Below are 426,570 nucleotides of genomic sequence, written 5' to 3'. Positions count from 1 at the left end.
TGTCTAATTCATATCCAGTCAGCAAACGGGATATTACCAGCCCAAATTTAAACCACAGCTGGATGCAGAAGGCTATAGTTTACATACATGGGTGCTTGTTTAATCTTGGTTTGACTAATGGACTGTTGACTCTTTAGTTTCACCTGGTGAATGAATTAAGTTCCTGTGTTAAAACATACACTGTGATGGTCCAAGGAAATATCATAGTTTACACAAAATAGTTTGTTGATTATTTTTCAGGTTTTTTTTTTTAATTTCACATTTTTTGACCAAGACAATAATAGCACATGATTTGCAACTAGTCAGGAAGGCAAGTGGTCCCAAGAGAGGATAAGAAAATGATGACGGAGTGCTCTCTCTCTCTCTTAGAGAGCAGCGTTGATTCAATGACACAAAGAAAAGAGTTGAAAACATAACAAACACCTTACAGGTTAGGGTAACTGTCATTCATGTTGGAACTATTTGAAAGGCAGAATGTAGCATAGGCAATAAAGCTAGCTGATTCACTCTATGACATTGCCAGGTCAGAGTCCATTGTGGTCTTCTACTGAGGAGTGGGCCTGAAGGCATCACAGTAGAATTCCAGCATTTTAGAACCTTACCTCCAAACTCAACTTTTAATTTTACAAGTGAGGAAACTGAGGTCTAGTGAGGTTAAATGATTTTCCCAAGTTACCACAGCTAGACCCAAATGATGAACCAGAATGAGCTGGTATGCTGATTTCCAGTAGAGATTGTTCCTCTAGTCCCATAGTCTCTAAAATAGAGAGAGGCCCGTGGGGAGTCCATGTGGGGCCACATGACAACTCCACTAAATGACCTTTAGTAGATAGCACTTCCTGTGACAAGACTCAGAAGAGAAAGACCTTGCCTGAGCAAGGTCAAAGAGCACTACAAAGCCTGGAAGCATTTACTACATTCCGGGGGCAGAAGATGGGAGAAAGATATAAGATCAAGGAAGCAATGCCTGTTGAATTAAATTGGTGACCACACCTACCTTGTTATGTGAGAAGATGAGGCAGGACTAGTCAATACCTAAATACCCACAGCACTGCTAACAAAGTCAGAGGTTAAAAAAAAAAAAAAATCCTTTTACTAGATACTCGTAAATATTCAGTAATAATATTAATGATAATAATATACCATTAAAAAAAAAACACTTCAAACTGCATATTACAAACGCAAATGTCGTGAAGGAATGCTTGCTTGTCTGGTCGAACATGAATCTGTTTTCCCTGCAATACTATATAGCTTTATTCCCAGAGGGCTCCACTTGGCACGCTCAAGGGATACGTGTAGTCTTATCACTTCCTTTACACTTAGATTCTCCACTTCCCTGATACAAACAGTAACACTGATTCTACAAGTTCTAGAAACAGAACACCAATGGGAGGGGTATCTGAGACATTTGATGCACACAATTTGTAGCAAAAGTCTGTGATTTCTCTGTAAATTACTAATGAGAAATAGACACAACGAACCGTCCACAGCTTCAACTTCAAATGATTTAAACAAAAATAGAACGAGCCATGGACAGTGTCTGCATCCCTGTCCAATTTGATGTAAACAATGTTTGTAGAAATTGGGTTTGTTAAGAAAGTTTATCCATATATCTGGATAATGATAAAAGCGTTTCCTAGGAAACTGTAAGATCCTGTACCACACAGCATACAGCCCAACTAAGAGGAAAATTAGATTGATTTCTAAATTCAAGACACAAATTTACACAATTGTTCCTAAATCCTGTGGTGATGTCCAGTGAAGTGGCTTTGCATTTTGGTAGATGTTTTGTTTTCTTTCTCTCTCCCACTGCAGTCTCGCTTGTGAACTCATTGGTCTAGTCTGGATTCCTCCTCAGCTTGATCCCCAGGATGCCGCAGGCTCTGTGCATCCTTGTCCTTCATTTTCGATCCCAGCTCGGGTCAATACTGTCCGTCTGCTGCTAAAGACACTACTGTTTCATGTCTTCCCATTTCTTCCAAGACAGCTGCCAGCACGCTCAGGTTTCCATCTGGGAAGTTCTGTGCTTCCCAAAGATCCAGGATCACGCCAGTGGGGCTCGATTTGGTAGCAAAATAATTCAAGTACCTATAATTGGGATTGGGAAAATGTGCTGAAAGGCATGCTTTTTGGATTATTTTTTTTCTTTTCAGTTTTTACCGAACCTTTATCTTTCCAACTATTTTTTTAAAGATTTATTTATTTATGTTTGCATAGAAAAATTGAGGTGTGGGCCAGAGGTGCAGGGGAGCAAAAGGATTCACCAGAGACAGAGTGGGAAGCAGAACAGGCAGATTTACTGAAATACACTGCTGAGGGGAGCAGTGGGCGAGACAGGAGAGGTTTGCTGCACCATGCGGGTTAACTTCCCGGGTAGGGATCGAATCCAAGCAGTCAAAGTGATAGCACTGAGACTTAACCCCTAGGTCACCAGAGAGGCCCTCTCCAAACATCTTTTCAAGTATCCTGGCTCCATTTGAGAAATGGTGGCTTACCGGGAGCTGCCCTAAATATCTAGCCCATGCTTAATTAGATCAGTTCCAGACAGAAGATGTGATGTTAACTTTGTTATCCTCAACTCTGAGTAAGATAATTTAAGAGACAAGACATCCGTAGGTCATAGTCTAAGTTGGAAATTTAGAGACTTATGTTTTCTCTCCAGGCCAGGCTCTGATCATTTTTGACAGGGCAAGAACTATGCTTTGCTGGGTAGCAACAGCAACATTCTAAAAGGAAGAGGCTGTCAAGGTCTCTTTATAACTTAGTATCAATCTTGTTTAGCATATTAATCATCCAGGGACCATAAGGCTTTATACTATAGGAGATGAGGAATAATAAGGAATAATAACTTGAAGGAATGGATGTGCTATTTGTGGGGAGTTAGCCCATCAGCTTTACACAGTGAATCAGAAAACTTGATACTTAGAAATATCGGCTAAGAACAGGATATCTATAAACACTGTGTTTACAAGCCCCGGTGCAAGACACAAACAAGAAGCTTAATATAGTTTTGTAGATGAAGGGTAAATAGAGGGCCTCCCTGGTGGCACAAGGGGTTAAGCATCAGCACTATAAAACAATCTGCAGCTACAGCAGCACCAGTTCAATCCCAGGCCAAGAAGGTGACCTGCATGGCACAGCAGACCTCTCTTGTCTCACCCACTGCTCCCCTCAGCAGTGTATTTCAGTCAATCTGCCTGTTCTGCTCCCCACTCTGTCCTCTGGTGAATCCTCTCACACTGTCACCTCTGGCCAGCACCACAGCTCTTATATGCATAAATAAACGAATCTTAAAAAAGAAAAGTAAATAAAAGTGTGAATGCAAAAATTAAAAGACTGCTGCTTGAAACAGTTATCAGGGGGCCTCCCTGGTGGGGCAGGCGGGTTAGTGCAGCACTGTAAAGCTGTCCACAGCCTCTGAGTGCCAGTTCGATCCCCACTGGCCTGGCCGCAGAGCAACCCACATGGCGCAGCAGACCTCTCCTGTCTTGCCTGCTGCTCCCCTCAGCAGTGTATTTTGGTCATTACACCTGTTCTATTCTCTTCTCTGTCTCTGGTGAATTTTCTTACCCTCCCCCACATTTGGACTGTACCCGGGTTCCTGTATAAATAAAATAAATCTTAAAAAAAAAAAAAACACAAACAGGGCCTCCCCTGGCAGCACAGCAGTTGAGTGCTGGGTTGTGAAGCTGCCCACAGCCTCTGCAGCGCTAGTTCAATCCCCGGCTGGCTGGCGTGGGTCCTACATGGCTCGACAGACTTCTTCTGCCGCGCCCGCTGCTCCCCTCAGCAGGGTGTTTTGTCAGTCTGCCTGTTCTGTTTCCCGCTCTGGTGAATTCTCTCACCCTCCCCTGCTTCTGACTGTACCCAGTGCTTGTATAAATAAATAAATAAATCTTTAAAAAAACCAAAACACAGTTATCATGCCTGCAGCCAGGGCATACCCAGGGCATACCCACCTGTCCAGGTTCAGCTTATGAGCCAACATCCTCCAGTCATGACCTCTAGTCTGTGGGGCATCCAGGCTGCTACAGAGCTTCTGCCGGATGGGGGGAGGGATGCTGAAAGCACTGGGTCCTGTCATGGTGGTGATGGTGCTTGCTGGGTCCAGCAGAGGCAAATCAATGCCAGTAGGTTCCTGTAGTTGGGGCACAAGAACAGCAAAGCATTAGTTCTACAGACAGAAGCAATTCCTACTGAACCAACTTACATAATGCCTTCCCTGAACATCAGGGTAGAAGAAATGCTATTAAAACTCCTCAGTAATAGTGGCTTCTTCCTAGCTAAAGGCTGTGATTTGTTCTGTGTAATCTGGCTGAGAGGAAGAGGTACATTCCGAGCTGACTTTGCATGGCCTTGGATACTTGGGCCTTTGGATAAGACTAGGCCAGGTGGAAAGCTCTGCTGTGATACAATGGTCATTATCTAATGGGATCTCCGGGATGATGAGAGAAAGAGGGAATGTCACTACTCCTAAACACTGAGAATGAATAGGCTGAAATTAAAAGGTTGAAGCGTCAAAGCTTCTAGAAGCCATCAGACTCTGGAGGGTCTATGTTGAGCAAAGGCCTGAGTAAATGCTCCCTTCAACCTCTGATGATGATGGCTGGGTTCTACTTTTGTTGAAATGAAAGATAGCTCTCCTCTAAATGATATCAAATTAAGACTAATTTTTTAAAAAGAAAATGGTGAACACAGTATTTTGCCTCAGGGCAAGCTGCTAACATCATCTTTCAATTGCTGTTCACCCGTTTTTTTTTTTTTTTTTTTTTTTTGTTGTTAAATCTAATTTTAGTAGAGAAAACCATAAATTGGCTCTTAAAATAGTTTCAGCTCATAAAACAGCACAAATGCAAAATCTGAATTTCATCTGCAGGAGAAATTCTAATCATTTTCTGATCACTTCTGTTGGCTGGAAAAGCAAAAGCAAATGTTGCCTGGGAACTATTAAAGTAATAAAAGAATATCTAGTTAATCTACTTTAAATGTCATCTCTCTCTCTTTCTCTTTAAAGCAGGTAATTCCTTGGTGTACATAATTAGTTGCTGGAGGATAAACTAGCCACACACATAGTCTCGTCCATCGTGAAATCTCCAGTGTCTTGCAGAGTGCTCAGCTCTTTTTAGCTGCACTGTTGTAGCCCAGAGCCCCCAAAGCCTTGAGGCTCCTGCACACTGTGAGGGTGAGGGTCTCTGCCTCAGGCTGACAGTGCTTTCCATATTTGGAGATCAGCAGCCAACCCTCACTGCTAGGCTTGCATGTGATCCTCACTGCACAGGGTCCATAGGGGGCTTAGAGCAGAGTATTTTGCCATGATACACACTGTGGTGTTGCCTGTGATCATTGTGTTTGGCCCAAAGCTTGGCAAACTGAGACGCCAAAGATTTTCTGGGTGGGCTCCTTTGTATTGGTTCCAGCACATATCAGGATTAAAAAGGGGGTGGCAGGAAACACAGACATGACAAATGGAAGCTGGAATCTCTGAATGAGGACACCACCCACAGATATTTTCCCCCATCAGGCACAGCTCTTTTTCCAAGGGACCATGAGGAGAGAGGGTCTGACCCAAACATGGGACATAGACAAAGGAAGAGAGAAGGGCGATAGCAGGACTGTGTGTCAGTGTTTATTAACGGATCTCTGTTGGGCTCTATCTGAACCCACGTGCCCAACACTTCTATTATTCAAGAAACATGCAGGCATGGGGTGCAGGGGTGGGGCAAGGGGTTGGAACTGAAGAGAAATCAGTTGGTATTTCCACAATTTAGAGCCATCACCCATTTTGCAACTCTGCTTGCTTCTTGTGTGAACAATAACTATAGGACCAAGAAGGAAACACACAGCATCTCCAAATACAAGCCCACCCTGACTCTCCTTGGCCCACAATGGAGGTAAAGTCCACAGAGAGCATTTGCTTTATGTAGCAATAACTCCTGTTCCGGTACCATGACCATCAGCAAGGGAATGTCATTACTCCTAAACACTGAGAATGAATAGGCTGAAATTAAAAGGTTGAAGCGTCAAAGCTTCTAGAAGCCATCAGACTCTGGAGGGTCTATGTTGGGCAAAGGCCTGAGTAAATGCTCCCTTCAACCTCTGATGATGATGGCTGGGTTCTACTTTTGTTGCTGATGGTCACGGTAGCTCGCTACTGCTTCCTGTGCTGTGTCTCTGGTGGCCAGACCAATCTTCTTAAAGGGCTGCGCTGATGTTTCTCCTTTTCTCTCTCTTACCAAAAAGCCTTAAATACTAGTTTCACCACAGGGAGTCCAAACTCCCATTGTGGTGATGAGAGGTATTTGCACGCTCACTCGCCTGGTAGGCTGGTGTGAGGTTGCAGAGGTGAGACTGTCTAACAGGAAGAGGGGCCCTGACCCCTGTTCTCCCACCACCAGACAATTCTCACCACTCAAACTCTCCTAGCACTGGAGCACCCCTCTTCCTAACAAAGGATGTGTCTCCAGTAGTTCTGCCCTTCCCCCATCAACTCTGTAGGGCAAAACCCTCAAGGTCAGGACAAAAGGCATGTCCCATAGCACTTTTCACAATTCCTCCGCAGTCCTGGCACTCTGCTTTCTGCATGGAGGGTGTCATTGTGCATTACTTCCCTTGGAGTCCCTGGAGGTGAGAATATTTTTGTCACCCTCAGACTCCAGTGATACACGGCACAGTGCCCTGTGCCCAGGAGCTGTTCAGCTCATACTTGTTGAGATGAAAGAACATATTATTTCTAGTACAAAAAGTGGATGGATTAGTTCCAGAGAGGGGCCCACCCCAACTAAATGTGTCTGAAGCCATGATGGCTCTTCTCCCTGTTACATTTGGGAAAAAAAAAGCTCAGGAAAAGGCAGGTGAGGCTCTCAGGAAGCTCTGCTCACATATCCATGTCACCCCCTTTTCCTCTTGAAAAAAAACATCCACGTGGGACCTTAAAGTCCTGGCTTTCCAGCCTGGGTTCCCATGCTCATTTATTTCTGTGGATGACACAAAAGCAATAGAGAATAATTTCTTCTCTTTTATCAGATGGCTGACAAGGGCCTTGGGGGTTAAAGAAAAATACATACATACATTTACATTTAAGTGTCATCCACTAATTTCAGTGGCTATTAGCTCTTACTTTACTTCCAGGTAAAAGTAGAGAATGCTTATTATGATAATTGTTTATGATATTGGCACCATCTGTCTTTGATGTTGATTCCCTTAGTTAAACATATGATTTTTCAACATTTACTGAACAGCTGCTGTGGAAGATGGCACATATTTTTAGAACTCATAGTAGAAGCAACTTTCCACTCCCACATCCTGACTCTTCCTGAAGTTACTTAGAAAAATCTAGATTTTTCCTGATAGTCATTAGGTTTTAAAAAACAGAAGAGGTAAATAGGTGGGACAGCTGTAACATAGAGAAGGACCTTGTACATTCTTAATATTATTCAACATGTATATGCAAAAGTGCTGTGTATTACTATTTAAGAGCTTTCTAGTAAATATAAGAAATTTATAATAACTGTTATTACCTGGAAATCTATTATTAAAAGAAACAACTTGGGTCTCCCATGTGGCACAAGGGGTTAAGTCTCAGCACTTATGAAGCTATTGGCAGAAGCTGTAACACCAGCTTGATACCCAGCCAAGGAGCTAACGCACATGGCACAGCAGACCTCTCCTGTTCCCCTCAGCAGTGTATTTCAGTAGATCCACCTGTTCTATTCCCTACTCTGTCTCTGGTGAATCCTCTCACTGCCCCCCCCAACTTCTGGCCTACACCCCAGTTCTTGTATGCATAAAAAGTTGATGATGGATGCTACAGATTGTAGTGGCAGGTTTTACTCAGGCACCCCACCATCCTAGCCATGAAGACAGGCCTGATAACAGCACACATCCATGGAACACGTACTAGGTAGGGGTCAAGCTCTGAGCACTTGCTGATATTCACTCATTTAATGCTCACTACAGACCAGGAAGTGGAGACTGTTGTCATATCAACTTACACATGTAGAAGCTAAGTCATTGCCCAGATTCCCATGGAACTATTTGGGAATTTCCTATAAGAGTTTTTTTGTTTTTGTTTATGTTTTTTTTTTGTGTGTGATTTTTTTTTTTTAATAGCTCAAACCAAATAGAAGTTCTGGAGGGGCTTTAAACTCCTTTTTCTTCTCTCTATATTTATTTCTCCTGGTGGTGCTGGGTAGTTTCCCCATTATAGTGTCCCCAAGACCCCCCTTTAAAAACAGACGAGAAAGAAAAAACTTTATCATCATTTATATCTGACTTTTCATTCATGTCCATACTTCTAATCGCCTAGACATTTTCATCCTTTTTCTTTAAGATTTATTTATTTATTTATGCAAGTACCGGGGTACAGGCCACATTTGCGGGAGGGTGAGAGGATTCACCAGAGACAGAGCAGGGAACAGAACAGGCAGACTGACGAAACACACTGCTGAGGGGAGCAGCAGGTGCGACAGGAGAGGTCTGCTGCGCCATGTGGGACCCTCGCCTGCCAGCTGGGATGGAACCAGCGCTGCAGAGGCTGCTGACAGCCTCACAGTGCTGCGCTCAACCCTCTGTGCCACCAGAGGAGGCCCAACATTTTCATTCTTAAACTGCATCTCTGTGATGCTAAACTTTGTCTCTAGTAAAAGAATCTCTGGCCAAAGAACTCAGGAAAAATTGGCCCACACTTGACAAAGCAGGTTTATGTCAAGCACAGCTTGTCTCCCAGGGGGCAACAGGTCTTGAGCCAGGGTAGAGGGCCAGCAGCTATGCTGCTGGGAGCAGCTAAGTGGGTGGTGGTGGGTGAAGACATGACACACGGGAGCAGCACATTCCCAGGAAGTCAGCTCATTCTTGGGTGACAAGATGTTTGAATTGACTCCCTATCTCAACCCTCCAGCTTGCCATGTGGCACTAGGAAGGAGGCCTGTTCTGAAATAGACACCAGGAAAGGAAAATTTAATTGCTCTAATTGCTTATGTTTTTTTTTATTCGTGGAACTTTGTGAGGATCTGGGTCTCCCGGCACTCCAGAGCCTACTGGGGTTTTCAATCAGAGCCTGGCTCCTCAACATCAGTAGCCTGGCCACACCCAGCTCTGTGGGCCACAGGCACCAGCATTCAAATGCTAACAACTGTGGGAGTCAGTGACCCAGAAGTAACAGCAGCAAAGTGTCCCTTAATCCCTAAAGTCATCTGACTCTGGTCACTTCTACCCCTTACCCGGTTAAATGTGCTTGTCTGTCACATATGTGCAAAGGCCCAACAGAAATGAAGACTTGGCCACTCTGAGCTAGATGCACCAAGTTGCAAAAGAAATCATCTTTCCTCGATGTTGGCACAAGAAAGCAAGTCCTTAAATCGTGCTCAGCTATGCATAACTGTCTTTTTTTGGTGCAGGGGTGGCAGGGCTAGCAGGGGGGAATGCTGAACAGCTCTTTCATTTGCGGCTGCATCTGATCCACCTTTTCATCACACAGCGAACGTTCATGGTGCACAGAAAGCAAGCATCAAAGGCACAGACCTCCTCACCCCCCTCCAAAATTCTGCAGCCTTTGTTGTTACTGGAGCTGGGTGGTTATTGAACTTTGCAGACCTGCTGGGCCTGGAAAGTGAAAACACCCTCCAGAGCCAGCAGGGGTGGTACTGTGTGCCTGGGAGATAGGGCCTGCGTATCACAGGGCCAGGCGGTTGCCATGGCACCCTGACACCGAGATCATTCCTTATGAATGTCACCGGGGTCTGTGACTAAAGTTGTTTATGAGTCAAAAGTCTCATGAAACTACAGGAGGAAATGATGACCGCACTTTGGCGGCCTGTGGGAAAGAAGGATGGAGTGTGGTGGACGCTGACACGCTTGCCCCCTCAGTTTGCTAAGGAAGACAGTCTTTAAATACAACATGTGGAGTGAGATGAGCAGAACACACTGACATTGCATTCGTCACTGTGCAGGAGACAGCAAGGGGGAAGTCATCTTCTAAATCACAGCCCGGCCTGCTGCTGTAGCTTTAAAATACGACTATCCTGTGCATTGTGGCCCAGCAAGCAGCATAAAGCTGAGTTGCAGGAGGCCCTGGAAGATGCTGCCTTCTGACCATAACGTCATTCTTTTTCCTTTGTTCCTCCAGTGTGAGGGTTTCCACTGTTCAAACTCCAGCACTGCCCCACCCCCTTCCCGTTCAGAGAAGTTTTAAATAGCAGTGATCACGGTGGTGTCTCTGGTGTGGCCAAATAAAAATGCCTCACTGGAGTGAATGAAGTGCACAGCAAAGAAAGGCAAAGCGATGGCCACTCGGGGTGGGGGGGTGGCAGGGGAAATACATAGATTTTACTTCTATTTCTGGAACATTTTATGTTCCTTGGAAAAGGGTTTCTCTATATTTGGAGAAGAATGTATCAGAGAAAAGAAACCAAAATAGTCCTCCTTTCAACATGCAGAAAAAAGGGGAGAAGTATAGAGGAGTGGAGGGGAAAGGCCCGCCTCATCTTTCTTCTTCACCTGCTTCAGTGACACGGGGCCAGGGACCAAAGGTGGGTGTGCTCTCTGGGGAAGGCCGCGGGGAAGGAGATGAGGCTAAGGGAGGGCACAGGGAATGTGGCTCCGCAAGAAACGCTTTGGGAAAGGTTACTCACATGCACACTACTGAAGTCACACTTCTTGAAATTCAGATCTTTTGTAAAAAGTTACAACGTGATCCTTAAGTCCATGTCATAAAAAAATAAGACTTGTTTTTCAAAAAAGATTTCCTATTATATTCTTTTATGGATCTGGCTCCCTCTGTGTTCATTAAAAACATTTTTCTATTAACAAATTGGCCCTGGGAAAACTTTTCAGGATTTTCCATATGGCCTATATTGCTGGACCCCACTTTTTATCTCCTCCCCAAGGTCACGCTCTTCTGTTTTCTGAGACAGACAAGAGCTTCTTACCTCAGACACAGTGCAGTTTAGCTGAAAGATCTGTCCCTCGCCTTCCACCTGTCGTACACACAATTTGCAAATCAGCTCCACTGTGTTCAGGCTAAATCTTTCCAGAGTGAATGTGCAGTGGAGGTTTCGTTGAGATCCACTCCAGATATGATAGAAAGGAATTTCCTGCAAGAAATCAAACTGTTAGCCACAAATAAGGGACCAATGATAAAAGTAACTCTCAGACACTGTACTGCTGAAGACGCTTCTCAGCACTACGTACATTACCTCATTTCGTCTTTACCACAAGCCTATGCACAGTACAACCCAACCTCCTTTTCAGATAAAAAAAAACACTGAGGCCCAGAGAGTTTAAATAAGTCACCAAAAGTCCGACAGAGTTGGGATTTAAACCAAATAGTCAGCTACCACATCTGCCTCAATAATCTGCCATTTATCTCTCATTTATAAAAAATAAAGCCATTGTAAAGGATTTTTTTTTATCTAGAAAATCCCCCCAAAATAAAACTTATACACTCCAGTCATTGCTCATTAAAAGGATTCCCTCTTCTGATATTCTGGAAGAAAATCAAAGAAAATCTAAAGGATAATATACTACTCGGTTTCCTTTCATGCACAGAATGGGAAAGCCAGAACTCACTGCAGCTTGAAAGCGTACACTGGATAAAGAGCCACAGAAAAGTCTTTGTCCTAAAAAGCGCTAATCTTCTATGAGATAAATTTTCTAAAAGTCTGGAAACTTACAGAGTGCCCATCCTGGAACCTTTTTTCAATCAAAGAAATAAATCATTAATATATTTTAAAAGGTAGAATGTGGCACTTGGGAACAGAGAATTCAGTACAAATTAGAATCCACTCCCATGGTTTACGTGGTGATTTTGGACAAGTTACTTAATCTTCCCAAGTTTCAAATCTCTTCTCTGTGAAACACTGAGCAAGAGGACCAAAGTCCTAAACCTACTGAAGTTGGAAGAGATAAACCACAGTGCACGTGTGTCGTGTCTGGAGGATGGAAGGAATTCCGCCAGGGTTGGCTTGAACTAATGTCAGATTGTCATTATTATAAAATAATATATTCCATTATGATGATATAAAGGAAATTACTCATTAAATGAAGATTTGTGGACTTTCATGGCAGTTGCAAAACAGGAGGAGGAAGAAAGCAAAAGAAGAAATTTAATAAGAAAATCTAAAGTCTGATTTTCAAACAAGTGCTGAATGACCTAGGGGAGCCCTGGCACGCAACTCCTATCAGAACTCAAAACTGATTTATGTGTAAGTGCTACATACATGCGAATAGGGCTGGAGCTGGAAACTCTTCCTGTTATAGCTTCTAGTGTATTCACTGACATGCCAGGAAATCACTGCCAGTTCAGCTGCAGCACTGGTGTGAGGCTAGAGAGCCCATCACACAGTGTCCTGTGAGCTCAGGCTGATCCGGAGGGAGGAAGGGAACCCCTTTGCTTTTCCCACAGATACATACAATGATACTGGGGACCTCTACTTTCATGCTCGCATTTAATAAAGTTCTCACCAGATTTTATGTTTATGTTTACATACCATTTCCATATCCAAAATGGGGAGTTTTCTAAGTTTTCAAAGTAAAAGTACTTTTCCTACCTAGCATGCCAAAAGCCTGATTTGTATCACATGGGGTACCAGTGTTCTTCTGTTTTTCCTATGATTTCAGGCAAGGCTGTTTTTTTTTTTTTTAATCAATTTAATATTAACATTTATTCTGAGAATTAATTAAAAGGATGTACTTTGAGGTCTTATGTATTAAAAACACAACAATAATAGCATAGTTACTTGAAGGAGTACTAAGAAACTCCTTCAATAGGTCTAGAATATTTTTTAAAACTTCTAACGACCTAATTTTGGAGAAACAAGTTCTGATGTAGGATTCACTTCAAGGAAGGGAATATCTTATGTCTAAATAATTGCAGTCCTCTTTCTTGGTACTGTCTTCAAGTCTTCAGCTCAGCTTGGGAATCTTACCTGATACTTGGCCAGCAATTTACTCTTCCAGTGGGAATGGGCGATATCATGAATTGACAGGCGCAGGTTGTGAGTGCTGCCTTTGAAATGAAGAGCCTTTGGTTCTTCTAGGAGCTGCCCTCCCATCTGTCTCTCAAGCTGCAAGACTTCCTGCAATAACATACCAACACCCAAAAGCAAATTACTGAACTGCATCCTTTCCACTGGCTCATCAAAAAGTATTTTTTTTTTTTTACTGTGCTTCCCACATCACACCTAACTTGTACAACACTGACCTTACAACTTTTGAAAAGCAGAGAATGACTGAATCCCTACCAGGTTGCATGTGACTGGAACCTACTGACCATCTGTAGTATTAATGGAAGTTATCAGATTTTTTCTACCCTCCCACCATTAGCATCTTAGCATCAGTAATTGACACCTGTGTTCTTACACGCATGCCTGTTGGAGGCACCTGGAATATGGTGTGGGCGTGGGTAAGTGGGCACAGCTGAGCCAAGAGACGGAGCATATAAGGGGGTGTCAGAGGCACGAGAGGCAGAGGTCCAGGCTGCAGAGTGCAGTAGAGGCCAGCAGAGAGACTATGAGAGAGTCCAGAGAGTCCGGAGAGAGAGAAGATTCACCTGGAGCTAGCAGGCCTCCCAGCCTCCTGGCCCCTGGCCTCCCTGCCTGCCCTGCACCGGGTTGACTCACTACAAATGGTGTAGAAAGATCATTAAAAGCCTGAAAAAGACTCCAAGACTCTCCTTTACCCATCTCCCCGGATCATAGGAAACTTGCCCTGTGCCTTGCTGGCACTGTACCATCAAAGATGTCTCAGCAATAAATGACTCAACTCTCAATGTTCCCAACTGACAAACAGCAGACTATTTAATCAAAGTATAGGAAAATAAAAATAAGAATGAAAAATGGGAAGAATCCCATGGTCAATCCCAGTTGACCAGCATGTATGAATCCATACATGTATACAGAAGTCAACAGATTTTCCAATTAAATTTTAGGGGGCAGGGACAAATAAATATAGAATTAACCTGTGGCTTGGTTTTGGTAAACCAGTCAACAAACAGAAATGTGAATGTGTTTTGGACAATTTTTTCAATCCCTAGTATATTCTTTACCTACAGAAATGAGAATTTTACTTAAAATTATCCCTTTCACAACTTCCAATTATCAAAAAATAAATTATGTTCATTACATGTATGTCCTACTAGAGAAAAAGGTACTGATAGGTACTGATACAGATTAGCAGGGTTTCTCAGCAACAGATATTGGACAAAATTCAAATTAAGTTTGAAAAAGAGTACCTCATTCTCAAGTACTTAGGCTGATTAAAAAAATTGCCATGTAACTTTATATTATAAAGATGTAACATGAAGACGAAGTCTATATATTCATTCCACAAGCTGGTTAATGAATGTTAATGAAGCATTTCCAACTACAGCTGCCATTATCCAAATAGCAGAAAAACAATTGTCAGTGAACAAAATACCCTGGGTCTCCTTTATTGTGTCATTTCCTTCTTTGGTGAGATGTCAACTGAAACACGAAGTTCAGTGGGCATCTACCCGGTGCCCAACAAGGGTGTCACAAGGGAAAACTGTGTACAGAACTCAGACTCACTTGTACCTAAAAATACACCTAATTTGCATTTTTGAATTAATTCCCACACATATACAGTCCAGTAAGTGCAGAATTTACCAACACCTTTGATTAGATGGAAACAGCTCATTTTAAATTGTTTCTTTGCTGGTTCTTAGTATTTATCCCTGAATCAGGCTGCTATTTTCAATGACAGTGGCAAGAGCCCAACAGGTGCAATAAATAATAGGATAATGTGGAATGTGGTCTCAGAAAGGGTCTCCTCTAATTGGCATCTAATGGAAGAAATGAGGCAATCGTGCACTGGTAGAGAGATGGCATAGTCTGACTTCTTGCAAGTGTGGATTTGAGAGTATTGAGCCTTGCTGGCTCAGTAACTATTATCTGACAGGAGCCTGAGCACAACCAGTCAGTTGACCATCTGGACACATATGCCAGGCCCTGAGGTGCCTGCCTCTCGGCTGCTTGGAGGGTCCCCAGTCAGCTGTGCAGATCTCCCTGTTCCCAATTCGCACATGGTCCTCACAGAATGTCCTTCCATAGCACTTCACACTCCATTCCTAGACAAGAGTCTGGTCATGTGGAAATGAAGGCGAATAAGAAAAGTGAGGGTTAATTGCAGTTTGTTCTCCTTCAGCAGGAAGGCGTAATGAGCTTATGTTGATCATGTTAGGTATCTAGTTAGCATAATCGAGAGAGCTGATGTTCCCAGTGAACCTGGCACCTGACAAATTCTAAAGCTAAAATGATGTTTGTTTATAAGCCATTAGAAGAAAAGAAACATAATTAGAAATCTTAGAGATTACAGTCATGCCAATCAATCAGTACCAGCGTCTTTCTAGTATACCCTAATTACCTCATCAAGACATCTAAAGAGCAATCGATAGTAATTATCTGATTACTATAGATCTTCATTATGTCCAAATTATCTCCCTGGGATGTCTAAAAGAAGATGCATTGTATTCTGGGAGGTAATTGTACCCAACAATGTATAATCCACACTCTATGCCTACAATCAACATAGATTACCAGAAGACATGGAGAGCATTATCTGTTTTCTTGGCAGGGAGGAACTTTGAAAAAAACCTGACCTGCCTACTGGCCATCGCCTTGAAGTGAAGAAATTTAGTAACACCATGTTTTGCGTGCAGAGTCTAGATTGGAGTTAGCCTAAGAATAAGTCTCAGTCCTTCATTTCTTCAGCAATGACCTCAAAAGGCATGGTTGAGAGTCCTCCCTAGCGGGGAGAGGGACCTGGATGGCTTGAACCCTTTGACAGAAAGCACAAAGCACCCTGTTAAAGTCAAGTGATCCAGAGAACACCCTCTTTCCATATTCTTTTTATTTTTAAAGATTTATTTATTTATGCAAGAACTGGGGTACAGGCCAGAGGCACGGGAGGGTGAGAGGATTCACTGGAGACAGAGTGGGGAGCAGAACAGGCAGACGACTGAAAACTCAGCTAAGGGGAGCAGCAGGCGAGGCAGGAGAGGTCTGCCGCGCCATTTGAGTATCACCCTGGCTGGCCGGGAATCGAACCTGAGCTACAGAGGCTGCGGACAGCTCCACAGCACTGTGCTCAACCCGTTGCACCACCTCTTTCCATATTCTTAAATTTTCTTTCCTTCCACTAATGGCAGTGACACAAAACTGCTGCAGGACTGCGAGGAACCTGACATTTTTCTGCCCTTCAATTGGACACGAACCTTTGAGAAAGATAAATTACCCTTCAGGATGCATCCATGCTTAGAGCAGAGGTCTCTAAACATATTTGCATGTGCCCATCAGTCAAAAAATGGAGCATATACTTCAGATATGTTTATTTGTAAAATATATAGCTAAATGAATATATCAGTATTTAAATATGAGACCATACACATACAATCAAAATTATGTTCTGGGATAAACATAGAAGAATTAATTTCTTTTTTGCCTCAAAGTTTCCCTGTGCCTGGGGTAATGTGACTTGACTTAAGGACTGCTGGCCCTGACAGCTGTCCTTTTACTATAGCCTGGGGAGAAATCAGCCCAGAGGTATATGATTCAGTAGGAAGAGTCCTCACCAGTCTTAAAATTGACATTTTCCTGAGAAGTAGTAAAAACTATCATCACAGTCAGGGTCCTCAACTTCAAGGAAACAAAACAAAAGTAAGGAGAAGAAAACAAAGCACAAATTAAAGATTTTATGTCAATTCATAGAACAACTCCCTGGATAAAGAAACAAAACTAATGAATAGACAAAACAAGTAAAAAAGAACTTTTAGATTACAAGAACAAAATTGGGGTTAACAGAGAGGAAGCAGTGAGGGGGTGGGTAAGTGGGTAAAAAGGATCAAATTTATAGAGAAGGATGGAATTGGACTTTGAGAGTGAACTTAATTAGTGTACAAACATGTTGATTTACAACCCTGTGCACTTGAAAACTATGCAATGTTATGGACTATTGTTACTTTTATTTAAAAAATATCCTTGAAAACTAAAATCATCCAAAATTACACATGAGAAGATGATGACTTACCATGTATATCAAAACCGTGTTTATAAACTTTGTGTCAGAGTGAAAAGAAGCAGCCACCTTTATAGTCTAATCAGACTTTGATCCATATTGTTATGGTTTAAGTTTTATAATTTCAGATATGTTATAGCAGATCCCACTTAAAAATATGTTGTACCTTGTATTTCAAAAACTTGATATTCTGAATTCCTTCTGCATGAAGGAATTTTGGTTATCATACATAGGATGCAGGTAAAAGAACAAAAACAGGGCCTCCCTGGCAGTACAGGTGTTAAAGTTTCAGTGCTATTAAGCTATCCCCAGTCACTGAGGCATGGGTTCGATCCCCAGCTAGGGAGCTACCCACATGGCACAGCAGACCTCTCCTGTATCATCCATTGCTCTGCTCAGCAGTGTAGTTCAGTAGATCTGCCTGTTCTGCTCCCTAATCTGTGTCTGGTGGATCCTCTCACCCCTGCCCCCTGCACCTCTGGCCTATGCCCTGTTTCTTGTATACATAAATAAATAAAACAAATAAATCTTTAAGAGAACAAAAACATACTAGGTGTATGAAACAATAAAAGTGCTTTACAGCTCAGTGTCTGCCTCCTCATCTTTTGTGTGAGTTTGTTCAAATCCACAAGCCACATCAGAGCCTCAGATACACAGTCTGAGCCTCAAAGCCTCAGTCTCCATTCCTGCCTCAAACTGCTTGCAGTCCAGTGGGGGGCACTGGTATATAAACACAAAACCCCCCAATATCCTGTGCTCAGCTGTATGTAAGCTTCCAGAATGGCTTCTTTTGGATCCCAACACTAATGTCACTTCACACATTTAAGAATAAGAACAAAATATATTTAAGGTCAACAGATGTAGGAAGACTTAAGGAAAATATTAGAACCTTGGAAATAAACGCCATAAGAATTAGGATCGCCTAGGCTCTTTGTTCTCAGAAATATAAATGTCACCTTCCTTTGCAAAGCTTGTCCTTCCCCTGGCAGCGTCCCACCTCGGCGCCTGGTCTTGACTCTGGGTGAATCTACCTGTTGTTTTGATGAGTTTCTATGAGTTTCTGCTTCTATGAGAAGAATCTCCTTCTGACTTCCGTAGTCAGTTCTATCTTCACTCCTTAACTTAGTCTTGAGAAGACTCCTAGAGGCCTGGCTTATTGGACAGCAGAGTCTCTCTCCTTACAGGGGAAGATGCAGTCACACACACAGCAAGCCACTCCTGATGTCACCGGGAGCAGACCCAGGCGGGAGCCTGCTGCCAAAGGGGTGATGCGAGCCTGTGGGACAGCACTTCCCCAGGTGGTGGCTGCTCCAACGCAGGCTCCTCGAGCACAGAGTGTGGGCTGTATTGATTCAGGGGGCCTGTGAGGGATTGCTGGGAAGACAGGGACAAGCGATTTCACAGTAGAAACAAGCAGCTTTCACAATAACCAATTAAACCAAGACATTATCCACGCCAAGCCATTAGCCTGGGCCACTTAAGAGCCACAATAAATCCAAGCTGTTTTAAAGGGCTGTGCGCACAAAGGGAGCTCCTCTGGCTTGTACCCAAAAGTCTCCCAGCCCCCATGGAGGACAGGATCTGCCCTCATTAGGTCTGCTGGAGAAAGACAGTGGGAGGCGTCTAGGCCTCCTACACTGGGGATTTTTTTCTGACCCGAGTTTCACTGCATTTCTGCCAGGGTTAGCTCACCCTGCCTCAACTGCCACCCCTGGTTCCTCCTCTGTGCTCTTTTCCATCTGAGCAACTTTACCTTAAGTATCAGAACACAACCTGCGCTCATAAGAGTCCCAGGCGGCAGTTGGGTATACACCAACATGCTTGATGAACACGCTTGAGAATATGACAAGCCTCTGACCAAGTGTGAAGGGGTGACTTTTTTTTTCAAATATTTCTTTATTTATACAAGCACTGGCTACAGTCAGAAGCGCGGGAGGGTGAGAGAATTCACCAGAGACAGGGCGGGGAACAGAACAGGCAGACTGATGAAATACACTGCTGAGGGGGGCAGCGGGTGTGGCAGGAGAGGTCTATCGCGCCATGTGGGAACCTCTCCGGGGGCCGGGGAGCAAACCGGGCGCTGCAGAGGCTGCGGGCAGCTTCGCAGCCCAGCACTCAACCGCTGCACCACCAGGGAAGGCCCTTAAGAGGTGACTTTGTGCCAACCACCATGTGAGGTGTTGGGGCCTGGCTTTGTTCTCCACACTCTGTGTTCACCCCAGTTTTCACCCACCCTGTCCAAGGCTCACCCAACCAGAATCACCCCTGTCCCAGGCAAAACCCCCATCCCAGGCTCATCCCTATCCTCCATACAACTTGCCCCCTCTCCCCCCCCGCCACAGGATCTGATCACTTACTCTTTAAGAGGTGCTTATTTTAGTTTCCAGTGGCTCAAGAGTAGCTCACCCTGTGTGTATATTATCCAGCCTTTAGTTTTACTCTCCATCACCCCCTAGTTCCCCCCCCCCACCGACTCCTCAATATCTCTTTTCCTTCCTTCATTAGAAATCCTATGCGCTAGAGAAAGGAAGAAACAAATGGCTCACTTAAATCTCGTATGTTATATTAAAATCTCTTCTGGAAGAGAAGGCTGGAAGGAGGTTAAATCAGCTTTGTTTTATTTTGCCTGGTGTCATTCTTGGTATTTTCTGGATGTGACTTGTCTATGTACCTTTATTTTTTTTTTTTTGAAAGTTTTTTTTTTTTTTAATAGAGGCATGTTTTTATTTATTTATTTGTTTGTTTGTTTTGTTTATACATGCACTGGGTACAGTCAGAAGCGCGGGAGGGTGAGAGAACTCACCAGAGCCAGAGCGGGGAGCAGAGCAGGCAGAAGGACCGAAGTACACTGCTGAGGGGAGCAGCGGGCGGCAGGAGAGGTCTGCGCACCATGTGGGACCCTCCTCTGGTGGCCGGGAGCAGCCGGGGATCGAACCGGCGCCGCAGAGGCCGCGGGCAGCCTCGCAACCCAGCGCTCAACCGCTGCGCCACCGGGGAGGCCCTATGTACCTTTATTCTTGATGGAAACAGAGTCCTGAATCAATTGCACTTAGTGCTGCTGAAGAGTCCGAGATAGCACCTGGAAGCTGAGCAGGTGGAGGCAGCTATTGTGGGGAAACCATTGAAATGCGCACAGAGGTGGGAGCACAAAGGGTAGTAAGTGAAGCAGCAGGCAGCAGTGCACTGCAGAGGGTTTCAGTTGACTTGGTTGTGCTGCTCTGGGGAGGTAAACCTCACTCTGTGCCCCGTCCACACACTGGGCCAAGGACTGAAAGTCAATTTGTGTAGTTCTGACCCTGCCCACCTTCATTGTGCTTCTGTTACATGGATCCAGGGCTGCAGAAACACCAAGGACAAACCAGCAAAAGTTAAATGTCCAAAAACCAAACCTCAAGGATTAAGGCTGGTGTTTAAAGGAAAATCACATCTTATCACATCTTCCATGAGATTTTAAAGAACCTGTCCTCCTACTATTAATTCTTTGATCTCGTGTTGCAATCTTCCCTTGTCATTAGGGATGAGGAATTCCTCGCCTTGCTCCCGAGGCCGTCTCCACTGTCGCTATCACAGCTGTGGGCCTGTACTTCCACATAGCAGAGGCCAAAGAGCAGGGCCATTCCTCTGTCCTGTTCCCTGCCAGATTTTTGGTGATGTTGCACTCTGCACTCCAGGTATTGGCTTATGTTGTCTCTCCCTCTGGCCTCCGGGCCTCACGCTGCAGGGCTGGCTGTGGGGCACATCTGACTGGTGCCAGCCTTTCCCTTCTGCTTGGGTCACTCCTGCTGGCACAAGCCTCACTTTCCTTCTTTCTCTTCCTGTGCTCATGCTGGGGTGCCCTGCTCTCCCCCTGAGTTTGTCTGCCATACTTCATCCCTAATAACAAGGCTGGACTCCAGTGACCATATGCAAACATTTCCCGTCAAGTCATTTGGTTTCCAGGGCTCTGCCTGCTGCTCCTGCAGCTGCTGCTGCCATGGTGGCTAAGTCTGAGCTGCCACCTCCAGGTCACCCAGCCAGAGCAGTATGTGACGCTTTTAAAAGAAAATGCCAAAGGGAAGCACCCAGGGAAAGGGTCACGTAACTTCTCCTCCTATGGGCATTCTTTGAAGAAAAGGATGATCTCTTATATTTATGAAATAGAAATAGAACTCTTCAAATTGTTCTAGAACTTCTAATGATATCTTCTATTTCTTTTCAGGCTTGAGCATGCTCTTTTTAAATTGTGTATTATTTTCTCAATTTCTTAAGCAAGGAATTATGATAAACTGAAGGACTTTGAATTATACAATGTATTATTTTACAGTTCTGTGGGTCAGAAGTTTGATGTTGTTCTCATTGGGTTAAAATCAAAATGTTGGTAAGGTGCCTTATTTTCTGAAGGTTTTAGGGAAAAAAATTGCTTTTTATCTTTCCAGCTTCCAGGGGTTGCCCATATTCTTTGGTTCATGGTTTCCTTTCTTCATCTTCAAAGTCAGAAGTGGCCCATTTTCTGATCCTTCTTCCACGGCCCTCTCTCCCTTTGACCAGAGGGATGGAAAGTACTCCAAATATAAGTGTACCTTGATTTGCACAGAGAATCCAGAATAATCGCTCCACCTTAAGATCTGCCCACAGTCATATCTTCAAAGTTGCTTTTGTCAGGTGAGGCACCATATATTTAAAGGTTCTGTATATTGTGTCACATATCATTGGGGTGCCATTATTTTGCCTAACAGAACTCTTATTTTCTCTTCTCTCCTTTCTTTCTCTCAAAAATTAAATTCAACATCAAAGTTAATTTTCAAAATACATGACAGAGCCAAAGACATGTCTCAAAATAATATGATAAAGATGGGTTTACACTTAGAGGCATTAGAAAGATCCTTGTACCTAAATTATTGACCAGTTGGCCTGCCACCAAACCCGGAACTCACCCCATAATTAGATTACAATTAGAGTTCATGTCTTCACTGAACCATTATCTTCCAAGTGTTCATCTAAGGGTAATTAAAATTATCTAATGTCTATTTTGTGCCAGGAAATTTAATAATTTTAATCTCCTTCAGTCTTCTAAGGGTCCCTCATGCAAATTTGGATGAAATGACTGTCCAAAGAGCTCAAGTTCAGAGGCAGTACTCATTAAGTCAAGTAGACCTACTCAAGCCTTCCCATCATATCATGCCACCTTTCCTTCCATTCCCTTAGCAAGGAAAACATGTCTGTAATCTTTAATACAATTTTTGGACTTGTTATCTAATACAGGGGCTACATGTATGAATATAATAATTTCATGCAAAAGACCAGGATCTTGAAAGTATAAAACCCAAGCAGTCTAGTTTTGAGATTATTTGAGGAAACTGAAAGAAAATATATGGTTAATGGGGCTAAGTCAGCGGAGGGTCAACCCGAGAGGCCCAATAGAGGCAGGTGGTCTGGGTTTGGGAGGGTTGCCATTTGTCCTGGAGAGGCATCAGAAGGACACTGGTGGGGAAAGCAAAAGGAGTAAGGATGAGAGCAAAATCTTTTACAGGCAACCTATGACTACTTGTGACAAGATAACACCTTATTCTCAACTAGAATTTCTACTCTCCTTTAGTTTCACTGTTTCTTTCATTTTCTCTTAATTTTTCACATAATATGGTACTTCACAAAGTTATTCTACTACAATCTTAATTAAGATATATTGAGGGCCTCCCCTGGTGGCGCAGTGGTTGAGCCCTGGGCTGCGAAGCTGCCCGCAGCCTCTGCAGCGCTGGTTCGATTCCCGGCTGCCGGGCAAGGGTCCCACATAGTGCGCAGACCTCTCCTGCCGCCTGCTGGTCCCCTCAGCAGTGTATTTTGTCACTCTGCCTCTTCTGCTTCCTGCTCTGGCTCTGGTGAATTCGCTCACCCTCCTGCACTTCTGACTGTGCCCAGTGCTTGTACAAATAAATAAATAAATCTTAAAAAAAAAAAAAAAAAACTGGCTCTTAAAAAAAAAAGAAAAGATATATTGAAATTGAAGAAATTCAAAGCAGGCTCTTTTCCATGCTGAGGACCTATAGAAAGATAGTTTATGTTAATTCAAATCATTTGGTTTATATTACATATATCTTTGTCAGACGCTCAAAAAAATCACATGCTACTACCTATGTCATATGAAAATAACTTCTCTTTTAGGTCCTGAATATCAGACATAATATCAGCCCCTCATTACAAAAATTTCAGAATTTGTGCTGTTAGGACAGTTGGGCAGAAATTACTTATTTGCACATAGATGTCTATGTGTACTGACTCCAAATATAACCTAATTCTTTATTAATTTCTAGGATAAATATAGTAGAATTTAAGTCTGCAAATAATGAAAGACAAATATCAACATTATTACTTGAATCACACCAAGAGTCAACCAACCCTCAACTTGCAAATTGCTGCCTTTGCTCCTTCCACATATATGCAGAGGGGGGAAAAAAAACTAACAACACAAAGTATACAAAAGAATCCCACTGTCTTCCAGACGTTTTAACTTCTACTCCCAACAGTCACTGCTGGCATTCTAATTATACCTCAAAGCTTCCAAATTGCTAAATATAGCTTTAAAGTTTCCAATGATAATCTTTGCTCCCAGATTTAAAGAAATTAGGGCAATTGTTACAAAAGCTGCCAATCTTAAAAGAAGTGGGTGGGGTGATTAAAGATTGAGATTGACTGATGTCGTAGTTTCCCCCAATTCATATAGGCAACAAAAACACATATGATAAAGAGTGTAACTTTTGATGTGTTTAGCCACAGAAAATGGCCCACAGTCATTTTCCAGATAATGTAGTTCTCACCTCTGAGTACAAGTGAGCCACTGGGTTTCCATCTTTGCCTTGGTCTAACATCCCTGTGAGGATTGTTTCTGCAATTCAGAAAGAATCCCGAGTACACAACCAGAATCACAAAAATATATCAAGTCTGGGAGATCCATTTTTAGCCATTATTTGCTGTGATGGGCATGGAGAGGGTTGAGGAGTTGGATTAAAATACAAACAAGGAAGAAGAGGCCTCTTTCATCAGAGTCCAGCATAGGTGAGAAGAAGCTGGAAAAAACGGTTTCAAGGGTTTAGAGCATCTACTGAGGGAGTATCCCTTCAGAGGTATGACAGGGTTAGGTCATTGCAAAGCATAAAGAGGATGTGGGACAGTGAGGGGCCTTGGGAGAGCTGAGACACGTGGAAGAACTGCTGTGTGAAATCACACAAGTCAAGAAAAGATAAGTTAAAGGACTCTGCAGAAGCAGGAGTGGGTAAATTGGGGCATACATCTTGAGAATATAATAAACTCAATCAGAAATTCATGATTTTTAGGGCAACTCAAGAGTCTGGAATTAAATATCCAGGGTTTGTTTAGTGAAAGTCATCTTTAGCTAAGGATATTATTAAAAAAACAAAAAGAAATGAAACGAAAAAATGTCTTTGCAGAAGATAGCAAGATATTCTAGAGTGGAAGGCAATTTCTTGTAGATATGGGTAAGAGAAGATGAGCTATCTGTGACCCTAGACACTAGGGAAGGTTGAGGGAGGTTTTCTTAAGAACAAAGGGCAGAGGGAAATGCCACAGCTATGGAGGGGCGGAGCAACATGGCGGGGAGGAGACGCTGCGAGTAAGATCTCCCATTAAAAAAAGTTAATAGGGAGGAAAAGCGGCAGGTCCCAGTGAGAACTGGGACATGGAAGATAAACGGACGACTCCAGCAAACTACCCGAAGAAGAAAGTCGCCATAAAAGGGGACTAGAAGGGAGGAAAGCGCAGAACCCTGCTCCCCTCCCCCACCCACAAAGTCGGCACTCTCCGACCGGCAGAGAGGAGGGAAACAACAAACCAAAACGGCCAACAAGAACAACGGACGCAGGAAGTGGGAATGTGAGTGGAAAGGAACTATTTCAGCCACCACACCCCGTGAACGGGAGCTGTGGAGAACCCTGCAGGATCCGCCACAGAGGTGAGCTCCAGGCGCCATTAAAGAGAGACCACGCCCCCAGGAGGAGACCAGCACCAGCACACAGCCCCGGGGCCCCCGGTAAGCTTGCGCGGAAAGCGGCGCGCTGGAAAAGCAGACGTGGATAGGGATCGCGCTGAAAAGCAGTGCAGTTGAAAAGCAAACGCGGATCCAGATCGGATCGCAGCTGCCCAGGTCCCCACGCCTGCGACCTAGGCTTGCGGGGAGACGCGCGGAGGCCCTCCCTGAGTGAGCAGGAACCAGGCGCCCAGGCAGGGGAGCAGGATTCAAAAGGCACCATTCCCGCGCCACTGATCTGGGCTACAGCCTGCGTCCTGGAACTGAGGGCTTTGGAACTGAGACCCGGGGCACGAAATTAGGGGCGTGGGTTCCCCACGACGGTGGGGCACAAGGCAGACACAGCACCCCAAAGCCGTTGAGGTGTACCCTACCATCCCCGCTCTGCTCCCTGTCCCACGGGGTGGAAAATCAGCTCCCCAGGGGCTCTAGGAGAGATCTCTAGCGCCACCTAGCGACTTGAAGCCAGCACAGGCTCCTGAAGGAGCTAGTGGCCAGCTGGGGAGTTAGCCCACACCGGGCCCCTTCCGAACAAGTAGTCTGAGCCCACAGGGAGAGCGAGCACCCACAGCCGGGGCAGACCAGGCACGCAGAAGAGTGTGCCTGAGACCGGACGCGCAGGAAGTGTGTCCCACATCACCATTTTAGAACAGGGACATTTCTTCAGTAAAGACTACCTGCAGAAGGCTTCCTCAGGAGCCAGAGGTGAGCGGGGGAAGTTCGCCCACGCCAGACCCCCACTGGCCTGCAGTCCAAGCCCAGAGGGGGAGCAGGAACCCACCGCTGGGGCAGACCAGGTGCACATGGGAGTGTGTCCCCACATCGGCATTTTAGAACAGGGACCTTTCTCCAGTAAAGACTGCTTGAAACTGACAGATGACTCCTGGAGGAACCAGAGGGGAGCAGAGAAGCTCACCCAAGATGCCGGCCAGTCCCAACAACACAGTGTCCCAACGCATACGGCAAATTAGAAAACAGACAGTAGGGAGGAGAAGAACCACACGCAACCTAGCAACTCTCCAGAGAAAAAGCATACCACAAAAAGAAAACCAGCCCCCAGATTGCAACGACAGTAACTTGGAAGAACTTCTGAGCCTTCCAGAAAGAGAATTTAAAATTGCCGTGATTAAAAAACTGACAGAAGTCATAAAGGAAAACAATGATAAGGGAAAAATAATCAACGATCAGAAGAATGAAATTGAGTCCCTAAAGAGGGAAGTAAAAGAAATGCAGGAGATCAAAGAATTAATGGAAGAACTAAAGAATTCTGGGAAAAGCAATGAAAGCAGAATTGATGAAATGGAAGAACGAATAAGTACTCTTGAAGACACAGAAATAAAAAGAACCAAAACAGAAAAGGAAAGAGAAGTACGAAGGAAAAAGAATGAAGAAAGACTTCGGGAACTATCTGACTCCATGAGGAAAGGAAATATAAGAGTTATAGGAATACCAGTAGGAGAGGAGAGAGATGTAGGAACAGAGAAAATATTCAAAGAGATAATTGAAGAGAACTTCCCAAATGTGAAGAAGGAGCTGAAAATTGATATACAAGAAGCAAGAAGAACACCAAACTTCCACGACGAAAGGAAAAATACAGCAAGACACATAACAGTAAAGCTCCCAAGAATCTAGGACAAGGAAAAAATAATGAAGCTGGCAAGAGGGAAGAAACAGATAACATTCAAAGGAAAGCCAATCAGGCTGACATCAGACTTCTCCGAAGAAACACTACAGGCAAGGAGAGAGTGGAGGGACATAGTCAACAGACTCCAAGAAAACAGATGCCAACCAAGAATACTCTATCCCGCAAAGCTCTCCTTCCTCTTTGAAGAAAGAATATGGACCTTCCCAGACAAACAGAAACTCCGGAATTTCATTGCAACTAAACCCCCACTCCAAAAAATACTACAAGGAGTCCTAAAGCCAGAACCTCAGAGGGACGAATAACAATGAAAGAAGGCCAAAAAAAAAAGTCATTAAAAGAATAAATAAATAAAATCAAAGGAAAGACAAACACAATGGCAAATACAGATGTTAACATATCAATATTAACTCTAAATGTAAATGGACTAAACTCTTCAATAAAAAGACACAGAGTTGCAGCCTGGATTAAGAAACAAAACCCAACCTTTTGCTGCCTCCAGGAAACACATTTAGCTACAAAAGATAAAAATAGGCTCAAAGTTAAAGGATGGAAAACAATCCTACAAGCAAATGGACCAAAAAAGAAAGCAGGAACAGCTATACTTATATCAGATAAAACAGATTTCAAACTCAAAAAGATAAAAAGAGACCCCAATGGTCACTACATTATGATCAAGGGGACAATACCTCAAGAAGAAATAACACTCATTAACATATACTCACCAAACGAAGGAGCACCAAAATATATCAGACAACTGTTGTCCTCTCTGAAAACAGACATCAGAGAAAACACATATGTAGTGGGAGACTTCAACACACCACTATCAACAATGGATAGATCAACAAGACAAAAAATAAGTAAAGAAACCAAAGCTCTTAATAAGGACCTAGAGCAATTGGGCTTAACAGACATCTATAGAACACTAAACCCCAAAAAAACGGAGTACACATTTTTCTCAAGCGCACATGGATCATTCTCCAGGATCGATCACATACTGGGGCACAAGACAAACATCAACAGATACACCAAGATTGAAATCATATCAACCATCTTTTCTGACCATGAAGGCATCAAACTAGAAATAAACCATAAAAAGAAGGCAAGGAACTTTCCTACCTCATGGAGATTAAAAACCACACTACTGGAAGACCACTGGACTAATGAGGAGATCAAAGAAGAAATTAAAAAATTTTTTGAATTGAACGACAAGGAGGACACCAATATCCTAAATGTATGGGATGCAGCAAAAGCAGTAATAAGAGGAAAATATATAGCAATAGAAGCTCACATCAAGAAACAAGAAAGAACGCAAAGAAACAACCTAATCTCGAAGCTCAAAGATCTAGAAAAAGAACAACAAAAAAAACCCCAAAACCAGTAGAGAAAAGAAATAATAAAAACCAAAGCAGAAATAAATGAAATTGAAACTAAAAAAACAATCCAAAAGATCAATGAAACCAAGAGCTGGTTCTTTGAAAAAATCAATAAAATAGACAAACCCCTAGCCAGGCTCACAAAGGAAAAAAGGGAGAAAGCACAAATAAACAGGATCATCAATGAAAGAGGAGAAATCACAACGGACACAGCAGAAATCAAAAGAATAATCAGTAACTACTATGAACAGTTATATGGAAACAAGTTTAACAATCTAGAGGAGATGGACAAATTCCTACAACTCTACAATCACCCAAAGCTAGATAAAGAAGAAATAGAACACCTAAACAGACCAATTACAATCAGCGAAATTGAAATGGTAATCAAAAACCTCCCCAAAAACAAAAGCCCAGGACCTGATGGATTTACAAATGAATTCTACCAAACATTCAGAGATGAATTAGTGCCTATCCTTCACAAACTCTTCCAAAAAATTGAGAAGGAAGGGACAATACCAAAACGTTCTATGAAGCCAACATTACACTAATACCAAAACCGAACAAGGACAACACAAAAAAGGAAAACTACAGGCCAATCTCCCTAATGAACACTGATGCAAAAATCCTCAATAAAATTTTAGCCATCAGAATCCAACAATGTATCCATAAGATAATTCACCACGACCAAGTAGGATTCATTCCAGGGACACAAGGATGGTTTAACATCCGAAAATCAATCAACCTTATCCAACACATCAACAAAAAGAAATATAAAAACCATATGATAATATCAATAGATGCTGAGAAAGCTTTCGACAAAGTGCAACACCCATTCATGATAAAAGCCCTTGAAATTCTTGGGATACAAGGAACATACCTCAACATCATAAAGGCCATCTATGACAAGCCAACAGCCAGTATCATTCTCAATGGTGAGAAGCTGAAAGCAATTCCATTAAGATCTGGAACAAGACAAGGATGTCCACTCTCACCACTGCTTTTCAATATAATACTGCAAGTCCTAGCCAGGGCAATAAGACAAGAGAAAAACATCCAAGGAATCCAAATAGGAAAAGAAGAAGTCAAACTATCACTATTTGCAGACGATATGATATTATATATAGAGAACCCCAAAAACTCCACAGAAAAGCTAATTCAACTCATCAATCAGTTCAGTAAAGTGGCAGGATACAAAATCAACACGCAAAAGTCAGTAGCCTTCCTATACACAAACAATAAATCTGAAGAAGAAGAAATCAAAAAAAACATCCCTTTTGTTATTGAAACAAAAAAAATCAAATATTTGGGAATAAATCTAACAAAAGAGGTAAAGGACCTATACAAAGAAAACTATAAAACACTGTTAAAAGAAATAGAAGAAGACACAAAGAAATGGAGAGACATCCCCTGCTCATGGATTGGAAGAATAAACATTATTAAAATGGCCATCCTTCCAAAAGCAATATACAGATTCAATGCTATTCCAATCAAAATTTCAATGTCATTCTTCAAAGAAATAGAACAATTATTGATGAAATTCATATGGAATCACAAAAAACCCCGAATAGCCAAAGCTCTCCTGAAAAAAAAAGAAGGGAATGGAGGCATCACACTCCCAGACTTCAAACTATACTACAAAGCCATAATCATCAAAACTGCATGGTATTGGAACAAGAACAGACATACAGACCAATGGAATCGAATAGAAAATCCAGAAATAAACCCACAGATTTATGGTCAACTAATCTTTGACAAAGGAGCAAAGACTATGCATTGGAGCAAAGAAAGTTTGTTCAATAAATGGTGCTGGGAAAACTGGGTCGCTACATGCAAAAGAATGAAGCTTGACCACTACCTCACACCATACACAAAAATCAACTCAAAATGGATTAAAGAACTAGACATAAGACCTGAAACCATAAAATATATAGAAGGAAATATAGGCGAACCACTACGTGATTTGCACATCAAAGACATCTTTACAGACACATCACCCAAAGCAGTGATAGTGAAGGCAAAGATTAACAGCTGGGACTACATCAAATTAAAGAGCTTCTGCACAGCAAAAGAGACAATAACAAAAACAAAGAGAAACCCCACCAACTGGGAGAACATTTTTGCACCCAACACTAATGATAAAGGACTGATCACAAAAATCTGCAAAGAGCTGATGAGACTCAGCAACAGCAAAGAAAATAATCCAGTCAAAAAATGGGCAGAAGAGCTAAAAAGAAACTTCTCTGAAGAGGAAATGCAAATGGCCAACAGGCATATGAAAAAATGTTCAACATCACTTGTCATCAGGGAAATGCAAATCAAAACTACCATGAGATACCATCTTACACCAGTGAGAATGGCACATATTAAAAAAAACTAGCAACAACAAATGTTGGCGAGGGTGTGGAGAAAAAGGAACTCTTCTGCACTGTTGGTGGGAGTGCAAACTGGTCCAACCACTGTGGAAAGCTGTGTGGAGATTTCTGGACCTACTAAACATAGAGCTTCCATATGATCCAGCAATTCCACTCCTAGGTATTTACCCAAAGGTCACAGAAACATCAATTCCAAAGAACACCTGCACCCCTATGTTTATAGCAGCACTGTTTACAATAGCTAAGCTTTGGAAACAACCCAAATGCCCAAAAATAGATGACTGGATCAAGAAGATGTGGTACATATATACCATGGAATATTACTCAGCATTCAAAAAAGATAAACACATGCAATTTGCAGCAACATGGATGGCGCTGGAAGGGATCATGCTCAGTGAAATAAGCCAAAAAGAAAAAGAAAAATACCGGATGGTCTCACTCATAGCAGGAATCTAGAAAACTTAAATAAGGGACCAGGAAAATGAATAACTATAAGAAAGTGAAAATCAAAATCAACAAAAAACTATGAACCAGAGACACTTTTAGGGGGGCTGGGGCGGGAGGGGAGGGATTGGGGTCAGAATGGGGGGGCTGCAATTGTATGGGGAATATAACAATAAAATTTATTTTTTTTAAAAAATTAAATAAATAAATAAAAAGAACAAAGGGCAGTTTGCATGCAACTTTTCTGAGAGATGGAAGTCCAGATGGTTGGGTCAGAAAGGAGGAGTTTCCCCATTGCCATGGTGTAGATCTTGGCAATCCTGCAGATGTTAGTGAGAATGAAATCTATAATGCATTTACATAGTTGACTAGATAATATGGCATGATATGAAGGCTACTAGAAGGAAGTTGGGCTAAGGAACTGTAATTGAAGTGGTGACTTTGAATTTGAGGGGATGGTAAAATGAACAGTAAGACCAGGAAGTAGTTACTGCTAGTGTTAGGAGAACAGAAAAAGAGTCACCCAAGAAGTGTGAAGGATATCTTAGAATGGGTGAGAATTATCAAATTATTCCATGATAAAAAGAATGAGATTTATTGAAACTTTCTTCTTGGCTTGGTGTTAGTGCGAAGGCATGGTTTTCACTGCATAGATGGGGAGCCTTGCATTCTGTCTGCAAGATTCAATGCCAATGAATGTAAGAAGATGAAGGAATGGGTGAGTATAATTTTGAGAATGTAGAAATATCTGTTCTTACTAAGATTAATGTTCCAAAAACATTTGTACAAGCATTCAGGGTAATAGTTCTTACCTTGGCTGCACAATTATGTAACCCAGGATGTGTTAAAAACAAAAGCACATCTACACACACATGCAAAACTCAAAACTTAGGCCAATTAGATCAGAACCTTTGGGCTAAAACTCTGGAGCAAGTCTGCTTTAAAACTTCCCAAATGGGGCCTCCCCAGTGGCGCAGCGGTTGAGCACTGGGTTGCGAAGCTGCCCACAGCCTCTGCAACACCTGCCCACAGCCTCTGCAGCACCGGTTCAATCCCCAGCCGCTGGGCGAGGGTCCCACATGGCACGGAGACCTCTCCTGGCACCTGCTGATCAACTCAGCAGTGTACTTCATCAGTTTGTCTGCTCTGCTCCCCGCTCTGGCTCTGGTGAATTCTCTCACCCTCTCATGCTTCTGACTGTACCCAGTGCTTGTATAAATACATAAATAAATTAAAAAAAAAAAGTCTGTTAGCCTTAAAAAAAAAAAAAAAAACAACAAAAAACTTCCCAAGTGATTCCGATATGCTGGTGACTGAGAACCTTTAGGAAGAACACTAGTGAAGAAGGAGACATTTGGACAGGGGGATACAAAAGCTAGTATTTATTTTCAGATGACATGAGAATATACTTGGAAAACCCTAAAGACCCACTAAAAAATCTATTGGAAACAATAAATCAGTACAGTAAAGTGGCTTGCCATAAACTGATACCAAAACAAATCATTTGTATTACTACATGCAATCGATATACTATAAGAGAAAGAAATCGAGGAAATAATCTCATTTTGTATACATCAGACAAGAATTAACTACCTAGTAATAAAAGAAGGTATAACACTTGTATATGAAAACCGTAAGACTTGTTGAAAGAAATAGAAGAAGACAGAGATGGGAAAATAGTTCCTACTTATGGGTTGGAATAATGAACATTGTTAAAATGGCTATCTTACCCAAAGCAATATACAGATTCAAGGCAATCCCTATCAAAATTTCAACTGAATGCTTCAAAAAAATAAAACAAATTATACTGAAATTTATATAAAACCAAAAAAGGCCTGGGATAGCCAAAATAATCCTGACCAAAAAAAAAAAAAAAAAACAACAACAAAAAACAGGAATATCACACTCCCAGACTTCAAACAACACTACCAAGCAACCGTAATCAAAACAGAGTAGCAATTGGAACAAAAACAGACACACAAGCCAATACAACAGAAAATGAAAAGATAACTATGGGCACTCTGGTGGTGGGGAAACTATGGTGACCACACTAAGGGGAGAAATCTTATAATTTGAAAAAACAAGCAAGGATGTACAATAATGATATTCCATTAATAAAAAAAAAAGCAAAAAGATACCCAGGCAATGGGAGAAAAATTTTGCACATCTTATATTTTAAAAAGGGGTTAATATCTTAAATCTACAAAGTACTCATATAACGCAGGAAAACAACCCAATCAAAATATGGATAGAGAAGTTAAATGGATACTTCTCCAAAGAGACATACAAATGGCCAAAAGGCATAAATACTTATCACTTATCATGAGGGAAATGAAAATCAAAACCTCAGTTAAATACCACCTCACACCTGTGAGAATGGTCCATAAGAAAAAGACCAGAAACAGCAACTGTTGGTGAAGATGAGGAGAATGGGGCCTCATCCACTCTTGGTGGGAATGTAGACTGGTTCAGCTCCTATGAAAAACCATGTGGATGTATTTCAAAATATTAAAAAATAGATCTATCACAGGATTCTGCAATCCCACTTCTAAGTACCTACCCAATGAATATAAAACTACACATTCAAAGTGATATATGTACTTTTCTGTTAACTGTAGCACTATTTACAATAACCAAGTTATGGAAACAAACTAAATACCTGGTGACAATGAGTGGATTAAGAAAAGGAAACATATATTGAGTGGAATATTATTCAGCTATAAAAAAGAAGAAAACCTGTCCCTGAAAAACAGAGTGGATCGAAATGGGTCAGGAAGGATTATGTTAAGTGAAATACGTCAGAAGAAGAATGACAAATGCTAAACAATTTCACTTCTATGTAGAATATAGAAAAACAAAACAAATGACAGTCAGAACTAAACCAAGCCAAACCCTAGAAATCTGACTGTAGAATTGAGGCCACTAGAGGGGAGAGAGTGTAGGGGAGAAAGCAAAGGGGAGAAAGGCCCCAGTGGTTTATGTTGGAGGATTAAGGGTACTTGGGTGGTGGGTTTGGTATGGTAACATACATTTGAAGAGCTGTGAACCTACAGCTGTAAGCCATATACACTGTAGGAAACCAACATTATCTCAATAAAATATAATATAATATTTCATGAATAGATAAGTATGTATAGGTGACAGCTATTCAAGAAGCAAGGAGATGGGAGGAGAGTGACAGAGACAATTAGCATGCAGGATTCCATGAAGACAGAATTTGGTAATAAAGAGCCTTTTTGATAGAATCAGCCCCAGGGTTTCAATTCAAACTTGTGTGTGAGAGTATTGGTGGGACTGAACTGTCTTTCTGGCATATTGGATAGACTATTTACCTATAACTAGAATTTTGGTGTTTCTGCATTATTTAAAGGTGACAAGGTGCAAGAATGCCATATCCATTATTCATGTTTGTTTTAGGCTAATATGCTGGATCCCCAGATGCTAGGAATTTATAAATATCTATTTGGAAAGCAATGGGCTTGCATTGCTCTTGGGTTGTTTTTATTGCTTAAGCCTATTTGTTATTCTTTCTCAGTATTGACTATAGTCAAATTATCTTATGAAGTACTACATTTTTGCATAGATTTGTGTATATATATGTGGATGAAAGGTCAAGCTCATCTGAGTATAAGAGCTAAGTGATTAATAAAATATATGCATAATAAAATATATGTATACTAAGTATTTACAATGTGACATAGGTCTTCCAGAGGATGCTGTTTGCAATAAGTTTTCTTGGAAATGTTACAAAGATTTGTCTTAATCAGATCTCATATAAACCAGAGACACACCATGGGGGGGCGGGGCAAAAGGGAAGGGTGGAGAAGGGAAGGACTAGTGTCAAAATAAGGGGGGGTGCAATTGTATAGGGCATATAACCAAAATGAAAATGCATACATTGTGCAAAAATGAAAAATGATGTAAGAATTATATAAAATAAAATATTAAAAATAAAATATATGTGTATTAAGTATTTCAAATGTGACATAGATCTTCTAGAGGATGCTGTTTGAAATAAGTTTTCTTGGAAATGTTAAAAAGATTTGTCTTAATCAGACCCCAAGGCTCCCTGATATATACAGTTTTCCCTAAGAAGATTTTAAGCCTAGGATGATTTCTAAAGCATTATGCTGACAGTGCCTTAGAAGTATTACATGTGCAAGGAATATAAAAGAAATAACCTTAAGGTTTTCACAAGTTCTGAGGGTTCATACCATTTACTCAACATCAGAAACCCCTACACTCTTGACCATCCAAAAATAGATCCAGTGACCTACTATGTCTCACCTCTCCATGGACCTGACCTGCAACATTTAATTTTCACAACCCATGACTATTCTCTGAATAGAAACTCTAGAAAGAAATACCCTGATTTGTTAAAAAAAAAAAAATCTTCCCTTGATTGCTTTGAGACATTTTTCTCCAACTTTTCCTTTTCCTCCTCTAGGTGCTCATCCTTCTGTAGCTCCTTTGCTGGCTGCCCTTTGCTGGTTGTCCTTTCTCTACCCTTGCAACGGAAGGGCTCCCCTTGGTGCCCATGTTCTAGCATGTGACTCTTCAAGCAGTCCACTTTAACAGTACAATCTGCAGCCAGCTGCCTGGGCAAGAAGCCTGTGTTGGCCATTTCAGATCTATGTGATCAAGAATGACATTTAATTTTTCTGTGCCTTAGATTGCATGTAAAATGGAGGTGATGGAATCTTATAGGATTTTTGTAAGGATTAAATGATTGGATATATTTAGAATCTTGCCCAGAACATATGAAGCTCTCAGAAAGGTTTATTACTCTTACTACTTTATCCCTCTACTCTCCCCGTAGATGATAAATATCAACATTATATACTTGGTTCCTAAGTCTCTATTGAAGGACCTGTTCTCTGATCAGTGAGCCACATCCATATTTATAACTCTCTCTTGGGCACAGTTGTCCTGATGTCTAATTCATTTTCCACGTCAATAGTCCAAAAGCAAATGCACCATCGCCGTTCCCCAAAGCTGCCTTCTGCTGTTTGCTACTCATATTTAGAGGCCGACCTGATATTCTGCTCCTCCCACTCAGGGTTAGTCATCAGACCCTGGGAGAGCTACTGGGATAGGTTCTTTCACAGGGATTCACACTGATCTCCCTCTGCTCCTTTTTTTTGTTATTAGCCTGGTTCTCCCAGGCTTTTTGTCTTCACTAGACACTATCTTTCCACTGAAGTGAGACTAATATTTCTAACATATTTCTAATCATGTCTTTCTTCCTTTTAAATCTCTGTAATGGTTCTCCATTAACTCAAGAAACCTCAGCTCTCTTCTCCGGCAGCCAAGGTCCTATCTATCACTCTAGGCTTATTGGAAAGAATATGCCTGCATAAAGTCTTTATTTATTGTTCCTTCTGTGCTTCTCCACATTGTTCCCTCCACCTACAAATCTTGTATTTTCTTTCCCATTATTGCTGGTCAAATCCTACTTTCCATTAGGGTCAATCTTGAATGTTAATTCCTTTTTAGATTTCCTACAAATAACAGGATGCTTCCCTCTCCGGAACTCCAACAGAACATTACCTCTTATCTATGGCATTTATCACAGTCTGACTTTGCTCCCCGTCCTTGGCATACTTCTTTTATTCCTCCTTCTAGATCATAAGTTCTTCAAAGACACTTACTATATCCTCTAAAGCTTCAAATGGGATAAAATGAAGGCAATAATAGCACCAGGAATTAAGCCCATTTATTTTGCAAAGCAGCAGCCTGTTGTCAAATGCTAACCCTCTTCCTCACAGTCCTCATAAAAAGAATGGGAAAGCATATAAATGAAGTAGGACACAAGAGGAACATACAGTGAGAGCAATTATGCCAATTCCTTTTATAGGAAGAACACAGCTGAGATAAACACAGAAGCAGATTATTTACCATCCATGGATCTCTGTGCCAGATTCTTCCACTTCTAAATTTTTCATTAAAAGAAATCAAGGAAGGTAAACAAAAGTAGCCCTTGGGAGAAATCAGCATAAAGGAAACAGCTCATTTATTAGCATGGCCTTGGAGAAATGTCTTATTTTCTTTACTGCATCTTTCGTAGCCAAACACAGAGTTCCCACAGTCGGGTGGGTGCATACACGTCTACCTTCTCCGGGTGCTGTGGGCATGCCAGACCTGGGCTTCCTGTGAGAGTGAGCGAGGAGGGGAACGCGGAGCCACTTACCTTGAGGGCATCTCGGGTGTCATCCAGACAGTAGACGCGGACGCTGTATTCCAGAGAGGAGCAGCAAAGGGGCCCGAAGATGGCCAGCTTCAGGCGCTTGGCAGCCGCTTTGGTGGTGGACTGACCGACCAAAGCATAGGTGCTGAGGCTCTCTGTGAGAAGGTGGCAGGCCTCGGTGTCCAGCTGAATGTAGCAGGGCGTGGTGAAGTTTTCCTCTCCCACCACCACCACATCCTGAGGGACAAGGGGAAGAAGAGGCTGAGGTAGAGGCCAAGGCCGAGGCTGAGCCTCCCAGGAGGCCGTCAGCAGTGGGGAGGAGGCGGGACCTCTTCTCCTGAGTTCTGCTGCTGCTGCTTCTCTCTTTCCTTCCTCAGGTTTTATTATACCTCTATTTCCATTCTTCATCATTATCTCCTTTATTTCCCTTGTCTTTATCCCGATACTATGGTTATTTTTCAGTCGCATTTATTTAGTATTTCTTACCTCCTAAGAGTCTACATTACTGGAATATACATAAAATTCCCAAGGAAATACATAAAGTATCCTTTTAACTTCAATTTGCTGAGTTTATCATCTGTTTGGGAGAATTTAATGTTTTAATCTTTTTAAATAATTTCTTCTTTAACCCAAAGACACTATTTCATTTCAATGTATTATAGCATGGTAGTTTTTTTTTTTTCCTTAAAAATCTAGAGGCTTGAAAAGAATTAGTAAAAAGAAGGTATTAAACTATACCATTCCACGATGTTCTTCCAAACTCACCTACCAATTATTTTCCAAACACACTGCTTTTCCTCAATGATCTGAGCTCTCAGACATTATGGAAAGAGTGACATGGCAGACCTCACACCTTTACGATACTTTTCTCTGTCATTTTTATGTAAGCTTTTAGATAATCTATGCTTTTAGACTTTTTAAAAATTACATACATACACAAACATATATGTAACTCCCCATTCCAATATATAGCAATATATTCTAACAGGGACTTTTGTAGAACTTTCTCTGTGAGTTAGCTAATGTTTGACCTTCATTTCTTTGTGCCAATAAACCTGTAGATAAAGCATTTTAGGAATCGGTATCTCTCTCCCCACCCTGGCTCCCTCCTTTCTGCCCCATCTCTGTCCCTCTCTCTTTCCTTTTCTTTCACTTTGAATGCAAACTAAAATTCCACAGATTTTGATAAAAACTTTCCAATAGTTGTTCCTGTTTATATGCCTAGCATGCTCCTGCCTTCCATCTTCATCTCAACAGAAGCTCACCTCCCACTGTCCCTGAGGGGCCTGGTTCTTGAGCTGTATCTTCCAGTCCTCAGTATTGGGGTCTGCACAGTGATGCATGGTGAGGATGATGGGTCGGGTCAGAAGAGCCCCCGGAGGTCCACAGCTCACCACAGGGCTCAGAAGTGTCTGAGTATCCTCCATGGGTGGCCTAGGAGGAGAGCACAGAATGTTGTCTGCGATATTCCATAGTATTCATGTGCTGCATACTTAGGGATTGTAGATCAAACGTTGTATAGATAGTTTCTTCTTGGAGTTTTTCTTTTTTGGGGGGGTAGGGTAGGGAGTTAAAATTAAAAGGGAAGTTTCTCTTTATACAAGATTTTGATCTTGCAAGACCGGAGGGCTTTATTATAACAGGATTATAACAGGCAACTGACCACATCTCTTTGATTCCTTTGCCTCAGACATAAGGTCTGTCTTTGCTAACTTCCTCTGAACTTGCGTTTAGAGACTTTGGGATGGAATGAGATGGAACAGAGTCCTTAAGAGGTTATATAACTGCCTTTTCTGAAAACACTTGTCATTGGTATCACAGGCTTTAAATACTTTTGTGTTTTTTAAGACCTATTATATTTTTTTTAAAATCACTTCAGAATAAGGACACCCTAAAGGTAAACTTCTTCCAAATGATTTTTTAGGAATAATTCAGGCTAGTAAAGCAGAATATTTCTTTCAAATATGTCCAGGAAAAAACCACAGATTTATTTCTATAATGTTTAAAAAAATAAATCTCTACTTGTATTCTTCATATGCAGAATCTGAACCTTCAAAGTCCAAATTTTTTATTTCACATTTTTAAAAATATTGTCTTAAATCTTTTACTAACAAGATGGAAATCATTAAGCAAATGTGTAACTTAACCCAACTTCTCAGTTTATATGTGAGGAAGTAGTTGCAATGTGTTAAGTGAATTACCCAAAGTCTCACAACTAGCAAGTGCTGTGGTACTAATTATAACCATGTATTCTCAGCACCAGCACTTAAACTACCCTGTCAGAAAAGCATGGTGTAAGAGATCACGGACTCGCAGAAGTTTAGATGAGGGAAATCCCTCAGGGTCTGTAAGTACCACCTTCCATTCAAAGCAGGTGCCTTTCTACAATATGCTGACCTGTGGTTAGGGGGTGTTTTAGACACATCCAGACCTATATTCTGCTACCTCATTATTATCAACTCAAAGCCACAAAACAGTCTTACTTAGAGTGAACACATTCTAACATTTCTCTCCATATATCCTTGACCTACTTCCTCTCCATTTTGGCATGAAATCCTTTTAAATATTTAGAGATTGTTATGACGTTGTAAAACGTCTTCTTTATTCCAGACCAAACAGCCACATTTTTTTAACTTCAAATCATGGGTTTAAGATATTTCCCTCTATTTCTATCTTCATTTTCATATAGATGTCTGCTAGTGTTTCAATGCCTTTACTAAAGTGGGACATCCTGAAATGAATGTGGAACTTAAGTAGAAAATATAGAGGGACTACTATTTTCTTTGATTTGGATTATGCATTTATATAAATGTCTCATAAAGTTACTATGTTGGTGTATTCTCAATCAAGTAATTATAAATATTATTTATCAGACTTGATTTAGATGGGAAGATAGAGATACTATGGTTAATCACTTCTTTAAAAATGAGGCAATGAAGCCCCAAGAAGGTTAAGTAATTTGTTAAAGCTAACCACTCTTGTATTCTTAATATGAAAGGCTCTTATGTCTCTATAATCCTGTGGTTTGTAATGATGGCTTTTGAACTTAAGTACAGAAATTCATATTTAGCTATTTAATTTCATTGTAATAGCTTCAGGGAAATTTTCAGGCCATCTATTTTTTAATGCAATGTCTTTCCTCCAAATATTGGCCATTTCTTCCAATCTTTTATCCTCCATCAATTTATGTTCTCATTCCAATCACTGATAACACTATAATGCAAGAATAGGGCAAATACAGAAACCTTCTCAAGGGCACAACTTGAAGCTTCTCTCCAATCTGACATCAATACAGTGATTTATTTAGTTCAGCCAAATATAAGTACATTAAAATGTATATTGCCCAGTTCATATCTTTCCACTTCACTCACATGGATACTACAAAGGGCATATCAAATTCTTTATAAATATGATGACTACTTGAAATGAATTTTTTTGGTCTTTGCTTATGGTTTATATATTACATAGTTGAAAATTTCATTCATATCTATGGCTTACTCTCATTTAATACTCAATAGCCGCTATTATATTTTTCATGTTGTGGGCTGACAATTCTCCATGGATCTCTCCATGTCTCTGCACATTTCTGATGTTTTTTTTTTTTTTCAGGGGTATTTGCACAGTATTTGCCTCTAGAAGTTAAAAAAAAAAAAGAGTCTATTTCTGGATGACACAGTGCAGCCATACTCAACTCGTATACTTTTCATTATAAAAGACACAAGACCCCTAAACTCAGGGGTCCTTTCCTGGAATGCAACCACCAAGTATAGATGCCATCTGGCTCTCTTTCCATCACTTTTTCAGAATGGGGGTTTAGGAGATTGTACAAAAATGATGATTGCGTGGACAGTGCAATAGCCGTGACTAATGGCTCTGACACAGGCGTTTTGTGCCATCTATCAACATCACAAAACACTGGCAGGCAACTTGGTAGCTCTCAAGTAAATTCAAATTTTAGAGATTTCTCAATTCTTGACAATTATGATCAGTGGTAAGAATGAATGAAATCTGTCAACTTTTTTCCCCTTAACAAAACTCAACTATCACTGACCTCTCTACTCCAAAATCTCACCAGGCCCTCACCAACCTATTTTTTTACCCTTCCTATTTAGAAGATTAATATATATATATATATATATATTGTCTTAGTTAATAATGTCTTCATTCTCAACGCAAAACAATTGTTTTATTTAATCTAAACTTATCAAAATACTTGGAGATGTAAAGAGTTAGTAGATTATCAGTACCTTGAAAACTCATGACCAGCCCCTCTAACACTTGGTTTTCATTTCCTCTAAATCCAGCTTGCCCTCCTTCCTTCCACTGTGAAATTCATTCTCTTAGAACATGAGTGAAGATTTTTTTTCATTGTGTCTTAGTTGATAATCACATTATCCTCCCTAAGCAGTAACCTTATACTTATTTAATTTTACTTTTCCTACTGGGGGAAAAAGCAATGACTATACTTTCCTGAGAACTGCTCTTACCTTTTAGTTACAATTGTACCTTAAGAAGAGAGCATTAAACTTTTAAGGAAGGAGGCTAAAATGAAATCCATTTCAAGTGGTCCTTAAAATATAGCGGGATTGGAAACATCTGTCTCTCAGTCTGCTGTCAGCAGCCGGTGCTCGAGGCAGAAGGAGGAGGGTCTCTTCTCATCACTGAGTAGAACAGAAGGGAGAAGACTCCCTGCTGGGTCGGGGCACTGTCAGACCTGTGCTCTCCAAGCACACCCCTAGCATGCAATATTGATGGGCACCATTCTTGGAGGAGGGAGAGCCAGGGAGAGAAGGGGCAGTAGGTGTCAAAAGAATTTATTAACCCAGTGAGGTGCAAGAATGTTATGAATAGGAAAGTGGTGAAGTGGAATTCATAACGGGAACGGAAAAACAAAGAAGAAACAATGATGAGAATCTTTTTTGTATTTTCAAGATAAAAGAAGTGGAGTTGAAATTGGAAACATTTCCAAACATATATAGAAGCTAAGTTAGGGAAGGTTAAGATTTAACCATGTGAAACTGAAGGTCAGAGTATTGAAATCCACATTTCTTTATTTATATAAAGGAAGGATATTACATACATCAAACAAAATATTAAAAATTAAATATTCTAATTTATGATTCTGTGGAGGGAGACTTACTCCTTTATGTCTCATGTTACCTAAACCATTTTAATAAACTTTCTGTGATTATTAAATGCAGATGATATGGAAGGGAACACAAAGCAAAAGTTAGCTGCACAAGCAGCAATTAAGCAGAAATGCAGCAGTGATGAATGATTAACATTTTGAAGACTTTTCAAAGTCTGACAAGGATAATATCAAGTTGCTTGCTAGATGGGGTGTCAGGCTGCTAGGACAAAGCCCTCAGAGAAAAATTTTAGTTTCCTGTCAGAGTGTCTCCTCCTTTGCTTGCTGTTATCAGAGAGGAGAACTTTGCTTTATCATAGGTGATTTATAAAACATTCATAAAAGCAGTTGCATTTGTCTTTCATGGCATACCTGTAAAGGAGTTAGGAGAAGTACCTATATTACCTCTCTGCCCAAAAGAGGAAACTAAAAGCTAGATATATTAACACACTTTCCTAAAATCTGGTCACAGACAAAGCTAGATTTCTATCACCAGTCATTTGGTTTCTTTCACAGTTGGTATATTTTGGGGCTTCCTTAAGCTTTCAGGCCTTGAGGGTTTTATTTTATTTTATTTTATTTTGCTCTGTTTGTTAGAACAAGTTCAAAACTGCTTTACTGAAAGGCTCTCCATCTTCCTCTGTGTGGAGATGGGAGAGGCCTTCAATCCACACACGTGTCTCCTGCAGGTCCCTCAGGATGGCAATCCTACCTCAGGCTCAGCTGCCTTTTAAAGCATATGGTTTCACATAACTGGCAACTTGAAATATCTGCACTCTTGGTATCTGACAGGAAGTATCTAACTCACTGGCTATCAAAAGCTCAACTGAGCAAAGAAAAAATTATTTATGGAAGCCACTCTGAAGGGTGTGCCCAACATTTCCCTCAAAGGCCAAAATCTATCGCTGGATTAAACCAGAACAGCTAACTGTTATGTCCTTGCCTGAATTGCTGGATCCTGGTGGAATTATTTCACTGAATTTATACTTGGCCTTCTGCTATCTAATTACATCAAGGGACACTAACAGAAGCAGCCCTATGAAACTCATTGCTATTTTTATTTTAAGGATGTTGCTCATCAATATTAACAAAATGTCTTCTTTATGAGGAGCCAAAGAAGAAATAATTACACTTCTTCAGGGAAGATTTCTTCCTCATGGACACATGGACCTTGTAATTTGCCATGATCCCCTCTTTATAAACAGGTTTTCAATGAATGAGCATTTTATAGTACAGTAAAAGAATAGGATTTAAATATACCTAGACTCCACACACACCCCGCCTCAGTCTTTTACAGCTTTTGCTTAAAATTGAACATCAATGAAGTGCACTAAGAAATGATAATGTCAACCACCGTGTCACAAAGTTCCAAACACCACATTAAAATAAATGAGAACTTTATCCTGTATGATTACCTACATGAGAGAATTGCTGTCCTTCATCCTCACATTGTTTTAAATTTTAATAGTCAAAAAAAAATGATAGTTTTAATTGCCTTACCACTAACTCACACCTTAAACCCTTTCACCTTTTTAAAAAATACCCAAAAGGCAATCAAAGTCTTACAGTTGATACACCAAATAATTTTTTTTGTTGTTTCTCTTTTTCTACCTTTTGATTTTAACAACTCTGTCAAACCACTTCCATCTTGAAATTCTCATTTCCTTTGATGGTTTCATATTATACTTATAGTCATTCATCCTTAGAACTGGGTTTTAGTGATGAACTTAATTGAATCTGCTAACTTGTAATGCTACACACCTTAAACTTATACAGTGTTATAAATGTTAATGAAAATTAAAAAAAAAAAAACAACTCATTGAAGGTCCACTCCATGTTAAGCACCATGATAGATGCAAACTCTCTATTTATCTGCTTTATGCTCATGTGTTCTATTAAATTTCATCTATCACAGTTAAACCTTAAATAAAAATATTTCCCAACATTCTTTCCTCAGTTGTCTTCTTTCTGTCTCTGAACCTTCGTCCTGAAAGAAGGTCCTCACTGATGACGCCCCAGCTGTAACTCAGGCACAAATCCCTACCTGTGCACTCCGAGGGAGTCCAAACCAGAGCTCATCCTCTCCGGCTATCTCCCAGCGGCTCTGCCTGGCCTCTTCCACAGCTCTCACAATTCTCACAGTGCTCAAGCTTGATCTGAAATATGCTTTGTGTTTTGTCCTTCTAGTCAGTGGAGAAATAAATTTTCCTTCTAAAACATATTTCACTTTCCATTCTCCCACATCCTGGCTTGGTTTCTTCCCCTTCTCCTTGTGCCCAGATTATTGTCACAGCCCAACAGGTCCCCAGCTTTCAGGGGAGTCTTTCTATTCCCTGTTCCAATTCATCCACCAACATCACCAGATTAGTCTTCCCAAGGCACTGCCATTCCTGAATCACCTGGATGCTCAGAAACCTCCCATGGTTCCCTAGCGTTCACACACACACACACACACACACACACACACACACAATTCTATTCAACTTTATATTTGAAATGTCCACATTGATTTTTTGGCCTTTTGAGAAAACTACTAAGCATGTACAGAATGCAGAGAAAGGGAAGATGAACTCTTGTATCTTCAATTCAATTTGTTTTTCAGTAAGAACTGACAAAGAACATGATTTCAGTCTGAGTCACTGCTTTTTAAACTGGTACGAAAAACAAGGCAAAAAGTCTCTGCTGCACAAATTGGATCCACAAGGATCCACAGAGAGCTCTGGCAGCCAGGGGGAGAGAAACTGCAAGCAGAGCCTGGCAGCTTGGCTTTCTTTTTTGTCAGAGACAGCTTGTCCCATTTCGGCTGCTCATCTGCCCTTCAGCTTCCTTTTAGCATGTATGCAGTAAAGATAAGGGCACGCTTGTCACATTCACTGTGTCGCATGTAATTAGGTTCACATGTCCCTTTAGGTGGTTCACATCAACAGATGACCAGCTGGATGCCGTCCAGCTGGAAAAACACGCAGTTTTGGATGCAATGAAGGGAATCAGACAGCAGGAAATTGGATAAAAGTGATCAGACTTTTCCTATAAATGCCTGCAAGTAACATCCTTATTTCCTGACATCTTCACGGAGTCTTCTCTGAAAGAAGTTCCATCTCGGATCATGTGAGGGAGGAAAGGGGATTAGTGAGCTCTAGAAAGCCACCGTCAAGAAGGCGCCATGGTAAGATGGCAGAGGTCTGGGGGCGCTGCAGCTGCAAAAATGACAGGTCGGAAGCCAAAGAGTGGCGGGTAAGACCAAGTGGGTGTAAACACGGTTGTTTGTAGGAAGCCTTGGCTGTGTGGCTTGATTTCTCTAAACCCTAGTTTCTTCATCTTGAAGTAAAATTCATCAAAACTGGCAGAGTGGTGATGAGGAATAAATGGAATTACAAGTATACTCAACAAAGGGGGACTATGCTTTTTATCATTTTATTCTAAAGCACAGTATTATCATTGTGTTTACAACATAAATGCATTTAATTCAGAGCAGAAATTTAGTAGAGAGAGGACATTCTCATATTTAACACAGTTGTTTTCTTTTGTATGTTCCTTATTTCATGGTCTTTTGTGCATATTTGCTTATGAAATCTTGTTGTTACTTTAACTTCATCTTGCTAAGCAGAACTTCTTTGATTCATTCCCAGTTCAGTAAATTAATTCCCTCTGCACCTGACTTTAGCTGGTTGGCACAGCAGACTGATTTAGAGTTTTCTTTCCTTTAGAATCAAAGGCAGAGGAATCTAAAAGCAGAAGTGTCTAGTTTTATCAATTTTCTGTTTTCTCTTTCCTTCATCTAAAATGTACCATTATCTTGGTCGGGATGCTGACTACACTACCAGAAGGAAAATCCCCAGAAGAGCTGAGTGCAGGAATCTTTGAGATTCAGCATGCCCACAGCCCCTAAAGACAAGGCTTATCAGAGGGGAAATAAGAGACCATGAACACCTCACTGCTTTGCAGCACAAAGCACCAGTTAATATTTATTTCTGTTTAAACAAAATGTCCATGTTGGTGAAGGCCTGAAGGGAGGGAAGCATTTAGGGCTAACCTGGACCTGGACAAGAAAAAGAAGAAAAAGGTGGCACCCTGGAGTTTGCTAATCTTCATTTTACCTGCTGTGAAAGAAGAGCATGGTCAGGCCCTGTGAATGTTACTCTGCATTGAGAGTGAAAAAATGAATAATTTGATGTGAGAAAATAAAAGAATTTTAGTGATTTTCTGTTGTTCAAATTCAAGGAATTCTATCATTTTCTTAGAGTAGTGTTTGTGTAGGTAAGGTAAACCACAGAGGAAAAATGTTCTCTGGGTCATACTAATTATAAATACCAATATCTCCACCTGAAAGCATAATAAAAGAGCTTTTGACTACCAAAGAAAGAGCTAAAAATGGACATTTTTCTGAGGATAGAGAGGGGAAGAGAAACAGTATAAAGTTTTATAATGATAACCTAGTTCTACATTTGCCAGTCAGACTTTGTAGTCAGATAACAGAGCTGAGGGGCTCGTGCCTTCCTTTACTTTTAGGAAAGACAAAGATAATTACATTTGAGGCTCTCAGGGAACATCAGGTCTTTAAAACACTAATGTAACACGTGTTCTTTATATGGGAACTAATCAAAAAAGACCACGTATGACTGATTAGTAGCCAAACTGAAGATTGAATTTAGGATTTCTAAACTCCTCTTATTTTTACTTAAAATATTTTCATCTTTACAAATTTAACACATTCAAACAGGAGAGGGAATATGGGTGGTGCAGGGGTGAATTGGTTGTGGGAATTTTACGGGGAGTACACCTGAGGGAGAGGAGAAAGCATATGTTGTACAAAAATGAAGAATGATGTAAAATAGATACAAATAAAATTAAAAAAAAATTTTAACACTTTCAAAACAGGGTCTTTTGATTTAATCTAGTTTAATCAACCCTAGATCCATTTAGAAAGGCCCAGTTATGAAATCCATTCATGCTGCATTTAAGGAGACTGGTGATACTTAAGCTAGAAGCAAGTAACAGAAAGAAGAACCTGGAGATGAAATAAAGTACTAGGCTGAGGTGGAGAGAGCAGGTAAGGGGCTAAGAGGTTGTCTATCTTTTTGTGACAATTAACCATGGCAATAGTTTGGATTCCTGAAAATGTCTATCTACCCTCAGATCTCTGGAAAAATCTGTGGATCACATTTCTGACCCCCCCTTTTTTTTTTGGCCACTATAGTTACATATCCACTTACGAAAAGAACACTGGACTTCCCCCTATATTCAAGATCTACAAGAGACTGAAGCTTGAAAGATAAACAGAGTAAAAGTTGACATTTTATACATGTAGAGGGGACAAACTAGGCTGGGAGCAGAGCACTCAAGACAAAAAGACAAAAATATATTGAGTTTATTCTTTCTATTGTACAGTTCTCCTCCAAGTCAGATATTGATAAAGTCAAGTGCACCAGAAAAAGCATATTTACCTCATATTTTCTTTCCTGTGTACAGTCACATACATTTCGTAGACTCTCCCTTGGGGAATGGCCCCAGCGGGAATCAGCAAGCTTACTCCTGAATAGCAAAAGAGAAAAGCAATGTCATAAGACCTATGAATCAAAAGAAAATTCACAGAGTGCTTTTGAAGCCAGGAAAAGGGAATGAGGGGATTTTGTGGTCCTGTATCCATAAGCCTGCTTCTTTTTCCCTAAAGACATGTAAATATTCACAGCTGCCTTACTTTCCTTCCTTACTGGCCTTATTTGTTACCACAGCTCCCTCTGAACTGTTAATGGATTTAGTTAAAGGAATGATGTAATTTTTTAAATTCTTGTTTTATTTAAAGAATAGACAGATGGTCCTGCTGTTGTTTTCCTTGCAAAATGAGAGGGAAATCAACAACTGCCCTTAAAATTTCAAACAGCTGTAATGATACATGGTTTCTAATTAAAAAAAAAAAATTCCCACAAGATTCAAAGTCAGGGGGCAATGCTAACTTCAATAATGGTAGACAACATTTATTCTGAAATATTTGATTAGCATTACATTTTCCATAACAAAATAATTATTGAAGAACTTATTTTATCAGATACAATTTGAAAAAGTGAATAACAACTACTAGTTTAGTCACAGGAGGTCAAGCAGGTTTAACTCATTTTTTTTTTAAAAGATTTATTTGTTTATTTATTTTTGTGTAGAAGAAGTGGGGTGAGAGGTTTCACCAGAGACAGAGTGGGAAGCAGAACAGGCAGATTTACTGAAATACACTGCTGAGGGGAGGAACAGGTGAGACAGGAGAGGTCTGCTGCACCCTGTGGGCTAGCTCCCTGGCTGGGGATTGAACTCAGGCTGTAGCAGCGATAGCACTGAGACTTAACCCTGAGGCCACCAGGCAGGCCCCAGGTTTAATTCATTTAAATGGTGCAGTTTTGTAGCATATTGGACTGAACTCTGTTCTATGTTAATTGTCTACAGCAGGGATTGAACTTGAATTTATATCAGAATAACCTGGAGGACTTGTTAAAGTAATGATTTTGGATCTTACCCCCAGAGATTCTGATTTAGAAGATTTAGGAAACGGGTAGTTCTAATAAGTTGCAGGATGATACCAACTATGATGGTCTGTGCCCACTGTCCCAGGCCACTGCAGCAATACCATGAAGAGTGAGATTCAGGTGGGTAGCACCTGAAGATATTTGGTGTCATGATTTTAATACCAATAAATGCAGTTTAATCCAACTAAATACAAATTTATGGAACATCATTGTGAATACACTATTTGGCACTTTGTGAAGAGCAAGATGCACAAGTCAGTGTTACAGTCTTTGAGTGGCTTTGATTTAGTAAGCAAGGAAATTGAATATGCCACCTGAGCATATGTCAACAAGGAAATTGGCCCAACCAAGTTGGAAAGTCTCAAGAATGTAGAATACAGAGTCATGTAGGGATAGTCATTTGTAAACTTGGGTATGACTGGTTGACAGTGTTGAGTTATAATCTTCTTGAGAAGGAAAATATTGAGAGCTGTGGTGTTGGGGGAATTAGAACGTCACATCCGTGCACAGAATGGCATGGTGAGCACAGAGTAGAGTACAATGCCCACAGGTTAAGCCTCAGTGTTTTACTTTTTACAATGGGGATAATAAAATGTACCTTTGTGTTCATTATGGGGATGGAATGGAATTATGGATATAACATGAGTAAGTCATGACACATACTAGGTAGCTATTGTTACTCTACTTTATAAAATAATGTATGCAAATTACCATTGCTGACTGTATGCAAAGTAGATAATACAGGGTAGCTCCCTCCCCATTTAAGAAGCTTTTATAATAATTTAATATATGAAAAAGTAAGAGGTATAGAAATGTGAAAGAAAGGCAGAATCCAGTGAATATCATGGGGAAAAAAAACTATCTTGGGAATAATATCATGTTTAAACAATGGAAAAAAAACGGAATATATTTTGATTTATTCACTTGCTAAACTACAAAACTATATACTTAAAATCATGGTTTTTAAAGAACATACAATAGCATGTATGAAAACTCAATGAGAAAAAGTTTAAAAAGTAATATATATGTGATTTCAACATGAAATGCATTAAAACGGAAAACGATATTCCATTACATATTTAAAGACCTTAAAATATGCTATTAAAAGTGTGGGGTGAAAAATTGTCAAGCCATTGAAATGGAGGGCAAAGTTTGAGGAAAATCAAACACAAAGTTCATATTCAGACCTGAGACAAACAATTTCTGTATAACAAAGTGATTTGACTGTTTACACATTATATGTTTATGCTTCATGAATACTGTAGGTTAATCAAAGTATTTCTTAGTGCTGTGTTCATGAAATACTCAGTCTTGCCTAAAGGAGCTAAGGCGGATTCACAGAGCTAAGGCAGAGTCACAGCTAAGACAGATTCCATTAATCTGCTTATGACCAAGATTCTAAACCCAAACTATCATTGATTAGTGAATACAGAACTTTAATCAAACATTATCAATCATTAACTTACCAGTTAAGACCTTCATGTGGCTTGTGCTTTAGAAGCAGATAATTAAATAATAAATTAAAACTAAGTAATATTACAAAAGGACGCATGATGAAATTATGTCTCTAGATATTAGAGATGGGGTGAGTACCTTCTATAAACTTTGTGCAATATAGAGCAAAGTTAGTAAATGAAGATTTGATGTTTATTGTAATGTTCTCTGATGCTCTAAGTATCAGTATTCCAAAGTATCGCTTCCTGTAGTGAATTGGGACTGAACCAACTGATATGTTTTCTAATTAATTTGTCCTTTAAAAGTGTGATGACAGCAGGGAAGGCTTCCAGCTTGATGTTGCCTTGTGAAGCTCTATAAAAAAGAAGGTCAATACAGTTCTAAATTATAGCTTAGCAAAAAGTTGCGCATAATATTTCAAGAAGAGGTGTTCTCAGAATTACTGGAAGAAGATAAATGCTTGGCTGATTTTGTCTGAAATAACGTTTGGTTTATGTTGAGAGTTAGATTTGGGTTAGATAGGTTACATTTAACATTTCAGGCCTAATGAAAACAAATAAAAATATATTTTTCAAGCTCTATCATTACAGTTTCAATCTTTAGGAATTACCTGAATTGGGAACAATAAGGTGACCCCCAAGGGAGTTGAAGGTGCCAAATGCAGTGCAGGATGGGTCAGTCTGTCTTGCTAGACTTTGATTCTTCAGATTGAGAGCCTCATTTTCCAACAACGATTGGGTCATCTGAGGGGACAGCTTTGATGCAAACTCAGAGAGGTCATCTTGGGGGGTGATAGCACCTGAGGTGTTGTATACTTTGATTTTCAGATTAGGCAGTGGATCCAGAATTGGAGAATTGGTCATTGGGATCTTGTCTGAGACATCATGCAAAGCATAAACAGGTCCTCTGTACATGGCTGCAGCTGAAGTGAGGTCTGGGGGTACAGCCAGGATGTCTGAAAGAGAAAGGAAGTTCATTTGCATACTCATTCAGGCAACTCACATTTGTTAGACAACCCCTAGCACTTTCTGAGCCAACAGCAAAGCTACACTGTAAACATTATTTATACACACACACACACACACACACACACACAGGTTGTACTGAAAATTGGACCATTACATAACTAGGATCCATTATTTTTTGGCTCCAAATAAGTAGACAAGCCCATTGAATATTTTGCCTTTTAGTCTACTCATTACTCCTAAGGTATTTAACAATCTCAAAAAATTGGATTCCAAGACAATGATTCACACTAGGTGATCATTAGGTCATAATTTCCCTCATCTATCTAAATTTGAGTTCATTTGTAGAACACTATATTCACAGCAATATGTCTTGTCAAAAGGAAGACAAAGGAAACTCAAAAAATCAGTCAACCAATCCATGTACTCTTTTCAATTAAAAGTTAATAAGTATGACAGAAAAATCTGCTAAAGAAGAGAAAATTTATTTGAGTGCCTTTCAGCTCTAATTTGTTCATGTGAATGAAGTTAATACAATAATGAACAAAGCAGATCAAAATACCTGTCTTCCTCGAGTGTCCTTTCTAACTGAATTGAATTACTTGATTTTCACCAAGTTTTGAAATCATACAGGGAGACTGATTAGATGCATACGTTGTAAGTGAAGGGCAATGTTAACTGACCTTGTCTCGCTGCCTTGATGTTCACAGGCTGAAAGCCTCCATTGAGTGCTGAGGAGTCAATTATATCAGACTCAAAGTCACGATGATTTTTCCGATACACAAATAGGGCCACGACTACAGAAATGGCCAGACAAACTATCACGGCTATCACGATGCCAACATACAGAGCAACATCATCAGAATCAGGAGCAGCTAGAAGGGAAAAGGTTACATTGGACCAAATGGTTAGAGAAATTTCCCGCAGTACTATGTATTGCTATAATTTTTTTCAGACATTTATTGCCTTTTGATAGGTTAATTTTAAATCTGTTTCAAAAATGATATGAAGCAGGGGTGGGGAGGGATGATGTGAAGCACTGTGGCATTTCAGCAGAAAATGCTCCGTGACTTCTTTTTTCTCCTCATTATTCATCTATCCACCCACTAATCTATCTTAAATTGGGCAGCATAACAGACCATTTATTAGGAGGCATAAAAACAAGCTAGATCTAAAACCACCCCAACCCACAGGGGGGAAACATATTACTGATTCAAGGTGAAAATGTTTGGAGGGAATTCACAGATAGTTCTTTAAAAACATAAACACAAACACTCTGTTAGAAATAGCTGGCATGTTTGGAATCTGTATATTTATCGAACCAGAAGTCATAAAGTTACTTTCCACAGCACTCTTCTCACTTTCCCCCTAAATCAATGAAGGACAGGTGGAAATGGTATACCTAAGCAAAGCAAACATTAGAAGCAAACATGTTGGATTTGAAAGGTGTGCTTTCAGAAAACCAGATCTCGGAACAGAGGTCAATGTCAATAACTCTGGGGACTTTGATACAGAGTTAGAAATACCTCTGAGAGCCCTAAGCGTCTATAGATTCTTGTTGGACATTTACATTTGAGCTAGTCATTGCTGGAATATATATATATATATATATATATATATATATATATATATATATATATATATATATATATAGTGCACTGAGTAAGATAAAGGCTGGTTCAGTCTTCAGAAAGGTCACACTACCCCAGAAGGCAATTAAGCATTTGACCAACACAGTGTTCAGTCCGTTGGGGGTCTGCTTCTGGGTAAACCAAGAAGAAAATCCCTGTAAATGCTGCATGTTGCCTTGCTGGTATAGAACATGTTTTACGGCCAACTGCAAAAGGTGACGGACATTGCAAGTTGCCTTGGTGGTACAGAACATGTTTTACGGCCAACTGCAAAAGGTGACGGACACTGATAATTACAACAAAACAAACAAAATTAAACCTTCTCAAACCCCCACTGACATCTTTAAGACTCTGTTTTTAGTTTTCCATAACCCATAAAAATTTTCAACGAAGTTAACACTGCTCACTACAAAAAAGGTGATTCAATTGGGTTTGCAGGCCGTCAAAAGCAAACTTTTTAGGTTCAACTTCCTATGCATGTACATTTCCTGGGGAGATGGTATTCAGATGTGTAAGTCTCATGAAGTAAACACTGAGGAATCACTATTCTCTCTATGGTTCACAGTCACAGGATTTATACGGTGAAATGACTGGTTACTTAGATTACCAGTGGCTTGTGGGGCCTCCGACACACTCACCTCATGTTATTTCTGATACGACTGTAAAGGGGTTCCTGCTTAGCAATCACCACATGGCTCTTACCATTTTGTGTTAAAATTTACTATATGTGAAACAATTTATTTTCCTTTATAAACCATCATCTTATCCAATATTTCCAGAAAACTCACCTTCTTGTCAGTAAAGTCACAACTGGCAGATATTTTCAGACCACTAGTGGTATCTACACACTACTGGTTGTGTAAGCACTGCTTCCAAAGTGCTGACTTCACTTTACTGCTGGGTTTTACTGGAGGCCCTGTGGCGGCATTCTGAACTCTGGTCAGACTATTCTATCTATATCCCTAATGTTTTACTTTTCTAGGCCATGATTACTTATTCAACATTCATGATTTCTAACTCAAAAGATCTGCATTTTCTCAGCTTTTTATTTTTAGCATTTGAACCCTGCCCTTTATTTATATCAGTGTATCTCATGACATGTTTTGTCATTCACTGGGACTCAACCTTTGAATGGTAGACTGATAGATTTTAAAGCTGGCAGGGACTTGAAATGACCCTTTCTTCTCTTCAGCAGTGAAAATCTAATTTGTTTTTCATGTTAGAATATATTAGGCGCCTATTTCCTGTGTGCACATCTGTGATGGAAAGAAAGGTAAACTTGAACTGGGGGCAATAACATTAAATGATTATACAGCAACATAAAAACCAAACATCCAACTTACAAGAAAATCCATATTCATTCTGGGTTCTGTGTTCAGTTGAAATAGGATAAATGAAACCTTGAAAAGAAACAAAAAATGAAACGAAAATGGGAACAAAATCAAATTAATGAGGGAAACAAAATGAGAGGCATGAAAAATGGTTTAATTAAAAGAATAGAAAAAGAAACCTGTGGTCTTTTAAACTTCTGGTTCAGCACAGAATTATGATTCTGCATCTCCTGTCTGCTCGGGAGTCTTACTAAGAATTAATAAGTAGGCAGATTGAATTTCAGAGTAAAAACTGGTCTCGAGTCACTAACTTTGGAGTGCTTAAAGTCTTTCTTTTATTGAGCATAAACTCTAATGGATCTAATTTATTTCAGACATCAAGGGTCATTAGCATAAGGAAAATCTTTTTTCCTTATCCCTGCCATATGCTTTAATTCCCAGGACATATTCAGTATGGCTCTAAACTGTTTTTTTTTTTTTTATTTAATCATAACAGCTTGCTCTTGGTCTAATAGAACTAAAGGAGACCTGTCATCATTGGTCAAAGGTTAAATACCCATTTACTGAACTGAGCAGAGACTACCTCTCCCTCTACCTCAAAGCCGCTTTTTGGATTTTCTCTTGTATTTTGCCCCTCCATTTAATAGGAATCCAATAAGCTTTGCCCAGTGACTAGACAGTTTGTCAATACAAAGGAAACTGAATGCTTTTTATTTGAAATCACTAAAAAAAGTCAATAGAACCTAAAGGTTATAAGGTTATTTAAAGGATTCAGAAGAATGGTGTAAATAGGGCAAAATATGAATCTCATCTCAATAGTGAATGCAAAATATCACTAGCAATTTCAGTTTTCTTTCTTTCAGTGTATTCCAAGATAGGAATATGATGACAACAACAATAACAACAATAATAATATAGTAATGAGGAGGAGGAAGAGAAAAAGATGATGAAGAAGACTGGGAGAAAAAGTTTCAAAAAATGTGAAACATGCATTTTTGAAACGAAAATTTTAAGAGAAAACCTATAGTTACCTAGCATTTAATATTCTACAACATATGAATTCATAAAATGATATAGTACCACTTGATTAATCAAATGAAGATGAATAAGCATCATGTGAATTAAACTTTCCTGGTAATACTCAAGGACAAAAAATGTAGACAAACAGCAAGAATCATAATAGTTGAAATTTAAAGGCCATTAATTTTTTTGTACTTTGTATATTTTATTTTTTTATTTTATATATTTTTACATCATTTTTCATTTTTGCACAATGTATGCATTTTCATCTTGGATACTAAAGGTAACTGTAAACCAAGCCTTACTTAGATCTTTTGTAGTTTGCAGAATACATAGTTGTTACAAGCTACTTACCTATTTGAGAAACTAATTCTGGAGAAACATGCCGTGGTCCCTTAATGAAAGAGATGTTTGCTGCAGCACAGACAGGCTTGGTTTGAATTAATTTTTAATGTTTTATTTTAGAGCATTGATTGCAACTTCCTACTCAGTTTTATAAATATTATATTCCTTTCTCCAGTTGTCTGGATCCATGATTTGGTTTGATTTTCATTTTTAAACATTTCCGTCTTATAATAACCTTTCCCTATTTGTATTCTGTGAACTCAATAAAGGGACATCTAGGACATACACAGGCATTAGAGAAAAGGTTATTTATTTTTGAAACCCAAAGACTTAAAGCAAAATAGGTTCGTTCACTGCTGGTAGAGGAGGCCAGATGTGTAATGCTGTTAGACTGGTAGGGATGATGATAAGTAGGAAGATGTCAAAGGATTTATCTTTTTCAGGTAAGAGAGCACAGAAAAAAGCATAAAATAGAGTGTTTGGGGATGGTCTCCTGTTCAACTGAAATTTTTGATACGCTTCAGCATGAGGCTGCTGAAGAAAGCAGAACTGTGCCTAGTAAAAGAAGCCTATTTCTAGAGAGATGAAACATGGTCTGGAATTTATCCCTGTGAAACAGTTCTGGATTTTTCTGGGTTTATCCCCCTACTCCCAACACAATTCCTACACCTAACAAATAGATCAAGGAATAATAAAAGGGAACTTTATATTTTGATAAAATCTCAATTTCTCCACATTCATGTAGCTCTGATCCAGTTAACAAATATTTTTGTACCTTATTTATCTAACATTTCTATTTAATTCTAAGCATAAAACCATTCATTTGTTCATTCACTGATTCATTCACCTAATAAATACTCTTGAACCATATTATATTCTGGGTCTATTCTAGGCAGAGGGTTACAATGGGAAAAGTTTCTGCTTTCATTATAGTTTAACAGAAAAGAAGCAAATAAAGGAAATAATAAATAACATCATTCAAAGGCGGAAAAAAAGTGCTTCAAAACAAAACAAAAGACTATAATGTGAGTGGAGATACAGGATGACCAACTTAGGGAATCAAGCATGAATAACATTCTGTTGAAAGGCAACTTGAAACGTAAGGTGGTATCAGCCAACTAAAGATCAGGAGAGAACAATGTTTCATGCAGAGGCACAGTAGATGCAAAATTTCTGACACAAAAATAGAGAAGTTGAGGTAGTGAGTGGGAGGTGAAAAGAAAAGGGAAGGCCAGGAGAGGGAGAAGTGGAAAAAATCACATGGGCCTGGTGGTCCATGATGAAGCATTTTGACTTTATTGTAAATGAAATACAAAGACCATGGTTAAATGTATTTTGAAATGATCATTTTGGCTTCTCTATAGATAATAAATTTAAAGGGAGCAAAATAAGAGGATTTTATGGATTGTTTCTATCACCTATGATGGGGAAAAAAGCTATCGATCAATATCAATATATTTGATGTATCAAGACATTAGATGAAGTACTTGTAATTGAGGTTGTTCTAGATTAAAATCAAAATGAAAAGTCTCACTTTTACTCATTCCTCATAGCCAAATAGAACCATCTAGCTGAACTGTTATTTTACAACATGCAAACATTTAAACAGACAAGTACTAAGAATTTATCTTTTTCAGGCAAGAGGGCACAGGAGAGGGGCCTCCCTGGTGGCGCAAGGGGTTAAGCACAGCACTGTGAAGCTGTCCGCAGCCACTGCAGCAAAAGTTTGATCCCCGGCTGGTCAGGGAGTACCCACATGACACAGCAGACCTCTCCTGACACGCCCGCTGCTCCCCTCAGCAGTGTATTTCAGTCAGTCTGCTGTTCTGCTCGCCACTCTGTCTCTGGTGAATCCTCTCACCCCCCACACCTCTTGTACCACACTCCTTGTATTCATAAATAAATAAATCTTTCAAAAAAGAGAAAGAAAGCACAGAAGAAAGCATAAAATGGAATATTTGGGATGGTCTGATGTTCACCCTGAATTTTTTTTTTTTTAAAGACCTGTTTATTTATACAAGCACTGGGTAGAGTCAGAAGCGCGGGAGGGTGAGAGAATTCACCAGAGCCAGAGCAGGGAGCAGAGCAGGCAGACTGACGAAATGCACTGCTGAGGGGAGCAGCAGATGCGGCAGGAGAGGTCTGCGTGCCATGTGGGATCCTCGCTGGCGGCTGGGGATCAAACCGGCACTACAGAGGCTGGGGCAGCCTCACAGCCCAGTGCCCAACCGCTGCGCCACCAGGGGAGGCCCCGACCCTGAAATTTTTGATAAGCTTCAGCATGAGGCTACTGAAGCAAGCAGAACTGTGCCTTGTTCTGCTTAGACAAGGGCATTCACCAATTGCTCAACACTCCAATTTACTCGGCTATGGAAACACTGATAAAAGAATTCTGGATAGCAACTCTGTAAAACTTTTTTATCTTTCAAAACACTTCTGCTACTACACACCTAAAACATCACTTAGGAGGCCAAGGATCAGAAAAGAAGGGGATTACTGTTCCATCCCCTAAATGAAGGGACGCAGAATCACTTTCTGGAGTTTGTTTTTAAGCTTCTCTATCTGATCCGTCCCACACAGAACAACAGGGGACATTTTCTTCAGCTAATGAGGTGACCTGCTGAGAGCAGTGCTTGCAATAATGAGAAATAACATTTCTGGAAGAACACAGTGCAGAATAATTGTTTTCAGTGTCACTATCAACAGCCTGGTTCATAAGTTGGGGATTTCAGTTAACTCTAGTATTAGAAAGTAAGGCTGACTGACTAAGCACCACAACTGCTGGTCATGTGGGTAAAATTGAGATTTTTGGTCGCACAGAATTCAGCTTGAACCCTGCTTCTGTCCCTTCCTCAGTCAGGAGGTCTTGGTCAAACTCCGTCCCAACTCGGCATCAGAACTCTCATCTGTGTGAGGGGATACAAGTACTCCACATTTGCAGAAAAGACAATGAGAGTTGGAAAAGTGCTGATACATTGCAAACAATCAAAAAATATCAACTGTATCGATGTCATGTTGATGCATATTATACATTCACTGAGAATCTGGGTTCTTCTGGGATTTTATTTGTAGTGTCAACACAGCTTATTATTTATATGCTACCATTGGAAATTTGTTTCAATTTCTGATTCCTTAGTTAGTATACACAAGGAGTCCAGTTTTTCTGAGAAACCATAAACAATTCACTCTTTTAAGTGTTGTATACTTTCACCCTCTCCTTGTAAAGAGATGTATTCTTGGGCTTTGTGGCTTCTGGCAAAGATATAGTGGCCTGTTTCAGAAGAGTATTTCCAGGGCCAGAGGACAAATTGATGTTAAAATGATTTCTTTGTCAGAGGTGGTGCCTCGCTAAAGGGAGTATTTGGAAACAGGGCAAAAAGGGGGTGTTTGGTTGTCATAATATTTAGGGGGTTGTTTGTTACATTTAGTGAGTGAGGACCAAGAATGCAGAATGCCTGCAATTGAAGGAACAGTCTTGTCCTGAAAGAACTGTCTGGAACAAAACATTCCTTCATTCATGACAAATTTCGAAATGACCTCTCTTGCTGTGTAGATGTGCACAGGCCTGGGCTCCGAGAATGCCCCACTGGCCACTCTCATCTCAGCACAGGCGCTGGGGAACCAATGGGGAGTAGTGCTCCTGCTGCAGGAAATGCTCCAGCCCTGTAGCCTCTTTACTGTGGTTAGTTTTAATTTTTTAAGATTTAATTTTTATTTATTTATGCATACAAGAACTAGGGTGTAGGCCAGAGATGAGCAGGGCCATCGAGGTGGGGTGAGAGGATTCACCAGAGACAGAGTGGGGAGCAGTGGGTGAGACAGGAGAGGTCTGCTGCACCATGCGTGTCAGCTCCTAGGCAGGGGATCAAACTCGTGCCCGAGTGGCTGGGAATAGCTTGACAGTGCTGACAATTTAAGCCCTGCACTACCAGGGAGGCCTCCTGTGCTTAGATTTAAAGGCCATGTTTCTTCAAAGGAGAGGTTTTCCTGACCTCAGAGTATATGGGCTGGAAGAAGACAGTGCCTTAGGTAGAAAGTGAATAAAGTTAAAATAGAACCAGAAATTCCCTTAAACCTAAATATTTATGATACAGTAATTTCAATGCCCTCCAAAATTTGAGACCCAGTGACTCAGATTTAAGGAATACTTACAAAGAAAATTTGTAAGTAGATATTTGCAACTTAAAACTCTGTCTTTGGGGACTAGCTTCAAATTCCTACTCAAAAGGCAGATGGTGGAATTTTATAAAGTGTACCTGCTTGCTTGCATGGTTTATGCAATATATTTCAATATGGAGAGGCCACCATGACTTTCCTTAATAGATTTTATGGTGATGTGAGGACTAAACTCAAAGGATTGATTCAGTCTTATATGGGGCTAATTTATAAGCTATAAATATGACATCACTTAATTATAAACCTATAAAAGTATTAAGTGTGTTTTTATAGAAGTACATGTTGTTAAGTAATCACATTTTTGAAAGTTTTAGCGTATTTGTCTCTCTGAAGTACAGCACACCACTTTATAAGATGTGTCCTTTTTTTCATGATTCTGGTATTAGAAGAATATTTTCTCATGGATTTTCATTTATCCTTGACCTGGCTGCTTGGTGGTTCAGTTTGACAGTGACTTGATACTAAGCCAAAATATGAGTTTTTTTCCTTGCTCCAAGTACATTTTTTCTAATGCAAATGTTTTTCTTTAAAACCTTATTGTCATTCAAAATAAGCATACTCAGATTTTTTTTTTTTAGGTTGTTTCTCATCTAGCCTGCCCATGAGGACTGGACTAATGATGTCAAAGGTCATTACTGTCAAAGCTACTCATGGCCATTTATTATAATTTACCACTCTTCTGAGGGTTTACTTATTGACAGAGGCTTAAGGAACTCCAAACAAATGAATACATTAATTGTAGGACATGACAACAAAAATAGAACAGGTCATTTGCTTATCACTTATGTCATTTATCTAAATTGCCCTGGTAATTTCTGCTCCAGCCTGCCTGAGCAGTAGGTCATGCCTCTCTAAACTGATCCACAACCCTGAACTGAACAGCAAAGCACACCCCTCTGACAATGAATGCAGAGAATTAACATTTCAGGATAACAAAATCTTGCTTGGTGACCTACAGTAGGCTAAGAATAAGTTTCTGAAATTTAACTCAATAGTTGAGTGAAATCAAACTTAAAGATCAGCTACACAAGTTTAACCAAAAAAAAAAAAATAATAAAATATATAAAGTGGTAAATATTGAAAACAGATGCATCCTGGTGATTCTGTTTGACAGTGACTTGATGAGTTTTTTCCTCACCCCAAATACATGTTTTCTGATGCAAATGTTTTTCTTTAAAACCTATTGCCATTCAAAATAAATATGTTCAGGGCCTCCCCTGGTGGGGAGCGGTTGAGGGCTGGGTTGCAAGGCTGCCCACAGCCTCTGCAGCACAGGTTTGATCCCTGGCTGCTGGCAAGGGTCCCACATGGTCCGGCAGACCTCTCCTGCCGTGCCCGCTGCTCCCCTCAGCAGTGTATTTCGTCAGTCTGCCTGTTCTGGCTCTGGTGAATTCTCTTCTGACTGTACCCAGTGCTTGCATAAATAAATAAATAAATCTTAAAAAAAAATATGTTCAGATTTATAGGAAAAGAATAGATATTTAAGGATATTCTACTAGAAGATGTAACTAGGGTTATCAGAACAAAAGTTAAATAGAGGAGAGAAGCTTGTGCAGGGTTGAAGAATATCAACATAAAAGGTTTAGCAGTAGAATGTTTTAAGTCCAGAGATAAAGTTATGGGGAAAGGGTGATTATGACAAAATATCTTTTTGTTTAACTTGTTTTAATCAGAGAGTTAAAATATAGTAAAAATGTAAGCAGTTAGGGCCTCCCTGGTCGCACAGGGGTTAAGTCTCAGCGCTATGAAGCTATCACCAGCCACTGAGGCAACATTTTGATCCCCAGCCAGGCAGCTGACCCACATGGCTCAGCAGACCTCTCCTGTCTCGCCCACTGCTCCCCTTAGCAGTGTATTTCAGTAGATCCGCCTGTTCTGCTCCCCAATCTGTGACTGATAATTCTTCTTACCCCAGACACCAGCTCTTATATGTGTAAATAAAAATAAATCTTTTAAAAAAAGATTTATTTAAAAAATATTTTTATATATGCATATAAGAGCTGGGTCTGTAAAGGCCAGAGGTGTGAGGGGTGAGAGTGTTCACCAGAGACAGAGTGGGTAACAGAACAGGCAGACTGACCGAAGTACACTGCTGAGGGGAACAGCAGGCGAGTCAGGAGAGGTCTGCTGCGCCATGTGGGTTGCTCCCTGGACAGCCTGGGGATCGAACTTGTGCTGCAGAGGCTTCAGACAGCTTCATAGTTTGCATCTTAACACCTTGCACCACCAGAGAGGCTCCAATAGAAATAAATCTTTTAAAAAAGAAATAAATATAAGAAGTTAGAAGGTAAATAATAATTAGAAGTTATACAAGTGTTTTTAGTATAGATACATTATCATCATCAATGTTTCTTATGAAAAATAATAAGCAATTAAATCCAAAAGGATTTAATTACAATTGTTATCCTTGCAATCCTTCTACGGTACCAAAAACATTGACAGAAAAGTATAGTGATGAAAAGTCTTGACAAAGAGGTGGTCTAACATTTATCTTCTGATCTTGGGCAAAAAGAAAGCTGAAATGAACAACTCTGATCCTGCACCTATATGATGTTGAAGAGGGTCATGCTTTGCTGTGATTGTAAAGGGAGGGACCTTTCTCCACCCATCTCCTTGGAGTCTGGAAATCCTATAAGCCAGAGACCTTGAGTATGTCCTCTCACACGATCTGTCTGGGGGCTCCATAGATGTTCACCAGGCTTCTGTGGGCTTTAGAGTCTCTAACCACATCCCTGCTTTCAAAAGCAGGAAAATGTTTTGCCAGAAAGGGGAAAAAGCAAAAGTAAATTCGCTTATGATTCCGGAAACGCACAACATTGTGTTGGGTCTCCTGTCCACACTCAGAATATTTATTCGCCAGCTGGGACACTACATATCAAGGATTATACAAACACAGCTATGACATTGACTCTTTCAAACTATAGATAAAAGCACTCACTGTCTGACACTCACAATTATGTTTTCCTATCAAACTGCTGGGTTGACAAGAATTTCACTGCAAACTGACTAGCGCCTTCTTAGATGCTTACCAGGGCAGTTATAAACACATCATTCTGAAGTCAAGAAACAACTCTTTGTAAAGGAGTTAAATGCACATTAAATGCACCTGGCATTCTGGGGGCCCTGGTATGCAGTGTGTCCACACCACAATTTACACACATAGTTCTGCCACTTCCGCTGGATGTGAAAATTAATGGATGAGCTGTGTGGCATGTAAATTTTTTAATGAGTAGAAAGTGCTAAATTTGCAGATGGCATAACATTTTAATTTCCTAAAGTCAGGAAGTTCACTGATGCAGACACAATTCTAGACAGTTCTTATTTGTAAATTGCAAATTTAAATTTGTCTACTGTGGCGTAAACCCACTTCAGCAAGGAGTAATTCTAAATTCAGGTTTCAACTGTTACATATACCTACATAGGACCTCCATCTGCAGAAGGAGTTAGAAACAAAAGTCTGTAGGATATCTGCAATAATGAATGATCTAATCTTGTATATTGTTTCTGGACCAAGCCACATAGTCCTGGGATTGTTATTTTCAAAAGGAAGAGGTAAGCATGGATTAAACCATTATATGCCCGCTGTGACAAAGTAAATCTTACTACGAACTCATTATGAAGATTATAAAAGTTAAATTCTTCAGTGCTTTCATGGTGTACATGTGGGTACATACACATGAAAGGTGTGATCCTGTACCTCTAAACCCTACACAATATGAATGAATGCAACCTCAAAAAAAAAAAATGTTACCAGGTTGTGATAATACAACTGTGTCAAGATAAAAGATAAATATGCTTATTTCTTTAGCATTTTCAGAGATTGTCTTTAATGCTTTCCCCCATGGATTTCTTTCTCTGTGTCTAGTGTTCCTTCTTCCCTTTTTATTCCCCCTCCCACTCAAAACTATTTTATATAAATCCTACTTAAAAGTTACATTGCAAAAGCAGGTGCTATTTCACACAATTTCAGGGATGGTATAAATAAACCTAAACCGGTAGACAGCACAAAAGATCTTTCATTACTACCTTCTGAACAAGATATAATACTCTGTAGTATTAACAGTGAGAAAAACACGCAAGTCATCTACCTTTTCTTCTTCACCGCATGCCATATAATTTAGCATATTTAAGGACTTCATTATTTATTTTTTTAATTAACAATATGTTAATAAGCCAAAATGTCCAGCTTCTTTATGCAACATTATGAGACTCTGATGGCTTCTACGTACTCCTTAATGCATTCCCGTGAAATGAGAACAATTTCTGTATTTTTTTTTAATCTGGAACAGTGTCCCCAGTATAGGACTTACAGGAACTGCTTTTTCAGGTCAGTAAGGATATGTATTCAATGTAATATATTCATGATATATACTATACTTTAGTATCAACTAATGCATACGGTTGGCCTAAAAAATTTAATGGAACTTCTGAAATTACTTAAGACCATGACCTTGTTTCAAAAATAAAATTACACAGTGTCACATAATGAGTCCCATTTATCAAACAGCTTAAGAATAAGCATGCTTTCAAAGGACAGAGTAATACGTATATGATAGGCAACTAGGAAAGAATGCATAACTATAACTCAGTTCCAAATCCCATGTCCTCAAAATCCTTTTACATATATATATATGTGTGTGTGTGTGTATACACACACACAAATATGCTTGATTTACATATTGTTAGTAACTCCTGCCGCCTAGAGTTTTATTTATATACATTTGGTAATCTAATTTAAATACTGTCTCATTGGAACAATGTGACCAAGTTCCCAGGGCAAGTCAATGATATTGTGACATGTCAAATCCAGGGATGCCTGTTGCCAAGACCATGCAGCTGTTCCAGCCAGTCAACATCTCCCTTTTAAAAAGTCATTTAAAATTAGAAACATAACAAAATAGTAAGCATGAAGAATGTAAGGGATGGAAGGCATATTTAAAAAGAAAAAAAATTACTTTATTTCACTTGCCAAGAAAATGCATAAATTTCATTAATCTTTTTTCCTAAACATGCTTTTATATAACTAGGACTAAATGTATAGGGCCTCCCTGGTGGCACAAGGGGTTAAGACACAACTTATGAAGCTATCCGCAGCCACTGCAGCACAAGTTCAATCCCCAGGCTGACCAGGGAGCAACCCACATGGGGCAGCAGACCTCTCCTGACTTGTCTGCTGCTCTCCTCAGCAGTGTATTTCAGTCAGTCGGCCTGTTCTGATCCCCCCTCTGTCTCTGGTGATTCTCTCACTCCCACAACTCTGGCTTATACCTCAGTTCTTGTATGTATAAATAAATCTTAAAAAAATTAGTAAATGTATATATTAAGCATATTCTCCTTTTCCATGGTAAATCATCATAAATAATTTAGTGGCGAAATGCCATTTAATGGTGGTACTTAACAATTGGAATTTGCATTTTTATAATAAAATGAAAGATTATGAACATATTTGGCATATCACATATCTTTTGAGGTATTCATGTTAATTACTTAAAATGTATTCACTGAAGTAGGACTGTTGGGCCACATGATGTGAGCAACTTTAAAGCTTTGTACTCACATTGTCAAATAGCTTCCCCAAACAATTGCAAAAATTTATATCCCCATTAACGAAGCATAAGAGATGTCACTTTACTGCACGTTTACCATCTATATTATTATACTTTTGAAATATTTAATTATTTTGCAAATAATCTTCTAGACTTTTGATTCAAAATGTCAATGGCCATTTAAAATATCTGGTCTTCCAACATGTATCACACAAACTAATACTCTGGTAAATAATTTAGAAAACTTCTGATTGCTCAATAGAAATTACATATTCTATAATATATTGAATATAAAGTCTCTGGAAAACAAAAGTGTAATTTTGAACTCTGAAAAACAATAATCTCCAATGTGTGCTCTTAAGCAAAATGACAGTTAAATTAACAATGTCCCAATTAGATCCTCAAAAATCATTAAATGGACATTTGAAAGTAAAGATTGAATAATATTGTAAGTTCTACTTACTTTTTAGTCATTCTCCATAATTATATCTAAGGATGTCTCCATAGTTCATGCTTTGAGAATGCCAACTTACCTGATATTATGTCTTCCACTCTCCCTTACAACAGACTGTTTTGTTGGGTAATATTAAAGTGTTGTAAGTTCATTTTGGGAACTAGAAATTTTAGCAAAGACCAATGCACTTAAGTTGTGGAATGAACTTTAAAGAGAGGCTTGCTAAATGGGTGAATTGGTGGTGGGAACTTCATGGGGACTAAAACCGAGATGAGAAAGCATACATTGTACAAAAATGAAGAATGATGTAAAAATATATATAAAATAAAAAAGAAATAGTACCAAAGTATATATAGAAATAAAAGTAAAAGAAAAAAAAAAACAAAACAAAATGAGGAGCTTGCTGTTGCTGGCACCCTAGAAGTTATACCAATATGTAAATTATTTTTTTTGCTGCTTCTACTATTATAGTCCCCACACCAGAGTTGGGTGTAGAATTCTGGTTTTATTAGAGATGTTACTTAAGTGAAGACTTTATTTTGCATTTATTTACATGAATTAAATCCTGTGCCTTGCCTGGGATAGTGGGTAAGTTTTCTAGTTGTTTTTCACCATGAGGCAGCTGTTTATGAGACCCAGTGTTTTCAGGGATCTTGCTGTCAACTCTTGGCCTCAGGTGTTTTGCTTTTGTGACAAAATGGAAATCTTAACTCTCAGTCTCTAGCATCTGCATCTACATCCAATGCACCTCTTGGTTCTTCTGCTGTTCGCTCATAATTAACTCTCCAGATTTGACTTTCTAGTTCATATCTGACACTTGAGGATTGCTATGTCTTTTGAACTTGACTCCCAATATACACACACACACACACACCACGTGTATGTGCATGTCTTTTATATTTTAATATTTTATTCAATATTTCTACATAATTTGAGTCAATAGTGCTTGTATTGAGGGAGGAGATTAAGGAAGAAATGTATCTTAATATGATCTTTTAGAATAAATTAATAAACATGACAGTAATATTTGCTATATATTTCACATTGTATTGTTCTTCAGTAACAGTTTGGTTTTTAAAATATACTTTGTTTTCTTGGGTACTCTATAGTCTAGTGACATTGTGAATGGATCTCTTTTCTCTAGCAGTTTTTCTATATTTATATTTGAATCATTTATTTACAAATTGTGGGCAAATTCAAAGGTTGTATTGAATACTGATTTAATGGTAAGGAGGCTAGTTGTATTTTGGGATAATATTGTGATGTTGAACAAGGATTATTTATAAATACATTAAAGGCACTAATTCTCCTACAGAAAATAAATATCAAGTGATAGTCATTGTCAATTGTAATTTTCTGACTGTCTTCTACTCCCATTTTTTTTTTCCTTAATGAAGACCTTGCCTCTCTTGCAAGCTTTGTGGTTACACCACTAGAAAGACTTGTTTTATAAATAAGATCTAGGAGTAATATTTCTTTCCAAGACTTTTGGAGCAATGCTATGGCAGATACACCAGCTTACCGGTAAACAGAAAATATAACTTTCACTATAAAAAGGTATGATTACACAGAGTAGCAATATCTCTGGTTTTCATCATTGAGGAAATCAATAGCAGTGCAGACTATAATTATCTGTTGGACTAGAGTGGATAAAGGAGAGCAGATGAAAGAGTTTATTGACTTAGTAGGAACTATTAAATAGCAAATCAGAATTGTAGAAATAAATAGCTTTTGAACTGGCTGAATTTAATCCAAATGCCCAAATGCTTTAAGAATTAACAAGAGACTGGGATAAAAAAATAAATAAAACAAACATGAAAACACCCCTCTTGCAGCCTCGCCCTCTCCCACACAATAATTTACTATTAATATTGGTAAACTAAAAAATAAGCAAAATTTTTATTACTGGTATAGGAAGTAAGAGATCCTCTGTCCTCTCAGTCTCAATTTGAATATTTCATGTTTGTATTTGAAAAACGTCATAGTTCAGGTATCACTTTGTGTAAGTAATAAAAGGCCAGTGTTCCATCTCACAGCACTATGTTCTTTATTAAATAGCTTACCTTTGGAATTTTTAAATATTCACAACAGAAGCAGTAGATATAAGTCACCCAAAGGAGAAATATAATACTGAGAGAGGGAAGAAAGGAAAGAATAAGCCTTTGTATATATTGTTATTTTCAACCATACATTCAAGTATTCAATGTCAAAAAGAATTATTCATGTATGGAAGATTTTAATTTTAATCTTTGACTCAAACTTACACCTATAGGAACAAATGCTGTTTCTTGTATCTTTGGACACATAGTTAGTAAACAGGTGTATTGTCATTCTTGCATTTTTGGTATAACCTTAATGAAATGCACAGTAGCTGTTCCTAAATCATTTTGTAAATAGAAGCTATGCTTTATCCACAGAAACAGTCAGTTCTCAAAGAATGGCATTGCCTAAAGATCAACTGGGTTTTTATTTGCCAGTAACATAACTATTTATATGTATTTAAGTAAGGTTTCTTTTTTTTTAAGATTTATTTATTTATGTACACAAGAGGTGGGGTACAGGCCAGAGATGTAGGGGGTGAAAGAATTCACCAGAGACAGAGTGGGGAGCAGAACAGGCAGAGTGACTGAAATACACTGCTAAGGGGAGCAGTGGGAGAGCCAGGAGAGGTCTACTGTGCCATGTGGGTTGCCCACTGGTGGGCCAGGGGTCGAAGTTGTACTGCAGAGGCTGCAGATTGCTTCATAGTGTGGTGCTTAACTCCTTGCATCACCAGGGAGGCCCCAAGAAATCTGTAACTGACTGTGATCAATTAATTGAAAACACCGCTGCATTCAGACCAGCCTATGTGTATACAAGGTTTCTTTTTTTTTTTTTTAAGATTTATTTATTTATTTATTATACAAGTACTGGGATATAGGCCAGATGTGTGGGAGGGTGAGAGGATTCACCAGAGACAGAGCAGGAAACAGAACAGGCAGACTGACTGAAATACACTGCTGAGGGTAGCAGCGGGCAAGACAGGAGAGGTCTGCCGCGCCATGTGGGATTCTCACAGCTGGCTGGGATTGAACCCACGCTGCAGAGGCTGTGGACAGCTTCACAGTGCCATGCTCAACCCGCTGCGCCACCATGGAGGCCCCTAAGTAAGGTTTCTTTTTAAAGCTCCCTGTGTATCTAGATTCTGGAAGGTAAAGCAGAATTTCATAAATGTGGTGAAAATAAAATTTTAAAAATTTAAATAGCAAATATAAACACTTGTACACAAGAATATTTGCTTGTTTCTATTCCACAAACAATTTGCAATGTATTATAAACAATGTCAACATGTAGTCCCGTTAGTTCAGACTCAAAGACAGTATGTTATTTGATCCATTTATCCATATAGATGTGATTTCATAATAATTTATAGTGCCTTAATTCATGGTCATTAAAGAGATGCTAAATATTGTACATCTTAAGTGTTTATCAAAAAAGAGGTTAAAGTTCACAAGTATGGAAACCAAACTACCATGTCATAAAGAAAATCTAAAGTGCAAACTTATGAAAAATGGGGAACATTTAGCTTCTAGCACTTATTCTATTACTTGGCCAATCTACACCTATTTAAAAAATTTATGTTTTATAATATTATTTATACTAAATAAATACTATAATTTCTAACGCAAAGCCAGTATTTTCAAAGGGTGGTGAAGATGTCCCTAATAAACGCTTATTGTAAATGATAAATCAATCTGTAGAAACATTTCCTGTTCTGATAATGTTTAACTTTACATAAACATTGGCTCAGTAATGACCATGAATTAGGAATAACAGCTTTCTTTTTGAAAGTCATGTTGACTGTATGAGTTTAGAATGCCCTACTGTGCACTCCATTAGAACTATTCTGTGGTTCCCATTCTGGAAAGAAAAACGGTCCCTCCCTGTAAACATCTAAATCCCTCTCTGCTCATGGGACACCAATACTGTGTGTGTCATTTGTTAGCTGGACATGGTTATTATTATTCTCTTCCTAAGAGGTTAACTTTTTTCAATTTTGAGAGACACCTTGTATACTGTTATATCATTGCAATTTTTATTGCTCAAAGAATTCTTAATTTCTAGTAGTTCCTTCAAAGAAACCCAAATGGTTAGATTTTAGGTCTCCCCACTGCCTGTTGTTTTCTCAAAATGGACTTACTCTGCATGCAGAGGCCATCTGTGCAGTTCTTGGACTGCAGGACGAGGCCATCACAGTCTTTGCCTCCATTCTTAGGAGCTGGGGCAGTGCACTCCCTCCTGCGCCAGTGTGTGCACTCAGTCCCACAGGTAGACCACTTGCTCCATGAGGTCCATCTGCCATCCACTGTCATGGGAAAACAAACAAACAAACAAACAGAAAAACAGCATCAGGTCAGAGAGAGTAGCAGCTGCCTGAGGACAGACAGGAATGGGGTTTGAAAATAAATAAAGCACAACAAAAAACTTCAGAAAAGACCTCCCTGAGGAGTTCTGCAGTCATTTCACATGGCCGGGAAGCATATTCTCTATGCATCATCAGATTCTGTGAATTTCCCTACTAGATATGTGCCTGCTTCCTGGCTGACCAAGATGAAGGATAACCAGCAAGTATATTAAAGTATAGAGAGGGAAGGAAGCATAATAAACTAGGGTGGTGGGCTATGGGTGACTGGGTAGTGGGTGCATTATGGTGGCATTGTCTGATTAGGATATCCTAATATTACATAATTAAAATACATTTAAAAGATAAGTGAAGCAAATCCTAAACAAACAAACCATAAAGAAAACAAACAATACATACTTAAATAGTATGAATCTAATTTTAACAAAGTGAAATACGAATGGTGTTTGCCTTTTTTCTATTATGGCTTTCATACTGAAAATTAGGGGACCTCTTTTTGTATCCAAGATGCTTCATGCACAAGATATTATGAGCAGTGCAAGAAAATCTCTGTGCAGGTTGAGAACAAAGTTGTCATAGTGGGGAGAAGTAAATCTGTCTGTCCACTTACCCATCTACCGATCACCTCTCTCTCTCTCTCTCTCTCTCTCTCTCTCTCTCTCTCTCTCTCTCATAGTATCTTATAGATCTTCCAGATCTCATAATAACTTACAGATGCATAGTGATAGAAACTATATTAATTTAAAGGATTTTAAATCTATATGGTTTCATATTAAAATTATTGTGCAAGTAAATATGCCCACATGAAAATATGATGAGAACATTAATATTTCAACCATACAAAGTTGGTAATATAAGCAACTTCCAGCACTTTGGAAAAGAGACATTTTCTTTGACCTAACCTATTCCAAATCATGTGTGCATATGCACACATACATTTCAATTTCAAGTCAAAATGCTCAATGCATTTATAATTGTGGCCATCAATACCTAGATAAAATAAAGGAGAGTGTAAGACAAAATACTAAAATGTTAAGTCTAGCTAAGTGTTAAAATGTGTTCCAAAAATAAATAGTTGTCAACAGATTCTGTGTCGACATTGTTTTGGTATTTATAAATCAACACTTGGGTATATAAAACCATGGGTTATATATTTCTCTCCAGTTCATTTTATCAACCCAGCACAGATTTTACCTGTGCAAAATTTGTGCAAAATAAAGGGAAGTGCAGAGACTGTATTTCTAAATAATGAAATTCATAATATAATGGCTAACCCAATTGAGTACACTAAATTTTTGGATTTCAAAATAATTTTAGCTTAACTTTTCAATAGCCATTTTGGTCTTGGAAAATACTGACATCAATTTACCAAAGGGCAATAGTTGGTAAAAATATGAAATAAACACAGAAAGCTGCTCAGAGGCAGAGAGGCTATAATGCCATAGTCACCACAGAAAATAATTCACAGAATAGGTGACCAACAAGTTCAGATAATAAAGAGCTGAATACACAGTATTTTCAAAATCTTAGCCAATGTGTCACAAAGCTTTGCCTCCTGTTTAATTCATCTCAAATATTTATTTGCCCTCGCTCAGAAACTGACATGAAATATAAAATATCTCAGTCTAAAATATAATTTTAATTTCATTTCCAATTAAAATTTCCACAGCTTTCTGAAGGGCCGTATTCTTAAAATGTGTGGTTTTCAATACACCTCAAATCCCTTGAATTATAGAACCTATCAGCAGTTCTGTTGAGTAATGGAGAGGGATTATATTCATAAGTGTCTAATCTCCTGTTTAATACTATTTTGCATGTTCAGTAACAAAATCAAGTAACTCTTTTGAGGGAAAATACTTGATTTTGGAGGAATGAAAACATTAAATTGTATGATAGATTTAAATGTTTAGCACACATTCAGGTCAAGAATAAGGCTTTGTACATAGCCCCTAAAACATATTTCTAGGATGGGAAGGAGCATTGGGGATTAGAACCGTGGTTTATTTACCAGGGCACAGCGTGGTACAGCCTATTTTCTGCACACTCTGCCCTTCACAGAAGGCCCCTCCATTGAGTGGTGCTGGGTTGGTGCAGGTCCTTGTGCGTTTCTGATACCCTCGTCCACAGCGGCTATTGCACACAGACCACTCTGTCCAGGTGGACCAGCCTCCGTTTACTGGAAGAAGATAAGTAATGAAATGTGGGTTAAACGCGTGCATGCACACACTGGCACACAAACAAAATCTAGCACTTAACAAAATCTACTCTCCCAAATGACCATTAAAATATATATATAAAATTTCAAAACTAGGAGAGATCATGGACATAATCTCATTCAATGTTTTATTGCAGAGCTGTAGAATCGCAGTTCAAAGATAAATAAACAATTTACCAAAATTTACTCACCTACTCAGAAAAGTAAATATGATTGTGTTTTCCCATTGGTTAGTACTCTTAAAAAAACACATCCTCTTACCTAGTAAACCTCCAAAAATTACTTTTGACAGCTTGTCCAAAGTAATAAATGTTTACATCCATCCTTATGCCAAGAATGCAAATGGGTCTCAAGTGTGGAACTAAATAAAATCTTTTTGTCTTTTCTTGATAACAAGTGATGATTTTTCTTTAGCATATATAAACTTTACAACTTTTTAAATAATTTTCAGTTGTTTTCATTAACTAACCAGTGAATTTGGTTATCAAAGTCTTATCTTTCTAGGTTTTAAGCTAATTGAGTAGTTATTTGGATTGCTAATTAGTGGATGTAATTGAAATGGGCACCCATCTTGTGTATAAAGCTAATTATGTATGGTGTTTGATGGAGCTGTCAGTAGAGATGTGATTATAAATTCTACTCCCAAAAACTATTTCCTCTTTTCACTGCTGAAGATATCGCTCTAGAAAATACTCTGATATTTCATACTTTAATAAAGACTGTGAAATTATTAATTAGTTTCTAATAAAATTATTTGACAGTTAAATGTTAGTTTAAATATAGCACAACCAGTTTATGTGTCACTCATTCAGACACACAAGCCTTATACATGCACATCATTTGTGCAAATTTCCTCTTCTAGGAAAACTATGTAACAAATGTTTTATACATACAGACACAGGAAAGAATTTTTCACCAGCAGACTTTTTTATGTAAACATTTGAAAAAACTGTAATTTTGACATAGGAATAGGGTAAGCCTTATGTGTTTGTGTGATTGACTTTTAGTCAGTCATTAAAAGTGATATCATAGACATCTATTTAATAATACATGAGTATGTCAACATTATGTTTTAAGTAAAAAAAAATGTATAGCCTTTATTTTAAAATCTTAGGTATGCATAGAAAGTACCAGCAGTATACACAAAAATCTTTTTAAAAGCTATCTCTGGATGACAGTATGACAGAATTATAGGTATTTTCTTCTTTGTCCTTTTCTGCATTTCCTAAATTTCCTATGATGCATACATACTTGCAATATAAAAGTGATATTAACAAAAATAAATGTATACAACATACTCAAACAAAAAACTGGTTAGATGTATATGTTTTCCTGTGGACTTCTGATGAGCCCACCTTATGAGCTGGGTGAACTTATTTTATGAGACCATTGAAAGGACAAGCAAATGGCGTATGGGTAGAATTGCATGTAGAACTCTGTAAACAGCAAAAAAAAAAAAAAAAAGCACTTAACCTACTCAATTTTACAAAACTCCAAAAGTCATGGACGTGTCAGCCTAAATTGCTTATTAGCACACTGGCAAGTTGATACTAGGTTTATAGTATACATGTACTACTCTGTTGGGATTTGAATGAGAAATGAATAATTATAAACTTTCCAAGACAGAAAAGCCTTTGAAGATCCTCAGCTTATTTCCTCATTTCATGAAGAATATAAGGATTCCTCCTATTATGGCTAAGTAACCAAGTTCATTTAGCAGTAGACCCAATCTTAGAACACAGAACCGCTAAGCTATTCCTGTTTTTTGAACTCCAAATGCTTAAATTACTCATTTTGATCCTTTCTACAGTGTTCCACAAGTATTTATGGATGTTGAAAGAATAGTATACATAGGAAAAGAGATTTGCATGTATATTGAATGTCTATACAATGCATCTATATAGAGTGTGCCTTCACTAGTTATTTATGGTAGTACATGCTATGATTATGCCCCATTTCTCCTTTGAATTGCCAAAGCTGTTAATCAAGTCATTCAGACAGTTTATAAAATATAAGTAAGAAACATTTTATTGTGACCTAAAGGCAGTGCTTACAATTCAACATAGCCATTATCTTGACTAGGAAATTAAACCTCAGTGTATTCAGACAATTTTAAAAAAAGTAGCATGCATCTGTCCTATCAAGAAAATGACAGTTTTAATGCATCAATATATTAAGCCTTTGTAACATCACAGTGGTTTCTGTTCTCATAACTCCCTGCAATGTGAGGATACAACTGTCCAAATGGTAGATAGTACTATGCACTGGACATCTGTCCATGGCTGTCCCTCCTTCACAGTCACCCTAACACTCAGGGCTCTGGAGTGTCATTAACACTGAAGCAGCCGTGGGAAACTTCTTTAAACTCTGAATGGTGGTCTTATCATTCAGGAGGTAGTATTACCTCAAAATACTTTCCAGGGTTGTTCAGTTTCCTTTGAGACAATAAATCAAAAATAAATTAAGAATATCTGGTGTACCCAGCAGAATACTGTTGAACACTTTGAGAATTATATATATCCAGTCAGTCCATCTACAATAGAGCTGAAATCTTAGCTGTGGAGATGAACTATTAGTGAAATGACTAGAAAACTAGTCATTTTGCAGGAAGGGAAAGTCACCATGTGCTAGAGCAAAATAGGGTGGAAAATTGTTGAGTAGTTTTAGAGAAATAATAGCTGAGAGAGGAGATGGGTTAGAAAGAGCCAGAGGTGGGAGGAAATGTTTTGTAGACGTCACAATGCTGAGCCTTGGCACAAGGTTAGGATTAGAGCCACTTGGGATGAGAAGGTGCTTTCACTTTGAGTGCCCCTGATGGAGTATGTAAAGCAAGTCCAGGCATTAAAGTTTCCTGATGTGTTTGAGTAACAGGGCAGTTCCAGTTTTCTTAAGTCTCTGTAGTCATTGAACTGAGTCAAAACCCAAAGAAATAGCAACAGGCTGATTTAAATACCTTCATTTACCAATGATCTCTTGGCTTTAGGTCTAGATGCTGAGGGGTGATGCGAGGGGAGGACTTGGAAAGCAGGGATACGATGTGCATAGCAGTAGATTTCCTTCACTTTCATATAAGCTCACTGATAAAAGTCTAGGAACTGCCAAAGCTAGTCTTTTTTGTATCAGGAAAACAGCTAAATCTCACTAGACACATGAGAAGCTGGAGGAGAACAAACAGGGGTTTTGAAAAGACTTTTTAAAATGAAAGTGAGAAACTACAGTTGACATGAACTAACTTCAGATGCCAAAGCTCACTCACCATAGACTATAACAGTTGCAGTTGTGCTTTTCCTCTTGGCAACAATGTTTTTGGCCACACAAGTGTAGTTTGCTGTGTCAGAGAGGCGGGCCTGTTTTATGATGAGGTTGTGATCAATGGTAATATAGAAATTCCGATCTTCAACAGGATCAATTATGTCTTCATTTTTCAACCATTCCACCTAAGATGCACAAGAGAAATAGATAAATCCCCAGTATGGCTCCCTTGCTAGCCAGTTGTTCTAACTTGTGTTTTGTAACAGGGATAACATTTTCCTATGAACTTCTGTAAACAGGGAGGAAAGAACTTTCTGAGGTCAGGTTAAGTATCACTCACTTGCCAAACATACGGATTCTGTCTGTACTATATTATTCTCAAATGTCAATGAAGCAATTGGGAAATACAGTGTTCAAATTGTTTTTACTTTGCCCTGCAGGCAGGAGCAGGGAATGTGCACTGCCAAGTTCAGAACCCAATCAAAAATAATAGGTTAAGCATTTCAAACTGAATTCAAACCTTTTGCTATTTGATTTGTTTACTCTTGGCAACTTACCTGATGCTTTACAATAAAGAATACAGGACTATTTAAAAAGCTCAAATGGCATCTTAGCGATCATATAGCTTTAATAAAACATTTGGATGACTGATGTAGCCTTGCTTAAACATATGGATTAAATTTCCCTGAAATGTGCTTACTTTAAAATGCAGCAAACACATATTGGCGATATAGCTAAACTAAAATACATGGAAAAATGAGAGGTTTTCTAACAACTCTCAATATGATAGAAATAATATATAAATCATGCTCAAATCACTCCTTTTGTATATCACTAGCATCAAATTTTTGGTTCTTGATTTGCTTCTAGGAAATTTAACCTAAGAAATAGCCATTCAAATTTATTCAACTGTTTTTTTCCAATGCAAATAATATCAATTTAGCAGTGGTGATTTTTTTGGTACAGATCAAAAGGAGGGAAATATATCAGTCCTTACAAAGAAATAGCTACTTCTTGTTCTGAAAATTGTTCTTTCTTTTCTCGCAAAACAGTTTTGTTTCCATAAAGCAAAAACAATTTTGATATTCATTACCCTTTAATTTTCCCTCTGCATTATTGTGGATATGCATGCAAGTAACCAAGTAACCTTTAGTGATGGGAAGCCAATAGTTTCCTTAATTTCAAAATCGTAAGAGTTTCTCCAGCACAAGAGGCCTGGAAATTAATCTCTAAATCTGCCAGCAGCCTTGATGTTGTATAGCACTAAATTATATCTAACACAAGGACTCTAAAATAATGTTTTTCTAATCCTTAGAGGAAACTACACAATTTAAAGGGAAAAGCAACACCTACCAACAGTCCTAAAATAAAGGTGTGAGGATGTAGAAAAGAGCAACTATTTAGTAGGAGGTAAAATTTTGAAATAGTCAAATGCTTTTGGTATTTACACTAAAGGTAGTGAGGAAGAGAACAGAATCCATTTCAAACTGTGGAGTTTTAAAATATCTATTTTGTTTTCAAATATAGACTACATATTTAGTCAGGGCTAGCTTGGATATATTTGATCAGATACTAGTACTCAGTTGATCTAAATTTTCTCAAAATTTGCTCCTATGAGTGTGGTAAATATGATCTTGTTCAAAGTACATGGGGGGAGGTAGAAAAATTTATATTATTAGAAATCTACTCCATGAAAATTGAAAGCTGACATTAATAACTTCTGAATCTAATATTGGCCTATACTATCTATACCCTTCTAAAGAAAGCTGTCCTTTTAAGAAGGCAGTCCTGGGTTCCATTAAAGTGATCTTGAAGTCCTCCTACTTTTTTTCTTGAGCTCATTATGTTTTTTTTTTTCCCCAAGGACCCACAAATTCTACTCCTTTGAAAGAGTAGTATTTTCATTTTTCCAAAAATAATTTACATAAATTTTAATATAAATATTATTAACATATATTTATATATAGTGTCTCTCATTAGTGTGGGCCAGTGAGTATGACCTGAGCATCCAGGATCCCAAAGAACTGGGTGGACTCTGGGCCTATGAGGGGCACTATACTCCTCCCCTATCTCCAGTTTTAACCACAGAAGCTTGGTTTTAATCTGATTCCCACACTGGGTTCATCTGTACACCTTTGAAGAACCAAATGGTGCTGAGGCTAGGAAATCACTATAGGATCCTTATGCTCTTAACTTCTGGCAAGATACCCCATACCCAGTTTCTTGTGCTCCAGTACTCCCAGTACAACAGCATCCTGTCTGAGACCTTTATCTTCCCAGAAGCTCAGGTCCAACTGAAAGTCACAGCTTAGCTCTTGCAGTAGAACCCTCATTATGGCCCGTGCATTCCCTTTTCCTCCAAAGTCTGTAAACCCCTCTACGCTGCCTTAGAATACATCTTCTAAATCTTCCAAAATTTTGACCTGTTTTTATATTGTTTACTTAACTTTTCTCTACTAAATCATGGCTTTAAAAACTATTTTCACTATTCTAGATCATCTTCTCCAAACATCTTTCTTATGAATATAAAGTCATCAAGTTATACCATTTTCTGTAGTTATCTCAGAGCTCTAAGACTCACAGTTACTCTATCCAACACGATTTCTGATGATTTTAATAAGTGCAAAGATGACACTTTCAACATTTCAGCTCCTCAGTTCCATGACCATACTTCCTGCCATGATCTGGGTATATAACTCACTCACACTTATCTTTGATATTCTAGGCCAGAGGTGTTTAATATTGTTTTCACTGTAGAATAATGTGAGAACATCTATAATATATATATATATATATATTCTAAACTCAACTCAAATAAACTAAATACAACACAGAGACACTGATTCACTGAGCAAGACTGGTTTTAGATCAGCAAATCTTAAACTTCCCAAGGGGCTGTGATTCCACTTTTAACAATTGTCTATAAATGAGATTTCTGGAACAATAGTATCTATGTCACCTTGATAGAAATACATATGCTCAGGTTTTGTTCACCTAGACTTACCAAATGAAAATATATTTCATAACATGTAGTTCAAGGGACTTATAGGATGATTTGTTTAGGATTCCTGGACCCAATTCCAAAGTGAGTATGTAGGGCTTCTTCACACCAATATGCAATTCTCAAATACCAGCAGGGTATCCAAATATTCAATTCTGACACTATCTACTCAGAGATAGCATCAAATTCCACAATTTAAAAACTCACACTGACCTTCACTTTTGAAGCCATTTGCAAGTCCAACCTGTTTCCTGTGTTTCTGACTAATTATCTATATATCAATGGTTCTTATAATGCCCCTTTTCAGGTTTGATTTATTTGAGCGGCTCACAGAACTTGGGAAGTCTGTTTACTCAGCAGTACATTGGTTTTTTACTAAGGTTATATTTAGGAAGTGCCACATAGAAGAGATATATAGAGAAATGTATGGTGTAAAGGTTCAGAGTTGGGAGAGGGGAAGATGACATCAGAGGAAGTTCCCTGTTTCATTTCTGGGGAAAAAAAAAAGTAATCCAGATGGACACTGAACTGCTGGCATTTGTGAAATAAGGTGACAATACCTCCTGGACATTGGAGATCAATTCTGACCATGCATGACATAAGAGACACTTAGGAAATTCAACTCTAAAATACAAAATGTGAGTGGTGTGGCAGAGGAGCTTGGAGAAAACATCCAGAGCAGAAACTATGTTTCAAAACCACACTCCCATGATAAGGTGTGGAGGGTAGAGCTGCTTAATGTGAACCAAACTGTGGGGTGATACATCAAAAGTGTTAGGGTGAGGTAGGTGGACAGGACTCCCAGTGAAGAATATGAAGTTCAGAATGCTATGACTCTCTCACCACCCCCACCTCCCTGCCCTGCTCAGGACAAGAACTAATAGAGCAAAGCTGCACTTGCAAACATCAAAGTGAAATGAAAACTCCGCCTATAGACTGCAGACATGCAGGTTTCAGATCCAGAGAGGAGAGCTATCATTGGTACCACAAGCATGAGCTGCCTCCCCATGCACTAGTGATGGATCCCTCCCCAACCCGTTCCCACCTTCAGAAAAAGAAGCTATAGATTAGTTCTCCCTGACATATCATATAATGGCAAAGTGGAAGCTCTCTGCCCATAAGACAGCCTAATATATAATGACATAAAAAGTCATAATGGGGAGATGGAGCTATATAACAAATGGCACCCTGAGTCCTTAAGAAATACTTTATCACATAGAGAGAACAAATATCTAGAAGTCCACCACAAAGACATGGAAGATTTTTTTGTTCTTACTAGATAGAGTTCAAAATTGGCATCATAAAGAAATTTAAAGAAATGGAATAAAACACAGAAAAGTTGATTAAGAAATGTAAGAAGGGCCTCCCCAGTGGCGCAGCGGTTGAGCGCTGGGTTGTGAAGCTGCCCGCAGCGTCTGCGGCGCCGGTTCTATCCCCCCGGCTGCTCCCCGGCCACCGGAGGAGGGTCCCACATGGCGCGCAGACCTCTCCTGCCGCCCGCTGCTCCCCTCAGCAGTGTGCTTCGGTCCTTCTGCCTGCTCTGCTCCCCGCTCTGGCTCTGGTGAATTCTCTCGCCCTCCCGTGCTTCTGGCTGTACCCAGTGCATGTATAAACAAAACAAACAAACAAATAAATAAATAAATAAGCATGCCTCTATTAAAAAAAAAAAGAAATGTAAGAAACTCATAAAGAAAATTAAGAAAGGAGATAGAAACTGAGGCTCTAAATAAGAAAATAATGGAGATACAAGATGTAAAAAAAGATCAACAGAAGAACTAAAAAACTCTGGAGAAAGCTGTGGAACCATAATAGTTAAAATGGAGGACAATTAGTGACTCCAAAGATGGCAATGTGCAAGGAATTGGAGTGGAAGGAAAAAAAAAAAAAGATATGTGAAGGGGAAAAAAAAAATGATGAGACACTAAGAATTACCCAACTCCATGATAAAAGGCAATGTTATAATACTAATGGTTATCCAAGAATGGGAAAGAAAAGAGAAGGGAATGGAGAACTTATGTAAAGAAATAATAGCAAAAACTCCCCAAACTTATACAAGAAAATAAATATACAAGTACACAAAGCTAAAAGAGCATCTGGATACCTAAATATAATGAGACTACACCAAGACACATAGTAGTGAAACTTCCAAGAGGTCAACACAAATTAAAATTATTGAGAGAGCTAGGAAAGAAAAGCAGTTAACCTATCTAACTTCTCTGAGAAAACACTAGGGCAAGGAGAGAATAAAATGATGTGATCAAAATATTAAAATATTAAAAAATTGAATTAAAATTCCCATTCAAGAATACCTTATCCTGCAAGGGTCTCCTCTGATATGATGGAGAAATGAATGCTAATATCTAAGACAACAAAAACTAAAGGAGTTTGCAAACACTAGACCTCCAAGAAATATTGAAAGGAATCATCATATCTAAATAACAGAGAAGAACATGCACAGAAAAAAAATGAGCATGGGACTAACATAGATTCAGAAACCTAATGGCAAAATGGAAGTATATCAGTAATATATATATCAATATATATCATATATCGATATATATCAATAATAACCTCATATATCAATAATAACCCTAAATGGAAACAGGTTGAACTCACCAATCAAAAGACACAGAGTGGCTGTTTGAACCAAAAACGGGATACAACTTTTTTCTATCTCCTGGAAACAGCTCAGCTCCAAAAATAAACAGAGACTTAGAGTAATGAGCTGGAAAACATCCCTACAAGAAAATGGAACTCAAAGGAAGGCAGAAACAGGTATGCTCATATCATATTAAATATATTTCCAGCTAAAAAAATGTAACAAGAGACAGGGATGTATACTATCTGATGATTAAGGGAAGAATACATCAGGAAGACAAAATACTCATCAACATATACTCATTGACTGAAGGAGCATCAAAATACATAAGGCAATTGCTACCAAATCTGACAAAAGACATTGGGATCAACAAATTAGTGGCTAGAGACTTCAATGCTTCACTTTCACCATAGACCTATCAGTCAGGTAGAAAACAAACAAAAATACAATAGTCTTAAAAAATAATTAGATCACATGGACTTAACAGATATTTGTAGATCACTACACCCCAAATAAGCTGAATAAATAAGCTGAATACACATTCTTCTCAAGTGCACATGGAACATACTCCAGAATTGACCACATATTGAATCACAAAACAAGGAACAATAATTTAATGGAGATAGAAATTATGCCAAGCATCTTTTTAGAACATAACAGTATCAAACTAGAAATAAACCACAAAAAGAAAACAGAAAAAAAAAAAAAACACTAAGTTGAGACTGAACAACATACTACTAATGACTTTTTTTTTTAAAGATTTATTTTATTTATATAAGCACTGGGTACAGTCAGAAGCACAGGAGGGTGAGAGAATTCACCAGAGCCAGAGTGGAGAGCAGAACAGGCAGACTGACGAAGTACACTGCCGAGGGGAGCAGCAGGCAGCAGGAGAGGTCTGCGTGCCATGTGGGACCCTCGCTAGTGGCCGGGGATAGAACCAGTGCTCCAGAGGCTGCGGGCAGCTTTGCAACCCAGTGCTCAACTGCTGCACCACTGGGGAGGCCCTACTAATGAATTTGAGGGTTAATGAGGAAATCAAAGAAGAAATTAAAAAATGCCTTGAGACAAATGAAAATAAAAATATAACCTACTAAGGGCCTCCCCTGATGGTGCAGCAGTTGAGCGTTGGACTGTGAAGTTGTCTGCAGACTCTGCAGCGCCAGTTTGATCCCCAGCTGCCAGCGAGGGCCCCACATGGCGCACAGACCTCTCCTGCTGTGCCCGCTGCTCTCCTCAGCAGTGCTTTCGGTCCTTCTGCCTGTTCTGCTCCCCACTCTGGCTCTGGTGAATTCTCTCACCCTCCCACACTTCAGACTGTACCCAGTGCTTGTATAAATAAATAAATTAATTAAAAAATACATAACCTACTAAATACATGGGCCACAGCAAAAGCAGTGCTAACAGGGAAGTATACAGGCCACATCAATGAAAAAGAAAGAGCTCAAATAATTTCACCTCTCATCCTAAGCAACAGGAAACAGATAAACAAACCCAAACTCTAGTAAAAGGAAGGAAATAGTAAAAATTAGAGCAGAAATAAATGAAACACAACTCGAAAGGACTGTCCAAAAAAACAAGAGAAACAAAGTTGTTTCTTTGAAAAAATAACCAAAATAGACAAACCTCTAGCTAGACTCACAAAGAAAAACTGGGAGAAAACTCAAATAAATAGAATCAGAAATGAAAATAAAGTTACAAGTCATCTCAGAAATCCATAGGATCATAAGAGATTAATGTAAACATTAGAATAATAGTAAGTTGAATAACTTACAACCATTCAAAATTGATTCAGGAAGAAATAGAAAATCTAACAGAAAAATTACAAGCAAGGAAATTGAAACAGTAAGAGTCTCCTGAAAAATAAAAGTCCAGGACTAGACAGTTTCACTACTGAGTTTCATCAAACCTTCAAAGTGAACTAATATCTATTCTTCTAAAACTCTTTCAAAAAACTGAGAAAGTGGGAATATTTCCAATCATATTTTGTAAGACTAAAATCACCCAAATAATAAAACCACACAAAGATGCCAGAGACTGAGACAGAGTGAGAGAGCAAGAAAGGAGAAAGAAAACTACAGTCCAACTTTTCTGATGAACATAGATGGAAAAATACTAAATAAAATGTTAGCAAACCAAATCTAACAACACACGATAAGGATCACACACCATGATTAAGTGGGATTTATTCCAAATCACAAACATTTGATAAAATTCAACATCCATTTATGGAAAACCCTTTAAAAACTAGGGATAATAAAGGTCATATACAATAAACTCATAACTCATATCATTCTCAATGGTGAATGACAAAAAGCCTTTTCACTAGACAAGACATGGCTATCCACTTGAATTAGTAATTAAAATAATATTGGAAGTCCTAGCTAGATCAATTTGTCAAGAGAAGGATATAAAAGAAATCTAAATTGTGAAAGGAGAAAAGCTATCATTATTTGCAGATGGTATGATAACATACATATAAAAACCTAAAGATTCCACTAAAATCTAACTGAAACAATAAATCAGTTCACAAAATCAGCAGGTTACAAAATCAATACACAAAAATCAGTCACCTTCTTATGTGAAAACTATGAGTTAAAAGAAGGAAGAAATCAAGACAACAACCCAATCTCCAATTGCAGCAAAAAATTTAAACACCTAGGAATAAACTTACTAAAGGTAGCAAAGCTTCTATTCAATGAAAACTAAAATATTGTTAAAAGAAATAAAAAAAAAAGACAAAGAAAAGGAAAGATATTCCCTGCACATTGATTGGAAAAGTTAACAATCTCAAAATGGCCATCCCACCCAAAGCAATATACAGATTCAATGCAATCCCTATCAAAGTTTTAATGGCACTCTTCATAGACATCAAACAAAGATATGAAACAAACATTAAAAAAAATTTATATGGAACCACAGAAGAACTAAATAGCCAAAGCAATCCTGACAAAAAAAGAGGAAGAATTGTAGTATTACACTCTCAGACTTCAAACTATACAAAAAAAATATAATAATCAAAATGGTATGGTATTGGGACAAAAACAAAACACAAACCAGTGGACTAGAATTAAGAACCCAGAAGTAAATCAACACTTACATGGGCAGTCATTCTATGAGAAAGGACTCAACAATAAAATACAGAAAGGAAAACCTTTTCAATAAATAATTGGACAGCCACATGCAAAGGAATGAAACTAGACCACTATCTGATACTGTATACACATTTTATCTTAAAATGGATAAAATACTTGAATACCTAAAACCATAAAGTACATAAAATGGTCAAAGCAATCCAAGATGAAGATTGAGGAGATTTCCTTGTAGATTTGTCTCCAACAGCAAGGAAAACAAAAGAGAGCAGAATATAAACTGCTTGTTGGGCCTCCCCTGGTGGCACAGTGGCTGAGCACTGGGCTGCGAAGCTGCTCGCAGCCTCTGCAGCACTGGTTCAATCCCCAGCCACCAGCAAGGATCCTACATGGCACACAGACCTCTCCTGCTGTGCCTGCTGTTCCCCTCAGCAGTGTATTTTGTCTGTCTGCCTGTCCTGTTCCCCGCTCTGGCTCTGGTGAATCCTCTTACCCTCCCACACTTCTGACTGTACCCAGTGCTTGTATAAATAAATAAATAAATAAAATATTTTAAAAAAAGAATATAAACTACTTGAAATACAACAGACTAAAAAGCCTTCTGCCCAGTAAAGAAATAATCATTAACATAACAAGACTCCTTACTGAATGGGAGAAAGTATTTGAACATTACACATCTGACAAGGGGTTGATATCCAAGATCTACAGAGAACTGATACAACTCAACTAAAAGAACACAAATAACCCAATTAAGAACAGGGCAGATGATCTAAACATGCAATCCCCAAATGAGATACATAGATGGCCAACTAGCACTAGAAAAATTGCTCACTATCATTTTTCATCAGGGAAAGGTAAGATACCACCTCACATATGTCAGAATGGCCCACTTCTAAATGGTAAGAAACAATGTGTTGGGGAAGATGTGGAGAAAAAGGAACCTTTGTATACTGTTGGTGGGAATGTAGACTGGCCCATCTTCTATAGAAAACAGTATGGTGGTTTCTCAAACTATTTAAAATGGATATACCAAATGACCCAACAATTCACTCCTATATTTCTGAAGAACTCCTGAAGAACACAAAAAACATTAATTTGAAGGTAAATATTTACTCCTATGTTCATTGTAGCACTATTTACAGTAGCAAAGTTGTGGTAACAATCTAAGTGTCTCCAAACCGATGAGTGGATCAAGAATATAGAATATAAATATACAATGGAATACTACTCAGTTATAAAAAAAAAAAAAAAACAACTTGCTATTTGTGTTAACATAGAAGGAACTGGAGGGTACTATGCTAAATGAAAAGTGAAATAATCCAGAATAAGAAAGACAATTAGTGGAAGGTGTCAATTATTGATATTTGTGAAATATAGAGAAACAATACAAGGGATCAGATAAAGCCCAATTGATAACAAACCCTAGAAATCTACCTGCACAGCTTCCAGTGGGGGAGGGGGAGAGAAGAGAACAAAGTAGAGAGGAGCTCAGTGGACAATGGTGGAGGACTAAGGGTTTTATCTGGTGGGTGTGGTATGGTAACAACATCTGCCTCTAACTCAAAAATAAACTAATTTTGTAAACTACTTTGTAAACTACTTTTATCTCAAAAACAAACAAACAAAACAGGTGCAGAGCTTCCATGCTCTCTTTAGGAATGCCATTCTCCCTAACTCTCACTATCTGAGAACCTCATATTTCTTAATGGAGGCTTCATTACATAGGTAGGAGATTGATTTACTCATTGGTGATTGGCAATTGAACTCAACCTAGAGCTCCTCCTGCCTTTCCAGAGGTCTGGGGTACTGACAGATTATTCATTTTGGGGTCAAATTGGTTTCTTTGGTAACTGGTTTCCATATAATCCCCAAACTTCCAAAGTTACCTTCATTATCATAACAAAAGACAATTTTACTATTCTCAACATTTAGGAAATACTAAGGCTTTTGTAAACTGTCAGCCAGGAACTTTGAATGTAGTCCAAGTATGGCTATATATGAGAAATATAAATTTCTTATAAATCACAATGTCACAACATTAAAGTTTGAAATAATACTGGTCTTATTCTTACCTTTACCTTTAATTGCATCCTCACTATAAACTCATCTTCATTTATTTATTTATTATTTGAAGATTTAATTTTTATTTATCTTTGCATATAAGAACTAGGGCGTAGGCCAGAAGTGAGGGTGAGAGGACTCACCAGACATTGGGGAGCAGAAGAGGTGGATCTACTGAAATACACTGCTGAGGGGTGCAGTGTGCGAAATAGGAGAGGGTCATTGGGCCATGTGCGTTACCTCCCTGGCTGGGGATCAGAACTCGCAGCAGTGATGGGTGATAGTGTGATAGCACTGAGATTTAACACTTGTGCCAACAGGGAGGCCCATAACTCAGTTTTAATGTTCCTCTCTTTCATCATTTTCTACCTTTCTTGCTTCTTAGATTCCCTGTTTCAACATACTTTAACCAGGACCTACAGCTTCCTCTCTCATCTCCCTGATGTCCCTTCTTACCTATTTATCTAGTGTAAACTTCAGAGTCTGACTCTATCAATAATCTCTTGCATTACAACTTTAAGTTTCAAACCCCTTTCACATCTCAAGGCACTAAGGCGACCAATAATCCTCTGCGCCTTGTGCCAACTTCTTACTCTTGCAGGAGAACACAACCATGTTGAGTTGGCTTATCTGAAATTCATAATGACAGAACTCAAGTGGACCCTTAATTCTGCTCAGAATCATATTATGTTTAAATCTCTATTCACAGTTCCACTCTCCTAGATGGTGTTTTCACACTTTTTCCTTAAATACTATGTTGCCCCCATTAACACTTTCAATGGAAGACCAAAATTTCTATGTCACTGAATAAAATGACAAAAATGAGACACCTTCTAAACCTCCGACCCTGTGCAGTACACCCTCTGTGGAGCCAGTTCTCTGTGTCACTAGGGTGACCTCTCATTTTCTTCTACATCCCACCCCTTCTCTCCTCTACAAGTGCAAGCTTCAGTGACTCTCTTCTCTTATTCTTTCGCTTTTTAAACTTTATTTATTTATTTTAGCATAGAATTGGGGCGCAGGCCAGAATTTCAGGGTATGAGATTCACCAGAGACAGAGTGGGGAGCAGAACAGGCAGACCTACTGAAATGCACTGCTGATGGCAGCAGCGGGCATACTGGAGAGGTCTCCTGTGCCATCTGTGGGTTAGCTCCCTGGGTGGGAGTACTAAGACTTAACCCCTAGGTCACCAGGGAGGCCCAACTCTCTTCTCTCACTTCAATAACAAATTTCCCTCCACAATGAATCATTTTCATCTCTATACAGACATGCAGTTATTTTTCACAACTAAAACCAAAACCCTACCATTTATTTCTGCCTCTAATCACTTCCACATATTTCTGTTTACCTTGCAGAACACGTTGGGATGGTTGTTTATGTTCACTCTCTCTAATTCCTGTATCTCCATCTCAGTTGAATTGATTCTAGAAGGAGTTCACCACCATGCCACCACAAGTGCTCTTTGCAAAATCTCCAATCACTTTCACTTTTCACCCCTACCCTGATTCAGTAGTGCATTCATTGTACAGGTGGGTTCTTCCTCGTCCTCTGGACATGGCACTTTTCCTACCTCACCCATCCCACATAGTATCCTTGGGCTAAGTTCTGCTCTTGGTTGCTCTATTCTCAGAGTCCCTTTTTGTTTTGTTTTGTTTTGTGTTTTCTCTTCACATTCGAATAGTTGGTGAAAGCAGTCCCATGAAGACGATTTCTAAATTATTTCCAGTCTGACCCTACCCTCAATTCCAGAATCATATATGTGACTGCCTTCTTACAACACTGTTAGGTTGTCTAGTAATGTCTCCTGACTCCTTCCAGACCTGCTTCTCCCACAGTCTTCCCTATTTCAGTCACTCCAACTCCATCCTTCAGCTGCTTAAGACTAAAACCTCAGACTTGGTTTTGACTCACATTTCCTTCTCCTCTGCCCATTTGGTGTTAGAGCAGCATGCCCTGAATCTGACTCTGACCTATTTCATTCCCTCACTATTACTCCCTTGCCAGTTCTAGTCACCATCATTTTTCTTCTGAATTATTGCAACAAATTCCTGTTTTTCTTCTGCTTTTCTCTTTGGCCCTCAACAATCTATTCTCAATACATAATACTTAGACTGATTCTTAAGCCAGAGTCAGAACATGCTGTACTTTTCTCACACCTTCCATTGGCTCCTATCTCACTTGGTGTAAAAGTTCTTACAAGGACCTTCATTGTCTTACAAGGACCACCATGCCCCCTGGCATCTCTGATATCACCCCTTCCCTTCCTGCCCTTTCTCTCTTGACTTCTACATCTTGGCTCCTTTGTAGTCCTTATACTTCATGGTGCTGCTGCCTTGGAGACTTAGCCACTGCCTGGAATAATTTTTCCTCACCACACTTAGAATTTGCTCCCTTTCCTCCTTCAAGCCTGTACTCAGATCTTATCTACTCAATGAGTCACTTCTGATCAGCCTTTGAAATTGTAAATCTCCCACTATCTACACCCCTAATCTCCCTTCTTCCATTTTTCTTCTCACTGTCTCATATAATGTAGAATTTACTTATAATGTTTTCAGTTCTTAGTTGTCATCACCACAAGATGAAAGTGACCAGATTTTGACCTTTTGATCATTGATATATCCCTATGGCCTAGACTGGCAAAGTAGGTGCTTATTTGTGTTACTGAATGTCTGACCAAAACCAGACATGCAATAGAATTAAACCTATTAAACAGATTTTTAGTCTTCTATAATATTGCTGCTTTAACTGTCAAAACTAGTAACAAATATATTTAGTAAGTATTTTATTAAAAACTGTTTATTTAACTGTGGCTTTTGTTTTGTTGGCGGTGAAGAACACAAATCTCCAGTGTTAACATCTAAGTTGCTCAAGATTTCCATATGCCAATAAACAGAGTGATTTCTCTCTCTCTCCTTCTCTCTCTCTCTCTCTTTAAAAGATTTATTTTTTATGCATATAAGAACTGGGGTACAGGCCAGAGGTGGGGTGTTGAGAGGATTCACCAAAGACAGCGTGGGGAGCAGAACAGGGAGGGGACTGACTGAAAAGCACTGCTAAGGGTGCAAGGAGTGGGAGAGACAGGAGAGGTCTGCCGTGCCATGTGGGTCACCTCCCTGCCCGAGAATTGAACTCTTTCTGTAGTAGCTGTGGATTGCTTCATAATGCTGATGCTTAACCCCTTGAGCCACCAGGGAGAGCCTGATTTTATTTTTTCTCTTAAAAGTCTTGAATACTTTTAAGAGAGGCTTCTGCTTCTCTTCAGTTATCTCTATTTTTTAGCATTAAGAACTGATCATGAATACTGATAAAAAGGGTAAAACTTTCATTTCCATTTTGGCTTAGAGAAAAATGATATAGCGTTAACCAAAAATTTAGGAAAAGAGCCTTCCTGGTGGTGCAGGGGTTAAAGTCTCAGCACTATAAAGCTATCGCCAGCCACTGTGGCATAAGTTCCATTGACTGGCCAGGGAGCTAACCTACATGGTGCAGCAGACATCTCCTGTCTTCCCACTGCTCCCCTCAGCAGCGTATTTCAGTAGATCTGCCTGTTCTGTTCCCCACTTTGTCTCTGGTGAATCATCTCATTTCCTCCCCCACATCTCTGGCTTACACCCCAGCTCCTATATGCATAATTGAATAAAATAAATCTTTAAAAAAATTAGGAAATGGTGTATGAGAGGGATACTAATGTGTAAGAAAATTGTTTTTCATGTAAAGGGTAGTCTGAATCTATAAGCTAAACTGATGTATGAGCCTAATAAATAAATCCTTTTATGAAAAAAAAGACATCCTCTCAGTGCCTTCAAACACCTTCAGCGTCTCCAATGCCACCCGATAAAGTGAGACATTTTCATTTGAAATAACTTAAGAGTCTTCTTATATAAACTATATGTTTAACTATAAGCGTAAACTATATATTTATATTGTCCTAAAAAATAAGTTAGTGTCTTTTTCTTAAAAAAAGATTTATTTCTTTATGCATACAAGAGCTGGGGTACAGGCCAAAGATGCTTCCCGTTTTTGCCTGTAGACTGGCTTTCTTCCCTTCCTATTAAACAAACTATTTGATTTACTCGTGGAAGAAGTTATTCTAGGTTAAAGCTATTTTTATCTATGCATAAAACATTCAAGAAGAAAGAAAAATAGGTTGAAGTTCAGAAGCATAGACAATTTTGCCCATCAACAATAACTTATTGTTAGAGTTGCAGTGAGGCAAATGATTTTTCTATCTTTGTGGATCCATAACTGCAGCTTTTATAATAATTTGGGGGCATCTCTGAAGTAATTTATTCAAGTGTTTGAAGGTGAGATATTATAATATCAGGTAAGAGGGTTGTTTGTGGATCAGACTCCCTGGGCCAAAACCAAACTCCCTTTCTGTGCCTCTCTTGGGGATGTTTCTTGTCTTCTGCATGCTTCAGTGATTTCATTCATAATTGATAATATTTTAACCCATTCCATAAGGTTTTCAGGGATCAAGAGAGTTAACACACATCTTACTTAGTGCCTGGCATACAGTAAATATTCTTGAATCATTATTAATATTAGATTAAGGATATACTAAAGAAGATGGGACAAAACCCAAACAACGATAAAAATAACAGAGAATAGTGTCAGTCTGAAAACAAAAGGGAAATATCTTGACAAGTTCTTAAGCCTTCAGTAACATTTCTACTGAGATAAAGTCAATTTGCCCTTAGATTACTAACTCTTTAAGTTTTACTAGTAATATACAAGTAATTAATTAATATACAAGTAATTAATATACAGCCTAGTTTGTATGCTAACTATTTCTATTTAAATTCTATGAATCCATAATTCTAGATATAACACTGGCATTCATTTGCTTCAGAGATGATATAACATGACATTTTGATCAGTATGTAAACATTGTTTTCTATTCCTTTAGGTTATAAGTAAATCATCACATTACATTCATTTTAAAGGTACAAGTAAGATAGAATTTAAAAAAAAATATCAAGATTAAGAAATATCCATTATTGTACTTAGTAATAAGGCATAATTGATAGGCAATTTATATATTGCTGTTGCTTTTACCCAGAACTAGACCACATTTTTATACTTTTTATTTGACCTTTGTGGATCTTCCTGTTTTTCTCTCCCTGCTACTTCAAGTTAGCATCATTACTTGCTCTTTTACTCACCCCCTATCTCTTATGATGGCACACACATGATTAGTTTTTATGTTTTATCCAAGCCCCCAAGAGTCAGAGTTTATTTCTAGCCACCTTCATCCTCCCCATATCCTCAAGTTCATGAGTAGGTGTCCTTGGCTTCTTCTTTTCTTCTTTCTCCCCACACGTAGGTGATTCTGGGGCAGAAAGACTGACAGGTTTAATGAGAAAGAAGAGGTGGAAATTAAGGGACACACCCTATGATTATGGAATAATTGCCATCTTCTGGGGTAAAAGAAGAGCTCTTGGGTTGGGGGTAGAAGACATTGTGACATTCTTAATGAGAACCTTGACCTGGTTCAAGAGTTCAAACAGAACAATATCCCTGCACTGAAACTTGGAAGGAAGAGAAGCAGGTGAGAGGGATGGAAAAAAAGGAGGAAAACAGTGAGCTTATACTGACCATTGCATGTACCGACGATGCCTAGGTATTACAGTTACACGTAACTGAGAGATAGATATGCTAATAGAATGTTTACACCAAGTTTTGCTATTTTTTATGGGAATGTGAAATAAAAGAGCAGAGGCCACAGAACTGGATCTAACAGGTTGTTTCCCAAAAGGTGACAGAGTGCCAAGGAAGGGGAAGGAAGGATGTGTACAGAGTGTTGGGTGCAAAAGGAGAACTTCTGGTCATGATTTTCCAGACTCCACCCTAATTTGTGATGTATCCATCTCCAGAATAAAAGTAAACCCTTCCCTGAACCACCAGGAGAAAAGTGCTTTGGAACATGAGTTCCACCTTTCTCCATTGTCAGGCCTGACAATAAAATCTTGCTTTGCTTAATCTGATCTGGTTGTTGTTTCATTGACTTTTCAACAGGTGAACATATTATTTTGTTTAGAAGGTCAGCAACAAATAGTTTATAGAGAGACTGTTTAAAATCTCTGTTCCTTACAATAGCTTTGTGAGTAAGGTATTCATATACCCCCCCCCCTTTTCTTTTACTATTTTATTTTTTTTTTCATTTTTTATTTTATTTATTTTTTACATAATTTTACATTTTTGCACAATGTACGCATTTTCATCTTGGTTATAGTCCCCATACAATTCCCACCCCCCGCCCCGTTCTGATCCTACCCCATCCCAACCCTCTTGTAATGTGTCTCACTCATAGCAGGTATTTAGAAAACCTAAATAAGGGACCAGGAAAAAGACTAATTATACTAAAGTAAAAATCAAAATCAACAAGCAACTATAAACCATATATCCCCTTTTTAGATGAGAAGCATGATGCTGATAGAGATTAACTAGCACAAGCCTACAAAGCTTGAAAGGAACAAGTAACACAGATCTGAATTCAGGACTGTTTGAATGCTGGGCCCCTGTCTACTAAACAAAGAACTGTGTGGAGGCAGTGAAAGAGCTCCAGTCTTGAGTTCTGACAGAGTGTGCTCCAGACTACCTGATGGTGCCTGGAAGAAGCTGCACACCTAGACACACTGTAGCTGCTCCAGCCATTTGTTTTTAAAACTAGGGCCTCCCCAGTGGCACAGCAGTTGAGCGCTGGGTTGCGAAGCTGCCCGCAGCCTCTGCAGCGCCGGTTAAATCCCCGGCTGCTCCCTGACCACCCGAGGAAGGTACCACATGGTGCGCAGACCTCTCCCGCTGCCCACTGCTCCCCTCAGCAGTGTACTTCGGTCCTTCTGCCTGCTCTGCTCCCTGCACTGGCTCTGGCTCATTCTCTCACCCTCTCACGCTTCTGACTGTACCCAGTGCTTGTATAAATAAATAAAAATAAATCTTTAAAAAAATAAATAAAACTAATGGCCCTGATATAATATTGTTTAGGAAGTCAGTAACTAATAGAATATATACAGAGAGATTATAAATACATGGAAGTTTTTATATATGTTTACAATCTCTGTTCCTTAGAATAGGTCCTTGAGTGAGGAATTCATATACCCCTTTTTCAGTTGAGAATGATGGTGCTGGTAGAGATTAATTAGTACAAGCTTACAAAGCTTGAGACTGAACAAGCTACGCAGATCCGATTCAGGACTGTCTGAATGCTGGACCCCTTATTTAGTGATAGGAAGTCACTGTCCCCAATCTTACCGCGTTATACTGCATGATAATGAAAAAACCTCAAGGGTGCCAAGCCCACCAATGATTAGGAATATGAATGTGGTACTTAAAACAGTAAGGGCCGGTAATGCCAGGGTAACAAAATCTCTTGCACATCAGATAGTTCATAAGTCTTTGCTTTTTCTAGAATTGAAGGAAGACTTAATATGCCAGCTGATGTGTCATTGAACATACATTCTGATGCTAGAAACCATGTGATTTTTGGCATATAATTCAGCAGATGTATTAAGAGTTGAGGGGCATTGTTACAATATAATTCAATATTTCCTAATTAGTTATTTATGGATGAGAATAACCTCAGTATTTGAATTTCTTGTAAGTGACAGAAATGAAACTGGTTTTATCTTACCTCATTTCAGCAATAACATTCAAATATGACGAAATGAGTTAATTGGGGGAGGGGGATGACAACTGTATTTATCCTATTAAAAGATATATTTTAATATATCTCTAATAACTATTGAATTTCTATGTAAAGTAATTTTTTATGAAGATTTGTAACATATTTAGGCTCTTTAGAGAAATCAAAATGACTGTACTGACAACATAACTAAAAGATATTTGACACATAGCTCTCCATGGTCATAAGAAATAAAATTTATATGCATATTTTATTAAAGAGTGGTAAAACTGTTGATCGATAAAACATTTATGCATACAGCATTGTATTAACATAACATCTCTGAGGAAAATGATGTAGAAATGAAAGTTAAAAAAAGAACACTAAATATCATATTTTGTCAATAAGTGATGTTGGGTAAGAAATCATGGTGTTTTTTTAATTCCATTGCCTCATATTAAGTCATCTATACCTTTTGTTTAAAGATGCCACTAACTTATACATAGATATATAATATGTACCACATATAGTATAAGACATAAGATAATATATTAAGGCTTTTACATATATGTATACAGATATACATACACATTTGTAAATATGAATACTAATATATATATATATACATATAAAAATCTTTTAGAAGTAGCAAAATTCTAACGATCACTGCACTAAAGTATGGCAGGCTGATAGTCTTGTTGTCAAAAGGCAATGCTACAATGGGAGAATTAGGAAGGCTGAGAATTAGAAGACTAAAGAATGGAGTAATAGGAGTAGAAATACAAAACCAGTAAGTGGAACACTCCACAAGTTATCATGGTTACTTCTGCAGTGTTGTATGTTGCTTTACCTTTCTAATTTTTTAAAAAAATTTTAAAAGATTTATTTATTTATTCAAGCACTGGATACAGTCAGAAGTGCAGGAGGGTAAGAGAATTCATCAGAGTCAGAGCGGGGAACAGAACAGGCAGACCAACGAAGTACACTGCTGAGGGGAGCAGCGGGCGCAGCAGAAGAGGTCTGCGCAAGATGTGGGACCCTCGCCGGTGGCCGGGGATCAAACTGGCGCTGCAGAGGCAGCGGGCAGCTTCACAGCCCAGCGCTCAACTGCTGCGCCAACAGGGAGGCCCTGCTTTACCTTTCTATAATGTCATTGAGATCACATGAGTTCAAGTATAAAAGTCTAACACTAAGACCCAACATTCCCCATTCACTGATTCTATAATTTAGGCAAGTTACATTAAGTTTTATTTTTCTATTTCTAGAATATGAATAATCAGCTCTTTCCTATCTCATATCTGTCATCTCTTATTATATCCCTGTGATATATGTAAAACAATATATATGAAAAACATTTCTGATCACTACAGTATAAATTTAAGCTGGTGTTGCAATATGATTATTCTTCCATGCAGTAAATAATTTATATCAGGATTTTGTCAGTATCTTTAATATAAATTTTATAAATTAATATTTATATTTAATAAATAAGAGGGAAAACATCTAATGCAAAATAAAAGATGTTGGGCAACATTGGTTTATAACCCTATATATGATTCTGAGTTATAGGATCACACCTCTTTGATGTATATCACCACACCACACCTATCACCAAGGCACAGATATTTCTAATGGGTAAATGTTTATCCAACACCATTCCATAAGATTTTGTCCTACAGCTACTCTCTGCTTGCACTTATAAAAATGCTGTGATTCACCCGTATTAAATCTAACTGAACACTCTGGTTTGTTATTTTCCTCTGTATCATGCTCTGAGACAAGGATGCTGAGCAATGTGATATGATCCTGTAACAACAATTTCACATTATTCAACAACCAAGAAAGGGGGTGGGGGAGTATCACCCTACTCTAGCAACAAAGTGTTAACAAATAGGAAAAAGAGAGAATTTATCTAAAGACACAAGTTCTAAAGAGTATGTGTCAATCCCAACACCAACCCTGGTTCCACCTTGCTGAATCTTGCACTCAGGAAGTGACCCACAGGTCACTTATTCAATCCCTTGGCTTCATGGCACCCTGGGTCATCAAATATCAATGTTTTGGTGAACTTCCTTAATCTTAGCAAATGGTATATGCTTTGTTCTCCATTAACAGAGAATGTAGACCAAAATATATAAACTCAACTCAAAGCTGATCCTTTTATTTTGGTGTCTTAAGTCACCCACAAATATGTAGGTCTCCTCCATCCTAAATACAAACCAACAACAAAATTATCCCTTAACACTCCTGTCCTTCTCAACTATGCTTTCCCTTTGCTATTAAACTGCTTGAAAGAGCAGAATATTCACAATCTCCACATATAAATTAGTCCATTCACTTTTTACTTTACTGTTTCTATATTCTCACTCACTTCTCTTCTCACACTTTTCAGAGGTGACCAGCTGTCTCTAACTCCCCAAGCCAATGAATGGCATTGGGTTATTTTCTTTCTCTGCTGTTTTTATGCCACCTGACGATTTGTTCTTTCTCAAACCTCTGTTACTGGTCCCTTTATTTCACTCAATATTTTCATGTAGTCCTCCTCAGAATAACTCCTTGGGGTTATCCTCTTAATTGTTTTGGCATTGGTCTGCAATTTTGTGCATCATATCCACCTGGAGGGCTTTAAAGTCCTCCCCAGGCCTAGGTATGACATGCAGAGTCTGATTGATCTGGCTGACAAAGGGTCCAGGCATATGTGTTTTTAAATTTCTTCTGTTGCTGTTAATGTGTAGATAGGTTTGCTAACAAAAGACTGCTATCTCATTCACTGCCATGGGAGTTAACTCAAAAATCACTAGTGTCAGTTTCAATTGTTATTAGTTTCTGTTCAAATTCCTAGTCAATGTCTAGATAATTCCATCAGAAATTCAACAATGTGGAAAGCATAATAGGTGCTGCATTGATACTAGTAATTCCTCACATCAGTCCTTTCTCTGTAAATTTGGTCCTCTTGATCTTCTTCAAACTAATGGCATCATTATCACTGCATCCCTAAACTCAAAGCTTACTGAAATGCTCACATCTCTTTCCAAAACAATTCTATTACAGATTTTTTTCTAAATATTTCTCAGACTTGGGCCCTATTCTCTTGCCCCAGTTTTCTTTAAATATCATGATACTATTTTATTATCTTTTAAGAACTCTGCTTTTTTTTAAAAAAAGAAAATATTTATTTTTATTTAGATATGCTTACAAGAACTGGGGTGTAGGTCAGCAGTGCAGGGAGTAAGTGGATTCACCAGAGTCAGAGTGGGGAGCAGAACAAGCAGGTCTACTGAAATACACTGTTGAGAGGAGCAGTGGGCATGGCAGGAGAGGTCTGCTGCCCCATGTGGGTTAGCTCCCTGGCTGGGTATCCAACTCATGCAGCAGTGGCTGGCAATAGCTTGATAGTGCTGGCAGGCACCGAGGAGGCTCAGGACTCTGTTTTTATTTTTTGATGGTTTTGCTATTCAGAATATTAACAATTGAGGTAACATCAGTTTACACCAATGGATATGATTTAGAGTTATAAGTTCATGCCTCTTTTTTTTTAAAGATTTATTTATTTATACAAGAACCGGGGTACAGGCCAGATTCGCGGGAGCATGAGAGGATTCACCAGAGACAGAGCGGGGAATAGAACAGGCAGACTGACAAAATATACTGCTGAGGGGAGCAGCGGGCGAGACAGGAGAGGTCTGCTGCACCATGTGGGCCCCTTGACTGCAGGCTGGGATCAAACTGGTGCTGCAGAGGTTGCAGACAGCCTCACAGCATGGCACTCAACTGCCTGCATCACCAGGGGAGGCCCGAGTTCACACCTCTTTTAATGTGTTACCAGACCATATCCACCACCAAAGCACCTGTAATTCCAACAATTCTCATTCAAAAGTAAATCTTAAAAAACAACAACTTTAACAAGAAAATTCTCCATTAAGTTACTATTTGTAGGATATAACAAAAATTCAAAATGTGCCATTAGAAACCTAAAATTTTCATTATTTCATGAAACTTCTAACAATAACACAACAAAATCATGAACGTATATACTTTTAGAAAATTGATGAGATGACATAACAGTTCCTAAATAAAATACGTTTTCTCAAAAGACGTATTTGTCTAGATATTACCTCACTAGTTCATGAAAATCAACAAAACAAGATTCCACAGATGTTGGACAGTGGTGGAACTAGACTTTTAGAGGTGAATCTAAGAGTACATATAGATGCTGATTTACTATGATGTACAATGAAATCTATATAATATTATAATATAATGTTCAATAAAACATTAAAATAAAAGAGAACCACCTAAACAGAGTGAAATTCCAACAATGTGCAGTGAATAAAACTTTTCTTCTTATTGGAAAACTATAGGCTTTGGAGTAAGCCAGATTTGGCTTTGTGTCCCAGCCTACCTTTTTGCTAAGTTTGCAACCTTGTGTAGGATGGAGAGTTCCAGCATCACAGTCCTCATGTGCACAAAGAGAAGCCCCTCCCTCCTGGCTTGTAGGAAGATTTAATGATATGTGGAAGGGAAAACACCTAGAATTAGGGGGCAGTCATTAAATTTTGTCACCTCCTTTCTATGGCAAAGTTCACCTCAAGCACAACTACATCTATATCAATATGCTTTAAACACTGATAATACATTGTTTTTTACTATCACTATCAATAGTATACATTTCTATAACTTTGTAATTCCAACCAGGTAAAAAAAAATATTGGGAGAATTTTGACTTTCAATTTACCAGTACATAGGACAATAGGTCTTGGTTTATGACTCTTCATTCAGAAAACTTTCCCCGTGAGGAAAGTCTACTTTTACTTGCAGACATTAACATCTCAGGGCATGTGTTAGAAAAGAGGTCACAGTTCTAGCATTCCTGCATGTGGAATGGGTCCCAGCTCTTATAGTAGGAGGATACAATGTTGAGAAATCCCTCTAACAATCACGTTCTTCAGATCTACGGATGCCTTCAGTCTGGCATTCAAACACCGGAACTCACAGAATTAACCTGAGCTTATTAATAAAAATGAATAATTCCCAGTTTGATTATAATTTCTTGGACAAGAACATGTTGATCCCATATTGTGTGTTCCAAAACAAGGTATATAAATCTGTCCTTTCTTCTTGTGCATGGTGTGATTTTACAATCACATTTTTTAAGGCTCCTAATACATGCATGGTTTTAGTTTTGTTGTTACTGATATTTCACACAATTCAGAACCATTGGTTATATAAGCACTACCTGGGGAAAAAAAGTTGTTTTTTTTAATATTTTTTTAAAGATTTATTTATTTATTTATACAAGCACTGGTTACAGTCAGAAGCGCGGGGGGTGAGAGAATTCACCAGAGCCAGAGCAGGGAGCAGAGCAGGCAGAAGGACCGAGGTACACTGCTGAGGGGAGCAGCGGGCGGCAGGAGAGGTCTGCGTGCCATTTGGGACCCTCCTCCAGTGGCCGGGGAGCAGCCGGGGATCGAACCAGCACTACAGAAGCTGCTGGCAGCTTTGCAACCCAGCGCTCAACCACTGTGCCACCGGGGAGGCCCGGAAAAAAAAAGTTTTGCAGGAAAATATAGAGGTCAATATTCCCTGGCTTCCATAACCTCTTATGAGGAGCTACTCCAACCATCCTATGGTTCAAAAAATTCAGTTATCTCTTCCCTAAATACTTTATTCTTCAGTTTAAATTTATGTTTTATTTATATAATCAGCAAAGGTAGAAAAATGTGGATTAACATTCCCAGTGGTTTATCCTTTTATAGCTCATAATTAAATATGAGTAAATTACAATCCATAGTTTAATACTGACTTCCCAAATTTATATTCATACCTTTACTCAATTTCATATTCCCCTCTAGTTAAGCTGCATAAAAGCTAGGCTATATATGCTCATATATATATATATATATATATATATATATAATGGTAGTACATATATGCTTATATATGTACACATGTATATGTGCACACATATACATACACACATAAATGTATATACATATATCTATATACATGCATACACACACATATACACACACACATACACACACACACACACACACATACACATATTTGGGGATCCATTTCCACAAGACAATTATTTTCCAAACAGTTTTCAAAGCTTACTACTAAAATTGTTTATAGCTTATCTATGTTTAATCATTTTGCTATTTTAAAAATAAAAGACAAATATTTTGAGCAGAAAGATGTGTAAAGATAAATCAATAGCATGCCCTCCTTTTTTTCCCATTATTCCTCAAAATCCCAAGGAAAAAAAGGACATATTTGAGGATGAACCATATATTAGGACCTTTTAGGATTGCCTCATACAAGTATTAACAATCATAACTACTTTTATTTTTTTAAAAAAATATTTACATCTTACTTCAAAAAATATTTATTTATTTATTTATTCATTCATTCATTCATTTATTTATATAAGAACCAGGGTACAGGCCAGATGCACGGGAGGGTGAGAGGATTCACCAGAGACAGAGCAGGGAACAGGACAGGCAGACTGATGAAATACACTGCTGAGGGGAGCAGCGAGGCGTGACAGGAGAGGTCTACCTCGCCATGTGGGACCTTTGCTGGCTGGCTGGGATCCAACCAGCGCTGCAGAGGCTGCAGACAGCTTAACAGTGCGGCACTCAACCACCTGCACCACAAGGGGAGGCCCCATAACTACTTTTAAATATATTAATGTTTGTTCTGAGTTGTCCTTTATTTTGTTTAAGTGACTCAGTGTTAGAGTAAGAAAAAAGTATTTACAATCCAAAATTCCAGTTGTAATTTCTGATCAATTGCATGCAAAATAAGAATAGTGACAATATATTTGATACCACGATAACATAACAATGATGACATTTTTTCACATTTACATGCAAAAATACATAGTCAAATATTACTAAAAACTAAAAATGTGACCCATATTTGTATATACACTAAATTTTAAGCTATTAAAATGCTTTGTCTTAGATTAGGGTATGCTTTGGCTACTTTTAAGAAGACTAATGTGTTGATTTCACAAATCTCTTCTCCATACTGACAGAATTAACACAAGGGTAATTAGTTGTATTATGAAATAATTTGACTACAACTTCATCTCTTTAAATCCTGCCACGTATAGGTGGCAAATGCCAATAAAACAACAATAAAATCAAAATTAATTTATCCATTAATCAGAGAAAGTGTCAATGTTAAGTTACATGTACACATATAAGCAAAAATAATAGCAAATTCAAGATCTGATGTAGATTTGCGTATTTACAACACCTTCAACATAATTTCATAGGTTGAATATTGTGAGTTTTTTCAATGTGATCTTTTATATCAATAAAGTTGAATTCTCATTGAGAGTTTTAATACTTATGTTTAAGGACTTGTGTCTTTCTGTAATTCAGAGTAAATAACATGCCTGCATTTTAAGGCAAAGTGATTTTCTTTACAGGAAGGACAGTCCCTTTAAGTTCTTAGGAGATAGTTGAACTTTGGTCAGGAAGTTAGTAACAATGAGAGATTCTCAGCTCTGAGTAACTACTGGCACTCCCTGGTCTTTTGATACATGAACTTGTTAGCTTTGTGATTGGTTAAGGAAGTGTCTCATCATATATGTCAATAAAAAAGAGCAAAGCACCTTGCATTTCCCCTATTCTATTCTATTCTATTCTATTCTATTCTATTCTATTCTATTCTATTCTATTCTATTCCCTTATGAAAGACAGATGTGTTGTGTCTAATTATTCACTGATTGGTATCAGGAGAAACATTAACATAATTGGCACATTTGTTCTAATTAACTCAGGGAAACTGCCACATGCCACCCAACATGAAAAGTGAGTCCAGTACCATTAACTGGAAAAATTTGCATCTATTAGAAAGGTTAGTTTGTTAAACTCAAACTGGGGCCCATCAAATCAGAACACTGAGATTGAAAATGACACAATATTGTTGAGAAGAGTGTGAGCACCTAAGAGAATGGGGATTCAGCCTAGATTTGTTATGTGCAGATACATTAATCAAACAAATGGGAAAAGCAATTATGGAACAATTATCAAATGCACACTCAGCCTAGCCAAGATTCTAGAAGGAGCATTGGCTAGAAGTTGGGAGTCATCCAAATTTTACTGACTGGTTTACAAATGACAAGTTTGAAGTTTTTCAGTATTTCTTTGTTTAATCTAACCCTTTAGATGAGTGGTTCTAAAACTTTGCTGCATTTTAGAATCAAAACTGTCAACTTAGTATGTTCAGGCTGGGATCTATGTATTAGCGGGGGGGGGGGGGTCTTTAACAACGCCCAGGTGTTCCTAATGCATCCATACTGAGGAACCAGAACTGCAGACTCTTCAGATGACCTTGCCTAAAATGTAGATTCAGATTAAGTGACTTTGATGGGTCCTGAGATTCCACATCTCTCTAAGAAGGCAGAGGTCATGTCAACTCAGAGAAACAATGCATCATGCTCTGAATACTAAGGCCTTGACAATTCTAAATACAGCTATAGCTAACAAGCCTTCTGCAGACTTTCACTAGGTAGATTTAGCTCTAGGACTTGATTTCTCAGAATTATGTTATTTTGGTTTCTCATACTGGCAACAGTAGTCTCACCATACCTGCAGGTGCCTCATATGACTAAGAATGGTTCCTCATGATAGAATGCAAATAAAAGTTTTTTACTCTTAAATATTGTCCATAAAACAGTGTCTTATAACACAAGAAGTAAAGGTTCATAAAAATGGAAAAATAAAAAAGCCCCCTTGATCCATCCATCCCTTGATCCAAAAAAAAAACACCCATTTTTTGCAGTGACATTGTTCCAGATGCTCTCTCTATTCAAGAAGGGAAAGCTACTTTGGCTTTTCTAACCATTTGCTTCTCAGGTTCACAATAAAATAAGACCCTCATTCTCTTTTGTACCAATCACTGTCCAATATACTTTGCAACTTACACTCAGTTTGTGAAAGTATATGTGTTTTAATGCTTTAAAAATATTGAGTCTTTAAGCAAGATGAAATTATATTTTTAGACAATTGTAAATAATAACCAAAGGATTAAAAAAAAAGCCAGTGGAAAGTGTAGTGACATTTACTCAGTTGTTTGTAACTTTTGCAAAAGGAAGGAATTTGCTAAGAAAGAGAATTTGTTTTCCTGCTGGGGAAACACTGCCTTAATTGCACATATGTCTGGCTCATTGCTTTTGAGAGTTGAACGTACACAGAACATATTGCCGATGTGAACTTGTCTTGAAATCTGAAAAATTTCATTTCTAAAGCCTAAGTTCAACTATGAGGAGATAAAAAGCCTGTTGACAAATATAGACAACCCCAAAAATGCCGAAAGTAGAGTGGTTATATCCAATATTATCTTCCAGGGGAGCAGAATGGCACTGAAATGTTATGCTAAATATCCCAAGCCCAAAAGACTACAAATTGACTTGTCCATGGATAGCTCTTAAACAGTCTTTAAAATAACCTTGTCTTTCAGCACATGCAACTCTCAGCATTTCTTCTTATTTATCAGTTAGGAGTGTTTTGGACTCTTGCTAAGTCTGTTCAACTTTTAAAAATTCAGGTTTTTTGCTCTCAAGGACTGTCAGTTTTCATCCACAGTGATTTTATAAGAACTAGAGCTTATACAGCATAGAAAATTATTAAATTCCAAAGCAAGAGAACATATCCAAAAAACAAACACATGGGCCTCCCTAGTGGCACAAGGAGTTAAGACATAGCACTGTGAACCTACCCACAGAAACTGCAGCATGAGTTCAGTCCCCAGCCAGGGAGGTGACTCACATGGTGCAACAAACCTCTCCTGAATCTCCTGCTGCTCTCCTCAGCAGTTTGTTTCAGCCAATCTGCCATTCTGTTTTGCACCCTGTCTCTGGTGACTCCTCTCACCCCAACCCCTCTGGACTATACCCCAGTTCTTGTATGCATAAATAAATAAATCTTTAAAAAAAAGAAAGGACACACTTTTCTTTAGGAAACAAGGACTCTGCATTGAAAGGTCTTCTTGCCCTGTAATTAGGGACACAGGCTTTGTCATAGCCTGTTGTTGAAGTGCCACTGAGAGATTGTATTTGAGACTACTGAGATCTACTGACCACTAATTTTAGATCAAAGAAAAGCCTACTTTTGTAGGCCTAATGAATGTTATCATGGGAGATATCATTTTCTTCTGAAATCCAATTATTTTATAGATTTTATTCACTTAATAAAATCAACTTTAAATTTTTTTTTTATTCCCAAAGGAATTAAAATTTCTCTCCATCTTTCTCCATTTCTTCTAGTTCCACCCTAAGACAAGCAACCATCTTCTTTTGCTTGGGTTAAGGGAATATCCCCTCAATGGTGACCCTGCTTCCATTGTTACAATTCTGTTTTCTATGCAGCAGCAAGAATAATATGTCGGGGCCTCCATGGTGGCACAAGGGGTTTTGATGAACCCTATGAAGCTGCCCGCAGCCTCTGCAGCACAAGATCAATCCCCTGGCCGGGAGGTACCACATGGTGAAGCAGACCTCTCCTGGCTCGCCTGCTGCTCCCCTCAGCAGTGTATTTCAGTCAACTGCCTGTTCTGTTCCCCACTCTGTCTCTGGTGAATCCTCTCACACCCACACCCTGGCCTGGACCCCAGCTCCTGTACACATAAATAAATAAATCTTTTTAAAAAAGAAAGAATAATATGTAAAAGATATATACCCTTGACCCTTGAACAAAACAGATTTGAACTAGACTGCTCATATGCAGATTTTTTTTCTATCTTTGGGTTCCACATTTGGTTAGTTGAATCCTTAGATGTGGAAATCACAGATAAGGAAGACTGACTAAAAAGGGTTTGAATATCCAGGGATTTGGGCATCTGCAGGACGGGTGATAGTGTCTAATCCCTCATGAATACCAAAAGATGACTGAAGTTAAGTTTTGGAGGATCAAAAGTTATACACAGATTTTTCAGTATTCTGTGGCCATCACTCCTAACCCCTACGTTGTTCAAGCATCCTCTGTATATCAATTCCTTATTTAAAATCCCAGTGATTTTTCATACATTCAAAGATTCAAAGAAAACTTATATCCTCTCTCTCTGTCTCTCTCTCTTTTTCCATTCCTCACCCCCCCCCCCCATCAAATCCATGACCTTATCCCCCCCGGGCTGACTGAAGGTCTACTTTCCTCTTCAAGACTAACTATGTCTCTCAAAGACACTAGTTTCCTTTTTTTAATCTATAACCACATGAACTCCTTCTGAGATGATTCTACTCCCCTGCCTAGGGATTCCTAACCCAGATCTTTTCAAGACTGACTCATTTCTGTCTTTCAGATGTCAGCTCAAGTTGTCCCTAGATAGAGTCTCTTTGGACTATAAAGTAACATCACACCCTGAAAACCACCAACCAAATAAGGCAAGAATTGACCTTGTATTTCTTTTAATTGTAAGTATCTGACATCTATGCCTACTTATTTTTAGTCATTTGTTTGTTTCAATCTCTAGGAACTTTGACTTGTATTTCTGTGAGCAGAAGCATATCTGGTACATAGTGAATGGACAACAAATATTTCTGGAATAAATGAATTAACGATTAAAAAGATAAAAACTGCAATAGGCTCAGCGGAAAGACTAAGTATCTGCATCATTCAAGCTCTAAATCTAAGTCAGAGAAGGCTGATTATTTCTTGTTCTCCAAAAACTAATGCTGATACTTATTTAATTTAATTACTACTTTTAAATTTGGTTTAAATAATCTCTGCATATAATTATTAGATTCAGATGTTTGGGAGAAACACATATGGGATGGCATAGTAAAGAGGAAAATATTGGTAAATGTTGATTGTGCTCATGTAAATCTTGCAAACTGACTACTAGTCAGGGAGCCTAAAACTTTCACAAACCTGTTTGCAAGGTTGACATTCATAATCAAAACCCCCTCTTGTCACTAAACACATGCGAGGAGAAAATACCAATAGATATTCTGGGCACTGAAAGCAGTGTCTCTCTCAAAATTAGTATTCAAACTCTTTTCTCTGTAAACCTCTTTTGCCTGTAAAGAACGTAAAGCACAGCTTGAGAGAAGACAATGCACCTGCATAGAAATGCATTGATACTAAGTTCCAATTATGAGGGAATGGCAGGGAAACATGCCGTCCTCTTGTGAAACATTGTTCTGCAGCAGCATTAATAATCAATTAGATGGAGAGCCACCTGATACTGCACATTTGGCAGAAACCCGCAGCAGCCAGCAGCTTTTTGCCCTGGCAGCATCAGCTTAAAAATATCTGTTCCCTGTTATCAAGACTAAACTCAGAATAATCTCTTCTTTTGCACTTCACCCCATATTTTCCCACTTGCTAATTAGAGATGCAAATGTTGATAAATAAGATGTTTTTTAAGCACAACTGGGTCAATAAGTTGAACATTGTGCCCTATTCCTCCAATTAAACTCCTATGAGAAATAGCTCAATTACAATTGGAGAAACAATTATCCCCTTGTTAAAGGTGAAACAAATCACAGGTTTTAGTGAAAAATTCAGTTTTGCTTTTTCTGCCATGCTGACAAATGCTGTATCCATTGATGTTTGATCCTAGTACTCCCCCAAACAGATAATCTGATGAAATAAAGCATCTCTGAGTATATTTCTGGCTCATGATGTGACAGCCACATTTTCTAGGCATAAACTAAAATGAGCAAAGAGGGATTCATTACATAGAGTGCTGCTATTTTGCCTCTGGAGCAACCCTGCACCCCACTCACGGGCATATTAATTTTCTGGCTTCTTTAGGGAGATGAGAGAGGTTTGTCTGTTGAAAGGGAGAAAAATGTCTCCATAGAAATGGAAGAAAACATTCTATTTTTGGCTTGATCTTAACAAAAGCGATATTAAAAATACTGAGCAATAGCATTTTAGAGTTCTTTGGGGATTTATTTTTCTTTCTTTTGCCTAGTCTACTTTTAATATGATTATTATTAGCCTGCCTTATAGTCCTTGAACTAAAGTAATTCCCAATGGCCTCCTTTTGTCCCAGACTTGCCTGTTCCCTTTTACCCCTTTCTAGAAATGGCCTTGTAGTTATGGCAAGTTTTCAGGCCTCAGCGGCACCACTTTGGAGAGGTCTGCTGAGCCATGTGGGTTAGCTCCCTGCAGGCTGCAGTGGCTGGCAATAGCTTGATAGTGCTGTTTTTAACCCCTGCACCACCAGGGAGGAGTCCCACTTGGTCCAACCATGTTTGACTGGGCATTTACAAGGGGATGAGTAACTGAGTAACTTTAGATATTTCTTTTTTTTTTCCCTATTATAGTTTTTAGCTCTTTTTTTTAAAGATTTATTTATTTACTTATACAAGCTCTGGGTACAGTCAGAAGTGCAGGAGGGTGAGAGAATTCACCAGAGCCAGAGCGGGGAACAGAACAGACAGACTGACGAAATATACTGCTGAGGGGAGCAGCGGGCAGTAGGAGAGGTCTGCCCGACATGTGGGACCCTCGCTGGTTGCCAGGGATCGAACCGGTGCTGCGGAGGCTACGGACAGCTTTGCAGCCCAGCACTCAACTGCTGTGCCACCAAGGGAGGCCCAACTTTGAATATTTCTTTGGTAAACTGTTACATTTTGTTCTCTTCTTTCTCTAAGTGCACTAATCCTATTAAAGTTCTTTCACACAAAGAGTAAGCTTTGTCTTTATGTAGTGGATGGCAGAAGCTCTTTAGAGCATGCAAGTTTGGAGGTCCCAGGGTACCCCTCCATCTGTACACTAACAGTTCTAATAAACTCTGTTGCTTGCTTTATTCTGGCGCTTCATGAAATTCTTCTCAAAAGACACCAAGGATGTTCAATTCTTATTTTCCCCCAACATATCCAATGGGATCTCTTTCCTTCATCTTATTAAATAATAAACTTATCAAATATATGAAGTGACCTACATTTTGCTAGTATTAAAGATAAACCATGAACAAAACCTATTTTTGTTCCTTGTTTCATCACAATCTAGTCAGGCAGGCAGAGGAGTGCACAGATATATTTCAACAAGCAGTAGTCAGAGCTATATAAAATCATGGTACATAAGGACTGGCTTGTGGCCAATCACACAGGTTGGTCCATGCCAGGTGTTAAATACTGAAATAGTTCTCTATCTGCTGCTAAATGACTGAGTGTCCCTCACTCCCATGCCCTGGCTGGCTCCCAGGGATCCCTGGACCACCCTAAGTTTTAGCAGCTAAGATCCAAGGCCCTCAGACTCTGATCCTGTTCTTAGGGAGCACTGCCATTGTTAAAAACCATTTTAAATAATTTCCTTAGATAAAAAGAAAAGACCAGAAGAGATAACAGCCAAGCCTAAAGCTCTGATACCCTTATGCTTCCTCCTGAGGGTTCTCACAACATAGCTTTTAAAATCTATTACTATTGAGAAAAATTCTTGGTCAAAACTGCCACCACCTGAAGAGGTATAACATATGGAGTTCTGGGTTAGCCTCTCCCTTTTTGGAGGGAGATTTCCTTTGTTGCTCACTCTTGTAAATTGGTTAGCCTCAAGCCAAATTTCATTTTATTTTTATATTCCCCATACAATTGCGACCCCCTTATTTTGACCCCAATCCCTCCCCTCCCTGCCCACCACCCCCCATAGAGTGTCTCTGGTTCATAGTTGTTTGTTGATTTTGATATTTACTTTCTTATATTCTTATATTCTTTTTTCTGGTCCCTTATTTAAGTTTTTTAGATTCCTGCTATGAGTGAGACCATCCAGTATTTTTCTTTTTCTTTCTGGCTTATTTCGCTGAGCATGATCCCTTCCAGCACCATCCATGTTGCTGCAAATTGCATGTGTTTATCTTTTTTGAATGCTGATTAATATTCCATGGTGTAGATGAAGACTGGTCGAGTGTCTGGGAACCATGAGGACTATTTGGGCAAAAGTAACTTTAAAAATCACAGTTGGAGGGAATAATAGCAAGTGAAATAAATCAGTGACTAGATAGTGTCACTTATATGGAGAAAATAGAGAAGCCAAGCTATGGATCGGGTAATGATAAGCTTAAAAACTAACCTTTGAAAACTGACCATTGAACTGAGGCCTTCAGAGGTGTATAGGGAGGAGGAGGGGTTGGGACAAACAGGGGAGGGATCACAATGGGCTATGGTGGTGGGATATGGGTGATTTGGTGGCAGATGTATTTAATATGGTTATAGCTAAGGGGGCGGATCCTGCACTTCCAAAATCCAACAATAATGTGAGCCAACATTATCTCAATAATAAAAAATGTTAAATTCACCATGACTTAAGCTTCAGCTCACCCAAGTCATGATTCAATTCCTTTCTACTTACTTGTAACTGTTAATATGAAACAGGTGACATTTGGAGTATTCATACTTAATATATGTCTTTGTAAAATTTTTGAAATAAAGGATTTAATAAAATAATTGAAAAGATTAGAGTGATAGCTTGCTATAAATATTTACATTATCAAGACATTTGTAAAATAAATATTTACATGAACTGGGGGACTTGCATTGTTTTAAAATGTGCAATGTTAACTTGACTTGTAGATTTTATGGACCATACACAAACAGTTGGCTAGAGGATACAAAAGACCATCTTGGGGCCTCCCCGGTGGCGCAGCGGTTGAGCGCTGGGTTGCGAAGCTGCCCGCAGCCTCTGCAGTGCCAGTTTGATCCCCGGCTGCTCCCCGGTCACCGGAGGAGGGTCCCACATGGAGCGCAGGCCTCTCCTGCTGCCCGCTGCTTCCCTCAGCAGTGTACTTCAGTCCTTTTGCCTGCTCTGCTCCTGGCTCTGGCTCTGGTGAATTCTCTCACCCTCCCGCGCTTCTGACTGTACCCAGTGCTTGTATAAATAAATAAATAAATAAATCTTTTAAAAAAACCCCAAAAAAACATCTTGGTCATGTTTCCAAAACACAAACCTCATGGCCCTATACCATACCTCACACCTACCAGCAGAAGTACAATGTGCTCAGTAACTATTTGGAATTCAAGACACTGAATAAAGTCTTCCGTGAATCAACAGGTGATGATACAATAATAGTATTATTAATGACTGATGTTCAGTGATTTTGATATATTCTAAGTGATTTGCATGTATCATTTCTTTTAAACACAACTACACTCTGTAGAGGTAGTATTATCTCCCTCTTAAAATTGAGTTGACTTAAGTACAGATTTGAAATACCATGTCCAAAGTCAAAGAGTTAAAAATAGTGAAACTTAGATGTTAAACTAGAATTCTGTAAGAAAATGAATTTAATATTCCACAGTGGATAATAAAGTCAAGTTAGTGAAGACAATTAGATGCTTTTTTTTTTAAATTTCTCAGAAAAGCTTATGCCATTATTTGTACCAAAGTAGTTGCCATTGTAACTTAAGATTTGAAGAGTTCTTTTAAAATCTATTGGTTCACAGACTCTGCAGTGCAGGTTCGATTCTCAGCCAGCCAGGGAGATACCCATATGGCACAGCAGACCTCTCCTGTCTCACCTGCTGCTCCCCTCGGCAGTGCTTTTGGTCTGTCTGCCTGTTCTGCTCCCCATTCTGTCTCTGGTGAATCTTCTCACCCTCCCCATCTCTGGCCTATATCACAGTTCCTGTACAAATAAAATAAATCTTTAAAACAATTATTGATTTGGATGGAAACAAAGACAGTTACTTCCTGGTGCTATTCTGCAAAGAATATACCTGATCTGATTACTTCCTCAATGGAGCTAGACACATCATTATAAAACAAAGACCAATTAAATTGATTGGTCATGAGTTCATTGAACATTTACTATTTGACTTTTTCAGAATCATTTGTGTTGGAAACAGAAAAAGCACAATTCCTTGCCCTGTCACTGATATCTAAATGACTTACTTTATTTATAATAAAACATTAGAGTTTTAACTGCTGGTTTCCCTTTAAGGTCATTATTTCATTCTATGCTATATTTGTATTCTTTATGATTTATAAAACAAATGAAATTTCATTTAAAAAGAATGTATTATCATTAAAATAAAATAACCTTATAATTCTTTAAAACACCAAATTACCTTTCATCTCTAATTTATCCACCCCTCTTGAGCAAGTGATAGTTCTAAGGTGTCATGTTAGCTTTTTGATCTTAGTGATTCTAAGGGTGTTTAGAAGAATCTACATAGGAGTTTATTAGCCTGTTCCTTTTTTTTTTTTTCTTAAAGATTTATTTATTTATTTACACAAGCACTGGGTACAGTCAGAAGCGTGGGTGGGTGAAAGAATTCACCAGAGTCAGAGCAGGGAACAGAACAGACAGACCTACGAAGTACACTGCTGAGGGGAGCAGCGGGCACAGCAGGAGAGGTCTGCGCACCATGTGGGACCCTTGCTGGCGGCCGGGGATCGAGCTGGCACTGCAGAGGCTGCAGGCAGCTTCGCAGCCCAGCGCTCAAACGCTGTGCCACTGGGGAGACCCATATTAGCCTGTTCTTGAGCATGCATGTTTGATACCTCTTCTAACTTCAAAAAAAAAAAAGAAAAGAAAAGGAAAACAAAAAACACATTAAATATAGTTCCTTGGATGTCAAATAGTATATGATTTTTGAGCTTGCCAAGTGTTAATTGGTCTCTTCCCCAGTGATGATACAAATAAAATTCACAGCCAATTAGTTTGCAGTCAGGAATCTTTACTCCCTGACAAAGTGGTTCACTTTGTAAAGAAGAAGAATTACAAAAAATGTAGAAGTTACTGAGATCTCTTCACTGAAAGATTTTCTGTAAAGCAACTATCTTTCAGAAACATCAAGTACCCATGTAACACATGATACATTTTGATCTTTAAGGTTGCTTAATGGAAGATATTTAGTAATATAATGAGACAGATGCACTAACATAACAAGTGAAATAAAATATTTAGTAAAGAAGAGTTCCCTCTTTTCTAATCACCTAAAATCATGTCTAGGTGTGGTTTGGATGTGGTTCAACTAAACAGAAACAATCATGCAAAGTCTTGACAGAATGCTAAAAAGGGCCATGGGCTGGAAGTTACAAGGTAAAAAATTACTGTCTTCTTTCAGTGTAAAGAAAGGACATTTAATTATGAGTGCAAGATTCTTTGCATTGACTGAGTCTTTAATTGAATCACAGATATATGGATGACTGTGATGAAAAAATGGAGTTATTTTCTATGTACCCTGCCTAAATTTCTAATTAATTAATTGTTGTTGTTAAAGAGCAATTAGATGTTTAATTTTGTTGTTATGGGGGCTTCTAACAGAGATGACTCCACCTTTGCCTGAAACTTCAATCAGAAATAAGAACTTCAATAACTTCAGTAAGAAATCTAGTAGTAAGCACATTTTCAATTATTAAACATTTTTTTTGAAAAATTCCATAAGTCTCAGTAATAGAAAATTCATAAATAGGGGAAATTCAAAGCACATTTTTACAAAAATTCAACAGACCCAAATATACGCCCTAAATTGTAACAATGAAAAAATGTAAAATTGCAACACAATAAAAAATGCAATTTAATATATGCAATAAAGAGCAATAATTCCAAAGGACTCAATGAAGTCTGGAGACTAACAAGTCATAAATGACGGCTATGTTACTTATCAAAGTGTTTCTGGGTTCATAGAACACTGGCTACGCTAAGGAATTAATGTTTAACACATTTTAGGATGTGTACTAATAGTCATGAAAACTATAACATTTTTCAGAAATTTGAATTACTTGTTAACAAATGGAAGACTCAATATTACATGATTTTTCTCAATGGCTAGAAGGTGATGGTGAGTTTCTCAAGGAGAATCTGGGCTCTCTTCCGGTCCTATAGACCCTTTTTCCACAGTCCCACATTTTCAAAGGGCATTGTATTGTTGATGCTGATGAAAAGTCACAGTATGAATCTGACTCATAATAGCTCCTTGGCAATCAAAAGCTTTGTTTCAACAAAAGCAAAAAATGAAGATGAAGAGGATGATGTGTAACTTACAGGATGAAACTAAATTGGCAGATTATTCATCTAACATGTTTTTATTCATGGGGTGTGGATATTTCTTTTAGATATCTCTACAGTAATATAAAGAGCACACATACACATGCATCCTTCATACATTTTTTGTATATTATCAGGAACAATAATGAAATTGAGTGTACATTATTAAGTTATATAATCTTTCTCATAAGTGTGAGATAAAATAGTGCCTCCATTCCTGTTTTTTTGAAGCCAAGCTGCCTGTGACTTAGTCCAGTGGAGCATCCTAATTGACTCCCTAGTCATTAATCAGTTCCCAATCAATATATTTTGCCAGCAGCAGACAGTTAGGACTCCATTACCAACCATTCATCATGCCATACCCTAATTCACTGCACCATTAACCATGGGTTAGGCCACTCGAAGAACAGCTAAGTGCCCATAGCTGAATGCAAAAAACTTTTGTTACTCACTTCAGCTACAGGAATCCCTTCAGGAGGTCGACACTGGAGCAAGACTTCCTGTTCCAAAGACACTTCTTTTCCCAGTGGTTCCTGCTCAAATGTCTTTCGTAGATCTGAATGGGTACAAGTAATAAAAAACATGAATGACAAACTAACATTTACTCACTTACAGAAAGCACAATAACAATTATTTGTTCAGTATTTTATGTACTTTTATATATTTTAAACATATGTTTTTAGTACTTTGCCATAATCTGGGTGACTATATTCTGTGTGGTGGAAATTATAAAATTCAGAAGCTATAAGCTGTGCATACTTTAACCTTCAATGAATGTTTTAGAAAGCCTCATTCTAATAAGTAGTGAAGATCATTCAATGACCATCCCTGGTGTTTCTTGATAATAAACTATGATGATTACATTCTTTAATTAAAAAAAAAATCATGATTCTTATATATATAGAATCCCTTACAGGCATAAACGTTTTCCCTTTCTTCACAATAGATAGTCCTCATGCTATAATAACTCTGATATCTATTTTTTAATTTTTATTTATTTATTTATTATCTAAAAAATTTTTTTAATAGAGGCATGTTTTATTTATTTATTTGTTTGTTTGTTTGTTTGTTTTGTTTATACATGCACTGGGTACAGTCAGAAGCGCGGGAGGGTGAGAGAATTCACCAGAGCCAGAGCGGAGAGCAGAGCAGGCAGAAGAACCAAAGTACACTGCTGAGGGGAGCAGCGGGCAGCAGGAGTGGTCTGCACGCCATGTGGGACCCTCCTCTGGTGGCCGGTGGCCGGGGAGCAGCCGGGGATCGAACCGGCGCTGCAGAGGCCAAGGGCAGCTTCGCAACCCAGCTCTCAACTGCTGCACCACCGGGGAGGCCCTCTGATATCTTTTTGACCAGCAATTCAAAAGCAAGTTTCCTTTCCTGAGTATACAATAGAATGCTGGAGTCCTGGAAGAATGAATGTAAATTCCTGAAATATCTCAAAGCACAAGGCCAGAAAAAGTGTAACTACTGGGATTAATCATCAAATACCTCCATAAGTAATTATGTGAGCTTTCTTTAATAAAATTTATAAAGTCATTTCTGGTCATATGCAGCAAGTTCTTAATTTATACTTATGTAGTAATAATTGCTAGGGCATATGCAGTAAGCAGACTTTTAAAAACTGGTATAGACAGACATAAAAATGTTAGAAACCAGCTTCTTATTTGAACCAGCAAAGTTTTGAAAAATGAATAATTCAGCATCCAGTGTTGAAGCAGCATTTTAAAAATAATACTCCAAAATTCATTTCATACATGCACTATCCAGCTCCTCCTAATAATTTTACCCAGTTGATTTAGAAAAAAAAAAAAAAAAACTTCCTCTAGACTTTTATCCCATGTCCTTGATAAAGACTTAAGAATCTAAAAGCAGTCATTAGCCTAATGTGCAAATGGGTGGAAATCTCAAGATTTTGGAGGCACATCCTTAATATCTTTCAAGCAGTTATAAGAAAGGACGACTCAGAGAGATCCATGAAGAAAAAAAATTCCATTGCTCATATTTGCTATTTGTTAAAACTCATGATAAAGTAATGGAGGTGTTAGAACTTGTGGATCCTTAACTTGACACATAGCCTGCCATCTATGCATCTCCCCCACATCTCTTTTGGTCAATCTGTGACCTGCCAACAGAAACATTCAAACTTTCTCCTCTCTCTCTTCTGGTATGGTAGTTTTTACTTGTTTTTGATCTACATTAAGGTACACATTTGGCAAAATACTAAATGCTAACAGAAACAAGAGCAGTAATAAATTTAGGGGATAAAATATTCCTGACAGGGTTTATTTGTTTGTGAGAAATGATTCTGAAAGAACTCCCATCTGAGGGGGCTGGGGTAAAGGCATAATGATTAGAATAAATTCTCAAATCAAATGACATATTGTTCACTCTCTTCTGTTAAATTAATCAGCATATCAAAAACTGAAGGCTGGGAATAAAAGTGAGTAATCTATGTATACAAATAGTCAAAACAAGTTTCTTTGATATTTATTATCTCCTTATGGCAGATACTTTATTAGGTACTTTGGATGAGGATGTGTAAGACACAGAATAAAGAATAGGACAGTAAACTGAAGTTTAGGAAAAGTCTTTCTGTCAAGCGATGGGATTTCAAGCCCTCAAAAACTACAAAGGAAAGAAGGGAGATTAGTGTCATGTTCTCTGAAAGCAACAAATGGACTATTTGTGATAAAAAGACAAAAAGTAGTTAGGGAGCCATTTGAATAAACCAGAGAGATAATGGAGTCCTGAGCTCAACTAGTGATAAAAGACTATAAGGACAGAAAGTAGATTCCAGAAATAAATAAATCTTATATCTGGGAATCCCTATATACCTGGAAAGTCCCAGGAGGTATGGGTATTGCTATACTTTTAGCTACTGTAATTTTTAAGTTAGTATCATCTTTAAATTAAATAGTTCAAAATTGGGAAGGAAAATGGAGAGAAAGACAGTATACTGATTTTAGTAGATGTTCAGTTTGGGGTGTCTAAGGATTTTCAAATGGAAACATTCAGTTGGACCAAATTATGGTTTTTCAAACTAAACACTATTGTGTTTCATTGTCTAGGAGACAGATGAAGCACTGGAAATACGTAATTAGAAGTGGAGAGACTACAACATAAAAAAGAGGAAATCAACATTCAAGAGGAAAATCTTTCAGAAAAAATGTTAGAGTAGGGAGCGAACAAAGAGTAGAGAAACCGAAGAGATACATTTCAGAGGAGCCAGGAGCAAAATAGTTTTAAGAAGCAGGGAGGCCAAAAGAACGGATGCATGAAGGACTTAAAGGAGAGAAAAAGTAATTGGCTTGGGAAATTTAGGACTAACATGCAGAGTAGAAGCCAAGCTGTGATGAAGGGAGTACTATTTTGCATAATGTTATGGTGACATTAGTCAGCAGCACTATTCCAGGTTGGTAGGTTTTGAATGCAGCATGCCATAATTCTTGCTTGGATATGGTATAGTTTTGGGGACAGTTTTCCATTTCTTGCCCTATGAAGACAAATCTCATGAGGATCCTTGTTTCTTGATTGAAAATGGTGACAGTACATAAGAGGCATGAACTTCAAGAAACAGGCTTAAGTGAGCCATAATTGAATACCATACAATTATTTTTAAGTGGTTTGGCTTTCAACTCTATATAAATTTTATCTAATTTAAAAAATGATGTCACATTTAAGCCTCACAAGGTAATGTCTCTTCCTGAAAAATCCATTTTAATTCCTGGCATAAAACCTCTTTTCTGGCTTTCTGGCTGTGTAATGAGCACAGAAAAGATGTGGCTGTACAGCACATCTTTGCAGCCACTCATTTCCAAGTTACTCTGGAAGTAAAAGGTGGGTAACATTTTAAGCAGATCCTTTATCATTTGGAGAGATGTGAAAGAAGGCAGACCTGATGCCGTGCAGGCCGAGGGAACACAGGAATAACAAGTGAATAAGTATGAAAAACGGACACTTGTCAGCTAGGAATTACATGTAAAGCAGAATGGTTCAGAATAATGTGTGTGCATACCTGTCAGGACAAAAGAAAAAAAAAAGATGAATTTCTGCCCTTGGAAGACCTTTAGGATTCTACTTTTCTGTTTTCTCTCCATTAATCATAATGCTGTTACTGAAATAAGTATCAAGTACTTTCATTATAATCTAGATTACTTTTGCAAAGTCAACTTGGTCTACCTCTAATTTAGTCACTGATTCCACCAAGTGAAAGAAAAACCAGCTTTGTCATATGTATGAATTCCAAAGGATGTTTACTTAAGAACCACAATAATTGGCTTACTAAATCCATACGGTGAAATCCAATTAGCAGGTGTAGAATCAGAACTGAAACTATAAGGGTTTCTATTTACCATTTACCCAGTAATTAAATAAGGCCTTGTAGAATATACACATGTGGGTACACATGCCATCTCATTTTTTATCTTAGAATTCTGATGCTTTCAATGATTTTTTTGCATAATAAATGGAAGACCAGAAATTATTTATGACATGGAATACACTAATTCATGACATTCTACAAACCTGCACTCTGCCTTTTGACAATGTGGTAAACAGAAAACAAGACTAACTGAGAGTTAGATGACTTTGTGGCCTTCATCTTTTTCATTTGTAAAATGAAGGTAAATGGGTGGTCTTTTTTTGGACCTATAGCTGAATAGACTAACATTTTAATATACATTTTTGGAGATAAACTTATTTTTTGTTGAATAAGCTACTTTGTGTTTGTGGCTCCTTAAGGAGATATGTCAATTGTAACTGTGCAAGAGACATAATAGAAGAAATATTTTTTCAATGATCTAAGTACTGACATATCTTTGAAGAGAACAGCTCATAATTTCCCCCTCAGGACAATTTTTATGGAACTTCTGGACACATGTTTCTGTGTGTATGGATTGGTAAGATTTAGAAAACAGGGAGAAGGGAGGGTTACAAATTATTCAGTAGAGAAAATATCAGAAAATTCTTCATACAAATCCAAGAGAGCAATATAAAATACATTACAAAAACAGATGAGAATTAAATCTCAGATGATTGTAAATGCATTGAGAATTACTTTGACAAAACTAATTTTCTCTCTCCAAGGAGAGATAGGGAGGGGAACATTACCCAAAACAGTGTGCAAGAAAGTTCATCATGTGATTGTACATATTAATGAAAATTATGCCTCCTCTCCATTCCTTGAAAAACTCTTCCTGAAAAGGGGGCAAGTCCTAAAACAGGAAAATACTTCTTTCCTGCAGCAAGAAAACTGGAGTTGTACAGGTCAGAGATTTGAGTTTAACGTATCATACTACTATACAAGCACCTGTGAGTCCTGCTGATTTGGGGAAAAATACTAGGAAAAAATATCAGCAAAAGATATCCCTATGGTGTCTGAGCAGGCAGGTTGTCTTTGAAAAATATAATAAACATGTTGTTACTCCAAGTTTAAGAACAAATTATTTCTATTAACTAAAAATGCTTATTCCCTCAGCAATGCTACCTCATTATGCAGAAAGATTAATATAAAATATTTTTGAAGAGACAAAATCCTGACAATGAGATAGTCTGATACCATAAAATAAAGAATTTTCTAGTGGGTATACTTTAATAGACTATTCTAATGGAAATTAAAATCCTTAGATTTCATTATTAGTGTTGTTTGTTTCTCAGTTTTGTACCCAATAAAAGCTTTGTGCAGTTGTAAAAGGTATTGAATCTGAAAAGGTTTTGTAGATCATAAAACATAAAATACATAATAAATCATTACACTATTTCTACTATTATTATTCAGTGAGTATGAGTACTATAGTGAATGATGATTATTTATATGTTAAATTTTCAAGATTTCATACCCATATTCTTAAGAAATACAATAAACTATAGTAATTCTATACTATAAGGAACATACTATACTTATAACAATAAGGAATCTAATATCCCTTATTGTTCTCATGAATTTAAGGCCCATTGCTGTGTTTTTCAAACTGTGTGAATGACCCCTTAGAACAACACCCATTCATGATAAAAGCCCTTGAAATTCTTGGGATACAAGGAACATACCTCAACATCATAAAGGCCACATATGATAAGCCAACAGCCAGTATCATTCTTAATGGGGAAAAGCAGAAAGCATTTCCATTAAGATCTGGATCAAGACAAGGATGTCCACTCTCACCACTGCTTTTCAATATAATACTGGAAGTCCTAGCCAGAGCAATAAGACAAGAGCAAGACATACAAGGAATCCAAATAAGAAATGAAGAAGTTAAACTATCACTATTTGCAGATGATATGATAATATACAAAAAGAACCCCAAAAACTCCACAGAAAAACTAATTCAACTAATCAATCAGTTTAGTAAAGTGGCAGGATACAAAATCACCACGCAAAAATCAGAAGCCTTCCTATACACAAACGATAAATCTGAAGAAGAAATTAAAAAAAAAATCCCTTTTATTATCAAAACAAAAAAAAATCAAATACTTGGGAATAAATCTAATAAAAAAGGTAAAGGACCTATACAAAGAAAACTATAAAACACTGTTAAAAGAAATAGAAGACACAAAGAAATGGAAAGAGGGGCCTCCCCGGTGGCGCAGCGGTTGAGCGCTGGGTTGCGAAGCTGCCCGCGGCCTCTGCGGCGCCGGTTCGATCCCCGGCTGCTCCCCGGCCACCGGAGGAGGGTCCCACATGGCGCGCAGACCTCTCCTGCCGCCCGCTGCTCCCCTCAGCAGTGTACTTCGGTCCTTCTGCCTGCTCTGCTCCCTGCTCTGGCTCTGGTGAATTCTCTCACCCTCCCGCGCTTCTGACTGTACCCAATGCATGTATAAACAAAACAAACAAACAAACAAATAAATAAAGCATGCCTCTATAAAAAAAAAAGAAAGAAAGAAATGGAAAGACATCCCCTGCTCATGGATTAGAAGAATTAGCATCATCAAAATAGCCATCCTACCAAAAGCAATATACAGATTCAATGCTATTCCAATAAAAATTTCAATGTCATTCTTCAAAGAAATAGAAGAATTATTGATGAAATTCATATGGAATCACCAAAAACCCCAAATAGCCAAAGCTCTTATGAAAAAAAAAAAAAAAAGAAGGGAATGGCGGCATCACACTCCTAGATTTCAAACTATACTACAAAGCCATAATCATCAAAACTGCATGGTATTGGAACAAGAACAGACACACAGACCAATGGAATCAAATAGAAAATCCAGAAATAAACCCACAGATTTATGGTCAACTAATATTTGACAAAGGAGCAAAGAATATGCACTGGAGCAAAGAAAGTTTGTTCAATAAATGGTGCTGGGAAAACTGGGTTGCTACATGCAAAAGAATGAAGCTTGACTACTACCTCACACCATGCACAAAACCAACTCAAAATGGATTAAAGAACTAGACATAAGACCTGAAACCATAAAATACATAGAATAAAATATAGGCAAAACACTACATGACATGCACCTCAAAGACATCTTTACAGACACATCACCCAAAGCAGTGATAGTGAAGGCAATGATAAACAGCTGAGACTACATCAAATTAAAGAGCTTCCGCACAGCAAAAGAGACAGTAACAAAAACAAAGAGAAACCCCACCGACTGGGAGAACATTTTTGCACACCACACTAATGATAAAGGACTGATCACAAAAATCTACAAAGAGCTGATGAAAGTCAACAAAAACAAAGAAAATAATCCAGTCAAAAAATGGGCAGAAGAGCTATAAAGAAAGTTCTCTGAAGAGGAAATGCAAATGGCCAAGAGGCATATGAAAATATGTTCAACATCACTTGTCATCAGGGAAATGCAAATCAAAACTACAATGAGATACCATCTCACACCAGTGAGAATGGCACATATAGAAAAAAAAAAAAAAAACTAGCAACAACAAATGTTGGTGAGGTTGTGGAGAAAAAGGAACTCTCCTGCACTGCTGGTGGGAGTGCAAACTGGTCCAACCACTATAGAGAACTGTGTGGAGATTTCTTGAACTACTAAGCATAGAGCTTCCATATGATCCAGCAATTCCACTCCTAGGTATTTATCCAAATGACACAGAAACAGTAACTCCAAAGGGTACCTGCACTCCTATGTTTATAGCAGCACTATTTACAATAGCTAAGCTATGGAAGCAACCCAAATGCCCAAAAATAGATGACTGGATCAAGAAGATGTGGTACATATACAGCATGAAAGATTACTCAGCAATGAAAAAAAAGATAAATACATGTAGTTTGCAGCAACATGGTTGGAGCTAGAAGGGATCATGCTCAGCGTAATAAGTCAGAAAGAAAAAGAAAAATACCGGATGGTCTCACTCATAGCAGGAATTTAGAAAACCTAAATAAGAGACCAGGAAAAAGACTAATCAATACAAAGTAAAAATCAAAATCAACAAGCAACTATAAACCAGAGATACACTATGGGGGGGGTGCGGGGAAAGGAAGGACTAGAGTCAAAATAAGGGGGAGGCGCAATTGTATGGGGAATATAAACAAAATGAAAATGCATGCTTTGTACAAAGATGAAAAAAGATGTAAGAATTATATAAAATAAAATATTTAAATAAAAAAAAGAAATGTTAGGTAAAATATGAATATATGCATATATATTAAATAACTGTTTAGTTTATACAAATTGTTATTATAATGTGCAAAGCAGTATGGCTGTGCTTTAATATAACAATAGGTACAAATAAGCTGGGAAAATAATTACATTATAATAAAAGAAAAAAATAAAAAAGAAGAAGTATATGAGATTTATTTAGGTGATTAAAAGCAAGCATTAAAGATACAAAATTGGAGGGCCTCCCTGGTGGCACAGAGGGTTAAGACACAACGTATGAAACTATCCACAGCCTCTGCAGCACGAGTTCAATTCCCGGCCAGGGAGCAACCCACATGGCACAGCAGATCTCTCCTGACTCACCCACTGCTCCCCTCAGTAGTGTATTTTGCTCAGTCTGCCTGTTCGTTCCCCACTCTGTCTATGGTGAATCCTCTCACCTCCCACATCTCTGGCCTGCACCCCAGTCCTTGTATGCATAAATAAATATATCTTAAAAAATAAAGATATAAAATTGAATAAATAGCAAATGTCAAAATGCATCATACATAGTATTATGTATGTATATATAGACACACATCTGTACTTTCTAGTATATGTGATAAATCGGTATGTGTTTAGTGAATCATGATATTAACATGTTTTTTCGAGGTTTCTGTGAAGGAGATCTGAAAGCAAGTGGAAGAAAGATAACACTGTGGTCAAGGATAGAACCTTCAATGTCAAACTTGATTGCAAGGCTTTACTTTATCAATTGACCAGTTGTGAGACCTTGAGCACAATGTTTAACTTTTTGCTTAATTTCTTCTGCGAAAATTGGCATGATCAAAGTAACTATTTCATACAGTTATGTAAGAAGAAGCATCTATAATGTCTATTATCATGCCTAAGATATATTTGTGTTCCCAAAAGATTGTAATCCACACTCCATCTTTTTCCCTAACAGTATTAATTGAATTGTATTATATTATACATACAAACATTAGGTAATATCATTATCATTCAAAATAAACAGCCAATGAAACAATACAGTTATGAGTATGGGAAGAAATTTATTGAAGGTAATGTCTAACAATAGAAATCCATGGTTTCCATGGGTTTCAATGTTTTGCTTGATAAAAATGAAGACTTCCTACCTAGGTAAGGTACTAGGAATCTACGATTTGACCACAACCACAGTTCTGCTTATATATAGCATGTATATCTGAGAACCACTGATTGACTGATTATGGAGCACTCAAGATAATGCATGGTAATATGCTAGACAATGTAGGCAGTGGGGGGGGATGGGGCTTTGAAGCTGTGTGACCAAATACATCTGCTTCTCAGACTGAGCTTCTTACCACCTGGTTTATAATGAATCCCTACTGGTATTTCCACAGCATCAAGAGAGTTCACTTTTGTACAAGCTGAGGACTGACATTTTTAGCACAGGAATTGAAAGTCCACTTGTCTAAAAGCCACACAGATAACAGAAATGGGAAAAAGTTAGGCACATGAATTTTTGCTTGTGTAAAATGTGGCACCCACTTGGCTTGTCTTTTGCCTTCCAAATCTTAATAGAGATGTGGGTACAAAACCAATCCAGCCATTTTTGTTTTCTTTAGGTGCCTACTAGTCCAGCTGCAGTGCATGTCCAGCCCAACCGACCCAGCCCTTAGAGCCAATCCTTGTCCCGAATTTACTGATCCTGCTTGCCGACTTCCCTTACCTACATTGTTCCAACAAGCCAGAGGCTGTTCACCTTGGAGACCTGCTGTGGATGTGGGTACCACCGGCGAGAGATTTACACCCTTTCCCCTGGATTTTCAAGGGCCAGTGACAGCTCACTGGACACTGCTGGAACCGTGACATATTTTAATATCCACTACTGATTTCTAGCTGTATGTTGCCATGTTAGAAATGTAGGGTCAGTGGGCTGCAGACCCAATGTTTGTTAACAGAAGCTTATTATATGAAATTTTCTCTCTAACCATATATGCTGTAAAACTTTATTAAATATCTGTGGATCCAATATTTTGAGGACTAAACCAAAAGTTTGTGGGTTACATCATCATATCAGGCTTGTAGACTACCACTTTGAGACATTGATCTAGCAAATTCAAAGCTAAGAATGCCAAAGTTATCTTTATATTTCTTGTCTCTCTCCTACATCAGAGACAATCCCATCAGTTTTTGCCCACTCTCTGATTTTGAGACAATAAATGAAGCAAGCTGGCTAAGAGATATTAAGCATAGCTGTTTCTGTTAGTAGGGCTGAAGATCTATTTTCTGAATTAGTGTTTTATAATATTAATTTACTTTTCATTACCTATTTTCAGAAAGAATATTAGGCAATATTAGGAACTGTAAAAGACTGGGCCTTCCCTAGTGGCGCAGGCGGTTGAGCGCAGGGCTGTGAAGTTGTCCACAGCCTCTGCAGCGCAGGTTCGATCCTGGCCCACAGGCGAGGGTCCCACATGGTGTGGCAGACCTCTCCTGTCTCACCTGCTGTTTCCCTCAGCAGTGTATTTCGTCAGTCAGCCTGTTCTGTTCCCCACTCTATCTCTGGTGAATCCTCCCCCACCCACTGCGGATCTGGCCTGTATCCCTGTTCTTGTATAAATAAATCTTTAAAAAAAAAAAAGGAACTGTAAAAGATTAACAGCTATTTTAAGTAAATGAAAATGATTATTAGCACCTGAGCCCAAAGAACTAAAAGTTTCTTTTTTTTAAAAAAATATCGAATATTTATTTTCATTTATTTATGCATACGAGAACTAGGGTACAGGTCAGAGGTGCCGTGGAGGTGGTGGTGAAAGGATTCACCAGAGACAGAGTGGGGAGAAGAACAGGCAGATCTACTGAAATACACTGCTGAGGGGAGCAGCAGGAGAGACAGGAGAGGTCCCTGGCCAGGGATGGAATTCATGACACAGTGGCTGGTGATAGCTTGATAGTGCTGAGACTTTAACTCCTGTGCCACCAGGGGGGGCTGAGAAGAACCAAAAGTTTCTTTTTTTTTTTTTTTTTTTACAGATTTGTTTATTGATTGATTGATTGATTTATACATACAAAAACTGGGTACAGTCAGAAGCACGGGAAGGCGAGAGAATTCACCAGAGCCAGAGCGGGGAGCAGAGCAGGCAGAAGGACCGAAGTACACTGCTGAGGGGAGCAGCGGGCGGCAGGAGAGGTCTGCGCGCCATGTGGGACCCTCCTCCGGTGGCCGGGGAGCAGCCGGGGATCGAACCAGAGCTGCAGAGGCTGCGGGCAGCTTCGCAACCCAGCGCTCAACCGCTGCGCCACCGGGGAGGCCCAAGAACCAAAAGTTTCTTGATGGCTGAAATTACAATTTCTCCTCATCTCTGTAATTCCTGAATGACTGACTACATTGAATAAAATTGTTCCACATCTTTTTCTAAATCAATCACTTCACTGAAATGGTTGCTATGTATAAAAACCTAAATCTATTTCAGACACAAAAGGAAATTATCATGAGTAGGTATATCTGTGCTCAACTTTTGTTCTTTAGAACAAACATAGCAAATATTTAGCACCCCACCCACCTTCCCATCTAATACATATGTCCTTAAATAATCAATTATAATATTGCTTTCTGTGCAGGCTGGATTTAGACTTATGATTCTCCCCAACACAGGACCTTGGGAGTCCCAACCAAGCAGTTAGCATTGATATATATGCATGTACATCATCAACCTAGAGTTCAACATGTAAATCTGTCAGATACAGGTTATGTCTGCACAGTTATCGCCAGCGTTTTATCAAACAATATTTCACTGCTTAATTTTACATCAAAAAGTAACTAATTTTAGTCAATGGAATGATAAATTTATAAATTTTAAAAAACTCTTTGAGGTCAAATACATCTTGGTATTTGGTATTTTGTACACAGCAGACACCTAAAAACTGTTGAATTAAGTTTCCAAAATAATCTGGTAATCCTATTTACTGAAGTTCTGGGAATAATTGATTTTATGGTGTATAGTTATAAAAGCCCTTAAATATATCACATAGTTCCATCCATATTTTATAGATAATGCCATCGGGACCTGAGGGGATAACTCAGTTGTTCAATCTTACCAGCTATTTGGAAGCATGGGTCTGTTGCATTGTGATTGTATTTGTCTCCTATAGAAATTACCACAAAAAAACAGAGTATTTTCTCATAGTCTAGAAGCCAGTGGTCTGAAATCATTATCATTGGGACATACTCAAATGGGCAGAAAAGCTGCACTCATTTGCTGAGGTACTCAGACAGAATCTGCAGTTTGTCTCTTTCAGATTCTGGTGACTGCTAGCATTCCATGGCTTGTGGCTACATACTTCCAATCTCTGCCTCATTGGTCACGTTGTCTCCTCCCCTTTACCTGTCATATCTTCCTCATATAAGGACACTAGTGATAGCATTTAGACCCCATTAAGATAATCCAGGAAAATCTCCCATCTCAAAATACTAATTTTAGCACATCTGCAAATATCCTTCTTCCATGTAAAGTAAGATTTACAGGTTCTGGGGGATAGGAACTGATATTATCAGGCTATTATCAAGCCTCCCATAGTGGTTACATCAGGAACTCTGTGTCCAAATGCCTGCGTTTAACCCTGATTATATACTTAATGTGATTTATATGCTTTATTTTCTTCCTCCTAAAATAAGGATAATAACAGTATTGTTACGGTACTTGTGAAGATAAAATAAAGTAATGCACATGAAAACACTTAGGACAATCCTGTTACATAAACTTTCTCTATAAAAATTCTCATTAGATAGCATCTTTCTAGCTACCCATCAGCATAGCTGCCAAATTTTCACAGAATCCACAGTTGTCCTTATATTTAATAAAATAAATTAATTTATTTTTAACCAACAGGCCAAACTCTAAGTATCAAAATTAGGCTCCTTGCTTCCCAAATTGAGCTGGTCTTGACAATATGGCTCAAGATCTAGGTACATTCTGTACTTAGAAGAGAGTCATGTTATATTTTCTGCTGTTGGGTATCTTTTGTACCTCCTGAAATCATTCTGACCTTGCATTAAGCAAAAACAGCTGCTTTACTATGCCTCACAGTTTCATACTTCTAAATTATTTTAATTGATTTTTATATGCTTAATGAATAGCCTTTTAATTTTTTAGAATTAATTTTAATGTGTTTTCGATGTGCTTCTCTAGAGAATAAAATAATCCCATTGTCACATATAGTAATTATACTTGTATTCTTACAGACATAAAAAAAAAAAATGGGCCTTCCTCCAGTAATGGCAAAAGGAGCTAATTATGTCATCATGGAGTACAGCTATGCTTAAATCTCAAAATCTGGCTGTTATGGTAAAATAACTTCTATGGGCATGTTTAGGAGAACTAGATTAGTCTTCTGAGCTTTGGACATTTTATTCAAAGTGAAAAATTCCTGACTTAATGCCAGAGAACCCTAAAATGACTGCAATGGTTTTCCTTTCCAGGAATAGAGTATTTTATCTTTGCTGGAATTTTTTAAAAAGTCATGAAAAATTATATTCACCAGCTCTTGCTGTGGTTTTAAATATAAGGAGCACAGTATATCAAAAATGTTGAATGTTTTCATTTATTGCTTTTCCTTCTCAAATGCTGTAAAAGATTTAACAAATACAAACCAAAGAAACAACCAACAAAAATAAACTACATAAAGTTTCTTGTAAGGTGGGATTGAAAAGTTAATAAGTGTCATGGGGCTTGCCTGGTGGCATAAGGGGTTATGATGCATCCTGTGAGTTTGATCCCCAGCCAGGGAGCTACCCACATGGCGCAGCAGACCTCTCCTGTCTTGCCCATTGCTCCCCTAGAAGTGTATTTCATTCAAATCCACCTGTTTTGTTCCCAACTCTGTCTCTGGTGAATCCTCTCACCCCCTCACACCTCTGGCCTGTACCTCAGTTCTTGTATGCATAGGTAAATAAATCTTTTTAAAAAAAAAGAAGTGTCACATTTTTGCATATTAATACAATCACTGAACTACAAGGAGAATTTTCCTAAACAGTTGACTTGGGCAAGTTACCTGAGGTTTCTATACTTCCATTATCTTTATTTCTGAAATAAAGATAATAACAGAACTAACTTCACAGGTTATTGGGGGCATAAATAGCGCACATGTACAAGGGGTTCACGAAAGAGCTAAGCACACAATAAGTATGCCATATATTTTGGCTATTAGAACATGAAGTACTTTCAATGACAAAAGATTTTGATTTTATTCCTGTTATTATTTTGTAACTTCATTTGCATTTTAAAAGCTAATGTTTTAGACTATTCTTAGGAATTTACAGTACTTTTTTAATTGCATAGTTCTTATCCAGGGAGAGAGGTTAGAATGATCTGTAAGCAGGCCAGCAGAATGATTACCTTGGGAAAGTCTTCAGTTATGTGGAGGCTATCTCTTTCTGCACTGAGGTCATTTAAACAGAAAAATCCCAAGTGAACAAAGTCCCTGCAGAAATCAGGCATAATTTCAGCCATTCTTTATTTCTTGACTTTGGGGCATTTATAGGACAATATATTTGTATTCAGATATGTTGCTGAAGGTTTTTTTTTTTTTTTTAATATATATGTTAGAGCTGGAATTCCAAGTGACATCCATTACAGATGAAGGGAAGAAAGAAAATCCCACACAAGACAATCTTTTATATTCACACTGCATCTTTAGTTTCAGGATAAAAATGATTATATGTCATCACATATTCTTTAAGGTATGTCTTAGGGATAAAAAATAAGAAACATGTCAACCTTATGGATGAGGAACCTCACATACCAAAAAGTTAAGGCTCCTTCCTCAGAGTACAGGAAAGGAATGCAGTGATTGCAAACAAACGCTTTTGCAAACAGCCATTTTAAACATAGCTTCTTTTTTTTTCATACAGCATAAAACATGAATTTAATGACATATTTCAGTCAAGTGGATTACCAACGCTGCATGTTACCCATATATAAATGATTTCCCCCAAAACATAACTTATATTTTATTCTAGCAATTGCATGTCTACTGAAGGAGCTAGTGGCCAGCTGGGGAGTTAGCCCACACCGGGCCCCTTCTGAACAAGTAGTCTGAGCCCACAGGGAGAGCGAGCACCCACAGCCGGGGCAGACCAGGCGCGCAGAAGAGTGTGCCTGAGACCAGAAGCGCAGGGAGTGTGTCCCACATCACCATTTTAGAACAGGAACATTTCTTCAGTAAAGACTACCTGCAGAAGGCTTCCTCAGGAGCCAGAGGTGAGCGGGGGAAGTTCGCCCACGCCAGACCCCCTCTGGCCTGCAGTCCAAGCCCAGAGGGAAGCAGGAACCCACCGCCGGGGCAGACCAGGCGCACAGGGGAGTGTGTCCCCACATCGGCATTTTAGAACAGGGACCTTTCTCCAGTAAAGGCTGCTTGAAACTGACAGATGACTCCTGGAAGAACCAGAGGGGAACAGAGAAGCCCACCCAAGATGCCGGCAAGTCCCAACAACACAGTGTCCCAACGCATACGGCAAATTAGAAAACAGACAGTAGGGAGGAGAAGAACCACACGCAACCTAGCAACTCTCCAGAGAAAAAGCACACCACAAAAAGAAAGCCAGCCCCCAGATTGCAACGACAATAACTTGGAAGAATTTCTGAGCCTTCCAGAAAGAGAATTTAAAATTGCCGTGATTAAAAAACTGACAGAAGTCATTAAGGAAAACAATGATAAGGGAAAAATAATCAACGATCAGAAGAATGCAATTGAGTCCCTAGAGAGGGAAAACAATGGTCAGAAGAAAGAAATTGAGTCCCTAAAGAGGGAAGTAAAAGAAATGCAGGAGATCAAAGAATTAATGGAAGAACTAAAGAATTCTGGGAAAAGCAATGAAAGCAGAATAGATGAAATGGAAGAACGAATAAGTAATCTTGAAGACACAGAAATAAAAAGAACCAAAACAGAAAAGGAAAGAGAAGTACGAAGGAAAAAGAACGAAGAAAGACTTCGGGAACTACCTGACTCCATGAGGAAAGGAAATATAAGAGTTATAGGAATACCAGAAGGAGAGGAGAGAGATGTAGGAACAGAGAAAATATTCAAAGAGATAATTGAAGAGAACTTCCCAAATGTGAAGAAGGAGCTGAAAATTGATATACAAGAAGCAAGAAGAACACCAAACTTCCACGACGAAAGGAAAAATACAGCAAGACACATAATAGTAAAGCTCCCAAGAATCCAGGACAAGGAAAAAATAATGAAGCTGGCAAGAGGGAAGAAACAGATAACATTCAAAGGAAAACCAATCAGGCTGACATCAGACTTCTCCGAAGAAACACTACGGGCAAGGAGAGAGTGGAGGGACATAGTCAACAGACTCCAAGAAAACAGATGCCAACCAAGAATACTCTATCCCGCAAAGCTCTCCTTCCTCTTTGAAGAAAGAATATGGACCTTCCCAGACAAACAGAAACTCCGGAATTTCATTGCAACTAAACCCCCACTCCAAAAAATACTACAAGGAGTCCTAAAGCCAGAACCTCAGAGCGACGAATAACAATGAAAGAAGGCCAAAAAAAAAAAAAAAAGTTATTAAAAGAATAAATAAATAAAATCAAAGGAAAGACAAACACAATGGCAAATACAGATGTTAACATATCAATATTAACTCTAAATGTAAATGGACTAAACTCTTCAATAAAAAGACACAGAGTTGCAGCCTGGATTAAGAAACAAAACCCAACCTTTTGCTGTCTCCAGGAAACACATTTAGCTACAAAAGATAAAAATAGGCTCAAAGTTAAAGGATGGAAAACAATCCTACAAGCAAATGGACCAAAAAAGAAAGCAGGAACAGCTATACTTATATCAGATAAAACAGATTTCAAACTCAAAAAGATAAAAAGAGACCCCAATGGTCACTACATTATGATCAAGGGGACAATACTTCAAGAAGAAATAACACTCATTAACATATACTCACCAAACGAAGGAGCACCAAAATATATCAGACAACTGTTGTCCTCTCTGAAAACAGACATCAGAGAAAACACATACGTAGTGGGAGACTTCAACACACCACTATCAACAATGGATAGATCAACAAGACAAAAAATAAGTAAAGAAACCAAAGCTCTAAATAAAGACCTAGAGCAATTGGGCTTAACAGACATCTATAGAACACTAAACCCCAAAAAAATGGAGTACACATTTTTCTCAAGCGCACACGGATCATTCTCCAGGATCGATCACATACTGGGGCACAAGACAAACATCAACAGATACACCAAGATTGAAATCATATCAACCATCTTTTCTGACCATGAAGGCATCAAACTAGAAATAAACCATAAAAAGAAGGCAAGGAACTTTCCTACCTCATGGAGATTAAAAACCACACTACTGGAAGACCATTGGACTAATGAGGAGATCAAAGAAGAAATTAAAAAATTTTTTGAATTGAACGACAAGGAGGACACCAATATCCTAAATGTATGGGATGCAGCAAAAGCAGTAATAAGAGGAAAATATATAGCAATAGAAGCTCACATCAAGAAACAAGAAAGAACGCAAAGAAACAACCTAATCTCGAAGCTCAAAGATCTAGAAAAAGAACAACAAAAAAACCCCAAAACCAGTAGAAGAAAAGAAATAATAAAAACCAAAGCAGAAATAAATGAAATTGAAACTAAAAAAACAATCCAAAAGATCAATGAAACCAAGAGCTGGTTCTTTGAAAAAATCAATAAAATAGACAAACCCCTAGCCAGGCTCACAAAGGAAAAAAGGGAGAAAGCACAAATAAACAGGATCATCAATGAAAGAGGAGAAATCACAACGGACACAGCAGAAATCAAAAGAATAATCAGTAACTACTATGAACAGTTATATGGAAACAAGTTTAACAATCTAGAGGAGATGGACAAATTCCTACAACTCTACCATCACCCAAAGCTAGATAAAGAAGAAATAGAACACCTAAACAGACCAATTACAATTAGCGAAATTGAAATGGTAATCAAAAACCTCCCCAAAAACAAAAGCCCAGGACCTGATGGATTTACAAATGAATTCTACCAAACATTCAGAGACGAATTAGTGCCTATCCTTCACAAACTCTTCCAAAAAATTGAGAAGGAAGGGACAATACCAAACACGTTCTATGAAGCCAACATTACACTAATACCAAAACCGAACAAGGACAACACAAAAAAGGAAAACTACAGGCCAATCTCCCTAATGAACACTGATGCAAAAATCCTCAATAAAATTTTAGCTATCAGAATCCAACAATGTATCCATAAGATAATTCACCACGACCAAGTTGGATTCATTCCAGGGGCACAAGGATGGTTTAACATCCGAAAATCAATCAACGTTATCCAACACATCAACAAAAAGAAATATAAAAACCATATGATAATATCAATAGATGCTGAGAAAGCTTTCGACAAAGTGCAACACCCATTCATGATAAAAGCCCTTGAAATTCTTGGGATACAAGGAACATACCTCAACATCATAAAGGCCATCTATGACAAGCCAACAGCCAGTATCATTCTCAATGGTGAAAAGCTGAAAGCAATTCCATTAAGATCTGGAACAAGACAAGGATGTCCACTCTCACCATTGCTTTTCAATATAATACTGGAAGTCCTAGCCAGGGCAATAAGACAAGAGAAAGACATCCAAGGAATCCAAATAGGAAAAGAAGAAGTCAAACTATCACTATTTGCAGACGATATGATATTATACATAGAGAACCCCAAAAACTCCACAGAAAAGCTAATTCAACTCATCAATCAGTTCAGTAAAGTGGCAGGATACAAAATCAACACGCAAAAGTCAGTAGCCTTCCTATACACAAACAATAAATCTGAAGAAGAAGAAATCAAAAAGACCATCCCTTTTGTTATTGAAACAAAAAAAATCAAATATTTGGGAATAAATCTAACAAAAGAGGTAAAGGACCTATACAAAGAAAACTATAAAACACTGTTAAAAGAAATAGAAGAAGACACAAAGAAATGGAGAGACATCCCCTGCTCATGGATTGGAAGAATAAACATTATTAAAATGGCCATCCTTCCAAAAGCAATATACAGATTCAATGCTATTCCAATCAAAATTTCAATGTCATTCTTCAAAGAAATAGAACAATTATTGATGAAATTCATATGGAATCACAAAAAACCCCGAATAGCCAAAGCTCTCCTGAAAAAAAAAGAAGGGAATGGAGGCATCAGACTCCCAGACTTCAAACTATACTACAAAGCCATAATCATCAAAACTGCATGGTATTGGAACAAGAACAGACATACAGACCAATGGAATCGAATAGAAAATCCAGAAATAAACCCACAGGTTTATGGTCAACTAATCTTTGACAAAGGAGCAAAGACTATGCATTGGAGCAAAGAAAGTTTGTTCAATAAATGGTGCTGGGAAAACTGGGTCGCTACATGCAAAAGAATGAAGCTTGACCACCACCTCACACCATACACAAAAATCAACTCAAAATGGATTAAAGAACTAGACATAAGACCTGAAACCATAAAATATATAGAAGGAAATATAGGCGAAACACTACGTGATTTGCACATCAAAGACATCTTTACAGACACATCACCCAAAGCTGTGATAGTGAAGGCAAAGATAAACAGCTGGGACTATATCAAATTAAAGAGCTTTTGCACAGCAAAAGAGACAATAACAAAAACAAAGAGAAACCCCACCAACTGGGAGAACATTTTTGCACCCAACACTAATGATAAAGGACTGATCACAAAAATCTGCAAAGAGCTGATGAGTCTCAACAACAACAAAGAAAATAATCCAGTCAAAAAATGGGCAGAAGAGCTTAAAAGAAACTTCTCTGAAGAGGAAATGCAAATGGCCAACAGGCATATGAAAAAATGTTCAACATCACTTGTCATCAGGGAAATGCAAATCAAAACTACCATGCGATACCATCTTACACCAGTGAGAATGGCACATATTAAAAAAACTAGCAATAACAAATGTTGGCGAGGGTGTGGAGAAAAAGGAACTCTTCTGCACTGTTGGTGGGAGTGCAAACTGGTCCAACCACTGTGGAAAGCTGTGTGGAGATTTCTGGACCTACTAAACATAGAGCTTCCATATGACCCAGCAATTCCACTCCTAGGTATTTACCCAAAGGACACAGAAACATCAATTCCAAAGAGCACCTGCACCCCTATGTTTATAGCAGCACTGTTTACAATAGCTAAGCTTTGGAAACAACCCAAATGCCCAAAAATAGATGACTGGATCAAGAAGATGTGGTCCATATATACCATGGAATATTACTCAGCATTCAAAAAAGATAAACACATGCAATTTGCTGCAACATGGATGGCGCTGGAAGGGATCATGCTCAGCGAAATAAGCCAAAAAGAAAAAGAAAAATACCGGATGGTCTCACTCATAGCAGGAATCTAGAAAACTTAAATAAGAGACCAGGAAAATGAATAACTATAAGAAAGTGAAAATCAAAATCAACAAAAAACTATGAACCAGAGACACTTTTAGGGGGGCGGGGGCGGGAGGGGAGGGATTGGGGTCAGAATGGGGGGCTGCAATTGTATGGGGAATATAACAATAAAATTTATATGAGTTATTTTTTTATTATTATTTTTTTTTAATTTTTTTTTTAATAGAGGCATGTTTTTATTTATTTATTTATATACATGCACTTGGCACAGTCAGAAGCGTGGGAGGGTGAGAGAATTCACCAGAGCCAGAGCGGGGAGCAGAGCAGGCAGAAGGACCGAAGTACACTGCTGAGGGGAGCAGCGGGCGGCAGGAGAGGTCTGCGCGCCATGTGGGATTCTCCTCCGGTGGCCGGGAAGCAGCCGGGGATCGAACCGGTGCCGCAGAGGCCATGGGCAGCCTCGCAACCCAGCGCTCAACCGCTGCGCCACCGGGGAGGCCTAAGTTATGAGTTATTAAAGTTGATGCATTTGTGAGGCCTCCACAAATCTTGGGAAGTTCTGTATATATACAAAAGCAAATATTTTTGGAAAAAGATAGACTAATTCAACTAGATATGTATTGTAGGTCTTACTCTTGAAGTAGAAATGACATTATGGAGGGCCTCCCCGGTGGCACAGTGGTTGAGCGCTGGGTTGCGAAGCTGTCCGCAGCTTCTGTAGGGCCGGTTCAATCCCCAGCCACCAAGTGAGGGTCCCATATGGTGCGCACACCTCTCCTGCAGCCCACTGCTCCCCTCAGCAGTGTACTTCGGTCCTTCTGCCTGCTCTGCTCTTCGCTCTGACTCTGGTGAATTCTCTCACCCCCTGCACTTCTGACTGTACCCAGTGCTCATATAAATAAATAAATAAATCTTAAAAAATTAAAAAAGAAATGACATTTTGAGTTGATTTTTGTGTATGGTGTGAGGGAGTGGTCAAGCTTCATTCTTTTGCATGTAGCGACCCAGTTTTCCCAGCACCATTTATTGAACAAACTTTCTTTGCTCCAATGCATAGTCTTTGCTCCTTTGTCAAAGATTAGTTGACCATAAATCTGTGGGTTTATTTCTGGATTTTCTATTCGATTCCATTGGTCTGTATGTCTGTTCTTGTTCCAATACCATGCAGTTTTGATGATTATGGCTTTGTAGTATAGTTTGAAGTCTGGGAGTGTGATGCCTCCATTTCCTTCTTTTTTTTTTCAGTAGAGCTTTGGCTATTCGGGGTTTTTGGTGATTCCATATGAATTTCATCAATAATTGTTCTATTTCTTTGAAGAATGCCATTGAGATTTTGATTGGAATAGCAGACATAAGACCTGAAACCATAAAATACATAGAAGGAAATATAGGCAAAACACTACGGGATTTGCACATCAAAGACATCTTTACAGACACATCACCCAAAGCAGTGATAGTGAAGACAAAGATAAACAGCTGGGACTACATCAAATTAAAGAGCTTCTGCACAGCAAAAGAGACAATAACAAAAACAAAGAGAAACCCCACCGACTGGGAGAACATTTTTGCACACCACACTAATGATAAAGGACTGATCACAAAAATCTGCAAAGAGCTGATGAGACTCAGCAACAACAAAGAAAATAATCCAGTCAAAAAATGGGCAGAAGAGCTAAAAAGAAACTTCTCTGAAGAGGAAATGCAAATGGCCAACAGACATATGAAAAAATGTTCAACATCACTTGTAATGAGGGAAATGCAAATCAAAACTACCATGAGATACCATCTCACACCAGTGAGAATGGCACATATTAAAAAAACTAGCAACAACAAATGTTGGCAAGGGTGTGGAGAAAAAGGAACTCTTCTGCACTGTTGGTGGGAGTGCAAACTGGTCCAACCACTATGGAGAGCTGTGTGGAGATTTCTGGACCTACTAAACATAGAGCTTCCATATGATCCAGCAATTCCACTCCTAGGTATTTACCCAAAGGACACAGAAACATCAATTCCAAAGAGCACCTGCACCCCTATGTTTATAGCAGCACTGTTTACAATAGCTAAGCTTTGGAAACAACCCAAATGCCCAAATATAGATGACTGGATCAAGAAGATGTGGTACATATATACCATGGAATATTACTCAGCATTCAAAAAAGATAAACACATGCAATTTGCAGCAACATGGATGGCGCTGGAAGGGATCATGCTCAGCGAAATAAGCCAAAAAGAAAAAGAAAAATACCGGATGGTCTCACTCATAGCAGGAATCTAGAAAACTTAAATAAGGGACCAGGAAAATGAATATAAGAAAGTGAAAATCAAAATCAACAAAAAACTATGAACCAGAGACACTTTTTGGGGGGTGGGGGGCGGGAGGTGAAGGATTGGGGTCAGAATGGGGCATTTGCAATTGTATGGGGGAATATAAAAATAAAATTTATTATTTAAAAAAAAAAGAAATGACATTATGTACTAATTGATACAATGGTTGAGTATTTATTTGAAGCAAGAGAAATGTGTTGTTGAAGATTTCTCTTATCTGAAAATGTCTAAATTGAGCAAATAATTTAATCTAATTCAAAATCTGGTTTCTATAACTTATAATGGGCTCACTAATGGCTTAAATGGTTGTGCATGGGATCAAATCTCAGCTTAGTAATGGAACTTAGCACTAGGTCTTTTACTTGGTGTTCTGGTAAGACTGCTGAGCTATATTAAGACATTTGGCATTTGATCTACCAGCTACTGTCATGGTATAAACTAAATCTTCCAGAACACCTAGTAAAAGAAATGTATTATTTTGTTATGTTATATAATTGATTTCAAATATGCCAGATAGACTGGTGGGAAACCACAGATAAGTAATGACTTCCTTAATTATGAACCAACACATTAACTCACAATTTTACATGTGTAGTTAATTGGAAATATTATTACCCTAATATAGGAAAGTTAATTTATTTACTTCTTTAAGATATATATTGAGTTCCTACACTGTGGCAAGCATCATTGTTAGCAATATGAATTCATCAATGAACAAACTGTACGATGTTTGTTCATGTGATCTTAACTTCTGAGAAGTTGGGGAGGAACAGACCACAAATCATGAACATAATAAATAAGTAAATATATAATGGGTTAGAAGTTGATAAATGTTATGGAGAAAATGATTATGTAAAAAAGTATAATAGTGATTTGACTGTGTAGACCACAGAGGCAATCACGTGATATCCTTGAATTCCTTGGGTGATGAAATATTTTTACTAAATGAACAAATGATTTGTTTGGAATAACATCATCACCTTGCCCCCTCATATGCTTTCAATTTAATTCCATCTATTTATGGCTATAGTTACTTAGCCCTGCTCAACTGTAAGGAGCTACTATTTTTAGGCATTGTTAGATAAGAAAGAAGAAAATAAATTGCCTGCATTTGGGAATTTATATTCCAATTGGAATTTATATTCCAATTTATATTCCACAGGCAACTTAAAAGGAAACATAAATGATGAAGAGAAATGCCCTCAAGAAAAATAAAACAAGCTTGGGGTTAGGAGAGTGACAGGGTTGAATGGGATCAGTGAGTCTGAGGTAAGTTAGTCAGACTGACCTCACTGATAAGGTGACATCTCAGTGGAAATCTGAAATGAAAGAGTCTAGGAGTCACATATGGAGTTGGAGAAGAATGTTCTAGGTGGAAAGGAACAGTTATTGCAAATGGCCTGTGTCCGGAATAAGTGTATTGCATTCTGGAAACAAGGAAACTGTGGTTGCACCTGACCAAGCAATAGGAAACCAACACATCTTTATTATAAGTAATAGTGAGCCTAGGGCCTCCCCTGGTAGCACAGCGGTTGAGCACTGGGCTGTGAAGCTGTCCACAGCCTCTGCAGCGCAGGTTCAATCCCCGGCCACCAGCGAGGGTCCTCTCCTGCAGTGCTCGCTGCTCCCCCCGGCTCTGGCTCTGGTGAATTCTCCCACCCTCTTGATCTTCTGACTGTACCCGGTGCTTGTATAAATAAATAAATAAATAAATAAATAAATAAATAAATAAACAAGCAAATAAATAAATAAATCTTTAAAAAAATAGTGAGCCTATAACATGCATATAGAAAACAAGATATTTCTGTGAACTGCCACCTTACATAAGAATCACTGTCACCTCCTCACACTTGTATCCAGAGTGTTGGCTAGCATGGACTCGATTGCTGGATTGACCTGCTTCTACATTTACCAACCATGTGTACTCAGGCAGAACTTTTTATTTCCCTTTCCATATTCATCTGCAAAATGAGGTTGATAATACCCACATAAAGATTTGTTGCAAGAATTGAGGTTTTCCTTGTAAGTAATTTGTTGATCAATGGGTACAAACTTCAAGTTATAAGACGAGTAAGTATTGGTACAGCATGATTACTCTAGTTAACAACACTGTTATATACTGAAATTTGCTAAAAGAGTAGATACTAAGTGTTCTCACAACACAAAAAATTGAAGAGGTAACTATATAAGGTGAAAAAAATAAATGATATGATTGGAATAGTTACCTCTGTTGCTATCATTATTCTAGAGCCCATGTGTCCAAAACTGACCACATGTGGCTATGAAATAAGCAGATCATACGTTTAGTCTGAATTGAGAAGCACAGTGATCATAACACAAGATCTCCAAGATAAGTATGAAGAAAAGTATGAAAGCATTTGATTAATATTTGTTTATATTGGCTCTTTTGTAGAAATGTCAATTTAGATATACTGGACTACACACAAGATACACTACTAATATTGATGTTTTCTATTTCTTTTTGTTATTTTAAGGCTGGGTACAAGAAAAGTTTAAATGACAGATGTGACAGGAATGCTATTTCTTTGGCCACTGCTGTTGTGGAAAGCATGTTAGACATAAGAGACTAATATATATTAACTAGACTTGGTCCAAACTCACATAAGGAAGTTCTGATCCTGGGGTAAAGGATAGGAGACCAGTGGCAGGAAGGGTCACTTGATCTTTCTTAATTCTTTCCAGGAATTATCTTATCCCACTCTGTTGCCACTTGCTTTTGTGGTGGTGTTCGTTATGATTGCACACATGATAAAGAGTGGGAACTATCTTGGGAACTATCTTGCCATTCCCAGGAAGATGAATTCTCTGTGCAATCATATATGTTATAACTCATGAAGTGCAAGAGAAGGCTGATCATATCGAATACTCCTCCACCCTCAATCATAAGGAAAAAAAAATCACAGCATAAATTATGTGAACTGGCAGATCATTTCAACTTTTAGGATTGACAATCCATATCTGGGACATGAATTGGAGAGAGATTATTTAATTTATAAAATTGACATAGTACAGGTAGAAGTCAAAGTGTACAAATAACGCTGTTTATATAGTTATATTTGTGTTATGAACATCTATTATGATTCATTGATCATTTGCTTTGTGTTTGGCACTCTGTTGGATGGTCTACAAGATTTTCTAGTTTAAGCTTAACTGAACCCTTTCATTTTTATTTCATGGCTGATAAAACTAAGGCTCAGGTTAAGTGATGCTAGTCAGTCATGGCGCTAGAAATTGAACAAAAGCCAACCTGGCCCCAAAGTCTGTGCTTTAACCACTGCACTATGTACTATTTCACAGTAGATGGCCGAGTACCCCAACAGCAACAACCACAGCATCATCAATAATCACAACACAACAGTAGCCCTGAGGAATTCAAGATGACTCCTGAAGGGAGACAGTGCTTGATAACATTTTGCCTGAGTTTCATTTTCCTACCTTAAAATGAAATTTTCTGTTGACTTATGAAAAGGAACAAAGGAGGAAACAATTCCTCTCCCAAAACTATAATAGCTGCAGTACCATAAGGCTCTACTTGAGACAGTTACTGTATCCACCTGATTTCCCTCAAAGAAATTTCTCTCTGCAAGGGAAGCAACAAAAACCTTCAAGGACATCTGGATAGCCCTCCAGAAATAAGTGCAGTATTTTAGAGCACACATATTACATTCTCAGCTCATGCCTGGCTCAGTCCAAATTTTCATTTTTCCTTTCTCCCTTTGCCCTGATTGCCTCACAAACTTCTATTTCATATAATTTCAATTTATAAAATAGTATAAGTAAATAAAGTCAATATTCATTTCTGCTTTGCAATCTAAAAATAAAGCTTTTTCATGAAAGAGCTAAGGGACATTCCCTAGTGCAGTTAATGAATATAAATCTAATTAGGTGAGAGGTGATTGCACATTTTAACCTTAGCATCATGATTATCTTCACCTGAGACAGATTTAAAACTGAATTGCAGCTTATGTGCTGACCACCTGTCAAATATTACTGGGCATGTGGCAACATACACTTGGAGGGTGTGACCCTAGAGTTCTAAATAAATCATATACAATGTTGTAAACCAATGTTACTTCTTTAAATAATATTACTGGGCAAAGCATCACAAACTAGGGCAAACTAGAAAATTTACAAGCATCCTGGAACACTATGAAGGACTAGATTATAATGGAATGGCCCTGACAAAGAGAATTTTTACCTTCTTCATCATGATGTGAATCTATATGAGTAAATCTTTACACATTGAATGGCTTCCTTGGTTGCACATGTCTGAGTTCAGTTAATTATGGAAATGCAAGCAAACTGCTCCTCAGTCTTATTACACAAAGATAAAAAGGTCTATAGGCAACTTAATCCTACCAGAAGATGAGCTTGTTTTCTCATTCTTTGCAAATGTCAAACTACATTTAAAAACTGTGAAGAATAGATAACAAAGAAAAATGGGGTGCTTACATGTATTTAATTTTTATGTAAAGAATAAGGATGTAAGGAGAGAATATTATACACACACGGAACTCACACAATAATCCCCTCTAAAAATCAATAAAAATTAAAAGCTTATTAACGAGAGTCATTATATGGAGCTATACGACTTCAAATTTAGCTTTTAGGCAAGCCGATTTAGCATGGCATGTAGACTAGAAATTGAAATTTTTATTATAATTCATAATAATAAAAACAGCACAATGAAAAATAGTTATAGTTTTCTATCATTATATCTTTTTTGATTATAATTTGACACTAATTTTGAATTCATTTAAATATATGACCAAAACAACTGCTGTTTTGTTTTAAATTGATGGGAAGAATTTGTTGTCCGTGATAAATAATCAAACAAATTCTTCAAGATTTGTGGTAGAATATCATGGTGGATACTGAGGTATGTACGAGATCCCCTTTGTGGACTGATCCCATCTGTTGGGAGTGGTGGTGGGGAAGACTCAGTTTCAATCTCCTGAAATTGCCCTATTAAAGGAGAACTGACTTGACCCAGGTCACCATGTCACCAACCCAGGTCACCCAGGTCACCAGCATAAAGGAGCAGTCCACATCCACCAGATCAGAATGCTCTGAAAGGCAGTATGGGTCTTTGGCTCCCTATTGAATCACCCTTTGTCATATCTGTACTGTGACTCAGTTTCTGCCTTTGCCCAATGCTACCACCTTTATACTTCTGTAGACACTGCTCTTAAATTACTCTTTTAGTGCAGGTCTATATATGTCAGTGTTGATTTCATGGAGTATTCACTTAGGAAAAGAAAATCTCTATTTTTTTAATAACTTTTTTTGTAAAAAGAAAAATCTCTTCAGACATGCTTGGAAAGAAAAGATTAATGTAGAACACTATAATAAACGTCCCCAGGAATTCTTTATAATGACTTTAATTTGACATAAATTAATTAAACATCTATGATATTCTAGGCATTGTACTAAGCACTAAAGATTCAAAGTTAAGTAAAACAGAAGGTTTTTAACTGTTTAGTGCAAGATTTTGGTTTTTAAAAAATTACGTTTATTGAGCTAACATTGGCTTATAGCACTGTGTTTAAAAGTACAGTTTCACACCTCTACAATTCTTGATCTCAAGTGCTCGCTGGTGTGAAACACAGATACTACAATAGGTGAATATTATTTAAACCATTACTACAATAGGTGAATATAATTAAAATATAATTTAAATTCTTAACAGCCTATTAAGAATATGGACAGACTGCTCTGAAAAGAATGAGGATCCCTCAACTCATGATGCAGAACAATTTCATAAGGGATTTTGAACACAGTCTTCCAAAGGGTTCAGGCCTTTTGAATCTATTCTCTCCTCTATCACATCCCACATCCATTCTCTCAACAATAGCAATTCATCTGCCTTTAAATGTATCTGGAATCCAGTTCTCTCCACTTCCACTGCTTTCAGTCTATGCTAACCTAAATGGTTGTTACAGCAGCAGACTCCAAACTAGTCCTCCTGTCCCTTCCCTTCCCCCTGACCTTCTATTATCAACACAGCATCTAGGTGATTCTGCTAAAAAGGAAGTCAGATAATGAATTCCACTGTTGAAAACATTCCAAAGTCCCCACCTATCACACATGGAGCAATTGAAATAGAGCAATTATTTATCAATTCAAAAGCAAGCATTTATTTATGAAGATGCTGATAAGACAGACATGCAAAGGCAAAGACAGATTAAAAACTAGCTGGATAGAGAGGCTTTATTTAAATTAAGATTTAATAAGTATTTCTGATAATCTGCCTCTGAAAAGTGGTATAAATACAGGCACCAAAGTTGAGGCAATATGTGATGCTTAAGGAGCCCATGCCCATAATCCTGAAGGCTTCTCCAAGGTATTAGAGTGCTCTCGGGGACTCTCACGCTGAGAAGCGGCGAGTCTCCTGTCTGCAGATGGATGGATTCCAGGAAATCTCCAGACTGGTGCAGCCCACTCTGCATGCCAGTGTGCTGAACATTGCCAAGAGGTTTGTTACCTTCTCCCTTTTGCTGCCAAATAAATTATATGCTTATGTTGTTAGGATGTGGATTCTGCCACCCTCAATATATTTATATTGTGATTATATGCATTTGACTAGAGTTGTAAGTAGAAGTGAACTGGGGTAATCTATTAATTTTAGGAAGACTGCATTTGTGGTAACAAAGAGGAAGGGTTAGAATAAGGACAAGACTTGAGCCATAGACATAAACTAAAAAGTACTTGCTATGAGTGGGATCTATTCTAGGAGAAGGGAAGAAAGAGGTAAGTATAGAATTATAATAGGCATCAGAGTCAGGGCTTTTGGGACTTAGTGATATATTGAAGGCAAGTGGTATTGACATTTGCCACAAAATGTGAATTAGTGAAATGTGGATATGCAAAGGATTCAGATAAGAAATGGATTACATGGATTTCAGTGGTCTCACATCTGAGAAAAATTCTCAGAATGGAGACTTAAGATAGATTATAACAGCAGTCAACTCTCCAAGATGCAAGTAGTGTGAAAAGGGGTATACAGGAACAGCTTCAGGCTGCATCTTACTGCCTGTGGGTTAACTGGCATATGCATCAATATATTAATGAATCGAAGAAGTTTTGTAATGAAGAATTCTCGTTAGCTTTATCCAGAAAAGTATTTACCATATTGATTATGGCAACTTTTTTTTTTTTTTGTGAGTCACCATTCAGCTTCTCTCTGAATATGAACACTCTAGAAATTAACACAACTTAGAAAATGTTGGTGCATTTTTGATGCACTACAGTGGTTCCAATTTTGATTTCTAGTAGCAAAATTAGTCACCATTGTCTTAACAAATTGGTAGAATAAACTCATTAAAGGAATATAGCTGGTTTTCCTATAGCCTAGTTACTACCATTTTTTTTTCCAATTCAGAAACTTTTGAAAATAGCACTAAATCTTTCACACCTTAAAGGAAAACTGCACAGTCCCTTAAAATAAATACATTGATGTTCTGGTGAGTGACTTAAGGGCAAAGGGTATCTCCAACGGAGAAATCCTGAAGCAGGTATGACTAGTTTCTTTGAACTGTAACACTAGCAGTTCAGAAATCCCTATATCGCTTTAACTTCCCACATCCAGATGTACTGTGGTGACTCACATGCGATGCGCACGTAGGCCTTCCGACTCTTTGTGGTGCCTGCGGAGCTCCAGGCCACACACTGGCACCAATAATCTTCAGGTCCAAAAAGTTCTTCCACTTGCTGGCGTGAAATCTCAATGCTTACTTCCCGGACAATGAGACCTACCAAGAGAAGGGAGGGTGTAGGTTAGAAGACATAGAAATGACACATAAAGTGCCATGCCATGCTTCCCACACAGTCACTATTCTTTCTGCTTGCTTGTTTGTTTTTAAGATTTTATTTATTTTTGCATAGAAGAACTGAGGTGTAGGCCAGAGGTGTGGGGAGTGAGAGGACTTACCAGAGACAGAGCGGGGAGCAGAACAAGTGGATTCACTGAAATACAATGCTGAAGGGAACAGCAGGTGAGAGAGGAGAGGTCTGCTGTGCCATGTGGGTTGCTCCCTGGTTGGGGATCGAACTCAGGCCATCACAGTGGGCCGACACAGTGACAATTCTTAATGCTATTGTTCAGCATCAGCATAACAAATATCTTTCATGTTTCTGATTTACCTTTGGCTTGATTCACACCTTTTACATTCACTTATTTGCTATTTCAAATCTGTTGAAGCATGTGAGGGCCATTTGGCTGTGACATCTGTCACCCCATTGGTCGCTAGGGTTGACTCAGCTCACCTGGCTGGGTAGGCTGGTGTCCCCCTCCTCCCTCACCACACCATGTGCGTCCCTCCTGAAGTTGAATGCTGGATCTAAGAGGATGGCGTTCCCCGAATATGGACTGGACAGTTCTTCTATCAAGGGTATAAGCTGGACTCCCAGCTAGAACCTCAGAACAAGCTCTCAAATATCCTGGATTTATCAGAAGATTAAAATGGATAATATTTATCACTTCACAATAAAGCCTTTCCCCATAAAGTCTGACTAGTATTCACCCTTCACCAAATTATCTCCTACTGCATACTCAAGTGTGAACTTTATTTTCACATCTTCTAAGAATTCCACCTCAATTATACAAGTTTGTGATTATACAATTATACAGCTGTGTGCTGTACATAGCTTTATAATGACTAAATTTTCCTAATTCTTCACATGAAATGAGGCAGACGTAAAGCAACAATCATACATATATATCTGTTATAAATATATATTAATAATAGATGTTTTATTATATCAGTCAGTGCTGTTCACACCTATACAGAGTTCACAATATGCTGTACATAGATTTATAATAACGGAATCTTCTTAACTCTTAACCTAAAATAAGAGATAATGACCTAAGACAGTAATCATAAGCATATTATGCACATGTATACTATACACACAGTATATATAAACTATATATACATATGTATACATATATGTAAATTATATAATGCACATAGTTTATATATAAGGCTATAATCTGAAAAGCCCAAAACTATTTTATTTTTGGTTATTTGAACTTAGGTTACAATGAATAAATCAATGTACAATTCTGATACTTTAACTTAGCTATGTTTCAGTTATAATAATTTTTTTTTCAAGGAATTATTGGCCTTAGTTAAGAAACATGTTAATCATCCCAAAGAATATGTGACTTTGGTTTCATGCATAATAACGTGAAAACAAAATGTTTCCTCTACAATTCAATGTAACCAGAATTCTATTAAAGATAAAATGAACTCCAGCTTAAAAATATCAATCCAATAATTGGAATTTTTAAGTTACCTTAAATAAAAAAAATATTGAACTAAGATTTTGGGGTTATTATTTTAGATGTATTTATCTTGAAGTATGAAAGCTTATTTCAAGATCTAGTCTGCATTGCGCCTTTTTGTTCAGAGGAAGAAGATCATCCGAATAAGATAGTAAACCAACTATGTACTACACTGAAGATTGAATGTATACACTTACAGAAAGGAATTTACATTGAAAAAACTAACTAGACACCCTTAGAACTAGAAAAATTTGTTCTGGATCTGGTGTTCTGGGTCATGTGTGAATAGAGTAAGGAAGATTAAATATTTTCTTTGTACTGGGCAAATATTTATTTTATATCAATTATGTAAAAGATATTACACTAGATACTTCTGAAACTCTAGTAAGTCAGTCATTGCCCACTATAAACTTATATTAATGTGAGGAGAGCATATATGAACTACACACTATACAATGCATTATTTAATTACAACTGTGCTCAGTGCTGCAAAGGGGATGTATAGGGGCAATGAGACTCAATAACAAGGTAACCCAATTAGCATGAATAATCCAATATGAGTTAGCTTGAATAAATATAGGTAGAGGGTCAGGACATATGGGAAGAAGCTGAAAAGAAAATGAAGGCATTGAGAACCCAAAAAAGCACTGAACCCAGGACACGGTGAAGAACAGCATGAGCTGAAGCTAGAAACAAGAAAGTGAGCAGTTTACAGGGTCTTGTAGAGCAGTGGTTCTCAAAGTGTGGTCTCTAGCACACCTCCATGATCATGACCTTGGTGGAAATTGGAATGATTGGGCCCTACTCCATACTTCTTGAATAAGAAATTTTAGTACAGTTAAGAAAACATTCTCGACAGCAAACATCCTAACTTATAAACACACAGTGTTACTTTCCTTCTTTACTGATTCCTACTTAGAGTTATCATTTTCCTATCTGATTTTAACTATTTTCATTTTTCTAATGTCTAAAATCCATACAAAGATAGAGTACTGTCCCTCCCCTCATCCACTTTTCTTTTTATTCACTTTCTGCTATTTAATGCTTTTGACTGTTTTACTTGATTATACCTCTCTTTTCATGCAGAAATTCAGATACTGGAAACAAAATTCTTCCTTTAAAAGTAGTTGCAATAAATTTACAGTCACCAAAGTGTTGACAAACTTGTAATGTGTATTCCCTTATAATTATAATAGCAATTTTTAAAGTGCAGAGTAGCCACAAATGGGCTCAGGATATTAAAACTATATACGAATACATATTTTGTGTCCCAAGATGATAATTTCAAGTTTCACTCCCCCTTTTACTTGAAGCAATTATTGGCAAGCTAATTTAACACTAGGAGATCTTCACTAAGGATACTGCATCTTTTAGTCAAACTAGGCTCATGCATATTTCTACTCCCACAACTCTGAAGTCTTTTAAGACACCACAGACCCATCCTGCTTTTGTAGGAATTATACATAATGTCAAGGTCATGAACCCCTGTGGGCACTTGAGTCTTGCACATACTCATTTTGTCTTCAGTTTCACAGACACTCCCCTTTAGAAGAAGGAAGACAGAGACTTGAGATATCCAGACATTTATCACTTAGAATTCTCAGGAATAAACTACATTATTCATACTGAACTAATCTGTTACATACTATCTCTTCATTACCATAGGAAAGTTCATTACCTATGACATTTTATTCATTAAAATGTTGACTAGTTGTTAGGGTAAAAGTAGGTAATATCTTTTCACTTTGAAAGTAAAATTTCAAATTGGTTTGAAGCCTGGAGATGGGAAAAGCAAGCTGCTTTGAAATTGGAAATGCCATTAGCATAACATCCAAGGTGGGCCTGCTTTGAAGAGCACTTGGGAACTTGAAATTGTTGCCAGGTTATTTAAGGATGAGGGAAAAGCTATGGTCTATAAGATTTACTCAAATATGATTGAATGTGCATTTTCCATAATTTCTGATAACATCAAAGATTTCCCATCACTATTAGAGGCATCTCTAATAGAGGCATCTCAAAGATAGATGCTGTTTGATGTTTGCAATGCTTTGCTTTTATAATAGTATGATTCATTGTGTCTTGGGAGCCAAAGTGCAGCAAGGTAATTAACATGTTATACCAAGAAGTCTTATAATAAGTATGAATATGCACCTATTAACAGGGAGTTTCAAATAATTTTAGAAATTCAGATAAAACTACAGCCCTCTAATTGGATCTTTGTGAGTTTACCCATAAATACGGCAATAAAATCTGGCAAATGACATTTATTAGCTAGCCATAATTTTAATTTTATAATAATGGCCAGGCACACAAATGTTGTTTTATTAAAAAATTGATTTATTATGGAATTAAAATGATCATAAATGCAAAATGCTATTGTATAATTACCTAAAACTCTATCCATATTCTAAAAGAAATGTATTCTGTACTTCTGACAACAGATATTACTCATGTCAAAAATTAAGTTCTAAAAATATAAAGGTCAATCTAACATCACATCCAGGATTAAGTTATTCATTTGTCATATAAAAGGTATCTTATTTATTGGGTGGTAATCAAAAGCCAAACCTTATCTTGGAAGGTTGTTTTTTAGTGTGCTCCTCAAATCTGTACCTCCTTGTAACCATGTATGTTTCACTAATGTTAGACATAGCTATTATGTATGTTTGATCTATAGTTCTCATTCCTCTGAATTACTCTATCTTTCATATGGCAAAGGGAATCTTTGAGACCTCATGTTGCGCAGACCTGGAAAATCTATTTGCTTCAGCTCTCTCCTTTTTGGGAAGAGAGTTGCAGAGACCGTGATCCCAAATCTCATTATAGTACATTTATGGTTAGGGCTTGGGTTAGTGGGAAACATACAAAACTGCAGGTAGGAATTTTCTGGAATATATTACAATGTTTTATTGAATTAATGTAGTCTCCTTTTCATGTTTTCTCCCAGAGCTTAACCCTATTAGTTTTCACTAATATGATCTGAAATATGAAACATATCAGCTCTAGATATCTTACTATAAATTAAATCACTCAAATTACCAATATCTAAAAATATGTCATACCAAAGAAACTGATAATTACTTTGGAAAATTATTAACTCTCACTGAAATAAAACATAAAACAAATTGAAAGGCAGAACAATCAGGATATTTTGTTACTTTACATGAAATCATTTGACAGTCTTTAAACTTTAATAGGAAAAGAAGACACCATATACACAGTTTACTGGCTTCGAGAATTTTTTTTTTTCAAGGTGTTTCCTCCAGACATACACCACAAAACTGATGCAAAATAAGACCAAAAACCCATGAGAGACCGTTGATCATCAGTGTACACTATAGGTGCATCAGTCCCCCTGAAAGGGTTAAGAAAAATCTCTATGTGAACTTTGTTTGAAGGAATAATGGGGCAGTGCCCCTAAAAAATGACACTGCACTAAATAAGGGGGTACAAGAGCAGGCACCTACTACAAAGGGTATAATGCAGAAGAGTTACAGAGGCGAGGGAACAGATATGATAGCACAGGACAAGAGTTACTAGCTTGAGCCTGAGGCTCACCACACAGAACAGCTGTGGTCTGAATAAGGACACAATACCTGGACTTCCTTATAGAAGAGAGTACTAGTGAAGTTCAGACTCAGATATCTAAAACACTTGCCACTGCCCACAAAGATGCTTTAAAATAATAATTTTCAAATTTCGGAACCTACTGGGTGTGATCTTTTGATGCCTACTTCCCCAGTCTTCTTTTATACCTATTAACTCTCCCCAGTACTTAGTGCCCTGACTATTCCAAAGAGTATAAAAACAACAGTTGAAACTTATTCTCATTAAAACCAACATAAAATCAAAAAGGAGGAAAAAACACAGTGCAAATGCCAGAACAAAAGTATCCTGAAAGGACCTCCATCTCAGTGGAGTTGGGGAGCATGATTATGATAGAAAGGGAATTCAGAGCAAAAATCTGGCAATATTGATCGAACTTTATAAAAAAACACAATGGAGAATTAAAAAAAGAATAAAGACAATGAAAATATGAGATGGCTACATTCAGAAATAATGGAGTTAAGAAATACTACAGCTGATTTTAGAAATACAATTAATGTCTTTAAAAGGAGACAAAATAAAACATGGAGAGAAATCATGAAATTGAAAACAATACTGACGAACATAAGAAAAGAATACAGTTGGAAAAAAGAAGGACTGAAAACAGTGTAAGAGGTCTCTGGGATAATTTAAAGAGAAATAATTGTATTATGGGGATTTCAGAGGGAGAAGAAAAAGAGAAAACAGAAAATCCATGTAAATAAATAATCACTGAAAATCATCTTACTCTGGGAAATGGACAAGAAGTTGGATCCTAGAGGCTCAAAAAGTCCCAAAACAAAGTAATACCTGATAGATATGCAGCAAAATACATATAAGAAAGCTGTTCAAAACCAATGATAAGGCGAGAACACCAATAAATACCAAAAAAAAAAAAAAAAAGTAACCTGTAAGGGAACACTTAAAAACCATCAGCAGATTTTCAACAGAAACGTTACAAGCATGAAGGGGTGGGAGATACTCAAATTACTTAAAGGAAACAGCTATTATCCCAGAATACTCTATCCAGTAAGATTAACAATCAAGATAGAAGGAAGAGTAAGGAGCTTCGCTGAAAATCGAAAGCTGTAAGTTTATCAACACCAAGCTGCCTATAAAACAAATACTAAAGGGATTATTATAAAACAACAGAACAATGAATATTGAGGCAATAGACACCTAAATTATTTAATGTGGAGGGGGATGAGGATGGTGAGGAGAAAGGTAATATTGTAGCCTGTAAGATCCAGGCAAGGACCAGACCTACCAGTCACACAAGTAGTCTATCAAATACTAATTGCAATAGAACCCTCAAACAAAAAATAATTGAAGTAACACAGAAAATGGAAGCTAAACAAAACATAATAAGAAGCCATGAAAAAAAAAAAAAAGACATGGGAAAAAAAAAAAAGCAAAGACATAATAAAATGGCAATGATGATATCTCAACAATCACCAAATGTAAATAACATAAACTCAGTCAAAGAATGCAGAGTGGCTGAATGGAGTCCATCCTTTTGCTGCTTACAAGAAACTTATCTTACAACAGAGCAAGCACAGATTTGGAATTAAAGGTTGTAAGACAGCTATCCAAGCAAATAGCAACCATCCCCCAAAAAATCAGATACATCAGATAAAATTGACTTTCAGTTAAGAAAGATAAAAAGATAAAGGAGGACACATATTATGACTAAGGATCTACTACAGCAAGGCAAAATGAAATTTATTAAAATGTACTAAATGATGGTGCGGCAAGACACATAAGATAATCAATAACACAATTTAAGATATTGATAATACAATAATACTAAAGAGTCTTAATATCCCATTTACAACAACCGATTAATGAGGCTAAGTATAAATGGAGAAACACCGGCTCTAAATAAAGAGCTATACCAAATAAGTATAGAACACTTCACCCCAAAACTATTGCATTCACATTTTTTCACATGCTTATGGAACACCTTTAAGAACATGGTCAGTTGTCAATAAAACCAGAAAGATTGAAATAACACATAGTATTTTCTCTGACTATAATGCTACAAAATTAGAAATCAAATATAATAAACAGAAAAAAATATGATTACATAGAGATGAAACATGGTGGACAGCAACTGGATATATGAGATAATTGAAACAATAATTAAAAAAATATACTGAGCAGACCAAAAATGATGACACCGATTACTATAATTTATGGGTATAGCAAGTGTTTTTAAGGGGACAATATTTGCAAATACAAGATGACAGTAAAAAGAAGAAAAAAATATCAAAAACAAGTATCACACCAAACACAACCTGAAAAAGAAGAAAAAATAAAACCCAAAGTTAGTAGGATGGAATAGTAAAAAATGTGAAAATATAGATCAAAAAGACTGCAAAAAAAATCATTGAAACCAAGAGGTGGTTCTTTGAGAAGCTATACAAAATAGACAAGACCCTAACTATGGTAACTAAAAAGAGTTGACCCAATACTATTTGTTCAAGAGACATTCCTTTCTCTAATGTGTGTTTTTGGCTCCTTTGTCTTAAATTAACTGTTCATACTAATGTGGTTTTAATTTTGGACTCTCAGTGCTATCTGATGAATTATGTACTTCTGTTCCAATACCACAGTGTTTTGATACTATTGCTCTGTCATATTTGAAGTCTGGGAATGTGATACCTTTGTTCCTTTTTGTCAGAATTTCTTTGGCTAAATGAAAGAAAATACACATCCATTTACAGAGTAGTAGATTAAGAAGAGGTGGTATGCATACACAATGGAATATTACTCAGCTATAAAAATGATGAGCTTTTGTCATTTGCAACAACATGGGTGTAACTGGAAGTAATTATGCTGAACAAAATATCAGAAATAGAAATACAAATACTGGATGATTTCACTCTTATGTGGATTTTTTTTAAGATGTATTTATTTATACAAGAACTGGGGTACAGGTCAGAAGCATGGGAGGGAGAGAGAATTAACTGGCAGACAGACTGAAGACACTGATGAGGAGAGCAGCAGGTGAGACAGGAGAGGTCTGCCACGACATGTGTGTTTCTACCTGGCCGGCTGGGAATCGAACCTGCGCTGCAGAGGTTGCGGACAGCTTCACAGTGCAGAGCTCAACCGCTTGTGCCACCAGGGAGGCCCGCTTATGTGGATTATATACTTATAAGAAAAAATGATAGGGAGGGAGTGAGTGTTCAGTAGGAACAAAGGGGTAGAGAGGATCTTTGGTTAATGTAAAATAATATGAATGAGTGTGGTGGCAGCGCAACTTACATCTGAGGATTTATGAACCTAGTCTCCTAAATCAGATGCAATGTTTTATATAAACCAAGTCCCCTAAATAAAGAAAAAAATGATTTTATTGATCTATTTCCAATGAAAATATTTTATTTTTTCTAGCTGGGAAAATTACCAAAGCTCTATAACATTTCTAGAGTTGTTCTGAAACTAAAAATAAGATATTTTTAAATGTATTATGTATATTATTTCTAGATACTGAAAAATTAACATTTTATTTTCCTGTGTTAAGTTCATTAGAATAAAGCAATGATAAAAGTCAGTTGTAGTTTAAACAAAAAGTATAGTCTTTGGATTGGGATCTCATTCTAATTCTACTTCTTCCAGTGACTTTCTTTCTATTGTAATTTTGGGGAAATCCCTTTACCTCAATAAAAATATCATTTTCTTCAACAGGAAAATGGAGTTAAAATTCACAACTCAATGAGTTGTTTTAAGAAGTAAATGAGGTGGAACATGTAAAACACTTAGCTGAGCAAACCCTTAATATGAGCTAACTAATATGATTTCGTTAACTACAATCATTCATGCTATACTGGGCACTAAATAATGCCCCAAATTTCAGAGGCTTTACCACATGTCTATTTTCCTTTATAAAATTCTCTAGGAAATTGTCCTACAGGAGCTTTCTTAGAGATCCAGGATGCATCAACCCTGAATCTACCTCCTTTCAAACATGGCTACCAGGGTCTCCAGTCAAAGAAAGGGTGCACAGTGACCAGTCATTTGCTCTTAAATACCCTGACTTGGTGTAGTGGCAGGATAGGCACAAAGCAGGTTATCTATGATCCCTCAGATGGGGTAAAGGAGGAGTCCTGGAGCTATGAATGGCTTTCTCAGGCTTTTATTGAGCTGTACATGTAGTGTGGCAAACAGGTACACAACAGGCAGGGGTCGGGGGTGGGCAGGAGGCCAGCAGGCCTCCAAGGCCCCAGAAAGTCTTCACTCTGGGCTTCTCTGGCTTCTTTCGCCCCTTCTCTCTCCTGCTTCTGCTTCTCTTGGTGACTGTCTCTCAATATTCCTCCCATGACCCACAGAAGTAAATAAGATAGTTTGTAACAGCTACAGGTGCCCCATCAGGCAGGGCAATCCTAATAGTGGGAGGGCAGAAAAGCCTGAAAAACCATTCACCCTACACTTGGCCATGGTAAATAAGTTTTATATAGCCTGTGGACTAGAATTTATCACTTGATGGCTCTGAACAACAAGAAAGCCAGGTCTTATGGTATGTATTCCCCTGTGCTCAGGAAGGAGAAAATAATTGGATATGAGAATTAGTCATCCTTCTATAGTATAATTTTATAATAGGAAGCTACTTTAAAAACTAAGGAGTTGATTTTTTAGACATCACAATGGCATTGACATACTTAATAGTTATGACATTTGAGGGTTTTCTGTGTGTGTGTATGATATGAAAGCCCTTACTGACTAGGGAAAGCTAACTGTAGAAAAAGTAAAACATTTATCAGAAAAGGAAGAACACCAGATTTATGGTCTTTTATTTTGGCTCCTATCATGAGTAACTTTTGATGGAACTTTAAATTTCTCATTTTCTTGAACTTTCAATTAACGAAATAGTCTGTTACAGGAAGGAAAGACGTATTTAAGAAAAAGTATTTTAACAGACAGTTTGGTAAGGACTGCTAGTGCTTTACATATTAAAAAGAACCCAACTTGGCTACTTTTTCTAGCTTCCTTTGTTTCAGGTGTAGCCATAAAATCAATTCTAGTTACTAGAATGTGAGCACAAGAGACATATACCTTTTTTTTTTTGGGGGGGGGTCAAACTGTTAAAGGAACTGGCAGTTTCCTCTTTGCTGTTCTTCCCTTTCTGGTGGCTGGGCACAGAAGAATTTGAGATCTGAGAGTATGGTAGAGCCACAAAATTGAAGGAGTCTGGGTCCAAAGTGAACAGAGCTGCTTCACAACCAATGGCCCCTAGTGGGACTTATGTGTAAATAGCTGTATTATTCTATCATGTTAGAATCATTCTATCTTGAGCTGGTGAGTCTAATTTTTCACAAATGATCCAAGGATATATAAAATACTTATAAATTCTAAATATTTTGGCTTCCTCTTTTTTTTTTTAAGATTTATTTATTTATACAAGCACTGGGTACAGTCAGAAGTGCCGGAGGGTGAGAGAATTCACCAGAGTCAGAGCAGGGAGAAGAACAGGCAGACTGTCGAAGTACACTGCTGAGGGTAGCAGCAGGCATGGCAAGAGAGGTCTGCATGCCATGTGGGACCCTCACCAGAGGCCAGGGATCGAACTGGCGCTGCAGAGGCTGCGGGCAGCTTTGCAGCCCAGCGCTCAACCACTGCGCCACCAGGGAGGCCCTTTTTTTTTTTTTTTTAACCGTGATTCAGTGCTTAGATCCAAATTATTAGAAAAAAAGTTAATTTGGTGACATCTCATTAGATGCCCAGAGAAAAACTTAATTTAATTCAGATTTTTCAAATGTTAGACTATGATCATAACATTATGGTCAAAATGTTATAAAATAGAGGAATTTGCTTATTACACAATGGAATATTATTTTCAAAACACTACACTTGTTATATTTTTTAAAATATAATTTCCAAAGTAAATGTTGAAAAATTCATGTGAAATATTAATAATGATTAATAAAAACTGATAAAACTACCATTGTCTCTTTCCTTACTATCTTATTTTGATTTTTCCACTGAGAAAGAAAAACAAACTTTAAACAATAGAGGAATGATACTTTATTCTGAATATTTTGTGTAACTTATAATGTCTTCATGCCCTTTCTACACCTACCATCACAGAAGAAGGAAGGGAAATTATTGTTTCTGACCACAATCTCCAATTCCCTGAGATATTTATGTAACTGTATAACGCTGCCAACTGAACAAACAGCTTCAATCATTTGTCTGTTCATATCTCCAGGCAAAGTTTTGTTTTCCTTCTTTTGTTTTACAAATGAATCCCCTTCAAAAGATATATACCCTAGTGGATAAACAATCTCCATGGGAAAACAGGAATGCAAGCCTTTTAATATGTGCAATGCAGTGTGGTGAGGTGTGGAATTACAGTAAATAATATCTTGTCATGATACCAACACTAATAAAGATGATGACATTTTCATGATTAGCCATAATTTTAGTAAAGGGAAATTAATGGACAGCACTATGCAATCTGAAGGATACATACAATATTCTGACAAACAAAACTAGGCTTCAGCATAAAATGCACATGTTATTCAGGAAGTGTACATATGTACCTAACATCATTATATATATTGATATGTATACCATTCATCTAGTATCTTCTTTTTAACCTATAAGTTGGACTGCATTGACTTCATATCCTATTATAAGCTTATTTAGTTACATTTCTGTCAGATCTCAATTGTATATGCAGTATTGAATGAATCAGTGGTTAATAAAAGTCCTTGGAAATGTTTCTTTCTTAATAAAGAGCTGCTACATCTAATCATTTTTGTTACCAGAATCCTAAAGAAAGGTAGCCTGACCTATTATACATAGCATTGAAAAAGAGAAATAATTATTCAGCAATTATGTAAAATGAACCTGCTTTATTATTCTTAGATGAATAGACTATAGAGAAAAAATGTTATTAAAATCATTCAAAAATTCTATATCAAAAGAAATACCAAATGAGGATGTGGACTAGTCAACCTTTTTGTCAGAAATCCTTTTTTTTTTTTTGTCATAATTACACTCTTTTGCAGTGCAGGCCAAAGCACCAGGTAAGCAGGATTCAAGTCCTCAGTATTCCCATTCTCCTGGACTTGCCCTCTCAGGTGGAACCACTCCAACTAATGCTTTTGCTTTAAATTTGGGGCAAAAATGGCCTGTTTAGGGGATAAAAGAGGTGGAAATACAGATCAGGTACAGATCAAAATATGTTTACCTTGGAAAATACAAGCAAGGGTTTTAGGTAATAAATCACAGAGATTTATCCATTGAAAAAAGAATACAATTGCTTTTTTCTCAGTAATTTTCATTGTCTACTTTAGAGTCTACCCAACCTCTCTCCATAATCCAGTGTGTATTTGTTTCCTATACCTGCACTTAAATAATACAGAATTATGTCCCTTGCACATATTTACTATCAACCCATCTCTTCTCAAAGCTTTTTGTTACTTATCATTTTGCAGGTTTGTTGTAAAGAATCTTATCATGTGGGTGTATCCCTGAGCAATACTTTGAAGTTCCATCTCTATTAACAGTGAAGAGGGATCTGAGGTTCTAAGAAGAGAAACAATGACATTGCATATCTACACTCTCCTATGTTTCTGACTGCGAAATAAATCTGACTGTTTAAAAAAACAAAAACAAATACAAAAACAAAAAAACAACACCAGGACACATATGCTAAAGTTAAAGAAAAGAGGCAAAAATAAAACTCAGAAGGTAAAATAAACCACATAAAATCTTGCGAAAGTTTCATGTTTTACATAAAGCTGCAGTTGGGACTTCACAAAAGAAATCTCTGCACTTTTTATTTCTGGTTCAGAGGATTTACATGCTCTTTCTAATGATCTGGGCCTTCAGCACTGGGTAATGTCTCCCAGTCCCCAGCTTAGCACTCATGCAAAATTGAAGCACTTTTGAGGCAGTTTAATAGCTGCAGATGAATCTCAATGTGCAGGAAAAGGCATAATGGCTGTTTAGCACTTGCTAGGAGAAGCTAAGGAAATCAGGGGGAAAATATCTATTGAATGTTAGCCATCTGGGAAGCCAACTGAGAGCAACTGCATTAACAACATGTTTACATTTCCATTGTGTTGCTAGGTCAAGCAAAAGTGTGTGTGTGTGTGTGTGTGTGTGTGTGTGTGTGTGTGAGAGAGAGAGAGAGAGAGAGAGAGAGAGAGAGCGCGAGAGGAGAGAGAGAGAGAGAGAGAGAGAGAGAGAGAGAAAAGAGAGAGAGTTATAGTGTAAAGTACTTTATTGCCATTGTATTGGGTATTTTTATTTGGTTCTGTCAACTATGTGAAGAAAGAATTTTCATGAGAAACATAGCTTTGAGATTTTTTTTTTCAGTTTTCCATGAGACAGGAATGACTGTCTGAAAGCAGAGGTTGGCAAGGATGTCATGGGCATGAGGAAAATGAGCACTATGCAGGAGCCTGACTGCACACTTCTTTTCCTGTATCTGGCCCAAAGTACAAAACAACAGATTGGGGGAGGCCTCAGAAAACTGGTTAAAAACACAAGGGAATTTTTCATTGTGTAATCAATCTATAGTTAGCTTAGAAATATTGACCAAATGAAGCAAAAGATTTCGGCCCCCACCACCATCGCTCAATGCCTCCACCATCATGGCCCTTTTGTTTTTCATTGTGTTTGACTATTTTTAGAGAAGTTTTAGGTCTCCAGCAAAGTTGAGAGGATGGTACTGGGATTTCCTGTATGTCTTTTGCCCCTGTGCATATATATCCTTCCCTATTATCAATATACTTCACCAGAGTGGTACATTTATTTTTATGATTAATGAGTCTACATTTACACATCATTATTGCCCATAGTCCATAATTTACATTCATGTTCACTTTTGGTGTAGTACATTCTATGGATTTGAACAAATGTAATGACACATATCAACCATAGCAGTATCATATGGAGTAGTTTCACTGCCATATAAATTCTCTGTGGTCCATCTACTCATTTATCACTCCCCCTAGCTCTGACAATTATTGTTCTTTTTCTTATAGCCTCTATGATTTTTGCCTTTTCCAGAATGTTCTACATTTGGAATCAGATCGGATGTAAGCTTTTCAGTTTGGCTTTCCTCACTTATTTACATGCCTTTAAATTTCCTCCATGGCTTTTCATTACTTGAAAGATCATTTCTTTTCATTGCTGTGTAATATTCCATTGTCTGGATGTACTACAGCTTAATTTTCTACTCACCTACTAAGGGATATCTTTCTTATTCCTATGTTTTAACAATCATGAACAAAGCTACTATAAATATTCATGGTATTATACAGACATAAATTTTCAGTTCCTTTGGGTAAATATCAAGGAGCACAATGGCTGAATCATATGTCAAAAATATGTTTGATTTTGTAAAAATCCAGCAAACCATATTCTAAGCGGCATTCATGCCGAAAAAGGTTGAGAACTTCTGATGTTCTACATCCTTGCCAGTATATACTGTGGTCAGTGGTGGTATCTTGTTGTTGTTTTAATTTGCAACCCCCTGATAACCTATATTCTAGAAAATCTTTTCATATACATTTTTGCTGGCTGTACATCTTTCTGGTGAATTGTCTGTTAAAGTTCACTACTCTTTGAAATGTCATATTAAGTGATTTTTTCTTGACAGATGTTTGGTGACTGTAGTAGGCTGAATGGTGGCCCCCATAAATATATGGACAAAACTGAATTTCCTTAACAGGTGTATGCTACTTTATTTGGCAAAAAGGTCTTTGTAGATGCATGTAAATGAAGGTCTTGAGATCCTGAATTACCCAGGCAAACCTTAACCCAGTGTCAAGTATCCTTATTAAAGACACACAGAGAAGACTGACACAAAAATGGTGATATGAAAACAAAGGAAAAGGTAGGAGCAAATGTGACCAGAAGTTCAAGAATTTAGGGGCAGCCACCACAAGCTAGAAGACACAAGGAATAGATAAATCTTCCTCTAGTGCCCCAGAGGGAATGAAAACTATGTTAGAATTTAGTCTTCTGTCTCCAAAACTGTCAGAGAATAAACTTCTTATGGTTTTTTAAAAGATTTATTTATTTATTTATGCATACAAGAACTGGGGTACAGGCCAGAAGTGTGGGGGGTGAGAGGATTCACCAGAAATAGAGTGGGGAACAGAACAGGCAGATCGATGGAAATACACTGCTGAGGGGAGCAGCAGGCAAGTCAGGAGACATCTGCTGCGTCATTTGGGTTGCTCCCGGGGCCGAGATCGAACTTGTGCTGCAGTGGCTGCGGACAGCCTCATAGGCTACGTCTTAACCCCTTGTGCCACCAGGGAGGCCCTAAATTTCTTATGTTTTAAGCCAAGAAGTTCATGATGAATTATTTCACCATTCCCTAGGAAACTAATACAGTAACTAAAGTTACTGTTGATTCCTTAGTTCCACATTTAAAGACTCAAGAATCTGACAGAGTAAAAAAGGTAAGGAAAAGCTGTCTTCCATGTGGTGCTTTTCTGGCTTCACAAATGGGTGTGGGGAGGCAATCTTTCAGTCATTGACATCATTTCATAAAGAGGATATCACTGTCAGGATCATTAAGACTGCAGCTTGAAAAAGTGGCTGTCATTCATTCCCTGCCAGTCCTGGAATTGCCTCCTACCAAACATTTTCTGGGTATTTCCAGCTAAATTTTAATTTACTCAAGCCCTGATCCCACTGCCCCCCTGCTTTCTCTCAGGAGGTTGCTGTCCCTTAGTCTTCTAAGAAGTTTAATAGGCAGAGACAAGTGAAAGAGTATGGCAGAAGGCAAGTTCTCTCTACCATGCAAATCTATACCAAGGAACTCTCAAGGGACTCATGGATTTATCCTCATAATGAAAGGAGGACTGAATAAAGTTAAATTTTTTTCCCTCTCTTTTTTCTCCTTTCTTTGGCCTCCTTTAGTTGTGAGCTCTTTAAGCACTTAGGTCTTATTTGTGTCTACTCAGAGCACCAAGTAAAACACATGGGTAGCTTCAAACAAAGCAAAGAAAGATACAAAGACAATGGTATGCCCTGTTCCCAATGAAATTATTTTCTTTCTTTTTTTATTTTTGCATAGAAGAACTGGGGTGGAGGCCAGTGGTACAGGGAGGGTGTCAGAGAACCCCCTAGATACGGAATAGGGAGCAGAATAGGCAAACTGACTGAAATATACTGCTGAGGGGAGTAACGGGTGAGACAGGAGAGATCTGCAGCACCATATGTGCATAAGTTCCCTGGCTGGGATAGAACTCATGCATTAGGGGTGATAGCTCTGAGACTTAACCCCTATGCCACCAAGGAGGCCCAGAAATCATTTTCTCTTAAGGTGGAGCCAGGGCATCGGTGTTTTCAAAAATGCCCCCCACTTGATTGCAGTCAGGTTTGACAGCCAATGTCTCAATAGTTCATTATTGGTTTAGCCTTCATATTCTTAGAGATTTTATCTATAAAAGATTTTTAGAATCAGGACAGACCTTTCATGAAATTAAGAAGAAGTCTAAAACTTCCTTAATCTGAATTGTTTTCATTGTTAGATTTTATAATTTCTACATGTTGTGCTTTTGTGTCAGACCCTGATATTTTGCTAACTAGAGCATGTATGTTATGTACAATGGTTTTGTATCTTCAAATAATGCTATACAGAGGAACCTACATATATCCCTTCAAAGATCTGTGAGATCTCAAGCTGAAGGGTGACCTTGGATTGATCACATGTAGAGGAAACCAAAGGATTAAGAGCAAGGAAAGCCCTCTTGCATTGTATTATTTTAGCATTTTATTATTCATAGATTGTGGAATTTTTAAAGTAAAAAGTGCCTTTCAAAATCTCAAAAAAGGAGAGCGAAAATAGCAGCAGAATTTTGAATAAACTATTGAAAGAATATAGTATATTAAGATTTTAATGCTACAAAGCCTCAAACAGAACTGATTACATTTAGTGATGACACACCATAAAAATACAACCTGGACTACTGTCTCATAATTAATAACTGGGATTATTTGTATTTAACACAATAGGTACACACACACACACACACACACACAGACATTTAAATTTTGAAAGCAAACCCTTTCTTTTAAGAAACTAACCCTCTCTTTTAAACTGAAGTTGTTTCTTAGATTTCCTCAAATAAGATGTTAATCCATTTCATATTATAATTTAAAACTCTGTTAAATGTGTTCCTGCCTATGAAAGTAAAGAATAAGTGGCTCTCCTTACATATTTCAGCCAAAGGTTAGATTAAAAATACACTGTGGCTCTTAACACTTGTGCTATTCTCACTTTGAAGTGGGCATAATAAATCTCTAAGCTACAGCATATGCATGGTTGTTGGCTACATGGTAAAATTGCTATGGCAACGCAATCACTGATTTTGCTCATGAAATGCCCTCTTTGGGCAGCAGGTAATATAAAGGAAGAACGGGTCTTGAACTCTTGCTTCTTAATGTTGGCTCTCAGTGGGTCTGGTGGTGGGTAGCATTTGATTTTCTATTCTAAATTTGGGAAAACATACCCAGGAAAACACACACACATATGTATGAACTTACATATTTATATGCATATTCTCGATTATGTGGGAAGAAAAAGGAATAATGCACTACAAGTAACCTTGTCCTAAGTGTTAATTGGCAGAGGAGAACTGCTTTGTCTTCATTACATTAAAAATTCTGTCTTTATATAATTTTTTGTAAAAATCTGTTTACTTCTAATGAAATATAGTTAGCTGAGATTTCATTAGAAGGCATAATATTTCCTTGGCTCTGCTAGGTTGTATCTGTTCAGCAAGTGCATGCATTAGATCAGCACCTCAGAAGCAGACACAGGCTCCTGTCTGGAGTGCAGCAGATCAAGGATAGGGAGCTGCCACTTGCTGGTGGCCCCCAGCCACCCTCAGGAAGTTTCCTCAATTCCTGGTTCAGCCACCAGCACCAAAGCAGCAGACACAAGCCACAATTCAGGCCTTGTATGGAGTCATAATTTATAGGCAGACTCCACTCTCTCTCCAACAAGAACCCCCAACCTGGGGTAGCCACCAGCATTTCAGGAGCAGATGCGGGCCACAGCTGAGACTGTGCAGGTACCCACCATTTGTTAGCAGCCCCAGGCACCTTCAGGAAGTTCTCTTGAACCGTGGCTCAGCCACCAGCATCTCAGGAGTGGATGCAGGCCCCAGTCTGGGCCTCCAGTACAACATCTCTTCATAGGTAGACCCTGGCCACTCTTCTCTAAGAACCCAACCCTGGACTAAGCCTAGACTAAGTGAATGAGGAGAGGACTGAAGACCCAATCCAGGAAATATAGGCATCCAATCTTTGCCAGTGGCCCACAGTCATGCTTAAAAACAGCCATTAGCACCTTAAAAAACAGACACAGTCTCCATTGTGGGCAATGCAGAGACCTACCTTTCACCAGCAGCCATTAGTAAGCAGGAAACCACACCAACGTCCAGACCACACAGTACCTGAACCAATATTAATGATCCTCAGAAGCCTTAGGGAAGCAATCCCAACCTTGGGATGAAACACTTGGACATTGGGAACAAGTGCAATCTCTAGTCTAGGCAACATAGGGGCCTGCCAACAGCAGCAACCCCCACCTTCTATCCCAAGTGCTCTGGCCCAGTGTGAGAGGCCTGGAAATATAACTAGCTGAGGGGAAACACACAGCAGTGAGGTCCTGAAAAACAAATGGGTAGATGGAATAATGCAATGACTAGAAGCAGAAATCCAAAGGGGAATGTAGCATCACATATGGAGAACATATCTCCAGAACCCAGCCACTAATACACAGAAGACATATAAGATACAAAATTCAAAACAAACCATCATAAAAAAAGTGTGCTTTTTTTTTTTTTTTGGAGGAAATCAAAGTAGACACAGAAAAGCAGATCAAGGATAGGCAAGGAAATTCAGAAAAACAATTGAATGTCATCAGAAAAAAAATTAATGAACAGAAGATTGTAAATAATACTATAATATAAAGAAGGAAATAAAGGAATTGCAAAACGAAAATGATTGAAAGAGGAGATAAAAGTCCTATAGTAAGCATTGGAAGTAGAATTAATCAAATGGAAGAGCAAATCAGTGACTCTGAAGATACACATTTAAATAGAAACATTATGGAAGAAGAAAAAGAAAAACAGTTAAAAAATAAAGTAACTTCATGAACTATTTAACACCATGCTATGATTAAAGGTAATATAGGAATAATGTTTTTCTAGAAGGAGAAAAGAGAAAAAAAGGGACACAGAACATATTTAAAGGAATAATAGAAGAAAACTTCCCAAAACTGGAAAAGGAAATTAAGATATAAATCCATTTATTTGATGACAATCTTTGAAAAATTTGTCATAAATGGAACATTTATTATTAACATAATAAAAGTCTTATATGACAAGCCCACAGCTAGTATCATTCTCAATGGTGGAAAAACTCAGACTTTCCACTAAGGTCTGTTATAAGACTAGGATGCCCACCTTCACTACTACTATTCAACATTGTATTAGAAGTCCTAGATAGAGCAATCAGGCAGGAGGAAGCAATAAAAGTAATACAAATTGGGAAAGAAGAATTAAAGATATCACTATTAGCTGATTATATGATAATATACATGGAGTACCCAAAAGACTCTGCAGAGAGCACAGTGGAAAAAGAACTATGAGTACTTTGGTTGGTGGGAGTACTAGGATGACCACACCAAAGGAGTGAAATCCTATATTGTTAAAGTGTTTACAAAGATGTAAAACAATTATACTTCATAAATAAGTAAATATACATGTAAAATTTTTCATATTGCATGGAATTCAAACATTAAAAATTTCCCATGGGATATGACTAAATTAAAATCACATAGTTCTGTAAATATGGTATAGTCAGGTGTTTGGGAGTATGTGTGGAGTTTATGATATTGGCATTTGCAAGCAATGGAATTTCTTAAAAATAAACAAGAATTTCATGACATTAGGAACAAAAGGATTACAAATGTATAGCCTAGTACTTTTTTTCAAGTACTCATTTCTGTTTGTAAGTCAGTAAAGGAATGGAAACAATAACCATTTTTATATACAATGAGAGAGCTCAAATCACCAAGCCAGTCAAAACTCATCTTCATGCTAGAACAGAAACAAGAAATAAAATCTAAGTTCTGAACTCTGATCTCACCATATTTTTGTCGTTAAACTGAGATTATATTGAAAATGTTAATCCAGATGATTAAAAAGTTAAAGTTGATGTTAAATAAGAATGAACCAATTGTGAACACTAATGAATGAAAAATAGGAAAAAGTATACATTTCAGAATAATTGATGCTCAGTTTCACTAACTGGTAATATCTCTTTTGCCTAGTTATCAGACTCAGTGGAAAAACCTACATGCACTACATGAATTCTTGTCAATTTTTATTCTTATTTTGGGGTCAACTCTAAACTAAAAATTTTCTGTTATTGAAATAAGTACTACTGAGAAATAAATAAATAAATAATTTGTTGATATTCCAGAATCATTTATCTTTCTTAATATACAAATATATTGCAGCTGCAAGCTCTATTCTTTCAAAGGCAATACTATACTGATTTAAAAACATAGAATAAAATTTACAGAGTCTAAACGTTTTGCATCATTTACTAAAATAAAAATTCCCATGAAACGTCCTTTTGAAAATGTTTACTCTGTTAATGACAATTAAGTTTAATTAGTTTACATAGAAAACAATGATAGATGTGGTGTGTAAAATAACTTTTAGAATATTTTTATTTTTTGTATCCCTCACATTATTTATTCATGGAATAGTGCCAACAGAAACATCCTCAATGTGTCTCACTAAATTTTAGTAACTGAAATTTAGTAAGATAAGTGGCTATAATCCCACAAAACAAGCATTTATTGATCATCTTCTATAATTAAGAGTCTTGTGTTATAAACTTCAGAAAAGGCAGATCTTTACAAAACATAAGTCATATGATAGTTCTACAATATAATTGAAGAGTGAAGACACAGGTTTTATATCTATCTATATATCTATAAATATTTATCGATATATATTTATAAATATATATAGTTACAAATGAGTTACATAATCCCTTGAATCTGTGCTTTAGATCTATATACACATCTATTTATACATATCAATATAACTCTTTCATAGATAACATATGACATTGAATTATAAGACTTTGCCATATATGCACTTAAAAATACTTGAATATTGGACCTCCCCTGTGGCATAGCAGGTTGAGTGCAGCGCTGTGAGGCTGTCTGCAGCCTCTGCGGCATGGGTTCATCTGCCTTACCAGCCACTCCCCTCAGCAGTGTTTTTGGCTGTCTGTCTGTTCTGCTCCCAATTCTGTCTCTGATGAATCCTCTCACCCTCCCCCACATCTGGCCTGCACCCCATTTCTTGTATGCATGAATAAATAAATCTTTAAAATAATAAATCTCTAAAAAAACTTGAATATTGATAATTTTTATATGGTTCAATTTAATACCCATATATAATTCACACCTAGCAATACAATGAAAGCAGAAGTTCAAATAAGAAAAATGTGGACATGTTTATGTATGATTTGGGAGTTTATGGAGAGACTCACTGTAGCGGCAGACTGGGCACAGAGCGGGATATCTATGATTGGAGCAAATGGGTAAAAGGGTCCTGGAGCCCTTGGTTGCTTTCTCAGGCTTTTACTGGGCTTTAACATGTAGTGCAGCAACCATGTACACAGCAGACAGGGGTGCTGAGGGCCCAGGAGGCTGTCATGCCTCCAAGCCCCAGCAAGTCTTCACTCTGGGCTTCTCTAGCATTCTTTTTCCCCTTCTCTCTCCTACCTCTGTCCTGCTTCTGCTTCTCTTGGTGAATATCTCAATACTGAGCCATGGCCCACAGAAGTAAACAGGATAGCTTACTCAATGTAACAACTGCAGGTGCCCACCATCAGGCACAAATCCTAATGGTGGGAAGGCATAAAAGTCTGAAAATCATTTACCCTACACACACTGATCCAAACAACACATTTATTGAGTACCTACTAGAAACCGACAAACCAAATTAAATTTGAGAATAGAATATTAAAGGGAAAAAAGACAGGTATAACCCCTGTAGATGTGGAGCTTACTTAACTTCAACTCATAATGTTTAGACTGAAGAAATTGGGAAAGAAGGTAAGTTAGTGGCTTCTTTCAACTTTCTCAGAATTGTGAGGAAAATGTGAGCAGGCTTATTTTCTGAAGTTCTGTATGCCATATGTAGGGCAACTAAGTGTAGATAGTGGAAAATAGATTCACACTCAACTTAATGAAGAACTTGTCAATATTTCATTGAACTTCTCTACACAATATTTTAAGTAGTTTGGTAGGATTTTATTTTTATTTACTTTTTTATTGAGGTGATATTGGTTTATAATACTGTATGTAATTCAAAGAGAAATTAAAGTTTTTAAAATTTTATAACTTTAAAAGATATTAAGAGTGCTTGCACTTATTTAATAAATTAAAAAAGAAACTCACCTATTTTCCTTTGAGATAGAGAAGCAGCATTTCCAAACATGTATTGGTATGACAGTAGATTTTATAATATTTTAATAATGGGCCTGTAAAAATGAGTTCAGTTGCAGAGTAATACGAAGTAAAAAAATTGTCTACTATAGAGTTTTCCTAGGACTTTTACATGTGAATATTTTATACTTTTCTCCAAATGAGGAATATAATCATCACAATTTTCTCTAAATTATCTGACCTAAGTTGTACTTCTAGGACACTGGTGTTTTATCGAACACAGTATAAGAAGAAAAATCAAATTGGCTTATACAGAGAGTGTGTTGGGTGGGGGTAGAACTTTTAGAGTAAGGCTAGAACATTTGATTGGCAACTGTTTATACTGAGTCTTTTGAGTATATAACCAAGGACAGTATACTTTATTCTATGGAAGAAGAAAAGTCATCATATATTTTAAGAAATTGAATGATATAAACACTTGAATTTGTGCTTTAAACAAATAACTATCAAAGAATGGATTGTTGAGAAGGATGGTCCTCAAGAGGATATCAGAGACAACTTACATTTTTGAGCATATGTAATAAAGGCTTATTTCATAGGGAATAGAGGCAAGAATTACATACAGTAGGATATTTTGCAGGATAATTCTGAGAAGGTATTGTTAGTGTTTGATGATTACTTTTGCTATTGAGGTAAAGGTGACATTCCTATTTTTAGTGACAGAATGAAGAAAAAAGGTATCTGAAATAGGAATACAAGAGGAGAAAGAATTTCAACTGCCCCACTTTTGCAACAAATGGAGACCTGGGAGAGCACAGGATATTTGGGAAAGCCCCATTTTGCATGAATGTGATCATTTAAATTTGTGCCGAATATTGCTTCTCTCACTAATTTCTCCTTTTCTGTTAAAACTCTGTTTTCTAAATACTGTTAACCAAATCCTGGAGACATTAAAGAAAGAAAAGAATCATCTCCTAAGCCCTAGTTTAAGCTACTACATATAAAGGAAATTTGACACAAGGAAAGGGATTCAGATGAAAACATGAAAGATAAATGTATACATGACATCCTGAAACAAATATTCTGTTTTCTGAGAAAAGGGAAAATTGCATTACATAGTAATTTTTTAAGAATAACTATTTTGTGTTCAATACTTATGGCAGAATTTAGGAAGTCACCAGGTAAAGCGCTAAGAGCAGAAGCTTTGGAATCAGAGAGCTGTGGGTTTATATTCTGCCTCTGTCACCTACTAGCTATGTAGCTATGTGATTTAGGGCAAATTAGTTTCCTTATCCTCCTGAGTCTCAGCTTTTCACATTTACAAAAGCAGAGTTCTAAAATTATCTCATAAGATTGTCATGATGACTACATGATATAATATATATCAGGCATACATTATAAAGCTTGGAATTTTTAGTACTGTTTGTTGTTTTGATAATATGCTACTGATGTGAGAATTGAACACAAAAAGGGAAAATCTTAGTGATTATTAAAATTTCAAACCTACCTAGGTTTTCTAAATTCCCTTGATTCTTCATAGAGGAAAATATTTGCTTTTTGACAGTGAATCTTAGGTACCATGGAAACAGGGGTTGAAAAGACCTCAAGTAAATAAAAAGCAAGCAGCCAAGCCTGAGCTTTTCCTTAAAATGTAGGCAAAACATTCTGTGCACAGCAAGATTTCTATGGCATTCTGAAGGGACATAAGTATTAATTATTATATTAGAAAGTTAAGAGCTTCTAAATATAGGAAATTTCCAAGCCATCAAATATATATAATTTTCTAATTTTCTGTTTCTTACATTATATAGATGCAAGAAATGCAAATGCAGTTTAAATACTGGACAGTCAAACAGTAACAAGTGTTTCGGTAATGAATGATATTTAATCAGTTCTTCCCATGATCAGTGATGTGGCTTTACTCACTGAGGACAGATAATCATTCACTTCATACTTGAGGCTAAGAGAGTCTATTTAATGCCTTTATAATTTAAAAGGAAGGGTTTTGCAAGTTGAAGACTTACTTTTTTAAGTTTTATTGTTTTTTTTTTAGTTTTTCACTGTTATTTCAATGTTTTACAATGCAGTTTTTTTAAAGGTACATTTAATGGAGAGTCTCTTGAATATAGTTAATTTTTCAGTTTTATAAGTTCCTTTCTTTAGATTCTCTGTATTCCACAATGAGTGAAAACATCTGATATTTGTCTTTAGCCTTCTAACTTTCTTTCATTTAGCATTATCTCCCCCAATTTCATCCATGTTATCATGAATGGCAAGATTTCATCTTTTTCTTAAAGCCGTGTTGTATTCTATCATGAATACACATCTTCTCAATCCATTGGGCACTTACACTTATTCCATAGCTTGACTATTGCAAATGGTGCTGCAATGTACATAGGAGTATATGTACCCCTTCAAATTAGATTTTTTGCATTCTTTGGGTAGATATCTAGGGGTGGAATTGCTGAATCTTAAGGCAGATCTGTTTTTATGACAGTGGGCAAAGAGATGGAATAAAGTGGTTAGGGCTTTTAATTTTAGGTTTCATTATTTATTATAAAATAATAAATTTACAGGATTGAAAAAGAAATCAAATCAAAAGTCTCCTTTCATCTCAAATTATGAGCTGTAAACTACTTGTATATATCTCCAGAAAACCCCAATGTATAGATAAGTATACATACATTCTCTTTATTTACATAGTGGGGGCATATTACATGCAGTGTTCCATGCTTTGGTCTCCAATTCAATTTTTTTTGAAGAATTATTTATTTATGCATACAAGAACTGGGGTGTAAGCCAGAGGTTCAGGGGAGGTGAGAGGATTCACCTGAGACAAAGTGGGGAGCAGAACAGGCATATCTACTGAAATACATTGCTGATGTTAGTAGTGGGTGAGACAGGAGAGGTCCGCTGGGTCAAGTGGGCTAATTCCCTGGCCGGAGATCAAATTCATATGGCAATGCCTGTGGACAGCTTGGTAGCACTGCCTGTAACCCCTGAACCACCAGGGAGCCCCCACTTCAAATTTTATCTGGAAGACTCTTCTATAGCTTCCCAAGCACAGAAACCACTTTATATTAACAAGCTTTACAGTATTGCATTTAGGGATGAAGCTTCATATGCTTCTGCAACAAAGGTGCAATGGGCTACTTTGCATAAAAGCCTTTGGGCTCATTTGAAATCTTATTTTTTTAGATAATTTCTAAAATTCTCACTACTGAGTGAATGTGCACATACATTTAAATAATGATAGCATTTTCAAGCTGGAATTCGTTAAGGTTGTATCAAGGTGCAACCTCATCAACAAAATAAGGAATATTCCCAATCTCACTCCAGTGTCTTAAAAATATTTGCATACTAACAAATATTTTGTTCTTGACAACATTTCCATACATGCTTATTACCATTTGCATTTCTTTTCCTATATCTACATGTTCAAACACTGTTCAGTTTTGTATTGTGTTGCTGACCTTTTCTTGAATTTTTTAAGTGCTATTTAAATATTAAATATTAATTTAGTTATTTGATTAATCATATCCCCTCCCCCCAGAAACAAAGTTCTTTTTTTGGCTTTCCCTTAGCTTTGTGGTTTTCTTGTTTTGTATAGTCAAATATTGTGTTTGGTCTTATTTAAAAGGCTTTCCTCATCACTGAAACTAACCAACTAGCTGAAAAATTGCCAGAGTTTTCTCCTAGTGGAGATGGTAATGATGACCGTAAGCTTTAATCCCCAGAATTTATTTTATTCTAACAAATGAGATAGAATCCCATCTTTTCCTTTCTTTCTACCCTTCTTCACTTACTCTTTCTTATTTGTTTTTCAACTGTATACTTAACAAACTATTTTTTTTTTCTTCACTGCTTGGAAAACCATCCTTATCCCATTTTGAAAAATGTTTGTGTATATCCTTGTTTCTCTTTTAGTCCATTAATCACTGCTTCTTATCATTGGCTAAGGTCAAACTCTTACATTTTTTAGCTATAGATCCATTTCTAAATAATACACATTTAAAATATTTAGTCTAAAATATTTAAAAATATTTAGTCTATTCAATTACAAAATATATCTTTGAACTTATTCAAGTTATTGAATTTTTGTCTGAGTAGTTTACAATTTTTCTAATTTTCCACAAAATACTTATTAAATTTATACCTCATATTTTCATTTATATTGTTGTTATAATATGGACAAATTATTAATATATTATCTTTTAGTAGTGTTCAGTAGCTCCTGCTGCTTTATATTTTCCTTTGAAACTGCATGTTTTCCAAACATATGGAATCATACTTTTTGTCAATAGTGAAAATAATTTTCCACTTTCTTTACAATTTTAATCATTTAATCTCATCTAATTGTACTCACTGGTATGTTAAGAACAATACCACCCAAAGGCAGCTTTGTCTTCTCTTCGCTGTAAAGTATCAATAATACACGTTCTATCATGCCAGTATACTGACGTTGTTATAACATTTTGAATAAAAATGCATGACAACAAAAAGCTATATTATATTCCAGTCCTTCCATGAATCTTCTGAATATTATGTGAGTACTGAATCTGCCAATTCTCATAGCGTTCAGATATCTTGCCCCAAGTCTGAATGAAAACATGACAAGTATTCTATTTTATTTCATAGTTTCTTTGAAAGGTATTTAAAAACTTTTTTTAAATTAAAGTTACACTGGGTGGTAACACTATGATTTATAAATATAGGACCCCACCTCTTCAGGTGTATGCCCCCACGCCACACCCACTGAGGCACCTGTAGTCCTCCACTGAGGTATTTTTAATCATTGGTGTATTCAATGTTTATTTGATGTGGAAATAACAAAACATATAATGGTTTACAGAAAAGATATATGTTTTTTTAAAAACATAACAACAGCATGAAGCTGGCAGAAGTGTTCAATATCACAACAGTTCTGTTTTTATTTCTGTAAAAAAAATCTTTCTGTATAGGTATTTCACTAATTTAGTAAATACGTGCCCAAATATTTCTGTGCTCTCATTTTGTGATTTCCTTCTTTTCCTCTTACATTTAAAACTTACGTGTTTAAAACTTTACAAATAGGGCCTCCCCGGTGGCGCAGCGGTTGAGCGCTGGGTTGCGAAGCTGCCCGCGGCCTCTGAGCACCGGTTCGATCCCCAGCTGCTCCCCGGCCACCGGAGGAGGGTCCCACATGGCGCGCAGACCTCTCCTGCAGCCCGCTGCTCCCCTCAGCAGTGTATTTCATCCGTCTGTCTGTTCTGCTTCCCGCTCTGGCTCTGGTGAATTCTCTCACCCTCCCGCGCTTCTGACTGTACCCAGTGCATGTATAAACAAACAGACAAATAATAAATAAATAAATAAATAATGCGTGCCTCTTTAAAAAAAAAAAAAAACTTTACAAATAAATGAGCTGAAACAAATAAAATTCAATTCACTTGAGATTTTGAAGACATATGGTAGAGTTCTTTTCTGAGTAATTAGACCAAGAGGTGGGACAATTCCCTGAAGTAAGTTGTAGGATGCCCAGTTATTTCTATAGTCATCAGTTCGTGTACATATTCATTCACAATTTGACAAAAACAATTATGTAGAGCTAACACCTGATATTCTAAGACTATTTGTGTTGTGTAAGTATATGGTGTCACATGCTTTTTAAAAGGATGCCTCTTTTCAGTACTCTCATAGCTCATTCTATTTCTTTAAAAAAAAAAAAAAAGATTTATTGGGCCTCCCCTGGTGGCACAGGTGGTTGATCGCCGCGCTATGAAGCTGTCCGCAGCCTCTGCAGCGCCGGTTCTATCCCGGCAGCCGGCGACGGTCCCACATGGCGCGGCAGACCTCTCCTATCATGCCCGCTGCTCCCCTCAGCAGTGTATTTCGTCAGTCTGCCTGTTCTGTTCCCCACTGTCTCTGGTGACTCCTGTCACCCTCCCACACATCTGGTCTGTACCCCAGTTCTTGTGCAAATAAATAAAATAAATCTTTAAAATAAAAGATTTATTTATCTATGCATACAAGAACTGGGGTACAGGCCGGAGGTTTTGGGAGTAAGAGAATTCACCAGAGACAGAATGGGGAACAGAACAGGCAGACTGACTGAAATACATTGCTGAGGGGAGCAGCAGGCAACACAGGAGAGGTCTGCTGTGCCATGTGTGTAGATCCCTGGCCAGCCGGGGATCAAACTTGTGCTGCAGTGGCTGCAGATAGCTTCATTGGCTGAGTCTTAACCCCTTGCACCACCAGGAGGCCTGCTCGTTCTATTTCTTTATGCTCCATAACCTCAATATACCTGATGATGTTACAGCCATTGAGCTTAGATCTCCCTCAAGTACTGGTTAATCGTCTACACACCCCTGGTTGATACAACATTTGTATACCAATATCAACAAAGTATAATTTGGATTTTGAAAACATTATTCTTCTGGTATGTAGAGATATTTGTGAAGAAATAGGGAGATATTTAAATGCTTCTACTTTTATCATATGTAGCCTGGAAATCTTGGTCAGTGGGTTTCATAATATTTAAAATATATGTCTATAATATAGATCTGGAATTTTAAATATTCTTCTTGCTGTAGAGGAAAAAAAACATTTAAAACATAGTAAAATGTATATATATACATATATGTGTTTTATATATATACACGCATACACACACACACACACACACACCTTTTCAATTTAAAATAATTTTAGATTTCTCACCTATCTTAACTAACCCACCATGTAGTAAAATATTGCTCCGTGATTAGAAAGAAAGCTCCTTTATAGTCCATCTAAATCCTGCAGGTTATTAAAATCTATTTCATCCTCTCTATGTCTTTAATATTTTACTATTAAGGATGATATTTACAGAGCAATGAAGCTAGAGTGTTCTAACCATGCCAGGAGCAAAATCATGATGATCGAGATCCATTCAGATTGTGGCTAAATTTGTCACCTCTCTTCATGAATCCCACACTGTAACTATTCTCAATTGCTCTCAATTTAACCTTAGTTCAGAGTTAAGCAATTAAGATTAATCTTGGAGTATAAGTTAAGGATACAGGATAATTTAAATCCATAACATTTACAAAGTGTTAAAAAATTAGGCAACTGAGAATCATGCATTAACATTTGACACTTCCATAAACAAGTACAGTTTAAGTGAGCTTGCTCCTCAACTCAGAATATCTAGACCTGATTAAACAGTGCCAAAGCTATGGCTGTAGAATCAAAAGGACAGCACCCAGGTAGAGGATGGGTCATTGGCTGTGGGTTCTCACCAATGCACACAGTTGTAAGATCATTCCGGTTTGGGAAACAGCAATGGGGTTTATCTAATAAACAGGGGAAGCAAAGAGTTTCTAGGGCCACAAGTGACCAGCTATCTCACCCCAGATAGTGACCACAGTGTCCAGAAGTCCCAAATAAAGGACACTCATTCAAAATAGTGATGTCTCATCAATGAAGCCCTGGAGCTTGTGTTACACCGACAATCAGTGGACCAGGACCCAGCTGTAGATGGAGGTGCTCAGCTGGGGTCACAGAGATGACTTTTTTAGCATCCCACAGCAATAGTCTGAAGGCCAGGCTGGACAGCACTGTCCACTGGACTGGACAACAATGGAGGCAACAGCATTGGAAGTTGGTGATATACAATTAGAAATAGTGTCTAGCTCTCAGATGTGACCTGGGCACAGAGTACCTGTCATCTGACAACAGTGCCGGGCAGCACTTGCCAGTAATGCCAGCCACCAGTAGTCCCCAGGAGGTGGTGTCAGACACCCCAGCATGAACTTGTCTTTGTGAGTTGTTGCCTGGCACCAACAACAAACAGGCCAGGGCCAATAGTTCTGAGACACCAGGCCAGGGCCAATAGTACTCCTTAATTCTAGAGGCAGTTGCAGTGGCTAGCTCTCTGTGATGTTCTTAAGCTTTTTTCTTTGAGGTTGGCTGCTGGATGCTTCTTTCTTCAGAGATCAATTGCTAAACCTTCTTGTTTCTTCTTTTCCTGATGGTCAGGAACAGGATTCCTGGCTGGTTCCTGACCTGCCTTATATCCTCTTTCAGAGTCTCCCACCCTACAAGCCTAATTAGACCATTTTCAATCCTTAGTGACAGACTGGACCATTTATTACCAATTAGCTCATTCTTGATTTTTGATTCAAATAATTAAATAATAAGCTGACTGAACTGGATTGGTCCATTTAGCTCATTCCAAACACCAAATATAAAAGGAAAAATGGTGCCTGCACAGACCCAGGGCAGGCTCATGGGCTAGTGGGTTCCAAGGACACACAACCAGAGAGGCCTTCAGCAGGGATGGAAGTGTTGTGCACCTAGTGCCCTTTCAGTGGAGCTGAATATAACAATTTAAAAGTGGGGGTGGCTGTGGCAGCACTGGGGGTGCAGGGTGGGCTCTGCTGGGAGTCCACCATGTAGGCTGGGACTGCCCAGGCCTTTCTACTGTTTGTTGCTCCAGGGAGCCACAGCCTCTCTGGGGCCCTATGCTCTTCCCAGCAGCCTTGAACCTTGCCTCTGCAGCCACAGTGGGGCTTCATGCCCCAGATAGCAAGGCAGGGGAACTGCTGCTGCCTGCTGTCCCTGCTGGCCTCTGTTGGCAGCCAGAATGTCAAGGGGGCCAGTGGTGGCAGGTGGTAAAATGCTTACCACCTTATAGCCACCTGCACTGCCCACAAGTAGCTTCTGGGTCCTGGTACCTAAGCGCACGGGTTGAGGGTGCTGGCACTCAGATTCAGCCAGTGCTGGAGGAAGCCATCCAGTCTGGCCCGCTGAGTTTGCCCTCTGTGTAACCATTCTGCAGGGCAGCCTGGGTGCTGCCTAGAGGCAGCACTCTGGGTAGCCTGAGGAAACTCCCACTCTGCCACAGGAGCCTTAGGGGCTCTATATTCAAACCCACCTAGTGTCAGGGGAGGAGGGGCTGCCACCGGTGGAAATTCCTGCAGTCAAGCTTTAGAGTGGCAGGCCTGCCACTGCTGCTGCCAGTGGCTCTAGCCACTTTGGCCGTGGCTGCAGCAAAGCCAGTCATGTCCTGTGGCTTGTGCTCTGGGACTCAGGTTTCACTGACACCAGATTTGTCAACCATATGAAATTCAAGGCATCTTGTACTAGTTTCTTGAATATTAATTCAGTCTATTCACTCTCACAATTTATCATATTTATCTTTGTAAGCATGAACCATGTTTTAATTCTAAGTCATTAAATATAAATCAAGCTTATTCATCATATTTTACTTTGAAATACATGGAATACATAGAAGATCACCAAGTCAAAACCACAGTGATTCAAAGGTTTTTTCCAAGGGATGGTAACTTCATTTTTAATTTTACTAATCAGAAGAACAGTATGACAACATGCCAAAGTATTGAGCAACTGAATCCTAAACTGCAATCCAAATACAGTGGAAAACTCACCAGAGGTTTCGTCTACTCTCTCATCTACTATGTGGTCCTTCTGATGAACCCACTCACTATTGCACTTGAAGTAGATCTGGGTGGCAGGGCTGGCTTTACAATACAGGTTCACAGGTTTATTTTTCACAATATAAGCTTCTTCGGGTTCAATAAGGAAATGTGGCAGAGGCTCAGGTGGATCCGATGGAAAGGTTTCTGGCAGTTCATGAAAAAAGTCGTCATCTATTAAAACAAGAGGAAAGTAGAAAATGTTCAAAATGTATTAGTCACTTGTTTACTGCTACTCTTTTTTTAATATAATGACTCATAAGTGATCAAATTAAGTATTTTGAGTGCCTGTTACGTACTATGCAGTATGTTATGTACTTTGCAGGTCTAATGACTGATCACTCAATTAAGGACATAGATTATCATTCTCATTTTATGCATGACACAGCTTAGGTCAGAGAGGACAGAGAGCAACCCCTGAGGACACAGGTAGTAAAGTAATGGAACTGGGATCAGGACACAGGTTTGCCTCACTCAAAAAATGTGGTCTTCCTAATATATTACTGCATCAATTATAGCACACATTTACTCTCTAGAGTTGACAAAAATCAACTTCATAAATGAGTTGAAAAGTATTAGGCTTCATATGTAAAACTGAAATTCTTTGCAAGGAGCTGACTGAGTAGGAGTGCCAGAAAGAAAAATCAAGGACCTTTAAGTTCAAATTCAAGTCTATCATTATTTTCAAAAGTTGTCACTGTGTTATATAATCATTCATTCATCCAAACTATTTATTGAGCTAAGTAATATGCTAAGTACTGGAAATATGGATGATGATAGCAAGGTAGCCAACAATAGCATCTAAAAATATTCTTTGGGCACTGGAAAACTACCTCAAATGTCACCTGTGTCTTCTGGCTCATCAATCTTACTCTCATTACTGAGTTTTACGAAAAACAATAATCTCACTTTTCACAGAACTGAAAATTATCAAAGATATTGCTCCCACCTTACTGTTCCAAAAGTACCGAATATACAAAACTTAAAAATCATCCAAGATCCTTGTATACTTTGAGGTATGTTTAACTTGGGTTTTGCATGATTCCAAATTAAAAGTAGAAAACAATAAAAGTGACTTGTAAAAACCCTATAATTATATTTCACCATACTCAAGATAAAGAGTCTTACCAATATGGTTTAAGTAAGTTAAGTCTGGTAATTCTCTTCCTCTGAGAAACAGAGTACAAAATTATTGTTAATTCCGTAAGTTGACTAAGCACCCTGGATTAATACTTTGAAATAAATATTAAAAGTTTCTACAAGTTCTTTATTTTTATTTTTATTTTTTTTACAATTTTTTTTTAATAGAGGCATGTTTTTATTTATTTGTTTGTTTGTTTGTTTTTGTTTATACATGCACTGGGTACAGTCAGAAGCGCGGGAGGGCGAGAGAATTCACCAGAGCCAGAGCGGGGTGCAGAGCAGGCAGAAGGACCGAAGTACACTGCTGAGGGGAGCAGCGGGCGGCAGGAGAGGTCTGCGCGCCATATGGGACCCTCCTCCGGTGGCCGGGGAGCAGCCGGGGATCGAACCGGCGCCGCAGAGGCCGCAGGCAGCTTCGCAACCCAGCGCTCAACCGCTGCGCCACCGGGGAGGCCCCAAGTTCTTTAAATGTACATATATTCAGGAAAAATATGGGATATAGTATTGGTAGTTAAAGACTGGTTGCTCAGATGTTACCTTGAAACTCATTTTACCACTTATTCAGCTGTCGCCCGGTTTTGGGAGATAGCCATTGGTAAATTGAACATTTGTCCACTGAGAAATCTGGTCTGGGACTTTTTTCATCCAGGTCATGGGACAGCTGTCAAATAGCATTGATGTTCAGTCTCTGCCAATCTGTTTGGCAGTGAAAACTGGCTTCCCTTGCATCTGACACAAAACTAGCTTCCAAAGCTGCTCCACAATTATAAATCTGACACTGTATTGTAAATGATACTTCTTGTAACTAGCTTTCTTTTTCACTTAACTTTCTTAATTTGCCTTTTTTCCTGGCAATTCATCATTTCTAGTTTTCTATTGTTGAACATCAAGAATGCAAACTGTCAGCTTACTAAAGAATAAACTTCTTTCCTTCAATTTCAGCTTCTTTAGTCAGTATGAAAGAACACTCAAGAGTGCTTAAATAAACATTGCTCAGAAAGGCAAAGGGGTGGGGAACTGAGGTACTGACAGATCCATCAGCGTGAAGCTGATGTCTTAAATAAGCTTTTTTTCTTCTGAAGCACTTACTGTCATGTAATAATCAATAAAGTTCCACAAAATATCAGATTTGAATTCTGTAAAATATTAGGTATTGGTTTTACCTGTTAGTCATCATAAAGGCAGAGAATGAATTTGATTTTTTTTGCCATTGATGTATAGCCACAAATACACAAACGTGTATTTATTTCTTAGTAATATATTAATTTAGGTATGCAAAATATATCTTTCTTGTATTCATTGTCTTTGAGGGTGATACCTGTTCCTTTAAAAGAAATAATGGCAAGATATCAGAATACTGTATCTACCTTACATTATTCAGTAATATAGCAAAGGTACTTAAGCATCCGCATGCTATAGAAATATAAATTGATTACTCTGCCTTGCCAAAGCCTGTGTTTTTTCCTTCTGGTTATTTTATTGTAAACGATTGGGTAGATTGATGGAAGCTGAGAAAGTCACACATATTTACAACAAAATGAGTTCTGTTAAGATGTCAATGATTTAGCAGTGTAGTTTGAAAATGCATGGACAAGCTAACTTTGCATTTCCTTAATTTTTAAGGAGTTTTAAGACAAGAAGATCCCTGTAAGAGAAATAATTACATATCTTGCATTTAAGGCTTCATGCAGTATTATTTTTCAAAATGTTTGTTAATTTTCACTTAATATGCTATTTATTAAGGAATGTTTTTATCATTAGAAATGTTTTCTTCACTTGGTAAATCCAGTGTCTCTATTGTATATCATTCTATTTTCAGTATGAATGTCATCTATTAAATTTGATTGGAATATGTCTTAACCAACTATGGCAAATTAGTTTAGCAATATCTCTTACAATATACAGACTATTTTTAAGTCTACGCCTTAGATGAATCACCATCAGGAACTATGGCACATTATTTCTAGTACTCAAATTACAAAGATAATTTTCAAGATCCTGAATCAGTAAGAGATGTGTGTTTGGATAGATATGACAAAATGCAAATGGGCTGCTTATCAGTAGGCTCAAGGACTGGTACAAAATTCTTCCCTTCTCTATTTGCAACAGATGGCCTGGGTACCATGCCCAATCATGCAAATTGGCCCAGATAGCAACTCCTCCATCATCAAGTTAAGCATATTAAGAGAACACTTTCCTAGCATACACAAAAATGACAAATATTGGCATTACTTTCCAGATAGAGTGCTATTTTAGAAATTGTCTTTTCATGAAAATTTGTTAAATATTTTTTCTAAAGTAAGTTTCGAAAATCAAACAAGCCAGCCAATTCCCTTAGCCAAAACAATAAAGGAAAACTTTTGAGTAATTAAATATCCAACACGGCTATATGTGCATGTATTTAACAAGGGAAAAATGAACATCTGTAAATCAAGTGATCATCTACAAACACCTCTTCGTGAGCACGTAGCTCCTCTGCCCTTTGCATTTACCTCACACATATATGGAATCCATTTTTCAACTTTGGCAAACAGGTTCATGTAACTATTCCAATTTTCAAAGTAGGAATATATATATAACAAATGCTAAACACTTGGATGAAAACTCTCTGAAGTCAGTGACTATATTGTTTTCATTTTTATGTATAATGCACCTGGACTAGAGTCAGACACATTATATGAAGTCAATAAAAATCTTATAAGATTAGCAATATTGGGCCTCCCTCGTGGCACAAGGGGTTAAGCACAGCACTTTGAAGCAATCTGCAGCTCCCTGGCCTGCTGTTTTCCTCAGCAGTGTGTTTTGGTCAGTCTGCCTGTTCTGTTCCCCACTCTGTCTCTGGTGAATCCTCTCACCCACCCCCAAACCTCTGGCCTGTACCCCAGTTCTTGTATGCATAAATAAATAAATCTTTAAAAAAGCAGCAATATCATATAAATGACAACTCTGATCATTCCTGAAAAACTCACTAGGTATTTTAGAGTTTATAGTGCTTCAAATACATTTATAAATATAAGGTGTTGGAACAACAGTAAGATCTCTACAATGGCTGAAAAATTTGGTATGGCCCACTGCAAAATGAGATTTTTGGGATTATTTGTTAAAAATGTGTTAAGAACTCTGGCTGAGGTGATAGGAAAATGTCAAAGCAATCACAGATTCTTTGTGACAGTGCAGGTCACATGCCCATGAAGCTGGCCCTATCTACAGATGTCAATTACCATGGTATTAGTCTCAATGGAAGGCAAGGGGAATGAAATGAAATTTTCATTAGTGGGTTTTCATTTTAGCACTGATTTGGTTTTTTACAGCTTCCATTAGTGATCAGATATTTTCTAGAGGATGTGGCTTTTCGATAGAAAAATTCAGGGTCCTATCAATTATGTAACAAGTGTTTTTGCAATGGTGTACAAGTGAGGCAGCGTGGTTTGTACCTGTCCACGGCTTTCCCTTTGGATGTACTCCTGTGCCCATGCATTATCCTATCTAGAACTAAAATCCTTGCCACACTGAGGATAATTCTTTCTGGGCATTGTAGGACTGCTTAATACCTGGGGATAACAAGATTTGAGATTCTACCATGAGCTAGGAGACTATAAACTAGGATCAGTTCCCAGCAAGTAATTCATTTCACTACACAAATAAACCAACTTTCTAATACTATTATGGTCGTGCTGCAAAACTTGAAGTTGTAAAAGAACAATTTTATTTTTTAGCCAGATCAGTGAGTGCATCTTCTTACCACTGTTTTAAATATAAGTATCCAGTCTCCTGAAGTCTTGGGTGATGATAGGAACTATATTTATCAGCCTTGAACCAATTTGTCAATCTTCCTACTGTGAAATTATTTCTGGCAACATGTCACAGTATCTTAAATTGTTATATGTTTTATAAAGGCAAACTTCAGATGCATGTCAGCTGCATTTATACAATTTGAGCTAAATGACTTGATTCATTAAATTGCTAAACAGGTTTTCTACATGTAATTCATTCAAATTAACAGAGTGAAATTTCCAAAGCTGGTTTTGTTCTGTATATTGAATTCAGTATTAACTGAAAACTATAATTATCTCTGATTTAGATGTAATATTATCATTCATTTTACCATACTCTAATACTTGACTTAATTTTCCTCATTCTACCATTACTCAATAATGATATTGTCCTTTTATCTTGACAACAGGTAAGTCTTAGTATTTCTTTTTCTGTTATCGCATATAGTCTTTGTTCTTTCATTTACATACAAGAAAAGAATCTTTGCACTATGTATTATATTTATAGACTTTCATTCCACCTAATTCTTGGCAGGAAAATATTATGCTGCGAACATCAATCTAAGAAGCTTTAGGTTGCTGGTTTTATTACTATACATCAAGCACTAATTTTCATCAACTTAATACATAACTTTCTACATTTCTGAATCATAAGACTTAAACTATTATTGCTTATATCATAAAATATAGGACCATTATCTTTTTGTCGGAGACCTGAAGCGTATTCTTCTGAAATGGAATTTACTTCCAAATGATTCAAGAGCAATTTAAAATGAATGATTGCAAAGCTAATTTTATCTGCCTTTGGCTGCCCATCCATCAGAGAGATAATTCATGATATATTACAACAAAAGGCAGCTGGAATTAACTATTTGAATGAGACTCCAGCTTATTTTTAATATTTTGATTAAAATATCCTATGGAAGACAAAGGCTATGGTCTATATTTCAAGCAACGTATTAATGGATTCATCATTTAAATTTAAGTAGCTGACTATATAATACCTTAAATGTATTTCACAATTTGTACATACTGAATGAATTCTAACTCCTATAGAAAAAACTTTTTTTTTTCTGCTTTTAAGGAAATACTTGTCAAATCTGCCTGTATGTTATTAATAGTGACATAAAGTCTTTGGCATACGCCTGTGAAACAGAGGCACTACTTCTAGCTTAAGCCTTGATGATGTCTGTTTTTCCAATGTAAAATCCTCCTAAGTGTATTCTAACCTATAATTTCTGCCTATATTGTACACCTAGAAGAATTTTTCAAAAATTTTTCAAAAATTCACTTAAATTATTTATGTAATAATTAAATAATGCAAAGTGTACGGAAATTTTTTTTCTTATCAAATTAGCTTTAAAAAGACTGAATGGTGAAGGTTGAAGAGACTTGTATTTGCACATACTAGTATGAGTGTAATTAGTAACATAGTGGGAAATTCTGCATGGCTCCAAATAGGTTATCCCACTTCCTGGAATCCACATTGCAGACTTAGAAGCATCAAATATATAAATATATGTATACATACACACAAAAAGATCTTCATTGCAGCATTGTTTATTAAAAATAAATTGCACATTATGCAAAAGCAGTTGGAATAACTATTTGAATGAGACTGAGAACAACGAATCATCAGTAAAGGTAGAGTGATATAATTATCTGTGCTATGCCCTGCCATCAGAACACTGTTTAACCAAAAACAGTAAGGAGGCAAATATGTATTTCCTAAACAAATAAACCAAATTTCTGAGCAATATGTATAAGACTATGTCATTATTTTATAAGAAAGAAGAGAGAAAGGCATGCAGGAGGAAGGAAGGATGTAAGCATGTGTGTGTGTATAGATGGATGCATCAATAGTTCACAAGAAGTAAAGGTAAAACCTGGAAGATGATGTAAAAAAATTAATAATGATTAATAGGTAGAATTGGAGGACTTCAGGGCAATTTCTACCATTTTCTTGAAACAAGTTTCTCAAAAGTCAGATTATGGATGTTTTCTATTTTTAAATTAATTCAAAGTAAGAAACAGATAAATAATGTCACGTGCAACCTACTACTTTAGTCTGAAGTAATCACCACAGGATTTCACCAAATTAAACCTTCCCAAATCAAGGATACTGACTCCATACAGTCTCACTTGATGTCTCTATCAAACATTGTGTTTATAGACCATGTATCTTGCAGCTCTACATCATTTATTTCTTTCTGCCTGGCTTCATCAAATTTTCTATTATTACTTGTTGCCCTAATTTCCTCAACTCTTTGACCTCTGACTTTGAACTAAAAGTTTACTCTCTTTTCATGTTTGTTCAAAAACAAATATCTACTGATCCCCTTCTATATGCTAGCTGTCCACAACCTCTGCAGCACTAGTTCGATCCCCGGCCAGCCAGGGAGCAACCCACGTGGCAGACCTCTCCTGACTCACCCACCGCTCTCCTCAGCAGTGTACTTTGGTCAATCTGCCTGTTCTGTTCCCCACTCTGTCTCTGGTGAATCCCCTCACTCCGCCCTCCCCACATCTCAGGCCTGTACCCCAGCTCTTGTATGCATAAATAAATACATCTTTTTAAAAAATAAAATGTTCAATTTTCGGATGTCAGAAAGGTTTGTTAATATATACAAAGACATTGTGAATTAAGCAAAAGTTCCACTATTTTCTTAGTTTTTATTAATGCTTAGAGATACCCACCCTGTATTATAAACTTCACACATCTGAAGACTAAAGATCTCTCAAGAGAATATACAAAAATTAAACCATTTTCAGGCCTCCATGGTGGTGCAAGGGGTTAAGCACTGCACTATTAAGCAATCCACAGCCTCTGCAGCACAAATTGGATTCCCAGCTGGCCAGGGAGAAACCCACATGACGAGGCAGACCTCTCTTGTCTTGCCAACTGCTCCCCTTAGCAGTATATTTCAGTCAGTCTGCCTGTTCTGTTCCCCACTCTATCTCTGGTGGATCCTCTTACCTGGCATCTCTGGCCTATACCCCAGCTCTTGGATGCATAAATAAATAAATCTTAAAAAAAAAGAAATTAAACCATTTTCAATCAATCAATAAGACCACACAAACTTAGGGCTAATCCTCACTTGTTACCTAAAATGATACACAGATTAAAGGCATCTAATAATCATCTGCACATTCAATATTATAATGCATTCACATTTAATAGTGATACATGCTGGTCTCTTTCCTGGAGAACTCTTTATGATAGTCAGTCTTCCATTACCATGGCCAGGAAAATATTTCTCAGTCAAAGAAACACTAATGAAGGTATATATATAATTAAGTCCATGATTACTGAAGATAGGAGAGGTTATCCTAGATAATCTGTGCAACTTTATTCAATCAGTTGAAAGGTTTTAAAAGCAGAACTGAGACTCCCCTCATCAACTCCTGGATGGGTGCCAATAATCCGTAACTGTAACCTAGCTAAACTGACATATAAAACTGGGCATTACAAGTCACACAACTTCAATGCTACCCTCTTTCATCACTGGCTCTTTCTTTAGATAGTCAAACACTCCTTCCTCTGAAGGCTTCTCCCTTCCAATTTAGACAGTTCAGAGCATCAGGGTATGTGCTGGTCTTGCTCATTTCTGCATGACCAATTTCTAACTCATCAGCTTGAACTGATAGACTTCAGAGCTTCCTTTTTCTTTCCATTCGAATTCATTTTCCTAAAGAAGTTTTATAGGACAGAAAAGAAATATACAGAGATGGCTCTATCAACAGAAATCACGAGAAGAAATTCTTGCACAAATTATATCAGAAATGTACATATTTAAAAGGTGGCTCTTTAGTACTTTTAAGTACAAATCTAAGTCCCACATTAAAAATAAATGCATATACATCTTCTCTGTTAGTGTTAATGCCATATAACACAGACATGGATTAAATGTATTTCCCTACTTATAATTGAAGTTGAATCAAACATTTCATGAGTGGGGAATAATCTGATATATCTGATTATAGTGCTTCTTCAATCCCTAGGCTTCATTTGACACTTGACTTCATTGCACCACTCCCTCCTTTTTGAAACTCCCTCCTCTCTTGGGGACTGTGCATTAGCACTACATTGCTTCTCATCCTACCTCTTCGACCTTTTTAATTCTTCTTTAGTGCTTGAATACAGTCAGATATGTACAGGGTTCTCTCATTTAGTGTTTCCCATGAGCATCTCAACCACAACAATGACTTCAATTATCAGATCATGTCACACACACAACCTTCCACCCCACCCTCTGCTTCTTTAAACACTTCTCTGCCTTTGCTCAACCCAGAAAGAAATCAGGCTCTTTACCAAGGCCAACAAGGACCCATCTGATCTGATTGCTACTGGTCTGTGTATTTCGTTTCCTGTTATCTCATCCTTTTCTCAACATGCTTGAGACAGATTGGTATGACTATCTTTGAACAAACCAAACCCAGTTCACCTTAGGACAGTTGTACTTGCTCTTCATTCTGCTAGGAAAGACCTTCCCTCTTCTTGCAATTTGGCTTCAACTCAAGATGTCTGAACCAGGAGAGATTCTTGACCACACAATTTCAAGTTGATGTCTGTCTCCAAGAAGATATTATTCTATTTGAATTTTCCTCTTAACACCTATAACTATTGCAAATTATCTTGCTTACTAAATTGGTTGCGTATTTTCTTTTCCCCTAACACAAAGCTCCAAACTTTATATGATTAGATCTATTTTGTTCAATATTCTATCCTTAACATCAAATTCAGAATAACGTATCTTCCTTCTTAAGCTATTCTTTTTCCTGTTGATTCCATTCCTGATTCCTGACTATAATATTCTCGCCATCAAAAGCTTTGAGCCTTTCTGCCTGTCAGGATGGATCCACCTACATGTACAGTGTATATCATTCCTATATTGTTTCTTTCCTCATCAACCCCTATTGTACTTTTCATCACCAAAACTCAAGATGAGGTCCTCACCATATTCATTTGGATTGTTAAAAGAGCTTTGTTATTAATTTGCCTTGCTCCTAATATAAATTCCATTTATATTATCAGCATTTCCAAATGGAAGGTCAAGTCATAGCATTTTCTGCTGCAAACGTTCTATACTCCACAGAATATGGCTCGAATTTTACAGAATTTTTTTCAGCCATTTACCGCCATTCAACCAAAGCCAGATCGATGACTCTATGTTTTAAAAATGTAGTTTTTATATTTTCCCATTTCCTTATATTTGCTCTGCATATCATGCCTTATCCCATATAACTCACCAATGCCAATCTCAATACCACTTTAAAATGTACTTTTAATCTTCTCAGAGAAAGCATTCCTTGCTGTTCAATTATAAAATTTTGTTAATGCACTTTGAGAGTCCCAATCATGTTTATAACCTATATATATATATATATATCATACATCTAGTAAATTCTGAAACTTTTTCTCAATTGATGTGAACACATCTAAAATTGAATGCTTATTCAAGAATTATGAAAAAATTAATACTATCTCCATAGGTAATGCATGTAATGCATTACAATAATTCAAATTATTTAAATGTAATCTACCTATATAATCAAGAAATCTGCATACAGTTTAGTTACAGTGGAGATTTTCATGCATACAAAAAAAGATAGAAAATTATCCATAACTAAGCTTCAAGGAATTTTAAAAATGGGCAAACTTTGTTTCACAAGTAAAAAATGTAAAACATTCAGAACTCATAACTGTGGAAAACTGAACGTATCAGAGGGGTAGGCTGAGGTCTGAAAGGAGAAAAAATCACCAAGTGAAGAACAAGAATTAAATGCATAATATCAGAATCCATGAAAATAAAGAAGCAATACATTTATGGTTACAATATTAATTGCTAAAATTAAGACCTAAAAATAATAACAACAAAGATAAAAACACATGTTTTAAAGTATATTTTAAAAGATAGAACCATTTAAAAACACTATCATGAGATTTCCCATACAATTTAGAAGCCCCGTTAAATAACTTTGGAGTAAAGAAATTATCCTCTAAAGTTAATGAAACAATTTATTAATAATATACCTAAAATACCAGTAGACCATAAATTTGTAATGAACTGCGTAATTCTCTATTTCTGATTCTAATTCCATCATCATTTCTTTGCCAGAACATTTTCCAAGCCTCTTAATTGGTGTCATTTGCCTCTTGTTTAAAGATGAGTTCTGATTAAGTCACTTCTCTGTTTGAAATCTCTAACTCCTCATTTCCTGTAAGACATATCCAAGCTTCTCAACATGCTCTAAAGCCTCTCTGTAATTTTTCATGTGGCCACCACTCCACCTTCCTCTATTGCCACTCCTTGCTTTGTTGTCGATAGGCCAATAATACAGAATACCATCCTTTGATACACCTGCTGTACTCTACCTCTGTCTTTAATTACCTTATCTGTTATTTTACCTGCTCCTGCTCCTCATCCTCTAAAGTTCCACTTAAGCATTATTTGTTCCAGGAAATTTTCTCTAACTTTCTTCCCTTTTGCCAGCTTGGAACTTACTTTGTTCCATCCTTACCTTCAACTTTGTTAGGAACTTAGATATTTCTAACATTGCATTATATTGTTGCAAGTATCACACAGTAATATGTCATGTTGACCTTTTATTTTTCCATTACACAAGGTTATTCAAACAAGACTATGTGTATCTTATGTATGAATCTAATACCCAGCCTTTTTTGATAAATGGCATTGTATGTTAAATGATCAAAAGTTAAATAAATAAATGATGATGCTTATTGAATGAATTGATGAAGAGATACAGAAATTACTAAGTTGTTTCCAAGTCAATACTCCATTTTCCAACTTTGTAAGAAATGAGATTAGATTTTGTGTTTGCACTTTCTTGAGAATCCTATTCTTTCTTTTTTTTTTTTTTTTTTGTGGGAACCTCGCTGGTGGCTGGGGAACAAAGCGATACTACAGAGGCTGCAGGCAGCTTTGCAGCCCAGCGCTCAACCACTGCGCCACCAGGGGAAACCCAAGAATCCTATTATTTCTTGTAGGTAAGTAATACAGTTAGATATCATCTGAGTTCTCTTTTTAACTTTTGCATATATTTTATACATACAATTTTGCTCTCATTAATGATCTTCCAATATACAAACTACAGTTACCAAGTCACAAAAATATGTGTACTTTTGGTATACACTTGGACTAGTCAGAAAGAGGGGTGATAGAAACAGTGAACTATGAGTTGGGAACCTGAAACTGGACCTTGTCACTTTCACAGTGAAAAACTCATTTTGGCAATTGTGCTTAGAAAAGTTAATAGGGTTAGTCTGTGAGAACAAAAACCCAAGTTGTGAGTATACCATGCACTTAAAGCAGAATGTGAAAGTCCTCTGGAGGTCTGTCTTTCCATCAGAATTTTGGGTCAGGACTGTGAGAGTGAGGCCAGGGTACAAAATTGGAAAAAAAAAAGAGGCTCAGAGAACTGTTTCATGTCTCTGTGCCCAGTCTGACTGGCTGAGAGGCTGCACCAGAACTGTGGAGTGGGGGCAACGTGGTGAATATTACTTGTGGCTGTGGAAAAGCTATTTGTTACATAATCAGATATCTACATGGAATTTTAGAATTGGTATCACTACCTCATTTTATAGAAGAGGAAACTAAGGTCCAGTTAGTTTGAAAGTTGCTTGAGATTGCAGAGCTTTTAAGTGAACAGTGTAAAACTCCCAGGCCAATATTGAAAATTTCATGTCTCTGTGGTATATTTTCTATTTATATAAATTCAGCGCCACCTCCTATAATTCATCTGATAGTTCATGTTATTTTTTTTCTTTACTAAAATATGACAATAGGTGCTTAATAATAATTTTAGTTGCTAAAGTTCTACAAAAAACAGTATAAAGGCATTACTTAAAACTCCATCCCACCTCCCCAAATCTACCTACTGTTGACACCAGAGTATTTTGTTTTGGACTTTTCTTTATGCAGTTACTTATGCAGGTGTATGTAAATGTAAAAGTACAAATGAGATTGTATATGTTTTGTATTGATTGCTGCTTCTCATAGTAAGCTTTTTGCCTCACTTGAACCATTACTTACAGAAGTTAATGTTACCAAATGAGTACTATGTGTCAACCACCATCCATCCTACTATGTTTCGTATGTCAACATCCAATATCAAAAAATAGCAAAAACAACACTGCACATGTATGCCTTTGGTGATATTTATATAGCACCTTCTGTTTCTGCAGATGTTTTATAACAAAAACAAGCATCACCCTCTTTATTAATCTCATAGTTATCTTTGTTTCTGATAGCTGAATTCTGGATATATAAAATAAATGTGTGTCTTTATTTCAATCAGTTTCCACGTGGCATGTGATAAAATTCATATTTTATGATTTTCTCAAGAAAGGTTAATTATGCCTTCTGAGTGATGATGCTGATTATGACCAAATACAGTCACTTTTATTCTTTCATGGGACAAGTGACGTTCTTTGAAAATTGCTGTTTTGAAAGATAATGTACTCAGTATATTGAAGAAGATGGTGAGGGTATGAACAACTGTTAGCAAGGCATAGGTTTGGTTAATGTTTCACATTTTTACCTCCCCTGCCATTGGAAAGCCAACACTTGACATTGGGTCACAAAATTATTAAACCTTAAAACAGCAACACTTCCTTCTCCACGTGAGATCTCCTCCTCCTTGACACTTTACTCCTGAAATCCCTTTAGGCTTCTGGCCTTTTCTCTGCCTTTAACCTCTGTAACTAATTAAATCTGGACAACTCTTTAGTGAAAATAGTTTTTCTTCAAAGTTATTCATTCAAAGTTCCCCTTAAGGCAATTTTGTCACTTTAGCCTAGCCTGCCATCTCTGCAAGAAGCTGAAAGAAGTGAGCTATTTTTATAAGATAAAATACCTTTCAAGACCTAAATCTACCTTGATGTTTCAGATAAAGAGTAGATTTTGAGATATGTCAAATGATTCAGAGTATCTAGAAGTTGACAAGTAAATAAAAAGTTCCACAGGCACTGATCACACTTGAAGACAGCTAAACTTTAAAAATGTTATTATAGTTGGAGGGAGTTCTATTTAGTATCTGTAATTAAATTCTGCAACAAAATCATAAAATAATTTAAAAAAACAATATAGTTGAACTCATTCTCACTAAGTTTATTTTGGAAATCACACTGGATCTCAGAATTAAGCATCATTTTCAATATCATCATGTAGAAGAAGACAAAAGTAAAGATCAAAGGAAATAAGAAATTAAGTCTGGGAATACGGTCATTGTTTAAAACATTTTCTTGGTTGAAATAAAGTTAAAACTTGTTCGGTTGCCCATTACTTTAGACATATTTCCATGTTTTACAAATAAACAGAAAAATTACTTTTGTTTAATTCAAAATGTAAAGATCAGAGATGCACTTTTGTTATCAATCAAAGGTTCTCAACTCCAGGGTTAAAGATTGAATGAGACTTAATGATGGGCACCACCACCCTTTAAGTCCAGAGAAGAGTTTTATCAGTTTAGTAATTGTTACCTACACGGTTTCTATGACGTGAAGGAAATTTTCTCTATGATTACATTTTTCCTACATCAGTTAATGATATTATATCACCTTCTCATCTTTGTAGCTATCCAGTAGGATATGACGTTTTAAAATAAATTCTTATGTTTTTCATAGATGAAACCTTCAGTGTGCTTCCTAAGGCCGGAAGAACTAGGGCAAGACTCTCGCTACTTCCAACTACGTGTGCCTGACTAGCTTATTTAGGATGCTGCCTCTCACAAAGTGACACTTTATTTTATGAAGACAGTGATTTCACAGTACTATTGTTAGCAACAACATCAAAACAATTATTAAAAAGAAATTCCTATAAAATACTTAGAAAATGCCAGGTACCCCACTACAGGCTTTAGATTTATTCCCTCTTTTGATGCTCACAACAGCATCATGGTAATATAATTATCTCCATTGTAAGGGTGAAAAAACAGAGACACAGAAAACTAAATTAAATTGCCCCAGGTCGATACGGCTAATAAGTAGCAAAAATGTCCTTTGACTAACATTCAACTTACTGACTTAGATAACCACCAATGAAAACCAACTCTGCGAAGTTTCTCAACTGATATGTACCAACATCTGTTTATTAGTTGTAGGTCAAAATGAGAACTATAAGATGGAATGTTTTCAATTCAAAATCTTATATAAACTGTATCTTCTAGTTTCTTCAAAGCTCAAAATGATATATTCGTATTGCTCTTTTATTTGGTTTACTTTCTAATTTATTCAATCAACCTGAATACAATAATGCTTTAAATTACCTATGAAAGCTACTCTCTAAATTGAAAGAAGAAGCTTAACAAATCATTGTCCACAATATGGAGAGAAACAATAAAGCACAAGAGATGTAGAACATGTACACGTGACCTGAAAATTGTTAACTGCTGCACAGACTAAGGTGTTAGGCAAAATTATCATGGACTAAATAATAACAAGCTAAGATAATTCAAAAAATGATACAAGGACAATTGTCTAAGATATTCTTTCGACTAAGTTGCAAATGGCTTTTATCTGTTACTTGTAAGCAAGAAGACTTACCTGTATTTTATACACCTATAATGAACTTCCACAGGATATCTATAACAAGAATAAGGATTATGAACTAATATATGATGAGACAGAGGAGGTTGATTTGTGGGGAAAAAAAGGAGGCTCCAAAGTTCTAGTTCTGCCCTTTGCTGTTACAGGAAGCAGATTTCTTTGACTGGTATTCCTTTTCCTTTCACTAGGGCTTTTTTCTGTTTTATCAAACCTTCTAAAAAGAAATAGGAATTGACAATCTTTATAAATACAAAGGAGGCCAACAATTTGTGGAGAGGAAGAATAACAAGGTTTGCTCACGTTAAGGGGATGTTTTATCAGAAATGCACTCATGCCTGGAAAATCTCGGTCTTTGAGCACATGTGCTTATTTTCAGGAAGGCGTACCCTGTCTTCCACTTCAGTAAACTCAGGGAGTGAAAAACCAATCTGTGAATGCAGTTAGTTCATTGACATTAGCAGCATATCATTTTCCCAAAGTTTGAGAGAGCAATGGATTGATTTCAGAGTTCACAGTGGGGCAGGGCAAGGCAGCATGGCTCACATGGCTTTCAGAAACAATATAAATTCATAGAGTTATTTCAGGTTTCATGAAGATGTGATAAACCACTGGATTGGGTTACACATTTCCTCCTGCAGGGACTATTTTACTCATTCTTCTCAGATACGTCAGGCTGATTTGTTGTTTTCATGCTCTGTTTTTCTTCAAATCTGCTTAAATAAGCAGGTTGACTTTAGGGCTGAGTCCCTAACCCCCTCTTCCTCTGTGTGGGTTCAACTTGAGTTCCTGTGAAATCATTATCCTTTAATACCTTCTACACTGATTGCTACAAAGAGTGAATCAAAAAGTAAGGACATGTAATTCTGTGCAAATGTGGATGCAGAATCATACAGCATTTACAAAAATGATCCTCTGCAGTGTGTGGTGCAGGCAGACCAAATGCTTGTGGCTCTAAAACATATAAAGTCCCCGGACAAAAATTCCACTTGAATCTCACCAAAACCAGAACCACCTCCAAATCAAAACAAATGACATCCTTTCTATGGGAGAGCAGAGAAAATAAGAAGCTATTTGAATTCCATGGTATCTATGGTATCTGTTGAAATCACTGCCAGTAGTTCAGGGAAAGCTTCCATTTGCATGATCTGTCAAGAAAACCATGCTCCTTTTTTTTCATAAATTGGGAAATCAAGCTGAATCCTACTGAACCAAAGACTGGCAAAAATATTCCCATGACTCTTATTTATACACTCATTCACTATTTCTGTTTCTTTAAATCTCAAAGTATCATGCCACAAATCTAAAAAAAAAAAAAGAAGAATCCTTACTGCTAATTACTTACTTTTCTGATACCACAAAGAAATTAAAGAATATGAGAGGCAGCAAAAGCATAGCATAATGGGTTCAGGGTCAGAAAACCTATACCGTCAAGATGCAAATCCTCTGAGCCATAATTTCAATTGTGAAATGGAAGATAACATATGGGAAACATTTTTCTTTGTCCATCATCCATTTTCTCTTGTTTTACAAAATAAACGCCTCATCTCCTGCATTCTTAGGCCATGTGATTGAGTTTCCCATTCACTCCCCTTCTGTCTATCAGACCATTCGAATTCTATGACCACAATTACTGATCTAAAACAAGCCCATGACTCATGGCAGTGTCAACAAAACTGTTGTAATGCAAAGATGATTGCTGAAAGGACTGGCTATTAGGACTGCACTGTTAGTGATCATTTTGATGTGAGGTGGAGAGAATAAGCCTGAGTTAAGCCAAAACAGAGAAAGTCAGGACTGAGAGATAATAATGTTTCGAGGCCATCATCCTGGATTGGCTGTGACTGAAGTCAAATGGAACCAATTCTGCAACTACTGTGTGGGAACCAATACATTCATGTTTTTTTTCTTTTGAATTAAACCTGTTTGATTTTGTCTTCTTTCACTTTTTACAATCTTTCATTGAAGATTGTAGTATAAAAATGTAGTTGAGGGTCTCCCCGGTGGCGCAGCGGTTGAGCGCTGGGTTGCGAAGCTGCCCGCGGCCTCTGCGGTGCCGGTTCGATCCCCGGCTGCTCCCCGGCCACCGGAGGAGGGTCCCACATGGCCCACAGACCTCTCCTTCCGCCCGCTGCTCCCCTCAGCAGTGTACTTCGGTCCTTCTGCCTGCTCTGCTCCCTGCTCTGGCTCTGGTGAATTCTCTCACCCTCCCGTGCTTCTGACTGTACCCAATGCATGTATAAACAAAACAAACAAACAAACAAACAAATAAATAAATAAAACATGCCTCTATAAAAAAACAAAATGTAGTTGACATGAGAATCTGAATAATGTTTTTGGAAAATTCTTAATTTGTTAAAACACAAAATCTAAAATCCTTGACTTTACAAAATAATTTACACTTTTATCAATTCACTGAATAAACTTAAAAAGAAAGTTTCTTAGGCCATAACTGCTCTACCAGGGGTTGGAAATACGAAAATAGGAAAATGAAGGCGTTTATAAGCAACTAAGGAAACAAATATACATTAAGTGAAAATAGCATACTGTATAAATTATAAAAGCTTGAACTACAGAAAATGCAGAGTTACCATATTACACAACTCTAGGTGGCACCATTCATATCACAGCTTATGCAAATGGCATCCTCTAGAGCTACGTACAGAAATCCAAGCACAGCTACATCTCTGTCTGTTCGTATACTGAGCCAAACATTTGTGCCGGCAAATATTTTCAATCTCCATAACAGTTTTTGGCTGTTGCATTTTTAAAATGAACTAATTATAGTCTATTATATTTGAGTTTTTAAAGGGAGCTTCTGGCAGACAGCTGGCACCACAGGTTTACCATTACACAAACGAGACTCAAATCTCACTGGTCTTCATTGGCTGCGCAATCATTTATTAGGGATTGCTGGCAGAGGCACCAGCAGTAAATACAGCATCTACAAACATGAAACATCACATCGCAAGATTACAGAGGTCTTTGGGCAATGGGAGATTCATTGGACATCAGATTATTATTTGGCAAAACAAGTGTAGTTTTTATGACTCAGGGTTGTTTATAACAACGTACTTTCACACTATTGCTTCAGCAATAATACCTCATTTTAAGTGGCAAAATCAAACTAAGTAAATTAGTATCCAAATTAATATAGCAGCTGTGTGTTTTGATAATGATTAATATGTGACATATAAAAGGGCTTTGCTTTTCTCTTGTTCTCCGTCACAAAAGATATAATGCCCCTCCTGAAGCAGTGTCAAGGTAGTTCATTGTTTAGTTACAGAAAAACACTCTGAGACCTTCAGGGAGAAACTGCTTTTCTTCTTTGGTGGAACAACTTTGGGTCACAGTTCCCTTTGCCGCCTTCTGAGAGTGATCTACGTCTAGCAATCAAACTCAGGCCAGCTCACATACCCTTACAGGAAGAGGTATCTTCGGCCTCCCGGTTTGCCTTTACCCCACTTGGATGCTGAATCTCCCTGTTTCAGAAGGAGCAATTATTACACGGTGTTTGAACCATGCTGCTCAAACTGTCAGAATAAAGCACTGAGATGACAAATCTATACAAATTCTCATCTGATTTATCAGAATTATTAAGATTTGCCACTAGTCCTACTCTGACCTTCTGCTGTCATTCTTACCCAGCACCTGGAACTTTCTGAATCACCTTCTGTCATGCATGCCACTAAATATCAAAGATCTAGTTGAAAGAATTGGTTCTAAATTGAGCTGGCAAAGTGCAACTGTGCTAACCTGGCACAGATGGGTGACTCCACTGATGGCACCGGGAGCCGCATCGCTGTCTCCAGAGATGCTGAAGAGGAAACCTGTTTTTAAGGCATCAAAATGGTACGAATATGTTGATCTTAGAGGTATGGGTGCCTTCAAGAGTTATATCCCATTATTGATAGATATGAAAGCATAATTCAACTCTTAGTATGAGTCAACATAACTTGCAGAGAGGTGCTTTCAAATGTATCTATAAGTATTCCATTTTTTAATTCCCAGAAAGTTTGCTATTTTTAACCTGTTGACACTGTGATTGTGTTTGAGGTTTTACATTAGCTGTTGAAAGTTTTAGAAGCAAATCCATGGCATCCTTAAAGACATGCAATTCCAAGGCTAGTTTATACAGTGATGGCAGGGAGCACAGAGACACAGGTCCAGATCGCCGGGCCAGCAGCAGGACTTGACCATGGGTTCTGCCGCTAAGCCTGTAACTGCACATGCATCTTAAGGTTTTCTCTTCACCTGTAAGTTGTGATCAGAACCTCACTTGAGGTTCCTGTGAGGATTAAATGAGTTTCTATATGAAAAGTGTGTATAACGGTGCCTGGCACTGAGTACACACTGGATAAACATGTAGTCATCATCATAAATTCATGATCGTCATTGCCTTGATGATTTTCCTGCTCTACCAAGTTCTTTCAGTGATGCATCTTAATCACTTTGGTTCATGTATTTTTCTAAGCATTATAGTAAGCATCAATAAAAGAAAACAAAAATTAAACTTTATAAATGATTTATTTTTAAATGTTCTTACAGAAACAGTGCCCCACTTTTATAAAGCACATCTCATAGAAAATTTTATTTCATTATGCTGTTTGCAGATTTTATTTCATAAAAATCAGCCGCTGTTTCTGCTGGCTCATACTATGTTTGAAAATATTCTTAGTCCTCAAATAAATGCTGAAATGTCAAGTGATCTTTTCAAATATCAATCTCTAATATATAGAGAGTTAAATTAGACATAACCTAAAGATTAGTGCATTTGAAAAATTATTGTGACTAAACAACATGTGAGATAAGTACAATAAAGAGACCTGGCTTATCTGAGACAAGTCATTTCTGCAGACATGAGCACAGACACTGGTCCCAGGGCATCATCTCCCTTGTTACCCAGGATTTAACTGCTGTATACCAAGATATTCTTCCCCTACCCCCACAGGATTTCTGCACTCTAAAGAATTTCCTACAAAGCAATTTTTTTCACATTGTAAATGATTCTTTCCTTCCATTTGAAGATAAATTAAGGGCCTCCCTGGTGGCGCAAGGGGTTAAGTCTCAGCACTTTGAACCTATCTGCAGCCACTGCAGCACAAGTTCAGTCCCTAGCCCATAAGCTGAACCACATGGCACAGCAGACCTCTCCTGTCTCGCCCACTGCTCCCCTCAGTAGTGTATTTCAGTCAGTCTTCCTATTCTGCTCCCCACTCTGTCTCTGGTGAATCCACTCACCCCCCACGCCCCACCCGGGACCTCTGGCCTGTACTTGTGTGCACATAAATAAATAAATAAATAAATCTTAAAAAAAAAGTGAAGATAATTAAGTTTGGTTCTGTGAAATACCATGAAGCTAATGTGCTGTGAACTCTGGCTGTCTGGTCTGGCACAAAAGGACCTAAAATTACCTACTTTTCAAATGAGAAAGGTACAAGATTATGATTTTAGAAATAAAGTTAGGCTAAATATTATTTTATGTTAATAGAATGTATGTGATGTTGAAAAAACCTTATCAACTTACAAATTATATTTCATCTAAAAGTTATTACTGAGATGAGTCACTATATCTGCGTGTCTTTAACTTCTTCAGGGATCTAAATTGCCTGGCTTGTTTGGCTGTTGCTGGCAACAGCAAAAAGAACTAAACTCCCAGTCTCTTTCCTGGAATTTTCCAAGTCTTGAGAAATTGCTTCATAGTACAAAACCTGCCATTTAAATAAAGAAAAAATGCTAACGCAGTTATAACATTCATTGTAAAATGTAACAAAAAGTTATTACTGGGAGAACCTTTTTCAATATAAAATGCTTAGCTGGAAACCTAATTGTAAAATGATTTGCAAGGTAATTCCATATTAAACCCTCTGAGGTCTTTTGATTAAGTTCAGTCAAACCTAACTTTGTATTTTTTATTTGTTAAACTAATTTTTGTCACATGAAACAGCAGAACTGAACATTGAGGTTATGTTTTTAATGAAACAATAACTTTACTTTTAAGGTAGTTTCTGTCAAAACATTTCTACTTGTACTCAAGTATAATTTGCAATTATATCAGGTCTACAAACAGCTGAAGAAAGCAGAGGAACATTGCAAGTGTTCAAAGAATTTAGGAAGTTAGGTTCATAAAAATGTCTTGCATTTGACTAGGCATTTAAAGTTCAGAAAAACCATTCTCATTTGATCTTCAGTAAGACACTGTAGATCAGGCAAGGATGGGTTTGTTAAACCCCATTTTAAATGTAATAACACCAATGTTACCTTAAAATCTTACTGAAGAAAAAAAAGGAAGGTAATAACATATAACCAAATCACACCACTGGTAGGTGTGAACTGGAATCTGGGTCAACTCACTACTTCTACTTCTTTAGACCTTATTAACACTGTCTCTGCACCACTGAAACTGAATTTAGAAGCTATATATTCAAAATATTTAGAATCAATACTTATCCTCTAAAAATGTGACTTCCTCTCTTTGCAAACTCTATTGATTATTCCTAGAATTTAGGATATATTAATTACATTTTCTTGAATGTATCCGAGCTTTTGGGCATTATTATATTTTATATATTATGTAATGTATACATAATATATAACTGTATAATATAAGAGCTATAAGCTTTTCAGATAGGTTAGTTTGGGCCAGTCATAAGATCCCAGTTATTTCAAGTTAACATGATTACCTACTTTCCTTAACTAATGGTGGATACTGAGGAAATTCTTAATGAATTAACCAGCTGTTATGTATGGTGAAGCTTATAGATTGTTTTAGAAATGGAATACAAATAGTGTATTCAGAAAATTATTTTTTATTATCTTCCCTAAAAATGGCTGACAAATTCATTTTGATGAAAGACATACGGTGTAGTGAATAGATGCTTTCACAGACGCATTAGAGCCCATGAAAATAACCCAGTCGCAGTCTAAATTAGCCTCTGGTGTGCTGACAGCCTGCTCAGCACAGTATATGAATACCCCTTTCATGATTTAAAAACATTTTGACGTCTAAAATAACATTAAATCTAGCTATCTGTGATGTATGATATTATAATATATATAACAACTCAGTAGTTCAATTTAACACTGAAATATTTGGAAAACGTAAATTCAATAAGATAGTAAGTCTATGTTTTTTTCCCCTTTACCCAGAGAATCTAAGTAAAACAACTTGTATTTTTATAGTATTTTTTTAAAGCTGTAAATTTCAAAACACTACAAATTAGAGACTTACCACTTCAGGTCACTTTATAACATTGGCAAGAATCGTTAATTACTAACTCATAATTGGTAAGACTTAAAAATATGAATACATAAAAAAAAACCCTAGAAACAAAAGAGGCAAAAACATTTCACTGAGCAATATGTTGAAAGGGAGACTAGTTCTGATTACTGCTAATGTTTATTTATGATGCATTTCATTAAATCCTTTGACTTTTTTCAAGAGACCATCTTTAAACTACTTATGATTTATAGGTTTTAGGAATGCATTCTACCCTTAGTCATTACTCTCCAAATGTTTGAGACATTTTTAAAGCCCAAGAAGTTATAAGGACCTAAGCTAATACAGCCTAATATAAATGTAATGCAAACCTCATTGGCAATTAAAAATTTTCCAGTAGTAACATTATAAAAAGTAAAATGAAACAAATGAAATCAATTTTAACAACATATTTTAATTGACTCAATATATCAAAAGTATTGTAACTGTAACATACACTTAACATGAAAATTTATTGATGTTTTATATTTCTATTTCCTATACTCAGTCTATGAAATACAGTGTGTATTGTATTAACAATTTTAGCAATTTCAACTTGACTGGTAAATTTTCATTGGAATTATTTGATTTGAATTTAGTTTTCATTAAATTTACAGTTCAATATCTGTAGTAGATTTATTCACCCCAAATGTTCCACATGTACTGAAGCATTTTCTAATAACTGAGTGCAGTATATTTTAAAGCTAAATTAATGAAAATTAAATAAAGTGAAAAATTCAACTCCTCATTAACACTAGCCATATTTTAAGTCTATAGTCATTCAACTGGGCTAAGGTTATATATTAACATAAATCTAAACAAACTGAACAAAAGTTTTAACTAGAGCAGTAGCAGACCAGCACAAAATAAAGTTGGGTGGCATCCTATAGAAAGGAATGGTAATTATCAGTAAGGCAGCCTATTCAAAGTTTAAATTTAAAAAAAATTGCTACCAAGATTATTTCATCATTTTGTAGCTTCCAGATTAATGTTTCCATCTATTTATTTGCTGAACACAAGATAATACAGGACACAGTTTTAAAGTCAGAATGGAACTAATGAGCATCGATTTCAAATCCTTTAATCAAAAGAAAAGTTTAGTTTAGAGTTGAACTGTCCAATACATTTCTACCAGCCACACGTGGCTGATGAGCACTTAAAACTTATCTAAAGTATAAATATAAAATCCATATTGGATTTCAAAGACTTAGCAGGAAAATAGGTAAAATGTCTTATTAATGATGTTTTAATACTGAATATACATTCAAACCATCATATTTTATATATTAGATTATATAATTATACTTAAATTTAATTCTGCTTGTTTCTTTGTATTTTGTAAGGCAGTTAGTAGGAATTTAAACTTTCCTAGGCAGTCAGATTGTATTTTGGTTAGACAACAGTGTCTAGAGATTGCATTTGCTTGCTACAGAGTTGACCCCTGAGGCTGCATTGCTTGGCTCTTGGCTGACTCTGGGCATGTGATTTCTGATATTCTCAGAACTCCCCTTCACCAACATGTTGCAAAGGAAGGACTGTATATTCCAGGCCACAGTGGGATCTTCTACCAAAGTTTCCTGTTGCTGACTTTTGCAAGCAAAGTTAGGATACACTCCAGGATCTCATGAAAAAAGAGTTTATCTGTACTCATGTTTAGGTGATTGCTATTTTTTTCTGGTAACTTTTTTTTTGCTCACTTATGTTTGTCATCTTGATTTGTGCTTTTCATTTCCTAGGAGTTGCAGAAGTAGCAGACTTCACCACCCATTGTGGGAGACTTTGTGCAATTACTGCATGCAGCTTTATAATTTTATCACAGTAGGGCAAAGGCACCGAAAGAAAATAATTATATGAACAAATAATTACCCAGTTGTTCAAATGAGTATGTAATTCAAAAAAAAAAAAATAAAGTCAAATGGACATTTATATTTTAAAAGACTTATTTTTATTTGTTTATGCATACAAGAACTGGGGTGTAGCCCAGAGATGCAGGAGGTGAGAAGATTCACCAAAGACAGAGTGGGGAACAGAACAGGCAGATCTACTGAAATACACTGCTAATAGGAGCAGTGGGAAAGACAAGAGAGGTTTGCTGCACCATGTGGGTCACCTCCATGGCTGAGGATCGGGACTCATGCCCCAGTGGCTGCTGATAGCTTGATAGTGCTGAAACTTTAACCCCTTCACGATCAGGGAGGCCCTAGACATTTATTTTCTTAATAGACAGGCAAACTATAGAAGGAAAGCTATAGATTATTGAAGGCTTAGACCTTCCATTGTCTATCTGGTTAGCATATATTTATACAGTCCTTAGGTTGTCAGGAAAACTGAAAGATGTCACGTTTCTCTGTTACCTGCTCAATAACACCCTCCTTGGGTGGGAGTAGGGAAAAAAATAGCATCCATAGTGTCATATCAAGAGTTATTAAGTGGGGCCTCCCCTGGTGGCGAAGCAGTTGAGTGCTGGGCTACAAAGCTGCCCGCAGCCTCTGTAGCGCCGGTTCGATCCCTGGCTGCCAGCGAGGGTCCCACATGGCACGCAGACCTTGACTGCCATGCCCTCTGCTCCCCTCAGCAGTGTATTTCGTCAGTCTGCCTTTTCTGTTCCCTGCTCTGGCTCTGGTGAATTCTCTCACCCTCCCGTGCTTCTGACTGTGCCCAGTGCTTATATAAATAAATAAATAGATCTTAAAAAAAAAAAAAAGAGTTATTTAGTGATTGCTTGGATCTGGGTTGCTTAGTTTGTGCACATACTGAAGTGCCATCTGGAAACCTCAGTGTAGAGAACCTATAGAGTGGCACTATAACATCAGGTTCTTCAGTACTTTCTCAGCATAAGTGGCTCAACTATATCTGGGCTTGGCATCTGGCTTTACCCATGACGATGTCACCAGTTCCTCAATGCAAGGTGACAAAGATTGCTTACTACTTTTGCTGAGATGCCAACACCACATCTAATGCCTACCATCTGTCGTGAAGTTTTCTGGTCTCTATTACAGGCATTGAAAGCTTGCTTTGGAGACCCAAACCACACACTCTCTGTTCCGCCCTTGAAAGTCATTTTGTCTGTAGCTCTGGGCCTCTAATACAACATACTCCTGAACGCCTAGATAAAGAGAAACAGATTTTTATCCTGCCTTGTAACATAAAAATGACAGAGTTATGCAAAGTGATTGCCTGCTGGAGGTCCATCAACTTCAACCCTTCCTTTTAAAGGGTTGATAAGGTTGCCTCTGTGACTGAAATGAAAAAGAGCTAATGTAATTCACCTTTTTAAAGGTTAATCTTGTTGGAAGACAAGAAATTGAATGACAGTTTATGTAAACACTGACTTTAACACCCCATGTGGGTATCTATGTGTATTTCAAATGCATGAACACCACACTCCAGTTTTAAGAAATAATTGTTTTTCTCATGAGTAATTCTGATTATTTCTAGAAAAGTCAAGCTGGTATATTAATTACATAATGTCTTTTCCCCACAGAATTAGTTACCTGAAATTTCAATTATGAATAAAAGAAGCATATCCTTTTGGAATAGAATTAAGACATTCATATACTTGCTTTTCTAATAAAATGTTTAAGAAGTAGGGCCTCCCCGGTGGCGCAGCGGTTGAGCGCTGGGTTACGAAGCTGCCCGCAGCCTCTGCAGTGCGGTTCGATCCCCGGCTGCTCCCCGGTCACAGGGGGAGGGTCCCACATGGCTTGCAGACCTCTCCTGCCTCCCGCTGCTCCCCTCAGCAGTGTACTTTGTCAGTATGCCTGTTCTGTTCCCCACTCTGGCTCTGGTGAATTCCCTCACCCTCCCGTGCTTCCGACAGTACCCAGTGCTTGTATAAATAAATAAATAAATCTAATAAAAAAAAGGAAAAAAAAATGTTAAGAAGTAGACCAAGATGGATAACAAGAAATATACCTGGAGGACTATGTTTAACTCACATTTATCAATTAATTTATGGTTGAATAATATAGATGTGATATCATTGAGTGGTTTGGTATTTTTCCTTTGTTGTTATGACTAATACCTACTACCTTTCATTCACTAAATTGACTCTCAAAAATAATTCTAAGACATTGAATAAATATTAATACATTTGTTGAGAACCTACTGCGGGCAGGCACAGCAGTACTTGGCCCCTAACTAAATATCCTTCTTAATCTATGTAACACCAAACTTAAATATGAGCTTCATGTATAGATGAGGAAACCAAGCATAGGTGAGTGCAGTTACCCTATCACTACAAGGTCAGATACAGAAAATTGAATATGTTCTGCCTGACTCTATCATCCAAGGGATTACATAATGATAAATATGAAATTTTAAAGATGTTGCTACTTGTTAACAATGGACAAAGTATTACTCCAAGAATTCTATCTGCAAAATGCCACAAGCTATTGTTTCCTGTTAATAGAAAATAAGATCAACCCTCACTGGGGCTAGACAAAGGTATAGTTCTCATACTTCCTTTTCAGAATGTATAAGATGAAGAATTACAGATGTGATTACTTCTATTGCTCAAGCTAAAGTTATTAATTTCTATCACTCATTTCTACTGAGTTAACAGATAGGATTTCTTTATGTTGAAAAGATGCAGTAAGATAAAGCTGGGTGATAAAACTGAAAAGATACACTTACGATAATGTAGGTTTACTGTCATATTATTCACAAGTGAGTGCTGAGGTGGTTGTTTCAGGCTGTAGACAAGACGGTTTTATTTTTATTTTTGAAACAGCGTGTTGATTAAACTGAGGTCTGTTTTCAGTGAGCTAACATTTTTGGGTTGAGTAGTATTTCCAGAAACTATTTATTAATAAAAAACTATAAATCTCTAATTTTGAAGTCCTTGGCATTACTCTTTACTTAAATAGAGTTTTAAAATTAGATAAGAAATGAACCTATAAAGAAACTACTACATGATTTTAGTCACATAGAGCACAATAGGTCTATATTTTAAACTTAATAAAGCTACAGAATGTTTACTCATAATTCACCCCCAAATGATAACACTAATTTTAAGCAGTTCACAAATATGTTGTTGTAATTATGCAACAGAACAATCTTTCTAGCAGTCAGGCCAGAAGCAGGACATGGCTAACATTAATTTTGTGTTCTCTTCAGTTTTTTGTCTTATAACAAATTGAAAGGCAATTCAGATAATTTCCTTCAATATAAATGCTGAATTTTCCAATTTTATGGTCCTCTAAAGTAAATGTCATAGTCTTCTAGTAATTCATAATTTTATATATTTAAATTTTATAAATATGTATATATACATTTGTATGTAAGAAGTACCCCCAGAGCTGGTTGGGAGATGCAGCAGAGCTCAGGCAGGCCCCTTCTACCCCAGCGTGAGAGGTCTGACCTCAGCAGAGAGGGTTTGCTATGCCAGTGGGCCCTCAGTTTTGAAACTGTTGAGGTTTTGAAAATGCACCAATTAGGTTTGAAATGCAGGAAACTTGAAAGGGATATGAGCCAGGGCAGCAGAGGGGTTCACTTCAGAGACACTCAGACCTCTGAGATTAATCGAGACACTTTCTCCTTTGCTTCAGATCCCTAAGACCTTTGCTTCAGATCCCTAAGACCTTTGGTCCCTGCCTTCAGTTCTCTAACCTGTTACTTCAAATTGTGGATTGCTGCTGCCTGACCTCAGGCCCCGACAGCTGCTTGACCGCCTAACCACTGCTCCTCTGCTTCCACAACTTCTGCTGATCAGTGCCATTGATTTGTTCCTGGGGACACTGAAAGCACTATATACTGATGCCTAATCCTCCAGCACCACCTCAGAAAGTTGTACAATGGTGCGTGATTCTCCACATCGTAGCCTGCTGACCGGCGCTGCTGACCTGTGTCAAGTCTTCTCTAAATGCTGTGTGCCACTTCTGACCCTCCCACGCTGTCACTTTTCTGCTACTCCTGTCTCCTGTATGTCCGGCTCCATCTCCTGGTGCTGTTGCATTGGGTACTGCCCAGACTACCTTTGGATTGCTACTCCTGGCAGCTGTGGTGACTGTTTCCAACTGCCACCATGAGTTGGGTCCTGGTCCATCACTTATCGATGTGCCTCACTCCAGATTCTCATTGAAGGGACACCACAATCTCATACAAGCAGCTTTTGGTGTGGACTAGTAGATGCTACGGACACTATCTTGGGTAGGACAGATGGCCATTGGAGGCCTGCGAAACTTTTCCCTTTTATTTTATCTCTCTCGTTTCCCCACTTATAAATAAACACTGTTGTACTCTGTGTCATGTCTTGCAACTGTTAAGCTCATGGGGAGGACCCACAAATTATGACATCCCCCAGTTTTTGCATGGATTCTTACACACACACGTAATCGCCTGTACATATATATACAATTCTGAATTACATTTCTCAGGCAATATGAGAGGGCATTAAAGGGAAGAAAAATCAGCTTTGTTCAAAAAATATTAAGTTAAAAGAAGGCAAAAAACAAAATTTGTGGTTGTTCTCTCTGACTCAGTTGTTGATTTGAACAGATGGTAAATGAGTTGGAAAAAACGAAATTAAAGCAAGTTTCATAATGAAACAATGTTAAATGTTCAGAATGATGAGAAGGATAATAAGCAGATAATTTCCTGATTTCATGTTTTTGATAGACTTTGTTCGAAGATGTTACCAAAAAAAATGTTCAAAAACCTTGGAAATTTGATTAAAGTTACTTATTTAATCAAAGCCTTGAAATTTGAACTAACATTTCAGTTCTTGAGATTATTTGACTAAATATAGTTTGGTTCCTTAAAGTTGACATATTTCCCCCTCTCTTTCTCTGCATGCTAGTACTCCCTTCCCTGGCCTTCAGTTCTCTAACTCATAAATCTGTATCTCCAGACCTCTAAGAATTAATTATAAATTGCCATGTTGTCAGATACCTTCACACACACACAACTAGCATCTTCAAATTCAACCTGTGTGATGTGAAGGGAAGGGAAAAGTGTAATAAAGCATTGATGTGGGCCTCCCTGGTGGCACAAGGGGTTAAGACATAACCTATGAAGCTATTCGCAGCCACTGCAGCAAGTGTTCAATCCCTGGCCAGGGAGGTGACCCACTTGGTGCAGCAGATCTCTCCTGACTCGCCCGCTGCTCCCCTCAGCAGTATATATTTCAGTCAGTCTGCCTGTTCTGTTTCCCATTCTGTCTTTGGTGAATCCTCTTACCCTCATACCTCTGGCCTGTACCCCAGTTCTTGTACGCAAAAATAAATAAATCTTTAAAAAAATTAAAAAAAAATAAAGCATTGATGATTTCATGCCCCCCCCCACCCCTGACTGTGAGTGAGGTCACGGAGCTTTGTCTGACCACCAGTCTGATTCTCTTCCTGTGCTCCTTAGCACAAATACAGTTTATTAAATATAACTTTCTCTTAAGTCAACGAAGTTAGAAAATTGGGAATCAAGTTCAATTATCCTCTCCTCTTACTTCTTACAACTACAGCTCCATTTTTTTTATTATTTCTTTTTTTTTAAATAATAAATTTCATTTTTATATTCCCCATACAATTGCAACCCCCCCATTCTGACCCCAATCCCTCCCCTCCCGCCCCCCACCCCCAAAAAGTGTCTCTGGTTCATAGTTTTTTATTGATTTTGATTTTCACTTTATTATAGTTATTCATTTTCCTGGTCCCTTATTTAAGTTTTCTAGATTCCTGCTATGAGTGAGACCATCCGGTATTTTTCTTTTTCTTTCTGGCTTATTTCGCTGAGCATGATCCCTTCCAGCACCATCCATGTTGCTGCAAATTGCATGTGTTTATCTTTTTGGAATGCTGAGTAATATTCCATGGTATATATGTACCACATCTTCTTGATCCAGTCATCTATTTTTGGGCATTTGGGCTGTTTCCAAAGCTTAGCTATTGTAAATAGTGTACGGCTCCATTTTTTTTTTTTTTTAGAGGCATGTTTGTTTATTTATTTATTTGTTTGTTTGTTTGTTTTGTTTATACATGCACTGGGTACAGTCAGAAGCGCGGGAGGGTGAGAGAATTCACCAGAGCCAGAGCGGGGAGCAGAGCAGGCAGAAGGACCGAAGTACACTGCTGAGGGGAGCAGCGGGCGGCAGGAGAGGTCTGCACGCCATGTGGGACCCTCCTCCGGTGGCCGGGGAGCAGCCGGGGATCGAACCGGCGCCGCAGAGGCTGCGGGCAGCTTCGCAACCCAGCGCTCAACCGCTGCGCCACCGGGGAGGCCCAATAGTGTACGGCTCCATTTTAAGTCAAGTCAACTACCTCTAGTATGCTTCTAAAGTCCAACTAGTTTTCATTTTGCACAAGTCTTTAGTTGGGTTCTCACCCACCTCACCTGAATTAATACCAGAACAACCTATTTAATTTTGCAGGGAACAGAAACATCGGGCTGCCTGTAGTTTCAGTCTACTTGTTTTTCTAAAATGCAATCTAATCATATTACCTGGTTGCTCCAAAGTCCTTTCATTTCCCCTTTATTGCTGGTATTAAAGTCAGCCATCTTTTTTTTTTTAAGATTTATTTATTTGTCATACACGAACTGGGGTACAGGCCAGAGGTGCAGGAGGTGAGAGGATTTACCAGAGACAGAGTGGAAAGCAGAACAGGCAGACTGACTGAAATATACTGCTGACGGGAACAGTGGGCGAGTCAGGAGAGGTCTTCTGCGCCATGTGGGTAGCTCCCTGACTGGCTGGGGGATGGAACTCATGCTGCAGAAGCTGCAGACATCTTCACAGTGCTGTGCCTAACCCCTTGAGCCACCAGGGAGGCCCAAAGTCGATCATCTTCTACTTGTAATCAAAGTCCTTTATAAAATGGCTCTGCTTCACTTTTCCAGTCTCATATGACATCTCCCACCTTAATCAGAACATAGGATTTTTACTCCTGGGCTTGAATTCTTATTAATCTTTTTTTTTTTTTAAGATTTATTTATTTATACAAGAACCGAGGTAAAGGCCAGATTTGCGGGAGGGTGAGAGGATTCACCAGAGACAGAGCGGGGAACAGAACAGGCAGACTGATGAAATACACTGCTGAGGGGAGCAGCGGGCGAGACAAGAGAGGTCTGCAGCGCCATGTGGGACACTCGCCGACTGGCTGAGTTTGAACTGGTGCTGCAGAGACTGTGGGCAGCTTCACAGCACAGCGGTCAACTGCCTGAGCCACCAGGGGAGGCCCAAATTTTTATTAATCTTAACATAATAATTATAACCTTACTTTCCCCACCAGTACTCCCAACTCCTAAGTTCTCATTATTTTGTTTTATAATTTTTGTATTAAAATAACATTGGTATACAACACTGTGTATGATTCAAAAATATAGGATCCCACCTTTTCAAATGTATGTTACCATACCACACCCTCCATCAAGTCACCTTCCAACCTACCAAGAATTTTATTCGTTTAATATTTATTTTAAATTTTATTTCATCAGAATTTTGATCCTGTCAGAATAAGGGATTTTATCTATTTTGCTCATCTATATGTTTATCAATGCAAATGGCTGGTATGGTTTCTAGATTATACTAAGTATTCAATAGATATCTGTTGAGTAAATAAATAAATTTGTTGAATGCTGTTGTTCTTTGTAACTTTGTTTCCATGATATACTCATTCCTTGCCTAATTACCAATCCTTTAGCTGGCAAAATCTCAGCTACTCTTAAAATAATGCAGTTAGTATTTACCTATTTCTAAGGGTTTTCTCCTTTTCTCAGGTGTAAAGCAGAAAAGACTAAGAAAGATTAAATAGCCTATATGAAGCCAATATCAGAATATCTGAAGACTTATTATTACCTAATATTTTTAAACAGTTGATATTAATTTGGGATAGACTTAAAAAGTCAAATATCATCTATGAAATCAAGACTTCTAGAACATTACAAAGGTCCTTTGTATTTTTGCAGCTCCCTTTGTCTCTCACAGTTAAGCTTAAGAGATCTAACAGAATCACAGCTTAAGAATTTGGTTCAGGACACTGGTGAATTCTACATGCTCTAAGACTCTACACGGTATGTCAAACGGTAATTAGACAATGAAATAAACAAGAGTTGACATTAGAAAATAGGCAAACATTGATTTTCTTTTCACTTTTCATTATTAAAATGCTATAGGGGAAACAGATAAACTTTCTTGGCTCAATATTTATGACCAATTTCCTTCTTTTAACTGGGAAGAGTGCCCTCAAAGGTGAATAGAAAGCCTGTCTGTTTCCAGTAATGCTTCCGTTAAGCAGTTTTCACTCAGCTACATTAGGCTCCTCACCAAAATGTCATTGGGCAGATTTTTTTCCAAATGTTACATATTGATAGAAATAGTGTCAAAAAAAAAAAAAAACTTGGAAATTTTAAACAAGAAAATGCAAACTACTTTTAAAAGTGATGCAAACACATTTTGCATAAGGAAGACTTATTGTGCCTTGACATTTGTTGAACCTGTAGTTAAAATTCATGTATGTCTTTGAGGACTTGACTCCAACAGCAAACAAAACAAAACCAAAAGATAAACAAAAAGGACTGTATCAAAGTAAACATCATCTAGACATTGAAAGAAACTATTTTTAAAGTGAAAAGACACTACAGAATATGAGAAAATATTTGCACATCCTATATGAGACAAAGGACTAATATGCAAGATCTACAAAGAACTCATTCAACTCAAAACCACCAAACCCCACTCAAAAAAATGAGCAGAAATGCTAAATAGACATTTCTCCAAAGAAGACCTACAATGGCCAAGAAGCACATGAAGACACATCCATCAATACTTGTCATAAAGGAAATAAAAATCAAATTCAAGAGGTACCACCTCATACCTATGAAAATGGTCTATATCAAATAAACCAGAAACAGCAATTATTGGCAAGAGTTTGGAGAAAAAGGAACCCTCCCACACTGTTGGTGAGAATGTTAGCCTGGCCTAGCCCTTATGGAAAACAGTATAGAGATTTCTCAAAATATTAAAAATTAGAGTAGATCTACCATATGATCCAGCAATTCTACACCTAAGCATCTATACAAAGAATGCAAAAACATTAATTTAAAGGGATATATACATTTCCATGTTCACTGCAGCACAATCAACAATAGTTGTGTTATGGAAACAACCCAAGCACCCAAAGACAGATGAGTGCATCAAGAAGATGCACTAAAGATACTCTATGAAATACTAATCATCCAAAAAAGAAAAAAAAAAAAGGACTCTTTACATTCTCATAACATGGACAGAATTGGAAGGCATTACATTCTCAATAACATGGACAGAATTGGAAAGGATTAAGCAAAATTAGTTAAAAGGAAAGACCAAATGCCAGATGTTACCACTCACACATGAAATACAAAGAAGAAAGGCCAAAGGGTCAAGAAAAACAAAATCTTAGAACTTTAAGTGTAAACTTGAGGATACCAGAAGGGAAGGGGGAAGGTGGAGAGCAGAGAAAGAGGAGGCATAAGGGGCTCTGGGGGAGGACTGAGTGGTGGGCGTGGTATGGAACATAGCACATGAATGAAGTTGTGTGAACTTATACATCTGAATCAAATACAGCTTATAAACCCATATTGTCTAAATAATAAAATAGTTTTACTTTATGATCTAATGGGTTTGAGATTAGAATTGGAAAAAATCAAGACCTTTGGTTAGCCTAAAGGATAAGGAAGATGCAGCATAATTGTTGGAGCTGCTCAGCTTAAAGCAATGCCTCAGGGTGGCTGGACCCTGCATCCCTATGCCCTAGAGGGTGTCAGTGTGCTCTCAGCCCTTTTGGATGGACAGTCAGGTCTGCCCCGAAGTGCTTTCATGTTTGTCACCTAGATACCACCCAAGCCAGAAAGAGCATTGGCACATGGTCTGGCGCCACCTCTTGAGGTCCCGAGTGACAACACTACTGGAAATGGAGAGGAGCAGAGAGGCCATGGGATTTTAAAAGCCTCAAAACACACAGCTGGCCAGCTCTTCTTCCTATGGGTGGCAGCATTTCCAATCCAGCTCTGCTTTTCAGGTTTGGGCAGTTCCTGCAGCTTTGGTTCCTGGCCTCCTATGATCCTCCCTTATTCTCTCTTTCTCTGTGTGTGGGGATCCTGGCTCCCAGATTTTCCCTTAGGAACAGCCCGAAGCAGAACAGCCCTCTCCACCTGCTTTTTCCTCCATGTGTGCAGCAGGCTTTAGTCTCTCAGCCCATCAGGCACCACCTTGACATGATCACTACTGCTTGGACTCTGGACTCTGAACCAGGGACACTATCTGGGGTAGTCCAGACTGCATCAGCCATGTGCCGGCCTTTAGTGTCTGTCTCTCTGTCTCTCTCTAATATCTCTCTCTCCTCTCACAGTCTCTCCTCTCTCCTTTTCTTTCTCTTTTCACTCCCTGTTAATAAACCCTGTAATTGTTTTTCTCCCAATGTGTCTGCTCGAGTCATGTCCTGAAGTTATAATCATGCAGGTGAGGACCCGCCAACCTAGTCTTCCCTTTTCCCAGAGTTTTTTTTTGTTGTTGTTGTTGTTGCCTTGGGCCCTTGTTTCTTCTGTCAGAAAGATGGCAAATTTTTCTATTAGATTTTTAGTCTCTGCACTGCATGACCATAGTGGGTAGTGGCTCATATCACAGATTCATTTTGCTCTGGACCATGGATACGTGCTTTCGCTATCTGTCAGTTAAGAACTAGGCTCTACATCTACATTGTCTGAGTTATCACTAATGCCTGTGTGAATTACTTACCTTACTTAACTTCTCCATTCCTGTTTTATTTATTTGTTTGTTTATTCATTTATTCATTTAAGTTCAGAAATTTTTTTATGATTACCTTCAAAACATTATGTAGATTAAATGAGTTAATATGTGCAAAGCATAGGGAAAACAGTGGTTACATAAGAACTCATAGAAGAAAGCAAGCTCAGAGCCTCCCCGGTGGCGCAGCTGTTGAGCACTGGGCTGTGAAGCTGCCTGCAGCCTCTGTAGCGCCGGTTCCATCCCTGGCCAGCCAGCGAGGGTCCCACATGGCGCCCAGACCTCCCCTGCTGCACCCACTACTCCCTTGTCAGTCTGCCTGTTCTGCTCCCCGCTCAGCTGTGGTGAATTCTCTCACCCTCCCATGCTTCTGACTGTACCAAGTGCTTGTATAAATAAATAAATAGATCTTTAAAAAAACAAAAAAAGTCAGAAGAAGTCATTTAAAAAAAAAAAAAGAAAGCAAGCTCAAAGCCTCACAGTACATAGCACAAGACACTTGAGTAGAGGGCCTTCCCGGTGGCACAGCGGTTGAGCGCTGCTGCGAAGCTGTTGCAGCCTCTGCAGCGCCGTTTCGATCCCCAGCCGCCAGGCGAGTGTCCCACATGGCGCGCAGACCTCTCCTTCCTCCCGCTGCTCCCTTCAGCAGTGTGCTTCGTCAGTCTGCCTGTTCTGTTCCCCACTCTGGCTCTGGTGAATTCGCTCACCCTCCCGCGCATCTGGCCTGTACCCCAGTTCTCGGACAAAATAAATAAATCTTAAAAAAAAGACACTTGAGTAGAGATATATCAAATGGGTACTTAATTCTGAATTTTTACCCAGGGTAACATCTGTTCTCCTCCAAACAAGCATTAAAATGAAATAACACTTACTAATCTTTGGCAATTTATTAATAAATACCATGTTCTGCATTTCTGAGCCAAGGTTTTCAAGGTATGTGTTTTTCTTTTATTGGTTTCTAGATTATAATGCAGCCAGCACCAGATCCAGGGCAGCTACACTGTTTCCTATCAGTTACCTCTTCAAGACAATGCCTCCTGGAACCATTTCCTAAAACATGTAACTATCCTATCACATAGCATGTAAACCCCCCCAGATGTTCATGCCTGTTGTTTAATGCTAATTTTCTGGAGCTTCCGAAGAGGAATTGCTATTGACTACTTTCATTAAAAAACTATTGACCCTTCTCCAGTGGAGCATCCTGCGAAGAAATTCACTAAATACGCTCATTCATCTTTTGAATATCAAGGTGCAATAGGCATGCTGAAAGATATGGTTTATTTAATCCAAAATTAAAATTTTATAGGCTACATTACCTAAAGTAAATTGCTTAATACATTTAGAAGAACAGCTGCTTTCTAAATGTTTGACATCCATGTATTTGAGGCCTAAATTAGCTGAATCCAGGAACAAAAGTGCAGACATAATGTTCTCCATGATATTTCAGAAGTTATATCTAATCTTCCCTCCCTAAACGCATATATGGAGCCTGAGGCCCACAGCACAAACCCGGGGACAAGTCCCGCTCTTTCCCACTGCTGGCTAAGCAGCAGGAGCCATCAGAAAAGCAGTGGTGCTCTGCTCCAAAAGAGGCAGTGGCAGCGGGACCTGCCAGCCGCTCCCCCAGTTCCAGCCTGTGCTAGGGTCCTGGAGCCCCCAAGATTCCGGTGGTGGTGGTAGTGGTAGTGGCAGCTGCCACCCGGAGCACTGCCTCTGGCAGCACCCAGGTCTCCCTGCAGCCTCCAAGATGCTTTACACTTGGGCCCAATACTGGCCAGGCTTGTTAGCCAGCAGGCACTAGCTGGGTTTGAGCACCGGAGTAATCCTCTCGTGGGCCTCTGGTGACAGGCCCCAGAGCACTGCTTTTGGCAGTACAAGTGGCAGTGGGTGGTGGGCATTATATGGCCTGCCACCTGTGGCCCCACAGGCTGAAATTGGAGGATGGCAGTGATGGTGGCAGCAGTGATTCCCGTGCCATGCTGCCCCAGGGCATAAAGCTCCACTGAGACTGTGGAAGCAAGGTTACCCTGTGTCAGAGCAAGCATGGACATAGAAGTCTACAGCTAGTCTTATCAGAAGAGTCACTTTCCTGTTTACTCTCTCAACTTATCCTGACCCCTTTTTAATGCCATTTCCCAAGCCTTCCCTGATTGTCTCTCTCTCCTTCATCACCTCTATATCCACATATTATAACATGTCGATATGTTAATGACTTTTATCTAATTCCCCTCTCAAATGCCCCAGTAGTGTTCGTTTCATGGCTGTGTCCTCAGTACTAGTACTGTGATTGACATAGAGTAAACCCATCAATAACTAATAAATAAGTGAATAGACCCCTCTAGGAAACAAAGGGCTTAGCTCTTAGATTATGGAATAGAGAGTGGAAATCACTGACTGTTATTAAAAATGTAGAAAGAGTGGAATATGACCATTAACTTCTTTATGGGTGCTGAACAATGGTAAGCTTCAAAATAAGAAGCTGGGGGCCTCCCTGGTGGTGCAGCAGGTTGAGCGTAGTGCTATGAAGCTGTCTGCAGCCTCTGCAACACGGGTTCAGTTCCCAGCCAGGGAGATTCCCACATGGCCCGCCAGACCTCTCCATTCTCATCCGATACTCCCTTCAGCAGTGCTTTCAGTCTGTCTGCCTGTTTTGCTCCCTGCTCTGTCTCTGGTGAATTCTCTCACCCTCCCACATCTCTGGCCTCTACTCCAGTGCTTGTATAAATAAATAAATTTTTTAAAAAAGAAACCAGGCCTACCCTGTGGCACAGCAGGTTGAGCACAGTGCTGTGAAGCTGTCCGCAACATCTGTAGCACAGGTTCGATTCCCGGCCTGCCAGGGAGATACCCACATGGCACTGCAGACCTCTCCTGTCTCACCGGCTGCTAATCTCAGCATTGTCTTTGATCCGTCTGCCTGTTCTGCTCCCCACCATGTCTCTGGTGAATCCTCTCACCTTCCCGTACCTCTGGCCTGTACCCAGTTCTTGTATAAATAAAAATAATTCTTTATAAAAAAAAAAAGAAGCCAAGAGTAAAAATAATGTTTAATATTGTTTTGTGAAGTAACTCTATATAAAATGAGTTGCTTTGATGGCAATCTCTAATTGAATCATTATAGATGAGACTTGATCTCTAGTTAGCCTCCATTTATTATTTTTTGGTAAAGAAGAGATGTGAATTAGCCCTTCAGTTATACTGTAAGCAGGTCTACATCCCAGCACAAACTTGGGAGGTTTGTACTCTGAAATTAAGAAAAAAGGAAAGGAATGTCAAAGCAGCATCTCACGGTCTGATCTCAATGCATTTAAATATAATCTAATGAAAATAAAATTTCAAAATAGATATGTCACACTCATAGCACCTAAGACAAGGGTATATATGGAGACCTACATAAGTCTAAGTACTTAAACCCAACAAACTACTAAATAAAAAGCTTTTTTATCCTCTTATTTTGACAAATACACTTTCCATGGATTTACTGTATGGCTAAGGTCCAAATTATTATTCTTTAAGTGCTCTGAATACATGGTGAGTTCTAAGCAGACATGCAGAGAGCTAATGCATTCATTTTCTATTGCCCAATCCCTTAGTTGCCATGAAGGCCTTGCAGCCTCCTATGTGGGCATCCCTGTAAACCTCCAGAATCTCTATCTACAGAACACATTTTTTTTTCCATTGGTTACCTTCTAGACTTGGGGATTTACATACTGACAACCAGATTTGCCAGATGGACACGCCTGGAAAGTGACACTGAGTCCCTGTGCTTGAGCCCTATGGACCACACCTATCTCCCCTTGCCAGGAGACTCAAACTTGGTGGAACATAAATTAAGCAGGGAGGGAGCAGGATAACTGAAACATGAATGTAGTTTGCTGCTGAGAGAAAGGAAAAGAGGCTGAGGTGAACTTTCACCCTGGAGCCACAGATACTTCTCAATGAGGCTGAGACAAAATATTTAAGTTGCAGCCTCCCTCCTGCCTGCAAATCCTGCCAAGGTAAAAAAAAAAGAAGAAGAAAAACAAATAAAACTAAACCTGAAGACCCCAAATTGCAAAACACAAGACAAAACAAATTAACAACATTATCAGACATGCCTAAGGATACAAGGAACAACTGAAAACAAGATGGGAAAACAGAAGAAGAATAGAAATTTAGAGACGTCCATAAAGGATAGAGAAATAGAGGACATGGATAAAGACTGCAAAATAATAATGAAAATGTTAAATTAGTTGTTGGACAGCCAATAAGTTAGTCAAAGACAGACATCGGGTACCAAGATCTTAGAAAGGAGATTCAGGAACACAAAGTATTCTTTAACAAGAGATTGAAAATATTAAAAAACACAGAAATTCTTAATGAAATGAAGACAAATATAGATTTGTCAAATAAAGATTCCAGAAAAAATGAATAAATTTTATGAGAAATACCAGACTAAATTAGAAGAGGAAACATAAGCATAATTGGCATTTCAGAAGGTAAAGAGGGAAAAGGAAGCAGAGATTTCTTTAAAGAAATAATATTTGAGAACTGCCTAAAACCTAAGGAATTAAATAAGCATGTATGTCCAGAAAGCAGAAAGAATACCTAAATTTTTAAATGCAAAACAAGCCATCCAACACATCATGTGTTAAATGTAACAGAAATCAAAAATGAAGAAAAATATTGCAGGCAGACAGAATACAAAGGTCATTTACCAAATAAGGCTTGCATCAGATTTTGCTTCAATCTCCTCTGGGCAAGAAAAGAGTGCAATGAAGTGCTCACAATCCTAAAAGAGAAGAATTTCCAGCCAAGAACACTCTATCTTGAAAAATTATCATTCAAATATGAATGTAAAATAAAGTGTCCTCCCAAACAAATAGATTCTGAAGGAGTTTACTTCCACCAGACATGCCCTATAAGAAATGTTGAAAAGAGTTCTTTTACAAGAGAAGGAAAATGAAATGATAACCTTGAGCAAAGTGAGAATAGGAAAACAAAATCAGAAGCACAAATAAGAATGATATGAGTTGGGTCTTCCTAGTGGTGCAGGGGTTAAAGTCTCAATGCTATCAAGCTATCACCAGCCACTGGGACTTGAGTTCGATCCCAGGTCAGGGAGCTAACCCACATGATCCATCAGACCTCTCCTTGCCCGTTGCTCCCTGAGTAGTGTATTGCAGTAAATCTGCCTCTTCCGCTCCCCACTCTGTCTCTGGTGAATCTTCTCATCCCCCTGCACCTCTGGCCAATACCCCAGTTCTTGTATGCATAAATAAATAAAATAAAACTAAAAAAAAATAGTAATGTTATGAGTCAAAAACAAAACACTAAAGAAGAGGAAGAGAAGGGCAGAGCCTTCATAGTTAAATACTGACCAATCAGTATCAACTCATAAAGGACTTTTTCAGACATATTAAATTTATTGTATTCCCCATAGTAACTAGTAACCAAAAGTCTAGAATGAAGGCACAAAGAAGAAATGAAGGAACAGAGAGAATCAATAGGGGAATTCATCCAAATGAAATAATGAGAGAGAAACAAAAGGAAAAAAAAAAAAACAATTAAAAGCCACAGAATGACAAATCAGGATAAAATGTTTTTGACAATACCTTGCTTATAAGAATCACATTTAAAACTGAAGGACAAAAACAAACTTAAAGTAAAAGGTTGGAGCAAGTTGCTGTAAGTCAATAATTAGTGAAAAAAAGTAAGAACTGCTATTCTCATATCTGATGAACTAGACTTTCAGATAAACTAATCAAGAACAAAGATGGATTATGCATAATGATCAAGGAACAATTCAAGAAGACATAACTGTCATTAATACATACACACATAACAGAGGGATACCTAGTTATACAGAGCAGTTATAAAACACACACAAACATACAAAAAACAAAAACATCAGTGACACCAAGAGCTGCTTTTTTGAAATAATAAACAAAATAGCTAAGCCCTTATCTAGAGTAAGAAGAGAGAAAACCCAAATAAATAAAATTAAATTAAAAAAAAAAGGTTAAACTACATAACTGCAGAAATACTAAGGATAATAAGAACCTACTACTAGTACACACACACACCTATATGTATAACTATATTTGTGCAGTGTGCTCTGTAAACAAACGGGACAACAGAGCACACTGCACAAATTCTGAGACTCACAGGACCTTCCAAGAATAAAGCAGAATTAACTAAGCTAAACATTCCAGGCACAAAGGTAGAAACTGAAAGAGTAATAAAAAAAATCTTTCTAAGAACAGGATTCCAAGATTAGATTGCTTCTCCAATGAATCGTACCTAAACTTCAATGAAGATTTAATACCTAAATATAATATATAATACCTAAACATAAAAAGATAAATACCAGATGACATCAAAGGTAGAATACAGAAAAAACAAAGGGTCAGATGAAGACAAACTTTAAAGCCAACCCTTGAAAACTAAGCATAGATCTGTGGTTTTCAGAGGGGTAGTGGGAGGCAGCATAAGGAAATGTGGTGGTAAACAAGCCTTAATATATCAATAATATAGGGGGGAAACCTATATTGTCAAAACACCAGCAAGAATGTAAAACAATAGTACTTCAATAACAAATAAATTAAAAATAAGAAACTAGAAAAATAAATAAAAGAGCTTTAATCAAAAATGATGATAAAATTTCATTTTAATAGATGTCATAAAAGCACTCAACAAGATTCAATATCCATTAATAATTTTAAAAAACAAATAAAGTGAGAATTAAAGGAACTTATCTAAATATCATAACAGCCATATATGACAAACCCATATTTAATATCATACCCAATGGTAAAAAAACTGAAAACATCCCTACTCAGATCAGGATCAAGGCAAGGATGTTCACTGTCACCAATACTGTTCAACTTAGTAATGGAAGTCTTAGACAGCAATTAGGCAAGAAAAAGTATACAAACTGAATCTGATTTAGAAAAAAGTCATGAAACTACTACTATTCACAGATTACGTGACATGTGTATAGAACACAAAAAAATATTCCACCACAAAATTATAAGAAATAATAAATGAATATAGTAAAGTGCAGGATACAAAATTTAATGTACAAAATCAGTTTCATTCTATATGCAAACAATGAAGCAGAAAAAATAGAAATTAAAATAATCCTATATAGGGCCTCCCGGGTGGTGCAGTGTGTTGAGTGCTGCATTGCGGAGCTGTCCGCAGCCTCTGCAGTGCGGGTTTGATTCCTGGCCAGCCAGGGAGATACCCACATGGCATGGCAGACCTCTCCTGTCTCACCTCTCTGCTCCCCTCAGCAGTGTTTTCAGTCTGTCTGCCTGTTCTGCTCACTGTCCTGTCTTTGGTGTATCCTCTCCCCCCACACACCACTGGCCTGTACCCCAGTTCTTGCATAAATAAATCTTTTAAAAAACACAATCCTATATAAAATCTCATGCAAAATAAAATAGCATGAGTAAACTTAATAAAGTAAGGGAAGTATATGTATGTATGTATGTATGCATATATGTATGTATATATACATACACACACACACACACACATATATATATATATGCACACACGTACGTTAAAAGAATCTGTTAAAAGAAAATGCAAAGTAGAAAAATATCCCATGCTCATTGATTGGAAAAAGAGATATCGCTAAAATGGCTATTTTCCTCAAAGTAATTTATAGTTTCAATGCTATACTTATCAAAATCCCAAAGACTTTTTTCAAAGAACTTTTTTTTAGAACAGTTATAAAATTTGTATGGAACCATGAAAGACATCAAACAGTAAAAACAATCCTGAGAGAAAGAAGAAAACAGAGGTATGAATCATTCTCCCTGGCACCAAACTATACTACACAGCAACAACAATCAAAGCAGTATGATACTGGAACAGAAACACAAGCACAGGCCTGTGGCATACACACAAATACAAATAGTGTTTGACAGGTGTTGGGAAACATGTATACCCACATATTCACAAAATGAAACTAGATCTATACCTTACTTCATACACAAATATTAATTCAAAATGGATTAAAGGGCCCCCCTAGTGGCACAGGGGTTGGAACACAACCTATGAAGCAGTCTGCAGCCTCTGCAGCATGAGTTCAATCCCCAGCTGGCAAGTGAGCAACGTGGCACAGCAGATCTCTCCTGACTTGCCCACCACTCCCCTCAGCAGTGTATTTCAGTCAATCTGCCTGTTCTGTTCGCCACTCTGTCTCTGATGAGTCCTCTCATCCCCCATGCCTCTGGCCTGTACCCCAGCTCTTGTATGCATATATAAATAAACCTTTTTTAAAAAGAACAAAATGGATCAAAAATTTGGATATAAGAATTGAAACCATAAAATACTTAGAAGAAAACATAGGGAATGCATTATAGGACATCTACCTCAAAGACAAATTTGAGGATTCAATTCCATGGCAGGTGAAATAAAGCAAAAATAAATAAGTGGGACTACTTCAAACTAAAAAGCTTTTGTACCTCAAAATCAGGCATCACAAAAACAAAAAAGCAGTCAACAGAATGAGAGAAGATATTTGCACACCACAGATCTGACAAAGGGTTCATCTCAAAAATAAGTATTTAGACAATTCAATGACAAAAAAAACCAGACAAACTAATTTAAGAAAGGGCAGACCAAGACACTTTCCAAAGAAGACATACTGATAACACACAAAAAATTGTTTAACATTACTTATTATAAGGGGAATGAAATCAAAAACACAATGGCATAAAAATATCGCAGATTTTTTTCTAAATCTGTGAGAATAGTCTCTATCACTAAGAATGGAAGCAACAAATGTTGGTAAGGACATGGAGAGAAAAAGGAGCACTCATTTGTGGGAATGCAATTTAGTATAGCTTCTATGGAAGATCATATGGAGAGCCCTTTAAAAAATAAAAGTGAAAAAATCAATAAAAGTGGAAATCCTAAATGATCCAGCAAAACCTTTTCTTGTTATTTCCCAAAGTATATGAAAACACTAATAAGAAAAGATGTATGTACTCCTATATTCATTGCAACACTTTCCATAATTACCAAGTCATAGAATCAAAGTGCCCAACAACAGACAACTGGATAAATAAATAGTAAAATATATACTCAGTGGAATACTACTCAGCTATTAAAAATGATGAAAGTACCTCTTGAGACAGAATGGATGAACCTCGAGGTGATTGTGGTAATTGAAATCAGTCAGCTATTGAAAGACAGATGTTGGATGGTTTCACTTATCTGTGGAATATAAATAAACAAAAACCACATACTGCAAACGCACAACAAAAACAATTTTTAGATCTAGTGGAAAATATATTGGTTGCCAGAGGGTACAGGGGCTGAGGGAAAGGGGCTGGGGGTAGGAAGGGAATAAAGCATTAGCACAGGAGTGGTGGGTGAAAGTAGCATGTGCACATTTGGAGGAATAAAAATGTAGCTCTAAAGTTATACAGACATGTAAATGACTGCAAAACTAATAAAAATGTTTGAAAAAAATAAAAATAAACCTTAGTTAAAATTAACAATAAACCAATATCAAAGAATCTTTGCTAAACAAATTTGACAAATTTTCCACAGTCCCAGACAAAGTGAAAAAGCAGGAATGGATTATTTAAAAATAAAACATTTTCAAGAATTTTATAGATATATGTCTTCAGTGAAAAAGAGCAATGAAAAAAATGCAATGATTGTTATAAAGCATTCCCATATCACATGCCAAGCTGAATCACCACCAGAACATTACATAACTAATTTGAGTTAAAAAGATAATTGGGGCCTCCCTTGGTGGGGCAGCGGTTGAGCACTCGGCTGCGAAGCTGCCTGCAGTCTCTGAAGCACCGGTTCCATCCCCAGCCACCGGCGAGGGTCCCACATGGCATGCAGACCTCTCCTGCTGCCTGCTGCTCCCCTCAGCAGTGTACTTAGGTCCTTCTGCCTGCTATGCTCCCCACTCTGGCTCTGGTGAATTCTCTCACCCTCCTGCGCTTCTGACTGTACCCAGTGCTTGTATAAATAAATCTTAAAAAAAAAAAAGATATTTGATAACATTTCACACTCATTTTAATAAGAACATTAAAATAAGACAGTTAATGTTTTATTTTCAAAACACCTCTTTTAAAATAAAAAGTAAAAATTCTCGATGGCAAGATTCTTTTTTTTTTTAAACATCAAAGCCCATTTTATTAAAGTGACACCATTTTATTCACATGGCTTATTATGTTGTGAACCTAAATATTCTTTGGAGAGTATATCCTGCCTTTAAATGTTTACATTAATACCCCTAAAAGCAAAATATACCAAAAAAAAAGTGAAAGCAGTAAGAAAAACAGTGTTTCCTAGAAGGTTGCAGATAATGATTTTTTTTTTAAATGTACAGGTATAATGAAGTGTGTGTGTGATGGGGGAGTGCATCCTTTAAGATGATGCAGAGCTCTTGGTATTTTCTTTTAGAATTTTACATTGCATTTCAACACGATGGCAAAATTCTTAAGAAACTGCCTTTAAATCCAGGAATGATGAAATAAGGTGTTCACTATTTAATGCTATTTTATATTATGTTATTCATAGTACCTGCAATTATAACACAATACATTATTTAGTATATTTATATAAGAGGAATAAAAATAAAAGCTTTGATTTATTATTATTTTTATTTTACCCTTAAGATACAGCTAAATCTCATATACATGTTCAGATAATCTTGATATGTATGTATACATATATATATACACATACACATAAATATATATGAATATATATATATATCATAATTTGTCAGTGAAATATGTTTGCTATACATCTTGCATTGTTGAGCAATAATGTGATTCATATTCTACTCAAGGAAGCAGGTTACTTGATATGAGTCTAAAAGGAAATAGATTGTTATTTTTTTTAAAAGATTTTATTTTATTTATACAAAAGCGGGTTACAGTCCAGATGAGCAGGAGGGTGAGAGGATTCACTAGAGATTGAGCAGGGAACAGAACAGGCAGGCTAACGAAATACACTGCTGATGGGAACAGCGTGCAAGACAGGAGAGGTCTGCTCGCCATGTGGGTTGCTCTGAGGCTGGCGGGGATCGAACCAACACTGCAGAGGCTGTGGACAGCTGCTCCACAGCCCTGCACTCAACCGCCTGCACCACCAGATTGTTATTTTAAAACAATAATATTTTAATCAAATTTATTCTGATCTTCTACATGGACAAGTAAATATATAAGTCTGATGCTTGCATTTCAATACTTATGTTGGTTTTAAACAAGGTCAGCTTGAGAACCAGTGATCAATTTACACTTTTAGCAATTTCCTTTTATTTTTTTATTTAATAAAGTAAGGATTTTGTAATTTTTACTATGATAGAAAAATTGCACGTACATCATATTGAATCACAATACAGTCTTTTGATATTGGATTAAATTTAACATGAAATAAGCTGAGGTTGTAATTACACAGGGTTTTTTTTTTATCAAGTATTTTCAAATTACTTTTAGAATAAAGTAATGCTATTGTCCATAATATATCATACACCATCATTATTATAGGACTAAAGATTCAAATGTGTTCATTTAAGAGATAAACATTTTTCTTGAAAATATAATTTCTTCTAACAAATTGAGGGAAGAGTAACATATTCCAGTACCCCTAGAAAACAGGGTTCTGCAGTGCCCCTAAAAAAAGGTTTTGCTTGCTTGACTCTTAGGTAGTGTTCTAGGCTAAACCCAGTGACCTGCTAATATCATTCTCTAGTCACAGGCCTCAACACTGCAGTAATATTTAACATTAGACACAGTTTGTATAAGCAAATCACTCTCTCCAGTAATATTCAGGGAATGTAATCAGTTGGTTGATTATGTTTTGGAATGTAATGACACTGAGGAAATCAAATAGCTATGACAAAAAGAGGAAGTAAGATGTCTTTATTGGTGGGAAGTTTAATTTTTATATCCTTTTTTTAAATTCACACTTTTTAATTTCCTTCTTTATAATGAACCATAACCAATTACTTCCCATCAACATTGATAAAAAGAGCTGTCTAACTGTTCAACATTTGCTCTACTAATTGAATGATCAATTATTCAAATACATGATTCTCCTTATCAAGCTCCAGGAAAGTCTTTGTCATTGTTCCAGCCTCACATAATGCAGTGTGTAGCAACAAGAGATCAAATCCAGATAGAATTCTAAATTGTTAAGAGAAAATCCCTCTAATTGGGTGAAGATTTATGGCAACTGAAACTACTTTGGCATCTCATGGAGTCTGATCTTTTCTAAGACTGCTAATCTCACCTTTTCATAGTCTATTTTGCTGATTAATACACTGGCAAGTATCACTGTGTTCCTTAAGAACATGCACTTTGTTAGGTAATGGGTTTTAATGATTAGTCTAAATGCACTCCTTCCTTACCAGCGAAGAAAGACTTTTCCCTAAGTTATCTGAGCCCCAAGAGGACTTGTAGGGAGTGGGGTCAGGGCCGTGGCAGGGGAATTCTCAGCTGACAGATGGCAGATGTGTTCACATTCATGCCCTACATTTAGATGGATTAATAGTAGCTGAAAGTCATTCTATGGATTTGCTCTTTTAAAGGAAAAATAACTTGGAAAGACTCAGACTGCATGTGTAAGTAGATATTACCAACAGAGTTCATAATATTAGGAAGGAGTCCTTCTCAATAAATTTCAAGCTTTAAAAATATACACCGGCATCAAAACATGAAAAGCTCACATCCATGAGACAGGTTCACTGAATCTGGGCAAACGTGTTTTGAATGATTGTCATTTATTGCTTACCTTACAAGGAAACCTATATTCTTTTATTTTCACTACCTTCTATGTCTGTAAACCATTAGTTAATAGAAACCTAAGATTTAGTAAGTATGTGTAGATTACAGGTAGTTTATATAGAGTGTGGCTCAACTTTCACTGGCAGTCCATGGTCTTCCCCCAGTTAAGAATGGGAATGAAGGGCCTCCCCGGTGGCGCAGCGGTTGAGCACTGGGTTGCGAAGCTGCCTGCAGCCTCTGCAGCGCCAGTACGATCCCTGGCTGCTCCCCGGCAAGCGGAGGAGGGTCCTGCATGGCGCGCAGACCTCTCCTGCCACCACTGCTCCCCTCAGCAGTGTACTTCAGTCCTTCTGCCTGCTCTGCTCCCTCTCTGGCTCTGGTGAATTCTCTCACCCTCCCGTGCTTCTGACTGTACCCAGTGCATGTATAAACAAAACAAATAAATAAATAAAACACGCCTCTACTAAAAAAAAAAAAAAAAAGAATGGGAATGAAAGTTAGAGTCTTTAGAATTCAGCTTAGTTGGCAAATGAATCATCTATATGAAAGACTTACAGTAAATGAAAAGTGTAGGCCACTTTCAGAAATGGGACTGAAAATCAGATTCTCTGATAGAGATAAATAGGAGCAACATTTGAAAACTGGGAAAAAATATTATCTCAAATTGGGCTAAAGCACTTATAAAAATTGCTTCAACTGTAGCTATTATTGTGATATCCTGAGGGTATCACAAAAAGGGAAAAAGTCAAACCTTTTGCATGTACAAGCAAATATGGCTTATATAAATTCTAGTTAGTGATTGCTTCTTACAGAGAGCTTATGAGGGATATTTAATGAATGAATGAATAAATGACAACATGTAACTATGACTATTTCAAATTACATTTATTTGTTCTTTCATAATCAACTTGAGAACAAGCATATAATATTAAAAATCTCAATTAAGTTAGATTAAAAGTCAGTTTCTAAAATTTTGCATTGGTGACTTCTTGTGGATACTAAACACAATAATTTAGTTTTATTTTAGGTTACTTTGATATAAATGACTTACTGACTTTGGTATTATGTCTCCAAAGAAGATATTTAATCCTCTTCAAAAACTTCAAAAAATTTTCTTCTTGAAACTTAGAAATTTTGCCTACTATTTTGCAAGATTTTTTTTTTTTTTTTAGGAATTAACCCTATTAGCCACATGATTATGTTCATGATTGAAGAACTTTTAAATTATTATTTGTTTTAAAAGTAGGAGCTAAATATTTGCACTGAAGATAGCTTTGTGGTTCTGACATACATGATTTTAAAAATGTTGTTAAACGGGAAGAAAGATAATTGGGGCAAGAAGTAGATATACAATGAAGAAATAGTCTGATCAATAATAAATAGGATGCTAAGAAATGCCCCTGAGACTCCATGCCTCCAAGTTCACTTAAGTCTTAACGTACTTTACATTTCAAATCATATCTCACAGAACAAGTGATAGGATTACACAGCTAAATCCATAAGCATTGATTTTTGTCTCAGTCACAGATGCATGCTGTGCACCATTGGAAAATTTGCTAAAAGAAGCTTATGCCATAAAGTGACTGCCGTGTAGCAAGCACTATTTCTACAAACTTGCTAAAGTCTTAACAAGCTATTATCTAAGTTTTAGAAAACATAAACTTTAAATTATGGAAAATTCTCTCCGAACATGCTTAAGGAAGGACGTTTCCTGTTTCTACCATTTTTCATTGTTGCAGAGATTGTTCTATTCCCTAAGTGGAGTATCCTGCTTTCTAAAAATCACAGCGCACATGTGTGAGCTTTCAAAGTGTTTTTAGGAAATATCCCCAATGGACTCTGGAGAGCTTGCCTTCCGGTCAGAGAAAGAAGAAGCACTCAAATGGGCTATTATTTTCACTGATAGGTTGAACCCATTCCTTGTGGAATTTTGGATTTAGTTTCACATGATTTAGTTGCACATGGTGGTAGATCAGTGTTAAGTAGTCATCAGAATAACTAGGACTTGGCACTTCAGAGGCATGGTAAGGAATCTCAGAGAACAGGCAATCAGCTAGATAGCTGAAAAGATGGCAGCACTGCCTTGTGCCTTCCTGAGCTCTGCAACTATGCCCAGCGAAGGCTTGTTTGATTGGACCAGCAGATGTTTAAGAGGCATGAATAATCCTGACGGACGGTTTGATGATGTAAAAATACATATTACTGTAGCATATGATGCATCTCTGTTGTTCCTTCTCTGTTTTGGAGCTTTCTAAACCATCCTTTTATAAAATTCTCCTTATTCCTGCATGGGTGCCTCTGTGTGATTGCACTCTTAGCTAATAAAAGCAATCTATCTTCCTCCATTTGCTCACACTCCAATTTTTGTTGTAGCTGTCTTTTCATACTCAGTTTCTTTACACATGCTTTTAATATATCATAAAAATATTAATGTTCAAAATGATGTAGAATTTTAAATTTATTTAAAAACAAAATCAAAGCTATCTTGATGGAACCAAAATACCAGCAACAATCTTTGAATAACTTGAACAAAAAATATTGAAATTAATATGGAACCATGCAGAGCCTCATATAGCAAAAGCATTCTGGAAAACAAGAAAAGAAGCAAGGGCATCATGTTACCTGATTTGATATACCTTCATACTATAAAATAACAGTACTAAAAACAACATAGTAGTCACATTAAAATGGACACATGGATCAATGGAAGAGAACTGAAAGCCCAGGTATACCCCACAAATATATCATTTATTTATGATAAAGCAGTTTATGATAAAGCAAGACCATACAATGGGAAAAGGGGAACCTCTATAGCAAATGTTGATGGGAAAATTTTAAGGCCACATGTAGAATAATGGAGTTGGATCATTCTTTAACTCTATGCACAAAAATAAATTCCAAATGTATTAAATATCTAGATATGAGACCTAGAAAAATAAACTATATAGAAGAAAGATTTATGATTGGTGATAAATTCCATGACATCAATGATAAAGATATCTTTGGAGACCCCTATGGCAAAGGAAATAAAAGGAAAAATAGATAACTGAGATTACCTCAAACTAAAAAACTTTTACACAGTGAAAGAAAATGTAGCAGATTGAAAAGATACCTATTGAATAGGAGAAAATATTACATTTTACATAGCTGACAAGGGGTTAATACCCAAGATATATTAAAAAATTCACAAAATTCAACAGCAAAAATTAAGCTACCCAATTAAATAAATGGGCAGCAGATATGAAAAGATAATTCAGCAAAGAGGTAGGTATATGAAAAAATTGTTTATCATCGCTTCCAATAAAAGAGATGCATGTTAAAACCACAGAGAAAGAGCATTCTCATCCCTCTGAGAATGGCGGATTTAAACAAACAAACAAACAAAAAAACTCCCAACAACAAGTGCTAGAGAAGATGAAAAGAAAGAAAAACCTAATTACACTGTTGGTGTAATAAAAATATTAAACTAGTTCAGCTATAAAGGAAAGTGATATGGATTTATCTCAAAAAACTAAAAATGAAAATACCATATGACCCAGCAAATCCACTCTTGGGCATCTATCCAAAGCATTTGAAAGCATCAATCCAAAACACTGTATGCTCTATAATAGTGTTTACTGAAACACTATTTACAATAGAGAGGACATGGAAACAATCTGAGTGGCCTCTGATAGAGCAGTGATCAAGAATGTGTTACATGCACACTGTGGAACACCATTCTGCCATATAGAAAGATGAAACACTGCCATTTATAGCAAAGTGGAACGAGTTGGAGGGAACTGTGCACAGTAAAGTAAGCTGAATGATAAAGACAAATATTGGACATTTATACAGTGAACAATCGGACAAAACAATATCTATGGACATCAATAAATGAAATAAGGTTTCTGAGGTGGGCAGGAAGGTAAAAGAGAAGAAAATAGATGTCATGGGGCTGTGCAGGGGAAATAATATCCAGGCTAACAATTTATACTTTGTCTCATTAGCATGGTGAAAATGTGGATAAAATACAAATAATACAAATACTTCAGACAACTAATAAAAATTATCCCAAGTTATTATTTTCCTTATATTTAAAAACTTTATATGCTTATGTGGCTGCCTTAACATAACTTCTCAAAATTAAATTATTTAAAAAAAAAAACCTTGTAACCTATAATCCCCAATTTTTATGAGGTTATTTTCCTCACCTTTCTATGTGTGACAAACAACTCCCTTTTGTGAATACTCAAGAGAAAAACCACACTATTTATTCAGAATTCATTACATGATCATCTCCAATTTCTTTGATTAAGTATTTAGCTTCAGATTTTGCATGTGGCTAATAGCACTGAACCTGCTTTAATTAACTTAACCTCATTAAAGAAAGGATCTCTCTCTCAGGGATCATGTGACAAATGAAATGTGAAAGTTCTTATTTTGTTCAATATCACCATACCAATTTAAGACCTTCGTTGTAATGAATATTTGTTAAGTATGTAATTTATATTAAAGAAGATCTCAGTACATATGAAAAGGAGACAAGATACTTAAAATTTAAACATAGTTTTAAATTCAAACACCCAATATCACAGTTTTTTGGGAAACATATTCCTAATGGACTTTTAATTTTAGATTTATTATCTTTTTAAATATGTTACTGTTATAAACAATAGGAATCAACTTAAATTTCTTATAGGCACAGAACGTGATATATGCTTTGCTTCTGAGTATGAATGCTCATCATTTTGGAACATCCCTGTGCTTCTAAGAGAGCCACTTTGAAGAGCTACATCATGTAGCTGGATGTGTTGATTGTATATTTCTGTGAAATTATTCATGAAGATGCCAAATGACTTGAAGTTCACAGCAGAACTGCTATCTAAGGAAAATATGTGTATATGTGTGGGTGCCCTGTTGCGAGAAGAGGAAATGACAAGACTGCCGATTCCTATTCTTATATCTCTTATTTTATCTTTTCAAATAAGCATGTCTTTTCTTTGCCAAGAAAATAAACCATGCCACCATCACATTACATATCCCTCTATGTGAGAGAACAACTTGACTAGTATTAACTTAACAAAAAAAGTCTATTATATGTCTGGAGCTCAGAAATTTGAATGTCAAATTAAATTGCACAACTTAATTATTTGATATTTTACTTCTAAATTCTGTGTGTTGTACTGTCAAAATGGAGATCTGGAAATTTTACATAAAAAATGTCCATATGCTTACCAACTACCTAAGTGGTAACATAAGTGCCTATATTTAAAAGAAAAAAACCTGCTAAATAAAACAATAAATCAAAACCATGGACCTATAAGGCTATTAAGATGTTCAGACAATGTGGGGTTTCTTCTACAGGTGTGATAATAGTTTAATAGTGATTGGCTCTTGACCACAATCTGGAATGTGGGTGCGAGTATATGTGTTTGTGAGGGGCAGCTGGTCCTTAGCAGATTTGTTACTAAAGAACAGTGCAAAGTCCAGATGCTAGGCTTCATAAAGCACCACCCACAAGCTCAGGAGCTCCAGAGGAATCTGAATGAGAATCCAGTCTCCAGGTTTCCTAGCCATCTTCAATTGATACCAATAAGCTGAGTCAGCACAAGTGCCCCTTTGTAAAGTCCAGGCAGCCCTGTGTAAACATAAAGTGCCTTTTACCAGCATCATCATCTTTGACCTGCAGGTTATGAGGGACTTATAACTTAAAGAATTTGGAAGGTCTCACTAAGAAAAATAATCTCAATTATGAATTAAAGATTGTATATAAATTTAGATACAAGTGGAATATTTTAATTACACAAAAATGTGAGGAAAGAAGTCTTACACCAAAAATTTGAAAAAGTGAAAACTATCACAAAACTCAGAAAAGTAACATTTTTCTTCTATAACTAACTGCCACACATCTATAATACCTTTTTTTAATTTGTTTTGCTGCCTACTCCTTGATGGTCTTTCCATGACAGATTTTGCATTTAATATGCATTAATCATAGTCTCATCTCCCCAATTTGTGATAATGTCTTACAACTTCAAGTTTACAATTCATTGTCATTTTGCTGGTTTCCTGATTTAATGCTGCTTCCCTGTAGCTTCTTATGGACACTTGGTTCAACTTTGGGGCATATGGGCACTGTTCTGGTTAGTGCACCTATTGCAGTGAATCACACTTCCATGTTACACAGCCCAGCAGACAGGACAAGAGCTTTGGTTTCTGTTACCATTGGCATCTCCCTGTCACAGCTTTGTTAACTCTCCTGACTCCACTGTTGCTGGAATCATTGTTTTTTCCTAGAGTGTAGAATAGAGATCTTGAACATAAAATCTTTTTTTTTTTTTTTTTTAAGGAGAAAATAAGTGATAGGGCCTCCCCTGGTGGCTCAGGCGGTTGAGCGCTGTGCTGTGAAGCTGTCCACAGCCTCTGCAACACCAGTTCGATCCCAGCTGGCCAGTGAGGGTCCCACATGGCGCAGCAGACCTCTCCTGTCGTGCCTGCTGCTCCCCTCAGCAGTGTATTTCATCAGTCTGCCTGTTCTGTTCCTCCTCTGTCTCTGGTGAATCCTCTCACCCACCCACCCATCTGGCCTGTACACCGGTTCTTGTATAAAATAAATAAATAAATCTTTTTTTTTTTTTAAAGAAAGAAAATAAGTGATAACTGTATGGTATGTGAAAGAACTTGCTCTACTTTGTTTAATATGAAAGATATAAAAGCTTACATTCCAAAAAGTGCACTTTTTAGTTTGGGAATTGGAAGCATCTTTATTCCATTTAAATCTTTTAACACCCTATGGTGCTTTACGTGAGTCATAAACTTCCACACAGAAAACTAATGTATGTATTTTCTAAAGATTTTTTTTTACTTGAAATAACAAGCACCATCTTGAATATTTGATTACTTCTGGTATTTTGCATAGAACTAGTCAGTGTCATTTTGTAAAAGTAAGTCCTTTGGGAACATACAATATCTTAGCTATTAATCACGACTATGAGCAACCTGGCACTCAAAAGAAATTCATAGGGGACCCATTCCCTAAATTCAGTAAGTATAGAGTCCCTACATGGGGTAGTCTTCTATTTGCCAGTGTCCCCTTTTGGAAATGGGATAGTCCTGCCATCACTTGATTCAAAATTGACTCTCCTACTGAGACACTGCTTTATCAATGCTTGGCTGAATGTAAAGCTAGAAGTGAGCTACTTCCTCAGGGGGCACATTGCTTTTGATGGGTTAGCTGTCAAATGCTCCATTGTCCAAATTACACTGCTACTGTAGATTTCCTGCTAAGAAACAATTTACTGTAGCATTGGGCTATCAGTCTTGTGGGCTGTGTTAGTTTTGGGGTATCAAAAGCTGATTAACATATTGAAAATATGCAGCAGTTCCTACTGTTGCTTTCTCCAAATTTCCATTTACAGTATTGTTAGCAGGATATGATAACAGAGGTGCTTAATATAGGAAACATCACTAGAATAAACAGTAAGCAATGCTGCCAGAGCCTAATGCAATATCAAAACTGAAGATAAGTGTAAAAAAAAATTCTAATAAAAAGAGGGATGAGGATCAAGTAAAAGAAGCCAAATCTTCAACCTTTCTCATATTTTTCTTTTTCCAAAAAAGAATAGATTAGCTATCTGAGATCTATTATCTGAGGTATTATAAAATGAATGTATTATATATATACATATATACACAGCATATTGGCAGCATATGTAACTATATATACTTTTCAAGCTGATGAACAGTCTAAAGGATAAACACTTCAAATTTATGTGTACGAATTTTCTTTATTGCTAAATGAGTAAAAATAATGGAATGTTACCAAAAAATCTGTTGTAGTGATTTAACATTTTATTGTTTTTAAAATACTGTTCCCATGTAGTCATTCTCAAGATTTCTGTTTTTGTGTATTAGTACTAAATTGCCCCTTTACTGATTCAATACAACAGCTTAATCAATGAATCTATTTATCTTTTACTAACTACTTTTTTTTTAATTTATTTTTATTTTTATTTTGTTTAAATAGAGGCATGTTTTATTTATTTATTTGTTTGTTTGTTTCTTTGTTTTGTTTATACATGCACTGGGTACAGTCAGAAGCGCGGGAGGGTGAGAGAATTCACCAGAGCCAGAACAGGGAGCAGAGCTGGCAGAAGGACCGAAGTACACTGCTGAGGGGAGCAGCGGGTGGCAGGAGAGGTCTGTGCGCCATGTGGGACCCTTCTCCGGTGGCCGGGGAGCAGCTGGGTATTGAACCGGCGCCGCAGAGGCCACAGGCAGCTTCGCAACCCAGTGCTCTACCGCTGCACCACTGGGGAGGCCCTAACTACTTATTTATATGAACATCAAACAACAGCATACCAAGGAGATTTCTGGGTTAAAGAAAATGCCAGCTATTTACTCCTTATTCAATATGAAGGAGTTGAGTACTGGACTTAATTTAGTCATTACATTCAAGACAGGACCAAACATCAGTTCTAATATTGCATTTGTGATAATATTGACATTCATATTTGCTAACTTAATTGAAGCACAGCAACCAACTTTAATATAAACTTCCCAATTTTTAATAAGCAGAGACATGGACATTCTCATTACACTGGCAAATAACTGTACACAGAACCCTTTCATCTTAATTCTCAGTAAGACCCACCAGTTTCAACTTCACATTAGGAGACTCAAATTGGTCTCCTTCATCTTTCATTTCATAAAGAGAACAATATTCTTTCAAAACATTATTTTACTTTAGAACACTGAACACATTTGTAAATATTAAGTTAATTCACATTCATTTATTAAACTAGTAGTAGTATTCAGAAAATGATTACTCCAAAATAATTAACCAGAAAGTATTAACCAGAATGCAAATATTTTATTATTATATAAATATAATTAATTTATAATTTCAAATATGCATATGCTTTATAGATATATTATTAAATCCAGTAGACTTTATATGAAAATCTGTCAATTGACATGGTTAGGAAGAGAACAGAACATTGTCCCAATAATTAGCCCATGTCTGCCTACTCCCTAACTTCATATGAGAGTTATTTACTGAATAACTATTAAGTTACTATGTTATATGTCTGACCTTGCAAGGTACTTACAGATAATCTCTAGCCTCTGTCCTTACAGAGTTCAATGAGAGAGAGAAAGAGAAAGAGAGAAAAACAGAGAGAGAGAATGACAGAGAAATAATAGATTTAAGAGTAAAACAAAGGGAAAAAATTCTGCCCGGAGGAGAGGAAGTTAGAAAATATTATATTTTAGCATACTTTTGAAAGACAATCTGGTGAGGCAGAAAACTGGGTAAAGTGCACCATATACCACATGTTGTGTTATGTTATGTCAGAGGGTGCCAACAGAGCTTTGAAGAAGCACAGGAAGATTAATGGTGTTGGAATACAGTCTCAGGAGGATGAGTATGGACAAAGGCTGAAGAATAGATAAGAGCCTGGCAGGTGGGATCAAAAAACTTGAATGACATTCTGACAGAGGGACACTGTTCAGGGGAGAGGGACAGGTCCAGATTTCCATGTAAAAATGATGACTTTATAAAAACAAAAATCTACAAGCAGCTATAAATCACAGACACGCTAGGACCTCCCTGGTGGCACAGCGGTTGAGCACTAGGCAGCGAAGCTGCCCATAGCCTCTGCACCGGTTCAATCCCAGGCTGCCGGGCGAGGGTCACACATGGCTCGCAGATCTCTCCTGCCGTGCCCGCTGCTCCCCTCAGCAGTGTATTTTGTCCGTCTGCCTGCTCTGTTCCCCACTCTGGCTCTGGTGAATTTTCTCACCCTCCCACGCTTCTAACTGTACCCAGTGCTTGTATAAACAAACAAACAAACAAACAAACAAACAAATAAATCTTAAAAAAATAACACAGACAGACTATGGGGGGCTGGAAGGAGAGAGGAGGAGGGATTAGGGTCAAAATAAGGGTGGTGGGAATTGTATGGGGAATTTAACCAAGATGAAAATGTGTACATTGTGCAAAAATGAAAAATGATGTAAAATATATAAAATAATATTTAAAAAAAAGATGACTTTAGTAGCCATATGGAGGAGGGATAGGAAAGGGGCTGAGCAGGCAGAAGAATAGTACACATCTGGTGACCTATTACAGTAGCCTCTACTGAATGATAGCATTGGAAGAAAGTGAAGATGAAAATTTAAAAGATCCTTAAAGACTAAATTGACAAGATCAGATCTTTCATTAGATATGTCAGAGATGCGGGGTTAAGAATGAATTGCCCACAGTCCGCCACCACAGGTCATTGTGTTATGGTGACAATACCCGAAAGTGGGGAGAAAGCCTAATACTTCTAAACAAACAAGAATGTAAACCAATGCTACCTCGATAAAGATAAAAATGAGATACCTGGCTGGGCAGATTAATGCTACCAACAAACTGGACAGAAAATGTAAGAATAGAACAGAGATTAAAGAAAACAAAGTGGAGGAGAAGTGATATGGATTCCTTCACATGGCATTTGTGCCCAGAGGGAGGTCTAGAGCAGTTTTTGAAGTGGTAGTTGGAAATCTCCCAGAGGGAAGTAAAATGTCTTCAATCACAGGAACAATTACAGGTTCCCTGTTCATATCATCTGCTCACTCAGTGGTTTGCAGTCTCTCAATAAACAAGGGAAAAACTTAAAGATTCCATTTATTTCAAACATGCTATGAAAACACAACTGTGCTTTTCATATTTTTCCCAACTGTGTAGGCATGTTGGATTACATATAATGTTTTTAAATTATAATTTGCAGAAAGAGAGCAAAACATATAATGCTGCACTGCTCAATTGCATTTTGTCCTTATAAAAGATTTATATATTTATTCAAATTCATTTTCATCCACACGAACAAAAACTCAAGCCAAATGATATTCAATAATGTCTCATATAACTCTGTAACACCTAAAGAGAAATATTAATAGCAGTTTATTTTTTGAGGGTTTTTCAATTAAAAGTGTCAGAAGTCTCTGCTGCTAGCAAGTAAATGATTCCTATATTAGAAAGCACAAATGGGAAAATGCATATAAGCTGTCATGGGAGGAATATTGAATATCTTCACATTCTTACCACAAAGCTACACTGATAGTGACTATCTCAATTTTACCTCCAATGACAAGTGCTATCTGCAGCTCAGTTCCATATTGACAACTTCAGGTAGAAAAACTACTGAGATGTCCTCCTCGAACTCCAGCTTATATATGTTCAAGAAATACACAACACTAGTTTTTCATTTATTATCTTTTTCAGCTCTGATAAGTCCAGAGTTCTTCTGGAGGTGCCATATTTTAATATTTACCTGAGAAAAGTTGGGAAATATTATAGGATCACAATATTATAGGATTACTGCACATAGTAAAACCCTAAACGTTTCTCAGGTGATAAATCAGGTTTATACAGAGTTGAAATATCAAAAACCATCAGGTCCAAACAATAACCACTCTTTCTACATAGCATCTGTTAGTGCCACCATATACCGCTGATACCAATTCTGAAACTTGCCTTGACTTATTTCTGATCAAATATCATAACCCACAATGTCTCTCCCTGTAGCTTTGATGTTTCTCCCATCTACTTCATTCGTTTTTCGTTCATGCTGTATTATTATAGCCAATTTCTTTTTTTTTTTTTAAGGTTTATTTATTTATTTATTTATACAAGCGCTGGGTACAGTCAGAAGCGCGGGAGGGCGAGAGAATTCACCAGAGCCAGAGCGTGGAACAGAACAGGCAGACTGATAAAATGCACTGCTGAGGGGAGCAGCGGGGGCGGCAGGAGAGGTCTGCATGCTATGTGGGACCCTCGCCCTGTGGCAGGGGATGGACCAGTGCTGCAGAGGCTGCCGGCAGCTTCACAACCCAGCGCTCAACTGCTGCACCACCAGGGAGGCCCTGTTACAACCAATTTCTAATGGTATTTTTGACACTACTGTTATCTTCCAATACATATATTGTTAGGGGAGTATTACTGTCTTCACATAATTTCAGACTTACCTGCTTTTTTACAACATGATCTTTTGATCTCCTTAAATATTTCTTTCTTTTGAGCACAGTTAGCACAACTGCATAGTTTGTACAAGAATATCTTCAGTCATTCTCCTATCTCTGTACTGAAGACTTGTTTTCTATCTAATGTCCGTTTATCCCTTGAAATGCAGATGATATCTGTTCTGTGATATTCTCCCTAACAAATACAGACGAACTTCTGCAGGGTTGTGACTTACTAATCTTTCTGTCTAACAGGAAACACCTTTGCCATGTCTTTGACTTATTGGGACTGGTGGATGATGTTGTCACACTCCAACATACAGATCCTTAACTTATGTTCCTCTTATGTTTAATTTAATGAAGATCTTCTTGTTTGTTTGTTTTTTTTCCCTCCATGAAGATATTCTTGTGCCTCTTAATGGATATCCATATGGGTTATAAACCAGGATTAGAAACCTACACAAGGGCCTCCCTGGTGGGCAGCGGTTGAGCGCTGGGCTGTGAGGCTGCCCACAGCCTTTGCAGTGCTGGTTCAATCCCTGGCCACCGGCGAGAGTCCCACATGGCACGCAGATCTCTCCTGCTGCCGCCTGCTGCTCCCCTCAGCAGTGTACTCCATCAGTCTGCCTGTTCTGCTCTCCACTCTGGCTCTGGTGAATTCTCTCACCCTCCCGTGCTTCTGACTGTACCCAGTGCTTGTATAAATAAATAAATAAATAAATAAATCAAGAAAGAAAGAAAGAAGGAAAGAAATAAAGAAAGAGAGAGAGAGAGAGAGAGAGAGGAGAGAGAAAGAAAGAAAGAAAGAAAGAAAGAAAGAAAGAAAGAAAGAAAGAAAGAAAGAAAGAAAGAAAGAAAGAAAGAAAGAAAGAAAGAAAGAAAGAAAGAAAGAAAGAAAGAAAGAAAGAAAGAAAGAAAGACCTACACAAGATATCAGTAAAATAGTGTATATTGTCAAGGTTCGGACATTTATGGTAATGTTAAAACAAATCTAAACTCTAGATAAACATCTAGATACAGTTCTCTTTCACTTCTTACATTAAAAATATGTGAGATTTAGAGAATGTTAAATGTGAAAGAAAAAAAAAATATGTATTCTAATTCATAAAGGAATAATATTGGAAATATATTACTACTTTATGTGACATGATGCTCTATTTGTTTGAATTAATATCTATAAAAATAAACAGTTACACCTCAAACTAAATATCCTGACATTTCTAATTTTGTGACACCACCTGACCTAGTTCCACTTTTAAAATGTGAAAAAAAATAAGTTCTCTGAAATTCCATCCACCTGAGAAAGCTAACAATTCAATATTAATCCATTAAAAATAATGTCAATAGATTTTAAAATCTTATGGTTTCTGCCACTGCTGACCTTACTATGAACTTTTGTAACCAACATCTCAGATGCCTGTGATAATGCATCTTAAACATCAGTTCAGTGTAGGATTTTACAGAGATCCCGTCCTTCCTAAAATATTTTCACTTGTAACATCCTGACTATTTCAAGGAGTTTGCTATTTAGTGGAAATGCCTAAATGATTGACTGCTCCCCAAAAGTACAAGAATAATTTCCAAGTGATGTTTTCAAGGCAGTTAAGCAGATAAACAAAGCCATAAGAATTTTGTTCAAGAGATGGATATTTCTACATTTGTTCCAGGGGGATAGTTCTCATATTCAATGAGTAAGCACATTTGCTTGAACGTTGAATGCAAACTACCAAAGATGATCTATTTTATGCAAATGCTATATACATTACACATGCCACATTAATAATCATAATACAGAAAAGGTTTCTAAGAAATAGGAGTCCAGGAACATGAAGGATGATGTAAATTAAAACACAACCAACAACAATAATAATTGGACAGCAAAAAAGTACAGTAATTTACTAACCTGGCACTATATAAACTAGCAAATGTACTTCATGATGCTTATCTTTGCTATAATTTTCAGAACAGAAAGCCATACCTTGATTAAAACTGTAATCTATTATTCATAGAATCATTTTAGGGATTTTGCTTTTAAAGACTTGTTTCAAAACAGATACAAATTAATCATCTTGGACTAAGTAGGAAAAGCAAAATTCTCATAGTGAAACTGATAAACAATTCCTTTTGCTTATTGACAGAAAGGGTTTGTACATTAATTAAAAACTATAACAAATACAACAACAAAAAATATGACCTTGGAGATAAGGCCTTTGTGTCTCCACAGTTTATATACTTTGTCTTTACTTGACCATGGTCTTATACAACATTTGCTTTTTCTTGCTTTATCTTTGGGGATGGGTATAAAATAATTTTAGTTCTAACAGATGTGCAGAGAATAATTTATATTCTGAACACTTACTCTGTGCCACAGGGCTGAAAATATATTCTCATTTAAATCTCTAACAATCAACTAAGTAGACTCCATTCCTGTTTTCATTCTAGAATGAGGAAACAAGATTTGATAAGCTGAAGTAACTTTGCAAAAATAAACATAATTTATAAGTGGTATAGTCGTGATACAAACACTGGCAGTCTGACTCAGAACACTGCTCTCTCAATTTCTTTGCTAGTCCTTCTTTCTATATGGCTCTAACACATTACTTTTTGTTAAGCATTATAATAATTGATAGGTATACATATTATATATGAAAGTATTTTCTAGAATCTGGCAGTTAAGGGACTATTGTGAGATTGAACATTTTTCCTATTTTTTTTTTTTTGGCCAGGTACAGGAAACTCTGCAAAAAGCCACCCTGAGCATATTTCATGGATCTCCCAGTTGGAAACTTGGTAGGCCTGTCATTCAAAAACACTTAGAGCAATCAAGTGAAACAAGGAAAGATATATTGAAAGCACTTATAAAGTAGGGTACATGGTTATACAAACCCACAATGCATTCAAAGCTGCTGGAAAGGAAATCTGGTCCATTCAAGTACTAACAAATAGTTAAGGCAATTCCCCAATATTTATCTAAGCATCAGTGCTTATAATGGAATTTTGCTATTCAGCATGAAGAGGAATATCCAAATATTACTGAAGGTATAGTGAAGATGCTTGTATAATAAAATAAAACATAAATTAATGAAATAAGATAAAATAGATGGGAGAGATGAATTTTGTCTCTTCTAACTCTCACATAAATAGGAATATGCTAAAATAAAAGAGCACTGCATAGGCTTCTAGAACTTTGCTATCTTATATGATATCCACAAGCTGTATGTAACTAATGAACATTTGAAATCTGGCTAACATAATTGACAAGTTGAATTTTAAATTTAATTTGTAATAATTGATTTAAATTTAAAATTGACATACTCAGTTCAGCTACTGAAAAATTTTAAGTGTCTCTGGAACAACTTGGGTATGTAAATTTTCTTTTTTAAATGCAGATTTTATGAAATCAGATACATCATATATTCATTTCCAATGAATTCAGCATCTGAATTGAGATGTACTTGAGTATAAAATGCACACTGGATTTCAGAAATTTATATGAAAAAAAATCACATAGTTTTAACATTTTTTAAAAGATTTATTTATTTATTTATTTATTTATTTATTTATTTATTTATTTATTTATTTATACAAGAACTGGGGTACAGGTCAGAGTTGCGGAAGGGTGAGAATTCACCAGAGAGAACGGAGAGCAGAACAGTTAGATGGACTGAAGATACTGCTGAGGGGAACAGGGGGTGAGGTAGGAGGGGTCTGCCATGCCATGTGGGTTTCTCCCTGGCTGGCCAGGAATCTAACCCACGCTGCAGAGTCTGCAGACGATTTCACAGAGCGGCGCTCAACCCGCTGCACCACCAGGGAAGACCAGTTTTAACTTAACTTTTGATTCAGTGTTGATATGCTATTTTAGATATGTTGAGTTAAAATAATGCTAAGATTGATTTTACCTGCTTCGTTTTAGTTTTTTCGTATGATAACAACAAAATGTAAAATTACATATGCAACACACAATACAGTTTTATTGAATAGTGTTGCTATAGTAAGCAAAGTTGAAAGTTCTTGAAAATAGTTTAATAGAGTACCACCAAATTTATGAAAATGATGTTATTTCCCATCTACAATCTCATTCCAGTTGTGTGACAGTAAAAAATATTCTGATTCTTTATTAAAGTAGACTTGTCAAGACATAAATCACCTCAAGTGAAAGGAAAATTGAGAGAATCAGGGGTGTCTAACTGATTCTTTAGACAGATGGGCTAAAACCAGAATTTGGTAAAATATTAGCATGAAACTATCCAGGCAGCTTATGCAAAGTACATTTCTAGCATGTTTAGAAGAAGGAACACTACCTGGAACTTCTAAACAAGGGAGTTTGTAACTGAGCAATCTTTACCGCATTCTCATTCTTGAGTTCTTACACATTTTCAGAGGTGGTAAAGTTATAACTCTACAAACTCCACACTAAATGATTCCAGTGTATCCTATCTTTTGGACTATATTCTAAAGGTAAATATAACAAAATGAAATAATTAAATAAATGCACAAGTAAAAAAATGAAATGGTTGCATTTCCAGAATTCTGAATGAGGTCCAAGTTCTGCCCAATGTCAAGCCAATGTCTCCACCACCCTGAGCCCATTTTTCTCATCTCCCAAATAGAAAGAGTGAGACTCATCTCCAAAGGCTTCCTCCAGCCATAAAAGTTGGTGATTGTGAATGAATTCTCAGAAGTGAACTCTAATAGAATGCTTCCCATTTTCACAGCTTATTTACATATTTAATTCACAACAACCTGGTGCTAGCTTAACTCCCATACTGAGAAGAATTTGAAGAAACAAAAAAGTTAAATGTTGTTCAACTTGACACATTTTTAGAAACTGGGGACCCTGGGACTACAACTAATCTAAATCATTTTAGATATTATGCTGATTGTCATTTTCTGACAATCACAGAAATTTTGCTGAACAATTTTCACATATTAAATCACTTACAAGAGATGGGGTAGATAGTCAGTAACTGTCATTTCTTTCACTCTAATATGTCTTGCACTCTCTTCTTCCAGTGTCAACACCACTTATTTTATATGCAAACTCTTAGAACCCAGGGAGAATATCTATTAAGTATCGGTAAGACTACTTACTTGAAAATGTCATAACTACTTTATTTTATTGACATAAAATAGGCTCTTGGAATTCTAAATAGAACCATCCAGAGAACTTCAGAAATTCTCAAGTTGAAGAATAGCACTAGAGCATGTAATTTCTCCTTTAATTATAGTAAGGTATCACTGTAAAATTTAAGTGTCTAATTAAGTGCAAAATACAGAGAATAAAACTTCAAAGATACACAGACTAATGTCCAAGACAGCCTCCAGTGACTCCTGAAGCATGGGTCTGCATTGGGACTACATTCTGCTTTGGCCCTTCCCTCACCTGTCTTGCCTGTCACCAGGCCATTTTCACTCTCAACCATTTACTCCTGCACATGAGGCCCAACCAAAGCCTTCACAGCTTCCTCCTTGCTTCCAAATACCCTCCTACAATATTAACCACTTGTTTCATAATGGGGGAGAGGCAAGAAGCAGAGATACCTATTTTCTCTCTTTCCCTTGTCTATCAGTGTTAAATTTAGGGTTGTATTGATAAGCTTTTCATTACTTTCTTCCAGGGTTGTTGTTATTTTTGTTTTTTTCCCTATTGGTTTATAGTGGTAGAAGCCAGGAATGTTTTAAATACCACAAAATTTATAGGACAGCCCTCAACAATCAAGAATTATTGGACCCCAAATTTTAATAGTGGGCCTCCCCAGTGGCACAGCGGTTGAGCGCTGGGCCGTGAAGCTGCCCGCAGCCTCTGCAGCGCCAGTTCATCCCCGGCAGATGGCGAGGGTCCCACAGACAGACCTCTCCTGCCGCGCCCGCTGCTCCCCTCAGGAGTGTATTTCGTCACTCTGCTCTGGCTCGGGTGAATATTCTCATCCTCCCGCGCTTCTGACTGTACCCAGAGCTTAGATAGATAGATAGATAGATAGATAGATAGATAGATAGATAGATAGATAGATAGATAAACAAACAAATAAATAAATAAATCTTTAAAAAAAATTTAATAGTGCTGATTTGAAAAACCCTCTTCTAGACAATCATCCTATCTGATTCGCATTTCCTTTTAATGATGACAAAACCCTACTTTTTTCAGCTATATACAATACTATATAAGCTAAGAAGTAAGTGCTGCTGTTTTCATGAGGAAAATAGTTTTTAACAGGCACTCACAATATTTTTATAAATGTAGATTGATAATAAATGAATATATTTTTACAGAACTGTATTTTTGAGGCCTAGAAGTATTAACATAGTTGAAAATTTTATCATTTTGCCTAATTTTCCACAAAGGACTCCCATATTCCCCAGAAACTTGGTTCATTAGTGAATAACTGTATGGTTACTTCTAACATTTTCTGTCAGTCAGTAGAAAATAATTACATAATTGATATCATTTTTAGACTAGGAGAAAGCATTCCAGTTAAAATGATTAGTCATTGTCTAAAAACTATACAATATTTGCATGATTTCAACTTTTGGCAGAGCTATTTTTTAAGAGAGTCAGAATTATCAAACATGTTTTCAATATGTTACTCTACAATAGAACTCTTTTTTAATATGGCTTTATATTATATAAGCTTCAATTGTATGTCATTAAAAATCAACATCTGTATATACTACATTAAGTTTGCCTCTAAACATCCAAGTCTATCGTTATCCCTTTCACCTGATTTACTCACAGCAAAGACAGAAAATAAGAGAATTTTATCAAATATTTTATAAATCAATTCAATTTGATGTATATTACAGGTTTGGGGGACTATGAACATACTGGTTTTACTCTGACTATATACATAAAAAAAAATTCCCAGGAGACTATAAATAAGATATATACATCTCACATTACCCCAGAGAAATTCCTTCAGACCAGCATGCAGGGTATTAGATGTCCACAAATGCACCCTTTAAACTGGAAACAAAAGAGAAAAGAAACAGAAGGGATTTCTACCCTTGGGGAAACATAGTAAGTCACTGGCTTAAATTTATTATACTGCTCTTCTATCATGTGTCACTCTGATCAAATGAAAGGTGGGAGTAGGACATATGGAGAAGTTAGATGGTTCAGAAGGAATTTAAAGGTTGTTCTTGTGGATTGCAGTGTTATCTCCTCTTCCAGTCCATTAAGAATTATTATTTTAAGGAGGTTAATGCATAAAACACAATATGTTCAGTGCATGTAAAGCAATTTGAATTTTCCAAGATGTGGCTTTTGTGACCTGATCATCCTAGCAAATTGCAGAGAACTGTTGGAGGAATCAAAGGGGAACATCATAAAAGCATGTAAAAGACTCTTCCTTTAAAATGCACATACACTAATTGGGCTGGAGTAATATTCCTGCAGGACATTCACTGTATTTTAAGTTTCTCCTGGTGTATTTCCCAAATTCCACTTAATGCCATTTGCGTTTCCAAATATTTAATTTTTATTGCTTCTAAGTATTAAATGAGGATGTTCTTTTTTTTTTTTTAAAGATTTCTTTTATTTATTTATACAAGCACTGGGTACAGTCAGAATCACAGGAGGGTGAGAGAATTCACCAGAGCCAGAGCGGGGAGCAGAGCAGGCAGAAGGCCCGAGGTACACTGCTGAGGGGAGCAGTGGGTGGCAGGAGAGGTCTGCGCGCCATGTGGGACCCTCCTCCCATGGCCAGGGAGCAGCCGGGGATCGAACCGGCGCTGCAGAGGCTGCGGGGGTGCTTCGCAACCAGCGCGCAACCGCTGCGCCACCAGGGAGGCCCTGAGGGCGTTATTTCTATGGTCGATCCATTCACCCCATCCCACCCCAAAATAAAGACATGAGTGTAATTTATCAGATTGCACTCATGGTTATGTAGGGAACAGTTAGCATGCTGATACAGCTTTCTGTGATCATTTCTTCACCTGAAATTAAATGGACATTGTTCTGATGTTTTATTATGTCCAGCTCTTCCCCAAATTACAAAGGTTTTTTTTTTTTTAAATATAGAATTCAAAAGCAATTCCCATGCAACCTGCTTCTTCTAAGATAGCTTCTTTTGTTTCCTCTAGGCATCAACCCTGGAGGACAGTTTTGAATAAAAATAAGATTAAACTTAGGATAATGGCACTCAGTTTTGAAAATCTATTCTCTGAGTTTTATTTAGAAATAGAAAAACAAATCAAGATGTTTAACTGGTTTAAGGACATCCTATCTACAAACCTATGCTAAGTATTGTTAATACACTGTTGTTAGTGGTACTGTTGATGTACTGGCGCTCATACTAATACCATGAAATAAACCTATGATTTTGCTTTAAGTTAGCTAAGCCTGACATCCGTTCCAGCTGCTTTTCAAATGTATGAACATCTGTCCATTTCTGAAGCTTGATGAGTAGTTTGAGGAACAACTTCTTTCCCACTTAAAGCAATTTTGAAAGGTGGCCATGAATTCTCATAAACTGGCTGGGTGGCAGACAGGGGGCGCTGACTGCACAGTTAGACCCTCCTCATACTATGAATAAAAGGTCTCTAATTGTAAAATAAGAATGGAACAAAGACTGACCTTACTATATGGACTGCCAAATGATGGAAACTCAAATAAATAAACGGAGTTCACTTTAACAACAACACGTTTTAAGTAATATTTTTCTATTGATATCAAGAGCTAGACACTGAGTTGGATTGCAAAAGTTCAAATGCTGGGACAAAGACTTTCTGACAGATTCCTTCACATAAATGTGAAGGGATGACAAAAATATAGCATCACAATTCTGAAAAGGTATTTATTATATATGTGTATTTTTTCATCTGTCATTATCTGGGATTATTTTTATCTTTAGTGTTATCCAGCTATTTGCTAGAAAGAATGTTTTTTCAGCACTATGTGAATTTAAAGCAATTCAGTGGCACTAACAGCACTGTAAGAATTGATAAAAACGGAATAAGAGCAATAAAAAAACAAAACCTCACTTTCTTCTATTGCTGATACCTAAAACAATAGGCTGTGAAATGGTTTCATTAAAAAAATAACAAGTCCATGCTCACCAGGGGACAGATTGGTACAAACAGAATAAAAAATTCCTCAATCACTGCTCAAGTAGGTCAACTAGAATTAATTCAAAGGGCAAACATTCACAGTGAGCCCCCCATTTCCCGCCAGACTGCTGCTGTAGCCCTTCACTGCCCTGGAGGTGAATGGTTTGGAGGAGCCCTCTGCAGTGGGCAGGTCATTTGACCAAGTATTCCTTTATATTAGTGTTAAAGTGATCAAATGTCCTGTATATTATTAGTTTGAGCTCTTTACCTGTCCACATAGAAATGCTAAGAGACTGTTGATTGCATCCAATGCCTTTTAACAATTTTGTGATTTATTTTAAATGTCAGTGTCTCATTTCTCCAATAGAGTCTTTAAACCAGTTGGATGTGTAGATGCTGATTGTCATCACATTAGTTATTTTTCTTTTGATAAAGCAAGATTAACATTTTATTCTTTTTTAAAAAAAGTTCAAAGCTAAAGAAATCTCCTTTTAAATAAAATATGGTATGCCAATCTAAATACATGTCTCATCTATATTACTAATTGGGGGTTTTGCAATTCTGAATTTTGCTATTTAAAAGCTCCTCAGTTCCTCCCATGCAAAGCAGATTAAAGTTTTCTAGGGGCCCAGGGTTTTACCGCAAAGACCCACAGCTTCTGTGCAGGACTGGCCAAATCATTTTTGACATGAGGAGATAATGAAGATGTGACATTCCTTAATCAGAAAATATTAAGAATTTCAATACAGTAGCAGCGGGACATTAACTGGAACATGGGGCCCTTCTAAAGGCCACTGAGCTTCCTGTCACACTCGCCTGAAGCTGGTCCTGTCTCTGCTTTCATTGAACTGCAGCCAGCATGTGGGCTTCTTTAAGAGCAAGCAGGGTCTTTGCTTTCACCCTGAAGGAACTTCTGTATTTTTATGAATCAGCTTTATGGTAAGAACCCTTGGAAATAAGCTATAGATTATTATGAACAGATAATTGATAACTGAGGCAAAAAGCTTAGCTTTGAATTAACCCACAGGATAATATTCAGAAGGTTTGTGTGTTTAGGACTCTGGGAAGCTAGATGGAGAGATTTTCCTGTGTAGAAAACATAAATAGCATAATGACCCCATAAATTGCAGGACACTGGGATTGGGATCTGGTGCTCATTTACTAGCTCTGTCATCTTGCCTCATATATTCCAATTCTCCAAGTCTCCTTAACTTCACTTCTAAAGTAAAGGTGCTGGATACAAGATTCCTAAGGTCCCTAAACTAATTATTTAGTCTATGATAAGACAAAAAAGAGTGAGACGTCCTATTTTCTTTTCTCAAAGAGGAAATGGGTGAGCACTTACTTTCATAAAAGAGTGATGATGATGATGATGACACTGTGTGCCAAGCTCTAAGTGATTTTTGTATTGTGTTTAACTAAATTGCTCTACAGTTAGTTTACCAAATATTCACAAAAACTTCATGCAGTATGCTTATTTTACAGATAGGGGTATTAAGTCCCAAAACACGTCAGATTATTAACTTAACTCCTCTGTGTGCTAGAATCTATGGCAAAGCCTGTGAGTTCAGAGCATCAATCCAGGAAACCAGAAGTTTGTGTGCCAGGGAAAGGGTGGGAGAAAAAAGGAAAGGGGCAAAGTGTTGTGTCATCATCTGGGTGCTCAAGGGGTAGAGTACAGTAGGGAAAAGTAATGGTTCTGTGAAATACAAGTGTTTACAGAAAGTGAGAAGGTCTACCAAACCCCATGGTTAACAAATGGATGCATTTAAATCTTATTCAATTATTATATTTTCACAAAATGAGTACGGATATGAAAATTCACATTTGTTTTTCTGTTAATCCCATTTTACCAATGATTTTTAAACATTCACATTAGAGAAAAACTAATGAGAAAACACTTAGGTACTTAAAAGATTTAGTTAATTATGCCCTAGACGAAGAGCATGTTTTCTTATAGTCCTTCAAAGTTTTCATTAGATATTTCACTAACAACTAGTTTCCAAATAAACTCCAAATATATTCTTTCAACATAGAAAAGAAGTTCCCTGGATAGCCTACCACAAGTGGAAACTTAAGTAATTCTTCTGATATATTTTGTCTACTTCACTCTTTAGATGTATAAGACATTAATGTGCACGGTAAAGCCAAAAAGATCCTTAAAATTCAGTCCTTGGGACAAATGCCCATGTGTTAAAGAAACAATATAAGGTTTAATAGCCTTTCAAATGTTGAGGCATAAACATCAAGAAGCAAAGCATATTTAAATTAGCTGTGCAAAACAGAGACTGGAGAACTTGAAGACAACCATCAAAAACATTTCTTTAAAACTCTCATCTATATTTTAGAGCAGTAATACTATTAAGTGTTGTCCGCATTTTGCTCCGTCTTCATAATTCAATGTCAAGTTCGACATCTGAACACATAGGTGACATAAAGTTGGCATCTTTATTGCACCCTTGGGACACAATTTCCCAGTAAGAACTAGCCAAATGTAGCTTTTTCAGTTTCTATATAAAGCATTAGAGTGGAAAACATACATCCGTGTTCCCAAAGGACAGAAGGAAAATTTATATTACTAAATATATGCAAATTGAAACAAAAGATCCTATGCTTCCAATCAAAACCATTTACTTGGGTTATTAAAATGATGGGTAATCAGCAGATATTATTTCCTAGAATGTTATGGAAAGGTATCCACTACTATGAGTAATTAAATCTGTTCTGTATTTTACAAAGTTGAGACCAAGAAGTCATCATCTCCTATGATTGTTTGCCAACTCTGGTAGCCAGATTCTGCAAACTGCCTACCAAATTAGTAAGAATAATAGCTACAATTCAGAAGTCTAAATTCATTCAATCACTCATTATGCATTTATTCAACAATGATCTGTGTGTCAGTTAAGCAAAATTCGTAAGTCTTACCAAAGCAGAAAACTCTCCCTATAGAGTGTTTTTATCATTCTAAACTTTTGTTGACTTGCCAAAACTGTCCATCAGAAAATAAAAACGTGCTTTTTAATACTAGTTTAGACAAAGAAATCCTTCCTATTTCTTGCTTCAGTTGCAAATTATGTATTTCTAGAGGACAATAGGGCATTGATTTTCAGCCACAAGTAAACAAGGCATCTGGACTTTGTCTTAATGAGATAAAGTATAATCTGTACTTTCTCAGTGGGATGGTTTTTGCTATTTAATTGGTAATAGGAAACTTGAGCAGTGTGTCTTTTCTTTGCCAATGGTGAATTCTGTGAGAGAATGAGGATGCAGCAGAAGGTTTTCATATATAATGCAGCTTTAGAACTAATTAGATAACAGTCATAGGAAAAAAAAAACAGTTTTTATTATTTGAGAGAAAATGGAAGACATTATTTAATGCCATGAATTCCCTGAAAATTACAGGTAAAATATTGAACTTAAGGTCTGTATTTCCCCCATTGAAATCTTCCAAAATAAGACAATCTATTTTAAACACGCTATTTATATCATAGGTCTTTCAAATAGCTTAAACAAAATTAGAATAACAATATGAATAGAAGTATGTATCCTGCAATGTTATGTCCCTAAAATAAAATTGCAATCCAAATCACTAAATGATAAGAATAAACACATGATACAGAAAGTTTCATGCCAGAGCCAGCATTCTAAAAATAATAAATGAGACATGATTAAATACCACTTACTTCAATTTAAGAGAGGTCTTCCCTAGAGACTACTGGGGAACCCTTGATCGACAACTTCACAAAAAAGCACGGCACTGCATACACAGCCTAGGATCCCTTAGAATTAGTGAGGATTAAGAAATAATGCAAAATCTTTTTCTCCATTAATGTTTTCAAATTAGATCATGTTGTTTCCTTGCTGAAAATCCTTCAGTGGCTTCCCACTGCACTTAGGATAAATGTAAAATCCTCATTATGTCCTGCAGCCCCTTTTTGTCTCCCCATCTTTATCTTTCCACACTGCTTCTCTTAGGTACCTGGTCTTCATCCAGTCAGAAGCATTTAGTCTGTCCTGCCTCAGGATCTTTGCACTTATTTCTCCCTGCCTAACGTTCCCTTTCCTTCCTCTTAAATAACATCCAGGCATTCTTTAAATGGTCAAATGGCATTTCTTTAGGAAGTGTGCCATGATCACTACATACAGTACATTTTCTAGTTATCATCTATAATACCCAAGTGGCTTTCCCTCATTAATCTTCTTCTTAGACACCTGCTCCTACTTGGTGTTTACTGGCAACTGTAATTATATAAGGAAATAGAATTTTTATTTCTCTTTAATATTAGCCTTTCCTGTTGGAATATGTGTTCCTCAACAACAGGGACTGTGTTTCCATTATTTGTCCCAAGTCTAGAACAAATGTCTACATATATTTGCATATGTCGTTCCTAAACTAATGGCTAACTTCTCAGTCATTGTACTGGTTTCTTTTTTTAAAGATTTATTTATTTTTATACAAGAACTGGGGTATAGGTCAGAGGCATGGGAGGGTGAGAGGATTCACCAGAGACAGAGTGGGGAGCAGAACAGGCAGATGGACCAAAATACACCACTGAGGGGAGTAGTGGGAGAGACAGGAGAGGTCTGCTGAGCCATGTGGCTATCTCCCTGGCCGGCTGGGAATCAAACCCACGCTGCAGAGGCTGTGGACAGGTTCACAGAAATGCACTCAACCCGCTGTGCCACTGGGAGGCCCTGTGCTTGTTTCTTAATATCACTATAGATAAAGGTAAACACACACACACACACACACACAAATATTTGGTATTCTATTGTGTTTCCAGATTTGGGGATTTTAATTTGTTCGTAACTAAATGTTCACTATGTATATCACAGGATGTATAAATTAGGTGCACTTTTCAAGGGGGGCATTAAAGTTGTTGGACAAAATATATAATCCACTAATATAAAGCAAACCGGATAGTAAAACAAAGAACTCAGTGTAAACACTCAATGACTCTTCATGATATTTTATTCTATTGCTTATCTCTGAGAGGTTGAGGTAGAGCCTCTGCTTGTGTTCAGGGCAGAACAAATGGCCAAGTGCCTGAGGGAGGAGAAACTGCATAGATCTGAAGACAGAGAGTTTTCTGATGCACCTCCCTCTCATGTGAGCACAGGAATAGCATTTTATCAACCTGTATATTTCCTAGATGCATGGTTGACATACAAGAATATTGATATTAGATTGAAAGCCTGAGAGATACCAGAGTAAGATAGGGTATGTGAAGAATACATTCTCCAAAGAGGTATCTTATGTTGGTTCTTAAAGATGTTATAGTTGATAGCAGAGAGGATGAAAAAATAGCTTTTCTTTTACCTTTTTGCAATATAAGGTAACAATTATCTAGTTTTTCCAAATGCATTTCTAAAAGTGTATAATTTGTAGCTTTATTAATTTCATGAAATATGTTATCAATGCAACATCTTCATTAATTCCCTTTCTAATTATTTGCATTTTTTCCAGAATGCTTTCTAACCAGTGTTACTATGCAGTTTAAAAATACTGTCTATGTTTCACCCTGCTGGCTATAATTTTTAAATAGCTTCTACATCCTAGACAGCATCCATCAGATGTGCATTTCTAGACTTCTCTGTGGGTCAACTGTCCTGGCACCATGGAGGATATGATGTAAATAAAAGGCTCAGGACATGGACAAAGAAAAGCTGTATTTAAGTCTGAGCTCTATAATCAAGCACATTACTCTTAGGAGCTTATTTTGCATAACAGGCATAATCATTCTCCATTTGTTTACTTCTTAAAGAACTACTTAGCCATGAGGAGAATAAAAGTACATGTGACTGATTTCACCTGTTTCTGATCATATAGCCCAGTAAGGGAGAGGAATAAACAGACAATCCCAGAAGGCCTTAAAGGGTTATAATACTTATTGTACAGGGTGGACTGAGAACAAATACAATATACAAGAAATAATTTTCAAGCTACAAGACTCTGTCACTACATAAATACATTATGACACACACATTTTACTATCTATTTTGTGTTTGTACCTTATACTTCCCTCCGCTCCATTTCAGTTCTGTTTATATTTCTAGATTATTATCTTCACTTAGATAAATCTTTTTGAATCTATTTGAAATCCTGGTTCCTGGACAGCAATTTCTTCAGAGTCCTTTAGTCTTTTTTTTTTTTTTTTAAAGCTCCTTTTTCTAAAGTTAGAAACTAGTTTGGAATCTTTTAGGAACATTTTTTTTTTTCTGTAATCCTAACAAAGATTTGAAATTTTGTTTACTTGCCTTTTCATGTATTCAATACCAATTCTTTAAAACACATTGCCAGGTGTTTTAAGATTTCCTTTCAATTTGACAATTATAAATAACTTCTATGTTCAGGACTATATCAAGCCACAGCTTGGAGCAGAAGAAAAATTTTTAGATAAGGACAAAAATATTTAATAAATGGGACTCAGAAATAAGTGTTGTAGGTATAAGGCCTTGAAATAAGCCTGTCAGTATTAGTGACAGTTCCAAGCCAAAGGCTGAGAGTTACCTGAGAAGAGTATTATTGAAATAGCCTGAGCCAAGGTATGTTGGAAGAACAATGTAGGGCATGTTTTTTAACAGCTCGAGCTTAACTGGAGCACATCTCCCACATAGGAACCAGACTGCTACCAGCTAGTTTGGAGGTGAAGAGAAAGGAAGTCTCTGAAAACATCTGTACAGGGAAGGCAACAGTGCTCAGTAAACATTTACTAATATTTTTGTTTTATGACTACTAACTTTCAAGGTTTGTTCCATTTCAAAGGCTTGTTCCATACTCATTCTCAGCATTTTAAATACAATACTTTCATCAAAAAAACAACATAAGTATGTATTTCCGCAGTGACAGTTGCTATTTCACAAGCTCCTTTCATCTGGCCTAAGTCTAATTCTGCCTGCTTCCCTAATTGCTGTGTCATAGCACTGCTCTTCACTGCTCTTCACTGCTCTAGGACCTTTTTCAATGATTTGCTTCAGGTCGTAATTAAAGAAGGAAGCACTGGTAAGTTTCCTCAGTAGTGATTCTTGGACCATCTTTTAAAGTTCTTTTTTGTAGAGTAATCAATAGGAGGATATTTGCAAAGAAGCCAACGCAGCTTACAATGGATCGCTTTCCAACAATAGAAAGTTACCTTGGGGGAAGGAAACTACTTAGCCTCTTGTGTAGCAAGTACATTTGACATATATAACACAATAATTAAATTGATGAAGAGTCAATAGACTAAAGGACTGGAAGGAAAAAAAAAAAAACAGCAAAAAGTAATAAGCATTCCCTTCCTCCATTTGTCTTTTAGAATAACTTTTATTTGCTATCATCAACTAGATAAACAAATTAATAATGCAGCTGCTTACAATTCTCAGTAGTTTACAATATCTGTTAATCTTCATAATGTTTTCCTGAAATGAGTCTGATTATGCCCATATTTTAGTAATATCTAAACATCAAAGGGAAACGATATATTTTTGACAAATCTGCCCAAAGTATATCAGAAAAAAATATTAGCAGTCTTGAGTTACTTTTATTGATAGATGAAGCTAGTCATGTGATTGCTCAAGTAGTCACTGGGCTGAGCCCATGTCATTTCTGACTGCTGGATGTGCAATTTTCAGCATCCAGGTATGACCATCACTTCTTATAAGCCTAAAAAATTTCTGATTCATTAAATGAATATTGGTAGGAGGAGTTAAGTCTTTGTATTCACTAAGGGTGCTGCCAGTTCTAAAATTCTATGAAACAATATTGATCTCTTTTTCTATAATTTCTCTGTTACTCGGTGAGATATTGTATAGGAATGCTATCATCAGATGTATCATAATTTGTCATGCCTCCTCAGTTGCATCAAAACAAAAGGAACCTCTCCCCCCTCCCCATATATACTTTGAGAGATTTCCTAAGAGGTAAAGTCTAATGCTTCATTTTAAGTGAGGAGAAAGAAGCACAAAGAAGTTAGATGACCTGCCTATGTTATCCATTTGCTATGGTCAGAAGCAAAGTCTAGTCCTCCTGTCTCATGCTCTTGGCCAGCATTTTCCGACCTAAGTGACATGTGAAGCTATGTGTACAAATTCTGAATATAGCTGCTCAACTTGGACAATTATTTGTGAATTTTTAAATCTGAAATCAATTCCAGTTTTTGCTTAACTAGGATAAGTCCTCAATGAGGTAGAGAGGTTGTTGGGAACTTACTTTATAACAATGTTTCACTTACTGTTACCTGGGACTGCTTTTTCCTCATCAACAAAATAACACAATGATATTATTAAAGGATCTGCATTATATTTATTACAAGATGAATCTGCATGCTAGCACTGTAAATGGAAATCACTATCAATGGCATCAGTACAGTATAGCCATGCTATGTAAAATAAATGCATTGTTTACTTAGAAATATTTGCCATTGACCTAGAGTCTAACATCAATACTTTTTGTTAAAAATGGAGATTAACAAATGTTAGGGGATATCAATTTACTAGCAAAACAATGGAGACTCTTGCCTTAATTTAATGAGAACTGGAAGAAAAACAGAAACTACTTTCATGCTAAATCAAAGTATGATTCCAAGACTACTTGTTTTCACAATATCTTAACTTCTACCTCACACCCCTACAACAATCTGCTAGTTCCATTTCACATCTCCACTGTTTTCCAATGTTCTGCTTTCCAACTGTAGGGATTCTTCATCTGTATCAATGCTAGTTTGGGTAAGAAGGTGAGCTTAGCAGGAAATTGTCTGCATTATATAGTTGGAAATTCTCAAGACAATGCCATGATCCATAGGGATACTGTAGCAGGCATTTTAAGACCTTGAGGTCATCTGAAAGTTACTGCCAGATTTCATTAGGGCCATCCCTGATCTTATTTCTCTAAAATGAAACTTGACAACTCTAGCTTAGGTGTGGCTTAGATGTGATGCAGACTTGACTCATAATCCAAATTTATCAGCATGTGGCAAAAATATAGGTCATACAATAAAAAATAGGCCATAAAATTTGATTTACTTTACTGTTAGTCCTCTAAGCCACCTACTTCATTAAAAAAACAAACAAACAAACAAACAAAAACTTTATTCATCCCTCAATTCCATATACAACATTCTGATCATAATTTTTGTAAATTATCCCAAATATTGAGAATGGAAGTACATGATATGTTCTTGTAAAACTAAAGTAAAATTCAAATCTTAATGTTTAAGATGTTAAGTAAAAGCAGTTTGTGTATATTTCAAAATTTGATCTGCTCCAAACTGTTTTTTTATTATTTTAAATATATGCCAATTTTAAAATCAAAGTAGTTCAAGGGTTATAAATGACAAATTTAGCAGATGTGATGTTAAGTGAGCATATTTTAAGGGTCTCATGAAGGCAATATAACTTGTTGGTTACATATTGTGGAGCCACCTTCCTCATGAAACTCCTAAGGCCAAACCAGAAAATCCACAAATACACGAGAGTAAAGAATAGAAGTGTAAATGACAGCAGAGGAAGTTTGTCAAAATAATGAAATAGGGAGATATGATGAATTATTAAATGCTAGAAATTTAGATAATAAAGTTCTCATCTAGAATTGTACATGTAGCACAGTATCAATTAACTACATAAAAAAGATGAAGATTTTTTTCAGATATCCAAAGGACATTACGATTTAATCTTTCACATTAATCTATTTGTAGGAAGATACTAAAGGATGTATCTCAACAACACTGAGAAGTAAAATACATAAGAGTTTGTGAGATGTTTCAAGAAACATTTCCAGCAAAAGCACGAGGCAGAGGGTACTTCCAGGGCAACAGCAAGAAAATCTTACGGAGACAACCTTGCAAAAGCCTGAAGGCTTTTTTACTGAATTCACAATAATCTTTACCTTTGTGTATTCTCAAATTAATGGAAATGAAAAGTATGAACTTATTTCGAGAAAGTGGTCAGAAATTTTTGTTGTTGACCCAGGATCTTATATGAATCTTATACCAGATTATCAGAAATGGTCATCCTTGACCAGCCAAATTAAATTATGCACCCTCTCCAGCCACTGTTCTCTAGCTCAATCCCTTGTTCTCTTCATTGCTCTCCTTGAACAAGTACCCCTTTATCTTTTTTTTTTAATGGAAGAAACTTTTTTTTTAAAGATTTATTTATTTATTTGTTTGTTTATTTATTTATACAAGCACTGGATATAGTCAGAAGCGCGGGAGGGTGAAAGAATTCACCAGAGCCAGAGCAGGGAGCAGAGCAGGCAGAAGGACCGAGGTACACTGCTGAGGGGAGCAACGGGCGGCAGGAGAGGTCTGTGCGCCATGTGGGAACCTCCTCCAGTGGCCGGGGAGCAGCCGGGGATCGAACCGGCACTGTAAAGGCTGCGGGCAGCTTCGCAACCCAGCGCTCAACCGCTACGCCACCGGGGAGGCCCTACCCTTTTATCTTTTGACTTGTTCTTGAATATGCTCTGCTCCATCTTCCATCAGTCCACCTCAAGGAAGTCTGTCATTCATTACTGTTGCAAGTACCTAGGATTGCCCTGGTGCAAAGGTGGTGCTTAGTCCTGTTTGGTGAACTCCATATGGAAAGGACATTGCTAATTTTCCCAGCTGGCTTGTGGTTTTAACCTCTTAGAGATTAGATGACCAGAGTATGAGGGAAACAACTATATCCGTAAACATGGTGACACTAATGATGTTTCAGGGTGCTTAGCATACTATGTCAGTGGTCCCTTATATAAAAAATATATTTGTTTCTCTCATCAATTCCAAAGAACACCTGCACCCCTATGTTTATAGCAGCACTGTTTACAATAGCTAAGCTTTGGAAACAACCCAAATGCCCCAAAATAGATGACTGGATCAAGAAGATGTTGTACATATATACCATGGAATATTACTCAGCATTCAAAAAAGACAAACACATGCAATTTGCAGCAACATGGATGGCGCTGGAAGGGATCATGCTCAGCGAAATAAGCCAAAAAGAAAAAGAAAAATACCGGATGGTCTCACTCATAGCAGGAATCTAGAAAACTTAAATAAGGGACCAGGAAAATGAATAACTATAAGAAAGTGAAAATCAAAATCAACAAAAAACTATGAACCAGAGACACTTTTAGGGGGGCGGGGGCGGGAGGGGAGGGATTGGGGTCAGAATATGGGGGCTGCAATTGTATGGGGAATATAAAAATAAAATTTATTATTTAAAAAAATAAATAAATAAACTGATGCTAAATTTTAAAATATATATATATATATTTGTTTCTCAATCCGTCAGTGGGGTTTATTACCTCTACTTTGCAGAAAACACAAAGACTCTCAGAGGAGTTAAGCACTGAACCCTGGGCCACACCAGGAAGAGGTACTGATGTACCTTTTAACTATATCTGCATGCCCCCAAAACATTTGCCAAACCTATTGGGTTATAGTGTTGCTAGTGGCACTCCAAATGCATGATAGGTCATACTGGGTCACAGCCTGGTTAATAGAAAGAGGGCAACAGCTACTCTCTTCTTTTACTTTCATGCATTCAATAAAAATTCTATTCCTACTCCTTCTTTAGAAATCAACAGATGTTTCAGCATTAACTAAAATCCCCCATTATTTTTTCGGCTCCTGGAGGAGGGGAGAGAAAAGGGAGGAAAGGCAGTATGTTCACAAAGGAAAGTCTGTGATGCTGAATCAGCCTCAGAACTGAAGCTGGAGGGGGGAGGGTGGGAGGCACTGCTACCCCGCTAGAGCAAATGAAAGAGTCACTTTGTTAGTAATGGGAGAGTGTGTTAGGGGATGCAACGTTTAGCTAGAAGAAAGTCAAGCCTCAGGCAGAAATCCGGGCAATTATTGAACAAATCTGAGGGTATCACATTCACTCTGAACACTAAAGAGATGATGGCCTTCTGTTCAGAGGCAAATGAGAGCATTCAAACGTGTGTCCCACCCGAACTCAACCCTACTCTCCTTACCCAGTGCAAAGAATCAAAGGGAGCTGGCAGTTCTGCAGGGTCTGCCTCAGGGTTGACAAATGTGAGATCAGCCCCTCCTCATCACCACCTGGTTCCCTCTGGACCTTCTAATGGTTCAGAGGGCAGAGGAATAATGCAATTTGTCAGGATGGGAACAAACAGTGCAATAACAATGTCCACACATACTGAGCAAATTCTCAGTTTAATTGTCTCTACAAGTCAACCTCATAGGAGTTCAGCTGGGAAAGCTGATGATCTAAGAGAAATTATTTTCTTATCTTTTATTGAAAATTTCAAGGAAAACACATGCCACAGCCCCTAGGGACAGACCAGAGAACCCTTGAAACAGCGAAGATGGATGTCTTCCAATGTTTTGACACATCTAACTTTAAAATATTGAGGATACTATCATAACTTTCTGCCTTAAATGTCTTTATTAAAGAAACAAGATTTATGTTTTTGGTCTGGGGGCAAAAGAAACTTGGATGTCCATAAAGGGTCCTGTGTCAGTCATGCAGCTTATGTGATTAGAGACAAGTAGGGCAGAATTTTAAGGAGAAAGTTATCTTCCTTTGGATGGCCAGGTCTCTCTTCCTTGCAAATCACTCATGCATTTCACTGAACTGTCAGTAACATTACAATACTTGTGTTTGTTTGCTTCTGTTAGATTTTCCTGTAAGAAAAAGTAACTATAGTTTCCTGATTTGCAAAAATGAATGAACACATATGTTTAAATCAGGGTCCCTTGTATCCACCCACAAATGTGCACACTAGAGGAAAAAAATATATATATATAGTAAGTAATCACGTATTTCAAAATGAACTTGTATTACACTGAAGGCAAATGAAAAAGTCACAATTAAATTGGATCTGAACCTCTTCTCAGTATTTGTAAGCTTAAAATCCTCATAGCTGGCCAAGTAACATATAGAAAAATCCAGCTGATTATTAAATAGGAGTTTTTTTCTGAAGACTTTCAATAAGGGTAATCATGGATCTTAAACTAGTCATTAATTTCCCTCCAGCTAGTTCCTGTCTGCCTGTATCCAGGGCTACTGCTTCATTAGAGACCTATCATTTCAAAGAATGTTAAACTCCAAATGGTCTCCTAACCTTTTGGTCTCACACTCCCTCTCTCAGCTCTTAGAATGTTGTTTTTTTGTTTTTCCTAAAACACAGTGCTAATCATGTCACATCTATTACTTTCTTGCATTCAGGATACAGATGCCTCCTTCAGAGGCTGGCCTAGAGTTCTGCAAGGGCTTCTTCAGTCTACTCTCTTGTCCTCACCCCTTATTCTCCCAATAGCTATATTCAAATCATATCAAATGACTGTTATTTTAAGGCTCATCATGCTTATGTGCACTTCTCCCTCTTCTCAAAACTGCCCTTCACGATCCTCTTCAGGTTAAAATCACTTTATACAAAATATATATCAGAAATTATCTTTTCTTTTTTAAAAATATTTATTTATTTATTTATTTATTTATTTGTTTGTTTGTTTGTTTGTTTATGCATACAAGAACTGGGGTACAGGCCAGAGGTGCGGGGCGGGGGTGATGGTGAGAGTGTTCACCAGAGACAGAGTGGGGAACAGAACAGGCAGACTGACTGAAATAACACTGCTAAGGGGAGTAGCCGGCGAGACAGGAGAGGTCTCCTTAGCCATGTGAGTAGCTTGCTGGCCAGCCAGGGATTGAACTTGTGCTGCAGAGGCTGCGGATAGCTTCATAGTGTTGTGCTTAACCCCTTGTGCCACCAGGGAGGCCCAGAAATTATTATCTTTTCCATGGTGGTCTCCCTGAAGATATTGCGTGTGATGTAGCTATCCCACTGGGGTTCCCACTGGATCTGCTTTCTCTTTCTCACTTGATTATAATCTCATTTTAGCTCTCCCTAGCCCCAGTCTGCATTCCTGGACTATAAATTCCTTGAAGTAACTGACCTTTTTCTTTTTGCTTTGCAAGTACCAGGAGTTGTGTTGGTATACTGGTAGATTCTCAATAAATGTTTTGGATAAACTAATATATAAAAAGAGTACAACGATTTGAAAGTTACTGTATTTGGTAGATATAAGACATAGTTGGGAGTCAATTGTTTCTGAATCTTTTTTTCTAACTGTTCCTTGAAAATCTGCCTTTTATGATTTGTTTTATAAATTATTTATTATCTTGTTTCTACAAGACTGTTTAAGTGTAATTACTCTTGTGCGAGTTAGCACAATGAGTCACCTACTCCTGATCTTGAATTGGTTTTAAAGTTCTCATTGTCACCAGTGAGAACTGAGAGGATAAGGCTGCAAGACAGAGGTAGTAGGCAAGAGGGCAGGTATAAAAGAGTGAGGCCTGAGTGTATAGGGAGCAGAGAAAAATAAAATCATGTTTATCAGCTTCATAAATTTCCTTGGCACCAACTCTTGCTTACCGTCTACGCTGGCAGAATTCTCCCTTTTTCTTTAAGTTATGGGAACTGAACAAAAGTGAACAGGGTGATTTTTCTTTCATGGGGACAACACAGCTTGGTAAATTAAAAACGAAAGACTGGGCCTCCCCGGTGGCGCAGTGGTTGAGCGCTGGGTTGTGAAGATGCCCGCAGCCTCTGCAGCTGCAGCGCTGGTTCGATCCCCAGCTGCTCCCCTGCCACCTGAGGAGAGGCCCACATGGCGCGCAGTTCAGACCTCTCCTGCTGCCCGCTGCTCCCCTCAGCAGTGTACTTCGGTCCTTCTGCCTGCTCTACTACCCGCTCTGGCTCTGATGAATTCTCTCATTCTCCCGCGCTTCTGACTGTACCCAGTGCTTGTATGAATAAATAAATAAATCTTTAAAAAAAAATTAAAAATATAAAAAAATAAATAAATGAAATGAAAGACTTCCATGTGAGTGCTGATAAACTCACTTCTTTCTTCTCTACACACAATTCACCCAACTCCCCAAACTCTAGCCTCCTGATCTTATACTCACTGATTATTTGGTAGTTCTTTCTTACTTTAACATTCCTGAGGCATCTCATGCTCAGTTTTTTAAAATATGGTCTCCCTCTGTTTCCAGTAACTCTTACAATACTACTCATGCAACCCAAGTGGACATCATGTACTGACTGCAGACAGATGCATTGACCTATATTTCCCTGGTGGACACCTGAGCCTCTCTCTCAAGAAGCAGCTCTCTCAAGAAGCAGCTAAGGTGGAGTCCGGTCTCCAACATTTCCAGAATTGCTGTACTTCTTTCCACAATTGCCATTCATCAACCTCATCACGAAGATCTGATTTAACATAAAGCTGTTCTGATTATACCACATTTGTGTGAAGGGTCTTATTACATTTGCACCTTATTAAACACAACACAATTTCTCTTTAATTTATTGAACAATGTAGACACATTAGACATTGAACACAACAGAATTCAGGATATTCAACTAAATTAATTATCCCAATAGTGAGGATGAAAGAATTAAAGCTACACCAATTGGGGAAAGTATTTTTTAACACTGTCATATACCTCATTTTCATTCATCTTACAGAAATAATAATCTTTGCATTGAAAACATGTTTCTTCCAAAGAGTTGAAAACTATTTCTTACAGCCCCTTTGTAAGTATGTGCAACAGCCAAGGAAAAAGGAGACCATAAATTTCCTGTTCCTGGGTCATTAGGTAGCACAGCTCCCCATTGCAAACCCAGCAAATGTACAGGTGTTAAATGAGCTGCAGAATGGCTCCCCAGTTGTCATTTTAATAGAGAGACATCCTGCCAATGGGAAGGATGAGTCCACACCTTCAGAAAAAAGATGTTTCGTAATTTGCACTCAGACCCAAACGTTGTGTCAAATTTCTCTTTAATTTATTGAACAATGTAGACACATTAGACAATTATCAATTTTTAAAATCACATCTATCCATCATCTTGAAGAGCACACCACATTAATTTATTTAACAGCTCATATGGCTGGTAAAAAATTCTGAAATTAAGGAGAGATTTTTTTAATTGGTTCTTTTGAATCCCCTTAAATTTCTTTTTTTCAGTTGCCACATTTTCCCTCAAGTACATAAGTCTTTTAGAGATAAATTGTTACGAAAAGAAAGGACAAATAAAATAAAAAAGGTAGAAGGTCATATTAACAAAAAGGTTAGGCAAGCATCCTAAAGTCTATCCTGACTGTGAAGGTGACTCTGCTCCCACCAAGCTGGTGATCACTCATGAGTTTCCCAAGACACAGGCTGTGTGGAACTCAACTGATTGGCCAGGAAGACTGTGAGCACCGATTTGAATCCTGTTAGGCAACAAGAGGCCTAACCTGGATTTACTGGTAGATGATGGCACAAAGCATAATACAAAGAAAATCTCAGCAACCAAGGTGCTTAGCTGCAGCTGTTTTGTATTTAAACATTAATGTAGAGCTTATTTCTATAACCACATGATTATGGACATTTGAGGTGCTGTTTTGTTTTTTTTTTTCCTAACCCTTATTCCATTTCTATTATAATAAAATATATATGTACTTGTAAAATACAATTTAAGGTAGATAGCCCTCTATACTAGAATATAAATGTCTATAACCTTATCCACATTATGTAAATAGTCAGGCAGAAAAACATTACCTAATTTTTTAAGTAATTTATTCAGATTGAATAAAATGCCTTTGAATGTAGATACTCCCCCCCCCCAAGGATGTTATATAGTGCAATGAAGGAGAAAAAATGATCTGTATAATTATTCTGAAAATATAAAGAAAAGAATTTTGGAGATTATTATGACCTTTCTTTCGCAAGTGGGAAATAAATTCTAAATCTTCAGTACAATAATATTTGCTCATCATATTACTTTCACATAACCTTAAGCCTCTCCTTTGATTATAAAACTGTCTAAGCGCTGGCCACCACAGGGCTTAAGATTTTTCTTTTCTAATCTTTTTGATACTTTAGTCTGAGCGGTCACAGACCCCTGTAACTTTCTAAGTGAGTGACAGAAACCTGAATATAAAATATCTAAATATTTTCTTTAAATTCTAAGCATGGAAAACTTTCATTAGCCACTAATATCTGTCTTGATCTAGTCTGCCTTTACTTACACTCTAATTCTTTCTTGTAGCCATCACTTTTTGTATGTAGTAAAGAAGAGTGTATGTGTTTTCTAGTTCTATTGAGAAATGACCGACATAAATCACTGTGCAATATTAAGGTGTACAACACAATGATGTAACTTACATATATTGTGAAATGATTACCTTAATAGTTTCAGATACTATCACTCTCCTCATATAGATGCAATGAAAGAAAATGAAAGGAGACTAAAAAGAAATAAATATTTCTTCTATGATGAGAACTCTTAGGACTTATTCTCTTAACTTTTCTATGAATCATACATCAGTGTAAGCTATAGTCACCATGTATGTATTATATTCTTTTTTTTAAGATTTATTTATTCATGCATACAAGAATCAGGATAGAGGCAAGATATGTGGGAGGGTGAGAGGATTCACCAGAAGACAGAGTGGGGAAGAGAATAGGCAGACCGACCGAAATACGCTGTTGAGTGGAGCAGAGGACGCAACAAGAGAGGCCCGCAGCACCATGTGGATATCTCCGTGTATGGCTGGGATTAAACCTGTCCTGCAGAGGCTGCAAACAGCTTCACGGAGCTGTGCTCAACGGCCTGCGCCACCAGGGAGGCCCCTTTACATTATATTCTTAGGACTTACTTATCACACAACTAGAAGTTTGTACCTTTGAACCACTTTTAATTTCCCTCCCCTCTACCTCTGGTAACTACAAGTCTAATCTTTTTTACTATTTTTTTTTATTTATTTTAAAGATTTCACATGTATGTGAGATAATACATTTACCTTTTTCCTCCTGACTTATTTCACTTAACACAATGTCTTCAAGTTCCATTCAAAGCGTAGAGAATCCTCTTTTTAATGGCTTAATAATATTCCATTATATATTCATTGATTAATGAATATTACACATTCATCCATTATAGACAATTTGATTGTTTCCACATCTTTTTTATTTTTTTTTTACATAGAACTGGGGTGTAAGCCAGAGGTATAGGGGATGAGAGGATTTACCAGAGACAGAGTGGGGAGCAGAACAGGTAGGTCTACTGAAATACACTGCTAAGGGGAGCAGTGGTCGACAGAGGAATATTCTTCTGCGCCATGTGTGGATTAGCTCCATGGCTAGAGATAAAACTCAGGCTGTGGAGGTGATAGTACTAAGACTTAACTCCTAGGCCAGCAGGGAGGCCCTGGTTCTACATCTTGACTATTGTAAATAATACTGCTATGAACATAGGGGTGCAGTTATCTTTTCATGATTTTAAATTTTTAACTCAATGAATTAATTTTCAATTTTTGAGGATTCTCCACAGTGTTTTTCACAGTGACTATACCAATTTACAATCCTTCCAAAAGGACACAAGCGTGCCCTTTTCTTTACATACACCCAGCATTTTTTATCCCCTACCTTTTAGAAGATGGCCATTCAAACAGGCATAATGAAACAGGCATCTCATTATGCTTTTAATTTCCATGTATCTAATGACAAATGTTTTTGAGCATCTTTTTCATATGGCTCTTGGCCTTTTGTAAATCCTCTTCAGATAAATATTTACTCAAATTCTTTGGCCAATTTGTAATTGTGTTACTTGATTTTTTTTTTTTTTTTTTTTTTTTGCTGTTGAGTCATGAGTTCTCTCTCTCTCTCTCTCTCTCTCTCTTTCTCTCCGTCCCTCCCATATATAGTTTATTATATTAACCATTATCAGATATTTGGTTTACAAGTATTTTTTCACATTTTGTAGACTTCCTTTTCACTACATTGATGGTTTCTCTGGCTGTGCAGAAGCTTTTAGTTTGATATAGTTCCACTTTATCTAATTTTGAGTTTACTGTTTGTGCTTTAGATGTCACATCCAAAATCACTACCAAGTGCCATTTCAGGTAGCTTTCACCCTATGCTGTCTTCTAGAAATTTCATGTCTTACATTTAAGTCTCTCATCCATGTAGAGTTAACTTTTGTGAGTGCTATAAAATATAGGCCCAGTTTCATTAATTTTCCATGTGAATATTCAATTATCCCAGCACCATTAGTGGAAGAGACTGCCTTATCTCAGTATGCATTCTTAGTACCCTTGTCAAATATTAGTTGATTCTATATTTACTATTTCAAGTTCCAAAATATATTAAGATAACAATTCTCAAATTACTAGGTAGAAGGAATCACAGACAGTTGTTTAACTTAAAACTTTCTACCTTAACTTGACTTTCTGAACTCCAGTCTCAGATGGGATTGGGAACATAGCTGATTCATTGCAAATATTTTAACTTTCTTTCCAAAACACAAATTTCTAGGAAAACTAAACAACAACAGGAAAAAAAAAGTCATGAAACTCAGAATGAATATGCTAACTTGATTGTTAGTATATTGATTATGTTTATTGAGGGTTTTCTATGTACCACTTACTTCTCTGGCCTATAGGTACTATTTATACACTATTCATAAGGTTACCTGTTTTTTAATAAGTTCAAAACTTCATTGTCATTAAGGTACTGATGATCTTTGAAAAAAGGCTTATCAAATGTATCATACTTTATTGAAAAAAACAAATTTGATGGCTACCAATCTTTATGGGTGTTTATGATAAGTAATTAGAAAATATCAGGTAAGGGCCTCACTGGTGGCACAAGAGGTTAAGCACAGCACTATGAAGCTATCCGCAGCCTCTACAGCACGAGTTCAATCCCCAACCAGGGAGCTACCCACATGGCACAGCAGACCTCTCTTGACTCACCTGCTGTTCCCCTAAGCAGTGTATTTCAGTTAGTCTGCCTGTTCTGCTCCCCACTCTGTCTCTGGTAAATCCCCTCACCCCTCAACCCTCTGTCTTTTACCCCAGCTCTTGTATGCATAAATAAATAAATCTTTTTTTTTTTAATTTATACAATAGCTGGGTTACAGTAGAGAGGCATGGGAGACAGACTGGGGAGCAGAACAGGCAGACAGAATGAAAGCACTGCTGAGGGGAGCAGCGGGCAGGACAGGAGAGGTCTGCCACACCATTTGGGAATCTCCCTGGCCAGCCAGGAATCGAACCTGTGCTGCAGAGGCTATGGACAGCTTCACAGCGCTGTGCTCAATCCAATGCGCCACCGGGGAGGCCCATAAATAAATGAATCTTAAAAAAAAAAAATAGAAAATATCAGGTAATTAGGGTGGATTTATTGCCTGAGTTCAGGAAATACAGATGCTAAAGAGTAACCCTAAATGAGGTCCTATCATTCTGAAAATGAAACAAACAAAAAAACACTGCAAAGTCACTCTTCATTGCTTTGACAATCACTTTTTAAAATTTTCGTGCTTAACATTTTTAAAAAATACTTCTCTGTCAGTGATTGAAGATAATAATGTCTCTCTCCCTTCTCCCCAACTTAACCTTAAACTTAATTAGTTTATGTAAAAACACTGATGAAACATGACATGTTAAGATCAAAAATAGGAGAAAATAAATGAAAAAGGAATCTTTGGAATGAATTTATTTGTGCATGTTTAGAGGCAGAGATAGAAATGCTGACTGGAAGTTAGGGTGTTCTAAGTCAATGTAAGGAAGGACCTTTAAACAGTTATTGTAAGCAGTAGACTGACTTGTCAGCAGAAACAAAGGAAAGATCTGTCAATGTTTATCTGGGTACTTAAGACTAAAGGTTTTGAAAAATTACAGGTTAAACATGATATTTTAGAGTAAAACGCTGATATGCCCTGTAGCTCCCAGAAGAATTAGAAAGTATAACGGAATGTTCTTTTTCTGTTCCTCCTGGAAATGTGTTTACTTTTAAGAACCAAGTGGAGCACCAAAGAATGAGAGACTATCTTGGGGATAATGATTTAAACAAACAACCCCTCCAAAAAATAAGAGGAAAAGGGATAGACATGACACAAATTCTCTGTTGTCATACAGAAGTGCTATCAGATTACTTGGTTCTAAAGATAAGAAAGAAAGTTAATGTGTAAAAAGTGATAAAGATATAGGATTTTTCTGACAATGAAATCAATTAGGACCTGCTTACTTAAATGTGCTTTAATTATCATTACAAAAATTTGATTTCTTTTTTTTAAAGATTTATTTATTTATTTATACAAGAACCAGGGTACCTGCCAGATGCATGGGAGGGTGAGAGAATTCACCAGAGATAGAGCAGGGGACAGAACAGGCAGACTGATGAAATACACTGCTGAGGGGAGAAGTGGGCATGGCAGGAGAGGTCTGCCGCGCCATGTGGGTCCCTCACCGGCAACAGGATTGAACCAGCACTGCAGAGGCTGCGGACAGCTTCACAGCGTGGTGCTCAACCACCTACACCACCAAAAATATGATTTCATCTTCAAAATTCTTACCGAAGTATTATCAAAATTCTTACACTCGATGTCCAAGTCTGTGGATAACAGAACAAAGCAGCCGACATAATTAAAGAGCTTGCACTTTTTGGAAAAGCATTGGATAGTGTTTGCAATCTAGAGCTGTTAAAAAGGACCCAGCACCAAGCAGTCCCTATCCTGTCACAAGGTAATTACTCAATAAAGATGCATGGAATGAATAGAGTAGAACTAGAAAAATACTAGATGAAGCTCAAACTTTTGCCTAGAAATTTAGGAAATATGATTGTCACTTTTATTTCTTAGAACAGACCCATATGGTAGATTCCCATAATGGTGAGACATTTCCCATATTGATGAGAAACTGAGGTTAAGGTACTTAGCCAAGATGTGTCAGAAACAAGAATTAGACACAAGTCTGTTTAATGACAAAAACGAAGAGTGGAATGGTTACCTAGTCTAGGCTGAGCAATACATCCCTCTTCCTCTAGTTTGTTCTTTATATATTGCAGAATGAATTCCTACAGGACCTCTGAGTGTTGAGAAACTATAGCACTACTAGCACACAGAAAAATGAATTGTATATGGAAATGATTGTACCAGGCTGAGATTTAATGAATCATTTTACATAAATTAGCATTGTAAGTCCTGAATGTGCATTAAGTTTAGTTATTTGTTTTAAATGTGCCTCCCCGTACACATAGTACTTTGACCTATATTTTGTTATTTTCATTAATAATAAACCCCCAATGTCTGACCTCATACACCTGTTGCATAGTGATTTTCACATTTAGTGAGCAGGAAAAATCATTTTCTTGATGACCGTTTTGTAATTCTCCTTCAAAATGTTTCCTGGGGATGTTGTTCATATTGATCAAAACTAATTTGGAGAAAAAGGGAGCCACATATCTTCAGTTCCTAAACTAATTAACATCACATAAAGTCTATGTAATTGATATAACATTTCATAGTTGCATTTCATTATTCATACAGTGATTATTCATGAAGTAGAGTCAAGGCAGGAAGGAAATGGGGGCAGGCACAAGGAGAGTGAGTAGACGTGTGTACATGACAGGTCTGAATGCTTGCCTCTGGCATCATGCCAGTCCCAGTGACTATTATGCTTGTTTTTTGTTGATTTGTCATAGTCACACCTGCTATTTCCTCTCCCCTTACCTGTTATTAAGCAAAATTTAAAAAAAAAGACTATATATGAACAGAGGAAATGCAAAGCAAATAAGAGAGGAGTGAGCCCTTGAAAATCCAAGAATGTTCTGTCAAAATTAGACAAAGGAATTCTATGTAAAATGAGCATTTTGGGATAAGCACTATCTGTTTTCTCTCCCATAACATACACTGTAAAAGATTAGGGACAGATACCCAAATATTCCCTATGGAAATAATTATAGTTATAATCAATTTAACTAAATGCTTTACGAATCAAATTACATTTTTAGTTTTATCTCCCTGACAGTTATCTTCTGTTCAACTTAGTATTTGATCTTAAATGCATTTCCTCCAAATTTCAGACAATGGACACAAATTCTGGAATTTCACCAAAGGATTTGCTTTCTATATGACTAGTTCTTGGAAAACGATAAAGAGAGTGACATTTTTTTTCCCTGTGCTTTCTTTCCTGCACCTTTACAACCCTTATAGGCTGCCTCGACCTCTAAGCACCAAGCAATCATGACTGCTGCTTATGCCAAAGAAAATGACAATGGTAAATGAAGACAAAATCTAACTTTCTCAACAAAATGAAAAATGATTAGAAGACAATTCTGATTCTTCATCATGATAGTGCATATCTGAGACTAACTCCTTTCCTTGCTGTACTGCCACCGCCCCCCAATTCCTGCCCCATGGCTTCAGACAGTTTCACTGTGCACTTTCTGGATCACTGCCTTTGGTGTGTTTGGGGAGTATCCAAGCTATTAGGTAAGGCACAATAATCTTAGATAATTCTTACAGACTATAAGAAAGTCTGTATTTTTGTTTATATTTAAATTTCAGATAGCTTTCTATGAGAAAAAGTGGCTTGCTTCTAATATTCCCTCAAAATCAACTGACCTTATGTGGGAAATTCAGACAAGGTAACATTGCTACTAAGTTAACATAAATATAATAATTCTTAATTTCTTAAAATGCTAAAAAACAATAATTGTCCAAAAAACCTAAACTTTTATCCATTTGCCTTTTTGCCCATAAATTCTTTATCCTAACATTAAATTTGATTTGTCATAAACCATTTTACAAGTGATAAGAAATAAATGCTAATGATTTATAGCTGAGTCTCCCCTTTGAGCAAAAGGTGAACATGAAAAAGAGGCTGTGCTCTCACATGTCCAGGGAAACTATGCTGCGATTCCCAACAGCCTAATGTAGCTGGCCGCCAGCAAAGGATTTCTGGTAAATGCTATTTATGGTCATTCAATTAAAGTAAACAGATAGTTATTGAACACCATTCCATAGACAAAGTGTTGCAGTAATGTGTTGATTCACTGGCCACCATGCTAAGCTATAAGCCCTTAATTTTTTCTACTTTCAGAGCTCTACAACTAACGAATTCACTCTTAAGGTGGTGTTTTTCTGGCTTATGTTGACCATTTATAAATACTAACTACCATTGAAGCTATAATGGATTCTATAACTTTAGGAAAAAAAACAAAATTGTGTTAAATTTTAAATTCCCCCAGGAATTTAACCTCTGGAATATAGACTCAAAATAGCTCAATACTTCTTACTGAAGTAGGTAAAATGAATCTTGTTCAAAAAAGCATATAAATAAAAAGAACTTGGTAGTAATTCATGATTTCCATAATTTTTGATGGTATGTTTATGAAAAAAAAAAGGACATTTTCAACATTTCCCCTAGTGATGTTGTGAGAATAAATACTAATAATCGAATATAAAAATAAAGCACCACTAAGCATTTAGAATTTGTTAATTTATTCTGCACTTACTAGGTATCTGAAAAAGGTATATCATGTTAAATAATAATTTCTATTGAAAAATATTAAAATCTATACTCTAAAATATGCTAAAAATTCACTGAAGAAGTAACCAAGGATATTCTTAGATTCCAGTTCCAATTATTTATTGTTGTTACATTCACTGGGGATGCCCAATATAAAATCCAGGCAAATTTAGTCTAATTTGTAAGAAATTTCATTGAGAATGTCAGATATATTTGTATCAAAGATGACATATAACAAAAAATCAATTATTTTCATAAGTATACAAATTTAATTTGTTCTAGCTACAAGCATTTGCATTTTATTTTTTAAAAGGGGAAAACAAATATTGTTTAAAAATGAACAATGATATAAAAATAAATTAAAAGAAGGGGTTGATAAGTATTCTCCAATAAAACTTTATACAAATTTTTGTTGCATATGTTAAATATGTAAAATATTTTGAGCTCTAAATTGGTTTAAGTTCATTTATTTGTTTACTCTATTTTCATTTATTTTATTTTACTTTCATTTATTTTAAATGGAAGTGTCTTTTAGCTTTTATCATATGACCAGTAATAATAGAAAACAATTCAGTAAAACATTGGCTTCAACATGAAGTTCCTATAAACGTAATAAAAAAAAAAGTCTCATCTTGTCATTGTGAGCAATCTAGAAAAGTTACACAAGACTTAAAGAAGCAGAAAAGGAATATTTAAGTAATCCAGTTTACATTAAAACAAATTTGTTGAGGTAACTGGTTTATATACTGTATATGATTTAGAGGTATAGGATCACTTCCTTCAGGTGTCACCACACCGCAGTCACCACTAGGGTGCCCATAGTCCTCTACTGCAAATCATTGTGTCCCACACCACTTTATGGTCCTGTAAATGAAAACAATTTTCTAGTAAGGAAGAACAAATCTACCTTGAACAAATTCTATAAAATCAGATGATTAGCACTCAAGAGTGGTGACCAAAGTTTGTCCTGATGCTGAATTCCAGGTCTCCCACTTATTTGACATTGAGATCTGGAATCAGTTATCTGAAAGATCTATTGTCAATCTCTATAATGTTCTAACTCAAATTTTTCATGCTATCTATGTAACTATTAGTGATACGTTTGCATCTCTCAATTACCAGAAATATATTTTCCATTCATTTTGGTCTAAACAAATTATACTGCATCATCAAAATTTCCATGTGATCTTTTTGGAACAGACTTTCCGGACTCCATTACCCTAAAGATCTCTTTAATACTTGGTTTATAGTTGCTTGTTGATTTTGATTTTTACTTTATTATAATTAGTCTTTTTCCTGGTCCCTTATTCAGGTTTCCTAAATTCCTGCTGGTATTTTTCTTTTTCTTTTTGGCTTATTTCGCTGAGCATGATCCCTTCCAGCGCCATCCATATTGCTGCAAATTGCATGAGCTTATCTTTTTTGATTGCTGAATAATATTCCATTGTGTATATGTACCACATCTTCTTGATTCAGTCATCTATTTTGGGGCATTTGGGTTGTTTCCATAGCTTAGCTATTATAAATAGTGCTGCTATAAACATAGGGGTGCAGGTGCCCTTTCAGAGATACACTACAGGGGGGAAGAAGGAGTAGGATCAAAACAAGGGGGGTGGGAATTGTATGGAGACTATAACCAAGATGAAAACGAATACATTTTGCAAAAATTAAAAATAATGTAAAAATATATATAAAATTTTAAAAAAAGAAAAAATATATATAAAATTTTAAAAAAAGAAAAAAAGAAAAACAAATTAATTTCAAATTAAATAATTAAAAAAGTAGAAGCCAGCAATATTTTGTTTTATTTTGTTTATGCTTAAGTGTAGGATGTTAAAATCAACTTACTATGTTATTGGGAGCATAAAAAATAAAATGCTATACAATAGAAAAAAAATATCTTTACTACCAAATACCACTATATGGAGGTGTAGTCTTCATACAGATAAAGAAAGATCTAATACATCGTTTAGGATAATATCCAAATTAGGGCCTCCCCCGGTGGCGCAGCAGTTGAGAGCTGGGTTGTGAAGCTGCCCGCAGCCTCTGCAGCGCCGGTTTGATCCCCAGCTGCTCCCTGGCCACCGGAGGACGGTCCCACATGGCGCACAGACCTCTCCTGCCGCCCACTGCTCCTTTCAGCAGTGTACTTCATCAGTCTGCCTGCTCTGCTCTCCCCTCTGGCTCTGGTGAATTCTCTCACCCTCCTGCACTTCTGACTGTACCCAGTACTTGTATAAATAAACAATAAAATAAACCTTTAAAAAAATATCCAAATCAATGGATATTAGCATGAGAGAGAACAGTGAAATCCTCAACAATTTCCACCTTCTCTGTCACTCTTATCTCTGGAATACGTCTATTTCTCAACAAGGTTAATATGTGAAAACAAATTCAGTTAGAAATATCTCTTGGACATATATCTGAATGATTAGTATTATTTTAAGTATTATAATAAACAAAAACAACCAAAAATTGTTCTTTTGGTTTCTACTTTTATGTAGTATATCTATTATTTGATATTGATCCAAAGCAGAAAGTTAAAATCAAAATTACTTCACATTCATTTCTACTACACTTTCTTTTTCTCTCTCACACACACATAATGTTGTTAACATGATAGTTTTCATCAGAATATGAAATATAATTATGTTTGTCAAGTAAATGTGTACAAATAATTTAATGCAACAATTTAAGGCTCCCAAAGAAACATTCATTTTATTGTGTTTTCCAAAGCTTTCAGTAAGCTAATTATGTTGTATATAGTGTCCTTATCTCAGTCCCTGTTAGGGATGCTATGGCTCATTTTACTAAAGAACTTCTTCCTGTCCTCATTATCCAGGACTTGGCTACTTTTTTCTCTAATGCTTTACTACCAACACAGAAAATGAAGTTCATGACATCCTAAAGATCATAACAAGTTCATCTGTTTGCACAAGTGGTAGGCCTGTGGTAACAGCAAGGGCCACTAGAGCACAACATGCTAAAAGTGCTGACTGGTCCCAAGACAGCAGGCAACGTGCATCCAAAAGGAGAAGTTCAAGACCTTCCTGATGACAACAAGCTGCAGCAACAGCTTCCCAGCTGAGTGACATGAAGCCCATAATGGAAACATTACTCGTTTAGGTAGGCACACATGAAATATTAATTTCCTAGATTGTCTTCATTTGCATAGTAATAATAAGCTCATCTTCTTGGCTTGTTCTGGCCTCAATTAGCAATTCTATTGTCATACCTGAGATTTGGGGAGGGAAGGAAAAAAGGAGGCTGTAGAAAATTTCCCTCTGGAAACAGCAACACTAATGGAGCTTATCACTACCATCATTAATTTAATCAAAAACCTTGAGGCAGAGGGCTAGAGCAATCTGTTAAGAAAACATTTTCTAAAATGGGAGTGCTTCCCATTTCAATTAGGGTCTTGATCTTTTTTCTCCTTGAGACATTCTTTTTCTCTGTGTTCTCTCCCTGCATCTCACCCCCATTCCTGTCACTGATTAGATCTGCAATTGGGGGCTGCATTTTTACCAATGAATGCCTTCTTGCAAATTGACAATTTAGCAACAACATTCCTTTCCCATAACCTCTTAACTGACTTCTTTTTTAATGACATCTCAATTAGTTCAGACCCACTGTGCCCCAGATAAGCCCTTATTTCTCAATGAGCCAATACTCTAGAGAGAATGGAGTTTGCTACATGGTGCACATGTTGATTCTCTTTAATTAGTTTCACAGATAATGGCTATCAGTGGATAATTCTGCTACACTTCTGTGTGCCTGCACACACACGTATGGTCAGGTGCGTTTCCTCTTTCAGATTAAACAACAACAACAACACAAAACTATGAAGGAGGTTACTGAGAATAGAATTCTTGTAATTGAATTCCAAAGATGACTTTAGACACTGTGATTTTTAATAGAAAAATATCAATCCAAATTCCAGAAATTCAAATTTGCCAAGTTTTAAGCTATCAGGGTCACTATTAAATATACATAAAGTGGTGATGGTCTTCACTCAACAATGAGACTTTTCTTTCCTACCTCCAGAGGATTCCTTTACAAATCTAGACAAATTCTTTGAAAAGCCCTCGCTAAGATGACATTTTCGGTATAAAAGGTTTATATTTCCTCCTGGAGAGAAGCTCCTGAACTGAGTCATTAGAGTATTTCTATAGAAATATTTACCTGGGAGCTGGAGCAAAAAAACTGTAGTTTGGACCTCTGTAGCACTGAATGCAAAAATGGTTTGTGTCCCGACCCGCGGGATTCGGAGGCACGAAAAGAGAAGGGCTAAGGATTGAAATGAGGGGCTTGACAACTTGACACTAGCGTTTGCTTCTTTATTTTTCCTTTATCCTTTTCCTACTTTTACATGTTTTCCTTTTCCCTGTCTTTCTTACTTCCCTGGCCTTCTCTCTGCTCCTCTCGCAGCACTCTCCTCTCTCGTGGTTCTCCTCTGAAATCTCTTTTCTTCTTCCCCTCTCTCAACCCCGTTCTCCTCTTATACCCTCGTAGCTCCTCCCCCTGTACCTCCCAGTCTCATGTGCTTTACAGGAAAAACCTGTGGTTCTCCAAAGGCAAAACGGTAAAGCGAACTCATGGCACGCATATGCAACACGGCACATAACTCCGGACGGCTCCGGACATCTCCCCATTTTTTCTTTTAAATGAGACACCTGGCCTGTCTTAGGTTGGCACATCCCATGACCAGCCTTACCCGTCATCGCTAATCCGGCGCACTTGGTCCGGACCACTGTCTTAGGTTGGTCTGGACGGGCTACGCCCTTACCGGTCTTTGGCTCACAGGTTCTCTAAGACTAAGGTGACCCATCCAGGTGCCACTGGGGAGTCCTGGTCAAGTACCATGGTGCCAAGTACTTGCCTGATCGTAATAGCACAATAGTTCTTTGTTTTACTTCCGTAGCCGACGGAGAAACCACAAGCCGAAAGCACAAAAAGCCAAGAGCTAAGGCTACCACCCTGCCCCAAGCTTACAACTCTGAGAGGAGTCCTCTAAACCAGGCAATGAGACCCTCACCCGTAACAGGGGTAACACAAATAAAACTGTACAGAGGGTTACAAGGTATGTGAGCAGTTAACAAAATTGTGTCTATCCCTTTTTACATTAGAGCTATCTGCTGACCAAGCACAAAAAGTCCATTCCGCAAATGTCCATTCATATCTTACTGTGTTGACAACGCAGAAGCAACACCGGCAGCTAAATTGTCCATAGTGTCCGTATTTGCAGCAGCTTGAGTGACAGCAACGGTGGCAGCAGCCGCTGCCACCGCTATTGAAACGGCGACAATAGCTGCAGTGATGCTAAAATCACGTCTCCTCCTAGGTAGAACAGGGGAAAGGTGTGCAGAAACAACCACGGGCATGACTAAAATAGAAGGTAGACGAACGATCACCGCCCTCTCCGCACTCCGGGCCCAGCAGGCAGAGAGGGCACGGGTCTCCGCTGAACAGTTCAACACAGTGGCATTTCCTGCATTATTGGAAAGGACAAGAAAGACGGGAGGGGACAAACAGACAGCAGCAGACAAACTCTCCGACCCATTATTCTGGACACTAACGGATTGTTCAAAGGTACTGTTTGCAGAATAAGTGCCATTATATAATTTCACCTCACTCTGGCCCACCAGGGCAAAAGGGCATCAGTCCAGACATGAACGGTTATTACATACACAAATATCCTAACAAAGTCTCACATACTCATACAAACTAGCCTGAGCTTTCCAGGGTCTAATAGCTTCCTGACACCACTTACTAGCATTTTCAAAATGCAAACTGTTTAACTATCGGTAGGGAAGCCTCAGTGTTACCTAGAATTTGGCCAGCTGCAGTCATCAATTTTGCTAGGAACTCCGCATATGGTTCTGTCGACCCTTGAATGACCTTTGTTAATTGAATGTCAGCTTCTCCTCTATCTCCTATTGCCTTATTCCAAATGGCACTAGCAACCTGATCCTGCTCCAGAAACCACTTACTAGTGATACTAAGGGTCTCTACAAATCTTTTAAGAATTTTTCTTACTAAGAGGATCCCCAAACTATTTTAGGAGAGCTTCCAGGGAAATAACTAACCGCCCCTTGGACAATGAATTGCCCATGATCCCAGCTACCTTACTTTACTTGCCGGCTTACCATAGCTGGTCCTTCAGCGGTTCCTTCGTTCTTTTTCGTGCCCCACGTTGGGCGCCACCTGTCCTGACCCGCGGGATTCGGAGGCACGAAAAGAGAAGGGCTGAGGATTGAAATAAGGGGCTTGACAACTTGACACTAGCGTTTGCTTCTTTATTTTTCCTTTATCCTTTTCCTACTTTTACATGTTTTCCTTTTCCCTGTCTTTCTTACTTCCCTGGCCTTCTCTCTGCTCCTCTCGCAGCACTCTCCTCTCTCGTGGCTCTCCTCTTAAATCTCTTTTCTTCTTCCCCTCTCTCTCCCGCGTTCTCCTCTTATACCCTCGTAGCTCCTCCCCCTGTACCTCCCAGTCTCATGTGCTTTACAAGAAAAACCTGTGGTTCTCCGAAGGCGAAACGGTAAAGCGAACTCATGGCACGCATATGCAACATGGCACATAACTCCGGACGGCTCCGGACAGGTTTGGTCAGGCTACCCAGAAACAGTTGCTTCCCCTCGCCCTTTGCTCACTGCCCCCTTGTCCCAGTGGGTGCTTTCACGTGGCAGGGGAAGCTAGGTGCTCTTGGCTCACCTTTCCAATGCAGCTCTACTTTCAAGTTGCAAGTGGTTATGAGAGACTCCATTGGATTATGAGGTCATGAAATTGCATGTGAAGGATTGTATTTATAGCTCACTATAATATCTGAAAGTATATTCATAAGACAGAAAAGACTTTTTATATTGTCCTTTTCCATATAAACATACATTTTGAGAGTTTTTTTTTTTCCTCCTTGCTTTAGTATTTAAACTATGTATGGAAACTGGGGAAGATAAATCTCAAACAAAAGATATGTTACAAAGCATTTAAGGACCAATGTCCTTTGAAACTGAATTTCTGAAGACATAAGTGATTTCAGTCTACTTCCTTCAAGAATGCAGACTGTATGTTCCTGTATGCCTGCACATTTGTGTTGGTGTGATTAAGAACCAGGCTCGAGCAACTTTAAGTAAATATTTCTTAATAACTATAATCTTCTAAAGCTGAAGACACAGACAGCACTGAAACAAGCATTTTAGTGTTGTTACTGTTTCTAAAAATAATGGAAACATGCTTATGGTCTAAGTTTGAAGGTCTCAACATGGATTAAATATACAATAAAATCAGTTTCCCAAAACATTAAATATTAAATTAAAAGGTCAGCATTAACTCACACATAAGTGCCGTCATCTTTTGCAGAAGAGAACAATTACAAAGAGCTCTATTTTTGCTCTCTCTGATTCATAAAATCATTAGTAAATCATACTGAGATGTGAAAAATATGGAGTGGATTCTGAAGATATTGAGGTATCATTAAAATAAATAAACCTGAATAGCTCTTGACATCTACCTTCCCCCAGTCACATGGCAATCTACAAAAACCAAAATGGAAATACTGAATATAGATATATATGTATGTATGTATGTATGTATATGTACGTATATATGACAGAAGTTTTTAACATATCAATACTGATTTATCATATATGTTACTCAGTGTTCAATCCTCTCAACACCGTACAAGTTTAATAACCCTTTTATTTTTACAGATGAGTAAGCTGATGCACAAACTTCAGAAACTAGTCATAATTAAAATGGTACCCATACCTGAACAGTTTTAACCACTGAACCAGTTTTAACCACTGAACCAGTTTTAACCACTTCTCTACAAGAAGAACATGAGTTGGAATAGGGTTCAGGAAATTTGACTCAGCTGCATTATGGCCCATTATAATAACTCTCCGAACCTCCATTTTCTCTCATTTCTAAAATGTCCAAATAATTTGAAGTCCTAGATTTCTGTGTCACTTTTTATATCCAATATGCATAATCTATCAAATAACAAATTATTCTCCCCACCATCCCAAGTGTAGGGTTGAAAGGTCATTTCAGATTTCCCAATCCAGATTTCCTTGCTACATTAAGGAAATCTATTCTATAACTACTCTGATTTACAGTAATTAATTTACATGAATTCTTCCAATGAATGACATAGCCCATAGCCCACACTCTAATGAGACATTGTCAAGGTTTAAATTGTCATAAATATATTAATTTTTGTTAGCTTTAATATGTCTACCTATAAGGTCTAAATATTAAGTCATTTTTTGTTTTTTATATCATTTGGTTTTATATAATTTTCTAAAATCATAAATAAAATATAATTATTATGTAATATTAAAACATACCACAACACTACAAATAAATAGAAAACCTGTGCCAGTTTTCAAAACAGCCAATCCGATTAGAACCTGCTCCCGGACCAATCAGGCTTGAAACTTGGGGAATAACAGGAGGAGCAAAGGTAACCTGAAAGTCATGTAAAGGGGGGCAGCAGACAGATTGATACATAGTCTCACCTGGGCACATCTTTGTTTTAGATGTATTGCTTCAATTATGGATTGTAGCTCCTGTTTCCTCCCCCTGTGAGAGCTGTTCTCTGCTGCCTGATCCTGGACATCACCTGCTGGCCAGCAGAGCTGGGCTGTGCCTGGCTACCTATGGTATTATCTACTGTCTCTGAGGCCTCTAGGTCCGGGTACACTGCTCAGAGGTGTGCTACTGGGACCAGGCTCCCATCAGAGGGACAATACCAATCTCCATCTGTCATGATGGCTTTTGGTTTGGACTACTGGATCTTCTGGACTATTGGACTTTGTGTCTTCTTAAGCTCATCTATTCAGAGTAAAGGTCAAGTGGGCAAACCAAGCAATTCCATTTCCCCATGAAGTTGTTACAGTTCTGTCTCCTGACACCCCCTTCACTAGGGAGTCCATTATCTTCCATTCTGTTTTCAGCACCACCCAGATCCTTAACTGGAAACCCACCAACCAACTCCTTCCATGGTTGATGTTGAGTTTCTTATATTGGCTCCTTGTCATGGTGTGATGGATGGCCATTTAAAAACTATTTCCTTTTTTTAAATTTCTCCCAATTTTTCCCTTGTAAATAAAATCCTGCTGTTGTTACACTCTGTGTTTGAGTTGTGTCTTGCGATTATAAGTTGATGGGTGAGTACCCACTAACTGTGACATTCCCTAGATAGTACATGGTTTCAATACCTCAAAAATATATTACACTATACAATAGAGCATCGGATATTGAAAATCTGTGATTATGCTTATTAATTCTCTTCCATTCAAATCACAAGCCTTCCATTCTCTATGTTAAATACGATAAATTCCTTTAAAGTTTATTTTTCAAAGGAGTTTGGAAAGTAGTCCCTGTATGTTCCTAAATTGGCTAATTTTATTCAGAAGTGTGACCACAATTGGACACAATTTTAAAAATGTGCAGTCAGCATCTATGCATTATAGGGCAGGAAATGTTAATGCAGCTAAGATTAAATAGCATGTTAGTCACTACATCATAACCTTGGCATGTATTCAACTGATACTTAACTAAAATCTCCCAGATCTTTTTCACATAAACCACTGCTGTCAAGCCCTATTTTCTGAAAATACTGACACTCTGTAAGACTTTCATGCACATAGCAGTGTAAATGCATTTATTATGTAATGTGCCTTCAAATGTTGATTTTTTTTATTTAACTAATATTATACAAGTACCCTGAAACACAGGCAGAGACTCAAGGAATGCCTTTGATAGGCGAGATAATGTGGAGTGTACAGATGCTGGAGTCCCTGTTCAGTAATCCTTCTTCATAAACACACTGTCTCACTGTTGATAGAAAAGCAGTGGTTGGGCCTCCCTGGTGGCGCAGGCAGTTGAGCACCACACTGTGAAGCTGTCTGCACAGCCTCTGCAGCATGGGTTCGATCCCGGCAGGCCGAAGAGAATCCCACATGGCAAAGCAGACCTCTCCTGTCTCGCCCGCTGCTCCCCTCAGCAGTGTATTTCGTCAGTCTGCCTGTTCGGTTCCCTTCTCTGTCTCTGGTGAATCCTCTCACCCTCCCGTGCATCTGGCCTGTACCCTGGTTCTTGTATAAATAAATAAATCTTAAAAAAAAGAAGAAAAGAAAAGAAAAAGAAAAGCATTGGTCATATAGTGAGAAGTGTCTTTATTTAAAACACATACCTGTGGTTTGTGGATTTCAAGAAATCCCTCTAAGGATATCAAGAACAAACTTGAAAGCCCCTGGGGGGAGGGGGGACAGGGAACAAAAGGAAACAGGAATCTCAGGAACCAAAAGAACTGAGCAGACTACTCTTTTGCAAAGTCCTTTGTGATCTTATTAAGTCCATCTATTCAGAGTAAAGGTCAAGTGGGCAAACTCAGCAATTCTATTTTCCCACGAAGTTGCTAGAGTTCTGTCTCCTGACACCCCTTCAACAGGGAGTCCATTATCTTCCATTCTGTTTTCAGCACCACCCAGATCCTTAACTGGAAACCCACCAACCAGCTCCTTTTATGGGTTGACATTGAGCTCCTTGTAATGGCTTCATGTTATACATCTAAAAGCTTTTTTCTCCGTTTATTTAAGGAGGGCTATTTGAGAAAGCAGAATACACCCTAACCAAGGCTTTCACTACTCAGTAGACCAACTGCAAGGTAATTTGCTAATGAAGGACTCTTCAAATTCATTAGGTGGCTTTGAAACTATCTTAAAGACTGTTAAGAATTTGATTGCTACTTGAAGAAGCACTTTTAAATAACAGTGAGCCTTAAAAAAAAATTAGAGTTTACTGTCTAATAATTCATACTACAGTTTGTATCTGTGTTCTACAAGCACTCATGGAGTAGAAGCCCCATATCTGTTAGATTTGCAGCTGCTTTCTTCTTTAATTCTTAATCCAGATTAAGAAATCAAACAGAAAAATAAAATTTAGTGGTTCTAAGTTGACAGCTACTTGGCACACCAAAAAGTCAAATCCTCCCACTTTCAAAGTTAAATGGAGAAAAGGCGAGTTAAAAAAAAATTGCTTCCAAGCAGGCTCTAAGCTTCCCATTTCACTTAAAGGCATCTGTACACTGGTATGATTAGAAGGAGGCTATAGTTACTGGCACAACAGTGGAGTCACCACACTGCATTCAAGCTCAAGTTAGTGGCTTTCTTATGTTGTAGAGAAACCCTGATACAAAACGGGATGCCTGACTGTGGGTCCTCACCCGCGTGCTTAAAAGGACTTATCAATGTTCTACTGCAGGCACACGCGAAAGGTTAATAAAAGGTTTATTTACAAGGGAAGGGGAAATGAGGAAATGTACAGCTCAGGGAGAAAAGTGGGAGACAAAGTTTTAAATGAGTCCTACCCGATCCGCCGATCTGGAATCCCAAATGGCACCCTGAGAGCTGGCCGCAAGCCAGGAGCCATGAAGCAGGGAGGCGAGCGATAGAGAACCCCCCAAGGCCCACGTGTTTGGTTTTTATACCCAACCTGGCTGCTTAACTCCACCCTCAGGTTTCAGCCACCCTCCCTTTGGTGATGATGGGATTTGTCTTTTTCAGTGTCCTGATGGCTTTAGTCTGGAGTGGGGGTGGAGTCTACAAAGCCTGTATGGGATTAGCTCAGGACATCCTTTTCCCCTAACACTTACATGTCAAAACATACTTTCTTCCCATTTCTTGATGCAATTTTTGACACAAAAGCACACATTTAAACACATGTGCATCCTTAACCAGAATCAGAAAACAAGTCTGGGTAAGAGAATGAAAAACTAATGGCCAAAAGACATGAACAGAGGATTGCTTCCATCTGAAGTTTAACATGAACCTTAATTTGCAGAGTGGATGTGATGTTTACTTATTTATTTACATTTAAGAATAAAATTTATCCAAAATATGTGATTTTTACATGCCTGATTTACTTTCAGTTAGGAAGGAGATAAGAAATATACTTAAAAATACAAGCCAAAGCAGTGCCCAAATAGAATCTTAAGCCACATTTTTTTTCTTTTTATGTTGTTACACTGTTTACCACAGTGCTATTGTTCTCTTTCTAATATTTATGAGACAGAGTCAATTAACAGAGGAGTTTGAATTATTAGGTAGCTATTGTCATCAAATAGGACATATTTAAAACACTGTTCCTCTCACATGGTACATTATGACCTTCTGTAGGATTTCCAAACTTGGAAGTTGTGTGGATGTGATAATTGCACTGATAACAGCTGTCTCTTTAATATGACGTGAGATACAAGGTTATATGTAGCCTAACAATATGAACATGCACAGGGATGTTACCAAGTGCACATAGCTTGGAGGTGTTCTGGTGGTGACTCACAGCACTTTACCCTAAACACTTCACTTAATTGCTAGTGGTTCAAAATCTAATCTCAACTCACTTCTCCAAACACATATTTTTATCATTCCTTAACCATCTTTCTATCACTTCTCAACTCACAAGTCATTTTTCATCAGATAGATCTACTTGTATCTTAGCACCACTGTCTCTCTAGTCCCTAATTTTTTTAAAGATTTATTTATTTATGCATACAAGAGCTGGGGTACAGTCCAGAAATGCAGGGGGTGAGAGGATTCACCAGAGACAGAGTGGGGAACAGAACAGGCAGACTGACTGAAGTACACTGCTGAGGGGAACAGCAGGGGAGACAGGAGAGGTCTGCTGAGCCATGTGGGTTTTTCCCAGGCCAGTCAGGGATCGAACTCCTGCTGCAGAGGCCGCGGATTGCTTCATAGTGCGGTGCTTAAGACCTTGAGCCACCAGGGAAGCCCTTGTCCCTAAATTTTTGCACCTGAGTTTGTTGCAAAGGTATGGACCTAAAATGACCTCAACTACACGCTCCATTTATTCCAACTGCAAGACCAGAAAATTCTCACTCAACCAGTGCTACTACCATGGTTGATTTAGGTTCCCCTCTTGTGCGCTTTAGCAGCACCTTGAAATCACCCCCATAACACTTTACACTGAGAGCAAAAAGCAGTTTTTCAAAATGTGCCCAAAGATCACATCCATCAGAATCTTCTCTGAGGTATGTTAAACATAGATTCCTCGTCTCACTGTGATCTTACTGAGTCAAAATCTGTGAGGATAAATTGAGAAATCTGTACTTTAAATAGCCAGATAATACACAACAGACTATTCACTTTAGCGGCTGTACTGCTAGAGGAAATATATTCCCTGGAAGAATAGAAACAGATTGAAGATACTTCTGCTTTTTTAAAATATCACAAGAATAAAGGGTAAAGACACAAAAACATAATGATATTTAAAAACGAAATAAAGCTTGTATAATTGGGTATAATCATCTACATGTCTAAAAGTCACAGTTCTCCAGATGATTTTTTTCCTTTCCTAGTATAGAAAAATGAAATGATGCCCCTAGACATGTCAGTTTCCTTCCTCCTTGCAAGACATAGCATGACAATGCTTTAAAAAAAAATCTGGAACAATCAACAAGCAACTATAAACCAGAGACACACTACGAGGGGGGTGCATTAGGGAGGGGCGGGGAGAGGAAGAACTAGAGTCAAAATAAGGGGGGGGTGCAATTGTATGGGGAATATAACCAAAATGAAAATGCATACATTGTACAAAGATGAAAAATGATGTAAGAATTATATAAAATAAAATATTAAAAAAAGCTGGAACAAAAATATATGTGTGTATGTGTGTTCAAGAAAAGTTCTTTTAAAAGAGACAATTTAATTAACCTCAATTTAGTAGACAATGTTGAAACACAGGGGACTTAAAACACTCCTGACCTATAGCTTTTTAGTGATAATGATGATGATAAATGAGGCTACATCCTCCGGTATAGAAATACTTGCCACAGGCATGACTGCCGAACAACTTGCTTCCCTCACTTCTCAGCATTACACATCAAGTAATAATGATGTCAAGCAACAGAACAGAAAATCAGGGAACCAAATGAATGAGATGTAAAAGGAAATGAATATAAATGAGGTTTTGTAGCTCTGGAGATTTTTTAAACTCAACGTCCAATAAAAAGAGTTTAGAAATTCATATGACCTTCAAGGTTAGTTCTGCACTGAGTATTTGTGTTTTGTGAATCATTTTGGTGCAGTTTTTCAGGTTTTAATTAGCAATAGTGCCACTTTAAAAGGATTCTCAACAATTTCTCCTAAATTCTAGGCCATTTACTCTCATTTTAAAACTCTGCTTTCATCGCTTCCGCAGTATCATTGATCTTAGCACAGTTGCTAATGCCAGCAATAATCTAATTATTCTCTATGTAACATGGAGAACAAAAATAAATTCCTCTGTAACAACTTACAACATACCCTATTTTAAAAATATCGATAGCTTTTAAGGAAAAGAGGGACAACCATATAGTTTTCTAAATGCTAAAATATTTCTTTATGTGAGTCCGAAACATTGATTTTGGCATTTTGCCTACACTAAGAAAATCAGTGTTTTGAAAGCAATGAGTGGCTGAACTACTAACACAAAGACTGTTATAATCTTTCACCCCCTACCTTCATGGAAAAGCAGAATTCACAGTGGTTGGTCAGAACCCAGTTTGGAACTGGAATAGGCCGACAGCAATCAGAAATTTCTAGAGCCAATTAAATACCCCTGATTTACCGATTTAATAAAGAAACCCCGTCTTCTGACCTCAAAGGGTCAAGAAGAACAAACATCAATAAAAGGAAAATGTTTTCATTGAAAACATAGGGCAATCAAGTACGAGGGTTCAATGTGACTCTGTGATGTACTAATTTATCAGTGAAATGTTCATGGTGAGTAACAACTCATAAGGAAAAGAGCAATGTATTTTCAGCAGATGATGCTACTTACATTTTTACAGACAGATTAGCAGCTAACCTACCGGGTACCCTGCGATTCTCATGCACACTTAGATAACTTTCAAAGAAACAATAGTTCTTTCTTTCATGTCATTTAACTGAATCACCAACTTGAAGAAATATTTAAAGTAGAATATTCTTCTGATAGCTAATCACACCAATAGATTGATGTGTGTTCCTTTTCTTTCTGCTACACTGACAGGTACTGGTGGACAGTTGAGAACTGATTATTTCTAGTCTGACATATTTATCTTTATACTTACTCAAAGAAGCACCTCATAAAAATATTTGATAATTGAAATGATAGAAAAGCATGTAAATAATTTGAATTTTTTATAGACATGGGGTATGATTATTATCGCAAAATCAGGTACCAATTTTGTAAAAACAATTTTTTTAGAAAAACAATGAAATGGTAATGTGTTAGAATAATCTTTCATTTTGATTGTCGGATTTTGCATAATTTTTATATTTTCCTCATCATCACGTTAAGCATTGATTTATTCTTACCAAAACTGTTAACAATACTTTCAAATATACAGCAAAGTTGAAGGGATTGACAGGGTACATCTACATTTTTACCAGCTAGATTTTATGAATAATGTTTCATCACATTTCTATACATCTATCCACATCTCTATCAATCAATCTTATTTTTGTATGCATTTTAAAGTAAATTACATTTTCCCTTAACTATTTAAGGATGGCTGCCATTCACCAGAGCTCAAAATTTGCTTAGTATTTTTGCAGTATTTACACAAAATATGATTCACAAATATTAAATCTAAATTTACTGAGTTTTGACAAACGCATGCACCCTCATCCTGATTAAAATCCAAGCCCTTACCAAGCAGGATTTGCCTCCAACCTGTTTTTTTACCCACAACTGCAGCCCCCTATGCTTCACTCACCATCTCCAGTTACACTAGATTTCTTTTCTTACACAAGCAGAGGTCCTATTACCTTCACAGTCTGTGCACAGATGAATCCTTCTTTTGCCCCTCTTCATTTTTCAGCTGTCACTTTTAAATATTGCTTCCTTAAAAATGCCTTCACTGCTTGTCCATATCAATTGTCTTCCCAATTATGCTCCATAACTATTCTGATCAAAACCTGAATTGTATATATCTTCATGACTTCATTAGACTGTAAGTACACAAAAAAACATATTTCTGATTCACTATTTCCCTAATGTGAAACACAGCAGATAACTGTTGACTGAATGAATTATAATCCCTTTGATTTGCTTTTCTCTTAGACACTACTTGTTCATTTTACAGTAATGCACCGTTTCCCTTCTCAGTCAATTTGTATGTTTATCTTTTATCTCTTCCTGTATATAATAAGCCTTTGCATTCCAATGATTATTCATTAATTCAGATCTGTCTATTAGGCACCTACTCTGCACCAGACAATTAACTAAACACTAGGGGATTTAATAGAAAATAAGATAGAAATGTTTCTATTCTCATCTCACAACTGGAAACAAAAAAATGTAGTAAGCCTGAAAAGTGCTTCGGGAATGCAAGAAGGGATAACATACGGATCAGAAGGATAGGACAGCCTGTCATTGAAAGTGGCCTATAAGCTGAGATTTGGAGTAGGATTTAGCTTTACTATACTTTTTTTTTTTTAACACAATATTCAAGACCACCTTTTCTCTCATGTGTGAACTCCCTTTTACTTTTATCAACACGGTCTATGGAGTACTTTTTCCTACACAGAGAAAGAGGTAGTAATAATAAGGTGTCAGAGTGACTCTCACTTAGTTTCCAGCAAGTAATATCCAGGAAAAGTTCAAAGCTATGCCTATATTATCTTTCTTAACGTTGGTCTTTTTCTTGAATATCCCACAGTGACTATGAAGTTATAGCTCAAAGAACTTATTATTCTTCTACTCTATGCACTGGTGTCTAGCCCCAGAATATTAAAGCACATAGCAAGGGCCACATAAGTACTGAAGTCTATCAAAGTCTGTTCCCTTCCAATATTTGTTAAGTTCTCTTAGATTATAGTAAAACATAAGGACACTTTCGTTTTTACAAAAAAAACCTAGGTCGAATAAACTGCACATTGCATACTTTCATTTACTCTTTTAAGGTTACACGTTAATTAAATCAGTAGAGAGCCCTGTATTTGCTTGCACTGACTAGTTTGGTAAACACAAATTCCAAAACAGAGTACAATGAAACAGGTAAAAAATGATTTATGAATATTACATTAAAAACAAACTTAGCGGTCTTCACGATTTGACATCCCTTCATGTTACATGTAAAAATGTTTCTTTCTGCAATGCAAAACAAGTTTACATGAATGAGTCAGGTTGAACAGAAAGGTTTTTTATTTTTTTTAATTTAAATTTTATTTTTGTATTCCCCTAACAATTACAACCCCCTTATTTTGACCCCAAGTCCTCCTTTCCCCACCCCCACCCCCCATAGAGTGTTTCTGGTTCATAGTTGTTTGTTGATTTTGATATTTTCTTTTGTATGGTTATTCTTTTTCCTGGTCCCTTATTTAAGTTTTCTAGATTCCTGCTTTGAGTGAGACCATCCAGTATTTTTCTTTTCTTTCTGGCTTATTTCGCTGAGCATGATCCCTTCCAGCTCCATCCATGTTGCTGCAAATTGCATGTGTTTATCTTTTTTGAATGCTGAGTAATATTCCATGGTGTATATGTACCACATCTTCTTGATCCAGTCATCTATTTTTGGGCATTTGGGTTGTTTCCATAGCTTAGCTATTGTAAATAGTGCTGCTATAAACATAGGGGTGCAGGTGCTCTTTGGAATTGATGTTTTTGTGTCCTTTGGGTAAATACCTAGGAAAAATGGGCAGAAGAGCTAAAAAGTAACTTCTCTGAAGAGGAAATGCAAATGGCCAACAGGCATATGAAAAAATGTTCAACATCACTTGTAATCAGGGAAATGTAAATCGAAACTACAATGAGATACCATCTTACACCAGTGAGAATGGCACATATTAAAAAAAAAAACTAGCAACAACAAATGTTGGCAAGGATGTAGAGAAAAAGGAACTCTCCTGCACTGCTGGTGGGAGTGCAAACTGAACAGAAAGTTTTGTGTAACAATAGATACACATTAATTGTACTGATGTTAGTGACATTATTGAATTATCACTTTTTTTCTCCAAGACACTCATCATCTTCACTTAGAAAGTTAGTGTGGGGCCTCCCCGGTGGCGCAGCGGTTGAGCGCTGGGTTGCGAAACTGCGCGCGGCCTCTGCGGCGCCGGTTCGATCCCCGGCTGCTCCCCGGCCACCGGAGGAGGGTCCCACATGGCGTGCAGACCTCTCCTGCCGCCCGCTGCTCCCCTCAGCAGTGTACTTCGGTCCTTCTGCCTGCTCTGCTCCCCGCTCTGGCTCTGGTGAATTCTCTCACCCTCCCGCGCTTCTGACTGTACCCAGTGCATGTATAAACAAAACAAACGAACAAACCAGCAAACAAACAAATAAAGCATGCCTCTATTAAAAAAAAAAAAAAAAAAAAAAGAAAGTTAGTGTGCCCATCTTTCAAATATATAGTCAGTTCTGTTATAGCTCTTGTTTTGAAAATGCAAATTCCCAATGGGGAATGATTTGAGCATGCCATAAATTTCTGTTACACATCATTGTGCATATTAGGAACAATAAATGAACAGAAAACTTCACCCAAATGAACTAAGCTACAAAGAATATACCAAGTGTGTACACGTGTGAACATGGATGTGCACGTACACACACACAGACTCCTCAGCTACCAGCTACACTGTAGACATTGGCACCTCATCCATCTACATCTTGTTGATTTCAGATAATCCTTCTGCCACCTCTTTACAGTAATTTTCAAGATAAACACTTCTATATGCAACCTTCAGGCACATTTCAAGGAAAAATTCATATTTTTTGTAGTGTTTATGTATTTCTTATTTCCATGTGTAAAATTATGTGACTAGGTTTATTAGTTTTCTATCTTTATTTTTTTTATTTTTTATTTATTTATACAAGCACTGAGTATAGTCAGAAGCACGGGAGGGTGAGAGAATTCACCAGAGCCAGAGGGAAGAGCAGAGCAGGCAGACTGACGAAATACACTGCTGAGGGGAGCAGCAGGTGGCAGGAGAGGTCTGTGTGCCATGTGGGACCCTTGTCCGGTGGCCCGGGATCGAACTGGCACTGCAGAGGCTGCAGGTAGCTTCACAACCCAGTGCTCAACCACTGTGCCACCGGGGAGTCCCAGTTTTCTATCTTTAGATGTGTGTGTGTCTAATTCGAATGTGGAGTTTATGGCCCATCTCCATTTTCTTACAAGTGCTTATTTTTCATTTCACAATATTTAAATGAGATTAATTTTAGGAACATGATGCTATTCTCTTTTTTTCTAGAACACAATATTATCTTAAGATTAATGACCTTTAATGGAATGTTATAGTTTATGTATTTCATTTTCTATTATTTTCTATTAAAGCTGTGTCATGAGATTTTCATAAAGCTTAATCTGAAAGCAGGAAATATATTTGAAGTGCTCTAAACTTTGAATTAACTGCTTCTAATTGTACTTAAATTTTTGCTTGCCTTTTTCTTTCTTGTTAAAAAATAGAGACTTAATATAAAACAGCAGGTCTGCAACTTTCTGAATAAGGAAATAAAGGGAAAAAACCTGACAGAGCAAATCCAAACCAATTAAGCAGAACAGAAACCATTTTACAGTGAATAAAAAGCATAGCTGAACATCAAATATAGGTCTAATATTAATGTGAATAAATTATGCAGCTCTAATTGTGAAATTTACATAAGTGTATCTTGTCAATTCTAATATATTCATTATATTTTATTAAAATATTATTAAAATTCATATTTAGATAGCCTTGAACACTTGAGCTAGTAGTGTTATACTACCATAGCTCTTTTGGTATAATTTGAAATTCTCAAGGATTCAAAAAACAAAAGGATTTTAAGTTATTAAGGTCAATATTTTTATTAATTGAAGATTTCTAACACCTTCCAAATGATAAAATAAAAACTTGTCTTTATTTTGTGGTTTGTTTTATAAAAAGCCTGTAGCACTAGGGGAAAATAATTTCAGAATTTTGTAAGAAGGACTAAATAATCCCTAATATATAGAGGATATAGTGCTTCTCCCATACTTTGACTTGGTAAAAATAATAAAGTATAAAATAAACTACTAAACATTTGTATTAGAATAGATTGCCATTTTTGTAGTGAGTAGAATAGATAATAAAGCCCTGTCCAACATAGAAACATAATTAGCTTTCCTATAACACTGCTATTTTGTAAAGAAGTTGAATAAATTGGAACCAATAACTGGAAAGATGCTGCATCAACAATAAGGTCTCATAAGCCATCATATGATCTGTAATAAAAGAAAATGTCCAAATAAGAAAACTTTGTCTTCGGCCATACCACCCTGAAAATGCCCAATCTCTTCTGATCTTGGAAGCTAAGCAGGGTCGGGCCTGGGTAGTACTTGGATGGGAGAAAACTGTGCTGAACTGCATTGCACCATCAAAAGAAATAAAATTGAGAGGCATGATTATTGTCAGAGTCCAGAACTTCTGGGTGCCTAATTCCACAACTGACTGTTGTTTTTTTTTGAGTGCAGAGATTAAGGCAAAGCTGCAGGAAGTGCACATTCATGCTTCTAAAATTTAATAATAATCAGTATGGATTTTCTATTCCATCACTCTAACAAGACCCATGGTAAAAGTAACTTTTCCATAAAAGAAGTACCACTTACATGCATTTGCACTTTTCAGCTACACTGGAGTTTTGGAGAAGTCCATCTATACAACTAAAAAACCAAATTTGTTCTGTCAGGGATCACTCTAGTTATAACAAGACATTTCTCATAAAGATGACCTGAGCTTGAAGACTTCATGACTACTTCAAAGCACTGCAAGTGAAAATTAAAAAACAAACAAACTAACTAAAAAAAACACTTATGTCTTCTTCTATTAAAATAAAGCTCCCAAATAACCACATATCTCCCTTTAGCAGTGCAGCTTATAAGAACAGATTCCCATGGCTTTGGAGCTAAGATGATTATCTGAAGTCAAGATGATTACCATATCGCCTAACAATTCAATCATGTAAAAGGCTCTTTTTTGAAAGTATCTATAAATGAAATGATCATAACATATACTGTAAAGAGTATGAAATAAAATTATACTGCTTAAAACAGAAAAATAAGATTTGACAAAAATGGTTTCAACTATTCACTGATAAGTAATGATAGCAAAAATAGAGTTATCACTCCAATGTGCTTAACGTACTTTTTAATTATCTGAACTTTGCAAACCTGAGGATTCTGAAATGTGCTGGAATAGAAGTCATTTACTAGGTGGGTCCCTTCCTAAACAACTGCTCTTATTGATTGGCTGATTTGTAAAATTGGCAAATGGTAGTGGTAGTTTCTGAAGATATTTAGCTCTCCAGGAATGAGTTATGAATATCGTTTCCTTTGCACATTATCCATAAACAGTACTCAGCAATTTCTGAGCCATTATGTAGACTAGGTCATCCCTAAATGCTAAGTGTGTTTTCTTCTCCCCAACCGAAGATGATACAAGGTAGCTTTGTTTTCATCTACATCATCTAGACATTAGATTTCAGTCTCTTTCTGACCTATCACATAGCAAGGAAAATTACACCTCTGGTGTACATACAAGTTCACAGGCCAAGTTCAGCTTATTTTTCCTTAATAGGCACTTGTAATACTCAGTCCACTATAAACAATCTTCTTCATCAAGACTAGCCCCAACAAACACAGATAAATAATGGAACATCCTAAGCTTCTAGAATTAAAAGATTTATAAGCCTGCCTGGCATGGGTAATGTGAGAAAGGGCTCAGGGTCATCTGAATCAAAACTCAAGAGGAAAAATCTGAATCATTTAGTTAAGAGTGTTATATGAGATTTTTTGTTTTCTTCTCTTTTTTATGTTTTAAGACAAAGTTTATTTAACACAACAAACACCCCCCTAGTTATCTGATAAAGTTAAGATCAATAAGTACTATTTTGATGGATGAAAGAGCAACTTTTAGAAACAAAGCAATTTTTATCAGAACTTTTTTCTAAAGTACTTCCAAAAACATCACATACTTCCTTGTTAATGTGGTTAGGCTGAAAATGTGTAATCCAACCTTTTTTGATTATATAAAGCATTATCTCCCAAATTGCGTTCTATGGAACACTAGTTTTAAAAGTGAGACATTAATGCTGTTTTAAGGGTGGTGGTTAGTCAAATAAATTTAGGAGATGTTGTCAACTTGGATTTTCTTAAAACAACCCACATTCCCATTCTTAGTGATTAATTGGGTGAGAGACATAAAGCCATATGTCAGAGTGTGTACTGACCCCACAAGCACTAAAAAATGCAATGTCAAGCTTTCTCCTGTAATCTCATGGTGCGAATACTTCACTAGCTCCTTACAAAGCTTGATATGTTGAAACGGGAGAGAAAAGGAGAGAGGCATAAGAAAGAAGTCAAGGTCTTATATACCCCTAATATTGAATGATTCCCTATTCATGTTTCTCTTGTCTTCAAGCTTTCTGTGTCCACAAATTTGGCCAAATGTAGCTGCTTCTATTTCCTACTAATAGTTCTGCCACTTCTGTTCTCTATTTTTCAAGGCAGTTACCCTCAGCTACTTTTTTGATATTACTATGTACTTATTTTATTTTGTATTTATTTTTTCAAAGATTTATTTATTTATACAAGAACTGGGGTACAGGTCAGAGGAGCGAGAGGGTGAGAGAATTCACCAGAGAGAGTGGGGAACAGAACAGGCAGACGTACTGTAGACACTGCTGAGGGGAGCAGAGGGCAAGGCAGGAGAGGTCTGCTGTGCCATGTGGATTTCTCCCTGGCTGGCCGGGATTGAACTTACGCTGCAGAGGCTGTGGACAGCTTGACAGAGCTGCTCTTAACCAGCTGCACCACCGGGGAGGCCCTAGATATTTTAAAATTACAGATAGTTTCACTATTGTTCTACATGGAGGGAGATACCAGGAACACAAATGATAGATATATGTAATGGGGAATGTATGTAACGGATAACAAGAAGTGCCTGGTTATTTTCAGGGGAAGTGAGTACTCTTATGTGTTGACTTCTGCCCCCTCATGTACTAGTACTAGAAAAAGTAATGAAAATGTTGATTTTGATTTTTACTTTTTCAAAATTTTCATTTTATTTGTTTGAAATATTTGAAAATGTTTATTTTGATTTTTACTTTTTCAACATTTTCATTATTTTGTAGTTCTAGTGCATGAAGGAGCAGAAGTTAACACATAAGGGTACTCACCTCCCCTGAAAATAAGCAGGCACCTCTGGTTATCCCTTAGATACATTTCAATGAGCAACTATAAACCAGAAACACACTGGGGGTTGGGGAAGGGGCAAGGGATTAGGGTCAACATAAGGGAGGGTGAGAATTGTATGTGGAATATAAACAAGATGAAAAAGGGTACATTGTGCAAAAATTAAAAATGATGTAAAAATATATAAAATAAAAAAAAGTAATGAAAATGAAAAAGAGAGCATCCTGATAAATTTAGACACGTTTCAAAGCATTTTGCTAAATGTGAGAAATAAAAATAAAAAGCCCTCTTTTCTATAACCTTCATAATAGTAATACTGATAATTGATATTATTTACCATCAAGAGATGTTAAGACTCCAGTTGTTTGATAGAGATTATTTAATAATTGTGATTATTATTTGATAATTGTCTCTCAATTATTTCAAATATTGGTATATTTTAATAATTAAACTTGTAACTAAACAAATAAAATGAGTAGAAGACTAGTTATTTCTTTATAGAAAAACAATAGTAGGCTTCCCTGGTGCGCAAGGGGTTAAGACTCAACCTATGAAGCAATCTGCAGCCACTGCAGCATGAGTTCGATCCCTGGCCAGGGAGCTGAACCACATGTCACAGCAGACCTCTCCTGTCTTGCTTGCTGCTCCCCTCAGCAGTGTATATTCAATCAATCTGCCTGTTCTATTCCCCAGCCTGTCTGGTGAATCCTCTCACTCCCCACAACTCTCGCCGGTACCCAAGTTTCTGTATGTATAAATAAACAAATCTTGAAAAAAAAAAAAACACAAGACAATAGTGAATATATAACTAATTTGCATTTTGCATACAATTTTAAGGTGTTAATAGGTTTTTAATCGTAGTATTTGTGATAGTTAAGGAGAGAAAATTAGAATTCCCAAGACCTCACACTAAAGGAAAAAAAAAAAAAAAAGAGGAATACATTCCTAGAATGCTTGAATTACATTTCACCATGCCTCAGTGAACTTTTGAAAGGAGCTCAGTGAATTTAAATTTAAAAAGTGTTCATCAGCAAACACTGTTCTAACATGGCTTTCTTCAATAAATAAAACTTAAACTTAGTATTTACATAACAAATTTCAATTTCAAGGAACTGTACAGACATTAAAAACTTTCTATAGGACCTCCCCTGGTGGCGCAGCGGTTGAGCGCTGGGCTGCAAAGCTGCCCACAGCCTCTGCAGCACTTTTTCGATCCCCGCCCACCAGCGAGGGTCCCACATGGCCATGGCGTAATAGATCTCTCCCACCTCTCCCTCAGCAGTGTATTTCCTCAGTCTGCCTGTTCTGTTCCCTGCTCTGGCTCTGGTGAATTCTCTCATCCTCCCGCGCTTCTGACTGTACCCAGCGCTTACACAAATAAATGAATCTTTAAAAAAAAAAACAAAAAAACAAACTTTCTATAACACTGGTGAGAATTAACAATGAGGTTTTGCATTAATACTAATTCATTCATTTGAAAATTCTAAAAGGACTTTACAAATACTAAATTTTTAACAACAATGAACTGATTTCTCATTAAAGAGAAATAAGAACAGAAAAACAAATCAGGTCTTTGGAGGAAGATTTGATATAACACTGCAACTTAGAATTCCTGATACTTTAATTTGGTTTTGTCACCACACAAAATTATTCCTTCATAAAGATTGCTTAAATTGACAAGTCTTTAAGACTGGTTTAAAAATGGATGTGAAATTACTACTTTCAGACCTCCACTTCTATGTCTTCACTCTGTTTACCTCCTAGAGAATCAAATCTGCCTATCTCCTCATTAACTGGTTAAATGAAAGAGAAGCAATGGCACTGTTAATGAATGACATAACATAAAAATCATTCATAATGGACTTCAAATGAATTTATTACTCTCCTTACAGTGATTTTAACTTTTTAAATTATGTGCTTCAACAGGTAATACTTAAATTGTTTTACATTTAATGAATAGTGAGGGATATATCCTTAGTGGTGAAAATCTATCATCGATGTTTTTTTCTTAAATCAATATTTAACTAATAAGAAATTCCAAATTACTTTGGCCAGATGTTATTTATTTAAAACATCAGTACTCAAATTACATTTGTTCTAAATAACTCTACAAATCAATGTTTCAAAGATCTTATAAAATATGTATAATAATTCTGTTATTAAAATATAATTTTATATTATGTTTTATGTAAATATAAATCATCACAGAATAAAACAAGTAGTTATCATCATTTAATGGGTGAATTAACTAAGGCACAGTCATGTAACTTACCTAAGATGATATATCTAGTGAATTGTATAGACAGGATTCACAACAATCTATTTCAGGAGACTGGATTCTTTTTTTTTAAGATATATTAATAAATTGATTGATTGATTGATTGATTAATTAATTTATACAAGCACTGGGTACAGTCAGAAGTGCGGGAGGGTGAGAGAATTCACCAGAGCCAGAGCGGGGAGCAGAGCAGGCAGAAGGACTGAAGTACACTGCTGAGGGGAGCAGCAGGTGGCAGGAGAGGTCTGCGCGCCATGTGGGACCCTCACCTGGTGGCCGGGGAACAGCCAGGGATGGAACCAGCGTTGCAGAGGCTGCGGGCAGCTTCACAACCCAGCACTCAACCGCTGTGCCACCGGGGAGGCCCAGGAGCCTGGATTCTTAAGCACCTTTTCAGAATAAGTCATTTACGTGAAGTCAAATATAGGAAACCACCAAGATCAACAGATACAGACAGATGGATAAATAGATAATCCAGCACAGATGAAAGAAAGGCATCTGGACAAAGAGTATGTTTTCAACGTCCATTCAGAAGCTCAGTTTGGAAAATCATTTGTATGGTCAACTAGACACGTGACTCTCTGCATTATGTCACAATTTTGAATACCATTCGCCTTAACATTCAATAGAGGTAGAGAAAAAGCGACCAAATTGCAAAATCTTGAAGCCCTGTATTGTTTTTAACCAAGTCTGTATTTGTCCGCCTCTGCTAGTCTAGTAAGGTAAAATAATTAGTTACAGAAAATAATTAGCAATATTCAAAAGTTTGTTAAATAATTTGAAATATATGCAGATATATCCTTTATTTCTCTTCTAGAAGTAAACACACCCACATATATATTCATGCAAATTTATAGTATGTATAGATTCTTCCTGTATCTTTTATCATGCTAGCAACTTGGAAAGGTCTTTCTAAGTTAGGGGACACGATTATGAAAAAGTCAGTCCTGGTCCTCAAAGTACATACCAAAAAATAATTTTTTAAAGACATGGCTAAATTCACCCCTTATAACCCATGGAGAGGTAGAGTTGGCTACTGGAGATAAAAGAGTGAGTAGGAAGTTGGTGATGTTTTAGTGAGACTGGTCATGGAAAGACTAGCTAAGAGTCAGGTACCAATCTTCTAGCAGAATAGTCCAAGGATAGGTAAGAGCTGATGCAGGAGACTTGAGCTGGTAATCAGCTTGGACAGACCAAGAGACAGTAAGAGTGTGACCTGGGACATGACCAGATTAGACCAGACAAAGTGGGTAGAGGCCAAGAAGAAATCAGGGAGGGTTTCAGAATTTTTTACTTTTGTTGTTGGCATTTTTAAGTGTAATTAGAAGTCACTGCAGAGCTATTAAGGCACTATTTTTACTAGTTACAGTATAAATTCATATTAAGTACATTAAAGAAGTATTTAAATTTTTCCTTAGTACCTTTTAACTTTCCTTAGATTGCTTTAGATGATCTAAAGCTATCTGCTAACCTAAATATACTTAGGAATTAATACTAATTAGTTGAAATGTGAAAAATCAAAACAATTGGCCTCTAGGTAAATTGATAAGTGTGGTATGAGGACATGAATCTGAGGAGGTGTGATCCTCCTGCCTCTGAATCACATACAGTGTTGTACACCTATGTTACCTCAATTGAAAAAAATAAAAATAAAAAGGCAAGAGATAACCGGTAAAACAAAACAATGACCAAGTACTTATATTTCCCCCACTATGGCCCAGTAGAATAAGAATATATGAGAATGTAATAAATAATTCCTCCTTTTGGAATTCATTGAAAATTTGATATATAACAATATTTCCCTATATTATTTATTTTTTTTCAGTTTATATATTTTCAGAGATTGAACATGGAAACTGAATTCTGAATGGAAATTTACCAATTTTAAGGGATATGGCAAAGTTTATTTGAGCTATATATTCGCTGTCACTATTAAATGTGTTCTTTTTAGGGCTTCTGTAAGATTACTGAATTTTAAATCTATGGGATGACAGGTTTTGACCTGTTTCTCTCTATAACAAATGACTTATTTTTCAAAAGATAAAATCAAGCCAAAATTATTAATTTTTAAATTAAATCATGAAGCTTTTATTTGTATATAATCTTATTTTAATCCTTTAAGACTCCATTACCATTCTAAATACTGAGACATTGAATTCCTTCATCTCTGTCATGGGGATGGCTATTAAAATAGTACATATCCATACGCTGATATTATACTGAAAGTTTGATAGCAAAATACCTCTCCACATATTATACTGAAAATGAGAAGACAGGGCCTCCCTAGAGGCTTAGGGGTTAAGTCTCAGAGCTATCATTGCTATGGCCTGAGTTCTATGCCCAGCCAAGGAGCTAACTCACATATGGCACAGCAGACCTCTACTGTCGTACCCACTGCTCCCCTCAGCAGTGCATTTCAGTCATTCCACCTGTTCTGCTTTCCACTCTGTCTCTGGTAAATCCTCTCACCTTCCTCACCCCTTGCCTACACTCCAGTTCTGTATGCATAAATAAATACAAATAAATCTTAAAAAAAAAAAGAAGGAAAATAGGCAGATGAACAACAGTATTGTAGTTCCCATTGTTAATTTGGAGTCCGACAACAAAATAAGCACAGTGAAGTCACCACTGATTACATGGAGACCTACTTCTCATTAAGCTCACTTTCCTATATTCACTGTGGGATCTTGGGAAATTCACTGGGGGCCTCTGTAATCACATTGATAAAATGGGGATATTTGCTTTTCTGATAATCAGCACATAGAACAGAATGTCTTTTGAAGTCCTTTAGGGATTTTTATGATGAGCCTATGGGGTAGTAAATGTAGCATAGGTTTTAGAATGGTTCTGAGAACTGAAGCAGCAGATTAATAATTTTTCTCCATTGAGCACAGAACCCAGTGTCTGTGTAGTCCTGATACTCTTGTGTCTCAGGGGATTCTCATCATTCTGCAAATCCAAGACTTTGCTTCCATTAAAAAATTAACTGAAATATTATATTGAAACAGTCTTACATTATATTTAGAAATGTACAGAGAAGCATATAAATTGTCATCTTGGTAGATTTATTCTAATGGAAGCTTCACTGCAGGTTTAATAATGTTGGAAGTAACTAAACTGACAGCTGTGGAGGCAGAGCTTGGATGCGTCATTCAGGAAGGAAGGAAAGAGTGAATCCAATTAAAAAAGTGACAATGCTGTCACTTCACTCAACTTATTTTCAATATTATTTGCCTTTTGCTTCTATTTTTACAAAGGAAAGCATTGAGAGACAATTCATATATCAAATATATATCAAATTTCAGGGGATGGTTTGCAAACTAAATTATAAAGGTTTACTTTTTATCTTCCTTACCTGCAAATATGTGTCATTTTCATTCTTACTTTATTCTGCCTAATTTCATCTGTCCCTCTCCCTTCTTTTCTTAGTGAAATGAATTATAGGAATGAATCTTTCTTTTTCCTTTTTGGTGAATAACCACTAAGCAGGAAGGCGGGCATAGCCACATGCAGTTTGGGTTTCTATTCTACTCCATCTGGATCAGACAGGGCCTTTGTCTATCACCTTGATGGAGAGCCTCCGCCAGCCCTGATGCCCGTGAATCTTAGGGGATTCTCACCATTCTGAAAATCCAAGACTTTGTTCCACACATCCCACACAAATGTAGAACTTGTGTGTTCTTTTTAATAGTACATTGTGAGAGAATCAAACCATCAAGTATGCAAATTCATAAGGCGATTCTCTTAGTAACGCTGCTTTTAGATATGTTGCTTTACACCATCAGATTAAGCAATCAACCCCTATATTTACTGGCTTGGAACTAAAATATATAATATGAAGAGAAACACGTCAGGTCAGATGGTGTGAGTTCTTGACAATTCTATTGCTAAAATAAGTTTGCAATTATTATAAACCAAACACGACAAAATAAAGCAATAAATGAATTTTCTGAGCAATCTGAGTGACAGAAGACATTATTGATGGAATCATCAGGCAGGTTCTTGAAAAAGAAAGAAGGAAGTTTTCTTTACCTAGTGTAAGACCAGTGTTCACTGCTCAAGTGGAAAAGAGGGTACCATTGGAATGTGAATCCATATTACTGTTAAGATGGAATGTGTTGCAAAACAGGGATGCTTCAACATTATAATTTAAAAAGATAAAACCACCAGAAGTAACTTAGCAAGAATGTAAGTTTATTTTTATTAAGATTTATTTATTTATGCATATAAGAACTGGGGTACGGGCCAGAGGTGTGGGGGTGGGGAGCGGTGAGAGGATTCACCAGAGACAGGGAGGGGAACAGAATAGGCAGACTAACTAAAATACACTGCTGAGGGGAACAGTGGGCCAGACAGGAGAGGTCTGCTGCTCCATGTGGGTATCTCCCTGGCTAGCCTGGGATAGAACACCTGCTACAGAGGCTGTGGACCGATACACAGTGCTGTGCTCAACCCACTGCACCACCAGGGAGGCCCAAGTATATAAGTTTCTGAACAATAATACAGAATTTGCAAAAAGAGGGTGATTTTATGAAAGTAAGCTTTATAATGTATCCAAAATAAAGGAAGAAATTATTTCTTCTCAAGAGTGCCTAAAACAGGGCCTACCCTGGTGGCGCAGGTGGTTGAGCGCGGTGCTGTGAAGCTGTCTGCAGCCTCTGCAGCGCCGGTTTGATCCCAGCTGGCCGGCAAGGGTCCCACATGGCACAGCAGACAGCTCCTGTCTTGCCCTCACCTCCCCTCGGCAGTGTATTTCTTTAGTCTGCCTGTTCTGTTCCCCGCTCTGTCTCTGGTGAATCCTCTCACCCTCCCGTGCATCTGGCACATACCCCGGTTCTTGTATAAATAAATAAATAAATCTTTAAAAAAAAAAGAGCGCCTAAAACAGAGGGACCAGAACTCAGAGCATACCTGTTAAATAACTAACAATTTTTTTCACTTTATTTTATTTTGTTTAATTTTTTAATTTTTTACATCATTGTTCATTTTAAAACAATATTTGCTTCCCCCTACCCCCTTGGTGTAGTCCCCATAGAGTTTCTTTCACCAATGCACCCGTGCACCATCACCTCAGTCCCCTGTGCTCTTCCCTCCCTCCCTCTGATCCCTCTCCCTCCTCCTCCCCTGCAGTATGTCTCTGATTTATAATTGTCTGTTTTTGCTTTGTTGACATCACTTTATTTTAAAGGTGATAACCACTTTTATTGTTGATTACTTTATCAAAAAACTTTTTGTCAGAGATCCTGGTCAAATTCTGTCAAATTAAAAAAATGTTCAACATCCCTTATCATCAGGGAAATGCAAATTAAAACCACACTGAGATACCACCTTACACCAGTAAAAAAAGGCACATATCAAAAAAAACAAGCAACAACAAATTTGGCGAGGATGAGGGGTGAAAAAGGAGCTCTCCTACATTGCTGGTGGGAGTGCAAACTGGTTCAGCCACTGTGGAAAGCTGTCTGGAGGTTCCTCAGTCTACTAAAAATGGAGCTACCATATGACCTGGCAATTCCACTACTAGGGATCTACCCAAAGGACACAAAAACAGTAATTCAAAAGAGCACCTGTAAACCTACGTTTATTTCAGCACTATTTACAATAGGTAAGACCTGGAAACAACCCAAACGCCCAAAAAAAGATGACTGGATCAACAAGATGTGGTATATATACACAATGGAATATTATCCAGCAATCAAAAAAGATAAACTCATGTCATTTGCAGCAATGTGGATGGAGCTAGAAGGAATTATGCTCAGCGAAATAAGCCAGAAGGAAAAACTAACAATTTTAACAAGTCACTTAGTCTAATTTACTCTGCTACAATAGCTAAAAAAAATTATAAGATGAGAGTGCTGTATGAAGTAGTCAGAGGACAAATTGAAAGCAAACTGTAAGGACAAAAGGAAGAATGATCTACAAAATAGATGATGAGAATCCCCAAATAGTTGTCTGTATCCATTCTGGGAAAATTAGCACCCCATATGGTGATACATTCTGAGCGACCACATAGTTTAAAATATAGTACATATACACCATGTAAAATAGAGTATAAAACAGATTCTTACATATGGTAATTACTCACCATTCAATAAACTATGCCAAAATTATATGTATTTAATAAAATCTTTGATGATGTCTACTATTATGTCAAAGTAAATGTAGAATCATCCAATTAGGGATCAGTATGATATGTCTGTAGCTTTATATTTTAAAAATCACTCCAATAGTTCAAAAACAATTACTCTATGACCCAGCAATCTACTCTTAGGCAATTTACACAAGAGAAATGATAAATTATGTTCACATAAAAATTTGCAAACAAATGCTTACATGATGCTTTCACTATAAATATTAAACACTATAGGTAACATTTGACTGGTGTATTCCCAAACCATAAACAAACCATAGTATATCCCTACAAAAGATTATTGCTTAGGAATTAAAGGGATTAATGACTGACACAGAAACATGGCTGTATCTCAAATAATTATGCTAAATGAATGAAACCAGACAAGGAAACTATGTACTATATGATTATATTTTTATGACAGTCTAGATAAAGCAAAACTATAGGGACAAAGAACTAGTTAAGTGTTGCCAGAAGCTGGAAATTAGAGAAGGGATTGACAAAAAGTGGATATGAAGGCATATTTTGAATGTGAGGGAAATATTCAATGACATGCAGCCTAAAATGGCAGATTCAGGATTTAAATATAGGCCACCTAATACCAGATTCAGTGACAATGACAAATGTTCTATATTTCGATTGTGTTGGCTACACAACTGTAGTGGTTATATAACTGAATATGTTTGTCAAATCTCATGGAACTATAAACTGAAATGGGTGACTTTGACTATGTAGATTATACATAGTAATGTAAAAAAATCAGTTCATTTTCTGTGATGATCTGGCTTATAAATTGCAAAGCTTTAAAGATGTATGTTGACTGAATATGAATAGAGTACAGGTAGTTTATCTTGGCTATCTAATCTGCTAGGTTTTATCTTGGCTATCTATTCACTGCATGGACCTCATTGTATTTCTCTGATATTCTCTATGTGCAGTACCAATAACCCTTACGAAATTTATCACTATCTGTGCTTATTTCATTCTAGGCCAGATCACAAATTTATGTTTCACAAAATAATTACCCTTAAAATGTTCATAGTATTGTGATTCATAGAATCAAGACAAGAGCCCCTCCCTAGCACGCATAAAATATTGCATTTTGTCTAGAAACATTTGCTTAATCTTAAATCTACTAGGTATAGTAACAGTTGAATGATTGGAGATTAGATAGTCTCATAAAATTCTATGTTCAACTACTGTGCTAGATTCATAGAAAGATAAATATTGAAGTTAAACTCTAACGTGATACAATGGTCAAAAATAATAACAACTACAATTTACGTATAAATTAAGGTAGCTTTGGTTTACAACACTGTATATGGACTTAGGGGAATAGGATCACACCTCCTCAGATGTTCCTCATCACACCACACCCATCAAAACACCCACAGTCTCTCAGTATAGACGATTGGGCCCTTTCCCTCCTTTGTTCCCAACTTACCCTCCCCCCCTTTCTCCTAGTCTCAATTTTGCAATCATATTCTAGGGTTTGATTTGGTTTGGTTTTCTCAGTTCCTCTGAATAGCTGCTATTTACTGAACACTTACTTAAGTTACCCATTTTTCCCAAGCTATTTGCATGCCTCAAGCTTGAAAAGCCCCCTGTGAAGGAGATGATTTAATTTACAGACAAGAATAGTAGTACTAGAAAATTTAGCAATGTGCCAATGACACAAAGCTAATTAAACTGGCAGGTCTGAGATTAAAATTTGGCCTCCCTAATTCTAAATTCATTAGGACACAATGATAGAAAATAACAGTTTACCATCAAAAGACTAAAGAATTTTATAATAGAAGAAAATGAATTTGCAATAAAGGTGATTTTCTTCTAGGAAGAAGCATCTTGGAGCTGGACCTTTAGGATGGACACAACTCTGAATAATTAAGCTGATAAGAAGGCTTTAACCAGTAAGAGGAAATAACCACTTCTGTATCAAACATTTCTGGCTAATGTCCAGTTGGCAGTTTGATACTAAGATCAGGATCATTTAGCTGTTACCAGAAAGGAAAAGGGTTGGGGTGGGAAAACTGGATTAAAAGGGTCAACTATATGATGAACGATAGAAATAGACTTTTAGTGGTGAATTTATTTATTTATTTTTAAAGATTTATTCATTTATTTATTTATTGATTGATTGATTGATTGATTGATTCAAGCACTGGGTACAGTCAGAAGCGCAGGAGGGTAAGAGAATTCACCAGAGCCAGAGCGGGGACCAGAGCAGACAGAAGGACCGAAGTACACTGCTGAGGGGAGCAGCGAGTGGCAGGAGAGGTCTGCGCGCCATGTGGGACCCTCCTCAGGTGGCCGGGGAGTAGCCGGGGAATGAACCGGTGCTGCAGAGGCTGCGGGCATCTTCTCAAACCAGCGCTCAACCCTGCGCCACCGGGGAGACCCAATACTTAGATTTTTAACAAGAAAGTATGATAATATATTAACACGTATGAAATTGAGTTGTATATAGAAAATCTGTCAGCAAGAGGCACACTCTTTTCAGATAAACATTTTTTTTTTCATTTTATGATTCATATCATTTGTAAAGTAAAAATACGTCACTTTATCCTAAACTTGGTAGAGAGCAACTATATCTGGTAATAATAAAAAAAAAAAAATCACCAAGCACATATCTGAATAGCAAACCAATTAACACCCAACTTGATAAAGTTTTAATCTTTGGAATTTTGTGTATCTACATTGTATCCCAAAATAAAGAGAGGGCAATTGCTGTCACCTATGCCAAGATTCTGGGTCTTTTATGAAAACACACGTTGGGCCTCCCCTGGTGGTGCAGCGGTTTGAGTGCTGGGCTGTGAAGCTGCCTGCAGCCTCTTCAGTGCCTGTTCGATCCCTGCTACCAGCGAGGGTCCCACGTGGCACACAGACCTCTCCTGCTGCACCCACTGCTCCCCTCAGCAATGTATTTCGTCGGTCTCCTGTTCTGTTGCCCACTCTGTCTCTGGTGAATCCTCTCACCCTCCTGCGCTTCTGACTGTACTCAGTGCTTGTATAAATAAATAAACAAATCTTTAAAAAAAAAATGAAAACACACCTTAAAATCTTTGCATGACTATTCTAGTTATCTTGAGTAGAATTAAATAAAACAATGTCTTCACTCATTCAACAAATATTTAGTGAGTTCATATTAATTTCCAGGAAATGTAATACATCTAGGACTAATGGTGACCAACAAGACCATCTTTTTCCCTCATAAACCTGGACTCCCAAGAGAGTAATGCAGCATAGAGAAAATATGTAAAATTGCTTACAATTTTGGTTGGCACATCATACACAATAAATCTGTACTGGGGCCTCCTTGATGGTTTTAAAGATAGTGCTATCAAGCTATTGGCAGCAGCATGAGTTTGAGCCCTAGCCAGCCAGGAAGCAACCCACATGGCACAGTAGACCTCTCCTGTCTGGCCCACTTCTCCCCTCAGCAATGTATTTCAGTCAGTCTGCCTGTTCTGCTCTTCACTCTCTCTAGTGAATTCTCTCACCACTCACGCCTCTGGCCTGTACCCCAGTTCTTGTATGCATAAACAAATGAATCTTTAAAAAATAGATCTATACTGATAAAACTTAATAGTTTTAACTAATGCTGACCCATACAATGTAAATAGTATATCTGTGTCATAAAAACACGAGAAAGTTATAATCCAACTACTTAGTTGAGCATCTCTGACAGGGTATTTAAAGCATTAGAATTCTTCTTAAGTCTCAATGTGAAAGTCTTGTTACTTTGATCCTGTCAGTGGCAATTGAATCAAATGACACATCTAAATAAACTGATTTACAGAGATCTTATTCAAAATGTCAGGCGTTGCTGATTTGAATGAGGCTTGAAATCCACCATAGCAACTTGAAAATTTTCTACTCACAGCTGAGTATGTTCACTGCCAGAAAAGAAACATTGACAGAAACATAAGAGAAGGCCCCTCCTGGTGGCGCAGGCAGTTGAGCGCCACGCTATGAAGCTGTCCACAGCCTCTGCAGCGCCAGTTCAATCCTGGCTGGCCAGCAAGGGTCCCACTTGGTGCGGCAGACCTCTCCTGTCACACACGCTGCTCCCCTCAGCAGTGTGTTCCGTCAGTCTGCCTGTCCTGTTCCCTGCTCTGTCTCTGGTGAATCTTCTCACCCTCCCACACATCTGGCCTATACCCCGGTTCTTGTATAAATAAATAAATGAATGAATGAATGAATGAATAAATAAATAAATAAATCTAAAAATAAAAATAAAAAAGAAAGAAACATAAGAGAAAGTAAGCCTACACTTTCTGAATAATCTATAGAAAAAAAAAATCCCACCAGGATTATCCCATCATCTCCAAATGCCTCAAAATGTAAAGTTGATTTGTTAATCATCAGACAATTGCAATATAGTAAAGTTACTATGCACTATTGGTAAGGTAGAAAAACTGTATTCTTGATATCACAAGTATACACCAAAGAAATACAGACAATTCTTAATATCTACTAACTCCAAATTACATTTAGTCTTCTATTATCAAGAAAATACGCTATCTCACTATTTTGCTGTTTCATATAAGATGGATGGCAATAAAAAAACTTACCAAAAAAGCATAGTATTTTATCACATTTGGTTTTCTACTATCAAGAAAAAATGCTATCTTACTATTTTTGCTTTGTTTCATATAAGATGGATGGCGATAAAAAACTTACCAAAAAAGGATAGCATTGTTTCTCATCTTAGTCAAACCAGAAAGTGGCTTCCTTTTCCAAAGAAGAATTATTTCAACAATCATCTGCTTAGTGCTAGTATAAGCACTTAAATATACTGAGAAAAATGTTAAATTATTAATATAACTTTCAGAAGCTTTATTTCTATAGTATGCCTAATGTCCTTAACATTTAAGAAATATGGCAAAGAATTTCTCTTTTCAAATAACAATAATAGGAAAACTCTTGAAACATTCTAATTTGTAAGGAAAGAATAGACTGGGGGAAAATAAGAAATGCAAAAATTTGAAGATAATATTTTTATCTAAATATTTGTGATCCCTTACACAGCACATTGGATACAACAAACTGGTAATGCATATTGTGCATTATTTTAAAAAGGTCAGTTCTAAAACTTTGCTGCAATGCTGGATATACTTTGTTTTTATTTTTTGAATATTCATACAAAAGTATTTTTCTCCATCTCAATCTATAATGGGAAATACTGATAACACAAAATGAACATGCTGTAGTACTTTCTTTGAGATCTTTATAGTGAACTCTTTGCATATAACTTTCTAATAGAAAAAAAAATTCACATACTTCATTTTCCCTAAAGAGCAGCATGAGATTTCCAGTCCTCTGCTTGAACACATAAAATATTAAGAGCCAATTTTCAGCTGCACCTCTGTCACTTCCATTATCATTCTACACGTCCAGAGGTGATAATGGACTCTGTAAATTGCAGTCTTTCTCCATCCCAGAGCACTGAGGGTTTCACCAGGGGATAGTTTCACACAAAGGGTGGCCCAGATGTATGTTAATGGCGCTGGGTGGAAAGCAGCAGATACCACCATCCATGATAATGTAATGTGTTACCCAGAGGAAAGACAAAACGAGCAGAAAACAATTTTCTTAGGGATTCAGTAAAATCAACAACAACCTGTTCTTGCCCACAAATCAAATGTGTAACACCATCTTTACAGGACCTTGGAAACAGAAGATTAACATATGCTCCTAATGTCCTACTATGAAGGAATTGTCTAAACCAAAACAATAAGGGCTCGTGGACACTGATGTTGAATAAATAACGGAAAAGGCTATTATTTTTCATTGAAAGTTTTCAGAAAAAACAAACATTTCTGTCAGCATTATCTTCAAACATGAAGCACAAAAAGGGTAAGGACAGTGAAATATCTCCCTCTTTCTCTGTGGTAGGCCATTCACCTATTTAGAAGCAAGATGCCTTGTAAAAAAATGAAGTTGACACTGAATTTTTAAATATCTCGTTTCCTACTACTCCAAGCCAACAAAAATCATACTTAAGGAAAACAGACAGGAGTAAGTGATATAGAACTTGTTTTTTCCATTTCCCAGAGGCCGCTCTTGCTAGTTTCCTCACAACAGCACTGTGTGAGTATTCATTGGGTGAGCCCACCTGAGTGAGTGCTGAAGCTTTGGAGAGGATACAGTGGGGTTGGCAGGCAAAGGCTGTGCTCAGAGGAACAATGCATGGAAAGGCAAGGGGACAAAGTAAATCAAATTCCATCACCCACCTATGAAAATGTTCCTCTTAACAGATCAATAATATATGTGAATATGTGATACATCATCACCACTTATGCTGATAAAACTGAATATTGGGGTCTAGGCAAATTAAGGTCAATTTTAATCTTATGAATGTGTTTTGGGGTCATTTGTATATTCTTCAAAATAATGTTAGGAAAGCTAGAACTCAAAAGAAAACAAAAACAATGCACGCACGTGCATGCGCGCACGTGTGCACACACACGAAAGGAAGAAGAGGAATCCAGTGCAATGATAGCTCTATGAATTTATGTTCTAAATGTTATCAAGGAGCTCCACCTATTTCTTTCCCTTCCCACTCCACTCCAAGAATTCATAAGATTGTAATAAAACAGTAGCAAAACAGCAGCAAATAGCTTCTCAAACTCAAACATATATGGGCAGTGACTAAGCACAAGGGCTGAAGAGAGAGTCAGTTCTCCAGTGACTACAGCCTGGAAGAGAAGACAGACCAAATGAGAAATGATAGTAACACAGAGCAATACTTCTATGGGAGAGGTGGCGGGAGGGTTGCCTCTGGTGACACTTCACCATCTCACCAGAGTTATCGTAAGACTTTATACCCTCTTCTCCATATAGCTTTCCTCGAGAAGGAAAATATTCATACACAGAAAATTTAATTTAAGTCTATTTATACTCAAATCCAGTATAAATAAATCCATAGAGACAGGAAGCAAATCAGAGATTACCAGAGGAAAGGAGAATGGAGAGTGATTACTTTAGGGGGCAAGGTGTTCTTCTGGGGTGAAGAAAACGTTTTTTAAACTAGAGACAGGTGGTGGTTGCAAAACATAGTGAAAATACGTGATGCCAGTGAACAGTGCAGTTTAAAATGGTTAGTTATGTGCCACATAAACTTAATCTCAAAGGAAATAAAAAGCAAGTGAGAAATTTCGTATGAAAGTTTACGGTACTGTGGGAATAGATATTGTGAAGTATCACAAAAATTTATAAGGGCAATCTCCTTTCTGTTTTTCTCTTTCCTATCTAAAGAAAATTTGTGATTCTCTTGATGAGAAATCAGAAACTTTTGATATCATTGGGAAATTAAGAGCAAAGTTAATGTCTGTGAGATATTTTTAAGATTGTAATAAGATTGTAATAATACAGTAGCAAAACAGCAGTTACTATGATTACATATGTCAATCTTCTGAAAACTTTCTTTTCTATGAATTTTTAATGATGCAAGTAATTTTTCAAGGTCATTGAAAGAGCAAGCAGTAATTCAGACATTAAATTTGTTCACAATTTCTTGGCAACTTTGCAAGAAAATAAGCAAGTGGGATTTGTGGAGGAGGGGAAATGGTGTATTGAAGAAGAGGTGAATAAGAAATACTGTATAATTAGTTGCAGGTATAACTGATACACTCTTTAACCTCACAGAAAAAGTCTAGGTGTTCTTGAACATGGAATGGAAATTAGCTAATCATTTTCTGCTAGATTAAGTGTTGTCATTTATAAAACTCATTTTCTAATTATTTGTACATGTCAGTAAACCAGTATCTGCAGAAAATTCTTAATTTTACATTTAGGTCCATGGGAAGGACATTTAAATATGCTTTTCTGTATTTACATAGAATGAAATATTTCTCAAAAGCCTGCAAATAACAAGAAATAATATTTCCCTCTAAATGTTAAACTATAAAATGGGAATATATTGGAACATCAGAGGTGTCTGCAAAATGTATATATGTTTTTAAAAATATCTTTCAATACCTGGAGTAGTCAGAGAAACATTAATCACCCATGGACTCATATTAAATAGGGAGTTCAAAAGGTCAATATTCAAAGTATCATTCAAACATTGTTCATAAGAGTATGACCTTCAGGCAATAAACTTCAAGAATTTCTTCCCATTGGCAAAGTTGTGTTTATGATGGAGGTGGATAGAAAGGGCTTGCATTATTCACTTTCCATTAACAAAACCTTCTCTTCTGCATATGGTATTTATCTGTAATGGTCCAAAGTCATATGATTTATTGAATTCTCCTTGCCCTAATTCCAAGCACTCTTTACATATTTTTCTATGATCATTTGCCTGCAGAAAGAAAATGCTTTTATAATACAGATCTTGAAATCCATGTCCTTGAATAATTTTTCTTACTATAGACAGATTGATATTTGATTTGATTTGACTCCCCATGTATCTATACTGTGGAAGGAAAATGCACTACCATGTTTTATGCAATGGATGTGTTTTTCATTTTAAGTTGGGATTTGTTCAATATCCCAGTATGCCCATGAGAGAAACTGAATTCATTGGTGTCTGAAACCAACAGTGGGGAAGCCAAGATATACATGTTATATTGTATGCTAAGAGGATGACTGGCATTCCCTGGGACAGCCGAGATCTTTGTCCCAGGAAAACTTCATCTAGCTTCCTATATTACTGAGTAACTACATCTAGAGGTACACCATCCCTGATTTTAACTGCTATGTATATGATAATAATGATTATGATAAGGAAATATTACAACTTAGAATGTAATATTAACAACTAGCAGTCCACCAACTATATAAAAGGAATTATAATCACAAAGTTGATGAGAGATTCAGCTTAAGGAAAATAAAGTTAAAGGTTAAGGTAATTTTGTATTTAAATCTCCCAGGTATGAAGAAGTTCTACAAGTTGGATAACAGGATTGCAGAAGACAATAGTAGAGATAGAGAGCTCACCGTGTTGAAGGAATTAATTATAGTGATGGTAAAAATAGATTAACTTGCTTGGAAAATTCACCTGTCACAATTCTGTACATTGTCACTAACTGTGTCACTCCAATTTTCATACTTTTTGATTGCAAGAGATTTATTTGGTTCTGGTGCTCAATATCGATCTTGAAAAATAAGTGGATATCTGTTTCAGACTATATTTTCATATAACCGATATTACCTAATTTAAAAAAACAGGGTGAAGGTAAATTAAGGAAACTACAGGATATTCAAGGACATATGCAAAATGTGGTATTTGTAAATTTGGGTTAAGTTGAAAAAGGTGAAGTCATGTAAATATGTACAAATAGAAAATTTAAAAAAATGAAACTATATATTCTGTCATATTTAATGGCCATAAATATTCAATAATAAGAAATTTAAACAGATACTATAAGTTACTATAACTAACAAATACTATTTGTTCCTATACAAATATAACATAGAGATTTATTTGTATAGAAAATTAAAAACAAGCAACAATATTTTGTAAATATGTTAGTACTTAACACCAAAATATTTCTAAATTTTATTTTTATTTATTTATTGAGATGTACATCAGGTAGTGTACTTATGCATAAAAGAATTGGGTGTAGGCAAGAGGTGGGGGGAGTGAGAGGATTCACCAAAGACAGAGTGGGGAGCAGAACAGGTGGATCTAATGAAACAGACTGCTGAGGGGAGCAGTGTGAGAGACAAGAGAGGTCTGTTGTGCCATTGGGTTAGCTCCCTGGCGAAGGATGGAACTCGGGCCACAGTGGTTAGTGATAGCATGGTAGTGCTGAGACTTTAGCCTCCACGCCACCATGGAGGCCCAAAAAATTAAAAAATATTTAATATGACTGACAAAATATCGTGCTCTTCTCTTCCCAGAAAACACTTTGCATTTTGAGGTACTTACTAGATGTTTATTTTTTTTTATTTAAATATTTTATTTTATATAATTCTTACATTTTTTTTCATCTTTGCACAATGTATGCATTTTCATTTTGGTTATATTCCCCATACAATTGCACCTCCCCCCTTATTTTGACTCTACTAGATGTTTTAAAGTGAATTATTAGTCAGTTGACCTAGAGTAAAATTACTGCCCACATTCAAGAAAATAATCTAAGCTGCACTTTATTTTAATTTTATTATTTTTATAAATTATTTTATTTTATATAATTCTTATATCATTTTTCATTTTTGCATAATGTATGCATTCTCTTTTTGATTATTCCCCATACAATTCCCACCCCATTTTTCTGACCCTAATCCCACCTCTCCTCCCCCTGCCTCACACTGTAGTGTGTCTCTGGTCTATAGTTGCTTGTTGACCTTGATTTTTACCTTATTACAATTAATCTTTTTCCTGGTCCCTTATTTAGGTTTTCTAAATTCCTGCTATGAGTGAGACCATCTGGTATTTTTCTTTTTCTTTTTGGCTTATGTCGCTGAGCATGATCCCTTCTAGCTCCATCCATGTTGCTGCAAATTGCATGAGTTTATCTTTTTTGATTGCTGAGTAATATTCCATTGTCTGTGTGTGTGTGTATGTGTGTATATATATATATATATATATATATATATATATATATATATATCTCACATCTTCTTGATCCAGTCATCTATTTTTGGGCATTTGGGTTGTTTCCATAGCTTAGATATTGTAAATAATGCTGCTATAAACATAGGTACCCTTTTGAATTAATGTTTCTGTGTCCTTTGGGTAAATACCTAGGAGTAGAGTTGCTGGATCATATGGAAGCTCTATCTTTAGTAGGTTAAGAAATCTCCACACAGCTTTCCATAGTGGTTGGATCATTTTGCACTCCCAACAGCAGTAAGCTGCACTTTTCAATACTGCTTATTTTTCAGTTCATGAATTCAACTTGAATTCAGAAGCACAGGAATACACTAATTTACCATTACTTCTTTTCTCTAGACCTGTTATGTACATGGATGATAACCAAATATCTTTTAAGTAGAAAAGGGAACTATTTTTATATAGAACACAAAATTTTCCAGAATACAATACACTCTCTTTAATCAATGGACTCCAAACTGCTCTTTATCAATCTAGTATCAAAACATTTTTATTGGTTTAGGAGTTTCAAATTAACAAAAATGGAATTTCGGATAAGTATGTATAGGTCTGCCGCATAACATTACATTTTAAAATATAATAATATGTGCATATTAAAATAAAGTTTATTACATCAAATATTGCATGTTTACCTCTTTTTTCCCAGGATAGCAGGTTACTGAGATAAAAAGAAAGACTTTTTTTTAATCCCATATTATTTCTTTTTATATCATATTTCTGCTAATAACATTTTTTTGCTAAATATGATTTTTTCTGTCAGGTGACAAATACACATGTAAATAGAATTCATTGTTGTTTCCTGTGTAACTGTTCCACTTTTCATAGAAGCTGAGGAATATTAAATTAAACTTTAGTTTGCCTTTTCTGTTTCTTTTATTCTAGAAAAATCTACGTATGAAATTTGCCTCTCATTTCTTTCTCTAATGCTCTCTCTTTCTCTCTCTCTCTCTCTCTCTCTCTCTCTATATATATATATATATATATATATATATATAGCCCCTTATCAGAGGGAACTGAAGAAAGATGGCATCATTTTTAAGGTCATTTTGGCTATAAAAAATTTTAAGGGCATATTGGCTATAAAAAAGATCTTTTATGTCAGAAATAATTGCGAATCTTGACTAAGTAGTAACTACAAGATTTTATGGGTGTTTACACAACAGCTTTACATATTAACTCCTTTAATCCTTAAAATGATTCAATGGATAAATGTTATTACCACTATTATTTAATAGAATACTGATGGTCACGTCACAGTGGTTTCAAATTAAAATGGTATGACAGGAATTTTTAACCACTAGTTTAACTCTTTTCCCTAGTTTTTATCCACTAATATATAATTGTGTAAATACATTCTACAATTACAATTTCTTTGGCTTACTCTTAAAAATTCTCTGATTTCTCTTATCTTGCAATTCCAGAAAAATTCTTAGCACCTTATTGCTTACAACCCAGATAACCTCCAAGCAATTTTCCTGACCTATTTGCACATTATTTTCATTTTAAGAAAGAAAAAGTTAAAAGGAACTCTCTCTCTCATTTGAAAATTTTGTTTGATTAGAGGCAAAAATCCTACAGTGATTTCATTCCTTCCCTGTCAAGTACTGAGCAGAATTTCAAGAGTGGAAGAACTTGAATTTCCCTTCAATCCTTAGCCCCTTTCTACATTCAATAGAAAATAACACCTGGTATTCAATTCAAGTCTCTTTTTAAATGGTAATGTCATTGTCACTTCATCTTCTTTCTTCTAAAAACTGAATTTGGTTTGTACCTGAAGATTAAAATAATAAATAAAAATGTGCAAAGTCATTCAGTAGCTTGACACTTTATCATTCCAGTAATAGTATATTAAAAATTCCTAAAGGCCCATTATGGTGTCAGTGTACTGGCACCAGACTAGCCATTGTTCATTGTGGTTCAATAATAATTATGCACATGTAACTGACTAAGAATATATCAGACCATAAGTCACACTGTAAATGAAAAAAATACAATAAATGTATCCAAATAGACTATAATCACAAGTGTATTCAAGACAATGGGTTTGATAAGATTCTTTATAGGTTAGAAATATTCTAGCTTTGTAAATGACTCTGCCCACAATTTTATCAAGGATAACACAATTGGAGTAGAGCAGTCACAGTGTGTTCCTACTCTTTCAAAAATAACAAAGGACTTGAATGTAGCACTAACTTCTATCACATTGCCATGATGCTAGACCATATGATCCCAGGGTGATCTAGAAGAATTTCCCTAAAAGACTTTCAATATAGAATAATAATTATAGGTTGTGATAACATTTATTGCACTATAAAAGTGTGAATGCAATCATTCCTTGAAATAACATTGTTCTCAACTTTGCAAGTAATGTGCACTCTTAGAAATGGCTTCCTAATATTTTTCCACATATACAATACATATATTACTTAATCTTGGGTTAGAAATCGTATAAGCTATAATTCTTATAATATTAAGGCAACTTACCAACAATTTTAAAGAACTCATGATTTTAGGGGCCTCCCTAGTGGCACAGGAGATTGATTGAAATGTAAATCAAAACCACATTGAAATACTGTCTCAGGGCCTCCCTGGTGTGGCAAGAGGTTAAGATGGAACCTATGAAGATATCCGCCGCCACTGCAGCATGAGTTTGATCCCTAGCAACAGAGCAACCCACATGGCACAGCAGACCTCTCCCGACATGCCCCCAGTTGCCCTCAGCAGTGTCATTCAGTCAATCTGTCTGTTCTATTCCCCACTCTGTCTCTGGTGATCCTCTCACCCTCCACACCTCTGGCCTGTACCCCAGTTCGTGTATGCATAAATAAATAAATAAATAAATAAAATACTGCCTCACCCCTGTAAGAATGGCCCATATAAAAAAGAATGGAATTGACAAATGTTGGTAAATTGTGGCTTAAAATGAATTCTCATCTACTACTGTGTGTGGTGCAGCCCCTGTGGAAAATTGGTACAGAGATTTCTTAAGAAAATAAAAATGGGGCCTCCCCAGTGTCACAGTGGTTGAGCGCTGGTTTGCAAAGCTGGCCACAGCCTCTGCAGCGCCGGTTCGATCCCCGGCTGCTCCCAGACACCGGAGGAGGGTCCCACATGGGGCGCAGACCTCTCCTGCCACCCGCTGCTCCCCTCAGCAGTGTACTTCGGTCCTTCTGCCTGCTCTGCTCCCTGCTCGGCTCTGGTGAATTCTCTCACTCTCCCGCGCTTCTGACTGTACCCAGTGCTTGTATAAATAAATAAATAAATAAATCTTTAAAAAAAAAAAAAAGAGAGAGAGACACAGAATGTTTCCATTAAAAAAAAAAAAGAAAAATGGAAATTCCATATGACTCATCAATACTTTGATTAGGTATTTATTCAAATAATAAGAACATTCTAATACAAAAAGGTTGACCTATGCCAATGTACACAGCAGCACTGTCCATAATTTCCAAGTCATAGAAACAAGCCATGTGCCTTTCAACAGATATGGAAAAAGAAATCCTGGTATATTCAATATGTTTTCAATGCATGGCTGTGGAAAAAAATGAATAGTGGCATTTGGGACAAAATGAATTGACTGAGTTGATTATGTTAAGTGAAATAGGTCAAAAATTGAAAGAAATATAAGGTGATTTTACTAATCTGTTGAGTATGAAAAACAACAAAAAAATACACAAGAACATATATAGGGGTAAATCTTGAACAGAGTGAAAGAATATAATGATTACCAGAGGAAACATGGGGGAGGGGCAGGAAATGGGAGAGACAACCAGATGGAGAGTGGGCATGGGTAATTAGGTGGAGTGTGAGTGGACTATGTGCACATGTGAAAGAGCAAAAGTATAACTGAATATTAAAATAAAAATTAAAAAAAAAGACAAGGTCGAATCACATTATGTACTACTATTCAGCCATAAGGAAAGACATGTTAAAATTTTCAACAAATTGGAGAGAATTTGTGATAATTATGTGTATTAAATCAAGTTGGAATGACACTGAATATTTTCGCAGGCTACTCAATAAAGTAAAATACTTACAAAATCTAACAGGCATTAACAAAGTCTCTGGGGTTAAAAAGTATGGAGCGAATAAAAGGGACAAGGAGATATAAGTACAGTGTGGAGAAATAAGTAAGGCATAGATGAATGGACTTGACTGTGTTCCAATAAAACAAATCCCTGGCCCCAGTTCTTCTGAGTTCAGTGATTTATAGTTATGGGGCATTTCACAACAAAAATTACTTTTATGGGGCCTCCCTGGTGGTGCAGGAGTTTGAGTGCAGTGCTGTGAAGCTGTCTGCAGCCTCTGCAGTGCAGGTTCGATCCCTGCCGGCCTTGTACCAACCCACACAGCGAGCAGACCTCTCCTGTCTCGCCTGCTGCTCCCCTCAGCAGTGTATTTCGTCAGTCTGCCTGTTCTGTTCCCCACTCTGTCTCTGGTGAATCCTCTCACCCTCCTGCGCATCTGGCCTGTACCCTGGCTCTTGTATAAATAAAAAATATATCTTTAAAAAAAAAAAAAACTCATGATTTTAAACAACTAAAGTTATGTTTTTAATAATAAGTCAAATGAGTTAAAATATACTGAGTATGAAATATACTCAATTCAGATTCATTTATTTTTTGTGAAAGTGACTCTTTGGAATAAATATAATGAAGTTACATTTTTAAAAAGAGATAAAAATTAAGAAGTTACCAGACAGCCCCCCATCAGGATTGTGTGTGAGTAACAACATTGTATAAGCCTACTTCTGAAACTGTGTGGCTGGTATCCAAATTCTAGCTTTTTTGATGATATATAAAGTGTGTTTTCAGATTTTCTTGTGATAAACTTGCTTTTTTATAAAGTTCTGGGGTCTCCCTGGTGGCACAGGGATGAAAGACAGCACTATCAAGCTATTGCCAGCCACTGAAACATGAGTTTGATTCCCCAGGACATGACCCACAAGTAGGAGCAGACCTCTCCAGTCTTGCCTGCTGCTCCCATTCGCAGTGTATTTCAGTCAATCTGCCTGCTCTGCTCCCCACACTGTCTCTGGTGAATCCTCTCACCCGTCCCCCCACAGCCCCACATCTGGCCTACACCCTAGCTCATATATGCATAAATAAATAAATCTTTAAAAAAGTAAAAAAAAAAAATCTGTCCATTTATTCATGTGGAAACATAAATACTAGATTTTAACGTTATTATAATGATTTCATATATTTACATACAATATGTAAACATATTTATAAACATGATATATAAACACATTTTCACATAAATACTTAATATATTTTGCTAATCAAAGCTAACAATTAAGTGGATAACCCTCTCTCTGGTTCCCAGGGATATAGCAGTTTTGATTCTGAAGAAATTGTGCCCAGGAAAATGCTTTCTTTGATAAGCAGAGTTTTGAGAAAACTGCCTCCAAGCAAATTGGTAACTTCAAAGAACTTCAATTTCAAAATATGTGACTTTGCAAAAAGTCTCAGTACCCAGAAAATAAATTTCTAAATAGGGTATAAATTTCAACAGTCCACTTTGTATTCCTCAATGCGCAAATTCCAATAGATATATTAACGAAATCCATGCCCAGATTTTCTTTGTAAAAAGTCCTTGAAATGTTCTCTTTGCAAACTAAATGTAATCTTCATTAAGAACATTAGAATTCAGATAATTTTCCGAGAGCAATCTGGAGGCTATTTCATGCTCAAGTCCTCAGTCCCTTTTTTTTTTTTTTTTAAAGATTGATTTATTTATTTATATAAGCACTGGGTACAGTCAGAAGTGCAAGAGGGTGAGAGAATTCACCAGAGCCAGAGCAGGGAACCGAATAGGCAGGCTGATGAAATACACTGCTGAGGGGAGCAGCGGGCATGGCAATCGAGGTCTGCGCGCCATGTGGGACCCTCGCCAGTGGCCAGGGATGGAACCGGTGAAGAATATAGTCAAGTTAATATTGAATAAAAAAATGAAATCTTCGGAAGTAATTTCTACTTCAAAGATAAATTATTTTATTATGATTACAAATAGAGGTAATTCTGTCCTATGCACCAGTCAGGGAAAGCTTCTGGGTAAAATGAGCAAGAGTTAACCCACATAAGGCTTTCCAAATTGAAAAATCTTAAAATCATACATTAGCTTGGTGAAGGATAAACTGACATTTAAGTGGTGAACTTAATGTGGTATATACAGATGTTGATTTATAAGGATGCACACCTGAAACTTATATATGCAATGTTACTTCAATAAGAAAAAGAAAACAATAAATTAATAAGCAATGATTTCCTGTTGTTGATATAGATGTGCAAGAAATCAAGGTGCATATTTAAGTGTATTCTTTGATTATCCAGAGTATGATGATAGTCAAATTGCATACTGTGAAGTCATTACACATAATCAGACACTTAAATGTGAATAAAACACAGTCAGTGAACTGTCAGGGGTCAAGAAGGGGTGAAGGGCTTGAGGCTGCTCTGCTAGTCTTCAAATTTTTGAGGGTGGCAGTGTCTTTGATCTGTCAGTCTTTTAAACTAGGAAACCTGGAAATATTTCTCAGGATCATTTGATCTGTTTCTGGTAAGGTAGCTAGTCTCTGTGGTGTGCTCTCTCCACCAGCTAAATGCTGGGCTTTTATGTTGGAGAAAAAACAGGCTTCAGTGACATAGAGAACTAAAGGGCTGACTAACAAGGTCTGTGATTGGACTTTCAATCAGCCACAGGATCAAATGCAACAACTTCTTGGAACAAGTGGCCACAAGACTATGGAGAGGTTAAATGTGCAGAGGCATAGGTCACATGTGAGAACAGAGACTTCTGGGCTCAGGAAAGAGTCAAGGTAGAGGAGGCCTCTTAGCAAGGCACCATGCTCAACTGACTTGAAGGGCAGGAAGCCCAACTTTGCTATAAGTAGTGAAAATCGCCTCTGGGTAGAAGTAGAGGCTAAAACTTGGACAACAAAATCTGAAGCAGAAGGATGCCCGAACACATTCTAATGGAAAGCAGGAAAATGGAGAGAGGAGTAACCAAAGCTGGGCAGTTTCTGTACTGAAAATCCTCCTAGTGAAACCCAAGCAACCTACATTACTTGCCTGACTTTTGAGACCAAGAAGTGGTGATGGGACTTATAAGAATGTGAGATATTGTAACCAGGTTATTTTAAAGTAGGAGTCCCAGTATATGCCTTATAGAAACATTTATATCCAGTTAACCATCCCTTCATTATTCAACAAGACTCATGATTTTTCAAACCACTGTGTTGGTTACACTATATACAAAGATGAATAGCAAGAAGTCCCCTGCCCTCTGGTGACTGTCTAGAAAATAAAAAAAAAAAGTAACTAGAACAGGTTTTGGTCTTAAATATTTTTGCATACAACAGGGTACAGGCCAGATGTGCAGGGGGTGAGAGGATTCACCAGAGACAGAGTGGGGAGCAGAACAGTCAGACAGACTAAAAACACTGCTGAGGGTAGCAGTGGCCGAGCCAGGAGAGGTCTGCTGCGCCATGTGGGTAGCTCACTGGCCAGGAGATTGAACTCATACTGCAGTGGCTGCGGATATCTTCCTAGTGCTAAGACTCAACCCCTTGAGCCACCAAGGAGGCCCCTTAAATACATTTTTTTTAAAGATTTATTTATTTATTAATATAAGCACTGGGTACAGTCAGAAGTGTGGGAGGGTGAGAGAATTCACCAGAGCCAGAGCGGGGAACACAACAGGCAGACCGATGAAACACACTGCTGAGGGGAGCAGCGGGTGGCAGGAGAGGTCTGTCCTGCCATGTGGGATCCTCGCCGACGGCCAGGGATCGAACCGGCGCTGCAGAGGCTGTGGGTAGCTTTGCAGCCCAGAGCTCAACCACTGCGCCATCAGGGGAGGCCCCTTTAAATATTTTTAAATTCTACACAGTATTACTAAATTATTAATATTCAGTTTAAATAAAGGGGTATTTTAATAAACAATGATTGATCCTTACTATGAATTTTCTTAGGAGGCAGAAGATGCAATGCACCTATATAAGGATTTTTATATAAGCTGAAAATTTGAGCTTTCATGAGGACAATATAATTTATGATTCAAAGGTACCATTCTTGCCACATCCTATGAAAGTGTTGGGTATGTGAAGGAAGAGCAACATCTCATTTTCTTGATCAAAGAAAATTTATTTGGAAACTGTTGATATCTGAACCACAATATAAGGTTCATCTAAAAAGTTCTGGATTGGTTTACTTTTAAGGAAAAATATTTGATGACGGCTAAAACGGCATGCTAGGAGAAGTTGGAACAAGTCAACATTGGCAAGCTGCATAATAATGAATTTGTTCCTACGGAAATGAAATTGTTACTGTTCGTTTTTGTCGTTTACAATTGATTCATGTGCTGCATCTGGCATTTTAATCTTAGCATTTGAGAGCCATTCCATCTTTCTTTATGACACGAGAATTAGTCAAAGACAGTTAAAGACGATAAGTATGGAGCACAGCATCATTAAAAAGAGTATGATTAGAGAAGTTTCTTTCCAAACCTTAGAATTGTAATTTGACAGTATCCCGTGTGGTATTGTGAAAGACTACTCTAAGCTAGGAAAGTAAGATAATCTAATATAGTGCTGTTTAAAATTCTTTCACTTAAGAACATAATCATTTGTGCTCATACATTATCCTCAAGAAAGTATAATTAAATATAAGACAACATTCCACCAACACTACTTTCAAATGTCATCAACATATTTCTTAACATAAATACACATCATTTTGTTATTGAAATGGTTTATGGGAATTGTTTGTTTGAACTTATCTTATAAATGTCTTTTATCATCACCATGAAAAAAATTCTAAATAGTCTTTTGTTTCAGCCTGACTCTATTGAGGGTATCGTCTCACCTCTTCTTCCTGCAAGTTGTAGCATAAATAATAATAATAATGAAATAAAATAATAATTTTCAGAACTAGAACACAGTGTGTTCTGAATGGGGTTGCGTTTTGTTTCAACTTTGGACAAAATAAGTGAAACCTGAGTTCTAATATTTCAAAGAAAGAATATAGTTGAGGATAAAATAATGTAAAGCTTCTTTTGAAGATTTTCACAAAGAATGATCCAGACAGAGCATGTATCTTTAGCAATGGTGGGACCCACACGACTATCTGAAATTCATCCTGTTAGTTGCACAGTTCCGACTGAAAACTATGTGCCATCCCTAGGTCATGTCAAGCCAACAATAAATAAACAAACAAACAAACAAACAAATAAATAAATAAACCTGACACAAACATCTCACAAAGAGTTACCAACATTTGCAAGGATAAGCAGGTAAGATGTTTGAATAGATTCCCTGTATCATCCATCCTTGTTGGGGATAGCTTCTCAAAATTTATTGTTTCTAGAAATTTCCATCTCCAAAACAGGAAGGAAAAGGCTTCCATGTGAAAACCATCATATTAATACATTTTGATAATCAGTCAAATTCTCTGTTGTTATAGAAGGAGATTAGAATATGTAGCTTATAATTCCATTTATTTATTTATTTATTTTTAAGATTTTATTTTATTTATACAGGAGCTGGGGTACAGTCCAGATGTGCAGGAGGGTGAGAAGATTCACCAGAGACAAAGCAGGGAACAGAACAGGCAGACTGACTGAAATACACTGCTGAGGGGAGCAGCGGGTGAGACAGGAGAGGTCTGCTGCACCATTTGGGATTCTTGTGGGCCAGCCAGGATTGAACCCGCGCTGCAGAGGCTGCAGACAGCTTCACAGTGTGCGCTCAACCTCCTGTGCCACCAGGGAGGCCCTATAATTCCTTTTAAACTTTAAAATTACATTAGAATATGTAGCTTATAATTCTTCTTAAACTTTAAACTTTAAAATTGATGTTGCCTTTTTTCCATGTAGGGAGGAAGCCAGTTTCTCTCACCTCCATCTTTTCAGAGCAGACTTGGTGGCTCTTTAACGTGGATCTGTACCATCATTTCCCAAAACATGTGGGATGGGTAAAAAAGAGAGCATGATCAGTACACTCCTAGAACTAGATTATTTCAGGATGACCTACAATAATTGATAGTCTAGAAATCAGAAAACCTAATGGTGACAAATGTTTATGTAGATGAATCCAAAGCACCCAAGTTAAAAGAAAAAGCAAGAGTTGCATTTGCACATTTTATTTCATTTTGAATTTCTGGGTCTCAGCTACTTCTCCTTTGATTCATTCTCTGTCTCCTTCTCTCTCTTGTAAGAGCAATAAATTATGAGTGAACAAAATAAATACTCATAACACAGGCTATTTCCAAATAGGTTTTGAGGTGGGTCAGACATTTATCAAATTTCATGCTTAACAAATATTGATAACTAGAGCAGGAATATAAGCAACATTCTGATTTGATAAATATTTTTGAAAGGTGATAACAAAAACCCATTTCCAGTAAGCCCAAATTACCCTTGTGGCCTATTTGCTCAGCTAAGCAAAAATTACCAATTTGTTTAATTGCAAGGATCTACCTTGTTTAAAAAAAAAGAAGTATGAAATATTTTTAATCTCTCAACATGACAGATTAATGGTGCTGAAAAAGTTCTAGCTAGCCATCTTAAATGTTGGGAAACAATTATTCTTATCAAAGGAAAGATATAAAGATGAAAACAATAATCCATGTAAAACAAAAAAAGTAGGAAATTTAGAAACATCTGATAACAATTTCTTAAGTCTATATATAGGAAGAATGACTGAACTTAAAACTCAGTACTTTTATGAGAATCATGGGTGGGGGGGGTCACAGTTGTGAAGAGACTAGAAAAAATATATTTCTCGAAAATATTGATCTTGACTTGAATTCAATGAATAAAAATACTGTTCTATGTTTTATTACAGATGTTAATGAATAAATATTCAAGTGCCTCTATTATTTTTTTAAATTAGCTTTTCAGAAAACAGGAATCATAGAACATATTTTGCAATTTTACTTCCTTAAGAATAAAGCACAACCCATTTGGAAATCTATTTATAATTTTCAGAACTTTTGGAATTCAAAAGTATGGATTTGCATTAAATATCTGTTTAATATCATGGTGATCATCTTGTAGTATATACAAATGTTGAAACATTTATGTTTCAACACCTAAAATTAATATGATGTTAATTGCAATTATACCTCAATGGAAAAAAATCTGCTGAAAGAATATCAAACAAAAGTTATTAGAAAGAAAAGGAAAATATTTCATAGCTTCCATTTGGTGGTTCTGCTATAATAGTCTGTCATAGATGTGTTATTTACAGAAAAAAATTCCATTCTAATGTATTTTAATTAATCCACAAGTGTAAATTAAATTTCTATAATGAAGGATTGAAAAGCTTTTCATTTCACATTTCCATCATGAGTTCTACTTTTCTGATTAAACTTTCCAAAATATCCTATTATTAAATAAGTTCCAAAGTATTTAATTTATCTGCCTATTTTGATAAAAATTCCCTAGATCAGGAAGGACAGAGGACTATTCCTTTTCCAATATATAACTTTTAAGTCAATGATTCAATACAAAGTTATGTTTTTTAGGTAATAGATTTGCTTCATTATTCTCCATATATTTAAGCACCATATGTCTCTGAAGTGAGCATATGAAGACTAAAGAACTAAAACCCAAAAAGAATGGTTCATTTTATCCTTTGCAGCATCATTTCACTGCCGCCTGTTCTCTGTGCCGCCCCATGGTAGACATTTAAATTCACCTTTCAATCATTTGTGTGGGTTAATGACACTGAGTAATAGCACATTAGCAAAGTGCCATTTCAGACACCAGCCAGGCATGCCAAACAGATAATCTGACAATCGTTCAGATTCATTTTCCACGAACAGAAACACTGTTCAGGCTTATTAACTGGCAAATCTGCATAAGGCAGAATGTAGAGCACAGAGCCTCCATTAAAAGTAGCAATCTATCTCATTAATGTAATTTACAAGGATATTTGGCCCATTCTATTGTTATAAAATCTAAAAAAATAAAATGTTCCTGTTCAACAGAATTGTTTATTTGCAGCAAATCCTTATGATGTCCCTTATGTTTCATTGAAATAAAAGCATCACTAATTGGTTAATATCTCCTATTTTGCTGCCAACAGTACAGAGCATTTGGATTTATTCCTGTAGCCCCTCAAAATACAATCTGATAATAGATTCACCCAACAGTTATTAATGCTGATTCCTCTTTATTTTGTGTTTGGAATTTCTATTCTCAAGTTGCCTTAAAACTTATCCTTGGAACATGAGCTCAGGAACTTGTACTGCAAATATCTGCAAGCCAGTTTAATAAAGATACACTTGATAAAAGGTCCTGTCCTCTCTCCATCCACCATAATCTGGGGTCTTGCTTTATTCTTACTCTGTGAATAGGAAGCTCATCTGTAAATATTGAAGTTCTCACTATAACAGCTTTGCAATTTATTCCCTTTTATTCTCCTGAGGACTGCTTCTTTGTGCTTTAGAACAATGTGTTATGTCCTTTATTCTTTTTGTTAACAAATGTTCCTGTATTTATATTCAGATTTTTTGAAAAGAAAACTCCATTTCATATTCATCTGTCTTAAACAATGACTTATTTTTTGTCCATGTTCTTCTGATACAGGTATAACTTCAAGTTAAATTGAGGTGATCTGTTCTTAAGTATTCATTCAAGAAAGTTATCAAAAGGTAAAGTATTGTTAGAGATAGTCACATACAGGCAATATCAAAGAAGTGACCTAGGCTGAAATTACTTAAGAAACATTAATACCTCCATTCCTCTATGGCATATTCCATGTCTAATATAATTTACATTGAAAACATGTACATGTGGGAGGCAGTAGTCAGAAACAACTAAATTATGAGACAGTGAGTTCAGCACAGACTCTCAGAATGGTGGAGTTCTGGATGGGAGGTATGTGTTAGGATAGCAGTTCCCACCGGCCAATTTGACACAAGTTCAGCTTCCTGACTTAGATCACAGGTTTTTTCCAATCCTAGTATACAACAACCACAAAACACATTTTCCTCAGTCTTCAATTTTTATCCATGTTGAGGACAGTAGTATTTTACATAATCAAATTCCTTGTTAATCTCACCTAAAGGTTCAATGATACAGTCTGCCTTCACTGGTCCTATACTTAATAGTTTCCTTTCATTCAGAAACCATTAGCATTATTTTCCCCACTTTGTTTATATTACACAAAAATATGCTTTAATTCCTGAGAGCTGATGTGCTTCCTATGACTGGACCACTGCTATAAAATTGAGGTGGAATCAAGCTGGGCTTGTAAATACAAGTATTTTACAGTCACGTATATATAGTAAAAAAGATACAAAACAACTGAAGTCTATATCTTAAGGACCAGGAAATGTAAAAACAGAAATATATAATTATATTTTTTTAAGTACAACATTCTAAAAAGGGATAACAACAAACACTTAGAAGTATATGGATGATTATATAGAGCTCAGGAAATTTCACAAACTGAACCACCTGCCCAGCAAGCACCAGAGCAAGAAAGAGGACTAGACTAGAATCCCAGATACCCCTGCTCTGTTTTCTAGGACTGCTTACCATTCCCAGATAACTTTTTCCTAACTTTGAATTCATTGTGTTTGCCTCACAATGTCTTGACTTGATAAGCACGGACATGTCTGTATCATTAAGCACATTCTTAATGAAGGCATTTCTGCCCTCTCATCTGGACAACATTCAGCTCTGTGCTCCAACATGCTCCATGTGGGATCATCTTGGGATTCTCTCCCTTTGTTCTGTTCACCTATCCTTAGGTCAAATGTCCTAACTTTCCCAAAGATGAAGGCAAAATCATCATCTTATTTTAAATGGATTACCTACTGTGAAATTGACTTAAGGATATTGAGAAACTCAGGGACCACAGGAAGTGATCATGATTGAAAGGAATGTGTGAGTCCACAGAATATGAACAGAGACCATTTTGGATTTTGCTTCAGTCATCTCTCATCTCTGCCCCAAGCTCTCAACCTATAAAGGGAGGGGAATAATAATATCCAAGTTAAGGGGTTGCTGAGAGGTCTAAATGATGACATATATCAAAATCATGAGTGGTACTGATGAATCCTTAATTAACAGGCCCTTTCTTTTTCACTCAGTTCTGTGACATTCAAATATTAAAAAGAAAAAGATAAATTACAGCACATTTTGTTCTTAGGAACTTCTATGCTCAGTATTAATTTTATATCATTAAATTATCTTTCTAACTTTCAAAATCTAAAACAAATTTTTTCTGCTTGCCTTTTCATTTTCTTCATTTTTTTGTAAGTTGAAGTAACATTGTATTATAACACTGTATAAGTTTCAGGTGCTCATTGCTGAGAATCAGCATGTGCATATACTATATTATGTTCACCACTAAAAGCCCATATCTAACCACCATATCATCGTCTCCCTCATTTCAATGTATCTGCTCTCCTTCCCACTTCCCTTCTGGTAACCACAAAGTAGTCTTATAGTCCAAAACTTTATTTTGCTTTATTTATTTGATATGCTTGTTAGTTTTCTCTATATGTCACATATGAGTAAAGCCATACAGTTCTGGTGTTTCTCACTCTGGCATATTTCACTGAGCATCATACCCACATGGTCTATCCATGTTGTGGTAAATGGCAGGATGTCATTTTTTTAACAGGTGAGTTGTATTCCACTGTGTGTATATATCACATCTTTTTTATCCATTTACCACTCAATGTGCACTTAGCTTGTTTCCAGTTCTTGGCTACTGATATCAAAATATTTCGGAAAAAAAATGCAAAGTCAGAAGCTACACTGAATAAAAGACATTTTGCACAATAAGGGCAATTAATTTCATTATCCCTTCAAACTTATAAAGAGATTTTTAAAATAAGTTATCCCATACCAAACAGTTGACCATATGGGAGACTTTAAAACTTATTTTAAATGATCCTATATCAGCTTTTCCTATTTCAGCAAAAGAGCTTTTTTTAAACTACACTGGTTCTTGCTACCAAAGGCAGAACTATTATCAGCTTCCTCATTCACTAAATAGGCAACCCAATTGTAACAAAAAGGGTCTCACTACATTTCCAAAGGAAATGAAGTGTTTTAAAAGCTCATTTAAATGTGTCAGGCATATGTGTTTTCATGGGTTGTGATACTATCAAGCACAGGCCAGAGTTCCTAGTCAAATAAGCAAATACCTCTGAATGATGCCTTTAGGATGCAGTGTAAAATAATGACATTCATTTTTTTCACTTTTATTAATATTCAGTAACTTTGTCTGTTGAACTCTCTACTTCAAATATATCATTTGATTTAACTTCATTTGTTCACCTTTCCTTTAAAATACATCCTTTCTAGAATTAGAGGGCTTCCCTTGGGCTCATTGCAGATTATTCCAGTAATGAGCCCTGTTACTCATGTTCTCTTTCTTCAGATCTCTGATACAGGGATTAGCCTCTCAGTAAATATTTCAGCTTGAAAGCAGTTGGTTGCCAGCTTTGTAAAGTCTTAAAAGGCCTGGCATCTACCATCTCCACAGAGTCCACTGCATTTGTAAAAGGAATGGCAGTTTGGGGATGACAGACAGGGAGTTGTTTTCTTTGCTCCAGAAGATAATAGATTACAGATAAAACATTACATAAATGACATAAACCTCACACTATCAAGTGAAATATAACTTTTTTTTTTTTTTTTTTTTTTTTGGTGGGACCCTCGCCGGTGGCCAGGAAACAAACTGGTGCTGCAGAGGCTTCAGGCAGCCTCGCAACCCAGCGCTCAACCGCTGCGCCACCAGGGGAGGCCCTGAAATACAACTTTTTAAAAACTGGAGTGTCCATTGATTTTGTCTCAGAAAATTTTCTTTCTTACCATTTCTATATATGAAATCACAAATATTTTCATAAAGTTTATAAAATGTTATAATTTCTTCCTATGCTGCTAAGAACCACACATCTCACATTTACCAAAATATAAAAAGGCCAAAAATTTCCATATGAAATAAAAATCGAACAGGCTAAATGCAGCTGAGGCAAGATGCATCAAGTATAGAACGAGGCCCAAATTCCAAGTCCATGATCCTTTCTGATTGGGCAAGTTTCTCATATCTTCTGAGAGTTGGTTTTCTCATTCATAAAATAAGAACAGCAACACTTGAGTTGCAATTTATCATGAAGTCCCAGGAAGAGGGCCTTCATACAACTATGCTGCTGGTTCAATCTTTCCATTCCCAGTCTCCAGAGGTATGAGAATAAATTTCTCTCATTGGGCCTCCCCGGTGGCACAGCGGTTGAGCGCTGGGTTTTGAAGCTGCCCGCAGCCTCTGTGGCACTGGTTCGATCCCCGGCTGCTCCCTGGCCACCTGAGGAGGGTCCCGCATGGCGCGCAGACCTCTCCTGCCGCCCGCTGCTCCCCTCAGCAGTGTACTTCGGTCCTTCTGCCTGCTCTGCTCCCCGCTCTGGCTCTGGTGAATTCTCTCACCCTCCCACGCTTCTGACTGTACCCAGTGCTTGCATAAATAAATAATAAATAAATAAATAAACAAATCCTAAATAAATAAATAAATAAATTTCTCTTATTTACAAGCTACCCAAATTTATGCTATTTTATTATAACAGTTATCATGTGTCTCCATTATGCTTAAAAAACTGTGATCATGGTTGATACCTGGCTTATTTGTCATCGGTTTTGGACCACTGGATAGATTCCTGAATGTGTGGTTAAAGAGATTTGTTTTGTACGCTGAGATATGGGAAGAACATCAGTCACCTTGAAGATGAATGACTGCTAAACCCTATAATCAAGGCATAACACATAAAAAGAAGGATTTACAGAGATAGTCCTCAGGCTTGTTTTCCTGATGTTATTCCATGGCATTGGAACTCTGTAAAGAAACTGTTTTCTGCTTTCTGAAATTTTCATGAAACAACAGCTTTAATTACCTTTCAGTAGGAACTGGAATGCAAGCAAAATTTGAACTTAGAGGTGATAAAATTTAGAGATTTCCTGATAATTATCCAACCACTACAGCCAGAAGGTTATTTAGGAAATAGTCAGATACTGACAGATTTTTAGGAGACAGTGATAGAGAAACCAAAAATATTTTCCAACAAGCCCTTGGAATAGCTGAGAGCGAGTCCTAGTTATTGGTCTGTATGTTGTTTTTTGTTTTTGCTTTTGTTTTACTTATATATATTTTACATCATTATTCATTTTTATTTTTTTAAAGATTTATTTATTTATACAAGAACTGGGGTACAGGTCAGAGGTGCGGGAGGGTGATAGAATTCACCAGAGACGGAGTGGGGAGCAGAACAGGCAGACGGACCAAAGACACTGCTGAGGGAAGCAGCAGGCAAGGCAGGAGAGGTCTGCCATGCCATGTGGGTATCTCCCTGGTGGGCCGGGAATTAAGGCACTCAACACACTGAGCCACAGGGAAGTCCCTGCTTATTTTTAAAAAATATTTGCTTTTCCCCCACCCCCTCCAGTGTAGTCCCCATAGAATTTCCTTCACCAATTCACCAGTGCACCATCACCACAGTCCCCTGTGCTCCTCCCTCCCTCCCTCCCTCCCTCTGATTACTCTCCCTCCCCTCCCCTGCAGGATGTCTCTGGTTTATAATTGTCTGTTTTCATTTTGTTTTGTTGTGCTTTGTACTGTTATTATTGTTTTCCCCTAATGTCCTATTTGGTTCCTCATATATTCCTCTTATAAGTGAAACCATTGATATTTTTCTTTTTCCCACCTGTATTTGACAATATGTAGACTTTCAGATCTAAGGAGAAAGACGGGACCTCTGGGCTACCAGACAACACCTGCAGCCCAGGGCGCTCTCTAAGCAGAAGGTACCCTCAGAAAAGGGCTGCAAAACCAATAGCAATTTGTGGACTCAGGGCCACAGGGCCACCCATCAGAATCACCACAGGGGCTTTTACCAAACATAGATGCTAGGCCTAATGAATCTGGATTCCGTTGCTCTGGATGACAGCCCAAGGATGAGTGTTTGTAAAAGGGTCCCCTAGATAATACTAATGTGCAGCCAGACTTGAAGTTTTATACATTATAAACCATAACAGAAGATAGAACTGTGCTATTATTTGAGGGGAGAGCATTTTCTCCTTCATGCATATTGGAAACAATGTGAAAGTTCTGAATTTAACACCTTATAGAGGGCCCCAAATACCAAATGGTTATCTTTAACAGAGATAAAAGTCTTAACAGTGGTAATGGATAGCTAACTTTAAAAAGACCCAAGAATGTGAATGTATTTTTTAATGCCAATTACCGGCCCCCCAAAACAAAGGTAACATATTTTTCAATGTGTGATGGTCAATTTTTATGTGTAAATTTGATTGGGGCAAGGAGAACCCACATATTAGGGTAAATCTGGAGCTGTCTGTTGTTCTGGATGAAATTAACATTTGAACCAGTAGAGTGAATAAAGCAGATTGTCCTCCTACTGTCAGTGGGCTTTATCCAATCCAATGAAGATCTAAGTGGAACAAAAAGGGAGAGGAAGGGAAATCTCTCTCTGCCCATCTTTCAACTAGGATATCTGTTTTCTCTTTCTGGTACCTACAGATTTTGTCAGGATCTCAAACACTTACTCCTTTTTCTCAAGCCTTCAGACTCAAACTAAAACTATTGAGATTTTACAATCAGCATACCTGGGTCTTCAGCTTGCTGACTACAGATTTAAAAAAAAGTGTGTGTGTGCGTGTGTGTGTGTGTGTGTGTGAGAGAGAGAGAGAGAGAGAGAGAGAGAATTTCGTTCTATACAGTGGGTCTTCATTTTATTGCTTCAGGAATACTTATTTACTACTTTGGTAAACAGTTTCCTAAAATAATGATGAGCTGCTATGTCATTAAAAAAAATTATCAATACTGTAATTTGCATTTTTTGTAATGGAAAATGTCTGAGTTTCTCAAAGATCACCCCTTGTCATTTTGCTGCCTTTCACACAGACTGCCTATTATGCTTCAGACAAAGAAAGGAGAGGAGTGGGATGTTAGAAGTCTGCAATGGAATTCAATGGCACAGCAGAAGGGAGTTGTAACAGTTCCCACAAGCCAGCCCGCATAAGCTCCAACCCATCACACCTTGTTTTTAAGACCTCATGTTAAAAGAAAATGCCTGGTTTTGGGTTCTGTTATATTATATTATTCACTGGCAAAGAACTCAAGTTCCAGTCAGACATAATAAATCATCAGTCTCACACTGGCAAATAATTCACCCAGACTCCCTTTTTTACAGTTCATCTCCTGTCATGTGAACTAAAAAAGAGTAATAATTTTCTTTATTTAGCAACTATTAAACTCAAATCAGCTTTTTTCATATTATCTTTAACTCTCTTAATTTCAGAAATAGCTTATTCTTTGCCAATATAAATATACATATATAAGAATGTTAATAAGGCAACTGCCCACTAGAAATCTTAGTGGCAATTAATTTGATAGAATAGGACTTTAGTATAAAAAATGGCAGCCTGGCAAGCTTATCTCACCTCAACAATCAAATACAGTTTCATCTTTTTTTTTTTTTAAAGATTTGTTTATTTATTTATACAAGAAGCAAGGGAGGTTGAGAGAATTCACCAGAGCCAGAGTGGGGACCAGAACAGGCAGACCGATGAAATACACTGCTGAGGGGAGCAGCGGGCATGGCAGGAGAGGTCTATGTGTCATGTGGGACCCTCGCAGGTAGCCGGGGATCGAACTGGTGCTGCCGAGGCTGCAGGCAGCTTTGCAGCCCAGTGCTCAACCACTGCGCCACCAGAGGAGGCCCAAATACAGTTTCATTCTAAGAAAGAATAATATAAAACTAAGAAACAGGGTAATTTATGGTTCTATTTTCTGTTCTCACTAATTCAATTTGCTCAGAAGGTACCCTAAACAATCATCCCAAATCAGGCCTCTGTGGTCCTGCTATTTGATATAATCTCTTAATGAAGTAACTGTATCCCATGTTTGCCTCTGAAATCACTTATTTTTACTGTTTTCAACCTTGATCCCATTTAAGCAAGAGGCAAGTTTTTGTGTGACTAATTTAAGGAAAGAGGAAAAGAAAAATACAAAAACACAGCCTTGGATGAATAGTATATGCCAAGTTAACTACTCAAAATAAATGTAGTTCTCAAAATAGTTCTTAGGACCCTCTCATTAAGTCACCATTCATCCATTCATTCAGCATTTGGTTCATTACATTGGTTACTATTATGAGTCAAACAGGGAGCCGTTCAATGATTTCAAGCACAGAAGAAATATAATCTGACATTAAAATAATCATGTTGGCTGATCTTTTGAGAATGTGTTGCAGCAAGGAAGAGTTTGATTCTCTCAAATAAGTGTGAGAGTCACTATTAGGACTCATTAATTCTGTTTTTTTTGTTTTTGTTTTTGTTTTTTTTTCTGCTTGGACATATAAGAGGGTGGGTTTTCTAAGCCCTATGCAGTTAGGCAGGACCACAAGACTGGGGTTGGACAATGAAATGTCAACAGTAGACAAATGCCATTTCTATACTGTGACTTCAGGACTCTGCAGTCTCTCTTCCCCTACTGCTTCCTTGTGAGGCTGAATTATGTAGTCTCTGTTAGCCTGAATAGCTGAGTGATTGACCATAAGTCTCCCTCCCTCCAATCTCTTTCCCTTGCCAACTTAAAGTAGACACTGATGAAAAAAATATACGATATTTTGGTGTTAAGACACTGAGGCTTGGGGAGCAGTTATTGATTTTAAAAGACTAGTGTATTCTGATGAAGTCAACTAGCTCAGAAGCTATTACCGTAACTCAATTCTGCGTAACTTGGTTCAGCTTTGACCAAGGTCAAAGGAATAGTGAGACTGTGAATATATTTCAAAAGTAAGGTCAAATCATTTGACAATTCCTTTCATCTCATACGAAATCATTTTAAAACCTTAAAATATGTTCAAAAGCTTTGTTCTTAGCTATGAAGTGTTTAACAAACATTATGATTAACCAATGACAAATATAGTCCATGTAGCATATGAAATCTCTGGGCTGCTATAATTACTGCAAGTGGTCTCAGAACAAAGCAAGTAATAAATATCTCACAATTATAATCTGCCTCCCTTTTCTTTATTTTGCTCATATATTTTGAAAAATATATGAAGTTCCATCTAATGGAAATACTTGATAACTTATTAATTACATGTTCTGTCACCAATTTGCAATAAAGACATAATTTAAAAAATCTCACTGCATTAACTTCTGCTGAGAATTACTATCTTCTGTTGAGACAGATTATGAGGATATTTAATATTAGACGTTGTTATGTAGTGAGACTAAAACAAGTTTTACTTAATAATGTACTAAAGTCAAATGCCACAAGCAATGTAGTTGGCAAACAATGATGCGTGAGAACCCATACTCAATACTTGAGTGATGATCAAATTAAGAAATTATTGACTTTTATCAATGCTTACAGGTCTAATTAATCCACTTTGTAATTTTTTTAAAAGCATGATATATAAGAACCTTATGTGGCCCCAAAGTAAATTAAGTGCTATAATATGATATATATTAAAATTGTGAGATATACAGGGTTCCCTGGTGGCACAAAGGGGTAAGTCTCAGCACTATGATGCTACTGGCTGCCACTGTAGCATGAGTTAGAACCCTGGCTAGGGAGCTGACCCATCTGGTGCAGCAGACCTCTCCTGTATCACCCGTTGCTCCCCTCAGTGTTCTGTTCCCCACTCTGATTCTGGTGAATCCTCTCACCAACCCCCCAACTCACATCTTTGGCCTATACCCCAGTTCTTTTATGCATCAATTAATGAATCTTAAAAAATTAAATATGTGATATATATAACATATATATTATAATATCGTCCCCTCCTCACAAATTAGTGAAAGACTTTATATTTCTTAACATGCCTAAAAACAGAATGATTACAACAGTGAGTATAGTGAGATTCTACATTAGTACAATGCAGATATACAACATACCTTGAGCTTTAGTTATCACTTTTAAAGAGGAAAGGTGGAAGAGGAGTGTTGTTTTGATCAAAGTTTGTCATTTTCTACAATAATTTATTTTGCTATTAATCTCAGATACGATTTTAAAAGATCAAGGCTATAAGGTAGCCTCTATAAATACATTTCTGATCTACTCAAGTGTTCACTTTTATAAGTAATGCTAGTAATAGAATAATGACAGACTTAACCATGCATCTAACAATACAATCTTCCAATAATTATTCCAATAAGAGTATCATGATAGGACCTCCCCTGGTGGCGTAGCAGTTGCGTGCTGGGCTGCGAAGCTGCCCGCAGCCTCTGCAGCACCGGTTCAATCCCCGGCCACCGGTGAGGGTCCCATCTGGTGCGCAGACCTCTCCTGCCTTGCCTGCTGCTCCCCTCAGCAGTGTATTTCGTCAGTCTGCCTGTGCTGTTCTCCGCTCTGGCTCTGGTGAATTCTCTCACCCTCCCGTGCTTCTGATTGTACCCAGTGCTTATATAAATAAATAAATCTTAAAAAAAAAAAAAAAGAATATCGTGATAGCTAAGAAAATGTTAGATGACACAAAATGATTTTATAAATTTGAGTTGTAAATAAACTCTAAAACATATTTTTCTGAAAAATATCAGGTACCCAAAGGGCACCATTTTGCTGAAATATGTTTATCTAGTTTCATAAGCTTTGAATTTTATTAAAAATCATTATCAAGCTTACCCTTCCAATTTCTAATTCATTCAAGTTCAAAATATCATATATATACATATATATATGAAAAGAAAACAATGTGTAATTTCAGAATATAACAACTGCAGAAGTTTCTTTTTTTTTTGTAGATTTATTTATTTATGCACACAAGAACTGGGGCACAGGCCAGAGGTGTGAGGGGTAAGAGGATTCACCAGAGACAGAATGGGGAACAGAACAGGCAGATTGACTGAAATACACTGCTGAGAGGGGCTGCAGGTGAGCCAAGAGAGGTCTGCTGCACCATGTGGGTAGTTGCGTGGTGGGGGTTCAAACTCAAGCTTAGGTGGCTGCGGATAGCTTCATAGCAATGTATTTGGTAAACCCCTTGCACCACCAGGGAGGCCCAAAAGTTTATTTTTTAAAAAATATTATAAACTTATCATACAATATATTACTGAAAACATTTCATATTCATCATCGATAACATGAAAGTGTTCATATTTCCTTCAAGTTTTAGATTATATGTTATCATTTGCTAAACTATCACTTCCTCCCCTGTAAAATACAGTCACTATCAACTATAACTTTCCTAACATTCTGTGACTCCAAATCACTGCTCTGTTAATACAATTGGCTTCCCTTCTTGACATGGCTGCTGTGACACCTTGCTTCAGTTTCCCGCTGTGTTGAAATTGCCCAACCCAGTGGTTTCCAAGTACACAGCATTGTTATCTCTAGTCTGAACTTAGTTCCACCAATCTTGAGATCATTGCAAATCAGTGTTATTATCAAATACAGATATGATCGTTTGATTTATTCTTTTTTTTTTAAGATTTATTTATTGGGCCTCCCCTGGTGGCGCAGCAGTTCAGCGCTGGGCTGTGAGGCTGCCCTTATCCTCTGCAGCGCCGGTTCATTCCTGGGTCGCCAGCAGAGGGTCCCACCAAAAAAAAAAAAAAAAAAAAAAAAAAATTATTTATTTATACAAGAAACAGGGTGCAGGCCAGATGTGTGGGAGGGTGAGAGGATTCACCAGAAACAGAGCGGGGAACAGAACAGGCAGACGGACTGAAATACACTGCTGAGGGACCCTCGCCGGCCGGGGATCAAACTGGCTCTGCAGAGGCTGCGGACAGCTTCACAGTGCAGCGCTCAACCGCCTGTGCACCAGGGAAGGGCCATTTGATTTATTCTTTACCTTAAAATTCCTTTCCTGTATTTCTACTTCTAGATTCTGGAAGAATTGACCACAACATCTAACTTGGATAATCCTCCACCATGCCCCTGCCCCCCAGAATATTTCTCTTTTACACCATTTATCACAATGTACTATGACAATCAAATTTGGACCTTCTTTTCCTCTAAGCTCCTTAAAGAAGTAAAGAATTGATTTGGGATCTTTTGTGTTGAGCTCACTGCTTTCTAATAGTAAACAGTGTATGCCTGTTGAATCAACAAAGTGTGAATGGATAGTCATCTCTAATATCTAAATGCAAGATTTTATTAAAGGATTGAGGTTAGCATGATTCTCTAAGACTCTATTCACATTTGAAAAATACCCATAAATCTTTACAACATATCTTGCCACAAAAGATACAAAAGGGAAATGCTATATAAACACTAAACTCTGTGGCATACTTTTTAATACACATATATAAAATCACTCAAAATAAAACATTGCTTTTTGTCTAACTATACTATTTAGACAAAGAAACACAACTAGATAGATTTATGAGATAGTTACACATGCTATGTAGTGATTTACACGATTATACTTACATGTCAGCAAAAAGTTCTTAGTTTTAAGAAAAAAAAAAACTACAAATATTGCATGTATATTAGAGACTCTCCTACCACATCCTATTATTTTAAGTGGAGTCTAAATTTGATCTCTAAATTAAGCGAATTCATGTAAGTTCCACATAGCATAATTTAGAACGGGAAGTTTCCCTGGTAACCATATATAAGTTGGCAAGCCGCAGAGAAACTATAGTCTTAGGTTCTTGTAAAGAAATAGAAAGGATATTTTATAACCTTAAATTCATTATTGGCAAATTATTTCCTGCTACGCTATGGCATTTTAATTTTAGGTTTGTCTTTTCATTTAAGTCTACTGTAAATAAATTGAAGAAAATTTTAGTAAATCAGATAAAATTTTCTTCCGAATTTTTCAGATGGTTTATATTAGGACTAACAATTGGCTACTACACTGGGTCAATCAATAAAGCAATCTGTACCTCCTTCAATAAAACTAACGTGAGGCTAAATGACTTTGAAAAACCACTATACAGGGGATATACTAGAAATAAACATTAAGTCAATAAAAGGAACATTAGTGTCAAATTTATTTCTTTAATATAATTTCTGTAAACATATAAATAAGGGACTTTGAAAAGTAATACTGAATGCAATACACCACTACTATTTATAATATTATTATTCATAGTAACAATTAAGCAGAACTATAGTGTTCCAAAGAGAATTCTGCATTCATTTACTTGATATAAACAAATACTTGAGATAAATAACAATTTATATACTTGCTCACAATAACAATCCAGCTCTTCTAGCTTTTTTATGAGGTATTTTAAAGATATACAGATATAGATATAGATATAGGTTCACACAGTACAATATTTCTATAGCTTCTAAAAGTTAGTTTTTTTGCTAAGAGACTGACTTAGCATGATTTTAAGTACCTTAATGTCAGTTATTTGGAATCTTTATTCTCTGCTGTCGATATTCTAATTATTATATATGATTTAAAAAAGAAAATACATGTACAGGCAAATTCTAGCATTAACAACAGGAACTCATAACGAAAATTAATGGTAGCACGTACCCCTTAGAGGTTAATATAACATTTACAAAAGCTTTTTGTTAGCTGTAGCAATATGCTGAAACTTTGGGTCCATCTGGAAATAATTCTATTCACAGTCTCAGGAAAAGGCTGAAAATAGTTCAACTATTTAGATTACTTAAGATAATGATAATGTTAGATAAAACAGTGGTTCACTTTCACACAGCTATGCACACTGCAGTTTTCAGAGGTATCCGCTGTAAAGAAAAGACCTGTTGGAAGAATGAGAATTGACTGAACCATGAATCTTGGCAGATATTTATTTATTCTCTCTGTGTTTCTCTCTGTACACCCAAAGGAGATAAAGTGATAATGATGTAACAAAGATGAGAGAATTCATGAAGTAAAGGAAGGAAATAAATAGAAAATATACTTTTCATGATCTAAGAAACTATGATAGAGTGATGCAGTAGAGATGTTGCTTAAAAAAACAAATATTCAATTTCAAGCAATAGGACATTGCAAGCAAAAGGCTCTAAGGTGGAAAATATATTGGCATTTTTTTTAAAGATTTATGTATTTATACAAGAGCTGGAGTACAGGCCAGATGAGCGGGAGGGTGAGAGGATTCACCAGAGACAGAGCGGAGAACAGAACAAGCAGACTGACGAAATACACTGCTGAGGGGAGCAGCGTGCGAGACTGGAGAGGTCTGCGCACCATGTGGGTTGCTCCGAGGCCGGCAGGGATCCAACAGACACTGCAGAGGCTGCAGACAGCTTCACAGAGCTGCACTCAACCACCGGCGCCACCAGGGAGGCTCTATATTGGCATTTTTAAGGAACAGAATGAAGGGAAGTAGAGTTCAGTGAAAAAAGGTAAATTTTATGATAAGGAAATGAGGAGTGGATATGGGATGCAAAAGAGAGGTTTTGAGGTAAAGAAGGAAGAAAGAGAAATCAAGAATTTTGTTACAGTTTATTCTAGGGGGTGAAGAAAAATAAGCAGTTGCCTATTTGTTCACAAATATCAGAGGGAAGGTCAGGGCTCATATTTTTAATTTAGAAGTCATAAAAATATAAGTAAAATTTTAACCCAGAGAACTAATTGAGATTACCTAAAATAATAATCATAGGGCCTCCCTGGGGTGCAGGGGGTTAAGATGCAACCTGTGGAGCTGTCTGCAGTTTCTGCAGCAGGAATTCAATCTCCTGGCAGGCCAGGGAGCTACCCACATGGCTCAGCAGACCTCTCCTGACTTGCCCACTGCTCCCCTCAGCAGTGTATTTCAGTCAGTCTGCCTGTTCTGTTCTCCACTCTGTCTTTGGTGAATCCTCTCACCCTCCCACACATCTGGCATGTACCTCAGTTCTTGTATGCATAAATAAATACATAAATATTAAAAAAGAAGGAATGGAAATGCAGGAGAATATGTTTCAATGTAATCCAAAGAAGAATTTGGAAATGGGAAGGGTTGTTTGTGTTAGTCAAATTCAAATACTTTTTCTAGCTGTATGCTATATAAATGTCCAGAATTTGTAACCATTCTGACTTGCTAACCACATCACTAACCACACCATTTTTGCAAACTACCTCCATTTTGCTGTAAATGGCTGCATTTCATCTACCATAAGATTGAACAGTACTCTATTATGTGACTATATCACATTTTGATACAATCATCAATTGATAGACAATTAGGCAGCTTCCATGTCTTAACGGTGTAAATAATGCTGCTCTAAATGTTGTAAAACATACTTTTTTGAGTGTGTCGATGGTGTCATATTATTTGGATAGATATCTACGAATGTGACTGCTAGGTTGCATCAATATATTATTTCAACTTTTAGTATTTTAAGGAACAACCAAAACTGTCTTTAATAATGGTTGAACCAGTTTACATTCCAATCAGCAGTGTAATATGATTCCTCTTTCCCCACATCCTCTCCAACACTTGTTGATCTTTCTTATGTGCTATTCTCAAGGATGTGAAATGATACCTCACCATTTTAACCTGTATTTCTTTTACTGGAACCAATGGCAAATACTTCATATTTCTAAATGCTTCTGGATATCCTCTTCAGTGAACTGTCTTTTCATATCTGATGCCCATTTTTGATTGAGTTATTTATTTTTTTATTGTATTGTGTGAGCTTTTAAAATATAACTTGGATATTAGCCCCTTCTCTGTATATATTGTGTATTTTCTACATTCAAAAGGATGCCTTTTTTTTTTTAATACCAAAGGCTACAATTTATTTATTTATTTATTTTTTAAATAATAAATTTTATTTTTATATTCCCCCATACAACTGCACATGCCCCATTCTGACCCCAATCCCTCCCCTCCCGGCCCCCACCCCCCAAAAAGTGTCTCTGGTTCATAGTTTTTTGTTGATTTTGATTTTCACTTTCTTATAGTTATTCATTTTCCTGGTCCCTTATTTAAGTTTTCTAGATTCCTGCTATGAGTGAGACCATCCGGTATTTTTCTTTTTCTTTTTGGCTTATTTCGCTGAGCATGATCCCTTCCAGCGCCATCCATGTTGCTGCAAATTGCATGTGTTTATCTTTTTTGAATGCTGAGTAATATTCCATGGTATATATGTACCACATCTTCTTGATCCAGTCATCTATTTTTGGGCATTTGGGCTGTTTCCAAAGCTTAGCTATTGTAAATAGTGCTGCTATAAACATAGGGGTGCAGGTGTTCTTTGGAATTGATGTTTCTATGTCCTTTGGGTAAATACCTAGGAGTGGAATTGCTAGATCATATGGAAGCTCTATGTTTAGTAGGTCCAGAAATCTCCACACAGCTCTCCATAGTGGTTGGACCAGTTTGCACTCCCACCAACAGTGCAGGAGAGTTCCAAAAGGATGCCTTTTTAATTTTCTTTTTTTTCTGTGTGAAGGATTTTTAGCTTGAGGTAAATCCAATGGTTTGTTTTTATTTCCCTTGTCATAAGGCTGAGTCATCAAATTATTTTTATCACTGATATCATAACAAATTGCCAGTATATTTTTTTTTATTCATTGTGTTCTATCTCTTCTATCTTCTTATTTGTATAGGTCTTATATGTAAAATATTAATTCATTTGGAGTTTATTTTTGGAGTCAGTATGCTCCATATTCATTTTTTTATATGTGGTTTTCCAATTTTCCCTGTGCCATTTATTAAAGAGATTATCCTTTCCCTTTGTGTGGTCATATCTGCTTTTACATAAATTAGCTAATAATATATATGTCAACTTACTTCTGGGTTTTCAATTCCATTCTACAAATCCATATCTACTTTTGTATTAATAACATTATTTTTAAATACCATTGATTTAGGGCCTCCCTGGTGGTGCAGGCACTTGAACGCCGCACTGTGAAGCTGTCCACAGCCTCTGCAGCCCTGGTTCCATCCTGGCCACCAGGGAGAAACCCACATGGCACGGCAGGCAGGCCCCTCCTGTCTCGCCCGCTGCTCCCCTCAGCAATGTATTTTGTCAGTCTGCCTGTTCTGTTCCACACTCTGTCTCTGGTGAATCCTCTCACCCTCCTGTGCATTTGGCCTGTATCCCGGTTCTTGTATAAATAAATTTTAAAAATCTTTAAAAAATAAATACCATTGCTTTATAGTGAAGTTTGAGGTCAAGTAATTGATACCTCAGTTTACTTCATTTTATACCTCAGGATTGTTTTTGCGAATCAGGTCTTTTGTGAACACATGTACATTTCAATATTTTTGTTTAATATCTTTGAAATATATTACTGGTATTTTGATAGCGGTAGCATTAAATTACTATTAATTAGAAGTAAGTTTGAATATTTTAATACTCCCTGTCCATGGGCATCAAAAATTCTTTTATCTTCTCATGTTTCTAATTCTTTTACAATAGCTTATAGTTCTTGTTTGTGTAAGTCTTTTGACACTATAGTTGGGTTAATTCTGAGGAACCTAATTCTTTTTATTTTTTAAGATTTATTTATTTATACAAGCACTGGTTACAGTCAGAAGCGTGGGATGGTGAGAGAATTCACCAGAGTCAGAATGGGGAACAGAACAGGCAGACCAACAAAATACACTGCTGAGGGGAGCAGCGGGTGGCAGGAGAGGTCGCCCGAGGCCGGGAATCCAACTGGCGCTACAGAGGCTGAGGGCAGCGTCGCAACACAGTGCTCAACCTGCGTCACAGGGGAGGCCCGGAACTTAATTCTTTTTGAAGACATTATAAATGGAGTTATTCACTTAGTTTCCTTTTGTATATGCATCTTGTATATAATTGTATATAAATTATTTATAAGTATCAACTTGTGTGTACTGGTTTTGTGACCTGCCACTTAGCTAAATTTGTCTAATTTTTAAAATCATTTTGGTGGAATTTTCTAAATATATTTTCTGGACATTGTGATATTTTCACTTCTTTTCTGATTTTGGTTTGTTTTCTATTTTTGTTTGATATCTCTGACCAAAACCTCTAAGTTAAGCAGAATTGGTGACAATGGATATCCTTTTATTGTTGCAAATAGTTAGATGAACAATTTGTTTTTCATTAAGTATATTAGGTATTTATCTGTAATGTACAAACACACAGCATACACACATGTATAAATATATATGCACACATACACATATGCATATACACAGTAGAATACTACTCAGCTATAAAAAAGGTGAACTCTTCCAATTTGCAACAACATGGATGGAACTGAGAGGATTATGCTAAGGGACAAAAGCCAAAATGATAAAGGCATACACTGGATGTTTTAACTCATATGTGAAAAATAGATAAACAAAACAAAGGGTGAATTATAACCAAACCAAAATTATATTCTAGAAATCTGATCACAAACCAGAGGCTACTGGGGGTGAGAGATAAAGCGGGAACAAAATAATGGGGCACAATTGGGTATGGTAGATATAGGGTAAATGGTTTTTTAGGCTTTTCTGCCCTCCCACCATTAGGATTGCCCTATCTGATGGGGTACCTGCAATTGTTACATTGTTGCAAACTGTCTTATTTCCTTCTGTGGGGCCAAGGGAGGAGTATTGAGAGAGTCACCAAGAGAAGCAGAAGCAGGAAAGAAGCAGGAGAGAGAATGGAGAAAGAAGGCCTGAGAGGCAGAGTGAAGACTTGAAGACTTGCTGGGGGCCTGGAGGCCACTCGGCCTCCTGGCCCCCTGGCCTCCCTGCCTGGCATGTACCTGTTTGCTGCACTAGATGTAAAGCTCAATAAAAGCCTGAGAAACCCACCAAGGGCTCCTGGACTCTCATTTACCCATCTGTTGGATCAGAAAACCTTCCCTGTGACCATCCTGCCACTACAGTAGAGTATTATCAGTGGCCTGGTAGTGAGTATAGTGGGTTAACATACATCTGAAAAGGTGGAATCCTTTATTCCTGAATAATATACAGTGTTATAAAACACTAGCCCCTTAATAAAATAAATTTTAAAAGGGAAAGTTGAAACTAAATGTATGACATTTTTCAATAAATCTTTTTATCATTGATATTGTGCCAAGGTATTAATTTCCAATTCTACTCTAAGGCAAAGGTTGAGGTATATAAGGAAATCAATAACTTAGTCAAGAGTTTTTAAAATACTGAAAAAGGTTTCCTTCATATTTCTGTACATTCCTGAACTCTGCAAATCATTGATTGTTAACCAAAAGATTAAAGATGTTTGGTTGATCAACAATATTCAGATGCAAGGGTCAATTTATTATTAATAAACAATCTGAAGCCAATCTCTCCCTCCTCCTTGCCCCAGATGCCTCAGTTTTCAAAGGTTGGTTATAATGTTTGTCTTTGTCTGATCCTTTGTTTGGTTTCTCAGTATTCCACATGTAAGTGATACCATGGTATTTACCTTTCTCTGTCGGTTTTACTTCACTTAGAAAATTCCAAGTTAATGTCCCATTTCAATTAGAACGCTATTTTCAATTAAAAAATTATCTGCCTAAATGTTAAATTTATGAAACTTTTATGATTATAGCAAGACTGACATAAAAATTCAATGAGGCTTTATTAAAACTACAGGACTCAACACAAACTACATTATAAAACAATGTTACAATAAAAAAACAGCTACACCTATAGGAGTCTGTTATCTCAGGTCACTCCAGAATTCTTACAAATATTCCCTAGATTGATTGGATAAGAAAGAAAAATCACATCTATGTTTAGTGAATAAAAACATTAAAAATAACTGAATAAAGTTTAAAGCATGCAACAAACTTAAGGAATGGTTTTATTTGGTGAAAGTGAAAAGTACAAAGATAGTTATTATAAATCCTTCTATACTACATAAAGGAACAAATCATTTTATTATTTATTGACAGTGTCAAAGGGGGTCTGAATGATCAGATATTAATAATAGTAGTGTCAACTCATTATTCATTCAATGATTTCAAGAACGTTACAAGAAATACTTCTACTGATGAGAATTTACAGCTATTACATATTAGACTAAAGGTGTCTTAACGGGCCTCTCTGGTGGCGCAAGGGGTTTAGCACCACATTATGAAGCAATCCACAGCCTCTGTAGCACGAGTTCGAGTTCGACAATCCACAGCCTCTGTAGCACGAGTTTGATCCCCCACAGGCCAGGGAGAAACCCACATAGCCAGGCAGCCCTCTCCTGTCTCACCCACTGCTCCCCTCAGCAGTGTATTTCAGTCAGTCTGCCTGTTCTGTTCCCCAGTCTGTCTCTGGTGGAAACTCTCACCCCCGACACCTTTGGCCTGTACCCCAGCTCTTGTATACATAAATAAATAAATCTTTAAAAAATAAAATAAAGGGATATTACCATTTGCTTAGGGCATTGGAGATCTTTTCAGATCAATTTTCTAGTAACACCCTGCAGTTCACATTATAGGATTCAATTATTTTGGGGGCCTCCTTGGTGGCGCAGACATTATATTCTCAGCTCTATCAAATTATTGCTAGCAATTGGGGAATGAGTTCAATCCTGGGCCAGGGAGCTAACCCACACGGCGCAGCAGACCTCTCCTGTCTCTCCTGCTTCTCCCCTCAGCAGTGTATTCCAATAGATCAAGCTGTTCTGCTACCCACTCTGTCTCTGGTGAATCCTCTCACTCCTCTGCACCTTTGGCCTAGACTCCAGTTCTTGGATGCACACATTAATAAAAATAAAACTTTTTGAAATAGAATTAAATTATTTTGTTAAAGAAAGTGCATGCAATGTCCCTCAAATATTTATGTCTGTTTAAACAACTTTCCACATTAAATGTAATTTTCAAAATCAGATATGTTAAGTTTAGAAGAGAAAAAGAAAAACAATGGAGGAAGGAGGGATTTCTTCTGTTTCTAAGAAGCAATGCTAAAATTAAAGCATACTAAGCTAAATCTTAGCTAATCAATAAAATGAAAATGTTTGCATAATGTACTCAGATATCCTTGATTATTTAAAAGTCACCACCTGCTATGAATATTTTCAAGAAGGCTAAAACCTAGACGTAACCACTATCAGCTTTCTTTGGTTTGATTAAAAAATATAGTGGGCTGGGCCTCCCCTGGTGGCGCAGGTGGTTGTGCACCACACTGTGAAGCTGTTCGCAGCCTCTGCAGCGCGGGTTCAATCCCCACCAGCCAGTGAGGGTCCCACATGGCGTGGTGGACCTCTCTTGTCCTGCTCGCTGCTCCCCTCAGTGGTGTATTTCACCAGTCTGCCTGTTCTGTTCCCCACTCTGTCTCTGGTGAATCCTCTCACCCTCCTGCGATTCTGGCCTTTACTCTTGTTCTTGTATAAATAAAATAAATAAATAAATCTTTAAAAAAAAGAAAGAGCTTTGGAAACAACCCAAATGCCCAAAAATAGATGACTGGATCAAGAAGATGTAGTACATATATACCATGGAATATTACTCAGCATTCAAAAAAGATAAACACATGCAATTTGCAGCAACATGGATGGCGCTGGAAGGGATCATGCTCAGCGAAATAAGCCAAAAAGAAAAAGAAAAATACCGGATGGTCTCACTCATAGCAGGAATCTAGAAAACTTAAATAAGGGACCAGGAAAACGAATAACTATAAGAAAGTGAAAATCAAAATCAACAAAAAACTACGAACCAGAGACACTTTTAGGGGGGCGGGGGTGGGAGGGGAGGGATTGGGGTCAGAATGGGGGGGCTGCAATTGTATGGGGAATATAAAAATAAAATTTATTATTAAAAAAAATAAAAAAAGAAAGAAAAAAATATAAAAAATATACTGGGCAAAAGTTGATCTCATTATAAATTAGAAAAATTATATTAGTACACATTTTCACCATACATTCAAAATATTTAGAAAATGGTTCTCTATAGGATAATTATCCAAAAGTAAAGTGATCCAATTAGTACACTGGTGATGTAAGGCATACAGGGATTCCAAATCATTTTTAATGGATCTCATCTAATCATTTAGCTGAAAAGTGTTTTTCAATTTTTACTCCTATATCCATTTTCATTTCTTGTTTTAGAAATGAAATTGTTTTTTATTTTTCTCTTTCAAGACTATCCCTTATTTTCTAAATCTAATTGAAAGGAAGATATTTCCTATTCCCAACTCTCGGGGATGTTCTCAACATTAGGATAGTCCTGCCATCTGTAATTCAGTCAGTTTTAAGACAGACAAATTGCACTAGTACAGAGGTCAGGTTCTCTTGATCTATAGAGGTTGGCTTCAAATTGACAAAACTGTTGTCTCTAATGTGAGAAGGGAGAGTTTGTCAATTTGAAGATCAATTTAACTACTGATCTTTTGGCAGAGGAGGGGGATATTAGATAAATCTATTGAGGAAAACTATGAGTTTACATGGGGTTGAGATCCACATTTTTATAATAAAAAGATGATTGATATAAACATAACATCAAAAGTATCACATTAGCTTCATATTTTTAAAATATTTATTTATTTATGCATACAATAACTGGAGTATAGGCCAGAGGTGTGGGGGTGGTGAGAGGATTCACCAGAGACAGAGTGGGGAACAGAACAGGCAGTTCTACCAAAACACACTGCTGAGGGGAGCAGCGGGCGAGACAGGAGAGGTCTGCTGTGCCATGTGGGTAGCCCCCTGACCCAGGATTGAACTCATGCTGCAGTGGCTGTGGACAGCCTCATGGGTTGCCTCTTAACCCCTTGTGTCACCAGGAAGGCCCTAGCTTCATATTTATTATCTCTGCACCTTTACAATAGTCTCAGTGAGTAAATTAGGGCATGGGTTATAAACCATACTTTATAGACAAGAAATTAAAGTTCCTATAGATTAAATGGCTAACTAATTTCAAGTAGCTAGTGAATGGCACATCTAGGATTTAATATCCAGTGTTCTGGTTGTAAAGTTCAGAGTCTTTGAGTGGCCAACTCAGTCATCCTCAGTTTTAATTTACGAATTTAGTGGAAACCTCTCTCATTTGTTTATATCACAACAGCAACAACAACATACAAGACAATAAAAGGGAAAAAAGTCACTAATAATTTTAATTAACCTTGTTATGTTTTTGACAATATAGGCTTTCTCTCCACAGTTTTAGTCACCAGAGCCCTCCCACCACCTAAGCACCCATAATCCTCTACCATAGTCCATTATACTCTCTCCTGGGCACCAGCCCCATTCTTAGCCTCAGATTGTGATCAGCTTTCAAGGGTTGGTTTAATGTTTGTCTCCACATGTAAGTGACACCATCTGCACCTGATATTTATTTTTCTCCTTCTGGCTTATTTCATTTAGCAAAAAAAGAAATTGTAATCTAAAGGTTTGCCAACATTGAAATGCACAACAAATACTCCAGGTTTCAGGTACATTCTATTTTTGAAGAAATTATAAAGTATTCAAGGAGATATTATTAATATTAATAGCTTGCTTTCCATCCACAGGACAGTACCTTCTAATGTGTTTTACATGTATTACCCATTTATATTGTACACAGTAGCAATTTAATAAACATTATTTAAATAAGTAAAACTTTCTTTTAAAAGCAAATTGCTACAACTGGAAAACTGAAACTACAGAAACTGGGAGATTATACTGTTCTGAACATTGCAACAAGAATGGAATTAGACAGGATTATGCTAAATAAATACTTCAGGAAAAAGAAATATGAATCATTTCATTTGTATATGGACTATAAAGAAACAAAACAAAGGAAATGACAAATCTAGCCAAAAAAAAAAAAAAAAACTAGAAATATGACTGCAGAGTTGAGGCTACTAAAGGGGAGGGATGATGGGGTGGGACAAAGGGGGGAGGGTGCCCAACTGTCTATGCTAGAGGACTATGGGTGCTTTAGTGGTGGGTGTGGTATGGTGATATAAATTTAAATAAGCACAAGCCTATTCCTTTTAATCATATATAGTATGCAAACCAATGTTACCTTAATAAAAAAAAAAAATCACACGTAACTCATCCTGGTTAGTTTAAGATAGGAACATTATTTATATTTAGAAGAAAATTAATTTGATTAAATGACAGTAGTTTTAAATCACAATAGTAGGGCCTCCCTGGTGGCGCAGGGGGTTAAGTCACAACCTATGAAGCCAACCACAGCCACTGCAGCACAAGTTTGATCCCTGGCCAGGGAGATACCCACATGTCACAGCAGACCTCTCCTGATTCACCCGCTGCTCCCGTTAGTAGTGTACTTCAGTCAGTCTGTTCTGTTCCCCACACTGCCTCTGGTGAATCCTCTCACCCCCACACCTCTGGCCTGTACCCCAGTTCTGGTATGCATGAATAAATAAATCTTTGAAAACAAATCACAATAGCAATGAGAAAAAGTATAACAAGAAAATATATGTGTACTTACTTTAAAATATTAATCCATATTGTTATATGTAATATAAAGAATTTCTGAGATTACATTCATTAATTCTAAATTTACAATATTAATGAATATTAGAAAGGAAATTTGCTCACTCAACATTCATTCACCTGGGGTTTATTTAATGAACGCTATGGCCCTGTCAACATATGGGTCCTAGAGCCCATACTTATGTGTAAACTAGTAATAGTTTTATAGGTTTGTAAACAAATTATAAGACAATGTTTTAAGTATAATACACATGGTAAAAAAGCACAAGTTGACAATAATTGATTTTCTCTACACATTCACTTATCATGTAACCATTGATTCCTTATTAAATAAGCATTTATGATCTATATAATAGCCTGAAAAGGACAGCAAAAAAATGATAACACAAAACTATTTTTACCTTATAAATTTTTCCCAACCTTTTAAAATATGTGCATTTTATTGTGACCTGCATTTTTATTTACTTCCAATAAGCATTTTCATATAATCTTATATAATTTATGACAAGTTTTATTTTTTATTTATTTATATTTTAAAGATTCATTTATTTATACATTCAAGAATTGGGGTACAGGCCAGAGGTGTAGGGACTCACCAGAGACATAGTGGGGAACATGACAGGCAGATTGACTTAAATACACTGCTGAGGGGAGCATTGGGGGAGGCAGAAGAGGTCTGCTGCACCATATGGGTATCTCCCTGGCTGGGGATAAAACTTGTGCTGGCAAAGACTGTGGATAGCTTCACAGTGCTGCATTTTTACCCCCTGAGCCACCAGGGAGGCCCTGCAATGTGTATTTTATAACGTTTTTACTTTTTGAGGTAATAGCGGTTTGCAATATTCCATATGATTTTAGGCGTACCAATTCAGAGTTCTTCAACTGTGTTCTGCCATATCAGGCCAACCACCAAGTACCAATAACCCTCCAGCACATTCCAGTGGCTCTGCTGCCCTTTGCCTACCTACCTTCTCTTAACTTCCATTCTAAAGTCAGAATCCAAGGGTTTGTTTCAAATTTGTTTTGTCAGTTCTTTTCTTTGTTTCTACCGCAAATTCCACAAGTAAAATAATTTGATATTTTGTCTTTCTGCTTTTGACTTATTTTACTGGCACAATCTCCCTCCAGTTTCATCCATGTTCAAAATGTCAAGATTTCACCTTCCTTATAGCAGAGTACCCAGTTATTGTATTTATATATCACACCTCTTCTTAATTCACTCTTCCTTTCTTGAGTTCTTAGTTTTTTTCATCACTTGGGTATTATAAATAGTGCTGCAAGAAACAGAGGGGATCCATATATCCTTTCAAGTTAGTGTTGGTTTTTTTTTTTTTTTTGGTAAACACTTAGAAGTGCAATTGCTGAATCATATGGTAAATCAATTTTTATTATGCAGAGAAATCTCCATACTGTTCTCCCTAGATAGTGGGACACTCTGCATTCCCAACAATAGTGTATGAACTAGCCTTTGGTTTCATTGATCTGTTAGATTGTCTTTTTTATTTCTATTTCATTCATTTCTGCTTGAATTTTTATTATCTCTTCTACTGACTTTTGGGTTTTTTATTTGTTTGTTTGTTTCCTAGTTTTTGAGATGAGAGATTAAGCTGTTTCTTTGGGTTCTTTCTTGTTTCTTGATATGGGCCTGTACTGCTGTCGACTTCACTCTTATTGCCACTTTTGTTGTACTCCATACATTCTAGAAATTTGAGTCCTCATTGTCATTTGTCTCGGGATATTTTTTTTAATTCCTTCGATTTCCTCATTAATCCAATGGTCTTCCAGTAGTGTGGGGTTTGATCTTCATGAAATGGGAGGGTTCCTTGCTTTCTTTTCATGGTTGATTTCTGGTTTGATGCTTTTCTTAGTCAGAGAAGATAGTTGGTATGATTTCGATTTTCACATGTCTGTTGAGGTTTACCTTGTGGCCCAGTATATGGTCAATACCAGAGAATTATACATGTGCATTTGAGAAAAATGTGTACTCAGATTTTGAGGGATGCAGTGTCCTATGGATGTCTGTTAGGTCCATGAGGTCCAGGTCTTTATTTAGGGTTATTATGTCCTTACTTATTTTTTGTATCGTTGATCTGTCCATTGGTGAGAGTAGAGTGTTGAAGTCTCCTACTACCTATATATTTTCTCTAATGTCTGTTTTCAGGGATGATAATAAGTATCTAATGTATTTTGGTACTCCTTCATTTGGTGATTATATATTGATGAGTGTTATGTCTTCCTGGTCTATTGTCCCCTTGATTATAATGTAGTGACCATCTGTTTCTTGGCACCTTTTTTGGTTTGAAGTCTATTTCATCTGATAAAAGTTTGGCTGTCCCTCCTTTCTTTTGGGTCCATCTGCCTGTAGAATTGTTCTTAAACCCTTTACTTTCAATCTATGTTTATCTTTTGCTATTAGATGTGTCTCCTGGAGACAGAAGAAGGTTGTGTTCTGTTTTCTAATCCAGCCTGCTAATCTGTGTCTTTTTATTGATGAGTTTAGTCCATCTACATTTAGGGTGATTGCTGATGTACAGGCGTCTGTACTTGATATTATGCTCATCATTTTGTTGTTGTAGTCATTACCTTATTTGTTCTTCCTATTCATTCCTCTGTTGATTTATACTTTAATACTTCTTACAATATTTCCTGGAGTGGAGATTTAGTAGTAATAAATTTCTGAAGTTTTTTTTTTTTTTTTCCCCCCCCACAGGGAGAGCTTTGCAGAGTAAAGTATTTCTGGCTGGCATTTTTTCTCTTGGAGCTTGTTAAAATATGTCACCCCATTCTCTTCTTGCCTACAGTGTTTATTCAGAGAAGCCTGATGTCAACCTAATTGGTTTTCCTTTATAGGTTATCAGTTTCTTCCCCCTCATTAGCTTTGTCTTTCTCCTCACCTTCCGAGATTCCTTTGACTCTTATATTCCCTTTCTTCATGGAGTCAGATAGTTCTCGAAGTGTTTCTTTATTCTTTTCCCTTTGTACCTCTCTTTTCTTTTTTTAATATTTATTTATTTATGCATACAAGAACTGGCATGTAACCTAAAGGGGTGGGGAGTAAGAGGATTCACCAAAGAGAGTGGGGAGCAGAACAGGCAGATCTACTGAAATACACTGCTGAGGGGAATAGTGGGCAACTCAGGAGACCTCTGCTGTGCCATGTGGGTTGCTCCCTGGCCAGCCAGGGATCGAACTCATGCTGCAGTGGCTAGCAATAGCTTGAGAGCACTGCCTTTAACCACTGCACCACTGGTGAGGCCCTCTTTGCTTTTTCTTTTTTGTTCATTTTATATCTGTATCTTCTAGAGTACTAATTCATTTTTCTGTTTCTTCTGTTCTTTTTTGGTAGCCTTTCCAAGAATTCTTTAGTCCCTCTACTAACCTTTGAACATACTGCAGTTCCTTTATTTTTTCTTTAAAGATTCATTCTCAACCCTCAGTTCATTGATTATATTACTCATCTCATATCATTCTTTTTCCTTTCTGCGTTTTCTCTTAACACTTTAAGTTTTTTTCATCTTGGTAATTTTGAATTCTTTATCTGTCAGACAGAGATGTTTTTCTGCATCTATGTTGTGCTCTGGAGGCTGACTTCCTTTCTGTGGTGTATTTTTCTCAGGAAGACTTGCTTGATCACTTGTGCATTTCTTTCTTCCCATTGTTTGCCTTTGGCTTTGTTCTATGTGTAATGCTCCTGAACCACTGATATTGAGGGGTATGACTTTTGGACTCTCTTGCTGGGGAGTGGATGTATCTGCTATCACTTTTCTTAGGAAGAGTAAGTTGGGAGAATTGAAGAGAGTGTCCAATGAGCTTGGCAGATGGTAGCTCGTGGAAGGGTAATGATCCAGCAGGCAAGAGAGCAAAGCCAGAACAGCTGGCAGAGCTTTGCAAAATCTGATACCTGTAAAGGAGGAAGCAAGTGGTTCTGGATGATTCTTTCCTGGAAGGTTCTCTTCCTGGCCCTCCTGGGGCCCAGTCTGCTGTGGAGGTTCACAGAGGACCATAACCTATATGAAGCAGTTCCTGGGGAAGGAGCCCACAGGTACTGTTCCTTGTGGTTTTGATTTGCATGTCCCTGATAATAGGTGATGATCAACATTTTTTTCATGTGCCTGATGGCCATCTGTTTGTCTTCCTTGGAGATGTGTCAATTCATATTTTCCTACCATTAAAAATAAATTTGTTGTCAATTTTTCTGTGTTCTTTATAAACCTTTTGCTCTATAATGAGAGACTAGTGATGTATGAATCACCTATCACAGATGCTAAAACAAAGTAGAGAACTAAGAAATGGCAGTTACTATCAATTATTCCTGAATATTGAAGAATTTGGTTACCATATTTTGATTTCTTTTTTCTTCTTGGATTGTTTGTGTGCATATAACAACTTTTCTTACCAGTTATCATCATTACAATGATCCTTGAGATGCTTAGTTTTTAACCTCAAACCAGAAATTATAGCAATTATTTTGGCTAAAGGAAAGAACTTCAGAAGTCCAAAGACCATAAACAAAAAGTGCAAGAGAAGCTATTTTTCAAGTTAAATATTTCCCTTTAACTAGTTAGCGATTAACAAACATTACATAATAAAAAAGTAACATTTTTAAAAACATGAAATAAGGTATTATTTGTCAAAATGCTATAAAATTTCAAATACACAAGTGGTAGCTAATGATAGCATTTAGTTATAGATTTTTTTTGAACTGATTGTAGCATAAACTTTGTGCCACCTCTATATTTTAGGGAAAAGAAACGCAGAAAAATCATTTGTCTTATATCATTGTATTCCTTTCAAAATATTTCCAGATTGGAAAATATCATTTTTTTTCTGGTGATCATTGTATGATTATAACTGAGTTAAACTTTACCTTCAGGGCCTTCCCAGTGGCACAGTGGGTTGAACACTGCGCTGTGAAGCTGTTTGCAGCCTCTGAAGCACAGGTTCAATTCCTGGCTGGCCAGGGAGATTCCCACATGGCGTGGCAGACCTCTCCTGTCTTGCCCGCTGCTCTCCTCAGCAGTGTCTACTGTCTGTCTGCCTGTTCTGTTTCCTACTCTCTCTGGTGAATGCTCTCACTCTCTTGCACCTCTGACCTGTATCCCAGTTCTTGAATAAATAAATAAATCTTTAAAAAATAAATTTTACCTTCAAATATTTTATTTTGGAGTTGATTTATCTGAAATAACATGTAAAAGGTCATAATAACTCTAAAGGAGTTATTATGGGGCAAGACACAGAAAACTACTCAGCTGTAATTAGCTATAGCAAATCTACCGTCTCATTTAAAAATGCATTTCTCTATGTTTAGATAAAATAATGCAAGGTTTTAGTATTCTCTACTGGTAGTGTATTTTGATAATGAGATGTCATGGAAGTGGATAAAGAGTAAAGTTTATCGGGCCTCCCCGGTGGCGCAGCAGTTGAGCGCTGGGTTGCGAAGCTGCCCGCAGCCTCTGCAGCGCTGGTTCGATGCCCCCTGGCTGCTTCCCGCCACCGGAGGAGGGTCCCATAATGACGCGCAGACTTCTCCTGCCACCCCCTGCTCCCCTCAGCAGTGTACTTCGGTCCTTCTGCCTGCTCTGCTCCCAGCTCTGCTCCCTGCTCTGGCTCTGGTGAATTTTCTCACCCTCCCGCGCGTCTGACTGTACCCAATGCTTGTATAAATAAATAAATAAATTAAAAAAAAAAAAGTAAAGTTTATCAAGTGCCTATAGAAATGCAAACTTGAGTGAGGAAATATGGTTTTAAAATATACTTCTTCTAGTCAGATCACATTCATTAAGTCATTTAAAACTTGGGAAAAAATTGCCATTGAAGACTTGCTCACTGTCCCCTTCAGAATATTTTCAAGGTCAACAAACCACTCAAGCTGTCTTCTCTGTACAAGTAATTTCCATAGACTACCGAGGAAAGCTGGCTGTGACTCTCAGTTTAATCATGATTATCTGAGGGGTGCTCTATGTTCCAGCCTTCCGCATTAGCAGCCTGAGTCTCTGTGGGAACCGTAATGATCTCCAGGAGTGGTGGCAAGGGCAGTTGGATGGTTCTTCTCTCTGAAAACCTCATTCCCACATGCTTTTCATGCGATCAATCATGAAGGAGAGGTCAACAGACAGATTTCAAATAACTGATTCACTTAAGCACCAGCATTGGCCTGGACCAGAGAAGTGAAGTTGTAGGGACATAAAGGAGTACAGAGGTCAATCAGTGGACTCTCAAGTCTTTGAAGTCTTGTGAAGAGACCAAATAACTCCCCTCAGTCCAGATATTTACAAATCATTAAGATAACTCACTGTTGCATAGTTGGTCGGTGGTATGGGTGGGTACACCTATGGGAAGTGAAGGCAATGGGGAAGAAACATTGAGGGAAAGAACATTCACTCACTGGATAAGCAAGATAGGTTCATGCTGTAGGAGGCTAACTATCTACCTTAGGCCATTAAGTACGTAACTGGATTTCAGAAAACAGAAAGCCATGAGGATGGATCCCTCCAGCCTTTCAATAATACCCCTTTAGTGTCTGACTTATTGGAAGGTGAAGCACTCTAAGGTATCTGTAAAGCCAAATTATATGGCGACTTTATATCGATGACATAAATTTTGGAACTTTATTTTATTTTTGGTAGAGAAAATCCTTTAATACTTAGTTCACAGAAGTGCTACACTGTTTTCTTTTTCCTAGAAAATAAATTTAATTTCCACTTTAGTTTGTTCTTTGCACCTTGCCAGATCACAAATAATGCTAATGAGGGGCTGTCCAGTTTCAAGAGATACAAGTTCCTCCCAGCCCTGTTCTACACATTTTAAGTCCCTCCCAGATATTGAATTCCATGAGGACAGAGACCATATGTATTTTGCTCACCACAACTAGTCTAGTGCTTATAGCATCAGAATGAACCCAATGTAAGTCCTACCTGAATAGGGAATGAATGGATAACTTCCCAAGACATTGTGTTGACCATAGCCACATTTATAAGTTATTTCCTAAACTTTCTATACTTATTATTTATCAGTCATGTTTCTATGGGTTAATTTTGATTTGCCATAGAAATGATAAAATGAGTACCCTTGATGCAATGTTCCTCAGCTGGATAAACAACTTGCTCTTATTTTGATTAAGGAGAGCCATTACATGTTTTTCCTCAAGCCATTAGTCTGCTAGGGACATGCTGTAATTTATAAACCCGATCAAAACTTTCCCTTTAATGAAATGAATAGGAAATTAATGCAGTCTAGCAGAAAGCTATTTTAGTTAATAGTTTTTAGCATTTTATTCTTTGAAATACTAGAAAGCAATTTTTATTTACTGGTTATTCAAAGAGGAAAAATGTAGTGCAATGATATCACCTTGAATGGGTTTATGCATAAGTATGATATATTCTTTGTTTTTGTCAAGCCACATGTTATAATATGGAAAAATAATGTTTCAGCATTCTAACATTAAGAGCTACTGTAAATAGGATTACATTATCATTATGAAATATACTTGTAGACTATTGCTATTACCTGTGTGTTAATAAATATTTGTAGAATTTAGGTAATTGGGGCTAGAGTTAAAACACCATATTTCTGGTCATTAAAAGAGATGTGATTCTAATTCTGCTTTGAAACCAGTAAAAATTAATGTACCTATTTTAGTTCTTAGAAAGTGTTTTGTGTTTGAAATATTGAAACAAATGACAAGATAATTAGACTTTGTGTTTTAAAGATATATATGCAGCTATTTCTCTGTTCTGCATGGGCCTCTGCCCTTTAAAAGAAAGACTAGTTGGAAGCATTTTTCACTGACTCAGAACTCTGACAAGAACACCATTATTTAGGGCTTTGTCAGTAACTATTATTAATCATTCTATAAATATGGTATTTACATGTAATTTCACTTATATACCAATTAAGAAAAGTTGAAAGGAGTCTGCTAAGAAGGCTAACCATGTATATTTGCAATGTATTTTTGTTACTCATTAGATTAACAAATGCTTTCCTATCCTCATAAATATTAGTGTCATTATACACTAAAGAGTAGAAATCTCAGTCATCGTTGTTAAATTAATAAATTCCTTGACTTCTGACAGATAACTAAAATAAAATAATTTTGAAATGTAACTGTTTTAAAAACATAAACTATAACTTGTACAAATATTAAAAAGGCAAATCAGAATCCTAGGAACATGAAAAGGACCAAGGTTCTTTTGTACATTATAGCTCTTTTTACAGGATTCAGCTTTGAGGCAGTTTTGAATGTCACATCTGATACTACCTTTGAAAATATTCTCACAGTGTTGAATGACCTCTTCCATGTAAAACAGTTTTTGGAATACATGTATATTTACCAAAGTTCCTTTCTTTTTATGTTTGGAAGTTTATTTTTTGATTGGAAGCTTACGGTGATTCAGCTACAGAAAAAATGCTTCTATAAAAGAGAAAGGAGATTTATTTTCTTCCAGTTTATAAAAAAGTATAGTAAATATTATAAAAGATCTTATCCTTACATTAACAACTCAAATTCCTAAAAAAGTGACCATTCCTCAATTAAAGAATGTGGTTTATTACTTTGAAGAATACTTCAATTTTCAAATTTTTATCATGCTAGTATATTCATAATTCATCACTAATTCTGATACAAATTAATAAACATTCATACTTGATCTTTTACTAAACATACGTTTAATGAACATATTACTTCTTGTTTGGCTGGATGGTTTTCTCATTACAAAAGGTGTGATTCGGTCCCAAACCTTGTAAAAACTTTTCATCAAAAATTTTGTTAGAGGGCCTCCCTGCTGATGCAAGGGGTTAAGCACAGCTGTGAAGCGATCCACAGCCCCTACAGCAGGAGTTCATTCCTGGCTGGTCAGGGATATACCCACATGGCATAGCAGACCTCTCTTGCCTTGCCTGCTGCTCCCCTCAGAAGTATATTGCAGTCAATTTTCCTGTTCTGCTCCCCACTCTGTCTCTGGTGGATCCTCTCACCCCTGCACACCTCTGGCCCATACTCCAGTTCTTGTATATGTAAATAAATAAATCCTAAAAAAAAAAAACTTTGCTGAAATGGAAAAAGATAACTCTCATACAAACACCATTTGATTTATATATCAAATAAATTTATATATCAATAAATATGTTTATATATCAAATAAATAAATCATTTGATTTATATATCAATCCTAGTTATATGACATGATTACAGAACATTTATGTGATGATGCCTAATGATCAGGACAAAATTGACAACCCCAGATTGTTGGTCTGTCTTTATTATTGTTTGCAGTGGAAGTACACATTCACATTCTATGAAATGCTTACTCAAAGCATGTCCCATAACTTTATTTTAGGGAAAAGCACAGATTTTTGTCCAGGTTAATTTGATGTTGCAGTGATTTGAAATATTACCAAATCCTTCAATAATCTGCCCTTTCAAGACACTCATATATCTCCTATCCCATATTACTCAAATGGTGATATCCTGGATTTTGACTCACTTTACATTCCCTTTTTCTTCATCAAAGATTCTTTTGACATTTATTTATATTCCCAAAATGTATTCCATAACTTCCTACTGAGGAAAAAAGTTTAATTCATATGCATTCTATTATCTCCAAATTTGTAATCATTGGACAATATGCCTATCTTTTCCCTTTCATAACATTAATAGGCTGACATTTATTTTTATTATTATTGTAATTTATAGTCTATTATAGTCATTTGACATAATTCTCCTAATGCAATAGATTCAGTTTCTTTTTTTCTAATATTGTTTGGCTACCATCAGAACACAATCTTTTAAAGGTTATTGAAGAAGAGAAGTCAAATGAAATAAAAACAACAAATGCATTGAGACACTAAAATAATAAAATGGTGGCCATATGAGTTGTGAATGTTTTATTTTATTTTTGTTCTTTTTACTTGTAGAATATGCAGAATAATCTAATCAACTCTTTTTTTATGAAAAGCATAAAATCATATGCCTCCCCCTCTACTGCTCTAAATTATTTTGTTGTCCAACATTTGACACTGCTTCTATTAGTTCCCATTTCATTATGCTATACATGCAATCAAAAACCTTTACTAGTGTCCTTGATATAACAAAGCAACTTTAATGTCACTGACCTATGACATTTTTTTCTCTTTCACCTCAGTTTCTAATTATCATTTCATAGCAACCTAAAAGGACATTCAAATTAATGTCGTTAATCAATCATCACTATCTCATATCACTAAGAATCCTGAAAATGTATTTCCTCTGGTTTTTACAACATATGATTTTATCTTAACGTTGTTCACATTATACAGCAAAGCAAAATTTCTATTTTTGGAGTCTCACTGACATTTTCTATGAAATCATACACTTTCAAAGGATATGTATGTAAGATGGCACTTTCTGGTTCTCAAATCATGGAAAAGCTTTTCCATTTTTTTCAGCTTCTGTACACTAGGGCTTCTTCTCTGTTGTTACTACAGACAGTGTTGCCCTCTGTGCAGATTTACCCACCACTTAACTCTATATATAGCACAAAATAAATGGAACACTTTTAGCATTTTGTTAACCTCCTGTCTTCAATTCCCCAATTGTACATTCTGGGCACCTATCATTTCCTCTTGACCTCAAGTCTGTGCAAATATATATAAAGAACATATACAGATGTTATATGAATCACATCTCTGTGAGCCTTACTTTTTAACTGTACCTTAAAATATCTAGCATGAATTATAATCATGATCATGGTATTGAATAATTTAGGGAGTATTCCATTACTGATTTAGTTTATTATTTTAAAGGAGAGTAGAACATTGTTAAAAAAAAAAAGGGGAGAAAAACACACATACCTTTGAGTCTACAGATATATGTAACAAAATTAAGCTGCAGTTTCAAACAAGATGCTGACACATTAGAATAAGGAATAAAAATTATCCCTTGTGCCAATATCAAATTAACACCTCTTAAAAAAATTGCTTTTTGCAAAGATATTATATTTGCATTTATGTGTGATATATATATAATACTTACACTTATATAAATCACTGACAAATGCCTTTGTTTTATGATGTCATACATTTGAGTTTATATTACCAGCTGGTCTTTTATAATTTTTTGTGATCTTTTCTTATGCTATTTCATTTTCATTATAATTTTGCAATAAATAATTTCCATATATTTTTAAGTATTCAATCAATTTAGGACTCAGGGGCTTTGCTTATTACTCAGATATTCTGATAATCTCTTAAAAATAAAAATGTCAATACTAGTAAGGCAGTGAATCAAAGAGAAAATTCAACAAATAGTACTTCTTAATTTCAAAATTTTGCTTCCTGCCCACTTCAGTTGGTTCATTGTAAAAATTTAATTTTAATTATTTGTTAATATAGAATGATTTATTGGTTAAAAACAGTAGCAAAAAAACAACTTAAGCCCTCCCCCCCCCCAAAAAAAAAGTGTTACCACCCTGTACAGGTCAATAGAACTATGCAAACAAGAGGCCAATTCAAGAGTTCCTGCCCAATTTCCTTCCACAGCCAGGTCTTTATGAGCAAGCAGTCATGGAAAAGATCCTAGAAAAATAAACTGTGGAAACATTTCAGCAACTTAATTGAGATTTTGCAAGGCTCTCAAAGCCTGCATTGTTACAGCCTGCTCTCATCAAAGACCACGATTCAGCTTTAGAAACAGTGCTATTCAAACCCTGCTGTATTAGTCATATATCTTAGGAATTTACTTCCTAATTATGAAGCATGCCTTGTAAACACTTTTTTTTTTGTTCTGTCATAGGGTGACACAATATTTTAAGCAACTAAAGAAAAATTGTTTTAGTCATTGTTATGAAAATGTCTTCCTCAACATGTGTCAGTTTAAGCTATGGGACTACATTGCATTTTTATTTTAGAAACTTGTGTGATCTCCAAATGAATTTATCACTTGTTATGATCTCAGGGAAAAATAAGTGTCAATATAGCCAAAGATCTAATAATGAAATGCTGCCCTTCCATTTGAAATACAAGTGATGTTGAAAAGGCAATACCATACTTTCTGAGAGAAGTAGTCTATTCAAAAGAGGAAGCATGAAGGTCACAAATTTGATTTTACCTGTCTGTGAGGAAGTCTAGGAGTGAATCAAAGAATGCAAAATTGAACTCATTTTAAGAGTGAGGAATAATTCTAAAGTGATTTATTCTAGGGAATCTACCAGAAGATTAGGTAAATGCTGTACATATTCTTATATCTAAAAATGAAAGAATGAAAAAATGTTTTATTCATTTACTTCATTCATCTAATTTTTAATTTTCATTACAAATTTATCTTTTTTTCCCCAAAGATTTATTTATTTATTTATGCAATCACTGGGTACAGTCAGAGGCGTGGGAGGGTGAGAGAATTCACCAGAGCCAGAGCGGGGAGCAGAACAGGCAGAAGGACCGAGGTGCACTGCTGAGGGGAGCAACTGGCTGCAGGAAAGGTCTGCGCGCCATGTGGGACCCTCGCCCTGCGGCCGGGGATTGAACCGGCACTGCAGAGGCTGCGGGCACATTTGCAGCCCAGCCCTCAACCGCTGCGCCACCGGGGAGGCCCCATTATAAATTTATCTTAACCTTAACGAGTGGCTACATTTATTTCTATGACTTTCCAAGGAAATGTAGGAAAAATAGAAAAGATTCTATTATATGAAATTAACCAAAGATAATTTGAAAATAAAATCACTAGGCAGTAGCCAGATAATCAAATCTAGGGCAGTAAGTTCAGCGCAGCAGTACTTTAAGAATATTTGCACTTAGGATGTTGTTTTTATCAGTCTTAGATGAATAATTATCATAAATTACTACATTTCACTGATGCCCAGTAGGACAGCATATTCCAGTCAAAATATGCCACCAAATCACCAATATTGCATGATGGTTTTTGCCCCTAGGTGCTAGTGATGTTAACTCTAATATACAATAGTAAATTACACTGTCACTCATGCACTTTAAAGTAGCTATTTTGAATTGTCTTCAATGTAATAATATACTGTTTTACTCTGCATTATAAAAAACCTAGAGTGTCTCCTAAAGCTAATAGCTACAGGGGGAAAGACAAACTAGTAAAATGACTATGTAGTCAGTTTAGACAGATGGCAAATCTGAGAAAAACTGATCAGTAACTACATCACCAATCTGGACTTTTTAAATAATTGTACTATATTAATAAAAGGAATTAAATAAGATAAAATATTAGCTATTGGATATGAAATGATGTATCTTTTTTTTTTCAAGTGCTCTTGATTTTGAGGGAAATATATTAAGGAATATAGTGTACACAAAGTAAGAGTGACATAAATAAAAAATGGTGCACATATACATGTGTATAAACAGAACACATATAGATGACTAAAAGCTACACTCAACACCAAAAAATTATTATGCTTTAATTGAAGGTACAAAGTAGAAACTCAATAAATATCTGGAGACTTTCTGTGTTGCATGTTTCAGTTTACAAAGTTTTTACTTTCCTGAATTTGAGACATATAATATGTACCAAAATATGAAGAATAATCATTTTCATGTCTTCTATGATAAAGAACTTGGGTAAATTAATTGACAGATACAAAGGAAATTGATTATTATTGTTATCATTTAAACTGACTAAAGAAAATGAGCTAATGATATATTCTTAGATAATGAGGAGAGGTAACTGGCAGCTGGTGAATGAAAAATGAGTTTCTTCTAATGACAGCCAAACAACCAAACCAAAGAAACTACTCAAACTTTTCTTTTACATTTTAGTTCTTATGTTGTTTTCTCCCTTATAATATTAGGTGTTGTCACTTTATTTATTTTTTGTATTTTTTTTAAATTTTATATATGCTTTATATCATTTTTCATTTTAGTACAATGTGTGCATTTTCCTCTTGGTTAATATGCCCGTATAATTCCCACTACCCTTGTTTTGATCCTACTCCCTTCTCCCCACCCTGTAGTGTGTCTCTGGTTTATAGTTGCTTGTTGATTTTGATTTTCACTTTATTATATTTTTTATTTATTTTTAAGATTTAATTTCTTTATGCATATAAGAACTGGGGTGTAGGCCAGTGGTGCAGGGAGAGGGTTATGAGAGGTTTTACCAGAGACAGAATGGGGAGCAGAACAGGCAGGTTTATTGAAATACACTGCTGAGGGGAGCATCAGGTGAAACAGGAGAGGTCTGCTGCGCCATGTGGGTTAGGTGCCTGGTGCCGATCAAATTCAGGCCTCGGTGACTGGTGACAGTTTGATAGCACTGAGACTTTAAACCCTGTGCCACCAGGGAGGCCCAGGTGTTGTCACTTTAAATATCTCTTCCAAGGAGCAGCTTCAACATTACATTTTAGCTTTTCTAAAACTTCTTAGTTTCCTTCTTTAGCTTTTGTAACTCCACAAACTTATAACATTAAGCAGATCTCAAGGACCATTTCTGTAACCTCAGCTCTTCTTATGTCATCCTTAGATTTATAAAATTCACTTCTCCACTGATGTCAACATCACTGTGGTGTTGGTGACTCTAAGCCTCTAAGAACAACCATTACTCCCTCTCAATAAGCTCACATAATTCTAGAATGTTGGCACCATTTCCAACTAAAGAGCTTTAAAATTCAAACTCATCACTTACCTTATGACTGTCCCTTCTGTACCAATTCTTCAGTTTTGTCAGTGGTATATTTTCATTGTCTAGTTCAAAATGCCACAATCAGCTATAGCTGAAACAGGGCCTCCTTCACTTCCTTGGATCAATTAAAGCCATCAATTAAGTCAAAACTGTTAACATTAATATTTTCTTCTCAGAGTCTCTGAAGTGTCTCACCCCTTCCTTTCCACTCTACTGTCATCACATTTGTTAAAGGGATTAGGATCTCACATTTGGTTTTATTGCACAAACCTCTTGACCAACCAATTTATTATTCAGTCTACTTCAACTCGGACCCATCCTTTATATGATTCCAGATTAACCTCCTTATGAAACACTTTATTGGGCCTCCCCCGTGGTGCAGCAGTTGAGCATTGGGTTGCTAGGCTGTCCGCAGGCTCTGCAGTGTCGGTTCCATCCCCTACCGCCAGGTGAGGGTCCCACATGGTGCACAGACCTCTCCTGCCACCTGCTGCTCCCCTCAGCAGTGTACTTCATCAGTCTGCCTGCTCTGCTCTCCCCTCTGGCTCTGGTGAATTCTCTCACCCTCCAGCGCTTCTGACTGTACCTAGTGCTTGTATAAATAAATAAATAAATCTTTAAAAAAAGAAAGAAATACTTTATTATACAATAGAATAGAGTTTAAGGTTAAAGGGTCTAGAATCCACAGTGCTTGGAAATGCATGCATGCCAGCCCCAACTTCCACTAGGTGGCTAATCTCATAAAAGTTATTGGACATTTTGTTGTCCTATTCCCTACCTACAAAATAGGGTTGTTAGAGAAATAAATGAGTTAATACATGGAAGGCATTTTAAAAAGTCCCTAAGGCAAGTGTTGGATAAATGATGGCTATTGTTGATATTGCCATTTCCATCTTCCTCGTTAAAAACTTCTACCAGCTTCCTGTACACTGTGTTATAAAGCCCCAAAATATCACCTTGGCAATTAGGCTCTACACAGTCTGGCCCCAGGATAGTGGCTCAGATTCAATGAAAAGTATTTGCTGATATTACCGTTCAGGCAGTGAGAACTAACAAAACATAAATTTGAAAGTGTGTTTTCATTCTTACTGTGACTCAAGATGCTTCTCTCTTCGTTTAATGCATTCCCCTTTCTCTCTACCTTTACAATGCTTCTCATTTTTCAATGTTCAACTAAAGTCTCATTTATTCCTCAAGTGGATGAAACAGAGCAGCATGTTTTGTGGCCCGAAGTTTCCAGAAAAAAAAGGGTCTTTCAAATTAATTTGGACAAAGCTGAATGATATAACCCATCTTGAAAATTAATCAGGTACATGAATATTTAATAAGCTTTGAGTAGTCCCAGAGTAAACAATTTTTTTTAAACACTGTCCCAAATTTATTTGCCGATGAAATTTTTTTTTTTTACCCTTAAAGAAATGACTATAAATCTGAATACAAATATTCTTGAGTCAGGAACATCACTGAATGTATTTTAATTTTTAAACTGTTATATTCACAATTTCCCACTATAATTCCCTACTATAATTTTAAGTTTCAAAAGTGAATTCAAGTAAATCCTGGAAAATTGATAAGGTGGAAAACTTAATTCCCTATCAAATTATATGTAACTGTAACAATAACAATACAAATATTCAATAACATCTAATTTAATTTACTCTTGTCACTGTCTCAGTTGAACAACAACAACAACAAAATCATGGAAGGTCAGATAAAAGATTTTAAAGCTTTTTAGTAAACATAAAAGTGCTTGCAATAAATATCCATATTTTTCAGGATAGTTATTATGTTGAATCTAATAGCAGTTAGTCAAAGAAGTATAATCCAATGTTGATTAAAGTTTTATCATAAGCTTCCTTATGCATGGATTGTTTTTTACAGACTCTTAGTCTATATTGTGATTTGTTACACACTGTAATTTCCAGCCTAATTTATAGGCCCACCTTGTAGCTAGAAAAATGTCTAATATATGAACCATAAACACAAACAAAGAAAGGAAAAGAAATAGTGAAATTTCAGAAATGAAGAAAAGGACTTAGTAAAAATATGAATATCTACAGCCAGCCTTTAAATAACCACCGCTGCTTACAAAAATATATGTTACTTATTGTTAATTCAATTGAAAAATAATTGAAATCATGTAGCCTAAAAGAAAATTACTAGACAATTAGTGAATTGTTGAGTGAAAAACACATTCCTCAAAATATAAGTTTTTATCAATGTTCATTTAATTTTGTTCTCATTAGACTATTATACTTAATGTTGGAATAGGAGGACATTTATATCCAAATAATTATTTGCATAATAGTAATCAAATATGACAATAGAAATAATACAAAAATCTAAGTAAATATTAATCAGTCTAGTGTCTAAGTTGTGAGTAGTTTTCCAAGTAGCTATAACTATAACATTCTAAAGGAGCAGTATGTTTGCATTGGATATCTATAATTATAATAATCTGTTAGATCTTATTTTTCACCTACAAAATACTTGATTTTTAAAAGCAGGAACACAATTTGAACTGTGTATTTTATATAAGGCACACAATCTTGGAAGTACACCAAAAAATAATAGTATCAGATTCAAACTACCAATATAACACATAAACTATGTACATTGTTCCAAAGGGAAACTGTTGGAGTTGTCCTGTATTCCCAGGCCCAGGCACTTGGGTTCTCAGTTTCTTTTGGGAGCTACTGTGAAGGGCAGCAGACCTCAGCTGCCAGGTGCCCTGGAGATCAGTATTATCTTTGTCACAACCTGAGAAGTCCTTGGAATGGTAAAGTTTTGCCCTAGAGCAGGGGTAGGGACACAGGCAGAAGTCCTTAGGCCTCAGGTCCCAGCTTCATACGTGCGCTGCTGTTTGCCACTTCACCTCACCATCCTTTAGTAACTACACACTCTTCATCTCTCCTATGGTTCTCTTTCTACCTTGTTAAATCATCTTTTCTATTTTGCTGTGCCAAAGCTCTTTATGTTTATAGTTCTGGCAGTGAGTTCACCAGCCCACAGGCAGTGACAGTATTCATGTTCCTTATTCAGTAACAAAATTTCCTTTTACTTTTGTTTTACAATTCTTCCAGACATCTTTCACTGCAAAAGTTCTAGCATAGACAAAAGAAAATTTTATTAAGCATATATTTGTTAAAAGTGAAAATGCCATTACCACCCATTTCTTTTTGTTTTGTTCTTTTTAAATTTTGACTTATCAATTATTCACACATGTGGGAGTACTTTCCCCCTCCATACGTGCACATGATTTACTTGCCTTCCACCAAAGCTCCTGTGCAAATACATTATCATATATCCTCCCCTGTCCTATGGTCTCTTCCACCTATCCTATCTGTTTACCACTGTAGTATACACAGAGTCTAAGCATTATTTTTCTTATGTTTTGCTAGAGTGTTTTCTTTGGCTATTTATATTACTCAAATGAAATAAACCATTCTATAACAGCCATACACTTCCTAGCTTCTTTTACTTAGCACAATCACCTCAAGAGCCATTCATTTTGTCCCAAAAGGCTCTATTTCATCTTTTCAAATATTCATTTCTGAGTTAAATGTTCTTTTAAAAACAGGGTTAAAGTTTTACTTATTTCATTAACATAGACCACTAGAGGGCAAGCATACTGTGACACAATTGTAAATAAGTGAATGAATAAAGCTACTTAAAACAACTAGTTAAACCCAATATTTATTCTTTCTTTTCTTCCATTCTGTATCATTTCATTCAACAACTACATTTTCAGTGCCCAATGTGTACCAGTCACTAACAATACAGAATGAAAGCCAGTCAAATGTAGCTCTCACTATCATATGTCTCTATCTTCTGTCCACATATATATATATGCATATATATATTAAATGGTTTTAGAACATCCCTTCAGTTTTTTTAATTCCTCTATAATGTCTTATCTTTAAAATTTTCATCATAAATACAGACTTGTATAGCAAAATAATATGCTGGATAAATTGTTGTAGAATAACTTGGACATCTCCTACACTAAAAGTCAAAGAACAGTTTTTTTTTGTTTTGTTTTGAATATATATATTTAAAGATTTATGTATTTTTATACAAGAACCAGGGTACAGGCTAGATGCGCAGGAGCATGAAACGATTCACCAGAGACAGAGTGGGGAACAGAACAGGCAGACTGACGAAATACACTGCTGAGGGGAGCAGCGGGCAATACAGGAGAGGTCTGCAGCTCCATGTGGGATTCTCACCGGCTGGCTGGGATCAAAGCCATGCTGCAGAGGCTGCAGAGAGCTTCACAGTGCTGCGTTCAACCGCCTGCACCACCAGGGAGGCCAAAGAACAGTTTTTGATATCAAGTATATTAATAAATAAAATCTATAGCCCATGAAGTGTTCTACAACACCTTTCCAAAATTTGCCTCAACATTTTCCTAACTGAGTTTAACCTTTTTCTTTAATTAAACAATCCAGCTTCAATACTCAGAAGAATGGCTAAAATGCTATCAGAGACTGTCTTCAGAGCTGCATTAGCCAGTACCCCAAGAAACAGATGGATGGCTTTACAAATTATGTTGAAAATAAAAGGACTTTAATACTCTGAAGATAATAATTCCAAAAGACAGAAAGAAAAATTGGGAAGCACTTTCAGAGATAGAGAAGCTAATGATTTTGAGATTCACCCAAGAGAAAACCCTTATAACCTTTGATAACTGTAAGGCAGATAATATCATTGCTGACTTTGTCAAATTACAGAGTTAGAAGTTCAATGGCAGAAGCCAATCTGATATACCACAAAAGAGAGTTTAACAATACCAAGATATTTTTAACTATGTTTGTATGTGAATGTTTTCTCTAACAAGAGATTGCTTGTTATCTTCCTTAATCTCAGATTCAAAGTGTTTTCTAACCTCAAATTTGTATGGCAAGCAAGATATACCAGACAAACTCTTCCAGATGAAAAAGGAAAATGAAAGATCATCTCTTGCACATGTCAAAAGTAAGGTCACAGAACTAGTGTTATAAGAGTTAACTTCATTATCAGACTATTAGTTATAATAGTCAATTTAGTTAAATTTCATAGGGGAAAATAAAGGCAGTCTAAGAAATAAACTGATAGAGAAATTTTTAACAACCAGACTATTTTGTTGTTCCATAATTTGTAAAGCCATCCATCTGTTTCTTGGGTTACTGGCTAATGCAGAGCTGAAGACAGTCTCTGATAGAAACATGGTCATATATTTGTTAGCACTACTTAAAAGCAGTTTTATTTTTGGTTTTAAAACTAGGTTAAATGGACATGTAAAAGAGGTGGCAAAACCAAGATGGTGCTTTGATCCCCCTAAAGATCATCTAGGTTAACTAATAGAATTCTGCATTCAGAGAATCTTGTGGTTTGGGGTAAAACTAAACCAACTCCTGGACATTAGAGATCAGGTAGACTGTAACTGAAGATTCATAGAAGAGATTAATGTTTCATTGAACAAATGGTTGGTGGTTAGAGACTCCTGGAGGGTGTGATCAAGTTGTCAAGCTGCAATACAAATTGTGTTGTTACTTTGTCAGCTGTCCAAATAGTGGCATGGTCAAGGGAGGGCCAAAGTACACACCCTTGACTGATAGGAAATATGTGTGGAAGAGTTGGGGTGCTCCAAGTGTACCAGGTCCCCAGGGAAATGAACCCTAAAGAATTGTATTGAACTTGTGAACTTACTAACAGTACAAAAACCAGCTGTCTCAGATACGAAACTCCAGAGAATAGGGCCATCAAAATCACAATCCTGTCCCCTAACACAGAAAATTCACAGCAGTATTTGTGCCCTTCAGGCCCTTTCACCACCCTTTCACAGCATCCTATAAGGTTTCTGACTTACAGAAGCCTGGGGAGATCAAACATCTAATATCATATTAAAACCACAGTGTCACTTGATGGAAAGGTAGAAGTAATTCAAATCTCTAAGTTAGTGTTACAGATAAATAAATAAGGAAATCTAAAGGAGAAAAATAATTAAATAAAACACAATGTATGGCATATTTAAAACTCAAGTCAATATGTTATCACAAGGAGAGAAAAACCCTCCAGACTCCAACCAAAAAGATATAGAAGGTTTTGTCTTCTTATCAGAAAGAGTGTTTAAAATTACCAAGGTAAAGGGCCTCCCTGGTGGCACAGTGGTTGAGAGCTGGGCTGCGAAGCTGCCTGCAGCCTCTGCAGCGCCTTTTCCAACCCCTGCCGCTGAGCAAGGGTCCCACATGGTGAACAGACTTCTCCTGCCGCCCACTGCTCCCCTCAGCAGTGTACTTCATTAGTCTGCCTGCTCTGCTCTCCCCTCTGGCTCTGGTGAATTCTCTCACCCTCCCACACTTCTGACTGTACCCAGTGCTTATATAAATAAATAAATAAATCTTAAAAAAAAATTACCAAGGTAAAGAATTCAAGGAAATTTATTCCTTGAAATTGTAGAAAATCAAGTCAAAGTGACATAAGAGAACTCTTGTAAGTTAAGGAGATGCAGCAAAATTCTAAGAACAGGTGAGTGTCATGAGAAATAAAATTAATAAACAGAAGATATAAATTAAAGATTTAAATGAGAAAATAATGGAGATGCAGTATGCAAAATTGTTATAGAGCAGCCCCGATATCGAACGTGTTGCCTGTCTGTGTTGCCTGTCCTCACCCGCACAGTTAAAAGGAACTTGTTAATACTCCACTACAGGCATACACAAAAGGTTTATAAAAGATTTATTTACAAGGGAAAGGAAATAAGGACAATGTACAATGCAGGGAGAAAATAGGGAAATAAAGTCTTTAATGCGTCCTACTTGATCCGATGACCTAACAACCCAAAAAGCACTCTCAGAGCTGGCCCGATGCTGCGAGCTGGCGGAGAGCCAAAATGGGGGCACCCCTCCAAAGCCCACGTGTCTGGCTTTATACTAACCTGGCTGCTTAACCCCACCCTCAAATCCCAGCCACCTTCCCTTTGCTGGTGATGGGATTTGGAGTTCCCAGTGTCTTTAGCTTTGGCCTGGGGTGGGGGTGGAGTCCACAAAGCCTGTATGGAATTAGCTTTAGGACATCCTTTTCCCCCTAACAAAATGACCATAGAGATTAAAACAAAATCTGCAGAAAGCTATGGATGCAGAACAAACAAAATGGAGGATCAAATCAGTGGCATTGAAGATAACAATGCAAAAATGTCCCAGGTGGGATAAAAACGAGAAATATAAGTAGAAAAATTAAGAAACAGTTTGATAATTATCCAACACTATCAGGAAAGGTAACATAAGGAAAACAGATATTTCATAAGGGGAACAGAAGAGCTGTGAACAGAACACTCATTCAGAGAAATGATAGAGTGAATCTTTACAAAGAAACTAAATATACAAATCCATGAAACTAAAAGAACATCTGATATCAAAATGTAATGAGATCTATACCAAGACACAGATTCTAGGCACTATCAAGAGTTCAACACAAACAAAAGAAAGAATACTGAAAATGACGAGAAATAAAAAATGTTAGCACCCTATAAAGATACTCCCATCAGTTTTACATCAGATTTCCCTGAGTCAAGTAGACAAAAAAAAGAGGCAATGTAATAACATATTCAAAATAATTAAAGAAAAATTTGCCAGGCTAGAATACTATACTCTGCATTACTTTCTTTCAAATATAATGAGGAAATAAAGGCCTTCCCAGAAAAACAGAAACTATAGGTGTTTATAAACATTAGACCTCCCCCTAAAGAAATGTTGAAATGAACTCTCATATCTAAATCAAGTGAAGAGGGTGGATCAACATGGCGGCAAGGAAACGCTGTGAGTAAGATCTCCCATTAAAAAAAAGTTAATAAGGAGGAAAAGCGGCAGGTCCCAGTGAGAACTGGGACACGGAAGATAAATAGATGACTCCAGCAAACTACCCGAAGAAGAAAATTTCCATAAAGAGGACTAGAAGGGAGGAAAGCTCAGAACCCTGTTACCCTCCCACACCCACAAAGTCGGCACTCTCCGACCAACAGAAAGAAGGAAAAAACAAAAAAAAAATAAAACAACCAACAAGAACAAACTACACATCAAGTGGGACCGTGAGTGGAAATGAACTATTTCAGTCACCACACCCCGTGAACTAGAGCTGTGGAGAACCCTGCAGGATTCGCCTTGGAGGTGAGCGAAAGGCTCCAGGTGCCATTAGAGAAAAACAAAGACTCCTAAGACCTACAAACAGCCCCAGGCCAGCCGGTAAGCTTGTGAGGAAAAGCAGCGCTCTTGAAAAGGATTCTCAGATTGCAGCTGCCCAGGTCCCCGCGCCTGCGACCTAGGCTTGTGGGGAGACATGCGGGGACCCTCCCTGAGGTGAATGTCCTTCACTGAGCAATCAGAAACTAGGCACCTGGACACCGGAGCAGGGTGCAAAAGGCGCCATTTCTGTGGACACTGAACTAGGCTACAGCCTGTGTCCTGGACCTCAGGGCTTGGAACTGAGACCCGGGGCATGGAATTCGGGGCGTGGGATCTCCATGATGGTGGGGCACAAGGCAGACACAGCACCCCAAAGCCATTGAGGCTTTCCCCACCACTCCCACTCTGCTCCCCTGTCCCATGGGGTAAAAAAAACAGCTCCCCAAGGACACTAGGAGAGATCTCTTGCGCCACCTAGTGACCAGAAAAAAAATCACCAACACCCCATAGAATAAGGACCTTTCTTCAGTAAAGACTGCTTGAAACCAGCAGAAGGCTCACATAGGAGTCAGAGGTGAGCTGGGAAGTTCGCCCAAGCCAGGCCCCTTCTGACCAGCAGTCTGAGCCCAGATGGGGAGCAGGCACCCATGGCCTGGGCAGACCTGGAGCACGGAAGAGTGTGCATGTCTCTGAATCGCCATTTTAGAATAGGGACTGTTCTTCAATAAAGACTGCTTGAAACCGGCAGAGGAGCCAGAAGAGAGCTGGGAAGTTCGCCCATGCCAGGCCTCTTCTGGCCAGCAGTCCAGGCCAGAGGGGGAGCGGCACCCAAGGCTGGGGCAGAACAGGCACGCAGGGAGTGCGTACCTGCATCGCCTTTTTAGAACAGGGACCTTTCTTCAATAAAGACTGCTTGAAACCGGCAGAAGGCTCCCTAAGGAACCAGAGGTGAGCTGGGAAGTTTGCCCACTCCAGGCCCCTTCAGGCCAACAGTCCGAACCCAGAGGGTGAGCGGGCACCCACGGCAGGGGCAGAACGGGCGCGCGGTAGAGTGTGCCTGTCTCCAAAGTGCCATTTTAGAACAGGGACCTTTCTTCAATAAAGACTGCTTGAATCTGGCAGAAGGGTCCCCGTGGAGGCAGAGGGAGAAGGTTCCCTGCGCAGTCAGAGGAGAGCTGAAGGCCCCCACAAGCCCTGTCACACCTGGCAGGAAGTCGGAGCCCAGAGGAGGATCCAGAGATTTGGAACCCAGAGTGCAATCCAGCTGCCCCACCTCCAGGGAAGTCTGTGGGACTTCAAGATGCACATTTGTAATTAAACACAGAAGGAGGAGAGATTCTGTGACAATAACCATTAACATACTCAAAGTACCACTGCCCCACTAGACTTCTGGCATAACAGTTTTTGACTCATTTTGATTGCCAGTTTTTGAAACTCCCGAAGATCACACCAAAAAAGATGCCAGCCAGTATCAGCGGCACAGTGTCACAACGCATAAGGCAAAGTAGAAGACAGGCAGCAGGGAAAAAAAAAAACTACAAGCAAAGTAGCAACGCCTAAGTAAAAAGACACACCACAAAAAAAAAAAAACAACCCACCCACTAGCTTGCAACTACGGTGACTTGGAAGAACTTTTGAGCCTTCCAGAAAAAGAATTTAAAATTGCCATGATGAAAAAACTGATGGAAGTCATTAAGGAAAACAATGCTCAAAAGAATGAAATTGAGTCCCTAAAGAGGGAAGTAAAAGACATACAGGATATCAAAGAATTAATGAAGGCGATTAAGAACTCTGGGAAAAGCAATGAAAGCCGAATAGATGAAATGGAAGAACGAATAAGTACTCTTGAAGACACAGACATAAAAAGAACCAAAACAGAAAAGGAAAGAGAAGTACGAAGGAGAAAGACCGAAGACAGACTTCGGGAATTATCTGACTCCATGAGGAAAGGAAATATAAGAGTTATAGGAAGAGGAGGAGAGGAGAGAGATGCAGGAATGGAGAAATCATTCAAGGAAATAACTGAAGAGAACTTCCCAAACATGAAGAAGGAGCACAAAATTGATATACAAGAAGCAAGAAGAACACCAAACTTCCATGACGAAAGGAAAAATACAGCAAGACACATAATAGTAAAGCTCCCAAGAATCCAAGACAAGGAAAAAATAATGATGATGACAAGAGGGAAGAAACAGATAACATTCAAAGGAAAACCAATCAGGCTGACATCAGACTTCTCCGAAGAAATACTATGGGCAAGGAGAAAGTGGAGGGACATAGTCAACGGACTCCAAGAAAACAGATGCCAACCAAGAATACTCTATCCCGCAAAGCTCTCCTTCCTCTATGAAGAAAGAATAAGGACCTTCCCAGACAAACAGAAACTCTGGAATTTCATTACGAGTAAACCCCCCACTCCAAAAAATACTACAAGGAGTCCTAAAGCCAGAACCTCAGAGGGACGAATAACAATGAAAGAAGGCCAAAAAAAAAGTTATTAATAGAATAAATAAAATCAAAGGAAAGGCAAACACAATGGCAAATACAGATGCTAACATATCAATATTAACTCTAAATGTAAATGGATTAAAATCTTCAATAAAAAGACACAGAGTCACAGGCTGGATTAAGAAACAAAACCCAACCTTTTGATATCTCCAGGAAACAAATTTAGCTACAAAAGATAAAAATAGACTCAAAGTTAAAGGATGGAAAACAATCCTACAAGCAAATGGACCAAAAAGGAAAGCAGGAACAGCTATACTTATATCAGATAAAACAGATTTCAAATTCAAAAAGGTAAAAAGAGACCCCAACGGTCACTACATTATGATCAAGGGGACAATACTTCAAGAAGAAATAACACTCATTAACATATATTCACCTAACAAAGGAGCACCAAAATATATCAGACAACTATTCTCATCTCTGAAAACAGACATCAGAGAAAACACATACATAGTGGGAGACTGCAACACACCACTATCAACAATGGATAGATCAATGAGACAAAAAATAAGTAAAGACACTAAAGCTCTAAATAAGGATCTAGAGCGCTTGGGTTTAACAGACATCTATAGAACACTAAACCCAAAAAAATCTGAGTACACATTTTTCTCAAGTGCACATGGATCATTCTCCAGGATCAATCACATACTGAGACACAAGACAAACATCAACAGATACACCAAGATTGAAATCATACCAACCATCTTTTCTGACCATGAAGGCATCAAACTAGAAATAAACCATAAAAGGAAGGCAAGGAACCCTCCTACCTCATGGAGATTGAAACCCACACTACTAGCAGACCACTAAACTAATGAGGAGATCAAAGAAGAAATTAAAAATACTTTGGGTTGAATGACAATGAGGACACCAATTTCCTAAACATATAGGATGCAGCAAGACAGGAATAAGAGGAAAATATATAGCAATACAGGCTCACATCAAGAAACAAGAAAGAACTCAAACAACCTAATCTCACATCTCAAAGAACTAGAAAAAGAACAACAAAAAAAACCTAAAACCAGTAGAAGAAAGGAAATAATAAAATTCAAAGCAGAAATAAGACATCCCCTCCTCATGGATTGGAAGAATTATCATTATCAAAATGGCCATCCTACCAAAAACAATTTACAGATTCAATGCTATTCCAATAAAAACTTCAATGACATTCTTCAAAGAAATAAAACAAATATTGATGAAATTCATGTGGAGCCACCAAAAACCCCAAATAGCCAAAGCTCTCCTGAAAAAAAAAAAAAAAAAAAAAAAAAGGAACGGAGGCATCACACTCCCAGACTTCAAATTTTACTACAGAGCCATAATAATCAAAACTGCATTGTATTGGAACAAGAACAGACACAAGGACCAATGGAACCAAATACAAAACCCAGAAATAAACCCACAGATTTACAATCAACTAATCTTTGACAAAGGAGCAAAGAATACGCAATGGAACAAAGAACGTTTGTTCAATAAATGGTGCTGGGAAAACTGGGTCGCTACATCCAAAGGAATGAAGCTTGACTACTTCCTCACACCACGCACAAAAACCAACTCAAAATGGATTAAATAAGTAGACATAAGACCTGAAACCATAAAATATATAGAAGGAAATACACTGGGTACAGTCAGAAACGCGGGAGAGTGAGAGAATTCCCCAGAGCCAGAGCGGAGAGCAGAACAGGCAGACAGATGAAGTACACTGCTGAGGGGAGCAGCGGGTTGCAGGAGAGGTCTGCACGCCATGTGGGACCCTTGCCTGGCAGCCGGGATTGAAATGGCGCTGCAGAGGCTGCAGGCAGCTTCACAACCCAGCGCTCCACTGCTGTGCCACCGGGGAGGCCCCTCAAAAACATCTTTACAGATACATCACCCAAATCAGCGTTAGTGAAGGAAAAGATAAACAGCTGGTAATACATCAAATTGGCGCAGCCGACCTCTCCTGCCATACCCGCTGCTCCCCTCAGCAGTGTATTTCATCAGTCTGCCTGCTCTGTTCCCCGCTCTGGATTTGGTGAATTCTCTCACCCTCCTGCGCTTCTGACTATACCCAGTGCTTGTATAAATAAATACATACATACATACATAATAAATAAAATAATAAAAAAAAATAAAGAGCTTCTGTACAGCAAAAGATACAGTAACCAGAACAAAGAGACTGGGAGAAAAATTTTGCACACAACACTAATGATAAAGGACTGATCACAAAAATAAACAAAGAGCTGAAGAGCCTCAACAAAAAACAAAGTAAATAATCAAGTCAAAAAATGGGCAGAAGAGCTAAAAAGGAAAATAGATCTACAATACAATGCAGCAAATCCACTCCTAGCTTTCTACCAACAGAATGTAAAAATACTAATTCAAAGAGATATATGCACTCCTATGCCGCACTATTCACAATAATCAAGTTAGGGAAGCAACCTAAGTGCCCAAGGATGGATGAGTGAACTAACAAGATGTGAAGCCATTTGATATTTGTCTTTCACTGCTAAGGCACAGCAAAAACAATTCTTAGACTTCATGAAAATTATACTGATTACCAGTGGGAACAGGGGAGAGAGGATGTGATAGAGGAAGGAAGCGACAGAACATTGGCCTGGTCAAGTGAAGCATGTAGACGTATGGAGGAATAAAAGTGTAACCCTAAAGTTAAATAGATATGCGTGAACTATTGAAAAATTAACAAACTTTATATATAAGTATATACACTCACGTAAACAATGGAATGCTATTCAGCTGCAAGAAATGATGAACTCTTGCCATTTGTGACAAGGATGGAACTGGAAGAGATCATACTGAATAAACTAAGTTAGTAGGGGAAAGACAAATATCAGGTGATGTTGCTCACAGGTAGAATATGAAAAACAAAGCAAAAAGTTAGAGAAAACAAATTAATCACATCCGGGCCTCCCCGGTGGCGCAGCAGTTGAGCTCTGGGTTGTGAAGCTGCCCGCAGCCTCTGCAGCGCCGGTTAGATCCCTGGCCACCAGGTGAGGGTCCCACATGGCGCCCAGACCTCTCCTGCCGCCCACTGCTCCCCTCAGCAGTGTATTTCGTCAGTCTGCCTGTTCTGTTCCCCTCTCTGGCTCTGGTGAATTCTCTCGCCCTCCTGCATTCTAACTGTACCCAGTGCTTGTTTAAATAAATAAATAAATAAATAAATAAATAAATAAATAAATAAATAAATAAATCTTTAAAAAAAAAAATCACATCCTAAAAATCTGACTGTAGTGTTGAGTATACAAAAGATGGTAAGCTAAGTGAGGAGAGGGCCCAGTGGATTATAGTGGAGGACAGTGGGAACTCTGGTGGTGTGTGTGGCGTGGTAACATACCTCTGATGAGATCTGATCCTACATTTCTGAATCATAAGCGATGTTGTAAATTAATGTTAACTAATGTAATAAATTTTCCATCTGGGAAAAAAAATAAATTCTTTTCTTTTAATTTAAAATTTTATTTATTTTTATATAAGAACTGGGGTACAGGTCAGAGGTGTGGGAGGGTGAGAGGATTCACCAGAGACAGAGTGGGGAACAGAACAGGCAGACAGGCCAAAATACACTGCTGATGGGAGCAGCAGGCAAGACAAGAGAGATCTGCCAAGACATATGGGTTTCTCCCTGGCTGGCCAAGAATCAAACCTGCGCTGCAGAGGCTGTGGACAGCTTCACAGCACTGCACTCAACCCGCTGCGCCACCATGGAGGCCCGATTCTTTCTTTTCTTTTCTTTTCTTTTTTTTTAAAGATTCATTTATATATACAAGCACTGGGTACAGTCAGAAGTGCGGGAGAGTGAGAGAATTCACCAGAGCCAGAGCGGGAAACAGAATAAGCCGACTGATGATACACTGCTAAGGGGAGCAGCGGGCGGCAGGAGAGGTCTGCGCGCCATGTGGGACCCTCACCCGGTGGCCAGGGATCGAGCCAGTGCTGTAGAGGCTGTGGGCAGCTTTGCAATCCAGTGCTCAACCGCTGTGCCACAGGGGAAGTCCCCGATAGTCTTTTCTTGATAGAGTTTAGCATCATGTCTAAGCAAGTGGTTTGAAGAGCCTAGTTCTTGTCTTGGTGTTAAATATGCAAATACTGCTGAATAATGGAACTAAAAGCAACGTGGCAGTTGACCATCAGTGCCATTAACGATGGTTCATAGCCCTGCCTGTAATGCAATTATATGACAGGAAACAGCTAATGTGTTGCTCTAGTGGGAGAAGGGTGAAAATATTGAATTTTTCTAAGTAATCTATTTACATCTTGCATTGGAGCTGTAGTCAGTTAAAGGTTTAGTATGTCAGAAACACAGGCCAGTGTGCTAAGTGGTGCCTCCACTTAGCATGGATAGGAAGTTAATGGATAGCAAACCAAATAAGTTATGATCCCACTAAGTCAGGAGGGCTATTTTCTATCATAAACATCACTTTCTGTTACATTTCTGTGCATATAGACTGAAATCTTTTACAAATTTGAAGATCTAGCAGTATTATTAAGTATCAGTACTAACTTTCCTTTTTCTCATGAGTAGACCAATTGCACTAAATTTTAATAATAACTCAGGTTCATTTCCTCATGAAGTTCAAGCTTAATGTATATCATTAAAACGTGAACCAAATCATATTAAAATATCCATTTCCTCAATTACTTTATTTCTATATTAATATATTAGCTAGATCACACCCAATTTAAGAGAGAAACAGGCAATGTGGTATTGTGTGAAGGGGAGTGGGAAGGCAGGGTGTATAATGCAAAAGCTTTAGAACAGGTTGACAAATCTGTTTGGAATATTCTGAGAGTTTGAAAATTCAAACTTAAGTATGCTTTTCTTGGATGCTCATGTTGTTGTCGATCATCATGACAAAACTTTTAACATGTTTCTTCCTTTTGTCAAAGCAGCTTTCTGAGAATAACCAGTTCTGCCAGTCCCAGCTTCACTTTCATTATTTTTCCCATGGTCATGTTTACAAGATAATTGTTCAGAAATTATCCACAGTGTATACTCAAGACCAAATCTATTGCAAATACCCTTGATTAGTTAAGGAGCAACTCAACCAACATATTTATGTTTATATGCTATTGTGATTCCAAATTAAGAACAGAAAAACTGTACCCTTAATTAAATACAAATATAAAATAAATTGGGACATAAAGAAAATATCTCTGTGATCTCAGTCAGCGCTGACTGATTTTCAAAGCTTCACTATTCCATTGGCTGATTCAGTAGATTGCAATTCTCTTTATCCTCACTGAATTCTTAGGAGTCTCTCGGAGGTCAAATCACTTTTCTAGGAAGCCTTTCTTGACAATGTCCACAAGTTTTCATTTGTTTTTACAATTTACTGTTCCTTCATTTTAGGAACTTATCACAATTGCAATTAAATAATTCTCCACATTACTCTTCACTGTTTATCTCTTACACTAGCCATATGTTCCATGAAGGTAGGAACCACACATCTAAAAATATTTCAGTTTGCCCTTAAAATGAGGAATCTTGGGTTTTCCTCTAGGTCCTAATGTTTTTGTTAGCTGAATAAAATGGGTAATTGAAAGCAAGTAAAATTTTTCTTTATGATAGAGAAAGAATTAGTAAGCATGAAATTCTCTCTCATAATTTACTTTGCATAACAATAAACTGCAAGTGTCAAACACAAATTTAAGAAAAAATCATGTAGCATGTCTTGTAGGAATTTATTCCCAATAATTTGCCTTAAAACACAGTTCAATTTTCATAAAAATATCAGTTCTTTTATAGATAACATTTTCATGTCTAGGGTTTAGATAAGTGAAATTTGCAAATTTTTTAAGCATTAACTAAAAAAAAAAATCTCAATGATATATTTTGCAAGGATACATGTATTCAAACATTAATTCTAAATGTGAACATGTTACAAATTGTAAACTATGGTGAACCATATTGTCATAAATAGCAGTTTTCACAGCTGAGTATTATTCCACTGTGACTATATTCCACATCTTCTTAATACATTAATCCATCATTAGGTATTTAAGTTGTTTCCATAACTTGGGTATTGTAAATAGTGCTTCAGAGAAATAAGAATGAACGTATTTCTTCAAATTAGTGTTTATGCATTCCTCAGGAAGAGATCTAGGAGATGAATTGCTGGATATATGGTAGGTCTATACTTATTGTTTTGAGTAACCTCCATATTGTTTTCCAAGAGGCTGGACCAGACTACATTCCAAGCAACCACGGATTAAGGTTTATTTTCCTCCACAGCAGCCCCAATATTTGTTTCTGATGTTATTGGTTTTGGCCATTATCACAGGTGTGGGGTGGTATCTCATGTAATTTAGATTTTCATTTTCCTGATGATAACTGATGATTAGCATTATTTCATATACTTTTTGTCCTTTTGTATGTCTTTCTTGGAGAAATATCTAATATTTCTGTCCATTTTTTTTTGTTTTTTTTTTGTTTGTTTTCTTATTGTATGAGATTTTTGTAGATTTTGGATATTAACTCCTTGTCAAATATATTATGTGCAAAACTTTTTCTCATTCACTAAGATGTCTTTTCATTTTAATGATAGCTTCTTTTGCTCTATAGCTTTTTCGATTGATGGTGTTCAAATTGTTTAATTTTGCTTTGGTTTCACCTACTGTTATAGTGAAATCCCCCAAAATATCTCTGAAGTCAATTTTGTGGATTTTGTCAATTTTGTGCCCCTGTTTTCTTCTATGAATTTTATGGCGTCTAGTCTTACATCTGAGTCTGTGATCCATTTTGAGTTTGTTTTTGTATAAGATGTGAGATAAGGGTCTAGTTTCATTCATTGATGAAATCCTGTCATTGTGACAACATGCATTTAACTGGAGAGTATTATACTAAGCAAAGTAAGTCAGAAAGAGAAAAACAAATACAGGATACTCAAACTCATATGTGGACTACAAAAAACAAAGAAGCAGAGGGAACCAGCCATCCCCCAAAAAACAAAACAAAACAACAAAACCTAGAAATCTGACTGTAGAATGGAGGCTGCCTGAAAGAATTGCTAGTAGCAAAATAGGGTGGAGACTCAGTAGACTATCGAGGAAGATTATTGCTGCTTTGCTGGTATGTGCGTTGTGATAGTTTACATTTGCAAGGTGCAAGCCTATATATCCCTAAAACATTTACAGTGTTGTGAATTAACATTACCTCAATAAACAATAATACATAAACTATGCTTGAATAGAACAATTATAGTTAAAAATGAAGTAACTATATGTAGTGTGCTTTCAACCTGACCACCCATGCAGAAAATTTTTTCAATATTAAAGCAGTAATGTTTACCTGTATTTTCCAACCTAGCCCTTAAAAATAATTCAGTTATAGTCAATCATTTTACTTACTTAAAATATAATTAAAATTAGACAAATTTGATACTTGACTAAAATACTGTATCTTCAATTAACCCCAAAATATAGATCCTTACCGAAAAGTCATCAATTCAAATTTGGGACTGGCAGTTCCAAACATAAAGCAAATTAAAACAGTATTGACTGGGATAGAAAAGGGTATGGTTTATAATATTCTTCATTCATTCAACCAAAATATAAGAGCATGAGTACTCCATGAAAAGTGAAAACACACATGATGCCAGTTTTAGTGAAACTGCTGGAAATTGGAACACTTTTTGAGATGAGGAAGATCAACAGTCTTCTGACACTGAGGCTGGTGAGGAGTAAAAGTTTGGAGATGAGTGGTCAGTGGCCTTACTTAGAGGATTCACATAACTCTTTGGAGTGGGGGAGTAATGAATTTGCAAAATCTCCCACTGTTCCCAAAGCCCTCCCAAGTGCCGCCTGTAAGTCCACTGGCCTTATAATCAAAGCAACATGCTCATCAGTCAGGATATCTTTGTCACATCAATGTCTGCATCTGGTGTTTATCATCTTGGAGAGCCAAGCAACAGAAGGATCCATTTCAACCACACATTTTAAGTTCTTTTCTTGGAATGACACTTCCTGTGTGCCTAAACGACCCACAATGAGTGCCAAGTTACTGTATTTCCCATGGCCTATCCACATGCTGGGCAATAAGAAAAAGGAAAAAAGAACTGAGGCCCCAGACAGCAGTTTCCAGGCAGTATGAAGTTGAAAAAGAACTTAAGAAGAGGAAGGATGTGTTTGTTTGTGGTTCAGTTGCTTGCTGATAAGTTTTCTGTTCTCTAAATAGGGGGTTAATACCTATTTCTCCTTACTCAATGAATAATTGAATAGATGAAAGGTAATAATATAGACATCACTTTATAAAATTTTAAGTTGGATTAAAACAACTACAAATGCTGATAAAAACTGAATATTCAAATGCAAGAAAATATTATCTAATTCCTTAATATAAATCAGAAAATACTTGCTTCCTCCAAATATAATTATTGCTTCTTGAACATTATTCACTTAGGTTTTAATCTGTGAGTTAAGGGTTTTTGAAGCTCCAGAGACCTTATGTTGGCATCAAGCCTACTATGTAAATATTTCACTACCTGAGGAAAGGTAACTTATACACACAATAAAAGAGAAGTATTCCAGTTATATAATAAACACATACACTCCTCACAACTGAAACAGGTAGAACATGATGCAAAACAAACAAAAAAAAAAGAATAACTGTATTGAAGTGTTCCTAAAGAATTAAACTACTAACTCAATACCAAAAAGATACACACTTCCAGGCCTGGGTTATGTGACTTCTGTTCCTGTACTGGAAAATGTAAATATTTTATGGTCATTAAATGTTGCAACTGAGGTACAGTATTTAAAAAAAGAAAAGGATACTATTAAGAAACAGCTGCTCATTCTGGCTTGATCACATTTCTGTACAATCTTTGTGAAAATGTGTCATTGCCTATATATTCTGAATTTAGCACTGTTTCTAAACATACTATAAAATATATTAAGTAACTCATGAGTATCTGATTTAGCTTTTTTCCCCCTCAAGCAGAAAGTTGTTTGCTCCAAAAAATAATAAACCAGTAGACAAATCACATTTATAAACTCTGCAAGTTGACATGAGTGACGTGTAAACATCTGGGAGATGTTAAAGTAGCTGCGTTAACTCTAATCATGGATCACATTCTGGTAGAATTTTTTTCTTAAAAAAGAGAAAACATGAAGATAGTGAATATGTTACTCAACATAACTCTGAAATTCTTGTCCCAGAACGGGTAGAACACTGGAAAGAAAGCCTTGCTCATCCAGATTTCCAGGCCTTAGGCTTTACAACCTTCTTTAGTTTGTCCCATGTGTCACTGGTGATAGTGTTTGGGAGGGAAGGTCCATTTTCTCGCACCAAATAAATCACCAGTTTCAGCAAGCAATATTTACATTGAACAAGATGATCCTGGTCCCTTTCTTCTAAAAACACTCAATTTATCTGTTAATTGAGTAATCAAAAGCAGTTACCAGAGATAAGACTCCACATTCAATGATAAAATTTAAGCTCTGTAAACTATAACATAGACAGGAAAACCTGATTTAATAATTATGCTACAAAAATCTATTAAAATGTTTTAAATATTGACTTAAATATGCGTATTTATAGAAAAATATATGAAGACATAACGCTCTATGAAATTCACCACACCTACAATGATTCATCTTGGAAGAGCTTGTTGTTTTCAATATGCACAAGACAATAATCTCATTTTAAAAAGTGCTTTTCATCCATTTAAGAACTTTATTTTATGAAAGCAACTGAATAATATCCACTTTGGTGGGGTTTACTTGATGAATGAACTCAAAGAATAATAAGTAAAACATGAATGAAAGGTTGCTTTCCTTAAATATGTTCTCAGGAGTAAATTTATGTAATTTTTTTAAAAGATTTATTTATTTATTTGTTTGTTTAGACAAGAACTGGGGTACAGGCCAGATTCACTGGAGGGTGAGAGGATTCACCAGAGACAGAGTGGGGAACAGAGCAGGCAGACTGACGAAATACACTGATAAAAAAGCAGCGGGAGTGACAGGAGAGGTCTGCCACACCATGTGGGACCCTCGCTTGCTGGCTGGGATCGACCAGCACTGCAGAGGCTGCGGACAGCTTCACAGCGCAATGCTCGACCAGGAGAGGCCCAAATTTATGTAATTTTTAAAAAGTGATCATAGATGGGGCTCCAGTGAGAAACAAAATTTAGTATTTTAAAATGTATTTACAACACACAAAATATATTCACTTGGGTATCTTGGAACTAGAAAATTAAAGAAATTGGCTTACATTATTATCTCTAACAGCATCTTATATGTAGTTCATTTTGAAGCTTGAAGCTGAGACAGAGAGAGAAAGAAGGGGGAGGGAATGAGGGAATGAATCAAATTAATATTGACTGAAGAAGCCAGTCCTGTTTTCTATGGATCACACTATTTACTGCTGCAGGAGGTCTTGTTGCCCCAGCCAGATAGAATACTGACAAGCAGCTAAGAGAAAGGGCCTCACACCGTGGGGCTGAAGATCTGACATCCCTTTGCTTTTTGTTCATGGACATAGAGAAAAATTTATCAGAAAGTATATTAGGCAATAAATTATATGTATCAGCATACTGTAAGTAAATAGCATGAAAAATTGTCTGTTTAGAAATTAGTTGTTGGGCAGTTTGGCCCACTTGACAATGGAAGATGGTTTGTTGTGCATGCCTGACAAGCAATTCAGCACAATTGTAGTAGGTCCTTCTATTTTGTTTTCTCTTGAAGTTTCTTGGGAAAGTTTTTAATATGAAGCTATTTGAGTTAAGGAATTTCTAGGTAGAAAAAGTTCTGATAGCTGAACTGCAGCTGGTCTCCGGCTGAAGGTCATATGAATAGAATAGTCCTTTGATGCTTAGGCTTTAGCTGATAGGGATGCACTGGCGGTTATTCACAGTTTTAAATAATTGTCTAAATGAAAAAATAAGCAGCTTTAATGTTAGGTCTGGTTTATTATCTATTAACCTTGAAAGCTGCCGTCTAGCTGAGACCTGTAGGGGCCAGTAGTCTATGGGAAACAATATACTAATTGTTTTTGCTTTACACATGATAATGTATTTTCTTATTATTATTACTAATAATGAATAAATAAAGACCTGCTGAGTCTCTAGGCAGAAGATACTAGCACCTCACCAAGTGTCAGTGTCTCCTCATTCTACCTCATTCCCCTTCCCCTCAGCCCCAAAGTTTCAGCCCTTTCGTTTTCGCCTAGGCCGTCTCATCCTTTCAGGAACCCCTGGCAAGACGTTTTGCTGGAGGCTGGTCCCCGGCAATTTACTTTTGGAAATGGTACTTCAAGGTGAATCAACATTTAGGAACTACTCTTTCAGAGTACAGAGAAAAGGGAGTTAAGAATAATTTTAGGAAGATAAAGAATAGTTAAGGATGATGATGCTTAGGTGGATTGTTAAACGACAAGCAACTGTATGAGAAAAAAAAAATATTCTAAGTAAGTGTAACTAACACCTAAATTCATTTTGAAGTGGGCATGGGTACCTGGTGGTTAGAGCCAGGATTGTATGTGTTTAATCCCTCAGATAAGTAAGAATCTATTTTGAGAGAGAAACGAGAAATCTCTCTTTCAGCCATCACACCACTCTACCATTCGAGTGATCAAATATTTGCATCCCTCATAGGCCAAAAATAATTAAATGCAAGATTATTTAATCATAGTTTTCATCATAATATGTATACTCAATGATGCAAAACATTGCCACACTTTTAATTTTGAAAACTTAAACAGGATAAGGCTCCTCACCCTTCTTCCTATCTTCCTTCACCATCTTCAAGTGCTGGTTTTAACAACATTTGACTGGAACTCACTAGACTAGAGCACAATCAATCTACCTGATTAACTGTATCATACCAAACACTTTCTTATGTCAATACAAATGATGAATTAATTGGGAGAACATTCATTAAGTATTTTAATTGTTCAGAAAGCATTAGGGGACAGAAAGAGGAAACTTTTTATGACTTTCACATTTCTTCCATCTGTCTGCCCTACTTACCATCAAAACTAAATTGCAAACATAGCTGAACATATTTTTGCCTTGCATAGTTGTGATTGTGTGTCTTTTTAATATATATGATTTATAAAAATGGTTTTGGAACTTGCTGACTTTATATTGAAGAAACTGTATGCCCAGAGGAACCATTAACCCAGATATCATCAATACTTGAACAACTGAAAAGCACAAAAAACATTTCAATGATCAATGTCAAGATGAATCCTTAGCTTTAAAGATAAGCTGAAGTATACAAAGACTTCAATTTCCCAAGTGTACACTGATGGAAAAAAATGGAGGGCCCCCCATATGGAAAATAGCTTCTTACAAAGTCACAGAGCTTCTCTGGATGCCCAACTTTGAAAAAGAGCTCCGTAAAATATGTTTGTAGGTGCTTTGCTGTGTCATTGTTCTAAGATGCTACAGTTAATTCCAGACAAAAAGGTGGGGGTTATCTTAAGAAAGATTTAAATCTAAATCAGGATTAAAATTAAGACATTTTTCCCATAATTTTTTTTATGATTTATTGACTCATTTATTCACATTACATTAGCTACTATGACAAAAATCTAAAACCCAGATTGGTGAAAAAGTAATACAAATTTGCAGCTGTACTCCAATATAAATACATTGGTGTAAAGATATATTTATATCCCTTTGGATAATTGTCAAAAAATGGAACATGAAAATGAGATTTCTTGAGTTATCAATGAAGCACTGACTTTTTTTCAGGAAAAAATTAAAATATATATTCCTTTTTATTTTTTAAAGATTTATTTATTTATGCATACAAGAACTGGGGTGCAGGCCAGAGGTGTGGAGGGGTGAGAGGATTCACCAGTGACAGAGTGGGGAACAGAACAGGCAGATTGACTGAAATACACTGCTGAGGGGAGCAACTGACGATTCAGGAGAGGTCTGCTGCAACATGTGGGTAGCTCCCTGGCTGGGGATCGAACTTGTGCTGCATTGGCTGCGGTCTGCTTCATAGGTTATGTCTTAACTCCTTGCACCACCAGGTAGGCCCTATACTCCTTTTTTTTTTTTTTTTAAAACATTTATTTATTTATTTATTTATTTATTTATTTATTTATTTATTTATTTATACAAGCACTGGGTACAGTCAGAAGCGCCGGAGGGTAAGAGAATTCACCAGAGCCAGAGCGGGGAACAGAACAGGCAGATGGACCGAAATACACTGCTGAGGGGAGCAGTGGGTGCGGCACGAGAGGTCTGTGCGCCATGTGGGACCCTCACCGGTGGCTGGGGATCGAACCGGCGCTGCAGAGGCTGCAGGCAGCCCCACAGCCCAGCGCCCAACCACTGTGCCACCGGGGGGGGCCCACCTATACTCCTTTTTAATAATTTGCTTATTTTCTGTTATCAAGTAGCTTTATAAAGCAGTGTTTTTCTTCTCTGTCTTGGCCTAGTAGAAATAGCTATGGGGAAAATGTGAGAAAAGTATTGAGATCTCAATAAATTTTTCAAAAATGCTTGATAAAAGAAACACATTTAAAAAAATGTAATAATTTTTATATATGCAAGGGAAAATAAAATGAGCAAAATCATGAAAAAGTAAACATAATTTTGCATTTAATTTTATCACTCAACTTGGTCTTGGCATGGTATATGAGAAAGCTGGCAGTTACAAATTGTGTAATTCAGCTAATGAATATCAAACTGAAAATAAATGTCAAAAATGTGCATTTTTTCCAAGGGAAAAATGGTCAAATTTCTTCGAGCAATTTATTTCTGGATTGATTTAATATTATGTACAAAATCATATGCAATTTTCCTAGGTCATCTATAACTGTGTTCTTGACTGAAAAACTGTATGTGAAAAAAACATTATTTGAGCATTAACAAGGATATATTTTATATATTTAATTTCTAGCCATTTAATTATAAGTAAAACAAATCTTGGAAAATGCCCTTTCTATAAAAGAATTCAAAACAACAACCATTCCATTTGTTCAATCCTTCCAAATAGCCAGGGGCTTTAAGTAATCATTTTAAAAGTACAATGCATGTATTCCTTTTTTTTTAATGATTTATTTATTATGCATACAAGAGCTGGAGTACAGACTAGAGGTGTGGGGGTGGTGAGAGGATTCACTAGAGACAGAGTGGGGAACAGAACAGGCAGACTGTCTGAAGTACACTGCTGAGGGGCGCAGTGGGCAAGCCAGGAGAGGTCTGCTGTGCCATATGGGTAGCTCCCTGGCCGGGGATCAAACTCATGTTGCAGAGGCTGTGGACAGCTTCATAGGTTGCATGTTAACCCACTGAGCCACCAGGGAGGCCCCAATGCATGTATTTCTTTCAATAAAAAAAGACAATACTGGATCAGTGTTATTCTGAAAGGAGTTAAGAGAGTGTCTATCTGAGAGGTGAGATGGGGAGAAAGGTATGTGGGAGGGAACAGAGAGAGAGACAAAGAGGGAGAGGGAGTGCAAAGGAAGGGCAAAGTGAGAAGGTAGAGAAAGAAGTATTTTATTTAAATTTTAACAATTTAATCTTTATGAAAAAAACCTATAAATTACTATAAGAAAAAAACAATAAGTTTTGTATTTTTTGTTTTTAGCATAAGGAGAAAAGAAAATGTTCTGCATTTGTAATTAGTCTTTAAAGTTCACAGTTGAGCATCAACCTCTCTTCTGTTGTCACCATTAACCTTAAAAACAAAAGACTGTTGCAGCCTTGAGCAGAATAATTCAAATCACTACAATACTTTGTTCTTAATTCTTTCTTTTTTCTCCAAAGACAGAATCTGTATATACATTAAAGACTCCTAGGCAAAATAGCCTGTATTCCAAATAGTAAGTTCTCCCAATTATTCTACTCAGACTCCAAAGTCTTCTAGAATTCCTGGTTTGAGCAGCACTAAGGATGAGAGCAAAAAACAAAGATTAAGGGATCCCTCACCTGTAGACCCATTTTTTCTGCACATTATAGTGTATTCCAACAGCACTGATAGACATCCTGATATCTCTTCCTGGGTTTCCTCAAAGAAGAACCCTGCACAGGGCGTGAAGGAGGGAGTGAAGGAGCAGGGTGGAGCAGAGGAAATGCTAACTAAACATCATATCCTCTCAGAGACTGGGCTTGAGCCTCCTGGGCAGGTAACAAGATCTGCCCCCACAATTCTGTACCCGTCTTAGGAAACCTAGGCAAGGCAGCTGCTGGGACAGCTTTTGAGAAACAGGAAGTTTTAGAAGCCAGCATCACAGCAACTAGGAGATGAGGACTGGGATAGGAAAGGAGATCAGGACAAGAAACAAATAGCATTTACTGGAATGTTTTTCCTTAGTAATCTACAAATACCATTCTTGTGACAAAACCAATCATATGTGCATACAGCAGAAATAGACATTAGGACAAACAAAAGTTGAAACAATAACTATAACATGTGGGGGTACAACTGACTAGGAGTATAAATTGTGAAAGCATGGCTGGGGCCTCCCTGGTGGCCCAACGGGTTAAGACTCAGCACTATGGAGCTAGCCGCAGCCACTGCAGCACAATTCGAGCCCCAGCCAGGGAGGTGACCCACATAGAGCAGCAAACCTCTCCTGTCTTGCCCATGGCTCCCCTCAGCAGTATATTTCAGTAGATCTGCCTGTTCTGCTCCCCACTCTGTCTCTGGTGAATCCTCTCACCCTCCGAATCTCTGCCATGCACCCCAGCTCTTTTATGCATAAATAAATCTTTTTTTTAAAAAAGAATGCATGCCTCTCCTGGAGTGTGCAGGCAAGAGATGTTGGAAAGTTTGAGAGAAAATAATGCTAAAAATTTTACATAAATTTTTCAAGAAAATGACTGTATTAGTTTCACTAAAGTGAATAATGGTGGGCCTCCCCGGTGGCACAGTGGTTGAGCGCTGGGTTGCGAAGCTGCCTGCAGCCTCTGCAGCCCCGGTTCGATCCCAGGCTGCTCCCAGGCCACCAGAGGAGGGTCCCACAGGGCACGCAGACCTCTCCAGCCGCCCGCTGCTCCCCTCAGCAGTGTACTTCGGTCCTTCTGCCTGCTCTGCTGCCCGCTCTGGCTCTGGTGAATTCTCTCACCCTCCCGCGCTTCTGACTGTACCCAGTGCTTGTATAAATAAATAAAAATAAATCTTTTAAAAAAATAAAGTGAATAATGGTGTCATTTGATTAGAGTTGCAAGGAACACAACACTTAATAACAAAATAATTTTAACAATTGCAATTGAAGTTATGCTAGTTGATTTTGATTTTTACTTTATTAGAATTAGTCTTTTTCCTGCTCCCTTATTTAGATTTTCTAAATTCCTGCTATGAGTGAGACCATCCGGTATTTTTCTTTTTCTTTCTGACTTATTTTGCTGAGCATGATCCCTTCCAGCTCCATCCATTGCATAAACCAGAGACACACTACGGGGTGAGGGAGGGAGGAGGGGGAGGATAAAAACAACGGTGGTGGGAATTGTATGGGGACTATAATCAAGATGAAAATGCATACATTGTACAAAAATGAAAAATTATGTAAAAAATGTATAAAAGGAAAAAAAAAAGATATGCTATAAAAATTCAAACATCTTGTCTGTTGTGAATAGTGTCCCAACAATGTAGGAGTTTTCTTTCAAATTAGTGTTTATGTATTTTGGGGGGTAGACACCTAGAAACTGGAATTGCTGGGTCACATGGCAGGTTCATTTTTAGTCACAAGAAACCTCCACACTTCTTTCCATAGGGCCTGGATGAGTCCACATTTCCACCAGCAATGAAGGAGGGTTCCCTTTACTCCACACGCCCGTTAGCATTTGTTTCTGTTATTTTTGGCTTTTTTTTTCATGGATAATTCTCACTAGTGTGAGGTGGTATCTCATTGTGGAAACAACCAAAGGGCCAAGAAACAGATGAGTAGATCAAGAAGTTGTGGTATATATACATAATGGGATGCTACTCAACAATCAAAAATGATACTCATACCATTTGCAGCAATATGGATGGTGCTGGAAGGAATAATGCTAAACTAATAAGCTGGAAGGAAAAAGATAAATACCAGATGGTGCCACTTATATGTGGAATATAGAGAGACCAAATAAAGGATCAGACAAACACAAACTTTAAGACCAAACCCTGAAAGCTGACCTGAGGCATCCAGAGGGAGAATAGGGAGGGGCGAAAGCCCATTGGGTAGAGAGCACAATAGACTATGGTGAAGGTCTATAGGTACTTTGGTGGTGGGAGTTCTATAGTTACTACATCTGAGGGAAGAAATATCATAGTATCAAAACACTAGCAAGAATGCAAACAATGATACTTCAATTAAAAAGAAAAAAAAATCAAACACAGATTTTGAGTCAACTGGATTTCTGATCCCACATATATAATAAATCAAACTGAAACACTATTATATTACCTAAGCAATACATGTCAGTTGTATCAATCCCATAATAAGCTTTCTAAAAACCTTAATTTTTCATCTCCATTAGATGAATACAAATAATTTATTGATATTTCTTTTTTTGCCAGAAGAAAAATGAGAGGAAATATGTCAACTCAGCTAGAAACCAACTAAATAGGCAGTTAGAAATTTCTTACACCAGAGATGTCATTTAAATTCTATAAATTATCATGCACTGGGCTTAAAATAATTATTGGTTTACATTCTTAGTTTGTTTACCAGGCCAAATGTCATTCTTCATGCAATGTTACCCTTCATCTTCAGAGCACACAGTGCTTTTTTAAAAGTAGTAACTCAATACATATTTGAAAAGATGAAGTAGAATGAACTTAGAAAACTACAGATTCATCATTTGCTTTCATACAACAGCAATGGCTGAACAGTCAGTGAGGTTGAAGGTTGTGAGGGTTAAATTAAAACTGGGAGATCAGACAGATTGAGCCTTCAATCCTAGCCCTGCATTTAACTGTTGGACTTTTGTAATTACTTCAAACTGCAAACCATACAATTTCCTCATCTTCAATACTTCCCAGGATTCTTGAAAGTATTAAATGAGATAACTCATAAATAGCCCCTTCTAAGTGTCAAACGACAGAGTCTACTATTATTGCTGCTGTAAGGGAGATGAGAAATATATTACGTGGAGGTTGCCTTCTCAGAGACCACTGGGAAGTGTCCACCTATATGGAAGCTCCTTTGTCTTGCCCTACCTAGGAAGTTTCAAGTAAAAATTGATATTTTTGACTTTATTTGACAAATTGAATGCTGGCCCCATAATGTCCCATGCTCTTGTAGTGAGAACCTGGAGTCTTCTAAGTCAGGAAGGACATATGCTCTCTGGCTTTTAGGGTACCCTATGTCCTCCACCCAGCCCACTCACTCATGTAACATTAGGGTCCCAGTCTACACTGGCTAGTGATGTTGGGTTTGCTGAGGAAGAATAAGACTCAAAGACATGAAATGCAAATCACACAAAGCAGCAAAAAAATGTGCTGCTACGTGGTAGAAAGCAACTGGAATCGGTAACCAGGGGACATGAGTTGTAGTCCTGATTCTACTTAAACACCTGTGTGAACTCTAGGCTATATGGGGGTCTGTTTCCTCATCTGTAAAATATATGTTCTGGGTAGGTCAAGTTTCTGAACACAAGGCAAGTCAGTTTCCCATCTGGGTTTCAGCTACTCATGTTCTTCTTTTTTTTTTTTCAATGATGTCAAATCAGTGGGTCACTGAAGCCTGACTGAATTACAGAAAGCCCTCCCCTAAACATGCCCTGTCAAAAATAGAAACTGCATATGAAATTGATGGAATACATTTGGAAGCTCAAATGCCAAAAGGAAGTATAACATACATAATAGTAGCAATTTGCAGAATGCTCTCCTCTGTGTTGCCTCTTTATGCATTAGTTCTAACTGAGTAAATATAACTAATTGTTTCCCCAAGTTTATTCTTCCTAAACCAATGAATGCTCAAGAACTAAAGTAAATTAGATCTGCTTTATAATTTTTCTTGGCTAAATTCCAACCCTATCCTCATAACTTTGCAGAACTGTGTTTTGAAACTTGATGAATATGGATATTCAATTATACTTTTTGGAGGGGGTTTCCTTTTTGCAATTTTTAATAAAATTACTTTTGTGAGTTCCACAAGATAAAAAAAGTGACTATATCAGCAACATGTATCATCAAAACTGTCACCCAAGAGAAATAGTTTAAAAAAATAATACTACAGAAGTCTCATATCAATGAGCCAAGACTATTTCTGAAAAGAAAGACATATAGGAAATACTTATTGCCCATGTCTACTTGTTTGGAAATATTACTTATTTTCAGCCCAAAACTCACGTCAGTCATTCCAAAGGAATTATAATAAGCACTGAAGTAGAAATCAACTAAGGTAAATCAACTTATATAAAAGATTTGTTCTATCTGTGTTGTATTGTGGAGCAGCTATGGAGCTACACAAAATGAGTGTGTTGATCAAGTCATGATTGGCCACCCCCCTTGACAATTCCCAGTATCAATAAAAACAGCTAACAAAATGGGAGAAAAGGGGGCAAGATCAACACTAGCAATATATAATCCAGGTTTTTAAAAAAATGAATCTTGACTTATATTCCTTTAAAAGTATAACTATTGTTTTACTGGAAGTAAATTGTTTTACTTCCTACAACACATTTAATAAAATAAAAACTCAGGCTTCATGAAAAGTGAATGTGCACAGACAGATCACGTTCTGCTATTTTGGCAAGAAAATCGCTATCTGCTTACACAATTACTCTCTTCAATTTCACAAGAGACAATAACTTTTCAGATACAGAATCAGTATATTTAATTCTAAAACCACTATGACTATAAACTAACTTTTCTTCCTACTGATTTTTTTTTAAACTGAGGTAATGCTGTTTATGTTTTGGGAGTATTGGATATTAGTACCCCCTTTCAAATATTAGTACCATGGAGTACACCGACCACCATGCCTTGCATCCTGGCACAATGATTAGTCATACCATTTACCCAGGACAAATCCAGTTTACACTTTTTGTCCAATAATAATTTCTAGTAGCTTTCCTGTTCACTCACAAAATTGACCTGATGAGGCAATAATTTTGTAGTCTCCCTTCCTCTGGGACACTATAATAAATCAGATCTACTTAACACACTGCAGAGAGACAAACATGCAGATTCAATGATATGACTTAACCTGATTTAGAACAATGCCTTTTTTTAATTTTATATATTTTTACATCATTTTCATTTTTGCACAATGTATGCATTTTCATCCTGGTTATAGTCCCCGTACAATTCCCACCACCTTTGTTTTGATCCTACTCCCTTCTCCCTCCCCGCCCCACCCCCCACCCCAGTGTGTCTATGGTTTAGAGTTGCTTGTTGATTTTGATTTTTACTTTATTATAATTTGTCTTATTCTTGGTCCCTTATTTAGGTTTTCTAAATTCCTGCTATCAGTGAGACCATCCGGTATTTTTCTTTTTCTTTCTGGCTTATCAGCCATGCCTTTTTAAAAAGTCTAAGATACAAGATAAATATACATCTATGCAAATTTAGTCAATATATATTTTAAGTACTGAAAAAAATCTTTTAATGAAGAAAGGGCAGAAATATATTGAAATAAGTAGAATACTACAACAATTGCATTACTTACAATATTTATGAAGTTTTGTTTCTCTAATGAGGCACTTACAACAGTGCATATGATCCATAAATACAGGATCACACCTCTTCAAAGGTATATTACCACACCACACCCACCACCAAGGCACCCAAAATGTATGAAGTCTTACATTTATATCTTACTATCAAAATTAAGTGCAAAATATTTAAATAATAAGAAATAATAATATTGCAAACATTGTATGATTATTTCAAGTTAAAATAAATAGTTGAATATGTATCTAAACGATGCTCTCGTTTTCCAAAGTCAAAATAATATTCTCATTTATGTTGATCTTTTTTGTGTTGTGGTATCTGAAATTACTCATGTGATTTGATAAGCTATCCCAAGATAATTACATTACTATTATAAATTAACAGTAAAAATTGTAAAAGAATAGTTATTTTCATGAATTCCCTCATGAATTTAAGCAGCTGAGGGGTCAATTTTAGTTTTTCTTATAATTAATATTGCACTAAGAAACTAAAATATGTCTTTAATACAGACACAGGGCTGTAGTTTTTAAGATAAAGTTTTCTTTAAGTGACAATACTTAAAGTCAATATAAAAGCCCTACAAATTCAAATAAATAACAACAAAAATACACATCTCAAATCAAGCAATGAGGTCAATTTCAATTCCAAACATTTTAATAACTGATGATAAACACTCCTCACAACACACATTAATATATACAGTACATCAGTAATACACAAATTTTACACCAGTTAGGACTTTAAACACTTCTTCCTGCATTGACATTATTTTGTCCTAACCACTCAATAAATTGTATTGATTGAGAAATAAATTAACTAGCTTTCAACCCATATGATATATAGCTGCACTAAGTAGGGCTTCTGATCAGTTTTACTAAGTTGAGTCAATAAAAGTTAAATTAAAGAAAGAAGAGGTATGAACTTATTCCTCTGAATCATAAAGTGTTCTTAACCAATATTACCTCAAAATAAGTAAATTAAATTTTGAAAAAGAAACACAACTCATGATTCTTATTTGATAAGCTGTACAACCTTAGTATTTTTTAATTAGTGGAGTAATTCTTAGGTTCCACATCTTTCTTTGTGGTCTTCAACTTGGTATTCTATAGAAATATCAACAAATATATATCTATTTCTGTATATATATATATATAGTCAACAGACTAAAACATTCATAATTGTTTCTTTGACTATTATTTTCATATATTTTAGCTAAAGTGAATTGTCTATTTCATAGACATTATTAATGGGTCAAATGAGAAGAATAACATTTAAGAATTATAAAGAATTCACTTGAAAAAATATTGGGTGATTTTTTTAAATATTTATATGCATTTTTGTATGTTTTTAAATTGTCTTTATTAAAGTAACATTGGTTTACAATGCTGTATCTTAGTTAAAGGTAGAGGATCAATCCCTTTAGGTGTCTGTCACCACACCACAATCCACTACGAAAGCACCCACAGTCCTGCAACACAGCCCACTGTGCCCTTCCCCATTTGCTCTGCTCTCTTCCCCTCCCCCTCTCATACCGTAAATTCTGTAGTTAGATTTCCAAGGTGGTTACTGGTTTGATTTTATCTGACATTTTGTTTTGTTTCTCTATATTCCACATATAAGAGACACCATATCCTGCTTAACATTTTGGAAGTATAGGATCTCCTCCTTCAGAGGTAGTCACTGTTGCATACCCACCCCCAAACCACCCACAGACCTCCTCCATGGTATATATGTATTTTTTTCTTTTTTTTTTTTTATTTATACAAGAACTAGGGTACAGGTCAGAGGCACAGGAGGGTGAGAGAATTCACCAGAGACAGAGGGGGGAGCAGAACAGACAGATGGACTGAAAACACTGCTGAAGGGAGTAGCGGGTGAGACAGGAGATATCTGCCACACCATGTGGGTATCTCCCTGGCCGGCCAGGAATCGAACCTGCAGTACAGAGGTTGTGGACAGCTTCACAGCGCTGTGCTCAACCTGCTGTGCCACCGGGGAGATATGCATTTTTTAATATGTATTTTTTAATTCAACTATTTAGAAACTTTTAATCAGATCCTGCCACATGATTGGCTGTAAGACTATATTACAAAATTGTTTTACACTCTTTTCCCACATTTTTCTCATATCTTTGTTTTCACATTTCTAAAAGTTGAAAATACCAGAAATATTTATTGGCATCTCGTATGCTGTTTATCCTAGCAATATTATTATTTTTTTCCAAATGACAAAAGCTGTAAGACAAAGCTAAGAAGTCTTTGCAAAAGGAAAACTAAGGAATTAAGAACAGTACAAAAATTATTGCATGAACAAGTTTAAAACTAACATCTATCATTATTTATCTATAGTTTCAAATTTATTGTGAAAGTTGTTGGGCCAAATATTCTTATTTTTTATATTTAATATCAAAGATTTGTTGATATAAATCCTGCTGTTCATATATATCCCCTTTAATTGTAAGGGGCCAGAGGGATTTATATGAACAATATTTTAGTAAATTATAGAAGTTCCTACAATAGACCTTGAAATAGTTCTACAGGGTTCTTAACTTATCCATTTCCCACCCATGGAGATTCCTGCAAGAGGTTCCCCTCCCACTCACATATCCTTGATAGAGAGGAAGAAGTATCTAACACAGCAAACCTCTACCTTCAAGTACTGACATCATTTTATAAACAGCAGAGTGCCAAGGAGACCATTACTCAAAATCCAAACAAGTTTTAAAATGTAAAAACTGTGTTTCAAAGGACACAACAAACCTGCACAACTTGACAAGCTCAAACTCTGTTGCTGAGATGCGGTAATGTCTGGCCTACACTAGCTTAGTTACAGAGTATGTAATAAAACTGCTAAATTTGGATTGGAGACTCATTTTTGCACTGCAGAAATGTAAAGCAGTCTTGGGGCAGCAAAGACAGAAAAATCTGAAGCTGTTCCTGAATTTCAGAAAGGTTAAAACTATTCTTTCTGGACATTCAAAAATGCACCATTGTCTGCAGGACTATAGTTTGAATCATGTTAAACATCAGTATTTGGCCCACAGGCACAATTCTCAATAATTAAAAACGATCAAGTAGCCAATAAGCCCATTATTCAAACTATGAAGAATTTAAATAAAATGATGTAAAACATGCTTAGTTGTAATTGAGCAAGAAATCTATATTTAAAGAAAATTAAAACCTATAATAGAAAATAAAAATCAGAGAGTAGGGCTCAGTAACTCTGTACTCCAAAGAAAAGATAAGAGCTGTTAGCAGGAGAAATGAGAAGGAAGAATTGTTCTCAAAAGTATAAGGAAAAGAAATGTTAAGAGACAAAGAAGAGAGAACAGAATTTAGACAATTTTAACAAACCATTTCCAGATGCCTATTAATTGAGAGCACCACTTATGAAAGGGAATAAAAGATGTTGCTTTATTCTTTCTTCAAAATTAGCTGGAAGTTTATCCCAGCACAGTGTTCTAGTACCAAATCACATGTATCTCTCCTTTCAACTCTTACAGATTATTTTTATTTTCTTGCATCAATCTTGTAGCTTTATATTTTATCTGAATATTTTATCTTACTAATGATATTTCAAGCTTCTAATGGCAGGTACCAAATGTTACACTATTCTACCTCATTTATCTCAATGGGATACAACAATTAGTATTTCCCACATGGAACAAAGGCTCAGTTGTGCTGGAATTTTTTTTCTCTATTTTCAAAAAAAAGTTAAACAGAACCATGGTCTGGGAGAATATACAGCATGTTGAAATAGTTAGAAATATATTCTAACTTCTATATCTACTAGTTCCAATCATTTCTCTTTCCCTCCATCTAAATTTTAAATGTTTCTGGTGAAAATGTAGGAAACTACTTACTTTGTTACACCTATAATACAAACTATGGGTCCTCTGTCAGGCTAATTTATTTGACAAAGTTTTTCATTTGAATTTCAAATAAGTCAGTATATGCGGATAATTATAAATCATAAAAATACTACCCCCCCCTCCATTTTTGTACATCTGTTTTTAGGTAATTTAAAAATCTTTCCTCCATAGTTGGTGTCCATTTTGAAAGAGGACTGAGACCCTCTATAACTTACATATTTTTAGATGGAGTTCTCTTAAGCACAATGGGTCAAGTGTGACTTAAGTTTATTTTAATTTAGCTACATTTTTGAGAGCTGGTCTGTCCTGGTAAATTTCCAGAATAAATCTATATCTTCCTTTTAAGAAGGGCAAGATCTTGACATATAACTACTGTGGGAGCTGAAGGCATTCCTGGCAAGCTCAGTGAATGACTGACTTCCCCCAACTTGTTTTCATAGTGATAAATATATGGTCAGTATTAGGCAGGAAAACAAATATTCTTCAAAATACAAGCTAAGCACATCTGAGACTGAATGGAGTCATACAGATACATCATCACTTCTCTCTCCATTAGAAGGTGTTCAGTTCCATGAGGTTAATTCACTTCCACACCATAAAAACATCCAAAGAATATGCCCACTTAGAAAAGAAAGAAAAAAGAAAAATTTCCATTAAAATATAAAAAATGACCCCGGCAATTACGTTTTGCTGAATTTCTTTAGTCTATCTACATCTCATATCATAGAATTTCCTGTAAGTTAATATAAACCATAATCCTTGGTATACAGTTTAAGATAAAAAAAAAAAAACATTGTAGTAATGATGCCCTATCAAAACAACTTAGCTAAGTGTATTTCTTAAAGGGGAGTATAGAATAAGGTGAAAAGTATCAGGCTTTTCTGACAGAACCCTGTGGTCCTGAATGCATGCCTGATGGCGGGCACCTGGAATAGGGTGTGGGCATATGTAGATGGGATTCACCTGGGCTAAGACTGGGCTTTTAAGGGTGGCGTCACGGGGACGCTGGATGAAGCCAAGAAGCAGAAAAGCAGGAAAGCCCAGAAAGAGTGAAGACTTGCTGGGGGCTGGGAGGACTGCCAGCCTCCTGGCCCCCCAGTACCCCTGCTTGCCATGTGCCTGGTAAATCTAAATAAAAAACCTGCAAAAGCCACTGAGGGTTCCAGGACTCCTTTACCCAATCTGCTGGATCAGAAAACCTGCCCTGTGTCATTCCTGCCCCTACAGGGAGTTAGCATTATAATTGGACATTTGACATTTTTTCCATTCCTTAATTAATTTTTGAGTTGTTTACATAACAATATAAATTGGGTAGTACAACTTCAAACCTATAGGGTAAATGATTGTGAGGCTTTTCTGCCCTCCCTCACACCATTAGGATTGATGATAGATCCCTGCGGTCCTGAATGCATGCCTAATGGCGGGCACCTGGAGTAGGGTGTGGGCATAGTAGGTGGGTACACATGGGCTGAGACTGGGCTTATAAGGGTGGCGTCATGAGGATGCCAGCAGACCAGAGGAGAATAAGCGACAGTGGAATGTAAAGAGGAGTAAAGGAGAAGCAGAGACCATGACAGAACGCCAGAGAGCCCAGAAAGAGTGAAGATTCGCTGGGAGCGAGGAGGCCTAGCAGCTTCGGCCCCCAGCACCCCTGCCTGCCAAGTACTTGGTAAAATGACAATAGAACCCTGAAAAAGCTACCGAGGGGGCCAGGACTCTCTCTTTCACCCATCTGCTCAGATCATAGAGATCCTGCTCTGGGCCATCCTGCAGCTACAATACCTCCACAGATGCACATCCTTTACCCACCCCCCACCAAAACTTCACTGTCTTTAGTGGTCCCATCCCTTCCCTCCTGTAGAGGGAGTATGGGCACAGGGCAGGATTTCTTCACTCCTGGGCTCTCTAGCATTCTCTCTCGTTGCCTCTGCTTCTCTGCTGGTGCTGCTCTCATTCTCTCTCACTTGTTCTGATCTCTCTTTCGCTCTGCTGGTGTCCCCATGTCACCGCCCTTATATGCCCAGTCTTAGCCCAGGTGTACCCACCTACGTATGCCAGTGCCCGGCACCAGGCCTGCATTCAGGACCGCAGGGATCCATCATCAGTTCTAATGGTGGGAGGGCAGAAAAGCTAGACAATTATTTACCCTACACCTCCCCTATCCTCTCCTGGCTCTCCCCATTCTCTCTGTAACCAATATTATTTTTAGAGTTTAAGAAGTATTTTTGCTGTGCGCTGCAGTTTCTTTTCTTTGATTATTTATATTCTACAAATGAGTGAAACCTATCCTAAATTTCATTTTCTGACTTACTTGACTTAGCAAAAATTACCACAAGATCCTTCCGTTTTCCCTGTAACGCATTATTACATTGTTTTTAACAGCTGAGTGTATTGTATTGAGTATACATTCCATAGTTTCTTTATCCAGTCACATGTCTATGAGAATACAGGGTGGCTTCATGACTTAGCTATTGTGAATAATGCTGTTATGAACACAGGACTGCATAGATCCTTTAGTATTAGTATTGTCATATTCTTTGGGTAAATAAGTAACACAGATATTGCCGGATCATATAGTATTTCCATAAATTTTAAGGAATCTGCATGTTATTTTTCAAAGATTACATTCCTACCAACAGTAGATGAGTATTCCTTTTTCTCTGCTTCCCTGCCAACATTTGTTACTTCCAATCTTTTTTAGGCTATTCTCACAGGGGAAGGTGATATCTCATTGTGGTTGCTTATATAATGACTTGATTACAGGTGTTTATTATATGCACTTTATTTTATGGACCATATTTTTAATTAGTACTCACTAAGTAGAAATTAGAACGACTGAAAAAGATATTTTCTTTCTTTTAGTAAAATGTGAAAAGTGAAATAAATGTTATTACTGAAATGTGAAATCTTATGCAATAATTGATATGTCTAATAAATTAATATATAGTAAACTAGTGAAACTTAATGTGTATTTGAAAGTGTGGGATTCCATTATTAGTCTCTTGTTTTTATTCTTCAGCTTGTTATAATAGAGATTATTAACTATATAATTGAAATTTAAAATTTTTGGGCATATATAATTATGAAATCACTGATTTTGTGTTTTTCTGAAACCATAAAAACCAATTTTAAAAAAGCATTTTCAGTCAATTTACTCATTGATACTCAAATAAAGAACAATCTTTTTGTTTATACCATAATAAGCTATCTAATAACCAAAAATATCTAATGTTCCTAAACCACCCCTTTTCTGAAAATGAAGTCGAGTTTTGTTTAGGTCTTCATATTTTGACATTAAAGAATATGAAAAAAAGTTAATTTGTAATTGGATTTATTAACATTTTATGTTTCAAAAAAAGACTGTTTCAACACTACTTTCAACAGAGTTTTTATTAAGATGCTTTTTGGTCTAAACTGACCATCTTGAAGTCTTTCCTAAAGTAATATTTGCCTCTTTAAAACATTTCCCTGGCATTCCATTATGGGCACCTGCTGCTGATAATTACAGGTCTGTCTCTTAACCACTTCCTCTGCTTTATGTCAAGGCAAGATTCAGACTGCTTGATTACAAACAACTACCAGTTAAAGACCACTGCATAGCTCTCTGCAGTAATTATTCAGGGCAAGTTGGGTCTGTGTTTACTGAAGTTTTAACAAAAAGTATCAGTTACTTGTTATAATTTCCTCTTTGCTGGCAGCCTAGCATAATCCATAACATATTTTGGTTACTTTAGCAGTGCCTAAGAGAATATTTGATTCAATAATGTTTTATAATGGTATATTTCACTGTATCATTTCCTAGTCTAAAAAACAACAACCAAATGCACAGAATATTTTCTTGCCTATCAGAAGAACATTGTAGATAACAGTCTATTTCGGCGGGGGGGGGGGGGGCTGGGTTTAATATATACTCCAAAATGTATTTATTTTTCTTGACTCTGGGCCACTCTGCAACCAACCCTCCCATAACAATCTCTTTCCACCAACCTCATGTTCATACTATTATACTGCTACAGTCTAATATTTGTGTTCCCTCAAATTCATGATTAGGAGATAGGGTCTTTGGGAGATATTTACATCATGAAAATGGAACCTTTATGAATGTTTAGTGTTCTTATAAAAGAATACCTCCCCCTTCTACTGTGTGAGGACAAAGGTAGTCACCTGAGGTCCATGCTCCTGAGGTCCATGCTGCTGCCTTGATCTGATGCCAGCCTCCCGAACTCCAGAAATAATTGTTGTTTATAAGCTACTTAGTCTGTGGTATTTTGTTATAGCAGCCTGGATAAACTAATATATACCCTGCAGAGATTTATTTATTCTATAGTGAAAAGAAATAGAAAGAAATGCTCTATCTGGCAATTTTTGACATAATAATCCTAATAGGAAATAATTTCATTATCTAGTAGAAATTCAATTCATTTTAACAATATTCCATATGATAGAATTCTAGAACGGCATAACAGGAGAAATTCTTCTAGGGTGTGGAATGCTACTTTACTTGTAGACCTTTTGTAACTCCCTACCCTTGGTTTGGTTGACTTGACCAAACCAATTAAGACCCAGTTGTGCTCACACTGCTCACCTATCAATAGTCTGAGATTTATTATATTTCTTTCAACTACAAGAGAGACTAAGGTCTTCATTACTGAGTATCCCCATGTTACAGGATAGATAATTTGAAGAATGGATTTCTGAAGGAAGGATAAGGTATTCACCTTTTAGGGAGAATCTAAAAGATAGTAAACTGTCACTCCTGAAATTGCCCTGGATTTCTACTTACAACTTCATAATCAGCTCACTCTGTCCAGACTCTCTCAAAGAGAGAGATGAAAAGAATCTGGAAAGTTCCCACTGATTCCAGCACCATGAAATCTAACCAAAACTCCTCTTAAGATAAATGTATTAATTTTTTAAAGATTATTTATGCATACAAGAACTGGGAGGGAGGGAGAAGAGGATTCATCAGAGACAGAGTGGGGAGCAGAACAGGCGGATCTACTGAAATACACTGCTGAGGGGAGCAGGGGCCTGGTGAGGAGACAGGTGAGGTCTGCTGCGCCATGTGGGTCACCTCCCTGGCAGGAATCAAACTCGTGCTGCAGTGGCTGCAAATTGCTTAATAGTGCTGAGACTTAACCCTTGCCCTACCAGGGAGGCCCAATAGATGTGTTATTCATGACTAGACAAAATATGCACAATCCAGTATTATTCAAAAGATCTACATTGCATGTCACAGTATGCCAAGCTGAAAGTACCAATATGAACACAGCTCCTGCCCTGCTCTTACTTATCTGCGATCTAGTCACAGAGAGAAAACAAAAGATGCTATCTAAAATAATGAAGATCTAGGGCCTCCCCGGTGGTGCAGCGGTTGAGCGCTGGGTTGCGAAGCTGCCCGCTGCCTATGCAGCGCCGGTTGGATCCCTGGCTGCTCCCCCGGCCACCAGAGGAGGGTCCCACATGGCGCGCAGACCTCTCCTGCTGCCCGCTGCTCCCTTCAGCAGTGTACTTTGGTCCTTCTGCCTTTTCTGCTCCCTCCTCTGGCTCTGGTGAATTCTCTCACCCTCCCGCGCTTCTGACTGTACCCAGTGCATGTATAAACAAACAAACAAGCAAACAAATAAATAAACATGCCTCTACAAAAAAAATTTGTTTAAAAAAATAAATAAAATAATGAAGATCTAAACTAAGATATAAAGGTGGAACCTAAGTAAGCCAGCAGGGGGAGACTGGAGACTGGGGAGAATGACCACTTATTCATAGCAAAGTAGAGTGGAGCCACCATGCTCACTCACTACCCATTTGCAAAAAAATCCAGAAGGTTGTCTCCTGCGAGGGGTGCACTGGAACAGCCAGAACCAGATACTGGGGAGGTGCGTGGTCTGAAGAGATGAAACTGCAGAGTAGTTCCACAAATGGTGTCAGAGGTTTAAGAACAGATATCTCAGTCAGTCATGGTAAGAAGTTTCTATTAGATTATAGAGGCAATGGACAGCCATCAGAGGTGTGAAGAAGAGATTTGCAGGTGAGGCTTATCAGGGTGTGCCTGGATGCAGTGTGGAGGGCAGAGGAGAGAAGGGCAGGAGAGGAAAGAGGAAAAACCTTCCCCAGTGATCCATGTGGGAGATATGGACTTTGTGAAACATATTTAGGTCATACATATCATTTTTCTAAAATAACCTTATGACAGGGCTTAATGTATTTAAATGTTTGCAAACATAAATATCTGAGACTATGAACTAGATTTTTATTTGTTTGACATAACAACTTGGGTTTCTGAATTTTCCCCTCCCAAATAATGATTATACATTTTGACAAATAGATATTGTTCATATTGATTAAAAAAACACTAAAACCTCAGTAATCACACAACAGAACTTCCTAAGACAATCCAATGCTTGATAAATCAACATTTTTTAAAGTTTTTCTTTATTAAAAACAACAACAAAGAAAGAAACAGAAATATCATAGAAGGAGCTATAGATACAGTTTCAGCTATTTAGTTTTTGGGTTTCTTTTGTCTACCCAGAAATTCTCAAATAAAACTACTACAAATTAAATGTTATGCAGATTATAAAACCCAAAATAAGCAGTGTAGTAAATTATTAAAAGCATCCTGAGATGCTTCTGTTGGGTTCTTTAAATGGGATATGATTCTTTAAAGAGAAGACGTTTTTATAATTATGTAGGAGGAGAAACCATACTGTTGATTCCAGAACTCTTATTAAGTTTCTCTTTTAAAAAAGATGTTGCTTCCTTCAATGTTGCACTTGAGGATGTTGAGGAAGGAAGGCTGAAATTAAAAAGTAAAAGAGTGTTAAACTTTGCTTTCTGAACAAAGAAAATCACAAAGGAATCAGTGTTCAATGGGCCTATTCAAAGTTCTTCCTGTAGGGTACCATTTTGGTGTGGTCAGAGAGTCATTCTGATTCATTTACTTAGACAATGTTTCTATGACATTATGTTTGTTGAAAGTCCACAATTGGTTTATATATTATTTTGGATTCTAAATGTTTTTGTTTGACATACTGACATATTTTGAGGAAAGAGATACCTATTTTTTGTCTTAAATTTACAATGAAACCTTTTTTTAAAGATTTATTTTTATTTATTTATACATACATACATACATACATACATACACACACATACATACAAGAGCTGGGTGTGGGCCAGAGGTGCTGCAATGAGAGGTTTCACCAGAGACAGAGTGGGGAGCAGAACAGGCAGATCTACTGAAATAGAATGCTGAGGGGAGCTGCAGGAGAAAGAGGAGAGGTCTGCTGAGCTATGTTTGTTAGCTTCCTGGCCAGGGATTGAACTCAAGCCTCAGTAGCTGGAGATAGCTTGATAGTGCTGAGAGTTTAACCCCTGCATAGCCAGGGAAGCCCAATTTTACAAGGAAATATTTTAAAGAATAAAAAACAAAAGAATGAAGGGATTATCTGATGTCACAGTGAACTAAGAAATATAATACAGAACATGATAGCTCAGAGCATTTTCTATTTCTACATATATATATATATATATATTTAAAGATTTATTTATTCATGCATACAAGAACCAGGGCACTGGCCAGATGCGCGGGAGGGTGAGAGGATTCACCAGAGACAGGGCCGGGAACAGAACTGGCAGACTGACTGAAACACACTGCTGAGGGGAGCAGCAGGAGAGACAGGAGAGGTCTGTCGGGTCATGTGGGATTCTCGCCAGGCATGATCGAACCACGCCCCACAGCACTGCACTCAACTGCCTGCGTCACCAGGGGAGGCCCTATTTCTATATTTTTTTAAATAAGTTTGTTATGTTAGCAATGACACAATTTCATTTTATAAATTCACACTGACAACTTTTTCAAACAAAAGTATGATCTGTAAGAAGTATGATCTTCTTTATTTTATATCACACACAACACTTGAACAACTATAAAACCAGGTAGATTGTTCACAAACTAATCCATTTAAAAATGTGTTGCAAAATACAGTGTATGTCAGTCACTATATATATATATATATATATATATATTTAACAATTTGGTATCTAAATAATTTCTCATTTGGCTATATAACAATATGGCTTTTACACGTATTAAGAACTTTAGCCTTTCTTGGAAATTTCAGTTTAATAAATAATGCTTTTAGCCTAAGTTCAGTAAATGCTTTGGTGTTTTGAAGTTTCTGATATAAATGTAGAAGGTTAATTATTTCTATTCATCTAGTAAGAATATAAATATTAACAAAAAGTAAAGAATCAACTGTTTTTTCCAGCTCTTACATTTTTCTTTCAAATATAGCCAATGTACAGTCATAAAAATTATAAACTAATTTTTTTCATTTATATGTATTACATACTAGTTTTAGTAGAATATATTATATTTTGGAAACTCACACAGGGGAAAATCATCTAACCTTAATTATTTGTAAAACTGAAATAAACATGTTGACTTCCTAGGGAGTTGTAATGTATAATTGAAATCTCAAAACTTAAATGGGTACAAAATATGTGATTTTAACATCTACAAATTTAAGAACTTTACTTTTCATGTATGCTTTTGTTAGTTTATATGATACCTTGTACCTTATGCTAGCTTTCCCTCCACTAAGTCTAAACCTCTATTCTTGTCAAAAATGTATTATTTTCATGATAATGCCAAATTGTTAGACTTATTTAATTAAAGTACAATGGTAACAGCAGTTGCAATTGCTAATTTGCAGTAGATGCTTATACGGTGCCAAGTGCTATTTGTGATTCCTTCATGTTTGATAACCCTGTTAATTCTCACAATTCTTTTATGCAAATATTATTATGATTCTCACAGTCTACTTATAAATGTGAAACTTAAAGATTTTTAACTTCTATTTACAATTTGCAATCTTAGCACAGTTTAGATGCCTTTACCAAGGATTTATATTGACTGGGGTTATACAGACTGAGATTAATATTTTTCCAGTACAAGTTTCACAGGAATACTAATGATTATAAATGTTCATATTTTTCAATGAATTTTGATTAATTTCCTATACCAGGAAATCATCAGCTTGAACACACTTATGCATATATCAATACGTTTTTAATTCAAAGAAAGGAAATGTCAAAATGTAATAAAGAAAAGAAATTTAAAAAGTTACTATTCACAATACAGTAATTGTAATATCTAATCTAAAGAATAGATATTATTAAAGGTTATTTAAGGAAAAGTTTTCCAAGAATAAATAAATTCAATTTAGAACCAGCCATACTAAGTAGTGTGCATACTCAACTTTTAAAAAATAATTCTTCATAAAAATGAGATACACTCACAAAGCTATCCAAGAAAGTAACAGTAAGTTTTCTAAAAAATAATTCCAAGAAAGTAACAGAGTAATTCTTCTAAAATACAATTTCAAAATCTAATGTAACAGTTGTCCTGTTTCAATCACCTAACATGATCTTGTTATTTTCAACATAATTTAATTTCATAACTCCAGTTCGTAGAGGTATATAAATTTACTGTGCGGCCAATTACAATAACATTCCTTTTTCATTTTGCAATAGAATCAAGTTTTATGCAATAGAAAAGAAAAACATATGGAAATTAGTCACTTTTAACAGTGTTTTAGTCTGAAAAAAGTAAAGTAAGTTTAGAATTAAAAATCAAAGCCCACTGGTTGAACGGAGGCATATTTCCATCTGTAATTAATGTTTGAGTTCCTCACTAAAGATGAGATTATTCATCAAGTCCCTCATGCAATATGTTAGTAAATGGGATTTTGGTTAGGAATTTAATTGCATAAACCCTGTCCATGTAAGCTTACAATTCATTCAAGTGGCCTGAGCAGAATTAAAACAGTTAACAATACCAAAGAGTACTTCTTGAATTTATTAAGAAATATTACATGAAAATCTGTAAACATAAAAGGGACATCTCTGCCACCCTATTATGATTAAACAGAAGCCTTTTTCTTCTTTATTTTTCTCTCCCTTTCTTTCCTTTTCCCCCCTTTTCAAGCAAGGAAGTGTTATATGAGATTTATTTCTTTTTTCAAATAAAGAAAATTTGACTTAATTTTTAGGTAAAAATAAATAAATAAAAGATATGATATCTCAGGTTAGAGTGATAAATAATCCTGGTACTAGAAAATGTAATGAGAATTCAAGTGACCATTGTGAAAATATGCACAAAGCTAATGTCCCTGTGATTGGGGTCATAAGCTGAAGTAGGGCTCCCTATTGTTGCATGTACATGGTTTCACTAATGGTCTGAAAATGGAAGGGTTGTAGGCATGGAGGTTCTCATAACCCTTTATAGTGGAGAGAGCATGACAGCCACTGATTAATTACTGCCTTCTTCTCAACTCACACATTAGATTACTGAGCAACTCTCACTTTGTCTCCACAATGGTCTCATAGTTAGAAAATATTCTTACAGAGGATTCTTCAGGATGACTTACAATGATTCTTGGATTCTCATATAATTTTCAGTAAAACTTCTTGTCTTTCACATGGTGAAAATGGAGATTGGAAAATATTCAAAAGATGGAAAAGCAAGTGTGGGGGATACTATGAATATTTCAACCTATGATTTCATTGCAGGCAACATCACATTGCTTTCAAAATATTATCATAATATTCCCTTTAAGAACATAAACACTTTTTAAGCCATACTTATTTTCATTTTCTCACTCATTCTTATTTTCTCATCTTGTACTTCCCATCCCCCAACCTTCATTTATACACAAAAAGTGCTAAGGATGAGCTTCCTGCTGTTTCAAGAAACTGAAAAATAAACACTGAGGCTAATAGCAAAAAAAAATCATTTCACTTTAAATAAATGTCTCAAAGTTGTGCATGTTAATATGTGCTTCTAAGGAAACTACTCTTCCGGATGACAGGTTAAACTTCTCCAGATGATTTTTCTTAAAGGCTCCTTTTTAAAACAATCACTACCATTTATTATCTTCTTGTTATATGGACTGTTACTCTTGTTTCATCACAAATTTCTGCCTGTTCTTTAACAGCCTGCCACTACTATCAGATGACTTTTGTTTTACTTAATGTATGTAGTTTTAGAAAATTATAGAACTGCTATTACTGCATTATATTAAAAAATTCCAATATACATTTAGCTGACACTGCATCAGCTGCTATTTAAACTGGGCTTAGCTAATGGACTTTTAATGTCATTGGGGTTATGTGCAGTTACTGGCTATTAGCAGAAATGGCTCCTTTCTATAAAAATCACTTTTCCTCAAGTGTGTTGTTTGAACATTCCTTTCCCTAATTTAGTGACTGTCACTAAATGCAAAACAAACTCAAGGACTCTGGAATCCACTGTTATCTTTAAGACCCTCTTTTTAACCCTGTAATTCAGCATTAATCAGGCAACCAACCTCTCTTATTAGCATTTAGACTTGTAATCACAAAATTTTGTGAGACATTATCATTTACTTTAGTATTCCGAGTGATGTGGAAACATGTTACAATAATTAATATATATTTACATTGCAGACGTAGCATATAAATATTTATATATTGGCCTGCATTTTATACAATATTGAATGTAAGCAAGAAAGCACTTTATTCCTCTATCCTAAATAAAATTCTTTATAGTCTTTCACTGCTAACAAGCTCTTTTTCTCCTCAATTAACTTTATATTTGTTCTGTTATATAATGTTTTCAATTAATGCAATGTAGAAAACTGAAAATAAAGTCCAAGAAAGTCAGGTATTCCCTAGCCTATTCAAACTGCATTTGATTAATAAATTGAAATTAACTACCATTGAATAAGACAAGAACAACACAACTGACTTCTATCAGTCCACATAAGAGGTCACCTTAAGCAGTGCATATACTGGGAAATAATGTTTCCGATGGAGAGCACTGGAAAGGGATTCCACATGTAGATGAAGGCTTCTACTGATGCATACATGAAAGCCAACATTCTCCTTTGAACAACAAACTATAATCCATAGGCAAAAGAAAATTTTGAAAGTTAAATTAACCAGTCAAAGTGAAGATCATTTCTGTCACTTGGTGACAGAAGAAAACTTACACTCTGATAAGCCTCTGCAGAATGAGACAAAAGCAGGTCTGTGGTAGACTATGCAAATGACTAGCAACTGGTAGAGAGGAAGGCACTTTTTGCAGAAAAGTGAATATAATCTTCAGTCAGGAGAAGTTACATATGCACACAACACACACTCACCATTTGTGCAAGCACAGATACTCACAGAAATTATTGAACTATATTTGTCAATTCCTTTTAACTCTGAACTGATCCTTAATAGGAACATATTCCTATTATTAAACTTTTTTCTAGCCATCCTATTTTTTTCCATCATGTTACAGTAAATAAATGAAAATTTACCTGTGATCCTTTTTATTCTATATAATTATATGAATGTGCGTGAATAGAAACACTTGATCTTAACCAAAAGGCCAAGAAGCGATGTGAATAGAAACAAAAATGCATATATATTAATCAACATATGAGATTCTTTAAAATATAATTACATGAAAGATAAAATTACACTTAAATTCTGGTCTTGGGCAACTGACAACTGTCCCTAAGAATTCCTACATAATTCTAAGAATGCTATTTGATTTTTGTTGTACATCTGAGATTTAATATACAACATTGGCACTGTTATTTATTTCAAGTTTTATTGACTTGCCACTGGTTTACATAACTATATAATTTGGGGGGCACAAGTTCACACTGCCATATGTGTACATGTTTCACTAACTGTTCATCAACTTTCCAGGGCCACAACTCTATCACCTTTACTCCCCATCCCTACCTCTTTTACCCCCCATATTCTCTAATAACCAGCATATTTATTGTAGAGTCCAAGAATTATTTTTGTTGTTTTATTATTAATGGTAATGTTTAGCAGAGTAGCATGGGGAATGGCAAACATTGTATAATAAAGATCACTGAGGATTAATTACACATTCCACAGTGAAATATACTATCAGATACTATATATCAGTGTATGGCTGATTTAAGTCTAGATTTCCCAAACAAGCACAACCTGCTCAAATAGGTCCAAGTAAAGTCCAAACTTAACTTCTTTCAAATATGCACCTTTTCAAATACTTTTTGAATTATTTTGCTATGTTAATTAGATGAGGTACAAATCAATACTCTATTCAGATAAAAGTTTCAAGTCAAAGGTCCTGCTGCATCATCTTATAATCAAATACTGTTCTTAGCTCTCTATCCAGATAGCACCAGTAGTAAATCCTTTTACCATGTCAGTTTTTTCCTCTGCTTCTGAGAGCAGTTACAGAAATGGGCTTCTGTTTCCACTAGGCCGCATGCTCTGTTGGTGATGGCTGTGTTGGCTGGGAAGGAAATATCGTAGGTACTTTCAGTCCTTGAATTTGATCCCTAACACATTTTAAAAGCTTATACCCTTTTACAATCTTATGGAGATCCAGAAGGAACAAGGCAAGTTGCTAAAGTAAATGACAGGCAATGTAATTACTGTTTTATTTAGAATGACTTCAAGATTGCTGCTTGCTAAACTTCAGCACTTCCACTGGGAAGCTATACAATGTATGTATTTGGCAACTTCTTTATTCAGTGGAAGAGAAAACATATCATTTTCCCCTTATCAAAAGCTAAATTCAAATGTCAACACATTTCACAAAGACATAATACTCAAAATGAAACTACCGTTATTTAGTATGTCTTCCCAATCATAAAGGTTTTTTTTTTTTTGTGTGTGGCAGTAATTTGGCTCTTTGTTTGTTTGGATTAGAGATAGCACAGGTCTCTGAAAATCATATATGGTAGAACAGCAATGCTTCTGTTGTTATAATTTTCAGTTCCTGTGAATGTTAGAAAATACTATTTGTTAAGAAGTATACTTTGATTCAGTTTTGAAAGGAATTTTTCAGGTTCTTGAAATTTCAAAGAGATTCTAGAATGATTTAAAATATTAATCTTGAATATAATTAATAAACTTGAAAATTCATGGAAAATAGAATTGTCCAAAATTGTTAGTTACCTTTAAGTTTGGTCTAATAAATGAATAACTCACTATGCCTGTAACTAGAGTGGAAATCATTACACAACACACCCTATCATATTGCACTTAAAGTCCATTATCTAAGAGAATGTGCATTATGAATTAATTTGGAATGATCGCTTTTCTAAATAAATGGTGCACTTCTATACAGCTCTTTTATATATCATATTATTAAACACACTAATTTTCTTAAAGGTTGGAAAACATCTGCACTTTAATTCTTGAACATATCTACCCTTACAACTGGGCTATAGACCCATTTTAATATGAAAGCACTAATCTGGTTTTATTGGAAAGGGGAGTTCATATACAAGATTTTTCTTCTGAACAAGAATAAAAGAGAATACAATAAATTGTAGCTAAATTCAGACAGTTCATGATTAAAAAATCAATTAAAATATTGACTAGAGCTAAGAAATGTTAACATTCATCAATAAACTTGTTTAATGTTCCGAGGGGGTTTCTGTTGTTTAACACCCTTAGTCTGAAGGAGAGATAAGAGAAATCCATCTACATTTTTATATCTCACATAATTGCCAAGAAATGAAACTAACTACAGAATCCAAATGACAATGATTAATGAAAGGGAAAATACCCTATACTCACAACTTTTTTTAAAAATAAATAAGGCTGGTAACTTTGGAGTTAAATTTGATTAATCAGTATCAGGTGTTAGCATGGTTACTTTAAGCTCTCACATTTAAAATAAAAATTCTTATACACACAACAATTCAATGAAGACTTAAGCTGGTTCCCCTCACTGTCAGATGTTAGACTTCTGAAACACCACAAACTTTTTTCTAAAGATTTATTTATGTATGCATGCAAGAACTGGGGTACAGGCCAGAGATGTGGGTGGTGAGAGGATTCACCGGAGACAGAGTGGGGAACAGAACAGACAAACTGACTGAAACACACTGCTGAGGGGAGCAGCAGGCAAGGCAGGAGAGGTCTGCTCTGCCATGTGGGTAGCTCCCTGGCCTGGCCAGGGTTTGAACTTTGTGCTGCAGGGTCTGCAGACAGCTTTACAGGTTGCATCTTAATCCCTTGTGCCACCAAGGAGGCCCACAAAATACTTTTGAACCACTGCTCATTGCAAACAAAAGATATACAGATATAAGGAGAAATATCTGTATATTTGGCACTTTCAATGTTATAGCTTACTTTCTAAATTATAACTTCAATTTAATAAATGTCACAGTAACTTTAACACTAGACACTTTTTTGTGGGAAATAAATATGATTTAAGTACCTATGAAATCTGGAGGCATCCTTCCATGTATTTCAAAAATTAATTATCTAACCATAAGTGAACAATTGGGGGAGAGGGACAGAAATGTTCAAAATGAGAATCCACATACAACTTCAACCCAAAACATTTTTTTTTAATTCTGAAATTATAGCCCAATATTTTCCAACATTTTGCTTACAGAGTCTAATATTTGCAATATAATATATGTGTTGAGTTTTCACACACACACACACACACATAAAATAAAGAGAAATTATTCTGAGCTCTTTAATCCACTAGAAAGGGTACAAAAAACTTTTCCCAGTATTGTTAGCGTATAAATTATTACTAAAAATTTTTCTTTTGAGATACTCATAAAGTTAGATATGAAAAATATTAAAATAAAATATAAATTATTAAAGTATTAGAGTTCTTTTTAAGAACTAAAAAAAGGAGACAGCAGTATTTTATTGCTCAAGAAAAATTCAACCTGCCGCAAAAAAGGTACTTGAAAAGTAACACTAAGTTCCTCAGAGTTTCTATTCTAGCTCAAATATACTTTAAATAATACTGTGACAATACCCAAGGTCTCAGACTCATGTAGAGCTCCTCCACAAATACATAAGCTATAACAAATCCAAATGAAATATGAAATCAAAAAAGTGTCTGTACAGAGCTTGAAGAACTTAGATTTTAAAAAGCTATAGAATAGTCATCTATTTTTGGGCATTTGGGTTGTTTCCAAATTATTATAAATTGTAAATGCTATTATAAATACTGCTGCAATAAACACTGGGGTTACAGGTATTCTTTTGAATCAATGTTTTTGTGTCCTTTGGGTAGATCCCTGGGAATAGAATTGCTGAGTCATATGGTACCTCCATTTTTATTAGACTGAGTAACCTCCAAACAGCTTTCCATAGTGGTTGGACCAGTTTGTACTCTAACCAACATGTAGGAGAGTTCCTTTTTCACCACATCCTCACCAACATTTGCTGTCACTAGATTTTTTTTTTTTTTTTTTGATATGTGCCATTCGTACTGGGTCAAGAAGATGTGGTATATATACACAATTGAATACTGTTCAGCAATCAAAAAAGATAAACAAATGTCATTTGTAGCAACATGGATGGAGCTAGAAGGAATTATGCTCAGTGAAATAAGTCAGAAGGAAAAAGAAAAATATCAGATGGTTTCACTTATTGGAGGAATACAGGGGAACTAAATAAGATATCAGGGGAAAAATAATAACAATGCAAAACACAACACAACAAACAAAAACAAACAGACAATTAGAAACCAGAGACATCCTACAGAAAGCAGAGACATCCTACATGACTCCTACAGAGACATCCTACAGAGGAGAGAGAGGGATCAGATGGAGGGAAGGGGGGGCACTTGGTCTGTGGTGATGGTGCAAGGGTGAATTGGTGAAGGAAATTCTATGGGGACTACATGATGCCAATGCGGGAAAACAAAAAAAGCAAACATTGTTTTAATATGAATAGTAATGTAAAATATATATAAATTTAAAAAAAAAAGATATAGAATAAAAATGTGGGCCTCTGTAAGTGCAGACAAGGCACTCAAAATTTAAAATCACACTGAAAAAACTATAGGAGAAATATCTCCCTTAATTCTAAGTAACATGAAAATCCCCACACATCTCTAGTTTTATCACAAAAACCTGCCAGAAAACATTTGCATTTAACATGAAAAAATAACAATGATCATTGATTACCAGAAGTAATTAAATGGGAAATATTTAAAGTATGTGCCATGTATATTACCCATGTTGTTCCAAATTATGGTACTAAAACTTTCTGTTACAAATACAATTTGAATATATGAAAGTTTTGTTGAACTTGCTTTTCTTCAAGTGAAACTATTTTTCTCTTTATTTTTCTCTATATTCAATTATGTGTTCATTTCTTTTTTTAAGAAGACTATTGACATTTGCATAAAGGCTAATTTCCTTCAAACTCTTATTTATAATCCTGGGACTTGACATAATTTTCCGTATTTATGGATTTATGAAATTATCTTTCAATATTTATGCTAACGACAGGAAGTCAAACAAAGAGCTTGTAGGCAGGATTTAATTTGCAGTAACTTAACATGGCATTTTTGGAACTGCTATTAGTTACTTGTCTGAAACAGCAGAAAGGAAGAAATAAGGCTATGAAAGGGGATAGCTTTTTCCCATGGGCTTTTCCAAGAATTTAGTGTCCAGGAGTTTGCAGTGATAAACTTGGAGCATCCCCTTAGATAGTTCTATTTGTTGCCTTTAGGGTAACCATGTTTATACCACTCCACACTCTAAGTTCAAAATTCTTGACCTTTAATTTAACTTCTAGATTTTTCTAGGAGGTTTACTTAGGTTTATTTTTCTCAGAGGAGTTGAAAGCCAAAAAATACTGCCCTAAACACTTTATGTATATCCACAGGTATTAATACATTCAATTCTAATATAATATTATCCTCATTTTACATATGAGAAAACTATAACACACAAAAGAAAGCTAAATGACTCACCAATGGCCAATTAGCTAGAAGGTGATGGAGGCAGGATTATGAGACATTAATAACCACTAAGCTAACTGGCAGATGGTCAAACACCACTAACAGCCTTTAGCTTGTGCCTCCCCAAAGTCATGCCAAAATTAAATCTGAATAAGAATCAATGCAAGTAAGACATTTGCAAAACTTAGCTGTGAGAACATCCCATTTCTAACCAAACTGTCAAACCAAAGTTTCTCCGCACAGAAATTTAGAAACCAAACTCACCCCACCACTAACACTAAACCTAAGTTCACTTTCTTTTCTTTTCTTTTTTTTTTTTTAAGATTTATTTAGTTATTTATACAAGCACTGGGTATAGTCAGAAGCAAGGAAGGGTAAGATAATTCACCAGAGCTACAGCGGGGAGCTGAACAGGCAGACTGACAAAGAAGTACACTGCTGAGGGGAGCAGCGGGTGCTGCAGGAGAGGTCTGTGCGCCAAGTGGGACCCTTGCCCAGCAGCCAGGGATGGAACTTGCACTGCAGAGGCTGCGGGCAGCTTTGCAGCCCAGCGCTCAACTGCTGTGCCACTGGGGAGGCCCTAAGTTTACTTTCTTTGTAAGTCTGAATCCAGACTTAGGCCCACTGTTATATTTCAGAAGGTGAATGATAATCATTTGATTTTGATTTATCTTCTTGAGTGATGCAAGTGTTTCCTTCAATTCTGTATGCCTAACAAATAGCACCCATGTCTGGGACACACTTGCAGAAAATTGTGAAAAACTTTGCCTCTAATATTATATGCTATCCAAATGAAAAAGTACCTTTCAAATTTGTGGGGGAAATGGGAATACTTTTTTTTTAACTCCACCAATACAAAAGTCAAACTAAGAAATTAAAATGCAGAGTAAAACTGTAAGAAAAGAGGTTGACCCAATCCCCACCTCACACTTTTTCCATTATCTTTTTTAAAGTGATTGCAGTCATTAATTTTAATATTTCTTCTGAGAGTGACTCCCTCTGCTGCTCCAGCAAACCTATGACCTAAATCAGAAACTGCTAAATGCAGTTAAGGTTTAATAGAGCACACTCTTTCTATTTGCACTAATTGGAAAACCTAGTGTACATTAGAGAACAGTTATTTTTAAGTCTCAACAATAATTCTAAATAAGCTAAGAGGATTTTGCCTAATATAACTTATGCCTCTTTCATGCCTTTAAGCAGTTTGCTTTAAAAAGACCAGTATGAATTCTGATTAGGACAACCAGCTAGCTCCCAGACTACAATGGGAGATGCTCCAGGATCTGATATTTTAAACTCTGAATCACCCAGTAATCAGAACACAGAAGACCAGGGAGTCAATAAATGTTAACAACCTAATGGTTCCTTATTCATTACAAGTACTTGAAAAGTTCATTTTCTGAAGCCTTGTATGCATTCCCTAAACTAGACAATATGAAATTACTTTTCTATACAAAGGTAAGCTAGCATACTTTACCTTACTGAAAATTTCAAATGTGAACTCATGGAGTTACTCTGCTCCTAAAATGGAGAAATATATGGCACATTTGTATGGAAATTCAACTATCTTTTTTTCTTGCCAGTTGACTATTTCTACCACAACAACATGCATAAATGCATGGAAGTAAATTTTACCCTTTAGTAGAAAGAAGTATTTTATTTATATTAAAAAGTCATTATAAATTAAATTGTCATAAAAGAAATTATCCCAATATGACTGGAGTCTAGTAATTTTCTGAGTTTGGTGACATAACACTAGTTGGTGCTAGAAAAATAGCATATCAGTGCGGTGTAGCCCAGAATTAAAAATGCATTCATAAAACAAGATGCCACTGATACTGAGGCACAGTAATCAAATGAACACATACAAACATAGCACACACACATACACACACACACATACACAAATATCCACACATAGGCTCCCTTCTCCTAGTAAAATCTTTCATTCTTGGAAGTCAGAAATACCACAAATTCCCTGGAGTTAGGAGTTCCCAGCATCCTGAATGAAACAATTAGAGCATAACCAGGAAAGAGAAAGTTGTCTAAAGCCTAGAGAAATTCCCAAGGACCTGTTTAGTAACTGCTCTCTTTAGGCCAGTTACAAAAGGCAGTGTACTCACAAATAATAGCCATTATGTTATTTTATTTAAACATCTATTGTGTTCTTGTCTATTTCTGAAGAGATACAATTTTTGTAACTTCTTAATTTTGTTTAGTACTTTTCTAACAATGAAATAAAACCTTACCCACATGGCAAAGTGCTTAAATCACTTTCTCATCTAATTGTATATGAGTTCCTTTCATAAAATAGTTTGTTCCCTTCCTTAAGTCCTCTGTAAATGGAAATCATACCATGAGGGAGCAGTAGCATCTTTTATTACTCTAGACCACGAGAGAAGAGAAAGGAAAAGAAATTATAAGGGAAAAGAGGTGTGTCAGCACTTTATACAAGTGATTGAGAAGACAGTGTAATAGAGGTTCCACAGTAAACAGGCTGGGAGAGTAGATTAGAGTGATGGTGACAGTAGTTGATAGTAAGTAGACTTCAGTGTTTTCTAGGTTTTTGATACCTAATAGACAACACAGGAAAAGCTAGTATGTAGACAACACATGGAGAATAACAAAGGTGAAAGCAGAGAACTAGTGTCTCTCAAGGACCTTAAGACTCAAACATAAACTGGAACTCTGTTATTCAGCAGGAACAAAAATAACTAAATAAGTTAAACGGGGGATAGCGCTTAAAAGCACACACCCGGCCGAAGACATTTCTCCACTTAAGACCAGAAGAACAAGTTCAATCCTCAATCTTTGTCTGATCTATGAGAAGAAAAAAGTACAATTGCAAAATGTTCAGTCTATCTGGAGTGTTCTTTCTTTTAATTCCCCTTTCCTTTTCCTCTCAATATTAATTCATTTACAATCTCCTGTTTGATTATCTTTATTGATCCTTTTTCCTACGGAGAGTTTTTAATGGGCCGTCATAAGCTCTAGGTGGAGTCCTCTATCTCCTGTTTGGAATCTTTGAGGACTTTAAGTTTTCCTTTTTTCAAACACTTCACCTGGTGTTCCCCCACACCAGACCCACCCAGGGGTCCAGTCTTTTGTGTGCCCAATAACAGCAGGCGAATTCCACGGAGTCACACGACTGATAACACCACTATTCATCAGGTTGCACAGTTCTACTTCTAAGAACCCTCCTCTAAACACTATGAGTGAGCAACTACCCTGGGAAGTTGTACCGATTTCAAGAAATCTAAAAGACCCCGGGATTCTGAATGGCTATCCTTTTGTAAATGGATAGAGGAGCTCTGAGCTCTGGAAGTAGGCATAAGAACACCAAGGCAAAAGCTTGCGGACGGGCGGCATCTAGCAAGAGAGGAAGGCAGGATTTATGAGCAAGGCTTCTCAGCCTGGCAGCAGGAAAATTCACTCCCTAAGTAGCTATCCCTAATTCACAAAGCCTAGCTAACCACTTACCTCCGCACCCAGACTACACTCGCCCACGCTTAGCCCCCGCTTTCACCTCCACGGACCTACACCCCCCGCCCACCCCCAACCTCAGTGCCTTCGCGCCTCACTAGAGGTAACCTCCACAGTCTGAGCGTCACCCCGGGAGTCGAGGCTCTCGCCACACCTACTTTGCTCTCCAAATTGGAAAGAAATGTAACCAAGACGATGGAATCCCTCAATCATCTCTGAATACTGCGAAAGCTTCCTCCACCCCCACCCCAGGGAAAAGCTGAGCTGCCGCCCCTGAGTCTGGGACCACCACACCTGGGCGAAAAGACCCAGGTGGGCGCTTCTTTAGGCCAAAAGGTTGGGGCTCAGGTGACCCGAAAAAGACCGAGGAGGAGACGACCGCGTAGGCTGTCTCGGCTCCTTCACACTCCTCTGCCCGCCCTGCAAAGGCTGCGAGCTGCCGGTACCGCTTCAAACTCCGGGACTGGGAGGCGCCTCGGAGGTCAGCCCCACGTCTCCCCTCCTTCATCACCTATCCTCAACTCCTGGCTGATCTCCCCCCAGTGCCAATTTGGTCCAGCTGTTTACAGCTCAAATGCATTAAATTAAAAAGTCAAAGTTATACAATGATGGGCTACTCAAGGGAGTTTCGGGTTTGGTTTGAACGACCGGTCCGTTTCCCCAGAGCGCTGGGATTTTAAGTTTCTCTGTCGCCGGCGGGACTAGGCAGAGGGTGTGCGTGCGGCACACCCAAGAGTCTGCAGAAGGCTGGGTCGCGGGCTGCGCGAGCTCTGCGTGTCCACAGAGCCCAGAGCGGCAGCCGTGGAGCACACGCACGAGTGGATCCTTGGCCATAATGGACACATTTCTTCAACTGGGCGCCCTTTAGCGACTGGCAAGCTCAGTCGCTGAAGATCCCGCAACCCCAGACGTGGCGCAAGGCTGGCAGTCTCCGCACCTCGGGAGACATCCATGACAAGCCACACAGCTACCCGCACGGAGAGTTTCTTCAAACCTCTGTGTGTACAATATGCAACAATGTGTGCGTGTGGAGCAGAAAGTGCAAAAGGCACTCAAGGCGCCCACACGCCCAGAGACAGATGCGTGTCCACACCCCGAGAGTCCCTCTGTGCTCATCTTAAAAGATAAATTAAAAATGTTAACCAAAGATGTTTGAATAGTTGGGAAAGTGGAATTTAAAGTGATTTCCGATGGAGAGCCACGGGCGAGATTAAGGCAGCCAGAAGCGGAGAGGAAGCCAACAGCTAGGAGGAAAGGTAGAAGCGGAGGTGGCCGCCAGGCTCGGCGGACCCCTTACCTTGAGCAGCTGAGCCGGTGCCGCTGGCGCTGAGCAAGGCCAGGGCAGGTAGCACGAACATTTGCAGCGCGTATCCCAGCCCCAATCCGCAGCGGGCCGCTGTCGACCGCAAACCTTTCCCCATCGTCGACGGCGGTGTGCCGGGATGGGGGGTCACACACCGAGACGCGCAGACCGCGGAAAGCCCCGCTGGGCAGCAGCTGAATCCGTGCAGTTCGAAGAAATAATGACACCCGAGTAGCAGTTCGAAGAAATAATGACACCCGAGCGCCACACTTCAATTTCTCCCAGGGCAAGGGACAAAATGGGGTGGAGAGGAAACGGCTGAAGAGTTCGGAAGTCCCTCTTCCCCTGCTCCTCCTAACCCGCGGCTGCAGAAACGGCCGCTCTGCCCCTACTTGGGAAGTGGAGAAGGCGCCGGGCGGCCACCTCGCCGCTCCCCTCCAGCAGCAGGAGCGAGCGCAGCTCCGCCGCGCGCCGAGCCCGGGCTAGTCTACGGGTCCCCTACCCGGTGCCGCACACTCACTGGCACCAGGGGGCGGAGGGGGAACTGGCGGGGGGCTGGGGGGTGGAGTAGCGGGAGCGGGAGGGAGCAAGGGAGGGAGCTGGGCACTGCGAGGCGCTCTCGTCTCCAATCTGAGTGTTCTCTCACCGGTGGAGAGACGTCCTGGCTACCGTTGCAGTATGGCCGAGGAGGGTCACCTCCTAATGTGGGGCACACGGGTGCGTGGAGACGCTCGCAGAGGAGGCGTGGAGAGCGCAGCCCGACTCCCCTGGGTGGTAAGCAGTGGCGGGAGCGCGCCCGCCCTAGTTATGTAAGCTAGGATTGGAGGGAAATGCGCGCCGAGCACGGGAGGTGGAGACCGACAGTTGGTTATGCGCGGAAAGCCGGGAGAGACAGACCTGAGGGTAGGAGGCGGCTGCAGAGAGTGGGAGCTCGCTGGCCTCCCGCGGTGCGCCAGACCCGGGCTCAGAGAGCTTAACGGGAGCGCGCAGAGCCTTTTGGCTGCGCCCAGTGGAGCTCAGCCTGCCGCCTGCCAGATTCTCCACGGCGCTGGCAAAGCCTGAGCCAGACTCCCCTGGACTGGACTCACTCTACGACTTCGGGTCTTGTGATTGATGAAGCGGGGAGTGTGAGCTGGAGCTCAAGTTTTGCGTGTGGGGAAGAAGGCATGAAGCTTTCGCAGAGACCCAACCCGCTGCAACCTTGGCTTGTCAGCGCTACTGAGGCTACTTTAGGCTCTGGGCACCTGGAACCTTTCTGTAGTGGAGCAGGAAGCCAAGCTCAAGGAAGACCCATTCTGCAGCAGCTCTTTATTTGAGTGCATCTTGGTGACTGGCAAGGTTGAGAATGTAAAAGGTCTCCGAGAAAAAAATGTACAACTGATTTGTATATTCTCACTTAAGTGATGGTGAAAGCTATGGCATGTATTCCACATTCCTAATGGTGTGTGTAAGGATTCAAACTGTTGGATTTTTTATCTTTCTTCTGGGAAGAATAGCTTGGTTGTGGATCCGTTTTGTACTGATAAAGGAATGTAAGAATAGAAGAATAAAATAAGGAAAACCTAGACAAAAGGAAAGTGGATAAATTCACGGTTCAGTACACACAGATACAGCCAACATTCTGGGAAGAAGAAAACCGCTTCCGAAGATTAGTACATTTCAGAACTAATAAATTATATATCAGGGAAATGTTAAATTATTGGTACCAAGGGGCAATGTGTAAACACACACATAGGCATGAGGCCTGAGGTCCAATATTGGTGATGGTCATAACTCACTGTTCACCTGGACAGGTCAGGTAAACTGCATGTCTCAGTTTATTTGTGAAATATTTTATTGGATCGTTTCAAAGTTCTTTTCAATTCTAGCATTCCATGATTCTGCCTGACAAGCTCCATCTAAACCTCTAGGCAGTGAGAGATGTCTTGATATGTCTGATAGTTCTGATAAGGTCATACTTAGCAAAGACATTGACAAATCTGGCCATTTCTCATTTCTACGGAGCCTCTGCCTGTCATGCTAAAAATCTCTTCTTCACCATCTTCAGCTTTCCCATACCAAAGCATCTTGATATTTTGTTAAAAGGGAGTTTTTGGTACCAGGCTATCTGCATTCAATTCTTAGTATTTTTTCATAGTATTAGGTGACAAAACACTGAAAAATAAAAGCCAGGTGTTTTAGTTTTCTAATCTATAAGACAGGTCTAGTAGCAAAGGCTACCTTATAGGGTCTTATGAGGAATATATTAGTCAAAAATATGTGAAATGCCTGACAGAAAAAAAATCACAACTGTTATTTTTGCCATTGATGAGAGACTGAATGCTGAATGCTGTGTAGACCAGAACAGAACTTTTTGTAATGAGGAACATGTTCATTTCATATCTATGCTCTCCAGACTGGTGGTTATTAGACACATATGGCTACTGAGCATTTGCAATGTGGCCAATGGGAAATGGGAATTTTTATTTTTATTTAATTAATTTTAAATTTAAAAGCCACAAATCTAGTGTTCACCATATTAGATAGTGCATTTAGGCTACTTGTAACCTGTCATTTGAGAATGACATCTCAAGGGGTTATGACTATATTTATAATTGTTTTTATATTTTTTCCAAAATAGACAGTAGTTTAAATTCTAAGAAACTCTCACATATACTCATTATCTTAACAACAGCAAAAAATCATTTGCTTATTCATTGACAATTTATTTACCTAGGCTTCAAAACAGAATGTAGCACTTTTAAGGCAGATACTTGGCCTTGTAAATTCTCAGATCCTAAAACAGAGGCTGGTATATAGTGAGTGTTCTATCAATATGTCTGATTGCCAAAAAGATTCAGTCCTCTAAGTCTAGTTAGTGAAGTAGAATTAAATAGTCACATAATCCTGTTTGGGGCATTGGGGTATTCAAAGGATAGAGACTGCATGAATTTTTTTCTTTGAAAGAAAAAAAGAAAGGACCAGAAAAGGAAAAGTATGTCAGCACTGAAATTCTGCCTAAAAGAGGGCAGGATTATGGTTTGAGAAATGATTTTTTGCGATGAGATGGAAAAGGGAGGGGTGCTTGAGCACACAACAAGGACAGGAAAAGTACTAGCCAACAGATCAGTTGTACTAAGTAGGTGAATTTTGTATAATCTTTGGCCGCAGATGGAACTTGCTTTGTATATCAACATCTTGCCTAGGTTTTTTCTTCATGAAAAAGGTAGTGCAGTGCTGCATAGATTTCTGTACGTAAGATTGTGACTGAGTTCACTTAGATCTGAACACATGTCACAGCTTAGAGTATATTCTCTGGCCAACTGAACTAACATAGCATTTACCCCTTCACACTATATTACATTCACCTGCTTTAATCTTACATATAGTACTTATTATTATATAAACACATACATGCACATATATACATGTACACATACACATATAGTTAGTTATATAAGGCTGTATATATACATGTAAATGTATGTATAGACACATACATGTATGTGTGTATATTCTCCCATAGAATGTGTATTTCTCAAGAGGAGGAAATTTTTTCCTAGTGTTTTCACTGTTTTATGCCAGAACATAGAAAATGCTGTGGTACATAGTAGGTTATCATTAATTTTTTTTATTAATATTGACTAGAAAAATGAGAGCCAATGGATTTTAAAACTGAGCTAAGTCCTTGATTAAAACTTATTTTTTCCCCTCCCAATTGATGGAGAAATTGGGAAAAAAGATTTTCTAGTTGTTGCATAAAATTAAGTTTAGGCAATTATTCACCAAAAATTAATATAAATATGGTTTTTCAGGGTTGGAATACTGCAAGTGTTGAAGGAATGCACATGAAATTTATCTCACTTTGAAAATAAAAGCTTCATTTAAATCCATGTACAAGGGTTTCCTTTTTCTTGGCTGCAGTGAGTGGAGAATTAACTCTAGGGTAATAAATCCCAGTGACAGGTGCTAATGGGAATTAAACATGCAAATCCCCTGTATGTCCCTCCAGAAACATACACTAAGAAAAGTGTGCTATTTAGCATGTAGTCTGCTTAGTTATAATATTATTTACTCTAATCTAAGGTGGAAAAACTTTCCAGATTTAGGCTTAAAAAATGAGACCACACACACACAAAAAGAACATGTATTTAAAAAATTGAAATATTTTCTTCCATTTTATTTTTCTCATGTTTGATTCCCTATTTTTTGCATTTTTATTTGTTTTTATAATATCACAATATCAAAGCTATTAAGTGACAACATAATAGGAGAATTTTAGTGAATATAAATAAGATGGCAATGAGGAAATTCCTTTCCTATTTAGAAACTGAGGTTTCATAGACCTGAGGTAAAATTACTGATAGATATCAACTAAGGAGAGGCAGATGGTCCAGATTCAGTTCATTCAATTCCCCTTCTCGGCCTCAACCCACGGAAGAGAATTTGGTCTGCCATAAACCTATACACTCTGAGGCTTTATGCTTTATGTTAATTGTATTAGACAACACCTTTTGGTTGCAAGCAATAGAAAATTAAACCAGCTTAAACAAAAATAAATAAATAAATAAAAGGGAGAGAGAAAAGAAAAGAAAAATGGATCTTGTATGTAACTTAAAATTCATGAATAAAAATTTCTCTATTAAAATGGTAACATATTTTTGGTCACCCAGTGTGTGGCAGGCAGTGTTGTAAGCTATTTATAGGTGTTATTCTCATTTAATACTCAATATGAAGATTAAATGAAAGTACTATCATTTCTTATGCACAAGGAAACACAGTGGTTAAATAACTTTGATGGTCATACACCATTAACATTTACCAGCACCACTCTGATATTGGTATCATTTTCTATATGTAAAAACTTAAATACCATCACTCATGGGACACGGGACCTCCCCCAACTCCAATCTCTTGGTTCTGCTCTCCTCAGTTTTGACTTTACAGATCCATGATATCCACACAGGGAGAGCCTCACAGCTTCAGATTGATTTTTTTTTTTTTATCATTGTCATTCTCAGTAAAAAGCACAATCATTTGCAAATAGCTAAAACAAATCCCAGAACTAGTCAATATGTCCCTGGTCTACTTTGGGTTACATAGCCATAAGAATCACCACAACCTAATGGTTGAAATATACTGAATGGCAAGGTCTAGACCATATACTTATTTCTGGAAACTTAGATTAAAAATGGGGGGAAGGAATTTCCTAAAAGGAAATATACCAGAAAAGAAGATCAATGCAAAAAATATAGATTTTTGATCTAGAGTGAACAAAATAACAGATGTCTCTTCTGTGGAGTGGGAGTAGAATGAATTCTTTTCTAGGCTTGAGTTTTAGGCCACAGCACATCACTGTACCAATGAAAAACATTGGTTAAGAAGGACTGAAGAACAGTCCCTAGTAGATTTATCATTAATTGATTGGGAAGGAGAGTTGTATAATTCAAATCAATTCTATGCAGTTCAATACAATTCAATTTGATTCAGTTCAATTCAATTCAGTTCCATTCATAAAACTTTCACTCAGCCCTCATTATATTGGAGATCCGTTCCAAAATCCCTGGAGAAAAAAAAAAATACTCATGAGAAAGAATCATTTGCATTTAGAGCTTGAAGTCTAAGTGACAATAACAGAGGGGTAAATAAAAGAATTCCACATAAATATAAAAATGTGAAAAAATAAAGATATGAGAAAAGTTGGGAGAATCTAAGCAGAAAGTCAGCTATATAGAATAATACTTGCACACTAAGGTCAGTATCAGTAATTCTAAGCTGCACATAAAGGATATGTTTACCTATGCCAATAAGAAATCTAGTAGACAGCCCAAGGTCAATATGGACTAAGAGAGAACAGCTCAGGTGGACACTTTGTATTATTTGGTTCTGTGTTTGGTAAGACACGGCTTTTGTTCTCACAGTTGTTTGATGGTTTTCTCTACCTTCAGGCATCATGCTCCATTTTCAAGTCAGGAAGAAGGAACAACAGACCCATGGGGAGGCAGTCAGCTTTGGCACCTTCCAAACATTTCTGAAAGCTCTCAGTTCAAGCAGTTTCCAATTTCTTAACAACCTGCCAAATAATTCTCTTAGACCAGTCACATATGATAGATAAGGAAAAAGATATTTCAAATACCGACTTGATCCATGGTAGATATAATTTTATAGGAGAGGAGGGACAAAAGGAAAGCACAAAGAGAAAAAACATACAGACAGAAAAATCTCAGGGTATATTTGGAGAATTGTAAGTCAATGGAAAGTAATTAACTGTCTTTGGTTGTGTTAGAGGGTACAGTGTCCTTGGCCTTTGCAGTCCCATCCACCATAGTTGGGGTGGACTACTTTATTGATGGTGAGTTTGCCAAGAGACTGGATTTTGTCACTGAATATGGGTAGATACACAGTGTGCTAGTTCCTCTTATTGCATG

The 426,570-nt window shown here is 37.2% G+C and overlaps 1 protein-coding gene across 2 annotated transcripts; it reads right to left on the bottom strand.

Moving 5' to 3' along the window:
• Nucleotides 1-1,922: 1,922 nt before the first annotated feature.
• UNC5C (unc-5 netrin receptor C) lies at nucleotides 1,923-420,281 on the bottom strand (the record flags this gene model as incomplete). 2 transcript variants are annotated; one of them, XM_084233858.1, is made up of 17 exons in its annotated part: nucleotides 1,923-2,088; nucleotides 3,960-4,138; nucleotides 10,926-11,090; nucleotides 12,924-13,073; nucleotides 37,070-37,303; nucleotides 38,332-38,500; nucleotides 47,639-47,726; nucleotides 50,772-51,116; nucleotides 51,810-52,001; nucleotides 54,101-54,157; nucleotides 69,810-69,974; nucleotides 72,040-72,207; nucleotides 75,503-75,683; nucleotides 113,283-113,386; nucleotides 143,770-143,913; nucleotides 175,902-176,123; nucleotides 420,158-420,281. In XM_084233858.1, the coding sequence occupies 17 exons, from the start codon at nucleotides 420,279-420,281 to the stop codon at nucleotides 1,923-1,925; spliced, it is 2,853 nt and encodes a 950-aa protein (XP_084089984.1). The 2 variants fall into 2 exon arrangements, with proteins under 2 accessions (XP_084089984.1, XP_084089985.1); XM_084233859.1 differs by lacking the exon at nucleotides 54,101-54,157.
• Between the last annotated feature and the right edge of the window lie 6,289 nt (nucleotides 420,282-426,570).

This window comes from Talpa europaea, assembly GCF_964194135.1.
Source record: "Talpa europaea genome assembly, chromosome: 5".
Classification (NCBI taxonomy): Eukaryota; Metazoa; Chordata; class Mammalia; order Eulipotyphla; family Talpidae; genus Talpa; species Talpa europaea.
Note: the sequence above shows the minus strand (reverse complement) of the source record. Positions and strands in the feature narration are given on the sequence as shown.